The sequence below is a fragment of the Meleagris gallopavo genome, chromosome 6, assembly GCF_905368555.1.
Source record: "Meleagris gallopavo chromosome 6, MGAL_WU_HG_1.1, whole genome shotgun sequence".
NCBI lineage: Eukaryota > Metazoa > Chordata > Aves > Galliformes > Phasianidae > Meleagris > Meleagris gallopavo.
This window is the reverse complement of record NC_139409.1, coordinates 15115106-15691821: the sequence shown is the minus strand read 5'-3', so window position 1 is coordinate 15691821 and position 576716 is coordinate 15115106. Positions and strand designations below refer to the sequence as shown.

Genomic DNA, 576716 nt, shown 5'->3' with positions numbered 1-576716 from the left:
AGAAAAAAAAATAGATTTGATCAGAGACTGAAAGAACATTTATTTCATCTACCACACGGTTCAGACTTAAAATAACAACAAATACCTTATCACTGTGTACATTTGCAGGACAAGTTTCAGATCTTCTTTTCCTAGTAGTCAGGCTGCATCTACATTTTCCTCTTCTAAGATAAAGGCAATCACCAGCTGTTTTAGAAGGTCAACAATTTTTGATACCTATGGGAACTATGACCAAGCACTGATACACAAAAAGGTTTAGTTTTGGGTTTAGACCTTTTTTGCATACTTTTGCCTCCAAAACAGACTTGTGCAGAGTCCTGCTATTCCTGAAAGATATTATAGCCAACTGCAGTATTAGGAGAGTACTAGGAGAGTATCAGTGATATTGAAAAATAAAGTTGGCTTATAGAGAAGCTGAAATATTGAAACAAAACAAAACAGAGAGAGAAATTAAGTAGCTTCTATGGAAAGCAAACTAACTTTGTTTTGCTGTGTTGAAATGATTGCACAGAACTACAGTGCCATTAGCTAGTGAGACAGGAGGTGCTTAATGCTGCTCTTTCAAAACTCATTAAGACCACCAGAGACTTCCCCTCCTCTTTATCTAGTGAGGATGTATTAAGCTGTAGCCCAATATGTAGTATGAAGTAGTATGTAGTCCTGGTTCAGAAGACTCATTTCCAGCTGCTTCATCCTGCAGCATCGCACAAGGACAACCTCACATGTTCACCTTTTGTGTCCAACTCTGCTCTGAGGTCAGGCAGACCAGATGACATCTCCCTGCATCAGTGTTGGCACACAGTTAAGATCAGTCTGTTTTAGTGGTGTGTCCTTTGGGTCAAATTAGAGCACACCATAATTTTGCAGTAACCACCACTGGGCAGCAATGCAGAGGCCTGGCACATCGTGGCTTTTGGAAAAAGTGGATATTCATGAAGTCTTTGAGAAGAACCACAAATCCATGCTTCATGAAGAATCTCTTACGGGTGCTCTCTCATGTTACGAGACAGACAAGGACAAAGCCAGACCGCTGGTTGTTTTGAAGCCATGAGTTTGTACTATGACAGGCTGTACAACAGGTGGTCACTCGTGCCACATTTTGATACTGACATCAGCAAGCTGTGAAAGCTATCAAGGGCACTGGAACCGATTGATAACAGCAGAACCTCATTTCCATACCAGAATATCTCTGCTTTAATGTCTTTGGCAGGAGGAAAAGAATCAGCACCAATACTTCACTGGCCACACTGGCTCCTAAGAGGTATAATGATAATAGCTGATAATACATGATGGTGAATGTAATTATATATGTCTGATGTTTAGAGCTAAAACTCTGACTAGATTTATTTGAGCTCTGTATGTTGCTGTATTGGGCAAATGTGAGTCACTAAATAGGCTTTAATGTGTTTAATGTACAGAAAGTGCACTGAATGAAGCATATCATTCTAAAGACAGCATTGTGAAAATGCTGTATCTGGCTTTTTGTTTCCACAGACCTCTCTTCACTCCTCTTTTATTTATTTCTGCCACAGCAAACCCTTCCACCAAAATGCAGCTAGAGAGGTGGATCAGAAGTGGCTGAGGAAAGGAGCAGTTTGGAAACACTTGGGTGCTGTAAGTGAAAACAAAAGCTCTCGAAGTGTCCAGTTGTGTCTCTCTCAGCTTCTGAATGCCCTTCAATAACACAAAATGCACACATATTCCTTCACTCAGTGCACCAATTTCAATAATATTATTTTATGCTGAAATATATATTGGATGATTGTGATAATGAGACGTGATTTCAGGCTTGTTTCATAATTGGAACAGTGTTCTGCTTCTCAGACAGGCATGGGGAATGGAGTAGAAAAAACTCATCCTGATTTCACAGCTGACTCAGCAAAGACCTTCTGTGGCCCAAGCAAACATAGGAAAGAAATGGGACACTGAGGTAGATCCTGGAAATCATGATTGCCTGGGAACATGGCTCTGACAGCATCTGTACAGCCTGCACAGGCTGTAGGTCCTGTGAGCAGCTCCTTCCACCCAGACTGAGGAGTGAAGTTTGTAGAAAAGAGATTTCTGGGAACCCGCCTTTGAATTTCCAATCATACACAAGGGCTTATGCCTTGGCATTTGACTTTTTGAGTTGCAAGGAGGATGACAAAGAAACCTACAGTGAAAATCAGTCTGCACACCTCAAGTTGTTCAGCTCTTGACTGTAGGAAGAAGAACGTGGCGAAGTTGTAAATCTTGTGATCAGATTTATCTGAGCAGCTAGGGAGCTCACCCAGAGGGTGCTGCTGAATTGACTTCATGCACCAATACAGGCTGGGGGATGAGCTGCTGGAGAGGAGCTCTGCAGAGAGGGACCTGGGCGTCCTGGTGGACGACAGGTTGGCCATGAGCCAGCAGTGTGCCCTCGTGGCCAAAAAGGCCAATGGCATTCTGGGGTGCATTAAGAAGAGCATGTCCAGCAGGTTGAGGGAGGTGATCCTCCCCCTCTACTCTGCCCTGGTAAGGCCTCATCTGGAGTACTGTGTCCAGTTCAAAAAAGACAGGGATCTCTTGGAAAGAGTCCAGCGGAGGGCCGCAAAGATGGTGAAGGGCCTGGAGCATCTCCCCTATGAAGAAAGGCTGAGTGAACTGGGTCTGTTTAGCCTTGAGAAAAGACGACTGAGAGGGGACCTGATCCAGGTTTATAAATATCTGAGGTGTGGCGGCCATAGTGGTGAGGCCAGTCTCTTTTCAGTGGTACGTGGAGACAGGACGAGGGGAAACGGACATAAGCTGCAGCAAAGGAAGTTTTGCACGAATGTGCGTAAGAACTTCTTCACGGTGAGGGTGACGGAGCACTGGAACAGGCTGCCCAGGGAGGTTGTGGAGTCTCCTTCTCTGGAGATATTCAAGTCTCGCCTGGACACCTACCTGTGCGACCTGGTGTAAGGAACCTGCTTTGGCAGGGGGGTTGGTCTCGATGATCTCTAGAGGTCCCTTCCAACCCCTACAATTCTGTGATTCTGTGATTCTGTGATTCTGCAACCACTGCCACTGAGCTCCCTGCCATGGCTTCCCTGGCACCTTGGGTTCTGTGGACAGCAGTGCTGCTGCTGCTGCCAGGCTCACAGCAGAGATATTTGCTTCCAGCTGAGGACCTGAAAAGCAGTATTGCATGAAATCAGTCTGTTTCCATTATGATTTTCCTATTGTTACCATCATTGAAAGAGAATGGGTCAGTACTCCTGGAAAAAAAAAATGCTACAAAATCAAAACCTGGTAGGTTAGCTTTTGGCAGACTTAAATTTATCACTAGAAACTGCCAGATCCAATAGTGTTTTCTCCATGCTAGCTAGTAAGAGATCAATAACAGTCCTAATCATGAAAGTACAGGGAGATTGTAAGAGAGCAGGAAACAAGAGAAATTGTGAGTTTGACCTATCATTCCTGTTGATTCTGGATGGTTTCTGCTAGTAATTTCATAATGCATCATGAATTTTGTAAGGCAGAGGGCCCAGCATATGCAGAAAGAACTTGTGGAATTTTTGCCCATAGGGTTGAATGCTTAATAAAGGGAAATTTTTTAGTCTGTGGAAATGCAGGCTGAGATTGCAGAAGAGGGTAATTAGCCCTCTGCACTCAGGTCTGACAGTTGTCTTGAACACCCCAGTGCAATGCAGATAACTGTAACCTCCACACCTCCTCATTCTGAGCAGTCAGGCTCCATAGCTGCCCCAGCAGCTTCTTTAGCTGTGTGAGGAATCTTCAGATTCAGTTAAATGACTCTAGGCCTCAGCCAGTGTGAAACCAGGCACAGCCCCTTGTGAGAACAGCTCAGAAGCTATCCGTACTTAACACCAGGAGTATGCTGAGTCTGCAAGAGTCTAGCTTGATTTACAGACAGAAGTGACAGAAGATGGGCTGAATTATGTAGGAATAGACTCACATAGCTGCATCTCAATATTTGCACCAGCGTGCTGTGATGCACAGGAGAGCCATTGATTTCTCCCGGATGCCAGCCAGTGGGAGCACCGCAGGGACAGGACACACTCTTGGAGAAGAAGAGGCTCCTATTCCCTTCTAGCAGCCTCCTCTACCCTTCTATGCTCAGCATGAAGTTGAAAAGGAGACTCTCCAGTGCTTCTCTGTGGGGAGAACACTTGTCAGGAGATGAAGCCCAGGGCTGAAGAGGAAGCAAAGAGGAAAGAAGCTTCCAGTCATCAATTATAAACAATCCCAAGGAGCAGACTTTAAACAGATCAGCTCAGAGCATAGGAAACTATTTATGAACCTATCGTGTTCTGTTTTTCAGTAGACTGTGCACTGAGTATACAGTACATGGTCAGATTACTCCACCAACACATGTATACATACCACTTGCTGGGAGGAAAGGTGATGTACCTAGCAGCAGTTTACTGAGCTAAGATTAGACACTCAGATTTTTAAAAGGGGAGGAAAAGTCGTATTATGATGTTTTTGAAAAAAGAATGTAGGAAAAATTTTATAGAATTAGGAGGAAAACCCATATTTTTTAACAAAATATTTTGTGTTGGATTTTAGCTTTAATGGAAGTACAGGAACTATGGAAAGAAGTTCGTCCAGCACTTGGCTGATTACTTAGAAGAATTATTACAAAATTTCTACATAGTCCTATGTCTTATCTCAGGGACTGTGCTATACTTCCATTCAATCAGAGTCACACGATTATCACACATCGGTCTGATCAAAGGTGCAGTGTGTGGCATGATCAATATGCATTCGAACTAGCTTTGGAAGGAAAGTGCAAAGTCCAAAAGCTGTAGGAACAATAAATAAAACATCACACTAGAAGATGACAATTATTACTTTGCTTGTTATTCTTTCCTCATTTTATTCCTTGTGAATTCAAGAAATTACATAGTTCTGGCACTTTTTGAGTTCTGCTGTAGCAGAAAATACTCTGCAATCCCTCACGAAGGCCTGTTAGTTTAGAACTTCTGAATTTTGGATCACTACGGAACTTGAAATATTGAAATAGTTAATGTACAATTCTTCTGACATCTGTTAGTAAAAAAGCCATGAAAAATCACCTAGTGCATAGTGCTGAGGAATATCTGTGTTCTTAAGTGGGTAGATTTTATCAGTCTTTGAACACTTTTGTTAATAATATTCTTTCCTTTCCTTAAACAACCCTGTTTTCACTTGGTTTGTAGCAGTCTCAACATCACCAGTCAGGAAAATTAAATTGGACAAGAAGTTTGGAGTTGCATATACCTCTGAATTAATTTAAGACTAATGAAAGGCTGTATTGGCTGCAGACATGTCATCTGCTTGATATGAACTCCAAGAGCAATGCAGTGAGCCCAGCAGCATATGTGATGTCTAGAGAGGATGACATCCATTGCACAAAGCTGCTGGTTACTGTTTCATGTATGCAAGGGTATAATTAGTTGATATAATTTTGATTATCTAATGTTTGATCTTTTGTATCCTGTTTCCATAGTTTGGGTGGGTGGAATTTCTAGGCTGAAGTTACCTTAGCCTGGTTGAATGAATCTCTCTCATTAAAAGAGGCTGTTTTTATCACCTGTCTGCATTATCTAAAATGGTGATACCTCAAACAGGTAGATGCACTGTTTGCCACAAGACAGAGCTCCTGACTTATGGATTCTATTTATGAATCAAGATATCTTAGTGTAAACTTTTGTACAAATTTTCCAAGTAATAAAGCTAAAACTAAAAAATGGCAGAAAATTAGTGGAGATAGAAAGTTCCTTTCCCAGCCTCATGTAGATAACTAAGATGCAGAAGTGCAAGCTCCTGTAATAGCAGACAGACGCGGAAATAAAGCCACTTTTGTACTGACATAAAGTGTGCCAGTTTCCCATTGTCTTCATAACCTGTGGTCATCTGAATCCATGCTGAGTATGGACTGCAGGAGTGGATTAGACTGGCCAATGGCTGTGCTACCACCACAAGTGAGGATGCCCTCCTTGGCTGTGCTGCAGCTGCTTCACCATCAGCTCTGCCTTTGTCTTGCAGCAGGGGGTGAGTGGGATCAACACTGATACAAGAAAAACTTTATTTTTCAAGGTTTGTTTTCAGCTTGGAATTAGAGCTTACCCACTGCACACAAGGAGAAAGTGGCAGCATGTACCTGAGCGGGGATAAAGATAAGGTCACTGCTTTGGCAGCACTATGGCCTCAGAGGGGATCCTGCAGTGTGCAGAGTGCTCAGTGAGAGGATGTGTTAAGACTGTCTGGGGAGCCACTCCTAAGCTTTAGTCAAAACAAGATTTTAGGAGCTGCACGCTTTATTTTCTTTATGTTGTAGCACTTGAATTATGTGACTCATTTGCTATATTGGCACATACAACTCCTGGAAAGTACTGTTGACTGAAAGAAACCATCATTCTGAGAGGTGAGAAAATGATAACCTGTTGTATTTCCTAAAATACAGATGGTTTCATTCTTACCTTCTGCCCTGGACCTATCCAATATTTTGTACAAATTAAGAATTAAACAATGCTTTAGTTACTGCTTATGATTCTATACCCTTTTGTAGCCTGTAGCTCCCTTTGACATCTAGGCAGAGCTTACCTGCTCCTTTCACGATAAATATGAATTGCACGAGGAGTTGCATCTCATTTTGTTAGTACTTGTTGATTGATAGGATATTTTTACGAATAGCAACAGATCTTAATTTAGCAACTTTTCATGGGAGGAAGGAAAACTCCTCTAGTTTTATTCGTTGAAGGGATAAATTTTGGAACCTGCCCACAGACAGGTGGAAGGGCCTTTCTATGGGAGCTGTGAGGACAAAAAAATCCTTTTCTGTGTTGCGAATGCAACCTCAGGGCTGTATTAGCTTTTATATCTAATTCTATTGCCACATCAAAGAGCTGGTGAGGGAATGATTAGCAGATCTGGGCTGCCCTGCTCTCCCTGTAAGTAGGCATAAAACCAGACAGAGCATGCCCCTGCACTGTCTGCTCCCAAAGCAGATCAAGTAAGATCTACACTCTAGACTCTACTACATCCATGTTTCTTTTCACAAAGATATTTTCTGATAAATGAAGCAACAGATGTTCATGCATTGTCAAACATTAAATAAGACAGAGAAATAGGTATTCTGTCTGAAAACAATATTTTGTTCCAGGATTATTACAGATTATTAAAAGATCAATGCAAACAGGAAATGATCCATACCACAGTACTTTGGAACCTCCCACCACTTAAAGGAGTGAACATACTGTGTCTCATCAGCGGTTTGATGAAGATGATTCAATCCCATATTATTTTAATAAAACAACTCTGAATACAAATTATCAAAGGATAAAAATATGTACAAGAAGATCTGTAAAAGTACTTCCAAAGCTCAGCATGTTTCAAGGACCTGAGGTGGAAAGCTCAAATGAACAAATGGAAACCAAAGGCTTCTAAGTCCTTACCAAATGCTAAGTATCAATTTGTAATTGAAATACTTTGGGAAAAAAAAACACTTGACACAATGGATGATGCATGATGGATCAAAAGATCTTGAAGGCAGAATACAAGACCCTGGAGACCCCAGTAGTATATCCGAAGACTAAATGACAGATCTGAAAACTGTAACTTCATTCAGGCTACCAGATGCACTACAGAGTTGAGCAGATGAAACCAGAGGATCAAGGGGAAGTGTTAGAGTGATGCAGAAAACCCAGTGGAAAAGTAATCTTTTCAAACCCAAGGGGAACAAAAAAAATATACGTATTGTATAACAGAGGAGGATTAGGTGAAAGACAAGGAACAATTCTCTCATGCCAGGAAAATTCAGTCATCTAATTCAAACTCCTGATCCAGAAGAAAATATTTTGGTTTGTTTGCAAGTGTTTTGGATGACAGAAGGTTATACTTTATACTGGATGTTACTATCCAGGACCTTAAGTCTGATCACTGTTTGGAGACAGATATCATCAAGAAAAACTCAATCTGCTGTGGGGAAAATTCTTGCCTGCATAAGTAGAACTAGTTTTACCTTTCAAACATTTTAGAAGTTTTGTGATTTTTGCAGAAATGAGTACACTGTTCTAATGAAGGTCTGAAGGCATTTGTGCAGTGGAAACAGAAATAACTGGAAATCAGTACATCAGCTTGGTATTAAAGACGCTTGCTCATTTACTGGCACTGTTTTATATAAAATGAGAGGTAAGAAAAAAGATTATGAATATTAACTGTAGATTCCCATTGCAATTTTTGCAAGAGAATAAAGGTTGTATTAGCATTATTACATTTTGACTATGTCCACTTACATTTTGGCTTCAATTTCAAATAGAATTGTAGTTTGCCTTGCTCTCTCTTCTAAATTGTTCTTCAGTTAGAAGTGCTACGTAATTTCCGGCTTCTTCCTCAAAGAACTGCACTTCAGTAATTGTTTAAGGGTCTCCTCCGAAGTTTATAGATAATTTCAGAAGAAAGAGTTTATACAAATGTGCTACAAAATCATTATAAATGTTTATGGAAGGCATGGTAGGAAGAAATACCAACTACCTATACCTCTTAGAGTTGCAAGACATTATCACCATGCCTTGATATCAAGTTTTGTAATAATGTTATATTCTAAATGTAAGAAAAATGTGCAGTGAAGTTACTGAACCATGACACTGCAAATGCTTCCAAGACCCTGAAATAGTGCACTTTTTGTAAGTTAAGATCTAATGATGCATGCTGTTTGTTATTGTGCTGCCATGGCCACCTATTGAGGAAAGTGCTTAAGAGAAAGTGAATATAGGTAGCACAGTTACACCAGCCTTGGCATCAGCCCTCTGTTGGACATGGAAGCAAAGGTTCTTTGCTTAGTATGCTGGTGGATAAAATAAGCTGTGCTCCTGAAGAAGAGGCTGCATTACTTGGGGTGTATTTATTTTGTAATGCTCACACATTCAGTGGTGCCTAAATTTTGAAGACTGCATTCAGATATTCCAGCTATGCTGGAGGTATCACCTTGGAGTCCATCCTGTGCCAAATGCCCATTTCCACCTCCTCCCTTTATTAGTCATGCTACAATAAAGGAACTGCTACATGGCTGCTGTCATAGATTTATTATCAACCAGCTTTGTGTTGGGGAAATTCTTGATCCCCGTGATTATTAACTCTATTAGTACTGAGGTTTTTACAGATTAATAGCTGCTTACTTAACACGCAGACAGCAAAGATGCAGGACTGGCAGTGTGTAGTTGGCTGCCTGACCAAGGAGATTAGAGGAAGATTGACATGATGAACCTCTGAGTCAGTCTGAGTCTCTCAAAGATGCTAAGAAAGGGAACTCAAATAGCAATGAAAACTTCCCTTACATCCAAGGCAGGTTACATAAAATATCATGTGAAGACATGGTGCTAGGAATGGTTTTGATGTCATAAACAACTTCTTCATTAAACATGTAGCTCAGAACAAATGGAAGAACAATTCCTGATTTTGTTCCAAATGTCAGGAACAATCTAGTTCAAATGAAACTATGAAAGAGGATTAATACAACAACTGCATTCAACAGCAGAACTGACAAACGATAGAACATCCAATGCGTTAAAAAAAGAAAAAGAAAAAAAGAAAGGTAGAGGAATTTAAAACAGAACTTAAAGAAAGACAAAAAGTTAAACTACAGCAGTAATGTTCATGTTCAATACAGGCTATTTAATGATGCCCTACTTGAGGACCAGCATAGCTGTAAACCACCTGTCAATAGCAGTTTTGGAAAGATACAAATATAGATAAACAAATATGGATAGAATTAAGAAGGCGTTCCAATAGGCAAAGAAAGCTGTAAGCTTCCTGGGTTTTACTGGGTAAGTTCTGCCAGTAGGTTGAGAGAAGTGATCCTTCCTTTCTGATCAGCACTGGTGAGGCCACACGTGGAGTGCTGGGTCTGGTTTGGGGTTCCCCAGTATCAGAATGATACTAACTTAATAGAGCAAGTCCATGAAGTCATGAATATGACTAAGGGAGGCTGAAAGAGTTATGACTGTAGCTTGAAGAGAAGGCTCCAAGAGATCTTATCAATACCACATGAAGGGAATTAAAAACACATTCTTCTCAGTGGTACTCACTGACAGAACAAAAGGAAATGGGAACAAGTTAAAAAAATTCAATTGAACACAAGAAAACACTTTGTTCTTGGTGGTGTTTTGTTTGTTTGTTTGTTTGTTTACTGTGAGTGAAACAGGAAAAGGTTGCCTAGAGAGGCTGTGGAGTCCCCACCTGTTGATATCAACTAGTCCTCAGCAACCTGCTCTGGATGTTCCTGCTTGAGCAAGGGGTTGGACCAGACAATCTCCAAAGGTGCCTTCCAACTTCAGTGATTCTGTCATTCTGTAGAAAGGTGGAACCTCATTCAAATGAAGAAAGTACAAATGAATATAAACTACAACAAGTATATACAAAAGCAGAATATGAAACATTAAAACCTGACAGGAGGGAGTAAGAAGATGGAGCCAGACTCTTGTCATCGTTGCCTAATGACAGGACAACTGGCAATAGGCACAATTTATAATACAAGCTTCCCCACTTGGCGATACTGTGTTAAAAATATCCTGAAGGTGCATTTATAGTGAAGAGCTTTGCTGTGGTTGTTACCACTCCAGAAAGAGTGTGCAGGATTTCAGATGCATAAACACTTGTTAAAGTGTAGGAATCAAAGAACAGGAATAAAGATGCAATGTAAGGAAGTAGAAAAAAATATGATACACAATTGTATGAATATATCAATTCAGATCTTAGTGGTCACAAGTGAAATAACTGACCATTAGAAAATACTAGAAAATATTCATAGAAACCATTTGTCACTGGCATTGATATTTTGTGTACTTTGTACACTTCCAGTCTTCTCATCTGAAAAAAAAAAAAAGATACAGTAGGCAAGTGAGTGTATTGCAAAGTAAAAATAGGATAACTAAAATTGTAATGATAACCACAGGAGGAGTAATCAGGCAGATCAGGATTCCTTTTGCTATTAAAGAGTGCCACAAAACTATCAGAGGATATGATGGAAATCTATAAAATAATGGGGGGTGTGGACTAAGCTGATATACAGTTGCTCATTTTACATTCTAATATGAGAAATCAAATGAAAGTAGCAGGCGTAGAGTATAAAATGAAGAGTATATATGTACTCCTAGTTAGCTGTACAACTCCTTGCTACTGGAGGCTTTCGATTATAAGTGTCTTTATGGTTTCAAAATATATGGATGAAAAATTCATTTCTATGAATCAAAATACAATTATTATTGAAGAGAATTGTAGCTATTGTAGATGAAGACACTATCACTATGGGCTCAGAAAGTCCTGGGACACAAACTCCTGAAGGATGCACTAACATTCTGTGGAAGTACCATTACAGGGTCTTGCTCAGGACACTACTGTTCCTGATGACAGGTGGGCTTTGATTAGACCCAATAAAACTGGTTGCCCCCATTTGAATTCACATTTCTGCGTGCATTTCTTCCAGTGAGTGTGGCAGCTTTAATATAGATCATCGTTTGGCTTACTTGGCAGTCATTGCCTTGATGCTGTATCTCTGCCCTTTGCCCACCAGGTCCTCAGATTTTTCATGATTGCTTCACGATTGCAAAGAGTGTTGTGTTGTGCAAAGAGTGTTGTGTTGTGCAAAGAGTGAGATACTGATGACAGTGGTTACTAAATCCACCCAGTGCCATGCTGACAGCTAATCCCACCAGCACATAAAACCAAAGGCTAGATGAGGTATGCTAAACCTTCAGAAGGGATTATGGATAAGATGATCCCAAAGTAGGGATGGAGTTATCTCTTCCCTTCCTTGCTTAATGTTATCCATGTTAAGTACTAGAAGCAACTGGAGAAAGTTACATAAATACGTTCTTTCTGAAATGCAAAATAACTCAATTCCCCATTCTTCTCCCTTGAAACGATCACTTACAGTAAAACCTTGTTAGAAATGAGCAGTTCTTTCAGAGCAACTGCTTTCTGAGAAGGACCCCCAATTGTCTTGCTTGTGGGAAATAACAGATTTTGCTAATGTAAAAAAGTACTCCATAAAGACACATGCTTACCTTATCTTTGGCAACTTTACTGTTTACTTGTTCACAGAAAGCCTCTTTAGCTCTACCACCAACATAGGAAATCCAAAACAAATCCAAAGTTGCTTTTGAAAAATTCATGAAGCAACGTAGATACAGCAAGCTTTGGATAATGCTCTACTACTTTATATTTCACTAATATTCAGAGAAAATACTTCATGTGAACTTGGTTTATCAGTTATTCTTTGATATTTTTTTTCTGTCTTCTGACCTTAATGGTAAATATTTATACATTGTGCTGCACTGGATACAAATACACTTGAACAAAGAACAATTCACAGCACAAACTGTTCAATGTTTATGAAGTACATGTAAAGTCAGACTGCAGGAAAACTCTTATACCCAAACTCTGTTGTGCTTTCTGTGTCCTTTGAAAGCTGCTCTTACCTTTTTCATTGTTTATTAACAGTCGGTGGTAGATGTAGCTCAAATATCATACCTGTTTTCTTATTTAAAATATAATGAAAGTATTGCCAGGAATCTAACCATCATAAACAGGAATCTACTTCATATCATTATTTAAATATCTCTATAGTTACCTTAGAGACATTTAAGAAAGAATATTTAGGTCATCCAGTATTAAAAGCTGTCCTTAGTTTAAAGATTCATGACATGATGCAGGAAGATAAAATGCCATTTTAAAGACAACTGCTTGCATTAAGTGGGATTAAATGATTAATCAATTGATCTGAACAAAATTGAATGGAACTAGGAGGTGGCAAGCCTTTCTCACCATTTTCCAGTAGAGAAGGAAGATGTGGTGTATCTTGAATATTACACCATGCATTTATCTATATAACAGCATTCCAAAGTAAGCAACTAATTTTTTTTTTTAATTATTATTATTTTCAGCAAGCAGGTTACTTTAGCACAAAATTTGGAATCTACTCATCATTATGCAAGATGCTCTTAACAATTTACAAAATATTTGTTGGTTTTCTCTGAAAAATCCTGTTATATCACTGTCATGTAAATACGTAAGGCATATATGTCTTGGCATTTTTAATGGTCAAAACACTATTTTTCTTCTCGTTCTTCTCCGAACAGCTGACTCTTGTCTGTTATGACTCCAACACCATGTGTAACCCAGGTTTTAAAACTGACTATAAGCAGTGTATTTTAATTGTCCACAGCTAATGTACTTACAGTCTTAAATCTCCCCTTTCTGTCTACAGAAAGTAAGCAGGCACTGAGAGGATGAACAAATGGGAGTGCCCAGCTCTTGCTGCTGTTGGAGATGAGGGGAGAGATAAATATTATGCAATTGCTTCATAAAAATAAGCTGGATTCTTCAGAAAAGGAGTGGCTAACCACAGTAATCACATTTACACCGTGGTCTCCAGAGAAGTCCTCCTCAGAGTTCTGAGACTTCTGCAGTACTTTCACTCCTTGCTGCTATTTGCTGAATATGAAATCATAAGGATGTGTTACTGTGTTTAAGGATGTCATGCAGAAAAGGAACTTCCCTGAATCTGACACGTGATGACAGTCACTCTTACAAACTTTGCAAATTACTGCATGAAGAAGAGAAAAAGATTGAGCATGTGTACACATGTTTTTTCTGCTAGGAGTCACTGATGAGCTTAGTAATCAGGCTTGTTTCATGGTGAATCACAACTGCTGACTCACTATCAGGACCATATATACTTTGGGTCAGCCACACAATCTAGAAATGGGATAAAAGAATATGTCTTTGCAACAGGAGACCTGTAGATCGCTGTCAGCATCTTTCTGAAGTCGCTGAGCTTCTCAGCTCCTGCTGGACACTGTGCTGAGTTGGCACAACTAAGAAAATCCTTAGAAGTACCTATGAATTAAGGGCTTTGGGATCTAAAGATGTCCACCAGTGGCCTAAATAGAACCTGTAAATTTCAAAGCATCTTTTAACTTGTGATAGCATCGGTAATTAAAGAGACATCAGGAGAGCCATGCAGTTAAGTAGCCACTTTCTGATCATGAAATTCACAGCTCATGTAAAACCAGACAGTGCTGATAGGGAAAACACAAACTACTGGCTCCCTTTTCAAATCAGCCCTTGATCTTTCTGCCATCTTCATGTTAATTATCTCCATGTTTAAGCCACAGAAGCTAAAGCAGATAGTTGAAGTGAACTGACCAAAGACTCCTAGGCACAGAATTCACAGACTGAGGCCTTGTTTATTCCGGGTTGTCCCTCATGTTACTGACTCATGTCTGACACACTCGTCTTTGTTGCTAAGAGTACACCACAGCAGAAATGAGTTCGATGGAAGTCCTTCTGGCCCTTGCTCGCCCTCAGTGGCAGCCCAAGGGAACACAGCTGTGCAAAGGTGCCAGGGTCCCCTGAGGATACACAAAATTCAATGATCCTTCATTACAGATCTCAGCGCTAAGGAAGGTGTTGTAAGTAACTGCCCATCTTTTGAGAGAGGCAATCACAGTTAGTCAGTCTCAGTGACCTGTTTTCATGATCAATGAAATGGCTGAAAAACAAAGGATTACCACCTCTCTTTTCCTTAAATTAAGAACTAACTGAGACAAGGTGCTCTGGGGTCTCCACCAAGTTGCAATTTTATACCAGTAGGATCTGGATGCTGCAAGACTTGGGGAGCACAACTGTGACAAAGAGTGTCCGAGATCCATATTGGACAGAGAATTTCAATACTGAAATTACAGGAGATATCTTTCTCAAGATGTTCTCCTTTCTTTGTCAAATCCCTAAAGTAATCAAAACCTTAGGAACACTGATCTCATACACGTGCTGCAGCTGAGATGGAGCTGACATTTTTCTGTTTTTCTGAGTCCAGGATCTGCTCAGGAACTAGGTAGCTTTTATGAAGGACTTTAAAAGCATGGAGAGAAGTATTCTGTACTCTGAAGTCCAAATTTCATCTTTCTTTCACTATACATCTCCACATATGGGAGGAATTGACTCGGAACCAGTTATGCTAGTTTTCTACCATCGGATGATTTCCCTTAGCAGTTTATGAGGAATGAGGCGTGAATGTATAATAATTTATAAATATTATATGCAGACAAGTTAATCTGTTTGGTACTATTCTGATAGAATGTAAAAGAGATCACTGAAAGAAATCAACAATAAAGTGAATAGGAAATAAAAATGCAGTCAAAAACTCTCCATTGTTCTTCTAGGAAGACTAAAAATCAGGCAAGGCTAATGATGCTGTTGTGGCTTGGCCCTCCAAAATCTGAGGCCAGGATCAAAAGGGATCATAAAAGACAATCAGATGAAAATTTCCACAACTATTAAAGAAAAGATTTGGGTTAGTCGTCATAACCGAGGACTCCTGATGAGTCCTGAAAAGCATGCAGGAAAGCAGACAGACAGACATGAATTATAGCAGGCTAGATATCTCTCCCAAATCAGAGACAGCTTCACTGGAAATATCCTACACAAGTTTCATGGCAAGATAAGCTAATATTTAGTTCTAACAGTTGTATGTTTCTTAGTGAATAATGCTTCACTTTGAAGGAACTATGCTGAAATGCTTTAATCATCCACTACCACTGGCTTCTGGAGTACAACTGGTACATGCACAACATGGCCTGGCTTTCTGGAGTTAAAACAGGTGTCACAGACTGCAAACAGGTCAACTGCTGCAGACAGATTTGATGTCAGATGATATATGGCTCAGTCTGTACAAGGACAACACAAAGAAACACTGGTTCTTAAAGGGAATGCTGAGGAAGGTCTAAAGCATCACATCCATATGCATGAACTATAAGATGTTCATGCAGGGCAAGTTTTGCCTGCTTTCATGTGTCTGTTTATCATTAAGGTGAAGGATCTGATTGCCATACTGAAAAATTCTTCCTTCTGTGTGACATATAGAATTATAATCTGAATCATGACTAATACCCATATTGAATGGTTTGATTCTGTGGCTACAGTGGAAAACAACAAAAAACAAATAACAAAAAAACAAATATTCTTTAACTTCAAAGCCTTGTTATTTTTCTAAAAGCTCCCTCGGGAACCACACAGTTTGAGGAACACACAGTGCAAGCACATCTAGGGACTGTCAGGGGCCAGTCCTTTCTGCTCTTTCACTGTTTTCATAATGAAGCATGTTCAGAAAAAGGACTCAGATTTACCTGGAAATAAAATATTACTGTCAAAGCATACAGACGTAGGAGATGGGAAACAAAAGGCTGAGCATAACCACAGGCCAACCATTGCCGTGGTGGCATGCCCAGAGGCGCCCTGCTGAAGGAGGGACATCCCACCACCAAGCCCCTGGCCTGCCAGCCTTGGGGACGTACAGGGCCGGTGATTAAATGCCCTACGTTTTGGTGACCAGCCGTTCTCAGCGCTAGCTGTGGGGATGCAGGCAGCTGGCTGTCACCTTGTGGATCAAGCTTTCTCCTTCCCGTCTGCAATCCCAATCCGGTTTCTTTTTTCATCGATTTCCGACAGCAGAAACCGAAGGCCCACGCTCAGGCCTCTCTATCCCCCACGACGGGTCAAGCACCAGTAGCACAGCCCGGAGCGCCGGACCCCTCACCCAGCCGCACACAAGCCCTCCCTTCGCCTCGCCCCAACCCCGCTGCGATCGCCGGCTCGGTCCCTCCGCTCTGCGCACGCGCCGACCGAAGGGCGGGGGCTGTTTTTCCTCCTCTTCCCCCGCTGCCGGCACAGCTGCGGCGCACGCGCGGAGCGGCCTGCGAGGGGCGAGCGCAAAGGGGCGGCGGGGCGCGCAGGCGCAGGCGGTGCGGCTGCAGCCCGAGGAGGGAACGTCTTTCTGTCTGTCTATCGGTCGGTCGGTCGGTCTGGGCCGGGCGTGCCGACGGGATGGACGAGGACGTGCTGACCACGCTGAAGATTCTCATTATCGGCGAGAGCGGCGTCGGCAAGTCCAGGTGAGGGGCGCCGTGCCCGGCGGTCTCTCCGCTCGGCCCGGCCCGGGCCCCCCGGCGCCGCGTTGGACACTCCGCCCCCACCTCCGCCTCTGCGCGGCCTGGGCGCGGCCTGCCCGGCGTTGGGGGGAGCTTCCTCGGCCTCTGCGGGCCGGCCCCGCTCGGGCTGCCGGCCTCCTTCTCTGCCCAGGGGGAGAGTGGCGGGGCCGCCTGAGCCGGGCGGAGGCGCCGCCGAGCCCTGCGGACCCTGACACGGGGACTCGGGCCTCCCTGCGCACTCTGAGCCTTTGTCGTCATCGCTGTGCTTACTCATCTTCCTGCTGCTTTGGGGTCGATCCTCACGTGTGCGTGTAATCGCACACGCGTCCCGGTGCTGGCGGAGGGGATGGGGGCACTGAAGTACAGATCGAAGTCGGTCTGCCGCTGACTCTTCTGTTACTGTTCTCCTGGAGCGCTTTCCCAAGTCCTTGGGGCAGGTGTTCCACATCGCTGTCGCATCTTTTGTCTGAGCTGCCTTTTTTTGTCTTTTATTTTTTTCCTTATTTTTTTGGTAGTGCCATAGACTTTAATAAAGTAAGTGATTTATGAGTGTAGGTAATCTGGGAACGTACCACGCTTCTTATGTTGATTATTACTATTTTCTTTTTTTGCATGTAAGATCAATCTCCTACGATGGCCCTAAGTAACCCATAAGTTGCTAATTGGAGAAAACAAGCAACACCCTATTAATTATAAATCTGTTAGCTGCTGAATCAACAGCCAGGTGTGGTAGGCCTCTCGTGATAGCCATGACTTGAGATTCTCTCAACTAAAAGAAATCTACCCTTTTGTATGTGGATATGTGACACACAGTGCACACAAGTGCATAAACAAACATTCAGAAATTTATTTCTTCAAAACAGAAGAAATAACTGTTCCTTGATTAGAATGTATTCGATGCTGTACTTGGATTAGTCTGACATAGCATGTGGCTGAAGTCCTGACTTCTCATCCAAACGCTGTACACCTGGACTCTGCAGCAGTGCTGTGCTTTATAGAAGACATCTCTGTATGAAATAATGGCAGAATGAGAGATTGGCTGAGTTTAGCTCTCCAGGCTTACAAACTGATGTTTTTGTTCTAGTAGCAGTATGAGGGTTCCGTATTTTGCCTTCTTTAGTAGAATTAGTTCTGGTTGTCACAAAAATAGCTGCTCTTAAATAGCATCTCCCAAAAAGTAAACAAGGCTTTGTTTTGTTTCCCTAGCCTGGAAATGAACAGAAGCTGTCAGTCATAGCCAGCAGCTGTCTGCCACATGGTGATATTTACTCACCACAGATGAATAAGGTTACTGATTTAAAAAAAAGAAATAGTGTACTAAGAAACTTTGTCTTGCCAAAATATTTACATTTGGTACAAGTGCTGTGGCTTATGGGTACTTCTAGGAAGGACCCTACTACTGTAATATGGGAGTAAATTTTGCTTGCATCTGTTTAATTGGTAACAAACATCTGTGGATAGGGAGAAATGCTGTATATGTTAAAGCTGTCATGTACAGAAATGATACAAAACTGTAAAATGATTTGGAGTTATTTCTGCTGGTCAGTGTCTATCTTTTTCTAATGGGTGTAGTCCTTATTCTGCTGCACGCCTAATTCCAGGAATTATTTCTTAGATAAAAAGATGACTTGGAATTTTCTTCATGAGCTTACAGAAATACTTTGTGAGACAGTGTGAAACTGAGAGATTCTTACAGTCATACTGAGGTCTGGGAAAAGAGGAATAGAAGCAGATCACCTGGCTGTACAGGCAACCAATCTGACAGCTTGAGTGGCACTCCTTTCAGAGGCGTACTCTCTAATGGTTGTATAGAAAAGGGCTGGGCTCTTCTAACACAGCTGACTACTGTATTATTTTGTTTCCTTCTTTGTTTTATATTGCAGGGTAAGGATGGGAAAATGAGAGATATTTTTCTTTAGCTATGTAATCTTGCTATTACTTTCAGATGTGTAATTTATAGGCTTTTGGCAAGCTGTGAATATGCTGCAATAACTAAATCTTCTTTTTTTTTTTCCCCATTCCCATCAGCCTTCTGCTGCGATTCACAGATGACACATTTGACCCAGAACTTGCAGCAACAATCGGTAAGTATGTGCTGATGCTACCTGAAAAAAATTTACACCAACTGCAGAATGAAATAGCAGTTTGTTTAGACTTGCCAAGCCGGTAGAGAAGTTCAGTCATGTCTGTTATTCTGTGAGAAAAGAATGATGTGGATACAGTTTAGCATGTAGCAGTAATTGGTGTATTGTCTGTACTGAGCTGCAGTTGTCCCCTTTGTGGTAAAATATATCCTTGGCTGGGAAAACCTGGTAAGTGTCATCCTTGGTAAAGCTGTAAGTCATGAGTATGGGTAGTGGGAAGCTCTAGTACAACAATCTGCCAATCTTTTCTAGCACTTCAGGCTAAAATGGAATTGTAACAAACACTGTTATGACTGTTATGTCTCCTACTGATTTATTTGCAAAGTAGCTATGAAGATGTTTGGATAGTCCAGAACTTGTGAGTAATACGATATTTGGGTAGCTTGAGTGTTAAAAGATACTTCGGACTCCATTAGAGGATGTCAACTTTTGCAACTTGAACAGTACTGGAGTGTGCTAGGCAGTGTAGCTTCTGCTTTTCCCGTACAGGGAAGTAGTTACAATGTGTTTTATGTTTTTATGTTTTTTCTAGTTACTAATCAGTTCCTTGGCAGCAATACTATTGAAAAATATTGAAGAGAGCCATGAAACTGGAGTTGGGGAACAAAGGAGTGAGATCATGACTGTGTTGATATGATACCTACCAACAGTGAAATTAACTGTGTTTGTGGAAAATGACGCAGGAATGCAGGATATCCTATGTAGAGAGTTGCATCATGTTCTTAGAAGTTTGATTGTGCTTCTTTTGGTGGCCATTTGTGCCACGTTAATAACTGAAGTAATGTAAAATAAAAGTAACTTCTCTGTACAATGCATTTCAATTCTAGGACGTTTCTTACTTCTTCTACGGAGTTCTGGCTGAGGACTCTGATTAGGAGCAGCCAAATTCAAGAAAAAAAAAATATGAATCTAGGTCAGCTTTGTCTGTTTGTTTAAGAAGTCTTCAATAATGTTAATAAGATAGAGGAGCACTTTCAATGTGCAGCATTCAGAAATGCAGTGATAGTGAATTTAAGACAAGAAAAGGCTTAATAAATAGCATTACTTCTCTGTATGGCTTCTGCTGGGTGTCATGTGGGAATCACTGCTGTAAGCATATTATGGTTGGGGAATGATCATATGCAGAGGCAGTAAACAGGCACGTGTTGCTGCTGAGCACTGAGCACTGCTGAGGCTTTCCTATTGGTGTTGCATAAGTTCCTGAGTAGGTGTCGGGGTGGTTTTTTTTTCCAGCTGATCTTACTGGTGCAGTACTGTGTGCTGGCCCAATTAAAACCAGCATGCTGACCTCTTCAGAAATGCAGGGATTGGGGTTTTTATTCTGAAGATTTTAAAACTTCAGAAAGGACTGAAATTTACTTATGGATGGCGATGTTTTCAGAGTATCCCTGACTTAACCTCATATATCTGCCTAGCAGGGCAATGACAACATTTCAGAGTTGTTATTGACTTTGTAAATGATAGCTTTCATGTGCCATTGAGCCTGAGTGCTTCATCACCAAAAGGACAATTTTAACTTGTCCCAGAAAGGACAAAACAGTCACTTAAGCTGCTTCTGTTTTCTTTGACAAGTGTATGCCATGAGGAAATAATTGGGTTGTGCATTGAGGATGCACATTAATTTGCTTGTTTTAAATAAAAACAATAAAAGTTCAGGTAGCATTGCGCCACGGTTTTTCATCTTCAATTGTGTGATGCACAATTCAGTATCTTATTAATTTGGACCTAAATATTGAAATCATGCATTGTGGTTTGTGACATTTGATTGCTGGGTAATAAGAAGCACAAATTTCCATGAGCAAATGAAGCTGCGTTACAAGAAAAGTTAGTCATGACATACATTAGTGCAAGCTCACTGTCAGACCATGTAAAACATCAATCTTTGTGTAGTCGAAGGGCTGCGGTGAGCTCTTCCCAGAGGTCTTTTCTTCTCTGGGCTGAATGAGAGCAGCTCCCCCAGCCTGTCTTTGTAGGGGAAGTCCTCCAGCCCTCTGAGCATCCTCATGGCCCCCCTCTGCACCCCTTCCATGTCCCTGTTGTGCTGGCTGCCCCAGGCCTGGGCCCAGTGCTGCCCGCAGAGCCTCATAAAGGCAGAGCAAAGTGGGGAAAAATCTAGAGTAGATGCTGAGAGATCCTGATGTGATTCCTTCTCTTTGGGATTTGTCACACTGCACAACAGCAGTTAAAGTTTTGTCACATGTTGTGTGGAGCACTTGCGGGATAGCAAATTCCTGTGGATTTTTTTCCCCCATTTAAATGAAAAGGGAACAGAATCTGGGTTGTACTTTGTTTTGTTTTGTTTTTTTCTTTAAAGCAGCTAAGCTGCAGCATCTCCATTTTCTGACGAATGTATTACTGAGAGGCAGCCTTTCAGCTCTTAGGACAGGCTTTCTTTGTAGAGACGAAGTATTTGGGAGTGAATTCTTAGAGAATTCTTTACTGCTACAGGACAAATCCTGGATGTGAAATACTGAGGTTTGCAAGACAGTGAGATGCCAAAAGACTTTGTGAATGTTTTGTACTTGAATGTTTTCTTGGGCTGATCAAACGCTGTTTCACTTTGAGTTTGGGGATGGAAGTCCTTTCTAGTGGGACTGCAGAGCACCACGCGATTCCAAAATGTGTGGATTGACTACAAAAAGTGTTATCTTTCAATGTCATCTGCTTACTGACTGCTGAGTTGGGTGAGATGTCTTCGGCTTTTACTTAGAATAAAAAAGGAAGAGAGAATACTGTGTTAAGGCTTGGCTGCAGTAAGGCTGGTCTCTTTCCTTTTGAGACAAGAGGAAAAGTGTGTGTCCTGTACAAATCTACAGCTGCTGTGTGCAATATAAATTTCAAACCATTTGTTTGCAGGGCTTTTATTATTTAGGATTTACTATCAGTCCTGCATTATTCTCAGGAGTGTGAACTGATTCGGATAAGTATTTCGGCTTCAGTAGTTTCTGCAGGATTAACCATGTCCTGTTCTTCCTACCAGGTCATTGTCCTCCTTGTGTTCTTTTGAGGCAAACTTGTTGCAGGGCTTCATCTCAAACTGTGCCCCACCACTTTCTGTAGTCCTTACTGCTTTTGCCTGCCTCCTTGCTCTCTGTATGAGAGATTCTAGATAAACATGAAATGCAATCCTTATTTCATAAGTGAAGTAATGTATTACATACATCTCTCTTAGCTTTGTAGCCTTCCTTGCACTTGGAGTCCCGCAGCTCCCAGATGCCTGGCTTCTCAGTTACCTTTAACACAGATAACGTGCTCCAGCTGACTTTGCACTTGGTATAAGTACAGCATGGCATGGTGGACTAAGAGCAGCGGCAGCATGAAAGGGACAGAACTGTTTCTTGCAGACTGTAAGTCTGTAGTCTGTTGGTGTGTAGTGCCGGATCCCTCGGGCAGTCTGTGCCTCCACACATGAGTACAGTATAAGACCATGCTCCCTTGGTTTTGGCTGCCTGCTAGAGTATGGTGGGAAGCACTGTCTGTCGCCCTGACAACAGAAAGCTGACATCAACTCATCTTGCAAGCTTAGAACTGACACTTGTCACAAGAACATGTCTGCATTTCACTGAACCACTTACAGAACAGAAATGCACTGCTTGTTCTCTTTAACAAACAATTTTATAGAGGCCTGAACTTTTCTACTTGCTTTCTTATATCATTTAAAAAAAAAATAAATTGTCTTGCTTATAGAATATTTGATGTGTCTTAATCACTTGAAAAGATATATTTTAATGTGCTTTTTTCTTTTAGTAATTCAGTCTATAATACATGGGGTTTATTCACTATTTTAGTGTCTTAATTTGTACAAATTGCTTGTGCAAATTTTAAACATTACCTCTTGATTTTAAGCTTATCAGCAAGACTAACTTAAAGGTGCATGTGCACTTTCCATTACGTGAAAATTGCAGAACAGACACAACATTTGGTCTGTTAACTTAATGGGAGCACAATAACCTGGCTTTGAAACACAATTGATGCTCTAAAGGGGAAAAAAGTCCTTGAAACTGCTGAGACATGCTTTGGGTTTATGTGAAGTATCCGATAGATTTGTAACACCTACAGTTACAGATTTTAATATTGGATTGATGGGTAAATCTGTACTGTTGGCAGTCAGATGTTCTAGCTGAGCAGTGGTGATTTTCACAGTTCAGGGAAAGAAATACAGCATTGCTGTGGAGGAGGAGATTGTTAGCATAAAAGTTACTGCTGAACACTGAAAAATTGTTGGGACAGAATGTTCTTCAGGACCCAGTTGTAGCAATCTGCTAGCATGGAAGCCTGCTCTGTACTAAGTTCTACGAACTGGTATTTAAAAGATGAAAGCTAGTGGTGGCACTTCTTTTCTGTGAACATAACTGCAGAATAATGTGCCATACTTGTGCATGGCATAAAGATTTATATTACTGCTTAATTGGGGATTAAGAGTCTTTGCCACCGAAAAATGACATTATTATATTTCATTTCAGGGCTACTGGCTGATGGGGAGCAAAATGAAACCTAACTGTACCCGACCTCTTCCTCACTTGTTTTACCATAGTTTTTAAGTTTGTCCTCATGTTGTTGTTTGTAGCTTTTCTTGGGGAAGTGATAGGCTCTTAGTTCCCATGTATTAAAAACAAAATAATAATAAAATCCTGATGATATGAATAATCAACCTCTACGACAGTAGAGCTGTTACCATGATGTCTGTCTGTGTCTCCATCGTTATGTGCAGTACTTGTGAGTCCCTAATGCTTCTGAATCCTTATAAGATGTTCAAATAACCTGGAGCTTATTTGATGTGCTCGTTAGAGCAATTAGTGTCATCTAACATTATTTCTCACAGGATAGAGGTCATGTATTAGATCAGTCCCTGTCTATGCTTATTTGATGAGCTTGTTTGCTGTTTCCCTGCCTTGCTACAGCTTCCTTGTTTGTTTTGAAAGGATGTTGTTCGAGGCCAGTGATATGCTCAAGAACATGTCTTTGAGTAATGAATTGAAAGTTAACCCATTTGAATTAAAACATGAATGCTTGTCAAGGCAAGTGTACTTTAATGTTGGAATTTTTTTCCCTTATTTCCATAAAATATTTGAGTCAGTGACTATAAAGTTATTGGGCTTTTACAGAAACTCTTCAATAAAACCTTATGAGTGTTGGGAAAAAAGTGTGGAAGTAACCGATAGAACTTACTGCTGCTTGTTTTATGAGTTTGATTTTTTTCTTCCATTTTCAGAACATGTGGAGTATATATTTGAAGGAGTAACATATTTTTTTTTTCCTTCTCCAGGTGTGGACTTCAAGGTGAAAACTATTTCAGTTGATGGAAACAAGGCTAAATTAGCAATATGGGTAAGTCTTGTCTTGTTCTTAATATATTGCTTTGTTTTGGGAATGGTGATGGCTTGTGTAAGGTATAACTTGTTTAATGTAAAATGATTCGATACAGGAGGGTAATTTGGAGGCATGGGGGTTTTAGTACCTGAAGTTACTTACATTTTTGATATGTGAAGTCTGCAGCATGTGTACTGCTCAGATAGATTAAATAATACTCTGAACTTTGACAAGGAATCAGCACTCTTAATAGCTGTGGGGGTTTTCTTGTTCTTTTCTAAGCTGTTGGCACTTCAAATTTGAGGATGTAAAGTTGAATTTACTTTAAAACATACGGACTTCTTTCAGCTCTGTCATGGGATGTTAAATTGCATTTACCCTGGGTCTTTGGACTGAGATGTTAGAAGGGAGAAACATACCTCTACCACAGACTTTGATGCTTGTTATGAAATCTTAGTGTTACAGCTGTATTTCTGGCTGGCTGCTGCCTGCTAGCTGTAGAACAAATGCTACAATAGAAATAATCTAATCATTCTCTAATCCAGTTATTCACTGCACTTGGCAGTTTAAATGTGTTTCCTGGGACAGACTATGCAGAATCTTAAAGTTAATGTGAGTGAAGCAACAGAAGCAGATGTAAATTCAGTTATTCAGATTGTTGCGTATGTTAAATTACTTTGAGTCTTATATTGTGTATTCTGTAGGATGCTTGAGAGCTAAAATAGAATCTGCTCAAATTCTGAGTAACAGAACTTTCTGGATGGCTTTTTAGGATACTGCGGGTCAGGAGAGGTTCAGAACACTAACACCCAGTTACTATAGAGGTGCACAGGGTGTTATTCTAGGTAAGTACAGCTTTGCATGCGATTTTGAATAAGTTGATGGTTTTCTCATGCATTGGAGTACCAACCCACCTAACCTTTCTTTGAAAGTTTTGGACCTTTGCGTGGAGCAGCTCCTATACAAAAAGATGTTTAGTTTTATGTCTGGCTACTGTGTAGTCTGTCTCATGGGTCTGAGAAACAGGGACTGTGCATGAGTTTATAAGCTGCTGCTTCTTAAAGGGGTATCTTAGCGCTCTTTAAAGCTTTCTCTGACTGGAGAGATTCTTCACTAAACTGTTCAGTTATTGTCTTCAGTCCAACTGCTTAATTTGGAATAACCTGTCATTAGACTTCCTGGTAGGTTTTGTTTCATAGGTACTGTTTTTCAAGTTCCATTATGTTCCCCATGTAGGAAGACACTGTCAAAACATGTCTTAAGTTCCTTAGGTATTGCCTCTGAACTTACTACTTAGTATTGAATGCCTTAAGAGTAAGCAAACGCTATTTGGGAGTTAGGAAGTTCTGTTGAGATTAGCCCTCTGACTTTTTAAAATAATCCTCTACTATTTCTTTGTTGAACAACTCTCTAGAAATCACTTGTTCTTGCGAGTGAAACCAACTGTTAATACTTATTTACATATGGGGTAGGAGAATGAAGGAAGATTTTTCAGTGCTTGAAATGGTGAATATTAGGTAGTCACTGGCTACTGAAATTTAGATCTAGGAAGTGTAGCTGTTAGTGCGTCTCATTACTTGTACCTCATATAAAATGCTACGTAAAATGGAATGCTAATGTGCTGAGGGCATTAGTTGTCAGTTTACTTTCTTAGCTAAAAATGAGGAGTTACTGAAGAAATTATGGCTGTTTGGTCTAGTGGAAGCTGAAGAGAGACCTTGTTACTCATACATAAGTTGCACCATGGAGGATGTTTGTCTCAGATGTCTTAGAGATAGAATGCAAGGAAACATTCTCAAATAATGCCAGGGGAGGTGGTTGGATTGGATATTAAGGAGAATCTCTTCACAGAGAGGGTGATAAAGCATTGGAGTGGGCTGCCCAGGGTAGTTGTGGAGTTCCCAGCACTGGAGGTAGTTGAAATGTGTGGACATGGCATTACAGCACATAGCTTAGTAGTGAGACTTGGGAGATCATATTGATGGTTGGACATAATGATCTCGAAGCTCGTTTTCCAACCTAGATGATTCTGCAATTCTGTCAGCACCGCAGCAGTGCAGTATAAGTAACACTCATACAAGTGAGATGCTCAGTGCAGAAGGTGGTGACATCCACTAGATGTATCTTCTGTAACGATGTTAGTAAGTATCCTGTATCTGTGGTTTGCAGACGTGGAATTCTTTGAAGATAATAGTCTCTGTCCTATAAACCAGAATGTCTAAACATAGCTGAATCTTAGAGTTGTTCTGCATTTGTATCATCAGTGGTTGGAGCTGGTGATTGAAGTCTAAACTGGATTCCTTGGGGTTTCTTTGGTTTTCTAATTCAAAAAACATAACTTTTGCTCTTGTTCTAATGTAGGGTGTCTGTCTTGGAAAAAAGTATTTTGAAATAATATTGCTTATATCTTTCAGTTTATGATGTTACGAGAAGAGATACTTTTGTCAAGCTGGATAACTGGTTAAATGAACTGGAAACGTACTGCACAAGGAATGACATAGTGAAAATGCTTGTTGGAAACAAGATTGATAAGGTAAACTTGGTTCAACTGCATTGAATGTTCTGCTAGCATATTTTGCTAATAATACATATTAATACTGTCTTATAGGAAAACCGTGAAGTTGACAGAAACGAAGGTCTCAAATTTGCAAGAAAACATTCCATGTTGTTCATAGGTATGTTACAGATACTTGCAGAGATTTTACTTGAGTTTTGTTTTGATGAAAGTAGCACTTCTGTAGGACTGAAGTTTTATACACATTAGTGGTGTTTCTCAGCTGCAGTAGGTGCAAAGATAAGTTACACCCATCTTCCATAAATCTGTCTAAATGTGTCCAGTGGTCTAGCTTAACTGTGAATGAGTATACTCGAGAGCTCAGTAAGAGTTAAGGGTGGAATACAGGATTGACTGTAGTTTGACAAAAACTGTTTTTGCTTTGAGGTTCTGCCTGATTTCTTATAATTGTTAAGTGTTTTTTTTTTTCCCCCCTTAGTCCAGACCTACTTGCTGAGTTACAAACAGAAGCAAGATGAATCAGGGAAAACTGGTACTAATAGCCAACTTTCAGTATAGCAAAAGAGCTGATATTTGACAAACCTAGAGTAGAAATGGAATGTAAAAAGAAGTGGGAATATAGTTAACTTGTAAATGGTGGGTAGGATGGGATAGTGACTGTCCTGACCGGAGGAAGGATCTTGGTCTCATTTTGCTGTAAATGAGATGAGTTTAAAATTAAATTAAAGAATCAATTCACTATACATTTTTATGCACAAGTTTGTTAACCCTTTCATGTAAGAATCAGCAAGAAGTACTTAATAGGACGACTCTAGTAGCAAAGCAGTTCACTGACACACTCTGTGTTCCTCTGTGATGTAGATGTGTTCATGTGCAACTAATAACATGTTTTTGTCTAGCACTTTGCAGTATTTTTGGCTTTAGAGTCAGATGTGAAAATTTAAGAAGCTCAAAACTGAGGTGCAAGCTGTTAAGTGCATGGAATATAAAAGGAAGCATGAAACTTAATACACATGTTTGTGTGTGAGCTAAGTGTCTGTGTGACTGTACAGAAGAACAGGGCAAGCCTTAGTGGAACTGAATAGTTACAGATGGTTTCTGTTTGTTCTTTTAATACACCCAGTGAGCAGTGTTTTGTGGTGTTGATGAAAGAAATATTCCTGAATGAGATTATCAAGAATTCTGCTCAATGCAGGAGAAATGAGACCCCTGGTCAGTTTTTAACAGAATAGTTTTATCGTGGAGGTTGAACCAGAAACCTACAGTATGGAGTCCTTTGCTTATAGTGATAGTAGTCCTACAGTTCAGGCAGCAGAAAACTTTCTTCTTACTGAAGTGCTTTCCACAGCAAAAGTAAATGTAAACTGTGAGTCTCCATATATTCTAGTGACATTCAATCTAAAAGTTCTCTTAATAAAGCAGCAAGTAGTGGGAACAAACATCTGCGTACCTGCTAATTATGATACTGCTACATGTTGTAGAACATGTTGTAGAAGTTGTAAATCTAGGTGGTAGGTTAAGACTTTTCTGAAAGAGGAAGTACTGAACAAATTATTGGAAGCTATGCTAACACTGGACTTCTTGTGTCACTTTTCTAGAGGCAAGTGCAAAAACGTGTGATGGTGTACAGTGTGCCTTTGAAGAACTTGTTGAAAAAATCATTCAGACTCCTGGACTGTGGGAGAGTGAGAGCCAAAACAAAGGTGTAAAATTATCAAACAAGGAAGAAGGACATGGAGGAGGTGCTTGTGGTGGATATTGTTCTATGTTATAAACTTTGGGAGGCTTATTCTTTGCATATTTAAACAGATAGTGACATCTTTCTGTAAATAAATCCATTAAATGCTATTTTTAGGGACCTTGCAGTTTGCACATACTTGTTTTGTATCATGGCAGTGAACACTTGTAGGAAAAATGTTCTGCAGCTTTCCCAGTTTGAGAATGTTATGGTAAGCATGCCCAATTTGCCATCTTCAGGTTTTTATAAAGTAGCATAAATAATGTGCAGGAACAAATGCACTAAAAGTTTTATGACTATATACATCCATCATGTAAGTACTCTAAACAAATCCATCTAACACATGCACATTACTACATTGTCTGCTTTCTGTCTCATTTTTAAATACTCTGAAATTACAGAACTACGTAGTGTACACAGACCTTGAAAACAGTGTAAGCTATAAATGTTACATTTCATCTCTTCTAGTAGATGCTTTTTTGATATTAAAAACAACACAATTACACAGTTCTGAGGTAAATGCTGAATTTGTATTTCAGCTGAGCTGTCAAAAATACAAATTGGCACAGGCCATAATTGATATCAGCACCTTCTGGAAGAGATGCCTTGAAAGCTTCCTTTGCAAAGCTGAGGGATGCCCTTTTTTCTTTTTAATCATCACTTCAGTTGATGGCTTAACTGGAGTTTTAATCCTGTGATATTTATATACTAAATTTGTGGTACTCTTGCACTCTAGGTTTTTATGATGCAGTCTACTCTAGGCCTGCTGTAGAAAGTCTTCATTTTTGGCAAGGAGTCTAAATGACATCTTTGTTCTTTCATTGTGAATCAGTTTGCCACTCTTCAGTACAGATGCCTCATTTTCTTAAATGCTTATAACTATCTCAAACTGTAGCTCACTATGACTGTGAAGATCTGTATTATGTCTGCTTTGTGTGGCTACCTGTTTGGAAATATAACTTCCTATCACAGACACTAAATGGGAAGCTCTGGGGCTACTGTATGGAAAATACTATTACAATGAGTATTCACTTGAATTAACTGTATCAAAGCCAATGGTTTGTTTCAGAAGACTTGTATAGACTAATAAATTTTTTTTTCCACAGTATTCAACTTTTCTAACCTCTTTCTATTGTAGAGTTGTATATTTTCTAGCACATGCAATTTAAACAAGGTCATTTCTTACAGAGAAATTATTTCTGATTTGTGAAGGACAAGACAAGGATGCTGTGTTGATTTTTATTTTTTTAATAATCACTATAGTGCAATCAGTAACTGAACTGTTGGGCAACTTCTTGTAAATATAGTGAATTACTGCCTTTTCTTACTGCAAGGTATTGTGTACATGTCAGCGTACATGATCTGTATTTTGCAGCAGATCTTGGCTGCTTCTGTTAAAATACACTTTTCTTCACATGGAAACTGCTTTCTATTCTGTTTTACACTTGCTTGAAGACAATATCAAAATTTGGAGACTTAACCAGACTAGTTGTTTTTACCAAATATTGTATCTATAGTATTGTTGATGTAGTAGGATAATTTAAATATGTAAATGTAATTGTTATTAAATACACATACATATTATATTGAAGTGTTAGATTTGTATTAATGTTTTATGATGCAGAATGTGAGCTGAACATGTCTTACTGTTAGTGCTGAGGTCGCTGGTTCTTGTTTTGTGTAGGTTGGTAGCAGTGGAGACCTGTAGAAGCATTAAAGCTCTGAATAACTTATTCTGGTATGATTTCACTAATATTGGGCAGATGTTGTAATGCAGGCAGAGGCCTGTAGTACTTCCATATCCATTTTTCCACCTGGTCTGGGTACATCTTTGAATTGGGAAAGGACTTAATTTTTAGTTTGTATCAAAAAGATCCTTTTATCACAGGATCAGGATTCATCTTTTATTCTGATTCTGCCTAATCTGACAGCTTCTCTTCCCAAAGGGAGAGGAACTGCAGGGGACTCTGAATAGTGGCATTGTTCTGCAGAAGAATGAAGTCATTTGCTTCTTTCTCTGGAAAATTGGAGATGGGGTGAGGGGACAGAGTAGTATTCTGAAACAGCCTGCTTAGTAAGGCTTCAAACAGAGCTGTCTTTTTTTTTTTTTTGAAGAGTTCTCTATTTGATCTGTTGATCTATTTGATTTCTTCTTCCTCTTCTGAGCATATTTAGATATGTCCATAAGGAATCGCTTTTCCTAGAGTCTCACTTCTTCCCTCATTCCTCTTTCAAGAAGCTGTGAACTGGAGGGGAGGTTTCGTGTGCTTCCAGTATGTAGAGCAAACTTAGTGTCATGTGTTCTTCCTCTATTTCTTTTGTTTCAAACTTTTTTTAATTTTGTGGTTGCTATCTTTCAAATTTTTTCATACTTCCATTGTTTTCTCTTTGCAGGTGAGTGTTGTACCAACACTTTTCCAAGTGCGCTGTCACTGGCTGTAATGCAAGCATGTCTATAAAACTACTGTGGGAAGTATCATGATTTCTGTCTTATTTAAGGCCGGATTGCTTTTTGAAGCATGTGGAACCTTAATGGGTAGCTGAGGTATAAAGGGGATGATAATTACTGATTTCTTTTATTTTTTTTTCATGAGGTAAAGACAGCTCTTTCTTCTCTGGAAGAGTGGTCAGGTGCTGGAATGGGCTGCCCAGGGAGGTGGTGGAGTCGCTGTCCCTGGAGGTGTTGAAGAAACATCTAGATGTTGTACTGAGGGACATGGTTTAGTGGGAACTATTGGTGATAACTGGATGGTTGGACTGGATGATCTTGGAGGTCTTTTCCAACATTGGTGATTCTATGAACGTCCTCTTTAATGACAGATAGTTTTATAAGCAAATACTGAACCACAGTGAAGTAACTGGGATCATGGAAGAGAATTAAGCTTTGTTTTCATTTCATTTATTTTGTTTTCAGTGTTGAAAACATCGAGCATCAGTATGGTGCAGGTTTCAAGATGCTCTTTTTATTGGTCTACTATTTCTGCTGGGAGGGCTTTTATCCAAAGGAAAGAGTCACTTTTCCCTGTTCTCCTACTGCAATAATGAGATCAGCAGCTGGCTCGAAGTAAGCCTTAACAAAATGAAAATGTCAGTTCAGTAAATCCCTGAACAATGCCATCAACTGTCTCATTGACCTTGGCAGTGCTTCAGGAAGCAGTGATGGTCTTGATGTCGTTACGTATGGCAGTGGCAACTCCTCTGTGTGCTTTGTTTTATTTTTCTTGTCTGTCAGTTACCTGAAAGATGCATAGTGAATTGCAACAGCTCATTTAATCTTGGCCGATACTTTTGTGTAGTTTAAAAATTTAATGTTTTGAGACTGGACTGGATGTGATTTACTTTTTTTTCTTAAACACTTGCAGCACGTAGCCAGGCTGTGTTTTAATCACCACAAGTTATTGCTGTTCAGCTACTGGAGGACTGGTCAAGTGCTCAGAGCACTGCATCCACACCACCTGTGCTATCTTGTTCAAAGCTCCTGTAATAACTTACAATGTCTCCTGCCTCCTTGATGAAGCAACATTAGGATGAGCAGGCTATCTCATGTTGCCAGATGCATCATTTATAGAGATAGTTGAGCCTTCAAGGGCAAAATATAAGGTGCTTTTCATGGTGATTTTCCAACAGTGTAAGATTTTTTGAGGGGGGGGAAAGGGAGCAACACTCCATTAATACTGTATCAAAACTCAAGTTTTGTAAGGTTTCCTCATACCTCACTTGTGAGTACCTGTGGCACCTTTATTAAAAATGTAGGGGCTATATGTAGGCAAAGATCTGTGAAGCCATGTTTCCAAACAGCTGCGTGCTTATCTTCCATGGCTGATGTCAGTGCAAGAGTAAAAAGCTCTGACATTGTGCTTGTGCCAGAGTAACATCTGGTCCTTTAAGTTACAATAGTCCTGGAGATTAACTACTGAAGTTCTCATACTGCTGGTTTCTGTAGCGTTTACGCATAAAAATAATTCAAAATTCCTAGTGATGTTCCAGAACTCTTGGGCTCTAGTTCTCTATCTTACAAGCTCCAAAAATTCAGAAGAACAGTTTGAAAAAAAAAAAAAAAAAAAAAAGTGTCTAATTGCCATTAGAAACTTCTCTAGTGGAATGATCAGCTCTGGATTTACTTTGTTATCTTTTCAGTAGTTCTCGATTCCCCCGTTTTAATGTGTGTCAGGTCAGGCTGGGCTTTCTGATAGGATGAAACTATTGCGATGTTGGTGAGAGCGTGAACTTTGTTCTTTAACTTAAGCTTGAGCTACTTGTTGCTTTCTAGGATTAGGAGCAAAGCTATAAAGTGGAGGTCAGGGAACAAAGTTAGCAATAGTCCAAACTCTGAAGGCATTTACATATTTTAATATATACAATATATATATGTATAATCTCTGAACTTCAGCCTCAGACACAATGAGTTCCTGTAATGCAGGGTAGGTACAACACAGCCTGCACCCCAGTTTCATCCAGAAGAACAAGATTGCCTCTTTTGTACTGGAGGCAAGAGTGGGCTTTGTACACTGACAGTGCCTGAGCTTGGTATGAGAACAAAGCTGAAGTTCCTGGTCAGAAGACAGAGACCGTGTCTGCCTCGGTGTGGTTTCACTAAGAGCTTCTCTCCTGAAGAGTATCCTCGATGAGGCTGGCACAGATCTGGGTCCATCTGGTCTGACCCCTGCTCCAGTGGGGACACCTAGAGCAGGGGGCCAGGCCTGTGTCCAGGCAGCTTCTGAAGCTCTCCAGGGAGGAGACCGCAGCCTGTGCTGGTGCCCCTATGCACCTGCACTGCATAGAAATGTCTCTTGGGTTGGGCCAAGAGTGTCTTGTCCTGTTGCTGGGCACTGCTGGAAGGAGCTCTTAGCTCTCTCCCCATCAGGTGTTTATATGCATTCACAAGATCCTTGTGAGCTGCCTCAGTGCTGAGTAGAGGGGAAGGGTCACATTCTGTGCCCTGCTGTGCCACTCCTAACACAGCGATATCCCCTGGGCTTTGGCAGCAGAGTGGTGCTGCTGACTTACTTCTGCCACAGCTTTCTTCCTCCCCATGCCCTTTTTTTTTCCGGAAGGAGCTGAAATCTGCATGGCCGCCAGCATGTACAGCTGCTTGGGATTATTCCTCCCTATGGGCAGGGTTTTCTGCTTTTGTCTTTTGGACTTTCGTGGAATTCCTGTTGGGCTTTAAAAGGGAGCCTACCTCCGTCCCTGGGTGGGCTCGAACCACCAACCTTTCGGTTAACAGCCGAACGCGCTAACCGATTGCGCCACAGAGACCTGTGCAATTGTTAGCAGAACAATATTCCTGATTGCGTTTGCATTAACTGCTGCAGTTGGTGGCTGTGTGCATGTGAATACTGACCATAGCCCATCATGTTCCTGCACTGAGCTTGAGGTATCCTTGTATCAGAATAGTGCAGGAGATGCAAAGAAATCTGCTGCCTACTGCAGGATGCAAAAGAGGAGGTACTTTTCATTTGGAGAAGTAGCTCGTATTGCTCAGGAGAAGAGGGCTTGAGGTGGTGGCATTAGGCCATACTTGTATCTCAGAGGTGGGTGAGCTGTATGCTTCCTCTAAGCCAAAGCTGCAGGGTGGCCCAGCAGCGCAGTGCTTCCTGGTGTATGGGAAGGGTAACAACTCCGGTAACCTGTGTAGCTCTGAGCTTTTAATGCAATTAAAGACATCCACTCTTTGGAGCACAGGCTGAAACCCCAGGTGATGGTGGATCCCAGGAGTCTCACTGTACCTGGGGACGAGGGGTTGGGAATGTTGGCTGGCCTAAAGGTAAAGTGAAGATTTCATGGTTGAAATTGCGCATATATATATTATATTTAATAGATGTGCTACCTCAAAGAAACCACAGATTACAATCTGGTGGGCTGTTTCTCCAGCCAGGAAAGGGCAGAGACTTTCACTGTGTATTCCCCTGCAAGACTGCACTTCTGATTACTCCTGACAGTATTGTTGGAGAAATCCTCCTGTAGCTTAACTGCATGAGCGTAGGAAGACGTGTGGCTAATTATTTTAGAATGAATTTGAGTAATTTGCTTTCAGAGGGTTAGGAGACACTAGGTAAGAGAAGTGACATGGGGCATGGCTGCAGATTCTGCTTTCGTCCTGAACTGGAATTGGAGAGCAGCTGAGTCCCATGGGCCTGAGAGCTTAAATGCAGCAGATTCAATGTAAGGAGGGGGAGGGAAAAAAAACTGGAGAGCTGAACTCAGTACAGAACCTTCTGTGTTTTTAGGTAAGTGTTAATAATGGTCTTACCAATGGTTTCCATGATTATCTGTTGGAGTACTAACAGCATTCAAGGTTTGGCAATAATGTTTGAACTAAGAAATTATGGGTTCTCAAGACTCTGCAGGCATTACTCATACAGTCTTTTCTGTAACTTAGAGTTTGAGACAAAGCTTGGAGGAGAGAGAAGGCATTAAATTAACAGGTCAAGCTGGAAGAGCCAAGTGTTCAAGCAGGGAGGTCCTTTCTCAGGTCTGTGGAAAGGCTGCAGTAATGCTGTTGGTGCGGTGTACTGCTTTTTCTGGGTGTGAACAAATGTGTGATGAAATGTGATGGGAAAGCTAACAGGTTTCTGTAGACCAAGCCAGAGGGTGAGTTCAAGTATACGAATATGCTGCTTGCCTCTCCTCATCCTTTAAATAGAAAGAAAAAGCCATCTTTTCATCCTCAAATTTCCCTACTTTCAATATCTACAGGGGGCTATAGGAAAGAAGGGGGCAGGCTCTTTAGGAGGGTTTGTTCTGTCAGGACAAGGAGAAATGGTTTCAAACTGAAAGAGGAGAGATTTAGACTGGATATAAGGAAGAAGTTTTCCAGCCTAAGGGTGATGAGGCACTGGCACAGGTTGCCCAGAGAGGTGGTGGATGCCCCATCCCTGGAGACAACCAAGGTCAGGCTGTATGGGGCCCTGAGCACCTGATCTAGTGTAGGTGTCCATGTTCATTGCAGGGGAGTTGGACCTGATGACCTTTAAGTGTCCTTTCCAAATCAAATTATTCCATTATAATATATATATTTTTGCTTCCACAGACAACCTCTTCCACTGTGTGTGTGTTTGTTTTTTTTTTTTGTTTGTTTGTTTGTTTTTGGGAACCTTACCAGAGGATGCCTTTCTTCCTGCTTGGCTTTATCTCTTTTGCTGAGTCTGCTACAGTGGCATTTGCAGGTGATGCTTCCATGCTGAACAGAACCAGGCCAAAGGCTGTCTTGTTCATGACAAGTAAAAATGAAAAAAGCAATTACGTTTCTTGCTGGACTGGAAAGTTGCTCATGGCAAAGCAATGCCTTTCTAATATTTTCTGCTTTTTAGGGTAAAGACAGTACAGAACTAGGAATGCAAACTCTGAGCATTTGTTCTTTTTCATGCATTGTTCTGTGTGGAAATGAATCATACAATCATATCAAAATGCTTAAACCTAGTGATAGACTTAATTCTTGGTGTGACTGAGGAAAACAGCTGAACTGCTTTGTAGCTCTGTAGTTTTATTTTGTATATAGGGAAACATCTTTGTTAAAACTGAAAGGTCTGCTCAAGCACCTTGTGGTAGCCTGAATATTGCAGATGAGGTATTCTGTCCCCTGGAAGCAGTGCTGCCAAGGGTTCCCAGGCTGAGGCAGATCCCTGGGGCTCACCAATGCCAGCGGTGCTGTGCTTCAGGAACTGGGTGGGTGCACTGGGAAACACAGAAATACACAGAGGGAAAACAAGTGATGAAGAGCCCCTGATTTCTTGGGCAGTTGTTGGTTTGTTTTTTTCTCCTATGCAAGCAAATCATACAGTTGAAAACCAAATCACTTCAGTTGTTTACATTCACATTTTATTTTTCTTCCCTTGTGCTTTGTCCTCAGTAGTTGTTCACTGACTGCATGCTTGTTACAGCCTTTGGCAGCCTGATCTGCACCTGCAGCATGGGCCAAACCCTGTGTGTCTGTCCTTGCAATGATCCCTAGGCACTTGTATGGCATAACCAATATGGGGAAGTGGGGGAGCAACTTAGCAAGAGGAACAAAGGGAGAAAAGTAGCCCTGTGAGGTTAAAGATGCTATCTATCTCTCTGCCTCTACCAACCCCAAACTGCCTGCAAGACATTGTCAGCAAAGCCCATTTGTAGGAGCTCTGTGCCATTGCTCAAGTGCACGTAAGCATCAGAAGAAAAATGACAGCAAATTATGTGTAAAATGCATTTAAGCTGTGAATTTGTGTATGTTCTCATTCTCTATGACCCCTGCCTCCCACGTGGACTTTCCTGTAGGCTTTGCCATAGTTAGAGGAGTTATCACCAAGCAGAACTCTCCTCAAGAGCTTGTATCTTTAAAACAACCCATAGAAAAATTCCCCTTTTGCTTGCATGAGACTGACTTTTATGAACTCCTGTTGAATCTCCTAATCCCATCTTGGTCTTTTGGCGCAATTTACTTTTATCCCAAAGCTCAGCTCTCCAAATTTGCCAAAGAAAATACTGGGCACCATAGAAAGACTGGTTTAAATGGAGCTGCTTGAGGGAGCCTGGTAGGGAAGTTTAAAAAGACAAAAGTCAATGTGTTTTTCATATCTTTATATATATAAAATCTTTCCTTTATGCTCTGATTAGGGATTAAATGGACCCTTGAAACCACAGTCTCTTTCCTTACTGAAATTTTATATTTCTCAGTTAATAAGGGGCAATGAAAGTGCTGAGATTTTTATTTAAAGAGCAATATGAACGTTGTAATAAGATATTTGTAGACATAACTAAGAAATGCTGCAAAACTAGACTTTGCAAACTGATAAAAGAGAAGATAGGCCATTTGTCTCAAGCATCTGCAGCTCTCCATTAAGTTAGAGTGGAGCTCCAGATCATTTGCTCTTTGCAGTTATGGGTAGGGTTGCTAAGTCACTGCAAGACCAGTATGTGTTTCTGCAGATGGTTAGGTGGCAAACTCACTTTTGAGTATTAGGGTACAAATTTTTACGTGAAATCTGCCAATGACAAAGAAACCTTCAGCTTGAACTGACGTGCCTGAGGTCCCATCTGGTGCAAACATGAAGTCAAGTGGTTCTTTTCCTCCAGTATGGTATCTGTGGCTTCTTAAAAACTTGGCGATGCTGTATATGTGAACTTCACATAGTGACACTTGGAATAGAGGGAAATACGGATTATGGCTTGACCCAGGAGCCATTAGTTTGTGTACCCAAGAGTGGCTGAGTACAGTTCAACAGTGTAGCTTGAGGTAAGAAGGCACCATTATTCTTCCTCTGGATTAGAGCAGACCTCAGTTAGAGTTTAGTTTGTAGAACAATGTAGAGATGATGTGCTGGATGTATATGCTCTTGCAATAGACGTAGCGTTTACTGATATCACATAGTTGGGATTTTTCTTTAGACTACCTGATATTGATGAAGGATCAAACTCCTTCAAAACCTGCATCATTTCTCTTACTGCTTACATTGCACTTTCCCTAAAGAAGGAAAATATTTCCCCGATGAGACCTATGCCTAATAAGCAGCATTTAAAGATGTTTAATTTTCCAGCTATTCTACTTTCTGGTCAACCTCAGTTAGTTAAAGATGTAGGCTTTTGACTGGGCTCAAGCACCACTTGTCCCTTACATAACCCATTTGGTGCAGTTCCTTGCAGTTCTGAAGGATGTAAAAGCCCCCTAGCGGTCCTCTTTGTTCTGTAGTTCTGCTCCCTGGTTCATGCCTCCTAGCATGTTTTTGTGTTTTTATTCTTTATTAATGGAATACTGTATTATCTTTCCACTGCACTGTCTGGGGCCTACTTGTGTATAGTTGGCTTGTAGTCCAGGGCTTCCTACTTGGCTTTTTGGATACTGATACAATACTGCAATTTCTTTGCTGTGTGGAGTTTAAAAAAAAAAAAAAAAAAGTGTTTGTGTGAGTGCAGGACTCTCATAGTGTTATGCTTTTGTCATGACACAGTAGAGAACATTTAAATGCAAACCAATGCCTTAGCCTTCCTGCCCACTCTGCTCTCGTGGGCACTCCTTGTCTGAGATCTCTTTTCTATCCTGCTGCGACAGAAGCTCATGGAGGGATTCCATTTGAGATTGTACACAAATTATCCCAGCAAAACTGCCTGCAGTCCTGCATATACGGCTCTTTGTGCATTACAGATGGAGAAATTACAGCCTGGTCTACGTGCTGGCTTTAGGCTTAGCTGGAATATTCTTGCTTACCCTAGTAAGTTAAAAGTTACATCTTTGGTAAAACTGGTTCTGCTGGCAGTGCAGAGAAGGCGGGAGATGAAGCACAGAGAATGGCTTGCTAAAGATGGAGCAGAAGTGATGACTTTATCCTGCAGAGGCTGATGGGCCCCAGCTGGCTATGTTGGGTGGCACAAGGAGCCTTGTGACCGGCAGCACAGTGCCTCACACAGTGCACTGGTCCCCCTGACTTCCTGGATGCTCTGAGAAATACAGGAAAATCAGAGCTGAAGTGACTTCCACAAAGCAGAATTCACCACAATACGCAGATCATTGTAAAGCTATTAATTTTAAACTAAAAAAATCCTTATTAGTTACAGGGTAAACCAAATGATATGAGAAAAGCAGCAAAGCGGGAAGAGCCTTTAGGCCAAATGCTTTACAAACCCTCTTCCATAAGATGGCAGTAGCTTATTTTGTGAAATACACTGCAAGGCGGAGTGAAAGGATGGCTGTGGGAACCTGCGAAATGGGTGCTTCATCTTTGAGCTTTGTATCTGTCTTTTGCTTGGTCTGTGGGCTTTGTGACAGTCCTCACACAGGTTAGTCAGCAGCCTAGCGGTACATGGTAAAACATTTTCTCTTGTTTGATGCAGTGGTGATAAACACAAGCAGAGATACTAAAAAGCAAGCTGCAGGAGCCATGAGTATCCAATTGCATTTCAGCATTTGCTGTGGTGAGGTGTGCAGAAGGCAGGGGAAGGTGACACTGTACGTTGTTTGTCCTGTTTCAGATTTTCTTTCTTGAGTGTGGCTGTTTTAAGAACTGCCCAAAGTGACCTGAGTTTTGCGAGCTGGAGAGGTAGAAGAACGATTTTTTTTTTTCCTTCCAAAACAGATCTGTTTAATGCTATAGTCAAACTGACCAGCTTTGTTCTGAAGGAAGGGATTGTGGAGAGGGCTATTACTTGTCTAACAGAAAGTGGTTGAAAGAAAATATGTTGGAGATGAGCTATTTTCTGAAATCTTTTGATATAAAGAATTTCATGTCTCAAGTGTTCCATTTGTCCTTTCTGTGTGTTCCATGTTCTCAGTGACGCCCACCATTGTGTGCAGTATGTACTTGTACATGTTGTCTCCTGCTCCATTTTTTCCTCTACAGGTGCATACCAAATATTTAATGGTCATAAATGGTTTAATTTGCTCTAACAGTATGTTCTATTTAAGAGTGAATTATGGATTATTTTCTCAGTGGTTTTTCTTGTTCTGAATGACTGGATAATACGGGAGCAGCTAAAAGAAACCTCCTTTCAGCTTTCCCCATTTACTGCCTCCTGTTAGGCACTGCTTGTGTTCCCTGTGGCCCTTTAGCATCCATCTATCACTGGCGTTGCTGTAACAAATGTGAGCTTGAAGAGTGGGAGGAGAAAAACTCAGTGATCTTTGTCTTCCATTCATATTTAAATAGAACTGCTGGATTTTGTGGTTTTGATTTCTGCTTTGATGAAGCAGAGTGCAGACACGTCTCTTATGAGCCCTTCCCACCTCGCTCCTCTGTCCTCATTTCTGGCTCACTGGGGACTGGATCCTGCCTAGAAGTGAATGGATAGATCACAGCAAGGAAGCGCAGTTCCACAGGCATGCTGGGAAAGAGAGGCACCCCAGTTCCCAATGGGGGGTTCTGATGGTTTAATCATGTCTCAGAGTTTGGGGGCTTAGAGGCTGAGAAATGCTCTTCCTTAGCTCTTGGATCTGCTTTTCTACTGCAGACAGCGATGGAGATGGGATGCTTTCACGCCTTTTCCCTTTTCTGAATTGTCTCAACTTCAACTAGAAAAAGACAGGCTTTCTACTCTCAGATTTTGGCCAATGGTAAAGCTTAAAGAGTTTGAAGAAGTTATGCTTGGCAGGAAACGCAATATTTAAGGGGTCATTTCATTGTTACTGGTCTGCAGTGTGTGCTGCCTGATTTATACCAAGGAGACTCCTGGAATGTGTCCTGGTTACTTCTTTCTTTCTTTCCAATTAACTTTAAGGAAATAAAAAGAGAAATGAAAGTGAGTTATTTGAATAACATATAAGATGTTTTATTTATTCTAGAAAGGTTCAAATTCTTTCCAAGAGTCCAACAACTTCCATTTTCAGAATGGAGCCCTTTTCACCTCAAATTATTTACATTGCAATTGCATCCAGGGGCTCTGGTCAGGATGGCTCCAGAGGGCTTGGGGAAACAAATAGGGTGAAAAGAAATGGAAAAGTAAATGAGAGCAGTTTGGAGCATATGGGGAGCCCTGGGCTCCATACAGATCAGTGTGGGACTGGAGTGCAGCACAGGGGCTCTGGCTCCCATTGCTTGGGTGGGGTGGATGGGGCGAGGGTTGGCCAAGCTCTGTGCAAGCCAAGGATGGGGCTTCTTGTGGCCATGTGCGCTGCTCTGCTTTGCCTTTCTGCAAAGTTCTGTTATAAAACATGTTAATGGCAACCATTTTGGTTAGCAACTAATTCCTTAGAGCAAATGTCTTTAAGTCAATTGTGTATCAGATGTTGCCACATATTACTTTGTTTTGGTGTTTAGCCACAAATAGCTCGTGACAATATTTTTGTGTTATAACACACCATAATTTACTTCTACCAAGCATGTAATTCCTGAGAGATGGAGTGGCACTCAGCCTATATGTTCTTTGGTCTGTGCTATATTCAGTCCAACACAATGGGTGCAGCTGAATGATTTAATGTCATCCCAAAAGAATTCACACAGACTGCTGAAAAAGAAAACTGGCCATGGAAATAATTTGTAACTAAATGCATACATAAATATAGGGCTACAGTGCACACAGAGGCAGTGTAATGCCATCCCCTGCTGAACTTTTCAATGATCTTGGATCTGTGCCTTCCTGGGGGATAAGAAAAAAACACCCTGTAAGGTAAATTTGGTTCAACTGTGAGCTCTGTGAAATGTTCCTTTGATGTCAAACACGTGGAAGTTCTGGATTCCTTTTTGGGAGAAACGAGGATCATCCCAAACATGCAGGTACTCTGTTGACCCACTCATTTGAAGTGTAAGTAAGGAATCTAGGAAGTCTGCTCCCATCAATCTCCCTGTGAGATGGAGGGAATCTGGACAGGTTTCAGGGCTGCTGTGTATCACAGCAGCAGTTTGCTGCTTCACAGTGTTTGCTGGAGAAAAAGAAGCCTTGGAGCTGACTGATGGCTTTAGTGTCCATTGTGGAGGCACGTGCCCAGCCTGGGTGGGGGCTTTCTACATGTCTGAGTGTTCCTGGGACAAGATCCTGATATGACACCAGCTGCAAAATCACTACAAATTCAGTGTTCTGCTTGATAAACCAGTTATTTGCTGGGCTTGACAGGTTGAAAGCTTGATACTTGGTTAGGATAGGGAAACAGCTTGCACCATTACCTTGCCTTGCACCATTTCTAGCAAACTGACTATGATTTGATTTTGGAGGAGTTACATTTTAAATTTGTCAGCTTTCAAGTCAGAAAAGCTATTAACCTCTTACTTACTGGAGCGCCCATGTGGTTCCTTGCATTAGGATACTCATTAATTTTGCCGTGTATTAACTGTGTCAAAAATCCACCAAAGTGAGTTCAGAAGTTTTCCTTGCCAGATATTTCAGTATACTTCTGGTGATTTATTCTACTTCTAGCTTATTTTATTTAAACTTATAGCTGCTTGATATTCCTGAATGTGGGCCTAAATAAATCATTTTTATTTCAAAAACAATGGAAGTACCTTCAACTAATACTTGGAAAGATATTGCTAAGCAAGCGTAGTGCTTGCAGTATGGATTCTCTCTTGAAATAGTGCCTACAACAATGCTAAATCAGATTTTGAGGGTAAAAATGTCCTCAGATCTGTAATAGAATCTACCAGTTAGCAAGCTTGCAGCCCTTAAATCTCACCCAACACTGAGTGTTGCTGTGAGCTTAGGGAACACAGAGTTGTCACGGTTGGAAAAGGCCACTAAGTTATGTCTAACTTTCAGCCCACCCCTGCCATGTCCTCTAACCACGTTCCTCAGTGCAACATCTATGTGTTTCTTGAACACCTCCAGGGATGATGACTCCACCAATCTGGGCAGCTTGTGCCAATGCCTCACCACTCTTTCTGAGGAGAAATTTTTCCTAATATCTTAACTGAACCTCCCGTATTGCTACTTGAGGCCATTCCCTCATATCCCATTGCTGTTACGTGGGAGAAGAGACTAACCCCCACCTCATCACAATCTCCTTTCAGGGATTTGTAGGAAGGTGAGCAGTGCTGCCAGGTGGGGCTGTGAGATGGGTACAGTGGCTCTCGGGAATGGTGTGTCCTGCAGCACATCTCTGACCTTCACAGCTGTGAAGGCTTGGGCTGCTGTCTGCCACTCTCCTGGTGTTGTGAGGCAGTTAAAGACCAGACAGAATGGACAAAACACAAGAGTTTTCCTCCCCTTCTTGCATCCGTACAGGTTGATGCTGTTTAAAGTGCTTTTTTGAGAGATCGGTACCAATAAAATACGCACCGGTAAGAAGCCAATTTATGTACCAGAAATGACTACATGTGTTACATAATTAGAATACCTGCCCCAACTCCTGAAATCCATCACCCATGGGCCTGCTTTTAATCTTGTGTCGTCTCCCCAGCTTATGAGATGAAATGTAGCTGGGGAGCGTTATGGGAACCAGATGGAGGCTTGGCTGTGGGGCTGCTTGGAGCGCAGTGTGTGCGTACCTTGCAGGATACCTTAATCCATGATGAAGACAGACAGCTCACTCTTCCAAAATCAAAACCATATCATCAGTGGTAACCTCTTCCCAATGCAGCACGAGCTGCTGCTGCTCGGATATAGGCAGCTTGGAGTGCCTGATGTAGGCAGAGCCGGACAGCGGCTGTGCATGGATGAGATAAAATCAGTTGGCTACCTCATAAATAAATTTGAAAGATATTCTAGGATGATATAAATTCAAGTACTAACTTGATCTAACTTGATCCCAGAGGGTGTTTGCTCCACCTTTCACTCACTGGATCCTGATTTATAGCACATACTTTTAGGCTTTATTATTCAAGAAAGAAAACCTTCAAACTACATCTGGCTGACCCAGCACGCTCTGCCCGGAGAGCTTCATGCTGCTTAAATTAATACAACTTGTTCAAAAACGTTGCAGAATGGATGGGTTTTTAAGTCAGCAAGGATTCAGTTTGGGTAACTGAATGTTATTCCTACATAGTAAAATACCAGTAGAAGTAAAGTCAATAAACTCTAAAGGCAAATATATTAAAGAATTCTTATGCATCATGATTTTCCTCTTGCCATCGAGGGAAAAGATTGTATTTTATACAGGAACTGAGATGTTTCCCTTTCTGTAGTCCTGTGTGGATTTAACTAAAGCAGCAACTAAGAGAAACACAACGTTTCATAAAGAAAGCCTTGTTGATAATTATAGAGTGGTCGTAAGCGTGTGCTCATGGCCTTTATTTTTCTTGTTCAGAACTTTATTATGAATCTTTAAGTTTCAAATGACTCTTGATACTTTGCATGTGTGAGACAGATTTTAGGTAAATAAATATGATTTATTATTTTGGGACAATACTTCAAATATATATTTTATAGGTCACGTTCTTTGTTTGACCACATATGACTCTTATAGATCTATATGCTAACTATTCCACACCAGATTTTCAGGTGGTAAATAGCAGAGGACAGAGCAAAAGGGAGAAATAAATGATGTTTCTAGGAACAGTTCTAGTTCTGGCAAACCAGCATTACCTGAAGCAGGTGTAAATTGTGTAGTAGTTACTCAAAGTCTTCATCGGTGCCAGAGGTAGAAAAATTATCTATAATGACATAAAAATATTATGTTTGTTTATGTAATTACAGGCTGTCGCTAAGTTTGCAGAAAAATGAGAGTCTTTGACAGCTGTCTTGTGAACAATCTGTTGTAATTTTTATCTCCTGTGTGCTTTGCTAAGAGTAGAAATCAGTTGAGAAAAGCAAAACTCAGCATACCGAGTTCTGCCTACTCAAAGATAAAATATCTGCTTGGTTGGGATTTTGCCTGCTGCTTCTCTTGAACTCCACCAGTGGTTACTGCGTAGTGCTGCAGATGCGAACAGTTTGGTGGTAGTAGTAACCTTCACTGTACAGCATTCATTGGTCTGGAAGAAAAACTGTCACCTATATAACTGCTTTTCTTTCCAAGTAGTGCTCTCTTTAGTAAATCATTGATATTGAACAACATATTCTGCTGAACACGGAGCATATGGCTGATGCAAGCCTGTGGTATATGTCGTGGTGACTGCAGCACTGTGTGTATGGGAGAGTCATTTTCACGAAGTGTTGATTTAGAAGAGCATGTTTTGAAACTTCTGAAGGCTGAACAAAAGACTTCCATCCAGCAGGAGGTGTGAGCCGCCATCACAGTTTGCCACATGCTGTAGCATGTGATGGATATTCAGACATACATTCCATAGATCTTTCTTGGCTGCATTCTATTACCTCCTCTTTTTTGCCAGAATGGGTAGCAAAATTAATCACAGCAGTCTTTTGAGCCCATATTTAAAAGTTTTGAATTTCAAAGAGCCTTACACCATGTTCCCACTGTTTCATGCTAGTCCTATCCCCATTTGCATATGACACCATGAATTTTTCTGATTCACTTGTTTAGTCGAGGAAGGAGAACATTCTCCTGTGAGTTATAACAAATGATGTTACCAACTTCTTACATGCTGGAAGGTCACAAGCCTATGGTCTGTCTTGCTCAGATTTATTCTATCCCAAGGTGTTGTGCAGCTCTTTATTCATGCTTTATTTGGGATTCCAGCCATTTAAAGAATGCTATTCTGCTAGTGTATACAAAGCATTTATTTCTTTGCACATAGCTGCTTTGTTATTTAATGCCACCCAGAGTCTTCAAGGTGGCTTAGACTATAAGCAAAAAGGCAGTGTCAACTATTGATATCTACAACTTAAACCAGACCTGATGCAGCAAAGGGAAAACCATTAATCATCAGACACGTGAGTCCCTGCACTGAGACTTGCCCTTGCATGGCAAGACAGATTCCACGGGCAGATCCAGCATCATTTGGCCCAGCTCCTCCATGTGCCCGGCACAGCAGTTGCCTGCTGGTGCCTTTGTGCTGAGGAAGGCAGTGTCAGAGTCCCTCTGGAGGGTGACACCCATAGATGGTGTCAGGGGACAGGTGTGCTGGTGGGGAGGCAGAGCCCTGGGAGCTGGCCATGCTGTGCTATGTGTGAAGGGGAGCGGGGTGGTAGGCTCTGAAAGCTGGAGTTAAAATCAGTCTGATTTCTTACTGGCAGTGGCACTGTCTGTACCTCCAAGGGACATTTTGCATGACTCAGGGGGTTCTGAAGGCAGATAGTGGAGGCGTGGGTGTGTTGAACCTCCTCTGAGCTAATGTTCCCTGCCTGTCACTTGCTTCATATACAATATATTTCAATGTGAAGAGCATAGCTAGAGTAAATTGTTCCACAAAGAAGAAAGTGAAGTTTTTCATCATCTAATCAATATTTCCTTAAGACATGCCAATGTTTACTGAGCAGAAATATGGTCTTTCTGTTATATAATTCTGACCCCAATCCTTCCCTGCCCAGATGTCCTCTCTCCTGACGAGTGACATTTAGAACAGGAGTATTTGCTTTTAGGATGGGGACAGTGTGTGCTACGAAGCACATACTCCGATGCTGTGCATAAAATAATCACTGAGTTAGTCCTGATGACAATTTTTGGGAAATTCTGAATGCCTCAGTCCATATGCCACATTCCTGGGCTGTGTCCAGAAGGGTATTATTTATAACAAGCATCAGAACTGCAGCCATCCACTGCAGCTAACTGCCATCTTGGAGGAAGATTAGTTTGTACACTTGTGCTGCATGCAGACATATACAAAGTCTGGCTTTCTCTTGAAAAAGTTTGATGTTTTGGTGACTGACTAGATGAATAAACATATAAACTTTCAGGAGCTGGCAGAGCAGCATCCAGTTCTGGTTACCCTCTTTGCTTCCCTCCACCCTTTAGCTCCCACCATAATTGAAGACAACTGCTCTGGCCACTCAGCTCAGCATCTGCAAGATGAAGTTGTACATCTTGGGACTGAGGTCTCCAGGCGTGGCACCCAGCTGCCAGCACACTGCTTACTTTGGTATTCTCTGGGCCTCAGCCTTGGCCTTGGAGCTGTCTACCTGTCTCTGACACTGCTGCTATGCTCTTCTAGCCATTGTGGATAGCACCGGATTCCTGTGATGCTCTCCATAATGTTATGCAGAGGGGAAAGAATGGGTGACATTGTGAGAGACAGTTATATGAAGCTATCAGTACACTCTTGCAAATTCACCCGGAGTAGCTGTTCTCACATCTTTCTGCGACCCAGATGTGAGCAGAAGAACACTCTGCCACCGTGCCGTGGCTCAGGGTACCTGTTCTGTAACAACAGTGCTCAATTTTCTATTTTATTTTATTTTTGGTGGAATGCTATTACCAGAAAATTGTTAACATTTGCATGGAGGAGGTTAACTCTTTTAAGTGGCTTCATGCCATTAAGTAGGAATGTAACCACTCAGTAGAGCAGTTTGTCCATGGAGAGGAAAAATAACCCTTCAAAATTCTGGCACCAGTTCCACATTAGAGCTAAATTACTGTAACAGATTGAAATGACAAGACTCACATTTTTAAATGAGCATGTAAACGAGGCATGTGCCCAGATTGGCATGGGACAGGAATCCTAATTTGCACATATGCTTTGGGATTTGCACACACACACACAAAAGCAATTAAAAAATAATCTGGCAAAGCATGTCTAACACAAAGCTGAAGGGATGAGTTTAATGTTCTCACATGGTGGTGTGAAAAGACCTAAGCAGACTTTAAATATTCAGTGTTTTCTTTAGTAGGCAGTATCAGGACGGCTGAAGGCAGCTCATCACAAATGATGGAGAAACACGATGCAGTATCTCCTCCAGACTTTGTGCAGGGAGTTGGGTGAGGCACAGACCTGTCAAAATGCATCCGGAGGAGGGCCACAAAAATAATCCCAGGGATGGAACACCTCTCCTATGAGGACAGGCTGAGTGAGCTGGGACTGTGTAGCCTGGAGAAGAGAAGTCTACGGGGAGAGCTGAGAGTGGCCTGTCAGTATCTGCAGGAAACTATAAGGGGGCAGACTCCTTAGCAGAGCGTGTTGGGATAGGACAAGGGAAAATGGATTTGAACTAAGAGGGAAGATTTAGACTGGATATAAGAAAGATTTTAACCGAAGGATGATGAGGCACTGGCACAGATTGCCCAAAGCGATGGTGGATGCCCCATCTTTGGAGACATGGTCAGGCTGTATGGGGCTCTGAACACCTGATCTAGTGTAGGTGTCCGTGTTCATTTCAGGGGAGTTGGACCAGATGATCTTTAAGGGTCCCTTCCAACTCAAATGATTCCATGATTCTGTGATTTCTCCATGAGAAGGTGATATTTTATCAGGCTGTCTAATACCACTGGATTTTTTGTTATAGTAACTGACTTTCAAAAATGATCACACTGTGAAGTAACTGTGTGCAATTTTGTAGAAACCTAAAAAAAGAGGCTCAGGGCTCCATCAGTCTGTGTGTACCACACAGCGAAGTGACTGACCGTGATCCAGAGCCTTCTAGCCAGGAGTTCAGCTCTGGTGCTGCTCAAACCCAGATTACATACCTTTTCTTTTTTTTGTCTTTTTTCTTCTGCTTAGTGGAAAGCTGTGGAGTGTATGTGCTGTCTGTTGTGTCTGTGTGTGTACAGATGCTCACTTGCACCCCACTTGCTGGCAGTGTTACAATGCACCAAATAATCACTTTTTAAAAGTTGGTTTTAAAGATGATTTTAAAAAAGAAAAAAGGCATGAAAAGAGTCATGGGGTGGCTTTTTCAACAACATCTTGAACTTGTAATTCTGCAGTGTTGTCTCTGAGCCATTAATGAGATCCATATTGCAGGGATGGCCTTCAAGTAATGGAGGAAGGCAAAAGCAGCTGTACTTGCTATCCCGTGGCTTTGTCTTTTTCATTATGCTCACCCTTACTTTTGCGGTGGGGTGTGTTTTCTGAAGCAAACAAGCTCCCCAGGGCTGGCATGCTGTGCAGCAGGTTGAGGCTGGGGCTGTGATGCTGTGAATCCACTAAGAGAAGCACTGCGGTCCTTCAGAAGGCAGAGATATTTTCCGTGGGTGAGAGTCCTGGCACAAACATCTGAATAAAAGACTCTGAGCCTATTACCAAAAACCAACCCAACCAGCAAGATACTGCCAGAGTTAGCCAAATGATCCAAGCATTTCACACAGTTGACAACCAGGGCAGATTTATCCTCCCTGAGTGACACACTGGAATAATATTAGCTAACTGTCTGTAGCTGGTTGGGGCGTCTCCTTCCAGACACATAATTGTTACTGTCACCTCTCATGCTGTATGGTATGCAAGGCTGATGCCTGTGAATTTTGCCCAAGTGCTTTTTAAGAGCTCTGAAGGCAGCCAGCCTTGAATGCTGGACAAACGGTGATGGCTCAGTTAATAATGGGCTGAAAAGTGCAAAATTAAAGCATGTGTTAGAGTGCATGCATTAGCTAGATAGTTTTTCAACAAACTGTCAGCCAGTATATGTAAGAAAAGTAGAGCTACCATGGTGGAGAAAAAGACTGCTGTTGAATAACTGAAGCACAGCTCATCTTTGATCGGCTTTGCAGGGCTGGATCTGCTGTGCTTCTCCCCACTTCCCGTGAGCAGTGACTGCCTGGAATGGGGCTGCAGCTCGGATGGAAGAGGAGAGCCCCAGAAGAGGGGTTAATCCTCATCAGCTCTCTGCAGTGTGCAGACAAATCTTCCCCCTAATGAAAGGCTGTGAAACTGAAACAGAATTTATTAGACACTGGCTGCGTTTTAAAAAGATCAAAATAATATAGGCGCATTGCTGCTTGATTTTTGGCTCTCTGGTAGCTAATTTCTCCCAACTTGAATCTGCACATTTGTAATGCAAAATGTTTTACTTCACATTAAAGTAAGAGTGTTTGTTTATGCAGTTTCATTTCCAATAAAAGCTATGCTTTACAGTGCATTATACAGAATGACAGCGGTGCACTGAATTACAAGGTCACGCTATAGATCATACTCCCTCTGCCAAACACCCAGTGAGGAATTTTGAAGTCGTAGTAAGGGGCTGAGTGGCGAGCAGAGCCAGAAACAATACAGGTTAGAAAAATGTTTGTTTTATTTAGTGAAAGAAGAAAGAGCTTGACTTATTAGGGAGGGTTTTCCTACCGTATTCATTCTGGGTCCAGATCCTGGAAAGAATGTTTGGGATGGAACTTCCTGCAGTTGACCCTAATCTGTCCTCAGAGCCTCATGCATCTTTCCCTAAACCGTGCAATCCTGGGTGTGTTTGAAGATCTAACCAGCAGTTTATGCTTAGCACTATTACATTACCAGACATGACTTTTCCATAATGTGTGTAAGGATGCGTTTGGCAAAAGGTGAGGAAGTATCATCCTCTGCACACAGACTGGCTGTGTGCTACTGTGCTTCTGAAAGCTGTGGCCTAGATAGTAAGAGTGCCTCTGTCCAGATGTTTACAAGGATTACAAAAACGATCCAAGGGATGGAAAAGACAGGCTGAGAGAGATGGGGCTGTGCGGCCTAGAGAAAAGAAGGATCCAGGAAGAGCTGAGTGTGACCTGTCAGTATCTACAGGGGGCTGTAAGAAAGAAGGGGACAGACTCTTTAGCAGGGTCTGCTGTGACAATACAATTGGAAAATTTCAAACTAAAAAAGGGGAGATTTAGATGGATATAAGGAAGAAGTTTTTCAGCCTAAGGGTGATGAGGCACTGGCACAGGTTGCCCAGAGAGGTTGTAGATGCCCCGTCCCTGGAGACACTCAGGTCAGGTGGACAGGGCTCTGAGCACCTTGTTGAGCTGTAGGTCCCTGTTCATTGCTGGGAGCTGCATCAGATGGCTTCTAAGGATCCAACTGAAAAAACTCAATGATTTTAAAAAATGGCTCCAGAGCAGAGAGAGACCTGCACAATGCAGCCACTACTTGCATTAGTGCATTTGCTGTGTGTGGAAAAGAATTTGGAGATAATTGTTTGGATATGTAGAAGGCCAAGAAGTGCAGAAGCCAACATGGTGAATAATTTCAGTATGGGAGTCAGTTTCTCAGCCCATTTCAGATTTGAGATAAGAGAAGTGGCATGAATAGTGAAAGCAGACACCCACAGGAGGAATTATTGTCAGATCTGCAGAAAACCCAATATCAAAGTGAGATTTCAGTGTCAAATATGCTGTTCTCTAGATGTAACCAGTGAGATGAACCTGAAGATGGAGCTGTCTGTAGTGAACTGTCTTCCAAAAAAAAAAAAAACCAACAAAGCTGAGTCACTGCTTTATTTTGTTTTAACACTGGTGGTATTCCAGCAAAGCTGGATGGGGTATTGAGATTTTTGGTGGGGTTGTAGAATCATCATCATAGAATCACAAGGTTGGAAACGACCTATAAGATCATCTAATCCAACCGTCTTCTCATTACCACTTGTGGTAGTAGTGGTAATGGGAAGACGATTGGACTAGATGATCTCTTATAGGTAGGGGACAGTGATGATCTTATAGGAGGGGTACAGTTTGGGCAGCACAGAAATGGTGAGGCCATCTTAGAAGCCCCTTTTGACTTGGACTCTATCAGGTTCTTCTCTGCAGATAAGAAAACTTGATGGAATGAGGAGCCACTCCAGCGCAATATGATATTTTGTTGATGCAGAGAAAGCACAAGAAACTCAAAAATGAACAGCAAAAGACATTTCCAAGCATCTCACTACCAGTGAGCTTAGTAGGACTGCTTGCTTCTTTAGACACAGCATGCAGGGCCCCGTGTCAGCAGTGATTTTTTGACTGGAGGCTCGGAGTGCTGTTGCCTCTCTCAACCTGCCAGGTAATCACACCACACCACATGGTTTTGGTTGGCAGATACTGTTACAGCATGAGATTGATTCCTGCAGCGCCCAGAGGCTCCTGTCCCACTGCTCTCAGTTCAGATCTCTGCTCTGAATTCTGTTGGAGGATTCCACTTGTGTCTAAGTCCTTGCTGAGAAGCTGAGTGGCTTGTGTGGCTGATCCAGAGAAAGGCTGACTCTTCTGCAGTGATCTTCAGGGAATCCAAACAGAAGCAACATCAATGGCCTAGCTGAGGAACTTTCATAAAAATAAGTGCTCCGTCACACTGTCATGTTATTGCAGTTCTTTGCTTAGGCTGCACACCCTGTCTCTACACTTCTGAGCACAGTGGGGTCTGCAGTATGTCATACGAGCTCAATTAATCATTCTCTGTAGCCAAAACATATCTCCACTCCCCCTGCATCTGCCACGACTGCCTTCTGTCCAGAGTCCTTCAGCCTCACCACACAGGAGGGAAATGTTTTTCACTCAGCCTAAGAGGACTGTGCAGTGCCATGGCCTCTGTGGTGAACAGCACTACCAGCAGAGTCTGGATCAAGCTTTTTTGGCAGCTCATCATTGAACAAGTCATGCTGATTGTTCCTTGTTCTAGGCTGCAGATATCAAACAACTGCTATATCAAGTCAGATATGTCACACCTTTGCACTGGGTAGAAGTGGATGGCTTTTGCTAGAAGCTACTGTCATCATGTTCTGAAGAAGACTTTTCTGGACAGATTAATGTCTTTGTCACGGTGGTTACTTCTGTAAATCTGTTAACTCCTTAGTAAGTGTAGAAAAAGCAGGGTTGGCTGCAGCAGGATAGGGTGCATTTATTGAATTCTTTAATTAAAGCTTGTACTGTTTTCCTGCTGTTTTGGTGTCACAGTTTAGATTTTTACATTGAATGACAGGAGAAGGGGGAAAAAAGAGGAAATGTTTATTTAATTCATGTTACAGAATGTAATGACAAGAGATTGTTTCCATACGTACTGTTTTTCTTGACCTTTTAACATTTGGAAATGTCAGGAAATACCATTACTATAGGTCTATCCAGCTTTAACGCTACAATAACTTTATAGCTATTCACAAGGGAAATTATTATATGTTGCCTGAAACAGTGAAGGTGCATACGCACAGATCTCCTTTTCTTCCTCCCTGCCAAACAGATATCTGTGGCTGCATGCATTCTTAGCTAAACATGCAACTTTTGTGTCCCAATAACTACGACTTTTCTTTAAAACCTGCTAGATTTACTGAGACAGCAAAGAGAAGTATTTCTTTGAAGTTTAAAGAAACTCCTACTATTGTAAAGTGGATTTTGACTTCCTTTGATTAGACAATGACCAAAACCATGTACCGTTTTTCAAATATAAACATTAATTTTGTTGGCTTCTCTTTTGCTTTGTTAATGTTTTTGAGGGGGCCTATTTTGAGGCCAGAGAGGCTCAGGAGGAATTTTGATCCTTGCATGTCATCTGCCCTTTAAAACTGAACAACAGATTCCTATCACAGCTTTGATACATGAGCTGCAAAAACCCTGGAGGTCTGCTGTTTAAGTAATGCACTTCTTGGTCATGGTAGTGGTGCAGTACACATCTGTATCTTGTCATTGCCCAGACTTTGATGCAGAGCCATGAGAGGAGCGCATCACCTTGTCCCCATGTGTGTGGGGTCAACTCCAGCCCCGCTGCCTGCGGTGAGGTCCTGGCAGAACAAAACAGCAGCGGGGATGTGGTATGGGAGATTCTGGCCCATCAGGAGTCAGACCTTCAGTGCTTCTGGAGGGTCAATTCTTTGTCCTTTGTTTAGGAAGAGAAGAACTCAACACGTGATGGGAATGAGTCAGCTGAGAACTTAGAATATAAAAGGGAAATTGAAATCAGAGAACACGTATACACATATTTTAAAAAGTAATCTAATGGATTAAAATTAATATTGGGAATGTGCATAATGATTGCTTGCTTTACAGAACACAACCACTTAAATGTTAGGGAATTACCCATAAGGTTATCATTAACATTACACTGTCTGCCCGAAATATCCTGGATCTTCCATATGCTGATGCAAGAAGCTCTTCTGTCTTCAGGAGAATCACAATCAGCTGTGGATGTGGTCGATTTCACTTATCGTGCATACAATTAAGAGCAATCCCTCGAGCCCCCAGCTAGAAATGCCACGATTGTACTGTGAACTAATGATGTGGTCCTGTTGTTATCACTTTGCAAGCTTAATTGGATTTTTAAACAAAGTAATTCTGAAGTACAACAACTGAATAATAATTGTCAGGTGTAATTTATTACTTTGCAGAAGTTTGGAAATGAGAACTGTGAAAACTTGCTACCCTAGAGCATGAACAAATCTCTTTTATTGACTGAGATCAAGCTCTCAGATGAAGTTTGTATGGGTTGTTGAAAGAATTTATGAAAAGAGTTTAGATTTTGACAATCTAGATTTACTTGCATGTAACCTTTTAATTGTATATAATTTATGCATGTGTTTCTTTAAATATAGTCTCATCCACACGGAGTAATCTGAGTACACTGTCAAAGTTCTCCATTGCAATTATTTTTTACAATATCAGTGTTACTAAATGTTAGCTTCCAGATGTACTGAACAAGGGGCTGAATATAAGCTTTTCAGTCATAATTTGCTAAATGTTTTTGCAAACCATGGATAGTATTCAAAATACGGAACAGTAATGAATTATTCTGGTAATGACTTAAACGTCTTTATTTCTTATTCATTACATCAGTTAGGAAAAAATGAAATTAATTTTTATAAAATGTCATTAAAAAATTTAGAAGGTCTTTGCATTTACACATATGTGGACATGCAGTTATATCTGTATGTATGTTCATTTGTATATATACACACACACAGACACACATGGGATCCAGTCTCTAGGAGAAATTCTCCATACTTGTGGACAGCCAGTTTCCAAAATTTTGCAAAGCTCTATACTATAACTGAGAATTTAGAATGGTATAGTCATGCTGTCTTTAGGACTGTAGCATGCATGTACTTTATTACTTTGTCTCAATAATCATTAATGATCTTTAATTATAAACTCATTCACTGTTATATGCATGGATACTAACAGACATGCTTCACCTACAGCTGTAATGTAGTTCTAAATTGTTACATGTCATTTCTGGTAGTGTATATTGTCTTTCTGACAGCATTCTCATCTATGTACTAAATAGAATTTTCCTTTTTTTTTTTTTTTTTTAATTTGGTAGATTTCTGATAAGTATAATTAAGTACAAAAATGATCATTAATTCACCTGACATTCAGTACATCAACCTAGTGGTGACCTTTTTCAAGATTTTGCATAGGTTTTTCCAGACTAATTTGAGTCCATGAAAAATAGAAGATTTATTAGCCAGGCTGTTATTGCTAGTGCCTGAAACAGAAACTCGGCTTCAGTGCTTCGGCCTGTTCAGAGTGCCCAAATGCTAGGACTGGACTGATTCCTAGGGTGAGACACAGGCAGGATAGCTGCAAGAAAACCTGAAGGAAAGATCTATAAAATAGTTGCTTGATATATAGGTCCATTACTCCTTGTAAGAGAAACTAAAATTTGCAGTAACTAACTTTGTAGCCATCTGGAGTCATCTCTTGTAAGATGAGCCAGATGACCTGACCACTGGGCTACAAACAGTGGGGAGAGAAAGATGGAGAAAGGACAATGTTGCCTTCTCCTCACTTCTGCGAGCAGATTTATGGATGTTCTCTGCCACATCAGCCCATGTTATCCCACAGTCTGTCAGGAATTGCAGTGGACATCTAATCACAGAAGTAACACAGTGCTTCTCCTGGCCCAGACCAAGGGGTGTGATTCCCCTTTTCAATCTGCAACACTGAGCAGGCAGAAGAGTGTTCAGAACCAGCAGCCTGTTTGCGCAACCTTATTTTCTATATAATGATGCCTGATTAAAATCTTTTCAGTTACATTTATTTATTTGGATAGAAAAATGACATATTAGACAACAGGTATATGAGTCAAATTACCTAAGTGAAGTAGCAATAGCCTTGAAAGGGTGACAAAAGCTAACACCTTTGAGGTACGGTGGCCTTGGTTTTGAAAAAACATCAACAAAGACTAGCAGCAGGCTACAGTGGCGTGCACTGCAAACCAGCAATCCAAACTTAGATATCACTCATGAAAAGCAAGGCTTGCTGCCTCCTTGCCTGCATTCCCTGCAGTAGTGGAAAAGACAAATAGTGCCTTTCGGCAGAAGCTTTTGTCAAGAGCTGAACAGTCTTCAGGCAGGAGTGGTAGGTGCTAAAAGGGAAAAATGTGCATGATTTGATGCATATAGATTAGCAATGAGCACAGTGTTGAAAATTCCTGGCTGTGAGTCAGTTTAACATAACATTTGGACAACATTTCCCTGAACTGAAGTTTCTCAGTCTGGAAATCCAAACTGGTGATAACAATTAGTTGTTCCCTTTGCTTCTGCCCTTAAGTAGGAACCTATGGGGAGAGGTAGGGAGGGAAGCAAATTAAAAGTAATCAATCATTTTCAAACCTGTGAGAAGGTGAAAGTCAACCTGAATTTAAACTGTGGCTTATGTTTGATTCGGATTTGATCTGCACCACCACACACCCTTCATACTTTAATGCATCCTAGCAGCCAGAAGGACTGCATTTTCACATCACTTGCCAGACAGCGGCCGGATAGCTCCCTGCAGAAGGCTATGAGGAACTGAGAAAGACAGGTGGTCATCAGTGACCACTAAAGGATCAAAGAGGGGAAGCTGGGTGGTTTTGTACAGTGAATCTCCTGTGGTAAATGATTTTATACTGCTTAAAGTCCAGCTCTGGTGCAGTCCATTTTTACTGCTTTTCTAAATACCCCGACTTGTTCAGAAATGCAGTAAAAAGCTCTTGTCCCGGCCCATTCAACTTAAAAAATGGAAAACAAAATCCTCTTAATCCCTGCTTGGATCAGCCTGCAGAATGAAGTAGCCAAACTGGTAGTCACAGTATTGCTATGGTGCTCAGCCCGCTGCGATTCCTACACCTTTTCCCTCTCGGATCACCAGTGGGATCAGTCATTCTCTATTAGGTTGGAAAAGCACAGAAAATAAGAACAATAAAAATGTTAAATGTGCTGTGGAATTTCATTCCACTTCTATAATGAGCTTAGCAAACCCTAAAGCAGAGAATACATAATTTCAAACAGATTTTTAAACAGTGCTTTTGTCAGCTCTCTTGGAAGAGGAGCAGAGCCAGATGATGATATTTTTCAGGAGTAGAAGCAGCAGCTTTCGGGGCCGATCCTGCAAGGTGCTGGGGCTGCCTGGGGATGGGTGAGTTGCACTATGTGGACACGGACCTGTCTGAGGGTGGCTATTGAGCTGTGGTGGCAACAGAGGAACTCCTGTTAATCAGGGACAGAACAGCCAGATGAGTCCTGTGGGGGAATCGGCAGCTTCTTCTTACAGGAGAATGAGGTCGTAATTATAGTTTCAATAATTCCTCTGCCATGTGAAGCTTCATCTAATGCACTCCTTAACAGTTCTCTGCTTTCAAGGAGAAGAGGAGAAAAAAGGCTCATGGGATTTTTTGGGGCACCTTAAGCAATGGCTATAAAGTAGAGTGGGAGGATTGCAACCCAATACCATCACATCTCTCTCCAAAGTCTTTCTCTCTGTTCTTAATCTCATTTGACTGGTAACTGTTCAACAGAGCAATAAGAAAAGCATTTGAAGCATCCCATCAAGCCAGCAAAGATTTTTAACACAAGCCAGTCCAATTAGACTATTATGGGTGGCCAAAATAAGATCCTTGTGCTCTTGATAAGTCAAATAAATAAAGTCCTGGTTGATCATGTTGTAGTGAGCTATTTGAAGCAAGACAGTTTTGAGTCTCAGTTTCTGTCTAGAAAAACAGACAATGCAGAAAGGCTCTGCTGGTCTTGATTTTAAAAAATAGAGCTGGAAATGAAACAGATGAAACCATTAGTTTATTTCACTTGAAAGCTTCTGCTTTGAGGAGAGCTATGCCATATTGTTCTGTACAAGGACACCAGATTAATTGCCTTTTCTCTCCTTCACCTTTTATAGTGATGCTGCACAAATGGTATCAAGCTGACAGAGAAAATTATAAATATACTGTGGCTGCAATTTAGCAGCATTAATCACACAAATTTAGTAGTTTTAGATGGTAGTAGGTCATCCATTAGCTGAGAAGTTGACAGTTGTAGCATAGAAGCCTGAGTTCAGGCATCATCTTCCCCTTTCAGGTCATCTATTTCTTTCTCGGCAAAAACATCTGGTCATTTCAAAACTGTAATTTTCATGCATTTTAGCTAACAGTGGAATGTTGAAAAGCTGTTCTGAAAAACATAGTTCTTTCCCGTGCCAAACCAGTTGGCCTAGAGTTAGCAAATGTTGTTATAAATCTTCCCTTTGCTTTTTCAACAGCTCTAAAACTACAGAATTAAATACTTCATAAAGCAGTGGATGCAGGTTAGTATGCTGAAGAAGTTAAGCATGCAAAGACACCAAGACTTCTTGAAGGCTGCCCCAGTCACCCCACATAGCTCAAGCATGGAGAACCCTAAAGCTGTCTCCCACACAGTAATTTTGGAATCATATAAGAAAAATATTAGAAAATTTTTACTTCAAGGAAAACAAAACAAAAACAAAACTAAAAAACCTAGACCTTAGATGGAGGATCCTTTTGCTTTCCTTCCCTCCTCCCAAACACAGCTCAATATAAGGCAGAAAGAATGTAGTCTTGCCTTCAGTCACATGTGTGCGTGCTCTCCATTATTGTGAGCCAGTAGGGATGGTCTTTCTCACTGCTTGTTCTCCAAATCTAGCTCCAGCCTTTGGTCATAAATAGTAAACTGAGGGATTTCTCCCACTCACCTTATTTATTTGCCAAAATGAAAAAGTAGAGAGAAAGGAAAAGCATCACAGTGTTTATCAACCTAACATAATTAACACTGTGAGTGAAAATTTTGGAAGAAATAAAATCATTCCTTCCAAGGTAAATTTCATCCAATGAACATTGAGGACATCAGAGGTGTGCCAGCTAGTGCACTGCTTAGACCCACCAACCCAAGGCTGAAGAGCCTTGGAATAGCAAACCCAATGCCTTGTTGCACTGGAAGTGCCCTACCCCCGCTGGTCCAATTGCACGTAGCAGGGCATGCTGCACACAGGCCTGTTTTGGCTCAAAACTCTGTTCTGAACTAGGCACAGGGATATAGAACCCCATCTTTTCTCCCCATGCAAGTCCCCCAGCTTCTGCTCTGGAAATGAACATAGGAAAGATACCATTTCCTATGCTGCGAACAGTGCATGGATCTGCAGGCAAATCAATGATGATTTTTTAAAAAATATGACTGGAAAGGAGACGACCGATTTAAGTGGAGATGGTGTTCCTGAATTACTGAAAAGTTTGGAACTACTGAAGCTTCAAATTCTGAGCCAAAATTTATTTTATTGCCATACTAACTTTGGGATCCTGACGCAGCAGCATTCTTTACCACCAAGTCTTCACATACTAATGCTGCTCATCAAGATCAGCAAGAGAGCAGGAGGAAAACACTGATTGCAGGGGATATTTTCTCAGGTTCATGATAAAATTTCTGGTCAGAGGGAGACAGCTAGAGGAGCCCAGCAGAGCAGAGTACTAATTTAATATGTGAAGGAGGAAAGTTCAAGCTGCTTGTCTGCACAACAAATGCCCAAGCAAGGACCAGGCTGCCAGGAGAACTGGGTTCCACTTAATCTTGTTTTTGTTATCTGTCATGTGAACTGCTCAGCTTTGTGTAAGGATTATTCAGAGCAAAAAATAAAAACCTGAGCTGCAAACTGTGTTCGTGGGTCTGCTCAGAACAGGCACTAGCCAGCAAGCAGCTTTGCTCCTGTTCCATAGAAGAGGAAAAGACTTAAAAACCCTTCACCTGATACAAAGCAGGGACTTGAATGCATGTCTTTCCCAGTTTAGGCAAACAAATTTAATGCTGGTACACTGGACTTGCAGACTCACTTTTTCTTATTCTACGTAAATAACCATATTTTCATCTGAAGAAGGCATTTTAAGAACTCCCTAAGGTCACGCAATCTGGGAACCTGAGTAGAAACTTTTTAGGAACCGGTCATGCGTTTATAGCAAGAAGAACCCCACAGAAATTTACCTTTAGCCCCTGCTGCTGGTCATGAATGTGGTGCCTGGCAGCCCAATACCTAGCCACTGGCCAGGGATTCTCAGTTCCTTGGTATCATCCTTGCAGTTAGAGTGCAGCACCAGCCACGAGGATTACCTTTTTTCTGAACCCTGATATTATGATTTGCTCACAGGCAGATCCCCTCAGCTCAGCCAAGACCTTCTCCTGCTGTCAAGCAGGCAGATAATGCCTTCTCTCAGAGGGACCAAGAATTGCAGGTACAGAAGGTATGAGCCCAGGCTGTTGGCTGGATGAGCTCCCAGGCTCACGTTTCAGTAGAACTCATGTGGAAAAATGCTTCTTATTTCCAACTCTTTTAGCCAGACATGGTAAAATCACAGACTAGCTTGTGAGCCAATGCCTTCTGTCAATTGCTGTCCGTGAATGTGGAAGCACATTTATTTACTAAAGGAAATGAACTGAGCAATGCTGCTTGCTTGCCTCCAGACCAGAATTTTTTACACACTGGTAACAATATGGAAGAAGGACTTGTTATCCCTCAGCTCTGCTCCGCCTTAGTAGTTGAAGCCCATATGCCTATAACAGTAAAGTGATACTCTGCTGACAAGGTGTTGTTATATAGCAAAACTGCAGAGGTAGATGGTGACTTTGCACGCAGTAAGCTAGGTAAGAACCAGATTGTGGTTACACTAACGTTCTCAGATCCTAGAAACAGAGTAGAATAGGGCAGGTATTTCCAAGACACCTGTGTCTCCCCTGTGGCTTGCTCCTGTCCCTCCACCCTGCAGGCAGGTGATCAGGACAGCAGCGAAGTTATCTCAGTACATCATAGAGACCTGGCCTTGGTTTTAGCTTGCAACAAATTTAATTCCCCTCTATCTGCCCTGCGCTTTCTCACGGTTGGGCCTTCTGCCTGGATTTGTTTACCTAAAGCATGCTGATAGTTATTCTGTTCGGAAGAAAAAAAAAAAAAAAAAAAAAAAAGCATCCTCCAACTTTTCCACCTCTTTTTTGCTCTGGGCAGCAATAGCCACGCAGGTTTCCTCCCTCTTCTCCCTCTTCCATGTGCTGCTCTTCTCCCACAGTCTGGATTTCTGCGTGCTCCACAGGCAAAGGAGCTACACTGAATTTTGGTGCTGATCTGGGAGGCAGGGGCTGCCCTCCCACCTCCCGTATGTGTGGGGCAGGCGCAGCGCAGGGCTCCTGGCCGCCGCTCTGGGCTGGCAGGCCTGCAGGCTGCAGCCTGGAGCCAAGGAGCAAAAATGTAGAAAGCTACTTAACAAAGAGATTGCACATGTGCTGTTCGACCTGAGGAATGAACAATTGCTTTTCTGACTGGTCTAAAAGGGGGCTGCTTTATTTCAGTATCAAAAAAGAGATTCTGGCTTCCTCCCCGGCTACGGGCAGAGCAATTATTTATTAGTGACGTTGCGTGGAGACTTGTCTCAGCCTCAGAGTGAGCTCAGCTCCTTAATCTCCTTGAATACACCCTGCTTCACTGTCATTTTTGCCTCAAAAATGGCTGTCACATGGCTCTCAACACCAGCCCTTGCTCACTGCTGTCCCTGGGAGGGCTCCTGGGCTGCAGGCTGTGGGCTGCCGTTCCCTGCCCCATCTACTTCAGCACTGACTCTGTTTGGCCTCCACACAATGCAAACTAGGTAACTACCTCTAGCCATGGGGCAGAAGGGAGAAACAAAAATACTCATAGCAAGGATTGTCTCTAGTGATTGGCAAACCAGTTGGAGGAATATTCTCTCTGCAAAGCATATCAGAGGAGGGCAAAGCAGTACAGAAAGGATGGGAAATGGAAGGGGAAGAGGCAGATGAAGCCTTGCCTTCAGAAAGCACTGGAGTCCTTTCAACAAGATCATATTACTTGCACAGTATTCTGTACAAACTGTTTACAAATGCCCGAGGTTTGAATTATGGTGATGTCAGCAGCCATTAAAATTTGATGCACTGGAAGTATTTTATGCTATTTGAGGCTCACCTCCTGCTCCAGGGCTCTTGAAAGAATTTCAGAAATAAAAATAAAATTTAGGGTTTTTTTTCGTTCATCCCATCCTGAAAAGGCAAAGAAAAATATTTGAGATGTCCTTTCAGACAGAGTGGCTACATGGAAAAAGAAGAATAGAACAATCCCAATAAAGCAACTGCACTGGTCTCATACAGGAGAAAGACTAAACAAGAATTTAGGAACAAGTAGTGCACCAGAATGACAAATACACAATACTCCCCTAGCCCTCAACTACAAATAAGTTGTTAACTACCTGTGATGGATGGAATAGGTCGGGTTAGGAAAAATTTATTCTCAGAAAGAGTGGCAATATAATGGAACAGGCTGCCCAGGGAGTTGGAGGAGTCTCCTGGGTTTTCAAGAAATGTGGAGATATGGCACTGAGAGACATCATTTGTGGGCATGATGGTGATGGGTTGACAGTTGAACTAGAGATCTTTTCCAACTGTAATGATTCCATGATCCTATGAATTAAGTCTAAATGAAACTTTGGTGTCATTCTCTTCAAGTCAGATCACCCATCAGCAGATTTAATTGGTATCTGAGCCTTACTGAGCAGCCTGAAGGGCTCACCCTACTCCACGGTGCTTTGGTCTCAGGCAGTTTCCAAAAGCAGTACTCAATTTGCCATCTGGGGCTGCTACTAAATTGCATAGGAGTGTGGCTGGACCCAGAGCCCATTAATGCACACATAGGGATGCTTTCAATACTGGATCTCACACACTTGCCCTCTCCCATCTTGCAAAACATTAGCAATGTTGTGTTCCAGTTGACTTGTCTTCATTTTGTAGATCTCAGAAGCAAATGTTCGTTTTATCTTGAGTTTCCACATGTAGCAAACAAGACTGAGAAAACAAACATTTGTAATTATCCTCGGCCACCACTGGATGTCAGTGACTGCTGGATTTTAGTAGTTATTTTGGTTAAAAAAAAATTAAAAGGCTACATTTTCAGTAGTGCCTGAGTTGCGTGCAGGACAGAGACCAGGCAGTGCAAGTGCAAGCAGATGGTTTGACAGACCAGCACAGAAACAGATGTGCTCATTTGTTCAGACCACGTGCTTCAGACCACTGTTTGCACCCACCCACATTTATACGCAGTGGTTCGTAAAAAATGCTTCAAAGCAGAGAAGAGATTGGTGAAAAAGAGGTGTGCTTTTGGCTGACAGACCTGGTAGAGCTTAATTGTCTCAATTAGAACTGCTCTGCTGCAGGCTTAGGAGAGCATTTCAAAAGATGCAATCTGAAAACGTGGCACTGATGCATAGACACAGGGAACACATCAAGGAAGAGAAAGCCACTTGTTTGTGTGTGAGCACTCTCCAGGGCAGCACAAAGGAGAGCAGAAGGCATAGCAAAGCAATGCAAAACATTAGATAGACATCCCCTGGGTCTTGAAGGCATTTACACCAAAAGTAGTAACCAGGCTTGCAATCAGTGCTGGTAACTTCAGACTAAGATCTGGTCCTACACTGGAGTTGGACACAGACGCAATGCTGTCCACCGCACAGTACTTTAAGAATGCTGAATGCTTCCCATATAGATAGTCTGTAACCGAGGGGAGAAGTTGCAAATAGTAACACTTGGATACCGATCTGTGAGCATGCTACAGCAGTGACGGAAAACGCTACAGAGGCAAGCAAGGTCACAGAAGGGATGGAAGGCAGGCTAACATGCTTAATTTCTTCTGCTTCCATGGTTAAAATGTGAGAAAGCACATGAATGACAAAGTAAATAATATGTTGCACTGCAGAAACAGCGGCAATGAGCGGCTCCCTGAGGTGCAGGGAGATCAGAGGCTCCCAGAGGCTCTCAGATAGCACCAGACCGAGAGATTGCCTCCAGCAGCAACACTTAGTTCAGGTCTTCTCATCCCCAGCAAAACATTCTGTGCTGGGAGGGAGCACCAAGAGACATATCCCATTTTAAACACATAACTTTCCAGTTCTGTAACAGCCCTAGATAAGTTGTTCCAGTTAAAAAACACCCAATTTTTAAAAAGAAAGTGTGTTTGAGGAGCTTAAATACACCTTCAGCAATATCAGAAGGATCACATAGCAGCCAGGCTGTTTGGCAGCAGCAGCAGATGCTGTGATACAAGACTGCAGGACTGTGGGATAAATGTGTAAGCCTGCAAGGATCCAGTCACAGTATTTCACTTTCCTTTGTGGAAGCTCAAGAGTATACACACACTGAGCAGGACTAGCAGGACCAGCCCAGTGGCCACTAAAGACTGTTATGTACAGGTTAGGTTAGAAGTTAGGAAGAGATTTTTTTACTCAGAGGGCAGTGAGGCACTGGCACAGCCTGCCCAGAGAAACTGTGGGTACCCATCCCTGGAGATGTTCAAGACTGGGTTGGATGGGGCCCTTGGCAGCCTGAGCTGGTGGGTGGCAGCTCTGCCCACAGCAGGGGGTTGGAACTGTGTGGGCTTTACAGTTCCCTCCAACCTGAGCCATTCTATAATTCTATGACTGGTTGGAGGGCTCCTACCATGAGTGCTACTTTGCCCAAGGGGCCCACATCCCATCTCTTCAAGGCATTTCAGCACAACAGGTGCAGAAGTTCAGCAGCCATTCCTATACTGTGGAGGACCATATGCTTGCAGCAACTTTGTGATGTGCCACATCTGGGAATACATACAAGGAACAAGATGAGGTGAGAGGCTAAGGGGTCTTCAGCCCTGTGCAACTTCCCTCCAGGCTGTTTTGCCATTGAGCAATGTCTTTGCACCATGCTGTCCATGGCTGCCAGCCATGCCCTGTTGCACTATGGGATGATTGCGGGGGGCTGTCCCTACTCTCCTCACTCCTCCCAGCACTGCAGCCCACTGGGTGAGGTGGGGTCAGCTGGTGGGCTCCAGGAGGGGCCTTCAACCCCATGTCCTGCACTGCTGGGCCAAGATGTAAAAGTTCTTCAATTAAAGCCTGTTACTGAATATAAAGGCTCCTTTCAGCATATCACTAATGTGTGTATTGAGCCAGTGCTCTCTTTCTAGAGCCTGTTTTCCCCAGCCCGTGGGGCCCACAACAGTTCAGTTGCTCAGCTTCCCGTCACACTATCTTGTGTTTTCAAGGAATTCTTGGGATTATTTGCCACAAATCATGTGTTCAGAATTGCTTGTTTTATAACTAAAAATGATCCCCTGTTCCTGCTATCATCATCGTGCTTGTGAATCAAATTTAGCTTGACTGCTGTGGGACGGGAATGACTGTTGGGCCTGACTTCAGTGCTAGCCCAGCAGAGCCTGCAGCCATGAAGAAACACTTGCAGCCCTGTCCCACAGCAGGTACTACAAATACAGCTGGGACAGGTACATTTCCAGCTTGCCTCTCACAAGGTGTGACTGCTTTGCCTTTAGAAGATGGCTATAACAAATGAAGCAAATTTCCTTCTCGAGCATATGCTTTCTGCTTTAGTTTTTCTGAGCGTGGTATTTTATATCTCCATACATATCCAGAGGTACATTTTTAACATCGCTTGGAAAAAGGCACTTTATTATTTCAGATTCAGTAATTCTGTGTCACTCTGCACAGAAACTTCAGTACTTTATAGCAATGCATTTCTCTGGATGCATTAACCACTGCTATTAGAAGGCCGGGAACAGAGTGGGGAAAGCTGACAGGTGTAGAACAAAGAGGAATAGATTTCAGAAGGTCTTTTTCAGACTACCAGACAAAGCTGTTATGTAAATCCTAATCTTCAGGTTAAAAAAAATCATGAAACAATTTCTCTCCCTTCCTCTTCAACATCCCCAAAAGCCCATTGCTGCTTTTAACCACATGGTGAAAGAGCTCAGATGAAGGGCAGCAGATTAATTTTAGATCTATCTATCCTTCCAACAGGTCATAAGGAGCCAATTTTGCTTTGAAAGCTGTTGTGCCCCTCATCTGTCAAGCAGCATGAGGAGACCAGGAGCACCTCTACCATTTCATCAGTGATTGAGCCAGATTTTGGGTAACCTGCTTGACTCAAAATGCAAGATATACCCCAAAAAGAGACAGAGCCCCCCATTTAGCTGTGATTCTCTGTAAAAACCAATCTCCCAGCAGCACAACCAGCCAACATCTCCCAATGTGGGTGGCAAGGCAGGTCTTGGGCTGCTGATGAGCCTTCACAGGGGTGCTGGAGAAGCTGGAGCAAGCCTGGAGCATTCACACAGTCACTGATTTATTATCCCCTAAGCATACACGCATGACTGCCATTGCTAATAACAGATGCTGCTCACACAATGAGAGAGAATAGACTCTCAAACTAGTGCTGTTGTCCGCTCACCTCCTGATCACTGTATCCCATGTGCCTCTGTTGGTCTCCATTGTACCCTCCTTAAGTGTTTTGCAGTCATTATAGGCCAGGCTCTGCACTGCTTCTCACCTCGTGCAGTCATTTGCACCTACGTGAAGTGAGTGCAAAGTTAAGTTTATTTCTACTTTGTGCAGGTGTAAATGATTACACATCCGTGGAAGCTTAAGGCTCTCTACTGAGGCTGCTCTGGCCAGAAATTGTATCTCTGCTGAAGAATCCATGGGGGGCAGGTGATACAATTACTCAGGAGGAGAGAATAATGAATATGCCATGGAGAGAGAGTCCTTTTGTTTTAGTGTGAGCTTAACATATTTTATAGCATACAACCATAGTTCTCAAAGGCACAATGATAATATATAACTTTATATTTGATTTATCTTAAGGTAACTATAACGTTTGCTATTTTGTCAAGGGGAGGGGAGGTGAAGCTGGGAATGAAATAGGGCTGGAAGAATTGTTTGGCTTGAAAGAATTTTTAGGTAATTCAGTTCCTGCTAGCACACAGATGCATGTCACCTCATTTTAGAAAAGGACAGGTTTTTGCCTTGCCTCTGTGAGTAGAGCAGAAAACAAGGTTTGAATGTTCTTTTTGATGGGAAAAAAGTGTCTGGTTGTTCTATCAGAAGGCAGTTGATTTTATAATGTAGATTTATTGGCTGGAGGAAATCTGACATTACACAGATGAAGAGAGTCTTATAGAAAAAGCTATAAATACGTCTGCAATTACAACCAAAGATCACATGTACTAATGATGATCTCAAAACATTTAAGATAAAATAGAAGTATCACTTTCTGAGACGTGGAGCTGTATATAGGTGCTACTAGATGGAGAAATTGCTCACTGAATTGTGTTGTTCTGAGGCTGTTTTTTTTTAGTCACAGTGTCCATCCAAAGTTTTCCTTCTCATTGCAGGAGGAAATGAACACTGAAGGGTTGGCATTCTCCTCATAGTTCCTTGCCTTTTGGCAAAATATTTCTTTCTTATCTTTTCATCAAGTTTTTAGGACAAAATACTTAATTTCTTGCTCTTCTGTTACGTTCTGTCCCTATCACAGGCACCCAAGGTTCACAAAATAAGACCAAAATACTTATCTTTCCATGAACGCCTCTGTAACGATGGCAAAGTTTCACAGAGTCACAGAATGGCCAGGGTTAGAAGGGACCTCAAGGATCATGAAACTTTCATATGAAGGCTGTTGATATGAGTTCCACAAGAGACTTGATGTACTCCCGTTGAAAGTCAGCTACATTTAATCCTTAAATAACTTTTTTTTCACTGTCATCAACATGGAGTCTATAATGGTTGTAGTCTAAAGAATACGTTTTAGAACAAAAGAAAAAATACATTATTATAAATATTATTTAAGTAGTTATAATTAAATAATAAGATACTACATTCTATGCAACACTCTTTTGTCAGAATCTGTTCATTTTGCTATTCCAAAATGGTTTTTCCATTCAAGCATTGGTGAATACATATAAATAAAACCTTTACCTCAAGGTGTGTTTCAGCAATAAAATTACTAATCTCAAACTAAAACCTAAAACTTTTGCGGCAATCAGGATGCTTTGAAAAACTTGTTGTTGCTGTAGCAATCTCTCCATAAACTCTAAGTTCTGTGTCTGTTAGCACCTATTTCCCATATGAAGGGCATTTTACAATATAGAAAAGCAAACAAATTGTGAATGGTGTTTCAAAAGCCATTGCAAATCTGTATTCTGGTGATTATTGGGATGGTTTTCCATCACAAGCTCACCCAAGCTCACTGGTGTCCTGTTATATCTGCAAGCTTAGAATTAAGCCCCTTGTCAGGAAACAAAGTCATCCCTGATCCTGCTGCCCTAAGAAGGGTGGCTGATTCTGGATAGTCCCATGGTCATTTTATTAGTGGGAATTCCTCAGGGCATTTCCTGTCTGCCCAAAGCTAACTGTTTTGTTTTGGTTTTTAATTAAAAAATTCTTTCTTTGGAGTTTTTTTTGCAGCCTGTCAGACTTAATGTCATCTTGTAACCTCTGTAAAACCACTCCATAGGGTCTGTGAGCTACCCCTTAGGGAGCCAGAGGAGATGACATCCTCGAGGCACAGTTGTGAGAAGAACTTCTGAGGCAGCCTGGGGTGAAATGGGGCATCCACAGAATGGAGGCACTGGTGTCATGGAGTTAACTGGGGCTGAAAAGATGTTTGGCTATATCTTCACGACACTGTGCTTATGGTCTGATCCCCTGCCCCACAGCAGGGCTTAAGTAGCTGTATTCAGTGGCTGCTGAGTGTTGTGTTCTGCCGCTGTGAAGCAGACCTGGCTCCACAGCTGCTTATCAATTCTGGAGCAGAAAGTTGGCTCTTTTGTGACAGTGTTCCTGGCAGGACCACAGGACATGAGGCTGCCTTTCTCCTGTACAACCCAAGGGGATAGATAGCTCAGTCTTTCCTTTCTAGAATTTCCAGCTCCCTAGAACATCTCCCATACTTTGCTGCTGTTAAGCTGAGAAGTGGATGCTTCATGACTACTTTGCTGTATCTCAGTCCTGTGCAGCTTTGGCATTGAGAGGGAGGACAACTCCAGGAACTTCAGACAATACTCTGTAAGCCATCCTCAGCTTGAGGAAATGCTCAGCATCAAACAGCTTTCTTTTGCGTTTATCTCTTTTCTCTCTCCTTTCTTATGTATATTTACAACATCTGTTTACTTTGTCATACGTTTTTGCTCCCATTCCCTTTTTTTCCCTTTTTACTTGCTGCTTGTCTGACATGTCTAGCAGGGCCAAGGAGGGGACAGATGCCTGCTTCCAATATACCAACACTTGAGCAAAACTTTGAGATCCTAAACAGGTTTTAGCCTCTGGGAAGTGATTTCTTTGACTAGAAAGCTTACTTATAATGGTGCCTTTCCCTGTTCTCTGCAAACCAGTTGCCTACAAATCATTTTGCTCACCTGTGCCACATATTTATAAAGAATTTTCACAGACAGGGTCTGTAAGACATGGTTTTCCTAGCACTTACTCAGCTGTTAAGCATAATGAAATCCAAACTGTTTATTAGCTCATCCACTATCTCGGCTATCCAGAAATCTAGCTCAAATTCCAGATGTCCAATTTGCAAACCCAACTTTCCCAACTGTTGGACGGATGCATGTTTCCCTGTCACTGTCTCCATTCAAGAGCAATTAGTTGGTTCAGTTTTGGACAGCCTACCCCTTACTGTTTTTAGCATGTCTGCTCTATTAATGGTTATTCTCAAGGCAATGTCCACTTTTTCCATGCATTTCCCAGATACTGGCAGATGATTTATAGCCAGTCTCCTCTTTCTGTTGTTCATCTGCAAGGATCTAAACAAAAACCTGGGACTTCATTTGCTTACCTCTGGCTTTTCAATGTGGCATCCTTGCAACTCTCAGACTGGGAAAAGGGCTTTTACTAGGCTCTTGTGATGTTTTGTTCTGGCCCAGCCTCCTATTATAACAAGTTGACGTTTTATAGCGAACTTTCTCTCTGTACCAGCACTTAACTGAACTGCTTTCTTCAGATTTTATTGCCAATTTCTCTTGTTTTACAAACCAAATCTATCACTTTTCCTAATTGTTCAAAAATGCCATAGACCAGACCAGAGTCACCTTTTCCATTTGACATATCTGTGCCTATGGGGCTCATGGCAATTAATGTCCATCTAGCAGCTGCTTCCTTTCCTGGTTGGCTGCTGTGCAGAGAAACTCAAATTGTGGGGCAAATTCCCCAGACCTCTGGGGTGTCTGATTTCTTTTTGCTGATGTGGCCTTGCAAGTCCAAGTCCAGTTAAACGTATATAAGTTGTTCCACTGCCCATTTGTCCTGGGAGTCCTTGTTTGCACCAGATTATGCCAAGAACAGGTCTTGCCTGCTGGTCCTCAGCCAGGCCAAAGGATTCAGCTTTCCCCTTGCTGCTAATTCTCTGATCTGGCACTTTTTGCCTGATGGCTGCCTGCAAGCCACATCTCAACAGCTCCTGCAAACTTGGAGCTCTTGGTAGTCTGTCGTGAGCTGCTCCATAGCACGGATGGAGCTGGAAACCTCTCCTATTCCTCTTCCTAGCCACTCGAGTGAGATGTTGAGCAGAGCCAAGAAACCTGTCAAGGAGTTTTCCCGCAAAGAAATCTGTTTTTGTGTTATTTGAACTGGACTCTAAGGGTTACAAATGGGGTAGAAAATAGTTTTACTGAGGTCATTTGGCTAACCTAGTTGTACAGTCAGGTGGCTGAGTGAGGTCTGCTCTGACCTCTGCCTCTGTCATTGCTTTCTCAACACAGTTTCTGAGGTCTGTCATTCCTCTCTGCTCACATCTATTAGCAGATCTGTGATTGTCAGGACACCTTTGAGTCTGCCTGGCACCGTGGAAATCCTAGGTTCAGAGCAGACAGGTCTCTGCTCCCAGCTATGGGGTTTCCAGTCTGTCTAGACATTTTGTAGTGCTTGCTCCAAAAGCAATTCCATCCACCTAGAAGTCATCTCTCCACTATTATTGAGTCTCCTGGATGCTTTTGCTTCTTCATTTGATGCTTTCTCCTTTATTCATGCACCACTCTTCTGGCTGCTATAGCTTGGTGAGCTGGAACGAGCTCAGATGTGTTTGGGACTGTCCCAGTTCTTTTCCATTGCCACACCAGTAACACAAGGTAATACTGACAGCCAAATGTCTGACACAGGACAGCCCTGTGCTTCCCCAGTTCAGAACCATGGAGCTGAAAGGAGTTGAGGGAGAAAGGGTAGTGGAGCTCTGGAGGTAAGAAGAGATGAGCAGGAGGAAAGAGGGAGGAACAGCAAGATTTTGGTTGCCTACAGGCTCCACAGCAGGCAGTTGCCAATTAGGTGCACCCTGTGAGCACCACACTTCCCACTCGGCTTTCAGGTTTGCTTACACCATGGCTGATTTGGGGGGCATCTCCATCACCCTGTCATATGCAGCTCTATAATCTCTCCTGGAGCCTGGTTTTTGCTCCTGATCTGCACAGTAATGCACTCCAGGTCACCTGCCAAAATTCATAGCGCTGTGGGCTGTATTGATTAGGAGATGAAGGTGATGATAGAGACAGACTTGTTTATTGTGGACCTCTGTTAACAGGGGGTGTGCAATGTGCCATTGCCTCAGGCATAGGAGGAATTAAGAGCTGATTTTTCTTGTCACAATTGTATTTTAATCAGCTCAGCCAAAATCTCTCACTCCTTCCTTTCCACTGCTCTGCTCCTGTAGCCATAATCCTGATGTTTGTTTAGGCTGTCCTTGGCTTCTCTGATCTGCTCTGCCTTCTTTCCACGAACACACAAAAACAATAACCAGTGAGACATGAGACATCTGTAAGTAAAGGTAATTATTCTGTTTGTGTAGGAATGAATGTCTCTGCATGAACACTGCTTTGGTTTTCTGCTTTCATAAAACATCTTGAAGAATTTTGTTTCTCATCTTTATCCTGAAGAGAGATGGTGACTGTTACACTGCATTGTGACACCTCTGAGGACAGTCTCGGTGCTTGCCTGGCACTGCAATTGGCATCTCACTTGAAAGAAATGGCATCATCGTGTTTATATAGGTTTTTACCAATCGATTAGCCTCGGTGTCAGTTACTTTAGCACAAACTAAGTCACGAGATTAGTATGAAGCGAGGGATCTTTGTGGTGGCCTTAGTCCCATCCATTTAGATTGGTGTTTGCAGACATGCACGGCTGCCCTGGCTGAGAACTGTATTGGGATCATTAAGAGCTGATCACAGCCATGAGCAGGTCTGGGGGAAGGAGAATCCACTTCTGACCATCGGGGAGGGTATGGAAACAAATTAGTACTGTGCAGCCAGAAGGGCAGCTCTTCAGCTTCCTCTGCCTGCTGTGGACAGCGAGTTAGGTCTTCAGCCTCAAGCACGGCCTATCAAGGTTTTTCTGCCAATGCTAAATCCAATCATTAGTAAAAAAATACTCACTGGGGACCTCTTCAAGTGTGATGCAAAGCAGCACGGGTGGGAAGAGAGGTAGAGAACCAAAGAGTGGCTGGACCAAAGCTCTGACTCTAATTCAAATGGAATGAGCTCAAATCCTTTGAAGTTTATCCATTTGAAAACATTTCTGCTAACTTTTTTTCCTCTCATCAATTTGCTTATAGATTAATTTTTATAAGCTTTCCATGGGGGGAAAAATTGATAATGTGACCCGAAATATTTCTCTTCCAAGAATGGCCAAGTTACAGTGGAAAAAAACAGTTCAGCCACATAAAGATGTGATAGCTATAAAAGCACTGTGAGGAACTTGCACAGCTCTCCACCTGCAGCTGCTAATTAAGAAGCAGAGGCTGAAGTCAGATCTTTCCCCTTCGTCGGAAAGGATGGCTTCCTGTCCTCCACCATGGCAAAATCTGGGGCCTGCACCTGCGATTATTCACTGCCTTCAGCAGGAAGCCAGTACCAGGGGAGCATGGTAGTTAAAAGCCCTTCCCATCAGCGATTGCTCTTTCATGGAAGTTGTAAATAATGGCAGAACTAGGCCCTCATTCTCTCTTTCCTGCAGGGTTTTAGTTAGGTGAGAGATCAAAGCAGCAGCAGTCTCAGGAAGGGGTTAGACTTTTATATAGCCAAATAAACTGGTTCAGTGCCTGCACAGTTGCTGTTGTCTTAAGTCTGCTACCTCTATAAGGAGGGACCAAGATGGAGCAACTCATCCTCAGCCACACAGCAAACCTCCAGGACACTCCAGGAGTTCAGTTCTTCCCTTACATCTGCACTGTTTGAGGATATCCATAGACCTATAATGTACTTCAAGACCTTTGGCACTTCACTTCTACACTATCTAGGGTCATCCATAGGGCTATTATGTATGTTGAGACTTTCAGCAGTTTACACCTACACTGTCTAGGGCATCTCTAGGTTTACCATGTACCTCAAGACCTTCAACACATCACATCTGCACAGTATGGGGCAGCCATAGGTCAACTGTGTACCTCGAGACCTTCAGCATCTCCAGGCACTGCCAAGCGCAACTTCTTCTGACTACCCTCTAATCCTTACCCCTCTACGCCCTTTCTGTTCCACTGTGTCCACACCTGGGGTCTTGACAGGGTCAGGCAAGGCAGAAAGGATGCTGAAAATTTTACTGAGAATGGGGTGTCAGCCATGCAGCTTGTCTCACTGACTTGAGTATGTGCCAAAGGAAGCCACATCAGATGGACCTGGAACATGACTACCTCAGAGGCTGCAGACCTCTTTTGAGGTTTGTGTTCGAGCTCATTTTTGTCATGAGGTCTGCATTTGTTTATGGACCATGGCTGCAGTCACCTTTTAATGATGCACAGACGGAGAGTCAAGCACTGGATTTATGGACTGCAAGCACAGAAGAGAGAAGCTATGTAGCCCTTTAACTTTCCAGTTACTGTACCTCCATATGTACATGCTGGGGCCTCATATTTGTTCCCCAAATGCCTTTAACATCCAGGCCAGAACAGGTCTGCATGCCTTTCCATTTTCTTGCTCTATGTAATGAGCCTTGGCAGAGCAGCCAGTGTCCTGCCAGGTCCTGGAAACAGAGAGCTTGCTGTACTGCACTGTAGCTGTCACACATATCTGAGGGTAGGTTTCACTAGTGACCACCACCTATGTGGGGGTTTCTGAAGGTAGGTGTCCTCATGTGTGGGAGGTAGAGTGGAGGTGTAGAAAACTTACCAAGAAAAATGTGTTTTAGTGTTTTAGTCCCTCTGCGTGCTTGCTGGCAGTTTAGATGTGATCTCCATCATATAGGTGGGAATTTAACTTCCTGTCTCACATGGAAACTTGTATTTACGCTCCCAAATCTGGTGTCTCAAACTGAATCACACCCATAGGGGCTAAGCAGGAGTTGTTCTCAGGAGAGGATGCTTCTTTAGCTCTGGGCTTACTTTTCCTAGCTGGATCCATCCACTCATTTGAACATGGTCTTCATCCTTCCAGCTGTATCCTGCAACCATTAAACCCTGACATCAGGATCTCACACCAATGACATCCGCTTAACCTTCAGATAGAGCCACAAGAGAAAGAAACTAAGAGGTAGGATCACAGGTTAGTTCTAACCAGATAATGACCTATGGAAAATGCTTCAGTAGCTGGCCTCAAGATCTGTCACCAGCCTCTCTCTGATGGTAGAAGAAAACCCTGTGACATCTTCCTCCATCCCCTTTTGGAACTGAGTTGAATGCCAGGCTCATGACGTATCTCCAGCCTTGGAAAAAGAAAGTATTTCTTGAAAGCTCCAAATCCACTATCACAGCTGCGCATGAAACTTGTCCTTGATGGTCACTGGGTTCCCAGCACATAATGCCACTGCAGGTTGGTTTCAGGTGTCTACATGAGCTCTCCCAGTGCTTTGTGGTGCCTTGCACAAAAGCAGGCATGACCTCTGCCCGAAGGAATTCCACAAGACAGTGAGATGTCTAGCTGCTAGAAAATCACCTGCACTTATTCACACCCTCAAAATTGCAGGAGCAAAATGAGACCCTGCTTTTCAAAATCAGGACCATTATGTGTCTGCAAAGTATATAATCTCCACATAATTCATCAACACCATTAATCTAAACTCCTATGTACTGAGCTCAATAGTGCATGTGTTTTCCATGTGTGTGTAATATCAAACAAATGTGTGTTTAAGTTGTCATAATATAATCAACTTCCATTAATTACTTCAGTATGAAGTCTCCAGTACCAATGGTTCTTCATATAATAATTCAAGAAGATTTTACTGGGGAGCTAAACAGCTCAATAACACTAATTAATTGTGTTTCTTGGACAACTGAGATTGTATAAGTGAAAAGGTGGCTTTGGTACATTTCCCACTACATTGATTTTCACATTTCTGGAACGCATTTCTCCATAATAGTCATTAGTGCACAGAGAAAAGAGTTGGAAAGGTGCGGTAGGAGCACGGCATTCCTGAAATATGATTTGAGATTTGTACTGGATTTGCACAGTTTGCCAGAAATTCAAACTCTGGCAAATAACTTAGCCTTTCTAGGCTGGTTGCCCAATAGGCTGAGTGAAAAAAACAGCAAACCTAAAAATCTGCCAATATTTATGTACCAATGTGAGATTCAATTGTTTTATTGCGGAGTGAAAGTGATGTAAGAGAGAGAGGGAGAGGAGGACTGAAACTCTGCAAGTCCAAGGAAAAATATGAAGCATTTGAATGCTAGTATTAAAGAATTTTAAGACCTTTAATTAAACCACCCCAAAACTCACAAGCTCCACAAAACCAAGAAAGAAAGAAAAAAGAGCAATTGCTCTCTTGGGGCTTTCAGGGCTTTACTTTTACACATATTTTTCTAATTCCACATAGAGGAAAAAGAATGTGCTTTTCCCACCTGAGAAGTGTTGTTTGGTGATTCATGAAGCTTTCTGCCCTGTCTGAAGCAGAGATTTCTCAGTTACGTACCCCAGGGCTGCGCCATTCCAGAACGGAAGAGCTGGCGGGGAGGGTGTGAGGCCCACGGAGCATTTTGGATCAGCAGGATATTACTTAGTGTCTTGTGTGTGTGTATTTATATATTAGGAGTAAATGAATTGTTGCACTCAGTGGCATGCAAAAGTAAATAAAAGCCTCTCTTGGCTGCATCATGAACGCTGGTTGCGGATTTGAGCTGTATTTCAAGGCTCCATTCAGCGCTGGCTATTATGCTTTCAGGCACTCCATGCAGCTTCAGTGTTATCTCAAAAGCACCATCTTTTTGTCTAACAAATATTCAGCAGCACTCAAAATATAAATCTTATCCATGTGTTCATAGCTTTTCCTTTGAAAACTTTTTCCCCAGTCACATCATCATAAAATCCAGCTTCCACTCAATGGAAATATACAACACAGTCAGTACCTTTGTAAATCAAGATCCAACTGTGCTTAAATCCTGAGGGAAAAGCTTATTCCTGTTTAGTAGTAAACATTGTTACAGGGAAGTCCTAATGTAAGGCAGTGTGCTACTCAGCCAGGTCCTGTAAAAGCCAACCTAGCCCTGAAAAGACTTCCTCTGTGAAGTGGCAAACACAGGTTGGGGAGAGTGATGAGTGAGGAAAAAATATTGCAAATAAATGTACTGTGATGGCTTAGGGCTTTACACTTTCCCCTGTTCAATAAGGCAGAGTTGATTTGGACTTGTGTTTATCTGAGGAGTGAAGTCTGCACATTAACTCAGTAGCTCCCAGAAAGTAACGAAATAATTAATAATGATAATGGTTAGCAGGAACTGGAACATCCACCATCTTGTTACTTTTGCTGATAGTTTGGAAAACAGGTGGTCCAACAATTTTAAGAAAAAATAGAGCAAAATATAATTACAAACTTCCAGACTCTAATTTCTAAAAAGACTGGTTATAGATAATTATGTCTCTCTTCTTTATTCTGAAGACAACAGTTCTCTCAAAAGCCATTTAATGAAAAGCTGGTGTCAAGAGACAAATAACAGTATCAGTGTTATGTATTGTTCCTGTGAGAATCTCATGAGACATTTCTCTCACTCCATATGCAGGTATGCTTCTGCAAGTCAGTTTTTGCAACTTTTGTTAAAGATGCAGAATCTTAACATGAGAAAATGAACGTTGGCCGAGAAAAAGACAGACCTTCAGTCTCACTGAAATCATAATCAGAGCCTCTTTAATCTCTGTTGCAAAGTGGAGTTGAGCGAGGTGTCCATGTTCTGTCGTTAACAGATCATGTCTGGTGTTGGTCAGATCTTTCAGATCTAGGACATCTGGCTCCTAGTGTGCAGTACTTCACTTCAATAATGAGCCTTCCTTAGCAATATCTGTTTTATTTCTCTTTTCTATTTTGAGAGCCAAAACTTGTTTCTATCAGGCTACATTTGGATCTGTTTCACGTTTCCTTGTCCTCCTGAATGCTTCTGACCACTTATGAGAGTCCTTTGCATCAAGAATAGCTCAGCCTTCAGCACAGTCAGATTGTCAGCCTTTGCAGCGAACACCTTGTGAATCATGCATTTGGCAGAGACGGGAAATGGTATTTGTGCTGGTCACTGGATCTGATACAGTGGTAATAAAATTTTTGTCTTTTTTGTATCAAAAGAGATTGTTTATCTCTTTGGATAATGGAATTGCAGGTGCTTGCAAAAAACCCAACATTTTATCATAATGAATATATGCAAGACTCATGGGCTCTGATTTTCTTTCCGTTTTTCTATTTCTGGCTCAGCCTCCATCATTGTGCGCTGTTTGACTTTCCCTATCCACTCATTTCTTTCTGAAGTAAGCTGCTCATACCTAGAAACAAATTCAAAGTGTCCCTTTGAGTTAATATACCAAATCTTTTCATACCCAGAAGAGCACTACTTGTGAATGATCCATCTTGTCGTGTAAGGAACATTTCTGATGTTTTTTAAATATCCTGGTGGCGCGCTTTCATGGCGCGGCTCTGGGGATTCTCCCGCAGCAATTTCCTTGGCTTTGTGGCGCACAGTGCGATTCCTGACTTGGACTACAGACATTTGTTTTCCTGTTAGTTAACGGCATTGACCACAAACCAGCCTGTCAGAAAGGGTGCCGGTTAACATGTTCAGCCACCCCTTTTGAAGCTCGAGGTAAACTGTGAAATAAATTCTTCCCCTGTTGGCATCTTTTGTGAAACCAGAATTTCTCAGCAATCGCCAGAGGCTCTGGAGCAAGCGTTATTTGAAGCAGCTCATAGGATCTATTCCCATGTTTTTCTTTGTGGTCCGCCTGCCTGTGTTAGACTCCAGAACACAGTGCAAATGTTCAGCCTCCCGTGACGCTGAATAGGGGGTGTATAGGCTAATCCTGCAATGTGGCATTCAGAAAGCTCAGTGCAGGAACTCCAAGTTCTGTTCAAAACAAACACACCTTCTGGAGGGTTTCTGCCCAAGTATTTTTTTTGTGGAGGCCAAAAGCACTTACAGAGCTCAGAGACCCTTCAGGAGTTGTTCCATTGCACCTAACTGGAAATTTCCTAGCTTTCTTCTGGCAATTTTAAATTTCATGTCAAATGTACATCCTTCTGTCAGCTTCCATATTTATCAAGTCTCTGTTCTTGTCTTCCACATGGGAACCACCTTTGTCCTTTATGTTAGGTTCTGAGAGGCTGGGAAAGTTAAACAGCCTCCAATGGATGGCTGCCCAGTCTCCTCCGCTGGCTGGCTGGTGGGATCAGAACTCACTGTCCTTTCCCTCCACTCTTACGCTTGGAATGTAAACACACCTCCTAAAAACAGCGGAATAAACCAGCTGCTATTCACTCTTTTAACCATCTACTGAGTAGCAGACTTCTATGCCATGTTTATAAGGCAGACTGCTGAAATGGAAAATAAGAGTGAGGAGGCAACCTCAAGAGGTCAATCTGCCCCTAAGTAGGATCAATTACACCTATTTAACTCCTGATTAATATGTCTCTAACTTGTTCTTAAGAAAAAACTTCAGCAATGGAAAGTCTACCACCCACATAGGCAACGTATTCCAGTGCTTCTCCATCTAATACCTCTTCTTCCATTGGCATAATCTACCCAGTAATGAATCTACAATCTCTTTTGCTGCAATTAAAGCCCATTGTTTCTCAGCTGTAATACAAAAAATAACCCCTTCATCTTCCTGCTGGCCACATGTATTCGAAGATTTTCATCTTCACTTAATAATCCAAGATCAATCAAGTTTTCCTCCTAAATATTGTTTGTTCCTAATCTAATGACTATAGCATCCTCCTGTTGGTTTCTATCTCCATTAGGAGCAATGCTAAACACTCATGGTTCAGTGCAACCTCAATAGAACTCACTAGTGTGGAAGAGTTAACTTACATGTCTTACACACCTAAAAATACAACTTTGTGTGGCATTTCTTTTATCTATTTGTTTGTTTTTTAACAACAGGATGATTTTGGATCAATTCATGATCAGCTGTAAATTTCTGAAGAATTCCCAGCTATAGCCCCAAGCTTTGAGCACTTTACCAACATTTTTCCCTCAGGCCTTCTCTATCTAGTTTATCAATTCTGTTATTTTTCAGGTCGTTCCTGTATTTTGTCAGGGTGATTTTGAGTAACACTGCCTTCTTATGTACTGTCAAGGAGCACCCAGTTGGGAACAAAAAAGTAACAAGTTTCTTCTGTGCAGCAACTCTACTTTGTTCTAGACCACCATGACAAACAGTAGCAGCAGAGGGAGTACACCCTGGGAGTGGCAGAGATATTTTCAGAGCTGTATGTCCCTATAAACAGGTTTTATGAAATGAATAGCACATATCCTGTGGCCAGGGATCCTCTGCTTTACTCCACTAACCAAGCTATTGTTGAAAATATTGAACAAAACCAACAAAGGACGGACCTCTGTGCAAGCCTTTCATCCATACTTCCACATATGCTATAGATGTGGTACTTAAGGACATGGTTTAGAGGGCATGGTGGCAATGGGGTGGTCTAAGAGGTCCTTTCCAACCTTAATGATCCTATGATTTTTGACCATGAGCTCGATAACCTTTCTGAGTAAGAGTTTTCAGGGTTTTTTGTTTTTGTTTTTTTTTTTTTTTAAACACTCTCAGTGGTAATTTCAGCTACAAGTTATGTCCTCTGCTTAGTTATGAGAATAGCATATAAAACTGCCAAAAGCCAATCAGAGTCAGAGTGGTTATCAACATAGTAGTAGGGGAAATGTTGATGAGCAGGACTTGGCTGCATCTTAGAGCCCTTTGCTCTCTGGGTTCATGCAGCAGTGCCTCAGGGTAGATGACATTGAATCACCAGCACTATCAGTGTTATTGCTCTGCTGTTCCTGAACTACAGCCTCTCTGAAGTGTCCCCTACCTGAGAGGTGGGAGTCAGAGTGACATCCTAAATCAAATCCATTGGTTTTGTTGAACTCAGCCCAGGGATTGTGACATTTAAACCTTCACAAATGAAAAGGCATTGAGTCCTCCTCATGCTCATGCATAGGGCTGTTTTTCATTTCATTCTCACAGAACAGGTTTAAAAAAATTACACTTGGTATTTGGTTTCCATGCTACCATTCTGTTGCTGTTGAGGGAATGGAGCAAGAGGTAGCTAAGTATTAGTTTACATAATAACATTTCCACATGCTTGTATTTGATTTCCAGTTGTAAATCCAGGTTCCACCAGATCCCACTCTCATGCTGGTACATGTCCTCATGAAACAGATACAGGGAGTATTTCATCTTATGAATTGGGTACAGAGTTCCCAACTCAGCTGCCCATTAGGCAACTGAAGAGATTGTAACCTTCCTCTATTTTTGTTCCTGAAAGAAAATATAATTGATGCTTCTTGGAAGATGCTTAATATCAATTGCATCATGTAAAGTAGTATTTATAGTTGTTTACACAGTAAACACTTCTATTGCAAGTAGTCTTGGAGATAGCAGTTACAGAAATGTGTTGAAATCTTTAATCCTTGATCAAAGGACAGTTTCATATACACTTCAAAGTGACAAAAGCACCAGACTTTCTAGTTGGAGTACCCTCTGATTTAGCCCTGGACATCACTCAATGATGCCAACCTGGGCAAGCTGGTCTCAAGAAGATCCTTCTGCTGCCCACACATCAGAAGCAGACACCAGCTTCAGGAAAATAGTCAGGGGACTGGAGGACTGGAAAAGGCTAAGACTTTTCTTGCTTCACATCTCAAAATGTGAGAGAGTCACTGACATTTGCTTATTTCCACATTTTTAAAATTTGGTTTCACCACCAGTAAAATGTTATGTCCAATCTTGGACTGAGTTTTCTGTTGCCTTTACACCCGCTGAGAAATATTTTTATTGCTATTACATAATCTTTTTAAGGCAGATGCCATCTTCAGCCTCACACCTTTGCTTTCTCTTCCTTTCTCTGTTTTTTTTGCAATCAACAGGCATGAACAAGCATCACCATGCAGATGCCTCCTCTCTGAGGATGCAGAGTACCAGTAAATGCTGCACTTGCCTGCTGTCTTAATTTTCTGGCCTTGTGAAAATTCTCATCATTAACACAAAAAGAGGAAAAGTCCCACAGTTTTTCCTCAAGCAGTATTTTTCCGAAGGCAACACTGGCATAAGGATGTCCTTCAGCAAAAACAGCATGTTGTTTGCTGAAATATTCAGCACCAAAATTGGTATTCCAAAATGAAGTATCTAGATACAAATTGTGATATCCACAGTTGACTGTGGAAAATCGCTCTGATTTTGTGAATACTGAGCATTAGAAGTCCTTCCATGCCACACTGGGGGATAATTTTTTCTGTACTGTGGAAATTTTTGAGCTGTCAAAACTTTCTTGCTTTATATGGGATTGGAGAATGTAAACACATATAAAGAGCCAAAAGAACACTTTTTAACATACTTTGGTAACCCCAATATTTTTGTAAGTTTCAATATGTTCTGTTTGTCTTTGATTGCAACCTTTTTGGCAATAATTATGTTGCATTTCAACACAATAAAATCTAGAAATAGAGACTTCATTGTTAAAAAAAAAAGGAAGAAGAAATGTGGAGTTTTGATCATCTCCAAACTTTCTTAAAAGAAATTAAAAAAATTCAAGTAAATAAAATGGAGTATTCCTGTTACAGAAAGCTTCCATTTTGCTGACTAGGCATTTAATTTGCAAAAGTTGAGCTGAAACATTGCTGACCACTTTTCATGACTACACCAACTGCTGCTGAGTACTTGGAAGTTTTAAAATCTGATCACATATTTTGTGACCATTTCACAAGATTCATGGGCTTCAGGGTCTGGCTGTCAATTTACTAAAAGGGCATGAAAAAGGAACACAACATTTCTTAGAGTGACAATTATCATCCTCACACCCATGAGAAGATGAGACAGCTTTGCTGAACACTTCCAAGTCACAAGGATTCTCCTGTGTGAAACATCTTGTCTTATATCCAAACTTTTACATCCACAGTGTTGGACTACAACAGAACTTCCTTTTTCAGCTGGATAGAGACATTTCTCCCTTTTTAAGATGATTTTTTTTTCCCCCCCAAGTGCTTCAGCATGCTCCTCACCACTCTCCTGGTGTTACAGAGAAAGATAGATACTGCTGACCTGAGTCCAGCAGGTCTCTTTGTGATTTAGGACTTAACAACTTGATTCTCTTGTTTCCCCTGACTTTAGTTGTGTCTGGTTTGGACATCTAGTATCAGAAGTTTATTTTCCTTTTACTGTCAATGAAGAAATTGAAGTGCTGCAGAAGGTGATGCTTGCTCTGTAACATATGCCCAAAACGCAGATTTCAATTATAGTAACATCAGATCCTAAAGTTCCTTAAGTGCACCAAACTGAAGGTGCCACTTACAAAACTGCCCTCTCCTATCTTAAGAGTCTCATAGCAGCAAGGTGAACAGTAGGGGACATCTAGTTGGTATTATCTTCATCTCATAATCCACTGGTATTCCGCAGTATTTAGAGCATCCTCAGAAGACAGCGTCAGCCCCCGCATGTGGACCAAACCCTGGATGAGGATTCCCAACACTCATACTGGAAGCTTGCAACAGAACAGGGCCTGTAGTCCAGTTTTTCACCAACAAGGTATCTTTTCTTACACTCAAGATAATGTGCATTTACCGTAAAGAAAGAAATGTCCCTAATTTGTGGTTATTTACAGCACTGTAAATCAGGCACATGCCACGAAATACCAATAAAAATTGTTTAAAATCAGCCTTAAATAGCTAAACTCTCAACAGCAGCTCATAAAATGAGACTTGGCAGTTCCTAGGTAGTTATGGTTAAATTGACTGTCCTTTTGGGAGTTAAGATAGCCAAAAGTAGTAGTAGTTAGGAGTGAAGTGATAGACAGTAGAGCTTGTTGGTTGAAGAGGCTCCACTACACACTCCTGAGACTTCATACATTCAACTGACCCCAGGCTGGGAGAAGGAAGATATTAGACTTCACCACTGAACACTGACTTGTTGAATCGTACACCCTCCACCTGTGTAGCACTTGAAACTGCAAAGCCAGACAGAAGTATGAGCTTTGGCATGAAGGATCCCATTGCTGTCTGAATGTAAGAGGAGACTTTTCAGGCAGGAAGAAAGAAGGAGAAGTAAGTCCAAAACAGGCTGAAAGGAAGGTTAAGGAAAACTGAAGAAGGGACCAACACCACAAATGAAAAAAGCCCATCCATAAAGAAACCAGATCTCAGCTCCTTTTAAAAAGTCAGGTGCGTGAGCTATATTAGCCTTGAGCCAGGTCTAACTTCCGCTGCCAATAACCACTTCCACTGCCAATAACCCAAGCTGACATAACAGCAACATTAAGGAGTTTGGAGATTTTTTTTCTGTTGCATTAGGCATTGATGTATCTTTCCCCATTTTTTGCTTGTCACAAGGGAGCCAGACTCCTTCCTTCTTGTTAAACAAGAAGAGTTTCAAGATGGGGCCCAAACCTAAACACTGGCTCAGCACTGTGAAAGCTGCAGGGCTGGGTCTCAGTTCACTCAACATCAAGTACACTCAGTGTCTGGCAAACCAGCTCATACAACATGAGCTCAGATTCCGGCAGTGTCAAAACTGTGCTCTCAGACAGTTCAGCCCTTTGCATCATGCTTCATCACTTTCCTGCCTTAGGTAGTGAATCTAGGTAGATATTTCACCAGAGCAACTCCCATCTGGCCATGTCCATCTACATACAATAGTTCAGCCATGTAGTGCAGTAGTGTTATCTTTCTTTTAAATGTTAACCTGAGACAAGAGAAATCTGAGGACAAGTACAGGCATAGACTAAGCAATGATCCAAAAGTTATACAGACACACTCAAACTGTCCTGAGTCCAATCCATGCTCTGCTGAGGATCTTGGCGTAGCAGCACAGGCTTGCTGCCATATTAAGGTGGCTACTAATTTCTGACCTAGAACACTTTTTTACACAGATAGCTCAGAACTGACAAGCAACAGTCTGCAGTTACTACATGAACAAAACTTGGCCTGCAGGTCTTTGGAAATGGTTGGATTTGTTAGATTAGGAACATGGTTCCCTTTGAGGTTCATTCTGATTCTCACAGATTGTTCAAAATAAAACAAGAATAAAACTGCAATCTGCCATATATTACTGTGATTACCAAAGTGAACTTCTGGAGTACTAGAGAGTCTGACATCCTCAGTCCAGGCTCCCTTCTCCTTCAATTAGGATGCCAAGGTTTAAGAAAGCATAGTCACACTAAGGATTGAGTGAAAGGGAAACTTGAGTTGAGGGACTTTATTGCAAAATGTTGACATTTCACAGCAGGAAAAATAATGGTGTATGTGAGAAAGGTGGCTGTGCTAGGAGACAACTGTACTCTTCCCTTCACTACAGAGGAAGTGGGTACCTGGAGCAGCAAAATCTCTACTGCTGCAACTGCTTCTTATCAGCACTAGGATCCTTGCTTTGCCAGAGCTGCCATTTTGAATAGGGAAGTTGTGAATTAAGTGTGAAACACTGGTGACTTCTGGCTGCTCGCAGTTATCAGCAATCCCACCCATTTTAATAATCAAGACTGCTTTCTGTAGTAGCATTTCATGCTTGGTGTTGTGTATCTACGCTGGTGGATAAAGCACCCAGGCACAGACTGAAAAATTAGCTTAATGAAGGGATAATGAAGAAACAGGTTTAAGCCCACATCTTATCTGTACTTAAGTCAAAACCATTCTTTGCACAGTATATAAGTACTATTAACTCTTCCATATCTTCTAACCCAACAGTGCAACAGTTACTTTATGCACTTTACATGTGGGCATCCAAATCCAGGTAGTACCATCCTTCACAAAAAGCCCAAGTTAGAACTTAAATCCAAGACACCAAGTAATCAGATGACTCCAGAATACTCATGTACAATCAATGAATATACAGATGATATAGTTATACAATCAATGAATATACAGATGATATAGCATAGCCAGGAATTTGGCTGATATAATTATTATATAGAGTAGGAAAGAAGGACACTCACCCTACCCTGAGCTTGCATGATAGACTCCAGTGGAGCAGATCTCCAGAAGAGATCCTTCCCTACTGGCAGTCAGCTCTTAAATTTAAGTCTAGGAGAGGTGGAGCCAGGCTCCACCCCTTCCTGCAACACGGGTGAATTGCCTTCACCTGTGTTCCCGTGGCTGATTCATTGCTCACCTCAGGTGCTCAATTAGAGGATCAGGCTGTGATTCAGCAGCCCCATACAACTCTGTATGTTGGCCCGTGGCTTGCTCTCATTCTGCTTGGTGGAGCTGCTTCACTATGAGGCCACAAAGTGAGAACTATAGCTTAGTGATTGTAGCTGTTGTATGAGATGTTCCTGTTTATCTTTGCCTGTCTTATGCTTATATCCCATTATAGAGCAATCCTGTCTGTAAAAGGAAACCAGAAATGCAAATGACTAAGAAGAGATAAATGAATATTTAAGTCAAACCAGCAAGATGTTGTTTGCAGTTATTTATTTTACTAAAATGGTTACATATGTTGAAACAAAGAAGAGCTATAGTAATAATGTTTGTTTTTCCAATATCATAAATAATTATTGAGTCTTCATTAGCTGTTGGCTCAGCACTGATTGTGATTCTTGTTATTTAAAAAAAGACACACAAATAATTCATTAGAATTTGTGTTTTCAGAAAACTCTAAAGCAGCAGTAGAAAAAAAATAAATTAAAGGAAATAGTAACAAGAAATTATGCCAAGTATTTCTTAAATTTAAATCCACTTGATGTGTATTACAGATTATTCTTTGTGCTTTGATTATTTTAAAGAAAGAACCATGAACAAGTTGTTTATAGTATGGCTTGTCTTCTCCAGTTTTGCTCCAGAGAAGTCACCAAAGATACCATTTTTACATGACAATTGTTGTTGTCATTTATGCAGACAAAAACACTGTGAATATTCCTAACAGAAAAGTTTGTCAAAATCATTGATTTATTTTCACAAAATATTTAATACCAGAATAACTTATAATAGTATGAACGAAAGTGAAGTATTAACTCTCTGCTATTAGTTATAAACTCACATTATTATGTCAAAATCCAGTAAAGTATCAAAAATTAATGTCACGGAATCTTAGACACATAATGATGCGAGTCAGTGAAACATATACTTCAACTGTTCATACAGTCATGACAACATACATTTCTTGCTTGGCACTTTAAGTCAATGCAAATCAGCAATTTAGAAAACAAAGTAAAAATATATATGTACAAAATATTCTCATATCAAATCATTTTCATTGTACACTAAATAAACCCAACAACATGTTAAGTTACATCAAGAAGTTTCCTAAGAAGTCGCACCAAGGCTGATATTTGCAATGTGTCTTGACTATTTTAGTGCAACTGGAACAGCCTATACTTGCAAGTTAGTTTAATCACTAGCACAGTACTGCTTCCAGTGAAGTGGGAATTTGGCCATTAAACTCAGTGGAAGCAGGACTGAAGTCTTATCTTGTTCACTGATGGCTCATGAAAGAGGAAAGGGGAGAGAGATAAATAGGAAAAAACCTGACAGGATAACCACAGGAAGAAAAAAATCCAATTCCTAGCAACAATCAGCTCTTTTCCAGTTTTCTGTAACTCATTCAGTATAAATTGTATTTGGCTTTGCCACTGTAAATTGCTTTCATGTACATTCCATTCAAGCACTGTAAACCTCATCAGACTATTGTTATATGATTTAAGAATAACTTGTACAACCCAGAAAACCCTCAAAATAAACTGGGCTTTATGGTAGTTATTATGCTCAACAGCAGTCAAGTATAGAATGTGACATTTAATACATTTTAGTATCTATTTAAAACCCTCCAACATCAAATGTTGGTATTTTTCAATGTTTCAAGTCCCATTTGTGTTACTACTGTGGGCTTTGATAGTGTATACTACAGCTTTTTCTCACTGAAATGTGAACTGTCAATCAACTGTTCTCATCTATGCAGTACCTATAAAATAAAATTAAAACACATTGAAGTAATAATTTTCACCATGAAAACATTTTTGAGCTCCACTGTAAATAATAAATGGCACTATAGATTCAGGTTTGTACAAGAAGAGATCCATTTTGTTTACTTATATAAAAACTTCTGTAAGTCACTAGCAAAGCTTTAGAACAATAGAAAATGGACTTTACAGCTAGTCTGGCTAGAACCTTCTCAACTAGAAATCTTTAACAAGCAACATGTCTGGGAGCGTATGTGTAAGTTCAAAATAATCTGAACAATTAACTTATTTCCTAAATTTGTGTGTTCTAGAGTATTGCACTTTTCAAAGGAATGATTTTGGTATTTTAATATACTGCATATACAGGTAAGAAACATGCATAACAATCTCATTGTCACTTTGACAAAACATACTGTACAATTTTTATAACACTGTTGATTAAAAAAGAGAAAAATCGATGTAACAATTTTATTAAGACTTGTCAATTTGGTCAAGTCTATTATGCACAATTCTCCAGGGCCTCCAGCAGTAATGTGTTTAGCCCTAGGCTGCTTAAGCCCACTTGGAATAATACACTAAGTTTAAGCATTATGGCATTGTCATTTTGAGGCATAATACTGTTGTACTATGCCCACGTTATAGCTTATTTTTTGAAAGCAAGGCACTTACTGTAATAGCAATGCAAACACCTTATGCGCACTTTGATTAACATAAAATAAGTTAATGTTTTGATAAAAACAGGTTTTTTTTATAATTTACATGCCTTTTAAAGAAGCAATCAAACATTTCATTTAATACAATGAAAACGTCAGAATCTGAAGGAACACTGTTTTTTCAAACTGACTGTACTGTTAAAGGGGATCTATTTTCCACATCTGCCTCATATCTGTGAATCTGATTTTGCTGAAAACCAATCCTGTGAGGAAAATGTCCGCTTGACAAGAAAAAAGGAACTCATCTCTTTAAAACTGCTGGACTAATGGCACTTTAACAGTCTTTACTTCTGATATATGTGAGGATTTCTGGATGATGCAGCTGGTAGTTCCCTGCAGTTTGTCCTTCCCTTGGGCGAGGTTTGTTAGGGCCATGGCTGCGTTGATCTCCTTCCAATATGTTTCGTCTTTGCTGGTTCCTTTTCTGTTAGCTGCACTAGATTCAAGCAATAACAAATAGTTACATATATCGCTTACATAGCAGCCTTCCAGTAGCTGAAAGGAGCCTACAGGAAAGCTGGAGAAGGACTTTTTATAAGGGCACATAATGACATGACAAGGGGAAATGGCTTTAAACTGGAATAAGGCAGATTTAGACTAGATATTAGGAAGAAATTCTTTACTATGAGGTTGGTGAGACACTGGAACAGGTCCCTCCCTGGAAGCATTGAAGGCCAGGCTGGAAGGGGCTTTGAGCAACCTGGTCTAGAGGGAGGTGTCCCTGCCTATAGCAGGGGGTTGGAACTGGATGATCTTAAAGGTCCCCTCCAACCTGAACCATTCTATGATTCTATGATTCGACATACTGGCTACGCAATGTCAGGAAAGCTGTAAAAATAAGCATATGGGGAAATAGCACATTCCCTTACTCACCTTTCACACTTATTTGGTCCATTCTCCAGAGTTTCTGAAAAATAATAAAAAAAATTACATCTATTTTTTTCAGCAGTTTTTAAACAAACAAATTCATGAAATAGGCACACAGAAAAATGACTCCAGACTAATTCCAAAATTCATACAAAAAAAAAATCCTTTGTTTGGACACATATAAGGGGTCAACTTCACTGAAGTGCCTCTCTGAAGAAATCAATTCTGAGCTTGAAGCAGACACGAGTCAAAAAAAACCCACTGTGGAGAAATTTCAGCCATAGAGAGGCTCCTGTGCCACAGCTGTGTAAGAAGAGGGTGTGCTGAGGGTAGAGTTTGCTGAGCCTCTCCAGCACCACCCTGACAAGACCAGTGCCAAACTGCCCAGTGCACCCTGGAGTGGCCCCGTGTTTTAGTTTTATTGGCAATAGTGAGAATAATGCTGATCCTGGAGGTTCACCTACATTTTGCTGGGTGATGGAATTTTTCCGTACATAAATCCCAAGGACATAAGGAATTACAAAAACTAAAAATAAAACCCAGTTTCATTTCCCTTTAGTGAATGCTCTCTTGTATGCACTAAAAATAGGACTTTCACCCATACACAGATGATGTGTGTGTTTTAAAGGCGACCCTTGCCCAGGCTGCACCTCAGTCCCAAAGGCAGGCTAAGCAGGACACAAGGAACAAGCACACGTGGCTAATAGCCTTCAAAGGTGAAATTGCATCACAGGAGTAAGTTACACTTTCCCATCAAGGGTCACATTTGTTCATTCATTAAGTCCTCGCATTGCAGAGAAGCCAGAAATATTTGCCAGGCAGAAATCTGTATGTATTAGTCAGTGGGCTTCCTATCCTAACACAGAAACACATTATAGGGGAATGAGAAGCTGATGCCTAAACGCAATATCTATGGAGAATGAGTCAAACAAAAGAAAGTTTTTCTGCATGAGCTCTAGTGGCTACATGACCACAATAAGTCCTAAATCTTGTAAAGTAATGAAGCGAGATTCCCAACTGGTAGACTACCCTACAGCTAGATTTCAACCGGATTATTAATTAAAAGCTGATCTTTTCTTTAAACAGAGCTTCCAGGTGAATAGGTCCCAAAGCACATTGCATCCCTTGCTAGCACCATGCTTACAAGTGGCTTTACCCGCCACCAAAGGGTGGCCAGTCTGCTCTTGCAGCCAGCACACCCAACACCTTGGCACAGCCACATTCCCTAGTGCTTGCAGGTGAGCAGCAAAGACCACAGGCTCACCAGAAAAAATGCAGGCAGACCATCTGTAATTTCACTGGTCAGATGTTTGCCAAGCTGTTTGATTTAACAAAACTTCATGCTTTTGCAAAACAGCTATATAAATGTCCACAAGTGAATGAGCCGTGGGTTTATATGTTGTCCCAAAACAGCATATCTTAAGTCAGTGTCTCTTGATCTAGATCATTGCATGGGGGGGAGTTCAATCCAGGCAGAAAAGAGAAAACTGAGAAAACTATATCATATATATATGTGATTTGCAGAGATGTACTGAATGACACCAAAAGTTTCCTTCTTCATAACGTACTGGGCTACAAACCGTTTTTCAGCCCTGCTTCATTTAGCATTTGCTGTTTTTTTTTTTAAATAGAGACAGTGTTAAAGAGGAGGTTTAGGACTGAATAGGTCAGTAGGTATAGAAATGGAAATGGCAAGTAACAGAACACTGTTGCCAGAGCAAACCTGGATATAAATACACCTCTCTCATGCATCTGTCAGTTTCTTTTGCTGTTGGAAAATATTTCCTATGAACAAAAAAATTGCTTGTATAAACTTCTGAGGAAAGTAGGTGTGAATGGTGACACACATTCCAATTCCAGCATTTATTTGAAGGAGTATTTGCAAATATTTTTTAGGGGTGTTTAGCCAGCTCTAAAAGAAAGCAACTTGCCCAAGGTATAAAAAAGCAGCAGCAAAGCTAAAAAATACAACCCAGGACCAAAGAGTTGTCCGTTCCTTAATTTTGCTGGAAATCTTTTTTATTCCATTCAGATTTTATATTTTTTAAACAAATAATTTATGTCAGAGAAATCTGAAACTGGATTACAATAAAAACATAATTGATAATTTGCAAAGCTCTTGCTAATAGCTGTAAAAGCATGTTAGTACAAAGAAATATGACAATCCATCATTTCAATGCACTTTTTCTTGCCAAAAATCCTTTTCTGCTATACCAAGCCTATGACAGCATATCTTCTTTTGCACTGCCACAGCATCCAAGGAGCTCACATCTGTCTGAACAGACCTTAGTGAAGGAAATGAGTATGATCATCATCTTTGGATGAGGAGAATCATTATGAGAAAGGCAAACAACCAGTTCTGCAAGAAATGTTGATCCCCTGTTCCTTTGCCTTCTGAGGGGAAAGAGCTTCGCCCATGCTTCCAGGTCTTCCTTGATATCTTGCAGGTCAAGCCATAGTGACCAAACTGATAAAAAAGGCTTAGCTTAGCCTGGCGGAAATGTAGTCTGGACATGTCTGGCTTTTACTGACAAGAGAGGGAAAGTAGAAGAAAAAATCTTATTGAATTTAAAAAAATCAGGTGAATCTTGCCCAACATTAGCTTAGTCTTCATCTTTTGCAACCTGCCTGCTCTACTTCAGTTACTAACTTAAGCTTTTGATAAATACAACTTTGACACTTTACATACATGCAAAACTATTGCAGTCTATTTTAACTGTGTAAGAAGAATGGTGAGACTAGTGAATGAATGTAACCGAAGAACAGCATTCCCAGTATATAAGGTGTTTGTTCTATTATATAGGGTTGAAAAGATGCACCATAGCTGCCCTCCCCAAGCACTGTGAAAATCTTTAATCCAACATAATTCCTAAACAAACTACAGTTGTGCTCAATCACATATTGATTAAGGGAAAGCCAAATCTATTAGCTAATGATAAGAGTAATTTGTTTTGTCTCAGAAAGCAATGTGGGAAAGGATGTTGGAAGGATCTCAGCAGATCTTGAGATCCTTAACATTAAACATTAGAAAAATCTTATTTTTGTTAGAAGTCCTGCGTTTGCTTCAATAAATTTTTCACCTGCTCTACAATTGGAAAGTTTAATGCACTGTGAAAATGGAAACTCACTTATAATTGGGGTGGAGGCTGTCATAAATGATCTCCCTTACTGGTGCTTCATTTTGCTACCATTGCAAGCATCCAGAGAATCAGCTTTTGCCTGGTCAGGAATGTCTCATTCTTCTCTCACCATCCACCCAAAGAAACCAGCGATGTAGGATATTTGTTCCCTCTTGTTTATAGTAGGAAGTCACTATAAATCATTCACAAATGGAATCTTGTATACCTTTCCACTAGTATAAGTTTTCAGTATACAGTTTACCATAGCACTCAGTGCCAGGAGTGTAGTCACTGGACAATACCAGCTTTGTAATACAGTATGGCATTTTTCAGGACTCACATAATTATTAATACAAGTAGCATACATATATATTTCTTTTTCACTATGAAATTTCTTCATAAATATTCACTGGCTGATCCTGACAGCTCTCTTGCAAGGTAGCTTGCAGTCCCACTTTAGCAGAGATGGAAATGAGTCTCAGAAGTCCAAAGACAACATGGCTAGGCAATACTTTGACCATTTATGTCAAAAGCATTTCAGAGCAGACTTTTCCAGGTTTTCTCCTATAGTTAAAATATTATCTTTTGTTTTTCTGCTATCAGAAAGGCTCACCCAAAGCAAATAAAACCCAGTGTTCTTGAAAGCAATGTATCTACAAACTGAACTGTAATCCACTTTCCTCCAGTGCACTGCCACTACCCTTGAGTGTTGTCAAAGTGATATTCAAATAATTAATCAGAAGATATATATATATATATAAATACGTACACAGTGCTCTTTTAAACACCATATCCAGTATTAGAGAAGAAACCCAGTGTATAAATGCTGTAGCACGTGTCTACTCCAATTTACCACATACAAAAGCTCCCTGGCTACGTGGTGTTGCACACATTCAAGTATGTCAGAACAATTCAGACCCTCACAGTTCTCTGAGTCCAACCTCATAACTTTCATATACTTGGATGCCATTAGGGGTGTGCTAACTAATGCTAATTTCAATTACATTTTATCCCTTTGAAATAGGAATTTTGATCTAAGTAATGAACTGACTTCAGCCAAGGGTCCTGCAGGGAATAGCGAAGGAAAGACTGACCGCTTACATAGCATCAAGAAGCATCCATGTTGCTCCCACACTCGGTGTTACTTCTACTCTGTTCAAGCCAAACTGCAACAACTGGCACAAACCCTGCTTTGTGTTATCAGGTAACACTGACAAAGCAAAGATGGCTGGAAAGCAAAAGGGGAAAGAATGTGTGAATGAGAGAATGAGACAGAGAGAAAAGGGCACTGAATATTATACAGTGGAAAAAAAATGGACATGGAAATCAAGATGCTGTAAGCTGGTTCCACATGGCTGTGATATTACTTGAAGCTACTTGAACATGTACAGATTCCTCATGAATTACACACCACCTATTCTAGCTCAAAACAGAGGGGGAAAAAAAAGAACTGCTGGCCCCAAATGGTGAATACTATAAAATATTTGTTGGTTCAATAAAAGGTCCTGTATAACTTATCTTCATTTTAAAGTTGGCAGTGTTATTCGGCTGTTTCTCTCTCTGCCTTTCCTGAACTTTCTTTTGTTGGTTTTGGAGACTCCTGCTTAACATGTGTTGACCAGCATTTTCAAAACAAGCAAGAGGAGGAAAAAGAGGGAGGAACAGGAAATAAATGGGGCGGCTGAATGAAAAATGAAGTTTATATGTGTGAGTAAATTAGTGGTGAGATGAGGTATTTCTGTAGGTCACACACAAAACACACACACACTGTCCCTTGAGTATCTAGTATTTTCCAAACCACAATTTTAGGGCACATATGACTTTCAGATCTCTGTTTTTCCAAGAATAAAATTGGGTCAACTGGAGCTAATACTCCCCTACTCTTCTACATTGATCCAGCTCCTTTTCTCCAAAAAAATCCCAAAGTAAACCATGGATCCCAAAGTATCACTTGCATTCTTCCACCTCTGAGAGGGAAAGTGGTTTAGTACAGGCTGCTCAGCAGTGCAAAGGAGGGAAAAGTAACAAGGATTTATTACCATGACAAGGATTTATTACCATGCCCTTTTATTAGGTAAGCTATAGGCCTAGGCTCTAGAGAAATTTCCTTTTCAGCAAAGGTTTAATTTACCACTGCTAGTGCCTTCTTCCAGGAGGAGGTTGTGGAGCAGCCTGTAATGGTCACCCCCATGATCCTGACACCTCACTTTTTTGGCTTCACGCACCAAATATAATGCCTGACTACATCAGCCATCATCCTTTCAGATAAGCAAGATGCACAATGACAACAGAAGGTGATGAGGCACTGGCAAAGGTTGCCCAGAGAAGCTGTGGATGTCTCATCCTGGAAGCACTCAAGGCCAGTTTGGATGGAGCCCTTGGCAGCCTGAGCTGCTGGGTGGGAACCCTGCCCATGGCAGAGGTGCTGTAACTAGATGGTCTATGATTTGATGGTCCACATCTATGATTTGATGATTCTGTGAAGTTATGTTCACAGCGACTGTTACATCAAGTACTTTTCTACCTTCTCTGGGGGTCTTTCAGGAACACCTATAGCCCTGGTCTGACTTCTTCTATTAAGACCCATAAGTTGGATCTCGCCAATGTTGGAAATCTCCCTTTGCCATCATGCCCCAGACCAAAGCGTTTCAGGGAAAGCTTTCTCTGAAATTTTCTTCTTGTACCAGGACATTAGATCTAAGATTGAACAGTGAGGGACTGGTTTACTCAAGTTTTTTTTTCCTGAGTACCTGAAGACTTTTTCCCTGTGCAGTCTGGAGACCGCTGAAGAGGGAGTAGGGATCTAGTTACATTTTAATACATGTGATCTTTATGAAATGAGTGTACGTGCCCACAGAGACTGGGATAGGTGTATTTTATAAACCATAAAATAGAATTAAGTTTGCAGATCTACATTAACATTTACATTAATAAGTGCACAGAAGGCACCACATAATAGTAGGCTTGGTCCAAATGGTCTTACAGTCTTGGGCTATGCACCTGCATGTAAGAATTTATTAGTTAGCAAACTAGATACAAACCTGGTGTAAATCAATTCATTGTTCAGGCTGTCATGGCCAGTTCTGTATTTCCCATGGCTACTGACAGTGTGTTCTCTTTGCTGAGATTCAGGGCACTGTGTGAGATTTGTTTTTTCAGCCAGGCTTTAGTAGAGCTTATAATAGGAGTCAGTGCCTTGTGGCATTAGAAGTGAATTGTTAACGAACTGAAGGTTATATGGTATTATGTTCTTTTCAGGTTTGCTGCAAAGCCTACTGAATCAAATCCTTCCTCATTGAGTTGGCATGTAATTAATTGTGTAATGTTGTCGAATACCCTGGTGATAGTCTCCTGTGTGCATTTCATAATGGATAAACAAATATCTGACTTAGGTTTCTTTTTTTTGGTGTTATTTTGAAAGGGATTTACAGCATGTGCTATAGTGACTGGAAGGATGAAGTATTCAGCCCTCCTATTGCAAACCATTGTGGGTTAACATCAAGAAGCAGGTTAGGCAGCAGAGGAAGGGGAGGGTGAAATAAAGGAAAGAGGAGAAAGGGAAGGGGGAAAAAAGAAATAAAGGAATGACTATGGGAGATGTTAAAAAAGGAAACAAGAAAATGGCAGATGAGAATTTGCTATGAAAAAGAAGAGTAAGGAGTATAGAGGGAGAAAATGAACCAGAGTATTCATTTTTTTATTTTAATAGAAAAATATCCTTTTCCCACCCAGGAATTTCAGTGTTGTGCAGGCAGGCACGTTCAAGCTTTCACTCTGGATCTAAAAAGTTTAATTGGAAGCTCTTAAAGCCTAAAATAAAGCTTTAAAAGTAAAAAGCTAAAGTCAAATGCAGCCAGGGTAAGCAATATTACACTCCAGCCCGATTGTTTTTCATTAAAAATGTGGGGTGAAAGGGAGGGTTTCAAAGCCATATTTCAACCTTAGGCTGACACTACAGCCGTAAAATCTGATTTTGTTATGCTAGTTGGCTGTGGGTTTGGGAGCAGACCCTACATATGCAGTGTAAGGCTGTGATATAAATGCATGCACAGAGGATATTTTCAGAAGTCTCCTGCACAATTCAGAGAAACGCGTCCCCCGGCTCTCACAGCTCTGCTTGATACAGCTCCAGGAGCCAGCTCCTCTCCTGCCCCCCGGGCTGCCAAGCAGGCTCAGACATGGCATGGACTGCACAAAGGCAATTTAAATTACAAGGTGCTGTATTTTCAGGCAAGTGGAAGAACTTCTACACGAATGCCAGAACTGATTTCCAGAATGCGTTTAGCCAGCAGTACTGAGTAAAGAAAGGGTAAGTCTGTAAGTTAGAGGAAATTCACTGTTTCTTTCACTTGCCTGTAAGACAGAAACAGGTAAGTATGATCTTTTTCAGCCCAGCTACTTCCAGCCACAGCATGGAGTACTGTGTGTCCACTGGGATGCACACAACACTGATGTCCAACCAAATACTAAAAACCCAGGTATCAAAGTTCCAGCTCAGACCAACTCCACCGTGTGATCACAGCTTCAGAAATTCAAGTAATCTGTAACGAGGTACATAGGCACGTATATGTGCCCAGCAGTCAAACATATGTAAGGTTGGTTTGTAGGCTGTGAAAGGGGTTCATAGTAACTCCAGACAAATGTTGCACAAAAGATTCTACAGATCAATTGACTGTACATGAAATTTTAAAAAGATATATTTATGTCTATAAGGAAATACTCAGATACTCAGATACATATCCGTATCTGTACCTGCTTCTATACATTGTGGGAATAAAGATGAGAATTCCAGGCAGTCTGCCTTCCCACCAAGCATACTGTGAGATATAGCAGTACGGCTGCACGTGGCACTTGCTGTGATTGCCACCTCCCCAGAGATGCAGGATGGACCTGCCTGGGGACAGAGCCAGGATGGGAGGTAAGACCTTTCCCCCACAACCTCAGCATCACTGTGCAGCTGCTGCAAGACCATTGCAGGAGGGAACACAAGCAGATCGTCAAACAGTCTTATCACCACCCAGCAAATCATGATGACAACTGGCAGTCCTTCAGCTTGTGCCACAAGGTCACGTGTGGGACCAGAGGAGCTATTCCAACCAGCCTTTTCATATATGTTCACGTACCTTGTCAGTCTCTGGATTCTGACCCAAGCCTGGGCCTTCATTTTCAGCAGTGCTGAGCACTTGCAGGTGTAAATGGGGTGAACATGAGCTATGCTTTGAGTGCATGAAGAGGCACGAATACATGAGAATCCATGATATCTTAAGTATTCGAAAGTAAGCCAATATCAGAGAGGTGCAGTGCCTCAGTTCCCATCTGTGGGATTCTACGGACGTGATGAAAACAACTTCATTCAATTTTGTCAAGGACCAGATGGAATATGTCAAAGAGTGCTGAACAGCACATCATTAATACCTTCTCCTCAGAGAAGCTCAGCTGCACTCACTTCAGGCTTTACCAGTATAGAAGGGGCAATGAGCACCTGATGAGGATGCGAGCTAGGATTTGATGCCCTTTTCAAACTGGGCTATCTCACGTTTGTCAGTAAAGTCTCTCTTTCCTCCTCTAGATAGAGATATGATGGAAGCCCCTTTATTTTGCACACAGAGGAATTATAGGAACCTACACAGAAAGCAGTAGTTACACACACCCTGACCTTACTTAGAATAGATAGCAGAAAGTGCACTGACTGAACTGCAGGGGGAATAGTTGCCCATGGATTATTTTCATTTCCAATTGCACAAAAAACATTTTACTGTTTGAATACAATTTTTTAGTTAAGTTTCTAGTTCTGCTGCCTTTGCTTTTCCCTTGTGAAGCTACTGCGGCATTCATGCTCCTGCCCACCACAACTCACACTGTTATTATTTCCATTACAGTATTTCTTCCCAAACCTAAACATTCCCAGACACCTTCTGAACAGGCCCTCAGAGATTCTAGTAAACTGGGAAGTATCTCAAGAAGGGCTGTGTTTCCAGTTATCCTATTCATTGGGACAGTGCAGCAAAGCAGGCAAAAGGGGGAAGGTTCTTGGAATCGTGTGACCAGAATTATTCAGGAAGCTGTGCCAATTTGCCAAGAGCTTTTGAAGAAGCAGAAACAGCTCCTTCTTCTCCAAGCATCATCTTGCATTCACAAATGATTTGAGTCTTAGTGCACTGCGATTTCAATTACTCAACAGGAGAACTTTTCTTCGAAGAGCTGATAGACTGCCCTGGCTATCATCGAGATTGGTGCAGCACAACAAATCACCAAGACTGTGCTTGAATCCTCAAGAAGCTGCAAAACCTTAGCACTGCAGATGCTTGCTAATTGAAAATTGTAAGAGCCATTCACAGCGGAGTCTGCGTAAGACAGATGAGGCTCCTGCACTCCAAAGGAGCATGTGTGGGAGGTCCTGAAACAGTAGTAGGCCAGCATTTAACACTGCAAAGGCCTTGGATATGAACAGCTTTGTGGAAGAAGGCGGAATTGCTCTTTTGGCAAAACATGCAAAATCGTCTGTGATAACAGGCATGTGAGCAAAGATGACTGAACAAATATTTGCACTGAATGCCTTGTCAGGACAGGGGAATTGCTACTGATAGGATCTTTACTTTCAACGTTACTGCTTCTGACAGTCTTACAGACTTTACAGATGTTTATTGGCCACTAAATCATTCTTCAAGAATGTTGGCTCCATTCCCAAAACTGAAGAGTCTGAATGTGAGGGGGTTTGTTATTCAACACACACTGCTGCTTTTGGAGACAGCAATTTTTGAGAAACCAGCTCTCAACAGCAGGGAAGCATGATCAACTGATAACGATGTAGGACTGGGTTCAGTCTCAGAACTCAGGGCATGAGGCACGCCAGCATCAGTGTGTCACCTACCCCACGTGAAACACCACCACGTGGGGACACTGCCTGAGCTGTCAGAGCAAGGCCACATCAATGGACCTACACTGCAGCAAGGACTGCTGGGGGAAGGCAGCACTTGGCAGCCCATGCTGACCTCGATATACTGCCTGCAGTTCTTGGTATAGCAAAAAGACTGCATGAATTCGTGGGCCTCTGTAAAACTCGCTCCATCATGCTGCAGAGATTGTTTTTGTTCCACTTGGCTCCTCTAGCCATCGCACAGCAGCCAGGCACAGTCATACCCTCTGCTGTTGATCCCAGGAAGAGCAGTTTGCATAGATGCAGTGGCTGAGCCGCAGAGGACCATGAACCATGGGATTTCAAGTTAAGTACCTTTGCTTTCAGAGAGCATCTGAACCGTGGGCAGCATGCCCAGACTGTTTGTCTGAAATAAGATGCAGATTCTTGCAAACAGCGCTCACCTGTAAAAGCTTTGCTGGCCAGTGGAAACACATCAGCAGTGATAACAACTGTGACAGTGATAACACATATCTTGTAAATAACAAGAGAAAAGAAAAATCCATGCCTTTATACAAATAAACCAATAAATTACTGAAGCATTATGTATTATCACTAGAATGGACAAATGTAGTATCTGGAAATAATAAATATAATTTTCACAAAAAGGCAATAATTGTCTTCAGTACTGTAGCCCATGTCACGATAGTGAATATGATCTAACAGCATTAAAAGCCAACTGTCTTCTCTAAAACCTAATTTTGTTTCCAGCTATCAGCCTCCAGCATCAAAGGCAGCGTTGCCAAAAGCATTCTCTCATAATGCTTTTTTCCCAACTTAAGTGATTACTGTTTGTTTAGGTTGCTGATGCAGAGACAGCGTGCTTCAAGAATATGTAAGATAGGTGCAAAAGGCAATAGTCTCATTTTCACTGCGTGCTTGTTCTACATTAGCTCATGCAAGTTTCCCTAGAAGTCAGGAGATTTCTGTTAGGGAATCATCTGTTACAATTTGCTGTAACAGGGACTTAAAAAATGCATACATGTTTATGACAAAGCCTTATGGTATTTATGGTTAAATCAAGTGACAAGCTTTGCAAAACAGCCTCTTGGCAAAATGTGAGTAATCTGAAAGATCTGTAGATCAAAAACAACTCCGAAATTTTATCAGCATGCATGAACAGTTCCTACCACAAATCAAAAAAATAACTTCACAAGTGAGGCTTTGGAAAGTGGGCTTACATATATGCACGAGGACATGAAGAATGTCTGCATTCACAGAATACAATTCCTCACATGGAAATCAGTATGGATTTTTTGCTCATGTAATTACAAATGAACTTTATCCCAAAGTAACATGTATTTACGTAGCTTGCTCATATGTCTTCCCTGATCTGCTCAATTGCTTTCAAAAGGGTAGGCAGCATATGCCACAATCAAATATTTGTATAACTAGACTTGCAAGCTCATCTTCCTTTTGAGAGTTAAAATCCTGGATTTCTACTTCTATAAAGACAAGCATACAACAGGAAGCCATGGCTATAGACATAAATAACATTCATTTTTTTTTTTAGTATCTACGCTGAAAAAAATATGAGATGCTTTGATTCCCACCACACTGCCCAACTCCAGGCTTTGAGCCTTTGGACAGAGGATGAGATGAAGACTCTGGGCAGCCATGCAAGCCAGGCAGCTACAACACAAAGATTTCAAGCTCTGTGAATTTATATGCTTCTCTAATTATCTTACAGCTATTATTAGTAGTACGCCTGTTTCCATTTTTAGAACAATAAAAGCTTTTTCTTTCATTTTGCAAGAGTTTTTACTTCTTACTTTGACTGGAAGCCAAAGCTCTCCTGTAGAGTGACAGTCTATGCACCAGAGTTTGCAAAAATGATGCAGATCTGCAAAGGGTCTGCAAAACATACACAGCAAATCACACTCACACATGTACATAATGCCTGTTTTCTTCCCCACTCTTCTTCCACAACACAGGGCAAACAGACTGTGCCCCCATAGCAAATATTGTGTGTAAAGGTACAGATTCACCACTTCGTGTGCCTGTAAAATCTACCCAGTTGGCTACCACCACATCTCAGTCATGTTGAAAGACAGTATGTTTCACATTAGTCATATCTGCTGAGCTTACTAGGTCAACAAACTGCAAAGACATGTCAAGACTCCAGAATGGGAGCAAGCAAAAGAAAGAGTAAAAGAACTAGATAAGCTCAAATAAAGACAGCTGTGTTTTCATGACTGAAAGTTACCTGAGCAACCACTGAATTGAGGATGCATGACCACCAACTCAAATACAGGTGGAGATTGAGGTTTTGGAAAAAGGTGGACATTGCAGGGAAAGTATGAATATGTATTAGGCAAATAATGAATATATACATTGTAATTGCATACAGTCATGCATGCAGAAGCAAAGGTAGAGAGCTGCTTTGGGTGTTAACCTCATTCTTTGACACACTACAATAAAGAATACCTGCTGATTACAATTGCAATTCAACTGTTAAGTTACTGGATGTTTAGCTCCTTGAAACAATATCATCCTCTCTTCTATTGTCTTCTTTCTCTTCTTCCTCATTTCAAACTTTATGCTCACTTTTCTTTAAGTGCAATGATAGGGAAACAAAAACCTGAAGCAAGAAGAGATTCCATTGCCAGTATTCATCTGAGACAATCTGGTGGGACGATACATGGTGTGTGGAGACAGAGGCATTCTGTAGCAACACATGAAATAGGAGGCTTTGCTTGGCTACTGACATCAAGTTGTCACCATAAGGATTTGTCAGAAATTTGACATTTTGATTGCTAGTCAAAAAGATAAAAAGGCAGATTGGGAAATATAACTTGTGGATAACAGGCACAAGGACTTTGAAAAGTTTCCCCTGCATATAAAGTTGGGTGTGTGCAATCTCCCCCTCAATTATGTGTAGGTTGGCTTAGACAAAGCACTTCACATGAAAAAAAAACATCCCTACAGAAGTGCCTGAAAGCAGAGATACTGGCAGTGGATGAGAGTCATTTACTGTAATTACTGAATGTAAAGTTTTGAGGAAGACTTCTTATATTCTGCTTCTTTACACAAGACTCCAAATGCTGTAGCCTCTATAATCAAGGGAGCAAAATGCTTTCTGTTCAAATGACTGACAATGTAAAAGCAGCAAATTAGCATATTAAAATGAAATCTTAAATTGTACTACATTTTGAATACTGGTCCCTTCCCTTCCCTTCCCTTCCCTTCCCTTCCCTTCCCTTCCCTTCCCTTCCCTTCCCTTCCCTTCCCTTCCCTTCCCTTCCCTTCCCTTCCCTTCCCTTCCCTTCCCTTCCCTTCCCTTCCCTTCCCTTCCCTTCCCTTCCCTTCCCTTCCCTTCCCTTCCCTCTTTCCTTCTCTGTATCTCAGAGAAAAAAAAGGAGCTGTGGAAAAAGGTAGTAGGAGAATATATTTTAGAAAAACGGGCAAAAGCTATAAATGGAAATACTACCTTTCCAAGAATGATGAAGATAGTATGTAGATATGTAGGGGTATGAAGACGGCTGCCTAAATGTTATTGTACTTGCACAAATAATTTATAAAAATATATGCTTTTCCATTTGAAGGAAAAAGAAGAAAAATTTCTCTGATGATACAAAGAAGCTTCAAATGAGTTGACAGCTCCTTCTCTAACCATGGTTCTTGTTCTCACAGATTCGTGCAAGACACATTACCTTACAAAACATTCCTCATTTCTAAGCAGTGGAAAGGACGCCCTCCTTTGGGCAAATACACACTTTTCATTCATTTGGACAAAATAAAATAAAATAAACAGAATAAATTCCCAATCAACACTCGTTAATTTGAAACACAAAGAACTCTCCCATATTGAAAGCAGACTGCTCTGTAATAATGCTTGTTTTCAAGGTCATAACAGTGCTGGCAAAACTCAAAAAAGTTATAGTCCAACTTGCTTGTGTTCAGCTGTGTTTACTTAGCCTCAACTTGACAAAAGTCTGCCTCTGATTATACATAGCAGTCATCTGCTCACAGATAAATAGATATTACACAAACGTTTGGAGAGAATGACATTTGGCCACCATTATTTTTGGAATAATTTACCCTGCATCCTGAGCTTAAAACACAAAAATGATTCATAATGTTTTTTTGGAACCAAGTATTTCCATTTGACAAATAAATTGACCCCTATGACCCTTGTGTACTTTACATTGTGCTCTTCAGTGGAAAAAACAGAACAAAAAAAAAGGTAATTTTTGTGAAATCTTCTGTACATTTGGAAAAGGTAGATTTATTTATTCAGGCTTTCCTCTGCCCAGAGCCAGTGGCACACCTGGGCAGAGCCCATCCCCTGCACTGCAAACAGCTGCACAAGACATCCCACTAAAGCAACATGCGAGCAAACACACAGAGCTCAGCTACCTGCAGAGCGGGCACCTGCAGCTGAAGTCCATGCACATGTAAACCTAACAGCAGTGCCAGAGATGCAAATGTATTTTCTATTTCAAATGTACTTATTTCAGACATAAACTTCATAGCTTTCTGCTTATTATTTATAAGAAGAAAAATGAGTACATACTGCTCATGCTCCCAGATGCCAAACTGAAATTCTGCCTTATCTGAGGCAGATAGATCATAGAATCATAGAATGGTTTGGGTTGGAAGGGACCTTTAAGATCACCTGGTTCCAACCCCCTGATATTGGATAGGCCAGATACTGGAAGGCTGCTTTAAGGTCTCCTCAGAGCCTTCTCTTCTCCAGGCCGAAGAGTCCCAAATCTGTCAGTCTGTCCACATAGGGGAAGTGCTCCAGTTCTCTGGACATCTTCATGACCCTTCTCTGGACCTGCTCCAACAACTCCACATCAGATGTTTAATGACATTTATATTTTACAGCAGACCTACAATTTCTCTGATGTGGATAAAAATTGTGTCCAGTTAGAAATGTTACTTAGCTTAGAGCACCTTGTGCTATAAATTATCCAGAAATAAGGTAAAAACTTACAAATAAATTATAGTTCCTTCTGCCATTCCTCCCCTGGTGCCTATTCCTCATTCTCACTCTATAAACCCCTACCAGTTCCCAAACACTGACTGCCCCAATAGTGCTTCCACGTCAAATCCTGGAACTATCAAGAGCAATTCAAAGCCCATTAAGAATACTGTCACTGCTGTACATTTAAAGTGGAAGATTTTTCGTGAGAATGACAACAGATGGGAGAATAAAACCTAGACAAGACAGACAGACAGATTAGTTTCTGTAAAGTTAACATGCTTTCGGAAATGTCTTTTCAATTAGAATACCGAAATTAAGAAAGGCTCTGATGCAATAGGAACCATATGTGTTTGACATATCCAGCTTCTCTATCTTTGACATCTAAATATTCTGTTTAAAGAAAATGAAGACATTTGTTTATGAAGAACTAGTTTATGTGTTTACAAGACTAAGCTGAATGTTTTTAGATGCAGTGATTATATACTAGTCATTTCCTCTCATTTTCCCTTGATACAGGAAGGAATATTGCTGTGAAGATGGAACGTGTTATGTATGTGAACAGCTGAAGGTACAGAAGGCAGATTTCTGTCACGTGGAACTAACAGTTAATTCCTCCTGCAGAGACTGTTTTTCTACAAAGACCATGTATTAGGAGCTCATCATGCTGTGATGCAAAACCCCACTCTTTCAGAAGTGTGCTAATGGTCACAACCCAAAGAGGAGTTAATTCAGATGGAATCCAGGAAAATGAGGCAGCACAGAAACCTCATCAGCAGTCCAATCACATGACAAAATGTGAGGCATCTCCAAAGCCACTGCCTGCCAAAAAAAGAAAGGCTGCTGCAAGAAAAATACTTTCACAGCTTGATATCTGGGTCTTGTGACTGCTATCCAAACAAGGAGTAAAAGTGGTACTATATAATGTGGCAGGGTAAACAGAACCACCCACTCATCATCACCAATCATGTTTTTAATTCATATAAATTCTGTTTCTTTAAAAAATGAGGGGGGAAAAAAGAAACAAAGCCTTTTGCTCAACTTGAAAATTATACATATAATCTGATTTGGCATGACATATTTTAGGTTCATATATACCATGAACTGTATAGGAATGTATGATCTGTCATGCCAGATCAGACTATTGGTGCATCCCAGGCAATATCCTTTCTCTGCTACTGACCAATATTCATCCCAGGGGAGAACAAAAGCATTGCTCTCAGCCAGATATGCAGCAGGTTAAGAAGATTTTCTATCTGCCACTTACAGATGACAAACTGAAAAATTTTCCAACAGGTGATCTGATCTGAAGATTACAGAAGTAGACTTGGGAGAAATTCAACCTTTCAGGAATGCTGGATAAGAGAAGCCTTCACATTTTGCTGACCTGTCTTACACTAGCCTGCAAACTATTTACAGTTTTCAAAATAGGTCTTGGTAGGAGTCTCCAAAGCCTAAATTGGGAACAATGAAGCTAAGGTATGAAAATGCTGTATTTCTTCATCCAGCTTCATTAGGAGTGCAGATGTACCAAGAAACTGCCACACACACCACACAAACAGATGTCCTCTTGCCACCAAAACTGGGGTACTTAGCTACAAACTTAGTTCGGGTTTTCACTGAGTCATGAGCAATACCTTGGATCAGTTTGTCTTGTGTTTTAAGCAAGGTCATACCCTTTTCTAGATGTTCCTTTGCTTCTAGCCTGACTAACACAGAAAAAAGCCAAGAAATAGTAATTAGATTCAAAGGTTCCTTCCAAGTAGAGTGGTAAAATATCTCTTGAATGCATATCCACTCTTATCCATCAAACACTTTGAGAGGGAAAAATGTCAAACCTTATTTTGAATTGTGAAAAATGCTCCTATCACTTCTCTAATTTATACTAGAGCTTCTTCCAACTGTACCCAAGATTCCTAACAATATTTCCATCATATCCACTTTACTTTCTTACCTTCATCCTTTGTATCTCCTTTCTTCCATCAGTCTTCCCTTTCCTCTTCCTTTTTTTCGTTCTTGCTCTCAATTCTGCATTCCACTTTCCTCATCTACTCTCCCTTCTTTACTATCTTCCAAAAGTTTCTATCCATTATTTTCCCACTTGTATTTATTTCCTGATTGTACATTTTCCTTTTTCTCCTCTCCTTCTCTCCTTTCTTCTGCCTTTCACCTCCTAGAGCTAAAATGATACTCCAGCAATAACCTACCTGAAAAGCGAGTTACATCTTTTAAGTCCATTGTCAGTGTTAAAGGGATGGAAAGTGTCTCAAAAAGAGCTAAATGACTATTCCAGCCTCTGCCTCGGACAAACAAGTGTAGCTGCCACTGACAGCTGGAGGAGTTCAACGCCTGAGTCAAGTAGTTCCCCATTTTCTACCAAGCACTGCTTTGTGTCGGAGTCCTGCTATAGCAATCTGTCCCCACACCAGGGCACATCGAGACAGACAGAATTACTTGTGGTGGCCGCAGGGTGTTGGTGATGAGAAAAACAACTCAGATAATGTAAGGCCTTTCTTCCCTCTTGACTGGGAACGTGCATCTAACAGAAGCTAAAATTTTGCTGCAACTTAAAAGAGCAAGGAAGAAATTGAAATGCATGTGGACACAGACATACACTGCTTCACACCCTGATTCTGACGGGTGTCTAAGAAAATATCAAACCATAGTAAGAAAAGTTCCTGGTCTGGCATGCACAGTGTAATTAATACTGTAGCTAATGAAAATCTTGTGAGACTCCTCTCTCTCTTGGCTTCAGGGAGAGGAAGGAGGTGAAAATCACTCCTGGTTTAACGTCCCTGGAAGGGACAGAATTACACCATGCAAGCAATTGAGGCTAAGAGGATAAGACTAAGCAGCATTGATTCCCTGAACTTTTTGAAATCTGCCCATCAAAACAGTAAATGTTTGCTTTCCAAGATGAAACAAGTTAATAGAAACATGCACTGGGAATCATATTTATGGCCAAAACTCCAGAAAAAAATACTGGGGAACACTTGTTTTTCATGGTAAATTTATCGGCCCTGTGACACAAATGTCTTGCTCCCTGCCCAGCTGCGCGGCATGGGCAAGCTCAAGCTGCCTGCATGCCGCCCAATTCAACTTGCACACCCAGGCCTTCAAAGATTCCTCTGTTTGCTTTGTCTCACTCATTTTCACATTACTTCTGGTGGTTTGCGCGTGTTTTTGCTGCCACTCGCTTCCCACCCTCACTGCTCTCCAACCGCTTGCCGGGCAGGCGCAGCAATTCCATGTAAGGAGCACGGCAAAGAGAAGCATGCCTTGATTTTCTGCGCACAGTAACTCGCACGACATTTGATCATACACAGAGATTAAGTCATTCATGAATAGGGCCCAAAGGGAGGAACAGCTCCAGAAAAACAACCCTCCTTGCTGGTAGTGCAGCATCCAGAACTCCGCAGTCATCGCTGCCACACTTACAGTTTGTAGTCTATCTGGCAAAGCCTGGAATCCAACAGCAGGCTCTGTGGTTTAAATAAAATGTATCTACAGCAGCTTGGATCAGTGTTTAAAAATGTTCCATGTTATTTTAGTCCAAGGACAAGCTTTTAAAATTAAAAGAAAACTTTGTCTTTAATTACAAATTAAAAGTGAAAGTTGTTGAAAAAGATTGCAAATTCTGAGCAGAACAGAAACTATTTAAAATTTAAAACTTGTTCTTCTCTCCCCCATTGTATGACAAAACTTCTTTAAGTATTTAAAACAAAAGCTTGAAAGTGATTCATTGGAGGACAATATCTGGGGTGCTTCTGCCTTGCTGTCGTGGATCTTTGGCATAGTTTGATTTTTTCCTACATTTATGTTTTCAAGCTGAAATAAATGTCAGATTTTGATGTGTGTTGCAATGGCCAAAAAAGAACCACAACAGTAACTTTCACCCACTTTTTCCCTAAATGTCGTTATTGTATATGTGTGATGCAGCACATCACCACTCTATATGTAAATGTAAAGGGTTTATTCTTGATCAGCTATGAGCAATGCGAATCCAAAGTAGTTAGATACTACAATGGAGAAGCTGCCGCTTTTGGGATGATTTTCAGCAACAATGGCCCATCTGAAAATCATTAGTGCATAGCAGTGGATTTTCCACATGTTCATACGCTGGACAAGCAGGTTGCCCTTGAAGTATGGTTCCCTGGGGGAAGAAGGAAAACCCAGAGAAAAGTATTCTATTGTCAGATCACGGTTTTGCTAAAGCCAGACAAAAATATGGTCAAACATTCACTTGGCTGTTCTGCTGGCAAAACTATTCAGGGTACTGAAATGGAGACAGCTAATGAAGAAGGCAAAGAATGAAGCTCAGGAAGAAGACCTTAAAGGAGGATAGATTTTTTTTTTCTTTTCAGAAGTAAGGATAAATAAGCAAATTTCATTACTTTCGTATTACTGACCTTTATTTTTATAAGGACAAAAAGGTTCGGAAAGGGTAGCCTTTTCTCAATACAGTATCTCATCTTTTAATACAACCATGTTTGAAGTACCAACAAGAAAATAGTGAAGGAACCTAAATAAAAACAGAGATGAATATAACTAGGTAGTATTTGATATTTAATGCCCTATTAATTGATAATTTGGCTTGAAAGAGGAAGAAAAGTTGGCAAAAAGGTATGGAATTCTTTAGCTCCTTGTTTCACTTTAGAAAAATTCCCAATGGGTTTCACTTAAACAAAGAACTTTAGTTTTCCACTGGAAAGACAAAAAGAAAATCTTGGTCTAGCATGTCCTGCCACATGCTTTAACTACACAGTAAAAGAGTACTTACTTGGATCCCAGGCACATTTCAAAAGTGTAATATTTATTAGCTGCTCTGTTGCCAAGTTCCACTATTATCATTTTATTGTAACTAAGGTATATTTTTACTAACTAAATTATATTTAGGGCTTTTGTTTAAGCATTTGAAGGTATCAGAGTGTCACATACAGATGGCATACAATATATCACAAGAATTTGTTAATTTTCTCCCTTCTCCTCTCCTCTATAAACAGTTATCCTATATCTGTGATCCTGGGGCATGTGACTCTCCTAAACCCATAACCCAGCTGTAAAGACACATGGGGGTCAATGGGCAATGCAATCCTAGCTCTGCCTGCTACACCTCGTTACGGCCCCCTCTGCTCCCCTTTGCTCAGCCTCACTCAGACCTGACTTTTTGCCAAGACCTCCTTTCTCATCGGCAGGAGACATGGGGTGATGGCACACAGATTCCCCATATACAAGGCGGGGACATGGTGGGAGTGCTGAGCTGTGCACAGAGGCAGTTAGAACAATGGGATGGGAAGAGGACATGGCCGTAAGGATGGAGAGGGCTTTGGTGGGCAATTAGGATATGTGTTTCTGTTGATCTGGGCAGGGACACGGTGTCTTCAAGCAGCTGTGATTCCCACAGAGAGATGACAGAGCTCCTCAAACCTCAGCAAGTGCAGCAGTACCATAGGGCTAAATAAAGCCTTTATTTTTCCTATTTTGTGCAAGGAATGAAGGAAGAGCAGTACCCAAATATGAGCACTGACATTCTCCAAGGGTCACAGTCTTTGATCTACGAGCAAAGATCACATTGAAAGCAGCTGGAGTTCACCATAAGAAGTTTGGAAAGCTTTGGAAACACACGAATTTTGTGTGTCAAACTATGTGGTATGCACTTGAAAACAAGATGAGGCTTTGGTGAAATGGATTTTTGTTTCATCCAACATCATGCATTTCAAAAAGCTTGATTTTAGAACATCTGAGTGCCTGTCCATTGATTACCAAGTCAAACTACAGGCACTGTGAATTAGAAATTTGATATAATTATTAGCTCATTTTGAAATAATGGGGCAGCGAGTCAAGGAAATTAATCTGTAAGTACTTTGAATGGAGCACAGAATACCAAGGAATATTGTTGATTTTTCTCTGTGGAGATCTACAACAAATGTAGCAAAAAATAATTCTTACATGTGTTTGTAGCCAGAAGAAATTATATCATTCACTGTCTAATGAGATAAGGGCTGAAAACAGACACCCAACATTTTAACTCCTTTAAAATGTTTAAACAAGCATTTTTCTGGTTTAGCCAAAGTCTAGGCCAGCTAAAATGGCCATCACATAAACCATCAGCTTCACTGAGATCATGTTTATAGGTAAACATCATCTTCTCTTCATTAACGGGATTTCGGGTTTTACAGTGAGCTGGAGCAAGCAGAGGAGGTACCTAATGACTCATTGGCAGTGCAGCTGGGAGAATAATTTTCCCTGTCTTTGCTAACATTGCCACACTGAACTCCAGTGCTTCGAGCTGCAATAGAAGATGTGGCAAAACGGCACAGTCACACAGAAATTACCATAGGAATACAGCATTGACAGAATGTGTGTATGCATATATAGATAGGTATTTACATACAGAAGTATGAATATATTTCATAGATGTATGAACATGTGTATGTGAAAGATTGTGTCACACATCACTACAGTCCCTGGAGCTGGCCAGAGCAAGACAGCTTTTTTGGCTTCTCCCCGTACGGTGCTTCAATGCTTTGCAAGCCCATGATCGCTGCACCTGCTGGTATTGCTGAGGGGAGAAGGCCGCAAGCTCACACAGCACACACATAACACCCATGGAAAGGCAGTCCCTGGGCTCAGGGAATGAGTTGGCAGTAGCCACAAGCTACACACCAGCTAACTACAGAAAATGAAAAAAAAAAAGGACACAGAGTGTGTCTGTTTAACTCGCAACCCACCACCCAGCCCTTAGGCTGTGTCGCCTGCACACCACTGCCATAAATCTGGAGTGTGTACACAGAGCACAGACCTGGCCACACCAAGGCAGCCCCACACCTGGCTCCTTGATATGGAGCAGCAGCTTGAGGAGTGGGGCCTTGGGTGGACATCCTGCAGCCAAGGGCACAGAGGGGCCTCTGGTATGTCATGGCCTCATCACTGACCGCAGTGTCTAGCCCACAAAGTACATCCAGTGCAGGAGAACGATCCTGCTGCTGTTTTGCAATGCATTACAAAATAGTTTGGCGAGCAGCAGGAATTTGAGGCAATTCGCTCCTGAAGAGCCAGGTCGTGAGGAGCCTTCGTTTTTCCAGCAAATTGGATTTAAGTTGACAAATAGGAACTGAGAGAAAAAAAAAGCCTGACAAAGTAAAGGGGAGATGGAGAAACCGACAACATTTAACTTGATCTTCAATGGTGTAAATCTGTCAATACCCACAAATGACCGCAAGGCTTCACGCCAGCTTCTACTCTGAGATACCATAACTAAGACGTTTGGCTGGTACCTCACATTGGAAAGAAAGTTTTTACATTTAGAAATGTAAAACATTGTAACATTTAAGGAATTTTGGCTACAGCCCACTAGCCAGCCTTCCGCCAGCTCCAGCTAGAGGATTATTTTGAATGCTGCTTTGCCTTTCATGCATCTGCTGCCTAAATCAATGTGGAGGCATGAGGGAGGGACTGAAAACTGACCTTAGAAATAGTGGTATATTTCAGTGTCGTAACTGAGAGTCTTGGCAATCTCTTTTAACTTGAAATGTCAGTGCCATACCGAATGATCTGGTCATCATAACCTCAGCTTCTGGCCATCAGCAAAGGAACAGAGATAGAGACTCCAACATCAGGTTTCAAGGCCACGGTGAAAAATTAAAGAAAACACATTTCGTGGCTCATTGGAATTTCATTTTACCTATTTTTGTGTGCTTCTCTTCAGCTGTTCCAACCCTAGCTGTTTATCTGATCTCTTTCTGTTCAAATTGTTTTTATTTTTTCCAGATTTTCTACAATTCAGCTGATTTCTCCAACTTTCTTCCCCGCTTCAAACTCCAGCTCCTCTCTTGTAGCTCACGTAAACCTCACTTAGTACATTACATAAAATGTTTGAGTGCTTTGAGTATTAGGACGCATTTCTTCTTTAACATATCTAAAATGACTATCTGATGCCATTTGCATTCCATAAAGCATAAGAGACCTGCAATAGCATTTAGGCCCTACTGACAGTTTCGCCCTACTGACAGTTTCCACACTTACCCCTTGTTTCTCACACCCAAATTTCTACACTGAGAACGAAGTGGATTGAACAAAACAGAATCCAACTCTGCTTCTCTGGTTTTGAATACACAGAAATTATCTGATTTCCGCAGATATGGGACATTCTAGGGGAACAGGTGTTTCTACAAGCATTCCCCCAGCTCCATCATGATGGCAACAATCTTATACAGAGCACCCACAGACTCTCCACATTTTCAGAGCACAACTAATTCTGAATGTCAGAGCATGGACTCATCTGCATCCCACGCAGAGACAGATTCCAGGTTCTCTCCTGTCAAATTATGCCAAAGTTTCTGGTATTCACATTATGGACAAATGACCTAAAAAATTTCAGTTAAACACATAAAGGAGTTTTTAAAGTTGTGGAATTACTTTCAAAAACCACAAACCTGCAAGAGGAAATAGGATTTGCTGGATCAGATAAGATTACTGGTCTATCTGGTCAGGCAACATCCAGCTTGCAGCTTCTTAGAAAATAGTGATGGTGAATAAAATTAATACTAGTTCAGTTTAATAATAGAAGAGTTTTAAAGATATTCTGAGAAAATCTGAATCAGAAATCCCACTCAGGACAAAACAACCTGATCTTTTAATTTCTTTTTTTTTTTTTCCTTAACTATGATCAACAGATAAATTCTGGTGCTTCCGCACTGATGCGGACACAGCTTTTTATGCTACCTGAGAGTGAACAAACTCTGCTGTGGAGCAAGATGCTATACAAGTTCATGCATTTTTCACCCATGTCAAAATATTGTCACGGTAAGAAAAATGCATGTGCCTGTGAATGTAAACACAGAAAAACTCAAAGCACGTCTTTATTTACCATCTATACAACTGAATACAAGCATGCTGCTTTTCACCAGTCTCATCAAGAGCATAAAATATTTCAAACTCCAGGACTCCTAAGAAGCTTACTGATTTATTCAGCAGTCATCATGCTCCAGATTTACAAGCCCAGTCGAGATGACTACGATTGGGATGTACCTGCTCAAATCCCTTCCCCAGATGGGAGAACGAATGCTTCCCGTGCCAAGTTTCAGTCTGGATTGAATTTTTACAGCTGGGTCATAAATTTGTGGATTAAAGGGGTTCTAATGGAAACACAGATACAGCCCTAACTACAGCAACATGAACAGCAGTGCCGAAAAACTGCGCAGACAGCCCACGCTCCAAGCTGGATGCACCAGGTTACCCAATGGCGTGATATTGATCCTAAGCCAAGGAGGGACACTGTTGCATGCAGGAACCCCACGCCAGGTATGAAGTTTCTGTTTGGGCATTTTTCCAGAGAGAAGTGAAAAACTTTAATGGGTTCTCCATTCTTTCTCATTTGCTGCCATGGACAGTACAATGCCGTCAGCCCGTGCCTGCGTGCAGCCTGCCTGCACCCTACCCTTCAGCACACGTGCAGTGTATTGGATTACTCTGTTAATACACATCACCAAAGACAGTGGTTGCTTGTGAAGGAGATGGATTTATGATTTCATATGTAACTCACTGGGCAAAAAGGATGGATTTTGTTCCTGTAATTTCTCCTCTTTTCCATGCAGGTGCCACAGGATGCAGGGTAGGCGCATTTCGCAACCATGTTAGGCCCATTTCACTGAATCGTTTTTCCCAAATTGTAGGTTCACACACACACTTCAAATATTTCTTGAATTAACTGCTAATTTTCTTAATAATTTCCCTATTATATTCATTATTAGTCATACAGTCTAGAGCGCAAGCTGGAAAACACTCTGATTTATGCTCCTGTACTTTTCCACACGCATTATTTCCTGAAACACTTGCATTTGGGCTGACCCCAGGTTTTAAGACCAAGCATTTGAAGCCATTTTGAACAATGGGAAAATGGGGATATTTCCTTCTCCTTGCACACACATCTTCATTAAATGAATGAAGCCTGACCCTTGGCCTGGAGCATTTGCAAAAAAGGAGCATTAAAATATATGGTTGTTGGCAATTTGTGATAGCACACTGCATTTTCCTTGCTGTCTGAGAGACATTCTAGGCAAGCACAGGGGTCTCCTGCTTTTTGGCTGCTGCTGTGAATATCTGCACTGGGGAGATCTAATGGTCCAGAGCCACACCAGCAGGCTGCTGGGAGGGCATGGGCAGCAGAAACTGAGGCCCTGGTATTTGTGTTTCACTGAGTTTTTTGTCAGATGCTGTCACTTTTTCAAGTCATTCACATGAAAGCATCTCAGTCTCTACGATGCTAATGCTGTCGGGAGCCATGGGAGCTGTGCTGCTGCCCCAACATAAGCTGCCTCGTGGCCAAATGCAGCAAACAGAAAATACTCAGTAACTACAGCAGCAACCAAACCAATAGCAGAGGTGTGTGTGCACCTCCCCTGGGTCTACACAGCAATCACACCCAACTCTGCCCATGAGCATGGTGTTGGCAGAAGCCAAGCACATGACCCATTCTCCAGAGCTGCTAATACTTTGGGTTTTATAAAAACAAAAAGCACAACACAACGTGGTCTTCCTCTACACTGCCACCTGAGACCTTCTGGTTGAAACGGGTACATTTCCACCAAAAACAACTAAAGTCAGTTTTGATGAAGCACCATTTTCCAGTGTCGTGTGGAAATAATCCTGACACATTCCACGTGCAAGTGCCGAGAAATCAAGAAGCTAAAGAGAGGTTGAAAAAAAATTAGAAAAAGAAGTGTATTTGATTTTCTCTGTTCAAACTGAAAAAAATGTAAGACTTAACACGAGGGAAGCAGGAAGAATCTTTAAAATCCTCAAGTTTGGGCTACCATTATATATCTTGAATCTGATGCTGTCCCTGTAGCATAGCAGTTTCCTTTTAGTCTTTCTTTAGGAAAAGCCATTAAGGCAGCAAATTAAAGACAATCTGTTCCTCCATTCTCAATTCCACACTATTTCAGCGTTGATGAATCTGGTCGTGTAATAATAAAATTCCTCTTGAAATATGATCTTAACTGTGCAACCTCCACACTGCAGTTACACTGCTTTGTGCATTTAATACTCTGCTCTACATTCCCCTTTTCAGTTTCATTTCTGGATGACATTAGGATCTGCAACAAGGACCTCCTTCAGCTCTCCCTGGTTTGCATTGATTTTAAAGCATCCCCGAGGTCCCCGGCACCATTTAGAAGGAACTTGAAAAAGTCACTAAAGCTCGCAGCTTTTGCTGGTCCCTTGAGTTGTCTCCGAAAACAGGTTCCATTGTGTTCACATTATGCTTTTACGTTTTATGGCTCGTTTTTAAATTACATGTTAATTTCTACAAATGTTAAATTGAGAGAAGTTGGCAAGGACCACACAAAACCATGAGGCCATAATACAGTCTGCGTGTCTGCAGAGCATTTCTGTGAGCACCCTTACACCAAAGTGCTGTGCAGGAATGTGAGCCCAATCCTTCAGTGCGCCCAGTGCTCTGTTTGTCGCAAGAAGCGCCCTAGGATCCTGCTTTATAAATCACAGACTTTGCAGGATTCCAAATTAAAGAAAAAAAGGAAGGCAAGAGGAAAGCAAAAGGCAGCAGTAATGAAAACATCACAAGCTAAACACACTCCTGAGTATAAACGCCTAAAAATAGAGATCAAACATCTTCAAAAATCAACCACTCATTCAGGAGTTTTTTTCAAAGCCACCCTCCTTCACAGGCCTGCAAGTCTTTGGTTTCCTCACTAGTTTTATTTGTTCTGGCTTTTCTGCTGCGCTAAGTAACACATAAAGTAAAATCAATGAGAACCTGCTGACATAAAAAAGTCTGAAAACTCCCAGTCCTGCCATTTCATCCCTCTCTTTGTCTCATTTTAATTTTTGCTTTCCTCCACCCAACACAACTCACCAGACAGCGATATCCCAGGAAGTTGGGATTTTTCATTTCCTTGAACTCCAGCAATGCAGAACACTTGGTTTCCGCAGGTAACGAACGACACAGGCCTCGCAGAGCACTGCCCATAATTACAAAAATAAGCCGACGTGCTGGCAATCCATAAACCAAAGTATGATGTGAGTGCTTCAATCCAGGCTTACTACAAGGATTATTAGATCTTTTTGCAGTATATTTCTGGAGTGCTTGTTGCAGTCTGACCATTGTTTCTATGTGCGTTTGTGCATCAACTAGAGATAGGCACGTCTGGTTTTAGTTATTGGTGTCATACAGGGAACCTGCAGAGATGACAGCCTGCCAAGGAATTAATGAAAACTTCTTCTCTAACATGGATTTTTAACTAAACAAAAGTACTGAGTGCCTTTCAGTGGTCAGTTTAAGGCATATTTGAGCAATGATACATACTTACACATTATACCTGTGCAAGGACTAATATGAACAGAAATTTACTGCCTTAAGTGAACACATTCACGTACGTCACTTCATATATATAAATAAGCGTATCAGCTTACGACAGAAATGCTTACATATGTGACATGTCTGAGTATGTTCACAGGTCTGATTATGCTCACAGTCTTTTCTCAGTGCTCTGCTCTCTCTCGGTGCAACATATCCCCTCACATCGTGCATTGTGTCCCCTTGCATCCAGTACCACTTCCATCTGTATCGCACACCATATCCCCCTCATTTTGCTCTGCATCCCCCCACCTCGCACTGCATCCCTTGCATCCTACACCACATTCCCTTCATCCTGCACTGTATCCCCCACACCCCGCTCTCCGTCCTGCTGCATCCCATATCCTGTCTCAGAGAGGACAGGGCTGTAGGATCTGTGACAGATTCCACAGGGACTGCACCTTGGTGTTTGCTGCTCCTATTCCAGCACTAAAAATGCTCCCCGTGAGCTCACAATGTAGAGGTACAAACCAAGGCTGATCTCTCGACACAGTGTTACGCAGCCTGTCCTTGATCTTTGCATGGGATTTCACAGTTGTGTGAATGCAGAGTAGCATATGGGCCAGTGTTTATAAGCATGTTAATGACTGAAATGGGAAATGGCACTACCCATTTTCCTTATAAACTTTAAACTGCAATTTCTTGTTTCTGTCACCGGACACTGCTCATACCAGCTAACGCAGCACACACTGCCGAGCCGCCTGCAGCCACGCTAACTGCAGGCCTCGTGGGCACCAAAGTGGCCGAGAGCAGAGATCAACCTACAGCACGGAGCAGCTCCTGGCAGTAAACTCCCTGCTCACGAAGTGCTACAAATCCTGCTTTTCCAGGAAAGCACAATAAACATTTCCCTTCAAAACAAATGACTTCCTGGTCGTGGGAGCACCTCAAGCTTGCCAAAGTTTTCTCCAAAATTAAACGTCAATCAATTTTCACCGCACGCTTTTTGACATCCCACTGAAAACGTCTTTATAAACTAAAACATCTATCAAGAACTTCAAAAATCTGCTTCAGCCTCTTTTTCTTAAAAGTTCACTGCTTCATGTAACACAGCACTGCAGAGGGGAGCTCCTTGTAAGTGCTGACACCACACCTAAAAACTCCCTTGCTACTCAGAGGGGCACAGTCGGACACACTCTGCTGTCTCACTCAACCAGATGGGGTTGGTTACAGCTATTTTGCACAAACCGCTGCACAACTGCAGGGAGAGCTGCCTTCCCAGGTGTTCAAACTACACAGAAAAGATTTCAAAAAATAAAATGCCCATATTTATTCCTTCCTATCTAACAGTCATTTGGCTAATTTCATCTATTTCTGAATAGGTTTCAGGATAACATGGAAATATCTGCATTTAGTCATGAAGTAGGCAATTCCTGCATTACAACATCACCAGTGGGGCTATAGTCTTATGACTGACAAAAGCCTGTTTTTATATGTTATTTCCTGAGCGTACACACACATGTGGGCAGGACATACCAAATAACTGATCTTTCTGTTTCTGTTGTCAGGCTACTGCTTGTCTGCTTTGGGAGCACGAAAAGAATAACACTATATCCTGAAAGCTGCTGATGTTTTCTCACCAGAGGGTATGGCGCTTCAAAACATTAACAAAGATGTTTAAAAAGTGACTTAAATACCATCTCATGAGCAGTCTGCAAAGCTAGTTTTTAGCTCTATGGACAAATGCTGTTTTTCAGTCAGCCAAGCCCAGCCTGCAAACTCATTGCCATCAGAGTGTGCCCATCTCAGCCTTCTCTTTGAAGACCATATTTTTCAGAGCAGTTAGAAACTTGGCAAGAAAAACTTAACCAGTAGCAAATTTATTACAATTTTTAAAAAATCACTGTGTCCGTTTTTAAGTTATAAGGTATAAAAGTACAGAAAAACAGAAGTTTACATATCTGAGCTGCTGCATCTGCTCTTGAGTAACTTTTCACTTAAAAATAAAACTTGGCAGACAATGTGCCCATAATGCAGACCAAATGCATTTGGTATGTTGAAAAAGAAATATCTTAAATGAGCAGAGATAATTAATTTTGAAACATATTCATCATGCATGCACTGTTCTTGCTCACTATGAGATCCCATTCCTCTATGGGTCCTCCATTCCCCCTTGGTCATCCCCGGACTACCCACGTGCACCAACATCCTCCCAGCCCCACCACAGCATTAGACCTTCTGGAAACCTGCTGTTCCCCCACAGGGACACAAACCATGTTGAATATACTTGGGAAGAAGGAGCACACCAAGGCTGCAAACCTGAGGGGCTGTGGAGGTGATGGGCAGTGAGCCAGCCCACAAGAGAGCCATGAGGAACCAAGTACTGCATCTACATCTATTCTAGTTAAATGCAAAGCCCTCCAGCATCTTGCATCAGTGTCCATCCATCCATCCTCAAAGCAATGATGCTTGAGAAACAGCCAACCTCACAGGCTGCTGCAATGAGTGTAAACCCTGAGATGCTGTTGGAGGCCTCCAGAGCTTTAGAGGACTCTCCAGCACTTGCTGCCCTTCAGGGACCTAAGCAGTTCCAACATTGCCCTAATTTATGGTAATCTGTTGGCATGGACCAGGCAGTGCCACATTCTTTCCTCTGACCAGCAACACAATGGATGGTATAAATCATGCTTTTATGCTGTTACTGATTAGATTTAAGTTATAAATTACATGTAACCTCTCCAGAACATCAAGAAATCAAAGAAAATCAAGAAATTAAATCAAGATAATTATATGGCCCCTTAGTCCAGTGCACTGTGTCTGGAGAGTGATGCAGAGATTGGTCTGAATTCATGTAATCGTAAGAGATTCAAATGGCCACATGATTGAGAAGGCACCCCGAGGACAGTGAATGGAATGAACAGTAGGGGAAAAAAAGTCATGTGCACTCCCCCAATGAACATGTGGCCACAAAACACCCACCAGGAAAACACAAAGCCCTCTACCCTTTGTCTGGGACTACACAGCACATCCCTCTACTTCTTTTCCAGCCCTCCCTTACTAACAAAACGCTCAGGAATTGTCTCCCTCATTAGGCTTGCCTTAGTGCCAGCAAACAGACCTGTGAGCATCCTTCAAAAATCTGCCCTGCTCCATTTAAAAGGAAGAAGCAGCTTCATTGAGCAGCACTGAGCAGCACGGAACTTCAGTACAGCCAAGTAGACAGCACCAAGGAATGGGAGGGGTTGGACAAGAGTTATCCACTCTCAAACAAAGGTATGGACAGGAGTTCCCACTACTATAACAGAGGATGGACAGGAGTCATCAGCTCTCATAAAAGGCTCAACTAGGCAACACCTATTCCAGGTGAGAACACACACCAAAGCCAACTGTATCAAAAATGATGTAGGAAGAATCCCTTACCTGTCCGGTAGACAAAATTGCCTTCTGTCTCTGATGATGATGGAGACACCAATTCCTCCTCAAATTCATTGGAACTAAATGAACCAGAGTGATTCCTTTGCCTTGTTTTTTCCATCATAGCTGCGTTAGTAGCCATGACATGTCTCAATGAGTCATTCAGGTAACGATTCAATAAGCTGTTTTTGTATTTGGGAGGTGACACGTAATCCTCATTGGCACTTGTTTCTGGTCTCACTCCTGTTTTTATGACTGAGCTTTCAGTTTTAATCACAGTGTGATGAACTGGTTTGTTGTATCCCCCTTCGTTCATATGGTTTCTTGGAGGATTTTCTCCATCTGAAAACAAAGGAAGAAAGATGCATTAACATAGCAAATGTCTAATATTTAACAAAAGGCATTCTCTTCATGTTTAAATTGCTATTAATATAACTAAAGCTAGTAATTTTTTAGTAATTTTTAACTTCAGTGTTAGAAAGTGATTTTCATTTTCTTCTGTTCACATATTGCTCACTGCAGTTTCCAGGGTTCTCAGACACTCTAGCTATTATTACCAATCGTAGAAACAGTCTTTAGGTCTAACTTGTTCATAATGAAGGTGAGGCAGGTAGAAAAAAAAAAAAGAAAGAAAAATGAGAAGTACCTTAAACCAGTGGTAAGTTTTTCAAAATATGGATGAATAAGCTTAATTCTTATGATCATAGCTTCTCCTGAATACTATGGCATATTTAGGCATATTTGGTTAAACTGTACTTTTGTGGCTGTCCTGCAACCAATCTTTCAAGTGAAAGTGCTGTCCAAAGAAATGTGAGTACAAACTGAAATTGGAACAAACAGAACTGAAGCTGAGCACAATTTGAAATGTTTTCTTCTAAAAATCCCCGTACACATCTCTGGCATCATTCTGCAGCTTTTTTCCTTCGCAACAGGCAGGAAAAAAAAACCCATACATGACTAGTAACAATGTTCTATTAAAAATATGGATTACTGTTTAAAAAATTCCTACATTTGTTAATTTGCGCAGGAGAAATTTCCAGTAATCTTTAAGGCTAACATTTGTGGCTGAAATACAGAAACAAAACACAGTGGTATGAAACTACACATAGTATTATTTACAGTGGTGTATACGTTTACATGGGTAAAAAAAGCCCCTGGAAGTTAATAAGGTTCTCTTGATTATCTGACATCGATGCATCCCTTCCTTCTAGAAAAGTAACGGTCCAGAGACTTCTCAATTCCCTAAACTGGCAAATGAAAGCTTTTTTTCTTTTAAATCAGAATAGCCTTGCAGAATTGAATGGACTATCAATTCTTTTTCTAGTAGGAAAGCTTTACACAAAGCAAGCATATAACATGCAACCCTTGAATAACCAAACAATCCCATCTTGCAAGTGTTTTGCAACTACTCCTAATAGTATTTGGGAGCCAGAAAAAAAGCCTGATTCACAAGCGGAGGTGGCTCTGCTGAGTGTTATGAGAAACTAGAGCTAACCTGTGGTATTTGAGACTTACTAAATGCATTTTGATCAGTGTAAAATTGATAAAAAAAGCACCAACAAACCTTCAGAGCACGAGTCATCACTGCTCACGCTCAGCCTTTCGGCATTCCCTTGGACGTATTTGTTGTACAGTTTTATTCGCAAAGCCCAACTGAGGTCTGGTTGCCTGACCGTGTTCTTAAGGCGACGTCTTGCATTGGCAAACCAGTTTGAGACCTGCTTAAAAATTAATGTATTAGCTTCCCTGGAAAACAATGGAAATAAACAAATCTAGCCCACACAGTGTACACAAGCTTTATGTATGTCCCACGAAAAGAGCAGATGAGGGAAACACCCTGGGGCACCGGGAGTCTGAAACTGCTGCTGAGTGGCTCAGGTTCTGCCTTTCCACCCTTGAGCAGTGTCAGCAAACCCTCAATAGGTTATTAACAAATATTTAATGAAGGTGCCCTCAAATATTCATCTTCCTTTTTTTTTATAATACCCTGAACTTCCCATACAAATCTTTGATATATTACTAACATCCTGAGATAAAATTAATAACTGATGTTAGGTAGTTTGCATTTGACATTTACATGGGCTACAATAAAACTGCTGAAGAGCTGTTCTGCATTTGGTTATCCAAAAGCCTAGATTCTTTCAGGACACAAAGAGAGCAGTACCGGGTACCTGGGCAGTACGGCACTGACCACAGCACACATTGAATTACACAGAAATCAGACATTTGCTCTACAGAGCAGCAGCTTCTGCAACTGTTCCTGTCACAGAAAAGGTGAAGACCAGCAGAGATACAAATCCCTTGCACAGGGACTGCTAAAGATGGGAAGGTACGTATTTTCTTAGCTCCCAGATGCAGAGCATTTTCTAGAGTCTGACACAGCAAATGGACACGTGGTGTTGTCCCTCAGGCCTACACAGTCAACACAGCACAAAGCACACAGTTTGCAGCGACAGGTTAGGAGACCAAAGCCGTAGCTGGCAGCAAAGAGTAAGTAACATTCACTCTTCTCCAAGGCTGCTTGTTTATATTCATCATATTGACAGAGCAATCATTATAGTAAACCAGAAAGGGTGGCTTGGCGCCCATCCACCTTCTGATGCCATGAACAAACTCGCTGCAGACCGCTCAGCTGCAGCACGAGCCACCTGCCTGCGGCAGGATGTAGGGGAGCTCGGAAACCAGACACGGGATGACAAGAACAGACCAGCCTGGAGTCCAACATCACCTCACCGAGCCAGCAGCTCCTCCCCATCTCGCAAGAGAGATTTTGTTTTGCTGCATACCATTACACTTTGAAATATTTTATCAATATTTCATCATAGGAAAGGAAGAGAGGACAGTATTAGCGTGACTCATACATAAAAGCAATTAAATTTAGCGAGAGTGATTTTTGCCTGGTACTCTTGGTTTATTTTGGGATCATTCTTCCTGTGCCAACTCGTTGCATCCTGGATATCAGTGTGACAAGATGAGTCATATTTCAAGTTTTCTGCTATGAGAGGAGGAAGTCGTAGTTATGTGATCACTGTGGAATAACCTTCAGTCAGCACTTACAGGAAAGGTTTTCTGATAGAACACAAAGCAGCAAGCACTCACTCCAGAAACTCATTCCAAATTAAACAAACCATGTTGAGGATGAAAGAAAGTTAGGTAAATCCACTCAAGAGCCAGCCATCTTCCATGAAGGTCCTACCTTATATTACTGTGATCTCCAAACATCTCAAAAACAAAACAAAACAATAAAACCTGCAGTGATTTATACACAAGCCATAGTAAAAAGAGGTTTATCTCTGAAATCCCCAGGAACTAAGCATCCTGAAAAACTGCACAACCAACAGCAACAATCACACAGCTATTGCGTACAAATGAAAAAAAACAGAAAAAGCCAACAGGGAGAATGATAATAGAAAGTGCTTCCTAGCATTCATGCTTTACATCAGCTCAGCCATTTCCAGAGAGCATCAAGTACTTATATCGGCATCAAGAAATATTGACCCTCTGGCTTTACTTCTGAAGAGCCTCCTCAGACCAGTTGTGATTTGTTCTGCTTCCGTGCTTAAGAGTGGCTGAGGTTTCAGAATGGGAACAAATCGAGCAATGCTCCTCCCCCAGTAATCCTGATATGCCTGTGTGGATCCGAATACTATTAAATCCACAGCAGCGCATGACCCGTGTATTAATCCTAGTATTGCAGAAAGCTGCTCTTCTACAATACAGCTATTCATGTTTCTTTCTGGAAGGAATAGATGGCCATTTTTCTTTTTTATTTCACAAGAACGTCTAAAACAAAATTTAAAATAAAATAAATCAAGCACCGCGGTAATAATACAAATGAAAATGTAGCACGTTAATAGCACATTAATAGGAGAAATTATTGGATTCTGAATCATAATCTAATTGGAGTAAAACATAAAATGCTTTCTCAATTTATATTGCTTTTCTGGTTTCCTGCTTTGGCAGTTCGGGAAGCAGAAAACTTTCGGCTGTTGGACTGCAAGCTGCAATAACATTTGCCTTGAGGACTCCTGAAGACCTCGTTGGACTGCTCAGGAAGAAGGCAGCCCAGAATGTGCACCGGGTTTTGCTAGTACTTATTGAGAAACAAGATGATTTATGATTGCTGCAAAATCCTACCTCCCTGAAAGAGTCTGACTTCCCCTCTGAAGGTGGGAGAGCCCCTCTGTCACGCTGCACCAGGGAGCACGGGGCTAAGCCAAAGTACTGGGGAAGGAGGAGAAATTAATTTAAAGTCAGCCAACTGAGTGACAGCAGAACTAATGAAAATAAAATAGTGGAAAATTCGGCATTCTGATTCTGTCCTAAAGATACGGTGAAAAACAGAGCTGTGTGTTTACCTATTTATCTCACAAAAGGATTAGCTATATCCATGCCACATCCATTCAGGCGGATGGCACAGACTGGAATACGGTATGTACTGGAGTAAGCTTTGTCAGATGAAAGGAAAGAAGGGCTGCAGCCTCACCATTGATGACACACGGACCAACACCACACCCCAGGTGGCCGCTGAAGAACTTTCCTAAGGTTGGAGGGATTTTCAGCGGCACCCTTTGGAGAAGAAAGCTGCAACTTGAGAGCTGAGAAATGGGGGAAGAGTAAGATGCGAGTTCAGCATGAAGATGCATAGCCCAGAGGGAAGACACCACACTGATTCCTGCTTCTCCAGTAATGATTGGTGTTATTAGACTAGAAAAGCAATCCCCAGAGACACTGTCTGGAGGAGAGACAAAGCTTTCCAGCAGATCCAGGGAAGTTGTTACAGATGCACCCAGTGTGGCTGAGATCACCAAGAATAAGAACACTGATCTGAACTGCAGCCTGGCTCTCTCTGGGCACATGAAAGCCAAGGAGGGGTGGGTGCTGTTTTGTTCCTCCAGGCTCAGGGATTGCTGCTGCTGCCAGACCTACTTATTTACCTCTTGTACAGATGCTACGCTATTCCTGAATTAAAAAAGCAGTGGACCAAGTGATGGAAGAAACATCTGGGGCTTCTTTTTGATGGCGTGCTTCTGTAAATGAAGATGGATGTGCTGCTTCGCACAACTCTTTCAAATATTCCATTTTGTAGAAATAAACTGCTCAAATTCAGCTTCGGTGTAAATCCAGCAGAGCCATGGGGGTCTAGCAGGGATAAATGCAGCACTCTGTAACTCTTTTTCATTTCATCCTACACCTGCCATAAATCATAGTGCTCCGTGGAGCAGTGGCCATGGCTCCCTTGGTGCTGCTACAGAGACAAACACAGCACATCCCAACCAGGACCTACTGAGGAGTACTGCAAAAACCACCACCAGACACTTTCCCATTGTATATTCATTCCGTGGCTTTTATAAAGAAAGAAGAGAACTCCTCAATATGTCACAAATGTGAAATTCTCCAGACACATTTTCTGGATGTACGTTTTAAATTTCATGTAAAAATATGGGAATATTCTGAAAGCTGGAGTTCAATAAACTGCTCCTATTGAATTGCAGCACTGCATGGACAGTGTTTATCCAATCATATTTTTAAAAGTCTGAGCAAACCTTACATGCATGTTTTTACAAAGCAAAGAAGTTATTTTAACTGTATCTTCCAGCTATAATTGGCATTTTCTGAGACATTAATATTATTTTTGTCGAAGTAATGGTATTTTAGTAGTGCAGCAGTTCCACAGTGAGGTACTGAAGTGTAAAAGTGTAACGTTTCACCAACGTTAGGATAATGGGAGCTCGGAGCGCTGCCTTTTCTGCAGGAGCTCAGAACTATAACTCCGGATTGCCACCTGCTCTCCCACTCTGGTATTGTCAAGTGCCCCACAGTTGACACATCAAAGACTGGGTAGAGCACTGAGGACCCATCCTGCCAACACGTGTTTCTCGTCATGCACCCAGCAGCAGTACGAGAATGAGACCATTCACAATGCATCAATCCTTGCAGCATCCAGAGCCGGGACAGCATCGCTCAGCGACCGGCAGCATCACACCACACGTTTGCATGGAGCACCAGATGGCAAAAGGGAACGAAGCCATCAGATTTACTAACATCTGCAGCCAACTGCACCCCTCCTGCTGTTGCAGCGGGGCTGTACCTGTGAGCACAGCTACCTCTGGCTGCACTGTGTGGCACCGAAGCGCTCCATGAGCTGCTGAGCACTGCGTGCCCACAAGGCAGAGTGGGTTTGGGGGGTGGCAGGTGGTGGCTGCTATCGGAGCAGTGCGATGCTTTCTGTTCCAGACTGTTTTCAAAAGGGAAACGAGTCACTCCCTACAGCTTCCTGAACAACCCTGCCGTGTGCTGACATATCCCGTTATTGATTCTGGGGCGAATCTGAAGTTTTTTAAAGCCCATGCCAAACTCTTCCCGTTGTTCTTGTGGGTGAGATAAAGGATGCAGCACGCCTTCTCCCAGCAAGGGAGGAGGGGAAACGCGCGTTTCGCTGCCCTCAGCCCTCACAGCCCACGTGTGGGAACTGCCACCAGCGGGCACGGGGCGATGCTGGAGGGCGGCAGAGGGAAGGACGTGCCCAGCTCTCCCCAGCTGCGCCGATGACCTCGACCGCACCTGCGGCCCCAGCATTGGCTGCCCCCTTCCCTCCCGTCCGGGCGGGGGGTCTCTTACCTGCACCAGGGTCATCTGGGAGCCGAGGGCCAGCAGGATCTTCTCGGTCTTGGTGGGGTACGGGTTGTCGCGGTGTTTGTAGAGCCACTGCTTGAGCGGCCGCGCCATGTCCTGCAGCGCCTGCCGCTTGTGCCGCACCTTGCCACCGCTCTGCCGAGCCCTGCAGCCGAGAAAGGGGCTCAGGGGGGCAGCGGACAACGGGGGGAACTCTGTTCCGAGATGCGCCGACTGGGAGCGCGGGGGAAGCGCGGGGATTTCGGCCCTGGCGCAGTACGGGACTGCGGTGGTGCTTCGGGACAGGGCATCGCGGGGCCCGAGCTCGGCTCTTTCGGCTCCGGCCGCCTCCGCGGCGTGAAGCCGCCCCGAATCCTCACCCAGGGGCAGATACGCGCGGCACCGACCGCGGCGGTGAACGGCGTTCATGCGGGAGCGTTTCCGAAAGGGAAAAATGGTGGGGAAAAAGAGGAAAAAAAAAAAAAAAAAGGTTAAACGATTAAAAGGGGGAAATGAAACTCAGCCACCGATGGGGGAAAAAAAAAAAAAAAGGATTTAAAAAAAAAGAGAAAAAAAACGGGGGGGTTGAGGGAGGGGGAAAGGTATTCGATGTTCGTTCTTTTAAAATAAAGCGTCGAAAACCAAAAGCACAGAGCGCGCCCGGGGGCAGCAGAAGGGCGAGGGGGCAGCAGGGGGCGCCGCGGGGCCGGGCCGCGCCGTGCCGTGCCGGGCGGGACTCCCCGCAGCCCGGAGCCGCCGCGCTCGGCCGGGAGCAGCGCCTGCCTGGGAAGCGCTTCGCGCTGCCGTCCCGCAGCGCCGCTACCGCGGGGAGCTGATGCAATCGTTAAGGTGGAAACGAGGAGCGAAAAGAGCTCGTCGGAACGGTTCGCGCTCGGTATCTTCTCGCCGCGTTCCTTTAGTTTCTAAAGCTGACCCGAAACGCTCGGTCCGCGGCCGCCGGTTCAACCCTCTGCGCTCCGGCCGAGCTCCCGGGTCCTCCCATCGCCTCCTATTCCACCTGTCCCACAGCGAGCCAAGCAGCAGCGAGCGGCTCAGGTGCCTTCGGAACAAACCCCCGCTCGACCGCGGGCCGTTATTCCGCTATAAATCCCCGCTCCGGGAGCGCACCGACGCGGGCGCCGCCTTCCTCCCCCGGCAGCTCCGAACGCCGCGAGCACGGCGGCAGCGGAGGGGCGCGGGGCTGTCCCGAGGTCCCGCACCGCCACGCGTCCAACTAAAGGCAGCGCTCAGCTGCGGCAGTGCGCCTCGCGGCTCCGTTTTGGGGTTTCCTTACGCGCGGCGCCCGAGCGAAGGGACCGCGGATCGCCCCGCTCTGGTTGTGCCCGAGTCGAGGGAGGCGGTCACGCCGCCGGACGGACCGTTCCGGCAGCTCGGGCGTTTCTGCATCACCCATCGGCGGAATTTGCCACCGGGGGAGACCCGGGAACGTCGTGGCGGGGGCGAAGGGAGCCCTTCCGAACCCCCCCCCCTCACCAGCGACCCCAACCCGTGCCGGAGCCGAGCGCGGGGCATACCCCGTCCTCCGGTTGCGCAGGCTGAGGCTCTCCTTGATGGACGGGCTGTCGGGGAGCAGCACCTCGGCGTGGTGCGGGCCCTCCACCACCCCCACGTAGGGCCGGCCGCCCCTCTCCCGTTCCTTGGCGTCCTCCTCGAAAAGCACCTGGCCGCTCAGCTTGCTGAAGACGATGGTGTTCATGGTGGGGGGGCTGGGGGCCGCCGTCGGGCTGGCCGCCGGCTTCGAGGTGCGGGGGCTCCGCTCTACGCTGCGGGGAGGCGGCAGCGGTCACCCGGCGGCCGCGCGCACCGCCCCGGGCAGCCCCGGGCGCCGTCTGCCCACCCCCGGGAGCCGCCCGCCCTCCGCCCGCTCCCACGGCCGCGGCCCCGCTCCGCCCGCACCTCGCCGCAGCCCGCGCCGCGCTCTTCGCTCCGTGCGCAATAGTTCGGAGCCCGGCTTTCTGTGCCGTTTCTCTCTCTCCCCCTCCTTTTTTTTTTTTTTTTTTCCTTTCCCTTCCCCTCCCCTCCCCCGGAACAATTTTCCCCTTCCCCCTCCCCAAACGTATCGGGGGGGAGGGAAACAAATTGTTTTTAACGACCACCAAATGCGCAGCGCCAGCGCCCGAGGGAAGCACAGCCTCCGCGCAGCCGCCCGCACCGCCCGGACCGCCGCTCCCCTCCCGGGGCCGGAGGGGCACCGCTGGTCGGGGGACCCCGCGAAGGGCGACGGCCCCGCCCGGGCGGCGCTGCGGAGGCGGTGCGCGGGGCGGCGGTGGGAGCGGTCCTCGCGGTGCGCGGCGAAGGGCTTCCGGCCGAGGACACCCGATGGGGTAGCGCTGCCCACGGGGGAGAGCCCCCGTCGGGGCCGCGGGGCGCAGCCGGCGCCGGTGCGGGCGGAACAGTCACGCGCAGCTCATTAACGCCTCCGTTAACGGAGCCGAACTGGGAAACATCTCCCTCCGCTCCTCTCGTTCCCCTCTTTCGTCTCTCCGTCCCGTCTCACAGAGTAAATAAATGAGGGCGCAGTCCGAACCGGAGGCAGCTCGCGCCCTGCAGCATCCCTGGTGCTGCCCGCACGCCCCCCTCACCCCCGAGCCCGGTCCCTCCGGGTTTCACATCTCTGCTCCTGCTCGCAGCAACGCAGAAGATGGCCACAGTCAGTATTTACACGGATGTCATTCAGAAGCTGTTTGAGCAGCACCGCTCGCCCCGCGCTACCCCATCCCCGCAGTGCGGTCCCCCCCCCGGCTCCTAAGTCCCCCCGGGGAATTCTGTCCCGACCGCTCCCGATCCCGCCCGCCGGGGCAGGGAGTGTTTCTGTTGAGGCGTTCGTATGGGAGCGTGACGTCACGGCCACACTCTTTGACATCACACAGACACTCAAGCCGTGAAGGGGGTCTGTGGGCACTCTGGCGGTGGGGTCACCCACCCCGTGGTCCTTGCAGGATGGAGATGCGAGAGGCGATGTGCTGAGCACACCCCATTATCGCTCAGGGGAACAAATCACTGCCACTGTGGGAAAAAAAACCCAAACACATCATTGATGGTCCCCATCTAAGAAAAATCCAAATAGATAGAAATGAGAACACAGATGCAGCCGATGTGCAGTGCTCCATTACTGCCTTGCCCAAATGAGCTGCCTGTAACTGGGAAGTGCTGTCATGGTTGTATTACATAGAGGGGGCTGAGAAAGTGAGAGGTTTCGTGAGAGCCAAGCACTGCCATGTGGGGAGGTGATCCTTCCACCTGCAGCTGTGCTGCTTTCCCCTGTCCCTCTGCTCCCAGCTGCCCACTGTGGATGAGGGTGCTCAGCAGGGGGAGCCTCAGTGGAAGATACTCACCTCTGGGATCTCTGGGCACCTTTGGGCTGCCCTGCAGGAATAAATCCCATAGCTGCGCCTCTACTGTCCCCAGTATGCACTGTCCCATGCCTACACCCATGGCTAACACAGACTGTGTGGGGCTGCATATAGACAGTGGGACCCTTCCTTCAGACAATATGTGGACAGCAAAGGGGGGCCTCTACCCTACTCAGACAAAGGGGTTCCCCCTCCATCTCCTGCTGATGCCACTCAGTGGGGCTGCCTTGGCAGCAGGGCCGCAGGTCGCTGTGGGCCTGGCACATCCTCACCTGCACCCAGCACAAATCACAGTGACCAGAGCTGAGGGCAGGGATTAGCATTTGGAAGGCGGTGCTGGAAATAACCAAAACCTGTGCAGGGCAAGTGCTACCAAGGTGGGGAGCAGAGGCAGGAGTTGTTGGCACTGCAGCGTCTTCTGAGCCTCCGACACAGCGACATCTCCCATATCATCGCATGTAAACCTCACACACATCCACCCCCTCCATATTTTATTTCCTAGATCACAGTTGAAAAGCTTAAATGAAAACATGACTTCTATTTCCAGAGCTTGTTTAACATCACCGATGTGATAGGAGCTGCAGGCTTCGTGTTTTTAATTAAGGTGACTCACCCTGCTGAGCATGGCACAGGCAATGGCTGCTCAAGGCCAGAGCAGCACCAGCAGCACGAGGTGTCCCTGTCCCACTGAGGGCAGATGACACTCCTGCGGCAACTGGCTCCTTTGCTCCCTCCCTCCTCTATGGGTGTTTTATATGCTTTCAGCAGTACTCCCTTGACAGTGCATTCTCACAGCATCCCCCTCCAGCTGTGGATTCCTTCCCAGTAAACATGTGTGTTGGAAATTCCAAGAATTTCCCTGTGTCCCTGGTACATGGTGCCATGGCATGCTGGGCGGCTGAATAACTGCGTGTCGGGTGAGTGTAGGATTGTTTGGGATTATGCAAAATGGGTCTTATCTACAGTGCAACACAGCTACCCACACAGGCTGCACGGCTGCGGAGAGCACGGCCATCCTTGGGAGAATCACAGGGCTGGCACTGGAGGTGCACGAGGATCACCTGATGACCGGAGGTGGCTGAAATGGTGCCTCCTGGGATGTGCTCTGCGTCTGTAGGCACCCAGAGCTGCTCACTGCCCTCATAGCATGGAGATGGCATCAAGCAGGGATAGAGCTAAATCTCATACCAGTGAAATCACCACAGAATCATAGAATCATAGAATCATAGAAGGACTTAGGTTGGAAGGGAACTAAAAGGTCATCCTGTTCCAATCCTTGGTTGCCACCCACTGGATCAGATTGACCAGGGCTCCATCCACCCTGGCTGTGAACACCTCCAGGGAAGGGGAATCCATGACTTTTCTGGGCATATATTTCTAAGGAAGGAGGAAGGACCTTACCTTGGGCACCTCACAGGGTCAGTGCCCATAAATAACACTCCTGAGTCATTTTGCTGGGCAGACAGTATCTATGGTGGAGATCATTTTGTTGTTCCTCTGGAAAGCAAAGATAGGCTGTGAAGTTGCCTCCTGTTTATAGAGCTTCCTGCATGCACAAAGCTGTGGAGCAATGAGATTTGGGAGGTGTCTCAACAGCACCTGAACTACATGAAAGATAAAATGTGGACTTTTTTTTTTTCTGTATGAGTATTTGGTTTGGATAAGTTAATAGGAAGATGTACTGAGACGGAAATCTGTCTGCAGGGCACAAACACACCAGCACAATGTGTGACTGAACCCATGTCTGCTTTGCTGGTGCCTTTCTTGGTATAACTCACAGAACCATAGAATCCTTTGAGTTGGAAAGGACCCTTAAAGGCCTCAGGTCCAACCCTCCTGCAACGAACAGGGACACCTACACTAGATGAGGTGCTCAGAGCCCCCTCCAGCCTGACCTTGAGTGTCTCCCAAGAATGGGGCATCCACCACCTCTCTAGACACTTTGTATTGTTCTTAGTTATGGGATATATCAACATCGTCAATCATAGGAAAACATGAGTAGTTTTGCTGCGTTACACATCTCATTCTTTTCCTGACTACACTTGCTTTAACTGAGTTTTGAAATCTGCATTTTGCATTTGCAGACACAGCTCACTACTTCACCACTCTCCCTGGTCAGAGGATAATGGTGTTCTGCATGTCTCACGGGGCTGATGGCTGCTCTATGTTTGAGAAGTGAACGTGGATTTATTTGGATGTAACACCAACTGCAGATCATGCTACAGAAATTTCCTATCTGCTTTGAAAATGTAAGGATAAACTTTGAAAAGTTGATAACAACGATAATAATTATGGTAATTTTTCTTCAGCCACCTGTGCAGAAATAAACATCACGCAGTGTTATTGAATTCCTTACTATTTATTCCTGTTTTCCCATCTAGCATCACTAGAAACTCTGAAGTCAGGTATTTTACCCCCAGTACTCTTCAGCATGATGGATTTGGAGGTCCAGTCATTATTTTAAATTATCCTCTGCTCCAAACCACGGGGAGCTCTGAGCCCTAGGTTGGTGAACAATGGCAAGGGGTGATAGCAGGACCCCCTGCTCCCCAGCAGCTCCAGGTGACTGAACATATGACTGATGCCAGCAGGGTGAGGAGGTGAGAGTGGGCTGGGTTAAGGTTAGGGTTTTAGGGTTAGGGTTAGTTGGGCTTAGGGTTAGGTAGAGGTTACTGTGGCACGGTGGGACCCTGCTTCCCACTCAGCCACATGCATTTCTGCACGACCTCCAGGATTGCACAACCTCCGCGCCTCTATTCTGCAGCTGCAACGTGGGAATAATAACACTTCCTCTCCTTTCCCTGCTTCCTCTTCTGTTTTTGGCACGCAGCTAATGCGAGAGGGCTTGATCTCAGTTGGAATCTATCAGTGCTACTGACATGTTAATAATACTCGCGGAGACGTTTCCTCTCTGCCTCGCACTGACAGCGCTCTGCGCGGGGCTCCCGGCGTGTCAGCCCGCACCGTATTGCTTTCAACCCCAGATCTGAGGCTCTTTCCAGAGACAAGACAGAGAGCATGCACAATTCCTTCTGACTTTTAGGATTTTAAGCAGAGAGACGCAGCCATAACACGCTTCAGTTTGATGGCCCTCCTGTTGCTGTGTAGAGCTCTCAAACACTCTCAGCTGCTTGCACTGCATAAAGCCTCATACGAGTCATAGAATCATAGAATCATTAAGGTTGAAAAAGGCTTCTAAGATCATCTAGTCCAACCGTCCACCTACCACCAATGTTGCCCACTAAACCACGTTCCTTAGTACCACATCTACATGTTTTTCAGTACCTCCGGGGATGGTGACTTCACCACTTCCCTGGGCAGCCTGTTCTGCTGCCTGATCACTGGATATCCTAATATCCAGCCTGGTGCAAGTTGAGGCCATTCCCTCTCATCCTATTGCTGTTACCTGAGAGAAGAGGCTGACCCCAACCTCAGCACAACCTCCTTTCAGACAGTCGTACAGATGGTCGGGCAGGGCTGCAGGGACGCTCTGCCTGGAAGTGGATGCAATTGAGGGAGATTTGTGTCCTTGAGGGAAATCCCAAAGGCAAAGCACCACATCTGCGGGCGGTGTGGGTCACTGCGGGCTGGTGGGACCCTGCTCACAGTGCTCTGCCTGGGCTCACCCTACAGATGGAGCCTGAGAAAGTCACAGGACAAAATGGGGTTGCAGGAAAGATTCCCTTGAGATGCTTTGCAATTAATGTTTTTGGCCCAAGATTGAAAATGTCCTTCCTTATAACTTGCAGTTATATAAAAACGTCTCCCCAGTTGCTCTCGTTCTTACATAATTGATCATTCATAAATCTCAGATGACTTAGATGGTTTCTCTGCGTTTTCCAGTAATAATAAATACAAATGTTTGTCCAAGCAGATTAAAAAGCCAGGCAGATCCTATTAATCTGCATAGCCAGTGCTGATAGCTGTATTCTTTTCTTTTAGTGGGACTGAATTTAAAGCTCTGTGAAGAGTTTTAAAACACACAAATGACATTCCCGATGGGGCAAAAGCCAGCAATTCAGCAGCAGCTCAGTGTTGGCCATGCTGGCGGCCTCCGCAGCCGATGCCCACCGAGGGGCACTGAGCTCATGCACCGTGTTCTCCTGTCTGTGTGCAGGGAGTAGGTCCTGCAGGGCGCAAACCGCGCGGTGTGGCACTGCAGCTCCTGTACAAACAGTTCGTATTTATTATTGGTGAGGCTGAGGCATGCACGCCAGTGGAGGAAATAGCTGGCACATCTTCATTAATTCCTTTTGGTTCTAAACTAGTTTTCAGGAAATAATTCTGCAAGCCCTTGGCTCCGCACACAGCGCATTTATTCAGAGCTGGCAGGGGCAGCGGGAGCCGTGTAGTTCACAGAGCCCCACGTTCCTCTGCATCCTGGAGGTGTTTATCAGAAAGGGCTCTCCAGCCGATCGCAGCCCCACACATCCACGGGGCAGTCCCAGGGCACCCACTGGCAGCTCCAAGCACCTGTGGCTCAATCCTTGCCCCCATCCACCTGTGAATAATGGTAGGGAATCCCTCGATGGCATTAGGGGCACTGTGGAGGAGGTGCTGCCCACCCAAGCATGTCAAGTGAATGTTGCCTTTGTCGGTTACTTGACTGTAACTGTTATCTTTTCCTCTGTAGTGGGGCTATTTGACTTGCGACCTCAGGAATACTTTTGCTGTCGCTTTGAGATCTCGCCATGACTAAAACCAGAAGTTTAGCGATATGTTCAGGCTTTTTTTTATGTCTGAAAAATAGACTGAAAATCTTGAATATCAGTCTCCCTCATGAGATGTCCTGATTTCACGCATTACAGCGGGGCCAGAAATAACATGAGAACAGCTTTTCTCACAGTATTTCGGTAGTTCTTTCCTGGCCATTGCCAAAAGCAGGATGTGAAGACATGCATGAACATTAAAGCAAACTCCTATTAGAACAGTTCAAGTTCCTCCAGCATTGTGGTAAAAATTTGTGTCAATTTTTATTCTATTCAGACTGTTTCAACCCTTTCAGTACTTCAAAAATCCGTCAGTGTTTTCTCTTAATAAATCATTCTGCTAGGTTAAATGTGATTTGTGGGTTTTCATCCTTTTTTTTTTTTTTTCCCTTTTTTTTTTTTAAACATGCTCCAAGAAAATGACAAAGCGCTCTGACCTAAATTGCGCATTTGATCATGTGCATAAATGTTGGCTCTCCCACCGGCTGCCCCTTTGCTTTGCCACTTCTCCTCTATGTGATGTACATGTGCAGTGCAGTGAGTGTTTGCTGGGCTGGGACAGGAACTGCCCCGAGTGCCTGGTGACGATTCGCGGGATCATGCCTTGTGGTGTAAGGACAGAATCAGCCTCAGCTTTGCGTATTAAATTGTTTCCTTCAAAGCTGTCAACAAATTCAGGTGCCAGTCACCTCGCGGAGTTTCCACAAAGTAGCGAAGGTATAGAGTTACTGCTGTGCTGCCAGGGTAAACAGCGGCCGTGAGAGCGAGCAGAGAGTGGGGTCACAGCCTGCTGCTGCTGCGCCACGTGTCCGCACAATCGCAGAATCATTAAGATTGGAAAAGACCTCTGAGATCACCCCATCCAACCGTCCCCCTGCCACCAATGTGTCTACTTCCCCTTGTCCCTTAGTACCACATCTACACGTTTTTTAACACCTCCAAGAACGGTGACTCCACCACCATCCTGGGCAGCCTATTCCAGTGCCCAAACAGTCTTTCTGAGAAGTTTTCCCAAATATCCAATCTGACACCATGTCCATGTGCACGTGTGTGCTCCTCTGGGCAATTCACACCCAGGGCAATTAGCCCCACCGGGTTGGGGATGTCCTCGGGCTGAAACTCCAGCCTTAAGGAGAGGTTATCTGTGTGTACCAGTCCTGGTGATACCAGCGGGGTCATGTCCTTCTGTAAGGGAGAGATGCTCCAACCATCTCGGAGTGATGCTCCAAGCATCTTGGAGTGGCACAGCAGGGCATCTAGCCTTCCTGGACTTTGCCTTTTCCATCAGGTTAAAACAAAGCATAGCCTGGCATGTTCTAAGGCTGTGTTTGCCTGTTTTCTCCTTGCCAGTTCTGTAAGGAAAGAAATTCAGGGAGTAGTGAGCAGCACTTCAGACAGTGCTTGCAGGGGTGATGCTTTTCCCAGTGAGGATCCAAGTGCCTTTCCCATAATCTCCCATAAACCAGATTCTTCAACAAGAGGGAAAATATACAGCACCATGGACTTATCCAGGCAGCACTGAGAGCCCAGATCTCAATGGATCTGAATGCTGGCTGCTAGCCCAGGACCAGTAGGTATCACCAGGAGGTTGGCTCACACACTGCCCTTCTTAGGAAAGCTCCCAGCCTATTAGGGCCCTGGTGAAGTGAGCCAGGCCATGGTTAAGTACAAAGAGAATACCTCTGCTTTTGTGCTGAGAATCTCCCTGAGGACAGCGGAGGTACTGGTGCCTTTCTCCAGATGGGTCTGGCAGCCACAGTTCACCAGGATGCTTACAAAATCTAGCCCACAGTTTGTGGATCCAGCCCTGCCATTACATATCCTGGATGTCAGATCAAGAGGGTACTTAGGAATGGACAAAGCAAAAGCCTATTTGAGGATCTTGCTGTTCACTGTTCTACAGACAATATCTGGGTTAAAACCACTGAAACCACCCAACACCAGGCAGATCATGCCATTTCAAATTGAGTGCTCTGAAGGGATCTTGTTGTGGATACACTGTCCATTCTCTGCTGGGAGTTAAATGGAGATGTGTAGCAGAAAAGGATGGGAAGAAGGTCCTCTCTGTGAGATTTATGATTCTTCTTCAGGTGCTCACATGACCTCTTTTGCTCACAGAAGCAGGATATTTGTTGACTGTCCTTCAAGAGCCTCTATCTGCCTCTGTGCATCAGGATGCAGATATTTGATGAGAAGCCCTCTGCAGTGCACAGGTAACATTTCTGCCTTTACGGAACAGGCTGGAGCTCCTGAGGAAGGCACCCTCAGCAGCTTCTGGGACTCAGTGAACTCATCCATGAGAACTGTTCCAGTGTCATTGTCACTGTCCTGTAACGCGCTATGACAATGATGCCAGCACCCAGGTGGATCACTTCTTCCAAAAAAAGGCTCTTCTGTTAGTGCCTGTGTTTGTGTTGGAGACTGTCCAAGGATTGGGCAATAATATCCCTGTTAAGGTAATTCTCTTTGGCAGCAACACTAGATAGTTCGCAATGAACATTTACAGTCCAGCCAAAGAATATGATTTCTCACAAAAAAAAAAAAAAAAAAAAAAAAAAAAAAAAAAAAGAAGAAGAAAAAAGAAAATCCAGCTTTTTAAGGTTCATACTCATGGATTTGCTTCAAGCAATCACTGTGCTTCTGCCCTCCTTTGGATAGACTCCTCCACCCTGTAACCAGGTGGCTGATTGTGCAGAAATGCTCAGCTCCTTGGAATGGACACAGTCATGTCAGTCATCTCCAATGAAGGTAGCAGTCACAAACACATGGGTTTGCCAAAAGTTTTCAACTAGTTCCAGGAAGCCTTCATTTGTTTGCATTGCTAATCTAGCACAGTCTGGGACTGCTTGGGGAGATATCGAACTTTTTGTAAATTCTCTCTCATACCGCTACTTTTGAGATCTGCAGGATAGAAGCTATCTGAGAAAGTTTCGGGAGACTGACTTAGTTATTGGGCTGAGACAGAAGGAGCCGTTCTGAGCTGGAGGCAAAGCAGCCCCTGGAGCCCAGCCGTTTTCATTCTGCAAGTTTTCTTTTGCTTTCCCTGTGGTTCAGCTTCTTGCCAGGGGTGGGAAATAGAAAACCTCAGTGCAGAGGAGTCAGGACATACTGATAGGGTCCCCTTCTGAGTGTTTCCCTTTGGCATTTAGTGAGTGCTGGGGCAGCAGGAGGGCACTGAATCACAGGTCATGTTGCAATCAGCACTGCAAGAAAAGTTTTTGTAAGCACTCTTGCAGCTCCCTTCTTGTAGGAGAGTGAGGAGGATGATTGATAACACCACAGACTTTCAAGTTGTTAGAGAAAGGAGAACAGCATGAGAGAGTAGCATATGAAGCATCCATCTTTGGATTTACCACCTGCAGCTGCCTGAGGAACCTGTGCTTGCCCACAGCAGGTTGGCTCACATCACACCCTCAGCCACCAAGACTTTTCCTACATCCCCTTCTGTCTCGCACCATCATCTGGGGAGCAGTTGTTTAAGATTACAGTTGGTCACTGAGAAATGTTACCAGCCCAGGCTAAGTGAGAGCCAAGGCCAAGACTTCATGTGTTTTTCCATAAACATTATTGATTAAAACCTTGAATGAGTGCCTGCAGGTGGCAGCCACCTTTTGTAATGGCATTTCTTCCATATTTTTAGCAGTTTGCTAAACTGCTACTAGTTGATTGTATCAACGCAATTGTCTTACTTTATTGGACTGCTTCATTTTAGAAATGTAAATCTTGTGGACTTCTGACAATTGCTAACTTTCTTGTTGGATTAAATTCTTAGACAGCTTTATTGTTTCATGCTGTGGGGTTTTCCAGGGTTTTCTTTGGCTGGTTCAGCCTTTCTGAACTGCCACTTAAATCTACTATGCAAACATATGCCTCTGTGCACCCAGCGCACTCTGCCAGGCACATGGTACAAGCCATGGGCCCAGGCAAACCATGCTGCTGGATGCCCATGGATCTCCAGTGCTGGACCCTTCAGTCCCCCCATGTTGCTTTCTATATTTTTTAATATTTTTGGACATCTCCACTGCATGGACTTGCTCATATTCACCAAGCTTGAGGCCTGCGGCACTGGGAAACATGGTAGAGAAGCTCTGTGTTCGATCTCAGCCCTCTAAGGGTCACAGACAATTGCTGTAGTAGCAAAGAGCTGCTGGAGTTGAGCATTTCGGTCAGCACTTTCTGAGGTCCCAGTGTCACATCTGCATTTTGTTCTGCCCTGGCTGTCCACAGTATAAAATAGCCATTCCCAGGCCACAGGGCTCCTCTCTCACATCGGCTTTCTCTGCTGGGGATTCCCTGGGATGTGCAGAGGATCAGAGGGTGCTGCTTGGCACTTGAGCTTGCACTCCCCATCTCCCAGAGCACAGATGTCCATGGTGGAGTACGGGGTATTCCGCTCTTAAAGCTGAAACGTGTTTTAATTCTTCAGGACGGTGAATGTGGATGTGACAGTCATGTAGGAGAGGAAACATATGATTCACATTCCCTTCTAGCAAAAGTTAAAGTGGTTTCTATTACACATTCCTACAAAGTTCAGACTGGATTAAGTGGTAATTAGATATCAGTAATTGCCAGTGGAACTAAAATCGTAACACAGCTCTCAGTAACAGCATTGATTTAGAAATGCTGGCAATTATGAATCTATGCTGGTACTTGTACAGCCCTAAGACTATAGAGTATGAGCATGTCCACAGGATGGAAGAACGACAAAGATGTGCAAAGATATAGAAAGAAACATGGGGTGAATTAAGAAAGTTATGTTTTGGGGGTGTTTTTTCTTTATGCTGGGTTTGGAAAGAATTAGGCCTCTTCAGAGAAATCACTCTTCTTTGTTTCTCACCTCTTCGTCCCACATCAGATCCAGTGCTTGGCAGCCACCTCTACTCCTGAGTTGCTACGCTGAATAACATTCACCTAGTCATTACATTCTGGGAAGCATACCAAGGCTGGCCCACAGATGTCCGCTTTTCCAAATAGTTTTCCTTTTACATGACAGCCCACCACAGACAGTGTGGAACGGGCTGGAAGGAGGCATCAATCTGACCATAACTTCTGCTTCTGTCCCTCAGCTGCAAGTGCACACTGAATATTTCTCTCAAAGAGCTTCTCCAGCTCTGTGGTAAATATTTTTCTGCCTAACCTTAAGCTGAGGTAAGAGCTACATATTCTGCTTTCCAAATGGTCTAATTAGAAAAGAACATCAGCCATGAGTATAATGAAGGTCTGCAGAGCAAGACAAGCAGCCACGGGGAAAGGAATTTTCCAAAGAGCTGGGCAAAGAGCTCAGAAGGTGCCCTGCACTGGAGCATCAATCATGATCAAGCAGAGTTATGAAGGATGAGGTGCTTTTAGTCAGAGTGAAGCAGCATGTGCCTCTTCTGTGAGTACATCAGAAGCTGGCTTCCCTTCCAGGTTGCCCCCAAGGAATTTTATTACACCTATTTAATACAAGGCAACATCACTCAGTGCTCTAAGCTTGGCCCCAGTCAACTTCAGTTCCATAACCAAGGCTTACTAACCTCTGACCATCCACCACTATGCTCCTTTTAACATTTTTTTGGAGAGTCTGTTTGTCCCAATATGGGTTCCCCCACCCTTCCGTCACTGGAAGGTTTAATGCTGAGTGAAAAACCACAAATAGACTTTGAACGTGTTCTGCCAAGTCTCTTTACAGTACAATACTGGCAGGAGCAAAACACTGGGGCCAGGCAAATATGCAAGCTTCATCACATTAAAGGAAGCAGAGCAGCATGGCTATTGCATCATTCTATGGCTTCCCAGACGTTGCTGTTATTTTTTCATTAGAGCAACAGAAATGCACTTGGTGCTTTTTGCTGAAGAGCCAAGGAGGCCCCAAAAGGCTGTCGACTGGAGGAGAATGCAGCAACTGGAAAGATGAGCGGTTTACTGCACTAATTTTATAGCACAGCCTTTACCAGTCTGTGGTAGAGGGAACCAGCAACATGATCTGAGTTCACGTTTTTTTACAAAAGAAACACATAGCCAAATACTTAAAACTATTTGCTTGTTCAAGACAAGTTATTCAAAAATTTTAACTACTACTGAATCAACCGGCATTTTTCATTTCAATTCTGTATCATATGTTTTTAATTTTATCAGCATCTGTAACTTTTTAATTACCGTTTTTATTAAAGCCTTCTTTTACTTTTTTCAGAAGCAGTACACAAATCCCTCGTTATTTAACCTGGGTATTAGAACGTGCAGCTCACAGCTTGGCCACAGAAGCGAATCCCTGCTGCCAGATGTGCCCTGCAGACCATAGGTGTTCTGCACTGCTTTACTACAGCTGCCACACTCCTCAGAGAAGCTGAAGTTGTCTCAGAATGGCAAAGCAGAAATTACCACTGTGATTTTAATGAACGTGTTTGCTCCCCAGAAGCATCTAGGCAGATTCCCACCTAACAAAGAGGAGGGAATCTTTAAGGCATTCAAGGTCCTGCTGCAATGGGGAGTTTCATGGAAATTAATGTTTTATGACCTAATGTTTCATGTTTCAGCATTAAGATAATGTCATCGTTCTGGCCCTTGTCCAGCATAGACTCAAAGTGACAACATGCAAAGTTTTTGACTGGCCAACTGCTATCATATCACCACATCAAGATTCCCAAATGTTGGATGAAAACACACAAAATTAGCAAAGACAGTTTTGTGTCGCTTGAGAGCTGCAAAAGTGGTAGGGTTAGGTCACATTATATAATTTGGTAGCCAAAGCTAAAGCTACCCTTCGTGGGTTTATGAATGTTTCAGGAAGAAAACCTTTGTATACAAAGTAAAATTTATTACAGTTTTCATAAAAGAAAGATCAGACAGCTAAGGGTACTGTGCTGCCTGTAGACTGGGATAAAACATACAACTTGCCAATGACAACAACTGAGAAAGGGAGCAGACCTTGCCAACTGAAAGGTATCTGGCAGATAGCACACAAAAAGTTGAGAGAATAAACACAAGCTTAGGCAATGCTGTCCAAGGAGATCCTTTGCAGCAAGCAATGGCTTTTGCTGAAATGATAGCCAAACAATTGGACAGAAAGCACACAGCACAAAGTCAAACTGCACTCAAGGAAAAGATTCCTGAAAGTAATTGATTCTTTACTTGCTTCAGTACCCAAAGCAGCAAAATGTGAAGCACTGAGGAATATCTCTGCTTATGCAGAGAATGAAACAATAATTGGTAAGATTAATAATAATTAATAAATAATTGGTGTAATGTAGCATCCCCCTACAGTGGCCACAGCTGCAGACACTTTTGTCCTCGCATGCATCAGGTCACTGAAGCACAGGTGAGGCTGTCTGAATCTAGCCATGGTTAAGATCCATTGCTTCCTTCTCTTGCTCTGGATCTTGAGCAGTGTGTGGAAAGTTTAAGTGGCTAAAGAAGAGGCAAACTACAATTTACAGTTGGGGAGCAGTTAGCTTCTCTCTCTGGAAATAAGTTCTGCAAACTGCCTGCAGGAAAACTTGAATACCATTGCTAAAAAAACATAGTATGTTTCCATTGTAGTCATTCTGTTGTATGTAAGACAAAGATTAGTTTCATGTAAATGTTCAAGGAACAATCATACAATTTATTATGAGATGAAATTTTTAAACTAACATGTTATCTTGCTTAACATCCTGGGACAGTTCTCATCTCACCCCAGTGTCAGCAGCTCATTTGACTCCTTTTAGGTGACATGGACTGAAAGAGATATCACAGTTTCACAAAATGAACAAGACAGCAGCCCCATGAATCTTTTGCTCATTCATTCACCAAAGAAAAATTTTGGTGACGGAGCAAAATAACAGCCCCTAATACATCACAGATCCAGCACACCCAGGCCATGAAGTTTATTTTTTCCCAACAACTTGGAGACAGTGTGGTGTGTCAGAACACATGCACTTGCCATTAGCATGAACATTAAAAGGAAATGAACATAAATCCCAGATTTAAATGTGCAGTTTGAACATCCTGGGGCAATTAAATTATTGATAATGGTTATCTGTCACCAAGCAATAAATCATGAACTCACAGAGTGGTAAAAGAAAAGTTATCTCGCTGCTGACAGATGCACAGACTGAAAGATTTGGTGGACCTTTCAGGTTCCAGAAGTAATTACATCAAGGTGAAAGATTTCTTCTCTTGTGTTTTTTTTTTCTCACCCATTCTAGTATTTCCATACTTGAAACAACACTTTCTGTTGACAACCTTTCTTACTTGGCCTCTAGATTTTCTGACATTTTGATGAAAATGAGGAAATTTTGAAATTTTGATGAAAGTGAGCTGCTTAAAGGAGCAGCTGGGGAAGAGCAGGCCTGTTATATCGCTGTGAGCTGCAGCACAGAGCACTGCACTGTCGGAGGAGCTCCCAGAACTGTGCACAGTGATGGGTACTCTCTGCTGATGGTAACACCAGTGTAAATAAACAGCGGGTGGTAAAAAAGATTGTGAAAATACAGAAAGAGATCAAGAAGGGGGGAGCAGGACACAGCAAAGGAAGGAGACAGAGGATCAACTTTGTACATCAAATTGCACTGAAAATAATAGCTCAAGTACTCCACATCAGCGTATTTCCTTGGAGGCTTCAGGGCTACGTGGGTAAGGACTGGGAGAGGGATGGAGGCACTCCCTGCCAGGCGCAGCAAGGAGCAAGCCAGCCAACGCCCGGCTCTCAGCACTGCAAATGGCGGGGCTGCTGCCAGGCCTGAGTGGGCTGCGGGCCTGCAAAGCCTGAATGGGCTGTGGGCTGCCAGGAAGGGATGTGCGTGGGCCTGGCACCCTGCTTTGTGAGCTGCCAGCACCCTGCTTTGTGAGCAGGCTTTTCAGGAGGCTGTGATGTTGTGGAACTCAGCGCTGCTCTGCTGAGAAAGTGGAAGCTATTCCAATGTACATGCTGTACTGCGGCCTTTAGGGGAGCCAGGAACTGGGTTCATTTATTCATTTTCCAACAGCTAAATCTCTTTATACTAATTATGTGGAATTCAGCAGCTTTGGACAAGGAAGATGTACTTTTTAATACTGATCCTTGGACTGTGTAGAGATCAATTTCAAAACTACTTGTACAGAACTTAAAAAGTGTGGGCACGGTAGAGGAAAAAAAAAATAGCATGAAAATAATTTGGCTTAAGATGAACTGTCTGAGACCTTAAAATAAAAGACTTCAGATTAACTACTTAGAGGCGTATGGGCTACCAGCCTGACTGTCAAGCTGAGGCCATTTAATTGTCAGGAACCTGACATTTATTGCCCTGACACCTGTATCATAAAATTAAGTTTATTTTAGAACTTGTTCCATATGAAATCTGTGTTGAACAGTCAAGAGTGCCTTGAAAGGTCACAATAAGGACAATTATTGTTGAGGAGTCTTTTTCCCCACAACAGTAAGCAAAATCATCCACCAGTTTATGTATGTTTCATAAGCAAGACAGTGACAAACTGTACCTATAGCTACTCTTACAGAAAAATGAATTAATAAATAATAACTATAATTTTAAAAAGATCTAGTCTATCCTCTTCCAAAGGAATCTGGCAATTGTATACCCATAAGTATTTTTTGGTACATCAATGAAGCGTATGATATTACTAGAGCAGCGTCGTCAGAACGGTTATGTGGATGTATCAGGTCTATAGCGCTGAGCTGGAAAATACATAGACTAATATTTGCTTAGTTGTTGACAGAATTGGTGACAAGCCCATGATCATGCACCTATCAGAAAATACTAATTGGATTCATATTTTGATCTCCACATTGCCAGCACCTGTCCTTAGTGTGTTTTATTACTTTATTACTCTTTATTTATTACTCTTTATTTATTACTCTTTATTACTTAACCAAAGGGCCCGATGCAATCCTCCTTTCTCAGGATCCTATCAGTCTTCTAAGAAGAAACTTTAAGTGAGTTTTTAAAGGAAAAACGAATGAAAAGCTGGATTTACATTTTGTCTTCATTAGAAGCTTCTGCCAAGTAAAATTAATTGCCTTTAGTAGCCATGACAGATAGAGGAGCAATAACTGAATTATAAACTGCTTCCACAACAAGAAAATGGTTAACTACTATGTGAAGCAGAAAATCATTCAGAAGTGAGTAGTTGACAAACATGTTATTTAAACATCTGGTTTAAGGTGTTTGGGGTTTTTTTTTTTTAGATTTGTTAGATGACTGTGCTTATAATTAAGACGTTACTGCTCTCAAAGAAATGTCTTTGTGTTATTTGTTGAGTATAGCATGTACAGTAGTTCTCTTATCTAGAATAAGAAGAAACACATGATTATTGAAATGAACTCTGTGAATATAATTTTATGCAGAAAATAAAGTAACTATGTCAGTACAATGTTCTCATTTTAAAAATGGAAAAACAATCAGATAATGTGTGAACAAATGTAATGCTCTACTTCTTATTTACAGCTGGTAAATTTTATTTAAAGACATATGTTAATTAAAACACATTTCACCAGCTACCTATAAACTTAAGCTCTATTTTGTTTGATTTTGTTAGAAACAGGAAATTCTGAGTGATGCCCACTGCTGTTTGCAGTCCTTATGTAACACCAGATGTGAGATTGATGTATCTGTATTTTGTCCTCTCCTGTGAGTTGCAAGTGATCAAACAGGCAAAAACATAATGACAGAATGATTAGACTAATTTAGTACAAAGGGAATTGTTCAAGACATTCATCAGTTACCTCACAATCACACACAATGATGGAGAACGTATTTATTGCAATGTCACAGATAAGCAAAAACCACTTTTTATCTGCAATTAATTTCAAAGACAAGCTTATTATTGTAGAAAGAATCTCTTAGACATGACTGGTATTCTTTTATAAGATGTAATACTAAAAAATCTAGAAAACTAGCTGAGTGTTTTCTGAACTTTAGGCGTGACAAATCATCAAAAACAAACACCATTTTCCACAGATGTATTTTTTTAAGTGAACTATTCTCATTTAAATGAGCTCTGATATGAAACACCAATGCTAGAAGTGATCATATGTTCAAATGACGTTGGATTGCAATTCAAGGGTGTTGGTAAAAGCTGTTAAAGCATCAGCCATACTTTGCTTTTTCTGTTGCTAGAGCCAATCTGCGAATGTTTGCTATGCAACCAGCTGCTGCCTCCTGCAGAGTTTCATCTGTAGAGCCTACCATAGCCAGTAGGAGCTAGTGAAAATAACAGTAAAAATAGTATAAGAAATAGAAATAAGTACACTACTATTTTAAAAATATTCAAATCATATTTTGAACAACTGTATGCATTTACTCGCACATACAAGAAATAAAACATTGAATATTATTATTATATTGAATATTATATTATATTATGAATATATATTATATTATATTGAATATTATATTAACAAAAACACTGTATTGTACAGATACATACATATACACATTTATGTATGATTTTATATATCTATATGCATTAGCATACGCATAGAGCACAACACTTTATATTTTGTAATATTTGTATCTGTAATTTGATATTTTCTTGTCTGATTTTCTATTTATTTTTTCTATTATTCTATATTTTCTATTTTTTTTCACGCCTGTCTACTGGTTCTGAATTGGATTTTTTCTTGTAAGTAGAAATTGTGCACATGCAAACCAAAACCACTGTTTCCCTGAAGGCATACTAATGTATTTGTATATGCTCCAGACTTCTAATAAACAAGACTGTACTTTTCTTTTTGGCTTTCATCATAAAACTGGATCTATGTGAAGGATCCTAGTGTCCTGCTGATTGCAGTAGGTTTCTTTACCGTCACAGCAAAACCACTCATGTGAAACTGCTTGACGGATACAGACCTGGACATGCCATTCTTACATATTTGCATGGAAAAATACAAAATAAAGGCCCAACAGAGGCACCAAACTTTTGGAGTCAATTCAGCTCTTCAGTCATGTGGAGTAGATCCTTCACTCTGGAAGCCATTCAATTTTTTCAATGGAAATTCCCTTGGAGTAAGGTGCTGTTCCACACCAGCATGACATAACACAAACCTTGATGATAAAACACTTTTACATATCAGAAAATCATTAATGATACTTGGGGATCTCTTTTTTTTAGAGTACTGCAATTCTGTAATGCAACTGTAAATACAATATATGCTCAAAAATAGCAGAAAAAAGCAGATTCTTTGCTAGTTTAAATCAGCACTTCACAATCCTCAGATTTCTGAAAATCTGCCAAGTATAGTGTGCGTCCAGGTATTTTGAAGCTCAGACAGTTCTAATTAAAACTTATATTTTCAGTCTGCAATACTTAGGGTTCTGTGTTCACCCAAACAATGTTGAATCAAACCACAAAGAAATCTGTTATCACTCAACTCTAGTGCATATTTTTTATATAGCTAAAATATTACATAAAATTATGAACTGCTAAATATAAAAGCATAAATTGAATGCAGACATCAAATTCATATGCTACCTTTTTCTAACCTTCCAGCAATAGTGAGCCATGGGCCACAGCTGCACACATATGGCATTTGCTTATAGAGATCAAAGCATTTCATACTCGAGGAAGTATTTGTGTTAGCCAAATGTACCAAACAAGCATCTTGCCAGTCACCTTTCACCCTTTCACCCCTATATGTAACTTGTAAGAGTGCCTGCAACATGCATATATCATGTCAAAAAGATTATTATGTAAATTAAGCATCAATCATGTTATTTTCTAGTAATTCTTCTTATTATTATTTCCATGCACATAACCAACTATCTATGTCCAAATAGCTAGATAAGAATTCTTAAAAATGTGAACACTTCTGAACGGATATACCACAGGGAAAATGGCACAATTAGAAAATGTAATAAGAAAGCTTTATACTTCTGTGCTTTATTTGCAGGCAAAATCTGAGCCAGGTTCAGTGGAGTCAGTGAAGCTTCACCGCTGCCTTCAGCTGGTGGAATGGCCTAGCAGCATGACTCTGCAAGCTGCTCAACAAAGCACAAGGGCCAGAACACAATTCTTACCAGGAACCTAGTATTTTTAAGAGAAATATTGCTAAATGAAGATCTTTCTCCCTTCTAATTTCCACCAGCTGATTTCTCATTAACCTAAATGTTTCTTTTGGCCTCACATCCTTCTTGTATAACTTACAGACAAAAACTGGTATAGATCCTTCACATCCCTGACTCAAAACCAAAAATATGTACGCACATACCGTTCATACGGTGGTTTTGGTAACACCATAAGTTTCAAATTTGGGAGCAAGGAAGCTACATGCTGTATGCGATTATTCACTGCATCTTCATAGACCTAATGCAAAGCTTTTTGAAGTGTAGTGAATGTAGAACTCAAACTGTTATAATAAATTCATGAGAACATGAGAACAGAAGTTTATCATGAAATTAATATTTCAGAAACATATTTTTTACTAGAAATATAGCAAAAAAAAAAAATTCCAACAAAAATAAACCTCTGCCTCTGTTATGACTCCATGTTAGGTAGTCCTTGATACCAGGTTACTGATATCATCTTTTAGTCATCACTTACTTCTGGGCTCAGAAGACTTAGGAAAATAAATACTTCTTGTTGATTCCTACGGTGAGCTCAACGTTAAGCAATGGTGATTGTAGAGGCAGGGTTGAAAGGGGTGATCTCCGTTCTTTATTGCAGCTGCTTTTTGGAGAGTCAGGGCTTAGTATCAAAGGACAACACCTTACAGGACACAGATCTGAAGTATCTCTTCAGATTCCTTAAGAATTAGTGCAATACAACAATGCAACAGTAATTTTTACAAAAACATTAAAAACTGTTGTTTTTTTTTTTCCTTCTGAGTTTGGCGGTTAAAGGATCAATTGCTCTCTGATCTGTTGTTCTTCTAAATCACTTGCCAGTGGTAACATCCATAAGAACTGCCACGTTATACAAAATCCTTGTACAGGATTTTCAGAACATGACTTCAAAGAAATATTCCTGGAAACAGAGTCTAATACAGTAGCAGCCACTAGGGATAGAGGATATACAGAAACATTTGTCTGTCAACTTACTCCATGTAATGAGAAGAAGGAAAGTGGAGAGAAGATTATTGAAAATGCAACTTATTTAAATGTAAGTGAGTAATTCTTACATATTTAGGAATCTAACATCAAAGATTTTGATATAAATGCTGTTTTAAATGAAGCAAAACTTTATCATTTTCATATACACCAACAAAGCTATAATTCTCTCACTTCCTGACTGCCACTTCCAAAACTTGTTGTGGATTCATTTCAATTTACTGGCAATTTGAGTCACCCAGTTCGGCTGTGGAAATATATTCACAGAATGTATACACAGACCATATCCACACATTGCATATATTTGACAAGTCCAAGAAAGCTTTTTTCTTTTTAGTTCCAGTACACCAATGCAATATTACATGTCCTTCTTCTTGATGCAGTGCCCTTGAACTTCATGTATCCCTTCCCTTTACTGTTCAGGTATTGTTTTCTGACACATGTAAATGTTAACAGATGTGAGAAGCAGTAAAAAAGCATGTGGTATAAATGCTTCTTTCTGGCACATAAAATGCACTTTCCATAGACAGAGAAAGCATTTGCAGTACTATGTAGACTTCTTTTTCAGTTGGCAGGTATCTATATTCTAAGGCAAGAGTCCAAAATTTTTTGCACAGTTAGCACGTCATACCAGCAAATAAGCACAAATACAAGCTGTTTGGAGAACGTACAGAGCATATGTAGCATTTATGGGTTCCAAAAGCAAGAGTTACGCATGGCCAAATCATTTAAATATTCAGATTAAATTAAGAAGATTTTGCTATTGCTATCCTAGCTTTAAAATAGCACAGAATAGTGTGGCCACGTCAGGGCAGCAAAGTCAGAGTAACCCAGAGTGGAAGGGGTCCCAAAAAGTCTCTGGTGCAGTTCACGCACAAAGAAGGGTCAGTCATCAGATTAGACCAGGTTGCTCTGGGATTTATCCAGCCCGATCTTAAAAACCTTTGAGGACAGAGACTGCATAATCTCTTTGAGCAACATGCTCCAGTGTTTGTCTGTCTTTACGGAGAAATGATTTTCCCTATATTCAGTCTCTCTTGTTTCAGTTTACACCTGTTGACTCTCACCAAAAAGCCATACGTCACTGGGAAAAGCCTTGCTACATCTGTTTGATGATTGACCTCCTTGTAGGTACCGGGAGGCTGATGTTAATTTCACTAGAAGCCCTCTCTTCTCCCAGGTGAAAAACCCACTTCATCGAGTTTTTCCTCACAGTACAGGTGCACCAATTTTAATCCTCGTGGCACTCTGCTGATCCCACTAGCTCTGGTTTAGCCATGTCTTTCCTGTATTGGAGGGCTGGCTGCAGTATTCTAGGAGTGGTCTAATGAGTACTATGGGAAAGAAAAATCACTTCCTTCAACATACTGACCATACTCCTTCTATTGCAGCCCAGTACTGTGTCTTCTTTGCTTTCAGGAGACACTGCTGGCCAATGAAGCCCTCTGCCTACTGAAATCCTCATGCCCTTTTCCATAGAACTGTTCCACATCCACTCAGTCCCTAGCCAGTGTCACTGCCAGGGCGAGTGCAAGTGCAAGTCCTCAGTTGCAGGATGTTGCATTTATCCTTGCTGAATTTCATAATGTTCCACTGACCTGCTGGAGAGGAGCTCTGCAGAGAGAGACCTGGGCGTCCTGGTGGACGACAGGTTGGCCATGAGCCAGCAGTGTGCCCTCGTGGCCAAAAAGGCCAATGGCATTCTGGGGTGCATTAAGAAGAGCGTGTCCAGCAGGTCGAGGGAGGTGATCCTCCCCCTCTACTCTGCCCTGGTAAGGCCTCATCTGGAGTACTGTGTCCAGTTCTGGGCTTCCCAGTACAAAAAAGACAGGGATCTCTTGGAGAGAGTCCAGCGGAGGGCCACAAAGATGGTGAAGGGCCTGGAGCATCTCCCCTGTGAAGAAAGGCTAAGTGAACTGGGTCTGTTTAGCCTTGAGAAAAGACGACTGAGAGGGGACCTGATCCAGGTTTATAAATATCTGAGGTGTGGCGGCCATAGTGGTGAGGCCAGTCTCTTTTCAGTGGTACGTGGAGACAGGACGAGGGGAAACGGACATAAGCTGCAGCATAGGAAGTTTCGCACGAATGTGCGTAAGAACTTCTTCAGGGTGAGGGTGACGGAGCACTGGAACAGGCTGCCCAGGGAGGTTGTGGAGTCTCCTTCTCTGGAGATATTCAAGTCTCGCCTGGACGCCTACCTGTGCGACTTGGTGTAAGGAACCTGCTTTGACAGGGGGGTTGGTCTCGATGATCTCTAGAGGTCCCTTCCAACCCCTACAATTCTGTGATTCTGTGATTCTGTGATTCAGCCTTGCCCTGGACTATATGGAAACCACCTCCCTCTCTGGCAACCATGTTCTCTGGTATATCGAAGTCATGACAGTTGTTTTTCAAGGCAATAGTCAGACATAAGAGGGTAAGACAGAATATTGGCTTGCATGTTACTGTACCATGAGTGAAGCAGGAAACAGAAGAAGCACTGTTTTCAGAAAGAATATAGTTTGCACATATTCTTTAAAAGGGGGTTAGTCACTTGATGCTTCTACAAGTTTTCCAAAACACTGGAAAGTGTGGTGCAATACTATGGAGAGAGGTTCCTTTGCTCATGTGAAACAGGCATAGATCAGCCTAAGCAATACTCTGGAGTCCTGTGAAAATGAAAGCAAAAAGTGAAGGAAGAATAGCTATCAAAATAATTTAAATGCCAATTTTTCAAGCCTTTTTTCTTTTTTAGAAGGAAATATAGACAGGCTCCTTCAACAAGATTCATATCTATACTGGGAAGCTAGTCACAGTTCACATCGAGCTTAAAATTCCTGGAAATAAAGATACTCAACACAACTGCTGCTTCTATCTGCTATGCTGGTGATGACATCTTGTAGACTGACATAGCATTTCCAGTTGGTGATAGGACTTGCCATTTTTTTTTTTAAATTTAGATTTAGTATCTGAATTATTTTATTTGCAACATTTCCTAAAGGATACTAATTTTCTAGCACTGTGATTTTCTAATTGTGTAACACTTCCAAAAAAGACATTTTTCACATGCTTTTTATAAACCTAACCTAAGAGAAAAAAATACTTTAAATAAAAGCATATGGTAGAAGCTTATCCAAGAAAGTATCAGTCTAGATCCAGCCAGCAGTTTGCTAACTTTCAACACCATAGTGCACACTGGAAAATATTAAAGCACCTAGTTTGAGTATTACGTTACACGTATTCCTATGAAACTATTTCTCATGAAATTAAATTATAAATAATAAAGCATACTCCTCAATCAAAGCATAATTAAGGTTAAAGTAAGCTGCTGCTTCTAAATTGAAATTCAGGACCTTTTTCTGATTTTCTCTTACAGCAGAAAGGATGTACCATGTACAATGCATGGTCCCCTAAGAAGATGCTTATGCAAGTTCTGCAGTGTTTTCTCCTGAATTTGTTTTTCTCATGCAATACAAAGACAATAAATTTCAGATGCAAAGTCTTTGGGTCAGGGAATGCTGAGCTAGCAGAGGTGGAAAACCCAGTACTACAAGTCCCAGTAAATGCAAAAGATGGGCAGGACAGACATGCACTATGTTGACTGCCTCTCATGGAATGCCTCTCTTCTCTAGAACTGAAGTCAGAGCAGCCCAGCTTGACCAGCTTGCTTGCACTGAATGTGAAGGTGCAGGAACTAAAGCTCCTTGTTTGGGCATGGTGAAATCCTAGGAAGATCCCACCTAGTTTCTTCTTCTTCATTCTCTTATTCCTATCTTTCCTCTTCTCTCTCCCTTGAAACACATCTCCATTCTAGCAGCCATGGAAAAAGGATAACAGCCCTTGATTGTCAGTCAAGCACTACAGAGGGATGACAAGGCCTGAAGAATGCAACTGAGGCCAAGGCAAACCTGAAAGTGGTGGCAGTCAGCAGGTTGGGCAGGAACTGTCTCCTGTGTCTCATCTTTTTCTTACTTCTTAAAAAACAAACAAAACAAAACAACAACAACAACAAAACCAACAGTGAAAAGAGTGCAAGAGAAAATCTGTACCCTTTCTGCAAACAAGTGCAGAACCTGGTGGGCAAAACTTGTCTGCAGTTTGCAGTGCACTTTGCTATCTATTCTTTTGTATATATTTCTTTTGTTTAGTTACAGCTAAACAAAAAAGGGGCAACAGCTATCTTTCTCCACCATGTCTGAACTGTGCCTTCCTCGCTCTTGAAGAGAAATCCTCTTAGGCAAACACTAACAAAATACAAAATAAATTATGGCTCCCATACTATCCAATTATTTTAAAGTTGGCATTACTTCACTTGTTGGCAATGTTGCATAAAGGAAATTATAATATGGTATGCAATTTAAATATACATACATACTTCCTAATCTATGTATTTGTACAAAATATGAACCAAATATTGTACAGCTTATTCAATACCTCATCTGTATTAATTGTCTATTTTGCACAGTAAAATAATTATTTTGGGAAGGGTGCCCCACTTCTGTGCAAAGATATAATAAAAAAACAGTGGATCCTGAATATCTGACAAGGAGAATGGAAACAAAATGCTAAATAGTAAAATGTAGAATAGTTTTAAAACTTGATAAACTTGCAGACCACTTTAAAATACACTAAGTTGAAAGGCTTTTCCATCACAAGGAATATTTCCTGCAATTTCAGATATAAGTGAATATAAACATATCACATAAAGGTAATAAAGCTAAATAAAACTAGTAATAAAAGCAACTTTAAATCATTGTTTAAAAGATACGATTATATGCAACCTATCAGAGTTTCTGATCTCCTTAAAGGCAGATAATTTGAGTCCACATTCAGCTGTAAGAAGTTTGGTGCAATATTAAGAAAGAATTCAATCATCATGAACATTCCAATGTACAGAAGGGTCTTATAGGATATGAAATTCATCCCACAAAAAGCAATAGGCAGATCTGATAATCCAGAAGTGATGAAGCCCAAGGTCTTACAGCATGCTTTTATTTGAACCACTTCATTTTATTCTTATTTCATGTCGTTTTCAAGAGAAGATTAACACATAAAAGGCCCTTGGTGGCACAGAGAGAATAAAGAACCTTTCATAACATGAGTACAGTTGCATTAAAAAAAAAAAAACAAAAAAAACTTTTTTTTTCAATTCACTGGAAATTCATCGTATTAAAACAGGAGCCTGCTTACTTAACAACATGTAATGGACACATGCAGGCTCATGGGCGTTCCTTTCCTTCCATAATGAAGTCTGGCTCTGTAACACATTGGAGACTATTTCTTTATTTTATTGCATCCTGATCAATCTTTCTTTTTATTCCTTGCTCACTTTCAGTACTCATCTGCTGTTTCATTTCTGCTCTTTTCATAGGTAGTATAGGAAGTTTGAGAAAGAACTGCTAATTCAGTTTGGGTTTTCAAAATGTAAAAAAAAATACTATTATTAAGAATACTGTCTCTGTCTGTCAATTTGTGAGTCACATGAGGGCTATATAGAAGCTAACGGAGGGCAGTTGCAAATAAACTCTCAGGAGCAAGTCTGAAAAAAAAGGAGACTTGAGTTGTCCAGGAACTCTCATACAGTGACAGATTCTGCCTGACTTCCCAGCAATATCCTGAAAACATCTTACATGTTGTTCTCTTGTTTACCTACTATTCCTGAAGTGCACTATAAGTGCTTTATTTTTGAAGTCAGCACTGAACAACAGTAAAGGTATACCGCAGCTTCCAGAGTACTGACAAATGTTTTGATGTTATCTTAAGCTGCATCTTATTCTGAGAGCAAGGTGCAAAACCTTACTGTACTACTACTTTAAAAATATGTTACATCTACTGGTATGCATGGACCGACTTCAAACTCTCTTCTGTATTCAATTCCAACTATTGGTTTTGATTCTATAACACCAACATAGATTTGAGTCCAATGGTCCAACTGTGTGTCTCTCTGCCTTAGTATGACTGTAATGATCAAAACCAATGGGGTGCTTTTGCTAGTAAACCTTACATATCACATTCTGGGGATAAAGGCGGGTCAGTCATGCTGTAGACATTGACAACAGCATTTATTTCAAATAAAGATTCAAGTCACTTTTTTTTTGTGGTGTACTAGAAGAACTATATCCTCATGTTTTAAAATGTGTGGGTGGTAACAGTGCATATATTTACATAAACTGGAAGATGACTGACATTGTTCAATTTATAGTCTGTTTTTAAACTAGAGAACATTCAACTAGAACATTTAATGAAACTAATACAAAAAAAATACTATATACGGTCAAAAAATAATAAATGACTGCTGTAATACAATCTGGATAGATTCTGAGATGAAAAACAGAATTTAATAATGATAATTTAATTTTGATTTAATTTTTCACATTTCAGAGTCCCTCCTAACAGAAGGTAACTTCCCAAAACAAGTAATATTTAATATGAAATAAGAATAAACATGTACATAACTTAACTATTCATTTGGATAGTTACAAACTCTTCCAGTCTAGGAATGCAATAATTTCTCTTAGGTGTAAATATGAGAAGTCTTTTCAAACTGATTATTTGGTTGTTTCTCTTCCTGTATTCACTTCTTTTATGTTTGGGCACTACTATGGATCATTAGTAGAATGCAACCACATTAAACACAGGAAACAAAAAAGAAAACTAACACAGCATAAATCAATGTATGGAACATGGTTCAGCTTTACTCAAAGAAATACGAAATTCTGAATGTGAAAAAGCAAGAAATAAGCAAGGTTGCTTCATGGACAAAGGTCTGTGTATAGTCCACACGTTAATTCATATATGTAGATTTAAAACAAACTTGTCTACTTCTTAGTTTTCTACTTTGCAAGTTTTTACTTTGGATTACAGAGAGAGATTAATTGCTAGAATGCATTTTCCTATCTTTAAATTGATTTTGGCATTTACAGAACTCTGTATATACTGCTCATTTTTGTATTTCTTTTTTATCATTACTTTTGTGATGTATGAAGGACAAAAGACACAGAAGTAAATGTATGGTATATAAAAAAGGTAGAAGCAACAGTTAGGAATCAGATGAACATTGCTTTGTGAACACAATATGATCTAGTGATTCTAATGCTAGCGCAAGAACATTAACAGCATGTTAGACACTCTTGAGTGGGGATACTTGGAGAACAATGTAGCCTATTTATTACAGTATGGATAAGTTAGTGTGAAACAAAGTACTACATCTGTATTGGTAATGTTCTCTTTTTCATTTTTCAGCTCACAACTCAAAGATGATACTTTTTCAGGAAAATACTCCATCACATGCCTGAATCATGATGAAATTAAGGAGATTAATATCTACTCCATCTTTATGAAGAGCACTGGCACTTGCTTAAAAATGGTTTCTAGAAATACAATTCTCACAAATGCATCAGTGATGTCTGAGAATTAAATAAATTATCAGTTTCTCTCCTCACTCCTTAGGAAGTCTACGCAAATTTAAAGATAAATAACTCCTATGGTTTACTACAAATTCAATGAGAATTATGGGACAATCAGAGGAAGAGCAAAGAGAATAACAGAAACAGCCTGAAGAATCAGAAGCAATCCAAGATCCAAAATCAGAGCTTCAAAGATTTCCTAGCTATATGTTCCATAGAATTTTTGCTTGCCCAATTTTTATTATTATTATTAGTAGTATTATTTTTAATAGGAACTTAATTGCCTTGTCTAAATATCAGAACAAATTTTCAGCTCTAACAAATTGTTACTGACTGTCCCTGTGCTCGTGTTGCACACACATGTCACAGAGTCTGGTGCAGTAAATCCAATGTTTTCTTGAAAAGTTTAAACTTTACAATGAGCTGTAATGTCCTTGCACAAGAGATCTGACATGGCACAGTACCGTGAACTGCACACTGCAATCTGTTGTCATCTCTACTACAACGAAGGATTCGATACTGTAAGCCAACTTTATCAGTGTTCATGACCCTTTTCATTATCATTTATGAAATACTAAATGGCAAGATCCCTTGGCTGCAAAATCTGATTTTAATTCATAATTCCTACAACTCAATTTCTAATTTCCAGCCAATTATATATCCTTTCCAGGACTTTTTCTCCCTGTGACAAAGCAATTTTATTTCTTTATGAGCTTTTGGTGAAGAGCTCTCTTGAACAGATTTCTACAACACAACGGGGGTAAACCCAATACTTAAAATAAGAAGAGGATTACTGCACATGAATAAAAGAGTATGACTACCAATGAGAAGATGAAACACTTCAAGAAGCAAAAGACTAATAAAATACTATTTACACAGTAAATGCTCAGGAAATCCAGGACAAAATTATGGCAGACTTTGAGATATATACACACTCCATTAGCCTACAATACCTCTGGAGTCCAGAAATTCTCTCTTTGGATTTCTGTAAAGGAGGTAAGCCAATCTAATGACTTTTGGATTCATGCAGGTTTTACGGATAAACGTATAGAGGTAAAAATACCAAATTAACCCAGATTCTTCCCACATTCCTGGGCTCAAGATAGGCGATAGGCAAAAAGTGGTGAACTCTCCAAGGCAATTCTGAATTTAGGTGTTCTAAATAATGTTTGGATTTTTTTTTTTTATCTTTTGCTACAGAGATCAAAATTATATATCTTACCCTCAGTCAAGTATTTGGAACTGTAATGTCTGTATGGCATTGTGGAAGCACCTTTATGCACACCTGTTTACTCAATTCTTTATCATATACAGTTTCGTATTTTTATCTTTAACACAAATACAATGAGCATATTGGACATGACCTAAATTCACTTTTGATCTATCTTTCTTGTTTCCTGCATATTTTGCAGTTTATCAGACTCCTTTTGTAACTGACTAGCAATACTGACCAATACACTCTTATTTCAACATTCATTTCTTTCTCTTCAAAACTTCCAGAGATTAAACATAAACAGTTGCAATTAGTTGCATAATTAGTAGCTGGTAAATACAGTCAGTTATGATCCTTGCAGATAAATGTGAAATTCAATAAAAAGAGATTTTTTTATAAAATGAAAATGCATGGACTTTCGTAGTCTAGCAGAAGGTATATTTTAGTCTTCGGTTGATTGTTATATAATCACCATTGCAACTGTGATTCATAATCTGATCCATCCCTCACTGAAGTCAGCGACGCAATTCTCATCAACCTCATGTGCCCTGGCAGCCTGGTCAAGTCTTTAGATTTTATGCCAAAATATGGAACGCTAATCAGGAACATTAACACAAGGGCCCATTTCATCATCTACGCATTGCAAAAGGACTTTTCCTTTGCATCTTTACCTCGAAAGTGACAGCAGCAAGATGTGCCATATTATTAAAAGATACTGCAGAATGCTCTTTGAAATGGCAACATAAAAGAGAATACAATGTCTAGGGCTTGAAGCCAACTCTAACTGAGTGATTGATCCTTCAGGAAGAAGAATAAAAGAGAGTTTTCATGGATGACAATATGAAAACTAAAATTTGGTACATTAAGGACTCCTGAATGACAATTCAGTCTCTATTTACACATATGTATTACTACATATCTACGCATGTACATATTGCCCTTATTATTTCTTATATTCATCTTCTTTGAAAAGTTCCTTTCAGACAAGGAAACTATTTTTGATCAGCTGAATGCCAAAAATAATTACCTGGCATTCTGCCCTTGTGCATTAAGCCAAGTATCTCTCAATTAACAAAACTAATTCTAATATCAGACGATGTAGCTACTACTCCATGTAAAATAAAATATTTCAATATTTTTCTTCTTATTATTACCAAATTAGAAACAAATATTTCACACAGACACAGGGATGAGACTTAGTACAGGGAGCTAAACAATTGCAAGAAGCTGTTCTGTGTATTTCTGTGGTTTAGAAATAGTGCCAAGTCGGAAGGAAAAGACATTCTCTGCATTTTCTAAAGCAAGATAAATACAGAAAAGAAATATAGATGAAAGATGGAACAGCTATCTATGGACTCTGCCAGATTCCTTGGCTTTTTGGCACACCTATTGATGCTGGCAGACTTAGCCAGTAGCAATCTTTTCCATTAAAAGAAGCACCATATATTTTGGTTTAACATACTTTGTTTGTGCATTTTTAAGCTTCAAAAATGTCTATTTAAATTTTTTTTAATGATTCCTTCTGCACAGTTGGCTGCAACAGCACTTATTTGAAGCAGTTCATTTATCACTAAAAGAGCTGCAGGGCACAGCTACTGTTAAACAGCTCCAACAAACCTACAGCTTAGTGGGACAAGTTTCTTTTTATAAGACTGAAAGATGCTTAACTTGTGCCAAGTGGAGTTTTATGCCAGCCTCTAGGTTTGTTATCCAAACGTTACTAAATTAGAGGTCTTCTGAAGCACAGAATTTGGGCAAAGATAAGCTGATCTCCCTCGGGCTGCTGTTTTTACCTATCAGGGGTAAGCTAGATTTTAAAAGAACACTTGCTACGTATCATAAACTTTAGCAGTGTAAAATTTTTAAAAATCATTGAAACTTTGAGGCTTAATCTACACTGAAGTCAAACGTCATTACCTTTGGCAATGGTGCAAAAGTGAAATGTTTTACATGTAAGTACCCCTACTTTATGAATGGTGAATTCTACTTATTATGAAGGTAGCGGCTTACTGGTTTCTGTTTCTTGGAGCTGAAACTGTAAGAAAAATGTACACAGCTGGCAGTTGCCAACACAATAGAAATTGCACTGGTGTAACATTGTCAGCTATCATTAATCCTTCTGAAACAAAACAACAAATGCCAGTATCGGACTTAGCTTGTGGAAAATCTTGCACATTTGTGGGTGAAGGAACTGGGTGTAATTTCTGTAGCCAACAGCCATGCAGCAATTTTGCCATCTAGTGCCCTCTTCCTTGACATCTAAGAACTGTAACAACTGATTTATGAAAAACAACAGGCATAGGCCTGGTGGTATGTGCCAAACAACTGTATCTCCAGTCTGAACAGTGGAGCCTGAATAGAGCCAACCATGACTGTTAAAAAGAGGGTTCTTCTAAACTGAAAATAAAAATGTAAATATGTGAATATGCATGTATATATGTATTGCACATGGATAATATTACTGCATAGATACTATATAAAATATTTTGGATTTTTTTTAAAAAGTATTTTCTTAAAGGTTAATAATATAAAATTATATTCTGCATCAATGTTCTCAACAAAGACCCCCACATATAAACCAACCCACTGCTCAAACTAAAGAATTAAGTGCAAGTGCATTTGCAATTCAGTTTGATCCTCAGATATGGATGTTATATGCCAAAGAGGGAGTTTTTGAAAATTTTTGGTAAAAATTGCTAGTAATCATCTTCCATAGTTTGTAGTTCACAAAGATGATCTTATGAAAGTCTTTTCATGTTAAAAAAAAATTAGCCAAAACTTGTAAGGTTTTATGGTTTTAGTAAGTACTGACCAAAATTGGGAACCAATTCAAAATAGAATACCCAAAATACATTCTTTAATACAGTCATTATAACAAAGTACAGAAGAACTCTTCAAACAGAAAAACGTGATTTCATAGTAAACTTTTATAAATCATGGTTAAACCAGATATTTTTAAATCTTCGATTGTAACAGAGGAAGGAAGAGCCTTTGTGTGATTAACTTTTCTACCATTAGTAATAGAATTCAAAGAGTACAAATACTTCCTAGATTAATTCATAGTACAATTTAGAAAATATATCTTAGCTGTTACAGTTTCTTTGCAAAAATAAAAGCTAACAAAATGAAAAACAACTATGCATCTCTTGAGGATATAGCATGATAAGAAGAAAAATGTGATGGACTAATTAAAAACATATCTATTCATATATATAAGCACATAGACACATCAAGGGGCATCTTGTACACTTCTAGAAGCATGAGACTCTATTTTACCTCCCTTGTACCAATGGTTTAAAATTAAGTTTTCAAAATTCCTGCTGAAGATCCTACTAGCTGTAACCAATATTCCAGAAGGTATCTACTGATATTTTGCAATATTATGAAAACTGAGCACTCCTATATTGTACAAATAATTCAGTGATACAGAAGAGTAAGGCTAAAGATCAGTTCTATACACTGGCAAGTTGGATGGACACTTTCAGTATTAAAAAGTGTCAGAACATAAATTGGAAAGTCTGATCTTCATTTCAGATATGCACTGCAATTTGTGGATCCTCTGGCCCAAATACGTCTATATACAATGGAATAACAGATCAAAATAGAGTTATACATAGTGCAGGAAAAAATGCCATCTTTATATCAACTTTTCTGAATAATAAGAACAGCCTAGAAGAAAAAAGAGCTCAACAGAAGCTAACATAGCTGACTTTCTGTAGCCTTTAGCAGATAGACAATAGCACCAGCTATGCTCTCATATGGCTTAAGTACCTTAATATCTGGGTGACTGGGTACTATCTACTGGCTCTGCTCTCTTGATTTTCACAAAAAGTTTACAGTCAGTATCTCGTATTTATATTTTGCTTATAATAATAGAGTTGGAGTTACAAATTAGCAGTGATTGATCTTGGTTTGCTTGAATTACCACATATAAGCAACATATGTATTTTTAGATTTTTTCCTACTATTTAATTCCTATCTGCTCACCTCCACCTTGTTGTGCCCTACATTCAAACAGTAGGTTTTCTGAGGTCTTTTTCTGATATAGCTATACATCACTGCCTAGCAAGATGAACAATTCAACTGGGATCAATGGCTTTAGGTGCTCTGACAATGTAGATAAACAAGTGAATAAGTTTAATAACATTATTTATTAGTTAGGAATTCAAGCACAAACTTTACTCAAAGTCAAAATGCCAGTAGATCCTCATTCATCTTACTGGAAAAATATCCCTGAATATTTTAGAATATCTGTGCACCATCTGATCAGCTGCTTGCAAATGCAAAATATTCAGCAAACAGAATGGGTGGGTTTTAGCTTCATACTTTACAATCAAAACAACTAATATGTTTTTCATAGACCTTAATCCATTTGTGCCTACATAGCTCAACTCTCAGCCAGCAGACTTCAGTTTTCTAACAAATCATATCTCTGCCAAAACTGGAATCTTCCATTATGGAAAAGGCAGCATTTTGTTTTAAAGGCATTATTGGAAGAGTTACTGTGTTGGTGTCTTAAGATTTTCTTTTCTAAAATAATAAAATGCTTGAATGCATTTTGTGGCTGCTTTTATACTGTGAATGGTTATTATAAAAAAGACAGTTAACTCATCTGAGATTTACAAAGTTTATTGACAAGTTAAAGTCTGATTTAATCTCTTGGGGAAAAAAATGGGCTTACTTCACTAGGTCTAAATTCACTAGTGATTTATATCAACAGTATTACCTTATGTTAACTTCTACCCCTGTAGGAAAGCATTCTAGCATGGGAACAGCTAGCCTGGTGAACAGTCAAAGAAGAAAACTGGCCGAATATGAACTTTGAGGGCAATACTGAGGCCAAACAGAATAATGAAAATCTCTGATGTTCAAACAGAGCTTATATAGAGACAGGAAAGTTATTTTACCTGTTTTAAGAATTTATACTACTATTACTGGAATAGTGAATTCTGTCCTGAAATATGCTGAAATTGAGTCCAAAAAAGGAAAGTTCAGAAAAAAAGATTCAGAAATAAACAATAGAAAAGACAGAGATTACATTGGAGATTACACTCATTAAAGAGATGTCAGTGGAGTGATTTGATTTCACTACGAGAACATTCATGAAAACAGAAGCTATATAAGGCTCTTCAGTTTACCAAGCAACAGTATCATACATGTAATGGCAAACGATAAAACTTTAGGCTACAAATAAGGTGCAAATGTTTTTATGGGGAAGGTATTTAACTACTGGAAAAAGTTTTGATGGCTCTACTAGATTTTCCATTGCTGGAATTTTTTAAGTAAAGAGTCAGTGTTTTTCTAAAAGATATACTCTATTCCAAACAGAAATAAATTGAAGCCATGTCTCTGGCTTGTATGAGCAAAGCTCATCAGACCAGACCATTACAATGATTTCTTCTAGGATTATAATGTACAATGTAATACTATGTATGTATATCTATGATTATTCAACAGGAGAATAGTGTCCAGTTTACAGGACCATAATCTTCGGGCTTTTAAAATACTGGCACGCTACTTTTCTCTGAAACCTGCAAGTTTCCCTGTACTGCAAAGCTTACCAAAAATCAACATTCAGGAGGATAGTAATTTAAATTTAGCTGTCTGAAAGCCAGCTGTTTAGTCTGAGCTACAGACCTAGGTCCTTTTAATACTTAGTGGAGAAAACAAGAAACCTTCATGAGCCTATACTTTTCCAATATCCTGGGCATCTATTTTCAGCTAGCATAAGTCTGCAGGTGCCTCTCTTTCCATTGGCTGATGAAGGTGTCTTAGTTTAGATTGCTTTAAACACCATACCTAAAAGTGGCCAAAGTTAGATGAATGGAATCCATCCCTAATACTCCTAAGTCCTTCTTCAAAATCCCTGGATTCAAGTTAGTTAGATCCACTAATTCAAAACATCTGTCTTTGTTAGGTCATGTTTAAAGTGTCCTTCAGTTACTGTTGGGCAGATAGTGTTTCATCAACAACATATCATAAATACATCTCATCTGTATTTTTCCAAGAATGAAGTACATTTTGAATACCTCTTTCATATTGTGCTATTGTCCAGAAGTCTGTCATTCCTATCTAACAATGAACTGGACTCCAGTTCATGTCCACATGTATGAACTTTGTGAGGCACCCTCTTAAACACAGATATGGGGGATGCAATTGTGTAGCTCTGAGCTGGACTTCCATTATAGTTAAAGGAGACCAGACAGTATTGCTTGTAGAGACTGAGGTGCCTTATCTTTGCATAAATGTCTAAATTAGGAGAGATGAAACACAGTTAAGGGTCTAGAGATGAAGAAGCATAAGGAGTGGCTGAAGCTCCTTGGTTTGTTTTCTCTGGTAACAAGTTCCTGAGGGAACGGCATGGTCTGCAACAGGGGAGGTTCAGGCTGGATATCAGGTAAAGGTTCTTCACCTTAAAAGAGAAAGCCTGTAAAAAATCTATACTGTTTAGCAGATCTTTTCTTGAACAAGTTTGATTTCTCTAAAGTTTCAAGAGCACACAACCATAGGTAAAAGTCTTTGTTCCTTTGCAACAGCTTCATGTTTCCATGAAGAATGCTGTGATCACTGGTGATTTTACTATTTCTCTTCTCTAATTGTAAGGGAACTCCAAATGTGAAGCATGTAGCCTGGCACTCGTGTATCTTGGCTAAAAACTGCTAATCCACTGCTGGATTTCTCTTCTTGGTTGGTGGACAGCTATTTCCCATCTTGAATTCAGGATAATGCCTGTTCCTTACTCTAACGTCTAAAAATTCCCCATGTTCTAATGTCCCACATGTCATTACTTGATCTTTGAAAATAGTTTTCGAGTACAGCCATGAATTTTTACTTCAGAAGGAGGAAATATTTTCTGGTGTTTGATACAAAGAAAGCATTGATTCACCTGTCACGTCATAACCATTGTTCCATTTCTAGTCAGAAGAATAGAGCATGGAACTGAACATAAAAGAAAAAACTTCCTTCATTGCCTTTCTAAACTTCCTCCAAAATTGTCCTTTTGTATTCACATACACCAGTATTTCCATAACTTCTTGCCAGTCAGACGTGCATGAGAATACTGACTATATATTGGGTGCAGCTACAAATAGTTGAGAACTTGGAACTGGTCTTCTTTCACAACTGTGCACATACACCTGTTGTCTTGAAACAAGTGATTAGCAATTATGTTTGCAGTAGTAAAATATGAAATATGAGAATCTGCCTGAAATGTGTTTCTCTATATATTTTTATTCCTGGTTTCCTAGGCAGAACCTTGTACATACATACTGTGTAGAGAGTAGTCACTTCCGCAGATGTGTTACTCACGCAGAGTAAATGTTTCCCTGAAACATCAGACTTTCTGGGCACGTGAACGTAGCATGTGAACAAGTGTTGAGGAACATCCAGGATTCAGAATGTATTGCAGCCTAATCAGAGTCACAGTAGCTATTCCATTAATCCAACCAGTCACAATTACTGAAAGACTAGATATCTGGTAGAGGGTGAAAAAATATCAGAGGAATCCAGAAAAAAATTCCAGAAGTAAAAATAGGATGAGTCATGGAAACTTCTGGACACAATAATCTTTAAGTAATTATAAAAGTATGCTCTCAGTCAGCTCTTCACTAGAGAGACTGGGCAACCCTGGGTGCAACTCTGCCCATGGCACTTGATGTAATTAAATGATCTTTGAGGTCTTTTCCAACCCAAGCCATTCTATGAACCTAGTACATTTGACTGCCTGCTGGCTGACAGTCTTTGATATGAATGGCATCAACCTTCCAACTAGTTTGACTGAAAAAACACTGCCAAACTTCCATTATTTTTTTTTTCTGGGGGAGCTAGCAGTAGCTAAACCATCTGGTATATTAGCGCCTTCAAAGGTTATTTTATTTTTACTGCCAGTAAGGAGAATAGGCACTAGAGAACCAGTGATCCTTTTCCCACCTAAGTGTTTGGTTCATGGTCACCTCCTAGCTATAAGAAGATTCCAGTTGTATGGGGCTGCTGAATCACGGCCTGAACCTCTGATTGATCACCTGAGGCGAGCAATGAGTCAGCCACGGGAGAACAGGTGAAGGCAATTCACCTGTGCTGCAGGAAGGGGTGGAGCCTGGCTGCACCTCTCCTAGACCCATTTAAGAGCTGACTACCAGTGGGGAAGAATCTCTCTGGAAATCTGCTCCATCACAGTTCATCTCACAAGCCCAGGATAGGGTGAGTGCCTTTCTCTCATTACTCCAATATAAATTATATTAGCTAAGCTCCTGGGTGTGTGTGTGTATACACACCCAATCTGTATATCCATTGATTATACACCAGTCTACCAATTGGAACAACTTATGGTATCAGTTGACAGTGGAGCCTTGGAATATTATAGATGATATTCCAAATTAATTTAAAAAAAAAATCCTTCCCAAGACTTTTGTGTAGTGTTATACCTAGCAGGTATGAAGAGCTGTTCCAGGTCCTTCATGGCAAAATCTGGTCATCTGTGTTTTTATCTTAATACTCTCCATTAATCTCTTAATACTTGATCACATTAGGCTGCATTTAAAAATCTATTAAGGAACCAGGTTTTCTTGCAGTAAGACTGTTTTCCCCTAAAAATTGAGATACTGTGAACTACAGAGGAGAACTAGCAAAACTTTGTAGAATTCTGAAATACTTTGAGGTATGTGGAATAACACTGCATCTCTTAGTCAATTACATTTGAAAACCAGACCTAAAATTCAAGTGAATTGCCTGTTTATGGAATGAATATTCCATTTCTGAATGATAAGGAGTAGAATTCAGACACTTCTCCTTAACTATCTAAACAGCAGACTGATTAAATCTGTTACTCTAACAATATTTATTTTGAAATGCTCATTTCACAAAGTACACTGAAGAAGGGGTGACTGCTTCTGCAGAGAGGATAAAAAAGGCTAGTATCACAAAAAACAGCTATTTTCCCTAACTGGATATGCCACAGGAATAAATCAATAAAATACAGAGAAAAGATGGAATATACTTCTCCACTACCAAAGGACTGTGGAATTCTGCAAAGTTCAATCATTATTCTCCATCTGTTAGAAGTCAGATGATTTTGATTACTAAATCACTCAGGTTTGAAGGTTATCTCATCAATGCTGACCTTCTGTTCAAAGCAAGGACAGCACTGAATCCAGAAAAGGTTGCTGATTTCTTTCAAGAGAGGTTTTCAGATTTCCTTGGATGTAGATTCCACAGCCACTGTAAGAAAGTGTTCCAGTGTACCCTCCTGGTGGAATATTTTTTCCTTATATCTAGCTGGAATCCATCAGTCTCAATCCGTGACTACTATCTCTTGTCCTGGTATAATGCAATTCAGTAAAGAACCTCTCTTTGTTGCAAGATAAAACCTTTCAGAAATCATTTTCATAGAAAAATTCTTTCTAGAGCCTTTGCAAAATGTTCTCCTGCTGAACTCTTAAAACAAGATTTTTCATTATTGCATGGTTCCAGGTAAACTTTGTTTCTTAATTTTAATCTTAAATTTTCCCCAAATCCAGTTACACACAGTTCCAAGGTGCCTTTTTGCCACAGTGGGCAACTATCCATGCTGTTAAAATGCATGAATCAAGCATGCTGATAAAATGCTGAGGTAATATCACTACCAGCTCAGGTCAAAGTCAAGCGAAGCACTCTAGAAGTGAATGTTGATGTAATAACACCACCAAGCTGTGATAATTTTAGCACTGAAATACTCTTTACTATTTCACTGCCATCGAGCTTTTCTAGGACAGGACTCAGAATATTTGAGGTACTCTGCAGTATTTAAAAGCTATTTCAAATGAAAAATCTCTTTTACCAAGTCAAATAAGAAAATTTCTACCTCACCTTCACCACTCCATTTTCATGCATAGTGATACAGTTGCTGGGATCCTCTGAAAGCTGATACAAAGCCTGAGCTGTAGCTCTATGGACCAATGGATCATTTGACTTCAAGTAGTGTACTAAAGGAGCTACTGCCTTGTTCTCTCCAAAGGTAACTCTATTGTTTCCCCACATGCAACAGTGAGAAATGGCCTCTGCTAAGTGATGCCTTAATTTGTCATTGTTCTGAAGAAGGTAAAAACATAATAAATTAAAGGAAATATAATACAATAAAAATTTCATAGAAAGCAGAACTGCATTCTCAAACATCTTTAAGTCATTTCAGTTTAACTGTAGCACAATTAAGAATTGGAAAGAACTGTGAGGCATGGAGCTAGTAGCACTTTGTAAGAAGTGCTGCTAAATTTTAAATTGTTTTAAACATGCTTTTAGCCTGGCTAGAAATTTTATAAGTGTAGCATCAAAATTTAACACACAGCCATATCACTATGATTCTCTGTGTGTTTCAGATTTATTGCTCTCTCAATTCTCCATGCTTTTTCCATACAGCAGCTGTGAGAAGCAATAGTCAGTACAGACTATAGAACAGTGATTATTAAAATGAAGCTCATCTTCCAAAGTAATTTTAGTACCAGCCACAGAGTGCTTTCATGTCCAAAATACAGCTCATAGAGGAGGAATTCTATAGCTCCTCCTTAAAGCTGCTGAAAAATCTATCGCTCTTGTCACAATCTTTTATTTGGATATAATGTAGATTAACAAAAGAAATTCAGATACTTAGTACAATATGTTTAGCTGTTACTTACTGTGTTTACTAGTTTAGACAACAGAGGGACGACTCCATGATCTGTTATTACAGCTAAATTTTCTTCATCTTTAGCTATATTTGTAATGGCTGCACAGATACTTGCTAAAACTTCTTTATTCTTTGATTTTAGCAAATTGACTATAAGCTCCAAGCCACCCACGAAGGACCGAACCATTTCTCCTGCATCCTAAATAAGAATAAAAGGAAACATTATTTTAGAATACTGAGTCTATATTATATTAAAATGTTACATACAACAAAGACTGTCAGAAGAATTTTTTAAAACTGCAACTAATTTCTCCACCAAGAAATATGGCTAAATGGGAACTTCAAACTCTTGACTGACAGATAGACTGGTAGACTGTTTACATACCACCGTGTAGGCAGAAATTCAATACCTAAGTAAAAGTATCTAGTGTCGTTTTAGATACCATGGGATGTTCTTTATGATCTCAACTTGTCATTCCCAAAGGTGTGCAAGTTTCCCATACCTGCTGTATTGTGTTTCCCAGGATGTGCCTCATTTACTCTATGGTATCTAAAACAACAGTGGACAGCCTTGTTTAGAATTGCAGAATCCTTAGAGTTGGAATGGACCTTTAAAAGTAATCTAGTCCATCTCCCCTACAGTGAATAAGGACGTACACAGCCAGATCATGTTGCTCAGACCTTGATCCAGCCTGGCCTTGAAGGCCTCCAGGGATGGGACAGCCACCACATCTCTTGGTAGCCTGTTCCAGTGCCTCACCACCCTCACTGTAACAGACTTTTTCCTTCTATCCAACCTAAATTTACCCTCTTTACGTTTAGGCTCTCCTAAATGTCTTCTGTTTCTCACATTGTCTGACAGCTAAGACATAGGAGTGGTAATATTCCTTTCTTCAATGCTCTTCAGGAATACTTCCAAACATATTCAAGAGCAGGTTGCACAAGTCGTGACAGCAACTGTGAGAGAATCCTGTGCACTTCAGAGTATGAACAATCAACATAAAATGTAGGTAACAGACACAAACACAAATCTAGAAAAATGTGTTTCTAGATAAGAAATAGAAAAGTAGACATAGAACATCATTATGCTCCTATTATATAAATTAATAGTATATCTTAATTGTGAATATAGAATGCAGATATGGTCCACTTTTTCCATCTCAAAAGATTAGGAAAGATTTAGAGAGACAACAAGAATAATAAAAGGAAGGAAACTGCTCTCTGGAAGGAATGATTAACCAACTAGAACACTCAAGGCTGTAAAAGTGAAAAATGAGAATGGATATGATAGAAGTGTATAGAATCTTGAGATGAATAGAAAGATCATACAGGAAATCTTTCTTCTAAGAGAAAACTGGAAGCATCAGATGAAATTAGTCGATGGTGTGTTAGCATAGTTACAATGTTGAAGTCCTTGGAGCAGGATTATAGGAGCTGCTAAAAGTTTCTAAGTTTGAAATTTGCTGGACTAATTCACAGGAAAAAATCATTGAAGTTTATCTAGTATAAAAGCATTTCCTCTGATTTTCAAAGTTCCAGGATCATAGACCTCTCAAAGGCGGGAGAGAATTCTGGGGAGGGGTGCCACTGCTATGAGTTTGCTACATTCTTCTATCTTTCTTTAGGCACCCCCAATAGGCCAGGATGAGAAACAGAATACTGGATCAGTTAACCTTTGACCTAACACAGATTTGGCTGTACTTATGTTCTTGTGTTTATTAGTTAACTCAAATTAGCAAGCGCATGTTTACATGTTAATGTGTAAAAACAGAAAACCAGCAGTTTTGGCACTGTGAGACTGAGCTAACAGGTATGGAATTCATTTGGTTGCCTCAGGCAAAGAGGAACTGGCAGTTATCTCATAAAGTGGCACACAGCATGCAGTACTTCATGTACCCTTAGAAGCACACAGGATACAAACCTAAATTTTGTTTAAGCACAAATTCTTAACTGATTAAATTACAGTTACTGACTAATACTGTACAACAAGATTCATTGCAGTCCATGAAACTGTCAGAAATGAAATGTCTCTCTGTTTCTTTGGTAAGATGTTCTACCATATATTACTTTAGTCAATCTCTTTTCACGTTCCTCCTGGACAGAAAAAATGCCAGAATAGAAAAACATCAACTTCTTTAAATGTTTTATAAATATATTATATATTTATTCAATCTGTAGTTAATTCCAAGAAGCATTCTGACAGCGACCTACAAGAGATTCACAGGATGCCTACTTACAAAATACCTGAGAGACAGCACTTTGAAGTGCAGTATCATTTTCAGAAACTTAATTGCAAGCATAAAAATTAGCATCAAGTGCCTAACCAGAGGATACCAAGCACTGCAATGTAACCTAGACAAATCACTATTGTTATCTGAACTGGCCCTTCAGTTACTTACCTGAGTGGACCTGTATACTAAGCACAGATGCCTGATATTATCACTCCTTAAAATAATCTGTAATCCAACCCAACACTGTTTTGGTAAATTCTCAACCTTTTATGTATGGGTGTGGGAAAATGAGCAGTTCTCTTAAAGCTCTTTGGTCAGTGATCACACTAACTAGCAAATGACTAAATTTTGGTTAACAAGGATTTCGGTAGAAGCATAAAACCCAATATAACCTGCTGATCCTGAAAAAGATAAAAAGTCAGAAGCTACTGTGGGAAAACCTTCAGGTGTGTGTTGTTTTTTTTTTTTTTTTACAGTCATCTAATTTTTATGAAAAATTACTTACCAAAAGTATGCCATTAGTACCCAAATCTTATCCTTCATAAATGGATTAGTAACAAGGACACTGTTTTTATGAACAAGTAGAAAAGGCAACGTGGTAAACGAGATCAAAGAGCTTTTGCATTAAAGTGATTGGATTAGGATCCCATGAAAGGATCCAGTTCTTAAAAGGAAGCACTATTGAATTAACAATTTTAGAAACCTGCTAGAAGTGGGGTAGGAGAAAACAAGAAAAGGAAAAGCAAGAACTCTTTAACTATGGATCTAGTTGAAGACAACTATCAGATATAATAGAGAGCATTACCTTTGAGAATTCCGTTGATATTGTTTAGACATGTGGATGTAGTGGACTCTTTTTTGCTGTTTGTAGAGATATATTATTGGAAGAGAAGGCTGTTAAAGCCTCAGAGGACATCCAATAAGCACGTAAGCAGGTAGCATTTGATTTTGTTAGTCTGTATTCTGTTAGTCTGGATAGAGATGCTTGAAATGTTCTGAGATTAAAATTGCAAGGGCACATCTCCAGGTAGAAGCCTTTCCAACTAGTTGATCAAAAATACACCTGATGCTGACTTAAGCACTAATCTTGGGCTCTGAGGTAAAACATTTCAGTTTCTCAGTATCTGAGAAGTCTCAGTCCTGAAATACATAAATTATGGTATATACTTGAATCTCCAATTTGCATTCAAGCAATCTGAAGTGCTTGGTGCTGCGGGGCAGTGATGGCCAGACACTCTATTCCTGAAGAACCCTGGAGTCTAGTTTGAGAGGGCTGAGAGACAACAAATAATATGGACTGTAAGAAGCTAAGTAAAGCTGGAGCACTCCAATAGATCTCAACAGCGCTGTTCAACTGAGCACAAAACCTTGCCTATGGCAGAGCTAGATTCCCTTGCTCCCAAGGGCATCTTCAAAACCATTCTTCTATATGGTACTGGATTTCTTAGCATAGGCTAGAGATTTGTGAACCTCTAAATAAGAATACTACTTGCAATCAACAGCTGAATGACAATAATACATTTGCAGTGTAAGACAAAAATACTGTAGTAAAGGCACATGGATCCAAAGACTGATGTAAATGAATTCTCTTTAAGAATGCTAACATTAATATTAATTCTAAGAAAGATTTGTAACTATCCTGTGACTGCTGGGGAAAGGCAGAATCTAAGAACGCCAAGTACATGTTCTTTTGAAAAATTCTCGGTGACATCTTGCTGTACACAGGGGCATCAGATGGGCTGGTGTCAAACTCTTATTACACTCAAAGGAGAGTAAAAATGTCCAGTTAAATGGTCAGAAGTAAATTTGCAGAAGAAATTTTAGTCTGTGCACATCAGTGATGGAAAATGTGAAAATAAAGGTCTGCAAATGGAATTTAATTCATGCACTTTCCTTAAAAGGTCAATAGGAGAATTTTGAAGAAAACAACCACAATCTCTCCTGAAACCTTTCTGGAGTGAAAGGTCTTCAGATTTCATGAAAACGCAAACACGGACAGTATAAACTTTCCTAGGACTAGAGAGAGACCATACCACCAAGAATGGTTTAGATTATATTTATTTCTTTTTCTGGGCTGATTTATGAGCAGAGAAGGACTCCAACTGTATTGTGCTAGTTTTGCTGAGCAAATCAATCAAATTGCTCATGGACTTAGTAAATAAAAATTCCTACTTTTCTAATTCTGGGTTTATATGCCAAACAGAACTCTCCGCTGTAATGCTTCCTTTGAACAACAAGAGAAAGCAGTGGGAAGGCCCATCAGGAACACATTTTCCATAGCAGGCAAGGCAGTTTCTGAGACTGGAAAGGAAAGGTTAAATCCATACAGTTTGACGGTCAAAACCAGAAGCCACAAAATGTGAAGGAAGGATAATATCTAAGAGCAAACTTTAGGCTTAAGTCCCAAAATTAACTGAATGAATAAATAACAGAGGTTCTAACATAAATTAAAAGAGGACTTAGATATTCAGGCAAACTAAGGACAACATATATTTGTGACTCGGAGAAGCAGCTGAAACAGAGAAGAACGAACAGCACACTGCCAATCCTATTGCCACGTGAGTTGCATGTAAAGGGAGGTGGGCTTGCAGCATGTTTCCCGTGGATATTTAGGATAGAAGCCTCTCTATCATTGCTGGTTTATACTATGTATATATGTTCTGTGTACATAGCAGAATGTAAATGTCTGCATTCACTTAACTAAAAATGATGTTTCTAGATAAGAATGTTTATATCTTACTTGATATTTTAAAACTTGACCAGAAGTTTTAAATCTGTGAAAAAAAAATCTACAAAGAAATTTCTTATTGCATGTATCAGAGATCTGAACAGCTAAATGATTAGATACAGGAAAATAAAATGTATTTTATATTTACTTAAATTCTTTGAAACTTACTACATAGATGTACATGACCTTGTGTCTAAACATTGACTCAACAAATGAGAAAGGCTTCTGTTCAACGAATAAACCCTGCAATAAGTATCTAAGATGTGTACAGGGCCCAGCTATAAATGCAAATGATACAGCTTTTCTGCATGGTTCCAGTATCCCTGTATTATTTGTGTTCTTTGAAAAAGTTTCATGAAGACAGAAGATAAACTATCTCCCACTGTGATCAACTAGCAAGTAGATCTTGTATGTTCCTACCTGTACATATTTTCTTTCCAGGTGATTAGAAACCTACTTGTTAAACTTCTCTTCTGACAAGATTGTATTTTCCACATTTTGTACAGTCGTATTGAAAGAATGGAATAATATATAAACAATCCAGAAGTAAGTAAAAGAAGGGAGTTTCAATAATTGTCTGTGAAACCAGCTAAACACAAGGACAGAACTTTCTACCAGTGATGAAAAGCAGAGGGAAACTGCAGAAACCACATGTCAGGAAAGTTTCCCAAATGTGATTGTGGGTGTAGTCTGGTGGTCTGTGCAAGACAAAGAGAAAAGCAAGAAAGCAAAAAATTTGAAGAACAATGAGCAGAAAGACAGAATGAAATGAAAGCTTTAAAATCCATTGCTACTTACAAAAATTTTCTTCTTTCAAAGAGGTTTAAACAATGATTTTGATGTAATTTAGCAAAACCATAGATTTACTTTGTACAGTAAATTTCCACTTTCTTTTCTTCTAATGCAATGTCTATGTATAACATACAGTTGCTATAATTTAAAGACATTTTCACGTGAAGAAATTATACAAAGCTGTGCTTGTGATTGCAGGGGTCTGGATTCAGTTCTTTTGAATATGTGTTCGAGTATAATTTCATTAATGGTCAGGTAACTATTCATACTAAAAAGTCTAAAGAAACTCTATGATTTTTGTTTCCAAATCAAATAGTTACCTCAGGTATTTTCATCTGCATTTATTTTTGTAACATAAGAGAAGAAAAAATAGATATAAAATGTTTTTGGAAATATTTTTTGTTCTTTCGGATCCAGGTTGAAAAAGATAGCAACCTTTAATTTCCACCTTTAAAAATAATCAAAGAACAGCTTTGATGTGAGCTTTAACTCAAAAAGATAATCATTTCCAGATATTTGTGTGTATTAAGCTTTCGTATTTTACTTGTAGTTCCTAAAACTCACTGCACAAATGTACATGGCATTGTTTCAAAGTCTGGGCTGTACAACTAGCTTACTATTAGATAATGACATTTAAGAAGGACATTTAAAGAAGCAATAACAATATAAAAAAGCATAGGCAAAAACATTTTACTGTACCAACAGGAAATATCTTCATTTTAGATCATCAATATTACAAGTTTTAATGAAAAATTTAACCTAACGTGACTGATACAAAAAAAACTTGGTTTGTTATACTACTTTTTACGTGGTTGGAAAAGATAGGAGGAGATAACAAGATTTTTCATTACTTCGCAAGACCACATCCTTCTGGGCAGCAAAGTTTTTGTTCTCAGAAAGTATGATAAATATTATTTCAAAGGTGGATTCAAAGAGAGGAGTTTGCAATTTCAAGAAGTTAAAAAAGAAAAAAAAAAAGGAATAGCTGGCATAGCTACTGAGGATAGCAAGGTACCTGCTATGCTAGTAAAAGACTCATCCTCATACTCTTTAATCACATATTTTCAGCATGATCACTAACAAAATTTAGTTAACTTTCCCTATTAACAAAATTAACTGTCACTATTCAGATATTTCTACTTTGGCTTCTGCCAAGAGCAGAAATACTGTGAGATAGACAATGTTTTTAAATATTTTCTTTAATTGAGAGCAGAAATCACTACAATATTTGCAGAGAAGACGGATTTGGAAAAATCATTTGATCTTTGCAATACTTATACGAGAAGAACACTTGGGATTTTTAACTTCTCTTGTCATCATATTATGCATTTTTTTTTTGGTAGTTATTTCATTAAATAAATAAAGTTGATCAGCCTTAGTTGAGACATACAGTACTTGAACAGGCACTACTGAATACTTTGTAATTGGATTCCATTCTTATTTCTTCCAAAATGAATACTGCTTTCTCTATTTCAAAGATTTAAAGCTAAACACTGTAATAAAAAAATTCATTGTGTTTATCTTTAAAAATACTCCACTTGAAAGCTAAATGTTTCTCCACTAAAAACAAGTAGCATTTCATTCTTAGAACATCTTAAAAAGCTTAAGGTGTCACAGCTGATTTGTCAAATTGAAATGCTTTTGCCAAAAAAAGTGATGGTATGGCTGTGTAAATAAACTCTAATTATCTAGAATCATCTTTGGTCTACCTTCACTTTACTGAAGGAAGGAGTCCATTTCTATGCCCTATTGCCAAGTGAATAACTTACCATAATGCAAAATCAACTTAAGATTCAAAATTAAGGAATGCAATAGATAAATTGCTATATTACAGCTGTTCATTGGGAAAAGGAAATACAACTTACATATGGATATTTCTATTCATTTTTTCAAATTAAACATAACAGTAATATTAATTCAAATGATTTTATATTTAAATATTAATTTTATTCCAGTCTGTAGAGCTGCATGCTTCCACTGTAGTAGAACAAATGAAAAATCCCTTGCAAGATGAGACTATTTTACTACATCTCATAACTCCTCTCTAGACTGCAATCTTGTGAGAAAGTAACAGCAGACTATCAAAATGTATTTTCCTGTCCGCTTTACATCTCGTAAGCAGCTAATGTCAGAGAAGGCTTAGTGTTATATTAGTAGTATCAATGTTGCTCCAGAATGGGATTAAAAGTAGCTTGGAAGAGCAGAATCATCTATTTCTGGTTCTTCAGGGAACATTGCACTGGTTCTCCAGGATCACTGCACACCTAAATACTTGGTGAGTATATTGCTATTGATAGTTTCAAGAAACAAAGGTAAAGTCCATTAGCCAAGCATACAGGCCAATAAAGCATGCAATGCATGTTCTCTAAAAGTAAGTGGGGAAAGGATTTTCATAGTCTCTCACACAATTTATAAAGTCCTTTTGTCTTTTCCTTACTTTTCAGCCTAGCAGACTACTTCTACTCTTTCTCTCCTCCTCCCCTTCACTCCTCACAACTCTCAGACTCATGTAAATGCCAAATCCGATTTTTCTTTTCACAGAAGAAGTTAAACTACTAATATCAGAGTCCTTCGAGGCCACAGTGGCAAAAACGTCATGATTTGCTTTAGACTATTTTGAAAAGTGTTATAATAATGGAAGCATGAGAAACTGATGACACTGAATAATTGGAAAAACTAAACATTGTTTCCATTGGATTTGAGTTGAACTGAATCCAAGTAAGTGCTCAAAACATTGAGTCTAAGTGTCTAAGTAAACTTCTTCATATAATTATTAACATACTTATGGAATACTGGTGGTAATGTGGGTTAATATTGTAGTATTACAAGACAGTAATATTAGAATGTCACAAGGACAGTTTAGCAAAACAATCAATGCATTGACCACACAAATAAATTGTTATGACAATTATTGTTTATGTCATTGCAACTCATGGCATGGTTCCATAAATTAGAGTGGTATTTGAGAAGGCAATCATATCATATTTTACCAATTACAATTATAGACCACTAAGAATCTGAGTGAGCAACATGAGGTATAATATATAATTCAGTCAAAAGCTTCTGGACTAGATAAAATTATTGCTTGAAATGGTCTGGTTTGTATTATGCAGCAAATGAGACACAATGATCTCCATGCTCTTTTTTTGCCTTAAAATCTACAGCAGTCCCATGTGGCAAGCAAGGGGGCAAAGACAGAAAAACGTGAGATGGACAAGAATAAACAGAAAAGAGATAAAAAAAAAACAGGGAGGAATATGAGCTTTAAGCTTTTTATAGATTTTTAAATCTGATTAGCAAGTCTAATTTAAAAGTACAGGAGCTACATGACAAGCTGTTGACTAGTATATGTATCTATTATAAACTAAGCTACAAGGAAAGCTGGTCGAATATTTTCCAGTGGAACAGTATTCCATCAGAAAATGCTAATGGAATGGAACCAAAACCTACCATAAGAACACAACTTCTTGAAAAGTTTTGACAGAAACCAGGCATAAAGGCAGGCTAAATTACCAACGTGCCTCTTCATCTTTCTCTTGTCAGCCAGATGGCTGGTGAATAGCCTGCCAGGCTGCTTGGCTTCTGGTTTTCACAGAATCCCTGACTTCTTGCCCAAAGAGCTGCCAAACAGCTGGAAAGCCAGGTCTCCAGGAGCTCCAGAAGCTTTTTGGCTTCTTAAGTTCTTCAAGCTCTCATTCAGCTGCTTTGAATGGAACTTCACATCTGAGTCTCCCCAGTGAAAGAGACATGGGTTATGCTCTTAGTTTCCTGTTGCTTCCCATCTTTCAGGTTGTGTTTTACATGAATTGGGCTCCTAAGGACCTCAGGGCAATTTATGGGAGTCCCTTCAAGATCTCTAGGATATGTCTACTGGAACCCAAACTCTCTGTGATGATTGGTTCATTAAACTTTTACGCAGCCTGTAGCAAAAGTCATTGAAAAGGCTGGTTCTTCATGCCCCCAGCAAGAATGGCAGCCAACTGTGAGCTCACCAAGTTTGACTTCGTAGACATCCTATATCTCTAAGAACCCTCCAAGGAAGGCCTGAGTGGCAAGCTAAAAATTCCTCTTTGTCTCTCTTACAGTAACTTTCAAAGTTCAGTTCATAAAAATAGTTTAAAAATTTGGAAAGTCTACATTCCAATAATATAGATTAAAAAAGCATTAAAATGAGGTCAGATATAGAGTAGATATGAATGACATTAAAGTATCATAATAGCTAGAGAAAGAAATTGGAAAATTGAGAGAAAGGAGTAAAGAGCATTACTATAAACTGCCAAGGTTTCTGTATATGAATTTATGAGGCACAGCAACAAAAACAAAGAACTGAAAAATGCTGTACATACTCAAGCAGGGAACTCTGACATAGGCTTGGCAAAAGAATAGTATGTTAACAGCGATATATAGGTACAATTTTTAAAATATAAGGAAAAGAACAGCAGTTTGCATTATGGAGAACCACTGATCTTCATACAGAAGTTACTGATCAGTAAAATGTGTAAAAAAAATCAAATTAATATAGAACAGTAAATAATTTTAGCATTTGTTAAATATCAGAACACCAAGTTCAATTTGCAAGTTCAACTACATTTCTTTGTTATTGTAATACAGAAATGTCCTTACTGATTTTATACATGTGGTTACATTAAAATTTCCGTAACAAGAAAATTTTATGTAAGAATCTTAAATAAGATTTAAATAGTCATCTGCAGTACATTCTCAACCCGTAATTTAACTTCAGATCACTCTCTTCAGTAGAATTCAGTTCCTCAGCGTATATTACTTCTGCAAAAGTGAAGGTTACTTAATTGTCACACATACCCATCTCTAAACTTTCCTGCCTAAACCTGATTTAGTTTTGCTTCTGTATTTTCTGATGTCAGTGTGGACATTCTCTTTCCCTGTATTCTGGAAGTACACAGTAATCTTTATATGTCCAATCATCCTCCATCACACCCATGAAATTCCACTGTTGGGCTGAAAAGGAGCCAATAGTATAGGGGAGAGGAGGAAATCACACTTTACTAGAAACAGGAGATAGCATTTTACAAGTACATTTTAAGAAAATAAGATTAAAAAAGATTCTCTCTCTCTTCTCTCAAATCGACATTCTCAGACTGTTTACTTAAATTATTTTGACAGACTTTGCACATACCTTATTTCCTGAAGTTCCTTAGGAAAACCTTTACAGTTGTAGTTAGAACAAAAGTTAGAATTTAAACTTAAAAAGCTGAAAGCTAACAAGCAAACACAAAAAAAAGACAGAGGAAAGGATGAGCCTGACATTAACTGTTTGCACCCAAAACTATTAAGTACAAGGACTAAAAATAACCTCTAAATAACTTGTCTTTTTGTTTCATTTTCATTTCAAAACATGCTATTTAAAGGTAAATCTGCGAGGAAATAGGGATTCCTATACAAACTCAATCTGGTAGCGCTCCTCTTTCTGGCAAAATACCTTTGAATTCTATAATAGTCTAAATAACATCTCTGTACAGTTTCTCTCAGTTTTTCTGTTTGGGCTGATGTACATGGGGACAACACTATGAATACTGTTTTTCAAAGTAGCATCATAACCAAGTATTGCTTTCCAACATCAACAGAGTTGAGTAGACTTTTCTTAGCAATTTTTCATAATCATTTGTGTTTCTTGGACGGTGCACTTATACTTTACCAATGTGCCTGCAGTAGTAATCTTTCCTTTTGGAAGTAACTAATTAATAAGAACCTGCTTCTATTACAATAATTCACTTCAAAAAAAAAAAAAAAAAGACAACTCTTTTAGAATATTTTAAAGAAAAGTGTACACTAATTTATCCAAAATTACAAGTCATTTTTTTTCTAAGACTCACAAATAGCACTGACAGGTGCAGAGCAAATTTTCCCAGGAGAGTTCTATCACATATGCCACTGGCAATCCACCTTAAGATTTTCACTCGACAAACAATTCTGAAGACTAAAAATTTTTAAAACTAGTGCTGGCAATCAAAAGTGAGGATGAACCAATATTATGACAGTCAGAGTTGTAATAATTTATGTACTGCAATGTATAATTTAATCCTCTATTTTAGAAGTCTTCAATCTGTCACAGACCAAATATCACTGCCCTAAATCCTATTGATGTAATAAACAATATCGCTTAGCTACAACATATGGATGCATTCAACAACGTTGTCAATCAAATTCTATGATGCTATTCCATAGGAAGTACTTTGAACCAGTTATCATGAAGTAACTGTTAATTCATATAACCTAGACATACAGGCACTTAGATTCTCCTCCCTTGTTTTCTATTAACTTCCTGTCTAACAACAGGCAAATTATTTAGATCCAAATGCTCAAAACTATTCTTGAGATTTCAGGACTGGGCATTTTTTGACTTTGTACCTTCCGATTGTAAAACAGAAATGGTGGATTTTCTAATTTTGAACAGACTGTGGCAAGATTAAGTGCATGAGATACCTGTGTACTCATACTGTGACAATAAAAGGCTGAAAGCTACTTGAAACACGCTTTGCAGTTTCAAGTACAGGTTTGGAAAATCCAGAATACCCATAACTCATTTGAAGTCACATGCTTATTCCTACATTTGAATCAAGCATTACATAAACCAGACTGTGCTTTTTGGAAGATCATGTAAATTGTTGAGTATTATTAACTGTGAATGAAGATGAAATTTTAGTTTAGATAGAAATTGTCACTGTATCCCCACAGTTTGTCTATAATTGTCATTTTATACATATTTCTTCCCATTTAAAGTCAGAGGACAAGGTATTATTGGAAGGTTTGTTTCAGTGTGCCACTCTGCCTCAGTCTCACACAAAGAACTCTCTGTGAGGTTGCAGATTAGCATTTGGGCAGGCAGCCAAGAGAGATGAAAGGAGAGTGGCTACACTAAGGATGTACATAGCTTACACTCATCAAATACCCAGAGGAAAAAACAGAGAGAAACAGCCCACATTGTCTGTAATTTCAGTTGCTATATTCTATTCCTCTAGTTTCTGAAAAAGCATTTTTAGTGGAAGCTCTAGGAATGCATAGTTCTACTCTGACACTGTAGGTCACGGAGTTTTATACATAATGAGTGTTGCCTCAGTAACGAGATAAAGCAGTATCTTAATATTTAGTTACAGAAATATTGTTTACAAAAGAGGCAGACATGGCCATACCTTGACAGAAGAGACATGTATACAACATGCCATGAGGTAATATAAAACTTTTATACTAGAATGTATGTTATAGCAGCAACAACAAAAAAAAGATAGTTCAGAATAACCAGGATGTTTGGAAAATGGCAATTAAGGTATCATTGTAAAAATCGTTTTGAAGAAATAGAAACTGCGTAAGTTATAAAGATCATAAGCAAATGTTTTAGAAATGCCTTCATCTATATAGCTATACCTATATCTATTTATATAGGTAAATAGCAACCACACAGGCTCAACTCCAAACAGGAAACACTACCTGCAGAGGATGGTAAGGATAACACTACTTTGAGTGAATTTCCATTCCATTATATATGGAAGAATATGTATGTGTGATGCAGTAGAGAGAAAATGAAAAAGTTACACTGAATAGATAATTGAATTAGAAATTGAAGATATTGCTGTACAAAGATTAATGTTAGTATTCCATGAAACTAATGAGAGATAAAATGTTCTGCATTTATTTTATCAATTCATTAAAGATGAGCTACAGATTATACACACCATTTTATCTCTGTGTGGGAATCAACACAAAATAAATGAATAGCTCAGTCTTCTGTGCACAACTGACCTGCACAACAACCAGTATTCACAACTGGCACTTTTTGTTGGCAGTCTGAACAGAAAATCTAAGGATTACATTGGCAGCGAGTCTGAAATATGCTCTGAAACCAAAAGGCAGTCTCTTGAGAACACAGCTGAAGTACCTCATAGTGGTGAACAACTACAACTACCTGCACTATTCATAGGTCATGAGTAAAAGCTTTCTGTTTCCAGCACTTTAAGATAGACTTTCAACATACTTTGTTTGGGAACAGTAAGTTTGGATCCTTCTTAGTTATTAAAATATATTTTCCAAATACAGTATGTGCTCTTACGGCAAAACAGAATGCTTCTCTCTGGTACAAAATAAGTGCTACATGGAGGACTTTTGCTGCATTTTAAATAATTATTTCATCTATTACTTAAAGCAGAGAAATTAATAGAGAGTAAGCTGCAAACAGCCAAGTATTGCTAGAAGTCATCTATCCAAATATAACAATTGTATCTGACTATATATGTAACAAAACTACTACTTTCTCACCTTGGCATTTTCAATGCAAGGACAAATAGCCCAAGCTGCATTTGCTTGAACATCTGGATTAGGATTTTTCAGCAATGACCATAACAAACGAACTCCATCTAAACGGTCAATTATCCTATTGCAGAAACAGAACAGAAAAAAAGAGGTATTTAATTATGGAGTACACAATGTTCAATTTTAACTTATGTTTGTTAGTTAGTTAGTTTGGAAAATTGCTTTAAAAAGTATTGGTATGGTTTTCCTTAGCATACTATTTTGCTTTACATCAGTGCTTGTGTTTTATTGTCAGTCGATTGCCATCAACATATACAATAGGCATTTCTTGCTATTGAAGATGAGTGTGTACAAATTATGTTAAGATAGAATACATTTTCTAAATCTCATGCATCTTGTTTACATTTTTCTCAGTACTGTGATGTGAAATGCTTACAGAAGATAAATGAATTGCATTATTACCAGAACTCGCATAAAAGTGAAAACAAGCATATGACTTTTTAATGATCTGCATGCAAAGTAAAATCTGAATTCAAGCATACTGGCTTCTTTCACATAGTAACAAATACTTTCCAAAACAAATATTTATGCCCAAAACTATGTACTTAACTTTTTATTCAGTCTATGGTTAATGTATTTACTTTAGTGTACAACATATTTCAAAGTTCTATGTTACTAATCTAGCATTAGAAATTAAAATGGTCACACCACACTGCATCCTTTGTGGGTTGTGAATAACGTGTAACTTGTTTCCAAGGTATTCCTCACTAACAAGACTAACACTGAACACTGATATGTTATAATTACTTAAACACACTGAAATCAAAGTATCTTCACGACTAGCTGAAAACTGAATTATCATCAGAATCATCTCTATGCCATCTGTGTAATGTTTACATAACAATCAGGCTTGGGGATCATAGGGTCCAGAGAGTACCTTAAAAGGAAATGAAGGTCAAACAAAACTTAATAGCCTTTACAAACTTGCTTTTCTTAAAAAGATATATTAAACCCAAAGCAGATGAGTTGAAGATTAAGAAGAAAAAGTATAGTTTGGTTTTCTAACTTCAAAAGTAAAAATTCTGTAGTACACATGGAAGTCTACATCTTTAATTGTAAATACAAAATAAGAGAAATAAAAAACAGTTTACTTCTAAAAAACATTACATAAAACATCTAACCTGTGTTCACTACGTGTATATTTGCCAAGAAATTTCAAAACTAATTATAAAATTATTTATGTACACAATTCTACCATCATTTGAAAGACAAAAATATATTTAAGGTTGTGAACTCTGTCTGTAGTAACTAGGGATTTTATTTGAAAGATTTTTGTCCGAGCTGCTTAAAAAAACCTTTGTTTTCAAAACAATGACTTTTTGCTTAAAAGATCAGTTAAGCTGATGAACTATTAATTTTTAAGACCTGATAATTTTAATACAGCTTATTTTACATACTCAGCTCCAAATCAGCTGGATATCATTATTTAAAGGAAAAATTCAGAAACACAACAAATTAGAATAGCATGAGCACAAACCATGCAATAACACATACATGTTCAGAGAGTAAGGATCACTTCAGTAAAAACATCCAAACAATCTCTTAAATCACTCAAAATCCCTGTGCTTTCAAGCAATTTTTAATAATATTTTCCTGTAATTTCAGAAAATAGAAATATTTTTTTTCTCACATTGGATTAATGAAAAAAATCCAGAAGTCTATCTTCATGAGTCAAGCAGACTACTGACCGTTTACCAACATGCAATACTTCTTCCCAAGAGGAACTAAATATGAATGACTCAACTCCAATCAGTATATAAAAATCAAGCAACAGAAGCCAAACGCTGAGCTCAGATTTTTCAATCATGTTAAAGAAAATGATCTCAGGGATGATTTATCTTTCCTTTCCTTTTTTTTTTTTCAAAGCCTTCTTCTCAATGTAAAATTTACTTTTCAGTTTTCTTGTTTTCTCTTCACCTTTCCTACAGTTCCATTTGTGAAGAAATTTCTTGCTTTTAGCTGAAGACCAGAAAGAGCAGTTGTTTTAGACCCAATGAAATAGTCAATCAAAGTAGAAACATTTATGTCATTATTATAAATAACTGCTTTCCTTTTCTTCAGTATAAGTAGGTAACAACACATGAACATGCAGGTCTCAAAATCAAGAGCCCAGATTCGGAACTACTATGGCTTAACATGACTAAAGCTTCTCAGAATAAACCTGGATTTCCTCTCATTCAAAATTATGACACCTTGTCATAGACTGATAATTAATACTATTTAGAATAAGGTGTGAATTATTCTGCTCCTCAAAAAACCCAGTATGTGATTGTATTGGTAGGTGGAAGCAAATGGAGTGAGGAGATGCCCCTGTCATGCACTCTGGTATCAGCCAGACATGATGAGAGCAAAGATGAAGGGATACAGCTACTACTACTGTTTCCAACATCACTTTTTCAGGAGATTAATTACAGGGCATGTGAGCAAAATGCTTTTCTGGTTTCCACACAGAACAGTTTATGTACTGTGAATACAGAATACACCTTAGGGGCAAATAATTTTAATGCAATTAATGCAATTCTTAGACTACTTGAGTGCCTAGATGATCCTCTGAGCAATCTCAGGTTACTGCAAATTGCTATTTACTACTTGATCAGCGCAGGTAGTTCAACAAGACAATTTTTTGAATGACTTTCACTGGCTGTTTACAGATGAAAGTTTAATAAAAGCTTTTTTGCATCATTTCATTTAAGAAACTTGATGTCATAGCCTCACTGAACATTGGGATACACCTATGAAAAAAAAAAAGTCACAATTCTCAGAATTTATGTTGCTTTATAAAATACCTGAAACTAACTAAGCTGCTGATTTGATATAGTTCTTCTCTTCAGAACGCAGATTTAATACCAAACATTTCCAGTAGAAACGTCAAAATGAATTGTTGAATACACATATGCACACATAGCCTACACGTCTGTTTGTCATACCTACCATCTTTTTCTGATACAGTATTATTTGCCAGATCTTTTGAGAACTCTAGCATTATACCCTGCCAATCTAGACCACAAATACAAATGTAAAGAAACAAAGTTATACTGACTGTATTGTGCTCACTGGAAAGATTACAGGGTCTGGTAGAACGTAATCTTGTCTTTTCTGAAACCACAATTTAGCAAGTTTCTTAAAACTTTCACTATTTGCTATAGAGTGCTTTGTACCAGTGTGTCAAACTCCATCTGTCTGGCTAAAATAGAGGGCTCACCAGAATGTCATACACTTACCTGTATTTTTTAAATAGGACTTAAAGACTGGAAAACTGTTTATCTGATCTATATCATAAAGCTGTAGCAGCATTTGTTTTTAAAGTAGAATGTAGATGCTACTACACATACACTATCAAAACATATAACCTTAACTTACGGTCCATTATCCCCTTCAATGATGTGGCATCACAGAAACACATCACATCCAGTTCTCAGAACTTGAGCACCAAGAACCAACCAGTGTTCAATTCTGGAATTCATATCATTAATTTATGAATTGAATTGAGCAGAAACATAAGCGTTTCTTGATTTTAAAAAGTTCTGAGAAACAAAAGTCTTAGTCCTCAGTTCTGTAATTGGGACAAAATGGTATTGCAGATTATTTATACTCCTTGTATTTGGCCACTTATTCTTCTCAAAAAAGACGAAAGGGGTCTGTATGAAAAGCTACAGCTTCAATTCCTTCTATACGGGTCTAAGGAAAAGGAACAAGAAACGGATAGCCTTTATTTCTAGGGGGAAGAAATTGAATACCTTAACTCCGCTAGAGGCAGAGCAAAAAACAAACAAATTATTTAAATGTGAATAGTTGTACTGACATCAGTGTCTGAACTACGTGTTGTTTAAACATTTTCCTGGATCAGGATCAAAGTTGTCCTCACCTGGTTGAATCATGTTTCTGATAAAGATAGCATTATCTTTTCTAGTGCTACAAGTCTGAACTTCCGCTACAACAATACTTCCAGCAAATATCACAATCTTGCTCACGTGAGCAATTTCTGTGTTAATGTATTAACAGGAGCATATTTTGCTCCTAGACTAAGATCTTCCTTATTCATTAATATTATAAAATATTTTTAAAAACAAACAAGCAAGGAACAAAACTTTTTCAATGTTGAGAACCTTTATTAGAGAATCTTTTCATATGAACTGAATTCAACATTTTAATCCTTCATCAGCTCTTGGCAAACTTTGAAGTTTCCTCCCAAACAACCTGCACACTCTCCTTCTGAAAAACAAGCTGGACTTTGTTTTATCACAATTTTAGCAACAATTTGTGTTATTTTTGGTGCTTATACTGACTGCATTCCAGTATGAAGCTATCCATACTGGAGAATAGAAGTGATAGTTCTGAGTCTGAGACTTCATAATATCAATTTATATTTATTGACTTCGAAATTTCTCATTTGATTTGCAGTGTTAATTTCGTTAACATATTCCTGTAAAGGTAGAAGTTTAGTATTCTTCATTTGAGATATGTAGTGAAGACTTTTCATTTACGTGCACTTTTACACTACATGGCTAACAGTTCGCACAACCCATGTTTACAGTTGTGTACCATCTATCCTTTTGCCACTGGGTGACAGCCAAAGCATGAAAACAAAAACCCTATTCAGGAAAAGAATTCCCTGCACTGCTATATGTATATCAAGTGAATTATGCAAATCAGAACAGGAGGAGCTTACTAAAACTCTCTTTCTGACCTTCCATATGTGTAAGGAGGGAAATATGCTGAGAATCTTGAGGTAAATATCCTTGCTAGGGAACAGTAAGCACAGTAAATACCCACCTCAACTTTTAATAGGAATGCCTAATCATAAAAGTCAAGAAACTTTGTAAGCTGTACAAATCTACATAACAAAACCAAAGAGAGTAGCAACTCTCTCAGTAAAAAGGCAGTCTTTTTCTTCAGTCTTGCAAAGAAGCAAGAAGGGGAAAAGAGGGTCAAAGAAAGTATTAGTTCTTAAATGATGAAGATGGACAAAACTTATAAAATACAAATAATACTCTATTTCAAAACATTCCATATTATTTTTTATGACAGTAAATGCACACCTTCCTTCTGAAATGGCTTTCTCTAATTTAGGAAATTATTTATTATAATATGATAACAGAAGGATAGTAGATAGTCCATCAACTGCCTGAGTTAAACTCCATGAACTGTAAATATGTTTTCAAACATCCCTACTACATGAACTAACTATTCTGCGATTGCAATGCCATAAAATTCCATTTGAACATAAGAAAAAACAAAACAAAAATTTCGCAGTGAGGAAGTTAAAAAAACTGGAGCACATTTCCCAGAGAAGCTGCTGAGTCTCCATCCATGAAAATATTTATCACCTGACTGGATGCGACCCTAGGCAACCTGCTTTAGCTGTCTGTGCTTGAGCAGGAGGGGTGGACTAGATGATCTGAATAGGTCCCTTACAACCTCATTGGTTCTGCGATATCTGATTACTGAGATACAATTTTTTTTTTTTTACCTTTAATGTTCACCCAAAAATATTATCAACATCTCTACAGCAATTATTTTTTCAATATTTAAAAATATGAATAGCTTACATCATATTCTCAGGTTCTGTTGCACAAGCTCCCACTGCTTTCGTGACATTCACAAGTAATGCCTGATTAGTTCCAGTAAGTAACTTCACTAGGGGTGGTATTCCACCACATTTACGGATAATTGATCGATTTGCTAATTCTTGGCAACATTCCCCCAGTGCTCCAACGATATTTACAAGAACTTCTTCAGGTTGATCAGTGAGCAGTCCTACCAAAGCTTCTGTGACTTTATATTCGTGAAATCTAAACAGCAATAAAAATAAAGTTGTTATTTTCAGTGTTATCATTGTAAAGGCAATCCTAAGTAAATTATCTTGCAGAACAAATCACAGTACAGGTAAAACATTCAAATCAGTTATTGAAAGGTTGACATACAGTACCACTTCTTATTTTACATTTTTAATATATTTCTCTGATTTCACTTTCTTAGAATCTACAGAGTCATTTGAGGGCTGTTTAAAACTTAACATGTAGATGCAATATCTATAACTAGCTGAAAACACACTGAAAAACTGGCAAGTAAAGTGGCATCCTAATTTCCAGTTCTTTTTCCTGCCATATTAACAACAGCTCGAGCAAGAATATATGAGACTCTCTTATATTTCTCTGAAGCCAAAGGATCACCCTTACTTTTCAATAAGCGTTAGCCTCACAAGTTCTATATCTTGTGCAAGCCTAATATGTGCATTTTCTTAATTATTATTTTTAATATTCTAATGGCATATGTACAACAGTTACAATAGAAGTAATTTTTTCCAAGCTGGTTTCAATATAACAATTAATGTAATTGAGAAAGGAGAAACTCTCATTTTTCATGATTTGCTTGTTTTTTTATATACTTTAGCTTAAAGAAAAAAAAAACCTTCCTTTGTTCAATTTAATTTGGAAATGTCTCTTTTTTTCCAAGTGAAGACATCCATGGCACACACAAAAAAAAAAAAGCAACAAAGTAAGTGAAGAATTTTAAATATTTATTTATTTCTCTGGCTACTTTATCTGTGTTGCAGATTAATTGCTTCACAGGTGAAATAATATGAGCTGGCTCTGAGATGGACAGGCTACAGACTGATGGAGTTGCTGGCTCGGGCCATCTTGTGTCCAGAAGCAGCACAGCTGCTTGCACACTAATGAGTCTGAGCTAGTCAAGCCCAGGCACCTGTATCAGCTCACTGCTGAGTCAGCACAACTTCACAGCAATTTATTTCATGTAGAGGAAGTACTGCAGAGTAGTCTGGAGATAATTATTAAGTGGCCCTGCAGGAACCAGTCAGCTTTACTAGTTCTAGCTTCGTGCCAAACTCAAGTTCATCCCTCCAGATCTACTTATGTGTTTTCACATTATCCTCCCTCACTGTTCTGCAGTGTTCTCCCATCCTGACTTCAGATAGGATTTACTGCTTCAGACTCAGCAGTACATAATACATTAATTCAGCACAAGTCTGGAGCAATGCCTGACTAGTAACCTTCACAGAGCTTCATGCCCTTGTGAAGATACACGAGTAACACAAAAAAATCTATTTGAATTTTCACAGAATTATTGGCTATAGCTACACTAATTATTTATTTAACAGGCGAAGGCTCATTCTGTAGCCCTGAGGACAAGAAGCACAACATAGCATCCATGTGAGTAAAATCCTTTGTCCTCACCATTCAGGGTGGCCTTGCCCCTTCTGCTTAATGGAAAAAAAAACCTATTGCCTGTGCTGGCCGTGCCTGAGCATTCGCCGGGAGACTGCTTCCTGGCACAGATCAAACCATGCAAGAGAATGCTAGAACTTAAACAGTATGGATAACCATAACTTAGTGATGGAACCCAAGGTACAGTCCTACTTATTTTATTAGTATAGATGGAGACATTCAGTTCACGCAATCGTTGATGTGGAACCTACATGCAGATACCCGAAGCCCACAGAAAAGAAGGATACACCTTTCTGAAAAGCCAAGTTACTGTAAAATGAGGAATGCAAGAAGTAGGACAGAAGAAGAGTATGTAGAAACCAAGGTTCTGTATAACAACAGTTTGGTAACTCATACAGAACAATAAAAAGCCAGATTTTAAACTAAGATTATTGGAATTATTTCAGATTTTTATCCAGCAGTTGCTCATGCTGCACGTCCAGCAGAGTACTAAAAATAAGGGCTGCAGGAAGAGGTTACTTCTTACTGTTTCACCTCCTAGTCTGTCAATCTTGCATTCCTCTGCAGGGTAGGGTAACTTCAGCAGGAAGCCTAGTACATACTTCAGTGGAGCAGGCATTTTACCAAGGTAAGGTGCATTAATCTGATGAATTAATTCAAGATGAGAGGGGCTACATATTCTCAGTCATTAAACTGAGATTAAATTCAAGTTATCATAAAAGATAGAGAGGGATAACTCCTGATGCCAAATTCTTAGATAATCATTCTGGGCGCTGATACTGAGAAAATATATATGTATCTATGCCAAGACTCCTAACACTTAAATCTAGTCCTTTAGAAGCTGAGTGTCCATATTAAGTTCTTTCCTGAGCTTCTTCTGTAGTTAAGGAGTGAGGATTCTAGGTTAATTATTCTAGATTCCAATATATTTCTAAAAAAGTGGACCTAATATCTGCCTCAGAATGAGATAATGTGTATTCTCTCTCAACCTAAAATGTTAAAGCTAAATGTACTGGCTACTCTCCACCAGGTAGCCATGATCCCAGTTCGTAAGACAGAGAAGAGTGAGGATATCAGATATACTCGCATGTAAAGTGTTTTCTGTTTTAGTACACCTCCTGTCTCAATGTTCTGTATTCAGAGCCACCAATTCTCCACATTCACTGTTAAGATTCTAGGAAATTAACACTGTTTCCTGGGCACTTTGAGGTCACATTTTTTTGGTAGTATCTAAGGTGAAAGCCTCACTAAATACAAAACATGGTTTTGTGGAATCACTACAATATTTTTCACAAAAATAGAAGCCCATAAAGTAAAAACATAATGTAACAAAAAAATTGTGAAACTGAATAGTTACTTTGACACGTTTTCTTCACTGATTGCACATTTCCAGATTGCTCCAGTCACAGCTGCTAGAAGTCTTTTATTTTCAGAGTTTTTGAGTAGAACAGACAGTGGTTGTAGACCTCCATGCTGTCTAACCAGGTCACGTGTCTCCTTATCTTCTGCACACTATACAAGAAATACATATATTATACAAATTACATAGAACAGTATCTTCAAAATTTAGGTATATTATGATGTAATTGGTCAAAACTCATACAGAAGAAAATGCAAATATTTTATTAAATTACTTGAATATGCTGACATCTCACTAAGGGAAATCTAGCAGTAAAGAGTTACTAAATATGTAGTAGTGCTTCTAATGTCACATTGTTGATGTTGCCTGCACCACCTCTCCCCATTGGTTAACAGTGAAATTTAGGTCTTACATACAAGAGGAGCAAGAATGGGACTGCAATGTTAAATATGCAGTGAAAACACCCTCATAAGTTTACCAATGAATATCAAAATTTTTGCAAAATAATTTCTCACACTTTAGGGAAATAGTAAAACTGAAGAATATTAAAGGTATGTGAAAACTACATATGAAAACAAAGCACAAATCCTGGCTCCTATCTACTGATTAAGATAATACAGTTACCTTGAATATGGCACTAGCACAATGCATTTGAAGCTCCTCGTGTTCACTACTCAAATTTTTCACAAGGTTTTCAATCATTCCTTCTGTTCTTATTGCAAGTCTGTAACTTGGCTAGAAATACAAACAGTGCATTTTTAACCCTGTATATTAACAGTGACAATAGTCAGTGCAGTCAGTATCACTAATCCTAGTAACAACACAGTACTAGAATTCTAGGCTTTGATATTGTGAAACTTTGTATTCTATTTTAAACTCAAGTCAACTGTAATGCCTTGAATATACCATTTATGTTCTCAAAGTTAAACAAATACATAAATTCACTGTAGGGCTGTGATCTTCTAATCCATGATAAAACCAGGAACTGCAGTGCCTACACTGTAGCCAGCTGGCTTAACCAGAATGCAGAATGTTCTGAAAGGTGTTCAGACATCCTGCTCAGAGCCAGGGAAGAAACAGATTCTTCAGAACTGGATCACCAATGCCCATTCATTTCATTTACAATCATTAACCAGAACAAAAGATCTATTCAGTATTTAAAAGGAACTTATAACAAGATGGAGACTGACTTCTTACTTTGAATGATAGCACAGGTATAAAAGGGAGTGGTTTTTAACTAAAAAAGAGGAGATTCAGGTTAGCTGTTAGAAGGGAATTTATTTATTTATTTATTTTTTTACTTAGAGGGCAGTGAGGCACTGGAACAGACTGCCCAGAGAAGCTGTAGATGCCCCAGCCTTGGAGGTGTACAAGGCCATGCTGATGAGGGTCCTGGGCAGTCTGGTCAAATGGCTGGTGTCCCTGATCAGAGATGGGAGGTTGGAATGGGATGATCTTAAAGGTCCCTTCCAACCTAAGGCATTCTGTGATTCTATGATTCCTATAATAAGGTTAGAAAAGCATATTCTTAGCATTAATATTTTTCATTGATCTTTCCCAGTTTTTTACTCAGACACTGGAGCAGAGGACAATTGATTAAGAGAAGGGAAACAGCTGTGTAAACACACATTTAGAGTTTCCCCCCAAATTAAGTCCAAATTTGGCCAGGTAAGGAACTTCTGAATACTTCTCATTAAAGCTAAAAATGCTGTCACATTGAGTATGTATAAGTTTGTGTAGTTCAAGAAACTATTTTTGAAAATATAAACTTTCATAATGAAAAATCATTTGAAAAATTGTATTTGTCTCAAATTCATCAAGAAAAGTTATGAATATCTTTGACCTTAAGCACAACATACCTTTAATTTCAAATGATTCCACAAATGGAGAAATAACCATTCATCTAAGATGGATAGGGTGAAAATAACTGTATTCAAATTAAAAAATTTAATACACTCAAAGCTACGAAACCTGACAAGAAAGTCTCTAGAAAAATCACATATATTCTTTTTTTCTTTTTGCAATTGATCTGATACATTGTCAGTGTGAATTAAGTGAGACAGTAGAACATACTGCCTATCTCTTACATTGGATCGATCTTCTTGGCAACATCTGTAGGTTATCATTACAGAATTTAAATGTCCTGATTAACTAACTATATCATCTTAATTTGCCAAACTTCATTCATTAAGCACCATGAAAAAATGAGAAACTCATTACGTATTTGTATAATCAGTGAACATAAAGATGTTATAATTACGAAATAAACAAGAGAGTTAGGCAAAGCAGATTATAATAACAAAAAAGAGAATGCTTACCTGCTTCCTAGGCTCATTGCAAAACTCCAGAGGAGGGATCTCCAGAAGAGATCCTTCCCCACTGGCAGTCAGCTCTTAAATGGGTCTAGGAGAGGTGCAGCCAGGCTCCACCCCTTCCTGCAACACGGGTGAATTGCCTTCACCTGTGCTCCCATGGCTGACTCATTGCTCACCTCAGATGATCAATCAGAGGTTCAGGCTGTGATTCAGCAGTTTCCATACAGTATTTCATTTCTCTCTATATATTTTTTTCATAAAGTACTCTTAGCCTTAAAAATAAAAAGAAATGTGGTCCTTAATACAACCTGTGATCTTCTCAAAAACACTTTGCACAGAGTGTTTACGTCTAAAATGCAAACTTCCTGATGGGATAAATGCCATTGGTAACTGTCCTGGAGAAAATTCATTTCTAAATGATAGTCAAGTGCAATACTTCCTTTTAATAGTTATTGGTTTTAGTGATTAGAAGTAGCATATACATAGGTTTTACTTACCTCTGAGGCGCATTCTTGTAATATCCCTACAACCGGGGTTAGGATGTCTACATGTGAACTTTTAAGCCACTTAGCTAATAATGGAATGCCTCCAGCTTTACGGATTGCTTCCTTATTTTTGGTACTTTTGCTGCAGCTCCAGAGTGCTAAAGCCCCACAGCGTGCTTTTTCAGTATCTTTTGCTTGATATGGTATAAGACTAGTTGATCTCACTGACATACAATCCAACAGCCCAACCTAGTAAAAACAAACATATTTTTAATTTTCTACAAGTATGTTTGATGCTATATTGCTTTTTTCAGTGATGGCAACTACTATTTGAAGAATCATAAAACAACAAATCACAAACTCTTTATGAAAAAAAATCTATGCCTATGGGAAAGGTACTAATTTTAATGTCTGCTTACCAGTCTCTTGATTCCTCCATAATGTCTTACTGTACTTCGTGCTCGTTTAAATCTAGCAACATTAGCAATTGTTTCAGCAGCCAAACATTTTAGATCTGTATCTGGAGAGTCCAGTATTTTCACCATGATCTGTAAGCCTCCAAGATCCACAATTGAATGTCTGATCAGTGTATTTTGACTAATTTCTTTTAGGATTTTTAATGAGCCAATCTAAATAATGAAATATAACAGACAATAAATGTTATTTAGGAATACATAAATAGAAAAAATATTTAAAATTTTTAAAATGCTGGGTAACACTTCATCATTCAAATAGAATCAGAAGAAAAGAAGGAAACTGAAAATCAAGGAAAATGATTTTTTCTAAGAAGTCCTTGAAATTGAGAAAATGTAAGAATAAAATGAGAAAAAAATCATTACTTTGTATCCTATATAATCTAAAATTTTTGAGAAAAAAAAATCATAATAGAAAAGGTATGTTTACTGCTCTATTCAAAAAAGCTGCTTACCTGACATTTAATTTCTTCTGTATCAAGCAAATTAATCAACACTTCAAGACATCCAATGTCTCTGATGGCCAGCTGGCAAGTTTCTTGAGCAAGGTTGAAGTCTCTCATTGCACACAGTGCAATCACAGTAGCTGTTGGATTACCTCCCTAAAATATAGTAAATAATTAACATATATACAGAGTATTAAATATGAAACTTATCTCTTCTACTAATTCTAGTAAAACTACTTCTAAAGAAGAAATCTGCTCAATTTTTTTTATTCTATGTTATTAAATAATATAGACATAATAAGAACTGGAATTGTTGATCAAGACTTCAAATGACAGGTAGATTGAAGTGAGAATAATTAGCACAGATGACAAATGACTAATACAGCCTATTTAGAATGGACTGGCAAATTAGATAGTCAAGTATTGAGAATTCTGGTACAAGTAGATAGCAAACAAAACAAAACAAAATAGAGAAGATACAGTCATTTAAGAGATGCTATCTACATTCTTTGCACTGATGTTCAGAAGAAATCAGATATTCCAGACTGGCATCTTTCTATGTGGAGAATATTTCAGAGGACTTGTCAAAAACTGAAGTCACTGTAGAAAAAGTTATTTGAAAACTGAACACAGTGAACAATAAAAACTTGCTATTAGTAGATAGCATTCAACTGAGTTATAGGGGAAAGTGAGGATAAAATAGTTCATTGAGTACCAGGATAAAAGAAATGACTTTGAGAAGAGTTCAAGGACTGTTCAAGGACAATCATCTGTACTGGAAAATTTGTTAGACTGTAACAAAAACAGAATTAATGGACATCTGCCTAAATAAGAAATTCTTGGTACAATACAACATGAAGTCAGTGTAGATCTGTTAAAAGAAATCCTACCTTACAAAACTTAAAAAAGTTTTTGGCAATGCTGATCTGGTTGATAAGTTTAACTGGATTCCACAATGATTTTGATAAAACCCCTCCCCAATGGCTTTCAAAGAAACCAAGTCACTGTATTACAAGAGGGAAAGGTCACTGCATAGATTGCTAAGAATGACTAGAGTATAGGAAATTTAGAATAAGAACAAAAGGCTAAGTCAATGATGAGGGGTAGTTTAGTGGAATTCTGTGAATCTCTGTTGAAGTTGTGCAATTCATAATACTCATAAACACCCTGGAAAACAAAAGCACTAGTTACTTGACAAAGTTTGTGGATGGTATTATGCTGTCAGCTAAATTAAGCCAATTGTGACAAGCTAGTAGAGAAACCACTAAGATTAAGCTGGCAATAAAATAGCAAATGAGAAAACAAGAAGTGATACAGATCTGAGAAAATCCTAAATCCAGAGATGAAATGATGAGTTTTCAAATGACCATTCAAAATTAGATATGATATCTTGTGTTTATAGAAATCTTGCAGCTACAGAAAATGGCAATCAAAAAAGCAAAACATTAGGACTTGTTTGGAAAAAAAAAAAAAAAAAAAAAAAAACAGTCAACGGAGAATGTCACCATAACACTGTATAAATCCATGCTTGACATGAACTTTTCTGCAACCTCAGTTTCAATAAGATTACTATTGCAGTATAAATATTTGAGGGAAAAGAAGCAAAAACTATTCAAGGTTCTTTCAGACTAGAAGAAGCCTTCAGTATTAGGGATGGCATTGAGCAAATATATAGGACTGACCATTCAATGTTTCCTTTAATACTGACTTAGTCTGTCTTAATAATGAGATATAATAGGAATCGGGGTAAAAATAAATAAAAGAAGTTGGTGCCTAAAAAAAAAAGGTATTAGACAAGTAGAACTAGTTGAGAAAGGACTCTATGAAAACCAGTAGCTTAAGAAGAATGATTTCATGAAAAATAATCAAAGTTAAGTAAATCATAAATATCTCAGTTTTCAACTACCTGAGCTAAACACAGGTAGGGGCTGGGAGAGTATTAGAGAGACTTGTGTTTGCTATGTTCCTACCCTGCCCTGGGCATTCACTTATGGGTCTTGGTTTTTTCTTCCCTGTTAGATTACAAGCAGGTTCATATTACTGAAAATTATGTAGCAAAAATTTCCCACATTTGTGGAAATCAAAGGTTAGGCCATCTGGAGTGCAAGAGATGAGCTTTAAGTAAAGAAAACTTTTGTTGTGAACATGCTATCTCCCTTCCTTTTGCAGTCAGGATACTGGGCTACACTGACTTATGATCTGCCCCAGACCAGTCTCTTCAAGTCCAAATTCAAGTTCACATTTTTACATGTGAATAGAAGTTATTGTAAGCCTGGAAAACTGTTGTATGAAACAGACATGAGATGCACTATTCAGTTTATTAAAAAGTAGGTTAAGGCATGATTTATTCATAGCGAAAGAGTACAACTGTGAGGAAAAGTAATGTAATCACAGAGCAATCTATCAAGTCAGCATGACGTGTGACTTGAAGTTAAAGGTACTCAAATTTACATGAGGAGAAAAGTTTAATTTTTTACTACATTGTTAATCATCAAGAAATTACTATGAGTGACATTATATTTTCCAGCAGTGGAAAATTTTTTTCAGTCAAGACTGGATAGAGTATATCTTAGCAACAGCTACTACACTGAGACTAAGAAAAAGGCCAAAAATAAATCCAACAGTAGGCAGAAAGTTAAACAATGTGATAATAATAGATCATTTTGAACTCATAATACAGATTTAGTGTTTATCAATCAGGGAGGAATCCAGCTGCACAGAAATTAAGAGGGTAGACCTACAATGAAGCTGGAGTGCACAAACAATGCCAACTGGTGCTCATGAGGAAGTTACAACTTAGTGCACACAGAAAATTGAACCACTGTCTCAACCTCCCAAATGCCTTTGAATTCCAGAGAAGCCTTGGCTCACATCCAGATCTGAACTGAGCCAACCAAGCCCATCTCCTTTAAATGACACCTCTGCAAGTGTCAAGGACTTGAGGGCAACACCGCCCAAAACTTGTTAATCTGTGCACAACATTTTGAAATACAGAACATAGAGAAGATGAGTAATCCTTGTGAAGTGAAACAAATAGATCTAGCAAAAACATTAACATTTTGCAGCATATCTCTAAAATGTAAACAGACACAGTAAGACAAATACACTGTAAAAAAGTATTTAAATGTAACACGCTCTTCAACAGATACCATAAAAGGTAGTAGAGAATCACAAATGAGAAAATGTTATAAAATCAATGAGAGAAAAACACTTGACAAAGTTTCAGATTGGTAAATTATAACAGATAAAACATTTCTGATTATCAATGAAGTATGCATGGATGGCACTTCATATCCAATTTTTACTTTCATTTCTTGCAACTACAGACATCCACAGAATTTTCCGACAGCAAATTGTTTAAATGTATCTATAAGCATCTGTAACATATATTGTACTGAAGAAAGATTCTTACAATTTTATTATCTTTTTTAGTTTTTTTGTAATTTTGATTTCAGAAGAAAATGAAACTTGTGGTTAGCTTTAAGAACATTTTGATCTATCTCTACAGAATAAAATACTGTAACAATTTCTCAAATATTTTCCTATAGAAAGAAGTTTGTCTACATATTAAGGTTTAAATGATTTCTTTTAATGAAAGTCTATAAAATATGATAGCAAACCAGACAGGATATTCTGTAGATCAGAAGAACTAACAGCCTTTTGTAAAGTTTCTGGTCTTTTCATACAGCTTAGACTCTGAGATTTACTTTGTTTTGAATTATACTGCTAACCTATGATGTCTCTTCCTATGGGGAAACTACATTTGCACATGATATAGTAATTCATGTTTCACTTATCTTACATGCAGAATGCTTGGCATTAGACATTTAATATGGCCCAAATTTTACAAAATAATACACTTTTTTTCCTATATTGAATATATATTAATATATATATACATGTATTTAATTTTTTTTCAGTTTCAAAGCTGATGGTAAAAACACATAACCTATATTTTTAAAATAAAACCACAATAAAATCTTTGTCATATATTCTGAAGCATCAGTTCTATTAAATAAGACACTGCAGTTCCAAAAATCATTTTTTCTTTCTTGAAGTTATCATTTCAGCAGGTCTTCCCATACTTATGAAGTTTAACATGCAAAGAAATAGTTACCCCTCCACTTAGTTGACATAAAACCTACATCATATTGCTATAGCATTTGAAATCTGGTATGCCGGATAGAAAATAAACTCTACAGGCAATAATCATTTTAAAGCTTCACATAAAGCACAGATTTATTTCAAAGTCTACCTCTCTTCATATACATTGGTATAACATACCCACAAAATGAATGAAAGTAGAACTACATTACTGCTAGGCTGTAAGTAAAATGTCTTTTGTGTAATGCATGTAACGTCTCTATTCTGATACTCAGAGCTCAGCTGAGAATTACAGAACAAATAGCTATATAAAATTAAAGTAGAATGAGTAGCAAAGCTTCTGTTTCTCTTGCTTTTATTTTTGAAGTGTTTAATTGAGCACTATTATAATACTATAACACATAGATTAATCTACTTAAAAATTCTAATGTATGAATACAAAGGCAGATGTATGAGATAATGACTGTACACACATCTGTGAGTACAATCTCACTTTCTACGCTGGGAGGAAGATTAGAAAAAAACCTTTATGTGACCTTACCCAAAAAAATTTCTCCATTACAGGACAAGGTGTGGAGCCTATCTTTACATTCCTTCCTCAACTTAAAAGGGTATTTCAGGAATGGTGAAAGCTACAGAAGTGTCACACAAAATTTGCTGAGTTATCTTTTCATTTTTAAAAAGGTTTTCTGAAGACAGCCCCTCGCTGTTACATGTATATTCTGAATTCTGTGTGCCTGTCTAACTTCACAGCTGGACATCATGAAATACGTTTGAACTGAATGGAGAAAGCCTGCCAAGCAATTCAGATCTGCATATGAGATCTCGTTTACAGTTATTCCACACTCTTTGCCATTTCCAGTTTTCAGGAGTGTTCTCATATTTACATCAAGAACTCAATAATAAAAAAAATAAATTAATTCTGACCAGTGCTTGGTTGTCATTCAGTTTTAGAAACATCCTTATTTGGTGTTGTTTCCCCAATTGACTGAAATGATCAGTCAGTCCATGCTGACTGCACAGCAAGATGCAAGCTTACGCAAGGTGCATGAACTTTTGCCTGCATCCAGGTCCCCTTTTCACTTGCTTGCGTCAGGTTTTCAGAAATTTTTTCATAGGATCTCAAAGAATGCTGGGCTTTGCTTTGAGAGTATTCATAGAATAACAGAATCATAGAACGGCCTGGGTTGAAAAGGGCCCCAAATTTTCAACCCCACTGCTATGTGCAGAGTCGCAACCACTAGACCAGACTGCCCAGAGGTCACCTTCTGACATCTTCTGGCAAAAATGCATTTCAGTGCAGCATGCCCCTAACACACTACTCAAGGATCTCAAGTTCTGGTTTCTCCTCAACAACAGCAGAGGCAGAAAGACAGAACTAAGAACTAAGAGTTACAAAGACAATCATGCCTTCTCCATGTTGTCTGTGGATAAGAGATGGCAGGGTTACACAGTATCAGGCCTGATTTATACTAGGTATAAGAAAAAAATAATGTACACAATATCTGTATTTTGAATACTTTGTTTCTACCAGCAATGAAATTTCCATTGCAGAAAAGAAATATTGTGAAGAAGATAGAAAAATTAACACGCATAGAATCGTTCATTTTTGCTAGTAAGCAGGAGTAAATGTCTTCCCTAGGCCTAATTTCCATCATTTATTTTTTCATGAACTTTCATTAGCATGAAATTTTATGAATATATTTTTTATATTTCATTGTCTTCTTTTAAACAATTACCTCAATTATAATGTAATACTAGATAATTAATTGCACAAGATTAAGATTTCAACATCACATATCCCATCTTACGTAAAACCTTTCTCGATTAATATAAAACTTTAAATTTTGAAACCTTTATTTCAGTTTAGTAAGACTGAAGGAGAAAGATACAGAAGTTCCTCTGGAGTAATCTCTGGATCATGAAAGTTTTTGCAGATGTTCTACCAGCAGTTGGAAATGCTAGCTCTTCAGAGAGCTGAGACTGTAAGGAGCTGTACAGGAGATTCTTGGAATATCTAACCTACTTTCATCTGGTACAGTCCAAGTTATGGGATGCATTGTTCTTTGCCTTTTGTTCTAACCCTCCAACATCTGCCTTATAGGAGTACAGATAATAAAAGTACTAACAAGGCTATAATGAAACAGATTCCAAAAGTGTTGCCCAATTCATAGGAAAATGTACGTACACTCATGGAAAAATAATACTATTATAAAAAAGTTGCAGCGCATTTCAGTTTCCTGAGACAAAAAATTAAATAAAAATGAAATATATACAACTTCTGAGTCAGAAGCATTTTTATAAATATACCTATTCAAAGGTGTATTTTTGTATTAATACATTCAACTTGTATTTGGATTTAGACTAACATGATTGAATATAACCAGAAAAGGAACTCATAGAACAACACCATGGTTAAAGTGGGATTCCAACCCAAACTGCTACTCTTACAAAACAAGAAAGTAAAAACAAGTTGTAAAGTATAAAACGGAATTCTTAATTTAAACCTTCCCAACATTTTGATTTTATATTGAACTTGACTCACTCAAATCTCAGATCATTTTGTGATTTATTGCTGGAAATTTAAAATAAATTTTGATAAAGCTTAATGGAAGACTGAGAACTGCAATCTAATATGCATAATATGCTTCAGCAAGGCAATTTTTTTATGCTAGTGAATCTCCAAACACTTTGTTTTGTTCTGGTTTAAATACAAGTTCCAATTTTTCATTTTAGTTTATAAAACATACAAGCTGCAACTTGTTAGAGATGAGTTATGGACAAGTATAACTCAGTTGTGGAATAATTCCCTTCCCCACTTCCTGAATCTTCTAGAGTTCTTGGGCTACAGCCTGGCAGTACGTAAACCATAACGGTTAGTATTATAGCTAAAGCCAGTGGAAAATAACAGGCATTACAAAATCACACAATCCAAAACATTTATGTTGGACTACAAGTTATAGTGCACAGAAGTTGTGTGATTTTAGTTACAGATTAATTCTTCACCTTGCTCCTGTGTCACAGTGGCAGAAGCAACATACACGTTAAGACCCAGGCTCAGTGAGTTAAAATTGTCATGATCTTTCATGAAATTGAAAAGAAAAAAAAAAGTGACTTTTGAAACAAAAGAACAAATCTATTATTATTTTCCGAATGAACCAGAAGGTTTTGTAAAACAATGTGATTCCTTCTCGAAAACTCTACCTAGACATATACCCATTCTGTTAGCTTTCTTTTTTGGTGCTTAGCAACTGGATTGAAGAGTCAATGCAATACATGTGCAAACATATATAGTGTCTTAACAATCTGCTCATTTCTGAAATTATCATGTTAGGAGTGTATTTGTTCCCGGTTGCATCTAGACAATTTCGTAGAGACAATGGACCACTCTTTCTGAACCTAGAAAGACTTGCAAAGAAAAGTAAAAAGATTATACTGTGGGCAACAAACCCACAATCCCATTATGATTTCTAGATCAGATTGTTGCAATATATGTTAATCTAAGATTTAATCTAACAGATCAATCAGAAACTACTGTTGCTGCAAAATGTCATTATTCATGAGAATGTTAAACACTGAAGTCATTCTGAGTTTTAGCTCTGGCTTCGGTTTTAGCCACTACACACCATCTGTAGTACCTTTGGTAGCCATAACAGAGTTCAGACTTCAGTTTCATCTGTCAGAGTATCTTGAAGTAACCACATCTACGCAGTAAGTCTTAGACTGTCTTTAACTCAAAATATAGGCTTCCAATGACACTCCAGTGTGAAAGAACTCAGCTTCAACAACTATCCAAAATTTCCTCTACATAACAGCTCCTTTCAGCATATACACATTGCATGACTTCATCTTCCACCATTCTCTATAAGAGAAGCCACCTTCCTTGGTCTTGGTATCAGCAGTACATTGTCTTCAGCTTCCACTGTCACAAACCCAGATGCAGTCCATATACAAATGATTTACCTCAGCATTTCTAATGAAAGGACCTTGTTTGTGCAAAGTAACAGGTCACACATTTCCTCAGGCCAAACCTGAAGAAGGTTGCTTACTCACATGTTTTTACCATGACATTCCAAATCTCAGCTATTGCTCTGCTCTCTCTTCACTTTCAGAAGAGGTTGCTCTGGAGAGCAAAAACTTACATACTTGTAAGTCACATGCAACAGGACAGCCATCCTTTTCAATGCTCACCAGTATTTAAATGCAAAGCTTTCTGCCTCCCCTCATCGGTGTCCAAAAGGTCTGACAAATCCCTCTAGAAATAGTCATACTAATTTCTGTGATCAAGAAAGGAATCATTTTGGGATGGGAAACTACACTGATACAATAATTGTAATAGCAGCATGCAATGTCCTGGAATATGTTGATAATAACTTCCTCTTCCAAGTAGTACAGGAACCCATGCAAAAAAGGTGCTATGCCGGACCTTGTCCTTACAACGAGGAGGGGCTGGTGAGTAATGTGAATCTCAAGGGCAGCCTTGGCTATAGTGACCATAAAATGGTGGAGCTCAAAATCCTTAGGGTATCAAATAGAGTGCGCAGCAAGCTTGCTACTCTGGACTTCAGGAGTGCAGACTTCAACCTCTTCAGGGAACTACTTGGCAGGATAACATGGGAGAAGGCCCTGGAGGGAAGAGGGGCCCAAGAAAGCTGGTCAGTATTCAAGGACCATCTTGTTCAAGTCCACAGGCAGACAAAAAGGAAGGCATGCAAGAATGCCAGGAGGCCTCTGTGGAGCAACAAGGAGATCCTGGATTTACTCAGACTTAAAAAGAAAATCTATAGGGAATGGAAGCAGGAACAAGTTACACTGGAGGACTACAAAGAAGCTGTCTGTTCATCCAGGTATCAGGTTAAAAAAGCTAAAACCCAAATAGAATTAAATCTAGCCAGGGACATGAAGGGGAACAGGAAGAAATTCTACAGGTATATCAGTGATAAAAAGAAAGTCAGGAAGAACTTGGGCCCTCTCTGGAAGGAAACTAGAGACCTGGTCATAAGGGATACGGAGAAAGCTAAGGTGTGCAATTTTTCACCTCAACTGTCATCAGGAAGGACACCAATAACACCACACAAGTTGCAGAAAGCAACTTGTAAGAAAGTAAGAATTTGTAGAAAGTAGATCTACCTGCTGTAAGTGAAGATCAGCTTCAAGACCATCTAAAGAACCTGACGGTGCACAAGTCCATGGGACCATCGAGATCCATCCACAGGTGCTGAGGGAACTGGTAGATGAAATTGCCAAGCTACTATCCACCATATGTGAAAGGTCATGGCAATCTGGCTAAGTTCCCACTGACTGGAAAAGGGGAAATATAACCCCTACTTTCAAGAAGGGAAAAAAAGAAGATCAACAGAACTACAGACCAGTCAGGCCTCTTGCCTGGCAAAATCATGGAGCAGATCCTCCTGAAGGTCAAACTAAGGCAAATGAAAAATTGGTGGTTGGTGGTAACCAGTGTGGTTTCACCAGGGACAAGTCATGCCTGACAAACTTGGTGGCCTTTTATGACAGAGTTTCAGCATCAGTGGATAAAGGAAGAGCAACTGATGTTATCTACCTGGACTTGTGCAAAGTGTTTGTCCTGAATGACATTCTGGTTATCAAATAGGAGAAAAATGGATTTGGGGAATGGACTATTCACTGGATAGGGAATTGGCTGGATGTCTCAGAGAGTTGCATTCAACAGCTCAGTGTCCAAGCAGAAACCTGTGACAAGTGGCATCCCCAGAGATCAGTGTTGGGACTGGTGTTATTTAACATCTCTGTAAGTGACATGGACAGTGGGATCGAGTGAACCCTCAGCAAGTTTGCAGACAACACCAAGCTGAGTAGTGCAGTTGACATGCTAGGAAGATGGGATACCATCCAGAGGGACCTGGACAGTCCTGAGTGGCAGGTCCATGCCACCCTTATGTAGTTCAACAAGGCCAAGTGCAAGGTCCTGCACCTGGGTTGGGGCAATTCCAAGCACAGATACAGGTTAGGTGGAGAACATCTTGAGAGCAGCCCTGAGGAGAAGGATTTAGGAGTGTCAGTTGATGTAAGATTCAACATCAGCTGTCAATGTGCCTTTGCAATCCAGAAGGCAAACATATCCTGGGTTGCATCAAGAGAAGTATGACCAGCAGATTGAGGGAGGTGATCCTGCCTCTACTCTGCCTTCATGAGATCCCACATGGAGTACTGCGTCCCTCAACACAAGAAGGACATTGAGCTGCTGGAGCCGGTCCAGAGGAGGGGCAGGAGGACTGAAGCATCTCCCTCACAGAGACAGGCTGAAAGAGCTGAGGCTCCTCAGCTGAAAGAAGGGAAAGGTCTGAGGAGACCTTATAGTGGCCCTCCAGAACCTGAAGGGGGGGCCTGCAGGAAAGCTGGGGAGGGACTTTTTATAAGGGTATGTAGTGATAGAATCACAGAATCACAGAATTGTAGGGGTTGGAAGGGACCTCTAGAGATCATCGAGACCAACCCCCCTGTCAAAGCAGGTTCCCTACAGCAGGTCGCACAGGTAGGCGTTCAGGCGAGACTTGAATATCTCCAGAGAAGGAGACTCCACAACCTCCCTGGGCAGCCTGTTCCAGTGCTCCGTCACCCTCACCGTGAAGAAGTTCTTACGCACATTCGTGCGAAACTTCCTATGCTGCAGCTTATGTCCGTTTCCCCTCGTCCTGTCTCCACGTACCACTGAAAAGAGACTGGCCTCACCACTATGGCCGCCACACCTCAGATATTTATAGACCTGGATCAGGTCCCCTCTCAGTCTTCTTTTCTCAAGGCTAAACAGACCCAGTTCACTTAGCCTTTCTTCACAGGGGAGATGCTCCAGGCCCTTCACCATCTTTGTGGCCCTCCGCTGGACTCTCTCCAAGAGATTCCTGTCTTTTTTGTACTGGGGAGCCCAGAACTGGACACAGTACTCCAGATGAGGCCTTACCAGGGCAGAATAGAGGGGGAGGATCACCTCCCTCGACCTGCTGGACACGCTCTTTTTAATGCACCCCAGAATGCTATTGGCCTTTTTGGCCACGAGGGCACACTGCTGGCTCATGGCCAACCTGTCGTCCACCAGGACGCCCAGGTCTCTCTCTGCAGAGCTCCTCTCCAGCAGCTCATCCCCCAGCCTGTATTGGTGCATGCAATTATTCCTCCCTAGGTGTAAGACCCTACACTTGCTTTTGTTGAACCTCATTCGGTTTCTTACTGCCCAGCTCTCCAGCCTGTCCAGGTCTCGCTGAATGGCAGCACAGCCTTCAGGCATGTCAGCCAATCCTCCCAACTTCTTATCATCAGCAAACTTGCTGAGGGTGGCCACTATCCCCTCATCAAGGTCATTGATGAAGAATGAAGGCAAATCATTTTAAACTGGAAGAGGGTAGATTTAGACTAGATATCAGGAAGAAATTCTTTACTGTGAGGGTGGTGAGACACTGGAATAGGTTGCCCAGTGAGGTTCTGAACGCCCTCTCCCTGGAAGCATTCAAGGCAGGCTGGATGGGACTTTGAACAACCTGGTCTAGAGGGAGGTGTCCCTGACTATAGCAGGGGAGTTGAAATCAGATGATCTTAAACGTACCTTTCCAAACTATTCTATGATTCTTCCTTGTTTTTCATTGAATTTTACTTTTTTAAATTTTATTTTATTTTATTTTTTTATTTTATTTCTGTCCCGTCTCTCAATACATCAGCTAGGAAACACATAGGAATGGGTGATCCTTAGGACAGTAATTAACCTCTATTATACAGAAATTCATTAGAGTTGGTGTTTATGGTCAAAAATCAACTGGCAGTTTTATATTTTATACATCTCTTGTGATTAGGAATGATTGTTTGTACAGTATTTTGAGGAGAGAGCTATGCAAGTTCTTTAGAGCTGCCAATAATAATAATAATAATATGAGAGTTCTCCAGTTGCCAATATTTCCTACTCAGTAAATTTATCATAAAAATTCTTTTTCATGACCAGCATTGGCTAAATTGTTAAAAAATACATATCTTAACTACAAAATATAGTTTTTCCATGTTTTTATCCCACTATTTTTTCAGCACTCTTTTTTTTTTTTTCTTCCCCAGAAATTTAAAAGAAAATCTCACCTAATACCAGAAGATGGGAACAGGAGATGTTCACGTACAGTGCAGAAGTGAGGGATATAAAAAGATTACTTGCCAAAGCTGACAGGTTAGCCAAACATGTGCCTAGAAACACTAGCAGGTGGCACATGATTATGTCTCATGTGTTTGGTATTTTCTGAAGAATAGCAGTCTACCACTTCGCCAAACTACTATAAAATTATTTTTTCATCTTGACCCTTAAGTTCAGTTGAATGTTCTCCAACGAATACTTTTGTTAGGACAGATTAAGGGTTTAGTGTTAGATACTCTACTAATAAGGTCATCTAAATTATTTGCAAACTTGACAGTTCTGAAAAAATGCATTATGAACTTTAAAATTATTTTATATGGAAATATTTTATATATATTCATATACAATAATTCAGTAGCTAAAATATACTCAAATGCAAGCCTTACTAATGTGATGCTATAAAGAAATAACTTATCTTATTCCACAGATTGTGGGAAAAAATAACATAACATGCAACATATTTCCTATACAGATATTTTGCTATTAGATTCTAATATTTGCTTCTATTGCACATCTAGAACTGGATTTCAAGATTATAGATAAATTCCTTTAATAATATTGCACACAAAATATTTTCTAGGTTGGTTACATGTCTACTCAAGTTCCTAACTTCTATGTTAATCATCCAACTATCCAACTATAGTTGTACAGTTGTACCCAGCAGTAAATCTTCCAAGGAAAATGGAAGCCAAATTAAAAAAGACAGTTAGTTCCTCAGAAGTGGTGTTTACATTTCTCTGGGCAGTTTGATATTCAGCAATATCTGAGAACATTCAATTTTAGACTTTTTCTATTGCTACCAGAAAATATTTAAGAAGTATTGCAATATATAAAATAACTAAACCAGCAATTAATGTTTTAGAGGATACACTGCAACGCTAATGCCTTTTTTTTTTTTATAAAATTTAAAATAACATTTAATTAGTTTCACTTCAAATGAATCAGTATTAGAAGACCATTTTATTCCTTAGGCTAATATGTTTAGATCTATTTTGAGGTTCAGTATTTGAAAATAAAGCAAAATTACTTTTCTGCTACTCCCAAAAAACAATTGATTTCTTAATCCATGCATTTTTTATGAAGCTGATTTAAAATTTTATAATGAGTTCAATGTAATCTTAAGTATATGGAACATTTCCAGTATCACTGGATTTAATTTAAGAAAGCTATATTTCTCAATTTTGCAGTTAGAAATACTGTGCCTATCCTCTATTTCACACAAAAATTGAAAAAAAAACTATAAGCCACATCACTGTTTAACCAAGTGCCATAAATTTATAATTGATTCTTTTAAAAGTGTTGCTGTATACACGATCTGTTAAACTCCAGGAGGGCTGAGATTACTACATAACACTCTTCAGCAAGTCTTTCATTTATACAAGAAAAAAATTGGTCATTTTGAAAGGCTGAATGTTTTCTGCCACAAAATTTTGTGAGAGTTTCAGATAACTAGAACCTCAGATCTCAAATACGAGAAATCTCAGATTATAAAAAAACTGTGATTGACTACTAATGTATAGTAGTGTGTATGCCATTGTTGCTGCTTCTCCTTTCCCCCCAAGCAGAGAAATGTCACACTGCAAACCCCATAGAGTGCAAAAGAACTCCCAAACACACACGATTCTTCCATTTAAGACTGTGTTTTGGATACTCTGTGTCCAGTGTTCTGAAACAGGCTCCCTGTTTCTGTAACTGGTTGAACCTTTCCTGTCCACACTTCTTCCATTCTTTCACACATGGATTTTCTGCACTTTGACATGCCCCAACCATGAAAATATCAATCTGCAGATATCTCTCTGCCTTTTCGTTGGGAAGAAAACTCTCTCACACAGTTTATCAACAATATCTATTTAACCTTTCTTTCTAAACTCTTCATCTTAGCTCCTGGCAGAGCTTTGCTGCATATTTTCATTATTTCACCTGCATTTCTAACTAGTACATTTCTTTCTCAAGAATGCTAGTATCCTCCATGTACAAAAATCTCAGCCAAGGAACCATTGTGTCTTCTTGTAAGTTCCATTTCTGTAACTGATAAGTTTGAGCTCCCTAAGAAACGGAAATAAATTCTGCCACCAGCCACATGACAGTCTCCTGTCTTAGCTCTGCTCACACTCCAAAGGGGATCTAGCTGTTTCCCAACCAGTACTCATTGCAACACCTGCATTATAAGAACTTGACCCATAGCTTAGATTTCTTTGATATTCATTCCTTGAGCCAGTTTCCCAGGAGAAAAAATTAGGACTTTTAAATGAATCTTGAGTTGTTTTTTGTTTTCTTTTTGGTAGAGTGTTTTTGTTTGTTTGTTTGTTTGTTTGTTTTTTTCCCAGTGATCAGCCTCAGCTCTATTGAAAAGAAGATAAAGCACTGGTACCCCTTGATCCCCTATTCTAGCAAAAAAGTTGGTGTAAAATATGACCCCTTCACTCTATTTCTTCAGTTTTTTTCACATGTAAAATGTGGTCCTTCTCCCAGAAATCTAATATTTCAGAAACACTATTTTAATAGATAATGTAAAATTGGAACTAAGCTGTAACAGTAGAATTCACTTAGTTGAAATATTAACAATTCTTCATTCCAAATATACCCAGTCTAGTCCTAAAAAATTCTTAACAAAATGCTGTCACCAAGCTCACTGATCTCCCTTTATTGCCCATTTTTAAGCCAATGGGGAGACATGGCAATAAGACACATGCTCTATGTTCTTTTTCACAGCTCTGGGAAGCTTGAAGGTAGGACAAGGAGCCAGACCACAGAAGCAGCTGCTTCCCAGTGGAGCAATTCCAACATGGTTGCTCTTTCACAGAGAAAGGCAAAACAGGGAAGGGCAAAAAGTCAGAAGGGAATTTCCACTGTACTAGAATTTTTGTCCTTGTCATTGTCTGCAAGTACAATTCACAGGACCCAGCAAATTTACTTTATACAGGACACAACTGTCTTTCTAAGATGGTAATCTAACAGAGCCATAAAAATCAGGTATTTTTTCAGGTTTTATGGAACTTTTGTGTTTGTAAATTAATGTTATGGAGTCTTGCTGAACTGTAAATCGTGTTTACTGCAACAGATATCCAAAAATTGTCACATGTAGAAATGACTGTATTTTCTAACATCTATTATTTATTTCCTTTGATTTTTAAAACGTGCAAACAATGTATTCAACTTTTCAAAGTGTAAACCCTCCAAAATGTATGCTTCTATGTAAATACATTTGTAGATACTTAAATATTGCAGTCATAAATTTATTTTCTCTTATGTTGCATGTGTCAAGAACACTTGCCTACAAGAACAACAAGAATGCCAAAAAATCTTCCAAGTCTGGCCAGAAGTGCAGTATTTATACTTGAATTAAAATTAATTCCATGTGCAAGCTGAAGTAGCACTCCATCAATAAAGCATTTCAACCACTGTCTGTGGTATGGCACAGAGGCATCTCTTTTCAGCTTTATCTGACACTAGGGATTTCTTGCTTTACGTAGCTAAAAATTGACAGAGAACTATTTTAAGTATATCTTCAAGTACTTTGTTTAATTTATATCTAGTTTAAATAGCTTGGGAGACTTTGGTGTACATTAAAACATGAACAAGTATACATTTAAATTCTGAAAACAGTCTCTTCATATATGATGGAATTTTGTATTAAAAATACATCTTACCAGGTACTCACTACAGGATCTCCGTTCTAATTCTAGTTCTAAGCCATTAAGTAATTTTGCTTGTTGACATCTTGAATAAAATACACTTATGAAAAATTTATTTTCTTATTTGCCCTTCTCGTACTTCACTCAAAATGGTTTCAAGCAAATGTAAATAAGTTTCAGTACTGAATCATGTCCTGTACTAAAATCCAAATGTATCTATATGAAGGATCTAAAGAGGAGAGGGAGTTTCTGAACTACATCATCAGAAGCCATTTAACTAAAGAGGGTGGTTCATGGATATGCCAATGAAAAGATTTCTAGGCGTTCATCAACAGTAATGAATTTCAAGTATTCTCTCTGGAAGGATCTGAGGGTTATTACTAAAAAGCAACATGGTTATTTATCTCAACTCTCACAAAGGTACAAAGACATGGTCCATAAAACAGAAACAAGCTATCAGTCAACTGAAAGACTTTAAAAACCACATCTTGGACTGAAATTACATGCAAATCAAAACAAAACAAACAAACAAACGAAAAAACAACACAATTTCCTGCATCATGGAAATTGTGTTGTGTTCAGCATTAGGGATAGCTGAACAAGTTACTTGCTGGATGTTATACCGGATTAAACTCATGAAGACTTACTTTAGCGTAGCTAAAATGACAAGAATATAGAGGTTAAATCTAGAAAGGATGAAGCATGAAGAATTTGTATTATCCATCTGTTTCCATGCCTCTGGCTATGGACAGTAGCACAGGTCTCACATACATGCACTAAGAAAAAACACTGAGAGAGCATTAAAATACTTTTCTCTGATGCTGAAAGGACTGGAAGAAGACCAATCTGTGCTTACTCCTCATCAGTAATTTTGTTGTACCAACAAGTACAACAGCACAATCATTTTTATCTGTCAGATGTGTATGCTCTGTAGCTGTACTAAAAAAAAAAAAGATAAACCAGCAACTTCATTAGTAATTTACATTACTTAAATTCCTGTACAAACTTGTGAAGGAATTTTTCCTGAGAGAAAAACATGATTAGTTTCAGAGTTTTCCAAAAGAGTTCAGGGGATTTGTTTTGTTATGTTTTCAGACATACACAGAAGTCTAAGAATCTTTACTTGTAGACTCCAAAAGATTTTCAACAACTCTGTGTAAAAAGCCTTTTTTGTTTTAGAGGATCTGTTTATCATATATTTTCTTGCTCACGAACAGCAACTATCCAGACACAAGACCATGTTAGAACTACTTCAGTCATGCATTAGTCATAGCTGATGAAAGACTTTAGGCAAGTATTCAGTTTTAATAAAAACTCCTGAAAGTTACTATCCACATAAAGAAATATCTTGGAAAATTTCAAAAAGCAAAATAGAAACCTAGTAATTAATAAAGAAATTATACCATCTTAAGTTTTAAATAACACTGAACAGATGGCTTAATCTAAGGGTCTACAGAAGCCAAAAACAGCAGATGAAAAAGCAGGAGAATAAGGGTGGGTGATAGGAAAGCAAACAGCTCAAGTCTTTAAACATGTGACATGGCAGGGCTATTGTAAAATTAAAAAAAAAGATACAAAGAACAAGAAATTGATATGTAGAAAAGATGTAGAAAAGAAAAAAAGAAAGTGGCATTTATATATATATATTTTTAAATCAATACTCCTAACTTACCCTTAAATATTTTGCAAGTTTCTGAATTCCCCAGTATTCTGATGGCAAATCAGTGCTTCCTTCCTGGTGACGTACAGGTTGTTCTTCATCTTCATCAGTCTCTGAGGAACTTTCACTAACTTCTTCAAACATGTCTGATATTTTACTAAAAATGAATGAAGACCATCACTAGCTTTAGATAGCCATAAAGTATTATGAACATATGTTAAATAGACATAACAATCTTGCCTAATAATAGCATCGGAAACATGATTATCACTACCAAACACTAAATATGGTGATAAATACTGTAAATACAGGAAATAGTAATTAAAATTTTGAAGAAAAGAGAAGTAAGCCATACCATTTTAAAGCTGGTTGTATTTTAACAGATTCAGAAGAAATACCAGAGGCTTTCTTTTTTTTTTTCCCAGATACAGTACTCTTTCTCTGTTGTTCTTTTTCTCTCGCAGCTTTATCACTAAAATGTAAGAAAAAGCTATGTTTGGATACATGTACCAGCACATAGGAGTTTATGAACCTGCACGATAGAAAACATGCTGTATCTTAAATGACTAATTTCATTTTATGAAAACAGTGGAATATTATAAAATCTGCATTATGCAAACCTGTTTGTAATACAAGATCAATGAAGTACATGCAGCCAGACCATTGGTTCATCTGTCCTAGGATACCTTCTCCAACCATGACCACTAGCAGCTTTCTAGGTAATAGTACAAGATCAGCAAAGGAATACTTTTTTTCCAGAATATTTCTCAGAAAATTTTGGTTTAGGGAAATCTTAAGTGTCCTCACATGAACAGTTCTGGATTATTTTTTTTTCCCATGAATTTGTCTGTTTGCTTTTCTTATTTCAAGTAAATGAATGGCCTTTAACATCCTGTGGCAAATAATAATAAAAATGATGATAATAATAATAGTAATAATAATATTTTTAGAGCTTAGATGTGTTCTGTGAAAAAAAATAGGTCCCTTTGTTGTGAATTTTCAGTCTCACTGAGACTCACTTCACTTGATGTCCTGTGTTTTTTTGTATTAGAACAGACATCTTCTTCAGTCATTACTCATGTTTTCAAAACTCTCATTTTCCTCCAGACATCTTTTCTCCAGGTAGAGGAGTCCTAGTCTGATTAGCTGTTCTTAACACTGAATTGTTCCACTATTTTGATTGTGGGCTCAATATTATGTATCTTCCTTTCCTTGTATTCCAAGAAGAGTCCCAGGCCCAACTGAGCAAAACTTTTGGTGCTTTTTGGTTCCTAATTTACAGTACTGTGAAAACGAAATGTACTTTTTTGCCTGGGTTGGTCATACTAAAATAGAAATAACAGTAATTGCTAGTACAAGTTAGGGAGAGCTATGGAAAATTCAATTATAAAAATAACTACTTACCTGTGGGCAGCAGAAAGACCAATATTTTTCCACTTCATAGATGGTTCTAATTTCTTCTTGTCAGTGGATCTGCTTTTTTCAGCAGAACTTTTCTTTTTCTCATATTCATTCTTTTCTGTGTAATCATCAAGGTTTGGGGATTGGCCAGAGACCTTAGCAACTACTTCTACATGCTGATCATTTTTCTCATATGTCGGTTCTTTAAAAAATGTAAATTCCTTACAAAAGAAGAAGATACAGTTTGCCAGTCATAAGTCTAAATGAACAACAGACATTAAAACAATAACTTATCAGCAAAATTTGAGGTGAAGGGCTTAAAAATGTATTTATCAAATATAGAATTATATTATAGGTATAAAATGAGATTACCTTTAAAAGAATGAAATGTTAGATTAATCTGGAAAGTAACTGTATGCAGACTAAAAGTTTCAAAATAAATGAAATAAATAGATTTGGAATTTCTTGAATAGACTTGGATATTGAGTGTATTTCAGTTCCTAGTATGTTAAATAATTTGCAATACAAGCACTTTTATAGAACCTAATGCCCAATAAGTTTTAAGACTTGGTCATTCTGCTCTCTCTGGACTCTTTATATTAAAAAATATTTCCTTGCACAAAGCATTTACAAAAAAATCCCATTAAAAAAACAAATGAAAGTAAAACTGAAAATAGGCTATAATAAACTGCTAAACTTCAGTTCCAAGTAATTTAATTTGATACAGTTTAGAATTAATATAAATGCTTTCCATTTCAGTTTTTTCATTTTCTGTCTCTCAAAAGAAACAATGGTGAACAAGACACATGCCAAAATAGAGCTGAGTGGCACCTACCAATCCTTCAGCTGTCAATGTCTGGTACCATGGCTGATCAAAAATATCCAGAACAGCAAAGATTCCTGTCAACTGTTATTTTCTACTGGAACATATTCAATTTTTACAGGAAAGATAGCATATGATCGTTACTTATTATTGTTGCAGCTGTCTCTACCAGATAGGCAAAGACATTCTTTTTCATATCTGATACAAGGCAGTTTTAAGGAGACTGTCATAGTATGGTCTGTCTTCGATTAGTCTCTGATGAGAATGGGCTGTTCCTGGCTTGCTAATCCAACTGTCTAATCATAAATTAACTCTTGTTAATTCTCCCATTCTAAAAAGATACTCTAAACAAGACAATTTATCCTGATCGTCAGGGAATTGAAGCTGTTGCTAGACTAGCTAAACATATTTTTAAAACTGTATTTCCTACAGCAGTGTATGCCAACACAGCACTTGTAAATGTTAACAAACAAGGCCAAGAAGATACAAAGCAAGTTAACTGGTTATGCAATATATGTGTACATAACTAGCCTTTTGAAACACTCCTCAGAAAATAAACCAAAACTGTTTCCAGTTGTACTTTATTTTATATAGGCAATCTTGAAAATAGTTTTTCTGTCCTTTTTATAGTTCTAGTGCAGAGCTGATTTTCCTTTAAACACAAATGTAGTGCTGCACTACAGAAATAACTCATTTATATTCTAATTTTAGAATGCAGAGTGTACTAAACTAGCTCATCAGCAAGGCAACCAGATAGGATATTCCTATTGAAGTGGCATGGCTGACACTCTTCAGTATTAGCTTCTTTTCACTATCAGGGAACATAGAATCAATGATTTATATGACTACTAAAGGAGTACAAAATAAATTCTATTTGCTTAGTCTTATGTAACTTTTAAACACAGTTACAGTATATTTATCATCTCCATTGCCATTTGGAATTAGAATTTTGAAAAATATTAAAATATCACCTTACTTTACATTTCACGACCATCACATGAAGCCAAATCACTTTGATAGCGCTTTAAAACAGTAACTACCTAAAACATTCATATATTGGCCCATTTATGAAATGTAAACCAATAAGTAGATATAAAATTAAAGAAATATTTGCATACAGAATAAGTAAAATCCACATTAGAACTTTCGCACTCATTGCACTTTTGAACAAAACAACTTTGAAATCTAACTCCATTACTGTAAGCTACTGTACCTATGAGTACAATTTAAAATGTACTGTCCTTTCAGAATTGTCACATTTTCTTGTCTCAAAAAAGTAAATATCAGCCCTAAACCTCCCCAAACTGGTACCTAAGTAAATGAAATTTTCCCTTTTATGTCTTCCTCCTTAAAATAATTACAATTGCATACCAATAACCACAATAAAACTTTTGACAGGTTTTAGCCTGTAATGAATTTTACCACAAAGCTATTAATCTGTTATAGGCACAACAGAAGTCTGAAAAAAATGTTTTGTTTTGTTTTGTTTTGTTTTAATAACAGGGATGATGGAACAACTAAAATTGTAGTGGCACAACTGATTCTGTTTTAACAAACAAAATATGATGCTTCTTTCTTACTCTAATTTAGAGCTCTAAACAAATGCCAAATGCATTTTTGAGTGACTGAAACAACAATGACTGTATAAACTGGACACATAACTCTTAGCTCTGAAATTTAAATCAGGCAGTTCTTGTAAAAAAATTGGGCTACTTATATTTGAGTAACAAAACATGAAGATAAAAATTCAAGTGGTTTTGATCATGGAAAAATACTGTCATAAAAAGTTGACCTTTTCTGTAAGGGTATCATATTTTCCTACTCTGACATTTCCAGTGTTCCATAAGGAATAACACTAGAAGACAAGTAGAATTTTTTATGCAAAATTAGAAGCTGACCTCACATGCTGGATCAAACCTCATGATACTGTATGATAGAACTATAACTGTATAGTATCTGCTTTCAAGTAAAGAAAATGAAAACCAAAAACTTGCATCCACAATTCTAAAATGTAAGCAATTTTAATAAGCATTATGAGGGCTAGTATTAATACTACATATCAAGTGCCATATTCGAAGTAAGCACTCTATCTTTGCTCATCTTGTGCTTCCTATTGACCTGAGAAATTTTTCATATGCATACAACAGCAGTTCTTCCCTTTATATCTTTTTGTTTCTTTTGTGATTGGGCTGGCTTCTGGTAACATCTGCTAAGGATATGACCAGCTGAACCAGTATCAGTTGCATAAGGCTTGCAGATACATTAGATTCCAGTGCAGGTTTATGCTGCATTCAGGCTAATTCCAAAGGGAAGATCCATTTGTGAGCTTTCATTGAAGCCATGCTACAGAGGAGCAGGCTGTGTAGTTGGACACAAGGAGTACAAGCCCTCTCCACAAGTAACAGAATCCCAGGCAAATCTGTGCCTTTTAAGCAGACACTAAGACTTTCTTTTAAGTACACAATTCATGGTTTTATCAAATAATTGTTATTTTCAAATAAACAAAAGTTAAGAAGAATTGTACCTTTCTGAAATCTTGAACACATATGTATGTTTTATTCAAGACTACACATCAATAATTATTGCTTATTAAGGTTTTTATTTTCCATTTCACTACAGTGGAGCTAACTTACTCTGAAGCTCAAACTGATCTCACAGAAGGTTTAGACATGCCATAAAATAAAGTCTGTGATGGCAGTACTTCCTAAATAACAACTACCTGAATGTAAACTGACAGCTATTGCACTTTAAGTTACACTGCAATTATCAGGAAGGAAAGTTGGTTAAAATAACAAGGAGTCTGAATTCAAGGTGTGATTAGAGTAAGGACGAAACTTACTGCTTCTGTAGAGAGAACAACTCCCTTTTTACCCCACAACTTAATTATTCACAAAAAACATATATTTAACTGAGATTTGAGAAAGTACAAACAAAAATAATGAAGGCATTCTCAGACTTCAAAATTCTGCATTTAATCAAAGATTTAACTTTGATATAGAACATCAAGGTCTATAATGTAATTCTTATCAATATACATTTGTACAAACTAGAATATACACTTACAATCAATATATACATACCTGCTTAGCCATATTTTCTACGAATTTAGGTGATCTTTCTCTTAAAAATGTGACAATATCTTTATACACATCACTTTTTCTTTCATAGTCAATTTCATCTTTACCCTTTATTTCACCCTTCAAGAAAGAATAAATTTAAGTTATTAACAGTATTGCTCAATTTAATCTGTATCATAAAACACTGCCAAAGAGTACACAGGTCATGCACTGTAAAGAATTATGTGCAGAAGCCTCACACTTAACACAGAGTTCATCACACTTCAGTAAATGACAGTGAAGATGCATGGATCACCTCTATGGATCCCAACAAATAATCAAGGTCTTACATGCAGTTCTGCAAGTTAAAGTTCATTGTACTGCACGTAGTTCAACTGAAAAGTTCAACTGAAAAGGAGTCGTGGTGAGAAAAACAAACAAAAAAAAACAAACTAAATGTGATCTATTTTTTAACTCTTAGGAAAAGCAGTTTGTAAAGTTATACTTGATGGACACCAGTTTCTCTTCAAAATATTGGTCCCTGCTTAAACTACATAAAGGACTATTATCCCTCTACAAAATCTGCAAAGAGCTAACTGGAATGAAAAGCAGACAAAAAGAGATAAGGAATTTCTAGAAAAGCTCCACTGAAAGGAAGAAGAACTGCTTATATAAGAATACAAATGCAAGCTATATGGATGAGTGACAATATAAAGCATCATCAGCATTAGCCATACAGTAACATCACATCCTAGATCAGGATCAATGAGGACCTAGAGATGTACCTAGTCCTGCAGTACCTTTCAAAAGGAGTAGTGTGAAGACTTCAGGCACATGCAAAGACCAAACAAGCTCTGCTACCAAAAAACATTGAATACACTCCCACTATAAAGCTTAAAGAAAAAGCACTCTAAATATATGGGAAAATTAGTATATTATTCCTTCCCACTACTAGCATTACTATTTCTTCTCCATCAGTACAAGTAAACTAACTCTACAGGTCTTACAGCTTCAATACTGTTACTCCAAACCTGATGGACTTTTTATTTTAGCACATAAAAGTATTATTTACTCCTTATTATTACTTACTCCATTTAAAAACACTCCTGCTGTGCTGCAAGTGATACACAAAGGATCAGTGTCATGTGGTTTGATGATTAAGTAACAAATTTCCCCGTGCACTTGTCTCCACGGAGGAGCTCTGCATCCATTAGAGAATGTGTAATCTGTAACCAATTAGCATTAGTGTTTTTATCCAATTTAGAATTATATTTTCATAGTTATGCCTGAAGATTAATATAATACACGTGCAAATCAAGCTCCCAGAACAATACGTTACACTTAAATATTCACACTCTGTTGGGAATCTGTCATACAAAACTCTGTGCACCATGGCCTAACCAACAAAGAACTGTGAGTATGCGTAACACGTTTCATGTTCAAAGACTCAGTTTATTACCTCTACTTATAATGAAGACATATGATATTTCTCTAAGTAAAGGCTAGAGAAGCACATTCCATATCTGAAAATACATTTTATTTGACTTCCTATCTTTAAAGATGAAAAAAAAACAATTTTAATTTATTAATGGAATTATTTTAACACATTCCACCTAACAGTCAAATACTTCAATAAATGTATATGTAAAAGTTAGATATGATAAAATTTGGACCTGATGTGTATTCCAGTGATTCCAGTACTGTATCCTCTCCTTTCCCAGAGAAATTCTTGAGAAGATTCACTTCATTATTCACAGCAGTTGGGCTTAGTCTTACATCTCTGCAATTAATATAAAACAGTTTAAAATCTATTCATCAAAAGGATGCACACTGAGATATTAAAATGGAATATAATACAATTTTTTTCTTGTACACAAAGTTTTCGTAGTAGCAACTGAGATCTGGGAATGGGTCACTTAACATTGATTTTCTTTGTTTTATCCTAGTTCAAAGACATTTAATTCACAGCTAGGAAGTTCTTGTAACTATGAAACAGACTCAACATGTTTTCACAAAGAAATAATCAGTTCCTTGAAAATATTTAACTGTTACTTTGTTATTTGTACAAATTACTTCAATTTGCTATGAAATGCAAAACACATGCAATAAAAAAAACTAAACACTTGTAGGCACACACTCACATACCCACACCTACAGCAAAATCTTTACGAAAAAGAATTTTTCTTTTACCAAACAACGAAAGTTATTTCGATAAATATATTTAATTTACATGAAAAGCACATATTGTGGGTTGAAACAATGTAATTTAACAATAAAATGAAAAATATGCATGAGCTGACATACTTAGGTTGCATTTGAAGTGCACTTACTGTGAAATGTGTTTTAAAGAACTGTTAAGGAGTTGCATATCCAGCTGATGAAGAAGAATAGCGATTTTCATTTTCATCTCTGTTTGAGGATCATCATCTTTTTTCATTTTTTCAAGTAAACGCAACATGGATGTATCTTCTCCTTCAACAGTCCCGTATTCAGGGCCAAGAATTTTAACTATAGGATCCCTGTTAGCTGTAAACATGAAATAGAATCCATATAATGGGGTGCTACATTAAAAAGAAAAGATTAGTTAGCGAGACTAACATTTTTATCTCAAATGCTGAATAATTTTATGTTATTAATTTACGAAATTAATTTTTAAAAAATCACGAAATCAAGAGATGATTATTAAATACTCCTTTTTATCAAAAGTCTGCTTTCCTCTAAATATCCCCAGTTGATGATCAAAACAGGAAATCAATGAGCTTAACTCACTGAAAACAGATCATTTGGGAAACAAGACTTAGTGTTAAAGAAAGTACTTAAAGTTTTCTAGCAGCGTTCCCAATGGCTCCATTACTTCGTCAGCTGTGCCAGCTGTCCTTTTTTTGGTAAACAGTGACATAACTGCATGTCAGTGGGTTTTACAAAAACAATTTGCCCTCTTCTTGAAAATGAAGTCCCGTGCAGCTGTGAATGTATCAGCACAATACTCTGCCCATATTATTCATCTCTATTATTCATGGTTGATCACTATCAGCGACAGGACCCTGGGTTAGATGCGTCTTAAGTTTGATTCAGTGTATTTACAGCTTCGTATTGCAGATCCAATTTCTATTAACAGCACTGAGAAATACTTCTGATCTCTTTTACTTCCCGTGAGAAGGGGATATCCAGTTTAGCATAGGGATCTTGTCAGTTGGAAACGCGGGACTAGAATATGACACCATACAAGTTGCTGTGCCTGTATTTTTAAGTTTTTGTGAGAAGGAGCTGGAAATGTGCACTATGAAGCTTGTGCAGGTAAGAATGTCTTAAGCACATGAGGTTTTATTTGAAAATCCTTACAGGGTGTAACATTTTAAAAGGGCATTAAACTATGGACATAGGAAAAAAGTGGTATTAGCCTCTAATGATACATTCTTCTGAAACTTAAACCTACTGTGTATTGCAATAGATTGTGTATTATTCAGTACACATGATTTTGAATATGCAAATCAGCAGTTTAATTTTATTTCATATTTCTCTGTTACTGATTACTGCAAAGTAAAAGAACAGAAACTTCATTAAGTCTTGGATCAGCACTTTCAGCCACATTCTTGAATCAACACCTTTTCATACACCTAAAATGAAGACATGCATTTCTTTTTTCACATTTCATAAACACAAATCCAAGGAAATGAGAGATATTTTTTAAGAGAGAGGAAAGACGGGGGGGGAAAAAAAAAAAAAAAAGAAAAGAAACCTTCAAGGCATGCCTGTGCTTCCTTTAACTTTTTATCCACATTAATTTGTAGCAAATGGGACAGCTGGTCAAAATTGCGAACTTTGAGATTTGAGGCTGAGAGGAGAAGTAAGGGTTGTCCATCTTCATCTTTGGCTTCAGACTGAACGGTTTCTTCACTGGAAAAAAAAAGTAAATGATATCTTTTTAAAGTAGGAACAGCAAATTTTAAACGATGAATCTTGAATGTTATTCAAGCTTCACATGATAAATCATTACAATTTCTTTAAAATGTATTTCAGTAAGCTTCCAAGGTAAACCAATTTATTCACTGCAGATCACACCTGTAACTCATTTGCTTTACCTTGGTAACACCTTTAAATATAAATTTGAAAGGTTGAGTTTGTGACTGAAATCTTTTCAGACAGCATCCACCAAAATCTCTCTGAAGTCCCCTCTTTAGGCTTAGGTTACTATGTTTTACAACAAAGCTTGCTACTTCCTGTCTCCTGCTTCTGCTTTTTTAAAACTCCGAGAAGTATACAGGCATAAATACTGACTACTAGAAAGATTCAAGCAGCATAGAGAAGGGATTATCTGGCTGTATTTTTACCATTTTGTTAGATTGAAAAAACAAGCATGTGCCTCTGGACTATTTATTTTTCAATGTTAATTTTCAAATTCTAGAAGAATTCTTACAGTATTTGAAAAGTAGGTCATAGCAGTATAATTGCTATGCTGATTAAGACTGAGATTGTGTTAGTATATTAGAACTGACTGGTCATAAAGAACTTGGAAACTACAGTTCCCAAAGAAGCTGAAATTCAAGATTGTGCTTGTTAATCCACTTCAAAAGCAGCATTAAAACCTATACTTCTAACATTTTTGAGAATCACAGAGTTAATCAGTTAGACACCTTGTCAGAAGTCATAAGAATAGATACTGCAGTTTGTACAGACTGCTAACCAGGAAGGTCTGTATCACAATCAACACAAAACAGTCAGAAACTCTCCAAAACAAAAACAAAAACATTTCTAAATTAAAAATTTCAATATATAACAGAAAAGAATCTCACCCATGTTAGCATCTGAAATACACTAAAGTTTTACACTGGATTAGTACAATTTCACTTTGTTGTTCACCTCCAACATTTCAAAACATGCTACAGTTCAGACTTACTCTATCTCATAACCCTCTCCAAACGCTGAGCAGCCCAACTGCGTTTTCCACTCTAGGGGCTCCCTGAAGACAAACGCTGCTTCCTGAGGGTGTCTAGTGCTGAAATCCTCTGCAAACTTAACAATCTGATTTAAAAGGGATTCATTCAGAGGAGTGATTTCAAGCGTGCCAGTTCCAGAACCAGCAGCAGTCCACTGTGCAGCTCTTGCCAGTGCTGCTCCCATGGTCTTGGCTTGTCTCACAGGTGGACACCTTATCAAACAAACACAGAGAATGACTAAGCTAAGCTCTCGAATGATAAGGACAATATGCTGTAATTAGACACAGCTGTAGGTTTCCTTATTAGCTGCAGGAGAGTTGGACCAGACAGTGTTTCAGGGTGCCTTCCAACTTCAGTGATTCTATGATTCTAAAACAAACACACTTAGGAACTGGATTCTTTTACTTCAGGTAAATTCCTGAAGGCGGGATTGAAGAAAAGAACTTGACAAATTTCTTTAAAGTGAAGGGGAAAACTAGTGGGAAAAGGATTAAAAAAAAAAAAAAAAAAATCTCATTTTGATTATTTCCTGGCACTATTAGTAACTCAGGGAGCTGACAGCAAATCTGTCAGGACAAAAATATTCATTTTCATAGAATCATAGAACGGCTTGGGTTGGAATGGTTCCAAGCCCCTGCCACAGGCAGTGCCACCAACTTCCAGATCTGGCACTAGAGCAGGCTGTTCAGGGCCCCATCCAACCTGGCCTTAAACACCTCCAGAGATGGAGCATCCACAGCCTCTCTGGGCAGCCTGTTCCAGCACCTCACCTCCCCCTCTTTAAAGAACTTCCCCCTGACATGCAATCTAGACATTCCCCCCTTGAGCTTAAAACCATTCTCCCTTGTCCTATTGCTGCCTACCCTTGTAAAAAGTTGATTCCCCTCCTTTTTATAATCCCTTTTGAAATACTGCCAGGCTGCAATGAGGTCACCCCGCAGCCCTCTCTTCTCCAGGCTGAACATGCCCACCTCCCTCAGCCTCCCTCAGGTGCTCCAGCCCTCTGATCGCGGCCCTCCTTTGCACCCTCTCCAACAGCTCTGCATCGTTCCTGCGCTGCTGACCCCAGACCCTGACGCAGCGCTCCAGATGGGCCTCACGAGGGCGGAGTACCGAGGGACAATCACCCCTCTGCATTCAAAAGAAGAACAAAAGGTTCTTGCAAAGTTGACACCGCTCTTACAAACAACATGCGAGCTCCCTCTGTGCGAGGGGACCCACATATAAATCTCCCCCAGTGACTATCCCCCATGTTCTAAATGGAGGGGATTAAAAGAAGGTTCCAGACCCGCCCCTCGAGCCTGTGGAGGCCATACCTCGCCCTGGACGAACCAAGCCGGCCCCCGCCATCGCCGCTCGGGCCGCGAAGCGATGCGTTGCTATGGCGACGGGGCCCGCGGCAGCCGTTACCCGGAGCAGCGCGCAAACAGCGGGAGCGGCCGCGCCTGCGGGCAGGGGGCGGGAGGGGCCGAGGGGAAGCGGCGCTGCCCGAGCGCGGTGCTGCACTGGGGATGCTGAGGAAAGCTGAGGTAAAAAGGGCAGGGAATTTCCCAGCGTAGAGCGGGAGAAGCTGTGCATGTATGTCTGTATGTAAAATAATGAAAGCAGGAATATGTTTTTGGTGTGAAATAAAACGAAATCATTCAGTTGGTCAAAGTTGCTTCACACCAGCGTTTAAAGGAAGACCACTGACTGCTTCGTAGGTTGAAGTCGAGCCAGTATAACTCAAACCTTTCACTGGCTTTTGGTTATTACAAGAAAACAGCTTTAATTCATAAGGTTAACATGGGCCGTTTTTATTTCTTGAGTCAGCATGACAGATTACGCTTGAAATGCTCTTTTATTAAAGAAAATATAACGTGAAATTAGTGCTTCTTGAAAGAAGCAAAGGAAATGAGGGTAAGCCATGCCAATGAATGAAGTCCTCCCCACATACTAAGGGCAAAATGATAAATATCCAAATGTAGCAGCCCAGGCACAGAGAGGAAAGCAGTGCTTTCCCTTAGGCGTGAGGCCAAAATGCCCGTTGTGTGGTGACAGCCAGCTTCAACCCAGGAGGAACAGTTACGGGTGCATCCTGGCTGAGGCTAGCAAGCTGCGTTCACCTTACTGGTGTACGTCTCCTTCCAAAGGCATAGGAAAAGAATCCCTTCGAGGGCAGTCTAGCAGAAGAACCCAGCTGTCCCAACAACATAGAGTTAATGCAACCAAGAGTTATTTTACCAACTGAGAACTCAGCTGGGTAGGAAACCGCTAATAATGAGGAAGGTCAGGAAATGTATGGGGGATGTAGCTCAAAGAATAACAGTGTGGGATTAATGCATTTTTTCATCGAGACGGTTGTCCATACACATTTTACTTACTGAACCTTTCCAGCAATAACTACAGATGAGTACATGCAGTCTGCACAATAATGGCTCAAGAATAGCATTGGCTTTTCTTGGTTCGCTGCTTAAGATTGAGAAGACAGAAAATGGATCTTTTGATTAGGTGAAAATGAAAGAGCATTTTTAGTAAAAGAGCTTTTTAGTAAAAAGCCTGGACTTAGGACTTAACGCAATTATTATTATTTTTCCTTTTTTGAACAGTATTGATGAAGGCACTTGCAGAATGGATTACACCTCTTCTTTTGACCATTTAAATGTTGAAATCGGTAGGCAGAAGGTGCAAACAGCAAAACATGAAAGGGAATAAAAGCATGTTGTACCATGGGTGGTGAGGAGTGAAGACAGTGAGTTTTCACACAGAGCTAAGTATTTTAAGCAAGAAGTCGGTGGAGTAAGAAATAGAATTCTTAAATGAGATCACTCTGTTCTACTGAACAGTGAGAAAGGAAGATATTTCAGTGGCTAAGATAAGTGGCATGTTTTGCCCTTACAGAGCATGCATCTCCACTGACCATAAAAGGAACTTGGCTTCGTTACCAATGGAACTTCCTGTGGGGGCAGATAAGTTAAAATATGAACATGCAGTACACGTCCAGTGAGCCAGCAGTGAGGAGTCTGGGAATAGACATCAGTGGGCTATGCATGGTGTAGAGGTTGGAGGTACTTCTGCCCTTTATTTCTTGGCAGCTCAGCTGCTCTCATAGAAAGACTACTGAGATTCTAACACTTCTGAAGACTACTCTTCTGATTCAATTTCTAATCTTATGTGATTAGTTTGTGTATATTTGGTTTTGCATCTTTGCCGTATTTTCAACAGCTATTCCTCCTCCTTAGTTTTTACACCCAGTTTGAACTGGAAATTTTTTTCTTAGACTTCACTTTAGTGGACTAAACAAGTTTAGCTCTTTTAGTCCCTGCTTGCAGTTTATTTATTTCATTTAACTTAGTATCCGTTATTTGCCTGTTTCAGTATGAACTTATTTTTCTTAAGTAACTGTGACAGTATTTCTAATACTGTTTTTACCAGGACCCTTTACAATGCAATTGATTGTCTTTATCTCTTTTGGAGTTCCTCAACTTCTACGTTCTGTTTTGCATTTGTTTGTGAGGTCATGTTTGTGGTTGTTGTTGTCCTGAAGTCGAATTATACAAACAATTGTTTTTCCTTTACTTTTATGTGCAGCTGGTGAGTTAGTAGCTTTCTGTAGGTTTTAAGCATATATTTAAGCAAGTATAGCAGTTCGGCCTTACAATATCTAATTCCATTTGTAAAGGAAAGAAAATACAGCATACTTCTTCAGTGCCAAAACTCTTCATTCACTCCCTTATGTGATAGGAGCTATTTCTGTTCCTGCTCTTGGTTTCTGTGCACTGTAGTCTTTTGCATATTATCAGATGTAAGTTGGCTGTAACAAGTCATTGCTGCTGTTATTTTGCTGGTAATGAAGCCCTGGGTGATTTCCTTGGTTGCGTTCAGGCTTGTTTTGGTGGATGACAAGAAGTCGTGCCTTCTTATATCGGCTGTCTCAAAAATATAAGCACTTAGGAACTCTCACTTTAGCTAGACTGAAGGATGTTATTATTTAATACCACTTTCACTTTTAGCAGGTTTCATTTATCAGTGCTCTTAGCAAAAGAATATGAACAACTGTCTTAGAAAGTTTTGTCTAAGAGCCCAAGTTCTGAGCAATTTTATAAGAGTTGTGAAAATATTCTTGTGATGACTTGAAAACACAGAAATTAAAGACTCGGTGAAAAATGCGTAGTCATTTGCACCATTTTTAATGTAAAAGATAAAACAGTAGGTGAAATGTTTGCCTGAGCTTAGTCAAAGATGAGATCATTAGTTACTGGCGCAAAGAAATGGGGAATATGAAGAATTTGTTAACATGGAGAGAAAGGCTGTTGGAAAATTTTTTACAGTCTCAGAGCTGCAGCCAGAGTGTGTATTCAGTTTTGCTCGTGTATTTTTTCCTCACATTTCAGTGGGATACTTTTGAAGTAGAACAGTAACACAAGTTGTAAAAAACTGTTGTGGAAGCTTATATAAAATAAAAAAGGCCATTCAAGGTAAATAATATCATCTATTCATTCCTTTAAATAGCAGTTTAGCTATTCACAGGCACTTTGTCAGACAAGTTAAAAATCGGGAGAAAATGAGTTTATATTTGTCAGATTCTGTTGGTTGCTCGTTAACTTGCTCTTGTTGTAACTATTTACATATTTTTGGCATTCATGGAACAAACAAAAGTTCTGCTGTTTTGATGAAGAGGTAAATGAAAGGGAAATAAAAAGATCTAGTTCTGTTGCATTTACTTTGTTTTGTATGTGTATAAAGGCAATACTTAGGTGCCTAGAGGTGTTAATGAACATTTTTAATGCAGCTTAATTTTTTGCAATCTGTTTTTACATCTTTTTAAAGTAGTGCTCTACAGAATGGCAGGGTTTCAGCTTGAGAGCTCTCAGAGAATGCAAAAAGAGAGAGGACGTGATGAGTCTGTTGATATCTTTTCTTTTGACATTCCTTTTCATAAAAAAGCATGCTTAAAACCTATCCTTTGAAAGCAAATGCTAACTCATTTTTCACTGAGTCTCTGCTTTCTGTGTTGTGATCATCTGCTTACCTCTTGTTTTCTATGTATTTACGTGCTTCAGAAAGGCCAAATGATGACAAGTGAGCTTTATTAAACATTGGACACTGTTCAATATAGCTTCTTGGCTCTTGAAATTGAAGAAAATTGTAAAAAGTCAATGTTTCAAGTGGGAGTTAGTACAAGAAACAAAAAGGTACGGTGTTTTGTGCATGGGTGTCCGGCAAAGAGATGGTTACTTCAACAGTCTTCAAGAAAAATGAAGCAAGAAAATATTTTGGTTAAGAAGTTCTGGATGAGTTTCTGGATAGTTCTTTTCCCAACAATGACAATAACAGAGATGCTGCTGCTCTTTTTTAGACATGGCTTCCAGATGGGATCGTGGTGCACAGTCCAAGATTGAACATGATTTAATAGGGTTTTTTATCAGTAAAGAATATAATATTTCAGAATATGAACTTAGTTACTAGTCTGTGCTTCCATCTATTTTTAGATAGTTGTTTCTTCTCTTATTTTGTTTATTTCTGTTTGCCCAGGTCTTTTGAGTATTTTTTAATATAATTTGGAGGAAAAAAGCCCAGTACTGTTCAATAACCTTATGACTTGGTCTATGTCATAACAGCAGTTGGAGTACCAGGTAAGAACACTGTGCTTTTTTAACACATAGTAAATTCCTTCATATATTTTCTTTGTAGCATCAGAACAAGATATAGTTCAGGCTGTCACAGACCTCAACATGCTGAGGTATCTTTTCAATGAAACCTAGTCTTTTTTTTTCTGAATTAGTAGTACTTTACTAGGGAATTATTACATTGAATGATTTTTCTGTTAAATTTCTACACTATCACACTATATCCTCTTCATGTAATATTTCATCTTGACATTTCTCCTATTAGAATGTGTGAACGTGCAACAACTGTGAGAAAAGCTTTGGAGAGAGATATTCTGGAACACAGTTATGTGATTCTATATCTCAATTGTAACTTATTTTAAAATGCTGATTGTAGAGAAAGAGTCACTGAAGTATTGGCTCCATACGGCTCCTTTGCTTCTTTGTGTAGCAGTGCAGCCCTCTGTACAGAGAAAAGATTAATGGCTGATTCTCTTTACATTTCTGATTCATTCTTCCATGTTCAGTTTTTTCTTCTTTTCTTGTATATATATTTTTTTCCAGATAGAAGAAGTATCTTTGCATTCTGATATTTATTTGAAGTACTTTTCCTAGAGCTACTTAATTATTTTGACTTTAATAGCGTGGCAACTCAGTATCCATATAAACTACCCAAGATTTTTTAAAACTTGCCCATTAGTTGAAGTATAACCAAAAATGAATAGGGTTTCTGTATCAGAAATATACAGAAATCTTTTAAGGCTCCAGTGTCAATCAGAGTTTTTAATTTCTATTATAAAAATGAATGGATCTTCAATACTGATACTTTTCTCCAAAGCAATAGAGATTTGATTACAAAAAGCGAATCAGAATTTTTTCCCTAACAGCCTGTGCTGAGCAATGACCCCCCCAAATCAGGCACCTTACTAAGGGCTTCTAGTACCCTTTCTCACTTTGGCAGCTTCCAAAAGGTTTTGGCTGTCTGCTCAGTAAAACAGAAATGAGGGAGTTAGTTTAAAATGCAGGAAACAAAATTGCTACCTCTTTTTATTAGTTACTGTGTTTAGGCTGTGGTTCTGGACGTTGGAAATAATGTGATAAGAAGAGCAGTGCTGCACACCAGTGTGTCTCACGCTGTGATTGAAGGGTGTTCTCTGCTTTCAGACATAATCCTTTGCAAGTGAATGCTACTGACATGCCCAAATGCCTTTTGCTTTCCTGCTGGTTTTTAAAAATTCTCGCCTTTTTTCAAGGGAGAAAAATGAGAAAGGATTGGGATGTTTGTTTTAGGGCGAGAGTGTGAAAGGGGGATTGTTTTAAAATTAGAAATAGTATGTCATAAGTAATCTCCATTTATGGATTTCTTTTTCTAGAGGAAAAATGAGAAGTATTGGTGGAAAGTATTTTGGGCTTTAACTTGGCGGTGTTAATCAGGAAAGAGAGTTTGGCTGTTTCATAAAGACCATTTTCTCACATGAAGTGCTGATACAAACATGCAGAAGACACTCCACTACATGATCTTATTCTAAAAAGAGGGAATTTAAAATTCTTTTCAGGTATTCATCTTGCAGTTACCACCATGATAGTCCCAGATCACTCTCTAAGCAATCACCTGTGCAGAATTACTGTTCTGGATAATTCGCTGCATACTTCATATGAAAGTAACATAAAAATAAAAAGATAAAAACTCCAAATCATTTTTCCCACTATACAATCAGAAAAAAAGGCCAAGAAAAGACATCGGAGCTCCTTCCCCTCTTTGTAGGTCATTGTAAGGCAGAAATTCAAGCACCTTGGAGCAATCACAGGTTTTGAAGAGACTGCTTCTATCATTTATGGTGGTATGGTAATATTATATGGGAAAATGTGAAATGGTGAGAGGAGTGCAGGTCAGAATAAAGCCAAATTGCTACAGGGTTTGAGCAGCAATTGGCTGTAAAGTTAATGTGGAGCTGAAGCTGGATGTTGCGAGGTTGAGCGTTAAACCAGTGCATGGTAGAAAAATAGTTTATCTCAGTTTCTCCTTCATTGTGGTTGTGTTATGCAAGCTACTGAACAAAACAAAATAAAACCAACTCTCTACGAAGATTATATTTCACGATACTGACATCTTCAGTCAATGTGAAGATGAAAAATACACATTATATGGGTGGGAGTAACTCCATTCCAAACCCATTTCCAGTAGAAGTTCAAACTGGGGAGGAAATTTTTCTTTTTATCAAAATTATTTTTACTGAGAAAAACAGAACTGCGTGTTACATATACATGTCTTCTTGCATAGTGTACATTCTGATACAGTTAATTCAGCCAATTTTCTGGTATTATTCTTAAGATCTGTGCCATTGGTATTAGAATCCTCCATATGGGTACATTTACTCCTTCGCTTTTTTTCCACTAGTTCTTGTAATAACTGCAGAAAATCAAACGTTTTAGTTGAAATTTAGAGTCATTACAGTTGTTTTAGAGGATCTGAAGCTCTCTATATATTGTTTGTTTATTATAGAAAATGTTGTGTCTAGTTGTTACATCTTCATTTATTTTTTTAGTTCAAACAGAGGTATTTTTCAAAGCCCTCTATTCTTTTTACACCCAATTTATGCAAAAATGAACATTTCATAGTGGTTTGTTGTTTTTTTTTTCTTTAGAAGTTGTGGATTTCCAGCAAGCTTTCAACTAGGGCTGTGAAATTTAGGAGATGAAACTGCCGTTATTTCAAAATGCCAGCACATGGGCTTTGCTTGGCATTGGAAGGAGCAGCACTGAATAATTTGAGCGTCATTTTTCCTGGAATATCAAGCTAGCATCTATTGCTGTTGTATTGTAAAGGTCGCCGATTGTGATGCCAGGACTGTTTTATGGGGTGGTTTGAAATCACTGCTCAGGTTTGGAAAGGGATTCCGGCCCTGCTGGAAAATCCTACAGGGCAAGGCTTTAGTATCTGTTCCCACTGCCATCAGCGTCCATGGATTTTGTGGGGTGAAAATTTGGCCCATCAGCAATACAGTCAAACTGCAGACAGTTTCACATGATTTTAACAGACTTCCAAATCATCTCATACTTGTGACTTTCTGAAAGAGAATGTAGTTATATTAATTAAATTTCTTGGCTGAGGTTTCAGTGTAAAAGGAAGTAAGGATGGTCATTGTATGACAGGATCAGAAGTTAGGCTGAAGGTCCTGAATAATTCTTGTGATCAGCTGTCATTTAAGGAGATAGAAGCGTATTTAATTGTGTAAGCACAAACTGCTGTACTGGAGTGATCAATTCTGCAACATTGTATTTTTTCAATACTTTTGTTAGTAAGCACCGCTACATTAGAAGCAGTGATGTTTAAGTGCTAAAAAAAGTTCTGTGCATTAAATAGGTAAGCACAGAACAGAACTTGAGGACTCCAATCTGCAATTTTTTTTATGCCAGCAGTCCTTTGCATCCCCTGCTGGATATGCTGTACTGCACAGGCAGTACAGTGCAGAGCTCGGTGCCAGAGTTTGCTCATGCCCTGGAAGCAGGCTAGCCTAGTTGTGCAGTGCTTTGCCAAAGCTCTGCTAAGAGCTACTCTGCTAAGAAACGGAGTAAATGAGACAGAATGTGGCACTAAGCGATGTGGTGAAGCTGTTCTCTTTACACAGGCTGGCTCCTCCTGAGCTGCTGTTGTGATCTCTGCTCAGCATTGCGCTGTGTAGCACAGGCGTGTGTTGAATGACGTTGTTGTGTATGAAAAGTGTTCAGGTAGGGAAGAACTGATGAATTGTACTCATCTTTTCTTCTCCAGAAAAAATCTGTCCTCATATACGTGCAGAATGTTGAGCAAAGCATGTCTTCAAATACCTACAGCATAAATGTCATTGCATTTGACCTCAGGAATGTGATTCTCTGAGTAAACAGGGAAAATGGAGGCAGCACAACTGATTGTAATTAAATATAAGTGGCTAAGCACAAATCTGTGGTATAAATAGATGTGTTAGGGCTGACAGCGAAACTCTGAGTTCAGCTTACATGCGAGTCTTTGCATTACTCATGTAAATCAATGTTCTCACTTACCAGAGAAACCTCATAATTTACCACTACCCATAAAGTATCCTCTCTGTAATCAGTGGTGATTCCACTACAGAATTATTGTGCAGAGCACCCTTTCTTCCATCCATATCCTCAGTATGATTGCTGTATGGTTTGGCAACACTACAGAAGATTACCCAGTGAGCTCAGTACTTCTCTGTGTGGAAGGACTCAGCTGCCCTAATTTGGTACAAAACTTCCATTCAGCTTAAAGTAAGCAAAACTGGAATTAAGTACTCCAAATGGTGAGGGACTAGTATGATCTTCAGGGGAAAAAAATGATTTCTCTCTCTCTCTCCGTGTTTAGGCTTCACGTTGAAGTTTAGCATTTTTTATTCTATCTGGAAGAGGAATGCACTTATTGCTGTCTGCCATATGGATAAAAGCATGGACAATGTGGCCATTCTCCCTTCTCCATATTTTGGTTAAATTTGTATTTTGCACTTGAGACTGAGTGCAGACCGTATTTAGATGCATCTCAAAATATTATGCTACTTTCTGATGAAGTGACTGCAACGTGCCTGCAAAGCAGACCGGAGCTGAGGACAGTGAAGTCGTGGCTCTGGGTTATACAGGAATCTGAATGCTTCACAGCTTGCGGCTTCCTTGGAAAGCTCAGCTGGGTCCCAGAGACCACCGAGGAATGGCCTGGAAGATGCCAGAGCACATGGTGTAAAGGAAACACCTGCAGGTCTGTCCTTCCTGGGGCTTAGAAGAAGCTGGAACTGGTAGTTCAGAGAAACTGAAGCATTGGCACTCAGCAGATAGACCGGACCAAAGTGATGGAGCTGAGGGAATTCAGGTTTTACAGTCAGTCAAGCAGAGGTTTTCTGAATTACTTTTGTGGATTTGGATTGCCTGAACTTCGTCTTTGGTTCCTTGAGAGCATCCTGAGTATGTGGCTCTGTTCTCCAACAAAAACACAGGCTGCATCTCAAGTAAACAAAATGAAGGAAACAAATAACAGTTTTTCCATTTCAGTATATGATCACAAGGACTGCAAGAAAAAGCTCATGCAGTTTTCTGGTCACTGATGTAACTAATGCCTATGGTTGAACTGAGCGCACCTCTATTGAAACAGGCTGCCTCTCTTTCCTCTTTTGGAGTGGGCTGCCCAGGGTGTGGTGGTCACCCTCACCAGGGGTGTTTAAGAAGCGTGTAGATGTGGCACTGAGAGATGTGGTCATTGGGCATGGAGGAGATGGGCTGGCACTGGACTAGGTGGTTCTGAGTGGTCTTTTCCTTAAGAATCCTTAAGGACTCTATGACTCTTCTAGTTACATGGAACAGATGCTTCCAAATGTGATGTTTCACAAAGCTATGATCATCTAATGGGGGTCAGAAAAATTTTCTGATAAATCATAGAATCATAGAATCACCAAGGTTGGAAAAGACCTAAAAGATCATCCAGTCCAACTGTTCGCCTATTACCAATAGCTCCCACTAAACCATGTCCCTCAACACAACATCCTGTCTTTCCTTGAACACCCCCAGGGTCGGCAACTCCACCACCTCTCTGGGCAGTCCATTCCAGTGCCTGACCACCCTTTCTGAAAAGTAATACTTCCTAATGTCCAGCTTGAATCTCCCCTGCCGTAGCTTGAAACCATTCCCTCTGGTCCTATCACTAATGACACGAGAGAAGAGGCCGACCCCCAGCTCACTACAACCTCCCTTCAGGAAGTCATAGAGAGCAATGAGGTCTCCCCTGAGCCCCGTCTTCTCCAGGCTGAACATTCCCAGATCCTTCAGCCTCTCCTCATATGGCCTGTGTTCCAGACCCCTCACCAGCTTTGTTGCCCTCCTTTGAACACGTTCCAGGGCCTCAATGTCTTTCTTGCAGTGAGGGGCCCAAAACTGGACTCAGTACTCGAGGTGCGGCCTCACCAGTGCTGAGTACAGGGGAACAATCACCTCTCTGCTCCTGCTGGCAACACTGTTTCTGATGCAAGCAAATAAAATATGGTAAACAAAGTAAATAAATGGCATGTTTATAAGAAATCATAATTCCCTATGGCATTTGATTAGAGCATGTAAGATTGAGGAGTGACAGACAAAGTATATTTAAGCTGACAAGATATTTATACAACAGAAATCTGCAAAGTTGCATGCTTTCCTGGTCTCATCTTATTTTCTTTGCATGAAATCTGTGGCTTTTTTTTCTTTCTCCTCTTGATATATGGCTAGCTGTGTATATAACTGCTATACATTTTTCCTTTAATTTGTGATGTATGAGATAGATCACATCATTACATAAACCATCCTGTTTTATTTTGAGAGTAAACAGAAGGGTCATGCATCACTTCTAGACGTATTTTCAGTAAAGTGTCTGATGTATCTTTTTCAACTTTCACCAGCAGAGCAGTGCAGTATTTTTAGTGTTCTCTTCCTGCTGTACAGTGTTAAGACTGGGGGGGGGGGAGGAATATACAGCGTCCCTTGAATCCCTAACAATTGCTTTGCATATAGGCAGTAAAAATAGACATGTACTCACAGTACTGATTCATTAATGGCGTCAGTGAGTGTTGGGGCTGTGATATAATATCTCCATTTGAAAGCTTAAAAAAGCGACGTGCTGCAAGGCCAGACACGTGCTGAACAGCAACATTTCCAATCCTCAGGTTAACAGAAGTAACTTAAACAGAAGTAACTTAAACACAAATGCTCTCTCTGTATTTAGCCTGATATTCTGTTCTAGTTTTTGGTCAAGGAAGGACAAGTTTGAGACACTTCCTTCCCCCTCGCCGCTCACAGCCCTCCAGCATCCTCTCCCCTTTTGCTACCTCTTCTCCCGGCAGGAGCATGGTGCAAGGAGGTCCTCCCATGGTTACTTCCTGGGCTTGGAGCAGGAATGAGCACAGTGTGCACAGCTCAATGGCAGCTACTGGTAGAGCCATGTGCAAACAAGCAGCAAACAAGCAAGCTTTACTTGCGGAGAAGCTTGCACAATTATTTTTTCCTGGAACAAACTCATCGTAGTGTGAAAGCTGATTTTGCACAAAGCTCTGTCAGAGGCATGGAGCTGAGCAGCTCCACAATTCCTTTCTTACTAATACCTATCATTTTTAGTAACGAAAGATGCCGCTTCTAACTGTAATAAGTACAAATGTATTTCTTGGAAATAGGACACACAGTATGCTTTCTTTGCACTTAAAAGCTATTTCAGAGCAAAACAGGTCTAAACGAATCCAAAGTAATCCAAAGAGAAAAGAATTGCCATAGGTGGGAAATCAAAGGAGAAAAGTGCAAAATTTCCAAAGGGGTTCACTGCTCTGTACGGCACGTGCTGTGCTTGGCCATTCCATCACAGATAGCCCAGGCAGCGCCATGCCATTTAAGGGTTATTTGCACACAGTGCAATCCATGCACCTTCTCTGCTTGGTTACTCCCATGTTAGCAGGCTAACAGACAGCTTGGGTTTAGCCTGGGAGCTGGGAGGAATACTTCTAACACACACATGCTGCAGTCTGACTGCAAACCGTGGTGTGTAAGCAGGCATCTGCGAGAGGTCAGGGAGTGATGGGCTGCTGTGATGGGAAAGCAAGGCTAGCAGCAAATCCGAAATGCTGCAAATAGTTCAAAATACACGTTTAACTAAAAGTGGATGTTTCTGAAACAAATTATACCAATCATTTATAAATGTAATCTGAAAGCACCGTGGCTCCTGGCTTCTGTACAGCTGCTGTCTGGCAGCACGCTGTGTATCATCCGCAGCGTCTCATCCAGAATCCCAGCACTCTGGCTTTGGGGAACGCTCTAAATCTCCCTAAATTCTGATGATTCTGATGTCATTCTCTAAGCTTACAGTGTTCTTTCGTGTGTCATCAATCATGGCTCAACCTGGCCTCTCCTGCCACAGATGACAAAGGCTCCTATTTTTAAACTTTCAGACAAATACAGCCTGGATAACTTTTTTTGGGGCCAAAAATACGTCAGTTCAGATCTCGCTATTCCGAGTGTATTCTGTTCTTCTGGGATGCTTGTCAGCTGGCCTATTTATATCAGATTTATAAGAAATGAGATGTATTTTCAGAAGTAAAATAACAGACTTGGTGAACAGTGCTTCCACCTTGCAGTATTAATAGAATTCCTGATAATCTGTGGCGAAATTGTCAGAGAGCGTGAAGACTAATTGCACAGAGCCAACTATTCACTCTGCATGGTGGCTATGATGGATAAATGGATAAAAATGATTTGTATGAGTGCCTGCAGTCTCTTGTAAATGTCAAATAATTTCTTGACATTCTAAAGCCCGGGCTGCACAGCAAAAGTGGGAAAGCAGCATTTCGTATTAATTGAAAAATGCATAAAACTGATTACCCTCTCTGAGCACTCCACGTTTTGCAGTTGGTGACAACCCTCAGTGCTGCTGAGAGCTGGCAGGTGTGCTGCGTGCCGTCAGCTCACGCTGTCTCTCCTTTTGCATTCAGCAGAGCAGAGCAGGGACTGTTTTACTTCTGATAAATAAGATTTTACTTCTTGTGTAACACGGTATTTATGAAGATTCCCTACAACCACTGCTACTTGGAGAATGCTATAAGGATTCACAGCCTCTGTCCTCTGCCTTTCCACAAACGAGGAGTTTGTTCCTTTTGTGCTCCTTCTGTGTAATCCCAGCCACATGTGTCCATCTTCACAGATCTCAGTGCTGTCACTTCAGCTCCTCACTGCTCCCTATAACCAGCCAGCAGGGCTTGAAGAACACCTGGATATATTCCCATCTGCTACTCTTTAAAACATTTACAGAATGTTCTTGTGCAGAGGATTTAGGATATTTCCTTGCTTCACCCCACTTGTGTACTTACCATACATCTGTTGGGCTCTGGTTTTTACTCTGCTGTAACAGAATAATGCACAGGTGAAACCGCACTGACAAAAGCGTTAATATTTCTCTAAAACAGATCACTTCTATTTAGTACAGCTGACATGTTGCTCATTGTTCTCGTTAATACCCACGTTTATTCCAAAAGTGTTGTGAAATGAAATCATCAAAAAGCCACCAGCTGTACAAGTCTTCTGAAGCCGCTGTCGTCTGGCTCTGCCTTACGCATTGCAAAAACATGCAGAAAGGCTTAGAGATAGCTTCAAAAAAAAAGAGAGCAGGAATATCCAGGTGGCTTTTTAACTGTGGAATACAATAAAAAAGAGTTTGGAAAGTATTACGCAGAAATATAACGAAAAAACAAGATACGTGATTTACAAGTTGAACTCTAAAGTGCCGTGCCCTTGGAGCTGAGCCCAGCCGGCGGGCAGAGTGTGCTGCGTGCGTTCACAGGGACAGCCAACAGCACTGGGGTCACAACTTGTGTGCAATGGCTCGCAGGTGTGCACAGCCACAAAAGGGTTAAGGTTAATTAAGGTTAATTGTTCTGAAATTCTGTTTTGGAGAGTTCTGCACAGGGTGCTCAGTGATGCGGATGAATTGCGGCCTTTGTCATGGGAGTGCGTGGGAGCACTTGAGAAGGTAGGGCAGGAACATATCATAGGTGTAAGGAAAATGTGACACTGGAGGAGCTGAGAAGCACAGGGCATGTCAGCCCACTTAGTTCAACGCTGCAATTTATGCTGGGTAGTGCAGACAAAGACTCAATAGGTTTGTCGGCAAATTCATTATTGTTTTCATATTAGGATTTATTTGAATTCAAATTCACTCCCAGATTCTAATCATAGAATGGCTTAGGTTGGGAGGGACCTTAAAGCCCACCCAGTTCCAAGCTCCTGCCATCGGCAAAACTGCCCCCATCAGATGAGTCTGCCCAGGGCCTCATCCAGCTCAGCTCTGAGCACTTGCAGGGATGTGATACCCACAACTGAATGCCAGGCAGTGATCCAAAGATAATAACCAAGCAGCTTCCAACATCTGTTGGCTTACCCAACTATTGACCATCGTTGCTGCTGGTCCCAGTGCCAGTCCCTGCACCCGGGGGAGCCCTCAGCTGCAGCCCATCGTGGGCGGTGATCATAGCGACCACACAGCAAGCACAAAGCCGGGCAGTACATCAGCCAGCCCTGGCAAGAGATTACAGCGGCTTCTAAGCAAAGATCGCTCCTCATTTCCCAGGCACAGGAAGACCAGAGGTAAAATCCTGATTCTGTTAAAATCAAAATGAAACTTTCCAACTTAGTTCAATAGCACCGCTCTTCTTATCCTCCGCCATCTTCTCCGTTTTGCACTTAAGTGCGTAACCAGCCCTGTGTTTCTGAGTGGTGCAGATGAGCCCGACTATAGGAGAAGTTCCTACTGTTGCTCATTTAAGGCTTGAAGTGGTGTCAGGTATCTGCCGATATTTCACCCCTGTCCCACACCCCTAATACAGAAAGCAGCAGCAGCAGCCATTAGATATGAGCAGTGAAGCAATTCAGACTAAGCACTTTCCAATAACACAAAATGAGGCAATTTACCAGGAAGAGAGGGAGTTGCATTAGCATGAAAAAAAAAAAATCTAAGTTATTCTCAAGATGCTGAAAGAGAAGGAAGACTCATCAATTCTGAGCACTGAAACTGTGAGGATCCATAAGGATTTTACATGACACCAGTGAACGTGAGCCAAAGAACCACTGCTGGAGCTGAGCTGCACAGGGAGCAGCATAGCACGGTTGCTTCCCTTTGCTCAGTATGACAGATCTAAGATTTAGGGACAATCTGGCCTCATGTGTTTTCCTTGGGCGCTGTGATAGACAGTGCCTGTCACTGAGGGCAACCCAAGAGTTCCAACAGAAAGTCTGCTTGTGAGCATGAGGGAAGCTCAGGGCTAAGGATGCAGCTGTCCAGTCAGCGACATGGGCACAACCATGCATTTCCTAGGACCCAGTGGCCTGACTGTAGTAGAAGGCAGGTCCTGATCCTTGAAAAGTTGTAGAAATGTCTTTACTTGTTTGGTAGCTTTGGGTGATGGGAACTTTTGGGATGACATTTATACAAAGAATAAATTCCATAAGATAACTCTTTCCTTCAAGCAGCCAGAAGAAAAAGAGTTTGCAATCATGTTAGTAGTGTCTGAAAATCAGAAGTGTCAAATAAACTTCAGAAGATTAAAAATGAAATAGTATTTTCCTCTTACTTAGTTATTTTCTACTCTTATCTGAAACAGTATCTCCACTCCTGAACACAGGCACAGCCCATGGCTCCCTGGCTCCCGTCCTGGCCCCAGGGCTGCAGCACCCCTGGCCTGAGCCTGGCCCATGGCAATAGGAAGTGCAGCTCAGGAGGGTATACATGTTAGTTGGACATTTGAAGGGAAAATAGAACCTGATACCTCTGTTCCCACAGGATGCCACCACAGAGACTATTTGCTGTAAAACGAAACCTGTGGGGTGGTGTTTTACACCACAGCATCATGTGAAAGGCAACAGGCAGCCCAGCGATAATCCTACACCAACAGGTCCTGCATCTTCTGACAGCTTCACATTTCTCTATCTGGCAAGCACAAAATTGTGGTCAATGTACGAAGCTGCCTTTTTATTTAGAGAACAATTAAACTAATCCCAGCAAGATTTCATGTTTAACTAGGTTTGTAGCAAATACGTTTGTAGTCTGCATTCAATCAAACTCTTTTGACTTTCACAAAATAGGGGAAAAACAGTGGAGTTGAAATGTAAAAATCTATGCTGCCTGGGATATGGGCAAGGTCTGAGTGAGTAGAACTGCTGATCTATTTGCTGAAATTTCAGTATTTTATCAAATAGATGTCTTTCTTCTGTTAACCTTCCAATTAAGTAATAAGCAGTTTTTTGAAAACCTGCCTTTTCCATCAGAGTGATTTAGTATACACTGCAGCTCTTGATAAATACACATGTGCATATTTATGCACACATGTACAACACACAATAAAATTGAGTTGATGTTGGTATAGGGGCAATGTTTGCTGCACTCATTACAAGATGCAGGCTCATGGCCCTCAAAGTCTCACCTCTTCAGAAATGCGGTGCAAGTCTGTGCGCTTCTTGATTTGCTTTGAGTTTGGGTTGGATCCAGCTGTGGCCAATGATGATCTGAATTCAATGAAGTCACAAGAAGATAATAATTCGGTTTCATTTCTGTTTTTTGACAAAACAATGGTTCAAATCAATCTTTGGTTTTGGTTCTACTTCCTGCTTAACAGCTGTGTAAAGAAAAACATCTGGAGTAATGCTCCAGTAGGGCCAATAACTGAGGCTGCTCTTCCATACTATCCAGATAGCACCGGTAATAACAAAACGTTCAGGCCAGTCTTCAGTAACAAGAAAAATAAACAAAAAAGCACAAAAAATGTTGCGCTTTAGTCCTGTAGCAGCCAGGGCTGCAAATGGGACTCCATCTGCACCAGCAATGGAAAGTGGCTTTGGCCCAGAGCTGTGGCTCTGAAGGAGCCCGGCCCAACACAGCCCTCACAAATGCAGCCAAGCTTTCTCCCCAGCCCAGCCCACAGCCTTGCCAACCCAACCATGCCTGGGCTGTACTCAGCATTGAAGCCCTGCAAAAGCCCCCAGCCCTCTGACTCTCTGTGAGGTGCTGGATCCCACCTGCCTGCCCCATTGCACCAACACAGCCTCTGGAGCCATCTTGGTGAAGGGCTGCATCCACTGCATCACTTTGAAGCCTCTTGCTGGCCCCCATGAATTGGTTGTCTCTGTTTTAGTGAGTTCACTGAACCAGGGCCTGCCTTTTGTTCCCACGTTCATACAGTGCCTAACACAGGCCAGTCTTCATTTGGGAGCAGGCCTCTGGAAGCTGCATCACAGTAGGTTTAATGGGAAAGCATCACCCATAAGTAGTGCACAGAGTTCTCAGGAAGAGGGAAGGGCTCTGTGGAGTGGTCTCAACCCACGCTTCCCATCTGTGTGATTTCCACATCATAAAAGTGGAAGTTTTTGATCATGAAACATGGTGACTACTCCCAGCACGAGCTGCAATTCAGGAAGCCATCATTTCTTAAGAACAGGCAATCAACGTATGTCTAGGAGAGGGTGGGCAATTGTGAAACGTCACACACACAACAAATACAACTGCTCCAAGCTGCCATTCTCTTAAACGTGGACTCCTATAGCCAGAACTGTCTGCATAAATGTAAAGTGCTTGTGGTCTGTTTCATCCCACACTGCTCTTATGAATCCAGAGCTGTTGTATCTCCATGGGACAAAACACTGCTCACATGCTCTCCGCCTGGATCAAGCTCTTCACCTTTTTGGTTCAGAAACACACCGCCGTGTCCACTGGGAGATCAGTAAAAAAATGTCCCTTGACAGAAATGTCCAACTGTTGGTGCTTCACTGTTTCAAAGGAAGAATAAATTACTGAGATTATTCAACTGAATCTGTACAAGGCCATGAGGAAAAACAGAATGCCATTGCTACGGCTAAGCATAGTTTGGTGAGTTTCTGTTAAAGCTGTGCTCTTTGTACTCTTTCTGTAAAAGTTAACAAACTGAGAAGAAAACAGCAACTGCCGCATCGACCAACAGTACTCCTTCTGGGTACTACATTTCAATTCCTCCAAACTAATTTTGGCTTTGCTTACCAGTAAAGATTTACTGGCACTTGTTTATATTTACCAAAGAGGGAATAGAAACCACAGAGCATTAGCAGCCTGCTTGCTAAACTCCTCCAGTCCAGTGACTGACAAAACAGAGATGGTTCTCGGCACTGTGCTCTCATCTGTAACATTCCCAGACTCTCTCTCTACCATACCACATACCTGCTGCCTTTAAAACATGCAGTGAATCCCTCAAACTCTGCTACCAGAAGTCTGAATCTGATCCTATCAGACACTTGTGACATCTTTGTTAAACCACAAATCTAAATTCACTGGAGGAAAATTATAGCAGGCCTTCTGTTTCTTTAACATAGTCAACTCCTGAACATCAGTATGACTCCTAAAAGAATAGTTATAAAAGAAATTGTAGCTTAATTTTATTTCTTATCAAGAAGTTTTCAGGTGTTCTTATGCTGTTGAAACCCTCTTGAGAACTCTGAAGATATTTATTCTTGTATTGAAATGTGTAGCTGGCAGCTTTGTGCCAACAGATCTTTAAGTGTTTGTTTAAACAGACATATGTGTCCCACTAATACAGATGCCAAACAAAGTGCTGATAATCACGGTTCACCCTCTTTGTTAAAGCGCTGGATGTCAGCTACACCAAATGGTGCAGTATTTTATTATCAAGATGCAAACTCATTCCATGCAGTCTTCCAAATATCCAACTTGTATTTCAGACAAAGACACCAAGAGGGAAAAAGCACCCAGCTGCCCAGAGTTCCAAATGCTCTCATTTGTACTGTCATTTAAAATAAGACAAAATTAAAGACCAGACTTTAACTGTTTCCAAATGTTTTTGTGTATGCTTCTGCTGAAACCTTCAGCCGTTAGCATGTGCTAGAACTCTCAAACAACCAACGCATACTGTGCTCCTTTAACTTTGCTTTCTAACATTTTTCTGTTGAATGCTTGTTGTCACACATTGATCATGGTAATACATGATAAATACTTAATGACTTTGAGAGCATCTTGGATAAATTGCCAGTACAAGTTATTCTACACACTGATAAACAGAAAACTCTTACTCCTGTGGGGAATGATTGTTGAAACCACAGTAGCAAAAATGCACTCAGATTATAATTTTAATTGTAAATCTCTGAAGAAACAATTCATCCTTCAAAACAATGCACAAAAAATCAATACTAGCTTTACTGAGGAAAGAATTCTGCATGCACAGGAGAAACCTGAACTCAAATACATGTGGGAAATGCAGAATACTGTACTGAAACAAAACAGAAGGGGCTTAAAAGTGTTCTCTCTAATCCTAGCATGTGTTGGGCTTTTATTCCTGGAAAAGATGTAACGCAGTACAAAAAGCAACTTAGTTGAAGTATTACCTTTCATAAGTGGTAGAAATGAGCACAGCCTCCCCCATGACCTGTGAGCACACCAGGAGCACACGCAGCCGACAGCTCAGCTGTCACTCCATGCACTCTGCAAGCACGGCAGTGTCTGCCTGACCTGTGTGACGCCCGCCTTGGAGAGCAAACAGGTTAGTGGGGCATGTGCAGGAAAGGATCTGGTGGTTTTGAAGGACAATTCACCAACGGAAATGAAAAATTAAGCATTTCAGTCTTTGATCTAGGTTGCTTTATGCTCCCATTTAAAAATAATTGGGGGATGACAGTCAGTAACAGACCTACAAAATAACTTCTTAGGCAGTTTTTCTTTTACAGTCAGCACATTTTTAAGTCCCTACATTTTATGGCGCAAATTACAATGGAGAAGAAAACACCTGCTGTGATATATCAATAATTTATTGTTTTGCATAAAGAAGGTAAGATCAGAGTGCAGGGAAGACATCAACCAATGACCTGATGGCAAATTCAAGTACAGAGCTTGGTACAATATGAAAAAATACTAACCCTTTTTTTGACTATGGCAAACAGCTAGAACACAACAAAAACATCTGTCAAAACACACAGTTCCCTAAAAGCCCACACAGCACAACTTGAATATGTGGAATATTGAAACCACCTTGAGTCATCTTCGTTCCCAAATGTTCGGAGTCAGAAGAAGCACACAGCCCTCCCCACGGAACCTCAGAACAATTTGGCACGTGCATTCAGAGCAGGTCCTGTGCTGTCAGAACTGATGGGCTGAGACATCTTTCTGCCTTGAACTTACATCATCCCTGCCTGCCTTGCAGAGCCCAGAGGCTTCTATTTTTTTTATTTTTGGAAGCAACCACTGCAATAACATTGATTTTCAAGAGCAATCTAGTGATTTAGCTAACGCCACCTCTCACTGTGTGCACATTTTGCTCCGCAGGATTTATGTTTTTGTGATTCCCCTCCTTTGCAGGTGTTACAACTCAGGACTCGGCTCCCGGCCCACAGACAGGGCAGGCAGCCATCCGCCTCTCTGCCTCCAAAGCGCCTGCAGGGCTGCACCAGGGACCAGCAGCAGTGTCTCCATGAAGGCAGCAGAGCACAGCGCTGCCCTTGACTGCCCAGCACAGCGTGCTGCAGAACGTCCTCTGAGACTGCACCGACCCAGGAATGGGAACTGCAATCTTTTTCAAAAGGACAAGACAGACAGCATGCAGGACTGCTCTGGACAGACTCTGCAGAATATTCCAGCACCTCTTTCTTAAAGAGAAAAGCAGGTCCCTTGTGGGAGTGCTATTCTACACTGATGTTCTGATACATGTCAGAAGCAGCGTTGAGTTGCTCATTAAGGCAGGAAATGGCCAGGTATCAAGGGACGCAGAGTCCCCTCTCCGAGCTGTTGGTTGGAAGAAGTGGCGAGGGTGCTTGGTTCTTTGCAGGCAAATGCAAGCAGGCACCCAATTCCAGATCCCCAGAAAAACAGTTTGATTTTCAGTAATTAAAAATAATAGAAAACATTTTCTCAACCCACATAACCCGCATGCAATTAACTTAATCAACAAATCTCAATTTATGTTACAAAAAATTTTCCCCCTGAAAAATGGTGAAGTTTGACAAAAGTTACATTACAGTGCTTCAAACAGAGCATTTACGATACTGAGATTCTGTACATCTGTGACTCCCACATAAACATTTCCAGACTTGGAGGGATTTTGCTGCTGTTGCTTGCATTTCATTTGTTTTACACAACTCTAAGCTACGTGCAGTGACCCACAAATTAAATATGCATTTAGAATTAAACTGCAGAATCTGATGGCTTTATCAGCACATGAATTGAAATAAAATATTTACATGGAATGTTGAGCTCAATTTACAGAGACAGTGTTTCGAATTACAGTCTTTGTAATGTTTAATAAATGAACACATTGACAAGAAATTTAAAAACTTAACATCCCTTTTCAACCCTTTCATAAATATATAAAGTTTCACTAAATTCTTTTTCCCTGAAACAAGACGTCTATATTCTCTTTACAGATTAACATGAAATAACTGTTTCCTGTTTGAATGCCACAGATGTGATGACCTGAATTTACAAGCTCCTATACACGTTCTTTACTTACAGACACATTCACAACACAACACACAGGTGTTCCTTGGTCTTTACAGATGTACTCATTTCCTGCATATCAGTAGTAAAGAAAGAAAAATACCAAATTATCTATATTAAAATACATCATCTATGATACATATGCTTACACTGCCACATCAAATTCAAGATGAGGTTTCCAACTGTATCGGACCACTGACGGAGATGTTTTCGTAATGAGGACTACAGCATTAATTTGTTTTTGGATGGAGACAAGACATCTGTTACACTATCAAAACAAGTACCGCTACATACCAAACAATGGAAAGAACTGACTTATTGCAACTGCTTCCCAGGTCTCCACAGCATCCTCACCAATCATTTGAAAAATTCTGAAGGGAAAACTGTTCTAAGGGATGCTAAAAATTATTGATATCAATTTAAAGGAAAAAAAAAATTTACTCTTTCCTTGGTTGCTATTCACACTGCTTCGTCAACCATTTTACAGAAGATTAATCCTAAAGACTTTGAACTTATATACATAGTAACCCTATTTAAATAAATATGCCCATGAGTTCTCTTCGTTGTGCCACAAAGCATGCATGAAAATACCTTCAATCTGTGCATGCTCACAGCAGGGATTTTCACAACTAAGCCACTGAATACATTTTTCTTTTCATGACTACGTAAGTGCAAAGGAATACTGCAATCATTCTGTACATGTAAGACAAGGCTCACATCTATAAAAGTAAAAACACTTATCTTGCTGCGCATAGGAAGTCCTCCCCATAAAAATGTTGGTCACTTTTGCCTATTTCAGTTCTCTCGAGCACTTAAGGGATAATAACTTCCAAGTGCTGTGATGTGCTTTTTATGAGAGTAGTTAGACTTACAACCACCAAAGTGCTGATCTCCAGTATTAATTACTATCTTCTGCAGACTCTCCATTAAAAAAGCTTACCTTGGAAATCGACGTACAAGTGAGAGAGAGACATTTGGCAGTTTTGTTACATGAGTATTTGCTCGCTTTACTAAGCTTAGTAAGACTTCGGTTCCACATGACTGTCCCAGAATTGTGAACAGGAGGATGAAGACACAGGAAACAAGACCAGTGCCACGTATGTGAAGAGTGCACTTGCTGCTCAGGTAGAGTTAGAAAGCCCTCCTCCCAAGAAAATGCCCCTTAAGTATTGCCTAACCACGCACACATTTGGATCGGGATGCATTGGCTGCCTTGTGTACAGGAAACGCTACGAGTGCAACCAGCTGACGGGAACCCAGAAGGTCTCAGTCTCCAGTCTGTCAAAGGTTGCCTTAAGCTCACTGTAGGCTGTTGCGAGGTCATCATTGATGATCACCTTATCGAAGAGGTGGCCGTACTGGCTCTCCATCACCTGGGCAGACTTAATCATCTCTTGAAAATCTTCTTCCTAATGAGATCAGTACAGGGAACAGTCAGTCCACAGAAACACGTCACCGAATTCTGTGGTGAATGCGAAACTAATTGCTTATGGAAGTAGAAACTGGGCTTTTTATTAAAAAAAAAAAATACAGAAACTACCTCTCCTGATAATCTCAGGGAACACTCTTACAAGCAGAGTTTGCTCAACAGACAATCCTTTCATCCTTCCCCTTGCAATAACACACTTGGTCATTGCATGGCAATTTCAGAGCCATTTTCTGTTAGCAGCACTAGTGGAAAACATGTCTAGCTGTTTATTTTGATGATGCTTTTAAAGTTTCATTACTTAAGTCTCAGCTTGCTATTAGCACATGATATATTACGAGGCAGCCTTTTTCTTTTAAAAGCTTGGCAGGAGCTGTCTTCCTGTGCCTTGTTAGTCTTGCTTGGGCCTGGTTGGGTGTACTTCTATATGTTTGGGTAGGGAACAAATCTTAGGAATTTAATTGATGACACAACTATGAGTAAAACGGTCCTAACTAAACAATGTCCTGAAGATTGCTCTTAAGAATGAACTCCTCTTACATTTTATATATGACAGGAAGCATTGTTATAATACATTATTTCCAAACTATGTCAAAAACATATCCTACAAAGACACAGTCACAAAAATAAAGAGGCAATATGTATCTAGACCTGCTCTATCTAAACTATTCATCCCCATGACTCTGTTCGTGACTCAGCTTAAAAACACAATCTAGCAATTCCTAAATAACAACTTATATCTGAGTACAGGAAAATCATACACACAGTACATGTAGATAACAAAGTGTAACAATGGTTGGCTTTCATTTAGCTTCAATTAAAATATTTTTTCACTGTATTTCCAGGAAGTAAGTAAGTTACTAATGGGTAATGACTAATATTTTTTCCCCTGATTATTGACAAGATGCAGCACTTGTACCTTTTGCTTCCTTAGATATTTCATATTCTTAGAATATTCATTTCCCTGTAACATTTTTTAATTGTGTGTCTTATCCACAAATACGGTTTTTTTATTAAGGCAGCATTTACTGTCTCAATTGGTGCTTGATGTTTGAGGTTTCCTCTAAATTTAAGACTCAAAAATAGAAATAATACAAGGAAATTTATATGCGTAAATAGAAACATCTAAGCCCACATGCAAATGTTTTTTTTTAAAGGAAATCCTCAGCATTCTTCAATTACATAAACTCACACTGAGGACCATGGACATGTGAATATCTACGAGCACAGCAAACAATGAGAACATCACAGCAAGTTTAGGGTGACAGACATTGAGAAATAATGTGTAGGTTGAGTCTAAGCCCTGATAAGTACTATGGATAGAGACCTAGCAATAATCTTTATTTCCAAGGTAAAACAATACAAACTCTTAACAAGTTCTCATACTTTACCATGTTTAAATATACTTACTGTAAAGGGCTTTGCAGTTCCCCTATCATCTTTACTTGAAATAATCTTGGCATTTTTTCTAGTCTCTCTCAAGCGGTCAAGTGGTGGAGGTTTTATAAATATAACAAAGGGCTTAAACTCGTATGTCCGTAAGTGTTTCACTGTCTGATAAGAGGAAAAATTTTAATTAGCTTATTTTTCACAGTGAAATTTACCATAGTAAAAGAAACCCTCTGCTAACCAGACTGAACCCATAAAGCACTTCTAGAAGTCTGTCTTTTAGTTACTGCCATCCCATTGTGTTGATCAGCACTGATTCCTACAAGGAGAGTTTTCATGTGAAGGGTAAGGTAACTCTTTGTCTCCACAAATGTAGAGCCCAAAGGCAGAAGGAGGATGGAAGGCAGGGCAGGGAGTTCTGCAGGAGTGGAAAAGTTCTACACATTTTAACAGTAACATCTTCTGAAAAGCAGTGTGTGCAAGAGCCTGTGCCACAATCACAGGAGGTCACCTGTTTCTTCTCTTCAGTGCTGTGTACTTACTAAACAACTCCCTGCTGTTACTGTTCTTGAGAAAGTGAAGTATCCTACCTATGAAACTAGAGGTCTACAACTCTGACTGCAGCACAGCGTGGAGCAGGGATGGCCAGCCAGCTTTCGGTCATCTTTGTATTGCCAGGGCCCACAAGAAAACAACATGACAGAGAACATAATCCCAGAAGGGCTCAAAAGATCAGGTCCTCTGGAGAATTTAGTGGTTCACTGAAAAACTGGGCTGCACTGGACACACAGTGTTCTCACTGAGCCCCAGAAGCCCCGGCCTAGCTCTCCTGGTGTGAGCTTGGCTTCCCCAGCTGCTCCTGTGCTGGCACAGCCCACTTGCTGCTGCTTTAAGGCAAAGCCCCGCATCCAAAAATGCACCGGGAACTGCTCACAAACTGCTGGGGTTTAGAAGCCACAGGCTGGCCACCCTTGGAGAAGAAATACTTTGGCTCTGTTTAAACAAACTGGTCCAGCTCCTGGAAGCACTGCAGTTATTAGGAGAATAAAAATTCCCAGAGGAGCTGTTCAGTTGGGTTGAAAGACACAGACAGGGCAATAACAAATGGCTTAGACAGGAACGTTCTTAACAATTATCTGGCCAACAATACACCAAGCATGTTCCTTAACTTGTGTCTGCCTTACGTGGAAACTCTTTGCATGAATAGACCCACTAAACGGAGGACAGCAGCTGGGCTGTGTGGCAGCTCAAAGCCATTCTGAAATTTAAGTTTCAGAGAGAACCTCTTAACAAAACAGCAAAAAGATGAATGAAAATTTGGAAGCATTTCATAATGTCTTTGGTATTATGCTGGGGGCTTTCAATACAATAATTCCTGAGCTGAATACTAGCAATATGTATTGGAGTTTCCTTCTCCTCCTTCCAGCAAGTCTTGACGTGATAAAGTCACCCACCTATCAAGCCCACTTGATAGTAATTCAGGATGGAATTAAATATGTTTGTTAGAACAGTTAAGTTTCTAGAATCCTAATATAGAACACGGAGAACTACAGGATTCCAAAAGATATGCTTACTTACATGGGGCTGCACATCCAACAGACAGACTTTGTTTTTAGCAAGGACTGACCGAACAGAGTCTAAGCTTGTGCCATAGTAGTTGTTCTTATACTCGCCGTACTCGATAAACCTATGGCAGTGGGTGAAAACATTAGAATCATTTCCATTTTCTCCAGCAAAAACTTATCGGTTTGGTTTATGAGATCTAATTCAGGAGCAAATATATGTTACTTTACATGCGAGTTTTACCATGTTTTATAAAGGAAATGCTGTCAAGTACTTCAACATGTCAATTTTAAGAAATCTTCTATTTTACCACGTTCAAATCAGTAACACCTGCTTGTATTACAGTTAAAGAGAAAAAAGCACTGTAGTCCAACAGCCCACTAATGTTTTCCATCACCTCTTTTTCTGAACTAATGCAATGCAATAAAACAGTGGATAAGCTAAACAATAGAAACTACTGAAATTTCATTGCACACTGCAGAATATCCAAATTCCATCTCAGAAGAGGAGGAGGAGCTACGACAGTGCTAATGGAAGCAAGGCGGCTGCTTATGTGCTATAAAAGCACAAGTACAATTTGCCAAAAAAGCAAAGCACAGTTTGAAGTTTCCATAAAACCCACAGCTTTGTGTCTAATACACTTTTGCCCCCTGAAACACTGGGACAGAATTTCAAGCTGCAGGATTTTACAGGCTGCTAGAGAGCACGATGCTACCATTGTCTTCATTTTAATTTAATTTCTGGAGTGTTTACAGACAGGGGCTTCTCTGTAGGTCTCCACATTCAAAAGCACAGGAAGTGCCTGTCCTGAAAGAGTGCAGAACTACGCAAACATTGATTCAAGCACGTCTGCAGCACTTCCAGGCCCCCCTCTCCCAGTGCTGCAAGGCTTCACTGCCATCAAGGATAATGTCCCATGAAAGAGAGCTCCCCCTCCTCAACACCTCCAATTACAGGGTCTTATTAATGAGCTGAAGCGCTGAAACTACTTGGAAGCACAGAAGCATTTCAGTCTGCATATACTGCTGTTTTTTTGTTTCTTCAGCTTCTTTGAACTGCTTATGTATCAAAATGTAAATCTAACATCTTCAAATCACTACGGCTTATATCCACTTCGAATTACTATCTAAAATTACAACCAGCCCCATTTTATAACGCAGCCATTGTTTAACTGTGGTTCTAGTTAAAACCTCTTCAACATACTTGTTATTCTGTACGTCTGTCTCAAACAAGTGCTTGGAAATGAAAATGTATTCAACACCATCGCTTTCTTGGCTTCTTCTTGCTCGGGTGGTGTCTGCAGTTTCATTAAAAGGAAAAAAAAAAGAAAGGATGCACAAAACAATATAACGCAAACCAGTTCAGGAAATATTCAGAAGCCCACAGCCCCTGTGCAATACTCAGCACAGCGGTTCCTCGCTCCTGAGCGACACGAGGCGGCACTCAGCACGAGACAGGAGTGAGTTTAAAAGCACGCACAGGGAAAAAAACTACTGGACAAGTGTCAGATTATCATTTTTATTAACTGGCGGAAAAATCCAATAAAATGAGGACAGCTGAATAATAAAATGAGCAGCAGTTCATAACAATTACCCCAACTTTGCCACTCGTTAAACTTATTAGCATACAAGACCATAAAGGGAAACAAAGTTCACCAACCTGATTTATAAAACGTTGCATTCATTAGCAACGACTGCAGCTATGGTATATGGAATATGACAGTAAAGAAACGGGGTGTGAATTTTATGATTTAGTTCTTTTCGTTTCCTGCTGATTCCTTTTTCTTCCAATGGTTTTGCATTATCTTTACTTGCCTTCAAGCTCTAGGCATAAAGGTTTTGCTTACAAACTTGTGGAATTGCCACTTATGGGTAATCAGCACACTTAAAAATCATATTTAATACAAGATGCATATTACAGCATCACATATTCTTCATCGTATGTGAACACACACAACCTGCTTGCAGAAGCACAGCCTGGAATGCCATTTGATGTCTCGCTTTTCTTAGGTTGACACAAAGAGAAACATTTCCAAGAACGCCATTTCTCCACGCAAATCCTGACTTATTGAATTTCAGGCAGAAGGATTTCTTTACTTGTTTGTTTTAAATTATAACCACAAATTTGGAAGAGAAAAGAGAAAAGGCAACTTGATGAATCCTGGCAATTTTTAGAGAAATGCTTCTGGGCGAATGACTGCATATGCAGTGTGTTAAATATTTGGGAACATCTGGCTTTTTTGTTGCAGTTTTCAATACCCAGCTGAGGAAAATATTTGCAAATGAAATGACTTGCTGAAAACAAATGTATTCATTTCTCTACCTAGAAAATTCATTCATATGTATTTTTATTGAATACCTGTACTTACAAAGAAAAACATGAATTCCTGAATTCAGTGCTGGACCCTTAATTTGAAGGATCCCTATAGGAGGCAAAATTACAAGTACAAACAGACAAAGAAATGGAAGAGCAGCTAACAATATCAAGCCCTCCACATGAAAGAAAACCCAATAAAGTACTGTAGAATTTAGTTCAGAACAATGTTATTCATCATCGTTCAAATTACACGACACAGTCAGGCAGGGGAAAGAGGGGAGAAAAATCCCCAAATAACTTTTCTAAAGCTAATCAAAGGATTAAAATCATTTATTCATCGAGGTTCGAAATTGTTTATCATCCATCTTTATTTTTCAGCCTTAATGTAAAAGGGCATTTTGCTGAAAGCAAGCACTGCTAACAGAGTACTTTTCACTGCTTTGCAGCTAAATCCAGCGTGTTCTTTAGCTGAGTTTCATTTACCAAACACCGCTGACATCAATCACGCTAAACTTGTAGTAAAAATCTACTGCAGTGCCTCTGAGCCAAAACGTCCTATCAATTTAATCAATGCTACTTAAAATACCACTGCAGCAGCACTTTCAAAAATTAGAAGAGTAATCTGGATGCCAAGCATGCATTTAGAGACTCAAATTTAAAAGTGCCTTAAGTTAATGCAATAATAAAGGGAACCGAGTGTAGCATCAAGAGAATAGAAGCGTGTTTCTACTTACGTGGCACTGTTACGCCGTAATGCTGGGTGTCACTGATCAGCAATTTTCGTTTGAGCTCATTCAGTCCAACCCCCACTGGTCCTAAAAAAAAGAAACAGTGCTGTTTCCCAGCAGCCAGGTCTCTCATCTTCAGGCACAAGTGCTCTCTGAGGTAAGTCCAAAGGGCACACAGCTATAACACATACTATCTCCTAACCATTTAGAAATGTCTACGGGTATAGCCTCTCCTAGGATATACAATGCTGACAAACATGAGGGGGCAGCCGGTAGTTTTTCTGGCCTGACTCTACCACTGAGGAAAAAAAAAACACGGAAAAAGCTGAATCATAGAATCGTTTGAGTTGAAAGGGACCCTTCAAGGTCATCTAATCCAAAGCAAAGCAATTTCTCCACTACCCCCAACACATCATATCCCCATCCTTGGCCCAACCACAGACGTGGCACCTTAACCTTAATCAAAATTGGCATGACTATTTATTTTGCCAGAATATCTCAAACTCCTGGAGCAGAGCCTCCCAGCCAGCATGTGAAGGCCGTTCTACTCCTCCTTTTCGAGGGGTCAGGTCAGGAATGAGTGAGGAGAGGAAGGAAGGGCAGCTCCTCTCCATGCACTTGGTGCTCTTGGTCACAACCCATTGGGGGTGCTTCTGTTTCCTTCTTTGTTGTTGGTTTTCTTTTAAACCCTGCTTGTATGCTGTCTGCTGTCTGCTGTCTGAACTTGTCCAAAATAAATGTTTCTTTCTTCATGCAGCTGCCAAGGGAGACCACTCTCGGAAAGAGGCTGGCAGGAAGAAACAAAGACTGCATGGTTGTTTTCTGACCCACCCCGTCCACCTCCACTTGAGTATTGCTGTGCTAGAAATTACTAAGGAAGCATTGGTTTTGATTTTTCATGTACCCCCAACTCTTAGCCATCTGATAATGGTTCTTAAGGTTTCTACAAGGGTACTCTATCCTATGGAATCCCAAATGCTTAATGGGGCAACCACTTCCTACCCCCAGGAACCCTATTTCGTGTTGCAGGGAGATGCATGCTGGTATGTGCATGAAGAAGCCCAGCTGGGGGTTCATGGGTTTCTGATGGAGTACTGTCTTTGTTTCTATGAAGTCAGGTCAAGAGCAAAATGTAGAAGAGAATCATTTGAATCATATCCCAAATGATACGAGAATAATACATATTATGGAAAATTCTTACTGTTGTATGAAAAGTGATACAACCATGCATTCAGTTCTTTCTAATAAAGGCATTTTAGAGGCTAGAAATACAAAATGTAATAAGCATGTTAATGAAATAGTGATATACTGGTTAATTACTAATGAGAGTCTGGCATCAAAAAGCAACAACTGATGCTTCAGCACCTTCAGGTGCCTATTTGTACCCACCCTGTGTGGTTAGAAACACATGACGATGAAAAGCAAGCATCTCCTACTATCCCCAGACTATGTCTCCTCTGTAAAGTCCTAGAGTTTCTGCATTTATAATTTTATATGTTTACATAAGTTAAACACACAACTACATTTCAAGTTCCATCCATCTCTGACCTGCCAGTAAATTAATCTATCAGTAAGTATAAATGTTTATTTAATATGGTGTACAGCAGCCTCTACTGGTGCATGTCTGCAGAGAAAAGCAATGTGTCACGCAGATAATGACATTACTTTTGTACTTTCTATTTTTTTCCTCTCTTAATGGCACAGCTATTTAAACAAATACCTTTTTTTTTTTTTCAGAAAAGTAGTTAAAATTCTCAATAGATTCTATTAACATTGAATGAAACGAGTGGAATTCAAGTAAAAAGAATCATTAAATTCCTTTCAAGCAAAATTTTTTTCCCATCGTATCTACACAAATATTATGTCCTTAGACTATACACTGTCAAATCAACATGCTTTCCGCTCTATTTATATATAAATAATCCAGGCTTTACTTACTGTGGTGGATGCTTTAGAAACTTAGATCAGATCTGTTTTAAGATCTAAACCTCATTATTATGCTGTCTCCCCTTCCAGATTACCATTTTAAATTCATCTTTAAATTTAACTACTGGAAGGTGTAGATTCCTCTTTTTCAGCACTGTTTTCACAGAACTCTCTTAACTGCAGCATATGGATACTGAAGACTGATTCCTGATCAGTAATGCCATCCATTGTGCTTCGTTTTGCACTACATCTCCTCAGTGTAAAGATTACTTCTATTCTGATTCTTATTTTCATGTTGATGCTACAAAGATGCTAGGTTTTAATAATTAGAATCTGAATCTGATTTGACCTAGAGATGAGAATAAAACACTAGGATTGAGAAGGACAATCCAGATTCTCAGTGCAGAATGCCAAGCAAGTGGGATACATAGTTGTAGCATTATTTTAGTTTACTGTAACTCACCCCCGGCAGCAATATTAAGTGGTACAGTGACACATTTAGTAATACTTTGCTTATTTTTCTAAAGCAACATTTACTTTACTTGCTGTTCCATATTTAGTCATGTCAACCAAGTAATCATAGTATCTTGCACAAACAAACTGCAACACCTAACTCTTCTCATTGACAGTCACCTGCAGAATTAGACCAGCAATCACTAAAATGTGCATGAAGCTTTGTACTATTCAGACATGCCTCAAGAAATCTGGAAAAACTGTTTAATAGAATAAGTTCAGGTCTCAGGATGATTAATCCCATCAGTTATTCTTCAGCAGCAGGCACAAAGGGATCTCCTAGATCTCTAGTTGGTGCATTTGAAAGTGGTCTTTCAGAAAAGATTCTGGGAGTTAGATGCTACCGCCTCTGCCGAGACCATAAAGACCCTGTAGAAAATGTGCACTGACAGAGGTTCTGTGGCTCAACTATTCCTTCTCTAGTAAAATGGATCAGCGTAATGCAGTGACTGCATATGTATGTCCAATCATGACATGATGACATGTGAAGCAGGAAAATAGAATACCATTTTTCTGTTTTTCAGTAAACTGTAACTAGCAGTGGGAAGGTACTTCTAGACTGACTGCTCACTGAAGCAGGATTGGGAGTTTACACTGGTTTTCTGACTGCTAAGACTAGCCAACGTAGATTTCTGAGCGTTCAGCCAGAAAGGTTTAATGAAGATATCAATTCTAAGTCGTCTTCTTTGTTATCCAAATGGTTCACGTGGTATAGCATAGTCATATAGTTTGGCCTTCATTATTACTGAAGCAGAAGCGTTTGTGAGAAGGATTTTTTCCTTGTTAATGTAAATGAAAATTCTACTGCCTAAATAGTATGTTTCATATCAAAACATTCTGCCTCAGCTTGGTAAGGCTGCAAAGTATCACAGTTAGGATGCAGACAATATTTTTGAAGACCTTAAGGATTTTCTGTGGCCTAGGAATGGTAAGTTATTAGAAGAACAGTGGTCACATGGTACTAGATCATTTCACTTTTAGCAGACTCATCACATTCATAATATCTGAGAGACAGCACAGTAGAAGTATCTGTAACATTATCATTCCAGATTATCTATTATTTTAGCCCTAAGGATATACAGGGCTTTTTTCATAAGCGTACATTTGCAGAGAGGGTGAAAGCTTGACAAACTAATACATCTAGCTGTGGTTGAGACTAATACTCTATCACATTACAGGGCACTAAAAATCACTGTGTGTGCAATTTGCATTCTGTAAATTAGAGCAGATCAATTTAAAATGAGGCCAAAAGAAATTTCTCCTTCTCAGTTGTCAAACTCTTTGACAAAAAGGACATAACAAAACCCCCAAAGCCTTCCAACAGTAAATTATGCATTAGGCATTAGCATAACACAGCAGATATTCAGTGTGCCCACCAATTAAAGGTCATTATCTGTCCCTTTGTTTCCTGATAACAGTATCCACCTTTTATTTGACACATTATACTCTATGCTGCTACCGGCACACAAAAGCTTGTTGAATGCATTCACTCCTACTGTACCTGTGTTGCTTAGCTCTGCGACTTTTTCCACATTTTGCCCAAGACATTTTTATGGAATTGGCCAGACTTAAGCTGCTCTTAATATCCAGAGAAAAATATTAGAATTACTGAAGTCTGCAATAAATTTCTGAACTGCTTTTGTTACTAAAAAAGCACTCTTTCTTCATTTGATTTATTACCACAAAAATCAAATGAAATCTCTAGGTATTCTTTAGATCAGACATATGCAATTTGTTATAAAAAGTCTACTTATCACACTTTTGCACCACATATTGTTGATGTAAGTGTAAAATCAACTCAACCATGTTATTACTGGTTGTATATAGCCCACAATCTCACAATGATCACGCTAGTAGGTGGCTGAATTTTAGTTCTGGAAAGTGACAAAGCTGTTTATTAAAAACTAAACTTAATGTTCCCTTGGATGTGACTGACAGAAAAACATAGCTACATAGCTACTCAACAGTACAAAACAGACCCTGATAGAGGGTCGTATTTCTCTGCTGTTTTCAGAATGGAGGAAACTTTACTAATGACACAACAGCCTATGTGCTACTGCAAAAGAAACAATAACTAATGAGACATTATTCGTTGGTGGTAATGGTTACTCTCACTGGGGCTCCAATGGCTACCTTTGAAACAGTTAAGATAATATACTTCCTGGTTTTTTTTTGAAGACTGAAGCAATGCATTTTGATTAGATGATAAATACTACTATGGCAGTGAGGTTACGGAGGAACAAAAAGCTGAGGATGACATCTTAAGTCTTCTGCAGCTATGTTTACATCTGCTCTTGGCACACAGAAGCCCACCTCTCACCCACCTTTCTCTCAATCTGCTTATTTACTTGTTCTAACACAGTAGGTTTTGTTGCTCTCCATGTATATTTTCTGCTTTGACCAACCACAAGTATTTATTTCACTTTTTTTTTGTCTTTTTCTACTCTGCTATATTGACTGATCTCCTAAAAGAGCAGAGCACTACCTTAATTCTTTTGAGTTTCAGTACCGATTGACAGCCTGGTTCAGATTAGTCACCATGGTAGCTATATTTAAATATTATCCCTTTTTATTTTAACAAGGCTATAGTCATTGTCTCCAAAAGCACCCTTACATACTACTTGAGATACTGTATCTAAATTGGTGGTCTACAAGACAGGTGAAAAGTGAATGGATAATCATGCTTGAAGAGTAGGGGTTATTGGTCTGTACTATACTGGGTAACTCACTGGAAGTGGAGCTCCTCAGGGGTCTACTGTGGGATGTACCATTTCATACCTTCATTAAGAAAAATGGAGGACGACACAGAATAGCCCCCTGTTGAGTTTGCAGATGCCAAACTGGTTGGTTTAGATGACTTGTCTGAGGATAGGGCGCAATACAGAGGGACCTCAGCAAGTTACATGAATGGGCTGGCAGATCTTTGGAAAATTTGATGAAGACAAACGCAAAGTTCTGCACATACAACAGACTGCAGTACAAGATGAAGACTGATTGTCCGTGCAGCAGATTAGATGAAATGGACCTGAAGGAACAAGCAGCAACTGAGCTAAGCATGTGACCACAGGGACACTGGCAGTGAGGAGTGCTACCCTGAGCTAAATCAGCAAAGGGATAGCCACTGAATGGAGGTGACTCTTCCCATTAATTAGACACTCCAAGAAATGGTCAGTCCATACTGGGGCCTTTATTAGAAGAAAGATGCTGATAAACTGGAGCAAGGTCAGCAAAGAGTTTCTAAGATTACAGGAAGATGAAGAATAACCTACATGTGAGACAAGCTGAGGGAACAGGCCTTGGAGGAGAGACTACTTCCGGGAGACCCACCACCACCCTTCTAAAACTTATTGAGATGATGTACCCTGCCTCTTCACTGAGGTGAATGGTGGGAACAAAAGAGAAGACATAGTAGGAAGACAAGTTCCCAACGGTGCTGTCGTCAGAAACCTGCTCTGAATTCAGAATTGCTGCTGCTTTGACTGGGAAGCTGGACAAGCTGACCTACTAAGATCTACTCCAGTCTGAATTATTCTGTGGTAAGCACTGCGCTAATCAGCAGTCCTATGTTTTACCAGGTTAAAAATAAGGAAAACAACTTACCAACCAAAACTACAAGCCTGTATTTGTCATTAGGTTGTCGTCTATATTTTGCAACTTCTTCATATGTTGGGATATCTGCTGTATCGTACTGATCACTCTTCTTGCACTCATACATAGATTTGTTTGTTTTTTTATCTTTTCTGCTAAGGCGAAAGCTTCTTCTAAAACCAGCTGCAATAAGAACAGGATTTTTTCAAAATAAGAAAGCAAGTCTATCCAAAGCTGTAAACAGTCTCTTCCAAACACTCAAGGACCGGTGCGTGAAATAAAAGAACATATTGTATGTTAAATAAGCCATGGCACTAGAATGATTTTTTGCCACAGTTTTGAACTGTATCAGATGCCTACTTAAACTGAAGAATTAGGATTACCAATTAGACCATGACATTTGCAACAAGTTGTAAAAATAATTACAGTAAATTGTTAACATATTTAGATAATTTGAGTATCTTACACATTAGTATGCATACACAAAGAAAACATTCATGCAGTACAGACTCTCATACCACACAATACATTTCTATTAAATCATCATGGCATACAGACACATCAAATACAACACAAGAACACATCTGGTGGTTAAAAGGATTAATGAAAATTAATTCCTTGAATAACTTTTTGTGCTTGACTCCATGCTAACACCATAAAAAAGCGCACAGAACCTTTCCTGAAGATGTTTAAGAATAAAACCAAACACTGTTAGTTAAATGCCAAAACACCATGAAACATGTTAGACAATACAGTTGCCGTATGATGGATATGTTAGCATTAAACTGAAAGTTAATATTCCTATTAAACTTGCATTTACAATTTCCAATTGTGTCAACATCACATCTCCAGCATCTATCTGCAAGACCGGGTATTTCAAATAATCACAAAGGAGATTATCACAGGCGTTTTCAAACAGAGCAGTATAAAAAAGGCTCCTAACACTGTATTTTAAAAACTAATTTGATTCATTTGTTAATGGTTACCTTACAGTTCTTCAGTAAATCCTTGACATTAATTTTACCGGTATCTCTATTGCACTACTTTTGTTCTAGATGGATTGCAAAACTGATTCCATTATTTGTGAACAGTAAAGTAAAATTCAAAGTACACTTTAAAATTATTGAAAAAATCCTGACACCATTTTCCGCCCAGGAACATTCTGTAGGACAGTAAACATACGTAAACTTTTGGTGACCCCAAATTTTTCAGCAATATATTTTCATAAACTTGTAAAAACCCGTATGTTTAGGTGTTTGAGAAGTAGTCATATTACAGTTTCATCTTCAAAGGCAGTATCTGGCAAATTCAACACTAACTTCTGCAAATACTTAGAAGCGAAATCTTATAGAGCTTAGTTACAGGCTTAGCATGTTCTGCACAGTTCCATTTAGCATAAATCTTTGCAGAATCTGGATCAAAAATAATGTTAACCAACTAATTTTGCTGCTGTAAATCTCTATATCGATGGCAATTCACAATACATGCATACATGCAAATAAAAATTCAAAATATGAATAAGTAAAATAAAAATTGATGAAGAGCAAACATCCACAGAACAGGACACCGGTATTTTTAAGTGTTGGGCTGAGATTGAAGAATGACGAAAATACGAGACAGGAACACGAACCAAAATATACTGAATTATGCTATTTTCTTCTGCAAATAAACAACACTAACACTGAAGTGACTGCAGTGAGGAAAGTTTTGTCAAAATGCTGGTAACTGTAAACACATCCAAGAGAAAGCCCAGGCGATCCTGTCCAGAATAGTGTGAAAATCCATCAGGATGTAAGAATGGTGTAGGAACCTGCTTTAGCAGAGGGGCTGGACTGATGATCTCTAGAAGTGCCTTCTGACCACTACAATTCTGATTCTCTGATGCTACATCACCACATTTAACTGCAGACACAACTGTACAAAGAAAGGTTAAAAGTAACAGCAGCTACAAAAGGGGGCTGTAAATTTCATAGAAGGCTCCAGATCAAAAAACTGCTCTAAAAACAAGTTAAAAATTGTTTTGAAAATTGTACTGTATAAACATCTACAGAAAAAATGATAATTCTTTACCATTTACTTCTAACAGTTGACAGAATAAAGAGCTTTGTCACAGCATACAGCATCTGCATATCTACAGAAGTTTCTGTTCTGTGCTAGAGGACCAGCATCTCCCCACTCCACTGTTGAGAATGAGGGTGGGCAGCAAATGAAGCCAAACCAATCCCCTCTGTACCACTTTGGTTTTAGGCTTACAAACACCAAGAGTTCCATGCCTCTGAGCAGCTGTCTCACAGCAGCACATTTACCAACAGCTCCTTAACTTCAGCTTAAATACCTGGAATTTTTTGGAAAAAGCTTGCTTTAAGATACTTTCAAAAGTAAGGAAAATGTGCAGAGACAGTGCAGAGACAAGGGATTTTTTCAGTGTTTTCAATACATCCCCCATTTTTATGGTACTGCTACTGCATTCCTTGAAATACGTCTCTTCCCCTCTCAAATCTGTGATTATATACCCTCATGTTTGTGGCTTAACTGCACTGTGACCTTCAGAAGCTGTTTTACAAAGAAATGTTAATAAATATTTTCTATTAAACTCTGCATTTATAATATATGTTGGGCAGCTATGACTGAAAAGATTAAGCTGAACTGAAACTACATTATACTCACAAGGCAGGAGAACATTCATGTGCAAGCAAAAAAGCACTCTCATAGTGTTTGCATATTTCTCAATTTAGGAAAGATGAAAATCAAACTTAATACATTTAAATTAATTACAGAACATTATTAAAAATATAGTGAAAATCACTGTGGAAAAACAAAAGGAAGATTGATTCGCAATACAAAAATAAAGTTTCTATAAGATGATTAAGCTTGAAAGTAAACGTCTAAAATAGAACAGAGGGAAAAAGAATTACTTGCCTGAGATATTTGATCAAATAAAACTCAGTGAATACAAAAGGAGTTGCGACCTATACTGTCTGCAGAATATGGATATCAGCAAAAATTAATCTTAGCTGCCAAGAATGCAGACTATAATATAAAAAGGGGAAAACTTTGTGACTACAGCAACATAAAATTGTGAGCATTAAGAAGCTTGCACCAGTTTCTTGGTTTCAGCTACATGACTAGAAGCTACTGAACATACTAACCCATAAACTGCCCCTGGAATGTAACAGGTTTGGTGAAATAGCTGCTGGGAAGGAAATAAGAACCAGCTTCAAATGCCTCCAAACCGTATGGCACTCCTCAACATGAAACTAAAATCATCAGCTGTTATTAATACTTAGATAAGGGCCAACAACAATCCAAGAGAAACTACTTATCTCTCTAAGATTAGGAATGTAAACACACAAACAAAAAAAAAAGTCTAGAATAAAAGCCTGATTCGTCTTCTAATCACTGGCAATTACATCCTTACATCTGCACAGAGAAAGCCACCTGGGCTTCATGCAGAAATCCAGACTGAAAACTGGCAATGCACAAACATATCCAGTCCTAAAACACTTCTAAAGGACAACAATGGAAAGTGTTGCATTTCTTTAGATTTAATAATCCTAAAGAAGGGAACAAAAATTGTGACTATGTTGAGTAAATTTGGATTTAAGTATGTGTACAAAGCTAGAAAGCTGATTTCTCAAAGAGAAACTGTGCTAAAAGGAAGTACTATGATTTACATTCACTTATGCTACATTCACCAGTAAGGCTCCAGAATGCTATAAGGCACATACACATGCTTCGTTCATTTTCATTCAGTAAAACAAGGTTAAAATTTGCATTAACTTTGTGTATTCTTCATGGAATTGAGTCTAAACTTACACAACTTGTAGTGAACAAATGGTGCTTATCTGTAAATGAATTTACAAGTACTTTTGGTATTCACATGGCATGTTAGTGACAAAAATAACTGTGGCACCCTGGTCATTACCAAGGTGCAATTTTTTACGAGATATTTCTGGATATTCTTTTTCCCCTTCAAAATATTGGCATTTTTTAATACCCACTCGTATACTGAGTATTTCTATTGTTACACAGGAACTGCACAAACACAGAGCAGACCTCTTACTCTGCTTGCTTCTGGACTGATTCCCAGCTTGCACATTTAGGCAGGGTTAATAAAAATTTAGATTATGTCTGGATTTTTAAGACAAAATTGAGACTAGTAAACAGATGATATTCATCTATACTTACTGTATGTTGATAAAGGTTCAAGCAATGTAACTGCATTTTAAGCTTGGCACAGACATGGTCCTAATGTTCTCCCCAGCAATTCCTCAGGAAATTACAGCAGAAACATCTGATACTACACTGTAACTTAAGTATTAGAATTCAGTGAAAAACTGTGAAATTTATTTGAGTCACTTTAGAGGGGAGAGTTCAAATTAATAGTATGATAGCCCTGAACATAACAGATCTGATAACCCTGAACATAACGCCTTCTGAAAGATGACTGTTCTATCACTCTTCGTGACCACCTCGTGTGTCTGAAGTATGTATCCTTTTAGAGGAGTCTGGATATTCAGAGAGCATCCTGGTTCACGGATTGGAATGTGAACGCATACAGAGCTCGAAACCCACAACGAGCCATAACATCGAATTAAAAATCAAGGACAAAAAAATAGAATTGTTGTGGATCGTTTGGTGTGGTTATGCAATACCAAAAGCAGCATGAAGTACGACTTACTATTTTGATTTTAGGAAGCTGTCAGTGCACCTATACTTTGAAAACTATTTCTAAAATTTAGATGTGCAAAAAATTCACCATACTTAGCTGATAATAACTGATTATGATTATAATCAGCCCTAAACACGAGGTAATACAGCTCTGCTCCTTCATCACTGGCGAAGGGAATTTGGACTGCCTTGTTCTTGTGACAGGTTATAGCACACCGACAGGCCGTTAACTCGGGTGTCACAAAAACATCCCAACCTTGTTGGTGTGACTCAAGTCCTTCAGCGACTGCATTTTAGACTTTTTTTTTTGAGACTTTACATTACAATACTAAAAGCTTGCCTAGAAATTTAATTACTTAGTAAGCCAGGAGAGCCATAAATGCTTGCCATCTTTCAAGAATGCTCAGGATAAGCTCCAAGAAACAGTACTACAAAACATGGATGGACATTCAGAATACACTGTTTTCAAAATCAGACAGATTCACTGTGAGGAAGCCTGATCCTTTCTTGGAGAGTAAAGAGTTCTTGTGTCTCTACCCCAGAACTGGTCCTAGCCTTAGATAGGTCTATTTTCTGTATATTGTTCTGTCTTCCAGCTCCCATCTGTCACCTCATTTCCAACAGTGCAGACCCAGCACGAGTAGGCTGCAGGGCTGCCTGTGGACTGCTGGCAGCTCTCCAACACATGGCAGCTCTCAGAAGAGTAAGCCATTACCTGCATTGTGCAGTTGTTCTCCAGTAATACTTATTAAGATTTTTGTTCTTTGCACTGAGAACAACAGTAGTTTCTTTCTCAAGACATTGCCTTTCTAGGTGATGGACCATTTGGCAACTACAGACCCCAACATTTCACTGAATGGGAAATAGCATTAAGACAACAGATTTTGTTTTGCAGCCTTCCTACTCATATCAACGGGCAACCCACTAAGATCTGATTACAAAACTATGATCCTGAAAATTCACGCTACCTGTATTTGCATTCAGAGAGAAAAGATGAAAAAAATCTTTTCTTCTTCAAAGAAAATATCTAACAACGAAAATGTAATGCAGCCAGAATCACATCCAAAGTCCAAAGCACTATTTTCCAGGTATGCCTCAATATCTCCATGCAGTTGCAATTCAATATTAATGTAGTTGATTTACTAACAAATCTAAAATTTTATTTTCAGCACAATCAGATCACCATTAGTTATTATGTGAATGCATGATAAAATTATACTCTGCTAAGATTTTGAAAAGAGATTAAAGTTCTTTCAGTTAGATAGTTAGTGTGTTCCCAGTGCTGTTTATATTCCACATTTAAAAACAGCACACTACAATATGAAAACCGTCTCTGATTTACAGTCCTGGTTTAAGGTTCTTCAGTGAGCCCGATCACTTGGATGTACTCAAGCACTCTGACATGTTTCTTCCTCTTCCGCTTGCAGTAGGAGGATGAAAGCTTTGGGAAAAGGGCTGGTTGCCACAAAATCCACTCCAGCCAGCCTTCAGCTGGCAGGAATTCTGGACAGTTTCAACTAAAATATTTTTACATAGCTTTTAAAATGGCACAAATTAAAAAGCTGAAACATATAATGGAACATTCACCTTTTTAAAATGTTACTTTTGTTTGAAATTTGAAATGCTGAAGCCAAAGGACTCCTTTCCCTCTTCCCCACTCCTTGCAATGATACACTGAGCTCAGGCTAGCTTTAAAGCTAAATTTAAGCTGTTGGGTTGCTAAGAATTATTTTGTAACGTGGAAAAAAAAACAACAGTGACTACAAATTTGCTTTGTATTCTTACTGTACAATTCTGTGCTCACAAAATTGGTAGATAGACATGTTCAAAGAAAGAGAAGGTAAGCAAAACTTGGATAAAACCTTGAAACTGTGCCTTTCAAGTCTTTTCGTGATATAGTAACCTTTTTGTTGTGTTAAATACATTGCTGACATAACATGTCTAAAAAGTCAGTATTTCTCCCAAATTTATGTTTTTTATTTAAACAGTATTTTAGTACCTTATTATTAACCAGATAGTGGCATACCACACTACATAAATCCTTTATGTCAAATCCAATGAGCCATTTTTAAAACCTTCATATTCATGCTTTTCTCATGCACAGTACAGACATTTGTATGCAGATTACCCCCAAAAGCAAAGTGGACACAGTAGTTCCAGGGAAAAGGAGCTGAAAGAAAAGAAAAAATTGTCTTTTGTAACCAATTGCTCACCTAGATAGGATCCACTGTTGTGACCAGCACATTCAGCATCTTCTGGACGAAGGGTAAAAGCATACAGAATAAGAGCCAAGAAATAAAGCAGAATTGTTAGAAGCCCAGCAAAAAATACAGAAGTACTTTAAAATGACAACTGTACAAAGCATAGCATTAGAAAGCCTTCAATAAAAGCCATTTTCTTAAAAACATAAAACAACGCTTATTGTTTTATATTTTAGGTGAAGGTGCTCTGGAATTTTGCAGCATGCACACTGATCTTTTTAACTTCTCAAGCGGAAATTTTGATGACAGCAAACATTCTACACAGAATTCTCACGATGTATTATTCACGCTTATCAGTTGATAGAAAATATGATGCCACTTAAGAGAAAGCAAAATGTATTTGATGTAAATCAAGCTTTTTTGTAAATTATACATTATCAGACTTCAGCTTTAAGTTTTGGCTCACTGGATTAGACAGAAAGGTTTTTGATCAAAAACACATCCTCTCATTTGATATGAAATAACTATCATGTATATTTTTATGTACCGGAGGCCCTTTGATCAAAAATATGAGCTACGACTTCTAATGCTTTATAAACAAAGGCCTCTTAAGTTAAAAAAAAGAAATACAAGAGATCAGCTGCTATTACTTTAACATATGCTGCAAGCATAACAGTAACTGGCTACACTCGGAGGGAAAACAGTAAAGATGATACTACGTGGATGAACTTTCTACCGCCTTAGAGAAATACTTCTTTACTATTAATTAGAAATGCAAGACCTCTCTTGGACACGCAATTAAGTCAGAACCACCTTCCAACCCAGCCCACCCAAGTTTTGCACTGTTTTTTTATGATACTTTTCTTTACACATCTTCCAACAGTTCAAGAAAGAGGGAAAGCAGTTAAAAACAACAGTTCAAATAATAGATCTTTGCATGAAGCAACCAAGAGCATTTTGGTACTTTTATCTACTTTAAAAATGATTCAGTCTATCTGGTGGCAATATAGAAGCATTATATGTACAACACCTCTTAGAAACATTTCACTTTTTTCAATTTAATTCTAAACACATGTTCTCTAAATAAAATTATTGGGCTATGCAGGGAAACTTTTGTACATGTACCTTCAATTTCCTCTGAGAAGCACAAAGGAAAAATAGGAAAGGAAATCATTAAACGGAGACAAAGCATAACTTAAGAAAGAAAAGTTAAATCTAAGAAGAAAAATGCACCTACCACACTCAACCGCTTCCTCATCTTAGAACAGCCAAAAAAACAAAGTATTATTGTTTAATACTTCATAAATAGAAAGAAAATGTAGCTATGTAAGCTACTCTAAAATCCTCAACAGACACCTATTATATTGAGATATTTACCATCATACTGGCACCGCGTTTCACTTAAATGTTTAACTACATTCAAAGTCAGAAAAGGACCTGAAAAGAAATTGAAATATGGAGTGTGTGCTGTAAGCTTCCTATAGGAGATCTTCTTCTGGTAGCAGTGCTCTTGCCCAGTTGTCATGGAAGATCTCTTTTGTATTAAAGGCAGAGTTTGTTAATTCCGTTTAACCTAGAATTTCTAAGAATCAGAACCATAAATGTGATCTCAGTATTTTTCTGCACTTTAAATAACAGTTGCTACTGCCTTGCAGCTGGGTTTTGGAGGTTTCTTTTGTATTTTTTGGAATGTCTATAGCTGTAGCTTAAATAACGCTGAAAGAATTCATATACTCTGTCGTTATTTCTCTGACACCACACTAATATAATAGATCTCCTTAAGACTTTCTGTTTACCCATACTAAATCAATACATTTCTGCCTCCTGAACAGTGGAAAATTTACATTTTTACAATCATTTTAGGGCTAACACAGAAAAGTAACGTATACATAATGGATTTTTGTACACAGAGATATTACATATTGAAGTCTAGATTTATATGGAGATTTTACAATCTAGATATTATTTAAATTTCCTTTGAAGCTTGGATAAATAAGTCTGAAATATACACACTTCAAAGTTTCCATGAAGCTGGTCTGCCCTCAGAACATGAATATTCAAGAGATACTTTAAAATCTTTCATGCATGGCTGACATTTCAAGCAAAGGCTAGGTCAAAAGTCTCGTCTCTATCAGAGTAGAGAAGAGGTTTCTCACTTCATCTCATGAAACGAATACAAAAGGATTTTCTGCTTGAGGGCTTATTCTAAAAAAAAAATATTAATTCAAAAGACTTCTTCAAATAATATTTACAATTTATTGCTACTCAAGGTGACCATATGGTTTCAGTAGGCTGGGGTGGGAGAAAAAGAGGTATGTGCACATAGGTATGCACTCATACAACTCTGCTTGCATGGTTGGGAGATGATGGAGCTACAGCAGCTGAGCTAAGACAGTTGAAAAGAGCCCAGGCTTGTGGTAGGAAAGGCAATGGTCTTAATTCATTGGTTTAATTCGTAATTTAATGCTATAAATTAAAGATGTTAAGATTTCCAAGTGAGCCAGCTGATGCCAGAAAGCAGAAGCCAAAATGTCTACAAGTTGAGGTTTAATTCTGAGATGAAGTTTTGAAATTCACTTTGTGTTTTGTTATAAGATTTCCTTCTTAGTACTGCTCTTGGTTTTCTTGTGCTACTCCAAAGGTTGAAAGTAACACTCCATAATGAAAAACTGTGGGAAATAAGTGGGTTTTCACAGCTTAATGCAGCTATGAAACAGCCATCACCACATACATCCCAATTCAAATTTTACCAGGAATTTTACTAGGGCTATTGTCTGTCTGCATTAAAGTCAGAGATTATTTGCCAGTAAACTTTATAACTAACAGAGCTCTCTGTGAATCAATTGTATGTATACAGCAGATATTTGCAGATACACGTCAAAAATTCAAAAACTTGGAGAGATGGAAAATTAGGATAGGACTTCTCAGGAAGCTTCACTAAATTGAAGCGGTGTGGGAATAGAAGCAGAGATCTTCATCTGAAAGGAAAAAATAACAGACTAAAAGAGGATATAGAATAAGGAGGAAGAGATCTGATGGGAAATAGGAAAATAAAAACAACAAAAAAAAACAACACAAGACAACACAGAACGAATAAAACACTGAGAAAAGAAGAAATACTATTAATTAAATGTAGTGTGATAAGGCAGAAGTTACAAAGAAAATATTCATGGAAGGAGCTCATGAAACAACAATGAAGTAGCACCATGATATAAATGAGAAAAAGAAATAGGAAACACAAGTGCAATGAAAGCTTAGGATAGAAGTGGTTTTATTTGCTTTAGAAAGATTTCAGGATAGCCAATATGCTACACTGCAACAATGCAAAATAGTAGTTACATACATTGTATTTTGTATGTATTTTAACTGAAATTTATTTAGATAGATGTGGGGGCCTCATGTAGACTATATTACTTCAGAAACTCACAACCTGTGCCATTTCAGAAACTTCTTTGGAAACAGTTCAGCACCAGATTAAAATTTTTTACTCTTGCTGAATTTCAATCGTATTTCATCAAAGAATCTCATCTGAATGCTTCTCAGTCTGAAATTAATACCCATAGCTCTGTTCACATTACATAATCCCTGAAATTCTATTTCTGTACTAGACAAGAAATTGTGTAAGAAACAGTGTAATACAATGACCTACATTACAACAAATACATTAAACAGTTGATTTTTTAGTGATGCACCACACAGCAACTGATATTTATATTGTTTTGCAGTTTTTATCCTATAGGATTCTATAGGTCAAATGACACACACATGTTCATGTTATCGAAAATTTAAGGTGATCTAATTTAATTATCTCATAACATTGTCAGACAACAGTATCTCTGTAATTTGGAAAATGAAGAAAGATAGTCTTGTGGTGAAGAACAGAGAGTTTATGAGATCCATTTCCACTTCTGTCTCATCTGACCTTGGTTCAAATGCCATCCAGCTCCAGGTTTCTTTAATTTCTCTGTGGTAGTAGGTAGTTAGTATTTGTAAGGACAGAAGACTTCTGAACAAAGATGCTAATGTGCTAATTGAACTCTAAAGGTCTGGTGTATTTTTTGTTCTTAATCCTAACTACTTGCAGGTGGCCAATCAAGTATCAAATAGGAACACAGAAAAATACTGAGAAGAAAGGCACAGTTGAGCTCGTGCAGCGATTATAACAAGCAAAGGAGTCCTACTACACACTTATCCTAAATGTTTGGTTTTCAATACAAGTGGTACAAAGCATTCATTCTTTTGCCATGTTTAAATTCTTTTGTTGGCAGAACACGATCTTCAATTCACAAGACACTCATCCATGGATAAACTGGGTTACATCTTGTTTGAATGAATACCATTTGGCTGCAGTTAAATCTTTCCTCTTGCTCATACAATGCCAATCACATATGGTAAATCAAAATTGAACGTAAAATAGGTTTTAAGTTCTTGAAAAAATATATGATGACTTCTCCGCAGTAAGCATTTACATTTAGCATTACATATACAGAACAAATATATTTTCAAGAAAAAATCATCTCCAAACAGCTCTGTCTTACGTGCTTCCTACATACCCATATGTACACACAAAGCATGGATTTGTATTTCGTAAGTATACACCCATGCATGCATTGCGTAAATTATCAGACGTTACTGACTACACTAGCATAAAATACAAAGTTGCCACTAATTTTCACACCAGAGACGACACATATATACTTAACAACAACTGCTATGAAAGCAAAATTATGCCTGAAGGGATATAATATCTTGGCTGATTACTGTAGTTCATAACTGCAGAATAGCAACTGAATTATTTGGTTATTATCCAAAGAAATTTACTTCCCTCCCTCCCTTCCTTCCTCCATTCCCCTCCCCTCAAAAAAACCAAGACAACAGTTGGTCAATGTTTTATCTGCAAATTAAGGTAAAAATTAAAGTAAGCTACAAATGTAAAAATTGCCATGTTCCCTGGCAGTGACTATTACAGTAAGAGCATGATTACTCTTTGTATTCAAGTTAGCAGACTGGGAACTATTAAATGAATTCTATGTGCAAAATCTCTTGGCACTCCTTGGACTGGATACAGTGAAAGGAGAATTCACAGTGCCAACTCTGGCTGCAAAGTTGTGCCCAAGTTAAGTTCCTAAAGCCAGGAATTCTGTTAAGCACTATTCAGGAATACCATAGCAGCAGATTCCATCTGAGCTGGCCTTCAGCCATGGCTAACAAGCTCAGACACACTTCAGTGGATTTCATGCAGCCAGCACTGCCCCCTCCCTTCTACATCCCAAAGAACACTTGATGCCTCGTGTCAGGTGTATGGCAGGTGCACTCTTCCAGCACAGCAGGGTTAGTCCTGCTCACACAATCTCATGCATCTCTGTTCCTTTACTTTCATTCCATTTATGCTGTTTCTTCTCACTATTTTTTCCAATGCAATTTTCCCACAGGATTAATGCACAAGCAACACTGCTTTTGGCTGAAAATTCACTGCTGCTAAGTAGTGAGAGAAATGCTGAAAAGGCTCGAGAGATTTGTTATCCTTTCATCATTTTTGCACTTGGAAATAATGCTATCAATTTGATCAGCAGGTCAGTACATCTAACTGCCACTTATCTCAGGTTTTTAAAACTCTTTAAATCTTACTGACATTACTATAAGGGCTTTCTAACCATTAATAAAAAACTGAAATGGGTCAGAGTTCATATTAGCAATTTTTGCATTCGCTGTTTCAAAAACTTTAACAAAACAAATATGTTTGTGTTGGGTTTAAACTGAATCAAGAATCAATTGAATTACAGTATAAATATTGACTATTGCAATGCTCTTGCATAATACTGTTAGTTGCACTTATTTGATCGCTTCAGAGCCCACCCTTTATGGGGTTTTCTATGAAGTTGATGGGCAGCTTTTGTCCACCCATTTTTCCCTGTCCTTGTTTCTTTTCCCCATCACCTTATATTTTTCCTTTTCTTCATCCTCAATTCTCAAATTTCATTTCTATACTTCTACCCTTATTTTAAAACTAAAAGTGAAATAGAAAGAGATCTCCCCAAAAGTAATTTAATCTAGCTGCCTGCAGGATTTGAAACATACTTAATTAACAAAGCAGATCCTGATAGATGTTAATATTACTGTGAATAGCTGTCGACTATATTTCAGAGAGCTCTTCTGGTTAAATACAACAGCCCTTCCCAGTTCCCAACACTGCCTTGAGGAGAGACAGAAAAAAAAAGTTCTAACATATATGTTGCATACAATTTTGATTCGTTTTTAGGTTAACTTTGAAGTAGAAGGACACTACTTCTCTGGAAGCTCACCTAGGAAACCAGAGCTGATTTACATCATCTTGGTATTCAAGAAAACAGAATCATTATCTTCAATTCTCCCTGTTAAAAACAATGCCATCTATCTAGATTCACTCCTCATTAAATAATGTGGGATGTGGGGAGTGAGTTGATTAAACGGAGCAGGCTGGAATCCTGCGCTACTTTCCATGTCTCAAGAAAGCTTCCTAGTACATGTCTCAGTTCTCCCAGGAAATGAACTTCTATTAGCAGATCTGCTGAAAGCAACAGATGTTTGTCTTTTGGAAGCTATAAGATATTTCTCTTTCTATCCAAGCTGCTATGGAAATTCAGGCTATATGATTGTGTGGGACCTACTACATTAACAAACCTTTTCATGTATAGCTAGAAAGATCTACAGAACATCACTTTCCCCACACAACCAGCCTTCCAAACAATGAAGAGCCTTGCATCAAGTTGAAAGCCTGTAGCACAAAACTCCAAAAAAAAAAAAAAAAAAAAAAAAAAAAAAAAAAAAAAAAAAAAAAAATCAGATGAAATCAAGCATTAAGGACTTCCTACCTCTCTACCGGGGAGTTTGCTAAAACAAACTTTAGAGGATGTGCCCAGTACAGAAAAGGGGGGGAAAAAATGACAGCAGACCTTTCCAGTTTTCTAATCTCTACATCTCCTTGCACATTTCTGATATTGGCAATATGCTGTTTGTTCAGCCAAGTAATGCGCTGCTTTCCAGCATCAATTCTGGTATGGTATTCACTGTGCACAAGTATAGACAAGACCTCCATATCTCACAGTTCCACGACCGTGCTTGGTAACTGGAAAAACCTTCCCAACTTTAGATTGTTTAGATTCTCCCAGCTTTCATAGAATCTTCTTGAAAAGCCAAGTAAGTGGAAGGTTTTCCTGAGAGCAACTCAAGCAATTTTCTAATCATGAAATTTTTCTACAAGTGAATTATGGTCCTTAGAATGCTTTCTCAATGCAGGATGTAAATACTCTCCCTACACTAAAAACATGTTTGATCCTTGAATAAAGAGATGGAACTCTACTTAGAACAGTACTGCCAATCTTCTGGCAGATTTATCAGCAAATTGTCCTAAGAACTAAGGAAGGGAGAGAATGACAAATCTCCATTAATATGCTGTTTTTCCTTCTTACAGAATCACCTCTGTCTTCTAGGTGACAGTTGTAAGGATCTGGCTTTGTTTAGAGAAAGTCTGAAAGAGAATGCTAACATGGATACTGTTTCACTTAAAGACTCTGTTGTGTTTTAAAGGAAAGGGGAAGAAGAGAGAAAATCTCCTTTCTTGTTTAAGGTTGATAGGACAAAGAAAATCAGCATGAACAACAATAGCAGCCATAATACTGCAGGATTTATCTGGATTCTAATTTTGTAAATTCCAAATCAAGAAGAGTGAAAAACATCTTGTAAAACCTTTCACTTGAAGGTCGATAAAAAGATGCAGTCCCTTTTGAAGGAAATCATGCTGTGTTGCTGCAACTGATTCACCTCTTTATAAGCACCACTGCACTCTTAATAGTAGAATCTCATTGAGGGTTTTATCCAGGTTCAAGAAAAGTGGGCAGAGATAAATATATACACACTGGGAACAGACACTTTTCCAAAACTGGGGCACAGCAGACCTTGAATCTAGAGAAATAATAGATTTACTACAAAGCAGAGAAACTCCTCTTTGTCCTATGTAAATTACAAATGCTATAGTTATTGTAATTACAAAACTGAGTGCTTTCAAGTTAATAATAGCATTAGGGCATGCAATCAAATAGTGAAATGGAATGAAAGATGGAAAATTATAAGATTAGAAAACTAATATTGACCATCAAAATCCAGAACACAAAAGCCACAGAAAGGAGTTAGAAAAACTGCAACAGAAAATCCAGTGAGTTTTAAGGTTGTGTGCATTTAGCTTTGCACTTAGTGTGCCAGTATCAACTGTTTCCCATAGTATCTGTACTTGTGTTATTGTTAGAGAATAAAAGATAGTTGGACGTTTTAGAGTATTTTTGAATATTTCTAGTTGAACTCACAAACATGTTTGTATTTATCATTTAGATCCGACTGAAGTGTGATAGTTTCTAACATTGTACTCACTCTGTTATGAATCTGTACAACTGAAAGAAATAACAGGTCAAGTAAAATATGCAATAATACTTAAAACAGATGTTGATGTAAATTCCAGTGGACAGAAAATATTTGTTTCAATGTATGCACTTTCTTACAGTTTATTTTTCTTCCACTGTGCAACTGCAGTATTTAAAAGCAGAAACTATTAAGACTAAATTTGTTTAAAAAACAGTAAGAAGTTGTTCCATAAAATCTTGTAAAAGAACTGAGTCCTGCCTTTTAAAAAATTATGCTCCTTCAGAAGACAAAAAATTACTAACTCTATGGGAAAGGAAAGAAAGAATAACCAATCCTTTATCTCACTTTCATTATAAATTTCTTCATATTAATGCAGTCCAAATTATATAAACTGTTGAGCCAATTCTGCACTATTTCAACAGAAAAAGAACACTCTTCCTTTGAAATTTTATATATCAAAACATTAATTGGGCTCAATGCTTTGAAAACAAAGTCAGAGGATTTAGGAATAATTGTTGCTGCTGTTAAAGCTTTTCATTTCAGCTGTTATAGTTATTTATTTTCCTTTTGATACAATGCAATCAAGTAGCTATTGTGCCCTGGAGAAATGCATCCTCTAGTCACAACACTGAAACAAAATGGTATTTTATAAGGTTAGAGATCAAGAGTATGATTTCTTTTCCAGGTTAACAGACTTACATGATTTTCTGTTGGAAATTTTCAGTGGCTGAATCTGCACTTCTGGTCTTCTTAGTGCAAATCTCCTATAAAATGGGAGGTGGTAGGGTAAAGACACAAACTCCTTAGTTTTCACTGCAAATTTGGGATTAATAAACACTTAACATCATGAGGCTATTGCAAAATATCCAGAAGACTTCATAAGAAATTAACTTTAAACAATGCAATCTACTTACAGTGTAAAAATTAAATTCTGAGCCTCAAGTTTTTGTAACCTCTCCAAAATCTGTGCAGTTCTTATTTCTGCATAGTACATCAGTGTGAATACAGATACTGATGTGCTATTTTCCATATGTTTTTTCTTTCAATCTGGAGCAGTGTTATCCTACCAGTTTTTGTCATTATTAGTTGTAGCCAGACTAATAAGGAAATCCAAAGTATTTCAACAACAGGTTTCCAAGTTCAATTGTCTTGCTACAGATGCAGGTTTATCATGACCTTGTAATCTATGACCATACATATGACAACTATGCTAACTTAACCACTCGGAAAATAAGTTATTTCTTACTATAAAAGATAATGAAACTATTCTTCTCAGTAGCTCACCTCTCCTGGAAATGCTTTGAAGGGATCAAGCCTGCTCTGGGATTGGCATCACCTTCGTGCTTGGCCTGCCACCAGGTTGCATCATCCTGGCTCATGATCTGAAGTATATCTCCTTTTCTGAAAGCAAGTCCAGCTTCTTTACAAGGAATTGCTTTATCCTCATTAGGATCATAGTCAAATAGGGCTCTGATAAACATCTGAAACAAACAGTGCTTTTTCCTTAGAATTGAAGTATTAACATGTAATCCAAAGGTATCTTCTGTTTTTGCTTTCACTGTTCAAAAACATTCCACTAAATAACGTAAAGCAATAAAAATTTACTGCTGTAAACCATCCTCATGGAAGTTTAACATCAGAAGTTAATAAAGAAATGTTTTATTCATTGCTCCTACAAACACAATCCCTATGTAGTAAAGGTTGCAAGATCCAACTCCCAAAATCAAAGAGAACTTCAGACTTTCCAGGGAACAGTGTGCTCATGTGAGCAGGAGAAGACACTTTTGAACTAAGGTACAATGAAGTGCCCCTTTTGCCCACTGTATGATAGGAGGAATACTGAGAGGGAAGCCAGGTGCTCACAGAAGATTGAGAATTACCTATGCCAACTTCATCGCTGCAGAGTTAGGGCTTAAGAACCTTGTTGCACTCACCTGTAAATCTAGCATATTAGTATCACATTAGAAAAACTGATGACTGTGGCATAAGAGACGTTTTTGGTTCTGCCACCTAAGCAAACAATGCTGATCCTCAGAAATGATGTTTACTGCATTTACCTTCTGAAATATTCTTTAATACTTGCCTACCTTGCCTTCCTTTGATGGTGTTTCTTCCTTTACACTGGGTATAATTTTAAATGTAATTGCTCCTTGAGACTGAGCCTGTTGAACATTTTAAAAGATAATGCACAAAGAATTAACACGGCATTTTTCAAAGAAAACTTAAAGGAAAAGAAAATTCAAATTAATTAAAAAATACTCAAAATACAATGAGTCTTTCCTCTTTCCAAATATTACTGATGAAATTTGACAGCTTCACCATACAGAATTTGGAATTGCAAAAATTCCAAGTGTCCACAGATGGGCAGAGTTGGTCTGCTAAAGACTGGCACCTGCATGTTTTGGAGATTCCACTTCTTCACAGAAAGCAGGAGCAAATGCTACAGCTAAAATATACACACATTAGAAGCTACTGCTGGACTCCTGGCACAGTTTGAACATCTCTGGAAAAATCTAACTAACATTTCATTTTTCAGAAAAATCTGATAGAAAAATTCAGATACGTTTGTGCCATATTTATCATATAAAACTATTGGGGGGATTTATGCTTTTGGCAAGTAAAAGAAACTAGAAAAGAAAAATATTTTTGAATAGGCTACACGTACTAAATGGAAAAAAACCCCTCCACTATAAATCTTAAAACAAGTTAGCCATCATCAACCACCTCATCCATTCATCTTTCCCTGTATCCCTCTTTAAGTGTGTCTGGCTACATTCTACTTATTAACCACAATATATTCCCACTGCCTTCGTGACATTTTGCCATTGAAGGAAGTGCTAATCAGCTGGAGACTCTGCTACTATTGCATGCAGCCGACAAGTTTCATAAAACTCACAGAGTGCAACAGACAGCCAACGATTTAAGCAAAATGGAAACAGGCCTGTCCACTACCAAGTGAGACATACTTCTGCCTGCATGTCTGCGATCCAAGAGCTCACTGTTTGGCAAACAGCAGCCAAGTTCTTATTTCACCAGCCACAGGGCTGGAATCAATAATTCTGTTACTTTTGAAACAAGCTGTAACTAGCTTTTGATGTTTATATTGTACCTCAAGGAGGTAAATGGGGAAATTGTTCACACCTTTTGTAGTGCTATTGTATTTCTAGAGATTTTTAAATATTAATTTTTGCAGGAAAATATGTTTCTGTAGGGAATGCAAAACCATAAAGCAAATACGAATGTCACTGAGCTAACACTTGAAATGGATCATCTTGGTTACTGAATCACAAGAAACTGCCATTCAATGCAGTAGGACAGCAACGTATTAATGTATATAGAAATGGGTACACCATAAAGAGCTACCATGACCCTCATCAGTTTATTTGGTGTAAAAATACTAAATATTTCTGGAAGAATCAAAATTACTTAATTTGCAGTAGTGATCCTTAAGTGAGTAAACAGGTTGGCTTGAGAGGCTATGTTCACATATATCATACATAAATCTTAAGAGTATGATTTACAAAGCATACTCTTAATACACTTTATTTTTCTATCAAGTACACATATTATGAATTCATCTTCTCTTGCAGTTAATGAATTAGAAATTAGTAAATTTAAACATTTGAATCCAACAGAGCATTATGTGTCTTATAAACTTCAGGTGATACACTGAGGTCTGCAACATACTTACAGCCACGTGGTCATCACTAACTCCTCACAAGTCATTTGTTATTGCTCATATTTGATATTTTTTTTAAGAGAAACAGAGGTTTGTAAACGATTATACTAGAAGAAAATGCCCTATTGTAACATAAACTATTTACTAAGAAACACATCAGAAATTTTAAGTATAATCACTTGACTCTCCTGAATTAATTTTAAAATGTTTATTTACCAAAATATGTATTATTTCTTCAGGTTTTTTATCATCTACAGGAATCCCATTGACTTCCCTGAGTTCATCACCAACATGAATAAGACCTACAGAAGGCAAAAATGAGTTGTTAAACGGTAGTCACGTATAACACTGTCCCCATAGATAAGCTTGAGACTGTTGATTTATTCACTTCCCTTCCTTCCTCCCAAAAATTAGTATGATTCCTCTATGACCTTTCCAGACTTCTATGCAGATGTTTGAAAAACACCCGTGCCAATTCTTTTTCTACTCATACTACTTGTTGCTACAGAGCTGCAAGTACTGCAAAGATGACTTAAGATGTGAGTGCTAATTTGTGGTACAAATGTTTCCTAAATTAATGATATTTATACAGATTTACTCCACTATCCCACTCAGGCTCTCCTAAATGAAAAGAGATATATTAGGAGTATAATACAGGATCTCCTGCTTGAGTTCTTGAAGATTTTGAGGACCTGAAGATAAACACTGGATCCAGAGGTGGTATTTTGATAATTACTTCAAAAGGGTGCACTAATATAAATAATGCAGCCATCCTGAGTTCCTCCATCAGAGGTTGTAATATTCGCTTGTCACAACACTTCTAAAAGGAATTCTTCAACAGAAAACAAACCATGATAAATCTCCAAACAAGCAAACAACACCCCAAAAAACCCACCAACTTTCTCCATCTTCTAACTCAGACACCTAATTGCGAGAGAATTCAGGAAAAAAAATCTGCACAAATACTTTCACCAGTATCACTTTGAAAAATTATCCAAGTCTCAAATTCTTTTGATAGCGATGTATTTAATGGGAACAAAATAATCCCATTTTACCACACCTTCTACATTTTATAACTGGAATGGCTTGTGCCAAGAAGCAACATCTTACCACTTCTATCTGCAGCTCCTCCACGCATTATCCTTGCCACCACAATTGCACCAGTATGTTCATCCCTCTTAATCGTAGCCCCCTTTAAAAGAAAAAGGTTGCTCGGTTAGCTCAATCATAATTTAAACTCCCTGCAGTGAAAAATACTTGCTATGCAAAAATGCAAAAAGTTGATACAATATCTATGCATGAATAAGCCATAAATGATACTCACTCATGTAAAGAATTACAAAATATGTTGCTCTGTTACCAACCTATTAAAATGTGTCCATTCTTTATTTTAGTGGTGAATTCATTATGCAAACTGTTTTTAAAAAGCACAAATGATATAAAAAGTTCACTTATCAATTCAATGTTAACTGTAACTGTAGGCTATTTGAGTCTGCTAAAATTGTGCTAAACTATTGCTGAGAAGTGACAAGCTGTGCCTGTAGTAAGGGGCTTCTTACCTACTATGGTTACAAAATGTTTGTCTGTGCTCCTAATAGTTGACTTCACAGTCAGAACTGCCCATGCAGGACACCAGAGCGTGGAACTGCTGTTTAACAGGCAGTGGCACTTCTTTGAAGCACAGCAGAGGCTGTGAAGTGAACAGATAGTGGCCCTACTCTGCAGGGCAGAATCTCCAGAATGAAGCAGATGATTGTGGCTGTAGAAGTCATACTGTATAATCACTTCCAAGACGGTTACCTGATCTAGGTTTTTCAAAAGCAACACCAAAAAAGCACCTGGCCACCAGTTTTGTATCTGCACATGATCACTTGCCATGTTAATGTAGTCAGCAACAGCTCTAACATTATTCATCAACAAATGTTTATAATGAATTCACTGATTAGTACTACTTGAACTCTGAGCACAGCAGTCCTATGTGTACACTGCCATCACTGATCAGCATTTCTTCCATCAAAGGAGGGTTATGATCGAAATAAGGCGAACAAGTATTTCAAGTTCTTTGACTAAATAAACTGCTTTTCTACGTAGCTTTCTATATTTGATTAAACATGGGTATTACATCTAGAATTATTTCATTTTTAAAGTATTTCATGAACATAAAGCTGAAATATGTACAAGTAATGGGGATGACATCTTACTACAGTTAACACTTTTACCAACTGTAAAAAGAAAATCTTCCTTCCCCTCTGCCTCTAAGATGTAAACATGACACACTACATGAAAAATGGGAGACCAATTTATTCTTAATATACGCAAGCTGCATTTACTGCAAATAGGAAAAAACTGCCTCAGAAAAGTTGATATCGTCACTAAATCATTATCTTTTGTTGAAGCTTTACAAATAGCCAACACTTCAAAGCAACGTTTACACGCCAACTCTGTGCATTTTATTTTACATCCAAAGTTGTTTTGTATGAAATTTCATCAGTAAGCAAAGTAATCCTGCAATTTGTCAAGCTTATTCTTATGCCCTGCATATAGTGTTGGTATTTGTAGGCATTTGTTTGTATGCCTTACTATGATCTCCATTTTCAATTAGATGGCGCTTTAGAAAAAGTAAGATGTGGCTGCAGCTATTCTCACTGTAAAAATTCATTATTAGACTTTGAGTAAAACGAATGGAGCAGTATTATGAATGTATAAACACAGCATTAGCCCCACTAGCCTATGCCTCAATATTAAGCTCTGACTTTGCAGCAACAGCAATTAATTTAGTTTATTATTAAAAGCCTGTAAAGCTGCACCTGTTCAAATCTACATTTTTCTTTTTATTATATCCATCAAAAAGAAAAGAGCATTAGGATGCAACAACCAAATGTAAACAGAACTTCTACACTATATTGTCCACACAAAGCAGAGGCTCCCTCATTCATCAGTTAAAAAGCACTGAACAGAGACTCCACACTATTCTCTTGGAAGTTGATACTGTTAAACTTCATCTGTGTTTAACTTCAACTATGTACCTGTGTAAAAAGTTGATTTCCCTCCTGTTTATAAACCCCTTTTAAATGAGGGAAAACTGCAGTGAGATCTCCCCACAGTCTTCTCTGCTCCAGGTTGAAAAAGTCCAGCTCTGTCAGCCTGTCTTCATAGGAGAGGTGCTCCAGGCCTTAGAACACCTCTGCAGCCCTCCTCTGGAGAATATACTGACACAGATTGACTGATTTGAAAGATGTCCCAGTAAAAGTAAAAGGTAATTTGGGATTTTCAAACCAAGCACAAAATCAAGCCAGAAATTATTTAATCCTGACTACATAACTGTTAAGATTCCTTTACGGCAATCTCAAAGTGAATGGTTAGACCCATTGCACTGCCTGAGTTCTTGTATGTTTGCTGTACCTACAGAACTGAAAGAAAAAAGGGAGTTGTTTAACCTCCTCTTCACTCCAAATTTGGAATACTTAAAAAGAAATCACCAAACAAATGGATTTCTTGTTGAGCACTTGAAGAGTTGTTATTTTGAAAAAGCAGCTTCCATTATGCTGCTGCCAGGCCTACTTAAATTATGAGGTATATATAATCTGGCAGGAATTTCTCCTTATGAGATGTTCAGCCCCAGTACTTGCAGTTACATATGCAGTGCAGCTCCTCATTTAGAGCTTCAGAAATGGAAGAAGGTTAGGCTGGACCTTGAGAGCTGGAAAATATTTTCAGCGTTGCTTGCCAAAAGTGTAAGTTACCCTAAATGAGACATATACAGATGTAATAGCATAGCTCAGTTTAAAATACTTTTAAAAGGAAAAATAAGGAGTTAGGGAGCCGTATGGTGATCAGACTGAGAAAACGTTTAAAGGTATACTATGCAAAAGCACTAAAAATAATACAAGGTCCTTCAGCAGGGAAGATTGTTTTTAATGTAGAAGCACTGATCGATGAGCATCACTCAGGAGTTTCACAAACGTGAGCTTTAACAATTAAGCCATTTATCTGATGGTTCCAGAATAGAAGCCTCTATTTTTCAAGAAAAAAAAAAGACTACTCTACAAAGTAACTTACTAATAAAAGAGTATGAAGTATCAGGTTTTTTTGCATACTTTTCTGTTAAACAAAAACGTATGCAGATGTTGAGTGTAAAGAAGTACTTCAATAAGGTCTATTTTAATTCATTCTTCATTTAGAATGTAAATGAAGACATCAGTTACCCACCTGATAGTGCACACTTATTTAAAAGTTGATGCGCATGAACACTGGACTATGCACACGAAGGCTGTCCCTGCACCCAAACTAATATTACCTATAACATGACTGGGTTGATTCAATAACAAGAACTGAACTGTAGGGGCTTAGAGGAAAAGGCACAGAGGAAAAGCTGGGGAATTTGCATCAAACATGTATGCGATAATTTCTAATCACTACAGTTTGTTTCACTCAAGTTCAGCTATGGAAATCAGATATCTAGCTCAAGCTAGGTGTCAAGGCTATTGCTATAGTTAATGAAAACAAATAGGCAGCTCCAAAGAATGAATTAATCATTCCTTCATTAGGACATGTATCTTAAATAGAAGGAATGATTTATTCTCTGAAACTGACTGTTTTTCTCTTGACTGTAGAATATAGTCCTAGAGAAGTGGACTTTGGCGTAAGTAAAAATCTTCCACACTAGCTGACAAAAAGCCTAATTGCAATCTGGTGATTTTTGGACAATCTCTGGGAAAAAAGATATATCTACTTCTCTATATATAAGATTCTGAGAGATTCTAAAATTACTTTGTTCAGACAAAACCTCCTAACACACGATCTCACCTCACCTCTCACAAAAGAAGTGAAGAAAAGTTAAGCAATGACTTCTGACCTGAAGAAATCTGGCAAACGCAAGGCCCTCCCACAAAACCTGTTTCCCTCTCTTGTGAGATGATTACTTCGGGGGACTCAGTCTTCATTAATATGTGATTAACACTGGTGGGTTGCTAAACTCAGAGAAAAGCACAGAGGAAATGTGGTTCGGCTTTACATAAAAAGGTCACTAGATGTACTCCAAAGAAGTTCAAAGCGTGCCTAATTCACTTCACAGAGCACTGCTGAAAGTAATCCAAAGGAGATATTCAAAGTCAAGAACTTCCAGGACTTGCAGCTGATGTAAAGCTTACTCCATTGCAGAAAAACAATCTCTGCAACTTGCTTACAAACAGAGAATGAGAATGTATCCGAGGTGAAAGTAAGTTCAAAGAGCTCAGTATCTCCTAATCAAGAAATCAGGTAATTTCCATCCCAGAAAAAATATTGTATGGTCGCACTCAAGTTCAGCAGCAAGAATTCTGATATATTTATGCAAGTGAAAGTTGCCTTCATGACTGGAAAAGTGTGACTAGCTAAATTGAAGAAGCAGAGACTCATTGATCTGTACTCAGCCAGGAATGCGCAAGACTTCAAAACAAGCTCTGAAGGAAAAGCAATTAAAAATAGCAATTAAATAGAAAACAAAATTTTAAATAGTCTAATAAGGGCATATCATGGCATATCCATTCTTTAGTAAAGCAACTACAGGAAACATAAATGCAGTGGTTCTAATACACCTAGTAAAAACCTGTATTCAATTATTCTGCCATGCCATATTCTGTTAAAACCTTAATCGCAACATATTGCTTCTCACCCATACTTAAGAAAAAAATAATAATCTGGTGAAGACCAAAACAACAAACAAGTTTGGTATGTATTGTATGTAACGCTATCAAAACAATAAATGAGCATAAATCTGCATCACATAAATTAGCATCAGACATCAACATTAATATAAAAATGGAACGAAGGGGAATTATTGAAGAGGAGGAGGAGGACAGTATCCTCTTAGAAGTCTTCTTGGAGAATAAGGACATGTAAAACAGAACTCACCACAAGCTGTTCTCCAACAAAAATAAAACAGCAAGATAGGTTAGGGATTTGGAGAGTTCAGAAGTGCTCCTTTCTCATGCAGTTAATGTTCAACTTTAGAAACATTAACTGAAAGGAAGCTTTAGAAGTCGTTCAGGCCAGCTTCCTGCAAACCTCCTGCTCAGAGCAGGACTACTACTGTCAATGCAAGATGAGGTCAGCCATTGCCTTATGACAACAGGCTGAAGATGCTACAAAGTCTCTGGCCAGCCTCCTCCAGTGCTGCATTTCCCACTGAAAGAAATTTAGGAATTTTTCGTAATACTCAGTAAACATCCCAGGGATGCATCTTGTGGTCACTGCCTCATGTCCTGGCATCTTTCACAGGTAAGAAGAGTTTGGCTCTAATGCTCTCGAATACTTCTTACTCTCAAGTAGCTGTGGGCTACAATTAGCTTCTTTCTACAGACATAACAAAGTAGAAGTTACGGATGCCATTACAAGGCTGTTATCATGTTAACATGAGAATAGAGGATATCTGATAAGAGAGGAACTGAGCTCTCCCATGTGCTCATTCCATATTGTATTTTCTGATTTCTTCACATCTTTCAGAATAAATATTCTGACACTAAAGCAAGTTTATTATTATTCAAATAATTTCTTAGATAAAAAAAATGCTTGAAGTTATTGAAGCTATGATTTAAATATTTTGAGGGGAAAGAAAAAAAAAAAAGATGTTTAAAATGTTAAAAAAACAAAAATGTTTAAAAAACAAAAACTTTCCATATGGTCAAACTTTTAATTATGTCCACGGGCATCCACAGTCAATCAAAAATAAAACTTTTTTCTTTTTTACTGATGCCAGAAATCCATCAGGTATGATGGTAAGATCTACTGACATGCTATCCCTGTATATCTAACAGAGAAATCACTGTCTGTATCATTTCAAGAGCAGAATTGTGGCTTTCTCAAAGTAATTTTGCAGGTATCTCTTCAAGATTGCAATCCATTGAAACAAATACCCAGTATAATACAAAGCAAAGCCCTTCTGATTTGCAGGAAACAAGAACACAGGTAAATTTTATTCAAGATTACTCCCACACTACAGCAAATAAAAACAACCAAATAAGTAGAACATTTTAATATACTTGTAATACAATCTAGTTTTAGTCCTTGCATTTTTCCAGATATCCCCTTGAAGATATTAACTTTCTAGTATTCATAATCCAAAGTACAACAACAGACATCTTAAATTTGCCCAGATTTCAATTCAAGCATTTTAAAATATGTTTTTATGCTTTCCTTTCAGTGTATCAAAAGGTCATTTATTTTTATTTTTATTTTTTTAAACACAGGCACAGTTCATAACCAAGGTCAAGATTTCTTTGGGGATTCATTCTCCCTCTCTCATTTTGAAACAAGTTCATGATTCAAATTCAAGAGAAAGGATGAATATATTACATATACAAGGGCTCAGGCTGGCCCACATCTATATAATGCTAAAACACCATGAATGAGCAAATTCTTACTATTCATTTCACGTACTTTACTGTAACTTTACTATAACTGAGAATGGAATTCACAAGTATACTACTGAATGTCATGAATAAATGTGAGCAATGTCCATTCACATTAATAATGTTATAACTCATTTATAAAGTGAACGCTCTGCACGCACAGAAAAAAAAAACAACAATACAGAGGAAAACTTACCAATGGTTCCCTGTTTTTGACAAGTCTGATTATTTTAACTGAATCTTCTTCCTCATCAATATCATCAGGCATGGGAGGCAAGACAGGATCGTAGTTCTTCTGAGCAACAGTATCATGTACAGAGAGCAAAGCCTGGAAATATTAGGAGTCATGTTATCTGGCATCAGAAAAGTTCATGAAAGACAAAGCAGAGGCTACTATTTATAGCCTGACTCAATCAGCATGATGCAAATAGATTGAATATAATTTTTCTATATAATTTTAACATATATAAATGGTGATGAAACAATTCCATAGGCTATACCTTTTCATACACACAACATATGCATCTAGTAAACCATGGATGCAGTTATACACATGAAAATATTGACTGCTTTGCACATTAGCTGAAATTACAATTATTATGGCTAGGAAAAAAAATAAGTTGCCTAAAGTAAGAAAGAACATCATTCCACTCCTCCTCAATAGAAGTTTCTTCAGTATACTAAGCAGTCCTATGAATCAAATACGCAAAATAAGCATCTTCCAGTACATCTATTCAAGGTGCATGACATTAAGCTATTGCCATTCCCTTCAGAGGAACTCTGGAAGCTGACTTAGTTACTGGATCCCTTTCATGCTTACTCCCTTTCATACGTGCTCCAAATTATCCTAGGAATGTTTAATTTATTGTGGAATTCACGACCGAGATTGAGGAACGCAGTGCTCAAACGATTTGGCTTACCAACCACCTGTCACGTCTTGCCTCCTTTCCTTCTCTTTGTAGTTTCTCCAGTTCATGCATGGATTGGCCAATAGATTTATTAAACTTTGTTGTGACAAAAGGCTCAATCTTAACAACAAAATAATTTATGACCCTCCCAGAAACCCTGAAGTCTTGAAATCAAAGGAAGTTAGAAAGTTCATTCTCCTAGGGCTTAAAAAAATCTCTGTTATAATCCAAAATTCATTTCTCTTCCTAGATTCAGAGCTCTTTAAGTTCTTTTCCATTTCAAAAAGCCTACAGGATCTGTAACATCTCTTAAACAGGTGAAAAATGGTTATATAATGCTTTTTCTTCTGAAATGGAAACTATGCAATACAGTGGGAATCACAGCAACTGCCACACTTAGAATTGTAGCTACTGCTTTCAGTTGCTCCTGTTTTCAAGTATTTGCCCATCAGAACCTGAATATTTTACATTTTGATCTGACATTTTTCCCCAAAGAATCAATATTACTAAAGTTATAGTCAGAAACCAAAAGTTATTTGAACAGTGATAACCTTACCTACCATAAAAATGAAGTGTTTTGGAAAATGTTGTGATGTTTAAGATTATGTAGAACAGGTCAACCTTGATGACATGGATGACAGGAAAAACTATCACATCAGTGACTGTTACAATGAATCTAAAGGAATAATTATAATAATAAAGAAGAAACACCTTAATAAATAAGAACAGAAAACGGCCACATTTCTTTGATGCTAGTTTACTTGCTATAAAGATAACATCTTTACTGAATATATAAATCATATGAAATACTACGTTCTCAAGGATAATGCAAACTTTAAAAAGCAGACTACGCCTCCCTTGTGCTATTCCAGGACTTTTTTTCTGACTAAAGGAGATTGTGAACAACTTCCACACAATGCTACATGCTATCCTGACACAAGCGGATGAGAAAGAGTGCACGGCAACCCTGAAATTCTGCAGTTTCAATGTGAAGTCAAGTCTTCGGCACAATAAACAGAAGGCCTGCTTCATGAGAATTTGCTATTATTGTTTTACTGATTTCTATTCATGTTGTATAATTTGATAAAAACATTTCAACGCTGTAGCTATATATTTCTATTTTTCCTTCCAAGATACAGTTATCAACTTGAACTGTGTACCAGTGCTACCTACTAGCTCTCTCTCACAGATCAGTTTTCCTTCAGGTCTCACCTAAAAACCTCTGGCTAGCAATTATGGTTCCTTGTGGAAATGTGTACTGTGAAGCATTACAGTTGTAAAGTCCATGCAATCACATGCAGTGTTCTGACGATGTATGTGAAACATCAAAGAAACACTAAAACAAAAGTAGCGTTTGCTTCTACTTTGAGCTACTTATAGTTAAGACTTCTAAAACTTCTACTCTGCAACTACATTTTTCCATATAAAACTAGGGCACATTCACAGACTGGTTCAGCTTAATGAGGTTCTATATTACAGTTTAAAATCAATCAAGCAGATAGAGAAAACAGAGGAAACTAATCTAAAGTACCATTTCCATAGTAAAAGGCAGTGACTTATAACATGCTCAAAAGAAACTACCCTTGACAACAAAACTTGAAAACCAGGCTCCATCCAATACCAAACAGAACAGTGCTATCAGTGTTAATAAGATGCTTCCCTGCTTTGACTGCTAGACCATACCCTCGGACACAGCATGCAAAAGAGCCACACAGCACAAGTATTACAATCCAACGCCAATCCATGTCTGATCCTTATGAAGCTTTTTCTTCACTCACAGCTGGAACTAATCAGCAACTTCCCTCCTTCTTCTGAAAAACATACTGATCCACATTGTACCATACTTTCCCCCAAACTCTGCCGTTATTTTATCTCAAAGCAAAGATGCATTCTTCAGGTAGGAGTATGAAGGCCAGAAAATATATGCTTTTTCTCAATCAAGTTTCCAGAAGGGCTTCTGTCATCACAAACATTTTCATGCCGTACCCCTGAAAACACTAAATTTCTTCCCTGCTCATCTTCCATCTCTTCTTTTAACACACTATTCTCTGTCCACAGTAGTTGCTCCTGAATAGTTGTAGAGACATTGCACAACGATTAATCTGCAAGTAAAACTTTGTAAAGTTGTTTTGATTTCACTTAATGTTTCAACCAAAGATGATCAGCGTACGTCCTCAGGAGAACTTCCACATGTTTCATACACATGAAAAAACAACTGTACTCAGAGCAAACAGCCATTTCCTCAGCAGCTTCTTGGGACTGTGTGTTTAATAAAATGTATGCTTAGTCCAAAAAATTATGCATCAGACTAGGCTATATAAAAAAGCAAACAAATTACAGCCGCCAAGAAATAAGCCTTGGATTAGATCCTGAAGAAGATTTACACAGAGTAATTGTGTAGTAAATTCATGAGGCAGTGTGAAGCCAGAAATGTTCCCTTTTTTGTACATAAGAAGCGATTAACTTATTCACTGCAGTTTTACACTGCATGATATTCAGGTTTGCCCAGGACAAAAAACTGTAGAAAGTGCAGATGATTTTGTTGTTGTTTTTGTTTACAAATGCACAGCTCTTCAGAACTATGCACAATGACTGAAGATCAGGGTCATGCATATTTAAGCACCACTGGAAAAAAAGATTTTATTTCAGCTCTAAGTCCTATGCTTATGATTCACTAATGTAAACACGGTCCATATTTAGAACTTGAAAGAAGGTATGATTCAAACTCCTGCACTACCTAAATATAAATATTGATGTTCAGCTAAATTCTTAGACATGATCTAGCTGGAAATGAATACTTTCATCAGACCTCTGAAATGTCTAATAACTGGTCCTGTATTTTTCATATTACAACTATCACTGGTCATTTCACAGTTTATAAATTGAAATCTTACACTATCAACTTACACAAAGAAAATCTGACATTGAAAACATTTGAGGTTCTTTTTCTTAAACTGTTCTAAAACTTTAAATGTTTTTTTTTTAAATTGAGATTGTTATTGAAGAAAACAGTTCTACGGTTTGAAAAATATCATTTAAGTACACCGAATCCATTTTTGCTCCTATAAAACAATGACAAATTTCATATCATTTTTTCTTTTGTTTACATTTTGAGATCTACACGAATAAAAATACCTTCAATAATCATGAGCTGTGAGCACAGCTTCCTGTAAGTTTTTTATTTCTGACTATTTTAAAAATATCTCAATTTAGGCTTTGCTTTTCAGAAATATTTTGCCTTTACAACTCCATAAAAACATTTTAGAAAACAGCAAGTTGGACAAAGACATGAGAGAATGGATAAAGGAACAAAAGAACCTTTCTTTATCTACTTGAAAAAATCTAAGATTGGAAAATTAAGTAATTAAGAGTGAAGACTCTGTTTCTAAAGCTGAGGACTACAACTAACCTTCGGGAAAGCAGACAGCTGCAGCAGATTAAGCCATTGCCAATCCCTCTGCTTGTTACTTTGCCTATAGTGGAGATGGCTGTCCTGGCAGCAGTCAGCAAAACACCACAGAATGGCCATGACTTTGCTGCCCTGAACCACAGTTTGGATCATTGGCACAGGCCACATTTCCTGGCAGTTCTGAGCTGTATCAGGTGAGACTGAGACATTTTCCCACCTCTCTGCTTTGTTATGGTGATTGTAACTTCCAATGAGGCTGGAGGAGAACAGTGAGTTCACTTGCAAGCACAGCAATGTGACCCTCAGCTCACCTGGCAGGGCTCTCACTCTAGGGAGCTGTTGCTGTATTTTATTTCCCTTTGTGATAAGGTTACATGAGAAATACAGAAAGACAAGCTGAAAATATCAGTAGAAAAATTATTTCACGCTGGAAAGATTGATTTATGAGGAGATTGAATCCACTGAAGGACAGTGTCTGAGTACCAAAACAGAAGGAGGAGCGTAAGAGGCAGAAGAGTGAGTTACATGCAAGAATTCAGAATACAGCAGAATAAAACCAGCAGAGAGCTGAAACCCAGTGGTGATGGCATCCAGGTTATGGGCACAGAAAAGAAATGAGACTGGAGAACAGTTTAGAGAAGAAAGGACTAACAACATAAAGTAGTTAGAGTCGAGCTATATCATTAAGGACAACTGATAGGGCTAAATGAACAGGAATTTAGGCAAGAGAAAGGAGGAAAAAAGAGAACAACTCTTCTTGCTCTGCAGAAGAGCTAGTCTTCAAACTTGCTATTCTCAAGGAGTTCATAGGGTGGACTTCGCATAGCTGTAGTGCAGTGAAATACACATAGTACACAATGTTAAAGAAATCATTTAACTTCCAAAGAAATGACATGTTTCACACACTATTTAATCAACATAAGCAAAAAAGCTTTGACAGTGATGGTAAGAAAAATGAACAAAAAATTAAGTGTGATTTTCAATTTGCAACCAGAAAACCAACAGATGTATTAATATACAGAAGAAAAAAAAATACTATGGTTAATTTACTTCTTTCCATACCTCAAATATTGTATTTTCCTATATATCCTCTACAAATTCCCCAGTAAAGATATATTGTGTGAGAAGACAGAAGTTCGTATGTATATTATAGAAAAAGTATTCCATGTGTGTGACTGTCTCATCTGTTCTCAAAAAAAAGTTGCCCAAATGTTCATGCTTGTCCAGCTGGCAATTAAATTCCTTTCTCTTCCAACTTGACTTTCATGCAGTTGGGTCACAGTTCAAAATATTTAGTGATTCAAAATATTTAAAACACACACAACGCGTATGTGGTTTTCTGTTCTTAATATCTACCATATATTAATGACCTTAGCATAGCAGCAACTCAGTTGATCAATTGTAAATACATATTACTTTTTCCTCTTTCCTATCGTGGACTTTATTTCTGACTATATGAACTTCCTTTCACATAAGCATAATTTCCTTGCCTTAAAATGCAGTTTCTTAATTTCAAATTCACCAATCTGAACTGATGGATTTACCTGCAGCTGGTAGTCAGACAGCAATAGCCAAGTGAAAACTGAACTTTCGGCATCTTCAGACTCCTGCTTCCTTTCACTCACTGTTTGGATCCCCTGGAGATATTTCCAAAGTAAAACTATTCTCAGTGATCACAGAAGCATGCAGATCATCCATGTCATCTGGAAAAGGTGTTAATATTCTTCCAGGTGACAGCCCTATGTTTTCTTCGACTGTGGATCATGGTAGAATAACTTGTGATTTAAAACCAATACTGAAGAACCTGAACAAAATCTCTTTTACATTCACAACACAATTCTTGTAGCTAAACTGTTCTTGGCACCTTAGGTCCTATTTTAGTAACTTCCAAGGTCACAAAATAGGAAAATGCCTAGACAGCAGCCATCTTCCAATATGTTGATACATCAATTCCTTTTTTGAAGAGTTGGTAGCATCCTGACCATATTAAAACAATGGGTTGACTGCTTAGGCTTTAAGGATTTTAGTAAATGGGATTATATCAGGCTCGCAGCCAGTCATTAGTGGAGTTTCCCAGGGCTCTACTTTAGGACAAGTTCTCTTTAATGATTTTATAAACTATCTGGATGCAAGAGTCTAATGCATACTAACTGAATTTGCAGATTATACAAAACAGGGAGGAGCTATTGACTCCCTTGAAAGAGAGATCTTGCAGACAGAGCTTGGCAAATTAGTGGGCTGGAGAACCACCAACTACTTGAAGTTTAACAAGAGCAAGTGCTTGATTTGGCACTAGGAATGGGGTAGCCCCAGATTACATGCATGGACTGGAGGACGAGAGGCTGGAGGGCAGTCCTGCAGAAAGGGATCTGGGGGCTCTGGATGATGGCAAGGTGAATGTGAGCCAGCAGTGTGCCCTGGCAGCCAAAGGGCCAACCGTGCCCTGGTGTGCACCAGGCACAGCTCTGCCAGCAGGTCAGGGAGGGGTTGTCTGCTCTGCTCTGTGCGGCCTCAGCTCCAGCACTGGGTACAGTCTGGGCACCACATTTTAAGAAAGACATTAAAGAGTATTCAGAAGAGGACTACGAACACGGTGAAAGGCTGGAATACAAGCTCCTCACAGGGAGCAGAGGGGCAGCGCTGAGCTCTGCTCTGTGTGACAGCGACAGGGCCCGAGGGAACGGCATGGAGCTGTGTCAGGGGAGGGGCAGCTGGGGTCAGGGAATGGTTCTGCACCAGAGGGCGGTGGGCATGGAACGGGCTGCCCAGGGCTGTGGGCACGGCCCTGAGTGCTGAAGTTCAAGGAGTCTTTGGACACTGCTCTCAAACATTGGATTTGGATGATGCTGTGTGGAGCCTGGCAGGTCCTTTTCGACTCGGGATATTCTATAATGAGACTACTATGATATATGTCTGCAGAAGTAACATGAATCTTTTCTTAGCTGGATACTACCTGAAGATCATGCCCCACATAAATCAAGTCAAAATATCGACTAAATAAAAGGGGAGGATGCAGTTGCTCTTTCTGAGCAAGTGTCTTTGAGATCTGTCCCAGCTTTTATTTTGACAAGAGCATGCTTAAAACCTTAAAAAAAAACAAAAACCTCTACTGTCTGTGAAGCTAAATGAATTTGTATATATACAGAATCCTAATATACAAATATTAATCCAGTTTAGTTTGTTAAGATGATTGGTCTTGCCTGCTTTGGAATTTTCCCACATTGAAAACCTTGAAGTAGTCTTTCCACAAATCAGTTGCACTAAATTCAGGCATTGTTCTGAAAAGCTGAAAAGCTGCAGTCAGAATGATTTTCACCATTTCATTACTAGGTCTTACATTACTAGTGTTTCAGTACTTAGCAGTGTTGTAATTAAAGAACTAAAAAATATTAAAGTAGATGTAGTACAATAGTATAAACCCTGACTTCTAAACACTTCTTTAGAAAGGCCAGCAATGTATCAAGAACAAAGCTGACAAATTCTCCTGAATTTCCAAAATATTTATGATTAACAAATCTATAAACCATGCAATCATGGGAAGAGATGTACAGTCTTGCCACTGACTGGAAATTCAGCAATAAACAGAAAGGGAGAAAAATGATAAAAAATAATTGTGACATTGTACTGGACCACTGTTGAAAAGATTCATCAATGAACTAGAAGTGGGAAGACTGTTTAATTAGTGTATAGAGAGTTCAGATAGAATATGGACTGGCAACTGGAAGGAAAAAGCACAACTGAAGGAAAAAGCAGCATAAAAAGATGACAACTGGTTTTCACTGGCAAAGGCACTATTTGTTTCACATTGTGCAGTTTTTCCATTTTCACTAGCTGAAAAGAACTGCAACTTCAAGGGGATGTGGTATTATCCATAGTGATTTTTTCCTCTTCATATATTGCCAGCTTCAGTAGCATTGCCAACTTTTATGTGCTGTAGGTGAATGCTATATATACACCATTCAGAAATCTTACATGTGTTACAGAGGATTAATTAGTGTGGTAAAGACTGTATGTGTAGCCAAGGAATTTTTTTGATTTGCTTTTCCATTACATTTTTCTAATTATTATTTTCTCCTGCCAACCTGTCTGGCTTCACTTGTGTTTATTTTATCTATCACTTTGTTTATTATACCTTAGCTGCCAACGAGCATTTTCATTTCCATACATCTAAGGTGATTGCAACACAGGCTTTCCACTTGACCTCAGATCTGTTAACATGAGAGACAGACCTGAGAGCCATTCCAGAATAATGTTTTGTTTGTTACTTAAATCTACTCACGCAGTATTATTTCAGTTCCCTTCTATCATTTTACATCTGTGTTGTATGGCATGCTGTATACTGTTATATGTATACTCTGTCAGTTCCTACCACATTCAGAGTGTGCTGCAACTGCTTTCTAATTTTCTGTCTCATATGAAAAATCAGTGCTTTTTTGCTGTTATTAGAAGGGCAATATTGTTATTACATATCAATTTTACTTCTTCCATTCTAATAACAATAACATTCCAAAAACATAGATAGCAACATATCCTCCCAGAGCTTCTCATCCAAAGAAGTTTCGTACAGAAAAACTCATTTAAACTGTGGGTACAAGTGGAAATTGAAATAGGAAGTCAAGATCTAAAGCTGGAAAATCAGGGATAGAATGTATTTTTCCACTAGTGAGGTTGCCAAGATGTGTGAGGGAGGGTTTCCCTACTTTCTTTTTTTTTTTTTTTTTCCTTTTCAAAAAACACACCAAAATAGCCTTTGATCTGTCTATCCAAATAACAGGGACATTTCTTTTAAGATAAGTATATGAAATCACCTCAGCCTCCCTGCTCTCCTTCTTTCTCCTTGGCTCCCTCTTTTGCAAATAAAGGCAGGAAATACTGGGTAGAAGGAGCTCACTCATGTCCTAACAAAGACTTCCTGGCACTGTCTACTCTCCCAGCTTCATGGTCGGTGTGCTCAGGACGTCTGCTGGCTACCAGCGTTATCAAATCATCATTGCTGTGTTCCTTGCTTACAGTTGTGGAAATGTCAATATACTGGTTAGGTGGAAAATGAACAATTCTTTCTTGCTGATGGTATTTCATAGCATACCACCCAAAATCAAGCACATTCTTGCTGATTTAGTATTGGCCTCTGATTTTGCAAATGAGTATTAGGTCACTTCTCTGTTGACATATGAAGTACATTGTGCTCCAGCTCACCATATTAATAAACTACACTACAGTAAAATCTTTTAGCCAGTTCTACCAGCAAACCTCAAAGACCACTGACAAGTAAATAGTTACAAATTATGGTCAATTATGCTTCCCAAACAAATACTGCAGACCGTGTTACCGTACGTGAGCATGAATATTTCATTAAAAGAAGAAAAGTTTCCCAGGACGTGAGTAAAAAAGGAGAACATTGGTGCTGTCAGAGTCAAAAGGTCCTTCAAGTGCTTGGGATGCAGTAACAGCACAAATGGAGCTCAGATGTTAACTGATCTGAAATTTGTGTTTGGCTTTTCCACATGCAAGACCTGAACAGTTGTAGGCAAATCCCAACAATTTCCAGCGGAAAATGTTGACTTTGCGGAAACCACATATTTCAATGAAAAAGCCCTGATGGAAAATCCTCAGCAAGTCTAAAAACAAAGGAAATGGTGGAAAGAGAACAAGGTTTAGGTTCAGATTTTTTATAATTATGTTACAATAAAAGTTTCATAAAATTTTCGAAGAGAAAACAGATTTGACTTAGTATTATTATAGCCCAATGTGTTCCTTAAATGCTTCGCATGTTACAGTTCTCGTAGAAAAAATGCCTGCTGTTTCCTGCCTAGTAAATTATATTGTCATTTTTTGCCACTAACTGCAAGGCAGCTTTATAAAGCTCTACTGATAAAAGCTTAAAATGTTTTTTTTTTTTTTTTTTTTTTTTTTTTTTTAACAAAACGAGCGCCACTTTGATCCCAACAGTCTATTAGGACACCATACAAATCTAGGAAGCCTCAGACAGCACAGGTACCAGCAGCAGTTGTTCACCAAGTAAAAACCAGGCTTTACAAACTTCTAATGAAGTAGTTGAAAAACAAACAGGATAGGGCAATGAAAAAGCTACACTTTAAGCTAAAAGAAGCACTTTTTTTTTTTTTTAATGAAACCTAAATAAATATAGGGAACACTTAAATGAAGAATAAAGCTGCTCTAGTTTCACTGTCTGCAGTTTTCATTTTAACTCATGGTTACATTCTGAAGGAAAGCCAAGAATGTACTTATTAGATGAAAATGTTTACTAATGCAAATTGTTTATGCTTGGTGAAATTGAAAGTTAAATGCATTTCAAATGAACTGCAAATAAAACAGCAAGTTTTATTTATATTTATCTACGTATATAAAACCTTTGTACAGTTTTCTGGTACATGCATTTCTGGTATATGCCATTTCAAGGCAATTAAAAAAAAAATCAAAGCATCATAGTGTAAAGAATTGGTATTTCTTTGAATGTCACATTGTAGTTGTCCTCGAATAAGTTAATCTGAAAACATTCCCAGTCATATAAGAGAGGTTTTCCCTTTACTCTGCAACTTATCTTCAAATTACTTCCAAAATTCTATACATTCTACAGTAATAAAAGCAAAGCCAAGAAAAATACTTAAAGAATGTCCATGGCTTGTTCCCTGCATAGCTACAGGTACAGCTCCCAAAGTGTTCCAAATAATTTACATTCCCTTATACCCCGATGCACTGAAGTCATTCACAGTTGTGCCTTGTGCCCTTGTTTATGTACCTGCTTCATGTTTCTAACTAGCAGTTGGCAACCCTTTCACTGCACATAAACAGAAGATAAACTCTGCTGAAATAGACAGAACCACCCCTGGCATTCTTTGGAGGTTAAAAAAGTTTAATTTCTTTCAGGTCATAAGATGTATAAACATCCTTCAGAATAGTTTTAGCACAGTGGCAAAAGTTTTTAAAATAAGTACTGTTCTGCTTAGTATACTGATGACTGCAAAAAAATACAATTTTATATTAATTTAAATTGCACTAAATTGATCATAACAGGGAATAACTTCAAATAATAAATTTCTCATTTTAATACATGATGATTAAAAAAGTAACTGCTGTTACAAACACAAAGTAAAGAGCAAGTGAGGTACAAATGAAATATCCAGAGTCTGTGTCAAAGTGAGTATAACTGAGATAAAATCGTTCAATGAACTAAAAGATGGTCCATTATTTTTACAGCCTTTATTACCAATGCAGTTTACAGATGCATTAAGGAAAAAAGTACCTAAAATGTTAATTCCTACAGTTGATTGCAAAAAGAATAGTTTTTACAGCTTATCTGCAAATTCACCTTCCTAGTTCAAAATATTTGAATATATCTTTAAAAAATCGTAGAGAATTTTCTGGAGAAAAAGATGCTCCCATTTTTCCTACTTCCTTCTAAAAAGCAAAGCAGATTGTTGGTAAATAATACTGCTCCACGGCTATTTCTGTTTTCATATTTCCTTGAAAAACACATACTGAAAAAAAGATACAATATCTACAACAGAAATACTTTAGGAGAAATATTCTTTATATTCTCTACGGAGCAGGTTAGAACTGTAGGCAAAGTTCTAAGTCATGACAATGAAATTTCCTTTATATTTGAAATGAAGAACTTACACTGAGAATGGAATCTGAAGAATTTTGATCAGTTCAGGTTTCCCAAACATACAGTTGAATATAAATTAGTGGAGCATTTCTCAACAGCACATCAATACTCAACACACGCCCCTTCACTGCTCTCAATGGAGTCCAGAACATGTACTCACATAACAGAAAGACAGAAAACATTCACTTTCTAAATTCATCTTTGGCTAAAAAGTACAGGGGATCAAAGTCCTACCATTAATTCTTAAAAATACTTTTTTAATTTTACTGTTGATTCAATCCCCTCTCCCACCCCGCCCCCAAACGAGAACTCTCCAACACTAGCAGTACTTCAGTGTAAATGTCCTGTCCATCAGTAAAACTGAAATGTAAAACACAAATCTTGAACACACAAACAATCCTTTAAATGTTTCCTTCATAAAATAAGTAAGGTAAGCTTGAAGGGGAGTGAAAAATAATCTAATTCATGGTTACACCTCAGAAACTATGAATGTCTTAAAAAGTCATTCCAGGAACTGAGAAGAAAGCCAGAGGCAGGTTGCAGTATTCAGCTTCCAGCCAGACCAGGAATTATCACCTTTAAATGCAGCACATTACCCTAACTTGTACAGAATCAAACCTTACACACAGCAGCGTGGTCCTTCATTGCCCCGCGCTCAGCGCTTATAATGAAAAGAGCGGATTGCTGTTTTCTGTAATATCACACAGGTTATCTAACATGCAATGAAGGTAAGCATCAGCTTCTGTGTCAAATAAATATAAAGTATTAAAAAAAGCCATAACACAGTCAGATTAAGGGCCACAACTGTCTGTCAGCAAACTGACTTGGCCTACAGCTAGCTTGCCACGCTTAGCTTTGAGCTAATTACTCTATTGCAACTGAATAAAAACACACAAATAAAATGCCCACATACCACACTGCCGTAGGAAACACAGCAATAGAAGTTTCAATACAACTAGCTCTACTTATTTGCCACCATTCAAGCTTCCACAAGTTAAATTCTTGAGCTGCTTTTTAACAAACAACTGGGAAGAGCTTTTATACCTGCATACATACACACTAGAAGTGTAAACATTTATTAACAGCTTGCTAAACTGATTTGATTACACATTTGGGGTTATGACACAAATCATCTGAATTAAGTGCTTTGCTGCACTTAGATTTTCTGAAAGTGAGATGACTGCACATTCTGGTGAGTTAAGTTCTGGATTGCTTAAAAATGAAGTACTGCATTCGATTTGATTCAGGCTGTAAGATATAGGAACACCAAACTTCTTGTTGATAGCTCTATCAAGGTATAGCACACACATAAACAAACCTACCTGATGTCTTCTCACCCAACAAAACCTTCTAACAAATTCCAGGACATTTTGAAAATCTCAGGTCTGATAAATGTAATTTTTCTTGTTTAGAGTATCTCACTATGGATTGAAACCATTAAACAATAAAAACATTATGCACACAATCAAAGCTGTATGTATTGGATGGAAATGCTCAGAAATGTATTTAACAAAATACGGTAACACCAAATGAGAGCATGTAAATATTCATGTAATCATACAGTTGCTGCAAAGACTTTACACAACCAAACCTCTGCAAGCAGTACTGTAGTGCAGTAAATTTATCCTAGCTATCTATTACGGTGCCATGAATGTGCTACAGAAGAGCTGGAGGCAGTGGAAGCTCTCCTGCTGGCTCTAGATAGCACTGTGGTTATGAGCCAGGTCAGGAGAGGAAAGTTTCCCCTGCAGAGTAAAACACAGATGGCTTAAATCAATCCCAAATTAAGCCATATACAAATTTTCAGATAAAGCCTATATAGCATCATTGGAAAACATGCATCAGTTATCCCAAGTAATTTCAGATGCATGGAAAAGTTTTGTTCTGGACATCATTTTGTCCTAGGAATCTAGAAGGGAAACAAATCCTCTCTAAGCATCAGCCTAATAGTGAAGGGCGAGAAAATCTTTAGCAAGGTACTACATTAGCTCTGATTCAAGTGAACAGATTAAGAGCATCTCAAGAGAATAACTAGAAAACTGAGTCCCAACTCCTTCATTCTTTTCCCCTTCTGTCTAAGAGAAAGGAGGAGAAACCATCTAAATGGCCTGTGAAATGCATGCAGCACACTTGCCTTGTCAACATGATGGAGACAGCTGTGATATTTACCATCTCTTCCAATCATGTCTGACAGGAGATGGTGAGTAGAGAAGACAATCTCTAGAAAGAATAGCAGGCATACTGACAGTTTTTCCCCCAGCACATACAAGCTATGCAGGGCAGAGAAAGCTGTCCCTTGCTCTGGATGAGCTGGTGTGACTATGAAAAGGTCTTGGGACTCTACAGCCACCAGTTCCTCTTCCTACAGCTAAGGAAGATATCTGCTAAATTACTGCATATGTTCAAGCTTATTAACCCTACTAAATGTATGGCAACTCTTTTCCTAAAATGCTGTTAAGATGAGAATCTAACAGCTTAAATGTAGCAGTGAGAGTGAGAGAAACACAGAGGGACAGCAAGACACTGAGTGAAGGAGAGAAAGCATGTAAGAGCGAGAGGGGAAGATAGCAAAGGGAGGGGAAGGAGGCTGAAAGAGAGAGAAAGAGGGAGAAATGCAGTAGTGATAAACCAGTTATCTTCGGATTCAACCCACTAAAGCTTTGGAAGCATGGCATGCATGGGCCATCGCTAAAAACATATCCCCTGAGGAGTGACGCTGAGGATCTCTGCAATTTGATGCACCAACTTTTTGTCTTGTAATAAGCTATTGCCATTACTCAATCCTTCAGAGATAAAACAGCTGGTCACTTTGTAAACTACAGAACAACCAACTGTGCAAAAAGCTTTAAAAAGGAGGCAAAACTTCGCTTTAAAGTGTTACAGCATTTTAAATTTATCGTGGTATGTCAGTTTTTTACATGTATTTTATAGGGAATATAAAGAAGAAACTGTCTCACAGAATACTCCTTTCCACACCACAGTTTTTCCTCTAAATTTATCAACTGCTGCATTTAATTAGCAATGCAAAATGCACTTAGAGCACTAAGTTGCTTGTTATTCTTTCTTTGTTCTTCAGAATGGAAAAATAGTGTGCATTAACAACAGTACACAAGAGGTTCTGACTGGATATAAGGAAACAATTCTTACTATGAAGATAATTAGGAACTGGAACGGGCTGCACGGAGATGCTGTGGAATGTCTGTTCCCAGGCATTTCCAAGATCTGGTTGGGACAGAGCCCAGAGCAACCTGCTCTGAACTCAGTGTAGACCCTGCTTTGAGCAGGATGATGGACTATGGACAAGACAACCTCCCAAGATCCCTTTCAACCTGAGTTACTCTCTATAGCTCTGAGGCTACTGACAGACGCACTGTGGTGAACCCCAGAAACTTGACAGGAAGTTTTCAAAATTATAATTTTTTGAAAATATCCATCAGGAGTCTTCTTCTAAATATCAGGTCATACCATTTATGCACAGTGCAATTAAACCAACAGCATGACTGATCTTTCAGTAAATGCACTTTTAAAATAAATTTATGAAGACTATGCAATAAAATAATCTACAGAAAAAAAAGTATTTTGCCACATGAGTTGTAAATAAACAATGGCCTTCCACTGATTTCATTTTATAAATGTTGGTAACAGCATAATTTACTGGCCACGTTAAATGTGTTCCTTCATAAATAGTATTTCCTATTAACATAGGAAATCCTTTCTTGGAAATGCATGCAGTTATTAAGACAGACCAAACCCACACAGCCCGAGAAAGCAGCTGCACACACCCTTGCAGTCAGTGCTCTGCAGGTGCAACACATCCTCACCTTGAGATTGGGTTTTGACAGCAGTTTCAGCAGTTCTCTGATCTCGCTGTTCAGTGGCTTGCTCTGCAGCTCCTCAGCCAGCTGTGGGGGAGATTGAATTGACACGGAGACAGTTAGAAAGGCATTGTTTTACCCAGTGCATCAGTGACAACCAAGAATCTATCTTGTTCAAGGTTATTACTTTCCAGTGCGTTCAAACAGAAGCCAGCATGAAGAAAAACACCATCAATCACCATGCTTCTCTTTCTGGCCCTCAGCGGACTAGATTTAAGCCAGGCCTTTCGGCTCAGTTTAACACAAGTAATCATTTCTGGCAACAGTGCAGCCAGATCACATTCTGATTTATAGCAATGAGGGCAAATCCCAGCACTTCATTTAAGTGAACGGTCCTTCGCGTGCAGACAAAGGACTGCTTGTAAAAATGACTGGATCAAACTTTGACACTGTCTATAAAAAACAGTTTTGAATGAGGTGGTGAAATCCACACTGCTTCCAAAAACCCACAGTAGCTGTGCTGTTTAGGAGTGGGATAAGAAAGCAAAGTGCCCCTACAGTGCAAGCAATCTGAACCTTTTATTATGTTTACACATACACTGGAAGCAGCTTGTTAAATGTGAAGCAGGTTAAACATAATATACTTTATAACAGGTCATCAGCAATTCAAGGCCCTGAAATGCACAGACTATGTCCTAACAACAAGGTCAGTAATTTATGTTTGGTTATATTACAAAATTGTGGTTCGGTGAACAATAGAGCAGCAGTCTAACTTTTAATCCCATGGCTATTTGGCTCATGTTTTTAGTTTTTCTTATCACGACATTCTCAGCTAATTTGGACTCAAGAGGCATATTTTACTACAGGATTTCAGACCGACTGTTTTTCCAGAAGTAGGAAAAACTAAAACATATTTCAGAGCACTGAACTTTAGTTTAAGATTCTGAAGCTACGTGGCTCATAATCCAAAATGTGATTTCAGATAATCACTCGTTTTCTTTGCACTAAATCAGTATCATAAAAACACTTCTAAGAAAAATTGGTTATTTGGAGCCAGTAATTTTATTCATCTAGCTTAATTTTTAAGTCTTACTTGCAATTTATATAAGTTTTCAATATAAGCCTGTACTGAAATACATTTTGCATAATAATATATAGTAGACAAGTCTAGAAGCAGTTATAGACAACATCAAACATGGTTTGAATACTTTTTTTAAGCTTCAACAGAGGGCTAACAGAACTGACAGAAAAATTTCACATGTACACTCCCAAAGCCTTATACCTATAATTCATAGACAAAAATGTTCAGATATAATTAATGTTGATCTTAACATCATTCGGGTAATCATACAGAAAGATTAGAAAACAACTGCTGTACGGAAGGGCAGAATGAAATACATTCAAGCCCATAAAGCCAAATACTGAAGTAATCCGACTGCAATTTAGTCTGCATGTTCTATGGAAAAGCTCTGCAAAACCGACAATAATCTGTGATAGGAATGACAGCAGTTCAATGACACAGGTTCCCCTTTGCTCCTTTTTCATTTTTTACCTTCTCATCACAGAATAAAATCTATTAATTAGTGTATTATTGATCAGGACTATCCATCAGTCAGCAAGAATGACCACTCAGTATTCCTCTCTCGGATGATGTCCATGAGCAGTTTAAACTTCTGAGCTCTTTGCTCTGATGGTGCAAATGTAAATGTGGGTACATAACAGCAAGAGTATTATTGCTTTAACAGATGTTCAAATCTCATCGTAATTTAGAAAATACTTGTTCAGAAATGAAAAAATTAAAAACTTGTTTTCACTCACATCATTTATAAGAGTTTTCCAAATACTCCCATAAGAGTCCTAAATGCACACACAACGCCTTGTGATATCCAGAGAAGCAGGAAGGCAGAACTGCATTACCACATCTGCAAACACCTATCACCAGAGCTGCTTGCTTGCGTTTAGCATTTTTTGGACTGGATTTTTATTGTTTTATTTTTACTGTTGCTAGCAGCAGTACAATGAATATGGAATATTTTGGATCACCTCACGTGCCAAAGACTGCAGGAAGAGCTGATAGAGAAACTCTTCTAAGATTCTCTGTTGAAGGATCCACAACATTTTACCAAATCCTTCATGAAAACTTTGGAGAAAGAAAAATAAAATAGAGGAGGGATGAAGATTCGGAGTGAGGCTAGAGAGATGGAGAACACTGTGGTTAGAGAGTTTGAAGTTTATCGAGGAAGTTCTGAAACCTCTTTTGTCAGTATTGCATTTCTAGCAGCCTAGAAGCATTATGTGAAGACTTCATCTATAGTTTCAACAACATTTATGTTATTTGCTTGAAATCAAGAAAACTGCAAACACTGCTGCTCCAAAATAAGAGGCAAACAGAATCTCTGATGGAAAATTCACCAACAGTGAGGTGTGAGAAAGAATAGCAGCAAGGAACAAGAAAACCTTCAGAAAATAAGCCCAGTCACAATCACTACCTCTAAAATTGATTCAAAAATTAATACCAAACACAAGAATAAAAATACACTCCTTAAACAGTTTCTAGTTACACTAGCACCATCCCAAATTCACGTTTTAAATAGGAAATATGTACTTGATAGTAAGAATATTTCCTTTGTATAACTACAGAACTAGGGGGGGGGGGGGGGGGAAATGGTAATTTAAAGCCTACTGAAATAAGCTGTTCCATCACAAACATGCATTTCAGTCCCTGAAGCTGACACTTAGTTAGATGAATGGGCCAAAAACTGAGTAATGCTTCAATCGTAAAACTCCATGCATTTGGGGAGCACAAAAATCACTGTATGTAAATCCACTTCCTCAAAGCTTGCTGATAGCTACTAAAACGCACAAAATCCTGCAAAATGCAGGCCTGACCTCAGCTGCCAAAGGACATCCCAGTTCCATAGGATGGTGCCCATAAAACCAGCTGTTCAACCACACATAAGCGACAACAAAGTGCCTGCAATAGGATCGTTAAAAAAAAAGCTATGCTTGGAAACAGCAGATGTCTAGAGATATTCATGTTCCAACATATGAACATTTTAAAAATACTGCCTTGTATAAATAGGCATAATAAAACATCCTTGGAGTAAGGAAAGAAAAAGCTGATTTCTCTTAAACTGAAGAGTGAGAGACTACTTCAATTTGGGGATATCCAACACTATATATTTTAAATGGAGCTGAACAAAGAATGAGGTTGCTCAGCATTTCTGAAAATATCAAGAATTATGTTTTGCATCCAAAAATAAGAAATGATTCTTATTAAGAATTTTAGCCCAGAGATCCATAAAACAAATGTTAACAAGGATTATTAATATGTCATCAGGAACTTAATGAAGAGAATTTCAACTGGGTTTCTAATTTTCAAAATTACTATCAACATTATTCAAAACTACTTGAAGGTTAAAAAAATATCACTAATTTATGCCTGATGTCAAAACTGATGCATTATTATATTTGGTATGTTATAGGATATAGCTCTCCTCCTACTGAAGTATGATTAAATTACATTATATCCCTTTTTCAATAGCCTTCAAATGTTTAATTTATTTTTTTCTTTAAAATGTTATCATTCTACATTTACAACATTAACAATTTGTATAATTTGAAAAACTATGAATTATATTAAAAATGGTTATGATTTTAAAACATCTATAAAATATTTGAAGTTTCAAACATGCTGTATTTGAAACAGATCCTAATACCTATGCCCTTTTCCAAGAAAACAACCAGAGATCATCAGGTGCAACAAAGATTTCTGGATTTCACCTAAACCACAGTTTATTAAACATTTCTCTGTCCTGGCCTACCTCAGGTTCAGTCATAGTTTATACAGGTGTGTGCACAATTCATCTGAATCCTAGAATTAACCATATAGAAAGAAATGGCAGGTTGGATTTTTTTTTTTTAAATAAAAATTATAGTAACAGGAAATTAACTACTCCATCAATGGTGACCACTTCTACCATTTATTTTTTGGTTATGAAGGTAATTTGGAAAGCTCCAATATCCATAAATCACTACTGTAGGTTCTTTTAAATAACTTTTTTTTTTTTTTTTCAACAAGCCCTCTTCCTAAGCATTTCATATGCTTCATTTCTGTAGTATTATCTATCATTTTTCATGCTCTGTCAGCAGGACTGCTATCTCATTTGTCTTTATTTTTCCAAAGCATTCCTCTTGTCTGTGACTTTCTCAAAACACTAATAGTTGACAGCTTTTTCCCTCCCAGTAGAATTCCAACCTGTAATTTCTATTACGTAGTCACTACAGCAGAACAAGAGACTATCTAACATGCAGTGTTTTTATAACAGGCAAGTGAATAAAAATCAAAGTAATATCAGCAACAAGCCCAGTGATGACAGCACCTTTGGAAACATTTGCAGCTTCTTATGATTTCAGCTCAGAGGATTACATTCATATGCTTGCACTATGAGGAGCTTTGCTTGCAGACAGTTTTTTGGGAGACTTGGTACCAGTGATCTCAGCAGGGGACACTTACATCATCTGCCAAGGCTGCTGCACTGTGGAGTATGGGCACAGGGTTCTGTTTTTCGTAATAATGCAGTTTTTCATGAATCTAGAAGACAATAGTACAAAATGATCAGTTTATTTAGCAGCACAAGAAACATTACAAAACATCCCTGTTGAGCTACTGATCTGCTGAGTGCCTGTAACTAGAGAAATATCCTTACAGTAACCTACAGGCAGCAATCATGTACATGTAATTCATCATCATCCTCTGTTGAAGTGCTAAGAATATGAAATCAGATGGAAAAAATGCTCAGTATGTAGACCAACCCACAGAAAAACTAAACATTTGTGATTTTTCTCTCCCAGTTTTCTATGTCCATATTTCTAACATATTGCTTTAAGTATCAATTACATTTTATATTGCTGCTGAAAACACAAAGCATAAAGTGTTTATCCCCAAGATGGATATAAAAAGCCCTGTAAATTATGATTTATGAAGTGAAATAATAGCCTGCCACCCACATCTTGACAGACAGGTTGGTGTAGTCGCTGCCGTCATTAGAATAATTCAGAAACAAGGGTAAAGTAGTGCTAATATGAACTCTAACACATCTGAAAGAAAAAGGCAGTTCTTCAGCAAGTTAAAGTCAGTTAGGAACATGTAAAGTTTTTAATGAGGAGTCATCAACATTAAAAATGCAGCATGCTTTGCTTCTCTCAAAAGGGGAAAGGATATACCATCACTTAAATATACAACTTCTTCCCTCCTCCACAAGTCATTCATTTCAAAATTTAGATCTTTTTCCAGTGTGAAAGCTTAAACAAGCCAAAATACTTTAAAGCTTCTAACAAGTTTCTTAGAAGTTATTTCAGAACAACACAGATTGATATATTAAGTCTCCAATTTCATTTACATGATTTTCCTCAAGATACACAGATGTACTAATCTGAATTTAGATGAAAAAAAACAGAAGACAATAGTAGTCTGACTTGACGCAAATGCGTCTCACCTGAGATTACTACTTCAAGAAGGCATGGCCTCCAGATGCAGCAGTGTTTATGCTTGGCGAGGGGATATGAAGTCTGGCAAGGAACACTGGACTCAGAACTCTGCCGAGGAGCCCCTTGTATCCTTGGGGTACGGAACACCCAGCGATGCCTCGCAGTTCTCCCCAGCCCCTTCTCCGGGATTCCGATGGTCATGCCATGCAAATGATGCCTGTTGTTTATATTGTTTTCTGATGGGCTTCGTAACACTTACTAAATCTATACTTGCTTTTATTCGTTTAGCCTACAGGACTAAAGGTTACCCTGAAGTTGAGACCATCTGATACTTGTTGATGCAATGTGGCATAACAAGCTCCAAGCCATAGCTGATTCCTTCATCGTTTCCATAACCAGCGTAAGATGATTTCTCTAAGTGGTTTGCTAAAGGGCTGAAGTTCTGAAATGCCAAGATGAAGCATGAAGCAAAAATACTGTAAAATGTAAAATGATCTCTTCTGAATAGTTAGTAGAAACTAAATGCGAGGCAGCATTTTCTCCGGAACATGAGTGAATCGTACACAGCTTATGTAGACATTGTTTACTCTGAAAAGTAAAAGCAACCCATATTGGACGAAGTATAAGTGACTGGAAAACTTCATATTTCTAGTATACAAAGCACACAAACTAAACAAAACAAGGAGTAGCAGCTCCCTGAGTTTAGCAGAAATTTGATTTTCTTAGACTGTGAACTTGAGCGACTAAAAGGCATAATAAATCAAACTCAAATCCATCATTTTCTTGATTGCTTCGATCAACATCTTTATTTTTTCCAGGCTGAGCTTTCATCAACTTCAAGGTTAGAAGCTGTCTCCTCTGCTATCTTCCTGATCAAACAAAACAAAGAAGCCACTTCCAATGAAGCTGGTTTTATACTGGACAACCCGAAAGCATCTTTATCAGTGAAATTTTAAAAGATGTCAGGACATTCCCATAAAATGTGTTATAAAATTGTAAATTTATGCAACAAAGACTAGGTTTACAAGAGAAGGTACAGTGTAACTTCAATAAACTAACAGCTCTCCCCACGGCCTTATTTTCCCAACAGTGGATATCAGAGTTCAGCTAAGCATTTAAGAAAACCAGTAAGGTTTTAATTGATTACGGAGGAGTAACAGATTGTAACTGCCCAGCCAAGTCTGCTGTAAACAACCAAAGCTAATCAAGGAAGTGGGAAAATCCACGTATAATAAGAGAACAGTTCTGGATATCAAGTTTTGCTACACTGGAGTAGAAGTTTTATTCATCTGCTGGAATGGCACTACGACTGATTCCACTGAGAAACCTTACACATTCTCTGGAAAAAGACAATGCACCCTCAGCACACTTCCATTTGAGTTGCAACTTGATTTTTTCTAAAAACCTCTGATGTGATTTAATGGGCACTATTTTGCCTTGTTTGTTCAATGAATCACAGGGTGTGTTTTAATCAGATCTGTATGCGGCAATATCTTTCACTTCTTTGTAATAGGAAGGAGTTGCATAACCAAATCTTAAAAGAACACTGTTCTATGCATAAAGCTGCAATCGGTGTACAATACAGGAATTACATTTCAGATGAGTATAAAATAAACATTGTATCATAAAAACTTCCTAGTGCTGTCCTACAGATACCGCCTACCTCTAACTTCTGGATAACTACTGCATTCATAATTTATGCAGTGCTTACATATAATTGCTTCCTGAATGCACTGGCACAGGAACTCTGGTGCAGTCCAATAGGCAAAGCAAAAGTTTCAGCGAGGCAAAAATATGCTTTCAGGTAGCTCCTTCTCTCCAGATGTCCAGAAATGCATTCCAATATGACCTGCTCCATAATTCCCCCACAGATCAGAGTAAGGCTGACTCAATCTACTTTTGTCATGTTTTCTAGATGAGTGCACTGCTTGCCTTTCATCTGTTATTTTTCAAGGATAACAGAGCAAACTTGTACACTTACCTGTAGCCTTTGAATTTCCCAGACTTCAGGATGATGGATAACTGCATTTAATTACTATCACTGCCATTCGCACTACCAAACTTTCTGGAAACTTCTCCACGAGCTATCTTTCTGTTAATTATTTCTCTACATTTGAGATTTGTAAATCATGCTCATATATCCACAATTAATATTTCCAAAATTCAATGCCTACATGACTAGAATTTAAATTTTTCATATGTAGATTAGTGGCAGCATTGTTGGGAATGAAGATGGTTCAAGCTCTGCAAACTGAGCTGAAAAGCAAAACAGAACGGTGGTGCACGCACTGTGTCCCTCTGCCAATGTCACTGAACGAAATGCAGCTGTAGTACAGATTACAACCAGCCTGAAACACTTTTGAGAGCAGTACGGGAGTTGATTCAATATGGAAGAGGAGAACACATTTATTATGTAGAATAAAGCATTTGATATTTGGAACCGTCTATTTGAGCTTCATTCAAAAGTATTCTATTTAATAAGAAAGCCAAAGTTATCTTGTATTTTGCTCTGGATGTCCAGTAACTTTAATGCTATTGCCATCTCTCTAGTGGAAACCTACTGAACAAATGGGGGGTCTGAGTAATGCTTTAAAAAGCAGAAAATATAGTAAATATGCTTCAAGTTCTTCTGACATTTAAATGTAAAGCTGAACCCTGAAAGTGTCTCTTCACAGATGAGACAGAGTCTGTTAAAGCAAGAGTTATGTATTGTAAATAAAACATGTAAAGCTGTTCTACGGAACAGATGGCTAAGTTGCTGAAGTTTTGGGGTTTTTTTAACTTATTTTTTGTTAAGATTACCTACCCCTTTCACTGTAGGGGTCTTTGGATACACGTATGAGGCTCTGCAAACACTGACCATCTACTCACTCCAGAGAAAAATTCCAGAAGGGAGGAACAATCATTTGCAAATTTATACAACTTCGGCACATTTGTAGGCAAGGAAAATTGTGTCTGCATTTTCCCAAAGAGATTGAATTAAGATTTCTATAACAAAGTAAAGTGGAAACAAGTTTTCTGCAGTGTCCTCAGTCTGGAATATTTCAAAATCCACAGAAAATGTTTTAAGTCAGAAAAAACATGTTCCTTGAGCAAAGAATCCTACCACACAAGTTTAGTTTCTTCTTCAGATTTCTTACATTCCAGGTGCCTAGCATTTGCCTGACAAAACACAGGGAAGAGGATAGCCCAGTTACTACAGATATGAAATCCCCTTAATACAAGAATAATTCTACTAATATTCAGCGGGGTCTGATTTAATTGTGTAAGCAGGTCTTTCTGAAAAGCTTTACATAGGACAAAATAGTGATTTCAAAGTCACAAATGACATACCAGAATGGGTAACCTGTAGCTGTCCTATCATCTATGGTTTACCAGAAATCCAACAGAACGCTTTCAACTACTAAGTTTCTGGCAAACTTAAGTTGGAGCACCAAAATGGACCATTTCTCCATAGGATGGTTCCACACAAAGAAGACAACATCAGGCACGTCACCTCCTTGATCTGAACTTGAAAAAAAATATATTCTTTAACTGTTTGTTGGACTTACTGCTTCATGGATAAGAACAGAACATTTTTAAAGGAAACTGAAAGTGGAGTTCTTTGAAGCCGCTTCAAAAAAAAAAACAGCTTCTCTTTAGTGCCAACGAGCTACACTAAATGCTAAGAACTGCTAAAACTAATGGAGTTTTAAATGTTCTGCACACTGAAGCAAAATAAATTTTCAAAACAGAGACAGAAGTCTAAAAATTAAAAATAATTCTAGAAAATGCAAACATTAAGACTTTCTCCCTTCAGTCTTTACAACCTCCTCCAGTCTCATTCCTTCTCTATATCATTAATTCAGCTTTGTATTTCTTTCCTTTCTTACACTTTTCTTTCCCAAGTTTTTCACCATCCTTGCTTCTACTTTCCTTTTTTTCTGTTTTCTGAATAGAGTTCTGGTGACCAACACAATTTAGTCAGTTGTAACTACCTTTCAGGCAATAAGTTCATGTTCACACGAGTACTCTAGTCTGGGGGCACACGTACAATGATATAAAAATGTCTGAGCAAGCACCAGAATTAAATTTTACATACAGAGTAGGTGAAAAGAATGCTTACTTTTTTTCCTCCAGGTGAGCTTTACTTGTTATATGTATTATTCAATTTATCTTTATGTTATGAGGAAACAGCTAAGAGAGTAAACACAACATTTCTGAAGAAAACACACACTGTGTTACACCGTCATGGTGCAAGGTGGGATTTAGAGCTGGCAGGTTGTCCTTGTTTGTGAAGTGTATGCAATGGACATTGGTGGTGGTGAGACTACAAGGAAGCAAAATGCAGGAACGACACAAATCCAAGATCAGGGAGGAATAAGGTGCCAAAAATTTAATGGGAGACAAAGTTAGACTATTTAATTGGTGTAGGAATATATGTGTAAAAATATTTAAGCAAACATCTGTAATGCCCAAAACACCGCATCAACATCAGAACCATACTAGCACATGAAAGACAAGGAAGCCGACAGACCATTGTGAAAATATTCTTCTAAGCGTACAGTTGTGCCACAAGCTCACAGACATGTCAACACCTCTGGATAAGAGCTTTTTTTTTTTACATCAGTGACACCACCCTGACAGTACACAGCAAAGATGATTTTGTGGGAAGCTTGTACTGACAATCATGCAAAGACAGGGAGCAGTTCTGTATCACCAGAAGTTTCTGTCCTGTTCCTAGTTATATAAACATTCCCTTATCTAGGGATGATCTTGCTGGATGAGGTATCTCAGCATGGAGATTAGATACCTGCAAAATTTGGCTAATTATGAGCATGTGTGAAAACATTCAACAGTCTGTGTGTAATGCAAAAGGATGACTGCGCTGAGGTGCTACTCACCACACCATACGCACCATTTTTGGGGTTGTATTCCAGACTAGCCTAGTTAGGTCTAGTCTGCCAAACAATTGTTAGCAGCTAATCATGTTTAGTTTCATCAGAAAGGAATCCAGCTCCTGTAGTGGATACTGATGCTTGCTGACACAAACCAAAGCTGCACTGGCTGAAAAGGTAGCTAATTGCATTAAAAAATGCACTCCAGATCTGAACTGGAATGCTACACCTTCTAAGCACTAAGATGCGTCTGGAAGACAAGCACTGAGAATATTGTTGTATAAAGTCCATAAGAGTAGAAGAACATCTCCCTCAACTGCTTTCTTTGTCATTTAATTCTCAGCATATCAGCAACAGAAGTATCTGAAATAAATACCCTGAAAAAAAGCCACACAACTTCTGTACTATTTGGTTAGTTGTTTGCATGGATGCATAACAAAAGATTCTCGCGTTAACAGTTCACCAAAATTTCAATTTAAGATATGGTAGCACCACAAACCAGGGAGATAAGACTACAGAGAGGACCATGTTTGCACTGAGAAGCCATAATACGTAGACAGAAGGGCAGGTGAAAGCAGAGTAGAAACTTGTCAGGCAATTAGTGCTCATTTTGGCTTCACGTGCCCTGCATCTGTATTTACAGGAGCAAGAGAACTCATTCCAGAACCAAACTGACCGCAAAGAACGCATTTATGAATAATCCCGATGTCTACACAGATTTCAAGATGAGGATTAGGGTTTCATTTGATCACTAACGACACTGGCTTAACTTTGGGATTTAGACAGTGAGTTTACTGTCTGAGCTCACTAACAATTCTGAGTCAAGGTAAAATGAAGTACTTAGAAGAAAAAAGAAATGAAGGGCTATCATGAAACAAATGAAAATAGCTATAAAAACATTGCAGAACCACAATTTCATCTTATCTTTGTTGAAAGATGTTTTGCTTGACGTAGAGTTTTCATTAAAACATCATTTAATTCCCTTCTTTTCTCTGCTCAGAAATATAATGTACCAGATGAAAAGAGTCAGAATAGTCTTCTTTTTTTTTTTTTTTTCCTTATTTTCATCATTTAGTGAGTGTCTACAAGTCTATTTACACAATACAGAAATATGGGCTGAATGCAAAATTATTCATCTTTTTCCAAACTTTCCTATTGTACTTATCATTGCAGCATTGCCATGCTAATGAACATAAATATAAGAACAACTGTGTGGTATGATGAACATACGAAGTACAGGAAAACTAAACAGTAAATCAAATGCAAATTCATATCAAATGCTCAACACATTACCTTAAAAACTGACTTTCTCAGAATACACATAGCTTTTAAATCAAATTCTACTCAGGCCAATTGACTTGAATTATAGTTAAGAGGCACAGAACATTGCTAAGAATTTATCATTATGTATTTTAGAAAAGACAAACAAAATAAAAATGCATAAATCATAGCTACCTACTCTAAGTTTGTAAAGAAAATTTCATTCCCAGTAATGATATTAAATTGCATCAAATGTAAAGCAAAAGTTCCAGAATATGAGCCAATATTATAAGATCGTGAGTAACTGATTTCCCACTTCACCACCACATTCCTGAATGACAGTCTATCAATTCTCCATCTGTAAAATGGAAAAGAAGCATTTCCTTTCTTAATGTGTAGTTAAAAGCAAGACCTGGTAAGTACTATGAAAATAGTGTGCCACAAATATACTTTTGTTTGGGTACCACGGAATATGTTGGGATAGCTGATGAAGAGCAAAGACATTCATCAGGAAGCAAGGAACAGATGAATTTTAAAGTTTCATGTTTAATACGGAAATTTCACTGACATGACTTCCTGCATAAACATACAGAAACTGAACAGGACAATTTCAGAAAACAAAAGAGGCCACATAAAAGACAGCAATCTTACTTAACCTTTTCCCATAGCCAGGAAATCAAAGGTAAGTTCTACAGATTTCCAACAATACACTTCAGGTAAGTCTTGTTCATGAATCCAAATTCTGCCAACAGACCTCTGTGGTACCTTCTCAGGGATGTATGTACTAGGCACAAAACATGCAAGGCACATGAACACAAAACACTGAAGTATGCAAAACCAAATTAGTGCCCAGGTGAACTAGGGGGTGCTGCCTATAGCAGTTTCTTTCTGTTTTTAGTGTTTTTCCTAACCATGAAAATGTTAAATAGAGAAAAAGATATGTGGGCAGGTGGTGGTTTATACAAAACTATACCCTATAAGCAGACTGTTGTGCAATTCATTCATGCAGTTAAATATACAGCTTGACTTACAACTTTGATGAATATCACTATTTTCTCATCAAAGACAGCAAGCAAGGGAAGAGGGAATCTTGAGGGGTCATAGAAGCTCATCTAGCTACTTGAAGGAAAATAGTTTGTACTTAACATTTGCTAATAACGTCCACTCTGAAAGATCTTAACTGCACTTACCATTAGGAACATTTTCCTAATGTCTAACTTCTTTTTACTTTGCTGTAAATTGATTTTCAAACTTCTGAGTGTACGCTGGAGAACAAATTAACTGCTTTGGTTTTTTAATAACCTCTTCAACATAAAAAATTTAGATACCTCTCCAGTCATTTCTAAGTTAGACACAAACTTTTTCAGTCTCCCCTAATGGATCATACTTTGCAGGCCTGTAATCATTTCAGTGGTTCTCTTCTGGAATTTCTATATTCCACTATTCTGTATTCTACTTAATTAGTGACTGTACTTAATCTTGAATAAAGAAAAAGGAAAAATTCTTATGCTTTCTATTTTTACTTCTACTTTCTCATGCTGCATCTGTTTTTCAGGTTGCTGCCTTACATTCCGTTTGCAATCCACCAATGAACAATTAGTACCTTCTTTTTCTTAACTACTGATAAACAACAGTATGTCATTGAGTTTTCATACAATTGATTGTTGTAATTGAAGAAAGATGATAAAACTACTAAGGTTAAAGATTAAAATGGCAATTACATCAATTCATTGTCTTTTACAAATAGAGGAATTTATTATCTTCATGACTTTAATCCCTTTATAGCTTAGCTTGTGAGGTGTTGCCCTTTTTTCCCTTTATTTTTTAAAAGCTAGTATTTTATACATACATACATATTTAATTCATTTAAAACTTATCTTACTTACCACCATAAATAAAGAAAAAGGGAAAGGACTAAAGAATAGGAAAATTTGGATTGAATGAATATGCAAGCATATGGTAATAAGACTAATACATTAGTTATTTTATTTTTGCAATGTCAAGCAGAACAGATTAAATGTTGGCTGCAACCCCACATATTCCTTGCAGAGTTTCTAAAAATGTTTATTTTTCTGTTAGAAACACTTTTCACTTTGAATTCATTGTTTCTTATACAATAAAATAAAGCTGCTATTATATGAGATTTCACAGACTTCATTCAAACACACTTTTTTTTTCAGTCAGTAATAAGAAAAGGTTTTGATGACTTTGCTTATAGGAAGAGTGTCCCTAGGAAGGCAGAGGAAGTTCAGACCAAAGCCAAACAAGTTGCACTTGCTCCAAAATAAATTTTCTTGCCCCTTTAGAGCCAAACAGCTTACATGGCTACCGTGTACCGTATTTCCAAAATTGTTTTTCTGCACTTTTAACCCCATTTCTAAAGGAAAGAGCATCAGAACAATTCCAAATTTGAATGAAGCCACTCTCTTGTGTGAGGTAAGGACGTTAAGTTCTCAAACAGATTTTTTTTTATTTTTGTTAAGAAAAAGAGAACAAACAAGAACATCAAACTCGGTATTCTTTGAAACAACTAATCTTCAAACAGAAGCCCATGGATTTTAAAAGAACCCTTCAGTTTTAATGCACTGCTCTTCATAATGCATTTACGATTAAAACAAAATTGGAACAATAAACTAATCACATACCCATCTGAATTCACTAAAATAAAGCTATATCAATTCTTTGAAAACAATACACTGGTGTATACAAAAGCACCTAAAATTTTGTAAAAGTTTCAAGAAAAGTTTCTGACACAAGGACGCCAGCACTTTACAGCTCTTTACACTTCTGTCTATATACTGCCATTTAGTAGCACACAGCCCACCTACCACCCCTTTTATTGCAACCTTAATAAACATCACTTCTTGAATGAAGGTTACAGATTTAAAAGAAATAGAGATTTTGGGGTAGGGTCATGTCACTGCCAGGGGCAGCTGGGCTCAGGGAATGGTTCTGCACCAGAGGGCGGTGGGCATGGAACGGGCTGCACAGGGCTGTGGGCACAGCCCTGAGTGCTGGAGTTCAAGGAGCATCTGGACACTGCTTTCAGACATCAGGTTTGGGTGGTGCTGTGTGGAGCCCAGGGTAGGACTTGATGATCCCTGTGGGATTTCTATGACTAATAATGGCCACAAAATGTACTTGATTTTCAAACCAATACCACTAAAATGACTTCTAATCTGAAAGATACACACACACACACACACACACACTAACCTCAATATTTTTTTACTTTCCAGCTTCTGATAGTGAGCTGAATATTATAATGAATTATTTTACTGACATAACTGTCATATAAACAACATGTCTTGCTAAGTAACTTATTTAAATATACTTTTACTTAAAGAACACTTCATGCAAGTAGGAAAGAAATTACAACTCCTGATGCCGTTCAGTTCTGAAGAAACGCAACTCAGTAAAATTACACAGAAAGTAATGAAACCCAGATGGAAATAATCCTTACAGCAACAATCAAACAGCTGATGTTTCTACAATGATTCTAAACAGAAAACTTGAGGAAAATCTTATTTTATTCAGGACACTGATGAACTCAGTCTGATCAGTATATTTATATTGTGTATATATCTATCTATATAGTATAGAAACAGTATGTGTATATATGTACTGAAATACTTAAGGCATAAGTACTTTTTTTTTTCCCAGACTTGAGGATATTCTTGATACTACCCTTCTAGATTGTATCAAATGTGTGTGTTTTAGTCATACAAAAAAAGACTTGCAAAATGCATACCAAACTAATGTGAATTATTATTACGTGTAACAAACAAAAAAACAAATTGATCTAAAACATCAGAATGGAAGATTTCTTCAAGTCTTGATACCTGTCAGATTTTAGGAAACAGAGAAATTTCTTCAGCTTTAATAGAATTTTTTATAATGGCATTAGTGCTACTGTTCCTATGTAACCCAAAAGGCAAAACTTTGGTTATGGGGGTTAGAATGTAAGGATCTTAGAATGTTAGAATGTAAGTTTGAGAGAAGGACTCAGTCTGTCCCGTAGCCACCATTCTTTGTCATTTTTGAATATGAGTATCAGATTTACACATTCCAAAGAAAAAAATCCTCTCTCATTTAAAAAGAGAAAGAAATAATTATACTGTTTAATGAGAAGGGATAGAAACACACCAGATGCAACTAGAGAGTAAAGAGACTACACTGACAGCGAATTGGTAGGCCTTTGGAAGCTATCTTATGAAGTTCTCTTAAGCTCAAAATAGATAGTAACAATTGTAACCTTACTTCTGACAGATGTATAAGAAAACTGCAATCCTGAATAATTTGTGACTTACTATTAATTTGATTATCTAATTCTAAATAAATTTTCTTAAAAAAGAAAAAAACCTAATATTACACTGTTTCCCAATGCTTTATGCTAGTTTGTTGATTAGTAAGGAGTCAGAAAGTGAATTTGAATTTACAGTGCTTTCCACACCAATGCTAATGCCAATTTATGTTAAATTATTCCCAGAGTCTGTGTACTTCAGTGGTATCATACCAAGAATATGGAGAAATTGCATAAAACAAGACAATACAAAAAAAATCATACAAACAAAAAAGTCAAAAGAAATAAGCATGTCCAAATAAAGAAGCAACCACAATGTTGTTTGTTTGTTTTTAATGATAAACAAGTATATAGTTCTATTGTATCAATTATAGCTAAAGACGATTTAAAGCGGGATGCTGAGAATTTAAAGTGGGAAGCTGAGAATTGTTGGAAGTCTGCTAGGAAGGAATGGGAGAGAGCACTACACAAGAAGAGCTGGTAGTCTCAAGATGACTGCTAGTAGGATTATTTAAAGGCTAAGTTCAGGATCTCACTTAGATCCTAAATTATATATATGTGCCTAGATTGAATACTTCTAGTAAATACTCATTTCTTCAGAAAACAATAGCAAAAAGAAAGGTTACATATATTAACAATAAAAGGTTATCATTTGCCCAGTAATCTGTTTAACATGTAAACAACTTGTTTTTGTAGTTTTAATTCCTCCCGATACTACAGTTTCGAAGCACTCACCACTATTTTGAATTCAGGTTTTTACTTCTGCATAATTACAAATAACCTAATTTGCATTTCATTTTTCCAAAAGTAAATGATTTCTACTGTTTTGTTAACAATATAAATCTATAGGTAAGAACTTTCTTAAACTTGCTCAGTAAGCAAGCAGCTCTCTAATGTGAATAATGGCTAAACTACCCTTCTCATTGTCTGATAGATTTTTCAGATTCTGATCACATCTAAGATTTTACACAAATGCTGATTGAACATTACTGAAAGAAAATAGGCAACACACAGAATTCTCTATGTACAGAACTGCAAAACCTTGGGACAAGCTTGTGCTTTTTCACTTTCACTATTCAGGCAGAGCATACTAAATTTAAATAATGAAGTTTGATTTATTCCTGCTTAGTACAGTCAACAGCACCCTTACAGTCCTTTAGCCAATGCACTTAATCCTAGTTCCAATGCCATTCAGGTTCCCTGAATTCCTAACATTGAGGAGATCACTTCTGTACAGTTCATTAAGAAGAATTAAACAATTAAAACTCAACAAGGTTTAATTACAAATAGGAATGTATACCCTCTGAGTTAAAGACATGCACACGCCCTTATATTTATCAATTAGCACCATCTAGTGGGGTCAGTGCAATTCATGCAATATGAACAGTATGTATCTCACTGTTCAGGTTTTCCTAAATTCTCTGAAGCATGTTACAATACAGCAGAGGACATGCAATAAATGAGTCTGATTCAGGAAAAAAAAAAAAGTTTCCTTTTAAATCATAACATTATTTTATTCCACTAAAATTATAAAGGAAGCATTGACACTAAAAGCTGCGTGTACACAAATATAGAAATCTATTAACTGGAAGAAAATAACACACAAAACTTTTAGACATTCCTACATGTGCAAAACACAACTTAATTACTGTTTTCTATTTTGACTCCTCTGTTCTCCTATTATAAATTTAAAGACTGATGGATTTTTCTTGGGAAGAAGCTACTGTGAGGGATGCAAACACAGAAAAGAGCACTTATTTAAGGAATATAAAGGTCTTTGTCATAAGAACACAATTATGTCTTTGATAAAATCTGATGAAAGTGCCACAAACACTGGATCACAACCCAAAGCACTAATAAAATCACAGATTAAATACCTAGAAACTGATTTCAGAAAATAACCAAATAATTGATTTAAAAGTGTTCTCTTACATTAAAAACACCTGCTCAAAACTAACCATGCTCATTTATACTGTTCCTCAAATATGAAATCTAGAAATTGATTTTCTAGTCAGTTTTACATTAAAAGCTGTGGGGACTTAAGTTGTGCATCTTAATAATGCTGAAGAATTTCAAATACAAAAGCTACCAGCAGCAGCCCCGCTATGCATCAGCTGTATATAACAAATCCTCACCAATCAAAGCAGACACATGAGAGTGCTTAAATGCAGTACTTCAAAAGGCCAGGCAGTATCAGCCTCTGCCAACAGCCAAGCTAACTACAGACTTTACTGCCCCCTTCTCTGTGCCTCCTTACAGTCCAGGTTAAATAAATAAAACAAGATAGGAAACAAAACCAACTGACCAAGAGTAAATATGTGCTTACCAGTACGAGAATTCAGAGCAGAGAATTCGAGTAGTTGCTTAAAAGCTCTTTAATGAAACCACCACTATGAAAACTATCATGAATGCCTACAATGCAGTGCTTTACATTCTCATTTTACTTTGTTTTTGAAAAACAAATGTCGGATAGTGAGCAATTTTCCAGTCAGATCACAACAAATCAAGTGCAACACGAAGGACACACCTTTGGTGAAATCCCAGACCTAAAATTAATATGAAAACTTTAATTTGTATATCTTAAAAAACAAAGAAGCCAAAAAGAAAAGTAAAAGAAAAAACTCAACCCTGCAAACAAAAAGATATATATACTGATTAGTAAAGGATGTTCTTCTGTTCTTTTGCACTTGGTACTAGGTGTAAATTTTTGTTTCATGAATAAAAGCTCAGAAAAACCGAAAAATGTGAAGAAATATGTAGATCTAGGGGAAAAAAATTAAGATTGATAAAAACCAGCAGTATAATTTTTGAGATTATTTGAACATTTTAATTTACACTCAGTGGACTAAGCAGTTGCAGATACTTATCCACCTAAATTCAGTAGAGCTTCCCTACCAGAACTGATGATCAGACTCAGTGAGACTGAGAACAAAAGATCACTTAAACAACATTGTTAATGGTTTGAAAAAACAGTTGAAAATCAGAAATAAGTAAAAACCAGCATGATATTACCAAAGAGAAGTCATGATAGGTCAGTTATTAAACTGTTATGAAAGTGTTTACAGGAATATTAAAGGGAAAATAAAGATACAATATAAGGGAAACAAAGATCTGTCATAGATTAAAAGAAAAAAACCACTTAGCAGTATAAAGGTAAACATAAAATAATCCAATTCTAATTTAAAAGACAAATATACATACTCCAAAAACAGAGACAGCAGAATCAGGAAAGAAGATGCAATCAAGCCATGGTTCTTATTCAAGTGGTTACTTGATGTGGAACAAAGAAAAATATTTTTGCCCCGTTGGAAGAAGACAATATAATAATTTGGGCAGATTATCAGTTAGAAATTGCTAGAAAATGATATTTCAGAATGAAAGAGCACGGTCATAAAACTACACATATTTTCTTGCATGGCATGCACTATGGCATGATTTGTAGTTAGTGATTCTGTGATTAACAACGTACCAAACTTCAATACACCATCTCATTATTTCAGATGCCAGAGTAGCATGATTATAATCATGGGTTACCTTTTTTCCTAGAATGTTTGGAACTTGGAAATTCAGAATCGTAGGCTGATTTATGGTTTCATCCTGATTAAAGCTGTACGTATCTGTAGTGTCACTGCTAGACAATTTAATCACTAAATCTCAACAAAAGCTGCTCTTTTCCATGAAATCCAATCTGCAAAGTACAGTAAAATTCAAAATGCTTTATGAAGATGATATCCATACTAAATGCAAAGCTACCCTCTGTAATCACTAGATGGTCTTCAGAGGTCCTTTGCAACTCAAACCACACTGTGATTCCATGGTAAGTGAGTGTAAGTGCATGTCATGTACATCAGCAAACTTTAAGCTGGACTAGGCAGTGAAAGGAAGCCTGCATCTCAGAGAACTCAAGGACTGAACCAGTGTCTTGGTAAAGTGCCATGGCTATTTAGTTGGACTTAGCACCAGCAGTGACATTTGAGGAATCTGTGAACACAGGTGTGCTTATAAACCTAGAGAGGAAAGTTTTGAGGGTTTTTGCTGGTGAACTCCAGCTCTGATCAGCTGGAAAGAAGGAACACTGACCAAGCTGTCTGCTTTTCTGTTTATATCAGATCATTTGGCACTGCTCTGTCTGTTAGAACCTCTCTGGCCAGCTGAGCACCTGAGAACAAACCAGCCTTACTGCTGGTTGGATCTGCAAAAGCAGCAGAGGCTGCATCCATCGGATCGGGACTGAGAATTCAATTCCTCAGAAAGATTTTACAACTATTATATCCCATCCTTGTTATAACTCTTATGAATCATATTTTTGCACTGCAGAAGCTTGCTTGGGTAATTAAATCTATCTGTTCTAGAAAGAAACATAGTCCAAAACAGTAACAAAAAAAAGAAAAAAAAAAACCATTAAGCACACCCTTACACGATCTCCTACAGAACATTAATTTTTCTCATCTGCCACAGAAAATGACTCCCAGTCCAGAAGAAAAGAATGGTGGAAAAAAAACAACCAACCAACCAACCAAAAAAACAGTTTAATATGACATTATCATTCGATATGGTGGATTTATCAAACTACTGAGCAGCTTATGAGACCTTTGATTAGCCTCAGCATCATACACAAAACACGAATCACTTTGGTTAAAGAAATATTGTACAAGTTTTGTAAGACAAGAAAAATCTGGGTATGGCACAAGTTTTGTCACCAGGCTGCTATACTGCCCCTCTGCAACAACCAAATTACAAACTATTTGTCTTAGAAGGATCTGGACTCACTTCTTAGTGTCTAGAGCATTTTGGCTGGATTTCTGCTACTCTTTGGAGGTTTCCCAGCAGAAACTTTAAATCAATTACTACTGATCCAAAAAATGCCTCCGTCTGGAGTTTAACCTAACCAAAGTTTTTTCACATTCCAAAGCACTGATTAATTCACAAGTTTCAAGTAGTAGTCATAGACCAATATTTCACACCTCCGATTTAATAAGCTTATCTATTTTATTTTTCATTTCAAAACTTTCTTGGTATACCATACCTGCAGAATCTCTTATCTAGCCCAACTTCTACAGCTTTTATGAGACTAAACTGTCAACAAGCCCATTTAATTGCAACTTTAGAAACTGATCTTGGATTTTTTTATTATTATTTTTAACAACATGGGCTGAAAGGAGGATATGTTGACAAGAACAAGACTTCCTTATAAAATTCTAGATGAAAATTTCAAGTCTCTACTATTAAACACATTAGCAGCTCTGATGTAGAAGCTGCAAGATGCTGGTGATACCAGATATCAAAACTTGGGGCAGAGGTTGGCACTTTCAGTTAAACTTTGACCAAGAAGTACAAAATAAAACATGCAAAACAAACACTATCTGCTTTCCGGTAAACAAAGTACAAGCAAAATATAAACACTTCTTTTGAATCTCACAAATGATTCATATTGCACCATAACTGCACTAATACATCCGTTTGGCACTAACTTGGCGTGCATTTTCTCTGAAAGAAGGTTACACTGTCCAATGCTAAGCTTGACCACTTTTTCATTAAGCTGGAGGTGCAGTCTTTCACTTTAATGAAAGCACAAATAAGCACAGCTATTGTGCGTGTGTATGCATGAATGTGTAAGGTAAAACAACTGTTTTTCATCAAAGAGAAAGTCCTACTATACTACCTGGAAAGTTTGGGGTTTTAGCTAGGATTTAAAACAAAAGCATTGATGTTTGTGTCCTGTTTGATCAGTTATCATTTGATGCACTGCATGTTTACACAATGAGCACACAGGTAAGTGAGAGGGGTCATACACACGCTCCATCCAGGAATTCCCAATCACAACAGCAGAAGCATTTGCTCGATGCCTGGCTGCTACTTACCTTACTTACTTGAGTTTTCCATTGCAACAATATCAGTTTGAATAAAGTTAAGATCCTGTAGTATTTTCTATTAAACTTCAATTACCTTATTTTGATTAATCTGATCACTGTTCCCATGGAAATTAAGTTTAAAGGCAGCTGACTGCCTCCAGCTAAGAGTGATCTCTTTACTCGCACATTTCAGCTGCTGGCTATTGAACAGGTCTCCAAAAATCACTTTGGCTTCAAAGTTACACTTTAAATTCACATGGCCTTCCATATGGAATAACACCTTGCATTACATTTTTTTGAATGCAATAATTTTGATGGAAGCAAAATGACTCAGTGCTTCAACTCTAATTACTCCAAATACGAATGCAAACTGCTGTCAGACACCATCAGGCTTTCCTACAGTATATTTTTTTCCTCAATACTTTCATCTTTAGGTAAGTAGGAAGCATACGATCAAGCTTTATTTTAGTAAACAAATTAGATCATTACCTACAAATACTTTGGATGAGAAGAGCACCGAAATTCTGTACATACAAACCAAAGATGACCTGGTTTTAAAGAATGACAAAGAACTGCCTTCTATTGTCTACTCCATCAATATTAAGGAGTTCAACTGTAGTAAATTCCTTCTCCCTCTCCTAAAATTGTAGAAGTTTTTAAGCCTGCCTAGATGTTCATATCTGTCCAATGTTTGAACAGCCAGCATGACAAGAGTAAGAGCCTTATTCAGAATTCTTTTGCATGCCCTCTCTGAATTAAAGATGTAACTCTAACATAAGAATCAATCTTTCTCTAGAGCATGAAGAACAATTATTTTCCAGTGGCCATAAATTGGTCCCAGCTGCCAAGCTCCACATTCCCACCTCCTCCTCAAGATGGTCAGGTGGTAAATGCTTATTCACACCACCTTTTCCTTCGTTTTTTGCCCATCTCCAAAGTAAACAGCACTTCAGAACTTCAGAAGAGCTCACAGAACTTTTCCCATCACCTGAGAGGTACAGCTTTTTAGAAATAAATTTGATTGAGAACCCTGCAGTAAAGAACCCTAAGGACTTTGAATACCAAGCTACATTTTAGTGAATGAGCTATCGGTTTCAATAATTCCATCAACTCCAAAGTGGTCTGTACATCTCTCAGGTCTACAACACTGTTCTGAACCCACAGTCCACTCACTGAGTTTGATTTAAGGTTAGGTAACTGTAACCTTTGAATCTCCAGTCCCACTTTCCCTTCTATTTTTTTCAGATTTGCTGTCATTGGATAATGCAGGTCCTCTGAGCTCCTCCTGAGCTACCTGCTTATGTCTGCTCTGAAATCAGAAATGCTTCTCACCATTCCTTTACCAGGTACAAGGATACAAGCAACCAAAGCCTCTCACAAACACACCCTGCTCCCTCCATACAACAAAGCAATTAACAGGGAAAAAAAAGGAGCTGCAGTTTCAATGAAGATTGTGTAAAGATTATGTAAAATTCAACAGAAAATACACACAAAGAACAAAGTAATCAGATAATAACTAACATGATACAAGTAAAAAATATTTCAATAATAGCTCCTAGCTTGAAGTACAGAGACAGTCAGTATCAACATCATTGGGCTACCATGAAGAAAGCCAACTCCATCCCATCTAATACATCCTTCTCATCCATCACCACCCTTGTGATTCTTTGACACCTACACAGATATCATTTCCTTAGTCTGTGGGTCATGCTCATCAACTGTTTAAACAATGAAACAATTTTCCAGAAAAATCACTCGTGGCACACAACTGAGCAGAACAATTCATATAAGCAAGTCTGTTTTCTCTATATTCTTTGGGAAGAATATCCAATTGTGGAGATGCTGGAGCACATGCTCAGGCAAGAGCATTCACCTTGAAGATGCACCACATGGGAGGAGAAAGCACACAATTAATGTAGAACATACCTGGAGGTCAGTTGCAGAATGTCTGACAATAGTGGGGATGGGGAAGCTGCAGCCCTCCATGAGTTCTACAAGAGCCACCGCGATTGTAAAATTTGGGCTATATAATCATTTGATTGAATATGCATGACAAATAATTTATACCAGGATATACTTCTGACTATTCTATCTTTGAAGATTAGATTACTTAGAAAATGATATTAGTCATTGACATTACAAACATTAGCATATACTAAACTACTCAGAACTACAAACCAAGCCACATCAAGATGAAAGTAATAGAAAATTAGCACTAATTAGCACACAACCAGAGTGCTTGTGTGCTAGTTAAGATTTCAAGTAAATTAGTACTCGTAATTATTCAAAGGATCATCTCTTCATGATCCTTTTCTATAAATCTCTACAGAATTACTGGGATCTCTACCATATTAAAAATAAGGAGAAGTCTGAAGACTTCTTGTAGAACTTAAGAAAGTTATGTAATAAGACAAGGAAGTAATAAATTGAGTGAAATGGAGACAAACTTTGAACATTCACTATCCAGAGACAGCTTTCTCTTCCGAACAGTCACCAATGGTTATGGGTTCCTTCTTCTCTGTACTTTGCAAACTAAAATCTAATCAACAGATTCTTTTACTGAGAAAAAAAAAAAGAAAGCAAGACCAGTTGCATCAGTTTTTGCTGGTTTTACTTACTAGAATAGGAATGTATTGTAGGGAACTATCCAGTATTTGCAGGGTAATGGACTGGATGATCTAATACAACTTTTCCATTTCTGACTTCTTAGAACAGCTTAGGCTGATCCAAGCTCACAAAAAGATTTCTATCCAAAAGTACTGAATGAAGAGAAATCCAATGCAAGGTTTGGGGCTTTTTTTTGTTTGTTTGTTTTTTTTACTCTTTTCAACATAAAGACAGCCAGAGTAGCAAACCATATGCCATAGCATATAACCAAACACAAAACACTATGGTTATTAAATGCCCATAAAACTTAGAATATTGGTAGAAAAGGTAGAAAGTTCATTTTATACTTTTCAAGCATTTTGGAGCATTTTATCCATTTTAAAACTTAGAAAAACAGCTCTTCTCTATACTTGCAATTATTAAACAGTATGGTATGATGCTCAGCTTTGAAATTTTTATTAAGCAGTGTGTCTATTTTAAATTGAGAAATACTAGTGCATAATTGGTAGCAAACCAGTGCTAATTTTCTTCCAACTTGTGAAGTTTAAAACCCACACATACGCAACATCTTTGGCTCTAAACTAGTGCTTCTTTTTTATTACAAAATATCTGTCATCATTCTCTGCCTGATGAATTGAAAACATTTGTCTTTGCAAGAACAGTTGACTTTAAGAAGTTACTGCTAGGAAAAACAGTCTTTCAAATAAGATACCAGAACCCAGAAAGGTTTGGCACTTCTGAAGCCTTGTAACAGGGAAAAACTATGGCAGATGAGATCTTCTCTTTGCTCTTACAGTTCCATTCCAGACAAGCTACTCACTGTCTTTTCTGAAACTTGATAGCACACTGAATAATCCTTCTAAAATGAGTTAAAGGTCAAATACATACTATGTTTCAGATACAGTCTTGGGACACAGATATGAACTAGATAACCTTTTGAAAGTTCTTCAGGCATTATTTTCCATAACACGGCCATCAGAAAGTGAGGTCCTGCATCCTGTGACATGCACTGAGTCATTCTAGATGCTGATAAAAGCTTCAGTTCTTATAATTAAAAAAAACTGTTTTTTTGAATAAAATTAGGATGGTGTATTAAAGAATAAGCGTAACTAGTTAACAATTAAGATGCAACTTCAAGAAATAAATCTATTTTAAGAGACATAATAGGACCTCAACATAACTGCTCACAAGTTAGGAACTACACATTTATTTAATTCTTGGTCCTAGAATCTATAAGATAAATAATAAAGATGGTTGGAATACTTCAATGACTGCTTGTAACTGCAACGAGATGTTCATTCACTGAAGCCCAAAATTTCCCAACTGCCTGAAGAACCCTTTTTCATCTAACAAGAACAATCCATCCTGCAATAACAAACAATTAGGACTCACCACTAGTATGAGAGCACAACTTTTCCAAACTGAGAGTATACTCAAAATGAGTGTCATAGTTACAGTTGTGCTATGATTGTTTTATTTTGCAGGGAGAGACAAAGGGGACCATGTGAATAAGTTCAAAAGGTTAAGATTTTCATTCAAAACAAAATTAAGAGCAAATGTTGAAATTTTAATGTTTCACAGATCCACGCTCATGTTCTAGACAGCCTTTTTTAAATTCCAGTCCAGAATGAAAACTAATTTAGCTCCTGACCTAACATTTAACTTAGATTCACACTGCTGTCAACCTACATTAGGAACATAATCAGTGTTTCTCTTTCAATGATCTTCTTAGCAAGCTGAACAGACAGCTGAATCAAAGCAGCAAGAAGCCTGGGAATCACCACGCTTCAGAAATTTTGATTAAATTCTTCACAGAATCACAGAATTGTAGGGGTTGGAAGGGACCTCTAGAGATCATCGAGACCAACCCCCCTGCCAAAGCAGGTTCCCTATACCAGATCGCACAGGTAGGCGTCCAGGCGAGACTTGAATATCTCCAGAGAAGGAGACTCCACAACCTCCCTGGGCAGCCTGTTCCAGTGCTCCGTCACCCTCACCGTGAAGAAGTTCTTACGCACATTCGTGCGAAACTTCCTGTGCTGCAGCTTATGTCCGTTTCCCCTCGTCCTGTCTCCACATACCACTGAAAAGAGACTGGCCTCACCGCTATGGCCGCCACACCTCAGATATTTATAAACCTGGATCAGGTCCCCTCTCAGTCGTCTTTTCTCAAGGCTAAACAGACCCAGTTCACTCAGCCTTTCTTCACAGGGGAGATGCTCCAGGCCCTTCACCATCTTTGTGGCCCTCCGCTGGACTCTTTCCAAGAGATCCCTGTCTTTTTTGTACTGGGGAGCCCAGAACTGGACACAGTACTCCAGTTGAGGCCTTACCAGGGCAGAGTAGAGGGGGAGGATCACCTCCCTCGACCTGCTGGACATGCTCTTTTAAGTGCACCCCAGAATGCCATTGGCCTTTTTGGCCACGAGGGCACACTGCTGGCTCATGGCCAACCTGTCGTCCACCAGGACGCCCAGGTCCCTCTCTGCAGAGCTCCTCTCCAGCAGCTCATCCCCCAGCCTGTATTGGTGCATGCAATTATTCCTCCCTAGGTGTAATTCCTCCCTAGGTTTCAGTGGTCTTCTTGAGACAAGTGAGTACTGAAAAACATGATTTCATTGTTTGCTGCTTTTGTGTACTTGTGCCTATTTTTTATGTGTAATTTAAACAACAGCTAACTTGAAAATCTTGGCCAAGTTCCAACATTATCAAATCCTTTCTGGAGTAAGATTGCTGAAAGAGAGGGGAAAAGGTTACATCAAAGTAACAGCTTCAGTGTTAAGCCTCCTCTAGATCAATGAATGACAACTGCAACAAATTCTACTCAACAACATTCAAGTCCAGATATATTCATGGTATGGGTTACCAGCAGTTATTGACTCATTTGAGAACTAAGGATTTCCTTACAGCTTGAATTAGCTCTGAATTAGTGATCTGAGCCACATTTACCATTTTGAAGGAGTGGAACATTTCTAATCAGCTGATTGGTCCCATTTTTCTTCTTTAAGCAATTCTAGTATCGTTGGGGTTACTCTACATGGCATGCTTTGATCTCTCGCTGCTGATCATTTTTGTAGCAGGACACTTTACTTAAGTATTCTTCCAAACTTATTTTAGGTTGTACTTTAGTCCAACATATTTATGTGCAAAACAATTTTAAATGGAGGCAAGCCAATAAAAGAAACAGCTTACTAGAATTTCAGTTGACTTTGTTAAAGGAAATTATTTTAAATTAATGTGGCTACTGAACTGTTGCCATACTTGACCTCAGAAAATATATTCCTTCTAATTTTTGCTGTGAACATTTATTTATTTAAGCTAAACTCCAGGTCTTGAATGTTGACCATAAAGAAGGCTCAGATTTCCTGCTACTATTCCTTACTCTCTTTTTCTAAACAAGGGCAAACAACATATGTTTGCTGCATTAGCATTATGCTGCCAAAACATCACTCTTAAATGAAATCATCTATGTATTTTTGGTAGGATCTTATTTAACAACTTCCACTCTGACAGAAACAGAGTTAAAACAAGGCTGTTTTGTTTTCACTGAGCAAGTTTTATCACTGGTTTACTAGATGGCGCTCAAAACATTTTTCCATATGCTCTTCTCAAAGAGAATTTGACTTAAATGTGGTTTACCTTCACCAGTGAATGAAGGCTTTTTTCACCAAACATATCCCAGAGGAAGGTCAGGTCTTCCTGGCTGTCCACATGTGGCTGCAGCTGGGCTGGCAATGCAGCCAGCAGTTCATACAGACCTATAAAATGAAAATAAAACACAAAGTGTAATCTAGGGGTGATCTCATTAATTTCACTTAACAGTTCTGTGTAATTGGCTGCCTGGAGCATGTCATTTTAACTGAATAGGGAGTCTGGAGTATCCAGCATAACATTAGCTTGTAGAATTAAAAGGAACATTTTTAAAAAATTACTAAAAAGAAAGTATTAGCAGTGTACTTTTTACCTTGTCACAGTTGTTGAGCTTCTATATCCATATGTATTTACACAAGGTTACAGAGAAATTCGTAAAGGTTTTGGGGAAGAAAAAAAAAGGACAAAACGAGAAAAAAACATACATTCCTTCGCTTAATCGTTATTCCATTTCCCTTGATGTTAGCCAAAGAGTGAAATGAGTCATGAATAGGAAAAACTTCCTTAAAAGAACAGAAACTGGATAGGGTGGTCCATTAAAAAAGGGTTCGTGGTTTCTCTAAATATTTCTTGCTAATATATTGCTTAATATTTTTTTATCCCGTGTTCAGTAGGAACACTTAGCAAGACAAAAGGAACTGTTATGTGTTACACTATTAAACCTTACAAAACAAAAACAACGCAGCTTTCCCAGAAACACCCACACAGAGTACTATTTCAGTAATATTTTTAATTCACAGGTATTCAAGATTATCCATAGGGTTAAGGCAATTGCTGCTCCCAGTTATTTGTGGCACACCTCACCAGCAGGCTCTGAGGGGCAGACAGTAGCACAGTGTTCCACAGTAGCATGCAGCATAAAATATCCATCATGCACACAGGCTATCAAGCCGCTGTCCAAGAAATGTAGCAACAGTGTTTGCAGCAGTTTTCTTTAGGGAGGTAACCTGGCATGAGCTGATATCAATTCATAGCACATGTTTAATTTTCCAGTGGGATTACTTGGGGTAAAAAGGACAAAATGCCTTTTTTCTCCTGTCTGCTGTCTACAAAAACACCAATAGTCTCCCGGGATCCAAGATACATGGTCCTGCTATTATTTTTAGCCTGAGTAAGTGCTGCTGTTCGTCACAAGGACAGATTTACAAGATATTCTGCTAGTAAAGAACATTATTCTAAGTTATAGGTTGCCTATTGTTATTATGCCTCTTATCTCCTGAAAGCTTACGACTTCAAATATTTATTAGTAAACATAATTTCACAACCTTTCCAGGTACCACACTCTCCTTTCAAAATCACATACAGCACCTTCGGGATCTGATTACTGAGCATTTTCATGTTTTTACTGCCTTTCAATAAAATATTCTGGAAAAAAAAAAACGTTCCTTCCAGATACATTCTTTTTGTGGTCCAAGGGTTTTTGGTGGTTGACATTCATTTTCTTAGAATCTTGCTTTCATTTAAATCTGTTCTTATTTATTCTTCAGAAATACTGTAAGAAGAGGATATAACTCAAACCACTACAATTTTGCACGGACAGAAAAAGAAAACTAAGTCTTGCCAAGCAAGATTCCATCAATGACTGAACACTGAAGGAATAGAAGTTGAATGGGACTTTTGGCTTTTACCTTCTGGATTATTAGAATTTCACCACTGGGTAAAAAAAATGAAAATAAATAAATCAGTTTTTAGGCGTGGATGTCACAGCAGTTAACAGCTGCAAAATGACACGAATATTACTTCAGCTGCAGAAATAAGTAGGAAGAAAAAACATTAAAATTGCAAAGAAACCTATCCAATTAAATTTACTTCATTTTTAAAAAATATATTTAGAAAATTAAAATTTCTTTACACTCAGCCTTATATGTCTGTGCAGAAATACTTTTGTTACTGCAAATACACTTACCTCAGAATAACTTGGAAGTTGTTAAAAAATGGAATAAAAAGCTCAATGCAAGCTTATACTGTGACATAACTGTTTAAGAACAATTCACATATGCCTTTCAGAGGAAAGAAAATATGAACTTTAGCTACTCCCTTCACATAAGAGATGTACAACAGAACAAGCTTTTTCTTTCTTGTTCACCAAATCTGCTTAATTTTCACTTATAATCTACCATGAAACTATTCTACATTTGTAAATGTAGCTTCTCAAACCTCATATAATTTAATCCCTGTGAAAATAAGTTTCTTGATGGGGTAACTCTTATTGTAGTAATACAAGATAATACTGAAGGTGCCTGTAGTGAGACTGGGTTTTGCGCACAGAGCTACCTACAATTCAGGGCGGATTAGTCCTGTGGGTGCTTCCATTCCTTGGGGTTTCCACATTCAGATGAATTGCCATGAGTTGCCACGGGCTAAATGTGCTCATACAGCTCTGAACTGCCCCTTCCAGGGAAATGAATGTTTTTATGTCTCAGAAGCTCTAGTGCTAGCTTCAACAGAAACTTACCCAATTTATGCAACTTTCTGGGGAAAAGGAGAAAATTAGACGGGTGCCAACTTATTTTATCCAATTCTATGGTCGCGTTTCAAGTCCTGCCCTGCTTTAGCTCTGCAGCACCGTGTTTATAGCTTTGACCCAGAAGGGGAACAAATCAAGATCCAGCTCTTCTCTGTAGCAGGAGAGCCCTGGCCACCCAGCACACAGGGAACGCTATACTCCTGCTCCATAGACTCCCCTTGAAACTAAGCATTATGTAGACAGAAAGAAGAGAAAAATTTACCATTGGAGACTGTGCTTTAGTCCAGCATCAAACCAGCCTCCTGCAAAGCTAGCGAGCTGCACTGCAGGTGGTTTTGTGGGCCAGATCCAAAGGCCACTGCAAGCAATGCTAGTTGTTCTGTTGTACTGTTTTTACCACTGCCAGTCTGCTGAAATCAGATTTATTTTAAAATTCTTTTGCTGCCAATTGGAAACACTGAAGTGTTGCTATAGTGAGTCTTTAAAATGCTCATTAGGTATATGCCCTATGCTGAGATGGACTAACTTAAATCAAAACTGCATTAAAAGCCATCGGATGAGATGTAGCAGTGGAGCAGAGAGCTGAACGCTGCCAGGCCCAGGCCATGCTATCATCAGGCTCAGTGCAATGCCTTCTCCTCACACCTCTGAGTCAAATGGCATGCACAGATCTCCCGTTAAAAAAGGCATTTTGCACACATTTTTGGAAGGGTGCCTAAAATTTAAACTAACATACAAAAAAAGCTCTTTAAAAGGCTCTTGAAGTTGTTTAAAACAACAAAAATCATGAAAAGCTGAAAAAAAAAAATCCTTTTTTTTAATTCCTTATGTTGGCAACACTGTAAAGAGCCATACAAAAAAAAAAAAAAAAAAAAAAAAAAAAGGCTTATTTATAAACTGTTGCTATTCTGTTCAAGTTTTTTTTCATTATCATTATTTTTTGTCTAGTTTGGCTAAATTTAAGCAGGCTTTATATTTAAAATGAATTAAAAGTCCACTGGGATTTTCTAGTATCAAAATCCTTCAGGTGTCAAAATTCAGTAAAGTAAACATGACTTACACAAGAAAAACTCATTTACTTCTATTTTTAAAAGCAGAACATTTATTCAAAGGTCTCAAATAACCTGAGCATACATCCCAAAAATTAACAAAGAGTTCAAACGTGGAGATATAAGGCTACTACCAGTTATAAAAAGGGAAGTCAGTCCGGCCTGTCCTACAGCTTGGGGAAAAAAAATGGAAATAAAAATCACATCACAGCATAATCATCCCTGGACTTTCCCAAATCATTGGAACAGAGAAGGAAAGATGTTAAGGTTCTTTCTAGATTAAACATGGTCACATAACCCAGTGGGGTAATAGGAGTCACTTCCAGAACAACATGGGAACCCCTAATTTTAGATACTAGTATGCTGATATCATGTTATATAAACTAGGTACAGTGTCTAAGTTGAACTAAGATGTGAATCAAGTAGCATCCCTGTAGCACAGCAATACTAATAAAAGGAGACAAGCACTGCACACAGTAATATCATAAAACCCTCAGAAGAGAGGAAGGAAAAGTTTGCAGGTGCTCAGATGGCCTATTAAACCTAACTACCTGAATCAAGAATAAAGCAATTTAATAAATTAATACCAGATATACAACACTTTCACATGAAATTTATTTCTTCCATGAAAAGAAACACAGGCATTTAAAAACCAACAACTAGATAACCGTTTTACAGAAATAATCTTTATACACATGTAGATAATCTAATAGATACAGACAGCCTAAAACGAAAATGTACAAGAGCTTGTCACGGATAGGGAAACTACTCTCAAGTTTTTTGGGCTTGTTGCATACACATAGTAAAACAAAATGGTTGCAAAATAAGGTTTATAGAATTCTGCCAGCTTGGACTAAGGAAACAACTTCAAGGGAAAAATCCAATGCTTGAAACCTCAGCATTGTCCCTGCTTCAAGAAGCAACAGACAGATTTCACACTTTGTTCTATTAATACACTTAGACTGTTTCTGCCTTCAGAGTCTCTTCATTTTTTCCTAACCTTAATTAATACAATTTTACTAGATCTGAGTAACAGTGTATGTAATATTGAGAATTCTCATTTTAAAATGCTTCACTTAATTTTGCACACGCGATAAGATTTAACGCTAAGAAGCAACGGAAAGCTTTTAAATCAGAAACAACAGGACAAATAATTTGTCCAGAATGCCAGAAAACTGCTGCTTTCAGAGTGTTCTTTTCTGTAGGAGTCTGCTTGTTCCTTGGAGGAGAGTAAATGGTGAACCATTTGATGAAAGTGTTCCCGTACTGAACCACTCGCACTGCGGAATCCAGATGCTCTACATTCTTGACATCAGGATGGAAAAATTTACTGTTAGTCTAGAGAAATTTAATATCACCATTCTTGTCATATCCTTCATAGCTTCATTATTAGGACAAGTCTGTGGAAGCTATAAACTAGTGCTAAATGATAAAAAATATGGTCTCTGCATTCCATCACTCTTGCGTATCACAGGAAAACACCAACTTTGTTTTGCTTAGTGTAAGGAAAAAGCTGGAGACAAATGGATGCATATTTGCTTTCATATGCTAATTAATTTCCTGATTTAGCATTCTGAACAATGATGCCAGACTTCCAATCAAAAATTTTTACTGTAACTGAGGGGTAATAAACACTAAAGAACATATATCTAAGCCCAGAACAACATTGTAAAATTTTATTGTATTAATAAAACGGGACACACCAACCTTTAAATTTTCCACTTTGTCAAAGGTAAAATAATCAGCACCATTTGCTGCCATTTATAACAAGCTGACATTTTTTCACATTTGAACCGTATTTTACAGTTCTATAAAGGATCAGACAACACTCTCCTTACACAAAGCAAACAGCCCTGCAACAGAAACCCTCCTTCTGACATCACTGCCACTGCATAATAAAATCAAAGTCACTAACGCTGAATATTGAAAGTTACTTCATCCTCAACTTAGAGAGCAGTATCCATACACAAGTTCAAATAAAAACACATTCTGTACATACACGCATTAGGACAGACAAACTCCACTGTCCTATCAGACTGTAAAAGGACTGCTGTGTGCTCAATCTTGTGAGCAACAAATCCTTCTTTTTTGCGCTCGATAATTCCATCGGGTATATGGGCTTAGTGATACTGCAAGAACATACAGGGCTTCAACATCTGCTCCGTACAGAACCAGCGACTAACATGATTCTATCATGTACTTCAAAAAAACATTTATTGCTTTAAAAAAAAAAAAAAAAACCTGATCTAATTTTCCAAAGGTAGGGAAGACAGAGTAGCCAGATAGCCACAACGTACAGGTCATCAGCGTCTGTGGAAAAAAGTCTGTCTTGTTCTATTTGCTAATTCATAAAGAAGCAAAATGCTCAAACCCTTACAGGTGGGATTAATTAAAATATCAATGTTCTATTTTTTTCCTAATGAAAACAAGAACTTTGTCATGCATACCCTCAAAGAACAAGATTACATATTCAGTGAGGGCAGTACAGTATTTTAATTTTAAAATTGTACCCAATTTTTATTCCTCCAAACTGCAGTAATTTGTTAACCCACCTTAAAACAACATTATGACAGACAATGTTGAAAGCAAGCAAGCATTTAAGCCCACCACTTCTAAAAATATTATTCCCTTCAAAATGGAAAAGTCTTTAGTTTTGGAACTTGGCTACGGGAGCTAAAGAATCCGCAGTTGTTTGAAACAGTTATTGGTCTTTTAGGATTTGTCTCAACATGTGTATTTCAGATTTAGCATACCACATACCGGTGCATTCTGATTCGAGTTAAACAGTTGATCCCTTCTTGCATTCGTACAGAGTAATACCAAGTTCTTGCTTGTACAGCTCCTGAGATCTGTTTCAAAACTGAAACTCAAAATATAATTGCGAGGCACTATATCAAGAGGGATACTTTGAAAAATCATAAAATTACTTCCATGAGCTTACAGAAGGACTATTTTCTGCAAGAATAACATAAACGTATAACTGATTTAAAGTGACCTATCAAGCACAAATTAATAAGCAGTTTGTGGAAGGCTCGTACAAAGATCTGACGTGTATGTTTTCAGATAATCTTGGCTGCTCCAAAGAAGACTGCATACTGTGACACCTTGAATAACCTTGACTAACTGACTGGTCCTTTGTACAGACGTCAGCCTGGGGAGTCTTAAGTATTTATATCTTGATCTTCATCAACACTAGAGGAGGCAATAGCAAGTATCTGGCAGGCACTGAGGAAAGAACTCATTCCAGTGCTAGGATGTCAGAAAAGAATCGCCGGGCACGCTCGGCATGTTTAACTCTTTCTTTGCAGTTCACAAGGCATACTAAATGTGGCATTTCACATCTGCAGAAGGAGGCTATGATATCTCATTAAGAGGCTGAAGAAAGACTTCCAGCAACACAAGTTGAGACTATTTACCTGGTTTTAGTTGTACCTACAAATACTGGAAGCACCATCTGATTACTGTACAGTTAAGCCTTTCAGACCATGTCTTTAGAGTGGAAGAAAACATCCTGTAATCTCCAAGACAGAGATGGCAGCACCAATGCCGCCAAACAGGCTTTAAAGTAGTTGTGTCTTTTTAGTGCTGTATCTCACTGTACGACTGAGTTCAATGCTTAGCACTCAAAGCAAGTTATACCATCCCACCAGTCATATACACGTGCACATGCCTACAAATTTTGATGGAAAAATCTACAGAACTATACAGAAATACAAAAAGCTTTAAAGAGTCAAGTACAGCATCTCTGTTGTATCAAAGGCAAGTTTATAAAAGGCAACTAAGAGTGGTTACATTTTGTAATTTACCCTTTAAATTCCTAACCTGCATTGAGGTGTGGGTTTCGTGTTTAACAAATATGTTATTTTTAGAGCAAAATCATATCTGAACTCATGTTCCACGACAGACAACTTACAGGGAAGCTTCTCACTACCCGAAAGCAGCACTAAATTTCCTTCAGATTAACAGCTTTAGTTTTATTAAAACAAGCAATACTTGACCTGATGTTGGGCTGAGAAGCCACAGAACCTTTCATCTGACAGTAAAAACACACGATAGGCTCTGCTAGCTGAGCTGGATCCCAGCACAGTTACACTCGTGTGTTACAACATCACCGTCTGCTCCTGTCAAAGGATGTCTGACAGAAGCAGGAATTGTCAACCAGTTGTGTAATTACAGCTTCCAGTCCAACCAAAGTAGCTATATATTTAAGCCTTTGGTTAGAAACAATGTAGGCTGCCATACTTTCACATGTGCCACAACACTACACATTGAGCACCAAGAAAAAAAGAAGCGTATGTTCATGCCGACAGACCATTTGAATTTGAAGTTAAATTTGCATCCAACAACTGTAACAGTTTTAAAGAGTTTCCCACCAGTAAATATAACTGCACACATTTTCTGATTCCATACTGCTGAATCAGCCTAGCAGAAAGCATTAATCCAAACCAGAAGAGTTTAGAGAAATTTCATTCTACTTTGAACAAGTTTTCCAACACTCACCATAAATATGCTGAAATCAAAATAAATATCCTTTCCCCAACACCAGAAATTTATATTTTTGAAAATCTGAGAGCAATTAAAGCTATCCATACGCCTCATAGTTTTCCACATCCTTCACATTAGCGTTAGCCTACAAGCCAGTTAATGCCTCTGGCAGCTGGAGATGGGGAGTTCTCAAGAAAACACAATAAAATATATGCTCTATTTATTAATTCAGTGTAAGTCCTGCCTCAGCTGGAGGATCAGCTTTCATGCAGATCTAGCCGTATCTGTGCATTTCAACGAGGTGAGAATTTCAGTAGCCTTGCAATCCCAGCGCAGACACAGCTCCGAGCGGCACACGGAGCCTCTGCTCTCACTGCTCACAGGGCAGCACGTCAGCATCGAGGCAGCTCAGGCCAGGGCTCAATCGCCCCGCAAACCTTCGCCTGGCAGCCGCCAGTGGAACCGCTACTCCCAGAAATCCTTCCCCCATCATTCTCTTAAATTCTCTTTCTCTTCATCTCATAACAACGAATCCAGATCTTTGGCTACTGTTTTATGACATTTTTTAAATGGGCTGTAAAAACAGAAGTCCCTGATTTCTAGCTCCCTCCTTCGGCAAACAATTGGCTGAAAAGGCTGAAATCCTCCGCCACTTCAGCTTCCTTTGCCCTCTGTCTCCACAAGCATTTCTCATGCCCCCTCTTGGCTCCGCCAAGTACTCCACTGTCATCACTGTTTCTTTCCCCTCTCTGCCTTTTTATCCTTTTCATTATCAAGCATTCTTAGGAAAAACTATGTTGAAACGTGCAAGCTTAGTAAAGTGTATTAGTTGTAAATAAAGGGAACGCATCCATACCAAAATGGCCACCACAAAGATAGATCTTTCACTGTTCAGGTGATTAGAAAAACAACTTTGAACTTAGCACGACTTGCAGCTCTCACTTCGCTGGCAGACAGCCCACATAGATGATGGAGCTGTCATATCACCATCATGTTTTAGCAAAATATTTCTACTGGCATTCACTACATGCACAGCAATGGTATGCAGCCCTAGACAGAAGTCCTGATAATTATTAAAGAGCAATAGGATATGCTACTTCAAAAATATCCTGCATTTCAAATAGGTTTCATAGCTTTATTTTGCATTATTACAAGACAGAAAACACCCAAACCAAGAGTATTTTAAAGCCAGGTGAATTTGTAATTTGGTTTGCAACAAACGTGGTTTTTCTCCATGTAAAAAGCTAATGTGTATTCAGTTTTATATGCCTATAACATTGAAAAAACCTCTATCTGGCACAGCATTAGCTCCTTATATGTACTCAAGAAGGAGTTAATGTAAGCCTTGCACATTTTAACTGTCTATAACTCAAAATATTCAAATTTAAGAACTGCTTCTGACTTCCATTATACTTATGCAATCACACAGTTTTACTTGGGGATCAAACTTGGCCATTAAATGTGATTTTCCCACTGACAACACATGAATCAGTAATATGAAGATTGCTTTGCACAGTCCTGTGCTAGTTTTAAAGGACAAACAGAGAAAGCATTTTTTAATTTGTCAGCTGAGCAAGCTCACCGCAGGGTTGTGAGGAAAGAAATCTGCAACAACTTTACAATGTTTTTCATACTAAAACACTTCACAAAGTATAGTGATGTCATCTTGGCTCCACAAAAATCAGCAATGAAGATGACATCAACTACTGTGAAGCCAGGATAGCAACCTTGAATCTCCTAAGTTTGTAAGTGAATGCTAGACCTCAGACATGCTTTACCGGCAGAAGTGCAAGTCTTTCTTCTCAGCCTTTAAACTCTCTGAGATAGCCTCGCACACTGAGCTCAAGTAAATTTTCAGTACACAGAAAATGGTAAAGCTTCAGATGCAGCCACACGCAGGAGCTCAGCCCTCCAGTCAAGACGCTTGCTTTAACATGACTTGGACCCAGCTCTGATGGGACAATAAGCCTTAAGGGAGGAGTAGGATTGCTCGTATGTTGTCAACAGGTTGAAAAAAAGTATATTCTGTGCGTGTGTGCATACACCCACATGTGCACAAACATAAGCCTGTAACTCATAAGAACGTTTTTCATTTAAACATTTTATAACTCTTCTAGACGGAAGCAAGCTACACAGATCTGGTTTGCCTGTTGACAAAGTAAAAGCTACACATTAACACAAATAGATCAACTTTTAGTTGCATAAGATGTTGCCCATCATGAGCGCTATCCTGCTTTTGATCATGGTCTGATGTCTAAGAATATTAAAACAAAATAAACTTCAAACAGTCCACAACTTGAAAACTTTCTGACATTTGCAGATGATGCATTTCTCTTTACTAATTCTCAGTAGAACTCTTTAGTTCATTTTCAAATCCCAGTTTACTTTTACTTCACCAGGTGAGAAGAAATACAAAAATAAACTAGACTGGAGTTTTGTTTGAATGTGTTAATAAAATAGAGCCTTAGCAGACAGACTAAATGAAGCTGCTCCCCTACCCTAGAGGCACATTTGTTAGGCCCCCATCAATTAACCTGCTAACTCCACTGCAGGAACACACACAGCCACCAGCAGTTTATGCGGTCAGAATGGAAGGGCCAAAGGAAAGGTGGTCTGCCTGCCTTCCAATGGAGAACAACAAAAATAAGAACTGCTCCTCCCCCTTTTTTTCTTTTTGTCTTTAATTTTATTTTATTAATCAAAGAGTAAGAGCTAAAAAAACAGCTCTGAGGTGGATCGTGTTGCAGATTAAAAAACATTTGTACTACAATCAGGATAGAGATCACAGTCTCTAGCATACTTTACTGTTACAGATTTCCTGGGACAATGTGAAGTTAATTAATTAGGGTGGGTGCTAAAAAGCGAAGTGTATTTGGAGAATCATACACATTAAGCAGCACAATAAAACATTGTTTTTAGAGACACTAGCACACAATTTTAAAATTAGGATTATTTTTTTTACCGTTTGCTGAAGTAGTTTTCTTTTTTTCCTGTGAGCATGTCCATTACTAATAATTCTGGGCATATTAACATTCTTTAAATAATAAACCTAGAAATATCATTAGCACCAAGCGCCAGTCATCACACATTGCCCCCTACTATTCATCTCAAAATTGTCTTGAAACATCAGAAAGTATTTGGTCACAAAATATTTAAAAACATAATAATAATACAGATTTTGGAAGGACACAAAAGATTGCATGATAAAGGAAGCAAAGATCCACAGTGGAAAATTAGCTCAGGATAGAGCTAAAATCTTCCAAAATTCAGGCATACTCAACAGCTTCAACAGCCACAGAAGTGAAGCATGTATTTCCATAGGGGAAAGAGAAGAAAAGTAAGGTAGGTAGAGGTAGAATCTGGGGAGATGATAGTCAAATCTCTCAAACACAGCAAGTGGGACTGAAAAGAGCGTAGGAAAACCAATAAAACCTCCTTCCAAATCATAGAATCATAGAATGGTTTGGGTTGGAAGGGACCTTTAAATGGTTAAAAGTGAGAAAACAAAAACAAAAACAAAAAAACCATTAACAAAAAGCCTCTTAAGATTCACCTTTTCAGCTAGCAGAAATCTTATGAGGACCTGAAGCATGAGGGAAAAAATAGTGCAGTATTCAATCTATTTAAAATAATAATCAAATGCAGTTCCTTACACTGTTTTTTGGATTCCTGACTTGAAATCTCCCTCTTCCTTTTCGAAATCCTATTAATTCTTGGGCATAAAACTACATGATCTAGAATAACGAGCAGTGATCTCTATATTGTAATCTCAGTGGGATTACCTATTTAGAAAACATCTTTTAGAAAAAAATATTGACTTTCTTTGTCCCTAGAATGGTGACAAAAATAATTGGCAGAGAAACTGCAAATGTAACCGCAAAATGAGACGTAACCTTTGAATAGAACCTAATATTACTACAAAGAAGGTTAAAACTGTGCAAAATTACTTCTGCACTCCTGCTGCCTGCACTCGGTTAAAGGAACTGGATTCCAATGTGGAAGGCAAGGGAAGGAAGAGAACTTGAGACAGTATTTTTCTTCTCCTAATTTGTTAAAGAAGTGTCAAAACTAAGTAGTCTGTGTTCAGAAATAACTCCACTGATAAGTAACTCACAGAGGGGATAGTCTAGACTGCTGCAAATATTAAGGCATGTATGATATCATCATCTTTTTTCCTCCTCCTTTTTCAAGTTAACATTGTAGGAATCACTCCGGGGTGAATCCAAATTCTTCAGATCCATATATAGTACTGGGGGCTGGAGATAGGGAGAAGAGAACGGTGAAACTTACAAAAGTTATTATTAAAAAAAACATACTGTGATGTTTCATCTGCCTACACTAACTTCAGGAAGAAAAGGTTATGCTTCAAGTGCTAATTTAAGCATCTGTTAAGACCATAATTAATTACATTATTTGATGATTTCTTGAAAGAGAGACTGTAGACTTAACAAATAAGCTCTGGAGGAAACGTGCAGTCCTCCTTGGCTTGCATACCTGTGTCACTTCCAGATCCAGTTGATAACGCTGGCATGATTTAGTCTGCAGAATATCACACACGAATGTCAAACTCGCACTCTGCGGCCAGAAGGCAGAAGTTAATTTCGGTTTAACTGCTTGCAGCCAACTTGTCTACCAAGATTTATGCAATCTCCTCCTTTCTCCTAGAAAGATCAGAAACAGAATTTACAATTAAGAGCTTTGTTAAACTGCAAATTACTACTGCTAATCAACTACAAACTTTATCACAAAAGAAGCTTTTGATTTAATCAAAGTCTCACACAACCAACAAGTTTTTTGCACCTATATATGACTGCTAAGATTATTTCTGCAGGTGAAACAAGATTTGCTTTTTTCAGTCTAGTCTGTAATTGCATTCCAGTGTAAAAGCATCTTCACATGTTTCTCTCATTTAAACTACACTCCAGTGAGTCAGGTATTTTGGAAAGAAAGCCCTTTTTACAAATAAAAGCAGTGAATAATTTAAGTCATTCTAATTTTATTACTACTACTCCTAGGAAAAAAAAAAAAAGCATACATGTTATTTATTGCATGTTTCTATTCAACTTCCTTTCAATACCTTTCAGTTGATTTGCAAATACAAAATACATGTCAGATCTTAATCTAGAAATATAAACTGAATTTTAAATGAAATTATAAAAGCCAGGACCAGAGCAAGCACTTATCCAGGGGAAACGGCAGCTTGATTTACGGAGCCATTCTCATGCTAACCATATAAGGATTCTTTCTTATAATTCATTACCACGAAGTCACATTTTTAAAACAAACAAACAAAAAAGATACTTGTTTAATTATTGCATAAGCCTGGAGATACTAAACTTGGGTCTTTAAACAGTTCTTAAGGAAAACTCAGAGCAAACATAAGGAAAGTACGAACCAATTTCAAATCTAAGTGCACATATTTAAATTCAGGTATGTTAAAATATGAAACTGGAAGAGAAACTATGGAATTCTTTTCACAAGTTAAGTCTGGAAATGTTTACCTAGAGCAGAGCAGAGGCTGATGTGTTTGCAGGGAGAAAGAAGGGAGAGGGAGAAGCAGAAGCTTACAGAAAATAAGATGTTTTCTTCAGATTTCAGAAAACAAAAAGCGTCCTTGAAGAAAGAAGCCAGCACAGCTCTGCTCCAGCAGAAGAACATAAACAAACAGGAGAGCATTTTGTTGCTGCTATTGCTGTTTTTCTTTTAGTTTTTATTTAATTTCTAAACATATTCATATTAATCAGAGTGGCTTTTGAAGTCACATTGGCTTCGAAAGTGCATATTTTGGACACATTCATAGTTGGCAACAGCCTCGTGAAGGAGTAATATACAGGTGCTGTAAACACTGTACGCTGTGCAACATTTTCTTTTTTTAAAAAAAAAAAAACAAAATAGAAATCCACACATTGCTGAAAGCACTGCAGCATAGCAAGGGCCATCCACTCTGTTTTATTTATATGAAGATTTAAATCAATTATTAAGATACAAGTTAGCTGTTAACTCGTCCACAGGTGTAAGCCTATTGTTTAAAGAATCAGAAGAGGTTTTTTTTAAGTTTTTTTTATTCCCCCTAAGCATTCATCTGAAGAATAATTTTGCATGTCAGCTTTCAAACCCGAGCCAATCTGTTAGCCTGTCTGTTTTAAGAAGGCGAGCAAAGTGAGGGTTACAGCCTCAGATAACAACTTCTGCAACTGGAAGGATTACCTACTGTCTGTTATAGGGGTGACTGTGATTGTGTTTTTTGTTTGCTTCAGTTACAAAAGATTGCGGTAATGAAAAAAAAGCTTAAACTAAAAAAGCTGAATTTTCCCAAAAAAAGCTTCTTGTCCATCATATCAGTACAAAGCCTATCAGCTTGAATAAGATTTAAAACAGAGATAAAGAAGCGCTTCAGAGCAATAGACCAACTCACGATGACAAAGTTGTAAGAAACAAATCTATCTGCAAAGCTAGTCTGGGTGCAGCTCAAAAAGAAGGAGAAAAAAAAAAAAAAAGAGGCATCACAGCCAAGGACACACTGTACAAATTAAAAAAGAACATACTTGGTTTGCACTAATTCTGCTTGTTTTCTTTTGACCACATACAGGAACCATGAGGAGAACTCCTGCTCTGAGCTCACGTACAGCCCCCGGAGCAGCACACAGCTACAGCCACAGGGACGGATGGGAGCACTTTCAGTTTTCATGTGTGCAAGAAACTTGTTCAAACAAAGGGATCTCCCATTAATGGGGCGTCTTTCATTTATATGCAGTTTGAGGTACTTCTGTACACTAAAAAAGAAAGCCAATAAAAACAACAGGAACAACATGTAAACATGCAAAGAATTCTCCTTAATGCTGATTATTAATTAGAACTGCGGGTTCCTCAAAAAATATTCACTGGGCAGTGTGGAAAGCGGAGCAGCTCGACATACATGTCGTGTATTCTGAACTCGATCTACTCCTGATTTTTCTTTATTTCACGGTAAATCATTCACTATTAAAAGAATTCAAGTTTCTTATTATTTAAGAAACTTATATATCACATAAAGCTATTCCCTCCAGATCCTAAATATATATTAATGAAAAATAAATGACCTGATGAAATCCTTACCAGTAAAATGCTTAATATTTTGCTGGAGTGGAAGGGGGATTTTTTTTTTCTAACTTGCAAATTAAGGCACATTTTTGCAGCGATGATGTTATTTTCTTTGGCTCGCTTTGTTCCAAATGCCTTGGAAGTTTCTGCCGAAGCGCAGCCATCAGCACTGCTGGCTGCTGTATGGAATCGATTTGCTGCAACACAGCAATACCAGCTGTTACAGTATGTCCTGAGAGGGATTACCGAATATTCTTAAATTGAAGTTCAATCCATCTTTCCATAAAAATTAGAACCAAAAGCCAGGAACGTAACAGCAGTATCAAGTGCACCTGAGGCATTTACAATACCCAACAGGACCGTTACGACCAGCCTCTAAAAAGGGCTTATTTTTGAAATTTCATTATTCCAGCCGTACCTTGCTTCTATATATCACACTGTATCAGATTCTTCTGGCAGCCACCGCGTGGAAACAGTGAGCCAGGAGCGGCGGCTCCCGCCCGGCCGTCCCGCGGCGCTGCTGCCACCTCGCGGCCTCACGGCGCCACGGCTCCCGCCGCAGCTCGGCCCGGGGAGCCGAGAGTCGAGGAGGCGGCTCGTGAAGGGAGCGGCGGGAAGGTCGGAAAGCTTTCCGCTCCGCGCCTATTTGGGCTCCTATAGGAAAGGCGTTCCTAGCTGCAGTCCAACTAAAGGCATCCAAAACAATTCACCTCTATGAAAACACGTTCCCCTCGCCTTCAGATAGCTCTCGTACACTACACGAGCACGTTAACCAAGCCAGACGCGCTTCACCCGCCAAGCTCCTTACGGCAACGTCAGGGATGGCGGTGCTGAACGCCCTGGTTATAAGCAGCTCCTGGGGACACCTCCACAACACAGCCAGACAATTACAGCTCTCCAACGGAACGGTTTTCCTGCGTCTCACACAAATAAGAGGCCCCTTAGTAAGATACAAAGGGAAGGGGATAAAACCAGCTTCCACCACCTGCGTTACATACAGGAAGCAAGATGAGACCAAAGGGAGATGTGTACAAGCACCAAGGTGAGCAGACCTACACTGTGCGTCTGCTTGAGCTCATCTACTGCCTTTGAATGGAAGCGACTCCATTAGCCACAGGCACACTTAATTTTAGTCAAGTTATTTAGGTAGGAAAACCCATTCAAATCTGGTTTTACAGCTAGAATCAGGCCTTTGCAGACAACACTCATCAAGACTTGGTTTTACGTTCAGCTCCCCATCCAAACCTTAATAAACTGCATAATATTTCTGTCTGAAAGCCTGCCTTACAAGTTACTTAATATTTTGGCACTATTATGAGTATAAATAGATTTCCTTCACATTTTAGAGGCAGGTTGATTATTTGAATTGACTTAAGACAGTTAAGATGTAAAAAGCATGAACCTAATAACGTTCCAATTCGGGAGAAAAAAAAAACATAAAAAAAACAGGTTGTTTGATATAAGAAACCCACTCAGCCTGTTCTAAAGGATGCTACAGTTATGAAGACTATAACCCTCATTTCCAGAACTAAAACAGCATGCCTGCAAATGGTATTTGAACCACCAGATAGAGATTTCATGCAGAGACAGGAAATTTGACAGCCATTTGGTCTTGCACTCATTGTGGGGCCTCCAGTAATTGAATAACTAGGGACATGTATACAAATCTCCTAAACCTAGTCAGCACAGGAAATTGCCAAAGGAGGTTTTCTAGACTGGGGAAAAAGTAAATCTGCTATGGTAGACAAAATATTAATTGAGAGTGGTGGTCTACTCTTCAGAAAGATGAAATGAGGTCTACTCCATCACAGTCTCTGACAGTCTTCTAGAATCAGTTGTGGCTCTCAGCTGCCCTCCAAAGCTGGTCAGCTGTCTCTATAAGTAGCATAAGCACACCATCAGCAGGAGCCCACAAAAAAGTCATCCTGAAGCGCTGCATAGACCATGGGTGCTTGTGACTTCAACTGTGTCCCAAACTGAAAAGGACAACAGCTGCCTTGACTGACATCTTATCAATGTCATCACATCCCTCTTCATCCACCAGATGAATGCGGGGATTCTGCATAATATTTTAGGATACTACATTAGCATTTTCCATTTTGCGTGGCTTATGCAAATGTTTAGCTTACACCATGGGGATTTTAGATACAATCACACTTTGAGAGTAAAAACAGAATTTTCAGCTTCAAATTTAACTATGAAGCCCAAAACTTCAGAAAAGAGACAGCTCTGGTCTCTACTTATGGGAAAACTTTTACAAATGGAGACATTCCACAAACATGTTTAAGTACCAAAAGGTAAAAGCCAACTTTCATAAGAAGGAACTGTTTTACTTGTAATACAAGGCTAACTAAATGACTCTGATAAGCATTTATCTATAACTCCCACTCATTTGATACAACATCCTTCCATGCAGACTAAATACAGTTGGGAAGGATACTCAGCTCAGCCCAGAGGTTCCTACTGCTCCCAGCAGCTCTACGCTTGACTGGAAGTCCCTGATTTCAGAGGAGAAAGTGCAGAAATCAGATTAGCTGTATATTACAAGAGATGCTGGAATCTTGTTCCAGTGGTGCTTAGCCAGCCTGCCATGATACTGTTCTGAAGAGGGCATTTCATTATAAAACTTAATGCATATGGCTTTTAATCAGTCAAATACGTTATCTTTTGGGGAAGATTTGTTCATCATCCCTGAAGTTGATGTTTATGTATCGCTTGAAAGAAAGTAATACAAATTCACTTCTGAGCTGAATTAAAAAAAAAAAAAAGAAGAAAAAAAAAAGAAAAAATCTATTTAGAAAGAAGTATTTATTACCTATATTGAGAGAAAAAATAACCCAGTTAAAAATGAATCTCGGTAGATTAAAATTTCTCCATCAATTTCAGAGACCGTAAGACAAAGTAACATCTGAAAGCACTGCAGTCTACCTCATAAGATGCCAAGTATAATTTATTCATCCTACATGAGAAGTTTTAAATTGTTGCTGCATTAAAATATAGCTTTGTTACATGCAAAATGCACTCAATAAAAGCAGCACTAGATAAAATTGCAGTAGTGGCAAAACCATTCACAATGTGCACCTCTGCTGTCTTTAGCACAAAAAAAAAAAAAACTTCATGAGCTCTGTTCAGACTCAGAATTTACACGTCAGTGTAGGAATTGAGCACATTCCTTTAAATACATACTCTAAAGCTACCAGATTAATTTAAAACAGCATCAGAGCAGTTGATGTCAGATACTCTTAGACAGATTCCATTTTTTGCAAATAAAATGTACCAACTGACAGAATAATATTAGTTTAATAAGCTATTTTAATAAAGCTATTCACTAAAATGTGACCTAAGCTATGTCTGACATCAAAGGTGCTCTATGGGTTTGAGTTACTGGTTTGGGTACACTCTTAACACTTTTCCCCTAGCTGCAAACCATTCCTTTTCCTGGAAAAAAACAAAACCTGTCAGCGGGTACCATAGCCTCTCTATTAATTACCTGCACAAACAGTTTTGTTCTGGCACGGTTTCCTGACAATCTTTTTGACAAACGTAAGCTGAAGTAAATTATAAAGACTCCAAAATACTGAAAAATTGAGTGCTCCTTAGCAGACAACGAGATGCTTTGTACCAAAGGGCCCTGCAACTCCTATTTTAGAAATGCATATATGATATTAAAATATGGATTATTATTCTATATTTTTGGGTGGTCCTATGTGGAGCCAGGAGTTGGACTTGATGATCTTTGCAAGTTCCTTCCAACTTCTATGAGCACTATAATGCAGTTCGATTTTATGTCTACAAAAGCTGATGGAAAATCTCCAATAGAAACAAAAACAATATTAAGGCCATGCTTAATAAAACAACAAATATTTCATTGAATTATTCACAGTTGAGCAAGCTATTTGTGTCAGCAATATATTGAGCATCATAGTCGTGAGGCTCAAAGAACGTGCCACATCCAAAAAATCATCCTCAGAAACAGGTGAACATACAAATACTATTATTTCAAATTCAGAAACATCCCCAATGGTATTAGCATGTTATTTTTCCAAACTCAGAAATTTTTACACCTCTAGAGCCAAACTGAGAGGGAAGGAGGGGGGCTGGGAGGGGTATTTTACAGTGCTTCCCTATGTTATGTTTGTTTCCATAGCAGACTGAGGGTTTGACTACCTTACCTTTTCTACATTACTTCATCTTCCAAACCGTTCTTCTTTGTTCAACACAACTTTCTACAATTCATTTCTGTCAAAACGTGATTTATTTTTTTTTAATTTTAGATGGAAGAGAAGATTGGGAGAGGGAGAACAGGAATGAAAAAGTAAACATTATGTATTTCTTTCCTCTGAGAGCAAAAGTAGAATGAACTTCACTTTCTCAACATACTTTTATCCAAAAAAAAAACCCAAAAGAACTTTTTTTTAATGTTAAGTTTTAGATTTAATGAGCAATCTGAAAAGTATATGCTTTTAGCTCAATTTTGGAAAACGTCTTGATTTATTAAGTGATAATTTATTAGTTGCATCTTGAGTATGAGTAACAAAAAACTTCCTTACACCTACAGGTGCAGTAAAAGTGAAGTATTGCACATGGATAGGCAGCAGCTAGTGGGAGGAAGTATGCACGTTTGACTTCCAGAAATTTGCAAGCATTGCAAGCCAAATTGCTGTGGGATGCTAAGTCTGTAAAAGAAAACAAAGTTGAAGCTGAATAGCAATGACATCTTCCAGGGCCTCTGCAATGTTAGTACTTCAAGCATGCCAGGCACTGCTTGCAGTCTTCTCTTCCCTGTAAGCTCCCCATCACTGTTCTTCAGCCCAGCATCTTCCAGTTGTCAGATTCCAGCTAGCTCCAGAACACTTATCTGAAACTCTCCTCATTCCTTTCCTCCTCTGCAAGCACTGAGGTTGCCCTGCCATCAGCTCACTGTGTGACTTCTCACTCGGGACACGCTTCCTAACGCTTCTGTTTTCATTTCCCCATTTCCTTCCTTTCAGAAGGGAACATTCCTCCTGTCAGCCCTTGCTGTCCCAATTCTACTTTGTTATTCCTTGCTTCACACCTCTATCCATCTTCCTCTCCTCCTTGGGTGGCACTGCTATGTACTCACTATTCTTGTTGTGAACCCATGGTCCTTTACCTACAAACCTTTACCCCTTTCTTCACCAACGTCCCCACATTCTTGCATGATAGCAAAGACTGTAAGGGAAATAAAATTCCCTAAAAGTCTCCATTTCCACTCATCCTACCACTGCCTCATCTCTCTATTGTTCTTTTTTTTTTTTTTTTGGTTTCCAAACCTAGCTTCAATTTCCAAATCTCTTCTTCATGAGCAAGTCCTAGCTTTTTTCCAAACCTCAAATTGTGGTTATATGCAAGGAGATAGGGAGGTAGGAGATAGAGAGATTGTTCCGCCAGCAGCTCTGTACCCCCAGGCTCTACGCACCCTCATAGCAGGACTTCCCAGTGCTCTGACTTGCATATTTATCAATGCACGGTAACATCTGGAACATTAAAATTTCATATCATTTCCAAAGTTGCACACTGTCATACAGAGAGATGCAGTTAGAGCTCACTTTTACTGCAACACTTCAAGCTTGAGCTACTCCATGAGTACAGACACTGCACACTTCAATTACATAGGAATTTAATTAGCAAAAAACCAGATCTATTAGATCTAATGGCAACTGTCAGATCTGTCTTGCCAGCCTGTATGGCCTAAGTTATATAGTCCCACTGCAATTAAGGTGCCAGTGCTGACATTCAAGTCTTATTGTCAAGTTTAACAGTGATTTAATTCAGATCTGAGTTAGTGATGGATGAAGATTCAAGGCCAAAGGTAATGTATGGTGAGTTCACACTGAAGTGAAGACAAATTCTCAGATTTCACTTCATTAGGCCAAAAAAATCATTTGGCCAACAAAAAACCAAAACAAAAACATATTCAATCTTTATGAAGAAAATAATTTAAAATGATAAAAGATCAATAAACACAAATGTTACAGTACTTAACTTGGCAGCATTACCTACGTGAAGAATTTTCTCTGTTTTTCTTGTTCAACTCACAGCTTAATACATTACTTTATGTATGTAAAAACCAGGAAAACACAGGATATGCAAAGAGTCCAAGTTAATGTTGCTGTTGGAAACTTAATGTTTGCATTTCCTGGATTTTGCAATTTCAACTAGGTGAACAATACTGCATTGATTCTATTTTGGCATTTGCTACAAATACCAAAGTATTTTTTCTTATTTTGTCTGAATCTGAATAAATCAGAGAGCTAAGCAGTTTGATAATGAGCATTTGATGTTTTTAGTTATTTGTAGTGGTGTCTCCAACTTACGTACATTGCAGTTTATTAGCCAATCACAAAGGTGGTGATATATAGATCAGAAAGTGTATCAGCTCCAGCAGGTGTACCTAAATAAAGTTGTACAAGCATTTTTTTAAAAATGCTTTTGAAATTAAAATATTGTGAATTCAGAAGTTTTGACAAAGCAACAGAAAACATTCTACAGTAAGAACATTAATTTGAGATGCAGACTCCCTAATAGCACTCAAAATTAAAACAGGAATGTGCAGTTACTGTACACTTCTTTATGAGAAGGTATAAAAGAGGCAGTTCAGTCTTCCCTCTGGACTCAAAAACTCTGAAAAATAGAGAAGTGGCAGGTAGCTGAGATCAGCTGACATACAGCTGCTTGAGAAACCACTTATGTTGTACAAAAATTACAGTTACTGCATTGGTCTCCTCCAGTACAGATGGATGCCGCTCCTTACATGTGTACCCTGAGATGGGAAGATAAGGAAGCAAGCAGTGGCTAGTGTTTATCTGGTACTCTCAGCTTCCACTTTGACTGATGACACAAAGGCACAATGCTGACAGAGCTCGGTTGAATACATTTTTTCTAGGCATTCTGCATTTTCCGAATTAGGCAAATGTACAAAATACAATGTCCTTTAAAAGGAAGGAATCCAATAAGCTGCTGGTTACCTGACACCTGCTTCATTCTTGCTACTCACTGCATCCAAAGCCATCCTACAAAATTCCCACTGAAAACTGATGCTGAACTGCACCTTGCAGACCTTGTGCAGGAATACCTACTGCATGAAGGTGATTGCCACAGCAAGCACTCCTGAGCAGCAACTCACATCGGAGTATTAAAACACATCCCGAGTCACTGGGATGCCCTCGACCACAGAGACCCTACTGCTAACTGAGCAATTGTGCCCTCTTGTGCCCAGCTGTGTGGCTGGCTTCTATACGGCATATTGAGAGGCAAATATTCACAGCTGTGCTGTAAAACTAACCTCAGTACTTCCCAGCCAAAAGACAGAGATGCTGGCATTAATACAGACTTACAGAAAGTTATACACAGAACCTTACAATGCTGCACTGCATACAGTACAGATGAAAATTATGTAGGCTATAGCTGAATTTGTCTTAATAGATGTTGAAATCTCAGCAAGATTAGAGAAGTAAATAGAAATAAAAACCCACAGAGTATTTTACTGGGAACTCTGGAAACTGTCTCAGCAAAAGCAGAGGTGCTACTGTTCCCTTAGACTGCAGTAACCTGTAAGGTCTCCAAAATCCAGTGAGACTGAATGGGAAAAGCTCAGGCAGCATGCAGAAATGTGAATTTCTGAGCAATTCACTGAGGTGATGAGATGAATGGTGCCTTGCCACAGCTACTAAAGAGCTATGACACTTTTGAATCCAGTGTTTACGATGAAGATTCCGAAAGAAAACAGAATTAGCCAACTTATGAACACCAGAAGTGGATGCATTGCAGCATCTCAGACAGGGATCATGCAGCTGACTGATACTCACAATGTTACAAACAACAGTCATTGTTTTCAGGTTCAAGGGACTCTGTAGTGTGACACATGCCCACATGACTACCCAGAGAAAGTCCCAAAAGTCAAAGCATCTATGTTTTAAACAGCTCCTCAGTCCTTGCCGGCTTTCTCCTCCAGAGGACATTACCGTGCCCCTCCCTCCTGTTGCAGCAGACTTGCTCCCTGCTCCTGGGCAGATGGCCTCACCAGCAAAATCACTGCAGATAATCCTGTTTATGCAGAACAAAACATGATCCACTACTTGGCACACAGGCAGTCCCCAGCACAGGCCTGAGGTTGTCGCTCCACCTGTGCAGAAACTCATTCTGATACATTTTCTGGGTCAGATTTTGTTTGGCTGCTTTCTCGGTTGTGGGTTTTTTTGTTTGTTTAACAGCTAAGAAACAGATCTCCTCCCATTGCCACTCTCACAGCCACTTTCCTGCCCTTCAGAACAATGCTGCATGAAAGACTGATACTGCCTTTTTAAACTTAAATACCCACAGAAATGTAATGTTTTCTGAGGATTTGCAAAATTGAAGATGCCGCAATGCTTGAAGGAACACAAAGAGCCAGGGAGGATGCTCTTTCCTACTGCTTCCTACAGGGACAGGAGGGAAAGGATGGTGTAGCAATAATTAGAACTGGAAATTCTTGGAAAGACTCCCACTTCTCCCCCCTTTCTCAAACTATAATAATTTTTAGTGCTCTGTACCACGTCACCAGCAAGGTCTAACATTATTAATAACAGCTACAAAAAGCTCAGGTGACACTTATGTAAACAGATGATACTGGAATGGCAGTGTACACCTACATTAATCATTGCTGTCCTGACCATAGCAGCTACATGACAGAGAGGAAGCCTGCTGTCTGTCATGGCGTAGAGCAAGACTCAAACAACATTAATATCCAGTTTTTGGAAAGTTGCTGCTTGCTCAGAGAGTGCCATAAAACAATTCAGAAATTAGCTACACCACATAATAGCCATCATCTTCATCAAAAGATTTTGCCTGTACCAAGTAAGAATAAATACAATAAACTCCTCTTGAACTGCTGCTACCTCTTCGCATGGTTTAATACATTGTGCACATGTACTCACAACCAAGTAGTAATATCTTGAAGAAAGGGCTGGGATGCTCTGCTCATGTTTGCCTTTATGAATCATTCTTGCGTAACCCAAGTTCCCCCAAACTTTCCAGACACGTTGCAGCCAGCAGAGGGAGCTCCTGCACTTTTAAGTCAGTCAGTATGGATTTTCTCTTCTTTGGTAAACACGGCAATTCTCATTTCATGCCACACGTTTGAATCCAGTCACTTAAAAAGTAAGTGCACAGCAAGAATCGAGTGGAAAATAAGAATTAGGCACGACTTACAAAAAAAAAAAAAAGTTTAAAATAAGTTTATTCCCTTGCTCATTGTAAACTTGGTCATTTTCACATTATGTATTGAAAAGCTGAAATCACATTGTCTGCAAGCTGTTCTGTAAGTAAAAATCACGTGTTCTGTAAGCAATGACATGTAATAGATACGAACTCCCTAACGCAAAGGGGTGTTTTGCCTGTCTTTCTTCTTTAGCTGATTAAGTTGAACACAAGCCTTGCTAGAACTATAAGAAAATAAGGAACTGGATGAAGTGAGGAAAAAGAAACCACAAAACAAGGAAATGTTTACAACTAATTTACAAAATATGACAGTTCTATATTCTGCAGCAGTTGTGTGTGCTTTTTTTAAGGAGGTAGCATTTGGGTTAGGATAAATCACTTATTTTTCTGCTTTTCTACTGAAGATAAATGAAAAGTATTTCATCTAATTCCATTATATTATAAGGTAATATTATCCAAACAGGATAACATTATCCAAAATAAGTGTAGACCACAAAGAAGTCACAGAGGACAAAAGAACTTTTCACAGCCTTCTTCATCAGGATACATTCCTTGGACCTTAGCAGGTTCATCACAGTGGTACCTGTTACATTTCCTAGTTTGAAGGAAAAAAAACTGAATTGGATACTGAAAAGATTTTCCTCCAGTGAACTTCTAAGTAACTTCTGTTCAAAGTACACACAGAAAGCAAATTGCTTGGTTTGCAATTGAACACACTTTAATTATGGGGATAACTTGTGTTTTGTTTCAGTGAAAATGAACTCATACATGTGAGATTCTTACGTGTTTTTTCTTTAATTAAGAACTACTTACTGCAAATGGAATAAAAACCAATAGGGGGGTGAATCTAGATGATCATTATGGTCCTTTTCAACCCAGGCCATTCTATGATTCTATGATAAATTTCCAAGTCCGAGCCAGTCCTTAATTTTTTTATTATTATTATTATTTTAATCTCCAGCAGTCAGAGAAGGATGCCCAAGAAATTTGCTGGTCCTGCAATAAGTTACTTTGTGAAGACTTGCTAGAAAGCATATGGCAGTTTCAAGAGGAAAGCTTTTAAGACACACAACACAATGTGCCACCAACACAGGAAATCATTTGTTTCAGTTTTCCACTGGACTGAGCTCCAAGCAAGCACTCTGGCTTCCCACTTCATGTCCCTTCCTGCTATTTTGATGAACATCTTCAGCCTTCCACGTTCCCAAGCCTGTGATTTGACTTTGATATATGTTAAATTTTTGCACGGGAAAAGTGGTAACCATAATAGATTTCTTCCCAAAACAAATAAAGCAAATTTCTTCCGCTCTCTACTGAACTCTGTATTAGCATTTCCCACACAACTCAGCTTAATCAGAAATCTAAAACTTAGCATCATCATATTCCAGCAAACAATTAGCCATCTGGTTTATGGAACTCCTAATTTGAGGATCTTAATATTCTTGAATGAATGATTTGTGCTTAAAAGCAGGATTGATATGCAGTGAGATCTACTCATCAATGACGAAGTCAGCCTAACTGCAGTAGTCTGTACACCAAAGTCTGAAATCCGGCCTCATGATAGAGAAAAATCAGGCTTAGAATTTCCCCTTGCATCCACTATGACCTTTAACTGAAGCGTTGAAGGAGAAGAGGAAGAAAAACAGTAAAATGAGCAGTAATATGTGCTGCCAAATTTCACATCACTGTCAGCTTTTACGTTATAGCAATATAATTATGCGGTCTAAATTTCATACCGTTACATAATTACTCTTCTCACTCATCAGTAGGCTTCAGATTTTTGGAAAATATTATACAGTATATGCTACTTTTCATGGCAAATTATTTGACAAAATATCACTGCCACAGCTCGTTTCATTTATGGTGGTATGATTAAAACACTAAAAGTTTTGACGTGTCACTTAATTTCCACAAATATTGTAATGTTTTACTCTAACATTATACACTATTTTAAACAAACATTTGAATCTAGGAGTTTTTTTTTTGTTTTTTTTTTTTTGTTTTTTTTTTTTTTTTAAGTTAGTAAGTGGATACCAGAAGATATTTCCTCGCAGTGCAGCCCAGCAGCTGGAAACAAATCAAAATACAGCCTTTCAACCAAAAGCCATGAGGGAGGGTCAAGGAAATGGACACACGGAATCACATACACGCTGTGGAAGAGTTTTTCAGTGCAGTCTGAATTTTGCATCCAGCATCCCATTGGAAAAAACAACCGAACACACTGAACACATCTGGCACTCTGCTGTTAGGCAGATGGACTAACAGGCTTGGTTAGAGCTTGTCAGATAAACCTTTGCTAAGAATGCTTGCGGTATTAGACAGTGTCATCATAAGGAAGGCTACAGCTGGGAAAGTAAGGAAGCAGAGCAGAAGAAAAACTTGCAAAGCAAAGTGTGGAATTGAAAAATTGCACCCATTGACGCTTGCTGAACATTTATGGAGATCGAACAGTGGATGTCAGCACAGTGAAAGCTGGACTGTGTGGGTAACATTTTCCTAGCAATGATGCCATCAGAGCAGCTGTGAAATAGTGGGTCAGCTCCACCACTGCAGATTTTTACAAGCGCAGCATGCAGGCTTTTGTTCATTGCTGGTGAAAGTGCATTGCTCACAGTGGTGAGTAAGTAGGAAAAGAGTGTTTTGTAGCTGTGAATTTGCTCTATCAAATAGTGTTATTGTGCTTTTTGTAGCACATTGGTTGCTCCAAAAGTAATGCCTCCCATTTATTTTCATGGAAAACACAATGTACAATCCCAGCCACACATTATTTGCACATGGACCACGTACACAAAACTGAGTAGATAAATGATAATAAATTATAAGAAACACAAACGAGAAACAAGCAGAAGTTAACCACACGAGATATACACGTGTAACAAATCAAAAGTGCATTTCTAAAGCAGAGTGCGCTCCTGTGTTGAGCACCTATCATACATGTTGACACAAGAGAGGGTGAACAAGAATTATTAAACTTTAACCTCCTTCGGGAATGCAAAACTCCTTCAGGCAAACTGCAAACCTATCAAAACATACCAGGAATTTTAGTGATGCAAGAAAATTACTGTATTAATACGTGGTTTTTAGAGAGAAAAACAAAACCTGCCACACCTCTTGTACTGATGCATAATATTACAATAACCACAGTGGGCATGGTCCAGCAGCTCAGCTTCCCACATTCAAAGAGTAACAACAGCTCTTACAGAACTCCTAACACACGCTCCATCCCTGATAACGCTGTCACTTCAGAGCACAAAAGACCAAAAGGCAAAAAAATCTACAGCATGCTGAAGGAAGAGAGAAAAAAAACCAAGGCTATTAGTCTTGTGGTGTGCTTGAATGGTGCTTGTCAAGGTGAGAAGCTACAAGTATTTATTTGAAAGATGTGAAGCTACATGAGGGGCAAGTTAGAAAAATAGAAAGAAAAAAGAAAAGGATGTGGAACTAACAAAGCCTCTGGTCGTATATTTCACTGAGATCAAGGAAGGAAGAAGCAAGCACATCAACTAGGCACTCACTAAGTTTTTGTAACGAATAAGGCCACCCATAAGGCTGTCCAACATGGTGGAGAAGGGCTGAGCTGAGCTAGGCACTGTTCTCATCCCTTTGCTTCCTGAGACATAAGGAGTCAGAGCTTGCTTCCTGGAGCCAAACGCCTGCAAATGAGCAGCACACCCCTTGTGCTCCTCAACAGCAGAAAGCAGCCACCACCTCCTGGAAGTGGCTGAGCAGGACCTGCAAAGGGCAGCAACATTTCTCACCCTCTCTACAGAAACAAGAAAAGCAAGAGCTGTCTGTGGGGAGCAGCCGCTTCATTAAGATGCGGCTCAGCAGGGCAGGTGCCAGGATCTATTGCAGCCACACAGCCACAGCACCGTGCTTGGAGCTCAAAGATGACATTGCAAATGCACAATATTGAGCTTTGGGAGTGAAGATTTAGGGATCTCCATGAAGCACCCAACACTTTCCCAAAGAGAATCTCTGATATCGTCTGATGGCAGGCTGAAGGCCACAAGCCATGGTTAATTCATCCCTTTGTATCATACACATTTACACACACATGAACTTCTATACTATGTACACATACTTCCTATGCATCTTTCGTGTTATCTGCCAACCCCAAATAAACCAACCCTCGCCCGTGAGAATCTGCAAAACAGTCTTTATGTGCCTGAGAGTGAAAGAAGAGTATGAATTTAACGGAGGTGGGCAAAGAACATCCTCAAGCTCACTGAAAGCTAAGAGACGCCCTGAAAATACAGAACACACTAGTACGATCAAGTGAATTCACAATCAAATTTATAAGCAAACTTTGCTAAGGATACCTGCAATACCCAACAGCTTCATCACAAAATCCCATCTAGAAGTAGAAAGTTGCTCTGCTTATGAAAATCTAGCAAGCACATATTGAAGCAACTTAAGTTCCCAGTTCACCCTACATGCGAGCTCATACTTTGCAATCACAAATAATTGTTCTCCCTCCTCGTGCACTCCAAGTCCCCATGTCACTCGCTGCACAGGACAAGCCCTGCTCACTGAGACCTCACTTTGTACAGACACATGGGCTGTACATCTTGCAAACCCATCACGCTGCTCTGAAGTCTCCTTCCTCTGCATTTCCATAACACTGCTTCAATATATCACAAAATATCAAAGCATTCTAATAGATAAGTTTCATTTAATACATATACATATGTATATATGTATAAATGAATGCATTTCAGGCTATACCTGTTATTACAAGTGCTTCATCACAGCTCAAACTGACTAGAAGTAAGAACCTATGCTAAGATTCATACTATGTAGTTGTCTATATTTCTAAGTCCAACAACAGAATCAACTACAAGAAGCTACAGTGCATACTGAGTTTTGTGGAGCATCACACTGTATTACCAGCAGCCTTCAGGATATGAGATATGCTGAGAATATTTCTTTCATTTTAAATGACTCAGTTCAATGACTAGCCTAAAATCCAAGAGAACGAGGAGGAACTTTAACACAGGAATGCTCGTTTTAATTTTCCTTTTTCAAATAAAATAGTAAGCAGAGTAAGATCTGCTTCTTCTACTTTCTTAAAAGACAGTAAACTGGATGTATTCATTTAAATAATCATGGAGATAATCATTACAAAGACTTATAATGAAACTTCTGTATATAAAACAAAACGTTCCCATAGGAATGCATACCTGAAATTTAAGTGATATAGAATCATAGGATGGAAGGGACCTTCAAGATCATCTAGTTCCAACCCCCTGCTATAGGCATGGACACCTCCCTCTTGACCAGGTTGCTCATAGCCCCATCTAGCCTGGCCTTGAACAGTTTCAGGGAAGAGGCCTCCACAACACCTCTGGGCAACCTGTTCCAGGTCTCATCATCCCCACAATAAAGAATTTCTTCCTGATTTCTTTCTGTAGTCTAAATCTACCTTCAGTTTAAAACCATTTCTCCTCATACTGTAGCTACATGCCCTCATAAAAAGTCCCTCCCCAGCTTTCCTGTAAGCCCCCTTCAGCTACTGGGAAGGCTGCTATAAGGTCCCCCCAGAACCTTCTCTTTTCCAGGCTGAAGAGCCCTAGCTCTCCCAGGCTGTCCTTGTCAGGGAGGTGTTCCACCCCTCTGATCATCTTTGTGGCCCTCCTCTGGACCTGCTCCAACAGCTCAATATCCTTCTTGTGTTAGGGGCCTCAGAACTGGACGCAGTTCTCCAGGTGGGGTCTCACAAGAGCAGAGGGGCAGAATCACCTCCCTTGACCTGCTGGGCATACTTATCTTGACGCAGCCTAGGATACAGTTGGTCTTCTGGGCTGCAAGAACACATTACCAGCTCATGTTGTCTTTCATCAGTCGACATTCCCAAATCCTTCTCAGGGCTGTTCTTGAGCTGTTCTTCATCCAACCTATGTCTGTGCTTGGGAATGCCTCAACCCAGGGACAGGACCTTGCACCTGGCCTTGCTGAACTTCATGAGGTTGGCATGGAGGCACCTCTCAGGCCTGTCCAGGTTCCTCTGGATGGCATCTCTTCCCTCTAGGATGTCAAATCCATCACTCAGCTTAGCATTGTCTGCAAACTTGCTGAGGGTGCACTTGATCCCATTGTCCGTGTTGCCTACAAAGATGTTAAATAACACCAATCCCAACACTGATCCCTGTGGAACACCACTCATCACCAGTCTCTGCTTGGACATTGAGCCGTTGACCACAGCTCTCTGAGAGCGACCATCCAACCAATTTCTTACCCAGTGAGTGGTCCGTCCACAGAATCCATTTTCTCCAATTTAGTGACCAGGATGCCATGCAGGACACTGTCAACTGCTTTTCTCTTCCGTTATCTACTGACGCTGTAACTCCATCGTAAAAGGCCACCAAGTTTGGCAGGCATGACTTTGTCCTTGTGAAGCTGTGTTGGTTACCACCAACCATCCTGTCTTTATTTTCCATGCGCCCTAACATAGGGCCTTCAGGAGGATGTGCTTCACGATCTTGCCAAGCACAAAGGTGAATATATACATATATGCTTATATATATATATGAAGTTAATTAAGATATTTTTATGCTTTCAATTTAGCAGTGACACATTGGCTACATGTATGGAAGTTGGGAGTAAAAATATTTTAAAAGTAACTGTTTATTCATAGCAGTGAAGTACAAAAATTAAGTATTAACACATCCAACTGCTTAAATAAGAAGTGTTGTACAATCCTGTTCACAAAGCAGTGGTGTTAACTAACAGGAATGAATCTCCTCAGAAAAAAATGTTTCAGAGCAAATTAGATTATTATTAATTTGCAAATATATTTACAGATTCTTATTGTATTCACAGATAAGTTACTGTTAAATCTGGTTATTAGAAAACAACTAGATTTCAAGTACTTTGCACTGTAGTATTACTGTTTAATTGTTTTCACACGTTTTCAAAAGACTCGTGCAAGACGGCACTGCTGTGCTTAACCCCTAAGTTCAAAGAAGAGGCTCAGATGGGCTTAAGTCAGGAATATGGGTTAATCTACACTGCCCTTCTTGAGATGCTTTCATATCAGTGCCAGGCTGGATGTGGCTCTGGGCAGCCTGGTCTGGTGGTTGGTGATCCTGCACATAGCAGGAGGGTTGAAACTAGATGATCACTGTGTTCCTTTTCAGTCCAGGCCATTTTATGATTCTATGATATTTAAGGTCACTTTAATGAAGACCTATGCGTGCAAAAGCACAGTTACAATTAATGTAAGCCCTTGCTGAACACACCAAGGAAATCTGCAAATTTGCTTTTAAGCGTTCACACCAAGATCTCTACATCAAGTGTCTATTAAGCTGAACCTCTCAAGAAGTTTAATTACCTAGAAACACTAATTAAAGTCTAATTGAAAAGCCACAACACTTCTGTTGCAGAGGCAGAGAACGATGCAATTCTCCATCCCAGGAGGGCACTCCCTAAGCAATACTTCCCCTCTCCTTGCTTGCAGGCTTTTGCAATAGCAGCATGCTTCACAACTCAGAAAGCAACAGACATGGAGGCATCTGTTCAGAGAAGACTGTATTCAGGACCCACAAAACATTTACACAAACAGGACTACATCTAGCTTTAAGTGCAAATGTTAGAACGCCTAACTTAACCACTTTCAATGCTATTCTTTCAAATCTGGTTGTGAAGCAATGCATTCCTACAGCCTTCGCACGCAAACTATGTGCCTTATCAGGACACGTCAGCACCTACATGGCTCACTGGGTGACCTGCAGGTCCATGACCCATGGCACAGGACTGTGGCACAGCAGCACCCAGCACCCTGCAGCAAGCGTCTCTGTGATGGCAGCAGGGGAACCAGCTCCGCCATTTCTATATACTTTCAGGATCTTCTGAGCTCAGCTCTACCTGGAAGACTGGGAACAGATCACGAGATTTGCAGGAAGAATGGAAATATAGTGCAATGTGAAACATAAAAAGATAAAAATCACCTTGGCCCACTGCTGATTAATACAGAGCTACACCAAAATCTGTTTAGAATAAACCTCTTGGTCTCCACATCTTTCCTCTTTCCAAACTGAAGGAGAAAACACAGGAAAAACATGTATTTCCAAATTGCCTGTAAGACATTCAGAGAGCCCACACCAACAGCCTGACACCGGAGGCAAAGAAGAACCACATCCAGGCTTGTTTGCATGCTACAGGCGTGCTGGCTTGCTCGGTAGGACACAGTGCTCTCCCCACTTTCAGAAGCTGCCTATCTTCTTTAAAAGACGAGATCAGAAGTCACAATCAGTAAAAAAAGAAAACCAGAGTCACCTGCAGAGTTATGAAAGAAGCAGCAAGCAGGACAGAACTTGCTGCTCTGCTGATCCGCAGTGAGGCCCGGGGAGGGTGCCAAGTTACTTAATCCAAACACACAAACAAGTTAATGATGACCTGAGGGAGCAACACTAGATTTACACATCATAGGAAACACCGAGTAGAGAACTGTTAAGAAACCACCTGTATGTCAGAACCCTACGCCAGCATTTCAAAAGCTGTTTAGTTCAGTCCTGGGACTCCCCAAGATTCTGAGCCTCCCCATGACAGCATCACTGCTTCCATTCATACAAGGATGGGAGTTTGCAATAGGAATTCAAATACTAAACAGCATCCAAATCACCTATGCTTTTGGAATTCCCTATCGTGCACCTTCTGAGGACCAAAATGACTTGCTGCGCTCAGCAAGTTCACATGGTACAAACAAGTATCTAACTTCTTGGTTTTTGGTTTTTGTTTTATTTTTTAATATCAAATCATAATGGAAAGACCAAAATGGTGACTTAGACAGAGTTTCTATCCACTCAATAGAGAGTTCTGTTCTCTGGACTTGTTGCACTTTTCATTTCAACTGTTATACAAGTGGAATTGTTACACAATTTGAGAAAATGCTGAGGAAATACAAAAGAAGTTCACACGACAGAATTTCCATATTGAATATCAGAAAGCAGGAACCTGAATTTTCTGAGGAACAGAGAATCCAGGATTTATAATTCACATGAAAACATTCAGTTCCCTGTCAGCTGCTAACATAAGTTTAAAAAAAAAAAAAAAAAAAAACTGTCTGAGAAGATGGAAATTACTTTCTGAAAATGTTTTCAAACTTAAATGACAAAAGAAAAAAGCATTACTCCCAGTTTCATAAGATATCAGCTTCCAACCTGAAGATGGGATCGCCATACCTTCTCAGACGTAAGATACAGAACTGTATGAAGCCATGACAAGTAACTCCCCAGATAACTGTGTAATGTCTTGTAGCTTTTCTGGGTTCTCTATTTAAAATCACGGTTACAAAGACAAGTCTCTTGCCACTCTGTATTAGTTATCAGAAAATATATGACATGAACAGAACCACTATAAGCCTTCTTGCCACTTCCTTCATTCACATTCATAAGCTCCATTGCATTTTTATTTTTTCTTGCAGATACAGAAAAATGAAGCAGCACTGAACCCCAAATTAAGGCTGAGCTGCTACAAATCAAGCTGCTCCCCACAAAGCCACCCCTCCTGCAGAAGAAGCAGCTCAAAATCCAGCTGCAGAGAGAAAAGGATTCCTGCAGCTCATGGAGGAAAGGCTAAGTAAAAGCAGCTGCATTTTCTGTCAAAAAAAAAAAAAAAATTTGTAGGACAATCTCAAATACCTTCAAAACAAACAAACAAAACCGTTTACATTCAAACAATACCCTTTAAAAGAAACCCTGATACTAAATTATTTAGGAGAGGTCTCTACTTACCCTTCTTCCTTCTTGTTTTTGCACCAAACATTCAAAACACTGTCATCATAGATACATCCCAGTGCTTTGGGGACTCTACCTTCACTTAGTATCCTCACGAGCAGCTGTCCCAACCTTCTGTATTTCACAGAATTCTAGTAACTACGTAACAAGCTTTAAATTAAAATTCTGGGGATGATACTATTTTGCCTAGGGACTTTAGAAACAGGCTATGGATTTTTCCATTTCCTTTCTCTCTCTACAGAAGCATGAGGGTTTCCCAGCACTTCCTCAAGGGAACAGCAGTCAGGGCCCAGCCCTTGGCCCTGCAGTAATTGGGTCACAACATTCAACACCCATCACTACATGTGACTTGCACTGGGTATGGAACAGGGACACATGTTCTACTTCTGATTACAGGATGCTGCATCTCCTTTCTCTTTCCTTGTTGGGACAAAGAAAGAGCCCACAGCCTCACCACCCTACTTTCGGTTATCCTTCTTGTCTGAGATTCTTTTTAGAACAAAAACAAAACAAATGAACAAACAAAAACTATTTCTTGTCACAGAAATAGCAAAAGGAGACCTTTAATTTACAGTACAATACAAAAGTACGTTTCGATAGCAATGTGTAAGTTAGGTGAAAACAATGTAAATCCAAGTACATATGCACATGCACAGAATTCTTCTGTGTTCATCCTAGACAGAAGTGAAACAAACCCATTTATATAGCAGGGTGAGAGGTGGCATACTGGCACCATGTTCTCTTAACTGCATATGAAAGTAATCACTATCAGAAGAAATATAATGGGAATAATGGCATGTGTGCTGTCACAATCAATCAACAGCTATGAAATCATATATGATTTTATTGTATGCTTATGTTTAAATATAGACATATATGTCTGTTTTCCCCAGCATGTCTATTGAAGATGGTAAATAAAATGTGAAATTGGCACTTACAACATGTGAAGACTCAAGAACACAATGACCGACATGATTTATTATGACAAACTGTCTTTCCAGGGTACCTTTCATTCATGTTGTAATAATGAGATTGTTATCTTTAAGCATTAAGTTTTGACCAACAAAGTATCTTTTTAACTAACTCAAAATCACAGGGTTACCATGCGATCCTATTTGTAAGACATTTACGCAGGCATGAAAATGTTTGCCCCTTTTAGGAAATAAATACCAATAAATGCACGCATTAAATCACAGCTCTGTCACATAATAAAGTCCTTCAAATTCAGCACTGCCTTAAGCAAGTCATTACAAGTTACTATTACAATCACTTCTTAATTGAGCTAGAAATAAATGCAACATTGATGAAGGCACTAAGAAACTTTTAAGACAGTAAATATCTAATGGAAAAAGAGGAAAAACAAGAGAGAGAAATTCAGAGCGAGCATTAAAATTAAAAATGCCTCATGCAATTATTTAATAGGAAGTTGAATACATCTATTCTCTGCATCTTAGCAAATTGAGTTTGCCTTCTTTTCTCTGAATTCTATTAATATCCAGACGTCATGATGCACAAAAAGTCTGCAGATGCACTTGTATTTTGTTTTGTTTTGAACTGGAATGTCTTATCATTGCAGGCATATTTATCTTTTTTCATCTGTCCTACACATTCACCCCTGTTAAATTTGTTAATGTTATGTATATTAGAAGAATTGGCTAATTACTTTTGTTAGACAACAAACTAGGCTTAGGTTCATGTTTGATTTCTTGGACCTTATATATTCATAATTTCAAGTAAGATTGTATCTTACTTATTTTCCCCACAGCTGATCAACTAAGTTGATTATTTGAAGGGAACAGTTTAATTTAGATTTGGGAGTTGCATTATTAAGGCAGTTGTGATCTATGTAAGGAAACAGAATCTTGATAGCTCAGCATCCGTGACTACATAATTTCACAGCCTGTGACTTCAGACCCCTAGACTATGGGATTTGCATTGGACACAAAGACATTGTGCATTTGTTCAACGGTTTCAGAATTTTACCTGTGATTAAGTTCAAAATCCAGGCTAACAAGCTATGTTTTATCCACCTTTGAAAAGCTAGAAGAGTTAAGCAGAACTACCAAATTAAGGTACATACCCTAAAAATAACAGTGCAACATGACTTGCAATTCACGAGAGCAGCGTGCTTGGAAAGTAAGCACTCAGCTCTCTGGGATGTTCTGAGGATTGCCATACAAAACAGATGCTTTGAAAAGATGCAGAGATCATCCCTCAGCACCGCACCGCAGAACAGAAGATGACCTGCTAAGTCACTGTCAAGCTGCCTGGCCTACATCAAGATCTTTCCACAGAAAGCTTTCAGAAGAAGCATCAGAAGAAAGACGTCTATTTCTCTTCATCTCAGGGCAGTATGAAAGCAGGCTTGAAGACATTCCTATCAGGGTTTAAAGGCAGTCATTTTGGACAAAATGCCTCCTGAGGACCTGTCCAACCTCAGCCATTCTGTGATGAAGGGCTCACTGGAGGTGGACCACTGCATTTCAGCAGATGCTATGAGTTGGTGACAGGCAGGATGAGAGCACATGACAAAGGGAGGCCTGGTACCATGCATGTAACTCACTAGGAAAGAGGATTCCTGCTGAAGAGAGTGATGAATGACATGGTCAGAGCAACAGCCTGGTAAAATCTCTGAAGCCGAATTACATTGCAGAGGTAAGCATGAGTAAACGTTACAAGAATTGATAAATGCTGCAACAGTGAACAAAAGAGATAATACAGTCCAAAATATTTCTGTGTTCAAACATGTAAGAGTGAGCATATCTTATAGCTATTATTGCAGGATTTGAAATGATTACGATTTAAATATAGCCTTGACATGAGCTGAATTTGGGAGCATTTTCCTGTTTATGAGCTCAAGTGAGAGACAGAATAATGGCATCATTCATAGCAAATTAAGAAAGGACAGAAGAGGAATGTTAGAAATGATGATGAAATTATGGCTTGAATTATATTATTCAAGAAAGCAAATAATGTGCTTTATTAACAACTGTAAGTTAAGATTTTCTGATAATTTATTTCTTCACTAACAGTAATTAATACTAATGAAGTATTTTACATCGCAATTTGACTTTTTTTTTTTTAAAGAAAAGCTGATGACATGTTCAAACATTGCAGACGATGAAAATTTTACTGTTTTTTCTTTAATTAAGACAATCACATTTTTAGCTAGTCAGAAGAATTAACTGGAACCAAATGGCAATATAGCAAAGCCAACTGAATAGATTTCACAATCTGCATCCCAACAGTATATAAAAATGTGCAAGTGATGACTAAGGAAGACAATGCACAAACCATTCACACTTTCTAAATTAAACAGATTTTTTTTAATACACTAAATCAAGTAAGAACAATATTATCAACACCCTTTCCCAGCTTGTCATTAAACTCAGCAACGTGGCTCAGCAGTGACAGGGTTTTTTTGTTGTTTTTTTTTGTTTTTTTTTTTTACTTCCTCCCCACAAATCAAAACAGGATCCATTACCTTCTTTTTCCTGAAACCCAACAGGTCGACAAATCCAATACATTTATTTGTTTTGTCCCCAGTGCATGAACAACTGAAAAAATAGGAAGAGGAATCCCTTCCATTACAGTAGTCTTAAAACAGTATCTGTTGATCATGATTCATTTCAATTTTCAAGAAAAACCTCTTGCTGTGTTACTTTCAATTAATGATTTATTGGGGAGAATGCCTCTGTAGCTTCTAAGTTAGGACTGACATTTGAAATGGACACAAGCAGGCACAAGCAAATCAAGCTGAGGCAAGCCTGGTTTTTCAGGGAGACAGGACAGGCGTTTAATATCATGACAAAAAATTGATGATAGGTTCTCTCTACCCCACTAAATCCCGTGAAAGCAATGCATATTGACATGAACTTCTAGAAGCTACATCTGCTATGCTATTCAGTTAAAATCACTAGCCCTTCTAGTTCTTTTCTAGTAGTTTCAAACTATTTTTAGTTATTAGGAGATGAAGGCATTGGAAACGCATTCAGCTCTCCATCATTACATCAGTTCTGCCCATACAGCTTCCTCTGCAATTTCCTTATGTGAATATCTATCTTGTTAATGACACTGCTCAACTCCTTCATGATCCTGTTAGAGCCCTCAGCCCTAAACAATCAGCTAACACCCCTTCCCCATCTTGGATCTGCACAGTACCCATGTGGAACACCAGTGCAGAGGATTCCTCTTCCCAGTCATTTCCTTGCCTACTTAATAAAAAGGAGTACCATCACCTCCTGCACTCCACACTCCTTTCTCCCTATTCAAAACAGAACTCTGCTTAGATCATTACTCTCCTTTATTTTTAACACCCTCCAGAGAAATTCAGTTATAGATTTCAAATATTTGGTCAGATTTTCTCTAGTCTTAAAGAGCATCCATTCATTTGAAGTAGCATTAAAAAAAAAAAAAAAAAAGCAGCTAAAATATTAGACAGAAAAGCAGTTATGTATCTATAACATTACTCTACAGTACTCAATAGTAGTAGTATTTACAGAACTGAAAGGTTCATCGTTTTTAAGTAGTTTCCAGGGCAGTACTGAATTCAATATGCATTGGTCAAAGCAGCAACAAGACTGCTGTAAGATGCCAGAACAAATGATTGCTGGCCACGTAATGTAAGGCTTCACCTAATGTTCATACTTACCGTTGTTACTCTTCAACTGTCAAACTGAAGAGAAATACCAATAAGCCATACAAACCTGCAAATGCTCATTTAAATGCAATGGAGCACCAGCAGATGCACTGAGGAATTACAAGCTTTCAAAAACACACTCATCTACCTCTGGAAAAGTGATGTTCCAGTTGTTACTTAGAAATATTTGGATAAAGCAAAGCTCAGCTCCTAGAGATTTTCAATACAAAGGCATGTGCTCACATTATAATACTGCTTTCTGACTTCTAAATAGCACTGAAGCAGAACACCTCCACTTGAAATATTTAATTAGGCGGGAAATCTAAATCTTGTATCCAATTTTCTTTCACCAAAACCTCTTTATCCTCAATGTTACAGTAACTTCATTTATTCTTAACGTTAACAGGTGCTGTTTGAATCCACTGCCAAAGAGAGGATAGGACACAAGCATAATATTACATTTGGAAACACGAGTGAAATTTGGCAGAAGCTGATGTGTGGAGGTATCTAAGACACTGCACATGTGCTCCTTGCAATGAACTGTGCCAAGAATGAAAACTACACCACTCTAAGGTAAGATGTCTTACAGGTCAAATGTATGGACTGCACTTGCTCTGTGCTGTAGACAACACAGGGTACAAAACCCAAACCCACAGTGACTCTCCACAAGCACACATTCTCCTTCCAACTCACAGCCAGACTCAGAAGGGTGCAATCCTACCAGTGTTCAGAATCTTTTACTGCCACATTGCTTACTTTGTGTGTTGCCCTTAGAAGAAGAAAGCAAAACATCCTGTTGCAGCATTCTATATACATAGATCCTGAGAATTGGGTGAATTCAGTATAAAGCCACTTCCTTTCAGAACTGCAGAATCTTTTGGAACATATTAAACCCATGCATCCTGTTTCTGAATTCTGTCTCCATGTTATCACTTGATCCATCTGAATCACTCTGGACACAAAATAACACCTTTTTCCAATAAGGATGAATCCAATCACCTTTCACGTACACTCTGTCCGTCACAGAAAGCCAAGGCACATCTTTTCTACTATCACAACACTTGTGTCACAGCACACAGGTCATTCATAGCACAAAGTCATTCACTGATGAAGACAACTACTGTCTCACACAAATGCAGAAGATCTAGCAGGCTGCAGCTAAGAAGAAATACAAAACATTATCTTTCTAATATTGAATAACATTTTTCACAACTGTTTTTCCCCACCGTCAAGGTAAGCAACTCATTAAAAGTCCAGGTTGGCTCAATTTCATTCTCTGACAACTCTGCCCCGAAGGAAGTACAACTTCTGAGTTGTCATCATGTAAGGAGCAGTCAATGAGGAGATACACGTGTGGAGACACACCTGGTACGTCTGCTTTTCAGAGTCAATGCTTTGGAAATTTAAGAGCCAGCAAAGTCCCCTTTTAAAATCTCCCATTTTCAGCAATCTTGCCTTCTATTTTTGAAGAGAAAGAGTATTTTTCACACAAGTGTTACGACATCACTTAGGAACTAAAGATAACTGCGTGTCTTCAACTTGGAAAGTAGATTCACGGTTGAGTCTTCCATGACTGCCTGCACATACAGGTAACAAAAGCCCATTCCTAAGACAAAACTGCAGAAAGTCATATGGAATTTAGTTTCTAATTAACAAAATGTTTCATGAATGCCTAAGGCATACCCTAGCTTCCTACTAACCAGGTTCACTGCTGCAGCACTCCGCATTATGGATTTCAAATTCTAGCCCCCCAAAAAATCACGGTCTCATCAGCACATGGCCCTTTACATGCCTGCCTCCATGCTTCTGTAGCCAGATGCCACAACCTTTATGAGCTACAATGTTGAACATTAGCTGGTTTAAGCTCCTTCTTAAACCTGAGATATAAACAGTGTGAAGTGTTTGGTTTACTTTTTCCAACAGGTCAGTGCTGCTTGGGATTCTAAAATGAAGGAAAGGAAAGTAAGTCAGGTTTTCTTACTGAAGCTTTTACAAACTTTTAAATTTTGTAGTTAAATTCTACAAAATGCATCTGTCTTTCACATCTTTCATTACTATCTTCAGAATACAAATCTCTGAAGTGCAGTTCAACGTATCAAAAGCCTTAAAAGTAGCAATTATCTATAAATATTAGTCAGAAAAATATAATGCCAGTTTTTGGTTCCTATGTAATAGACCTGATTCACCTTTGGCCACAGATTTCTGCAGCAACTCATTAAAAATGCACAAAGAATACATCTGCACAGATCAGCCACAGAATACTGATCTGAACATTTAACAGCCTAAAGGGGGAAAAAAAAAACAACAAAAACCAACAAGAACATGGACCCACGCACTGGAGGCAATCAAACATCTGCCTGCCTTCAACACTTACATTGGATTGTCTGCATTCTTGAATTACAGTATGTACACTGAAAGCCCTAATGATTAGACAACATTCACAGGGTTTAAAACATGGAATTTTCTATTTTCACGTTTCTATTGGTACTCTACAATAACAAGGAAGCTACTATTTGCTCCTTTTATCAGCAATAGTGCAAAGTGTAAGGCACACCCTCCTGAAGCAACTGGAAAAACCTGCTATGTGAGAGCAGAAAAGTCTCAGAGCACTCAAACCTTGGTGTTGCTCCACATTTCAATGGGGACTTGGCCTGAGCCTGGCTAAAATAGCTGAGCAGAAAAGTAAGAGCTGTGCATAAACACACCAAGAGAACTATAAAAGAATTGGAAAGAAAAAAAAAATCCCCATTTAAAATAAAAGGACAATCCTGGCACAAGAACTGATTATTACCAGAACTGATCATGAATAAATTTAGGCTGAGTATTACAAGGAGGTTCCTCATAGTTAGCACAATATAGCTTTGGAACAGGCTTCTAATTAAAGTTGTGGGTGAAAAGGCCCAGCTGCTTTTAAGACAGAGCTCCATATGTCTACGACTGTACGATGAAGCCTACAAGAGCATGAAAATAAACTTCATGAATAGGGAGGTCCTTCCCTAGCCTACATTCCTAAGAGAATAATAACTGTCAAGCAAATAACATCATTCTGATACAGCTTTAAGATATAACCATCTGTCAGGCAACACCAAGCAATAATTAGACCAGAAAACGCAAAAACATGTGAATACCACAGCACGACAAACTTTGCCAACAACAAACTTCAGAGTATCTTTTCACAAAATGTCTTAGACTCACATCCACACTTCCTGCCATTTCATACCAGAAACTTGCTCCTTTGGCAAACAAGAGGTGCACAAAGCACACCTCAATGCACTGCTCACTCCCAAATTTCACAACGCTCCTAGGGTTGGCCTCCAAGCTGCTAAGCACTCATAGCATCCTGCACTCACACAGCAGATCACCTTACCAAAAGTGCATTACCTCTAATGCACAACAGCCCCTTTATTTGCTGCAGTCAATTGCTATGTTCAGCTCAAGCAGGATGAGACAAAACTGGCTGCCAACTGCTTTGCTACTGAAAGGCTACAACAGACACAATGCACACATCATTAGCCAGAAAGCTGCTGCAACCACGGTGCTCCAAGACTACCACAGTAAGATGAGAGCTTTTCTCAAGGAGAACATATTCAATCAACTAAACGCAGCAGTTTTAAAGAGCAGGTGGTCTTCTGGGCACACCAGCCTTTCAACCTGTTTGACATCTAAAGAGGTACTTAATGAAGTACGCTAGCTGGTCTAATAAAGAATATTGAATCCACCTGCAAGCCTTTCAGGCAAGGAGACAGGTTCATCCTATTGGGTATACGCTCAGCAGACAGGACTTTGTATCTTTGTTTTGCTATTGCAATGGACCTGAAATTGAAATGACAAACTGTATTGACTCCACCTGCTTACTCACAAAGCTGCTGACCACATCGTGGATCCCACTGTTCCCTTTCTCAGTGCCCATACTGAAATGGGACCACTGAGGGAACTGCAAGAAAGGGCAGCAGGAATTGTACATGTAAGCCAAACAACTACTTACTATTGCTCATGAAACACAATTTTAGGACACTCGAGGAAATTGCCTGGGAGCAGCCAAAAGACCAAATGAAGAGAAATATTTTTTCTATACAATACTTAGGTTAAATTGTAGTAGCCAAAACCCCATTATTTAGGTAAGTACTTAAGATGCCTTGAGAAACAGGTTCTTCAAAGCTTTGACAACAGTCTGTCAATGGCTGTACTGCTACACCAAAATAAAGGTTGCTTTATAGCTAGTTTTATCTTCTTCCCTTAATATCCCCTCTCAGACACTTCTGAAGAAGGAAGGACAGCTCTGATGTTCCTGTCAGGAGACATACAGCATGTAGTTTTCCCTTAATTAACACTCAATTTCACTTCAATGTTTGAACTTAAAAACAATTTCCTTTTTGCAGTCCATTTCCTGTATCAGTAAGCCCTTGCAAAACTGTTGTGTCTTAACACAGAAACGTTTAGCAGAACGAGAATAAAGCTGTGTCTGAGCAGAGAAGTTTACTTAAGTTGTCCCTTCTGGGCTTTATTCTCTTGGTGAAGCACAGAGCAAAGTGGCTGCAAGAGAACATTTCGGTCCATTCTATTATCTTATATCACATCACAACATCTTCCTCTACCATTTTAGTACATCTGCTTATACCAGAATACCAATGCTTTTTTAGACTTGCCATCAGAATAGCACAAATTTACATTCACTGTAAGCGCCTGCAGATCTGATTTATAGTATATTCCAGACATATGACTGTATAATTCAGACAAGCTTAAAAAAAGTATTCTGAAAGAAGATACTTGCAAGGACTTCCCATTGGCTCTGCTCAGCATAAGAGGACATATTTTTACTTGACCTACACAACTAATCTCAGTAAACTGGACGTTAGCAACAGATGCAAAGCTCAAATGACCACCTTCAAATCCTTAATGCAGCTCCACCCTCAGCCTCTGCTCATTTTTCTTTTGAAAGTAACAAACAGACCTGTGCTTCTTGGCCTACATAAGTCTCCCCTTAACCCAGGAGCTGATCTCTAGTACCAGCAAGTGGGATTCCCGGCCTTGACTTCAGCTGCATTGCTTCCTATCACAAACAGAAAGGCATACACTGAGATACAAAAACAAATTTCAGAACTAAGTTCAGAGATTGCTTTGATTATTTTGCTGAAGGATTAGGTAACAAATTCCACATAAATGGTACTTTTGTAGTTTTATATTCTGGCATTTAAAAATTGACATTCAGTCTGACCCAGAAGTCTGGCCTAAAATGTAGGGTAAAATCTACTCGAGGCAGCTTTCATTCTTCTGAGTATTGCAAAACTGCAAGCACACAAATTGACTGAAACACAGTTCACCCTTGCACAAACTTAAACTGAATAGTTAGAATGTTTTGTAACACAGAAGGTCTTTTCCCCAAAGAAAGTATTAAGAATAGAAACACTGTAAGCATTTTAAAGCAAATAAAAAGTAGTCTATAAAAAAGCACTCAAAAACATTCAAGTAGTAAGAACTACACCTATCTCAAAGAGCGCTAACTTAAACGTGTTCTGCTTCTTCCAGGCTTCACCCATGGTAAACTGACAGAATTTGCCATCAGACATGCCTGTTAGTATCCCATACTGACCCATGGCCAGGCTCCAGCAGCCTGTATAATTCTGCCGTGCCACTGCAATGACAGCAAACCTGTGTCCAAAGCAGCAAAGGGTTTTTTTAGTGTGCTATCTGGATACAATACTTTTTGATATATCAGCTTTGAAACGTGAATAGACTCATTCCTGTATGGAAATTCTGGATCTCAGTTGCAGCTGTTTATGCCAAGTATCAGTCTGACAATCACACAGATTTGCTATTTTAATAGCAAGTTTATTTTCCCCTTCTTGGTTTATACTTAATACCAAGTTCACAGACTTACACAGGTCATTCTGGCAGCTGGTACAATCACATGCCAAGTCATAAGCAAGGCTCCCATGACAAAATGTGACTTAACGGAGGTTCATTGATTTAACAAGCAATAGCAAAAGAATTCTCCCTCCCAGAATACAGCCTGGTTGAGCTACTTGCAGATGTGGTACCAGCACCAAGTCAGGACTGTTCTAAGGAGAAGCCCAAGTGAGTCTGATCATACTGCTCCCTCTTCAGTACTGACTAACAAAGAAGAGGAAATACAGAACGATACGCCTCACAATAAGACAGCTACAGACTGGGAACCACCAAACTAGGCAGTCATATCACAACTTCAATTCACAACCCAAACTCAAATGCTAGGGCTGAAATCAGTCTCACGCTTGGAGATCAGAATAGCTGATCCCTTGACTCCTCAGGAAAGAGGCATTTATGTGAAGTCTTTATCATCTTCCTTTTAGTTACAAGATTCCTGTAGGACCTACCGTACAGTAGATTGTTTTCCCTTATGCTTTACTTCTTCCAAGGGTACTGTACTAACACTCCGTCCCCTCTCAAGAGGAGCTCACATTTTTTTCCTGAAAACTGAGGATTCCATCAAAGGAAATGTGAACACCTGGCATTTTCCTTCCTTTGCCCCACAGTTCTTCCTTTTTTTCCTTGACCTAGGAAAGGCTTCACCATCAGAGGAAGCAGGGAAGGCTCAGCAGTAAGAGAGGACTGCTGTAACAATTACCTAAAATTCAAGGTCGAAAAGGACATGTACACACACACACACACACACACACACACACCCCCCCATGCTTGCTACGGTAAGGGCTATCTTGGACTTGAATAGATACACTATAAAATAACCTTTATGCATAGCAAGTGTGTATGCAAGAGAAAGATTATACATAAAAACATTTAAATTTCATGGAAAAAACCTAATTACAAATAAAAGGAAGAGTGTAGCTTCCATGTATTTGAAACTTCTAGTTTCTAACCACATAAGTTTCTCTGCAATGCTGGAAACACTGGATTTTGGATTAGCTTTTCTATTACAGCCTATATCCAACAAAGGAAAGTAAGATGGATAAAAAAAACAATACAACATTATGGTAAGAAGCAATCATACATGAGTTTCACTCTGGCCATGGCACATTCCCACTTCTCCACTGGGAAAGCAAAGCTGTCAGTTGTTCTATATACTCATCTTCTCAAACAAGCATTCAGATGGGGACATAACATCTCATGTTGCTCAAGAATGAGTTTTGTAGAACAGGACAAACTATTTTTATTTATTTATTTTTTAAATCAGAGCTGGTGAGGCCCTGGCACTGCTGCCCAGAGAAGTTGTGGATGCCCCATCTGTGGAGGCATTCAAGGCCAGGCTGGATGTGGCTCTGGGCAGCCAGGTCTGGTGGTTGGTGACCCTGCACATAGCAGGGGGGTTGAAACTAGATGATCATTGTGGTCCTTTTCAACCCAGGTCATTCTATGATTCAATGAAAAGAGAGGAAGAGGAAGAGAACAATTTCCATTAGCCAGAACAAGATGCAAGGCAGCAAGAGCAATGAGGCATTAAGATTTGTTAAGGCAGAATCAAAACCAGAACGAGGGTTAACATATGCTTTAAATTCACATAGCATGTAAGAGCATATGGGTTGTAAGGCCAATGCTAATTGTGCACATAAGGAAAGTAGTAGCCCTGTGCTTATTGTCCTCTCGATCCCCCCTAAAGAGAAGGGATTTGCATTTCACCAACCAGTGAATCAAAAGCAGCTGGCAGCAAGGAAAGAGACAGAGACACGTGGCCACAGAGAGGACAACTGCCTTGCAGCCTGGGCAGGGGCGCAGGAGGCATGCCAAACGCTCAGTACAGACTGCTGCTGCTCTGACCACGTCCTGCACGGACACTGAGCACACTCTCACTGTCATCCCAACATAAAGGAACTGCATAGATAGCAGCCAAACAAATACTTAGCTATAATTTCCAAAATGCAAGATGAGATTTGATTTTTTGGACAACTGAGGGAAACTTCATTTTCTATTTAGATCTTCACCATGCAGGGCAAATCTGTTAATTGAGATTTCTCGTGTAGCTGCTCCAACATACTGGAAACTTAGTGAGCAGCCATAGAAGGTCCAGCTTCTTAACCAAACACTTCCCCATTCCTAGAATACAGCATTAAACTCGTTGGTTTTATACTGATGTAAGACCATATTAATGAGTACACAACGTTCTCCTTACAGGAATCTGAAGATACTCCATTCACAAAAGGAAGAGGCTTTCTCTCCTAAAGAAGCACCAGCATTCCAGCTGAGCAGCCTGCACAGACGCACAGTGTGCCTGCTGTCACCACATGTCACCCCAAGGATGTTTAACTGCAACGACAGTGGGCTTATTTTAACAAGCTGCAGTGTTTTGACAAGTAATGCACGTGTTTATTGAACTGATGCGTATATTTTAAATATTAATGCTACATCCAAGCCAGATGACAACATTAGAAAAGACAAAATAAGTGATTAATTAAGGTGGGGCACTTAATCCCCTGAAGTAAGTCAGCAGCATGCAAAATGGTTGACATCAGTGACCAGAACCCCTCTCGTTTCCTTTCAATTTTAATTGCCATCATCCACTGGAAGCCAAAACCATTAGCCAGAACTCATTAACTACTGTGATAAAGCTTTAAGTCCAAGGAGTAAAATGTAAAATCCAACATTAATGAAGCAGCATTTAATCAGCTGCCATCATCCTTTACACATGTCCACCTACACAACGAAGTCACAGAATTAAACACTGTGTTACAGATGTTGTCCGCCCTGTTCATACCGAAGGAAAATAGTATTAAATGAAACAGTATCCCAGTATCTTCCTACAGTAACAAGAAATCTTTTACTGCCTACCTTTGCCTTTGATTTGATAACCTCCAGTGAAGAGTCAGTGAGCCGCGACCACCTGTCTTTATATTACTGCCATTGGTAATTATGTTTCCTGTGTATTTTTCCAGTTAGTTAACTGTTACTATATCCCTCCGCACCTGAAATACTTGAACTCTCCCTCCCCAGTCACGCCAGCTGCAAGTTCTTCCTATTTAAAAAGTTCCTGCATGGATTTTAACACTGTTCTGCTCCCACTCCCACTTTATTTCCTGTTGAAATGAAGGTATTTAACACTCTGCATTTATCATTATAAACCAGCTCAGTGAAAAGCCTTAATGAGAATGAAGCTAAATAATCTTTATGAAGTAATAAACAAGTGTGTCATGAAATCAGGAATAATTTATATTGAATACAATACAAATTTTTGAAAACAATTTTCATAGCTTCATTGAAGAAAACAAAAAGCTGACTACTCCACTGAGTAATGCAGTTTTCTTCATTTCTCTTCATTATCAACTACTCCATTGCCACCTGTTCTCTCCAGTATTTATCTTGCCACTTCCCCCCTTCACGGTGAAGAAGCTTCCAGATGTAGCTGCCAAGGAAGCCACAGTCCTCCAGTTCTGAAATCAGCTATTTCCAGCCACCATTCCTCCGTTGGTCTGGGCAGCAGCACACACACCACAGATGAGATGTGGTTCTCTTTCAGCAGATACGAACAGAAGGAACTTCCAATAGCGCCCACCTTCCATGCTTGCCGGTTGTAGCCACAGCTCCACATGAAGGACACCACACATCTTTTCTACACTGCTTCCCAAAACTGCTTTTCCTGATGACTGACTGATCAGCTGCTGCACACTACTTTAGTCTCATTGTTAAGCAACAAGGCTTCTCATCACCAGAGAGCCTTTCCTTAGAAGCACCCCACCACCACTCCCACCTTGCAGCAGTCAGATGAGCACCGAGCACGACTCCACGCCTGCCTCCAAACGTGCTACGCCCAGTTTTATACCCTGAGGTTGGTTTATCATTTTGATATCCACACAGTCATGGCAGCTGAAGGTGGTAGAGATTCCAGTTCGTATGGTATTTCAAACAAGTAACAAACTTCCAAACCAGAGGTGTGCACAGTGCCACTCTGCTGGAGCAGATCAAGCCATGCTGGGTTGTAGCACTGTGTCTTTCCAATACAAGGAAATTCTAACATCGAATTTTAATGTTCTTTAATAGATATTTGGAAAAGAAACATCTGAGAGCTCTGTAATGCAAACTGGGCACTCCTTTCTCCATTAGAAAGCAATCCCTAGAACCGAAGCTAACTTGCCAAAGCTGCAGGTTACATACACACATGCTGGAGATGATTGGGAGTTGCTGGTTCAGACAGCCTGGGCTGCAAGACAGTAAGTGACTCTTTTCAGAGTCCCCATGTCTGCAGATGGCAACAACAGCAGGGAAAGCAGGGCAGGGAGCCCCAGCAAAGCTGCTGACAAAGGGCTGCTGTTCATGCATGTCTCGGGCTGCTAGGACAGTGAGGATGGAGTGGGAGCACGCAGGGAGCAGAGAAAAGTTTTGATGCAACCTACAGAGCTATACTGCACACCCTTGCTGGCCTTGATCCTCAACACACCTGAACAAGAGGGTAAGCTGCTCGCTCAGAAGCTGGCTGTGGACACTTCTCCAGCACTGCTGGTCCCCAGACAATACAGCTTCAGCTTTCCCTTTCCATACACACATTCCACTTGCCATTAGAACACAGAAGTGAGCTGTTTGCAGCTTCCCCAGTGACCCAGATCACAATGAGATAATTAACCACTCGTGAACAGCTACTTCATTGAAAACCTCTATTACTGTATCTGAAAACCTTCATTGCTTAGCCTATTAAGCCTCTGAAGAGAAATTTAATGCTGTTTCTTTAGATAAGTTCTCTTCTGCAACTCTTCCAAACTGTGATGAAAAAGAAAGGCTTTCTATCATCTGAATTTGCAACTTTTTTTTTTTTTTTAAAAAAAGCCTCTCCATTAGCCAGTTCAAACTTCTCATCCGGCCACATACAGTATGTGAAATCCAAATATCCCACTCTTACCTATAATTAGCAATGTCAATTACATTTCCTCAGAAAGCATTCATGGCATACTGACTATGAAATAGGACCCTGCATTTCATATATGAGACTACACTTTTGCTTTTGGAACAAATTCATTACCTAAAGCCAAGTTCAGTCCACCAAACAACACATTATGAGTGCAATAAAGATGTTCTGTGCTCCTTACATAAATGGATGTAGACATTTCCAAGTTCTGAGGCATAATCAGTAGCTCTAAAGCATTTTACCTTATTCTTAAGTATGTTATATAATTTATCGCGTAACTGTAGCAAATCCTTCTTCACCGCTGGCTGTACTGGTAACACACTTCCCTATGTTTTCAAAACATAATCCATCATATATAATGAAAGAACATATGAAAATGTAATCATTCCTGACCCCAAAAGAAAAAATAAGCTGTCTTTATTAGACAATAAAGCAGCATACAATTTGAATGAAGCATACTTATACCACACTTCATTATGCTGACATCTGACAGCTTTATTTATTAATACTAAGTAGAATATAACTCTACTCTTGGTCTCTCATCCCAGTCTAAAAACACTCTAAGGAGCAGAGAAAACAAATGATAACCTCATCCACCATCAGAAAGCCATGGGCAAAAGAGTAATCATATGGTAATCCTACCTGTACGACTGTCTTGACTTCAACAAGAATGCAAGGTACGCATTTTCCAGACTGGGAGCTGAGAACGTATGGAACCTGAAGGGAAAAGGAAAGGTTAACAGTATGATGACATTAGTGTTGGAAACATGAAGTATCTTCATGTTTTTATTCTAGAATTATAGAATCACTGAGTTTGGAAAAGACCTCCAAGATCATCCAGTCCAACCATCTACTTACTACCAACATTTCCCACTAAACCATGCCCCTCAGTACAACAACAAAATGTTTCTTGAACACCTCCAGGGACAGTGACTCCACCACCTCCCTGTGCAGCCTGTTCTAGTGTCTGACCACTCTTTCAGAGAATAAGCTTTTCCTAACATCCAGCCTGAATCTCCTCTGGTGCAGCTTGAGGCCATTTTCTCCTGTTCTATTGCTGTTACATGGGAGAAGAGGCCAACCTTGACCTCACCACAGCCTCCTTTCAGGAAGCTGTAGAAAACAATAAGGCCTCCCCTGAGCCTCCTCTTCTCCAGACTGAATAATCCAGCTACTTCAGCCACTCCCTATAAGTCTTGCACTCCAGGCCCCTCACATCTTCATTGCCCTTCTCCGGACACGTTCCAGGGCCTCGATTGTGGTGAGGGGCCCAAAACTGAACACAGCACTCAAGGTGCAGCCTCATCAGAGCTGAGTACAGAAGAAGATCACCTCCCTGCTCCTGCTGACTACATTATTTCTGATACAAGCCAGGACACCACTGGCCCTCTTGGACACCTGGGCACATTGCTAGCTCACATTCAGCTACGTGCAGACAACACCTCCAAGTCCAATTCTTCTACACAGACTTCCAGCCACTCTGTCCCAAACCTGTAGCATTGCCTGGGGTTGTTGTGTCTCTAAATGTTACAAGAATAAGTTCCTAACAATCCTCTCTATGAAGCCTTGAAAAAAAAAAAATAAGAAGTCAGAAGAGACCTTTATTTAGGACATGGTGGTATGACGATACGCAAATCTGTTCTGACTCCAAGCCTACCCTAGGCAAATTCGTCTTAAAGGAGTAATTTTTCTTTTTTTTTTTTTTTTTTCAAAATGTTTATAGGAAAGCTTCAAATAAATGGATACAGATAATGTGAATAGGGATAATAGGAGTAAGCATCCATAAGACTTCATATACATGTGATAACATTTTATACATAACTGGATCAAGCTTTGGTACAAAACGTTATGCGCACACCTTCTCCCATTATACATCATGCTTGTAGTAAAGATGCTCATTTCTTTCCTTCACATTAACTAATCATGCTGCTCTGAAAAGTCAGCAATAACCTCAAAACCATGACTAGCTGTGTACCTTGACATTTAGCAAATGGCTTTTTCAACACTCCAGGTGGCACCGTGCTCTGCTTGCTCCTACTGGCAATGGACAGCAGGACGAGCACTGATGGCACCTAGGGTCACAACCACAGCAAGTCCCACGGGTATAGCAGGCACTGAGCAGTCAAATCAATGGAAAACCCCAGGGCTTTCTACTGACAGGGCTACACTTTCAACGTTCACATTTCACCACAGCCTTGGCACACTGCATATGACAGCAATCACACTGCCCATTCTATAGTTCCACAAGGTTTTGCAGTACTGTTTGAAGTTAGTTCACAGATTCTTTCAATGATTATCTTTAAATACTGAGAACATACCACATGTAAACAGTGAGTTCACTTCCAAAGCACCTTGTTGCAGGTTTGTGGTAGAATGATTACAACACTGGCAATACTGCACGCTGTTAAAGAACCAGGAGTTTTCACATTTCGGTTCTTTAAATTGACTGGGTTGATTTCTTCTTCTATTAAAACTCTTTTTTTTTTTTTTTCCTTTATTAAGATACAACATCCCAAGCACTGAAACACACCAGATTTCCAACTGACTGTCAAGCCAGCTGAATTGACAAAAAAGGCTGTTGGGTCTTTGGTCAAGCATTAGAACAGGCTGCCCAGGGAGGCGGTGGGGTCACTGTCCCTGGAATTGTTCCAGAACCATGGTAATGTTGCACTTGGGGACATGGCAAGTGGGCACAGTGGGGGCAGGCTGGGTTCCGGGATCTCAGAGGTCTTCTCAAACCTTAAAGATTCTGTGAGTAGACATGATGGGTTGACAGTTGGACTAGATGATCTGAGAGGTCTTTTCCAACCTTAGTGATTCTATGACTCTATGATTCCATAATATACTTTCAGAAGGCACTGTTCAGCTTTTTATCCAGGCTGGATTTTAGCCTGACTTGTGATTTCATTTAAGCTCCCCAGGAATGGGGATTGCAGGAGCATCTTAGCCCTCACAACCGAATGGAAAAGTGACAAAACTAAGACGCTGGTCACAGTAACATGTAATCCCAAAATATTAAATATACTGAAACCCTCTTATAGTAGCTACTCAGCATTTCTCCATAGCTAGCAATGGCGAGATAAAGTCCAGTCTACACTTGATTCACAATGTGCACAGCCAAATCATTTTCAGGACAGAAGCCGTGGTCCCCAAAACTAGTCTGCTTAATGCTATTGCTCAAGAACACCATTCTGAAGAGGGGAGGGAAAATTCAAGCTAGCTATGCATAAAGAATATAGATACTCTTCAAAAACACCCAAGAAAAGTTTTGTGCATCTTCAGACAAGCTTATTTTTGCTTTCTGCTGGTTTTCCTCTAAAAGAAAGACTGCTAGCTGAAGTAAGGAGCACGTCAAAGTACCACTTAAACTTGGAAACTCACTAAAAAACTTCACAAACTTCACTGAATGCCTCGTGGTAATCTTCCAAAGGTCCTGGAAAACCGACAAGCAGAGCCAGCGCTCTCAGAGCTGCCACACAGCCAGCGAGGTGTGGCACAGAGCGAGTGGGCTGTGCTGCCCAGGGATGTTAAGGATACTGCACCACATGGTTAATTTGACATGCGGTAAGTAAGGCTTGTTCCCTCCTGCTGTACTTTAGTACTACTACCTGGCAAGGAAATCCAATCATAGCACTTATGATATAAATACTCAGGATCCACTGCAAGCGTCAATTTATTGTGTCATATATTTCTAAGACTAAAATTAGGAAGGGACAAGTGAATACACTACACCTTTTCCTTAATGAGCTACGTATAGCAGCAAGCAGGATAGAACATTGAGAACTTCCCAGGAGATGGGGCAGGAAGAACATACACACAGCAGGCTGGGATTAAGCTGTATTAGCACAACTGCATTTTGTATTAGCAAGACTGGATTTCTTCCTGCTTTTACTTATTATCATAGCAAGTTCTGAAATGCAGCTCGTAAAGCAAATGGTATCCTGGGCTCGATCAAAAGAGGGGTGGCCAGCAGGGACAGGGAGGTGATTGGCCCTCTCTACTCTGCCCTTGTGAGGCCCCACCTGGAGTACTGTATCCAGGTCTGGAACCCCCAGTACAAGAAAGACAGGGAGCTGTTGGAGAGGGTCCAGAGGAGAGTCACAAAGATTATCAGGGGGCTGGACCACCTCCTCTATGAAGACAGGCTGAGGGAGCTGGGCTTGTTCAGCCCAGAGAAAAGAAGGCTGCGGGGTGACCTCATTGCAGCCTTTCAGTACCTAAAGGGGGCCTACAAACAAGAGGGGAAACTTTTTGAAAAGGTAGGTAATTGCAGGACAAGGGGAAATGGTTTTAAGCTGAGGGAGGGAAGATTTAGGTTGGATGTCAGAAGGAAGTTCTTTACAAAGAGAGTGGTGAGGTGCTGGAACATGCTGCCCAGAGAGGTTGTGGATGCCCCGTCCCTGGAGGTGTTCAAGGCCAGAATGGATTGGGCTCTGGGCAGCCTGGTCTAGTACTAAATGGGGAGGTTGGTGGCCCTGCCTGTGGCAGGGGGGTCAGAGATTCATTATCCTTGAGGTCCCTTCCAACCCTGGCCATTCTGTGATTCTATGATTCTGTGAAATAACCCTTACGTGGAGGAACCAGGTTAGACAGAAAGGTGCTACTGAACTACATATCTTATGGTCCTTCTGCTCCCTTCCATATGTTACAGATAAATGAAAGGCTCAAGCACGCCTGGCTGTTTGCTGCATAAGGAGAATTCATCATAGGAAAGCACAATCAAAGCTTCACTTCTAGTCAAAGGCAGTGCTGCAACATCCTAAAAACAGATGGGAGTTCCAGCAGTTTCCACCAGCATCTTTCAGAGAACCGCAGCGCTCCCACCACGCACTCAGGAGAGGGCTGGCACTTTGAAACATGCTTGTGACTGCTTCCTATCGGGAGCTGGGGAGCTCTGTCAATTTTAATGAAGGTGCAAATACGCACCAAAAGTAATAGTATGTTAATCTGCTTTCTCTGCACCTGGTTCTGACTTTTACATTGTGCTCTTACAAACCTACAGCGCTGCACCTGTCTAATATGAAAACTAAATTCCAAATTGAGTGTTACAGCACAGAAGACATTTTACTGTGCACACAAACGCCACACCAGCCCAGAAGCAGAGCTCATGCAACACAGCCTCCTGTCTCTGATAAGGACTGCTGATAGATGCCTGAGGAAGAGAACAAGAACCAAGTAAACAGAGAGCAATGTTTCCTCAATGCTCTCTGCCACTTGACAGCAATAAGCATCTCTGGGACTTCCTCTGTCCCCATTTATGTGTACATGTGTAAACTCAGAGTTGGTCAAATCCAAAACCCCTCTAAGTCCAAGCCCATTTAGATCTACCTTTTGCCATTTAGGTTACCAATTGACTCTTTGTCATTCTGATGAATAACCATGCACAGCTGAAACTGCCGTGTCCTTTTCATTCATTCTCTGCTCTAAGAGATTAAATCCTAAAACCTAAATTAACTGTTGCTTTAAGACTGCTTTTAGAAACTGCATGTAATCACCCGTTCTGAATACAAAAAGACTTACTCAATCCAACAGTGACATTTACCAAAATCCTAACATTAATTCTAAGCGAGATCAGAGATTTAATCATCCACGTCAGTGAAAGTATTGTTTATTCTATTTAAGTGAAAAACGAAGCTGTAAATTAAGCCAGATCTTCCTGTAAATACGGCGGAGAAATAATCACCCCTGCATTAAAAGGTCATGAAGGATGACACTAATACTTCATACCAAAACTCTAATGGCTACATTTTAAAATGGATATCTACAAGAGGCACTTTTAACAAGGAGCAGTGGCTACAAGCAGCTCTCCTTGAAACCAGGATCTCGATCTAAGGGTGCCTGAAATAAGAACTCTGAACCTCACTGAAAACCGTAGAAAGGAGATGCTGAAATTCAGTGCTGCAGATCTCCATGAGGCTGAAGGATGCCCACCCCAAAAGCCCCTGAAGTTATCGCACACCATGTTCTGCAGGAAGGAAAGGCAAAGATGAGCAGGCTGTTTACGAAACCAACCCAGAGAAAGCTCTGGAGGTGCGGGAAGGGGTTTGTTTGCTATGCCATGGGCTGAGCAGCAGCACAGCCCGGACCTCAGCGGGGAGCCCAGCGCTCCGAGCGCCGCCGCATGCAGGCTCATTTCTGCCGCTCACGTGCAACTCGCCCAATTCATAATGCTATTTACGGATGTTTTTAAGGCTCGCTCAACGCAGATTAAGCGCGAGCATTAGCAAACCAACGAGCGGCCGGCTCCACACCCGAGTTACGCTATTCTCAACCGACCTACGAGCACACCTCGCGGCACCGAAAGCCGCGAATTAAAATTTACGGCTCCGCGAGCCCGGCTGCGCGCCCGCCGTCCCCTCACACCCATTACTTCCCGGGACGAGCTCGCACCGCCCCGAAGGGCTCCAGGAGCCGGGCAGAGCGGCTCAGCCCTCCTCACGGCCCCGGCCCCGGCCCCGACCTCGGGAGCGCCGCGGGGCTCCGCTCCCGGCCACCTCCCTCGGGGGGCGGGGGCCATCTTGGAACCTACGGGGGGGCCGCGCCCCCGACCCGCCTCACCCCGGCGCCTCCTCGGTCGCCCCCCGCCCCGCACCTGCCTCGGCCGCGCGGCGCCTCGGCGCTCCCGGTGCCGCGTCCCGTTCGCCTCAGCCCGGCGGAGGCTCCTACCTGCGGCCGGGTCTCCCGGGTGGCGGCGAACGCGCCCCAGCCTCCGTCTAGGAGAGGAGCCGCGCGCCCCGGCTCCGCATCGCCTCTGCCGCCGCGCTGGGCCGGGCCGGGCCGCGCTGAGCCCCGCCCCGAGGGGCGGAGCTCCGCGGGAGCGCGCGGATCCCAACGACCGCTTCGTCGGAGCCCGGCTCCGGCCCTCGCCCCGCGCCGCGGAAAGCCTCGCGTCCTATTGGCGGCAGGAGGGAGGACGGCGTAGGGCGGAGCGCTGATTGGTCGCCGGGCGAGGGTGCGGCCCGCCCCTCGGGGGTCTCGTGACGCCAGGTGGACGCGGCTCGTGGCCTGCGGGTGCCGAGGCGGTTTTGGCGGTGCGGGTCTTGTGGTGCCGCTCGGGACAGCTTTCGTTCTTCTGTACTCGGCGGAGTTTTTCTGCGTTGCCCTCAGGTGGGATTTGGGGTGATGAATGTGACTGCAACAAAAGTCCACTGAGATGCGTCAGTGTTTCCCGAAGGCTCTTAATTTCTTCTAACATCCTCTCCTGTTGGGGCACAGCTTCCCTCAGTAGGCACGCCTCGGTGCATGCCGCACTAATGGAGCTCACCCTCTGGCACTTGTTTCTGTTCGATGTAACACGAGGGTTTGGGGCACTGCAGAACTGCATGGTTTCACTGCGTTGCCGTTTGTTTTTAGTTTAGATCGGCAAATCGTTAATAATTACTTTCTCCTTATTCGTATCTTCAGAGTCTGGGGACGAGATCCCTCCTCTTGTGACCCATCGGCACCTGAAGCATTTCTGAAAGGAAACCGGTTGAACATGTGAGGTTAGTTTTGTAATAAGTTATTCTCAAAGGCAGTAGAGTAATTGCAATGGCTAGAGGTGCCAGACACCTCAAAATACAGCCCCGTTTCAGGATAAATCTGCAGAATTTTGCATTGTTCAAGGCTGTACTTTAAATGTTCATCTTGCCTTCCTTTAAATATTTCACAAGATTAAACGTGTGCCATGCTAATTATTTTTTTTCTTTTAATGTTGAGTACCCCCCAAGTACTTTTCTATATCTCAAGACTTAACCACATTTGGAAAGTTAATTTTAAAAAAAAATTAAAAAAACTTCTGAGTTCTGACACTTTATATGAAAACATTTAGTTGAGGCCAAGTTGTTGGAAGAGAAAGATAATTCCTAGGAATTAAAGTGCTGACAGATACTAAGCAACAAAACTCCAAAACAAGGCTTCCAGCCAGAAAGATGATTTGCCATCATACCATCCAAGAATTACCCTTCTTTTCCTCTTATAGTGTTTGGCAAGAGTGAGTTGAGCCCTCTGCTTTGAAAAAGGACCTATTCTCCACAAACCCAAAACAATGCAACTCCTGCAAGCTGACCACTCCCATTTGATTGGGAAACAGATGAAGCTGAGGAGGGTGAATACCTTTCCACAGTTCAGTGCTCTTTACAAACCCAGGGAGATGACAGCACAACTTCAGTTAAGAACTAAGCATCCCAACATCATTAAATCAATCCAAAGTCTGAAAGTCTAAGAGCCAGACCTGCAGAAGACAGGGAGTTAAAATCAAGGCAGTTAGGTGCTGATGTTCCTTTGATTATTCTCCTAGGACAAGAGGAGATAAGAGACTAGGGAAGCTAACGTGAGACAGTAGTGCCCAAAACACTTTAAACACGACTGATTTGGCTAACGAGGTAAGACATCTGCAAAAGTAACCTCCTACATCTCTCATGGAGGAATGCAACCACAGAAAGATGTCCCAGGTGGTACCATGTCTGCAGAGCACTCCAGGGCCCACAGTCCTGGTGGTCTCCAGAGAGATGAAAACAAGCTGTTGGCCCCACTCTTTGCATTTGCTAAGCAGTTGTCTCAAGGTAGCTAAAACATATTAAATACTTTCCTAAAATTATTTTTCCATATCTTTGTGCTATATCTGGTACAAAATGTTTTATGATTATTAATGGGAAGTGAAACTAAGAGTTCCTCTACAAAATGTGGCCAAAACTCCTGGGAGAGTTTTGAGAACTCCTGCTTTAAACGCATTTAGTTGTGAGTGTATAGAGTGCTGTGTTCTTCACCTCCTGACACTGATGCTTTTACTGTGCATAGCTGAGATTCTTGCATAATTTAAGAGAATCATCTCAGGTGTCTCCCACTCTGTTCAGAGCACTCGGCTGTGTTCCAGATTTTGGCACAGAGTTTGTATCACGTTACATTTGAGAAGAGTTTACCAGCAATGCTTATTTAGAGAATTTTCTAGAAAATAGATTTTTTAAAAAACACATATATTTGAATGGCTCCCTGAATGTCTGTAAGTGGCAGCAGCCTGGAGTCAAGTGTTTTAGTTCCTTGGATTTAGTCTGACAAAGTATAATCAGCATTATTTATGTTTCCGTCTCAAATTGCAGCACTATTGGAGCAAGTTAAATAAGTCCTTATCAACCTTTTTTTTTCTTTTTTTTTTTTTTTTTTTTTTTTTTCCCCTGATACACTGAAAATGCTTGCTGCTTTTTTGTGTTAGTGCTTCTTCATGGTATTCAGACAGGTTTGTGCATAGCATGAAAGACCCACTGAGAGGAACTGGAGCCAGCAAAAATCATTGCAAGATGAGGATGCTGGAAAACATGTAGAAATAGATGAACTTATTAAAAATTGGTTTGGTTTTCTCACACTTCTTCATACTGTAATTGCAAAACCTTCTGAAATTTGCTGTTAAGCAGAACTCTGAAATATATCTAGGTGCAGTAAATGAATTATGCAAATGATTTTATTGGGAGAATATGCACATTCACATGTACACATTATTTGCTTTACAGTTGTGGTTAAATTCTCCCTTGTAAAAACAAAAGAGTTCTCTACAGAGTCTAAATTTCCTTTTCTGATATAGTATAAATCTGTCATGTTTATGTAGGGCATATGGAGCTTGAACAGATTAGTATGAATGAATACAAAAATGTGCTAACCAATTTTTTTAGTTGTTTTAGGTTTGTTTTCTAAGGAAACAGGGCTCTGATATTTTGATGTTCATGAACAATTTTTCTATGAGTTCTCCATAACAATTTCTGAATCTTTTTCTAGATACCTTACGGTAATTATAACCTTTTCTTTTCATTATTAAAAAAAAAAAAGTCAAGCTGTGTCAGCTCTCTCCAGTCTGTCCTTCATTTTGTAAACTTCTGCTGCTTTGGAGTTCTGAGGAATTTTTGTGGGATCACCTTTCTGATCTTCTGGTGTGTGTGTATTTCTTTTCAGGAGAATCCAGCTGTCATAAAGGTCCGTATGTGAGACAAAGACCCACCTTCAGGACTTACCATTCTAATTTCTACATGTTGAATGAGCTTGTTATGGCTGTTTTTGCTATGCAAAATTTATTCTGAATATGCATACAGTTTTGATAAGTGACCAAAGTCAGCTTTTGTCCCTTCACCAAGTATCTCATTCGTCTTTCTCAGGCTTATAGTTTTCCTTACAGACCATTTTGATATTCTGCCATTCGTGCCACCAGCTTCTCATTTATGAAGGAGAAGCTAAATAAAGTAAACCGAGAAGAAACAAAGCAGTTTGCTTCATGCATATTCCAAGTTTGAATCTTGTCTTTAGACTGATACTTCACATTCTGTTTTACTTTGAACACATTCCCATAATCTTGCTTCAAAGACAAGCTGTTCTTGTCTTTGCTCTTCCATCCAAATACATGCTGTTGATGTGTGTTTATATACATGTGTGTGAATATATATTTACTATGTGTGTATGTATATAAACTTGCCTAGTCATCAGATTATAGTCCACTTTGCTGAATTTTGAGATGCATCCATTGTTGCTACTCCACTCAACTTGAGAAGTTATTCTGGGGCTTTCTCAGACTTGGAATTTTCTTGTTTTGAACTGTTAATTATTTTAATTATGAATATTATCTAAGATTTTAATGAAAGTAGTTTTATCTGTATAATCCGTATTATTTAATTGTCCCTTATGCTGTTCCTCATTGTATGATCAGTGTCTGACTATGCCTTGCTTTTCTTATTAGAATCTCACAAGTTAATCATTTATTAATTCTGGTTTGCAGTTAAAACACTTTCACTACTGGCATGCAGATCAAACATCTCAGAGTTTTACTGCCACCTCCTGACCTCTGGCACGCCTACTGATATATTTTTTTTAATCTTGTTTACTGGTTTGGATTTGCCTAAATAAGTCTGTTACCACCACCAAACTGGGTTGGACACTGCTGGACCAAAGCTAGGCACGTCCTTTATACATCTTAATAGTCATATTATATTTTAATGCAGTGCTTGGAGAGGAGAAAAACTTATCCAGTTGAGACTTAGCAAAGCAAAAATGTTTGCTCTACTTCTAAACAAAGAAGTATTTCTGCGTTAAACACTGATGTTGCATTTCTTTTAAGACAACTTTAGAATGTATGGTGGAGTTGTGAAAGAATTAAGAACATAATGAATACAAATTGGACTTGATGATCTTTAAGGTCTTTTCCAACCTGAGCAATTCAGTTCTATGAAGTTGAGCATGTATCATCCCTAATTAGGACTGCACTTTATTTTGCAAAAATCCTGGGAGGATGAACTGTTTGCTTCTCAAGACAGCTACAATGTCTCTGCTTTCTTTATCCTTCCTAGCAGTAACAGAAAAGTATTGGCTGCTATTAATGAATTAGGATGTGTCTGCAAGCCAAGAATGTGCAGTTTCATGAGTGTGGTCCTGCATGTGCATTTTAGTCTTCCCCTCATAGGATGAAGAGAATGCTGATGCTGAGAGATCAACATCAGAAGCTAGTGACAGACACAAGTATGAAAAAAAAATATATATATATATATATATATATGGTTTGATAAGCAGCCATCATTTCATTTTAATTTTCTACCTAGTTGCCTGATCTCATTTCCTTATATTTTTGCCTCTAAACTGATCTCATTTCCCTGTATTTTCTCCCCCTAAATGGGATGTAATCCCTACCCTCTTGCAGCCTGGAGGCAGAGTGCAGAGCAGCTGTGCAAACAGAGCTAAGGCAATGAGCACAAATCACTGCTCCCTTCCCTTTGGGCAGTGAGTGGCTATACAGTGGAAGGCAGATCTGCCTTTGGCATTACTTTAAGTTATCATCATATTTGGTTCACAGTATTTTGAGTGTTGCCTGGAGGGGACGCATTATAAAAGAGGCAACTGCTCAGGTAGAGATAGGCCACCAAGAATAGCAGGAAAAATACAACTATAATCTTAGAAAATCACATCATCTAATATACAAGAGGGAGGCAGATAAATCTTTTTTTCCACAAATTGGGGCACAATTATAGTGCGTTATGAAATTAAAACAACTCTACTAAATCAGTGATCTTATTCTAACAGGAAAATTGAGTAACCAGTGCTGAGCGCCTGGAGATGTTACACAGGAAGGATGTTTGCTTTGGAGATAACCTGGTCCTCCCACTTTGCAAATGTTATATATGTGGGTGACAGTAGGGTACAACCTAACTGAGAACATGAAGATGGTAATCCAGAACAGGCAGAAATGTTACCATCTCTGGGATGTTTCCCTAATTAAATGAAGCTACAGCAGCTACGATGTGGCTGCTGTACAATATGCACCACTGGCACTTCTGCATGTTGTGCATAGTGAGAGGTTATCTCTAGGCTGAAAAATGAGCACCTCTTACTGGAAGATGCTCATTATCAGTCTAACTGCTATCAGCTGTTACAAAGCATCCTCATTCTCCAGCCTCGATTAGTTTAAACTAATGTTTACTAGAGCTGCTTGATGAATACTGATAGCCATGTAATCCTCCAGACATCAGGAAAGATACCAGAAATCAATATAAATTTTCCTTCATGACCTAACAAGATATACGCTTTCCTTGTATACTTAGCCAGGAGTAATCAACCTACCTTAAAAATCAGGACTGCACTCAGCTATGCTGCACTTAGTCTGTACTAAAAGGCCACAAGAGCACGAGCTGAAGAGCTTCCTGACACGTGCCAGATGCCTTAGCAGCAGCTCTTATGCCCTTGCTTGGACACGGATGATTCACACACAGGCAAATGCCTCATAGGCATTAGCAAGACAGTCTCAAATTTACCTCTTCCTAAGTACAAGCAAAGATGCTTTGAGCTCAGGCTGCAGCAGAGCTAATGTCCAGGGTGAAGTGGATTGTGTAGATCTGCCGCCAGGTGAAACAGCCACTGCTTCTCAGATTTCCCAAAGCAGCAGGTGCTGCTGTACTCCAGCACAAGCTTCTGCCTTGCAGGTGCTGCTGGTCTCTACTGAGCTGCCAGGACCAGCAGAAATATGGCCCACTGTCAGAGCAGAGCTGGTGAGCACACTTCCTTGTGCTCCTGTCAGGGCTGCTGTAGGAGTTCCACTGCTGTAGCAGGAAGGTCACTGCCGTTATAACAACACTAAGAAAAAGGCAAGTGGCTGCATTTCAGAGCTGTAATTTTGTCTTAATCCTTACAGGTCAACATTTTCACCACTCTGGACTGGGTAACAAACACACTGTGGTTCTTCAGTTTCTATTTTCGGTTAGCTCAGCCCAGTGAATTGTAAGCAGGCTGGCTGTGCTCGCTGCCTGCCAGCACAAGCCAGCCAATCTAGTGCAAAATCTCATTACCAGTCTTTTATTTTCAACTCAGTTAAACTCTGTTACCTCTCAGGTCTGCCAAAGTGCTTTTCTGCCTCTGTAGAGGAACAGTCTTTTCCTCCTGGAAAGCACTCATATCCCATTCTGTTCTTTTTTGTGCATGTACGTGCACATCCAAGGGAGGGGTGGGAGGAAGGAGCAGCTCCCCTAAGAGACAAACATCCATTTCTCTCCCTAAGCTGGAAACCTATTTAAATCTGCTTGCTGGGAATCAGCCCTTCAGCTGCTTCCCAAGGCCCTGTGAGCAGGGTGAGCAGCTCTGCTGAGGCTTTAAAGGGCCTGGGCAGCCCCTTGCTCAGGGCTTAACATTCCCCACCCTGGAGCCAGCTGCCAGCCAGCTGTGCCAGGCTATGCCAGTGTGTGCTCCAGGCACCTGTGCTAATGGTCTGCACCGTGTGGGTGTTCTGCTTTATGGAAATGAGTAGCCAAAGCATCCTGGCATTTTTGAAGCCAAATATAGGATGAGTAGATTGTTTTTCAACAGGAAAAAGATGAATGAAATGTTTAATGGAAAAAAATTTGCTTTCAAACTAAGCAAAAGAAGATTTTGTCAGGTGCTTTTTTAATTCTTGAAAGAAAATCTACTCTAATTTGGCCAACTTTTAGGGTATTTCAGTTCTCAGTTTACAGAGACACTTGATACTGCTTAAAGGTTAAGAATGTCCCAGAGCAAACTCATGCCTCTTGCAACTTCAGTCCTGTTTGTGCATCATTCCCACGGCTCAGTAAGTCTCTGTCCCTTACCTGGGCATGCACTCTCCTCACAAAGCCACCACACACACTGCAGCCTGGGATGACGTGATGAGGACAGAATTTCCCAGTGATGGCTGTTTCCAGTTGCTACGCGTGTAGCTGGAGCCAAGCAATCAACTGAGAACATGGATGCTGCCATGCACTCCCAGTGACCTCCCTGCTGGCATCTAGGCAATGGGAAGGAAGGAGGAGACTGTCCCATTCAGAGGCAAGAGAACAAGAGCCAGATCTAAGGAACAGAGTGCAGGAAGCAGGAAAACGCGAGATGAAAACTGGGACCTGTGCATCTGTTCCAAGGTGGCTCATCCAGATCTTGCAGTGCAATCTTTCCTTGTTCAGTGTGCACAATTGGGAATCAGGATGCTGGATGCAGTCTGATGCTAGATCAAGGCAGAGAAGTTTTGGTAGCTGTATGGCTCTTTATTGCTTTTAATCTACCAATAATAATAATAATGGCAAGATAAATGTGACAAAATCTGCTGTGGATGAAATTTTTACGGGCGGCAGCGTTCACCACATGAGTAGCAGATAATTGTTACTACACCTAGCACTGCCTTCCTGGCTGGACTCATGTTCTTATTTTGGAAATAGTTCCTGATCTTTCTCCTCTGACCAATGGGTAGGACCATGCTTTGAGTGCTCAAGCCAGGCTGATCCTCTTACTCCGGATTGCATTTAACAAAAACTCCAGCTGGCTCCAGGCTTTCTGTGTGTGGAAGCATGTTAGCCAGCACAGACTTTAGCATACCTGGTGCTGGTTTTAGAATCACAGAATCCTAAAATAGCTTGAGTTGTAAGGGAGCTTAAAGATCATCTGGCTCCAAGTTCCTGCTGTGGACAGGGACACCTCCCACCAGACAAAGTTGCCCAGAGCCCCATGGACAGGAAAGCATCGTTACCTCTGTCTGCAGTGACCTACCACTATTTGGGTTCTTGCCAATATTTCAGTAGTTACTGTCATTCAAGATCAACCAGGTACTATCAGCATTTAGAATCTCTTTCATGTAGCGCTTTGAGAATTGTAAATACATTCAGTATGGCTGATGCTAGCACAGTGTTGTGGGAATCTCTCTTCTGCAGCTCCACGGCTGGACTGGATGCCTACAGCCCCGTGAAAACATTTATTGCACAGTAACACCTCAGTTGCCTGTGGTATTCCCTGAGGTGTACCAGCAGGCTGGCAGGTTGCACCATGCGTTACTCCAAGGTGTGGTCAGCTACACATTTCCCCTTCTCTTGACAGTCAGTTTTTAACATACTTAATAAATGTCATCTTGCTGATGTTTCATTCTGTATGGAAATCTGACAAAACATCAACCACAAAAGCTTGCCAAAATTGGAGCCTGTCCTGCTCAGGGTCCGGACGGCTGCAGCTCAGAGCACTGGACAGGGCAGAGAAAAACTCTTCCACCTCCATCTGCCTTCTGCAGCTTCTGTCATATCCTGGGAATCCAGCAGTGCAGCACAAAGTGAGTGTAAAGATGGACAGGTGATGCTGGCATTTTTCTTCCAGTTTCTGTAGCGATTACAGCATTACATCATCAAATCTGCATACTAAACTAGATTAAAAGCACCAGTTGGTTTCAGTGTGTGGTTCCTAGGACCTTTTTTTAGTGAGTGGTTAACCTAGGGTTATGCCTCCCTTGTATGCTCAAAGAACAGTGCCTGCACACCTCAGTCACAGCCATCTGAGGCTGTCTGCAAACCAAATCCTGGGTTACTGAGTTGGCACCAAGATGAGGGATGTGAAATCAGAGACTAACACTGAGCATTCCTCTCCTAGAACAGTCCAGCAGAAGCAGAGCAGACTGCAGTTCTCCAGGAAGAGCACCCTGCTATCCTAATTGTAAAACAATCCTGTTTCTTCATGCAGTTCCCTGTATCATCCACTATTCATTTCCCAATTTCAGGAACAAGGACAAGGGTCTGGCAGGCAGCAGATTCTTTTGGTTCAGAAACTGATTCATACTCACAGCACAACTGAAAAGTCATGCAATTCTGTAAGTAAAAACTATGCTAAAATTTAAAATTACAAAATTAGCTTTCCCAAGTTTTAATGATTGACTGTGCAACATTAATAGTGTTGCTTGAATGCATTTTTTTTCTGAATACCAATAAGTTTATGTGCTCTACTTGTTTGGCAGCTCACGTTCTTTCTCTTTCCAGTGGGTGTTGAGAAAAAATTATGGGAGACAGAAAAAATAGGAAGGTTGTGCTAATTTGAATCAGTCCACACAGGCAGCTGGAACACACACTGCTGCTTCCATTTAGAATGGGAAAGGCAAACAAGGGTTAAAGGACATCGGTGTAGTGAAGGTCCTTGAAGCAGCCATGGTGGGATAAACATAAGACTACACCTAAGCTGTTTTGTGAGATTATAGTCCCTCTACATAAGGCTCAGGTGTTAGTAAAATATTGTCTGGTTTTATAAAAAGTTAATTAAAGATAGATCTAAAATAAGATGACTTGACTTTTCTTCACCCAGATAATCCATATGTAATCTGGTGATGCCAGGTCTGGCATTGCAGCAAATGGTGGTTCTTCTCACAGAGCAGATGAGAGGAGCTGGAGCTGCCTGCTTCCAGGCAGTCTGTGCTGTGCACTCAGCAGCACTCTGCGTGCAGGCGGTGTCAGTGTGTGCAGGTGGCCTTCAGTGCATCCTGCTTAAAGCAGAGTCTCATGGAGCTGCTGCTTCTTGCAGTGATGAGGGGAGCTCCATCTCCAGTCTAGGGCCACACACAGCACGACCTATAACTCAGCATTACAGTGGACAGATAGCATGCAAAGACACTGCAGAAAGCTAGTGGACCAAGTATGCTGCTTTCTAAACCTCTTTCCTTTTCTAGACACTGGCAAAGGCTGATGAAAAAAACTCTTCTATAAAAACAAAAACATCTTGTGTGTGTTCTGTAATGCTTTTCCCTTCCAAATCAGGTTGGCAGTGTCTCTTTAATGTGCAGCACTGTGAACTTAAAAGAAATCTTATTATCAGCCTTCCTAGCCTTAAGGACTTCATCAAGTATTCCATGGTCGCTGCCTTGCAGATGCTACAGTTAAGGTGCTGGGTGGTGGGGTTTTGTTTGCATTCCCTTAAGCCCTTTTCTTGTTTTCATGTGTAGCTATAAATATCTTATCCCTGAGAAGACATGAAAGTAATCCTATAGACATTAATTAGATTCTGTGTGATTTGTTTTTCAAATTCTGGAGTCACAAAGCACAAGTTTTAATTACCCATTTTTGTTTTGGGACTAGAACTTTCAGACATATATCAACACGATCAGAAATATGTAAAAATTCTTCTCTGAAATTCTTGTATTCTTTCCCCCAGCCAATTTTTAATAAGTAAGGAAGAGCATTTGTGCCTCAATCAAAAAGCTGTGCACCCCTGAGTAAAAGTTCCAGTTCCTCTGTTGTGGGTCTCAGCACTGTGCATCTATCAGGTATTGTTCACAGAGATCCTCAAGATAGAAATCAAAAACTTAAAAGTATAGTTCATTTCAGTTCACTTTTTAAACTTTGGAATTAAAGACAGGCAGCTTAATCCCAGAGCAGCCATATCCACCCAGCTGGGTAAGTAACCACTTTCTTTATCCTTCCCTCTAAATGTTGGTACAACAAAACCGTATCACCTAATTTAAACTAAATCAGCTAATATTACATGCTTGTATTATATATTCAGACACGAAGGAAATTACTCCTTTCTGCAAATATTTTTGCAAAATTCAAGCAATTGGCTTTAGACTGATGATCAGTGTGATATTTTGGTTAGGTAGCTTTCATCAAAGTAGAAACTAGTAATGATCCATTGGTGTCAGACAGCTAGAAATTGCTGAAAGGTAGCATTTTCAGACAGGGTCTACTGCAGCTAGGATTCACGAGTTGCCATAATTTGGATTTCAAACCTACCTCTTGCATCTCCACTCCCCTCATCACAGAGAAAATCACTGCAGAGCAGGGGCTGCTGGTAACCAGATCACAGCTCTGGAGGCTGCACAGCGATGGGATGACACTACTGGCAGAGCTGAGAGGTGGAAGTGGCTTTCTGCAGAGGCTGCTGAAGGTATCCTAATGACTTTGATGTGCTTGTGTTAACCAAGTTCGATTTTTCAAAATATCCACACTATTCTCAGGTTTTCAAGTATCTGGTTTATTTCTTGTTGCCTTTCTTCTTTTTTTCCTTCTTTTTCTCTTTTCTTTTTCTCTTTTTCTTTTTTTTTCTCTTTTCTTTTTCTTTTCTTTTCTTTTCTTTTCTTTTCTTTTCTTTTCTTTTCTTTTCTTTTCTTTTCTTTTCTTTTCTTTTCTTTTCTTTTCTTTTCTTTTCTTTTCTTTTCTTTTCTTTCTTTTCTTTTCTTTTCTTTTCTTTTCTTTTCTTTTCTTTTCTTTTCTTTTCTTTTCTTTTCTTTTCTTTTCTTTTCTTTTCTTTTCACTTCCCTTCCCTTCCCTTTTCTCTCCTTTTCTCTCCTTTCCTTTTTTTTCTTTTTTCCTTTCCTAGTTACAAGGAATCTTGGCTTATGTGTCTGTGTCTACTCCCAGTAATTCTTGGATTTGTTAGCAAGTTTCTATCGATCAGAGCTGACTGAGGTCTCAAAGATAGGCTTGAATTTACTCAAAGCTAAGTTTAATTTCATGAAATTACAAAGCTGATAGAGGAAAGCAACCAAAACTGGTGGCCCCACACCAAAAGACTACAAGAGCTTGGCTATTATTAGTGGTCAGGGAATCTGTTTGCAGGAGCAACATCTCTCAGCACCTACACTGTAAGAAAAGCTTCCACCAGAGTTCTGCATGGATGGAAACCCATCATAATGGGCAATTAATACAGATCCTTGGTTTACAGACTGTTGTACTGTGACCATTTATTTGTCCAATATAGAAGCAGAGATGGACCATTAAATATGATGAATGCCTCCTTTCCTTTCTGTTTTGTGCTATCCCAAGTTTCCCCAAGCAGTACCCCTCAGATTTCATTCCTGCCTTCCCATTTACCTGCCAGAAATTAACAGAATCTGATTCAGATTTCACATATAAGCCATCCAAATCAACAATTCAACTACCCCCATACCTACTCTCCTAAATACATACTGTGAAAAGCCTGTCCTGTGGTCATATGCTATTTCAATTGGTTCCTGCATACACCTAAGGCTGTCTGTCTCATTCACACTTCCTGTCATTCCCTTTTCCAGCCCTATTCTTACCAGGTTTGTCTGAATTCTATGAACCAATCCTAAGACCATGAATAGATTTTTTTATATTCTTACCTTAAATTTACAGTTCTGTTTCTCATATTCTCAAACTCCTTGCTTTTTGAAACTTTATGTCTTTATAGAAACGTAACTCTGGATTGTGACAAATATCTTTGGGGTGTTTCTATTAGCAATATTTTGCTGTTATAAATTACTACTATTAAACATTCTGGACTGCCAAATTTTATGGATAAATGTGAAGAAAGAACCTCAACCTGTCATAGTAGTCTTGGTGAACACCTTACCAATTATTCACTCTAAAGCTACACTAGTGAGCAGAGAATAAACTGTTGGGCTCAGAGAAAGGACAGGTAGTCAGTCAGTGCATGTAACACTCACCGTGCTTCTCTTCAGTTTGTCATTTTGCAGAGGATGTGAGAGCAGATCTGGAGTTCTGCAGACTTATTGACTCACACATGGGTGAGTGTGTAAGTGCTGACTACCCTGGTCACAGATGCCTGTCTTTGGGAAAGGCCAGCAGTTAGAGCCATACAAAGACACCTCAGTGAAGGTCTGAATTTTCAAGGCACTGGACAACAATCTCTCCCACCTTTGAGGAAAGAGCAAGGCCACAGCTTGTGGCTGATTTTAGGTACAAACTCATGTGTTGTTTTTTTTTCTGGAAGGTAAGGGTCACTCACATGCATTTCCCAACTCTTCTCATTTGTTGTAGGCTGAAATTGCAACCTTTCCATGGTTGAATGAGACTGAAATTTCTGTCATTCTCAAAACTGTAGTTCTGAATGGGGTGCCAGTGACCACCTACATTTTCCCTATCAGCAAACAAAAGTTCCCCTCTTATCTTGTGGCACACATTGGTCACTGGCTCAGTACAGCAGCCAGAAGCCTTTCTCCTAGCCCAGGTGTATGGAGCAGAGGGTTCCAGAGGAGTAGAGGAGAAACTGGCTGAAGAAAGACACCTTGGTCTGCTCTGGATAAGACAGAGTCACTGAAGCCAGGAGCTTTGAAATACCGAGCTCTGAAGCTCTATCCAGAGCAAACTGATCTTTCTTAAGCATAAAACTCGGCCACGCTGAGGTGGATTTCCAGAGTGAGTAAAGAAATTTTCCTGCCAAATTTTAAGCTTTTGTTCCGAAGCACAGAACCTTTCAGACTATCTAAAGAAGAGACTGCTGTGATGGGAACAGCACATTTTTTTCTTGTAATTGTTGAGAAGCAAAACCATTTTGGCTAAAATTTTTATATATGCTCAGCCTGAGGCAATTCTTGATACACATACACAGACATCACACACCTCCAGCCTTTTACAGGCACCTGCTGTGGAAAATCTTAGTCCTAATGGCACAAGTCTGACAATGTCGTAGGCAATGGAAAATGTGGTCTAATAGTGGAAGTTACCAGGCAGCATTTAGCAGGTGAATTGTCCCAGCACCACCCAGAATTACCCCTCCACTGAGGAGCTTTGAAAAGATTCTACAATCTTATTTGCCCTTTGCAGTAATTTTCCTTTTAAAAAGCCTTGGCATGCATTTGTTCACATGAAATAACGATTTGCGGAAAGAGAGGAAGTGAAAATCCCACCCATCCTTTTCTCTCCTGGTTTATTTATTTTCCATGTGAGATTAATGAGTTTCCTGCAGCAGGGCAAGATCCGCTCACACATTGTGCAGATAAGTTAATATTTATTTCCGTTTCCAAAGGTGAGCAGACACCTTCATGTCCCCCGTTTCTTTAAAGCAGAGATCTGTGTACAGCACATCAAGTGCTGTCAAAATCAAACATCCTAAATTGTAAAACACTACTTCCATGTTGCGTGCTGCCATTGAGCCAACAGGTAAATCAGAGCTGTACTGCTCAGTGCTGACAGGAAGCTGAGTTAACTGGATTCATTTTACCAGCAGATACTTTGGAAAGAACACATAGGCTTTTTTAAAGGGCAGAGCCTGTCTTGTGCCAGGCTCAGCTGCTTGCAGTAAAGCTCATGAAGGCTGGTTTCCTACATGTTCCTCTCCCAAGTTCCCACACTCCCAGTTCCTTCCCGCGTCCCTGGTGCCATCCCTCCTCCCTGCAGCATCCCCCCTGTCCCTGCTCTGGGCAGTGAGCTGTTCTGTCTCCTCCTCTGCAGAAGCTGCAGATCATCGCTTCTGCAACCTGCCAGGTTTCACAGAGCTCCCTACTCCAAGGCTTCTCTGTCACATGCCACCAAGTTAAAGTGACCAGGAAATGGGCAGGCAGCATGAATGCAGAAGCTTTAAAAAGTTTAAAAGCGGGTCCTTAATATCAGGGCATTATATAAAATAATTATATATAATTTTATATATATATATATGTATAAGAAATGTGTGTGACTTGGTTCTAGAGCCTGTCTAAGCAGATATTTATACTGTTATTAAACTCCTCCACGGTCAACCCCTCTGCATCAATTACAGCTTCCTTCTCCTTGGCCAAGTTCCCCTTAACAACACAGAAAATTCTTATTTTTCTTCACATGTGATTTCAAGTTCTGTATTTTAGAAGGTAAACTGGAAAAAGCAATATGAATAAGTTATAGCAGCCTACAGTACCTGGTTGGGTGCTCCCTGCTGCTGGCAGTGTGCATGAAGTCACTGCTCAGAGGAGCTGTACAGGATGTGGGGAACTGGTCCAGCTGTGGGCACACTGCAGAGACCTGCCTTCTGCAGCCAAAGAGCGAAAACGCTGTCTGATAAGAGTGAAGTTCAGTAATTTTTGCGTTTACCTAATGGCACAGCTGCAGCAGAGCAGAGAATTTGATTATTCACTAGGTATTTGATATCAAGTATAACAGAAACACTGCATCTTGTGCTTAGACCTGGCAACTGAGAGAAGCAGGAATGTCTTGGTTCAAATGTGCCTGCGCTTCTCAAAAGAAAAGAAAAAAAAAAGCCTGTGAAGTTTCCTTCCCATGAATTTACAGTGAGTACAATAACACTGGCACTTCTCTAGGGGAGCAGTCACAGTCACCGCTTTCGTTATGACGCTCCCTCTGGCACAGATAAAGAGAAAATGAGCCTCTGACTCAGCTCCAGATGTGTCCTTATCATATAACCCAGACTCAACTAGAATGAATTTTTCAAGACATATGGCAGCTGCGATTGAGAATTTAGAGCAAATAACAAGCTTTCAGTATTATTACTACATTACCTATATTGCTCACAATTTAGAAGCTTGTATTTTAAAAGCAGACCTGCTGCTTCCAGCAGTGTGACTGGTGAGTGTTGTATTATACTGCCTCATGGAGAGCATCCTGCATGTTCAAAGAGTTGCCTGGATCTCAGCCTGTGAGGAACAGTGGGAATTTGGAGCCTCTCCCTCCTCTCTCAGAAGCAACAGGCAGGAGGAAGCTTGAAAAAGACAACTCATTTCCCACTTGTCACTTTAAAAGAGAAAAAAACATAGCTGATTGCAGAAGTTCAAGGAGAAGATTGTGAAGACTTCCAGAAGCGCCTTGAGGCTCCCAGGAAGGATAAGGTCTGACAGAGCTCACAGCTGTATGAAGCCAGGCAGAGATCAAAGAGATGAAAGCACTTAGTGCCCTCCTGTTCTCCTGTCCCTGCTCACCAGTAGCACACAACTGAGAACTACTGGAGCACCTCAGTAGTGCTGTGGCCATAAAGGTACAGGCAAGGGGAGAATGTTACAGTGACAAAGTACATGCAGTTTTTATAAGAAATACACAATATTCTGGAGATGCAACAGTGATCCACGAAGGAAGTATAAACACTTTCCCCATAATTAGCCAGTTCAACTTTTTAATTGCAGTCTTTTTGGAAATAAGTTCTTTTTAAGACATTTTACTTCTAAGATTTGAGAGTTGCAAATGAAAACCCATCTGACCTAAAAACTGCTCAGTTTACATTAGCCTTGCCTTTCAATAACCTGAAAATTTGGACTAACAGGTCTTGAAACTGCTGTGTCATGGGCTGTGAGGACTCAACATGCTGCAGCACTGCAGATACAGAGCTTGTAAGGAATAGAAGGGGAATATCATCTTAAAATCTGGATCTGTAGATCAGAAGTTTGTGAACACTGCAGTAAAAAGCTGGGTTAGACTTTACATTCTGTCTTCTGAAGAGTTTCTAAAATCTTCATATATCGTTCATCTTTTAGAATTTTCTTTCAACAAAGAGCTTCCTTTCTGCAAGGTAGAACAAACCCACATCTGATCTCCAAAGGCCATAGAAACATACCTCATATATTTGTATGGGACTAATTTCCATATACATTTTTTGCTTTGGAATTACACTCCCAGATAAGTGCCCAACTTGTGGGCTGCAGACTCTGACTATTACATTTCTTCTCCTTCCACCATCTCACTCTTGGACTTGCAGTGACCTAGCTTCAAAGAGAGAGGCAGACTTTCTTCCCTACCCACATCATTTTGTAGCTTACTGACTCGCTGTCTTTGGAACAACTGATTTAAATCCTTTCAGCCAAGAAGGGAATTAAAATGGTCTCTTATTTCCAGAGCATGAGCTCTACCTTCTAGGCTGCTGCACAAACAGCAGAAGATATTCCCTGGTGTGTTTTGAAATGAAAGTGGATGTGGTTTCTGCTGTCTTAGATAAGAAGACATGGAGCTGCTCAGCTTAGCAAGATGGCTGCATCTCTGGACAAATGTTTCTGTAGAAGTTTAGATACTGATCATGCTCAGGTGCCCATAAACTCAAGACATATAACAGGGCTTTATACCATGGTTCTCTTGGTCTGAGGCATCGCAAACTTGCCTAGGTTTTGCTCCAGGCATGTAGAGATTTCTTGTTGAAAGAAACCCCTTGAGGTGGTTCTGCCTTCCTGAGAGTGAGCCTGAGATTCCTCTCTGCCACAATAAACATAACCATGTTGTTCTTGCTTCCACCAAAGCAAGTCCTTCTTCTGAAATTTTCCTCTTGTCCTCTACCACATGTCAAAGGTCAGTGTTAAATGCCCAGTCTGGTGCAACTGCCTTTTGATGACAGTAGTAGCTCTTTCCACATTTCCCACCACCAGATGTCGAAAGGTCTCTAAATGAGACATAAAGGTTCTCTCATCTTCAGACATTCTGTAGGACCAAGGGCCCAGAAAGGCTCTTTGCACTGAAAGAATGAACCTGAAAGATGTCATAGGAGTGGAAAGTGATTGCAAAGGCAAGAGACTCCATCTCTGTGTGGGATTCCCAGCATCAAAAGCTTGGGAAATTCTGTGCCCTCTCAATGCTGGAGGTTGGACTGCAGCCTTTGTGTCCTTGATCTTTACAGAGAGGAAGGAAAAGCAATTTTCAGATCAGAATTTGTGAAGTTTCTCCTCCTTTCCAGATCTATAGGAAAGCTTACCACACAAAGAAGTAACATATTGCTAGATTTTATCTTATGGTTGGTAGGCAACCCACTGTACTTGCGATCATAGATTCATCCCACAGGCATAGAAAAGAAAAAAAGAAAGTTGAAGTGGAAAATAAGCAAGTGGGAAGATTATATTTGAAGAGAAGAGACCGTAAAAAGAAAAAAGCCAAATACCCTTTCTTTCAACTGTTGCTTCTTCAAAGACACTGCTTTCAACTGCAGAGGTAAAACACTACAAAAACAGTTTTGAAATTTGGTAACTGCCAATATCCCTTGAAGCTCTTTTCCACTAATTCCAAAGTTAATATAATAATGACACTTATTTATCATTAGCTGACATTTGCATAAGTTCATTTCTCCTGGACAGGCTGCAGCTCCATAACAAATGGCTCCAGCATGGCTACACTCAGAGCTACAAGAGCCTTCAAAACCAGCCGGGAGTGGCAGGCAGGCCTGGCACTGTGCTGGAGGCGGTTTCTGGTGGGTTTCAGCCCTGTGATCCCTTTGTTGGTCTTACACAGAGCATGGCACCACCACTGACACTGGAGGGGTATCCCTTCTTCTACCCACCTGGTAGTCATGCTTATTGTCAAAATAATTCTTCTTCAGAAGCCACTCACATCCTCAAAGCACCAAACTTCTAATTTGCAAAAATAAAAATAAAAATAGGAAATGAAATACCAGTGGAATTTACCCTTTTGTAAAGAAAACAAGGTCTCATAGAAAGTAGGAGCTAAATGGGACTTAGCTAACACAGGGCCCTTCAGCAGATTGCAATGTCTAGTTACACGCACTGCATTTTACTCATGGTGCAAAGAACCATTGTAGCCTAAGCACACAACTGAATAAAACATGCTGGGCAGCTTTTGGCAATGAGGAGTCTGGTTCTCATGCTCAGAAACAGAAAGAAATGTTTCTCTTTCCTAGCTGCTGTAATTGGTTTTCCCTAGTCACGGAACGAAGAGAACCGCTGTTATGCAAAAGTTATGAGCAAATACTGACCACTTCCTCTTTGAATTCCTGTTGCCATTTTTCCCATCCGCCGTATTCCTTTTTTCATAACTCCTTCTGATAGCATAAATGCTTGTCTTAACAAGAGGGCAAATATCAGAGAAGAAACTGCCCAAGTCAAGGTTCACTTCTATACTAACAGTGTTTCAGAATTGTGCTGAGATGAGGCAGGGAGGTCTGGCACCACAGGATGTGAAGCCCTGAAATGCAGGATATGAGGATCCCTGCTGGGCAGTTCTCACTATTGCCTGACATATCAGATGCTGCTGATCAGCAAATCAAAGGAACAGCCAGTTTTGTCTCTGACTGCTGAGATATAGGAGAGAGATACAAGAAAGGTGCAAGCTTGTGGCTTTGCTGCAAAAGTCTGTGATGGGGAATGTTCACATGCATGGGATAAAACTGAATGGGTCTATGACAATATGACAAGGACGCAGAACTCCACAGTTACTGTGTGGAGATTTGCATCTGTATTTGCTGCTGTGGAAAACATGAAATATGAAGGAACAACTCTGGAAAATAAGAGATTTCCAATCTTTGCCAACTTCCATCTCTGCCAAGGGCAGCAGTGAACACTTTTGCCCAAGCAGTGACCATTACAAACAAGCCGTGGCACAGAAGAATCAAAACTGGCACCAGAGAGTCTCAGAAGCACCTCTTCCCCACAGACCTGTGGCTCCTGTAGGAAGAAAGCCTGATATATGTAAGCAGGCTGAGGCACAAAGCCCTGGGATGCCTTGAGAGCAGCCCTGGGGAAGTGCTGAGCTCTCACCCTTGCAGCTGTGCAGAGGACAGAAAGATGCAGATAAGGTTGCTCAGGTTGGACTGCATGAGAGCCCACACTGGACAAGTTGGGCAGTGGCCAGGCTGTGATTTTCTCTCCTCTCATCACCCTCAACAGTGCTAGTGGCCAATTGTGCAACAGAGGCATGGCTCTCCTAATAAAGTATGTCCTAACTTGATCGGTGCAGTGTTTACCTCCTGATGAGCTGCCCCTCTTCTAGCTGACGGAAGCAGTAGGCTGTATTCTTGCAGCTCTTCTTACAGCAGTTCCAGCACAGAACATGGAAAAAACCTCAAATGCAAAAAGACACTGAACCTGTGAAAAAAAAAGCTGAGCTGCTGCCATCAGGCTGCCTGCTGCTGTAAAACCTGATTTGAAACCTGCCTCTGCACTGCCAGCAGGCAGCTGGAGGAATGAAGCAGCCACTGGTCTAAGCAAGGACAGATTGCAAAAGGATTTTAGGTGCCTCAACAGCAGGTGGACATCCCTCAGGACTTCTAAAAGCTCCCAAGAATTAAGGATGGATTTTGTTGAGCAACACCTCTATGATTGCAGCCTTGAGCCAAAAGGCAGTACTACAGGAACTGAAGTGCAAAAGATGAACATTTAAAATGTACTCGCTGTGATCCCAGAAACAGCAAAGGAAGTGTCAAATCAGTAAGGGATGAGGAATCCCAGGCAGCAAAGGAATCCACAGGGTGTTGGTGGGATGCTGCAGCCTCTGGAAGGAACGAGCAGGTTGCACATTCCTACTCTGCCCTAGCATTTGCTGTTTGCTTATTATAAACATAGTTAAATCAGAAGTGTAATTCAAGAGAGCAGAACTTGGTCTGCTGCGAGCAAGACTTACAGCTTGTTGCCTGTGACCTTTCTGCACTCCTGAGCTATTTCCTGGATTTACTTGCAGGTTTTGGGAGCCCATTCACAATAGTTCTGTCCAAGGCTTATTTATCTCACTCCTTAATGGGTGTTCACAGGAACATTGCACCTATGGGGCATCTTCTGTGCTTTTTAGCAAGATAAGTAAGAGTAAGGATTTTTACTTCATGGTTTACAATTTGAGTTAAACATCACAATTACAGATATATTTTTAAAATGATGTATCATACACTCCCCCAAATCTGAATCTTTTTTTCTTTTTGAATGGAGTTAGTTGCGTGGATTTTTGGTATCTGTCTGCTGGATCACCTTTTGGAGGTGCCAAGTCTATCCCCCCATTGACTCTAGAGGGAAGCAAAGACAAGCCAGCTTCTAAGTCAGACCTCTCTCTATAATTAGGTGAGATGGATGCAGGCCTTACTGTAAGCCATATGCTTCAATTACCCTTTCTGTTTAAAGGACACAGCAATTCTGCCCTCCCTGGAGTGCCCTTAAGTAAATTTTGTGCAACATAACAATGGATGAAAATTCCAAAAGTATTTACAACACTCATGAACAAGAGCAGAAAATAAGGTTGGTATGAAACATTGCATTTGCTTATTCATACATATGTTGAATCTTTTAAAATGATTGGTCCCTTCCTAAGTTCTGTTCTCCCTGTAGGGCTTTTTGAGAGCATGCTCCATCTCAGTTCTCTTGCAGAGAGAGGCTTTGCAGGGAGACCTGGACAAATAGGATGGCAGGGCAGTCACCAACCGCTTTCGGTTTAACAAGAGCAAGTGTCAGATTTGGCACCTGGAACGGGGCAGCCCCAGATTACATGCATGGACGGGAAGATGAGAGGCTGGAGGGCAGCCCCGCAGAAAGGGACCCGGGGGCTCTGGATGATGGCAAGGTGAATGTGAGCCAGCAGTGTGCCCTGGCAGCCAAAGGGCCAACCGTGCCCTGGGGTGCACCAGGCACAGCTCTGCCAGCGAGTGAGGGAGGGGTTATCTGCTCTGCTCTGTGCGGCCTCAGCTCCAGCACTGCGTGCGGTTTGGCCCAGCAATATATGGACATAAAACTATTAGAGAGCATTCAAAGGAGATGGTGAAGGGTGTGGAGGACAAGATGTGTGAGGAGCAACTGAGGTACCTGGGTGTGCTCAGACCAGAGCAGAGGAGCTGAGGGGAGATCTGATGGCGGCTGCAGCTCCTCACAGGGAGCGGAGGGGCAGCGCTGAACTCTGCTCTGTGTGACAGCGACAGGGCCCGAGGGAACGGCATGGAGCTGTGTCAGGGGAGGGGCAGCTGGGGTCAGGGAATGGTTCTGCACCAGAGGGCGGTGGGCATGGAACGGGCTACACAGTGCTGTGGGCACGACCCTAAGTGCTGGAGTTCAAGGAGCATCTGGACGTTGCGTTTGGGTTTGGGTGGTGCTGTGAGAGTTGGGGGCTGCACTCAGTGATCCATGTGGGTCCCTCCAACATGGGATATTCTCTGACTCTGATTCAGTTGTTTGAAATTGCAAATCTCAAGAAACAAACAAACAAAAAGCCAAAAACATACAAGCAAGAGCGCGGCACGGTAACCCGCCCGACCCCGCTTATCTGCCCCCACATCCCGCGCACGGCCCCGCAGCGCCGCGGCTCCCTCACTCCCTCTGCTGGCGGGCGGCAGCGCGGCCGGACATGCGCAGTGGCGCTCCTGACGAGTTATGGCGGAGCCGCGGGGAGCGGCGGGGCGGGCTGGTGGAGTCGGGTCGTGCTGCCCTACGGCGACGTGATATGGCAGGACACAGAAATAGATGCGCGGGTGGGACAGGGCGGTAGGGACGGGTCATAGGTTCACTGGTGTCATTGGCGTTAGTTCTGTCACACCACAAATACGTACTGTTTCTCACCAGTGCGTAATGGATTTGAAGCTTTCCTCACAGTCGTCTGCACGAGTTCTTCTGCAGATGTACGTTTTGTAAAATAAATGCTGAAGGCAGCAGAGACATGCTGTGAGTGACCAGGTAAATTGTTTGATCTGCTCGGCCGATTGCAGTCAAACTGAACATCAGATTTTATTTCTTCTTAATGAAGGAGAAGCAGGGGAAGAGCGAGCCCCTAAAACAGCAGTGGCTGCAACCCTGCTCCCCTCAGAGCCAGTGCTGCCCATGGGGAATGTGCTCGAAATCCCATCTGTGTTTCCAAACTGATGTTAAATTATTGCACACATCTCGGTATTTGCTGTGCATGGATGTATCTTCTGTTGGGAAACAACACATTGCAGCGATGGAAGATAACCTGAATTCTTCCATCCCGTTAACTGCAGGAGGTCTTCTGCCCGAAGGGCCGTGTCTGGCAGGCAGGCTGGTTGGGCATCACAGCTCAGCGCTGGGGTTTCAGTGACCTGCATACAGCTGCTGGCTGCGGCTGAGCCGGATGGAGCCATGGCTGTATGGCTGTATTGGAGACTGAAGTGAGCCCAGTTGGGAAGGAGTGGCAAAACACCCCATTGCGACCAGCCCAGAGGCTCCATGCAACCTTGGTATAGATCACCTCACAAGAAGACACCTCAAGGTGTCATTTGGTTTAACCTGGCAGGCATCTAAGCACCACACCTTTTAGTCCCCAGCAAATGTAAGGCAGAATTACAGAAAATAAGCTTTTTAATCCCCCATAAGTTCAGCGTGCCTTGTGCACCTACTGCAAAGGGAAACTCAGAACTGGATTTTAGAATGAGGTTTTTGGAAGCATAGAGCCTGCAGCTGAACACTGCTCTGGGGAGTGGGGGAGGGAGGCAGTGCCTGCAGGTCTGAGGCATCACCTCGCTGTGTTCTACCTTAGGCTGCAGAACTGACATCAGTCTGTTTTCTCTTGGAATGCTTGATTTCGTGGTTGAATGGCTGAGAGCTGATCCAGATACCATGGCCTCCTCACAGTTAGAGAATCACAGAATCATTAAGGTTGGAAAAGACCTCTAAGACATCTGGTCCAACCACCAACCAATCACCACCATACCCACTAACCATCTCCCTTATCTCCCTTTGCTTCCAAATCCAGACAACAACTGCATGATGAGAACACTGGCAATGCTGGAGTGCTACTTGGGCACCAGCTGCTGCAGCCCCACTGCCCCAGAGGGCCAACAGGGTCACTGTCGCTGCTGCAAGGAGCTTGGCACAGAAGAACATCCCTGGAGCAGGTGGGTGGCCGTCAGCCCTGCATGGCACCTGGTACTGTGACCAGCACCGCTGCCATGAGGATCCCCAAACAGACAGAACAAAACTTGCTTTCATGGGGCCACTGCATCTCCTGGCTAGAATGAAGGTCAGGCACAAATTACAGCTTTGATTCCCTAGGGATTCCTGCCTCTCACTGTGTTTTGGCAGCTTAAGGCCTCTTTGATATTTGAGCGAGGCCTTTCCCTTAGCACATCTGATCCTGATTACGGTTTAAGGCAATGGTAATTCTTTACCTCCCCAAGGCAGCAATTTTGAGAAGAGAAAGGGAAAACAAGTACAGTGTGATAGTTTAGGAGAGGGGCACATTGCACAGGATTTTAACCATTTCTCTGTTTTACAGCCATAGCTCTTTACCACTATCGGTACCAGACCCTTCCCATGGCAACATCCCATGTCCAGCAGTGAAAGTGCCTGGAGGCAGAAAAAGTTAGGTTATCTATTTATGTATCCAGACATTGAGTTCTGAACAACAAAGCTGTGGCTTCGGTAGATTTTTTGTCACTTTCTGCTTCCTGGTGAGCACAGAGTGAGCAGGCGTTGGTAAGTGGAAAAGCTTTTCTTACTGCAGTGAAGAGCCCAGGTCCCACTCGGTACCACCATCACCTCTCTCCTGCTTCAGACTTGAAGGGGAGGTTTGCTCTGAGTCTGGCAAGCACCGAGTGCATCTGAGACAATATGGAGGTGGCAGAAAATAGCAGTGCTGATTTGCTTTTGTGATACGTCAGGGCAGTGTGTGATACAGGCACTTTGGCACACAACAGTGGGTTTCTCATGCCTGTTCCTAACGTGCTTCGTTCCCTTGTTGCTTTGGCTTCTCTGCCTTAGTTACACCGTGAGCTCCCCAGGTTCACTGAGGCTCTTCAGAGGCCATGCAGGGGCTTTACAGTGTGGAGGGCCACTCCTGAAGCTGGCACCATCAGCTTGCCCTGAGACAAAATATCACAATTCACAAAAGCACTAGAAGCACGAATCACAAAATGATTCCATTACCTGTCAGCACTATAAATGCCTCCAGTTAGCAGAGGCCTGTGCTGGGTATGGTTCTTTGGTGAAGGTGATCATAAACACCTCTCAGGGAAGTGAGGGAAGTGCACTGTATTTGCCCGTGGAGCTACCAAGAAACGGAGCAATTAATAAAGGACACTTCTAACATTTTTGCTGAGAAAAGGACATTCTGTAAATCCCAGTCCATAACCCTTTCCAAAAAGTAATGCAAAACTGTCACAGCGCAGGAGGGGAATGAAGCAGCACCAGCTTTCAGTATTGCTGTGATGTAGTGAACCTCCTCAGGGAGCGTTTTACAAGCCAAAATTTCTACTCAGTTGATGCTAAGGAAGGGTCCAACATGGGATTTTCCCCCTTTCCATTAGCATTTTAATTAGACTTTCATATTATCTTGGGTTGTACAGCTTGCGAGGAATACCTTGTGAAGGAAAAAAACTTTATACCTGTATCTCCCTGTGTGTTTTCTTTGTGTGAAACAAGCAGAAATTTGAGAGCCCAGGTGGGCAGCGGGGACCCCGACTCAATGGTAACACTGCAGCCCGCAAGCTGCATCTCGTGCTCATAAATCAGCCCAATTATTCTAATGAGGAGAGCTGGGTCCCTCTGCTTCGAGCCCTGCTGGTTTACTGAGAGAGGAGAGCAAATAATAGAGAACAATGGCAGCTTTTGGGTTGGGGGTGGGCAAAGGGATGGGGGACAATGGGCGATGCTTCTCACCACTGCCACTTCAGGAGGGCAGCAGGGCGGCTCTGCATGAGCCCCGGCTGTTATTCCAGGTCAGAACGGAAAGTGGTTCCTTTTCTTGCTCTGTATTAGTTTAAGTTTTCTTGCAATGGTGAAAATTAGAAACTTGTTTTTCTGCAATGTCAACGCAGGTTCTTATTTACTCCGTGAATCTGGGAGCTGAAGCTCTAAGAAAACCACAAACTACCATGAGATTTATTAATGAAAGATGAGAGCCAAAATTACAAGCGGCCCCATTCTTTGTTTTCTATGTTTTCATCCTGGTCCCTCCTATTGTCCCCTCTCAGCGATGACTGAAACAAATCATTCAGGTCTAGATCTCTTATTATGACACTCACAGAGCCTCCTTGCTATTGTTTTGGCCAAATTAAAAACATTTGTCAGGAGTAATTGTGGAATGGCATAAAAATTCATCTCTATTTTGCTGACGAGGACTTAATTACTTCTATTCTATTGTGATAAGTTATGTACTGACTTCAGATATTTTTTTAATACAAAACATTTTTTAAAATGGCCAGTTCTGGCAGTCCTTGTGACATTCGCCTCTCAGGAAAATTCTTCTTGATCTCTCGGGATGTTCTCAACAGCTTATCCCTCTTTTCTAATGTCAGTTTTCCCAAAATGTCTTCTTATTCCTGCCCCACACACAGCTTAAGTTGTGTCCATATTTTCAGCCTTTCAGGCTCCAAAGAAAGTCCTGTAATTAGCAGATAAACCTTCTCTTTGGTCATCAATCCCCTCTGTGTTCCCTGTGTTGATTTCAGTGAGCTAAATGCATTGAGATATTTGGAGATGTCCCCACCCCATCTTCAGCCTGAAGCACCACGGAGACCCACAGCTGCTGCAGAACACAATGAAGCTGCCAGAGACACTAGTGGGGGGAGCTGAAGGGTTTGTAGACAGAAAGTAAGGGGTGTGGTGTAGTGCCTACAACCATGGACTGCAAGAGTACCCTTCTTAAAGCCAACAGAATAGCATCTTTTTTGATGGAAATATAACAATGGGACTTCAGCATGACCAGCACCCAGCATTCAAAACAGCATGCATGAGGCCAGACACAAACTGAGAGACTATCTTTAAGTCATTAAAAATATCCAGAATTAGTCATATTTGCTTTTTATTTCTGAGCCTTTCATGTTTCCTTGCTTTTGTATTTTCAACCATTCCTTTACCGGGAGCAGGATACAACTTCAGGGGAGAGGAGGAACAAAGAGAACGCCTGGATTTGGGGTGCTGGGCTTCTGCATCATGCACCAAGAGCCACAAACTCCAGAGAGCCAGCAGAGTATGAGACCCACAGACTTTCAGTAAGCCTTGTGATATTAAAAAACATCTCCGGAATTCATTAAATTCTTAGTATTATCTCCAACCTCACCAGTGAATTTTAAAATCAGCTTTGCACCAGAGGTGTTTCAGCATTGTGCCGTGCGGGAAACACAGCCAGAATCAGAAGTTACAGGTGGGAAAAGTCACCCCTTGGAAATTCTGTGACACGGCACAGCTATTTTGTTCTGCTGTTTTTAAGTGCTTTGCTTCTGTTAATGAGACTATTTTAACTACAAATTAAATCAGAATCTCCTGATGAAGCAGAATCAAGCAGCAGAGGCAGCACTGAATGGCTCAAGCAGCACAGAGCAGAAACAGAGATGAGATTCCCAGCTGCCCTGAGTGCCCACATGCTGCAACTGTGTGCAGCATCACTGCCTTGCTCCCACTGCCAGCTTGCTGTGCTCGCCAGCACCCTGCAGCACCTTGTCCCATGTGCTCACTGGTGGCAGGTGGGATTAAGGGGTTGGGAAATTGAGGCTGTGCAGAGTTCTTGGCTTAGAACAAATGCTGTCCTTAACACATTTGGCAGGTAAATTCAAAGACAGAGCTTGGAAAAAATGTGAAAAAATAATTTATGTCCAGTTGTAGCAATCCATTCTCTGCCTATGCAGCCCTGGTGCCTCAGACCTCCCTTCTGAACAGTAAAACTAAGGAGAAGACAACAAGCCACCATCTATTGCCATATTTAAATCCAATTGCTTTTTCTTAAAGCTTCCATTTCAGATCTGAGGCCAAACCATGGGCATGGATGATCCCAAAGCCAGGAGAAACTTGCAGTGACCAGAGCTCCATGGGAGGCGGAAAAAAGAAGCGCTTTCATAGAATCACAGAACAGCTTGGGTTGGAAGGGGCCTTCAAGCCCATTCGGTTCCAACCCCAGACACGGGCATGGACAGGGCTGCGCCCAGCAGATCAGACTGCCCAGGGTCCCATCCAGCCTGGTCTTGAATGCCTGCAAGGATGGGGCACCCACAGCTTCTTCAGGCAAAACACTGCTTTACTCAGGACACGTGCTGTTAGCCAGAACAGACGTTTCAGATCTCTTTAAAACATTTCCCACCAAATAACCAAATGCAGAAGTTACTTAAAAGTGTTCCTGCAAGGCAATAAGGGAAGATTTAACTGAAGTCCACGAGAGCCAAGTCACACCTCATTGTGTTTGCTTGCTGCTGACTTCACTAAAATCTTAAACTATAAAAAAAATACATTGGTAAAGTTAAAACAGTCATCTTAATGCTTCAGAGATACACCAATATGAGAATACATGGTTTTACTAAGAGTTATAGATTAATTTCATATCTAAATCATCACCAATAAGTGTACTGCATCACCAAGCTCACTTAAAATAAACAAAAAATGGATTTTAAGATAAACAGGCTCAAGGCCAAAAATCCACATTCTTTGTAACCAGGGAACTGCACACATGAATGCAGCTATTGGAAGAATAATTGGTCCACAGTTACAGGCAAACACAGCATTTTGTTGTTTCCCCTTCCCCTTCAATGGCTGCTGGATTTTAGAATTTGCATGATGACTACTTTTTTTACTGAAGGAAAAAAATAGAGCTCCCACAGGGCAGCTTTACCCGCCTACCATATGGAATTGGCTTTTCTTTTTTTCAGATTATCCCATTTATTATTATTCATACCTTTAAAGAGAGGGAAAATTCTTTCCATACTCAGACCAATAATGATGTAGGAGGGAGGGAATTAAAAAATAAAAAGCCCCTCTCTCTTGTTACTTCTGCCAGCAAGCCAGCAATTCAGATCAAGGCCAGCAATTTTGTCCTTTTATGCTTTTCCTTCTGTGTGATGGAGGCCTGCACCAGACACTGTTCTGCCTCGGATTCTTTCACAGGATATCAGAAGTCTGCTCTCCCCTCGCCAGAGCTGAAATGATGCGTGCCAATAAAAGAAAGGAGAGTTTTCTCTGGTCCAGAGGAACCAGCTTTGCTACTTTTTGATGAAAGTAGAAACCCACATGCAAACCTGTAGGGTTTTAGCTGTTGTGAAAATGATTGAGCTGCTGTCCTCTTTCAGAAACTGTTTGCATTCAGTCACCCCACATAGTAGGAAAACCAATTGTTCCTTAAAAATTATAAAATTCTGTGCAGAAACTGTTGGTACCCAGAGATTTCACAGCATGCCATGCGTTAATTGCCTCTCCTTCCACTCTGCATCTGGAACATTCATCTCTAATGCACCTTACTGAGGAATATATTAGTTTGTAAAGTGGAGAAGGACCACAAAGAAAACTGCTGAATACATACAGTGCCTTAATGTAACAATTTGCAAGTAGCCTTACTGCGAGCATGCCCCACTCTAACTTTGCACAAGTTTTCTATTTTGCAATATAGGTCACATTCAGCAAACTAAGTGACCTTTAAGACCCCTTTCCAAACGAAATCATTCTATGATAGAGTGCATGGAGAATTACATGGCTTCATCAATGAGATCATTGATTTGCAAGCTCCAACACTGTACTCCTTTTTCCTCTTTTTAACCCAATTATAGGCTTTGCTGAAACACAGTGCAGTCATTTCTGGCACAAACTCAAGTCACCCTGCATATAGCAGTGCTATCAGCATCACTTCTAGGAGAATCTGCTCCATGAATTTCCCAGGCACAGAGGTGAGGCTCACTGGCCTGTAGTTCCCCAGGCCTTCCTTTCTCACTTTCTTAAAAATGGGAGCGATGTTTCTCTTCTCCTGTCACCGGGGACTTCACCTGACAGCCACAGCTTTTCAAATATGATGGAGAGGGGCTTGGCAACCACATCAGCCAGCTCCTTCAGAACCCTGGAATGCATGTCGTCCATCCCCATAGACTTGTACATATTCAGTCTCATGAAGCAGTCTTGGTCTTGCACCCCTGCCCCCCACTCCCCTTTGACATTCAGGGACATGAGATGCATGGGAAGCCTGACTGCCAGTAAAGGCTGAGGCAAAGAACTCACTGAGTACCTCAGCTGTCTCCATGTCTGTTGCAGACAATTCTCCCTTCTCATTTATCAGAGGGGATGCGCTCTCCTTTGCCTGTCTCTTCTGACCAATGTACTATTGAGCCTCTGCTTGTTATTCCTCACATCCCTCACCAAATGCAGTTTGATCTGCACCTTGGATTTCCTGATCCCATCCTTGCATGTCTGGATGATATCCCTGTATTATTCCCAGGCCATGTGTTACCACATCCCATATTTATTTATTTTCAGATGTCTTTAAACAAAGTCCCAGTCTGCTGGTACGAGGATATTTTTACTGACCCCCCCCCCCCAAAAAAAAAACACTTTTTCTTTGATCTCCACAGTGTATCACGAAGATGGAGAGCTAGGTTTCGTCCACTTACACCTCAGCCTAAAAGCCAACCTTGTTAGCATGGATTTTTTCATAGCTTACAGCTCTTCTCAGATCAGGGTCTGTTATTTTTCTGCCAAATAATGTTCTTACCCTGTCCAACCCAAATGTTTGTGGCATTATCAAATGAAGTGAAATCCATTTATCTTTGCAAGCAGGTGTTTTTTGGTGTGGTTTTTTTGACATATTTTTTCTTCCTCCCCAATATGCCCGAACACATCTGGTCAACATGAAGATAACAAAAGTATCTCCAACTCACACATGGCAGAAGAGCAGTGTGTTTCTGGTTGGCAGACTGGGATAACTAAAAACATGATCAGCAAGGGGCTAGGAACCAGGATAACTGCAGGAGGAGAAAGAAAGCAGCTGACAAAAGCCAACACAGCATGAAGAAGAGGAAGGAACTACAAATGAGCATTTAAGGAGCAAGGCTATGGGGAAAGCAGGGGGCACAAGACCTAATGAAAGTAATTAATAACTGATCTATTTAAGTTGTCCTTTCTAGTGGCAGACAGTATTGAAATATCAGGCCGATTTCTACTTAGAACATTTGATACTTACTGAAATACTTTACATATATATATACACCCATATACACACATACACACACATATTTATTGTAGTGTGTGAAAGTAGAGAATACTGCTCTCAAGTGTCAACTGTCCTATAGCAAAGAGGTTTTCAATCTGGATTCATAGAACTAACTTATTTTCTCAGTGGAAGAGCCATATCCATCCACATCACTAGTTCCTGACTTGCCAGGCTATTTCAATTCCATAACCCAAAGCAAAAGCTGTGGTGGAAACGGTTGCCATACAGCCTGCCGCTGTAACATACGGTCAGAACACTGTTGTAAGGGACTCAAATGCAGATCCACTAATGAATGTAAACATAAAAGAGACTCAGTGCTCAGAAATCCCTTAAACGATGTTGGTACAAACGCCTGGTGGTCCTACATACACTAACAGAAGGTACTAAGTAGCTTGTTGAACATCAGAAAGAGAGCAGGATCTATAAAGACAAGATATCTGAACAAGGTTACAGTTGTGAAAGTAATCAGTGAACGATGACTGGCAAGTCTTTCTGTTCTGTGACCCAGCTCCTACGGTCAGCTCCCAAAGGTCTATGAGCAGGGACTGGAGAAGGAAGCACTGAGAAGTGCGAGGGGCTGCTCTGGAACAGGGGTGGTTTGTCACACTGGATGTATCCATGGAGAAGTGAGTAACACTTAAATATCATCAGAGCACTGTGTACAACATGAAATAATAGCAAAAAGCATGTCCTTGTTCTGTTCTTTCTGTCCTTCCCTCTAACACACAGGTTGAGGATGTATAATCCTACATCAAACACCAGATAAAAGGTGTGGCTCTGACAAGTCCAGTGACTCCTGAGTGCACAAGATATCATCAGCATCCACACTGCTGATGTGTTTTGGCAGGGTAAGGAAACCCTCGCTGAGCCCAGCACTGCAGCAGATGCACTGCTTTCAGTTAGACCTGGGCTCCTGCTTCTAAGGCTAACTTGGTTTGATCAGATACTACATTCCTTGTGACTGACAGCATGGACTGGGTTTGCTCTTTTTCAGCTTGCTTTATGAAATATGACTGTTATAACCACTTGCTTTGAATCGCCCCATAACCCTTTATGATGAGCTGCATTAACAACAGTGTTCTCCCACTCCTTGGCCCACGCCCCTCAGGGTGAGGCATCTCTTCCTTTAAAGCCAGCAACTATTCTTGGTGAAGGACCAATATTTAATGAGAAGACTCTCAGGTTTGTCCATTTCAGCAAGCATTCCCCTTAGAACTGCACAGTAAGCAGCACAAATCTCCAGCAAGATCTCTGCTACTGGACAATTGTATAAACATATGAAGAATTATTGCTACTTTCTTTGTTTTTTAAACATCTGACTTAGAATACAGTTCAGCTCTGAATAATAATTACATAAAAATGCATCACAAGAGCCCAACTATCATGCTGGTTTTCATCTCAAGCGCTCTGACTGTACAAGAAAAAAAAAGAGGCTTTAAGCAATTTAAAGCCTGCAGAATATTTAAAAAAAAGATTTTGTCTCTGGAAGAGAGATTCATAATCACATCTGATCAGAATGGGGTCTTTTGTATCAACAGGGTTATAAAAATAAAACAGCAAAAATAACACTAAAGTAGGAATTTGAACTTATTCTGAGTATAGACAGGGAGGTGACCTCACGTGCCTTGGGGTGAGACGTGCCAGAGGAACTGAAGCTCCTGCACCCAGCGGTGGAACCGTGATCAGTCACACCTCCAGAGGGCGACGGTCCGGCTGCTCTGCTCCTCTTCTCAGACGTAGTGAGTTTGACACCATGATTTTCAATGCTGCAGCTAAAGGAGATTTTCAAGTCCGTATTGAGATTTTATGTCGAATTTGCTGTAGCGGTAGTTGCGGTGCGCCTGTAGCCTTGTCTTGCAGAAACAGACCAAATATATTGATTGTACCACCCCACAAGATCTTGTGAGACTACTTTTGAAAGTGTTGCAAAAACGAAACTGTTTTTTACGAGCCTTTACCCCTTATAAAAATCATTTTTGTGATATCAAACCAAACACCTCATTCCTTTCAGCACAAATCCCATCAGATAAAGCTATGAAACAATATATAAACCCCTCTTCTGCAAGCCTGAACCTCTCCGTCACATTACTTTGCCAGCTAAATGTGTCCGCTGCACACATCTGGCTTTTAGATAAAGGGGGATACTGCATGAAACTTTATCTCAAAACCAACTGAGAAATACAACAATCAAGTAACACAATGAGACCACAGAAATTAAATACAGATTTATAAAGCAGTAAGGGGCAAGGAGCAAACTAAGTGCTTCTGGTTTTAAAAAAAGGTAGAAAGCAGTTACTGGAAGTGGTACACGAAACAGCTAAATGAGCCCTTTGATTTTAGGAAAACCTGCATATCCATGCATCAGTTAATTTAAAAAAGCAACCAAACCAACCTTGAACCATCTATTCACCCTCACTCACAAGAAGAAAAACCTTACAAAAATAATAAGTGTTCTATCTACTTCATACATAAAAATCCAAGAGCTCAGGATCTACTCAAGATTAAGGGTAATTTCAGCCACTGATGCAAACCACATCTCGAAGTTAAGGATAATTTCAGCAACTGCCCCAAGCTACATCTTCTAACTCAAATTTCTTCCAACAAGCAAAACCCTCTAAGGAGTAATAGATACCAGTCTTCTGCACAGAACTCAGAGCATGAATTAACTGTAGACATTCAATCCTTCCACTAACAGTCTTTTGAATACTCCTCTTCCAGCATAAATGTCTTGTTCCAATTTAATGTAATCCACCTAATCCATTTGCAGTACAACTCATTTATACCTCAAAAGCTAGATGGAATTGAGACACAAAATTCTGGAATTGCAGTTTAAGACTCACTTGTCTGTTTAGATTACAGCTTGCTTCATCATTTGAACAGACAGTTCTTTGTGCATCTGAAATTCCATCAAGTCTGAGGAAGCCTCATGCATTCACCATGTTCAGAATCAAAAAACCTGACATTCCTCAAGATCAATCTGAAAAAAAACAAAAACAAAAACCACTGAGTGCATCCGATAAACTGACAGGATTTTGGGTCCTTTGTCAGACCAACAGTTCACTGACTGCTGTTCCTAGGAGCTACCGAGTTAGGAGACAACAGTAACAAGCCTGGCAGCACACATACCCAACAAGCTGGAAGCTCAGGCTCAGGGCTCTCTCACCTTACAGGAAGCCAAAGCATCACCTCTCTCAGGACACTGCTCTGCTCAGACCTTCTGCTGCTCTGGACAGTGCTTCCCATAGCCTCCTGTTTGGAGCTGGTCACTGCAGAGCAGAACACACCAACTTATTCAGCCAGGAGAATAAAAGTCCAGAAAGAGGAAATATGAGCGAGGTTGTCCTGACTTACGGTCAGCCTCAGCTGATATCCAAAACTGGATTTATTGGGTAGCAGGAACTGCAGGGTATGGCTCACTACAAGTACACTTACAGCTGAAACAGAAATGAAGAGGAGGTAAACATCCATTTCTATCATGCCGTCTTGCAATTTATCTTCCCAAACTAGGATTCCTAGTACATCTCTAATTTCTCCTTGCTTTCCACCCCTAAAATTAGCACCCATGTCAGTCCATTCACCTCCATTCCCGTAACACAAATAGCAGAAATTGCATGTGGGGACTGAACAGAAGCATCTCTGCTGCCAGTTATGGCTGGTGAGTGACTGCATGCAGCTCTTTACCCAGTGGTTTGTGTAACCACCTCCACTCAGAAAATTACTTTCAACATAGCACCCAAGTTTATTTGGTAACCGCCAAACACCACACAGATCATAAACTTAATTTACTTGGCAGGAGTTCATACTCCAATGTTTTGAAAAGCCTGTTGATCACTGGAGTTGTATGTGGTAAATACATATTTAAGAAGCGTTGCTTTAAAAGTGGGAAATCATCACCTCTCCTCCAGTTTTACACTGTTACTTGAACCCAGGTGGAAGCATCACGACATTAATTCAGGAAGTGATCCCAGTGCTCTGGATGTATCTCATTGAAGCTTTGAATCAAGCACAGATAAGCATTTCAAAATCTGTGGCTCTTCATTCAGCGAATAAGGCACAACACAACACCCAGCAGAGCGCTTCTGATCCAGCACTACAGTTCAGTAACACAAACTTTGCCATCAAAGCTTCTAGCTTCTAACAGACATGTATCTTACTGGGTCTAACCCTCAAAGCCATATAAAAATTGACAAAAATATATATATAAAGCCAGGAACAAATATGATGCTTCAGATTTATAGCCCATCTTATTTCAGACAAACTTTCCTTTGCAGGCTAACCTTACATAGCTGCTGTCATCTCCACATTACCAGTTCTATTCTAGCAATGCCTTAGTTTGTTTTCTAAATAAAGTTAAGCGTTAAAGAAAAGCTATCTATGCCAAGATTTGCAATATACTTGACTTCTGATAAAAAGACAGAACACGTATGCACTTGAAAAGAGCTTACGACTTCAATAAAAGGATGCACTAAAATAATTTGGGTCAGTACAAAATATAAAGGCAGGAGACATTTTTGAGCTACAACTCCACTGGTGCACATCACAATGACTGCCAGGCTGCAGTCACTTGACAACAGCCCTGGAGATATACTACTATTGCTCTCCATTTATGGATCTGAACTTAAATACATTTCCAAGTATACAGCTGCACTTTGAGGAAATAAAGGTTGTGAGGTAAACACCTTTAAAGACTTAAATCTTTTTTTAAATACTACTTTTCTGAAAGAGTGGTCAAGCATTGGAATGGACTGCCCAAGGAGGTGGTGGAGTCACTGACCCTGGAGGTGTTCAAGGAACATGTGGATTTTGTGTTGAGGGACATGGTTTAGTGAGTACTATTGGTGATAACTGGATGGTTGGACTGGATAATCTTGAAGGTCTTTTCCAACCTTGGTGATTCTCTGATTCTGTGATTCCTTTTTTTCAGTTTTAGCATCCTAAAGAAAGCAAGGAGATACATTTTTATGGCTTATGATTATTTGAAGACAAGCAAACCAGTAGTCATTACATAATAGGAATTCATTGCACTGTTCTGTCAATTTGTAAACAAACTTTCCATGATATAAGTTTTTTCACGTAGGCAATTTCAAACTCCCTTTTATATAACAAGGTGAATCAGTTTACATAGATATATATATATATTTTAAAGTCCTTGCTGTTTACTCAGTACTTTTTCTGAGATATCCTATTTTGATATAAACTAATGAGTACTGTGACCAGACTAAGGGGAGAGAGACTGCCAAGAGGCATCCCAGCCAAATCACCTTTTTGCTACTAAAAGAAAAACAATGTTTTGGCTTTTGAGTTTCACTTCAATATAAACAAAGCTGTCATGAATACTGTGGCACTACAACAGTAGCAGTACTCCTGAGATTATCTAATTTTATCACCTCAGCATTACTCAGGGGAAGCCAGTGGCAAAGCTATACAAGTAAATTGTTGCTGAGCTCTGTCTCGCTAATCCCTGCTGCAGAAGATGTAGCACGGCAATCAGGATATAAAATTTGTTTATAATTATTGGTGAAGAGCTATTACTGAAACTATTCATATCTGCACACTCTTTATACTGGCACCTGAGAGACAAGGCTATCAAGAAAAGAGATTGCAATTGCATTTCCTCCAATTTAGCGAATTGTTATGAAGGCTTGATTTAAACATAAAGCTGCTGCTGTAATACATGAATGAGCAGGACAAAATGCACATGCATACATATTCAGTAACTACCAGAAATGGAAACAAGACAGATTTCTGCTGTATTCTTACCTCCTCTCCATTCTTTGACTCGGGTTCTATTTAATCTCACCTACAAGAATGTCTAACAGCTTCATGTTTACTACTAATCTAATTCTGACCTTTCACATACATTTATTTCTCTCCATTCCAGGTTTTTCACTATTCTTTCCAGCCTTACTCTAATATTAGTTGGCCCTCATTTATATGGTACAGCTCCCTGCAGTGCTGTCACCTGCAAGGGCATGCCTACCACTTGCACTCAAATCCATCTCTCACCGTAGCATAACTTCTTTCTAATCAAGGCTTTAGAGTACAGCTTCAGAAGATACATAAACCTGACACAGTCTTACAGTTTAAGTTTTTGTATCCTGCTTAAATCATGTTTCCTCAAATTATCCCTCCAAAAGTCCAGCTAAGAGATGATTGTGTGTGATGATGGGGGCTGTAAACGGATCACAGAGACAATTCCAGGCTCCTTAGAGAAGGCTAAATAGGTAATTCCTATTTGGTCCCTAACAGTAAAAGCAAGAAGCAGTAGTAGCTGAGCTACTTTCATTCACTACAGTGGTTTTCTTTCTAGACATGTAGGTAGGAAAAAAAAAAAAGCGTATGGAAGAAAGGTAGCAGGATATCAGAGAAGCCATGAATGCAGCTTTGGGTGAAAGAGCAATGGAAAAAATGCAAGCATTCTGTCCAGATTTAAAGTCATATTCTATCAAACAGGCATTCCACAGTAACCATCCAAAAGCTAACCAGTAAAACATTTTTCCTGTCAAGAGGAGCCTCGAAGCATCAGCACATCAAAACCAACAGCTTGAAATCTTGTTCAGTTATGCATCTGCACTGTAGTTCTGTAGTGATTTAAGAAATTATATAAGATTATTATTATTTTTTTTTAATAAGAAAACAGTAACTTTATTTCATTTGTTTTATCTACAGTTTTTCTAATGCATTTAAAAATCATGGGAAATACGGCAAGGTTGGAAGAAAGCCCCCTCAGCTTATACTGCTGTTGTGGGGTTCTGTGCCTGACCACATCTCACCTAGCGGGATTTTAGAACCGGCAAGTACAGACATTTGACAGCTTCAGGTTACATTACTTTTCAGTTCTGGTGCATGCTTTAAGCTTCCCACTTCCTTCTTCAGGACATTAAGCAAAGTTCTGGAACTGTCCAAAATCTTCATGTAAGCAGCTTCAGTTTCAGCGAGAATTTTATCAAGCTCATTTCGCGAAGCTACCTTCTGAGCCAGGTTTTCACACACACACTCCAACTGTTCATTCAGAACTTGAATTTCATGCTGGAGTTTACTTTTTTCCTCTTCTGCTTGCTGGATCTGTTTGTTCAGCTCCTCTTTCTGCATACACAAGTCTTCAATACACTTGACGAGCTCGTTGTTGTAACCCTGAAGAACAGCTCCCTGCTGCGTCATCCTCTGCTCCTGTCTCTGAGCCCTCCAATGGCTTCCTGAGGTCTCCTTTCAGCAGCGGCCTTCTGCACATTAACACAAAAACAAGAACAGAAAAAAAAATACGTAATACAGTTGTTGCTATGCTATGTTTAAACAGATAGAGTCATGGGGAAAGATGCGCTGCTAAAGGCATAGTTCTGAGGTGTGCCGTATCACTTATCAGAAAGGAGGCAGGACAAGATTCAGGCTTCGCATCGTAGTATGGTTTGGGTCGGAAGGGTCCTTAAAGATTATCAGTCCCAACCCCCTGCCATGGGCAGAACTCCCACGCAGCAGCTCAGGCTGCCCAAAGCCACATCCAACCCGGCCTTGTGTACCGCTGGGGACGGGGCACCCACAGCTTCTTTGGGCGGCAGTGCCAGGGTCTCACTACTCTCTCAGTGAAAAATTTTCTTGACATCTGATCTGAATCTCCCCTCTTCTAGCTTAAAACTATTCCTCCTTGTCCTATCATTACCTATCCGTGTAAACAGCTTACTTTCCCCCCACTCTCAAGCTCCTTCAAGCACTGGAAAGCTATCAGATCTCCCTAGAGCTTTCTCTTCCCCAGGGCGAACAGCCCCAGCTCCCTCAGCCTTTCTTCGCAGGCGATCCTGTGGCCTCCTCCGGACCTGCTCCAACAACCCCGAATCCTTCCCACGCCGTGCCCTGGGCTGGGAACAGCGCTCCCACCGCGCCCCACCAGCCGTACACGTGCACCGCCGCGGAACCCGGCCCGGCGCAGTCACGTGACCGCGGGGTCCCGCCGGCCCTCGGCGCCCCTCTCTCTCACCCCACGCGCGAGGCAGACGACTCCCGCCGCCGCCTCGGGGAGAACTGTGAGGGAAGGCGAGAGGCGGCCCGGCCCGCCGGCTCCCAAGGGACATTTTAACAACCTCTCCCTGCCGAGCGCCTCTCGCGGAGCCCGACGTACACAAAATGGCTCCTGCCTATACATCAAGGCGCCGGGCGGAAGGGGAGGGGGGGAGGTGAGGGGAGACCTTCCCTTTCCTAACCCCCCTCCGCCCCGCCGCTCCTCTCGCGGCCCCCCCCCCCGTCGCCCCCACCTGCCTGGCGCTGCCACCCGCTCGGCTCGCACCGGCTGCCCTGACGCGGGGCTCCCCTCGTGCGGCCCGCCTGCAGCGCGGCCCCCGGCCTCCCCTCGGCCAATCGGCCGCACCCCGCCAACGGCCGCGCCGAGCGGGAGCGCTGCCGAGCCGCGGGGCGAGAGGTCACGGAAATAGCCGAACGGTTCCGAAGGCGGCGTCACCCTGACGGGAGCGTGAAAACCTCTCTACGGAAATAACCGATGTTTTCCGAAGACAGGTAGCGTTCGGGAGAGGAGGACGAGGCGGGCCGGCCGGCCGGAGGGGGGAGGAAGGGGGAAGAGTTACGGAACGAGCCGATGTTTGCCGAAGGGAGAGACTGAAGGGCGTTGGGCTCGGCGGAGATAGCCGATGTTTGCCGAAGGCAGAGTCGCCCGAGAGCAAAGGGGACAGAGGGGACGGAGCGCGTCGGAAAGAGCCGAAAAGAGCCGACGTTAACCGAGCGCGGCGTCGCCCGAGTTTCCCGGATGTAGTTGGAGGAGCGGCGGCGGCGGCGGGCGCAGCGGGGGGAGGAGGCGGCCGCGGCGGCAGCGACGGAGTCCGCGCTCCCGGAGCGCCTCAGCGGGGCCGAGCTGCCGGCGTCTCCCCTCAGGCTGCGCGCGGCGGAGATGGGCCCGTGAGCGCCGCTCCCAGCCCAGCTGCCGAGCCGCCCCCTCCCTCCCTGCCCCCTCCCTGCCCCCGGTCGGCGGCGAGGCGGAGCGCCGCTCCCCTCCTCCCCCCTCGGCGCCCGTGGCCCGGCCGCGGCCGTCCCTTCCTGGTCCCCTCACACTCACACACACAGGCCGGGCATTGATGGTAATGTATGCGAGGAAACAGCAGAGACTCAGTGATGGGTAAATCCCCTCCTCGGCCCCGCGGCTCTCCCCCCGCCTCCGCCATGTTTGGGCCCCTTCCCGGCGGCCGGTAACGGCCCTCGCTAACGCCTCTCTCTCTCTCTCTTTCTCTCGCCTTCTCCGCAGCTGTCACGACCGCAGAGGGGACTCGCAGCCCTACCAGGTACCGCCGCGCCGGCCGCTAGGCCCGGGAGGAGGAGCGGGGCAGGGCAGGGAAGGGAAGGGGGGGGGGGGGAGCTACTCCAGCCCAGGCTTCGGCCGCCGCCGCAGGCCGCGCTGCCCCGCGCGGCTCCCGCCCGGCCCGCGGCGCCTTCTCGGGCCCGACAGGTGGAGAAAGGGGGCGAGGCGGCGGCCCGCAGCCGGGAGAACGGGGCCGCCGCGCCGCTGCGAGGGCCGGGCCGGGAGGAGAGGCCTAGCGCGGGGCCGGGGCCTAGCGGCCGGGAGGTGCGAGTCCAGGGGCGGGAGAGCGCGGCGGGGTCACGGGCGGAGGAGCCGAGAGCCGGGGGGAGGCGAACGTTTTTCTCCTAAAAACAAAAGGCGGCTTGTTCGCCCCCCGCCCCCCTCCCCGAGGCCCTTCTTCTCCCCAAAAGTGCCGCTGCGGGCTGTAACCTGAGCAGGGCACGATTTTAGACCCTGAACTGGGGTTGCCGGTAAGGCTTCCTTTCTACAGTTGCCAGCTGCTAGGTGTGTTCAAAAACATCAGATCCTTCAGCTTTTGGCAATAACTTCACTTTAAATACAACGAAATCCACCGTCTTCTGGCTTGTCCGTGGAGAAAAAAGATTACACCTTGAGGAGGGTGTGAGTCTGGGGAATGTCGTGTGTTGTGACACTGTTCTTCTTAGGGCACGTACCTGAACCGTTTTATTACATTTCTGAGTGTTTCTCTCACTGTGAAGTGTCATCTGACAGTCCGAGGCAGCTGTCAGTGACAGTTTATGTAATGTAAACACTTGCCACTCAGAAGCTTGCTCTGCAAAATTGAACAGGTCAAAGAGAGACAGAACATGTTAGTTTTGGTAAAAGTTCCAAGATGAATTGTCACGTTATGTGTTTGCCCTCTTACATCCCCACGTAAATTCTAGATTTTTATTGTATCTGTTATGGGTTTGCTGGTAATGAATCTGTCTGCAGAAGCTGAAGGTAGAGGTGAAAGGAAGTGATCTCCATTACAGTATGGATATTTACAGTTTACTCTGATTCAATGTAACTTTCTGTTTATTTCTTTAATACCAGCTGCACTTGTGCTTATTTTGAGTGCCAGAAGTATTGTGGCCCACTTACTGCTTAAAGTTTGCAGTCCCTCACTGAAACAATAAAAAGAAATTAGGCTCATCTTAACAGCAAATGTTACGTTGGATGTCGTGGTGGGAGCAAATGATTCCGTCCTAATTTCAGAACTTGTTGCTTTAATGTAGGTAATTAAAATTTGGCGGAGTAATGGTGGTTGTTTAAATGGGAAATGAAAATTAATTACTTCAAAAAGCATTTTGGAAAAAAGGAAAGATTTATGACTGATGTTAGAATGTTCTTTCTGTAACTTTCTATCTAATGAAAATGCCTGTTCTCTTGTGGTCTGTTTCAGGCTCTTAAGTACTCATCCAAGAGTCACCCAAGTGGTGGTGATCATCGTCATGACAAGATGCGAGACACCACAGATCCTTCACCACCAAATAAAATGTTGCGGCGCTCTGATAGCCCTGAAAACAAATACGGTGACAACACAGGGCACAGTAAAGCAAAAAGTGTGCATACTCACAGAGTTAGAGAGAGGGATGGTGGTGAGTTATCTTTAATTAACCTTTATTTAAGCAATTACTACTTTCTCATAGGATTAAACAGTTGTCACTCAGGTGAAGGGAGCATTGTGCTAAGCGATGTTCTTTGGTGCTTGGAAGACTACAGTGATACCAAAAACCATGTTTCCTTGGAAGTAGGCATTGTAACACCTGTTAGCTGTCTTATTTTTACACGTATGATAGTTCTTATTTAAACCACAAAGGTTAAATTAACTTTTTTTTTTAATTAGCATGTTGGACTTATTTCAGACGTACTGTAACATTCAATAAGGTGAAACCATATTCTAGATTTTTCACTAGTACTGGCAGTCTTAGAGGTTTAAATTGTTATATTTTTTAATAATTTCATGTTTCTGTAATAGTTATGTGCTTCGTAGACTACACACTGTAAAAAGACGAAAGAGCTTTGTGTCTAGTTGCTGTGTAGAACTCGTAACAATCTTAAAATCAAAGACAGCACTTGGTACAGTATCTCTTGGCAGAAGCTTAGTCAGGTAGCCTCCTGTCTTCTTATACTGTAATTGAAATGATAATAGCATGCTCAGAAGTTTTAAGATGATGTTATTTTCTATTCCTACCTCCTAGAAACACCTAAGAGTAGAGTTTTCCTTTTAATAAAAGATAGTAACAGCTGGAGGTTTGAAAGGCTTGTTACTGACTGAATTTGGGAGCCTGTTTTGTAAGTATTGTTCTTTGTATCATGTTATAAAGTAGTCAGGTAGAGGACTTGAGACAAAGAAGCACTGATAAAAGTTCTGTGTAAAGTTAACAACCTGTGATGTCCAGATGTATTTATTGCTGCAGTATTGTTACTTGTTAAAGTAACAAAGAAAATATCTTTGTCTCCTTTAGAGTATATTAGTTCCATACCACATGCACATTTATGGTGCTCAACTGTTCTTACAGTTCTTATGTTTTCCCACTTTTGGGGATTAATAGTAGACTGCTGATAATGAGGTATTACTTTGTAGAAGGTTTGCAAAGACTGGCAGCATTTCTTAGTACGTTGGTTTTCATTATATTTGCACATACTTGAAAGCACAGTAATCTCAGAATGAAATGTGTGTGCAAAACTGGTAGACTGCTATTCCACATTACTATCCAAGACTCAAAAGTGCCTTCTCTTCCTTGTTTGCCTGTCCAAAGGTACTTGTCTTACCTCCTCCTTTAATTCTGCTGAGTTCTGGTGCAGTCAGTTACCCGATTTCAGTGAAGCTACATTTAGTGGAGTTATGCATATATGACAACGTTTGAAGGATGAGACTCTGTGTGGGGAGCATATTTGCTTATTTTAGTACTAAAATTGTTCTTGAGGGTAGAGAACAGATTCTAAAGCTCTCACCGACTTCGGACTGAATAATTGGTGAGTGATCTGAAGTGTGGATGTAGACAGTAGTGAAGAAGGAAAAGGAATTATTTGTAGCTTTTTAAGTGTAAGGAACCCTGTCCCACTGCTGTTAATACAGTGAAAAATGTACTTTATTCTGTCTGAATGTGGTCTTGTCTAAATTATATCAGTGGACTGGGAGAAGGAGGGAGTCTTAAACAGTTTGAGGGAAGTTGCTGATTTTGAAGGAGCGTCTGTGTTATTCTGTATTAACAACGAAGTGATTTTTCTTGTGTGTGTTCTTAATAAGGTTACTTTGGTGCCAGTTTCAATGTTTTAGCACATACTCAAAACAACTGAAGTTAAATACTGTGTATTACTGAACCAAAGCTGGGCTGATGTGAGCCAGGAGAATGCCAGCTTTGTCTCCCAGAGTAACTCCTTGCAACTTTGAAGCTGTTGCATCTTATTTTCTGTGTCCCGCTAAGGTTTACTGAATCTTTCTGTCAGTGTGAATTAAAGGTAGGTGTTAGAATGTAGGTGAATATGGACTTACACGTTGCTGATACTCAAAAGGCACAATCTAATAGTTTGCAGTGTTCTCTGTCAAATTACTCTGAGGTACTATTTTGTTCTGTAATACTCCCTCAGTTTTGCAGGTACAGATGTACCTTGGGGGAAATAACAAAATTGTTGCTGTGTTTAAATGAGTAGATATCAAGTAAAAAAAAAAAAAAAAAAAAAAAAAAAAAAAAAAAAAAGCTAAAAGTTTTCATCCCAGTTGTCCTGTGACTTGGTTTTGTCAACACTTTGCGGTGACTTCTGGGGGAAAAAAAAATAGGTTTGTTTTCGTAATTGCTGTACGTTTCATTATTTTAAAATGAGTAGTGCTTAATTTGGGGCTATTACAAAGGTATTATTGCCTTCCTGTGATCTAGCTGAACTTAGCAAAACAAACCTCATTGAAAAATCTCCAGTAATGATTTCCCCAGTCTGCACTGAATCCCCGAATAAGCAATCTTTGTTTTTCTTATCCTTTAGAAATCAATTCAGAAATGTGGGGTATTACTGCTGAACATAAATATGAATTAACCTGATCTGCTCCCTTTCAAGTTAGTGTTAAAGAAGGCACTTTTAATATCACCTGTACTAAATTTTGCTCTGGAGTGATACGAAAAGATGCATTCATCCAGCATGCTGATTGATGGGTGCTGGGGACTCATTTAGTCTTGATTGACTTTTCTGTGGTAAGGACAGAAAGGGCTAACCCTTGTTTAAAGGTGTACGTGTACACACAACACGAAAGTGCTGTGATTCAATTGGTTTAAAGTGAATAAATAAAGAAATGGTAGAGCCCTCCCACTGTGAAAAGCTTTGCTGCCTATGTAAAGGTATTTGTTATCGTAGCGTGTACTAGGAATCTTTTTTTATGTGTAGAAATGCATCCATAAGAAATGTTATTATTAGTAACAAATATTGATGATACTATCAATAATAATTATTGATAACTTGATTAGTAATTAAGGTTTTAGAACTTGGGCTAAGAGTAGGCCCTCCATACCGACACAGTGCCAGCAAAGCATTTTTCAGAGTTACCTCCTACGTGGTTTCTGTGGAAAGAGAGCACAGAGAGAGACGTTAGTTACTCTGAAGACAGACTTCCAAGTTTATCTTGTATTAATGGTAAAGTACATGCAAGTTTTTGTCACATCCCTTGTTTTCAGAGAGTGCTTGTAAGGCTGGCATATCAGAGTGCTGGAATAACTTTGCTCTTGCTTTCAGGTCCCTGTGCATGAGGATATTATCTGTATGTGCAAGGGTTTGAAATCTAATGAACAGCCACCCCCTCCTCTGTATCTCTTATTTCTAGGTCAGCTGCTATAGGCAACGATGGAGTTGTAAGGGATTGTGAGTCTTAGGAGACCAACTCAAGTGTGAAGTTCCTGAACAGTAACAAACAGGGAGTTACAGTTGGCATTGTTTACAGGGAGTGGAGCTGTGAAGGGCCTTGTGAATGTGGAATAGTGTTTCCATTAAAGAGAGAAGGGAAGTACAAAGATTTTAACATTATAGTGCCCAGGGATGGTAGATGATCTTTGTAAGTCTTTTCAAAGGTATAAATGAGGTAATGATAATGTTGAAAGAAAAAGGAAAGCACTCAGATATGTAGGGTAGCTTTGGGAATGCTGTGAGGAGGGACGTGTGTGTGTATGTACATATATCACTTAGGAGTGAAAACAAAAAGGTGGCCTTCAGAGTTTTTGTTTTGTTTTTAAAATGATATTTCTTCTGACTTAAAGGTTTATGTGCCAGGATGACTAACAAGTGATAGCAAAGAGGTGTAGCAAAACTTAGTCCAAATAAAAATAATTTAGTTTACTTGATTGATGTACACAGATGTTCCTTACAGTGCGAATACTGAGCATTTCACCACGTTTATCATTAGGAGACTTCAAAACAAATGGGTTCTTCATGTTGAGATCTTAATGGATTCTTTAAAAGAAATGGAGAGAAAAGTATACGCAACGTGATTTTCTTTTTTGCTGGACTGTATGCTATGTATGCTGTTTTCATGAAATTTGATTGTAATTTGTTACTTAAATTCCAAAATATAACCAAAATTGAATGTTTCTTTTGCACGCTTTTTTAATTGGCAATTAAGAATACTCTCAATAATGGCTCACTCTGCTCTGTGCTAAGATTCATAATTGTTCTGCTGTCAGAGCCTGTGTGGAATATTGCATGCATTCCTAGTTCTAAAGAATTGTTGCTGGGAGCTGGTGTCATGATTATCCTGCATTGCTTTTAGTGGTTCCCGAAGGAGTCCAGAGTCCTCACTGCAGAAGGAATGCTCAACAGCTGGATGCAGGAAGTGAACTTTTCTTTCCTGTGTTAGCAACCCTTGTGGCAGAGGAGGGTAAGAAGCGAACCGTTGGTTACATTAGCATCGTTGTTAATTAGCTGACAGAAATGAATGGCATTAGGGCAAGTGGAAGAGAATGGAAGCTGCCTGGGCAGTGTGCATTGCAAAGAGGAAATTAAAGGACTGCTGAGAAGAGGGAAGCCTGAGAACAGCGAAACATAGTGCGGAGCGAAGGGTTGAGGAAGCAGACGGTGTAGATGCCAGCCATTGAGTCAGTGCTAACTGCTAGAAATGGTCTGTTACTATGAAGACCGTTTCTTCACAGACACCACTCACCTGGGATGAGTAAAGTCTGTGATTCAGATGAGGGTGTGGGTCATCCATGAAACAGGCTTTGAAAACTGCATCCCCAGTGTCAGATTCCAGGACCGCTCAAATCTTAAAAGCTTTCTGTTGGATTACAGGAAAAAAAAAAAAAAAAAAAAAGAAATGGAATAAGTAGTTTTCTGTTGTTTTCTTTGGGTCTCTAATTTGGAATAAAAGCTTTCTCATGTATCTCACTAGTAGTAGAACCTTCAATTGGTGATAGTTAATTTTAAGAGTTTGCTATAAAAGTTGGGAAATGATAGGTAATACAGTTGTAGAGAATGGAAAATAGCTTTAGATTTGCTCTGTAAGCTCGACAGTGTTTCTGAAGTGACTTTTTATTGGATCAGTTGTATTAGTTTTTTATTATGATTTGGTGGTTAGGGCTTTGTTGTTTTTACTCTGCTGTGAGAATCTCAGAAAAAAATGGGAAAGTGTAGTAATAGTAGTATCACAAATATACCTTGTGTATGCACTTCTTTAGTTTTGATGTTTATAACGTTGATGTTCAAAATTACTTTTGAAAACTGTCTGCAAAGGTTGCTTTTAAAAAGCACAGGATGGAAGGTGCTTTTAGCTTCTTATACTAATAATAGTTGGAAAGAATTGTGCCGTCAAGATGACAGTATTAAAAGCTGTGACTTTAAAGTGTGCATTTAGATAGGTGCAGTGCTCTGTCTTCTGATGAAATTCAAGTATCTGATGTAGTTTGAAAGAGTAAAGGCAGTGTACTAATGGAGACCATCCAAAGTGGAAGTTCCAGCACATAGCAACAAGTGATGCTGCTCGTTTGCAGGCTGTTGCTGCAGCCAGTTCCCAAAATCCGTTGGTGTTAGGATCATGATGCTGGGAATGTCATTTATCATTCTCATTTACTAGTATGTGAAATACAGATCTGTAAATAGATAAATTCAAGTTTCGCTTTGTGGTTGGTTTGTTTGAAGGAAGATGCATCTCTTAGTATTGTAAGAACTCATAAACATTTTGGATTGTAAGTGTAATTTGTTTAAGCAATTCTAATAGCTCAACCTGATAAGCTTTTATGTGCAAATTTAATATTTGGAGAAAAAAACATTGTCCTTGAACAAGTTTTGTTAAATTTGCATATCCCTGGTACATAAAAAGCACACTCCCTTGTGATTAGTTTACTTAGCATCGTGCTTTCTGAAGGTTTGCTTCCAGACTGAGTTTGCAGAAGTAAAGTTACACAGGTGACTGTCCGAGCTTCTATACTTCTGGATTGCTCTTCTGGAATTGGGAAGCAGCAATGAAAACGGGTAGTTCTGGTGAGTTGTCTGCTTCCAGGCAACAGTGAAGAGAGCAATTTGTAAATGATGTGGCATTATTTACTGGAATTACTCTGGGCTCCCTAATGGCCCCTGATTAAAGTTAGCTCCTTAACTGCTAGTTGGGACATAACTCCTTTTTCTGAAGAGAGATACTGTTTCTTGACAACTCACATTTTTCTTCCCTGCTGTTTCTACCCTCTCCGTATAGACTACCAAATAAACCTGCGTAAGTCACAGCATTATGCAGAACTTGCAGACAAAGCTCTGCCTCTGTTCTGGCTGAGAAAAGAGATTTCATTGAAATGTGATTTGTCTTCTAACTCAGCGTGCTGTAATAACTTTGTGGTGGAAAACAGCAATTCAGGGGCACTGAGCATGCAGCGTTAACTACTTTTGTTTTTGAAGTCCTCTTCTGTACAAATCCCACAGGCACTTCCTGGGAAAATCTTAGTCTCGAAGAAGACCGTGTTCCTTGTTGAAGTTCTTCAGTGAAGGGGAAAAAAGTACTCCTGTTGAAAAGCAGTTCTTAACAGTGATGCTTGTAGTGCTTTTGTTTTGCCAGCGGTTGGTTGCAATGTAAAAATGAATTTCAGGACTTAAATGTAGCACTTGAAGAGGGAAGCATGCTGTTATGTTGAGGAAGATGATGTCCTGTTAGTGTTTTCTCTTGAATTAGGAAGGATACCAAAATGTGGTTGTACTGATCTGCAGGTGCTTCTGCTGCAACTTCAGTATGAGAAGATTGTTTCCTTTCTTGAAGGCCTCTTGCAGATTGCTTGGAGTGTCTCCTTGTGAAGTTCTGTTGAGGAGAGATCACTTAAAAATGAGTTTGGTGAAAGAATACTGGCAAACTCTCACTATGTTCAGGTTAATGGGTCTGAAAGACACACTTCTGTATGCATTCCTTTTCTCTTGGACAGTACTTGATTTTTCTTCAAGCTTGAGAAGTTGAAATGCAAGCTTTAAGATGATTTACACTTTATTTCTGACTAGAAACTGATGAGAAGTGGACTTTTGGAGCAGTATTCAAGAATAATGTCTAGTTGGAATGTCTGAATTCCAAGTTAGTGGAAACGGTGGAAAATTGTTGAGTGGATGACTGACAAGAGACCTCATTATTCATTTTTATGCTGTCTGGTAACTGCATGTGGCTTTGACGTGATTCCATGCATGCAGCCACATTACTTTGTGTTGGAAAAGAATGAAAATAAGGTGCCTTAATACCTGTGTTGACTGGGTCCGTTCAGAATAGTTCCTTTCTGTGGCTGTTGTAAAAGGGAGGAGTTGAACAGCATGTCAAAGTTCAATGCTGTAGTTTTTCTGGTGCATCTTTAAAAACGTTCCTAATTTTGCTTCTGCAGCAGCAATATGGATGAAATGTAACTTAACTGCTTTGTCATCAGTCAGAAAAGGGACGTGGTGTGGTATGACTCCAGGTGACACAGGCAGGTTCTCAGATATGAACTGCTGATTTCCAGAACTAAATTCCTCACCTTAGTGTGTCTCCCATGTGGCTGGAGTCTTGACGATGCTTTTTTTTTTTTTTTTCCCCCCTAAGCTTTTATTATTGGTATTTTGATATTCAGAAGCCAATTTCTCTCTGGTGATTCTTATCAACTGAATTTAAACACACAGATTTTGAATCAAGAAAATATTATTTACTTCATTTTACAGACCGAAAACTGAGAACTTATTTCAAAACTGCTTCCAAAAGTATCATTAAAGAAGTTGTTTGTTTGTTTTTGCTATGTGCGTGGATTTAATCTCGTACCTAAATAGAAACATTCTCATCTCTGAGGAACGAATCATAGGATTGTTCATGACTTACCACTGATCTACTACTGAATGGCAAATAATAAAAACTCTTCAGTAGTACGGAGCTGGCTAAGTTACGCAAAAGGGAAAATGCTGATTTCTCTGCAGCTAAAAGTGGTCTGTTGTGTGAAATGTTACAGGAAGGAGAGTAAGCATTAACAGAAGGAAAACAACTGTGTGCAGCGATGACTCTTAAAACAGATGTGAAACTCCTGACACAATTAAGAGCATAACTGCTGAGTGCAGTGCTAGCCAGAAAGTTACATGATCAGGGGAATATCGAGCAGCACTAGACAGAGATTACCTCTCAATGCTAATGGGACAGCTACTGGAATACAGTCTCTTGGTTTGTTTTTCACAGTTGGAAAAAGATACTGATACGGAGATTTTCAGAAAAGAGGCGAGGAAATGACTGCAACTGATACTTGGGCATTAGAGGGAGAGATATGAAGAACTCGATTTAGTTACAAAGGAAGCATTTAAGGGTTTATTTAATGAATAATTGCAGGAAAAAGAAATGGAATAATCAAGAGTTCTTTAAGGTCACAAGCAGATGCAAGCATCATCCAGTAAATCTAAGTGTTCAGAAAATAGAAAAATAGGCACAGTTTTCAGTCTTTTTAGAACCAATTGGAGTAACTTAACTGTGGCAATTTTTGCAGGGCTGGAAGTTTTAAAACTGAATGACTTAGTTTTCTAAGATTTTTCTACTGCAGAAAGTTGAACTTAGCTGTTCAGAGGTCCATTGGTAAGTAAAACATTAACATGAATATTTGTAGTTTACATCCTCTAGGCTAGCAGCTTGTTCAAATTAGAATGAATTAAAAATTGTTACTTCACCTCCTGAGTATCCTTCCAGTGGTAACCTTTTGTTTTTTTGGAGTGGTTGAACTTGGCTCCTGGAATGTGGGAATTATGAACCTGTGAATATGCTTTGCATTGCACTGTAGGATTTGGTCATAGAGAGTGTGCTCTTTGGAGTGTGGTTCTGAGGTCAAGTGAAACTATGCTAGGTCTGGCAGTGTATGCTCCACTTGCTTCACTGCTTCATACGTTTGCCAGATTGGATTTTAGTTCGAGTTGGCCGTAACCACAAGCTTCATCCCTTTGAACACTGTATGAGTATTGTGAAATGGTTTTCTGTGTTAGACTGCAGAATTTGCGTGTGGCAAAACAAATGTAAGATTCTTAAATTTCTTGTCTTCCTTGCCAGAAGAACTTGTTGTAGAGAGGTTGACATGCTTGTCTCAGCTGCTTTTTGAAGACCTATTTATAAGGCCCTTCGGTTTTCCCCCCATGCCATCAAACATACGAATTCAAAATTAAATTTAGTAATATGGAGGTTAAAGAGTAATTGATACATTCTGTAAAGGTTTCTGTTTGGGTTAGAGATAACAGAGTCATAGAATGGCTTGGGCTGGGAGGGGGCACCAGGGATCATCAAGCTCCAGCCACCCCCATGCTGCAGGCAGGGCCGCCAACCTCCAGGTCTGCTACTGGGGCAGGCTGCCCAGGGCCACATCCAACCTGGTCTTGAATACCTCCTAGAGGTGATGCTGCAGATGTGCTGCACTCCTTAAACTCATCATGTGTACATCATTCTTTTGCAGAATAACATGAATTTAGAGAGTAACTAGAGTTAAATTCATCTTCCCCTCTCATTTAAAAGCTGTTTGAGGCTTATCAAATTCTAGCATTAACAGTTTTCTTTCTTGTTTGCTATGGTTAACTTTTTAAAGCATATTGAGAATTAAAACAATTAAGAATCTCTTTTTTTTCTGAATTCTGCTACAAAAGTTTTCACTTGCTAGAAATGTAACCTGTAAGAAATTCTGTGAGATGGAGTAATCAAGTTACTTCTTGTAACCTGTAAGGAATTTTTAAGTCTTTCCTTTAAATGATCAACAGCTTTCATATGTGTAAGGTGAGGAAGTGAAGATATGCAATCAGTTATGCAAATTAAACTGTTGCTGTTTCTCCTCTCCATATCAAGTGTGCTGGGTTACTTGTTCAGGTACTCGTCAAGGTCTGTGTGACCCTGTAGGAAACAGAAGGCACAGGGTGATGGCTTGGTGCTGACTTCTGGTTCCTCACTGTCCTGTTTTCTGCTTTCTGCCCTCAGCTTTAGCTTTGAATGTGGGACATAGAACTGGGCTTAGAGACTGAGATGGCTACAGGTTGAGATGAGAGACAGCATAAACCAGGCTACTTCTGTTTACCTTAAAATTCATCAGTTTTCTTTAAATATTAAAGAAGGCAATATTGAACATCTTTTTGCATTGATTTTACTAATATTTTAAATTTAAAAAAAAAAAAAAGCCTGATTGTGGTTAAATTAGTACAGATTAGTGCAAAAAATATAAAGGAGTTTTGAAGAAATTTCTTTTTTTATTAATAATGGAGATGTTTTTTGCCCCTTTTCTTAATTAGTATGTGTTAGATGACAATAAGAAATGGCAGTATTCTGATCTTTAAATTGCAGCTGTTAGTGTTTGATCAGTCCGTATCTTCTGTGCTTTTAGGTAGGTAATGCTTGAATCAAGACAGGTGACTTTTGTGCCTCAGGAAACTCCTGCCATAAAATCTGTACGTATGAGTCCACTATGTTTGATAACCTGAAATTCCTTAATGCTTTCCTAACTTGAGCCCATTGGGACAGCCACCAGAAATGCAGACAGAAAGGACTGTGTCTCCTCATGAGCGGGTGACTAAAACCCAAAATGCTGCCTTGTTTACCGGGGGGAAAAAACAGAGCTTGCAGCACATTGCCTGTTACATGTGTGTGAGCTCACTCAGTAGAGGTTCCTACGTGGTAGATCCTGAATGGGAAAGGTAAAATCACATTGGTGATTCAAGAGGAAGAAAATATATTTGTGTGTCATCTTTGTATGTGTTTTTTAATCGTCGGTGCTAACGAGCTGCACTTGTTTCTAAACAAAACAAGTTTGGCCATTGCTGAAGTACAGTAGCACCTTGGATTTCCTATTTCTCTATAAAGAGTGGGTGTCAGAGCTGGCACTGTCCTTGTTCCATACGGCTGTTCTGGCAGAGAAGCTGCCTACCAAAGAAAAGAAAAAACCTTGTGGAAACTGAACATGCTGATGAATTTCTGCAGCAACAAAGCACGATTAGATAATACATACAAATGTTGGCTTAAAAAGTGATTTTTAAGTAAGAAAAGGAACCATTTCTGGCCTGTGTTTTGTGAAGTGAGAGCTTTGTGTTTATTCTGTAACTGTATGCAAGGATTTGTGATTTCAGTGGTTTTGGTTTGGGCTCCTGAGCGCTTTAATCTGCTTACTGCAGGAATCTGAGGATCAGCCTTTTTGCTAAAGGAAAACATGGTTTGAGGAAAAAATATCCGTAGTAATGGGTGTGTTAATATTAGGTTTAGTGGGTAGTGAGTGTGTTCAGTTACTATGGAAGTGATCTCAACGTAGGTAAACTTCTTCAAAAAATCCCTCTTTCCCCTTTTTCAAACCTGTTACATCTGTTGCTTTAAGAAACTCAGTATCTCAAGTAAGACTTAAAAAGTGTATGTTTGCCGAAGATGATATTACTGTAGAAATCTGATGCACCTTGGAAAGCACTGGGCACATCAGTCTTTTTCAGAATCTTTTTAAGAAATGATATTTACAGCTTGTCCCAGTTACACAGATGTGTTGCTTTCCCTTGGTTTCCTATATTAAATACTTTTCTGTTTTACGTCCTTCACAAGCAGTTCTTTTCCACTCCTCTCACTGGGTTTGTTACCGAGTTTGTCAGAGTCGCAGAGTTATCAATTATTCATATCTCTGTCAGTAGCACAAGCAGAGAAAGGAAGTCTGTGATCTGCCTTACTCATCTTGCTTGTATTTCAAACATACCTGCTTACTCACAAATGAAAAGGGCAAAATGTGGTGGTTTTGTTGTTTTTCTTGCCTACATTAAAAAATAGTGCACGTTTGCATAAACACTTCTATCCAGATGAGGTAATGGACTTTGCCTCATTTTTTCCTATTGTGTTTATTCCACATGTTTACATTCCTCTGGATGATGGGAGATTTCATGTCAGGTGTCACCCTTGAGTAACATCAGTGGGTGTGCAGGTTCCTCCTAGTTCAGTATTTTGCTCGCTCCGACGCCTGCTGCTGACAGGTTAACGCGTGTAATTTTCTAATCCTCTCATTTCTTCTGACAGAATACTGTATTTACCTGATTTGATGTGAGAAATAATTTGATCTTTTTCAAATTCAAGCGGTGTCAAGTGCATCTTTCTGGCAAAATGCTGTGTAAACTTAGGGCTGCAGGCTCTCTGTAATCCTTTGGAGTGTTTACTTGGCTGGGGAAATAAATGAGACACTTGGGCAATCAGATAATCCTAACATGCATTTTCAGATTGTGAACGTAACTTGAGCTTTTGTGAAGAGGTTTATTTCTCTAGTAAAGAGACTCTAGGAAAGCTTAGTCGAATTTTAAGTATATATTTAAGAGTTATTTAATTGGAAGGTGAAAGAATTGCAATGTAGTGTGCTTTGTATTTTAGGCAACGTGCCTTTCTTAAGCTGTGCAGAACATCCAGCCTGACACTGTGGCTATGAATCCATCATACTGAAAGCACAAGGCTTATGTATATAAAATGTGTGTGCGTACATATATGTAAAAAAACATTTTTAGGTGGATCCTTGTTATAATTGAATACTGAATGTAACTGTACTGTGTGCTTATGTGTTTTTTTTTTTTTAATACGGTATATATTGAACTAGATTTTACTTGAATTTTGCAGATTAGTTTCTGTGTAGCTGCTGTTTCTGTGTTCTTGGGGATTTTGGAGCAAGTTCTCTTTGTGTATTTTTCTGTCCCAAAGAGTATTTTAGCAATTTTAAGTGGTCTGATCATCTCTGAACTAAAAAATCTGAGGCTTGTGCTAGGGAGGAACATAAGTCTAGCAAGCACTGTGTGACCAGAGTCTGTGTGCCAGCAAGCATGGGTAGTGCAATTTTATGGTAGGAAACAAGAAAATAAGTCTACATGTATGCTGATTTTCTGAAAGTGAGCCCCCTTTGCTTTCTTCTTTCAGAGGAATGCTAGCAACATGTTAACCATAAGAAATAAGAGTGAACAAAAGCTTACAAACTTAAAATATTGTAATGACTTACTTTTAAAAAGTTGCTTTTTGGCAAATTATGGCAAAATGTGTGTGGATTTATTTTTATTCTTTTTTTAAAGAATTTGAGCATTGAAGTGTTACTATCAGTTCAACTCACCCTCTTTTTTCCAGAGTGGAAATGCTCAATAGCTTTAACGTTGTGGCGGTGCACTCAGTGTTGAGGAGTGGTACTTACTATGGCTTCTGAAACAATCACAAACAATCAGAAATTTTGCCTTTTTAGAGTGAAGGTTTAAAAATATAGGCTTTGTGCACCAACCTGAATTAAGTGGTGCTTTTTTTCTTCTTTACTGTTCTCTTTCTTCTATGAAAAGTGTGGTGTTTTCTGTGTGATCTTCATGGATCGTGCACCTGCACTTTAAAACCTTGAACAGATCAATGTTTTTAATGAGATTATTGCAAGTGACCTGGAATCTAACTCTTCCTCAGTTATGTCAGCTTCCCCTGCATGTTAGTGAAGGCGTGGATCGGTCGCAGACTGTCTTCTGTTTACTGAGTCCATCAGGACTGCGAAAATGTCGTTCCCTGACATCGGATAGCACGTGGCTGAGGTGCTGTCAGACTAGTGTTACCAAACTTGAATCTCTTGGGACTGTATTTCAGCACTTTGATGGTGGGAGGGCTGTTTACTTGGGTTTCATGGCAAGGCCTTAGAAGGGGGAAATTGAGTCTCTTCTCCTTAAGCTGTGCTGATCCACATTGGAGTTGAGGTAATGTCATCATTACTTTGTGGTAAGAGTTCAGGCTGTCAGTTGAGCACTTCTCTTGTTTTACATGTCATTATTAAAACCTCTTCCTGTATGAGGTACTTGCTTGAGGACAACAGAACCTCTCTTTTGTGCTCTTTTACTGTAATAGAGGTAGAAAAGTTTACTGAGCTGTAGTTAAGATCAAAAACATGGTTTTGCTTTATGCTCAACTGTGTCTAATTTCTTCTTAGGGATTTGTTCTTCTCTAAGTAATACAAAACGTGATCTGTTAATAAGTGGAGCAGAATTATAAAAAAATGTACTGTCATTGGTGATTCTGTACTGGGGTCTTCTGGTGTTGTCAGAGAGAGCAGGACTCTGAGTTGCTGAAGTTCACAGTCCCTTCTCATACTTCTGTGGGTGAAATGGTCTAACCTGCTTTTTCAACCTGATCGATCTCAAGGTAGCTTAGTGTTAGGATGATGATGTTGCTAGCAGCTGTCTATATTAATAAATACCCTAAACCCAAAGGGAGGGAAAAATAAATGGAAATACGAGGACTTTGGTATCCACTTAGAGTTCTCAATTTCCTTTAAATTCAACCTGTAGTTTTCAAGTCCTTCAGTTGTGTCTCCTTCAGAAACTTTTGGTTAGAACTCCTGAAATTTTTGGGTCTATCCAAGAAGGTGATTGGATGTTGCTGTATTTTAAGAGAAACAGGCACATTTACTCAAAAGTTATTGCTTACTGATATTCAGAAATGAATAATATTTATGTAAATTTTATAGATGACTTTAAAATCCTTTGTACAGTCTTTTGCCTATTCTTGTTTTTGCTATCAGGAAAACTACTGCTATCATTGTTTTCTGTAAAGAAGAAAGCTGGTCAGGGTTTGTGAGGTGAGAGTCTTCTGTGGTGCCTTCACTTACCCTAGATAGAAGTGCACTGCGTTTCTGTGACAGTGCTTATGTAAATTTACTCACCCTCATTACACTGGTGAATTCAGTTGTGATCCGGGTGGATGACAGTGTTAGTCAAGGCAGGGCCACCTGTGGGAACATATCTGTGTGCCCCCAGATAATTGGATGTCTAGCTTTTTTTATTTTTTAAAGGAGTTAAACTATTATGTGAAGCAGTTTGAATTCTGAGTTGTTAGGAATTTCACCTAAGTGAAGCGTTGTCTAATCAGGTACTTACATATATTTACTCAAAATTGTCAGAGAGAAATCATTGAAATACGTTTAACTCACTTGCCAGAAGACTTGAAGATCTGTTGTTTGCACTACTCAGAATTCAGTGTTGGCCACGAGCCTAAAAAAAAATGCCACCACCTCTGGGAAATGGAAATATCACATTATGCAACTGCCTTTTCCAGCTATTCTCTTTCCTTACTTGCTCATGTTCCTTATTCCTGTTTCTTTTCTCTGAACAGTTGTTTATTGTTGCAAGAGGACCTGTAGAAGACCACCTGCAATTTTGTTTTTCTCCCTATGCAGAGGTGGTTGGAGCCCCTAATTTTTGGTAGAGCACCTGAGTAAAACTCTGTTCTACATGTGAACTAACGTATAATTCAAAAGATAAGGGTAGAAAAAAAGACTGTAGTGAGGTGACTTGTCTGCCAGCATGTTTGTAGTAGAGCTACAAATCTTAAAGTTTTCCCCTTTCTTGGTACCCATTTATGCTTTTCAGGAGTGCAGTGGAAATGTTTGTCCCCTTAGCCATTTTGCAAAGAACAGCTTTGGGACATAGGGTCTTTCTGGAGCTCACTGCATTCACTGAACTTTGTTCATTGGACCCGATCATTTTTGAAGTTGCGTACAGGTTGGGAAATGGTTTCTCACTGTTAGCTGTGGGTGGGCTGAGGGGAGGAAGAAAACAACAAAATAATTATAACAAGGAAAACAAATTGGAACAGGATGGTTGGTTTATGTCTCTTCTGCCAGTGAGAAGTACCAGAATTGTTTGGTCTGTTAAGACTAAAGTGCAGCCCTTGGAAAACAGTTCTCCTCTTAGCTTCTAGAGTCACTGAATTACTTGTGAGAAGTCTGAATTTAAGTTGAGCCCTTTTATAATTACCTTCACTTTCATTTTTGATGAGTCAATAACTGATTTTCTTTCTAGAGCAGCTTGAACTCTTCAGCCTAAAATTGAACTTCAGTGTCTGAAATAAAATTAGACGGATCTAATTAAGAATACAAATGTAAACAAAAGATAACAGACTCATTATGTAATGCATAAAAAAATTAGAAGCTTACGTTTCATTTTAATATTGTCTTGAAGTTCTTTGACTTTGAGTGTCAGTTGTAAAGCAGTGTAAATCCTTGGCCTTCAGTTTCCCTCTCTTCCTTTTGGAGATATTGGTATCTTTCTACCATTTTAGAAAGAAAGCCGTATTTTAACCCTTTTTTCTGAAAAAGAACTTGTAGAATCCTTTTCATCCTTTTTAGTAATTTGTCCCACCTTCTATACAATTCTGTTCATAGTGATGTCTTGGACTGGTTTCCATGAAAGCTTGTGTAAATGGTAACCTGGAGAAAAAGATGAGAACTTCCTTCCAATGGGAAGAATGTCCTGAGAAACAGACATTACAGAGCAGCGCAGCTTCACTGTTCCAGATAAGGAGATGGGACAGGAGGGGAAAAGAGGCTTTGTAAGTTATTTTGCTCATAGTATAAAATTTTCAGTTTGAAGGGTATAATGAGTATTTAATTGGACAGCAGAGTGATCAGGCTCACATTTTCTTTTGGCAGAGCACTGTGCCTTCAGTTTTGTGTGTTAAGATTTTCTGGAAGGTGTTACTGACCAGTTGGTATATTCTCTGAGGCTGTTGCTCTGCTAGCAAAATGCAAATTTTTTTTTTTTTTTATAACTTTAATCACTTGTGGAATGCAGCCATATTTTATTTCAATACAGTAGGCCACATAAAAATGCACTGGAAAAAAAAAAATTCTTACGTGCAGCAAATAAAAATGGCTGTGATCGGCTGTTGGGTTACTGCTGAGGCTTGGGTCCCATTATGTTACATTTATTCCATCCCATATGGAAAACTTCATCGAGTGTTTTGCACAAAGACCTCCATCAAACTAACAAAGATGGAGGCTGAAATACACTTCAGACATCTTAGTTCAAGCGTACTTAGATAAGGCTGTTTTCAGTGCTTGAACAAGTTTTAGTTATCTCCATACAATGTCACTACCGCTGACTGTCATGCTGTTACTTTTTTTCTGATGACAAATAATTAATGTCTGTCTGTGCTGTTGAGGAAGTTGCGTCTCTAGCTTAACACATTTGAATACATATTAGCTAAAAGATGGAAAGGAGAGTGGCTGAGCTCTATGTGAGCATAAGTAAGTTTAATGAAGTTCCTTGCTTTTCTGCTGCCCCATATTTCTTTCCAAATGCCCGGTTTCTGAGCACAGAAAGCTCTCAAATCCCTTTCTGAATCCCTGTCAGTATTGGAGACAGTGAAGGGAAAGGATTGGCCTTGAGGTTCAGCTGCAGCACTGGCTTTTGCTAGGGAGCATTTTTAGTGCTTTCTGCCCTGCTGGTAAGCATTTGTAAAATTTTGTTTGTATTATCTACACTGATACTTCTTACTATGGTTACAGTAAGAGTTACAGTATTAAGAGTTACAAAGTAAGTATCTTGAGAACCTAAGTGCTCTGTGTATGTTGGACTGCATGAAGTTAGGAAATGTATAGTCCAATACCATTACAATAGTATGCTGTTGCAGCTACTGCCAGCTTATTCTTTGTGCCTGGTCAAAATCTTGGATGTCTAAGGTGGTAATGACTAGATGTTGCAGTTGCTAGTATGAGGCTTTTTTGGGAAGTTTCAGCTTGTTTTGGAAGACGGTGGGGGGAGGGAGAAAAACTTAGCTGCTTATTAGAGCAGTCTAATCTTCAATTCAAAGTATCGTTGTTTCTTAATTTCCCTGAGTTGAACTGATGTCAGGGGAAACATTAGTTAAATGTGAAAATTATTGACAAAGTTGAAGGTATACTGTGGGATGTGATATTCTTTCTTCACCCTACGTTGTCTGCTTTCCAAGTCCAGCATGGTGCTGAAACCTCATTGCAGCTCAGACTGTATTCGCTTCAGTAATTTGGGTCTGGAGAGCACTTAATAAAAATTGTGCAAATGAATCTTGGCATAGCTGAATTTTCCAATCTGTAGTAGGCATTAAGTCACAGCCTATTTTTTTGAATTGATTCCCAGAATCATGCTTTGTGTACTTGTGCTGATTTTCATGCATGAGTGAGGAAGATGTGATTTTTTTTTTTGTTTGTTTGTTTGAAAGCCTTGAAGAAAATGATGATAATTTAACCTTAACCTGTCTGGATCTAACTGCTTCCAAAATAATGATTGAGCTGAGAAAAGTCACAGTGATGGTGCTATAGACATTTCCATAGAAAGCTCTGTAACTATTGTTAAATCCTAGGGTTTGCTAACAGGTATTTGAAAAACACAAGTCTTTTGATCCTTCTCTTTTTTTTTAATGCAACAAATAGATAAAAACAGTAAGAAATGTTATAAGGGAATATCCCAAGGAGTAGTAGAGTGCTGTCTACCTTAGCAGGCCTCTTTCTGGGGTATGAAGTGATCTCAGCTATCCTACCTTTGTGATTTGGTTCTCAGGAAGAAGCTGCCATGTGTGCACTTGCAGCAGACAGAGCCGTGTAAAACGTATTGGGATTAGATATTGCTAAGGGTATAGCTGATATACCAGTAAGAGGAACCTCCCTTCCTATTTGAAGTAGACTTCCACATAATGATTGCTTTTGGCCAACAATTTTCACATAGTAGACTTTGGAAGCTACTGAGCTGTTTTTCCATGGAATTCTGGGCTAGCAGTGCTTGCTGGGCTGGACTGTCAGAATTCCTTGAGAGGTTAAAAGGTTTTGGTCTGCAGTTAATTTGGTGGATCTTTAAACCATTTATTTGTATGAATTGTCTAAAACTCTTGTTCTTCAGAGCGTTTACTTCACTCTTAGAAGCTTCCTAACAGCACACATCATTTTGGCAGCTCCCTTCATGCTCATTCCCTTTAAGTTCTGGCACTGATCTAGGTGTAGAGCAGTGTTAACCATAAAAATAAATGGAGGTCTGAGAGGAAAACTCACACCTTTAACTGTGCTCTGTAATAGCTCTAGACACCATCAGGTATGGAATTACGTTTTGCTGCTCCAAGGCCTGAGCAGCATGTCCTGGTGACCCAAGGTGGGATCTTGCTGGAGAAGCCATGAGGGGCCCTTGTGAAGAAACAGCAGCAGAGCAGCGCCGCGGCTGCTGTAGGCAGTGTGAGTGCCACAGCAGCTCAGGTACTGCTGAGGGGTTTTGTGACTCACTGCCAGGACTGGGAACAGCCTCGGGAACAGTGGGATGTGCAAAGGAAACTGCGGAGCTGTGAGACTGAGGGGGCCTGGATGTCTGTTTAGTGAGCTTGAGGGGTCTGCTTAGGGATGGGTAGAACAGGCTTTAAGAGATTTTAGTGGTCTAATGCATACGTTGCCATTTTCCTCGCGTTGGGAAAATGTGTAATGGATTATTCAATGTGGCAGTGTATTTAGACCATGATTGTATTTAGAAAGTCACCAACAACATCTCAACTGAGCTGAATGAAGTGTAAAGTAACTGCATCCATTGGATGGGATTACAGTAAATTAACTGTGTGGGTGTTTTCTGAAATTTTGAAATATCAAACTGTTTTAAAAAAACATCTGGTGCTTCTCATTTCTGTTGTTTGTTTTTTTTTTTTTCCTTATAAAAAGGGAGATGATTGTTTTACCTCATAGTAGAATTTAACTAATGAGTCTGCGGTAAGCAGCCTACAGAAATACACAGAGACATTTAGCAATTTTATCTCAGTAGAATTTGTGAGGGGAACAGTAAATAGATGAAGACTGTTAACAGAATAATTTATTTAGAAATATTTAATTACTGTCTCGTTCTGTAAAGGTTAAGCATAGAGTCACAGGATCACTGAAGTTGGAAAAGACTCCTCCCAGTGATAAGTTTTGTTCTGCTGGCCTTGAGTGCACAAGGTGGCATTGGTGTGGGCCTAACTCTTGCTTTTGGAACGTTGTACTTGTGGAGATGTCCTTTTTCCTTTTCTTGCCCCGCACTTTTTAAAGAGAGTGACATACACTTGTTAGCCAAAATAGTGCTGGAAAGGGTTTAGAACTGCTGATGATTCTGGTGGTCAATAACTAGTGTGTGCAAATTTGTCTTTATTCTTTGTAGGGTAGGAACCACGTTGATCACAGCATATTTCTTTGTTTCTGTCACTGACTGCTTTTCTGTCCTGTGTGAGGAGGAGGTGGAGAATTTTGTAGTAATTTTGTCAGCACTTGCATAGTCAGAAGGATCAAAAATCGTTATTTGTATAATAATCTGTCCTATGCTCTGTTTGATACATTGTAATAAGTCATTTTCTGCTTATGAGCTCCCAAGTCCTAGGAAATCTTATTTTAAAGGCTCAGTTCACTCCCACCTATTTATTAGTCCAGTATCAGGCTCCTGATTCTTTGGTGTGGTTACTCATGAGATTCAGATTTTGGTATTTGCAGACCCTTCTGATTTCAAATTTAAACTACGATACAGTATGTGAAGCCAGTAGTTCCTGTTGTTGTAGCAGTTATGTACTTGGAAGGGAAGATAAGATAGGGTCAGTGCAGATGTATTTTGTGTATTTAGTTTCTCCTTGAAATCTGTAAGAAAATGATTTTTTCTTAGCATGATGTGGAAGAAAAATGGGAAGAATGGAGAAATTGAAGAGATTTTTACTTATGTAGAATTTTTCAAGGAATAGGAGTCTGTAGGAGCAGGACATCTATACAAAGTTCACAGGGGGCAAATGGGAAGGCTTATTTAGCTGGAAATCAGAAGAGTTAATGTTGAGTTGGTGATTGAGTGTAGACACAAATGTAAGTGTAAAAAATGCTGAATTATCTCTTTTCTCATTCCTCAACTATTCTTTTGAGTTCAATTGTTACAAGGAAGAAAACCAGGTGACCTCAGTAAACAGTTGTTTGGGGGCCAGAACTGTGTGAACCTCTGGGAAATGCTGCTTTTAATATGGTGTATTGCAGAGTCTGTGCTGCAGGAAAACTTAATTTATTCTGTTTTCATAAATAGAAATAGTTACCTAGGGCCAGCCACAAAGAAACTCAAGGGTTAAGAAAACAGCCTTGCTTCAGTGAACTTGAAAAATTCTCATTCACAGTGGTTGAATGAGAAAATCTTTTAAACTTTCTGACTTAACGTTTAGAATAAAATGGTTTCTAATTTCTGAATTAACATGTTAGGATGCTGTCAGCATACTGATAAAATAATAGTGAAGGCTACATATTTTGTTTGTGGGATGAGGTTTGAGAGTAAGAATAGTGCAAGCTACATTATTGTAACTGGAGAGTCAAAGGGAGCTTTACCTTATATGCAACAGAAGAAATATGCATATGTGTCTTCTGAAACCCTTCACATTTGATTGATGTTGTGATACAGGTGAGTGATATGCCTTCCCTGCTTTTTGCCTGCTCAGAATTCAGATGTGTAATTTCTTTGAAAACACATGTGGTAAACTATTATCTTTTTTTTTTTTTTTTTTTTCTTCTAGGGACCAGTTACTCTCCACAAGAAAATTCACATAACCACAGTGCTCTTCATAGTTCAAATTCGCATTCTTCTAATCCGAGCAATAATCCAAGCAAAACTTCTGATGGAGTGAGTATTTGTGATTGGTATTTATCTCCATTTGTGTATATATATGGTATTTTCAGCATTATCTGAAAGGAGAGACGTGTACTTCCTCTTTCATTGAGATCTCCAACATCAGTTTTTCTTTTATAAACACTTTAAACATCCAAGCTGCAGTTGTTAAATGTTGTAAAACTGTTCTAATTGATCATCATTAGAGGTTTGAGTTACATGTTTTGAATTTAAAATGTGAGATTGTTTAATAAAGTAGATATATACTTTCCTTGAGCTTTATTGGTAAAATCATATTTTCTTGCCTAGGTTTACTTCAGATGCACTGTAGTGAGTTTTTATCACCTTATTATCTAAGTTTTAGTGGTTAGAGTGGTGGTTGTTCAAAAATTGCACTGAAAGCAGAACAGAAAGCATAGAAAAAGATTGAAAATATAATTGCAATGATTTTTATGAGAAATGAGAAATTTTAAGCTGCAGAGAACTAATGTTATCAATTGTGATATTACTGTGTCCCAGTAAGTATATTGTTATTTTCTTTTATTTTTTCATGGTTAGTGAGAATAAAAAACAGAAGAAACTGTTGTAGAATGCAGCAGGAATGTAGGGGTCACGTCTTAACGCTTACAGCAATGGAACAGGCATTTAAATGTGATCTAAATGGAAAGCAGTGATATGGATACGGATGAGGACATGACATAGTTCTCAGTGTGTGTATTAAAACTCTGGGTAGTCTTTTGTCCAACGCTGTTTGTATTTTACAGGCTTATGATTCTGCGGATGATTGGTCTGAACACATCAGCTCTTCGGGCAAAAAGTACTACTACAACTGCAGAACAGAAGTTTCACAGTGGGAAAAACCAAAAGAGTGGCTGGAAAGGTATATACATATATATACACATACATATATATATATATATATGTCTGTTTTCAACTTACAAGGAAAAGCGTTCTTAATATCATTTATAGAGCAGTTGAGTTTATCTAGTACTGCTGTAAAAGACTGTGGTCCAAGTTTGTGTTTTCACCACCTGTATGTGGCCTCTAGCTCCTATTTTATCCCTGCCTGGGTGATCCCAGAACAGAGGGAGGGGAAGTGTGTGTTTTTCTTTGCTATGTTAGTGAGCTGAACTGGTCTGATATGGTGAGGGCTTGGACAGATGTTGATGTAAGGAAGCAACAGTTGGAGTTTGCCAGCTTCATCTGTAGCAATGATCTACTAGAATGATTCATCTTATGCATCTGTAGAAAGTATTGTTAGGTGATGTAAATTCTTTTTTAACTTGTGTTGTTTTGTTTTTTTTTTTCTTCAGAGAGCAGAGACAAAAAGAAGCAAGCAAAATGTCAGTTAACAGTTTTCCAAAAGATAGAGATTACAGAAGAGAGGTGATGCAGGCAACAGCTGCCAGTGGGTTTGCCAGTGGAAGTATGTGGCTTTGCTCTTTTCCAAACTTAAAAAATTAAAAATAAAAGCATTTCCTGAGCAGTTTTTCTCCTCTCTTCATATAAACAAAGCTAAACTGATGATGCAGACAGCTATGCCAAGTGTTGTTCCTTAAAATAACTTTTGTTTACTAGAATGACAGTTTCTTTATGCTTTTTGTGGTACTCCTTCTTGCAGCTTTTACTGCCTGATTTGAGTTCTGTGTAGGTAGTTATTGAAACAACTTGCACGACTAATAGTACAGTTGGAGTGTTACACTTATTGAGACTTGTCAGTGTTAAATTCTGAGCATGAAAATAGAAAAGCAGAAAAAAATTCTAAAAACTTGATTTCACATCTGAAAAATACAAACTAATTTAATAGATAATGGTATCAGGGTTTTTCAGAAACTCATATACTTTACTGAAAGGTATTTTTGCCATGCCAATACTATTAGCAAAGCAAGTCCCAAATCATGACTTTCTGTGGCTTGGAATTATTTTTTTTCCTGAGAATATAGCTTTAATCTTTGCCAAATTTTTCTAGGAAATGTACAAACAATTCCTAGAAACATGTGAGATTCCTTCTGTGTGCTGATATAGTTTTAATGATTTTGTAGCATAAATCTCTAGATGGATTAAAACTAGAAACCAAACTTTATTTTTCCAAACTGTATTTTTCTTCCCCTTCTGTGGGACTTGGCCAAGCAGGCATGTTAAAGGAATGCTTTTCTGTATATGTTAAAACATATTGCCATGCTAGAACAAGCTGTATGCTACGAAAGATAGCGTACTTGCATGTTTCAGTAACCACTTGTTTGGTGAAAATCGAGGAAAAAAAAAAAGCTCAGTATTTGCTTGATATATGCTCTGTGCAGTGTACTTTAACATCCGTTAGCATGTGACAGATGCAGACTAGTCACTCATTTCATACATGGTCTTCTGAATTCATCCAACTGAAAGTAAAATCTTGTGGCAGTATTCAAGTGACTTGAAGTAGAATTCTTTGAGGGGTAGAATCTGAAACTACTTAATTATACATGGTGCTCAGAATTTTTTAATGAACAAAAAAAGGGCACAGATTATATCTTTGTGCTAAATATAAGTGGAAATAATAGATTTTGATTTAGATTTTTTAGGAGACTTCCAAAGTTAACTTTGACTGTAAGACTCTTTATAAAGCAACCTTTCATCAAAACACAGTGCTTAACTGGAACTCTAAATCAAGCAAAGGTCAGAGAAAATGCATTTTATCAGTGAGTAAAATTGAATTTTGCCTTTTTTGATGCTGATTTGCTTGAGGTTGTTGTTTGTTTTTTTTTTTAATCATAAGAAGTTTGGTCAGCTCTAGTTATTGATGTGCAGCTGTATTGGTCATAGTCACTGTAATTTTAGAGAGAAGTTTCTAATTTAATCTTCTTTTTTTTTCTTAATGCAACATTACTTGGGGAATCGTGAAAAAAGTGGAAGACAAGCATTCCAGTGACGCCAGTAGTATGCTCCCACAGAATATTTTGTCTCAAACAAGCAGGCACAATGACAGAGACTACAGACTGCCAAGGGCAGAGACTCACAGTAGTTCTACTCCAGTACAGCATCCCATCAAACCAGTGGTTCATCCAACTGCTACCCCAAGCACTGTTCCTCCTAGTCCATTTTCTCTACAATCTGATCACCAGCCAAAGAAATCCTTTGATGCTAATGGAGCATCTACTTTATCAAAACTGCCTACATCTGCATCTTCCATCCCTTCACAGAAAACAGAGAGGAAAGGTATGTCTAATGAAATTCCTTGTACTATTTAAAGCCATGTATTTCTTTTCCTTTGCTGGTTATATGTTACTTCCAGAACATAAATGTACTTGTTGTGTTGATTGTGCATGCTTACAGCCCAGTTAGCATTTTGATGAGCTTACTACTACTTAGACAATTCTACGTGGATTTTGTGGTATTTACTGTTTACTGACTTAATCTGCAAATTGTTATTTCAGATCATCTTTTAGTAATATATTCAAACATTTTTTTCTTGCCTCATGTTGTTTTGGGTGTTTGCAATTTTTGAGTTCTTAGCATAGTTGTAGCTACACTGTTTGAAAGTCATTTTGGACCATTATATTTTAAGAACTACTCTTACAGAATGGAATGCCACTGTGAATCTGGAAGTGCCATTGTTACAGAAAGCTACAAAATTTGTATGTTTTTAACAGCTGCTCAAGGCTGCTGAAAGTATTTCTGTGCACCAGAAATTTTTAGAATCATCGAACAAAGATCAGGACTTTGTGCATTGTTTGTGACCTTCAAAAATTTACATATTAATTTGATTTAATTTGTTATTAAGGAAGAGAAGCTAAAGAACATTGTGAGGATGGAAAAGTGATACTTTGATGTAGCCAAGCTCATTGAAATGAGTAACATTTTGTTAGAACAAGGTGTTTCAAAGGTTTGAGGAGAGGAAAAAAATATTTTTTAATAAAGATTTGGGTTTTAATTTTAATTATTACTGAATTATTATGACACTGGATTCATTTTGGAAAGAATACTGAAATTTGTGAGTATGTCTAGTTAAGAAAGAGTAATACAGTCCTGAAAAGCACATCGAGACTCAGGTCTGATGTTGGTCTTACTCTTTGCATTTGTTTTCTTGCCTTCTAGTTTTCTTTAATAATGAATTCCAGCTTTTAGTGCAGTTGGAAATTCTCCTGGCTATCCAAAAATTCCCAACGGTAACATTTCTAGCAATGTAAGAAAATTGTACGTGAAGAATTTTTCATGAGACCTTGGGCAGTTTTCACATGATTTGGAATGTGTTGATAGTAAATACGGAGTAACAGAGACAAGCCTTTTTCTATTCAACACTATAAAATGAAGAATGGTTTGCTGGTTTTCATGTGGTTCTTGTACAGAACCCCAAGAAATCAGCTGCTAAGCCTCTGCTTTGAGTGCAGTTTGATTCACTCCTCTAAACAGTGACAGTGCAAAACATCCACGTGAAATATTTTCTCCTTAGATTCACAGAATAATTAGGATTGGAAAAGAACGCTGTGATCATCCAGTCCAGCCATCAACCCACCACTGGCATGCCCACTAACCATGTCCCTCAGTTCCACATCTGTGTGCTTCTTAAACATCTCCAGGGGTGGTGACTCCACCACCTCCCTGGGCAGCCTGTGCCAGTGCCTTACTTCTCTCTCTGAGAATACTTTTTTCTTAATATTAAGCATAACCTCTCTCTTTCCAGTACTACCTTTAAAATGTTCTTTAAGAAACCTTTGTTACTCCATTCTTGCATGTTTCATTCTTGTTTGGTGTCTGATTGGACTTCAAATTGGATATTCTTTTCCTGTTTACCGCGTACCTTTATTAGTTGCCTCAGGTTAAACTGAGCAACTGAGTCTTGCTGAAACTGAAGGGATTTTCCCACTGTGGCAGCTGCTAGAAACATTGTCAGGTAGTTCTGGAATGTCTTAGATGTGACGTTTGTTTGAGAACTTAGCGCATACAGTTGGGTACATACAGTAGAGATAACTGTGTGGGGCAGCCTTGGCACTATGAATCTTACCTCAGAATCCACGTTACCTTAGATGCTTCCTTATCAATAATGATGTAACTTCTGTATTCCTTTAAGAGGACCATTTAAGCTTGTAAGAATGAAATGGATAGATTCCATAATGATGCGTAGTTGATGTAACTGCTTTATGACACCAAAGTGTGAGCAAATACAGTACTTTGGAAACTTCAGGCAGGGTGAGTTGCAGTTCTAAAGTTAGTAAGCAGTTGAATTAGTAGAATTCATTAGTTGAATGAGTAGAAGAAATTCAGGCTTCAAAATTTCTTTGTAAATTTTGATGTTTTGCTTGAATTTCCTCCTTCAGAAACAGAAAAACTCAATTTTGTGTTGTGATAAAAGATTCTTCATAGGATACACTCAGTAATCTTGCCTTTTTCTTGCTTTGTATTTATTAAGACTTGTATTTGATATTTGAATGTGAAATTTGACCAGTGTAATATCCATAGAACCTCGTGTATTTAAACAGAGGGAGTAAACTGTTGTACACTGCAATGGTTCTGTATAGCTTTCTTTCGCTACTCATTCTCCCAGATGTGACTGTGAACCTGTGGTGTTGTAGGTATGCTGTTTTGTTGGTGATTGTTGTACAAAATGAAGAATATGTCATCCTGTGACAGCTAAAACAAGCTCCTAAAGTTATCTTTGTAGAATTGGAAAGTAGTTAAGGAGATTTGTTTTCATGGTAGTAAAAGAAACAGCCTTTGATTATTTTTTTTTTTCCCCTTTTTCTTTTGTTCTCCTCGTTCACTAGCTGTACCATCCTTCTCTCTCTCTCTCTCTCTCTCTCTCTCTCTCTCTCTCTCTCTCTTTCTCTCTAAGAAAAGGTAAAGCTGTCTTTTAGCATTGCTTACTAAAGGAGCTTGCTCTGAATGAGTGAATAATACATGCAGTATCTTGCCTAAATTAATTCTTGCTTCTTGTCATTGCGTTGCCAGTGGCCGTATGCCATATGGCATATGCCATGTATGTACCACTGTTTTAATAGTTTTGTTATTAGTGTGTATTTTTTAAAATGCAGTAATAGTTATGAAAAATAAAACAAAATCGCCAAAAACCAACAACACTTCTTTCAGCTCAATCTCTTTTGCTGCAGGGGTATGTTGTAGTCCCACAAGGAGATTGAATAAAATCCCTGGCTGAACTCTAGCTCAGCTGTTAGCAGTAGTCCTCTGCCCTCATGGCTGGCAGTAGTGGAGAGTTCCTGGGGAACTATTTGACCTCTACCCTTTGATTTGAATGTTCCAGTCAGAATCTGCTGCTTCTGTTTGTGCTCACTGTGAGTGCTCTATGCAGGTAAAGTGTGGGGTTGCTTTTCCTACTTTTGGCTGTAGGGCACATCACATGTTTTTGTGTTTCTTATTCACTTACTGAATGAAATGTTGTACTGTCCATACCTTAACAGCGTGTCTGTCCATGGGGTACTTCTCTCAGCTTTCTTCCAAGTCCCATCAAACAGCGCTTCTGTTTCTAGTGCAGCAGTACTGTGAAAACTCTCCAACAGAACTCAGCAGGATGGCCAGCACAGGGTTGTGTGGGTTGTGCTGCTGATGCTGCCAGACTGAAGCGGTTGGTCAGTGGTAGCTAAGCTTCTTCCTTCTTCTTTCCTCAGCCACTGTTTTGTACTTGTAACGCTTCCTAGACTTCAGTGGTCAGTTATTAACATGCTCCTGATATCACTGCATCTTCTTTGGCCGAGTTTTGCAGTTCTAAGTTTATTGCTCAGTTCATACAGTGGTTGCAAAAAACTACATTAGTGAGACTGTTGGAGGTTTCTTTCACTGTTTCATACTTGTTTGCTGAGCATTGCTGTTATGTTCATTTTGGCAATAGAGCTAAAAATACAAAAACTTCTCTGAGACTGGAGTAATCCAATATGAATAGAGTACGGTTGGGAATTTTTGTATTTCAGAGGTTTTGAGCACAGTTGAGAGCCCAGTTACTGTTGTTGGTGTTATTGCATTTGTCCAAACTTTTTCAAAATGCATCTTCTAAAAATATCTATGTATCTTGCTGTAGCTGAATGTTCTTCATAGGTGAAATTGAATTAAAAAGCTCAGTGTGACTCACACTGCACAGAGAACTTGGTGGAAAACACTCTCTGGACTGTACACATAAGTACTTCAGGTGAATGCATTACAATTCTTAGTCATTAGCAGTAAGTCAAGTAGTTTGGTGAGCTGTTCTGCAAGTTATTTAATTAATAGAGCAGCTGCGAGCTTTATGGGGCAATAAGGCATTGGTTTTCTGAACATTTTGCAGTGCTATTTCCCCTCCACGGTGAGCACACTGAGAGCACGTGTGATTGTTGCTAACTGACCAGAGATTGAACTCCAGCTCACAAATGTGCTGAGTGAGTAAGGATGAAGTGCTGAATTCAGATGACTTCAAGTGCATTTTGTTCTGTTCAAAATAAAATTTAATAGGAAAAGCTAATTGGAATACTCAAGGGGTCACATTAATAATTTAGAAATTATGCAGTCAGCCCTAAGTGGGAAATTTCCATGTCATTTAAATAATAAAAACCTTTGGAATAAATCTTTTTGCATATATGACAGAAAAAGAGGCAGCTACCTACAACAGTCTTGCAAAGCTGCTTGATGTTTAGAGGATAATACCGGCCTTTGGGTTGTCAGGAAGAGGACTGTGAGGGAAGTTGGCGTGCAGAAAATCCGTTTTCTCATCTCCCTTTTTCCCTTGGGAACACTGAGCCTGGACAGCTGAGCAGTAGCAGACAAAGGAAGGAGGAGTGTTGTAGGCACAGATGGAATGTGGCTGTGGAGCTGGGTAGGCCTCTGGTGAGACAGGGTCTTCACCTGTGCATTAATCCTGGTCTGATAAACTCTTTTCATCTGAAGCGTTGTAGGCTGAAAACACATCCCAGAATGAGATACACTGGGTCCTGTTTTGCTGAGGAGCAGCACAGTATTGTTATGAAGGGGCCATAATTAATGACAGCAAGATTCAGCAGCGTTTTAATTTACTGCCTCAAACTTTGGGAATAGAAGCGTTTGCCTTCTTGTCCCCAGGCTGTCGTTGGAGAACTCTGTGGTGCAGCTGCCAAAATTAATCTGCCGTATTTTTCTGAAAGGATTACTTGTCCTTTTTGCTTAGGAATCCATACTGCTTTGGAATATCCAGCGGAATGTTTCAGCTCTGACTTGAGATGACTTTTCAGGGACAAACAGTGGCCTCCAGTGACTTCCTTTCAGCTGCCCTTTTGTGAAACCTGCAGCGTGGATGTGCCTTTGTCGTATTGGTTCTTGTCATAGGGAGTACTGCCTTATGTCTCAGACTTGTCTCCTTTTAGGCTAAAAGATGTGATCACAGGTCACAGTCCAGCAGAGTAATTATAAACAGAAAGCCCTTTCCTAATGATGATTGTCTTAAAAAATGCTCCATTCTACTGTATAACCACTTACTAAGCTCATCATGCAGCTGTAAGTTAAGCCCCAAGCTTAACTGTTTTTTTTTTTTTTTCGCTATCTAGTTTGTTTTCATGTTTTTTTGGACAGCTTTAGCTTTGGCCTCATGGTTCAGAAACTTGTTTTGGTGTCAGTGTATGTAGGCTTTATCCAATCATTGTTTGTTGGTTTTGTTTGCTTTTTTTTTCAGAAAGCATGCTGTATGTTTCATATTGTTAAGACAAAGTGAATTGATGGATTTTTTTTCTTCTAGAAGTTTTCTTAAAAAGCTCTTGAAGTCAAAAGGTTTTTCCCTGCCTGGTGATGTTTTTTACTTTGCTTTGGAACAGCGATCTTAACGGAAGAACTCAAATCATGAAATTTTCCACAAGTGAAAAGATTATAGTGGATGTTACGCTCTTGGTTTTAATTTTTTGTTTTGTTTTGTTTATTGAATAATTTCATTTGGGACTTCATGATAGTAGCTGAAATTGTATGTGACATTAGGGTCATCTGTGTAGTATTTGTTTACAAGTTGCTGTTGACAATGAAGGGACCGCAGAGTTACTCTGTCCAATGCCAAGCGGTTTTAGCTCATCATCATCTAATACTTTTACAGGCCTTTCAACATAGTTGATCTTTTCTTTAAGAATACTTCTAACAGACACAAGATATGCATGTTCTGCTTGTAAAAATATGCTTAGGTTCAGAGTTAATCTGTGTTGATGTATTAATAGTTAAAAGCAGATTTACGAATGACTGCCATTTTAGATAATACTAGAATCCTTATTTTGCAGTGATACTGCATGTAGTACCTTGTTTATGAGCAAGGTACTGTATTGACTCAGGTACAGACCAGTGTATCAGAGCTGTAAAAACTGACTGACACTTGTAAAGAAATCTAAACGTTCTCAGTATTTTGTTCTCTTCAGATGTGTTTTGTGGTGGTTGAGATCTGAAATGCGAGTTACAGGTCTATGTAATTCCAAATATAATATAATTCCAAATAAAGGTAATTAAAAATCTACTTTTACAGAAGTGGCCTGTATTTCAGATTTTTTAGCATGTAGGATTTCCATTGTAAAGAAGAAAATGGCTTTTCAAGCTGCTTGAAAAGAACAAATGCTTCCACAAGCATACTTTTGTCAATTCTGATTTGGCAAAAAAACCTTTGTACCCTTTGTACTGTGCACATTTAGATGGTTATGAAGGCATAGATGTAGTCCTCTGTTACATCTAGACCGCTGTTTCTGTAGTTAATGGTCTCAAAAGCTGACAGTATTAGTGTTGGCCATGAACTTTTTTTTCCACATCATTTTCTCAAGGTGTTTAGTTCATGTGACTGTACAAAAACTCTGTCTTCATAGATGTGTTTTAACACATACATAAAACTTCCACAATAGTACAGTTGCAGGACAGTGTTTCCACATTGTTCAAAAGGAATCATTTTGATTGTGTCATTTTGGTTAGTATTCTTGTAGCGGAGAAGCTCTCCAAACTCAAGTACTTCTGAAGGCTCCCTGGCACTCAGTGGTTTTGTATGACAGATTCTAAGTCCTTTTGGACAAGAAGTGAACAAATACTCAGGACTCATTGAAGGTTTGCCTCCACTGCATTGCTCATTCAACTTTGCCTTTGATTCAGTGTTTTTTTTGCGTGCGTACAAAACTGCAGCGTGGGTGAAAACTACTTGGAAATGCTTGCTGTGGTGGTATGGTTTGAAGCTCTAGAACTGCTCGTGTGAATTAATACTATATTAGTGAGCTTTTTCCTTGCTTAAAGCAGTTCATTTCTTCTTTTAACCACTGGTTGTACAGAAACGTTGGTCTGATCCAGTGCCAAGAAAAGAATTCAATCTAGCTGTGAAATCTTCTCTACATTAAGTACATCTAGCTATTAGTTCTGGTAGTTGCTTAAGTGTTTGGTTGGGTTTCAGTTGGTTTATTTTCTGTTCTTTTTGGGGTGTTTTTGTTTCTTTTTAAATCAGGGTCATCGCAGCCACCCTCACCTCCCTCCTTCCCTTCCCCAAAGGTTCGCAGAGTCATGGGGTGTAAGACTTACAAGCACTTACCTGTCCCATTCTGCCAATTTCCCTTGCTTTAATCTGCCAGTACATGCATATGACAGATACAGATTCTGTTCAGACTTTATGGTGTGATAAGATTCTTGCTTACTTGATGTATCTTGAATTCCTTTAATTTTGCTAAACTAACTTGGAACACCTTAGCATTGTAAGATTTTGTATGCAGTATTTCTGCAGCAGACTAATGGCTCAGTGCATTCATGGGGAGGGCTGGTACATCGTCGATTGTCCTGGTCATGTTCCTGAAAAATGTATAAAGTTTTTGTAACCTCTTCTTTTTTTCTCTTCAGTCTTTGTAATGCTTCTTGTTCCTTTATGTTATTTCAAGTTTTAAGTTCTTCTTATGAAAGCAGGTGCCTTTACAAATACAGTCAAATCAATCTTTTGTCCGAAGGTGTTTGTAACTAGACAAGCTATGTCTTTTTTACAAACTTGCCTGAAAGATTAGGCTGTGTCTATATGCCTTCGCCTTCACATCCTTACAAGCAGTCAAATTTGAGTTCTTCAGCATTTCTTCTAGTTTAGGTTTCTCAGCTAATTAGCAACAAAGCTATTTCCAGTGTTGGAGGCCTGCTATGAAGTTTCTGTGCAGAAGAGAAGAGAAACTGTGCAGAAGTTTTTTTTGTTTTTTTTTTTTTTTTCATTTTAACTGAGAAGTATAGAAGTATAATTTCATTGGATTTTCATTTTGGTACTCCCTTCAATCACTCTTTTAAATTTTTTTTAGTGTTCTTCTCCAATCTAGAATCAAACTCAAAATGTGTAATTAAGGCTGTCGGAAAATTACAGCTTCTAGGAATTGTGTGACACTTTGTTCTCAAGTGGTAGAAAGAAACAAGACCTTTTGATTTTTCTTCTGTACTAGAAGTCAACATCTTCTTATCTTTAATATCTCTCCAAAGGAAAAACAAAACAAACAAACAAACAAAATGAAATGCTTAGAGAGCAGTTTTCCCTCGCAGTTACTTTAGCTTTCGTTTGGATTTTTTTTACCTGAAGTGTATCTCTGTGAATCTGTATTGATGTTCTCTCCCCAGTCTGAGGTGGGTTTAAAATTTCAGTATTGTGGGCAAGCATTGTAAATGAGATCTGGGATCTGTACCCATCTTTCCACTTGTCATCCAGGTTGTTTGGTACTTTAGGGCCTCAGGTGGAGTTGAAAGGAGGAAGTGAGAGAACGGGAAGCAGGAATTGAAATGTGGTGATCCAGGCTTCTGAAAGGAAGGGTATTTGAAGTGACTGTATACCCATAGTTAGTGGAGATATTTTCAGTGCAGGAATTTCTTAAGGTACTGGAATGCAGGAGAGACTTTCATACTAACTGAAAGTCAAATTTAAAACTTGTTGATTAACTCAGATCATATCATGGCATTTTTCTTCTAATTAGGCCCAATTTAACTGAATAATTTGTACAATATAACTAATAATTTAAGCACTAGGCTTAATTAGCAATTAGCAATTACTTGCTAAAAAGAGAATAAGAAAGTAAAGGAAATAGATCTTAATGTTTGAGAAGAAGCTGATGAGTTTGAAATTAATTATGAGCAAGTACACATTCAGATGTTTTTCTCCTGTGTGGTGGGGATGCTAACAACTCTTGTTTTAAATTTCTAGTACAAATTATCATCCTAACTATAATCCTGAGCATTGTAGCTGGATTGTATATGACAGACTCAGTCTTTTTCTAGCTTTTTAAATCTGGTTTCTGAATAAATGAAGTACATCTTATTCCCTCCCTCAAATTTTGACATATTAACCTATCTGTTTGTAAGTCCACAGACTTTTTAATGCTTTTTGTCACTCAAGACAAAACTCAAGAAAGCTTGGAGTGCATGATAAAAACATTTCACAAGAGAATATGTACTGCTAAAGAGAACATCAATGAGGAATTTTTGACTTAAGTTTGTCTTAATAACTCAGAGTACGTTGGAGGTGGGTGGGAAGCGTTTGTCATGTTGACAGCTTTCCATCCGATTCTTGGAAGTAAAAGTATTTTGAGTGTGCATCTAATACATATTAAGTTTAGTAACCCAATTGACACTATTTATGAAATATCTTCAGTTTTTGTTACATGAATATTTGTATGTATCTCTTCATCTTATAATGGTATTTAATAGTTTGATCCTCTGAATTTAATATGAATATTTTACTAGTGAGGAGTTACGAGGCTGTACTGAGGAAAATGAAAATTATTCTTCGCCTTCTATTTAGAGTCTGCATCCGTGGACAAGACTGTATCCCATTCTTGCACAACTCCTTCTACATCTTCTGCTTCTGGACTGAATCCAGCTTCTGCACCTGCTTCATCAGCTCCTACAGTTCCTGTCTCACCTGTCCCACAGTCACCAATTCCTCCATTACTTCAGGACCCAAATCTCCTTCGACAGTTGCTGCCTGCTCTACAAGCCACATTGCAGCTTAATAATTCTAGCGTAGATATATCTAAAATCAATGAAGGTAAGGATTCTTCAGAGTTCATGTAATCTTTTACTTATGCACAATAGTATACTGTAGGTGGTTAAATTGTAGTAAATTCCACTATCACCTTAAATGAAAAGTAAATAAATCTCTACTTGAAGTGAGGGTTGTTAGTTACCTTGTTTTTCTGTTCAGCCTTTTAAAATTAGCCAGATGATGTTTAAGATTAATATGCTTGTGAATTTTGATGTACCTGAGAGGTTTTCATTGAGGCCAGGGATGTATCAACTATGCAAATGTTCTCTTACTCAAAGTTTAGTTAGTTTTTCACATGTTTTGTGCAGTGTTCTTTGTTTTCTGTAGTCTGAGCTGCCATCCTAGTAGCGTTTGCAAATATCAAAACTTTTAGTGCTTTGGAAGTTGCTTATCAATTTTTTTTATTTAACGGAATATGTTGGCCTCTGAGTAAGATGGTGTATCACTAACTTTGCTGGCAAGCTAAATTTAGTGCATCTACTTCAATTTTGCCGGATAGGCTTTGTTTGTTAGAAGAATTTTTACAACTCGGTGTAATACCTTTCATTGCAAGAACAGGTGGAGGTGGTGCATTTTGATCGTTGTTTTTTCTACTGAGATTTCTGCATGTGGCATATTAATGTAAGAGGAACTGTTGTGCAATGGGTTTTTTATTTCAATTTGTTCTGCACTGATCATCAATTTAAATAGGAGGCAAAACATTTGCATGTAGTGCCCAGAGATCTTTAATCTTCTAAAAGTGTAAACCATGAAAATGATCAAATTTTACTTTAAACTTGGGAATTTTTCCGTAACATTTCTTTCTGTGGAAAAAAGTCTCAGTTGGTTTCCTTTTAATCAACAAATGTGGTTTCATCAGTAGTCCAGGTTATTGTCTTTTTTTTTCTGTGCTGGGAGGAGCTCTTGTAACTCTTTATTTGCATGAGGTTGGACTGAAAAAGTAGGAGAACCACAGTTGGTTGGGTTGAAAAATGACAGGTTCTATTATGTGTCCTGCTGTATTCTGTTGGAAAGTCACTAACTTAAATTCCCAGGCTTTTCTTTGCACGTACCTGAGCAGCAGCTGTGTTTAGTGCTGCTGTGATAGCAGAAGGGCCTGGCTGACATGCAGATGGGCAGCGTGACTTCAACTTGCACAGTGGGGCTGCCCTCATCATGCACATAATGCAGAGAAAAATAAGGGCTTTTGGATTTTTAACATGAAAAACGTTTCTTTTTCCTCTAGCAGGAAGTTTCTTTTCCCCCATAATTGGTATTGTAAGTTTTAGTGTTTCTTGAATTGGGAATAGTGTTTACCTCTACCTTCCTGAAACCTCTTTTAGTGAGCTGAAGTGATGCTGGTTTATTTCTTCACCATTATTATTATTATTATTATTTTTAATTACAGTCATTTTTTAAAAGTTCATTCTTCTTTACTGTAATCATAAATTGAATAAATGTTATCTTTATTTATAATAATTATAATTGATCCGTAAGATTAAGCTGAAGAGTTGAACTTAGTTTTTAAAAGATTATTTTTTTTCAATGAATGTCCTAAATTACTAAATAAAGGGCTTGGTTAAACATGCCAAGCATTCACGAGATGAATTTATGTTATTGATCACGTGGTTTTCTGATCTGTCATGGATGTGGGGAAAAGCAGTTTCAGACTGGCTAAATACATTTAACAGCTTAAACTTATGTTCTAGAATTGTCAGTAAAACGTAATGTTTGCTTTTAGTTCTAACAGCAGCTGTGACACAAGCCTCTCTGCAGTCTATACTCCATAAAATTCTTACTGCTGGACCATCTGCTTTCAATATCACTTCCCTAATTTCTCAAGCAGCACAACTGTCTACGCAAGGTATTAAAAGTTATCTTTTTTACTCATGTAAAGTAGTGAAGTTGTATTTTATAAAGGCTGATACAACTGAAACTTGTAGAAGCTGTTTCATGTCATGTCTTTGGCCACATGATGCAGAGTATGTTGAATGACTTCTTTTTCCAAAGATACGAAACCTTAACTCAGGGAACCAGAAGCTGGCAAGTAACTAAATATATGTACTGCTGTCTTGCCTTTTGGGCTTTTCTTTGTATGTTAACTAAGTTACATACGAGCAGCGTGAAACATGAAAGTTTATTCTGAACCTTTATAAGACTTAATGTTTTTTTATTATATTAAAAATAACTCTTCAGTATTTGAACACCCTTCATGCTCACACTGTGCAACTGTGACTGTTGAGGCAGGCTTGAGTTCTTGAAAGTGAGTTAATTCTATCTCGTGTTATTTGTAGACTTTTGTAAGTAATTTTCAGCTTCTAAGCATGGTATTACTTCAGATATCATTAGTACATTCTGGTTTGTAACTTCATGCTAGAAACTGAAACCAAAACAATACATGCAGCTTTTACATTGAGTAGATAAGCAGTATTATACACATAGTAACTTTTAACAAGTAAAACATGAGGGTTTGGTTGTTTTGTTCATTTGTTTTGGTGATTAGATGCCTAGAGTGAATGAATAGATTTCTAAGTATAGTGTTTGTGCATTCTCTCAGTTAAATTCAGTTGAGCACTCTGAAATAGAAATCACAAGTGAAACTAATTTAATCTCTTCAAGTGTAAAAAAGCATTGTACAAAGGCTTCTTCCTTGCTTTCCACTTCTGCCAGGTTTTAGAAATGAATGGTTTGGGGAAAATACAAATCTTTAGCTGAAGTTGTTGAATATTTGATTGTTCCAGTTGTTTATTTCCCCTCTGTTTCTAATGGAATCTGTTTGTGTAATATCTAATACACAATACTGTGAAATACTGGAAGAAAATCTATTTCACACTGAGATATGGTTGTTCTTCACAGCTCAGCCATCTAATCAGTCTCCAATGTCTTTAACATCTGATGCCTCATCACCAAGATCATATGTATCTCCCAGAATAAGCACGCCTCAGACTAATACCGTTCCACTTAAGCCTTTGATGACTACACCACCGGTATCATCACAGCAGAAGGTAAGCTCCTTTTGATTTATGGCATACTGCAGTAGGAAACCACTCAAGGTAATAGTAAGTATTAATGCTGTGTATTTCAGGTACTAACTGCTACATGTAGGATGACAATAACCGTGTTATCTTTCTCAGTAGGAACAAAAACAACTGGGAGCAACTGTAGGCAATTTCTCAGTACAATGCTAGTATCTTGTAATACACTTTTTTGTTTATTCTTGAAGAAAATCTTGTACTCACTTAAGATGCTGTCATATGCGGTAGTAGTGTCTGGAAATATTAATAAGAGATCAGTATTGTAGCATACTTAAAAGAAAAACTTTCTACAAAGGGAACAGCTGATACACTTCTTTGTGCTTTAGCCAATAAATGATTATTGGATTGAGAGAAAAATTCTTAGCAATTCTTAGCTTTGATTTTTCCTTGGCACAGTCTCAGATCTGGTTCTAGGTGTTTACAAGGTCAGTAACATCACTTTCCTTTTCCTCCCTACTCCCTTTACCTTTGTTCTTTCATAATTTCTTAATTGGATAAGTGGCAGGTTCTTCCTAGAAGTGACATGTGAAAGAACTTTTTTTTTTTTTTTTGTGATTCCCTCTTGTTGGTCACTGCTCAGAAGAAAGAATGTGGTTTGCTGCAAATAGCATAGGAAAGTTAAGAAGCAGTTGGACACCTTGTGTAATATCAGTGTAAGAAGTATGACTGTAGACTTTAGAATGGGAACAGCTTTGCGTGACTTTTTTTCTTCCCCCTAATTTTTTTTTTCTGCCTGTTTTCACCCTTGCATGTAGCTGAGATACCTTCCTCTCAAAAGTCTGCTATGAAGACAACCTCTTACGATTTGAGGGCCATAAATAAATAATCTTATCTTCAGGAGGATGGATTACATTCCTTATTTGAATATAAACACGTAATTTTCTTGAGTTGTTTCATAAAGAAAACCAATTATTCCCACAGGTGGTTTTTTATGATTGGCAGTGATTTGTGAAAGCCTAATGTGTATGAATCCTTCTACTTGTATTTGTTTCTGTCCTTGGAGAGCATCATGAGTCGATGTGGTCACATCTGATGTCTAGCCAACAAGTACTGAAATCATCATGTAGCAGACTTGTATCTAAGAAGGGAACGTGTGTGGTGTTTTCAAATCCCAGGATAGGACAAATAACTCTGAGGGTTTTTTGTGTTTTCTGTTGGTTTGTTGTTTTTTCCTGTTTTTTTTTTTTGGTTTGTTTGTTTGTCTGTTTGTTTTGAAGTTATTTACTTTCAGTAGTCTGAAGTTGGTCTCTTCTGGTCTCTGCACGCCTGAAATATGGATCTGCTTTATAAAAGTTTTGGCAACTACATTGTGAAGATTTCAAAATCTTAATCCTTTGCAGTCTTCTGTATCTTCTTATTTGCAAGACATTTATCCTTGTCTTGTAAACAGCTTCTTTAGTATTTATTGTAACTGCAAAGTTGTTTTCCTACAACTGCACAAATAAATGTGCACCCACTGCCCGCCATGAACTCCAACATTATGCCTGTGTAGTAGGTGTTGTAGTGGTAAAGTATTTCTTCAGAGAAAAGGAAGGCAAGCCAAGTGCTCTAAGTAGGGCCGGTATGTCTTGGTAGACCAGCTGTATAATTGAAGTTGCTTTTGGGCACACAAGCCTTCCCTGAGGTTTCCAGTGGAAGCAAACTTCGAGGCTAAATGCTGGTTTGAGAAGAGTTGGTCTGAGTCGTAACTGTAGCAGTGGTGCCACTCCAAGATGGAGTGGGAGAAGGGTTATTTTATGCTTTGTTTGCTATGATGATCACTTCTTCCAGGCTAGGTTTTGTGATTACTTACAGTCACTGACCTGGCATCAAGGTTTTCACCTTTTCTGAAGTAGGGTATTGTATGTTTTATTGGTGTGTATATGTAAGTTCTTCTGCAACTGATGTCCATGTTTTGATGAGCGTGCTGGGGCATATAAGTTGAAATTGCTCTACTTTAATCCAACTTTCTTTCGAAGATTGCAACTCTGGTGTTTTGTGTGTTGTACGTATTACATACATGAGAAATTTTTGTCCTGTCCCTCTGTGAAAAAGTTCTAAGTCCTACTACTCTGGGATATAAGCAGTAAAACTTTATTTTTTTAAGGCACCTTGAGTAACTTAACAGATCTTCTAAGAATCAGTAACGCTTGGCAACTTGAGTCTTTTTGAGGTTTGGTGCTAGCAACAGAGCTGTTGAAATATTAATGTGAACTGTTAGTCCCAGAAGTAGCAAATTCTGGTTCAGCAGCAGATAATTTTCCAGATCAGTAAGAGCTTTCTTGATGTTTGTTGTAGTCACAGAATTACATTCCAGCAATCAATATCAAGATGCAAACTTTGGTTAGAACTCAATGTAAGTTAGTCCAGATGTGGTGCTGTGCCAGGACACTGTTCCAGAACACAGGCTGGTTGGTGTAGGTGCTTCTGTGCAGTAGGTAGGTAGAGCTGAAGTGGTACTGTGCAGGAAAAGCCCAGTGCAACGTGGGCAGTTGTGCTGGCTGGCTCTGGAGACAACATGGGTTGTAAGTCAGGCTTGTTCCTTAGGGCTGCACAGACACAGTATACTGCTTTTTAAATTGAAGTTGGTGTGTCTGCCTGGAGAAATGCATGGGAAAATGTGGAATAGCTAAGAAGATTTATAGCTTCTTTAATAGTGCTTTTTTTTTTTTCCCCAATGAATCCTGTTTGGTTTTTTTTCTTATAATCATTTTAAAATTGTGTGGGTTTTTTTTTTTTACTAGCTAAGGAGCTAGTTAGTATCTTACTTTAGATCTGCAAGGTGATGGTGATATTTGCAACCAGACTTCCTTTTGAAATTATTCCTTGTGTTAGAACAATATCAACAGTTATGTCTGTTCACACGGTAAGCAAAACGTAGGCATAGATGACAAAGTTTTTCATGTTGCACATTTCATAAAGATATTTAGTCTTTTCAGAAATCAATTTATGAATTACTGGTATTCCATCTTCCTTAGCTGTATAGTTCTGTTGATTTCAACTGAGATGATCACTGTGTATTCTTACAGTAATGTAAATTTTTCTCTTTACCAACACTGCTATTCAGACTGTTTTGGCTTTTTGTGATAATCTGAAAAGGTAGATTTTTCTCTTGGATGTAGGTTTGAGATTGCATTAGTATTTTGTTTGTATTTAAATAAACGAACTTGCATCCTGAGTTTATTTTAACAGTGTCTGGTTAGTCACTGATGTCTGTTTCCAAAATTGAGAGAATATCTGGAGTTTCTGATAACCACTAGCTGGTAATCTACACCATCTTGGTGTCAGCAAATGTCAGACAGGTGTCCTGACTTAAATTTTTGTCTATAGAATCTACAATCAGTTTTTAAGTAATAGGGAGGGAGAAAAATTATCAGCTTGATTTTTCAGGTGAGAAGGCAGATGGGTAATTTTGGAGCTACTTCCTCTCTTGCATCTTCTTTAAAAAGGGTTACACACATGGGAGGAGAAAGAATTTTGACCTCCAGTTACTGTAACTTGAGCATACACTCATAAGTTACAGTTCTTCTTTTCATCTTGTTGTAGCTCAGAAATGCACAGTAAGCAAACAAACAGAGCCTCTTGAAGAATAAGAAACTTCCATCAATGTTAAGATGTAAGTTCCCTGTTTTCCTGATAGTCACTGTGCAGGAAACCTAATGAAGGTTTCGAACTTTTCAGGTTGCTACTCCAGGAGTTAAACAAGGACCAGCTTCACAGTCAGCACCTCAGCAGCCGGTAATAGCTGACAAGCAGGCAGGTCACGAACCTGCGTCTCCTCGAAGTCTTCAGCGCTCAAGGTACGTTGAAATACTTCTCTGTGCTGTCTTGTGTTTCTGTTCTGAATCCACTGTGTGTGATACGCGTTGCAGTTTGTGGATTCTTGGCTTCTTTACTGACCATATGGTTTAACTCTGCTACTGCTGGGAGGATGTGTCTAACATATCTTTATTACAGATCTCACGTGGTAGGCTCTCAGCATTTGGACCACTTCTCAGAGTTGTGTTCACAGAAGCAAAATGAAATTCTTATTTCTGACTCGTTGCTCAGGAATCAATTATAAAAGTTATTCCTTGTATTCCGATTCTGAGTTTGGAATTTTTTATTTTCTATGTAGTTAAGAGATTAAGGGCTTTAACTGGCTTAGTGTTAGATGCTGATGATGTCTTACTGTAGTGTCGTTTGTTTGTTTTAAATCATTGAGGGCTTTTATGCAATGTTGACTGCTTTAAACTTCATTCTGATCTTTGTCAGATGTCTAACCTAAAACTTACATTACTCAGTGGGTGGAACAACCAAACAATGTATCAGCTTCAGCATCTCGTAATTATGGATATTGCTGTTTAATTCTTTCTTAATAGTAGTACCAATGATAAATTAATGTTTTGCAACCAACTAAATCTTTTTGGTAAGGGAAGTACACATTTTTTTTTTTTAAGGAGTAGATTTTAGGGAACAGCTCCTAATCAGCAGACCCTCTTGTTGTTTGCTGATCATCATTTCCCAATAGGCAGTCTTACTGAAGAGGGATAGATACTTTCTTGGTCAAATTGTGGTGGGTTGCAGTCAGTCTGAGGTGATCCTGGTGAGTGTTTTTCTGCTATTCCATACCCTTACCTTTTCAAGTTTTAGGACTTCCTGCCCTGGCATATATGCACTACCCACATCCAGTTATCTTCAGAGATCTGTTGAGCCTCTACAAACCATTGCTGCACTTGGCATCAGCATTGTGCTGGCAAAGGGAAGCTGAATTTGACCCAGCAGCTATACAGCCGGATCAGAAGAGTCACACAGGGCAGCAACGTCCCCTGTTTGAGTAGGAGAGACACGGGGAAGCAGTGCACAAGTAGAGGAGAGTGTGCAGCCTGTTATCAAAGATACTATGACAGTATCTTTTTTCAACTAAAATCTTGATAGTAGTTGGTATCCTGTATCTTTTAAATGGTTGGATATTTGTGGCAGCGATATGTCATGACAAGTGTATGCATTTCTACTTCCTTGGAAAGTTGCAAAAAAACGGAGGATTAAGGAATGGGTTCCAGTGCTGTGGAACTGAGCAGAAATGGACTGGTTGAGATGCAGATTTACTCATCTCCAAAAGATTTCCTATAACTGAACTAGAATAGAACAATTTTTAACTTGCCAGGAGAAAACAGTCAGATTTGGGCTGCTTCCGAGTCTGAGTCCCTGATGTCCTTTTACACAAATGAACAGCATAACAACCTAAACTGTGAACAAGTGGTCCAGAAAGAGGCTGTATGAATGGAGGCATTGCTTTCCTACAGGATGCCAGTTTAAACATGGGTTCCTTGTGCAGAAGCTGGTAACTAAGTTTCCTTTGCTTTGATAAGTATCAGAAGTCTTAAGTAAATAGAGCTAATACATATTTTCACCTTCTTTTGGAGAAAGTACTGTCTAAGAAACATTGGAATGGCTATTTTGAAAGAAAAGGCATCACAAAGTTAGCTTTTTTTCTAAGAGATAATTCCAAAGACATACTATAAATTATCACTACTTTAAAAATAGGACTAAATGAGTGCCTCAGTAATTAGTCAAGATACTGGTTTCTCTTTATAAAGAATTGGGAATATTTTTCTCTTAATCTAGAAAATGAAAAACTGCTGGAGGGATGTCTTTCCTCCCCATTTTTTACATACTGTAAGATTTTATAGTAGTGTATTTCACAACCATCCTGTTTCCATGTTTGTGTACACATGCTTTATCCTGTCTGGAAGCATTTTATTGCCTGTGGCACAGACAGTCTGTAATTCATTTAGCAGGTAAGGGGGGTATTTGCTGGTAGTGAAGCAATAGGAAACCTAACAGTAGTTTTGTATCATTGCCGCATTGCTAGCTCCCCCTGCTGCTGACATGGAAGTACTGGGATATTTTAGTACTAGGATATTTTAGGACAGTATTTTTATTCATAGTTAAGATGCACGTTTATTTTTCAGAAGCTCACAGATTTTAGTTATTCCCTGAAACATTTGTGATATGTTGAAGAGATTTCTACTCATTATGTAGGAGTCAAAAGTTGGGATGATAAATGAGAAGGCAAGTCACAGGGATACTTCGATTCCACTGCAACTGAGGCTTAAATAGATATCATAGATCATGTGTCAGTTCTGCTTAGTTAGTCAACATAGCCTTTCTCTAAGCCATCAATATGCTGATGCTGTATGGATGCATAAAATCATAGAATAATTTAGGTTGGTAGGGACTTCTGGTTATGATCTAGTCCTAAATCCAACTCAAACTAGAACCAAAATGACCTTCGAATATCTCTGAAGAAAGGGATTTTGCAGGCTCTGAGCATCTCTTGAATGTTTGACTGCTCTTATAGTGGTTTTTTTTTTTTCTTTTTCCATTCTTTCAACTTGTTTCTCTGCCTCTTGGCTTATCACTGTGCTTCTCTGGGAGGATCCTGGCTTTATCTGCTCTCCCTGTAGATAGCTGAAGATATTAAGAAGATCCTTCAGCTCTTTCTTCCAGCCTCTGTTTTTTTTTTCCAGACGGAACAAATCCAGTTCCTCTAGCTTCTCCTGGCATGGCATGTGCTTCAGCCCCCTTATCAGCTCTGTGGTCCTCTGCTGGATTCCTTTGGTATGGCAGCTTTTCTTGCCTGGTTTTGAGCTCCCTACTACACAGCACTCCAGGTACTGTGTATCTTAAAAGCTCTGAACAAAGAGAAGGAATGCTGTATTCAACCATGTTCTTGCTAATACAGCCCAGCATGTGCTTGGCCTGCTTTGCCACAGGAATACGTTCCTGACTTGCGTTTAACTTGTCTGCCAGGATCCTCAGGTCCTTTTCTGCAAATCTGTTTTCTGCCCACTCAGTGCCCAGCCTGTTACATTTCAGTGGGGTTATTCCAGTGTTGCTGCAAAGGATTATTCCAACCTGAGCTGCAGGACTTTGCATCTGCCTTCTTTAAAAATTGATTCTTGTCTCTGTTCCCATCGCTCTGAATAACAGTCTGCCCTCCCACGTGTTGACTGCTCCTCCTAGTTTGGTGTGATCTGCAAACTTACTGAAGATGCACTCAGTAGTAGCATCTATATTGTAAATAAAGACACTGAACAGTATTGACCCCCCTGAGTATGGATCAGCAAAGGACAGCATTAGCTTCTGGCTTTCACCTGGACTTTGTACTGCTGATTTTGTACTGCTGGTTCAACCCTTTGAGCCCAGCAATCCAGTCAGCTTTTCATTCACTTTACGCATGAAATATGGACATGGATGACTGAGGAGTTAGATGATAAGAAAACTATGGAGAAACCATGTCAAAGGCCTTGTTGAAGACATCATCACTGCTTTTCCCTTCCTCTGAGGTTGGTTTGGCATAATCTGTCCTTGCCAGATCTATGCTGGCTCTCTGTTTTGCTTTTTAGCCTTTAATGTTCTTGGAAGTGGATTCCAGGAAGACTTGTTCCATAGGTTTTACAGTGACTGTGGTTAGGTCAGCAGGCTGTAGTGTCTGTGCTCCTTGTGCTTGCAGTAGGTGACTGCAACATTTGCTTTTTTCCCCATTCTCAACAAACTTGTCTTCTCACCGTGATCCTTCAACGTGATACAGTATCTCAGTGCATGCCTTTAGTGCATACTGTCTGGTTTAATTGCTCCTTAACTTATTCCTCTGCTGCAGCCTAATACTTCCCTTGTTTTGACTCTGCTGATGCACTCAGGCACATGAGGGGCCTGAGAGCAGACCATAACAAAAAAGAAAAAAAAGAAAAAAAAAGATTAAAAAAATAACTGAGTATTCTGGCCTTATTCATGTCTTTTGTCACTAGATTCCCGTGCCTTAGAGAAGGGCAGCCCCTCTCTTAGTCTCAGTGTTAGTCTTTCTTCGGCTGTGCATCTATAGCCCTTTTTGCCCTTCACATTCTTGGTTAGTTTCAACTCCAGCTTCAAAATCTAAATGCCATTTTTCCTCATCAACAGAATGTTTCTAATGTTAAGTGCTTGTACTTTTAAGTGGTTGTAAAGTGGTTAGGCCAATTACTGAAGAGAATACATAGCAAAAAAAAAAAACTTATTTTTTCCAGTTATGTCATTTTCACACTACTTCTGCTGCCTGAAATCAGAGGAGATTTGTATATATAATTCTAAGAACACTACCTGCCAAATCTTTCTGCATAATTTAAAAAAGTTTGGGGGCACTGAAAGGAACAAGGTTCAACAGAGGAAGTTTTGGAGTGGAGCAAAAGTCTTTGTTGCTGTACAGCAGTATGCTGTACCTAATTTGTAGACTGTTTGTTTGGAAAACTGCTGTACTTTGCAAGTGTCAGTGATTAGGGCAAAACTCTGGGCAGTGGACTGTGAAGATAGTTGCACTGTGCTAAGATGTTGTGTCAGTCCTCAGGTTACTTGATGAATTTGTAATACTTGCAGACTCTTATTGTGCTCAAGTTTGCTGCTCCCTTAAGAGGCTGGTGAGGACAGAGGCAGTCTGTTGTCATCCTGACCTGTCCTTGTCCCTGCTGACATGCTTTAGCTGGCACTATCCTGCCTCTTAGGAAAATGCAAGAGTGGAGTTCCACTCTGTGAGTGGAGAGGCAGTGGGGGTGATCAGGAAAATACTAGAAAGGGGATACAAGCAAGCAGAAACCTTGTTTTGACAGAGGATAGGGGAGTAAAAAAGGGCACATGCTGAAACTTCAGCTGTTAAGCTTTCTCAGCCTGCATTACTGCCCATCCAAGGTAAGTTCTTGTAGAAGATCAGATTGCCTGGATAGCAGCACTTGCAGAGAAGAGGCAAACCTTGGTAGTAGGATACAAGGCAACCACCTCAAGTTGCACATGAGGAGGTTTAGGTTGAATATCAGGAATAATTTATTTATGGAAGAAAGTCACTTAGGCATTGAGCAGGCTGCTCAGGGAACTGGAAGTCGCCATTCCTGGAAGCATTTAAGAGACGTGTGGATGTCATGCTTAGGGGCATGGGTTAGTGGCGGACTGCGGTGTTAAGTGGATAGCTGGGCTTTTTATGATCTTGAATGTCTTTTCCAGCCTCAGTGGTTGTATGATTCTGATCCTTCATTTGATGAAGGGAATAAAACAGTTTTGATGGTGGTGGAATTTTTTTTTTTTTTTTTTTTTTTTGCTTCTGTGAACAAACTCCAGCAAATGATTAACAACCAGAAAAATGACAGTGTGAATATGTTCAAGTAAAGCAATCAGAACGTACTGCTGCTGTATAACTTCCGATCTCTTCAGTACCTGAAGTGAGGATGTACAAAATTTAAGTGTCACTTAAGGCATTTGTGTTTTGGCATTGCTAAACAGTTAAACTTGAAAGTCCATACAGTTATATTTTTAGACTGGGACAACACTCTTTGTGCTTAATAATTACCATGACACTAAAATATAGCTGCAACCTACATTTCTTTAAGTTAGATAGATTAAAAAGAAACAACAGAAAAAACCCAAACAACCAGAAAAACTCGGCCATGTAGCACTCAAACCATTTGCATACACCTAAGAGGTTTGAGAATAAGTGTTTCACGTTTGATATACTGGAAGTATTTGCCTTCCGTTGATTTATATGCTTTATGTGACTGGAAGCAGGGAATTTCTTGTGTTAGTTTTTCTGTGTTTACATATTTTTAGATCCTTACTTTTTGACATTTCTTTCTTCCAGTAGTCAAAGAAGCCCATCACCAGGTCCAAATCATACCTCTAGCACTAGTGCATCAAATTCAACACCTGCACCACAGAATCCATCTGTACGACCCACCTGTTCATTAACACCTACGCTAGCAGCACACTTCAATGAAAACCTTATAAAGCATGTTCAAGGCTGGCCTGCAGACCATGCGGAAAAGCAGGTGAGTACACTTCTGCTCTGTTTCTTCAGGAAATGCTGAATGGGTAGCTTAAAAACTCTTTTTTGTCAGCCACGTTGCTTTTTCTAGAAATTAGAAGGATCTTTAAGGGAAACATGCTGGTCCTATTCCAGAAAAAGGGAAGAGGTGGGAGGTTAGGCCAGACCTCCAGGTCTGATGTGTGATGGCTGTTTACTAGCTGAGACCTTTCAGTCTTACTTTCATATACCTGTGCTTTTGAAATCCTCTCCAATAGAAAAATAGTGATCATTGTAAATACTTTCTTTTACTGACAAAGTTTGATTAAATTTACAAACAACATAAATTTCAACAGATCTTTTATTAAAATTTTTGTTATGTGAAAAATGTGAAGAATTCAGTGACAGTGTTAAACTATTTGAGAGCGATCCGCAGTTTGAGTCACTGAGTTGTTAGCTCTTCACAGAAAAAAGAACTGTGCCTTGTTTGTTGAATCCAGTTTTTAAGTTGATGTAGAGCTCAGACTGAATGTAAGCCTTTCTTTTATCTTTTTTTTTTCTCTTCACATACTGAAATCCATAGAATTCATCGTCCTTCTAAGTACATGGCAGCAATATAGGGAAACTGGATGCACGTCAGCTACTTAGAATGTGTTATTCAAAGAAACCATATTGGTTATTGTGTCCAGTTGAAGTGTTTTCTGTCAAAGGCAATCCAGTTTGATGGTCTAGGTCAGATACTAATCTTACTTAGCCCATCTTACTTTGGTCTTCTGAAGAACAACTGCACGCTGCCTCAAGCCTACATTGGAAGCTTTTGGCAAGTAACTTGCAGGATTACTCTTAGAAGCGCTGTTTCTGTTGATTCTGTTATGGGTTTTATAGTTTGTTGGCTTGGTTTTTTCCTCTATTAATTTTTAAATATGATTTTAAGACATTGACAACCTGTATTGAGTCAAACCACCATTGCCATGAAATGCGGAAATGATGAGTGCAGTCATTTCTTGCTGTGGCTTTGGCCTGATACTCAGAGATTTTAAGTTGGCAGTGTTATTTTCACTGTGTGCTGAATTGAGAATATCTCCCAATGTAGAAAATATGAATATGTACATTTTTTTCGGTCATTTTTTCCCCTCCAATATCAGTAATAAATGGAAGCAAAACAGCTAATACTGTGAAGTCATGTGCCCTGTTGGATGCTCTTACCACTGTGCTGAGTGTTTACATACTGTACTTACATCATATGAAAGTGTTGTTAGTAGATCAGTTTTGAATAGTCACACCTGAGTTAACTGGAGTCACATATCCAGTTCAGTGACAAGAAATGGTAGGAATGGTAAGAAATGTGCCTGCTGTGCAGAAAGGCCATTCCTTTTGAATTTCCACATCAGCTCATCTCTGCTTGAGTAGTGGAAATGTTGAAGTAAAGGAGTTCGTCTACAAGAGAAAAACCTGAAGAGGGTGATGAATTTTTATTTTTTTTTTCATAAAGTTGCTGAAAAGAAAATGGCATTCAGCTGTTTTTGTCAGCAAGGCTTGGATGAGAAATGAAAGTTGGTCATGAGCCCTGTTGTGTGCCATCTTCAAGATGGTTGAAGAAAGGTTTGTTAGGGTTAAGGAAATCTAAATCACCCCTTCCAGCATCACCCTGGGTTATGCAACATATTAACACCCTACATTGTTCTTTTCTGATTCTAAGTGGACATTTGTAGAGCACTCATGACATTTGTAATGTACTTTTGATTTGATTTACAGTACATTCAGAAGTCACAGCGCTGTAGAAGTTACAGTGCTTGCTGTTCTGAGATGCACTCACCAAGCAGTCTTTTGGCTACAGCCTGTTGTTTCCAGTACTTGACTCAAATTCTGACTTTTCTATTTCACTGTTGTAGGCATCAAGATTACGTGAGGAAGCCCATAACATGGGAAGTGTTCATATGTCAGAAATTTGTACTGAATTAAAGAATTTAAGATCTTTAGTTCGAGTATGTGAAATTCAAGCAACTTTGCGTGAGCAAAGGTAAGCATGTTTGTTTTCAAAATAGCAATTTGGTGGTTTTCAAGGTGGTATTAGAATTGCCATACTGATCTGAGCAGTAATTATTGATGGCTTTATAAGTATGCTGATGGTTAACAAAATTTAAAAGCTGTCTTTCCTGTATACGACCTACCTGTTTTCTACACAGATACGTCTTGACAGTGAATAGGGCCAGATACGCTTACACAGATGGAAAAGAAATATATTTCCAGATACACTAGTTTAGAATAAATCTACAATATCCTTCAATACATGATGCAGATGCACGTCTACATTGTTTATACTGGTCTTAAATACTAAGTTTGAGTGAGACGTTGGGTCTAAAGCTGGAATAGGTTTGAAGAATTCTTATTGATACACACTAAGGTAAAATTAGTGTTTGTTGGTTAGGTAAGAGATATTTGAGAAGGTGTTAGGAGTTCTCAGGGAAACAGTTCTTCAGGGAAAACAGACTTCTTAAGTCATTCGAAGAGGTTGTCATTAACAGTGTGGCTGTTATTGTTTCTAAAATGTTTATTCTTTCATAGCTTCATAACATAAGTTACAATTCTTGCAGGATATTTAATCAGCAGCTTTGTTTCTTACAGATGAAATAAAATGTCTTAGTAAACTCTTCTGTATCTTAAAGACAGTTTTATCTGACGTACTGTCAGGTGTCATTGTTCAGCTTGCTAAATGGAGCTTTGTTTCCTGTACACTCTGTCTTTAAGCCATCGATGGATAGTGATTACTCTGACTCTGAATAGCAAGTGATAGCAAGTTTCTTTTGTTTTTGCTGCCATCCCAAGGACATGGCATAAATAACAGCTTGTGGGGCAAGAGGGAAGGCCTTCACAAAGCCAGTATCAATATCAAACATCAAGCCAATCAACTTGAATAATGATATAATTTGCACAGAATAGATCTATTTAAATTTGTTGTAAAACAGAACTCAAAGTATATTGTTTTAATCATAACTGGTAGCATGCAAAATGACACTCTTCATTGGCTGATAGATTTCCCATGCTTTCACCTTTTGATCTTAGTGTGTTTATTTTCAGTGTCCTGATTTTTATATTTTTACCTACTTTTCAGTAGAAAATTGCCTTTTAGTGAATCATAGAATGGCCTGGGTTGAAAAGGACCACAATGATCATGTAGTTTCAACCCCCCTGCTACAGGCAGGGCCTCCTGACCGCCAGACCAGGCTGCCCAGATCCACATCCAGCCTGGCTTTGAATGCTACTTGGAATGGGGCATCCACAACCAGCTGAACTAAGGATATATTTGAGAAATGTTCAGAAAAAATCTGCTGAAGTGGACATGCTATCTGTATCAAAATTGCTCTGGACTAGCAGAATATTTATATAGTATTTCAGCTTTTTCTTAAAGTTTTCTTCATATGCTTGCATTGCACTTCAACATTGGGAAAAGTTGCTACAAAATACTCATTACAAATTCTGGGAAACTGTCTAAACCATATGTTTGTTAATTGAAGCAACTGTTTATGCCAGTTCAGTAGAAGGAATGATTTACCTAGAAATGTAATAGATTTCTTAGTTACATGTTACTTGTTGCAGCTTCTTTTCATTAGATGTCTTTTAACGATCAAATACTTTGAGGTAGGAATTTCCCCTGACTAGAAGCTGCCTTTAGAATGTTTTTCTTCTGCCAGTCACAGAGAGAAATGCTAGAAAGAAGAGATTCTGAGAAGAAAACTTCTTTGTTTAAAACTTGTTCACTGAATTACATATGAAATGAATTTATGGGCTCTGTACATGGCTGGTTCAAACTAAAATACATCAGGCCGCATTATGGAGATAATTTTTTTAGGGAAACAAAAGCATATGTAACTCTTCTGCCTGCACCCCATCTAAATATGGGGAGGAAATAAGTAGAAAGGCGTGAGGACAACAGCTTGTATTTCTAATGGCATTGTGTCTCCAAGAACAGGCAAATTTAGATAGAAGACGCGACTGTGAGAAGAAACCTTTAACCTCTTTTCCACCAAAGGCCCTGGGGCTGGGCTGTGAACAGAGCAGCTCCATGTTTGGTGAAAACTTCAGAGTGTTTTGAGTTGTCGTACAGTTTGGAAAACTGCATGACACAGATGTAATACCATTCTTCTGAATATTCATTGTACTCTTCTCGTGTGTCCTTTCTCTCGAAGTTCAGATGAATAGTAGGCTTGAATGTCCCTGTGTTTCAGTCATAATGAAAGTTGGCAAGTTAATTTTCTAAATCAAGGAACGAAGTAGTGCAGATCTCTGCCTGCACGGGGAATCTGTAGCTGATGGAATATATTAGGAATTAATTAAAAATATTTAAGTTTACTGATAGAGCTAAGAAGCTTGGCATTTTTCAGTGGAATTCTAGGTACATTTCTGTGCATCTCTATATGATGGAAATGTGTATACTAATTAATTTTTTTTTCTCTTGCAGGATACTATTTTTGAGACAACAAATTAAAGAACTTGAAAAGCTAAAGAATCAGAATTCCTTCATGGTGTGAAAAGTTATAAACAATTGCACATGGTTTTGAGTACAGGAACTATTAAACTGATGCCCAGTCTTAACACTTTTGAGCTGCATTTGAGTAGACTTTGGACCGTTGAGCTGGGCAGAAAAAAAGATGACATGGGGAAGGGGACAGGAGGGAGTCAAATTCAGGGGAAAGATACAAGAATGATTTGTAAAACCCTTGAAATGTAGATTTATTGTAGATGTATTCTTCACGTTGTAAATATGTTTTGTAGAGTGAAGCCATGGGAAGCCATGTGTATCAGAGCTTAGACATCCAAAACTAATCGATGCTGAGGTGGCTAAATACCTAGCCTTTTACATGTAAACCTGTCTGCAAAATTAGCTTTCTTTTTTTTTTTTTTTTTTTTTTTTTTTTTAGTTAATTTATCATTCAGAAATCTTGCATTTCCTAAAATTCAATGCAAGCGCCAGGCGATCTGTGTCTAAGGCTGCAACAATTGGGGTAATGTACAAAAATACCATGAAACAACTGTTTCCACACTTGCACCGAATCAAGAGCAGTGCTTCTCCATTTCTGTTTTACAGAGAAATGTTTCTCATTTTCTGTGTTCCATTTCCCCGTGAAATCCTAAATCTGATTTTATCCATTTTTTTTAATGCTTCTAATTTTCTCTTTTCTTAAGGCACTGTTGCTATGGCACTTTTTCTATAATCTTTTCATTCCTGTGTACAGTAGCTTAAAATTGCAGTGATTGAGCATAACCCACTTGTTTGTATAAATTATTGAAACGTATTTCCATTTGCACCCTGTAAGAATGGACTTATAGTACTGCTGGGCATGTGTGCTGAAAGTACATTACTTGCTCAATTATAAAGAAATAGCCCAATGAACATGTTAACATGGTTGTGGGAGGGGAAAGAGGAAAAAAAAAAAAAGAAGCTAGTCAGATGTGAATTGTATCTGTTGTAATAAACATGTTAAAACAAAGAAACACTGGTTTTCATTTCCTTTGGTCAACACATTAAATTTTGGTCTGTTTGGGGACTCTTTATTAGAACTGTTCTTGTTGAACGTTTTTGTACTTAAATAATTCCTCAAGGGAGGTTTTGTTTAAAACTTGTAAACAGGAAATTGTGTATAAAATATTTAACAAAATATAAAATTCAACAAGAATGATTTAAGACACCTCCTCCAACAGTTGTCATATGTTAACTCCTGGTTTACTTGTCTTGATATTATGACATTTCATTTCGAAGGATGTTTGTGTTGTAGCTAACTGTTCAAGTCTGGTGCTGACTGCTGTTCTTAACCATCACAAAACGCTGAATTTGTGTAATTGGAGCAACCCGCCGTTTGAGAATGGTGGCAAAGCTCAGCTTTGTATATTGTTTCCTAAAGTATATTAAAAATAAAAAAGAAACTATTGCTACTACAAAATAAACGTGACTTTTTCTTTGCTTAAAAACAACAACGAAAACAGCAATGGTGCTACTAGTTCAGTATTTACAGCAGTTTGTGTTATCATAGCTTGTTGAGTAAGAAAGGTTATGGGTGATGAAATAAAAGAGAACGACAAAGGTATTGACGTGTGATGCCACATGTTTTGTTTCCAGAAAATACTGTCTTTTAGCTCCAGAAACATCACTTGACTTTCTTTTGCTTCGTCTGATGTTGAATGATCTTGGGCTGATTTTTATTTATTTTTTTTAAGCAGACTTTAATTAGTGGAGATTGAACGCCCCGTGCTAACAAAGCATTGTGAATGAAGTAAATGGAAATAGCCAACAAGAAAAAATAAGAACTTGTAGTTGTTCTTCACTTTTTAATCTAGTTGGTGCTTGACTGTTTCATATTGTGCAAATGTTTGGTTTTGCCCAGAAACTGGGCATATTAGAATCATGAATTAATTAGTTTTAATATGCGTCATTTCTGCCGAGGGCAGAGCAACACAAGGCTTCCTCAGACTTAGATTTGCCTCTCATCCCAGTTCTTGGGGTGCTCGCGTCCTGGGGTTGCCCTGGCGCAGGGAACCAGTGAAGCTGCTGGAAGTACAGGAGGTTTCACCAGTGCATGTCTTTTGTTGTATTGCGGTTCAGTTATTCTCCAAGTCAGAGATTGCTTCACTCATAATGGATATGTGGTGCCTGTTTTTTTCATGGGTTTTGTTTTCTTTTGATTGGTAGATCACCTTCTGTAACATCCTGCATCAGCGAACCTCACAAGTTAGTTGTGTGCTGTTTCAGAGCTCTGTGACTCACAGACCTACATACACGTTGGCTTATTTTGCAAAGTTATTTTCAGTTGTGATAATTTTGCATTCCAGTTACCTCTCTCGTCAGCTATTTGTTAAGTTCAAGTATCTTTTCTCTCTTCCATCTTCAACAGGCATTTGGAAAAATTGGCTTTGGTATCTGTAGGCACTGGCTCTGTTCTGACTTCCCTGGCTGCCTGCATTCTGCCGCCATACTAATTCAGCAGGAAGTGCTCCTGGAAGATGCTCTTTCCTACAGATTTCTGCATTTCCCAACCAACATGTTTTGGCTGAAGATCCCATCTGGAAGAAAGGACATAGGATTTTCTACCAGTTAGGGCTCCAGCTGGCTAAGGATCAGGCAGTGGCAAAGCATTTTTGTCCACCGTAGCAACATCACTAACCCACCTGTTGTGACACTTAGAGAAGAGGCTGGTGAGTTTTGTCTCCCAGGGAAGCGACCTGAACAGGCCCTGCTGAATCTGCTGGGCTGTAGAGCAGCCAGCACTGCGCAGCTCAGTGTATCTGACTTTGCACACCAGGTTTGCAAACACGACTCGAACAACCCCATCTTTTCAGGTGGTTTTTTCAATACAGCTGACGGTATTTTGTTGCCTGCTGCGTCATGCGTGCCAGAGAGAATGTGCAGAGAGATACTGTTCAATTCACTTCTGTGTGCAGCACCTTGTTGAAATCTCAGGATTTGAGCTGAGTGCTCAGAATAGTCTTACTGTGTTAAAAGAAAATCCAATTAATTCTGGGTAGTACTGTCAGAATCATCCATACCAATGGGTAGAATCGTGTGAAGACTTTTACATTAATTCTATTCCTCTCCTTCTGCCAAGTTCTTACAGTTGGCAGCGTGTAGCTGCCTGTTGGTGTGCTGCCTTTCAGTGCTCTGAACAGCTTCCTTCTGCCTGCCCAGCCTGATCTGTTGTCAAGATCGTATGTGCTTCTTTGTCCAAGATTCGGCGTCTGGGTCTTTTTTCAGCTTAATTGGGATGCTGTCAGAGTTCGGCTGAGGTTCCTGTCCTTCTGCTAGATGCTTCCTCTTCAGCAGCAGAGAGCTTGTGTACCGGGAAGAGCTCTCTGGCAAAGTGACCAAAGCCTGTGGCAGATGGTGCTACAGAAGGTGGATGTGCTGTCAGTCATTCTGGACTGCAGGACAGTGCCAGCAGGCCCTGTTGTCCCATTGCTTCCATCCAGGCTCATGTAGCTGCTGCTCCCACAGAGTAAAGGTTTTTTCTTTCTTCTGTGTTTTGAACTGTTGAGGGTTCAGCTCCCCCAGTAAATTGTCTTTTTGAAATGGGAAAGTTATTGAATTGCTGACAGCATTTCTCCATCTTCACTTGCTAAATAAAACCACCTTTCTGTTTGCAGTAATATTGCCAGTAGAAGCACAGGTAAGTGGACCTTTTGATATTGTTCTTTTGTTAGGATAAAAGTACTCAGATTTCACTTGCAGCTAGGGTGGTATCTGCATCTCACTCAGAATATTTTTGGGGGATGTTTTGTTATCCCTTGGCATCTCTTAACCTGAACAGTCAGAGATGTAGGGTGTGTGTAGGTGAGCACAACGTATCTAACTGCGATAGGACAAGGTCCTGAGGGACTCCTGTTGCATTCATGCGTGGCTTCATCAGGAAGAATACCTGGTTGAGGGTGAGGTTTCACACAGTTAGAGCTCACTTAAGGAAAGGTCTGTTCTTACTGCTATCACTTCCCTGCAGTGTGCTCCATTGCATCCTCATTGCCGGTTCTGAAGCTGGTCAGGGAGTGAAGCCTGAGCAGAAGGCTGTGTTATACTCTGCTGATCTTGCAAGCTGGAAGGCCTGAAGGGGCCAAGCAATGGTGCTTGTCCTTCCAGTGATGAAGAGGAGGTCTGAATAGCACCTGGGGCCACGGCTCAGGTGTTAAGCCAGCACCTCTTACAGCTCAGGGGAGAGTGTGTGGAGGGAAGGATTCAAGGCCTGGAGACTGCTGTGTGTTTTTCTGAGGTTTGAATGCAGGTACGCTTTCATCTGAAAATGTCACTGAAAATGTCACATCTGTATGTACAAATGTTTACCTGCTGTGCAGCTGCAAAAAAAATAAAACAATCTTAACGCAGCAACCAAACTGCTGTACTGTCTTACAATTATCAACTGAGCATGAATAAAGGCAGAATTACAAACCATGCTCTCCGTAATATATTTAAAACAAAGCACCCATCCCGAAACAAACATCCCAGTAGGTTTGGAAAAAGAACAGAGGAGTGTCGTAAAGGTGGCTGCATGCCCCAAGGTGCAGAACCTCCCTGCCTTCTACAAGGAATCTTTTCCAAGTTACTTAGAATTCTAAGCGTAATTTGTATTAGTTTACTGAGCAGAAGGCAGCATTCTGGTAGCTGGTTCGTGGGTTTGCTGCAGTGTGCTTTTGTAATTGCACATGACTGATCTTCATAACGTCAGTAAAGTGTAGCTGCTCTCTGAGGTGATCTGACAAAAAAAAAAAAAAAAAAAAATTAAAACCAAAACACCCTAGAGAATAGGATGAAAAATGTCAGAATAGTACTCATTTAATGACTTCATACTGTGCATGCTGTCCATCAATTACTCCCTGTTTTGCAGTCTGAAAGCAGATGACGTTATCAAATGCGGATAGAAATACACGTTCCTCTCTTCAGGCAACCAACCCCCAACTCACATTCAGTATGCACAGCTGTGGGTGCTGGATTCTGGATGATATGGTATGAAAACATCAGCATGTAGAGAGGCTTAAACCTATTTTAAGTTTCAGAATAATTGGAAAAAAATTCAACTGAATCCACCTCCCAGCACTGATCTGAAGCTCAGATCATGAATGACTTTTAATCAGCACAGGAGTGCTCCACAGTGACTTTATGGAGACTTCCCAGCACTGAGAAACCAATCTGCTCATTTTATCCATTTTGAACGATCTAGGCGATGATATTTGATGTGTGGCTGCTCCTTTTTAATATGCAGCTTGTTCTTCTTTCCACCCCCACTTCTACGCTTTCTTAGGTTCTTTTTATGCCCTCGTTTAGTTAATCTCCATCTCTGCTTGGGAATTGTTTGCCTTCTTCAGATCAGTAACAGGCCCCGGCAGCAGTGTCTGGCTGTGATGTTTCAGCCATGCAATTTCTTTTCTTCCCAGCAGGCAGTAGGTTTTTACCACATGCTGTCATGCCACAATCTTCATACTTAAGTTTTTGGCTGTTGTGGCCTGACAACTGATGTTGTTTCCCTGGTAATGAAGTCCTACTGCTTTCAGCTCCTTTGGCCAATGTCATGTAAAAACTGAGCTCCTTCTGATGTCTTTGGTGCAATTCTTTAACCCCACGCTGCAGTGGAAGCTCTTGTTGAAAACTCAGTATGCAGCGTGTGTGTTAGTCTTAAATAAAAGCTTCTCCTCTCATTAATGCTTGCCAGCCCTTAAACCACAAACTCTTGTGGGCAGAAAAGATAATTATTGAGTTGCATGGGCTTATGGATCATGGGTTGTCATCTTAAGCGCAATTGTTGCTGTGTAAGCGAGCTGGCAGCACCTGGTGGGAAGGCGATGCTCTGCCTGTCACTGGTGTTCAGCCTCTGGTTTCCTCATGGTGCTCATCCCAGTCTCCCCCCGGCGACCCTGACCTCAACTTCTGCAACGTAATGGCAAGCAAAAGCCTGCTGGGAGGAGCAGGGCTTTGGATACTCCTGAATCATCGTGGTACAGATCTTGGATCTTGAAAGTCTGCACTTGAACTTGTTTTGCAGGTTTGTGCACTTCTTTTTTTTCCTTGGCTTTTCTTTTTTCTTAGCTGAAATAAACAGAATTGTAATGTGAAACATAGTAAAAATGTAACAACACAGAATTTGCTAAAATGTCCTCCGTACTTAGCCCTGGTGAGGCTGCACCTCAAGTTCTGGGTTTGGTTTTGAGACCTTCACCACAAGAAAGACATTGAGGCCCTAGAGCGTATCCAGAGAAGGACAACGAAGCTGTGAGGGGTCTGGAGCATAAGGCTTATGGGGAGCAGCTGAGGGAACTGGGATTGTTCAGTCTGGAAAAGAGGAGACTCAGGGGAAACCTTATTTTCTCTACAACTTCCTGAAAGGAGGTTGTGGTGAGGTGGGGGTAGGCCTCTTCTCCCGTCTAACCAGCGATAGGACTAGAGGTAATGGCCTCAAGTTGTGCCGGGGAGATTCACGTTGGATGTTAGGAAATACTTCTCCAAGAGATGGTCAGGTGCTGGAACGGGCTGCCCAGGGAGGTGGTGGAGTCACCGACCCTGGAGGTGTTTAAGAAACGTTTACATGTTGTACTAAAAGACACGGTTTAGTGGGAAAATAGTGGTGGTAGGTGGATGGTTGTACTGGATGATTTTGAGGTCTTTTTCAGCCTTGGTGGATTGTATGGTAAAAAGATCCATCCGTGTAGGCTCTATTCTTCCTGCTGCTAATGGCCAGGAGCTGGTGACACTCTCTTGCCATGACTAGAGACTTCATCAGGGCTGCTCTGGTGGCGTTGCTGGGCGCTCTGTCTGGATGCCTTCTCTTTTGAGAACTTAGTGTGTTGAGGGACACATTAGGGAAATTACTGGAGAAAGCATTTTAAATCTAGTTCTTATTGCTGTGTTGACACATTCTGTCCCTCCAAATCTCAGTGATTAAATGAGGAGGTTTTTGACCCTAGAGATGACAAATAAATTCCCTCCGTTTGCCAAACAAGAAATGAAGTGTCTTGTGACAAGAGGGGAATGATGACTTTTTATCTGCTTTCCTTTCTCTTGTCTTTTCTCTCCCTATGTCTGTCCTTCTTCCCTCTTTGCTCTGTGGCAGAGCTGCTTTGTTCCTTCCATCTGTGTCCTTTCAAGCCAGCTTACCAGCTGCAGGAACATAGTGCTTGGATCTGCACACTCAGCCCCAGTTGTCTAGGGATTACTGAGAGATTTGAGAAGATTCACCAGGAGATAGGGTTTGCAGTTCCTGCTCCTTTCACTTCAGATTGTTGAGAGCCTCCAGCAGCATGCCCCAGCCCTCTTCCTTTGATTGCTCTCATGCTGGAAGCAAAGCAGAGGAACCGCATGAGATGTAGTGCTCACCCTTCCACAGCCCCAGAGGGTGAGGTAAAAGGACGGGATGCAGTCGACAGGAAGAAATGCAGCTTGCCTTCCAGCTGACCTTCAGACTTTTACAAGCTTAGAGGGAAAGTTACAGAATTGTTAACAGCTATTTTATTATGCTTACAGATCGTGCAAGCTGTGTTTTATTGGAACTGGGGCTTGGCAGTTTCTGCATCTGGCTGTGATGCAGGCAGAGGCTGCAGCCCCGCTGGCGTTAACCCCCTGGTGCCAGCGCCTCAGTGGGGCAGAGTGAGCTGCCTCACCACGAGGTGCTGCACTGCACAATGACAGTGTGAAGCTGGGACTTTCTGGCTAAGAGATTTGGGTACAGGGCAACACTTTCTGACGCATTTCTCATTACTGCCCAGGGAAGAGGTGGTGTCACCGTCCCTGGAGGTGTTAAAGGAATGTGTAGATATGGCATGGAGGGATATGGCTAGTGGGTGCGGTGGGGATGGGTGATGGTTGAGCTCAATGATCCTAGTGGTCTTTTCCAACCTTACTGATTTTATGATTCTGTTGCTCGTTGCTCAGCTTTGAGTGAGTATCTGCAGTCTCGGTGGAGCTCAGCTGCTGCCCTGGTCAGGCCCTGATCATGCTCCCAAGTGCTGGAGCTGCAGCTGTAGCACAAAGTTACCGAGAGATGGGAAAGATAAGCTGTATGGCTCCCAGGAAGTGTTCTCACTACAATTTAGGAGAGTAGTTAGGCAGGGATTGATCATGCCTTAGGTTAATACATGTTTCTGTGAGTTTTGTGATTAATATTCACACAAGGTGTGTGGGACCATGGCTCTGCTTTCTTGGAGATCTGTTCTCATTTGGCGCAGCTTGTTGCTCCAGAACATCACCTCTACTTTGTAGGTCTGTCTAAATGTCCCTTACTTCTCACCACGCTGCATAAGTTCATTTTACTTCGAGCCTTAGCAATTCAGGAGGCAGAAATCTGGATGGGAAGATGAGAGTGCTGAGACTGCCTGCTCCCTTCACTCTGCTCCCTGGCCTCCGTCTGACTGTCTGCACAAAGGAAGAGGCCCTGGCAGCTCCCAGAAGAGGTGCGGTGTTGTAGTCTGCCTTGCTAGTCCCAGTGAGTACTGGAAGAAAACCAAACTCTGTTGACCAGCCCAGCTTGGCAGCACAACCAGAATGTTGCAATGAGATGACTAAGAAGTCTGATTGATTGATTATAACATGAGAACCAAGTCTTGGCTCCTGTATGTTTGACTTCCCAAATCCACTTGGGAAACAGATTCTGGAGATGTGGGAAAATACATATATATATGGAGACTTACTAGGAGCCTTCTGACTTAAATAGATAAGATCATTTCTCTCAGTGTTGAGATGACTTTGAGATACAAATTGGAGTCATTTATTCAAGTTTCTTTGGCAATAATTTTAAAGAACTAGATTTACATTCCCAATACTGATTGGGAGTGACCCAATCCTTTTTTTGTTAAGCTTGACCCTTGGTCACCTGTTCCCAGTTGGTTACAAGCGTTAAGGTATAACCTCAGTCCTTCTCTCATCCCAGGAGAGGAGGACTGTGTTGAATTGGTTTCCTCAATTGGATAAAAATGTGAACTGTCTAAAGAATGGACCGAAAGGAAACAGGAGCAGAGCTACCCTTTCTTTTACAAAGTCCAATACAGGAAGAACAAAACTCGTTACATTTTAGGAAATATCAAAGACAGATAATGCATGTTCAACTGAATAACTTAAAAAAAAAAAAAAAAGCTTAAAAGTAAATTGACACAGTTGAAGCTTTTTACCAGTCTCCTTTTGGACATTAGTGTTTTTAAAGCCTAGTACACATGCTAACAAATTGGTGGTACACAGACAAGAGTCTTTCTAGAATTGGTACAGTTGGCCCAATTGCTGTTGTGTGACAAGCTACATTAGCAGCCAGAAGCTCCAACCTTGATCAGATACAGATCGCAGCTCTGTTGCTCCTCCTCTTCACCTGCTTGAAGACTCCTTCTCATATAGTCTTTCCAAATGGTGAGAAAACTGGTCTGATTGACTTGCGTTAGAAGCAATCCCAGCACAGACATAATTCCTCCAGCCAGAGCCATCTGCTGCAGCTTCTTCAGATACATCAGTTTGATTAGAGGTAGTGTATCTGCCCTCGCTCTGTAATTTAATAAGAGAACGGGCCCCAGCTGTCCTGGGAGAGTGTTTGTGAACCCTCAGCCCCAGCAGCTGTGAGTGAATAGGGGGCAACATGGGGAGTCTCATAAGGGTAATGCCTGGGGGAGGTGGTGGGATCAAAGTCTGCAAAGAAGAAATAAAGAAAAATGGTGCAATGAAAGGTGAACTCTTCTTTGTCCTAAACTTCTTAACACCTTAACTTCTGTGTGACTCACGGCTATTACACCACAGAAAAAAAAGCAAGGTTGGGGCTAAGAGTCCCATTGCTGCTTTCACAGAGATTATTGGCTCTGTCAGTGGTGACAAAACTGGAATGGAGGAGTGCAATGACTGTACAGGACTCTGCAGGCTAATGTGCCAGGAAAACCAGGCAGGCCAGATTGCCAGCAACCAGCCAGCACCCAAAGAACAGAGAACAATGTGGAGGGCTATAGTCACCTGCATGCCTTCTGGGAAAGGAAGCAGAGCTGCAAGAAACTCCAGCTCTTGTTGCTGTGAGTTCTGTGAATATGTATGTGCATATTCATACCCATGTGAATTAGATGAGAAATTAATTTTTTTCCACCTTCCTTATATATGTATAAGGTAATTACAAAAAAGAAGTTCCAAGTTTGAGTCTAGTTCAAAACAGGTTGAGTGAGAAGATAAAAGGAAATGTTTGCACTGCTCAGGAACACAAAGTGAGAAAAGCACAAACTAAAGACAAAAGATGTGAGGAAAATTAGAATTGGTGGGTAATATTAGGGTGGAGGCCTAAGGAAAAGAAAAGATCATTAAGCAGAACCAGCAATTCCTTAAAATTAGAAAGAAAAAGAAAGCACTAAGAGTACCAATGGGAATGGTTTCAGCCTGAATGAACAACAGTAGAAGGAGCTGCTGGATAAAGTGTCATCTCTTCTTCCACAGGGCAGGAGTGCATGGAAAAGCAAAAAGCAGTTTCTTGGAAAAACACTGCATGAAACTCAGCCTTTGGGGCATCTGAGGGGAACACACAATGCACAAATCTTCAGGTATATAAAGTGGGGTTGCAAGAAGAAAAATGTGTGACAAGTAGAACACAGAGCAGGGGGCTTAGGCTGCACCAAGGAAGGCTTGGGTTGCTGTTTGCAGTAAGATACAGTAAATAAGGAACTGGGAAGAGGGACCCTGGAAGCTGTGGGGTCCCTGAACTGCGTGAAATAAAGAGCAGGTAGATGGGTATCTGTGCAGGGGGAGCTCATCCTGCTCCGGACAAGGAGCATGGACTTGGTGACCTTTTAAACTCTTCTCTGGCTTTATTTCTCTGTGATTTTTGTGGTAACAATCATCACTTTTATTTTTCCTTCTTTCTGAAGTGATAATGGATGTCAGTGTACTTTATCACTGCCCGCAGCCTTTTTCTTGTAGTTTCCAGATGATTATAAATGAACTTCCACCATCTGTAGAATTTGGCTTCAATTTTGGATGCTGAACAAATCTCACACGTTATTTCATGTACTGAAGCAGGAATCCAGTGTAGGGCAGGGCAGCACTTTGTGTAATTGGATGTTTTCCGAAGCTGGCTTGAGAAATACAATTCATTCCTTTCCTGTGCTTCAGGGGTCAAACAAGATGGTATTTGATGACTTCCATAGGGATATGCCTAATATTTCCTAACACTTTGCTGGTAATGGTACAAGAGAAAGCCAAGAGAAGAGGAAGTCTTATGTACTGAGATCTTCTGGACTCCTGCAGTTTCTGTGGGGTAACACTGCCCACCATATCCTGCTTTCTGATGAGGGAAAACAATCTACTGAAGTTAGTGTGACTTTTCTGGCACAGGTGCTTTCATGAGTGTTACTGCTGGGCGTGCAAATTCACAGAATCATTCTGGCCGTAGGAGCTGTGCGGCTTCTACCAAAGACTTGCTCTGCTTCCCTCATCTGCCACACTCATGCCTGGTTTGTAGCTGTCATTCCTTGGTAATACATAAGAACATTTCTGTGGTAAATGGGAGCTTAATTCCATTGAATTCCCCTGAAGAATCCCAGTCTTACTTGTTAAGGTTGAAAGAAATGAGCAGCTCATGAAGGAGTTATTGTGCTTTCTGAATCAGCTGTAGGGTTGCTCCTGGGAGTGCTCCAGTGAAGTTTAATACTGTGATAAGAGCCATGGGGGCTGGTGACAGAATTACATGTTTCACAATTTATAAAGAATCAATTGCCATTTATTTCCCTAGCTTCAGACCTGGCACGCGCATCTCTATTCAGCATTGTCACCCACACCACAGCTGAGAAGGCACAGGTCTTTTAATCAAATATTGTGAGAACTGATCATTTTGGCTGTGTTTTATACTGCACCTTGGGGGATTTTCTGGAGGAAACATGCTTTGTAAGCAGAAGGTATCCCCTGACATACAATCTGCCAGTCCTTATTACGTACCATGGTATTTTTAAGGAATCTGTGCTGAGAGAGTCTGAGGCAGCTGTGTAGTTTTAAGGATTAAGGTAGGATTCTGGTGCTGTTTCCATCTCCAGATTTTTGACGGTCCCTTGTTTCAACACTAATGAAGTAATTCTCTGACACAAACACAGTGTGGAGGACTGACTGCTCCAGATGTGCCAGCAAACTGGGGAAAGGACAAGCTCTCTGAGTGGGCCATGTCATTTGTGCTTTCTTAATTATGTCACTGAAATCTGAAAGAAAAAAACACAGTCAGCCACGATGAGATATTCCTCATCTAAGTGTTCCTGCAGGATGGCCAGGAATGGAGCATGCCATGGGAAAACTTGTTTTTTGAGGCATGGTGAAAGCTCGTCGTGCTGGAAACAACCATCCATTTGTGGAGTGAGGTATCAAGTATGAGGAGGGCTATTGCCAGGAAGGATGAAGAGGGTCCCTTTATGCAGAGAGAGACCTGACAGCATTATCCCACATAGGGCTGCTGCCTCATGTTACAATCAACCTCTGCCTCCCAGTCTTTGTGTGCATTAGGAAAAAATTCTTCTCTGGAAAAGTGATAATACATTGGAACTGGTTGCCCAGGGAAGTGGTTGGAGACACCGTCCCTGTAGGTGAACAAGAAATGTGAAATTTGGCACTGAGGGATGTGAGTTAGTGGGCATGGTGGTGATGGGTTGACGGTTGGACATGATAACCTAAGAGCTCTTTTCCAGTCTTAATGATCCTATGCACTTGGTCTCTCTGCTCTCTACAGCTGCTCCTAGGTCCCAATTCCTCTCAGCAGCCCTAGCCAGGTTCCCAAGAGCAGACAGCAGGGATGATTCCTCATGTCTGGATGCTTAGTGAGCTGCTTTCTGCTCTGGTGGCCCATTTCTCATGCTTCCTCCCTGGGCTGCTCAGGCTCCTCTCCATTTTAGCCTGCTTTCACTCTGTTTCACCTTTTTCAGCACGTAAGGCCATCTTCTCTTTGTTACCTTCTCATCTCGGGTATCCTGCCCTACATTGTAGGGAATGCTCTGGGAATGGTCAGGACTACTTTCACAAAATCAGATAATATCTCAAGTTGGAAGGGACCCATAAAGATCACTGAGTTCAACTCCCGGCTCCACAGGACCAGCCAAAAATCAGACCATGTGTCTGAGAGCAGTGTCCAAATGCTCCCTGAACTCCGGCACTTGAGGCTGTGCCCGCAGCTCTGTGCAGCCCGTTCCATGCCCACCGCACTCTGGTGCAGAACCATTCCCTGACCCCAGCTGCCCCTCCCCTGACACAGCTCCATGCCGTTCCCTCGGGCCCTGTCGCTGTCACGCAGAGCAGAACTCAGCGCTGCCTCTACGCTCCCTGTGAGGAGCTGCAGCCACCATCAGGCCTCCCCTCAGCTCCTCTGTTCTGGGCTGAGCACACGCAGGTGCCTCAGCTGCTCCCTGTAAGCCTTGTTCTCCGGACGTATCACCATCTTTGTAATCATCCTTTGGAAACTCTCTAATAGAGTTTTTCCTTTCTTACTACTTTCCTTTCTTACACCGTTCTGTTATGATATGTATGGATTTCCCAACTGCCATTGACTGCCTTGTTTCCGGCTTTTGGCTCTGAAATATGTGGCTCAGAAAAAAGAGATTAAGCAATAAATATTGACTAGCACTGAGAAACGCTGCTGGAGAGAGCCTTTATCTGGATCAAAAGCTTTTAGAGCTGTGGTTGTGGAGAGGCTGCTGACGTTTATCTGCAGGAGCAGAGAAGGCCTCGCACAGCCCCTCAGCAGCGTGGCTGGGCTCTGGCTATGGGGTGTGAGTCCTCCAGGGGCTGCCGGATATGGGACCTCATGGACCTCACAGGCTGTCTCTCCTGCAGTGAAAACATGAGCCGAGGAGCTTCCTTTTCAGGGCAGTTGGCTCTTTTTTCCAAAATAGACTGTGGTTTGACTTGTCACTCTGAAAGTAATGCCTCCTATTTATTTGCATGGAAACTACAGCAAAGAGCACAGTAACACTGATAGAGCAAATTCTCAGCTACAAAACATTTTTCAGCATAGTCACTGCCATTAGCTACAACGAATGTCAGTTTTTGTCATTTTTTTCCACATGTAGGAAATTCAGTGACATACCTTTGCTTCATCTGCACTCCCATGTCAGACACCACTTTGTCAGACTGCCCCTCTGCTGCCATCTGTCTCACGGCAACAACATGGAATGCATTATTGGTGGGAGCTTTCAACCTCTAATGCCATATCACCAACGCCCACCTTTGACACTGCAGACCACCATAATAAAATAGGAGGCGTTACTTTTGGAGCAGCTGTGGTGCATGACTGCTCACCAGCTGCCCCCTACCTCCAAACCGTACCTTACTGTAAGTGATGCCACTTGAGCTGTATGTTCTGCCCAATTCCCACTGTGTTCAACTTTCAGGCTTTTGGGCCATGTAGTGACTCCACAGCCAGCTCTCCTCTCCTGAGCTGAGCTGTGTCAGGACATAACTGATGGTTTCTCATGCTGGAGATCTAAAGAGAATTCCTAATATTTGCCATACCTTCTCATCAAACACCTGATAACTCAATCTGATAGGAGGTGCTTGGCTTTCGGGGTACAGTTTATGGATTCTGACACATAACACCTTGACGGAGATGTTTCACAAGGTGATGGCTGAATGCTGGACGTTAACTCGGGCTGGGCCAGGAGCGGATTGCACCCCCGGCGTACCCCTGGTACAGCACTGCTCCGGCTGTTTGGGGAACGTGAGTGCCCTTCAGCCTCCGCACCGTCCCAGTCCGCCCTGGGGCTGCGCCGCTCCCCGCTGCGGCTGCCGGGGCCGCTCGGCCAGCAGGGGGCAAGAGGCGCCCGCGGTCGGGACTCGGAGCCGGGATCCGCCGCTCGCCTCGACGCGGCTGCAGCGCTGCCTCCGGTCGGAGCTCGGGGCACGGTGTCACCCCCGGCAGAATTAATCTACGGAGGGTTCAAAAAGCTCAGTCCGCTGCCGGCAGCTTGCTGAGCAACCCCGTTTTACTGGAGTTGAGAGTAACGCTGTGCATGGGGCATCAGAGGGGAAGTGCAGTTGTTTCTCTTTTAGAGCCCCTGCCAAAAGCTGGTGTGAGTTCTGCTGTGATAAGCAGCAAATGTGCAGGCCAGGTGCAGTGTTAGAGGTGTAGAAATACCAGCACAAGCAGAGGAAAGCTGCAGTGCAGCAGAAGCCATCCTACACTCAGTGGGCCCTTCCCTGCACCCCAGAACACTGCAGAGAGGGGCTGGAGGAGGCAGACGCAAGGCTGGGTCAGCCCCTGAGAAGGGCTGATGGACTGGGGATGTTTCCGCTGCCGTGCCACAGCCTTCCTGCCCATTCTTGGCTGAGTGATTTGGTGTTCACTGTGCGGTTTTCAGTGCCCAGTGGGATAAACGCACTGAGGATACCCAGACACAAAGTCTGATGGAAAGAAAGACTCTATGACCCCAGGGCCGGTCCGATCCAGAGTGATTTTCCCAAATGCAACAAGTCTGGTTGCAGCTCAGCTATCGACATAAGAGAGAGCCATGTACCAGAGCACCCACGCTGCAGTGGGCAAGGGCTGCAGCTGGGGGATGAGACTGAACTGAGGCAATGGCAAAGGGCAGGGCTGGATGTGGGCTGAGGCAGCGGCAGGGCCGGGCTCGGGCTGTCTCCTTCATGTGTGTCTCGGTTTGTATTGAATGATGTTAAGCAGAGCTGGAGCTGGCGCCTCAGCCTCATTACCTTCAATTACAATAATTGTTGCCTCTCTCCAGTGTTTTGCATTTCTCCCCGGGGGAATCTCTCTGCTGCTTCTTTTCCAGCCTCGCTCCAGCTTCCCTCTATCGATTGGATCGCTCTCACCCTGGTCCTGGCAGCTATGCCTCCAGGAGGATAAATGCAAACTGTCCTATTGATTGGGAGGAGTAGCTCAGCTGGGGGGAGGGATGGATTACTTTTAAATGAAAAAAAAAAAAAAAAAAAGAAAGAAAGAAAGGTGAACTGATGAGCATTTCAGCAATGCTTTGCTTTCTGAGCCCCTTAAATATGTCCCTTTCTCCTGTGCTACATCTGGGGGATGCAGATCGGGGTTGGCTGGGTGATATGGGCACGGATCCTTCAGGCACACAACAACCTCACTCCCTGTTTGTTTCATGTGAACAGGTATTGCTGCCCATCACCAAAAGCAGCTCCCCTCTTGCAGTTTGCAGGTAACCCAGTTTCACTGGGGACACACTAATTGCTCTGAAAGTGAGCAGGCCTCCATCTGCCCCTTTGAACTGCCCCACTTACGGAGGATCAAGCTGCCTGGGAGTTTTCCACCTGCGGGAACCTGCTCGGCAGTCTGTCTGTCACCGGGAGGGCTGGGGAACAAGCCAAGCTCTGGGCTCTGCACAGCTTCAGCTCCTGACATGCTGCCTGGTTCGGTAAATCCACGGCCAGCCCCAGAAGTGGGAAACCAAAGACACTGCACTGAGTCATATTAGGTTCCCTGCCCCCTGGGCTTTATGCTGAGCATAGCTACGCTAGTTTAAGCCTTAATTATTTTTTAAAGGCAATAATCAGCATAAGTAAAGGCAATTCAGTAGAATTAGCTTGTGTGTATCATGTCCCAAATGTTAGAAAAATAACTGGAATGGCTGGTGTTGAGTGGTTAATAAAAAATACTACTCTGATTAATGCTTTTCCAAAGATGCTTAAACAGTCCCATTTCCCAATGAGAATTTCTCAGCCAAAGTGCAGTTGCAAGGTGCAAAACAGAATGGATATGACATATGAGCATCATTTGTCACCAGTTTGAAAGGGCTGAAATGTAGCAGTGATCTTTCCTTGCTGGTGAAGTCGCTGTTATGTGGCAGTGTTGGCAAGTGCTGGTGTGCACATAAATATCCCAGCATGCAAATGCTGAGCTCCCCGAATTCCCCCAGGACGGGGCTGCTGTGATGCCCTCGGTAAAGTTGAACAATTGACTGCAGTTTTCCAAACTCCACTTCTTTTCTTTTTTTTTTTTTTTTTCTTTTTAAGGGAAGAAGGAACTAGTAGAAGTTTCAAACAAGCAGATACTGTTATGTTAATGCAGTTTTTGTTTGACAGAGGCAGTCTGAAAGGTTACATCCAAATATTTGGAGAAACAGTGGCTACTTGCCAGTGGGAAATCCATGATAATGTTCAAAACTGTCAGACGAAGGAATTACTCCTCACTCGCTGCAAAATGTTCTTCTAGGAGTGACTGCTTAAAGCAGGAGCACCTGCGAGCTGAGGTTTCAGCCCAGTTCCGTCAGTTGTGCAGGCATGCTGCTGTGGTGATCTGTAAGAGGCAGCATCGGGGACAGGTGCTGATGCTGATTCATGTGAAAAAGAGGCAATACCTGAGAGAAGTAACACAGAGGGAGGAGGCTGATTTTTCTGGAGTTGGTTTCCCAGAGCCAGAGAGGAGTTTTGCTCTCATTCAAAGAAATGTGCTCAGCAAGTGCTGCCAGCTCAGCCTCTGCCTTGGCTTGTCTTGATGTTCTTCCCAGATCTAGGAAAGACCTAAAACCCTCGTGCCAGTCATGCTCTCGAGCCTGTGCTAGATCTCTTGAGCACATGGGGCTCCTAGAGATGGTGGCGGATGTAGGATTTCACTGTGGGATTTCTGCAGCTGATGGTGGGAGAGGGACTCGTGCATGGCTGCATGGCTCACACAGTGCTGGTGAAGGACAGCAGGCCTTCTCCTGGATGTATTTATCAAATAGGGCAGCAGGCACCAGCAGAGCAGCTGCCAGCCTGCTCTGGCTTTGGAGTGATTTGGGACACTGGGTGCTTACCGTTCAAAGCTGTCTCTAAGGAGTGCCCTTCAGAAGGCCTCCTGACAGAACCCTGGCAGCTGTTGGCCTGTGAGATGAAGTTTAAGGAAGTTTAAGACAGCAATTGAATGGCCTGCAAAGCCTCTTTGGATGGATCACTTCTTTTGATTGGGAAATTTATCTTCCTGGAAACAAAACTTTGTGACTGTTTCGGTTTTGAGCAGATGCAGAAGGGAACACACTCCTGTGAGACACTTCCCAAGGCTGTGCCTTTCTCTGTGGTGCCCAAGGGCCAGTTCTGCAGCCAGGCCAGGCCCTTTGTGCTGGTCTCACAAGGCTTCACTGTGCCTGGGGAGCTGTGTGGGACCCTGCACCCGAGGAGCCACATGGTCCCTACAAAATGGAGCCTAGGCACTGCTGTCCCACAGCTGCTGGAGCTGTGGCCTCGGGCTCCTGATGCTCTCCTCACTGCAGTTATTAACCCACATTCCTTCTGGTTGCAGAACGTGCTGGATCTGTCTCCTGTCCCTTTCTTGAAAGCCAGTCTGGCCCTATTAAGCTCTCACCTCTGAAACAAAAGCAAAGTAGAACTGCAAGAGTGGAATGATTTTGTTTGTGTTGTGGCCTGACAAAGGACCCCAGGTGATTCTTGCACAGCAGATCAGACAGACCTTGGCAGCACGACCTCACCCATACATCCTCCAAGGGATGTAAGTTAGGGAGGTACAAGCGTGAGGAGTGATCCCTTCCCTGTCCCCGTGGTACCCCAGCTCTGCCTGCAGCATACACCATTTACCCATTTTTCACAGTAAATCGTAGCTCACAATTCTGACTTGACAGCTGTCAATGAAATTTGCTGCTGAAAACTGATTTCAAGCACATTGCCTCCTGGCCAGTCTGCCCGAGCTCCCCGGACAGGATGTTTATGACATTCAGGAGTCTCTCATGTTACTTAGTGCAGTAATGTGGCTCCACGAATAAAAGCCATTTCCAGTCTGTCGGTATCGCATGTAACAAATGGGATCTGCTAAATGCACTTGTCACCAGCGGGAGGGAGAGGAGAAACGATAACTGCAGACTTGCACATGTTGCTGTAATGATTATAAATTATAATGAATGATATTTTTGTATGTTTGCAAATGAGTGTCTGACAGCAGTGCCAGAGCGGGAGATACCACTTGGCTGATCCCGGTGTTTTTGTAATTTCTAAACAGAAACAAGAATTAGAAAATTACTTTGTGGTGGAGCGCAGCTATGTATAACATGAGCGCAAAGGCTGTGGTGCAGCACGCTTGTATCTATCTCATACATATGCAAACGACAAGACTCGCAGTAAAACCATTATAGTTTGTGATGGCATCAGCACTCATTAGCTGAGATCCAGCCCGTTCCTCTCTGCCAAAGTAAACCCGAGTTATCTCAACCTCAGACTGCACGTTTCCTCCTTTCTCTTTCAGGGGAGGAACGCCTCTGTCACAGGGCATTGCATCTCGGATAGAGCATGTCTTGGAAGATGTGCGGAATGTTTCATATGAAGGCTGTAATTTTTGCTATTGATTTGTTATCTACACGCTGACCGATGGCTTTGACCATAAATGGGAAACAGTGGGTGTGCAGATACTGCAGAAATCAAGGCTTTTAAAAAGTAACGAGATGAGAACATAGAAAAGCAAATTAGCAAAGAGACGTTAATGATGCGGCATGCTGTTTGGGACCAGGACATGAAGGAGCCTCAGCTCTGTATGAGGAGGGCCCTGAGCTGGTGGTACCATCACCTCCTGCTTCCCCTTCCAGTCACTGCTTTTCCAAAGCCGATGTCAGAGCGACAGGGGGCTGCGCTGGTGGGGAGCAGACATCTGCTCCACTCTGGAGTGACAGGGGCTTCAAAGTCCCCTGAGCCACACAGAGCATCCCAGCCCACGGGAGTTTTGCAGGAGTACAAATGTATTTTCTATATAGTCATGGAAAAAAGGCTGTAATGACACTTCTGGCACCACAGTGTTGCATGACTTTGGCATCCCACCCATGAGCACCGGCGCAGAGCAGCAGGAAGGGCAGCAGTCATTACCTGCCGCAGGCCCCATGGCACTGCCATCAGCATGGGGCGTGCAACCCGCTTTCATTTCAGCTGCGCCTTTCATCATGAAGAAAGGGTTTCGCGTCGTTGTTTATTCATTAAACACGTCTCCACCAAAACGCGGGCAGAGATATTACATTTGCTTATGAAGCTCGGCGTGCGTTATGCCCCATCCCACCTGGAATGGGAACGATCGGTGCCGCCTTCCCTCTCTGCCGGGCCCCGAGCTCCGCGGAGGGAGCTGCACGGCACTGCCCGGCACTGCTCCGCACTGCCGCCACCCGGGGGCGCCGCGGGCGGACTCGGGCCCGGGGTCGGCGGAGGCGGCCGTGCCCGCGGCGTTCCCCGCCCGCCTCCCGGCGGCGCCGCGGCGCGGCCAATGGGGCGGCGCGGGGGGCGTGCCGCCCCGGCCCGGCGCCGCCGGTATTTACGGGGCGGGAGGCGCCGCCGCCGTGTCAGCGAGCAGCGTCTGCCGGGCCGCGCAGTGCCCGCTGCACCGCCGCCGCAGCCGGGGACGGGGCCGCAGCCGCAGCCGCAGCGGTGGCCGCGCGACGGCTGCGCCCGCGGGCGAGCGGCTCCTCGGTAGAGGCTGTGGCGGGCGGCTCGGCCGTGCCTGCGGGGCGGGCTGTGGCGGGCGGGTAAATGGATCGCCATTCCAGCTACATCTTCATCTGGCTGCAACTGGAGCTGTGCGCCATGGCCGTCCTGCTCACCAGAGGTGAGGGCGGCAGAGCCCCGGGGGACGCTGCGGGGAGCCCGGCGGGGCCGAGGGACGCCCGGGGTGCGGCTCCGCGCTGCCCTCGGGGCGGGCGGCCGGACCTCCGTCGGCGTCGCCGGGAGCCCGACCCGGGGCAACGCGGAGGCGGCCGCCCGGAACCGCCGCAGCCGGGGGTTGGGGCAGGGCGAGCTGCTGCGCCGCGGTACTTCGTTATTTTGGAAGGCAGGCTGTAATTAAGGCTAAATAACAGCCCTGGCAGTGCGGAGGGAGCCTCCCGGCCCCATCAAAGCGGGCAGAGCAGGGAGGGACTGAGTGATGTGAAGTCGCAGATACTGAAACTATGTGCCTGATAATGATATAATTAGGGGATCACAGGCTGCTGGCTGCTGCCGACTTCAAACGCTCCGAGAGAAGCCCGCAGTCTCTCCTGTAGCCATCTTGACTAAAAGCAGACATTTTTCTTTAATAGCTACATACAGTAACAAGAAAGAGGAGGGAACAGAAGGGCATTGTTCGCCGTTTCAAAACACCGAATACCCTTTCTGGCCTTTTGCGTAGCACAGGAAGAAACTTTATGAATTGACAGAAATACAGTTTTAACGCAGTAATACAGAGTCCATTCTGTTCGACCAGAAACGTGGCTTTAATTAAAAAGCAGTTGCAGTAACCCGATGATAGCCCGTCAGGTTTGTTTATAGGATCGTCTCGGGTCCATAAAGCGCTGAGCGTGGAGCGGGGCTGCGGGCGGTTCAGCGGTGCGTGTATTGCTTCTCCCCCTCGGATCGCAGCGCTGCTGGTGGTGTTCCCCAGCTCTGCTTATTTTTAACTCCCACGCAGTAAGAAAATGACAAAAACTACTTTTTCTCCCCCTCCCCGCGCTCTCTGAAAAAATTACATAAAATGCCTAGAAAATGATTGTTGCCAACCGCAAACACAAAGGGGATGTTCCATAGCATGCTGGAAGGAATGTGTGTGAAAAATTTCAAGAGAAATTAGGTTACTCGCGCTGAGAGCCCAGGGGAATCGGCATAGACTGGAGACAGTGAGACACTCCATCATTTGGCTTCTATTAGGCAGAGTTATTGCAGAGCAGCGGGGACTGCAGAGCCTGGAGCCGGCGTTGGTGTTCTGGGGGAGCACGGAGGTGGGCAGAGGGCTGCTAACCTGGCTGAGTGTTGTTCACATACCTCAGAACAACTTCTGGGCTTGCAGGAGGGGAGAAGAAAGCATTGCAAGGAAGGGTGGCAGCAGGAAGCCTTTAGAGTGATTTCTGGGAGAGCAAGCTCCGGAAGGAAGGTCTGACAATTCAATTGGCTTTCAGGGCTTTGGTGCTGCTCTGATGGCCAGTAGACCAGGTGCATTACTAGCTCATCTCTTCTGAGGGTAGCTTCAGAAACATGACTTCCTCCTAAACCCTGGGCTTGTGGCACACTGAGTTGTCAGGGCTGCAGCTTGCCTAGAAAGAGTGAGTTTTCACTGCATCAGGATGAGTGTAACTCACGCCAGCGTGGTTTGGAGAGCACAACACGAAGAGTTTTAAGAAGGGAACATTTTTATCGCTTCCTTCAGAAGTTTTTGAGACTTCCTGATTTTTCAGAGAGCTGGTAGAGGATTTTCAGTCTGAGTGTTTCCCCTTCTCACTGCATGTTGGATTCCATACGAAATCTGGAGGAGCACTTTCAAGCTTTGTAACTTCACTCCATCCAATAACTTCACGTTTGGGTTGGAAGACACTGATTTGTTTGCCAGAATTCACTGTAAGCTGCACTGTGTCAGTTTTCTAATGCTTTTTTGCGTGAATGGTTACTTGAGAAAGAAGAATTTTCTCTTTCTGTAGAAATTACAAATAGTTGCCAGTTTCACACAATAAAAAACTTCCTGACTGGGAGATTTTAGATGGTAATGGTTCTAGCTAATAGCTTTATAAGGTGTTAGTTAAACCTTTTAAATTCTGGCACAGTACTGAGAGGTAATAAACAATTCAACAGTTCCGTTTTTTTTGTTGTCACACAGATATTAATGTAGAGTTTTTGTGTGTTTATGCCTAGTGAGAAGTGTTCACTTCATGAAAGTAGAATGCTACTCCTGTAGTAGTGATTTAATATAACGTAGATGTGACTTTTTTTTGTAGGACTGTAGGTGTGTGTTGCTTTTAGAACTGGGATTTCTTTTTAAATGCAGTGTAATGCAACTGCTGATGAGGAGTGGAAGTAGCTATAAAATAGTCTTGTTAGTTTTTTACTTGGGGGGAAAAAATCCACTTTGACCTTCCTGCCCCCCTTCCCCCCCATTCCCCATCCCTGTTTTAGTGAAATGTTCTTGCTTTAATTCAAAGGGCCACAGTACTACTAATTAAAACGAGTGCCTCAAGGCATTTGCTGGGATTAAAGTTACAAGGAGACAGGCACTGCAAAGCCATGGAAGGGAAACAACCCCCTGCTCTACTGGATTTACAGTCTAGGGGCGTACCCTGAAAGTAGTACCAAGTTTGACTTACATGTTCTGCTTACAGCTGATAAGAAGAGTGTTTAGGAGAGGGTCTCTAAGGAACCACATTCTTAACTGTACCTTGCACAACTTTATTTTCTAGGTGAAATCAGATGCTACTGTGATGCTGCACACTGTGTTGCGACTGGCTATATGTGCAAATCCGAGCTTAGCGCCTGCTTCTCCAGACTGCTTGATCCTCAGAATACACATTCCCCACTTACTCATGGCTGCTTGGACTCTATTGCAAGCACAGCTGATATCTGCCAAGCTAAACAGGCACAAAACCACTCTGGCACCACCGTGTCCACATTGGAATGCTGTCATGAAGATATGTGCAATTACAGAGGACTGCAAGATGTTTTGTCTCCTTCCAAGGGTGAGACTTCAGGTAGGGCGAGGAAGCTTCTGTGAAATCGCTCTTGTAGCCTTCAGGCTAGTGGCGGTCAGATCTTGAAGGTCTGCAGTTAGTTATTAATGTAAATAGAGACAGCAGAGGGAGAAGTGGGTGGTTGGGTGCAGGGGGTGCATCTCAGCTGAGTAGCTTTTATGTCTGTGTTAATGTTAGAAGTCTGTCTTGCTTATCTGTGGCATTCCTCCTTAAATCAGCTGTCAGGGTAAGAAATTCCATGTCATAAACACCCTTGGAAACTTCTCTCTCAGTACGTCGCAGTGTGTAGCTGTGACTCCTTAAGCTTGTCAGTGCGGACTTTCAGGGAGTTGTTGATACTGAAATAAACCTCACATCTTTCTCCCTCTGCAGGACAAGGGAGCAGATATCAACATGACAGCAAGAATCTTATCACCAAGGTACAGGAACTGACCTCTTCGAAAGAATTATGGTTCAGGGCAGCTGTAATAGCTGTTCCTATAGCTGGTGGGCTAATTTTGGTGCTTCTTATCATGCTGGCCTTGCGGATGCTCAGGAGTGAAAATAAGAGACTGCAAGATCAGCGACAGCAAATGCTCTCCCGTTTGCACTACAGTTTTCATGGACATCATTCGAAGAAAGGACAGGTAGCAAAATTGGACCTGGAATGCATGGTGCCTGTAACTGGTCACGAGAACTGCTGCATGACCTGTGATAAAATGAGACATTCGGACCTCGGCGGTGATAAGATCCTATCGCTAGTCCACTGGGGAATGTACAGTGGACATGGGAAGCTGGAATTTGTATGACCAATTATTTTTTAATCTGAGCTAAACTTACTCTCGGGACTCTTGAAGGCCTTTGGGTTCTGCTGGACAGGAGCACTTTATTTTAAAAGAAAAACTCTCATAAATCATCTTCGAGAAACAAAGGACCTCTGCAAACAGAATCTTGGATATTTCTTCTGAAGGATTCCAAAAGTTGTCTTATTTGCACAGAGTAAAATACACTCAAATGTATTGTTTGCTTTAAAGTTATGAAAGCAAAAATTAGAAGTTGTAAACACTGTCACCAGGGTTATCTGAACTGTAGGGAGCTGAGAACTGAGTTGTTATAATAAACTCTATGCAAGCTCCTATGTTTCCTGACTTATTGTAAAGATTTTTTTTAAATATATATATTTTGTCTGAAACTTGTTTGTGACTTTTTGTTTTAGAAAGCAATTGTCTTTTTTTCTGGTTGGGAATAAATCAGGGTGGTAAATGTGGTAATGCTATGCAGAATAGTTACTGCAGACATAGCCTGTTTTCCTCCTTGCTGTGGGGAATTAGGTAATTACTCCCGAATGAGAGTGACAGCTTCATTATTTAGTACTTCAGGGACAGTGAACTTGTCCTCCATTCTTGACTATGATAGTTTCTTTTTCCTTGTGGCTATGTGAGTTCTTTTGTAACTGTGTGATAACTTTTTGCCTGCAGAGAGGATGAAAACTTACAAAAAAATTTCTCCCATTTCTCCTGATTCTTATAGTTCATTTTCCTTGTCTCACAATACTTGTTTTCTTTAACTTTTTTTCTTTTGTGTGGAACTCTTTTCTTTTATGCTTCCTACTTTCAGATTTTATTTGGGGATGGGGAGGGAGTGGGAAGGAACTCAGGGAAAACCTCATGACCTTCTCTGTTGTGGGAGAGTGTGTGTGTTTATATATATAAAATATATATTTTTCCTGCTGTTAACCTCCGAGCACTATGGAACACAACATCTGCCATGCTCTTTTATAGTCTGAGTATCACATGCTGCTACTTCTGTGTGGGACTGATTAACTGGAGAATCAACAATGAGCTCACTTTAATCTCTGTCTCTTTATGCTGCTTTTGCATAGGTTGCTTTTTGTCCCAGCCTATGTTAATGCACTTCATTGTTTCTTTTTTCCTTCAACATGTTGGTTTCTTTCAGTTATTTCTTTTATTCAGTATCTAGTTGCTATAGGCAAACACAACTTCTGGATTATCTAAAGAGCTTATACTATTTGAAACTTACAGTATTTTTCTTGCTTTGCTATGCAGAATTAAACTTCGTAGATGCTGCACAGTGGCAAAAGGAAAGTTCAAAATGCTGCTGCTGGAGACAAAATTTAGTGAAAACTTTGTATTCATCTATGTTTAAATGGCTTCAGAAATGCTTCTGTCTCCTCTTCTTGTACAGTTGAGCTTGTATCCTCACAAATGAGGAGATCATGTATGCAAGGGTTACAAAAATTTTGCAGCAATGTTTGGATCTTGTATACTAGTTACTGTGGTAGATTACTTTGGGATATGCAGCCAGAAATACAGGGAGCAGTAAGCAAGGGAAACCTGGCTCCATGTCACAAGCATTTATTCCTGAAAGTACTCTCTGACTTGTGTGGTGGCCTTGCTGGAGATGACCACTGGGCTATATAAATAGAAGTGCTACAAATTCATTCACAGTTAAACACATTGACCAGGAACTGTGTGAACCTTGGTCCCACCGTGCCCAGGTTTACAGTGTTGAGGTATAACTTGGGGGAGCTAGCTTCATTTCTGTACGGCAGGTTGCTGGCTCTTACTTCCACAACGTGCCTGAAGAATTAATTGCTCTTAAAGCAGCACATTTCATTCTCAGACTATCTTTTCCTGCTACTTCATTGCATGGCTGCAACTGCTTTAGGAGCCTGGCTATGACCTTTCAAAATGCTGCTTTCCTACAGCAACTCTTTATTTGCACCGATACCAAATTCTAGGGCAGTTGTCTGCTCTGCCATATATTATATTGGGGAATCATTGGCTGGGAACTTGGTGCTGAAAGGCACGAACCCGAAGTAGTATCTGTCAAGTGTGGCTGCAGCAGTGCTGATGATGTCTGGGTGGGTTATAAGAGCTGATGGCTAAACTTTGCTCCGCAGGTCTGGAGCAGCACATCCTACGGTCCTGTAACCATCCCCTGACCTTCACCAGTCATTTGCTGCTGATTTGAATACATAAGAGCCTATTTATGCTTGCTATTGAAAAGCTAATAAGAGCAGGAACTTCTAATTGGCCCCTCGCTGTGGAGGCGTTTCAGAGAAAAGAGCCTGTCCGCCATCCCCGCGGGCCGAGCCCCGGGACAGCCTGAGTGGCTGAGGTGGCCTGGAAGCTTCCAGGTCCCGAAGTGTTGGGGTGGAATCTAGGTTTTCAGTTTATCGCAGCCCGTATGTCCAGGGAACTATGTTATGGGCTCTGGTGTCTGTTTGGCAGCAGCTTTGTGAGCCGTGAAACGAGCCCTGGCTCTCCTCGCTTAAATTTGGGGTCCGAGCACACTGGGCCGTGCGTGCTGTCACTTGGGGGTTCCACAGAGGCTGCGTATTGTGTCTGCAGAGCTCACCAGTACCAGTTTGTCATTACTCCTGTGGGATAAATAAGTTATGATTCTGTAACAAGCGGGCACCTTTGTACTCTTCCCCGGGTGCTGTGTCAGTGTGCACAAGGCTGCATGAAATCTGCAGGGCCTGGCCGAGGCTGCGGGCAGAGCGGTGAGGCAGCGGCTGACGGCTGTCCTCTCAGAATGGAGCCCTAAGTTTGTCATTGTGCTGCGCACTCTCGGGTTTCCACTGCAGACAATAACAAACGCTCCTTTGAAAGTGCAGCGAGCCCTGGAGCATAAGGACAGCCCTCTCTATGGCTAACTGAAAAGTCTCTTGGATTGCAATAAATGAAATCAAACATCCAAGATGCAATTTAGCTTCCCCTGTGCCTCTCTATTTCCCCAATTCTTTCCTTGAAACAATGATTGCGGCTTTTCTTATGACTCTGCTTCTCCAGTCTTGGGAGCCATTGAGTTTGTATGTCTCCTCTTAACTCCTGCTGAACTGATTCTATTAAAACTCCCTTACACCACAGGGGGCTTGACCTTTTTCTGAAATACCAAATGTGTCTGCTTTGGAAATCACAAACTTCTCCTCCTCTAAAGAGCTTGTAAATCTGGTTTCAATATTGGGTGATTACAGGCTGTGCGGAGAGCTTGAAAGTAAGCGGCCACTTCTGATTTGGAGCTGGGGCCTAGCTGTGTCCTCATGGCAGCCCTGCATGTGCTCAGAGTGCAGCCCCTGACACCAACAGAGCCCTGCATTAACAGCCAGTGAGTGACCAGGCTCTAGTCTTTTCTAACTGGGATCTTGGAGTCCACTTCTTAGTTGCTGTACAACCTCTTCCTCTGTTATAAATCCAGCGGCCTCTTCACCTGGGGAAAAAACAAGATTTTCCTCAGGTGCAGTGGATGCATCTTCACCTTCCTTGGCAGATGTAATCGCTGTTAAAACAAGGGAAAATCCATTGCCAGGCTGCCTGGGATATGCTGTTTGCTACGCAAGAAAATGAAAGCAAAATTTGGCCTTCCCATTGAAGGGTTTGTGGAGGAAATATGATTGTCACCTGAGGAAAAAGTATCTGTAGCCAAAAAAAGACCTCCGTAATAAGGCACATGTTGAGTGAATAAAGAAGGCCTCTGAGGTAGGCAGAGTTGTCTTTATTTCTTTTTTTAGATGTTTTCCCACGTGGAGATCAATAGAAGTGTGTTTGTTTTGTTCCAGTGGCTGGCCACTTTGCAGGAAAAACGCTTCTTCTTGTTTTGGTTCTAGGAGCTACTCAGGGAAATGGTATTTTGGATCTGTCGCTGTTTTATTTCTGGAAGAAAGGTTGTGGAGGGGTGCTGTAAAATTACGGTTATCTCTGGGGAGGAGCCCGGTGTCTCCAGCATTATGATTTCTGGCTCCGTTTAAATAAACAAACATCCTTGTTTTCTTTGTTTCACCTCTTACCCTTGTCTGTAGCCTTTATAATCCCAGTGGGTGAATCCTGAAGTAAAACAAACTGCAAGGGAAGGAAGCCAGGAGGGAGCCGCAGTGCCTGCACATTAACAAAGCTTTGTGCTGCCCAGCCAACCTTGACAAAAGGATTCAATCCTGAGCTGACCTTCCAGGGGAAAAGCAAAACAAAAACCACCTTGACTTGAACTTTCAGGACTGTAAGAGTTTAATGCTCGATTTGATGTCTCCTAAGAGGAGTGGGAAGTCAGAAATGCCAAACACCTGTCTTGGAAACCCAAATCTTAACAAGTTATCAGGAAATCAGAGCTCCAAATCAAATGGCTTTGAAAAACTTAGGTTTTGCTCATCGCTATTTCCACGCCATTCATTGTTTCAAAAACAGACTAGAATTTTGTTGTTGTTGTTGTTGTTTTTTGTTGTTGTTGTTTTTGTTTTTTCTCTCCAACATGACAGGGCAGGTTTAACAAACGTTGAGTTCTGCTGAACTAGCAGCCTTAAAATGCAGCCTTTCACTGAACATTTCTGCCCCAGAGCCCAGCCTCCTTCCCCATTGGCAGCAAGGGTGAGAATGAGTCAGTGCTGCTAACCTTGTGAGCAGAGGGGCTGGTGCAAATTTAGGATGAGACTTTCTTTTTTAAGAAGTCTTCATTAAAATTGGAAGGATATTTTTCTCTGAAGTTTCACAGTTTTTATTGTAATATATCAGCGGTCATGCAGTTGAGAAAAGCTAGCCAAGTGTGTTTGCCATTTCCCCCACCTTGGGTATTGGCTGCTTTTAAAAATAGTGACTCGAGACAGCTATTAAAAATGAGGCCTCAGCTTTACTGGCATTTTCTCATACTAGATCAAGCACTCTTTCAGTTTCTGTGAAGCAGCAGGAGGATGAGCTCCTGCCTTTCTTTTAGTTACATTTCCATTTCTAAAACAAGGGCCACCAAAAAAGGTAAAATCTACATCCTCACAAACTTGTAGCATCTACATGTGACTGACCCCAGGGGACCATTAGCAGACCAGTGCCAGCACCGATAGCAAACACGGAGCGCGAGGTCAGTCTGCACTGTTAGCTTTTGGGATCGCTTCACCCTAGCAGCCCTAACATTGCAGAGGCAAATCCCCTTCCTGTCACTTGGAAGGAAAATATTTGTGCAGTAAATCTCCTGCTAGCACTTGGTTGTGTCACCAGGGAGGGGGACAAAATAGGCTGGGCGGCTCAGTGCTGCTGCCCGGTGTGTCTGGGGGTGTGTGTATTTGGGTGCAAATCAGGGCTGGTGTCAAACAGGTTGCTTTGAAATGCTCAATTTGTTTAGTTCTGGCTGTGAAGTAGCTATTTCATCAGTAGAAGAAGATTTATTAACCAATTTTTTATGGCTATCAACAATGGCTTAGCTCCAGCAGGGTCCCTAGGATTTTTATTAAGTGCTGTGGGTTACAGAGGCAGGGGTGTTTTATATTGCTCTGGTATTTTAACCCGATGAACTAAGCCCTCTATCCTGTGCTTGCTTCAGGATGTGCGTAACTCACCCTGGGTCCCAGGGGCAATGTTTTGCCATGGAGGCTTCAGAGGCTTTTGCTGAGCACCTGCAGTCGCAACAGAACCATCATCTGGGCAAAATTCCCTTCGTGCCCTTCATGAATGGCATCTCCCTGACACATGAATCTATCAGTGTGGTGCCTTTTAGTGAGTGATTTCCAGCTGATGGGGTAATGGTGATGTGTGTCCTTTCCACTTCTCAGCCCAGCTGTCCTGGGCTGTTTCTTCATGCTCACGATACACAAAGCAGCAATGCAGTTGTGTGGGTGCTCCCACTGTAACTTCCCAACTGGCAGGATTTCTCATTGCCATTGTCTCTGCAAAAAAAGTTTCCATCACCAGCAGCCTTTTTTTTTTTTATTTTGCACACAAGAAATCACATTATGATTGCTACAACTGTGAAAGAACAACTCTTAGATGCTACCATATGCTCAGGATGCACATTCAGCTGTAACTCACCTCGTTTTTGCACATGATGATAAAGGTTTTAATCACATGAACATCTAGCATGTTTTCTTCCCTCAGAGCCCCTTCCCCAGCCATTCTTCTGACCACCTGCCCTGTCAGGTTGCAGTTCCTCCACAGCTCCTCACCCAGCCACAGCTCCTCACCTAGCCACAGCTCTGTGCTCTGAGTGCCGCTCCCTGCTCTCACCCCAGGTGCACAGAGGCTGGAGCAAGCTTGCCCTGGCAGCAGGTGCTGCTCCCAGCCTCCTTGGCTGTTATCAGTCTGCAATAACCTTTCCCTTGGTTTTCTTTCCAATTTTTTTCCTCCCTAGGAGGATTGTAGGTTTGACCAGCATGCAATGACATTTTTAAAACCGAAATCCATCCCTGCTTGGGAAGTAGAACCTGGATCCCCTCTGGGAGCTCTGCCAGCCTGCACTGACCCATGGCCTCACCATGGCATGGGATGGCCCAAATGCCAGGGACTTCGTAAATAATGAACATAATCACAGTTCTCTTGGGAGTGACTTTTCACATTCCCATAACTTTTATAGTGGAAGCTGACAACACTACTTTCCGTATCAAGATACAACAGAATCCTGTCCCAAAGCATTGCGATTCTGTTTGTGTTTGGAAGCTAGCTTTAAAACCTGCCGGCAACGGCTTTGTGTCGCAGGTTGGGTTGGTTGGGAAGTTCTGTAATCTCTGTCTTCATTATAGGCTGTTATCTGTGGCTGATTGCTGAGCACAGTACTGACAGCAGGACACCTTTGTCTGCAGAAAGGTTGCTACCCTTTACTTCTCTGAAATGAACTTCGTCCCCTCATATCTGCTGGCAGTCACTGGCACTCCTTTCTGTCTGCTGCAAGAGTCACTCAACTCCTGGGCCCTCTGTGCTCCCCAGCAGCTCCGTCCCTGTCCCCGTTCCCCTCCTTACTGTCCCCGTGCATCCAGCCAAGTGCTGTTGGTTCTACTGGCATCCTGCGGCTCCCCGAAGGGACGCAGTGCACGGCAGCCGCCTTATCGCAGGTTATTACTGAACATACACAAGCACTACTAGTGACCAGTGTAATCCACTTTTTACTGGTATAATTTGACTTTATTTTCTATTTGCACAAGGAGGCTTGGGTGGAGTGCTGTGTGCACTATCAGAGAAGCAGGCAGCTCCACCTCGGGGCTGGAGCCAGCACCTGGCATCGCCCGCTGCACCTCAGCAGATCTTTGTGCTCACATGAGGCAGGCAGACTTTCTTCTGCCTTAGCAAGCAGACTATAATGGCATGGTAATCTGCAGTATGTGGCCAAGTACTCAATGACATTTCCTGATTCAAATGGCAATCGATGGGTGTGACGTTGCAGGGAGTGCAGTGCTGGTTGACCGCCCATTGAGCGCAGCCAACCTCTTATCAAAGCAGTGGATCTCCTCTGATAGAGCACCATATCTGCATATTAATATTTGATAGGTTGTGGACAATTCGCAAATTTGTAAGGAGTAAAGAAATAGCCTGAGAACTGACTGCTTGTAAATAGTTTCCAGAGTATTTCATTACATATAATACATTTTTAAGCAAGTCGTTGCCAGTACGGGATTCCTGAGTCTATACTAAGGAGAGGACAGGTGCAGGACAGACTGCTGCTGTCTGTATAATCACAGACGGAAGGGATGTCTCAGTCCCAGCACCATCTGATAGAAACCTCCACCACAGCAAGATTGCAGGAGTCCACTACCTGTACGAGTCAGTGAAAATGGATCAGAAATACAATATGCTTTCAGTGTCTAATCCCACCTATTTCCTCTGCAACAAAACATATTCCTCCTTTCAGCAAAAGTTGCCTACTTGGGCCTACGAATGCTAAAATCATTGTTTTCTTAATTTTTTCAACATTGTTCTAAAAAGCTGGCATGAGGTTGCAAACCAGAACAGTGGAGTCTTGCTAGAGAAAGTCACTGGGAGATTTTCCCTGAGCCAAAATGGAAGGATTTGGCACAAAAGGGAGTGTATGAAATACCAGAATATATGAAGTCTAATTTTTTCCCTGAAAATATCAACAATAGTTGTAATAGTAAGTGAGCCCCTTAAGATGTAGCAGGTAGAAAGGTGATATCATTGTTAGGACTGTCAGGATGCACTATATGGAAACATCGACCAGAAGATGCAAAGGTACTGTAAGCAGGAAAAATCAAGCAGCAAGGGTTCAGCTCCCTAAAACAGCCAGCTGCTAACCTTGCAAACAGTGCCGGCTTGAGTTTTAAGCCAGGACTGCACGTCCAACTGCAGCTGCAGGAGCCAGCAGGCTTTGCTCCGGATGGCCAGGGTCAGGGTGCCTTGCCAGGGTGGTGGCACTGTCCCTGCTGTCACTGTTACCAGACAGCTCTTGGGATTTTGTGTGAGTGACAGCTTGACCAAAGGTCTCCTGTCACCCTGGAAGGTGTCCTACCTGTTGAGCTTTGGGTTACACATATTCTAAAAGGCATAAAAAGACGTATTTATAAAATGAATAAATATAAATAAAATCTTCTGAGTATGAATCTTTGACTGAGGTCACGATTATGTGATTAATTTATAAATAGATATTATATAATTCATTTTACTGTTGTTGTGTTCTTATACATAATGCTGCCCATAGGAAGAGAGACGGTTCTGTGGAAAATCCTTTGAGATGCTTTATTCCAGGAGATGCACTTCCAAGGGCGCTGTGTTTCTGGCTAGACACCATCCTTACCACTGGTGTGCCTGTAGCTGCAGGTGCTGGGAAGCAGCCTCCTGGGTGTGCCCAGGGCAGGCCTGCCTCCTTCTATGGATGGATTGCAGAACTGTTTCCCCAAAGCCTGTGCTACATCAGAAATGGTTCACAGAGTCACAGAATACCCCAAGTTGGAAGGGACCCACAAGGATCTTTGGATTTCCTTCCTTCTTTTCCCACTGGCAAAGAAAGCATTAATACTATATTTTAAAAATAAAGTAAAAACCTTAAAATTCTGCTTTAAGGTGTGCGTGTGGGGGAAAAATCCCTACTTGGCCAGAGGAGGAAACAGTAGAGACATAGCAACAACTGCTGCTAAGCCTGTTTATGTTTGTTCTCCCCAAACCACGAAGGCTGTAAGAGCCCTGAGAGTAAATACCATTAGTCAGCAGCGGCTGGTGGCAGAGCGGGGCAGTGAGTCATGGCCACCTTGGCTCTGTCCCTTCAAGGCCTGTCTAGTACCGAGTCCACACCACAGGGCTCCTCAGCCCCCTTCTTGGAGACAGAGCAATGGTTGCAGTAGGGGGTGGTGGGCTGGGCCCAGCTGGGATGTGGGGTGCTCTGAGAGGAAGGGTCGTTCTCCAGGAGCAGTGCTTATGTACAATGGGAGACCTTGGAGCTTCACTGCAGTCCTTCTCCAGCTCTGCTCTGCAAGCCCCCAGTGACCCAAGGACATTACCTGTCACAGACCGAACGGCTGCATTCTGTGAACCTTGTGAAGAAAAGGAGATCAGAGGCAGCAAGCGAGGGTGCTGCCCTTGCTGATGTTGATGGTTACGCTGGTGATGGACTGCTATTTAGTTCTGGTGGGCTTTCCACATGGAGCATGCTGCTAGGGCAAGGACTGGCAGTAACATGGGAGTTACTTCCCATGGAAAACACAACCACCTCTGGGCTAGGACACAGAGCCCCAGCTTAGCAATCACACCTCAACAAGGAGTAGATTTGAAGGAATCTTTCCAGTTTTGTATGAAGTGATTTTTTAAGAACCTGTACAAGCTGGGGACTGACATGACTACTGATTTGCTTCCCTGCTTGTGCCCCTCGAGGCAAACAGATGGAAGTTTAATCCTCTACCCTCAGTGTCTCTGGATTGCAAAGCTTTTGTAAAAATGGAGCCTGAGATCTTAAAACCAATGTTTTGTTCTAGATATCTAGATAATTGCTGTGGGCCGGACACAAGAAGAATAAAGTGGTGAGGTTAGGCAAGCGGGAAATGGCAGCAAGTGAGAGCTAGATAATGGAAAAAATAATTCAAAATGATTTTCTTCATCTCTCTATGTACTGATTTGTTGCTAGGACAAAGACAGATGGAAACAAGTTTAATGGATTCTTCTCTGCTCCAGAGGTTTCAGACTGGGTGAGCTGAATTCCTGCCAAATTAGGGAAATGTCCAGGCATTTCCTATCCAAAAGAAAAGCAAAACAAAGAAATAAGGAGACTTTACCTATTCCAGATTTCTAGTAGAATAAGCAGTAATTCAGGCAGAAGTGGCAAAAATTGGTCTGACTCTTCCAGCTTGCTTCTTGCTGCACAGCAGACTGAGTGTAAGGCACATACAGCCCACTGAAGCAGGGAAGCGATGCATAACTGCATGGGGCCGGATTCATAGAATCATAGAATCATAGAATGGCCTGGGTTGAAAAGGATCACAGTGATCATCTAGTTTCAACCCCCCTGCAATGTGCTGGGTTGCCAACCACTAGACCAGGCTGCCCAGAGCCATGGGGAGGTGATGCCAGGCTGACCTGGCCTGTTGCTAGCCATGGCTTTCTGCAGCAGGATGCTGAATCAGCTGATGCTCTTCCCAAGTACTCGTAGAGTGTTAAGGTCCTTCTCAAAGGCTTTTGCGCCAGGGAAGTAGTATCCTTTGGAAAGCAGAGCCTGTGTATGCTCATGCCTTTGTGGAAGTCAGGGAAAAAAAAAAAAAGAAAAAGCTGTATGAAGGATTTGGCTTTCCAGGCAAAGCAGCCGTACAGATTTTGTTATGGTGAATCTGTTGATTGTACAGCTCTTGCTAAGTGAGGAAAAAAATCCAGAAGATTACTGTAGATGGATGTAGAATGGCGCTTTCTCCAGAACAGGAAGAGCAGACTTTCTGGGGATGCTTGATCAGATATCTGTTGCTGCAAACTGACTTTGTGGCATTGACTTCAGCAAGACAGCACTGATCCCTATCTCTGATGCTCTGTAAGTGGGCATTTCCTTATATGTCATGGCCGTGGTTTTACTTAATCCTCTCTGTATGTAGTCAATAACAGGTAAACTCTTGTGACATTTTTAATTGGCATCAAGAACTCACATGCTTGCAGAGAATACTCTGTGCAAAACCACTTCTTGAAAGCAGTGTTTGTACAGAGGGAAAGTGAGGGGAAGGTCCCTATGTCTGAGTCCCCAGCCAGGAGCTGCATGCCACCTGCCGTTTGCTTTCGTGACAGAAATGTGTCCCGGCAGCAACCTTTGTTTGTCTATCCGCTAAGAAACCATGAGTGAAGTGGGAGCAGCTAATTCAAGAGGTTGTTGATGGTATTGGTAGGGAGATCCTTTTTGTTGGATGGAAAATAGATGACTGATTGTACCTTTTAGATTGGATGTACAGTGTACTTTCTTGTGATGTGTCACAAAGAACTGCTTAAGCGTGCCTCCCAGTCCCAACAGCATCGAGGCAGAGATCAAATGTAACTTTTCCTGTACAGACAGAATGTGCATTGCAGGATGAAAAAAATGAGAAGGCAAGCTCCACAAGCCATCGATTGTGCTTATTACAATGGGGGATATAATTGCAATGCAAGAGAAAGTAAATGCTTATTAGTTCTAAGGAGCACCCTACTATCTGTATGAAAAATAAACACATTTATCTAGGCATCTCCATAATGGCTCAGGCTATGGAGAAGCGGCGTGCTTATTTCATCCAGCTACTGGCCTGATTCACCATGTTGGTGTAAACTAGGAGTAGTTCAGTTGATGCTACTGAACATAAAACTGATCTGGATGGCCAAGCAGACCTTGCAGTCACCACAGCTGGTGCTGGGACAGCAGTCTGCTGCCTACCAGCTGTGGTAGGTGTTAAGCGTTACTTTGAAATAAGCTATACATTCTGTATGTAACACGATCCATTGTACAACCCCCCATCCCTCCTGGCCATCTATAACCCTTTTGAAGATCTCATTAGCCCTAATGCAAATACAATGGGCACTTAGTTTAAAGTTAGGTAGATGCATCAAGAGGCTTGTGAGCTAAGATGGCGCAAGGCTTTAAGTCTTTTCTTGGAGATCCACATGAGAGCTCTGCTGAATGCTGTTGCGTTTTGATGTTTGGAGGTGCTAAAAGTCCCAGTGGCTACGGGTTGGGTGCGAGGCACTCAGCATCTCCCAAGGTCAAGGCACTCATGTCCTTGCTGGTCACTTGTCTTCAGCCATCTCCAAATAATTTCCCAGTTTATTGCCCCTAAAGGATTCAGCTCTGTCTCAAAATTCTTCATTAATGGCATAATGAACTGATACAACTCTAACTCATAAGACTCAGAGCTGGTGTGCAGTAAACATAAACATATGTTTAGTGTTCTGTTATAAACTACTGTAGCCAAAGTGGGCAAGTGCTATAAACTTCAAACACAAAACAGATGCAAGTTAATTAGAGGCATGAAAGTGATGACAATAGAAGTGAGCTGTAGCAAAGAAATGAAATGTTAGTTTAGGCAGAAGTTGCTGCAGTGCTGCCTTATGCTGCAAATGCCTTTGGTCTCTGCTGAAGATGGGAAGGGACAGACTCCTTTTATCGGGAGTCAGGCGCATTGCCCATGTGCCAGAAGTGTAAGTCACTACTAGGAGCAAAGGCTTAAAGGGAATGTGATCTACCAGGCTTTTGAAGCTGGGAGTTTTCTTTCCACAAGGTTGGACTACCACACATGTAAAGGCCCCATCTCCAAGGTGCCTGGTGTGGCAGTGGCTTCTCAAGTAAATGCCTGAGTAACAGGAGCTCTGGCATAGCCACAGAAATCCTGGAGATATTTGTTCTCTTAGTCTCAAACTAATAAGTGTGCCTTCTGGTCCTGCACACAGACTGCTCTTGTCCTCCACCTCAGATAGAGCTGGCAGCCAAAGGGCTGCCAACAGAGTTTGGGGCAAGAGTTGCCCCCAAGCACTCTCCAGCCCTGCTTTCCAGAAAGAAGTCACTTGGAGAGTGAGCAGACTGCAGAAAATGAGTACAGGAACAACAAAAAAAATGGAGCTTCCCGTCTTTTATGGAGATTGAAATTAAACAAGGAAAAAAAAAAAAAAAGCAGCAGCCCAGGGAAGGTTGTAATTACTGTACAATTGGCTATTTATTTCATGAAATCACACACCAGCACAGCACAGAGGTGATGGGAGGGTCTCGGCTGATGGAGGGGTGCAGATTAAAGGGAGGAAGCTCAGATGTTGTTGATATCTTTATTTGGGGGATGCTTTTCCTCTTTAATTATTTCAGATAAGAAGAAAAGTGGAAAGGAAAGGATTGGGGCTGCTGGGAATGGCTGTGCCCGGGGGGGAAGGGGAGGTGATACTGTGGTTCCCCCATCTCTTCACAGTCGCTCCTTTTATTCCTGGTAAAACTCTTTGGTCATTCCCTCAGTTTTGCTCTTACAGCAGCTCCCACTGATGAGCTCGGTCATGGCATGGCAGTGGGTTAGCTGTCACACTGGCACCAATACATATAGGAAGAGATGTTTGGCTCACAAAGATTCCTGATGCATTAAGCAAATGCTGTGGGTCAGTTACATCCTAATAATCTTGGGGAAAAAAAAATCCAATAGATTTCTTAGAGCTTCCACTTCTGTGCATTTCGGTAAAATGTGCATCAATGATACCTGCAAGCCTGTGACACAGCAGATAGTGACCAAGCACAGATCCGCATGTCACCTTTAACTGGGGCTCCTTACGCAGGGAAGGGTTACTCACACAGGCAACGGAAAGGACTGGAAATACTCAGCCACAACGGTGCAAGGTCATATTTCATTTCCGTAGTGTTTTCTCTCCCCAGGAGGCAGCCGGCAACCAAAGTAAAGCTCCAGCCTCTGAAGAATTCCCTTATTAAAGATTACCCAGCTCCCTTACAGCTCCAAGATGTCTCTTAGGAACTGCTCAATTCACATAGAAACTATTTTGCTTTGTGTATGGTTGTTTTTTGTTTTTTTTCCTTTTTTTTTTTTTTTAATTTGAAAATATCTTTCCCCTTCCTGTCATCCCTCCAGGTCAGGATAGATGTTCTTTGACATTAAAAAGATCTTTTTTTGGCATGTGGAATTAAAAGTCCTTGATTTTGACTAGAAGAGACTATAGGGCCATGATAATTAACTGTGCTGATTTGGTGACTTATCTTCCCATTCAGCCTCAGCAGCAGTGCCTGCTACAAACCTTTGATTCTCACTGCGGAGTGCCCCACAAAATAAGACAGTTTAATTGCCCTTCAGGACCTTTTTCTATCAAGCAAACATTGTTATATGCTTTTCATTTTTTTCTCGTGTGCTTTTCCAGCCAAGGAGAGCAATTGGGCCATTTTCTACTATAAATCTGAAATTTCTCCTTGGCTAGAACCAAAGCCTGCACCTCACCAAGCACTGCTGTGAACTGAAGCACTACTGATGGCACTGACCCTGCAGACAGATACCTGTGCTGTCCTGTTCCTTTGGGATGGTGCATTACATGTATTGTTTTTCATACACTGCATCCTGTGAGAGCAATAACTTTGTATTTTTCCTCAGCCAGTGGAGATGAGCATCATGAGTGTTGTCTTAGACCAAAAGTCCAAGAAGGTCAACATGAACACCAGCCTGGATACTGCTTTCTGGCTTGTATTCCCCTTATCATTCTTAATACCACTTGAAAATGTGATACAAACAGACTCTGAACACTAGGCAAGTAGTTTAGGACAGAATATGATTTTTTTTGTCACTTTTACCAGCTTTTGTCAGTTTATGCCAAGTTTCTCTCTTTATTTGATTCAGCTTTCTGAGTAATCTCCCGCTTACTTCTAAGCATGGTAGGAAATTAACAATACCTGCCAGGTTTTGTACATTGTTCTTAGCTCTTGAGTGCTATTAAATCCATAGTAAATGGACATGAGCTGTGTGGGCCCAAAGCACAACCACGCTCTGAAAAGAAGCTGATATGAAACTGCTCAGACCACAGTGTTACATCCTTTTCATCTGCAGTTTGACAGGTGTTGTTGCTTTGGAAGAATGCAGAGCTGTCAAGAAACAGGTCTGATTTCGCCCTTGAAGAAGGACACGAACTTGTAATCTTTGTAAAGTCTACTGATGAGATAAATCATCTCTTTAATCCACGTGTGCTGAGGGAGCTGGCGGAGGTCATTGCCGAACCGCTCTCCATCATTTTTGAGAGGTCCTGGACAACAGGGGAGGTCCCTGAAGACTGGAGGATAGCCAATGTCACTCCGGTCTTCAAAAAGGGCAAGAAGGAAGATCCGGGTAATTATAGGCCTGTCAGCCTCACCTCCGTCCCTGGAAAGGTGATGGAACAGCTTGTGCTGGATACCATCTCCAGACAACTGGGAGAAAAGGAGGTTATCAGGAGTAGTCAGCATGGGTTCACCAAGGGGAGGTCGTGCTCGACCAACTTGGTGGCCTTCTATGATGCTGTCACATGCTGGGTGGATGGGGGAAGAGCGGTAGATGTAATCTACCTTGATTTTAGAAAGGCGTTTGATACTGTCTCCCACGACATCCTTATAACAAAGCTGAGGAAGTGTGGGATAGACGAGTGGACAGTGAGGTGGGTTGAGAACTGGCTGACTGGCAGAGCGCAGAGGGTCGTCGTTGGTGGTGCAGAGTCTGGCTGGAGACCTGTGACCAGTGGTGTCCCCCAGGGGTCTGTGCTGGGTCCGGTCTTGTTCAACATCTTCATCAATGACCTTGATGAGGGGATAGTGGCCACCCTCAGCAAGTTTGCTGATGATACGAAGTTGGGAGGATTGGCTGACACGCCTGAAGGCTGTGCTGCCATTCAGCGAGACCTGGACAGGCTGGAGAGCTGGGCAGTAAGAAACCAGATGAGGTTCAACACAAGCAAGTGTAGGATCTTACACCTAGGGAGGAATAATTGCATGCACCAATACAGGCTGGGGGATGAGCTGCTGGAGAGGAGCTCTGCAGAGAGGGACCTGGGCGTCCTGGTGGACGACAGGTTGGCCATGAGCCAGCAGTGTGCCCTCGTGGCCAAAAAGGCCAATGGCATTCTGGGGTGCATTAAGAAGAGCGTGGCCAGCAGGTCGAGGGAGGTGATCCTCCCCCTCTACTCTGCCCTGGTAAGGCCTCATCTGGAGTACTGTGTCCAGTTCTGGGCTCCCCAGTACAAAAAAGACAGGGATCTCTTGGAAAGAGTCCAGCGGAGGGCCACAAAGATGGTGAAGGGCCTGGAGCATCTCCCCTATGAAGAAAGACTAAGTAAACTGGGTCTGTTTAGCCTTGAGAAAAGAAGACTGAGAGGGGACCTGATCCAGGTTTATAAATATCTGAGGTGTGGCGGCCATAGTGGTGAGGCCAGTCTCTTTTCAGTGGTACGTGGAGACAGGACGAGGGGAAACAGACATAAGCTGCAGCATAGGAAGTTTCGCACGAATGTGCGTAAGAACTTCTTCACGGTGAGGGTGACGGAGCACTGGAACAGGCTGCCCAGGGAGGTTGTGGAGTCTCCTTCTCTGGAGATATTCAAGTCTCGCCTGGACGCCTACCTGTGCGACCTGGTGTAGGGAACCTGCTTTGGCAGGGGGGTTGGTCTCGATGATCTCTAGAGGTCCCTTCCAACCCCTACAATTCTGTGATTCTGTGATTCTGTGATTCTGTGATAAATGCAGAAGGCTGTGTAGACTCTGCCCGCCTTAAGGGAAGATGCTGCAGTACTGACTTTAAAAATGTGTCCTGTAACATATAAATATAGTGGCCTTGATCAGGAAGAATTTGCTGTAATGGTGAATAACTGCTGTATTTTGAATATATATATATATATGTGCTTGGAGAAATACGAAAGCAGCAATTATACATTGCCTGCATTTCTTTATACGATAATCTGACAACAAAAAGGACCAAACTTAACACGACTGGATTTAAAAGCAGCCTGTCTTGGAGGAAGCCAGTTTCTTCCAGCTCATTTTAAGATCATTCAAAGTAGTGAAAGCCTCCACTGCATCCCTAGAGACTCTCAATCTCTTGCCTCTGGTCTGCTGGACCATGTGGTCTGAGCACTTTTGCAGGGCATATCAAAGAGGGTTTGATCTTCTCCGGGGTAGCTACAAGCCTCCTATGACCATTTGTTCCTATAGTGCTTTCAGAAGGAGATTATGAGGAAGGGACACATTTAAATGTCCCATTGAAACTATTCCACAGTGGAGAAAATCTTTGTTGGTGAGCCAAACACTGTGCATGCATCAGGAGGTCCTGTAGGTGAACGTGTAGGATATGAATCCCTCTGCCAGGTACCTTTATGACCTGGAGGTCCCCAGTGTCTGGCCTTTGGTGTGCATTTTCAAGCAGTATGTGCCTACAAGAGATCTCCATTTCTGCAATGAAAGAACAGCATAGATTTGTTAGGCATCCTCTCTCTTGCTCACCTGTGGGGTTCCAGTCCTTACCCAAAAGGAATTGTCTGCAGGACTGCAGGGAAGTTCGTGTTCCCCACCCATTCCTTGTCCCTTTTCAGGGACAGCAAGGGTATCAGCTACACCAGAACAGCCTTGGCTGCTTGGCTTTTGCCCTGCAGGCATCATGCCTTTCCGCAGCTACTTCTGGGTTGTCATCAAATGGGTCACAGTCACTTCTCAGACAGACTGGACTTATGCAGCTGATGTAAGGGCTCCATAGCTCATTACCATTTCTACTCAGAGGTAGATCTGCACCAGTTTTGGCCTAACATGAATGCTGAAAGCTGAATTTGGATCTACTGCCCAAGGTTTTGATGTAATGTTTACTGTGCAATAATGCCTCTGATATAAACTGAGCGAGTGTGTCCTGTCTGGCTGCGGGAGAAATTTTCTGTGCAAGCTGTGTTAAGCTTTGGCTTACAGTCCAACATAGCTCTTAATGTCTCTCCTAAGCTTTGCTGTTGAATGTTTTCATCATTTCAGGAGAACGCTGGAGAATAGTTAAGTGGGACAGCTTTGAGAGATTTGAAGTCTCCAAAGATCAGCTGACTTTTACATGGAAAAGGGAGTACTTAAAACCAAAGCAAGAGTTACTCTGAAAGTCCATTCTTTATTTGAAGACAGCTTAGGAATGATTTAATGGGGTTAACTTCAGAAAGAAGTATCCTGAAGTCCTCTAGGAGACATATTCTTGCAAGATTGCCAGCTAGTTTATAACTGAGATTCCTCATGCTCCGTGGGGGTAATTACTGCAGCTGGGTTGGAAAGGATTTGGTATTAAAACAGCAGTCAATGAGCTACTGAACAGACTGAAATCCACTAGGAGATTCTCAAAGCCTGGGCTGATTAGAGCAGAATAAATCTTGGTCTGGGTTGCCTGTCTCTGCCTCAGTGTCTCACACTGAGGGAGATGCGGTGTGGAACGGAGCTGGCTGTGTGAGCAGGTCATGCATTGCGTCTGAGAAATGAGCTTTCCTTTCTCTTGGAGGCAAAAGAATCACTTAAAGTAAATGCCAGAGGTAAGGAATTCAGCACTGAGTTGTGTAATATCCAGTAGCAGCATGAAAAAAAAAAAAAAGAAAAAAAGAAAAGCCCTTCTCTGCCAGCCGTGACTTTGTTTAAGCAGATACAATGCTCGCTGTGCTTGCGGGCCCTCTCTGACTTCCAGGCTGGCTCCAGCCCAGATGCCATCTGTGTCACCTCCACGCTGTCCCCATCACCAACCTCAGCAGCCACTGTTGTGAGTGCTGAGGATCCTGCCTGCAGAGCACCCGGATGTGGGCAGCCTCAAGCAGAAGACAAGCAGAGAATGGCTGTATCAGCCATGACTTGTAGGCTGCTCAGTCATTCTTAATATACTTCATCTTGCACAGCAATTAAAGAATGATCTCCTGGGGATGTACATAGCCCACATCGCCATGGCAACGCAACACTTCACCAGGATCTTGAACTTGGTTATACTTATAGACCTGTCCCAAGGGAAGAAGCATTATCCCTCCTCGCACGAAGGGAGTTTGGGAACCATACAGGCAAGTGTCATGGAGCTGAGCTGCAGGTTTGGGGATCCTGAGTGGAGCTGAGACTTTTCTAGTAAATGCGTTTCCACATTAGGGCTGGCACCCATGAGTTATTGCATTGCATGTTGGGATTTGAACTCAGTGTGGTTCAAACATAAAAAAGATGTGAATCACAGGAGGTTTTTCAAACTCTGCTGCTGCATGCTGGTTGCTGGTATTTGTGCAATTCAGTAATAAATGCTCACAGAGAAAGAACACCTTTAACTCTTGTGGCCTTTCTCTCCACTCTAATCTTGCTCTAAAACATTGATTTACCATTGTATTTAGTTTATCTGGTACTAGAAACCACAAAAGGGTATTTTTGCAAGTTGCTGGGGTATCTGTTTTACCAATCATAGCCTGAAAGAAGCAGTTTAATGTACTGTTTATTTATTTATTAAATATCATCTATCTGGACATATCTGAACATATGGTTGTCTGGAGTTGGAAAAGGTCCTTTAAAATCCCATTTGAGCGTTTTTTCTCAGGAATGTTGGTGAATTCTGACAATTCCTCCATGTGCCAAAATGGGCAGCAAGCTGTGACTGCAGGCTGTCTACTCTGCCAAGGAGCCTTTTATTTGGGATCCTTTGGGTTTTTAAAACAGCCACTGGAACAACCAGAAAGAAGAGTGAAAGATGAAACAATAAATGGTTTTGCTCGAGGCAGCATGGCAACTTGCTGGGAGTTTGGAGTGTCCATCAATGTTCATCTCACTCCGATTGTGGGTGAGCAGGTAGAATTTACAGCCTGTTATGTCCTTAGAGTATTTTTGGGCTCCTCTCTCTTACTTTCCATCCTGGCACTAAGAGAAGGCACTTTGCATGTGAGGCGGTGCTGGCCACGCTTTCAGCAAAGTCCTGCAGACACACTTGGAGCCGGGTCAGCTAGTGGTACCAACAGTACAGCTCTAGCATTGCTGAGAGGCTTCCCTGAAGTTTTGGCTGCTGAGCAGCTCCATTCCCTTGCTCTTACTGTGGGATCGGGAAGCAAGTCATAACAAATACAAGCGTTTGAATAACTTCGTTGTTTTCAAAAGCTAACATGATTACGATGACTTGAACGTGTCTTGTTGGCTAGCGGATCCCAGGACAATCCTGGTAGGAAGGAAAGTTTTTCCCCTCTGAGGCTTCTAGAAACACTGGGTGTGCAGTGTCTGCCAGGAGAGCTGCCACTGCTGCTCTACTACAGGGCCTGGCAGGGAACTTGCTATGCTGTGTCAGGTTTGGGTCCAAGGAGTGAGAGCCTGAGCCTTTCCTTGTGCTGTGACTTATGCTGGTGAGGGGCACTGTGAGAGGACTTTTTTATTCACTGTGTCAGAAGGTTTTGGATGACAGTATGCCAGTTTTGACTAATGTGTGCTCAAGGAAATACCTGGGATGAGGCCTGGACAAAGTCTCTCTGGGGGCTGGGTTGGACTGTCTTGGTGGGATGGCCATGCCCAACCCCCGATGCTGTGGCTGCCTGAGCTGCCTCCCTCTGGTCCTGCTTTCAAAGCTGTTCTTCCCTCGATAAGCAGTAAAAATTTCACACAAAAGAAAACATGCCCATATCACACCTCAGGGCTTACCATGACTGCTGGAATGTCTCAGTCACATGAACCCTCATTGCACTGCGCTGACTTCTACTAGTACTTTTTTACAGGAGTGTGTAGAGTTTTTTCTTTCCTTTCAAAAAAAAAAAAAAAAAAAAAATTCCCAAGGTCTCAGCTATGCTCTGATGCTGCATGAGAACATTTCTGAACTCTTAATATTGTTTACTGAACAGGAAAACCATTTCTTACCCTGTTCCAACTCCGCCTGGAGCGCTGCGGAGGCATTGCCCGCGCTCCTGGAACAGCTTCACCTTGGGGAAAGCACACTCGCGAAACCTCCTTTGTCTTCTTTTTCTTCATTTTTCCTTTTTTCCCCCCTTTTTAATCTTCAGCCTTGTCATCCTGTTTTGCAAGCTGCAAGCATGGTGTTTCCTTTCATATTAAGAGACTGTACATTGAAAGATATAAAAGCGTAAACAAAAAGTTCATGTTTGTTGGCACGGTTTTTAAATGCAGACATCTGGGTTAGAGATGTGAGAAAATTGTAAAGAATTTGGGAAGGTTCAAAGGCTCATGTTATTAAAGTTTTAATAATCTGCTTTTCTGCCTAGCCCCAGCCCCCTGCTAGTCTTTGAATCTTGAAGGAAAACGCCGTCTGAACAAGATTATACTTAATTAGGGTAGGATCTTCTCTTTGAAAGCCTGTAGGAAGCTGTCCTGCCTCTTTATTTTTCAGACTAGAACGAGCTGTGTGTAGGAGGAGATACATGGCAAAAAGCACTTTAGTGCAGCACTTTAATTTAAAGACTCCAGGGGCTCTGTTAAGTTTCTATAACACAGACTATGGTATTTTCACAATCACTTTGTTATGTAATCCCCAGAGAAATAATTCACCTGAGGTGAAATTCACACCTCATATTGGGGCCAAGGAGGGCTGCCAATAAGCGTGTGCTCACAGCCACAGCGCACTGCCTGCTTCCACGGGGAGGTGGGTCGGTGGAGCCCGACCTCTGCTGCCCTCCCAGCTCCAGCATCCCTGTGCCAGCAGCAGCCCTATGGCACCTGCTTGGGCTGCGGTGCCTCCACCACAACTGCTTGGGCTTTCCTAATTTGATAAAAGAAAAGAAAGCTCAGGGGAGACCTGACACTGGCTTTCCAGCGCTTAAAGGAAGTTTAAAAGCAGGAGGGAAATCAACATTTTACAAGGGTAGATAGTGATAGGACAAGGGAGAATAGTTTTAAACTAGAAGAGAGAGATTCAGATCACATGTCAGGGGAAACTTTTCATTGAGAGGGTGGTGAGGGACTGACACCACTGCCCAGAGAAGTTGTGGGTGCCCCATCCCTGGAGGTGCTCAAAGCTAGGTTGGATGGGGCCCTGGGCAGCCTGAGCTGCTGGGTGGGAACAAACCCATGGCATGGGAATGGAACTTTGATGGGGATGGTCCCTTGCAACCCAAATCATTCTTTTATCTCATGACTCTATGAAATAAGGCAGCAACCTTCATGCCCCACCCCTGCACCACTGGCTCCTTCACCCACAGGGGAGCAGGAAAATAGCAGTGGAGCACCTTGTCACCTATCCTGAGCTACAGGTAGCAGTGTATGGACAACCTGTGGCTGCTCTCTGCCCATGAGTGGCATTCCAGATCCACCTCAGCTAAACCTGGATGCCATGAGAGTCTCTTCAAGGTTTTAGCCAGCACGGAGTAGTCAGAGGGTTGGGGATAATGATTTGTGTTACAAAAGGAAACATATTTTCTCTGAGTTTGTTACAAAAAAAAAAAAAAAAAAAAAAAAAGCCAGCAATATTTCTGTTTTTTTTTTGTTTGTTTTTAGTGCTTGCAAGATGTCTTGAGAGAACAGTTTTTTTAAAGAAAAATAGATTGTTAAGAACCATAATTTCCCTAACATAACAGTTCTATATTTATTTCACTTTCTTTTTCTTTGCTCTCCCTGACTTACAGCAGCAGTTCATTTCCCCATCTCCTTCTTTCTCTGGCCTGCTAACAGCCCAATTAGCCAGTACCCAGAGCATGAAGCATTCCTTGCCTTACCTTACTGCAGCCAGTCATTAACTAGGTGGAGAAGGTCTAAAAACCCTGGAAAAAAAAAAGGGAATTTGCTTTTTTTTTTTTTTTTTTTTTTTTTTTTTTAAGTTAGTTGAGTTTTATAGCATTAAAATAGAAAAGGCAGTAAAAAAGGGGAAGGAGGAGTAAACACATTGCCAAAATACTAAGTCAATTAGCTGAGTTAAAGGATTTTCTGATGTAGCCCAGAGTTTGGAATTGCTCTCACCAATAAAAAACACTTCCAGAAGTTCCAAAGAGCAGCTATGCTGCTTTTTTTTTTTTTTTTTTTCTCTTGGAATTTATTGGTATTCTGTCCCAAAAGCAAGATCCTAACAGAGATATTCTTTTGTCTGTCATGATATTGCTGTATCTTGGATGCTTTATGTTCCACTGCTGGGAATTTGCTTCATGTTCTGTTTCCTCCAACATGCTTTTCTGATTTTGAAAACAAAGTTTCTCATTCTAAAGAGCATGAAATGAAAGACTCAGAACCTCACCACTGGTGTCCCTTATCTGCCTTTGGAATCCGTGTTTAGGTGCTCTCTGATGCACGGGACACGGTGGTGCTCAAGCTACAAGACCTCTGCTCCTCTCCCCAAGAACAGACCTTCCCTGAGGTGTGTTCCCATCCCAACCTCTCAAAGCTGCAGAACCCTCAGCTACCAACCTCTGAAAGGGCACTGGCTCCTTCATCCCAGGTGTCATTAGCGGGGCTTTTTACAAACAGCTCCTCTTTTGAAGGTCAAAGGTCCCTAAGCCTGTGAGAAGGGCTGCAAGTAGCGGCTGCCAGATGGATCCTTCCTTCACAATTGCTTCTGCACTAGTGGCGTCACTTTGAGCTGAGTGCTCTCAGCAAAGAAGGCTGAATTTTCTTCTGGGGTGTTCACCTGACTCAATGTCCTTTGTGCAGGATATTTTTTTCCCTCTGTTTTTTAATGAGGCAATCTGTGAATACAGAGGTGGGTGTAATGTTCTGCAGCCTTTGGCTTCACTCTTGGCATGGGATTATCCCCTGGGAAGGATATAGCATACTACTGAGTTCTTTGTAACGGTAAGAAGTAGTGGCCACGGACTATATGGACACCTTTAATTCTCTTTTATTACCTCCTGGTTTGTGTGATAAATAAAGCTCCTGCAGAAGAAGTCCTGACATTGAACACACAATGGGGGAAAAGGCAGTAAGAGGAAGAGAGCAAATGCAGGAACATCGTACAGTTAATTTAGAACAGGATCTAGAGTTGTTTTCAAGAACTGGAAAACTCATCCCCAATTTCTCCTGTGTAGCTTTTGCACTGTAGTGGGTTGACCATTGTAGAATACAAGTTTGTCAGTGGGTAAGAGAGAGACCTGTTGTTCCTATCACATACAAAAAGAATTGGTGTCAAAATCTGTGCAGTAGAGATTGCTTGAGTTACATCTGCACAATTTCTGCATTAGGATGAATGTGCTATTTGTGTCTCCAGAGTTAATCTGACTGCAGACATGAGAAAGCATTCTGCACTACTGAAATTTTTTTCCCCTACAGCTTGGAAATACAAACAGTATAAACAAGCTCTATTAGTTTAATCATGTTAGTGTAACACACTTTATCTAACTAAAATGGAACAAAGCCTTAGGCATAACTTGCAAAGGAGCAATACCAACCCAGTGCCTAACACTATTATTTTATCTGTATCACACAGAGATAATGTAAGATAAGGCCAGGTTCTTTCATTGTAAGATTCAGAGTTGAAATAGAGAACTGTAAATGTTAATAAATTTGTGAATGAGTCATGGTCTTTTTTTTTTTTTTTTTTTTTGTGAGGTGAGCAGTACTTTACAAGTTAGCTTTTAACTGAACATTAAAATAATGAAATAATGATAAATGATCCAAAAAGTACATTGAAATTTTGCAAATTTCATAGCAGTTATTCCTTTAGTATGATGATCGCACCTTCTTCACTCCCATGGCTGAACCTCAGCCCAGAAGTCTGCTAACCTGAAATTGTGAAACACTAGAAAAATGAGGTAAGTTAGTTCCATCATTTGCAAGAAAGGCATATGAGGAAGGCAGAAAATGTTACCACAGTGGTCATTAAAACTACTGGATGAAGAAACTTTGCAAAAGAGATGTGACAGATTTACGTCATTCAGTAACAAGGACTTTTCAACATTAATTGTCATAGAAAATGAGAGTGGGGATGCCAAAGTGTCTTCAAGACCTGGCTTACAGTTGAAAGCAGACTGTTAAAGAAAGGAAATAATTAACCATGAAAGGCATCAAGTGGTTTAATAATTGTTATTCCAAGAAGGGAAGTATCTGTACAAATGGGACCGGAAGAGAAAGTTGGATAAGCACAACTGAGATCTATGCAGTGTAATAAGCTGATGGGGTATACACAGGAAAGATCTATTCATTAAATGATTTTCTAGGCAAAAGAGAGGCAATATCAGTAAACAGTTGAAATGAACCACCAGCAAACTGGGGACTTAGTGCTCCTTTCTCAGAATTTCCCAAATGCAATAGTGCTTGTTCCTCTTAGTCAAGTTTCCTCACCCAACAAGTTTGCGAGGGAAGGCTGATCATCCCTGGCTGTGCGCTCTCTTTGTCTCACTTCCATGCAGTGCACTGGCTGCCTGGATAGTTTTCTTGGTCCATGACACTGCTGAAACAGGCTGAAACACAATTCCTGGAGAGTGCCTGTTTACAGCTCAGCTTTACAGCTGCTGTAATAGGCAGTCATAGGAAGAAGGTAATTGAATTCTCTGAGTGTGTAACATACTTCAGAGACGGCAATTACTAAAATAAAAGGAGTATGGGAATAGTCACTTCATAAAGCTTTACAACGAGTGCAGTTTCTAAACTTGAGTATGGGATGAAAGAAGAACAGGTGGGCTTCCCTCTTTTCTGCTTACAAGTGAAAGGGAAAAAGAGGACAAGAGAAAAGGGCAACCAGACAGAATCTGGAGAGAATGTATCTGACAGCCCTTCTTAGTTCACTCTCATTTCTTTTGTCTGCATTAGGCTAGATGGGAGCCAATTAAACTGAAGGCTAACAGCCATAAAACCAAGAAAATGCTTTGGTACCAAATTCGCACTTATCCTCAAGGAGCTGATAATTCTAAGGAATTACTGAAGTCCTGAGCTAGTAAGGTACATAGGAGCATTAGGCTTTTCAGGGGATGATCAAACTATCTAGGATGGAAGTACTTGGATCTGAGCAGCTATGTGTGAGAGGTAAAGTGAGTGACATGCTAACTTACCAGCAGTAGGCTTTCCTGCTCACCCCAACCTAGCAATCCTGAATTCATTTCAAGGATCCTGCGCCAGATCTTACTGGGTCAATATCTGGGATTGCATGGGCCTTTATTTTATCCAAGAAAACTCATGTATTCCTCTGAGTAAGAATGCAAGACATGAATTAGAAGAACCAACACTTGTGAGTGGAGACCTGCTTTATTTAACCCATCCTCCTTCAAATGTGTGGCTGTTTCTTCAAACTAGATTGCATGAACATCAGTGATAGGTGAGCTGTGAAGTCTTTGGATATAACATGGAACTACCTCCTTGCAAAGAGCATTAGCTTGTTAATTCTTTCAGCTTCCATTTATCTGCATTTTTTGGAAGTTCACACACATTAGTTTTGAATTAATTCCAAAACTCAGCTGAAACTATGTGCCTAGTTCTGAGTACAGACAAGCGCTACTCTAAGGAAGGAAATGATTTTCTTCAAAGGGGAAGCATTAAGGATAGCTTGCAATAAATTTAGATAAATTTCTAGCTAAATCTAGAAATTTAATGTTATTATTTAGAAGCTTGCTGGGAAATAACAGATTTCTTTGTGAGATTTCCAGTAATCAACCAGCCTTTTCAGGCATGTTTTTCTGCCTTTGAATCTGGATATCAGGGCAGTGCAGAACCACATGAAAAGACCTTGGAGCTGATGTACTTCTCCAAACCTGTAACATTTCCTATTGAATTTTCAGTGGCATTTTTCTAAATGTCTCATTTTATCTGAAGAATCTCTCACTATGGTGTGGGGCTACAGTGATAGGTCTTGAAACTATGTGATGGATAGCCTAAGTGCCAGGTTTCTAGAAAAAAATCCAAGATCCTGGCTTTGTGCAGTGGAATGGCATGAAGTTCTTCATCAGAAGAAATTCTTTACTCAGAGGGCAGTGAGGCACTGGCAAGATGCCCAGAGAAGCTGTGGGTGCCCCATCCCTGGAGGCACTGAAGGCTGGGCTGGATGGAGCCCAGGGCAGCCTGAGGTGCTGGGTGGCAGCCCTGCCCATGGCAGGGGTTTGGAACTAGATGATCTTTAAAGTCCCCTCCAACCTGAGCCATTCTATGAATCTATGATTGTCTTGTGCTAATTTAGTTGAGCAGTGGCTTTTCGTCCTGGGTCTCACCTCATGCCAGCCCAGGCAGCCCCAAGGAGCTCGCCAGCTGAGATAGGTAGAGGACATGGATCTACTGAAAAAAGCAAAAAGATTTAATGATAACAATAGAGCCATGTTTCATAAACGTCTTTTGTGGGTCATTTTTGGAAAGTGATTCCAATCTCTCCTATTTTAATAGGATTTTTCTCTCTCCTCGTTTGTCTCCCTCCATGTTTTCCTTCATTTATCTTTTATTGCTCCTTATTGTCACTAAGGGGATGGTGTTTTTGTTTCTGGCTTGGGATTGGTTCAATGGTATTTTGATCAGATGTCCATCAGTAAGACTCTTGTCCAGGATTTGGCTGCATGAATGAGTGTGCATTCTGTTGATTTCAGCAGCATTGCTCTGATTTCATCAGCTGACACATACCTCTTTAACTCCATTAAACAACACGTAACACATGCAATTAAAAAAATATAAAAAATCCTGGCAAAGTGTATCTGCTCCAACTAGCAATGGAAAAATACAGTTATTGTGGAATTGGTCTCATAGTGACAGCAATAACAAGGCTTTGGTAAGAAGTTCTGATTCACCGTGAATGTTGGAAACACAAGGCACACATCACACTCTACCGCCAGCAGCATCTGGGCCCAGCAGCACCGCTAGCTAGGACTTGCCATCATGGACAGAGGTTGCTGAGGAGCTGCAGAGCTGGATGTGGCCGGCTGGTCCTTCCAGGGCTGAGAAGCTCTGGCCCATGAGCAGATGGAGGTGGGCTCAAACAATGGGACTGGCAGCAGCGGCTGCCTTCTCACAGAGCCTCACAATGATACCCCGTGGCCTCAGTGCTGCGCATTGTTCTCATTTGGTTGAGGCCTCTATTGAATTAGCAGATGAGAATCCCTTCCCCTGTGCCACTGCTGGCTCAATGCTATCATGCTGCTCCTCGGGTAACCACAGCGGTTTGACACAAGGCAGCTCCAGCTTGTGAGCTGCGCACTGATGTGGGCCTGCTTGGAAAGGACCCACTGACATCTGGTCTGAATCTCTCTCCCATTCATATCCCTGTCCCCCATCACTTTCTGAGGGACTATAAATAACTTCTGCGGTTGATGCTGCGTGCGAGGCCGGGCCTTGGGAACTGAATCATTCTTTCCTTCACGTGATCAGCGAGGAGGTCAGCATGTGTGCTCCTCAGGTGAGGCATGGCAGAGGAGGGCAGCCAGGTGAGAGCAGTGCTCCTCTCTGTGAGCCTTTGCTGGAAGTCTTTTCCTCTTCACCCTGGTGGCAGGAGAAACCGGCCTGTGGTTCCTTGTGCAGGCATGAAGGATTAGATTTGGGAACAGCTGTTTCTGCACAGTCCACTTTCCAACTAGGATCCTGATTGATGTCTGTGGAAGACAGTGCTTCTTCATACAGATTTTAGCATGGGAGATGTTCTGTGGGACTTAGGTCACATACAAGAGCTGGTTTCTTAAAACAATCCATCACATTTTGAATTGCCTCTCACTCCGTGAGGTGTTACCACATTTGTTAAAGGAAATCCAGAAGGACATGTGTTAACTCTTCTCCTCCTGCTCTTTGTGGTTTTGTGGGTAGGCTGATGGAAAGCTAGGTCAGAGAAACACATCATCTAACATTTGTATTAGGATGCGTGGCTTCTGTTGCAATGTCAGCTCTGTGGCTGGGGGATCGTACATTTCCTGAATGTGAAACTGCGTTTGAGTAAGATGAAACTTGACTTGTTGTTTCCTCCTGCCGTTGTGAGACACAGGTACCAAATGGTAGTGAATGGAGCTAAATCCAGCTAGTGACCTGTCATGAGTGGTGTTCCCCAAGGGTCAGTGCTGGGGCCTGTCTCTTCAATTGTTGATGACCTGGATGAGGACATTCAGTGCACCCTCAGTAAGTTTGCGGATGACACCAAGTTGGCTGAAAGTGTCAATCTGCCTGGGAGTAGCGAGGCCCTACAGAGGGATCTGGACAGGCTGGATAGCTGGGCTGAAGCCAATGGGATGAGTTTCAGCAAGGCAAATGCCAGGTCCTGCACCGTGGCAGCAACAACCTCAGGCTATGCTACAGGCTTGGGGCAGAGTGGCTGGAAGACTGCGTAGGGGAAATGGACCTGAGGGTGTTGATTGACGCTTGGCTGAACATGAGCCAGCAGTGTGCCCGGGTGGCCAAGAAGGCCAATGGCATCTTGACTTGTATCGGAAATGGTGTTGCCAGCAGGAACAGGGAAGTGATTGTCTCCCTGTATTCGGCTCTGGTGAGGCCGCACCTCGAGTACTGTGTCCAGTTTTGGGCCCCTTACTGCAAGGAAGACATTGAGGCCCTGGAGCAGGTTCAAAGAAGGGCGACAAAGCTGGTGTGGGATCTGGAGCATAGACCTTATGAGGAGTGGCTGAAGGAGCTGGGATTGTTCAGTCTGAGAAGAGGAGGCTCAGGGGAGACCTTATTGCTCTCTATAACTACCTGAAGGGAGGTTGTAGTGAGCCTCTTCTCTTGTGTAACTAGTGATAGAACTAGAGGGAATGGCTTCAAGCTGCGTCGGGGGAGATTTAGACTGGACTTAGGAAATACTACTTTTCTGAAAGAGTGGTCAAGCACTGGAATGGACTGCCCAGGGAGGTGGTGGAGTCACTGACCCTGGAGGTGTTCAAGGAATAGTTGGATTTTGTGTTGAGGGGCATGGTTTAGTGAGTACCATTGGTGATAGGTGAATGGTTGGACTGCATGATCTTGAAGGTCTTTTCCAACCTTGGTGATTCTGTGATTCTGTGAAAATCCATCAAACTTGAGGGAAGCATCTGAGCCTGACAAGAGTTTTGGTTAGAAAGCATGAAAAGCTATTCCTATGGAGCTCTGGAGGTTGCAGCTGTGGGAATTCCCTCACCCCATGTTCCCCACCAGCTTCTCAGTGGCTTTGGAACAAGGAAATGCTTGGGAAATTTAGAAGAAATACTCAGAAAGTTCTCTTGAGAGAGTCAGAGGCTCTGGGCTTTGTAGTGAATAAAGTGCAATTCATCTGAGCTCCAGCTCTGGCTAAGGAGAAACTGCCCTGTTGTGAAGAGTGTGGTCAGGCCAGGTCAGATTAATGTCATTCAGAAGTGGCGTGGGGATGCTATGCCCTTCGTGTCTGGCATGTGGATAAATGGTGTCACTAGTTTAATCTTCATAATAAGTACATGTTTGTTCTCAAAAAAGATCAGTGGCTGGCTGGTGGCATAGCAACAGCCCAAGACACCGCCATGTAGGAGACCTGGGTTTGAGGGGGGTAAGGGGGAATTTTGCCTGTAGGAAATTAAAAATTATAACTACAGCCCACTTAGCAAATGTCTGACTACGCCCTTGTAACTACCAAGCTGCACCACAGGGGAAGAGTTCTTATTTAAATGTCAAATAGCTACTTTTTCCCTAGTGGGTTTTATAGGTGAATGGAAAAAAATTAGTAAGTTTGAGGATTTTTTTGGTTGAATCCTTTCTGTTGTTGTTGTTGTAACCACTTTGTTTTCAAGGGAAGAAACTGTGTTCAGAGAAGCTTTTTAAAAAGCAGAAGGTGTTCCAGATCCAGGCTGGATTAGTGCACATAGTTTATTGCCACATAGAAGTAGCCTGGAGAGAGAGGACACATCCAGGGTGTGCAGAACAGTGGAGGGAGGAGTGGCACCTGGGTTTCCCTCTGTGCTGGCTCCCAGATGTGGATGCTGCTATAGGCCTGAATGCCAGGTAGCATGCTCCAGCCTCCTTCTCTGCACCTGGGAGAAGTGATAGCAGTTTTGGTTTCCTGAGGAACCAGCAAACTGCTAAGTCCTAAAGCATGTCACTAGGCAGGAGGAGACCTCCAACCTTCTCTCCCTGAGACCTGTGAACATGGCTTTTGGTCAGGATAATTATGTAGCCCTTACATATTTCCAGACATTTTCATACATGATTGGCTGAATATCACTTGGAAGCACCAAGTCAGCTTCCTATATGATTCTGATGATCAGACTCAGGAATAATCTACAAATTTCAGCTCAGAGAAGGCTTACAGCTTTTTTAAATTATGATATAGGAATAACAAATTGTTATGGCCTCTGGAAATGTAAGGAGAGTTTCAGGTTTAGCTGATGACTAGATTATGCAGCTGAATCTGTGTATGAGTGAAGCAAGACAAAGCTGGAATGAACGTGTGAGCCATTAAGTACAGCTTCCTCCACTCCTGTTTATCTTTGTCTAGTTTTAGACTTACCATTGAGATATTCATTAAAAATGTGTGCTATGCTTTCTGAGGAAGATAAGCCTCCTTAGGCCCCCTTTCCATTTAATTGCTCTTTATACTTGCTGAACAAAACCAGCAACGCACAACTAAAGCTTTGTGGATCTCCTTGTTAAGACCTGTTTTCTAGCATCTCTACTTCAAATGATTGATGTTTTGGGTGAAGAAGTGGCACTGGCTGGAGGTAGGGGTGCAAATCCAGATGTGGGCAGAATGAATATGGGTCTGTTTACCTTCATTCATTCTCTGAGAGACCTACCAGAATCTGCAAATGCTGCCTTACTTATTTTGTGCATGTATGAAAATTAGAGGGAGATAAAGACAGTTCAAACCAAAAAGCAGGGCAGGACTGTATTATATCATGGTACAGCATGCATCACATATATATTCCTTTGGCCTACTGTGGATAAGTGTCACAGAAAACTAATCAAGTTCATTCTTAAAATTGTTATTTTTTCCACTGTTCCCACTGGAAGCTCCAGCACTCTCCTCTGGTGGATAAATGGGTGAGATTGTTGTTTCTCTCTTTACTCATGGCAAGTCATCTTTATGTTGAAATATTTATCCTCTAGCTCTTATGTATGACAGCCATCTACCTTCTCAGCTTCTATGTTGCTAGACAATACAAGTGTTTCTCATCTCCAGTAAGATGCTCTCCAGTTTTACCCTCATCTGAGCAGCCTTCCATTTCAGCATGCATCAATCTTGCACAAATTTGGAGCAACATGGGGATAGGTCATCATAGAAAACTAAACAAAGCCAAGGACAATACTTGGGCTTGGTTTTGGAGTTAACAAAGCCAGGGACCATTCTTAGAGTGGAGTTTGGGCTTGACTCTGTTGTCTATAGACATACTCTGTACCATGCTGCTTGGCCTCCAAGCCAGACAGCAGCCCCCAGCATGCTTTTTTCAGTAGCATATATACACGTAGCCTTGGCAACAAAAACGTCTTGATGAGGTCTTGCCAGTGGCTGGCATTTATTGATTTCAGTAATACTTTCCTTCCTGTAGTGGAAATACTTTACTTCATTCTAGATGACATTTACCTTTTCCAGTGGTCAGGCCACGTTGCTGGCTTGGAGTCACATACATGATTGGCACAAGTTCCTACTCACTGTTTTTTAAGTGCACGCTCTTTTGCCTTATTTAATGGTGTTTCCCTTCATGTCTATTGTTTCTTAACATGATTTGCCTCTTCTTAGATAAAATTCAGCTGTTTCTCTGTATGACCAAGGCACCTCAACACCGGTCATCTGAAGGTTTCAGATGTCTTTTGTGCCAGAACTGCTGAAAAAATACATAGGATTGATACTAATACTGACTCATGCAAAGCTGTTAGTGGTTTTCTTCCTTTCAGCTTTACCCATTGTCACCTCCCCTTTAGCCAGTTCCTTAACAACTTTGCAATTCTTATCTTAATCCTCACTTTCTCTACTTGCACTAATAGTTTCCATCTGGCTCAGTATTAAATGCTTTATTCTAGTCTAGATAAATGACATCTTCCCATACCTCTTTTGTCTGCAAAATCAGATAAGAGTATTCTGGTAGACAAGTAGAATCTGCTTTTGTTAGAAGTATGTTGCGTTTTGTTCCAGTTTTGGTTTGTCTCAATGTTTTTTTGTCTTTCCTTCCCTCAGCACAGTTCTAAACCAGGCAGTTACTCCATGGAGCATGGAAGACATTTATAGCACATACAGCCTTTTTTATAGCCTTTAAGAGGATGGCTTTTCATCCTGGGTTGTCTCAAATTAGTAGAAACAAAAAAGTTGCTGCCCAAGTCCCACCCTGGCGTTACTAAAGCCACAGTGCTTATTACCACAAACTCGAAGTGTTGCTTCTGTTGAGTCTGCAAATAAATTGCAGAATGGTTTTTGTTGTTTCCAGCTCGATAGCTCACCTGCTAAGTGTGTTTTGGTAAAAAATCGTAGAATCATACAATTTCTAAAGTTGGAAGTGACCCACGAGGATCACGTTGAGTCCAACTTCGGGCTCCACACAGGACCACCCAAAAATAAAAACTCCAAACGGTGGGAACAGATTCTCGAATCTTGTTGGTAGCAGCATTACGACAGTACTCTCCTGGTTCACTTGGTCCATTCTTTTAAAATCCAGACTGTAGCTTTGCTACTGTGCATCAGCTGGCTGATAAGGTTGCACATCGTGTAATAGCTGTCCCAGTGCAAGGACTTGTCACTGGACTTGAGGTACCATTTTGCACTTCTTTCAGCTCTGAGCCTGATCTGGTCACTGTGTCTGGTGCAAAAAGGTATTGGCATTCTAGTGCTTTTTTTTCCAGGCCAGAAGTGGTAATTTCCATTCTCATGGCTTCTTTCCATTTGCAGTGATGTATTTACAGCCTGTTTCAGGTTCACTGTCATCAACTATATTAAAATCTGAAGAAAAACATTAAAACTTGAAGCAAATAACTGTTATGTGTTTGTCTTCCCAGGGGCACATGAAGGGCCTGCTGTCTTGTGGGTGAACAGCGAGAACCAACAAGCTGAGGCCCAGGATACAACCCACTAATCAATTCTGTGCCTCATTACACTTTCTAATTCAGGTAGTGTGAATTAGACTTTATGTCTGCATTTTCCCTTCGACTGTTAGCAGCACAACCATCAGCCAATGCAGGGAGTGGACAGTCAGTGTGGTGGCAAGTACATGGGCCAGCAGGCCACAAACACAGCCTGACACCGCTGTGTTCTGAAGCTGATACTGACTTTTCTGTTGCCCCTTCTTCCAGTCGACCAATAAACATGAATTGGCTGCAAAGTTGCTTCCTGCTCCTCTGCTCATATTCAATGTAATGTCATGATAAAGCACAGTGAGTGCATGAGTTGGTGCTGGCTGGAATATACCTGCATGCACGACCAGTGCAGCTGCAGGTGCAATTTCTGCATCTGCTCCTGGCATGCAAGATGTAAAAATTATTGTGGTTCTAACTACATGATCTAACAAACATCACTGCAAATTAATGCAACCACAGTGCAAAAGATACAAGCCTTTTTCATGATTATTACATGCCTCTTACGCCTGTCTCCAGCAGTGAAGAGTAGATTCCCCGTGGGTTGACGAAGTTTACACTCTGGATAATTAAAACTATGTAAGTACAGTTATTACTTTTCAGCTTCTGAGCTGAAGTGACATAAGCTATCAGTAACAACTAAACCTATACTGCTTTGGTTCCCCCTCTTGTTTTCTCTTCGCAAACAGACTGCAGTGTGAGGTGCACTAAGCCAGGCTCACGTGTACTTTTTGTTTCCCTTTTTGCTGTTTTGCTTCTTTTAATTTCTAATTATGAAAGATGGGCTCCTTCCAGCCAAGGATCTGCACACATGGGAGAGCATACAGATGTCTGCAGGCCACTTCTGCACAATCTGCAGAAGGCAACAAAAGAAAGCAAGCCTGCAGGTGTTAATACAGGGCTGCCTGTATGTGCAGTTTCTACAAGGGTCCACCCCTCCTCTGAAACCTTTCAGGGGCTTTCAGGGTGAAAATGGGCTGCGAACCACAGCTCTGGAGTAAGGCTTTGTTCACAGTACTCTCAGCTCATTTCTGTGTGCTTATTTATTTGTACAGACTCTCTTATCTCTTGTGTGCCTTGCCATTTCCTTAAGCTCACATCTCTGCTTCTTGACCTATTCAACTTCTTTCACTCATGACGTCAGTGTTTTTTTTTTCACATTCTGCTTCATTCTGACCCAGAATAAAGCCAGAACTCTTCCCTGTTTGCTTCCTGCAGCACTGGCTCATTTCTGTGTCTGCTCTGGGTCCTGCTTTTGAGAAGAAAATCATGTCTGTGATGGGGATATTATAGGAGCCTGTTTGAGAAAGGGAAGTATAGCCCTTTCCAGAGAGCTCTTAGATGCTCTGTTTTGTTCTCAGTTACACATGGTTCCTGGTTTCATGCGCCTGTTGTTTCCACAGCTTGACCCAAATAGCTTCAGTGATGTGCTTCTTACAGCACATAGCCACAGTCCTCCAGTGGCAGCCAGCATTCTGCTGGGCCCCCAGTAGAAGGTGTTTGCTTGTTGCATAGTCACAGCTCCAGAGGAAGCTGCACCAGAGAGCAGGCTGGGAACCTTCATTAAAAGATCTGTGCCCTAAAAGAGCCTCCTGCTGTGATCACCTAGCCCAGCCCTGGGCCACTTCTGCTATTGCATATAGCACTACGTGGGCATGTGCAGTGGTATCCAAACTCTCATTTAGGATGAAAGGTAATACGCTTAAGTGGCGCCAGGGGAGGTTCAGGTTGAATATTAGGAAAAATTTATTTTCTGAAAGAGTGCTCCATCTGAGGCCACTCAGAATGCTCTATCTCCTGTCTGAGATGTGACCATCTGCACAAGTGTGCCTCTTGCATCACCCTGACAGAGCAGTTGCCCACTCATTTCTTAAGGCATTAAGGGGAACCAGGACAACTACTAGGGATTTTACATACATGTCTCATTGCTACTGAAATCTGTGAAAGAAATACACATATCCTGATTTTCATCCTTTAAATCCACCTTGAGAGAAGTCAGGATTTTGACTTAACACCTCATGCCATGATCTTCGTATATGGCAAGTTCTTGATTGCCCTTCCAGATATCATGCAGCTCCTGTCCCCCCCAAAAAGTACACCAGAATTAAAACTTTAGTACTTAATTTATCTTTTAGCAATTTAGCCATGCAAGCTGTTTTCTTTGATCACTTGGAAAAAAAACTACTGATAAAATAAATGAAAACTCTTGACTTAAGTTTAAAAACAACTTCCTTCTCATTAGGCTTTCCACGGGAACCATGTATCATATTTATTTAAGCGCTGAAGAAAATATTTAGCCTATCCACAAAGGTTAAGTAATCAGCTGATAAGATTTGTAGCTAAAGTATGTTTAAATGTACTCATTAAACATAGTATGTGTTAGGTAATTTTTCAAAAGCTCTGCTTCTACATGTAAACCATTAGGAAGTGGAAAGGAAAAAGTCAAAAGGAACCAAAGCATTCCTTGTGAACAAATACAGTTGTGCATTGTATAGACTGCAGCTAGCGAGAGTCAAAAAGTCAGAATAACAAGACCCAGAAGAAGGCTATAATGATACAATTTATTCTTCAGCAGCAGAACTAAGACCAGCATTTTGCTCTAAAAAAAGGACTAAATATTTTAGCTCACCTTGTAATTTATGTCTACAATAATTGGAGAGGGAAGGCTGAATGCAACTTATAAAAGCCTCAAAGCCTGTGGAAACAAGCTTTTCTTGGAGAACTGAATTTACTTTCAAGCTCTGGCAGAAAATATTTTTTCATCTGATTGGTTTTACTGGTACACAGAAAATAAATGACTCTCTGCTAGGTTTGATTAAAAGTGAAAAGTTTCTTTTGTTAATAAATGAAAAGAAGACTTCTTGGAATCAGACGGTTTGGAATTTGTTTTCTCTCTCTATATATATTTCTCCTGATTAGAAGTTCCACTTTAAGCAGAAAGCAAAACCGTCAGTCATTATCTGAAAGAATCAGACAAGGAGAGATCTCTTTTTGTTTAAACAAGCCTTTTTCTTTGAAGACTTCCAGCCTGGTCTTTGTGATAATGTGGATGACATCACTGGACAAACAAATGCGGGAGCGAGAAGACATCGTTTTATACCATCTGAAAAACTGAGCTCATGAGATAAAGCAAATGCTATCTGAGGGATCTCTATTAAGCATTAGATTCTGCTGCCTTTATTAACAATTTTTCTTATACTTTGGTTAGTTCCACTCCTTCCTCCAGTCTGATGGTGGAGAGCAACTCACAGTGGGACTGCTCAGGGATTAGGTTGCTGCTCAGTAGATGTAAGGCAGGATTTTGTGACAGAATTACAGCACAAACTAAGGGATCAATGCTGTGGAAGGGAAACACTCTTGATTTGCTGTTTCTGTTGCAGTGCAGGAATTGCTGTGGAGTTACCTATTTCTCTATTATGGGGCAGTTTTGAAAAACAGCCAAGATTGGCTATCTATTTTGGAATTACTGGAGAATTATGCCAGAGTGTTATTTCCTTCTTGCTCCTCTTCTTGGTCATGCAAACAGCTGTATTTATTGTGTTACCAAAACCAGATGCCCTTGTTCATATTACAGTGCCCTTGTCATATGGTGAGAATATGTATGTGCAACATGTCACATGTGTGTGGTCTTATGGCTGGGTTTACCACGTCATCATGTCCCACATGATGTGACATGGAAGCAAATTCCTTTCTCTGATGTCTATTGAGCTATGCTCATTATTTTATGGATGCATGTCTGCCACAGGTAGTTGTGGATCACCTTTGTCCATGAACCTGGCAATCTACCACATCTAGTTAAGCACAACTCAGTGACTTCTTTTATGGTGTGGTCATGGAGGTGCACGCGGACTTTTAAAGAACAAATGTGTTTCATCAACTCGTGGGCTTTGTTTGCTTTTGAAAATCATTATTTGTCAGCCTCAGTGACCCTTTTCAACCTTCCAGCAGTGCTGTGATATTACTCAGAAAGCCATTTGGAGAGGCTGAGAGGGACAAGTACTGCCTGCACCCACGCCCCTCTTGGCTGCTCCTGATGGCTTTCACCACTGCTTGCAGATATGGTGCAGAGATATAGAGTTAATGGTGAGGTTTCATAATGTTTTGCAGCGCAACAGTCAATCATAGTGAACTGCATCCTCACACGGCCTCTCCTGACCTTCAAACCTGCTCTGAGTCACGGCATAAATGCTTGAGCACCCTGGAAGCTCTTGGGCATCATGGAGGGCCTTTGATATACCCAAATCAGATTGACAGAATAATGGGGAAATATATATACACGATACACATACACACACATAAGTAAAAAAAACATTTTAAATACTTAGCATAGATCAGAGGTTTGCAAATCTGTGGTTAAAACTGGGTTGTTTGATGTGAGAGGGACTGCACTTTCCTAATACAAGTCTGATTGTCATGTGTTGCCTGACGAAACATGTTCAGCTCAATAGCTGAATGACTGGGATTTGGTTCTGCACAAAGTTTTGCCTTTTCATCAGCAAATTAGAAGCTGGTATAACATAATCTATATTCTTTTCAGTGCAGCTAAATTATTAGTTTTTCAGGGGTTCAGATTTTTGTCAAGAGCTCAAACATCTCTGTGGGAAGCAGAAATTTATGGCCAAATGTCTGCTTTTCTTTTCTTTTCTTTCTTTTTTTTTTTTTGAGACAAATTTTTTCACTGATAAAAATGATAGAGAAGAAAACTTCATACAACACTTAACTGCGCATAGAGTGCTATATGGTTTGAGACACTTAAATGTTAATTTAGTGACACCATTCCATTGACTGCTGGCTTTCATGGACTCCTACCACATTCACAGAGAGAAAACAATTTGGGATTGTTTTCTGTCCAAGCTCTTTGGACAGACCCAGTGAGACACTCGAACACATGCTTAACATCTTGGTGAGGGAGCTGTGCCATTGACTCCAGTTAGTGGTGTAGCTCATGTGCTTGGGCTTAAGTATGTGCTGGAAAATAGAGATTAGAGGGACTGAGTTCAGAACAGCAGCCATGAAAAAAAAAAAGTGCATTTGCAATCAAAACTTCACTGGGACACTGGGGCTAGGACAGTGAAAGATTTGTTCTTTTATTTATTTTTTTCCACTTGGCCTGCTGGTGACACCGCTGCCATCGCTGGCCTACATGACAGAGACCATCTCCTAAATCCACAGATCCCACTGTGCATTTCAGAGAAAGTGAAGTGTTAAATCAGAAATTACAGTGAAGATCCCTCCCTCCTTCCCCCACTTTCTCCTCTGTTTCTTTTGACATCTGAGAGGAGCGACCACAACTGCATACCATTTATAGATTTGCCTGATTAAAAACAGTTTTCCCTATAGGTCACATCATGCAGAAGACACAAGGTTTTTGTCAAGAGAGCTGCTACTGGCAGAAACTGTTTTGCTGCTCTTGCTGGTAAGAAATTAGTAACTAGATACATGTCCTGTTATATGCCAGCTTTATAATTATACTATTACAGTGGTAAGGCAAACTTCTGGGCCAAGGGTAATTTAGAAATTCTAGATCTCTATTCAGTTTTGCTTTTTATGTTCATCTTTACTGTAGCTAAATCTTCTTACAGCATATAATCTTCCTATGTTTCCCTCCCTTGCTATGGTTTCTGTGACCCACTGTCATAATACAACAAATGCATTTTATTCGGCACAGCTCCATGAAACCATAGGAAACAATTACTGGCTTTAAAAAGCATTATTTTCTTGTTCTTTATGTTTCTGTCCTCAGATAATTATGCATAGTTCACACTGCGTTCCTTGACCGGCTGGGCAGGATTTGCCCCTCCAGCTCAGAAATGCTTTTGCCTTCCTGTCATTTCTGTCATTTTGCAAGTTCTGTGGAGCCTAATTGACTTTCTAGAATGCAGTTTTGTATAACCTACCAGACTGTGGTTGGCTGGGTTATCCTTTTGGTGTGGTAATGGTCTCTACAGTCTTTACTCGGACCATGATTACACAAAGTATATATTTGTCTTTTTGAGCTTATATATGCTGTGAAAGTTCTGAGCTAATAGTATCTCTGAGATGTGGTTTTTGGAGCACTAGTGTGCCCATTATGTAGTGTTTGCTTTCTGCAGTGAAACATACAGCCGAAAATAAAACTTGCACATTTCCTTCTGCTCAAGCTTCCCCCTCGCTGTTCTTTATCATATTCTCGTTGTTAGTTTATTTATTTGGCAAGATTTTTCTCACTTTTTTGTTCTTCAGACCTCTGAGAAGCCTCGGTTTCAGCTGAGGGCTTTCCAAACCATGTGGATTTCAGCTGAACCATTGCTCCTGCTGCCTACAATAAACTGAAGGCCCATCCATTGCTGATTGCATTTCTTTGCAGTCTACCTGGAAGCCCCATCTCCCTCCATCTCCGATATTACACCATAGCCCAACACAAAACTACCTTCCCATGCTGAGTTTCAGGATTTGGATGGCCCACTAGAGTAACAACCTTACACCTTCTTGTCTTGATCCATCTTTCCGCTTGTAGTTCAGGTCGATGTACAGTGCTACACACACAGCCATGCATGTATATTAAGGAAGAACAAATATCAAGCCCAGGAACGTGATTCCTGCCCCAAGACCTCTGTGGAGAACTGGGCCATTTGTCTCTCCATGTCTTGCTCATGTCGGGCAGGCAGGGTCTTCTTGCAGATAGAGATTTCCTATTTCAGAAGTCTCAACATTTTTGCTTTGTGGATAGTCTTTTATCTCCAGGTTTAGTTTTGGGTCCCGATAAAACACAACTAACTGTTTTTACAAGTTACTGAGTGCCACTGGTGGTTGTGTCCCTTTGGGGGATGCAGTGCCTGTATGTATAGGGCTGTTACTGTGGAGTTTGCATCATGCGTGTGCTTGGCACGTGAACAGGAATAAAGCTTGAAGTAATTTTCACCACCAAAGCTGATGAATGAATGATTTCCTTTTGTCTGTGGCTAGATGTATATGCAAAGAATATTGGGAAAAGCAGTGTTGAGATGCACCTTCCAGTAAGTACGGCAGCTTTTGTATCTGCCTCCTCTCCATCTGATGTGCCTCTGGCCCCAGAACTTCTGTGCTTCATGCATAGCATTAGTCCAGGGGAAAAATCTGTAGCAGTTTTTTTCTTGCTCTCCTCCATAGCTCCCAGCCCCTTAACTGGTTCTTTCCCTCCTTCAAGCAAAGAGGTTAACAATTACTTGTCCTTTTTGCAACTATGTCTGTTTTCTAAGAATCCGGAGCTTTTGCTTCTCTGTAGTATTCACCTAAGCTGCTGGCAAACTACATGGTGAACTCCAGACTGTGCCCATGGCAGAAGGAGAGGTACTGAGATTTTGGTGGCAGGGCTTTCTTCAGAGCCTCAGCCAGGAAGTCCTGTGTTTACCACAATTGTTTGCTCAGGAGAGATTACCATTCCACCTCCAGGGAAACTTTCTCAAACAACCCAGGACAGTCTCCAGCCTGAACTTTTGATATTGCCATCACCAGGTTATTGCTTCTATTTATACATTTAATTCTTCTGGCTCCTAGATAATAGACAATAAAGTCTACTGTGCACTATCTGCTGCCTACTGGTTCCATTTGCAGCACTCTCCCTTTGTTTCCAAGTAGCCAGTGTCAGCTTTTGGCACACATCCCTTTCTGAGAGGTGGCCTGATGAAGGAAAGCAAAACCACCGCTTTTGCAGCTTTCTCAGTTTATATGCCCTCCCTTCATGTCAGCCTCAAAGTAGTTATTCAGGCCTCAGCTGAGATTCTCAGTAGCTGATTTCTTTTTTCCAGAATGACTCCAGTGTTTTAGATGATAGCAAATCCCAATGCAGAGAAAAACTCTTTTGCTTCCTTAAATCTAGGGTAGTTTGATAGTTGATAGTTTCATTTACTTTTGCTTATATATGTCCACAGAGAGCCATTAACATGACTGGAGTTCTGGCAGAAGCTAGCAATACAAGAGGGAGGGGAATCAATCCCTTTGATTCCATGGTTTTTTGGGATATGTTTGATCTTCTGGGAGAAAAAGTCTTTAGATGAATGCTCCACATGCATAGATTCGATGAGAAGATAGGAATGAGAAAAGATTGGAGTGCTTGGTTGCAGTCTGAAATTCTTCCCACACAGAGGAATTTCTGTCAGAAACAGAAACAAAGAATATCTATCTGAACATTTGCTTATTTTTAATGCTGTTTAAGCTCTTATCATTTGGGCAAGTTCTGTCCTCTCCAGGCCTGGAATTCTGTTCTAGCATCAGCAAAAATAATAGATTGTAGAGTGCAAAAGCTGTGTGATGTGTGTTGGCTGGAAGGCTGGGGATATAGCAAGTTCCAGTGAAACTCTTTAACTTAGAGATTCTAGGGAACTTTTTGAGTCTGCATTGTTAAACTCGTCATTGACTGATAACCAAGCTCAGATGATGTGTACTGAGGAGACCAATGTTTCTGAATATGAAATGTATCATTTCTCTTTTTTTTGTTCTTCTTTCTTATCGTCCTAATTTTCACCAAACTCCGCTACACATCACAAAAGGCAAGCAGAGCTAAGCAGCTGGTTTGACCTGGACAGCCCTGCTCTGCCATTTCAGCCCATGACTGCTCAAACTCAGACTGTGATCTCTGGCACAGGACCTTGAGAGCTGGCCGGGGTCAGAGGCACTGTGGGAACTTCTGTCAGGCACTGCCCAATCTCTGCAATTTTACCCTCCCGTTTTCATAAGGATGTGCACCCTGATCAAAGAACCTCTGGTGCTTTTTTGGGAAGCCATCTGGAGGCATGTAGGCTATTTTGGAAGGCAGCAAAAGCTCCAAATTCTTTGTGGAAAACTGGTCATCTGCCTCCACAAAAATGTGTCTGTCTGCCCTGACAAATTCTTCTCTCTCTTTTTGACTTTTTCCAGGATCCCTGCTTAATATAGAGCTGTTCTTTAACAGGACTGTGATAAGATTTCTCTGTTGGTATCATAAGGCTGAGATATGGGAAGAGCCAGATTAGGAGAAAGAGGAAGAAAGCACATCATTACTGCAAGGCACAGCTGTGTTGCTGTGTCCCAGGGAGTAGCTGGACCTGCTGACGATCCTGAAGGTCCACCAAGAGCTGCATCTGACCTGGAAGGAGGCACTTTACAATAAGGTGCATCCTTCCCAGGGTCATCCTCGCTCCCTTGTTCACCATCTTGGTGATGCTTTGCAAAAGAGACCAGTGATGTCTCCTCTCACCCTGGCCAGTACAGCCAGTGCCTGGTGGTGACCAAGCTGTCTGCATGACCAAGCATGGGGCAGGTGGCCCAGGCACCCAGCCCTAATCCTTCCTTCCCTTGCCAGCATGGAAGCAGCTTTCTCTATCTGATACAAACCTCAGCAGGTATAGGACAACAAGAAAGATAAAATGGGTATGGAAAATGCTAAGGTGAGCTGGATCTAAGGAGAGGAAGTCAAGAAGATAGTGGAGTTAGGATGCTGAACCACTGCATTGGCATTGTGAAACTCTGGCACTACTTCAGCCTCTACTTGAGGCCAAGTTCCACCATTACAGATGAAACAGGGCTGATCCAAGCACAGCCACCACACATGGTATTTCTCCTGTAGTCCTCCCAGAAGTTCTGAAGACCCCAGGAAACTCAATGAAAGATTTTACGACTATTACTCCTGGTTATTTCATTACCTAGGAAAAAAAAATCCCAACCCCAAACCAGACTTACAACTAAGATGGCTGGTTTTATGGACACTACCATATGGTTGAACTGGGCTTTGCCTCACACTTTTGTACTTGAAAAGGAGCAGGTTTTTTTCTTCCTTTTCTTTGTTTTTTCTTTATGAAGGTAGCAGAAATGAACTGCAGTGTAGACTGCATCTGACTACTCAAAGGACCAGCAAAAAGCTGATTGCTTCAGGGAGGTCATTTTCTAGCAGAGGCAAACTAGATCTGCAACTTGTAAATCTGAGGATCTCCTAGGAGTGGTCCTTTGAGACAGGTAGAGATGTAACGTGGTATGCTCTCACACAAATTTCACTGCATTTTTAAAGCCAAGTGGAAGCAGCAATGAAAATGAGAATGCAACAGTGAGAAATTATCAGCATGAACCAAGATGCATGATTGTCCAGGTTGGGCTGCCCATGCCAGTAGCCATGGCATTGCCTTAAAGCTCTACTCCAGAGCATCTTCTGCTCATCTCCTCCCCGAGCCTCCCCCTGTCCCCTGCTGTCCCACTTCTCTTTTGTTTAGATCGGCTATCAGCTGCCATGTTGGAAAGAAAAGCAACTCGCAGTGCTTTCATACTGATAACGCAGCGTGGGCTGTGATGAAGTAATTTCCTCCCATATTTACTTTAATTTTTTGGCCGAATTATTTTTAATGTTTGTTGCTTTGTACATTCAATAACCTCTGCATAACATGAGTCCATCTTTTTAACTTGTCTTTCCCATCCCTGCTCAATATCTTCATCTTCTTCAGTGTTCTAACATACCACTTGCTTAACTCACAAGCTCCTGGAGGTTTCTTCAGGCTCTTTAATCTCTCACATTCTGTGTGTCAAAGTGCAGTGAGAAGTATCTTTGGTCTTTCTCATGAAAAGCATGTCCTCCTACCCAGCACTAAGTGTTAGAAATTCAATCAAATATTTTATCCTGATCAAGAGGGTGATTTATTGGAAACAGAGAAAGGGTTATTTTCTGGGACTCCAGATAAGGCTTGGGCCAGGAAACAGCTTGCAGTCATCTCTACAGACTCATTTTGTTCTTGCCATGGTGTTGCATGATTTCTTCCCGCGCTATCTTCAAGCGTGCTGTCAGGAAGAGGCAGCTCAGTGTCCTCAAATTGATCTGTTCCCATATCCTGACATGCCTGCCCAGCACAGCAAGCTGAGCTGCAGGCATCCCGCTTTCCCCACCCTGGCAGCACATGAAGACATTGTCCTTTTCTCCCACTCAGCCGGGAGGGCTCCCAGAGCTTTCTAATCAGCTCACTGTCAGCCTGCTTCCTCTCATCATTTAAAACAAGCCCATGATAGGTTTACAGCTGCCAAAGCTTTTACTTGGATTCAAAACACGGGAGTGCTGGAGGGGTAGGTTTTAGCTGCCAGGACAGATTACCAAGGAGGCAGCAATCTGGGGAAGATGGCCCCTTTCCTCTTGCTGGAAGTACTCTGAGAGGATAAGAAATCAGCAGCCTGGCTAGCCAGTTCAGCTTGCAATTGCTCATATTTCACTGACCTGATTCTGCTGCTCCAAACATGAATACTGACATGGCTGTGATACACCCTGGCTACGAAAAGGCACAGTTTCAGCTTTTATTCTCATGTGTTCAGGGTGCCTGTGAGGATTATGAAAGCCAGGCAAAAAAAAAAAAAGTCAAAAAATGATTTTGGGAACTACTTGTTTTGTGTCAGCTCAATTTTTCAGAGGCTGTGCTTTTCTTCTCCATGTACTGCATGCATCATGGGTATCAAAAAAGAACAGTAACATGCAAAATCACCAATTACCTTTGAAAAACTTTATATAAGCCATTAACTATTACTGCAGGCACATCTCCGTAACACTGAGAAAAATTGTCATCTACGACAGACTTCTTACTAGATTAAACATGTTACAGAGTATATACTAACTTCTGGGATTCAGTAGTGAGCTTTCTTCTTCCTCCTCTCTACATTTTCCTTCACACGAGGGTGGAAGTGGCCTGCATTGACAAAGAGTAAGAGCAGGTAATGTAGCCCTTTGGAGAATCTTTGTGAAGAGTGAGTGCCTGGAGTGAATGAGAATGGGACAGCAGACGGAGGCCTTCCTCTGAAAACATTTGAGGTTTCCTGGCAAGACCAGTCTGAAAGGCAAATTGGAGCCAGATATGTTCTGCCCTTCTAACAGGTAAAGCTGCATCCATCCAATGCAAGATGTGACGCCTGACTTTTCTGGTGGTTCTCTACTCATCCTTGGTGTGGGAAGGTGATGATATGCCTGAAGTGCACCAGAAGGATACGTTCCTGATTTGGAGCCCTGGAGATATGGACTGTGAAGGTGGTGGAGTTGTGCTGGCAAAGGGGTGAGTTTGAGATAGGAGGTAGGCTGCATGGGCCGGAGGGAGAAGGTAAGCAAAACTGGGGTTCCAGGTTCATGGATACGTGGAAATGTCTCCTTTTAAATATTTTGGAGCCACATAGGATCTATCTACAAGTCTTTCTTGGAGCTGTGTACCCTCCTTACATGTTAATACATGATTTTGGGGAAATTGTTGTGCTATTAGAACACTAAAACAAAACCCAAATGCACTGAAGACCATACCTACAGAGTATACAGAAAATGAGGAGATTGGGCCCTTGTATTGCCCTACTGCTTTCAATATTCATCAGAAGACATGTCTGGAGTAACGGGCTTCGTGTTGTGGGCAATGACATTATTCCCAACACATTCCACTCATACCATATTCATGTGGAAAAAATTCCTTTCTGCTGGTATGTCATTGACATTTAGCATCAACTATTGAGTGTAGTTGATGTGTTAGGGAACGAATTTCATGAAAATCAAAGTAGATAGTCTTCTTTAAACCACTGGGCAAATTCAGATGCATAAGTTGCATGTATACACTGCAGTTTACATAAGAAAATGCTGCAGCTGAAAATATGCTCTTCTTTTTTTGTCTCTCTTTTGCTCTACTTTGGCTGTCTGAAAAATATATAGAATCTATAGTAACGTGGATTTTAAAGTGATGATACCAACATTAATAGGACAAATTATGATGCAATATCTAGGCTTCATTACTAAATTTAAAGCACTTCTTTCACATTACAAAATTTCATTTAGGAAAACCAGTTCTGGTTTTTGATGTGGGTTAATTCCCCTCTACCTGTGATTATTGAGTTTACCATGTAAAAAGAAACAACTGTTCTTTCTAACAGCAGACTACTTACAGGATCAGCAAGTTGGCTTAATTTCTTCTGGTGCTGGAAATACATAAGCTTTAATCATGAATCAGATACACACCCTCTGAAATGTATTAGCTCATCAAAGCCAAAGGCCCACTAGCCTTTAAAGAGAAGACATTATTATACATGCTGCATAATACCTGATTTTTATATTATATAGTTTGGTTTTAGTTCTACAGTTTGATGTGTATATACTTGTGTTTGATGTGTGTGTATGTATATACACTGGTTTCAATCCAGGTATAACGCTGACCTACAGAAGGTCAGGCTGGGCCTTCTAATGTTCCCTTTTAGCTTTCTCCACAAGTGTGGAGAAGTAACATGGATGCCCTGCTTATAGCAATTTCTCATGGATTTTATGTTTTCTCAGTCTCAGTAATGCCTTGAATTTATTCAGGGCTGTTTTCCGCAATGTCTAGTAAGAAAATATTCTTTGCTTCCCTTTGCTACACTACTGTGTCAGAAAAACACTTTCCTCAATTGCATTTGCAAAAAGTGCTGCAAAACATTGTCCATCATGTTCCACTTTCTGCAAAAAGGAGAGTGGGCTTTACTTGTGCATGGGATTTATTTTCTATTTTTTAAAAAAATTGGCCCATTGTTTGCTTCTACAGCAAAATCGGAGCGTCTGAGTCCATCTGCTTTTAAGAATCCTTATTGTTCCTCCGGGAACAATAAACAGCATGCTACCAAGAGCCCATGAAGCTGGATTATAGTTTTCATGTATTTCTGTTCCCAAACACACAAGCAACTGAAATGTTTGAGTGAAGTGGAAGTGCTGCTCAGGGTTTGCCTGGAGCTGTTGGGTATTTCTGGCATTCTGTGCTGTGCAGGAAATGGAGTCCCTCACACAAGCCTGTACCTCTTGCAGGGAGCTCCTCCTCACACTACAGGCTGTGCATCAGTAGCTCTGCTGCTGGATCCTGTTCAGGTGGCAAGGAGCTCCACTGGGCCTCCAGGTGCCCAAAGCATTTCTCCTGGAGAAGAGTCTCCCTTGGGCTTGGTTATCTCCAGACAACGTCGCTGTCTTTGACAGCCTTACTCATGGACCTCCAACACCAGACAAAACTAAAATGAGATGAAGTTTTATTTCACAATGAGGGGAGTCTCATTGCAAAGTCATAAACAAAGGGTCAGAACCCCAAATATGTGAATATTATTTATGGGTCAAGGCTTAATCCCTAGGTTGCCTTGTGCTGCTTACCCACAGCTTCTGAGACCTGCCTCAGCCCAGATCAAGTGCAGGTGGGGCTCCTTTTTCCCTGCTCTCACTATCTACTGAATGAATAAAATGATCTACATGATCTAAGGGACTGACAGATGCTGAGATGATTTTTTTTTTTTTTTTAAATAACTGCACACGATTTAACCACAAGGACTGATAGATGTGTGGAATAGAAGGGCTGCTGCTGAAGGTCAGCACCCTCAGACTTTCAATTAAAGTGTTTGAAGTCACAATAAATTTTTCTAGGCAAGCAAAATGAGGTTCCAAATAAATATGTCTTATCAATCATGTTGTATCTCTTTATACATCATAAGGAAGCAAAAATAGCTCAAACCTTTGAAATAATTCTCGGCTATCCGTAGTTACTTTGGGGGTCTATGAATTGGTTCATTTGTGAATGCCAAGAAATTGTGTCTGTAACACAGCCAGCCACTAGCATGAGAGCAACTCTGCAGGCATAAATTGAAATGTGACCTAATCGGAGAGCTGTGGGAGAGGCAAGATGTTTAAAAAGGAAGCACATTGGGTCTGATGGAGATCAGTGCTGACAGGAAAGGAAAGGGCGATGGCTGGTCTCCTAAAGGTGGCTTAAAACTTCTCCTGTCCAGCTGGGAAAGCTGGAGCAAATACAGCAGTAAATTCGGGAATGGGATGAGTGCTTTATGTCAAAATAATGCAACAAATTCCAGCCTCAAATAAATGTAGAAACCCAAATTCTGTGCCCGAGGCCCTGATCCTGAAGACGATTACATGCATGAAAAAGCCCAGTGAATGCAGGTCTATTCATGCGTGCACAAACGCTCACAAGATTGGGGTTTTGTTGTGGACCCCCTGCAATCCACTGGGCAGGATAGTCATCAGCCTTCACTGCAGCCCATGTTTTCTCAGGGAGAGCTAGAAATCTAAACAAAACACATAACAAACCTGAGGCACATTTCACATCTGAGTCACTGAAAGTTTTGTACAGTAAACACATGTATACAAAACTGGACAAGTTTATTTTCCACAAGACGAGCCGGTTTTGTAATTTTTCTTTTTACTTATATGGAAAGGGAGGAAATTCCTCCTCCCCCATTCCCTGACCATACATTTTGTGAATCTTTGGAAAGCTATGAAACAGCACCAGAAGCAAACAACTACTTTCTTTAATGAATAAATATTTACCACAGCCAACTTGGATACCTAAGGTTGAAGCTGATTTCCCTAAAACATGCACCAGGGACTCTCAGGGCTCGATCCTGCCCGGACTGAGGTATGCTTCCTGCAGCAGCAGCTGCTCCTTATAATGCATGGCTAAAACCCTGGGCAAGACCACAGAGCGCTTTGATGGAGCTGGCTTGGCTGATGAATTATCCAAATAATAATAATTCAAACCTTTCTACATGTGCTGTTTCACTTGATGTCTCTGATGGAATTCTGTATGTGAAGTTGTTAGTTTGTTTGGCCAATGAAGCACATTGAGCAGGAGTCTGCAAATGGACTTCTCCACAAATGCCCTTAAAAGAACTCCAAGTACTAGAGGAGATCTCTTGTGACAACAGCAAGAAAACGTATATTCTATTGCAGTTTTTCTTTTTTAGGAAGTCTAGTTCTAGGGAGGTAATCATCCGGCTGTACTCAGCACTGATGTGGCCCCACATCAAGTACTGTGTTCAGTTTCGGGCCCCTCACTACAAGAAAGACATTGTGGCCCTGGAGTTGTCCAGAGAAGGGCAACCAGAGCTGAGAAGTGTCTGGAACACAAGTTTTGTGGTAGCGGCTAAGGGAACTGGGATTGATCAGTTTGGAGAAGAGGAGGCTCAGGGGAGACATTGCTCTCTACAGCTGCCTAACAGGAGGTTGTGGCGAGGCAGAGGTCAGCCTCATTTCCCAGGTAAAAGTAATAGAACGAAAGGGAATAGCCTCAAGTTGTGCCAGGGCAGGTTCAGACTGGATATTAGGAAAAGTTTATCCTAAGAAAGAGTGGTTATGCGTTAGCACAGGCTGCCCAGGGAGGTAGTGGAGTCACCATCCCTGGATGTTTTAAAGAAAAGGGTAGTGTGGCACTGAGGGACACGGTTTGTGGGATGGTAGGGATGGGCTGATGGTTGGATGATCTTAGTGAACTTTTTCAACCTTAACGATTCTATGCTTCTATAAATCTTTCCAAAAGCAAGTGGAGCCCCATACTTTGTTCCCAAGAAAGGACTGGGAGGGGGCTGCATATCCAGAGACCCCTTTCTCTGGGAGGTCCCTGATCAGGCACAAGGCAGAAACCCTTAAGCTGAGGCTGTGGGCTGTACGGGTGCTGGTCACCTGAGAAAAAATTCCAGAATACATCAACACTTTTCCTTTCATTCTTTGTCAGTTCTGAATTGGAAATGGTAGAAACACTGGGATCAAGGAGCAAAATAAAATCTTTCATTTGAAACAGTAGAAATGGTGAACAAATTTAGAACTTCAAATATGATTTTGATATAAAGCTGCTGGTACTTCACAAAACAGAAGATCATTTGGCGAGTCCAAAACTGTAATGTATTATGCTCCCAATTGAAGCATATTTGTAAGCCTACTGGAATGCCATTATATGAAGAGCCCTCCTTTTTATTTATGATTGTGACATTCTACAGTGTACAATTTGAGGTCTCATCGAGTTGTGTAAAGGGCACAGGATCAGCATTCACAAGACATGAGATAACTTCTCCGCTCCTGCAGCAGATGACCTTGTCAAGCAGCCCCCGTCACTTCCCTCTGTTCACCCTCTGCTCCCTGAAGAGGAGGAAGACAAGCGCTGGGCTGGGGCTGGAGGGTCTCTCTTTGCATGGAACTTCAGATCCCACAGCTAGATACAACTGCAGCCCACTCACAAAACTCACACTGTGGTTCCTATAGATGAGTTACTAACATCCCCAGACCCTCTAGATCTCAAGCCTGGGAATGAACCTGAGAAAATAATGCATAAAACTGCCCACATATGACCAGAGAAGAAACGATGAGAGGGCTACCTGCCTGTGCTGAAGAAAGACTTTGCTAAGTGGACTAATTGCCCTAGTCTGAAGGTTATTGTTTCATAATTTTTTTTTACTCTTTTTTCTTTTCTTTATCTCCTTGGAAAATTTTAGTTGCTTGATAATTTAAACAACAGTGGCTTATGGAGAAGATAGAAGCCCTTACCTGAATTTATTATGAGGAAAAGAAACCACCCCAGATTTATTGCCACCTTTACTTCTCAGCTGCCTCTCCTCTGTGCACTCAGATGCTCTGACCATCTCTCAGAAGCCAGCCCTGCTGCCACATGGAAGCGCAGGCAGCCAGGAAGGATCTCATCATATTGAGAAGCCTAACTCATCACAGTGGAGCTGGAAAAATCTCCTGGTTCTAACTCAAGACATTTCTAGATGGAGTTTCCGGGCTTATTCTGGAGTGTTTTGCTGCAGCCAAGCTCTGTCAGGGGCCGCCAAACTCCTCCTCACCCATTCCTTCGGTGCCAGCTCACAGACTGTTGTGCCACAGTCTCACACATCTCCATTTCAGTTTGTCTCTTTCTCTCCTCTGCTTGTCACTCAGCACTCCGTTAGCCTAAGGGAAGGTGCAACACACATCTGCCCCCCTCAGTGCCTTTATGTCCCTCTCCCCACCCACTCTGGCAGCCAATGTTTTTGTGTTCACACCAATTACAAAGGATGGAAATAATGCTGAAGAGACCTGTCCCTCCCAAAATACCATTGTGAATGTGCCTTGTTCTCTCTCCTTGTAGGCAGCCTACATCTCCTCAGTTCCCTCCCTCCCACACTTCCCTCCCAGTCCCCTCAGTGGCTGTGCAATCCCTTTTAGCCACAGCAAGCAACTGCTTCAGAAGTGGCTTAAATGCAGAACCTGCTGAACTCTTGTTGCAGAGAGCTTCAGCAGCATCATACAGTTGTGTACACACAAATAAAGTCTACAAGTTTATTTTCTATATTTAACGATTTTTTTAAAAATCGTTAAGTTCTCCGCCATGCTGATCTCAGAGGTGCAGCTACCAACTCCCTGCTATGGGCTCTGCAGTTTCTGATTCTATCCCACTCACCCATGTACTGCCAAGCTTTGTAACAGGGCTGAAAAGCACCGTCAGACAACTTATTTCCCCAGTAATCACAGGAACATGGTAGAACAGTTAGCTAACCAAAAATCAGTCCAAACTTTAGAGCGTGATAATTTAGTGCAGATGTACCCCTTGGATACCAAACACTGCTTCCCTCCCACAATGCAACACACTTCTAACCACATTTGTCATTGAAAAACTTTCTTTAAAAAGTGAGAAAACAGATAAGTCAGTCCAAAATGTGTACTGAAGAGCACTTCTTTAACTCTGAAATGGCAGCTAAGTGACAGAAATGCATTAAGAACAGGGGAAGAGCATTGTAAATCACCTTCTCACTCAGCAGGTTGTTACTATGAAGTGCTACAACTGCAGGGTACAAGACTAAAACAAGAAAACAAAAAAGTCAGAAGATAGTAATATGAGCCAGCTTGTTCTGTGTCTTGCTATAACAACCTCTTCCTGACATTTTCAAGCTGAAAAAAACCTATACAGTGTATTATAGTGGATTATTCAAAGTTTCTTATTATTCCAAGGGGGATCATCATCTCCCAACGTGAGTTTCATGACATAAATTGTTCCCTGTTTCTGCTCATCCTCTGGAAGTGTGCTTGTACTGAGAGTGCCTTCTGCAGTTTTCAAAGCTTTGTTTTCTTTCTTTCTTCACCTATTTTGCTGTGCAGGTGCTGCATGCTGGGAGAAGGGTTGAAGCTGGAGAAAAAGACTTTTAGTTTGGGGGTACTCAGCCCTGTACAGGTGGAAGGTCTGTGTGCTGGAGTCACATGGCTTTGGTGTCATTGTTTGAGATACCTCCTACATCTCACCACACACTGGAGAAGCACTTGTGTTGACCAGTGCTACTGGTTTACTTACCCATGGAACTCAAATGATTGCTAAGAGGACGTGTGGGCAGAGTTTGTTTCAAGCATACAGCAAATGCCAGAAAGCTACCTGATCAAATGGCCCTTTCTCTCTTTTAAGATAACACATCAGAGAGAAATTCATGCTTAACCTTGCTTTTTCTCAGCTTAAGTGCATACTTGCCTGGTGTCTGACTATCAGCCATGTCCAGCATGAAACATAAACCAGCTGTGCTGCCACTCTGATAGGTAGCAGTCCAGGTTTGCCTCTGGGCAGATATTTACTGCTGCGTCTGGCTTTGCTTTGCCATGTAGTTAACCTCCCTTTTCCTTTCTACATTTGTTTTGTTTTTATTAAATTTCCCGTCTGAATCCTCTAGTCTGTATTTCTAATGTCAACAATTGCTTTTATCACGGATAATCACTTCCTTTTACAAAGGCTGTACCATCCTACATGCATTTCAAATTACATTTTATGGACAAACACTGAAGTACAGTATTTGGCAGTACATGCAATTATATATATTTATAGTAATCTAATTCTAAGGTATGAGAGCCAAGAAGTAAGTTAGTTGCCATTTTCTTAATCATGTACTTAGTTGACAATGTAGTTACTTCTACTAAAGCCTAATGAAGTTTGCATTGTGATAGTGATGTTTATGGAATAAATTATGTGATATGGTTAAGAACGCTATAAACATAAAAGCACACACCATTTCTTTAGCTCTCCACAAGTAAAATCTGAAGTCATTAGAGAGGGTAAACATCTGTCAATACATAGATTGGAGAAAGAATCTGTAGATCTCCAAATAAAGAAGATTATTTTTGTTAACAATGATCTAGAAACCATTTCTTGTCCCTTTTACCAATATTGGTACTGGTTTCATGTAATAATTTTACCCTTTCAGGGCTTTATTTTCCATATGTACGATATGTGGGATGGAGTAGTACTCAAAGGAAACATGCAGATCTTTGGGAAGGTAAAACAACAGGCTTTATTTCTGTTTCATTCATTCTGGTTGTGAATTTAAGGCAACAAAGCCATTTCTGGCAATCTTCCCATGGGATTCTTCCTCTGAGATAGCACTGCCCTATCCTAAATGGTCTGAATACACTCCAACAACTTGTATTTGCTTCACAGGCACATAGAGGAAAAAGTAGGAAATCCATGATCCTGCATGTAGTTACAGTATGTTAGTACGGACAGATCAGGATGGTAAAGAGATGCCTGAGGTGAGCGTTCAGTTTTCTTTCAATTTTACATGTCCTTGCTTCCCCTGCTTCCGAGGAATACTTTCCTCACGTCACTCACATTGGCCTAACTTGACCTCTACTTTTCTGCAATCTGCAGTAGGGTTTATTGTCTTCACTAAATCCACTGCTTGCTATAAAAGTTAGTTCTTTTCTCAGACATTTTAATTGCTAACTGGCTTCCTTGTGCTCTTTGCAATGCATTGTTCCATGTTGCTGATGAGGTCACCATGCCTCCAAACAAAACCCCACCTAGCACCGAGGTTCCTGGCAGAGTTTGGGATATGCTGCCGGGGCCTCCCCTAGCTCAGAAACACTTTCTACACCATTTCATCCTCAGCAGCGTCCTGAGCATTGCACCTGTGGGCAGACAGGGCTTCCCCATTAGATCCTTGTGTTCTGCAGCAGCTGTCCCATTTCATCCTAGCTCATGTGTAGCTTGAAAGTTAAAACTTTCAGCCTAAAAAGTCATCTTGCTCTTGCCTTTTCTCTCCTCGGCACTATATAAATGCTGCTCTTTCCCATGTGCTGCTTTTTCATGCAGGCATTTTTCACATGCTTCTTTGGATCACCTCTGGAAACCCTCTTCACTGCCTTATCTGCTTTGTGCTGTATCAGGTTTTCTGGGAACACCACAGTATGTGAAATAGCTTAACATGAATAATGGCCTCACTGGCTTTCAGGCTGAATCCTTTTGTTGTCAGCATCTCAAGTATCCACTGCTCTGATAACTAATTTCTTGATGCTCTTCTAATACTACTCAGATCGCTGCCCAAATATTAGACCTGTCTGCCACTGTTTGGTATTCCCTGTGGACTCTGATCTTGAGATTGACTCAGTTTTATGTTTTGGGTCCCTTTCCTGGCTATTGCCAGGTAAATCTGATTGCAGAAGAAAGAGCAAAAGTCAGTTTGGAGTCTCTGGGCAATCTCCTGCTTTGAGCGTCATCTCCTGGAATCGAGCCCAACTCCAAATGGTAAATGGCTTCTCTCTGCTGGGATGCATCTCAGCCCGGTGTCATCTTTGGAAGCCTGGCAGAGGAGTGAGTGATGAAGGTACCACACACAGTTCTTGAGCTCCTTTCTCATTTTCACGCAAACTGCATTTGTCACTCCACTCTACAGTTTCTTGCCCATCAAGACCAGCAGCCACACAGCAGGGAGTTTCCTGTTAGTGCTAATGCTACACAAACCATGGCTTGGTTTCACTGTGACAGTACTGAGTGGAAATACTGCTCTGCGAGAGTTCTGCCTGTTTCCTCTAACCCTTATGTTCAGTCCTGCCATGTACCTCTTACCATCTGAGCTGGCTCACCAATTTGTAGGCTGTGCTGTGAAACCATTCAAGACTAAATCTGACATTAGAAAGTTAGAAAAAAAGATTTTTCTTCCTGTATTTTTTTAGGGCTGGGATCAATCTTCACTAAATCTTGTCCCATGAACAGTGGTGTCAATTGAGAATCAGAGGCAGTGCAGTACAGTGCCAGAATGGAAATAAGAATGGACACCACATGTGGGATGCAACCTAGGACAGGTAGCAATGTGCCCTGCTTCCTGCCACTATACCATCAATGTGGTGGCTCTTTCCTGCTGAGCAGCATGACCTGGCCCCAGACATGCACTCATCACTCAGCAACAACTGGAACACTGGCCCAAGGCAATTCCTCTTCACACAGTGCAGCAAGCCAAAAGATTGGACATCCATATTTTGTATCATGGACCCACAGCTGATGCCAAACTGATCTGCAGATTCTCTTGTAAGATGAAGAAAAGTCTTCATCCCATTGGGAGCATCCATAGCATTCCTGACCACATCATGCAGTGGGATCCGAGGGTTTGTTGACATCATTAGGAAAAAATGAATCCTCCCTTCTGGCGCTTTCTGCCTCTCTGTTTTTGTGCTCTCAGAGGTCACTGATGCTGCTGTATATGCTCTGCCTGGCAACACATGAGAAGTTTACAAGAGGGACAAACTCTGCATTGTGCTGATGAGCTCAGGGAAATGGGAGTGGAGGGCAGGTTGCCGCTCATCACCAGAGATCTCCCAAGGTCCTCCCTGGGGAGTGGGGACCTGGAAGGGAATAGCCTCTGTGTATTTAGGCTTTGCTTAGAATAGATGCGTGATAGATGTTTTGGGAGTCAGAGACAGGCAGACTAAAAGCTCAGAGCTCTGGAAAAGATTTGTCAGTTTAAGTCCGTATATAAAACTGGGCATAACAAGTGAAAAATGGTTTGTTTGAAGCCAGTCTTCCTGGGCATTTAGATTTGAAGTGGCGGGGAAATGCTGCTCTCAGGACTTCACCAGCCCTTTCCTGAGCCACAATAGGGACTGCACAAGGCCAGGACTTTGGCTGCCCCACTGGCATGTCTTGTCCAGCCCCTTACTCTCCAAAACTCAGGTCTTAAGATTTGGGTTGCAGAGCTGGCCCAAGCAGTGTCATTTTGATTTCTTTTAATTTGAAAGACAGATTCATATTATTTCCAAGATGTTGCTGTTTGTGTTTGAGTAACAGCACATTCATTTGACTTGGCTGACATGTGGTTCTGTATCTCAGTCTGTGCTGTGTTTGCTGATACCCAGTTCCCAGACCAGCTGAAAGATGCTCTTGAGGTCTCCAGTAGCCAGGGAAAGATAACTGTTTAGAGAGAAGTAGAATTGCAACTCAATGATATCGAAGAGTTTTAGCAAATGTTTTCTCAGCCACCTATTTCTCGCTTTGGTATCCTCAGAAACCATGAGGCAGTTATGAGATATATTGTCTGGGTGTAATGTTCAGATTGCACTCTGTCGTTTCAGATTCACATTAAGAAACCTAGTGGCTAGGCCTTTTCTGCACAATTTGCAGAGATGCTTTCTCCCTCACTTAGTTGCCTCTGGCTCAAGAACCACAAAAGACTGGCTCCTAGCACCTCCAGGAGCCTCTCTTTTTGTACAGAATGTGTCGTGAGGGAAGTGCAGGGCTTTAAAATCGCGTTTCTACAATTGTGTGGAGGAGAGACACAGAGGACATGAAGAGCCAAAAACATGACTGAAGCAGTATCACCTTGAATCCAGAGGGAATATCCATGCTGCTGGCTTGGTTTTAGTTTGGAGCCAATATGACAAAGCTTGTCTCTAACTCTTAAGTTTAATGTTTGCTTTCAACCCAATTAATTTATTCTGCAGGTTGCAAATGCTTCAGCCAAGCTGTTTTCATTATGGAAGCAAATTCTTGACACATCCTAGCTGATGATGGCAAAGAGACAAACCCTTTGCTGTTTTGTTTATTCATAAGAATGTTTGAGAAATTCAATTCCTGTCCCTAATGAGGAGCTAGTTTTTAAACATATCTCAGCTCATCTCAGAGCATTGCTGCTCAGGAATTGGGGAAAATGTTGTGTACACTTGAGAAGTGTAGAAATTGTGCTCTTTTTTGTTGCTTTTCTATTGCATTTTCATGGTAAGAGTTGAATGTTTTCCTGCTAGTCTGACTAGCTGAGCCTGGAAAAGCAAAGCAGAGCCAGTGAGGAGTTATGCTCACTCAACTCAGTCCTGGCATCTGGAAGTGTCTGAAGTATGAAGTACTGGAACCACAGGCACTGGGCAGGTCAGTGCCTCTTACTGCCTCTGTCCTTCAAGTAGCCACATAGGTTGGAATCTGCATTGACCAGCATGCAGCTTGGCTGTGTTTCAGAGATTCCTAGGTCTGGCAAGCATGTTTTATGGGCTTGCTGCTGCAGCTGTTATTGCTAACAGATTTCCCACCACTGCATTCAAGCAGGGTTATTTCATTCCTCTCTTTGCAACTTGGCGTGATATTTCTTCTTGTAAGATTTGTGTTTTACTTTGAGACACTGCAGATCAGAGAGCAGGGTTATATTTAGATCTTCTTATTAGAATAATGGCAGTGGGAACCTGAAAAGGTGAGAAAGGGGAAAAAAGTTTTCTGGCCCAAGGGTCCAGGCTGGAAGGTCAGCTCTGCTACTGCTGTCACAGTCATCTACAACCACAAGCTGTCTTTGGCAGATAAGAAACCAAACCATGGCTGTCTTCATAACCTAAGTGTTCACATCACCCACTGATGCCAATGAACTGTTTGCAGGTGTGAGGAGCTCACTGAGAAATTGCTGTGCCTTGAGAACCATCACAGTTCCCTCTCCCCCCACTGCAGAGCCATCCTCTGCCCTGTCATGCAAGATTATGACCCCCACCTCATGGCACCTGAGACCAGGCACTGCATGGTGGTTTCCCTGGGAGATCTGATTTGCTAATTAAAAGTGGTGAGAGTCATCTTAGTTTTGGATAAGTGCACCTTTGAAGCTTACACCTGAGGTAGATAGCCCATATTCTCTTTATCATCCACCAGAGAAACAAGTGCTTCCTGGGAGATAGGTATTTTAGATATGTACTTCGAGAGGAGATGGCTTATGCCTGAGATGTCATGGCTATACTAATGAAATCTCCACTAACTGTGGAAGGACCTTGATGCTGCTAGTTCAGACACATGTCTACACTGGGACTGAGTCCTGACTAACTGGGAGTAAGCTATCTATGTTTCAGGGGAGGAAGACTAGTGACTCCAGGGGATGCCACCCCACTGTCTCACAGACCTTCTGTGCCTTGACCACAGAAGTGGCCATAGTGACCCCAGCAGGCTGAGTACTCAGCCTTTAGATGTCAGCTGAGATGTCACCATATCAAGGGACCCTCGGACCCTCTGCAGTAAGGGTAATTCTATGCTGGAAATGATAGAGGTTCATATTAAACTGGATGTGGACTTAACTCTGACCAAGAGACTCCCTCATGCCTTACTTCTGCAGAGTCAGGAGAGAGCTTGAACCTTTTCCCATTGTGTTATGAAGCAGCATAGGGAGACATGTCCCCAAAGCAGAGGGAATCACTTAAGGACTGTTGGTGGGAGTAGAAGCCGGGGGAATACAAAAAGCTGGATTTCATGCCTCTGGATAGTGCTTCCTGCATGTACTGAGGGAGAAGGCTGTCTGTTCAACTTGCCCTCCTGCTTTAATGAAAAATGCACTAGGGAGGCCAAAACACAAGGAGCTCTGTAAATAAAAGGCAAACAGATAAGATGGAGTTTCCTATGATCTCTCCAGAGCCACAATGTCTCATCTTCATCATTTAATTGCAGATGCAAAGTTGAGTAAGTTGCCAAAGTAAACTGTCCTGAAACAGCAAATATTCTGGGCACAGAAGCAGCCTTTTGATAAGATTTCTTTCTTTTTTTTTGATAAGGTCTGTGAAAAGAAATGAGAAGAGAGCTGCTGGCAGCACTTGTGCTTTTTGTAAACTATGTGCACTTCTTTTGGGGTTTGTTTACTGGCTTGGGACTGCTATCTGGGTCTCAAGAGCCCTTAGTGGTATTATTATATTTTGACAGAACCCTTGTAACACCATAATGTAGTTGCTGTATTTCGAATCACCTTGACTGTTAACTAAACAATTCAGAATGTATTTGTCACAGCTTGCAAACATTTCTGTAAACAGTTGACTTAATTTCTGTTCACTTAAAACCATATTCAGGAACCTTGCTCATTATTTTTGTCTGAAACTCAGCTTGAAAGAATTGCTCTGAATTAGATGTTGGGGGAATAGGTTTGAAACTTTTTCGTGCTAGTTCATTAACCCAGTTTAATAGATTCCGTGGGAGATTATTTTCTCTATACGGTGGTTATTTAAGAAATAGTTTCTATTTTTTCCAAATATTTATAAACCAGTTAGTTCCTCTGATATATTTATTGATACCTTGGAGCAACTTATTGCACGTATAATGGAGAGGAATGGATAAAGTTACATCTACTATAAAACTAGGGCATTTTTATTTGTACTTTAAATACTTTTGTGCAACTTCTGAAGGTGGTGTACAAAGGAAAGGGTTGTGCTCTTGTACTTGTTTATCTTTACTATATTGTTAGTGAATTCTTTCTGGTATCATGCTTTGTGCGTGGCTGAAAAAAGTCATTAGGATTAGAGTCAAACATTAACCTTGTGACCTTCTTGTTTATATACCTACTGTAAGTCTGTTCTGCTTGTATTTCTGCAGTCAGTAAAAGCAAACTTGTGTGCACAGTCCCTGGATGGCAGTGGGCAAACTGAAATATTTGTCAAGATCACTGATAGAACATCCCTTCAAACCCAAAGCTTCAAAGGCATGTCCATAGCTGGCTGAGATTAACCCAGAAGGTGGCTTTTAAAATGTCTCTCTCCTTTTAAAAATAGTAAGCTGACAAAAACAGCATCTTACCCCAAAGCAGTGATGCATAGTGCAGTGAGTGGAAGGCAAGTGCATGTTTTAAGATCAGCCCAGCTCGGTAAGTGAATACAGGCCATAAAATTCAAAGGAAACAGATATACCATCTGTCCCTACAACAGTCCCCTAGACAATGTACCTGCAAAAAGACTGAAAAGGGTTAGAAACCCCAGATGTCCCTGTTTTTTTTTTGCAAAGTTCTTGTTCTTTCCATTCCTCCGGCTTCTTGGAATGCATTCTCCATGAGAACAGCATGTGGGAGAGGAAATCGCTGACTACTCACAGGGCAGAAAATGTTTGTGTGTAGCCACACTGGATAAAACCAAAGGATGGTTCCTTGGCTTCTCCACCTCCAGGAAGGGCTTTCAGGTCCCCTTAAAAGCAATGTGTTCAGAGAGGTGTGTGTGCATGTTTACCAACACAAAACGACAGCCCCAACAGGAAAAACTCACTGTGCTCACAGAACTGTTCTGTGGAAGGATGCCTACCGAGGCAGTGGCTGAATGCAGATGATGTTGCAGTAGAAAGGTGAAAGACAAAAAGTCACACTTCAGTTGGGACAAATGTATTTCTGCTCATGCTATGGCAGGCAACACCAGCTTTTCCCCCTTGATCAGAGATGGCTGAGGACGGGCTGAATGCGAGTGACTGCTTGCTCAGGGGATGTCCCACAGAGCTGCCGTGATGTTGCTGGGAGTCTGGCTGCAAATCAGCATCTTTGTGCATACCTTGAATGGGTACCAATGGATATAATTCTACTTTTTGTGCCAGATGCTGCATCTTATCTCTGTGAGAAAGAGAGCGGCTGCTCTCCTCTGAGAGGTTGTCATCAGAATGAGGATTCCTACAGCCCCACAGCCAGCCAAAGCCCACCAGGCCTCCCTTTTTCTGTTCCCCTCATCATACATCTGACTGGGCCACCCCGTCCACACAAGACCTGCTGTCACAGTCACAGCTGCCTTCTTTGCTGGCTTCCCCTCCGGTCCCAAGTCAAACTCATCTTGCTTTCCCCCTGCCCCCACCTCATGTGTAGGCTCACATGTCAACTGTGCCAGATACAAAAAAGAATATTTGATTGTAGCAACGTCTTTATGAGAGCAGAGTGTTCTGTAATTCCATTATCAAGTACATCATGTGTTTTGATCACATCAGAAATTAATTCAGTCCATCAGTGCTTTTTTATTGTCGGTACAAATCACAGCAAGACTTTTTTAGAAAAATCCCTAACAAAGCAATTTCTTTTTAAATTGGGACATTTTAAAATTGATGGGCTTTTTTCAGTCCGTGAAAGTCAGCGCTGTTAGCTCCCCAAGCACTTCACAATCCTTGAAGATACCGCTGAAGGCACAGCAAATTTTGAACATGTCCCTGGTGGATATGCAATACAGTTGCAAATGCAGGAAGTGTTTGAGCAGAGCTCCTCCATGGAAAAGTAGTGTCAAGCAGAGGTAACTTGCTGGTAAAACACAATCCTTGTAAATAATGGTCGTGGTTTTCAGTGGATCAAGGATGTTGTTTTCAATGTAGGACCTCCTTTCAGAGAGCAAACAGGCACAGGCCCAGCCTGTTCTGAACTGGCAAGAGACCTTGGAAAACATGGAGGTTATAAAATCAAATTAAATTCTTGCTCCAGTGGAAACCAAGTGATGATTTTATATTTCTTTAATGTTTTATAAAGCAAGATCCTGAGACACAGAGCTTGTTTAATTTCTGCTCGATCCCCAGCAGATGTAAGAGTGACAGATGGAGAAGTATTCAGTGACTCTTGGAAGTCTTTAAGAGACAACAGATGCCTCCTATCTGTAGACGAATTTCTCAGTGGTGCAGAACAAAAGAACAAAAGAGAACAAGGAACCAACCCTGCTTTATCAAGGTACTGATGCAAACTGGAGCTGCAGTGGCAGAGCAGGCTGTGCTTGGGACTGCCTGCAAACATAAAAGGAGATGCAGAGGTGGAAGGGACAAAGAAGTAAACCGGGGGACACAGTGTGCCTTGGGAAATGCTGCCAGCTGTCTGTCCTGTCCTGTCCTGTCCTGCCAGAGTCCTGCTCATTATTACCAAGTGGTCATTTGACCCATGCAAAAACTTTTGTCTTTACCCCTTATGACTATTTAAGACATAAATTATGATCTGCAGTTCTGGTTCAGATATTTACCTTCTCAGTTAGTAAACAGGAATACTTGCCGTGTAGAGAAAAGGTTTAGATTATTAAGGCAGACCTTCTGTTTGGTAAAAACACAAAAAATGTTGGATAAAGAATAGCTGTTAATCATGTAATTGAGATAATGTATAGAGATAATCTAGGTGTGTGTGTATGTACATTTGTGTGTAATCCCACTGCAGCCCTCCACTGGGACCAGTCTCCTTTGCAGTCTTACTGTAACTCTATCGGAATGAGAAAACAATGGGAAGTATTGTTTTCTAGCAATATTTTAGCATTGTAAAGTAAATACTTCAGCAAGTATTTACTAGCAGGAATACTATTACCACGTTTAATGAAATTGTGATCAGTAAATGGAGCCAGCTGTAAACATCTTGGTTTTTTTTTCCTGAAAATATCTGAATGTCTTGGTATATGCTTTATCCTTCAACAACAACAACAACAACAAATATCTATTTTTAAGGCTACAAATAGCTGGGAGACATAGGAGACCCTGAGGGCTGTGCTGCTATAAAAATTCTATATAAAATGTTAGTGAAAAATATAAAACTTCACTTCCAGTATGGAGGTCTAATATTTTTAAGTGCTTTGGGGTGTTAAAAAGGAATCTGAATCTCAGAAATGCTATCAAATATTTTTAGGATATGTGGTTAGTGTCTGTTGTATGTTAACAATAAGTGGGCTGTTGAATAATTATCGTAAACTCTAATGGTATTCTGTGCTGGACAGAAGGGCTGAGAGATGATCATCAAGGGATGTTCATCAAGGGATACTGATTGAGGGATGCCCATTCAGGGATGATAAGGGGTCTCAGTGCCCAGCTCCTCCACCAGCAAGGATTGTTTCCTGTCTGCTCAGGGATAAATGGACGAGAGAGGATTTTCTTCACCTTCTTTCTGACATGAAACTGCCCAGTGGCCAGGTGTGGAAGTGGCCTTTGGAACAGGGACCTACATGTCCCAGCACTGTAGGAGAAATACCTCTGGGAACTCCAGACATCTAACACTAATGTTCTCTGGACGAGCAAATCTCTCTATTGACTGCAGGGAGAAATCAGGATCTCCAATGGAGGGGCTTTAAGCTGTACATTAGTTGAACTTCCCTGGACAGTGGTTTGAATAGCTCCTGTAAAAAATATCCCAGACATCTCCAAACATATTTCCCTCTGGTGCTGCTTCCATTACACGCAGACAATTTGGTGCTACATGGTTTTGGGGATGGAGAATAAACTTTGCAGCCAAGAGTAGTTTTCCTAAGTTTGTTTTCCTACTGTAGCTTCCTGCATCCTCAGTTGTGTTTATGAAAAAGCATTTTTGTTTGCATGGAAAAACAAACCACAGGAGTTTTCTCATCTGTCATCCCTCTGTTTCTGGAAGAACACACATGTCCTTTGTGAGATCCCAGATCGCCAGCTGGCTGGGCTTCAACAGCAGTGCCATATGTCTGAGAGGAGCAGTCTGCAGACCACAAGCTGTAAGCAGTCAGTGCAAACAGTTAACATTGGACTGCTTTGGCTCATCCGTGGTGAATCCAGCACCCAGCTAAGACATTCTACTGGTATTGGGAGGGTTGATTCAAACTCATAAATTACTTGCAGTTAGTTCAGCGATAATTCAGTGTTGGTCCAAAAGCAGAAATAACAAAAACATGTTTCCCCCTGCTATGCATGAGTCTTTCAAGGAGGACAGCAGAGATAGCACTATATTTTCCATTTAGATTTCCATGGTGAAATTTGTGTCTCTGACCTTTATATACACATTATTGAGACATCAGATCACCATTACAACTAAAGGTTGCAATTGCCCGGCAAGGTCTGCAGAAAAAGCCCCACAGTGAACAATGCAGAGCTCTTGGACGATGGATGTGCAAGAGATGGTTGTGTGCAAGGACAGAAGAGCTTGGGGTCATGGCTGAATCTCAGCTGTCGTGGGCCATATAGAAGTAGGGCTTGCCTATAAAATTCAGCTACCACAGAACTTGGAAAATATGCCTCTTTTGGCTAGAAATTCTACTGTAAGTTGTTTCAAATCAAAGGCTGTTTTTGGTCCAGTTCCAAGCTGCAGAATATGGTTTAAAGTGTCATGTTCTTACAAAAATGTTTAAAAGGCATTATTCTAATGTCATATATTTCTTCCAGTGGAGTAACATGCATTTCTTTGTGATCTCCAGGGATGTCGCAAGAGGGCATTTCTGAATGCCAGACAGGCATATAACTTAATAAAATCTTTTTTTCTTTTAGAGCTGATTTATATTTCATGCTATTGGTTCCTCAAGCATATACTAGGGGTGGAATCAACCATGTGCCTTTAGCTCCCCTAGACTATGGAGAAATTAAGAAACAAGTAAGCAAAATGAAGAGAAGAGGGAAATAGCACTAACAAGAAAACAAGAACAGCACATGGAAAATGCCAGGAAAAGCAAGGAGAAAGGAGAAATAAAGGGAGGTAGGCAAATGTCCCTGGCCATGAGAGGAAGGCTGCTTCCCATCATGGCAAAGAGCACTGACAGGTGACCAAGGGAGTTGGTGTGTTCACTAGGGTGTAAATAGCTTTATTAAAAATTATTTTTTAAACTAAAATTTTAAGTATCACAAGAAGTTGTACCAGGTTGAGACCTTCACCGGGTTAACTCTGAACTTCCCATAACTTCTGGCTGTGCAGTTGCTACTGGATTTGATTGTGTCCTGTGCCGATGCGTGTTCTGTCCTTAGGGCCTCCCCTTCTATCAGCCCAGACACCCTGCCTTGGGGCTGGCCTCCTCCCAGCAGTGTGCACTAGGACAGCACAGATGGGAAAAGGAGATGGAGAGATGGCGAGAAAGATCCAGGTGATTACATTTGGATTTTGCTGCACAAACAAGTCCTGCAACAAAGCTTTTGCTGTCTATGCTGGACCATTGGTGGTGCTGGCAAAGGAACAGTGTAGGCAGTAGCTCCATACCCCTTTGAGTCAAATCGGCGTCTGCAGACCTTGGTCTTGGTGCTGTCTGAAACTTGGTAGCTCCCAAACAATGAGCTGTGTCCTTGTGGAGGACTCTCTCCGGTTCAACTGCGCAGCGTGTTCTCTCCTTCCTGCCTGCAGCCCTGCCATGCGTCCTGCTCCTCAGAGAGGCAGAACAGAATGCTGCAGCCTGTGTGTTGCAGGGACAGTGGGGAACCTCAAAAGGAGGGGCCCCCGTTTGTGTGGAATAATGGCAAGAGCTTCAAAACACACAGAAACATTGGGTGTCCTGGTGCTAACAGGATTGCAATTGAATGTGGACTCAGCGAGAGCAGTTACCATTAAGGGTCCTCTCCTCTGGGATACAGCAGTTCAGACATAAGCCTTTGAAAGTACAGATAATTTGAGGCTCAAAGGGACTGCTGAAGGCAAAAGCTCAGAACGGCCTTTGAATTGCTGTCATCACTTTTCCTGTGTCCTTTGTGCTGAATCCGAAGTGTTGGTGCTACATGAAAGAGCCACGTCCTGGCATCTTGCGGGGGGCTCTCGTTCAAGCCAGCAGGACGCATTTTCTGAGCACAGGATTTGCTGTCAGGGCTGCCCGGCTCCAGCTGCACACCATGGTGGTGGCAGAGGTCACTATCACTCCCTCTCCAGAGCCTCAGCCTGGGTACCAGCAAAAGTACACTGTCTGCATCACTCTGTCTGCTCTGTTTTCTGTCTAGCCTCTCTCTTTCTTCATTTCTTTCTCTCTTTCCCTCTCCTGCTGTTTCTTGGTTTCATCAAATCTCAGAGGGCCATCCAGCAAGCAGTGCCATAGGAGTGCCTGTGCCTTGTGGTCCGCACTCTTGGAGCTCATTGGAAAGCCCATGGCTTTGGTTTGGCGCAGTGCTCCTACCTTTCACACCAATAAACACATGGAGCTGATGGCTGGGGACATCCACCAAGGGAAGGTGAGTGTTGAAAACAGGTGTCCCTTGCCCAAGAGGCTGCCTGGGCAGCCATAGGAGTTAAGCGGGAGAACACAGTCAAGTGCTAGCAAGGACGTGTCAGCACATGGAAGCATTTATGCCCATTCTTAAAAAAATAAATAAAAACACAACCCAAACTCAGCTCTCAGTTCACAAAGTAATACCAGATTTTTCCTATGGCAGTGTTTTATTCAGGGCATTTACAGTTACAATGCTGCTGGAAGTTGGACAGGAAAATCAAATTGAAGATAACTAACTTAATTATGAAGGCAAAAATGCTTCTTTTGAAAATGTAAACATATTATCCTATTTCCTTCTTACTGGGACAAACTTACATTCCATGGTCTACATACGTTTTTCCTTTATGTGTTGTAACCACTGGTCGCTTTCCTGAAGTTCACTGCTACCTGAAGAGCTATTTTCCTCTTACTTCCCTAAGTTATTATGCAAATCTATAGTGACACATTCAGTTACCATTTCAGTTACTTCTCCTTATTTTTGCCATTTGAAACCACTGAAGAACATACTTGTTTTAAACAATGAATACTAATTAAGGAGAATCTATTACATACAAATTATCTCCTTTCCTGACACGAGCTACAAAATTTTTCTTCTGTTGTGAGTTTAAAGTAATATGTGCTCTTTTGATGCCAGAAGTTGTTACTCATTTGCCAGAAAGAGATTATGTCATGAGCTGCTTTACAGTTCTAGTTTCTGTGTTTCACATGTATGACTGTGTAACAAAACAGTCTATGTTATCTCTTTATAGCATCCCAAGCAGGGGCTTAGCAGTGCTTACCTAGTACCAAACAACTCTCCTTGATGATAACAGAGCATATATAAACTAGTAAGGTAATCCCTTAATTCCACTCAATTATTTTAAGTGTGAGCTTCTTTGTAGCACCAACAGCATTCGCTCAGTAGCCTACATCACCTATAGAAAACTAAAATCCAGGAAGAATTTTAAAAGTTAATTACTACAGTATATGTATGAGAAATGATCTGCCTCAATGCAGGTGCTGACAACGTGGCCCATACCAATTGCCACCATGTTGCATGATGGCAGTTTAGATCATTTGAAGCAATTTGTTTCCCAGATCTGCAAGAAGAAATGTTCTGATGTGCGTTTATCTTGCTTGCTAATACTTAAAATCATAGGATTATAGGATAATTCAAGTAGAAAAGAGTATCGAGTTTCACTATCCAGCTCAAGTAGGATCTGCTACAAGATGATAACATTGCTCAGGGATCCACATAAGTTCTGAAACCCTCTTTATTGTGACAAAACTTTCCTTATGTTCAGTCAAAACCATTTCTGTTTCAGCCTCTGCCTGTTGCCTCTCATCCTCTTGCTGCACACCCCAGAGAAGAGCCTGGATTCATATTCCTGACTAGATCCTCAGACTCTAATGCATCATTTATCAGGCTATGAGGGAGCTGTTTCTCCAGTCCAGTTTGCGTGGAGGAGAGCTAAGCAAGACATTTCCCTCTCCAGAGTGACTCAGGCAATGAAGCTGATCCAAAGTGAGGTAGAAGAGAGAGATGACTATTTGGAATTAAAAGAAAAGCACTCAAAGTCTTCTATGAATAGCATTTTAGGGGGAGTTTCTACTGCAGAAATAACACCTTGGCTGGCTCATTGCAGCATAAGTTTTGTGCAGAGGCTTACAATGGAGTCATATCATAAACAACTGTGAAGTTATTACAGGGTCAAATTGCCCCATAGTTTGAATAAAAGGACTTTTGAAAATATCTGCAGGCTTTTTCTCAGTAAAGCTTTCAGTGAGACACTTTGCTTTTTGTCACTTTTATATTGGTTATGAGTTAATTCTATGAGGAAGGGAGGAAGAAAAAGCAGAATATTTTTACTGCTCCACAACAGACACAGCAACACTGCAGACTGAGCGCTCTGTTGCTCTCTCATCTGAGCTTTTCTCCACATCTGAGCTGTATTCAGCAACCAAAACCATAATACCTAAAAAGACTCAGCTACCTAAACTACTCCTAACTACATTCTTCTCTGTTCATTAGATCCAGGTGCTCCCTGTTCTCCCCACGAAGTTCAGCACACAAACACACATTTGTGCAGAAGACCAGATCTCACCGGAATAAAGGGAATAGGCAAACTGCAAGGCTGCATGTGCTGGTTCACAGGTGCTTATGGTTTTGTCAATGGAGATGATAAGTAGCCTTGCTGTAACTTGTTTTCTCTTGGGGTAAGTTTATAAAGGAATCAGGTGTGGTAACTCAAGAAGTCACAGTGAATTTACAAGCTCAGCAAATAGCGAGGTTTAAATGCAGAAAGCTTAGTAAATCAGGTGCAGTCTCAGGGAATGTTGGTACAAGATGCAGGCTTCTGTTGAGGAAGTGGGCTTTTATGTTAAATTCTTGTACCCTCAGGACTGCATTTAAGAAGGTATATTTGGCTCAGAGACCTTGGTGAGCCCTGTCTGGAACTCGGGTTAAGTTCAAGTGCTCCCTGAACTCTGACAAGCTTGGTGCCATGATTGCTTAAATAGGTCTGTAACCTATGACTCTGTAACAGCAAATTGTTTCAGGCTACATATTGTTTGATTGTTTTTTTTCAGTGCAAAATAAGAAATGCTTGGATGGCTTCAATCTCTTTTAGGACCCACAAAACAAGAGATAGGTATTGCTCAAGTATGTGGACTTCTCTGCTAGAAGTGTACTTCTCAGTGGTCCAGAAAAACTCATTGGGAAAAAAAATAAAATCTTTCATATGACCTCTTCAGTGTTAACAAAAACTTTGTGGGTTTTTTTGTTTGTTTGTTTTCTTATCTTGTTCCCTCAAGACTTAGTTTTATAAGGAAATCCATTAAAAGAGGAATTGTTTTCTATTAAATTGAGAGAATTTTCTGCCCTAAAGCATTCTTGTAGTTGGTACCAAGAAATCTCCTGGTTGGGGAGAAGATGGATAAAAATAGTTGTGAGTGATATATTGCTTTTATTCTTATATTTTCTTAATATAAATTTGTTTCCTATTTCCTACTTTTTCTTAGTCTTTCCCTTTTCTGCCAACATCTTAACAGATCTTAAGGAATGGTAACTCTGTATATCTGGATATGTTTCAGATCCACTTCTCAAGGGAAGGATTTCTTAGAGAACTTTATAGTCTAGGGGATTCGGTTGGAAGTCTTGTGAAGGCATGGATTTTATGTGGGATTGCTTTGGTGCTTCCTTTGGTCAGGGGAGTGAAAGGAATGAATATATCTCTCTGAAAGCTGTAGGGAAGCTGCTCCCAGTCCTGACAGAACCAAAGGAGACAGAAATGACCAAAAATGAGAAAAGTGAGGAAAATAAAGCTTAGCTGGCTTTCCATTGTTGAAGGGTTATTGTAGGACGTATACTTGAATCTCTTTAGTCTACCCTGCTTCTTCAAGATTAGTGACTTTTAAAACTTGGATTAATTTTTTCTTTCAGTTTTCATCTGATTGTTTTCCTGATAATTTTTGAAGGGATAAATCTAGTTATCCTTATTAATAAAACTGTCCAGTCGTCTCACTGCTGAAATAAATAACATAATTATTTGCTTTTAACCTGGGAAGTATTTGTGGAGCCTGTTCCCAAGACTTCAAAAAAAGAAGACTAAAGATAATAAAAACATATGTCAACATTTTGGGCTTTCTTTCTATTGCTTCATTGCCACTTCAGTGATCAAAAGGAGAGAAGTCATTACTAATATTTAATCTAGCTAATACTCCAGTGTCATTCCAGTTTGACTCAGCTCAGTTTACCCCACTTGCTTTGCCTGTGGTAGGCTGATGTTTGCCACAAATCTCTAGTCTCAGAAAGCAGAAATATTTACTGGTTGTGATGGATAAAACTCAAGTGATACCAAAACAGGCTGAGGTGAAGAATTTCATTAGTCTGGACATGTTGGAAATAAAATGATGACCTGAAGAAAGAGGCTAAACAAGAGCAAGAAGGACTTACAGAGCTCTGATGTTCGTATTATTTCAAAAGCAGCTCTGCTTTCAAAAAAGCATGAGTGGAGTTCAGCATAGCCATTGTTCTGGGAGGTATCTTCTGGTCCAGATTTGGATGCTTGTTGCTTATTTTGAAACATTGCATTGTTTCTAATGGTGAGGTTACGATTGTTCTGGGCTAGGAAAATCTCTTGTGGTTATGGAGGTTTTGAACTGAAGAAACAGAAAGCTTTCCCAAATGCATGCTACAAGGGATGGGCCCCTGACACGAAGGGGGTTGGTCTCGATGATCTCTAGAGGTCCCTTCCAACCCCTACAATTCTGTGATTCTGTGAAGGCCATTCTGACCTTTGTGAAATCCGGGAAAGGGTGCATCAGTGGTGGTCACTCATGCACGTGAGATGAGCGGTTCATTTCTCAGCGATGCTTTCATAAAATTGTAGAATATCCTGAGTTGGAAGGGAACTTCAAAGATCATCAGTCCAGTGCCTGGCTGTCAGGAGTCAGGTTGAGATTCACTTGGTCTACAAGTGTGGCCCAAACTACACTTCAAGGATTCCTGTGCGTTTGTGTGAGTGAGACTGGCACCTCCAAAAGACAATCCCTTCCAGCTGGAATAGGCACCTTCCTGGGGCAGGAATAAATAAATAAACTGTTTTCCGGAGGCTTTCTGTTTTCCTAGCTGAAAATGAAACCTAGATGTCTCACATAGGTAAGGACCAAAATATGTTTGCTTTGTCTTGAATATGTGTGCCTGAAAAAAAAAATCCTTTTCTTTTTTTTTGAGGTCAGGGAGTGGCAAATCAGTATCTGAGATCTTTGAAAATTGAGGCATGAGATAAAATTTCCTCATGAGGTGTCTCTGATTGCTGTCTCCGTTGGTAGCCTGTTGATGTTGTGTGGGCATGCTGTGATGGCCAGTGCCAGGGACAACTGTTGCTTTTCCAGACAGCAGAGCCGGTCCTGGTCTTGGTCAGGAAATATGTTCTAACTGCAGGAAAAGCTGCTTCTACTCTGTGGAAATCGTTGATAGCAGAAATCTGCTGAGTGCCCAGCACCATGGGCTGCACTGAGAATGATGGATGCTCAGCATGGCTCAGGATTGACCCTCGTTGTGGAACAGTCTGATGGCTTTGGCATTCGTTCTGCCATATGAGATGATGCATCTGTCCTTCCTGCTAGGCAGCAAAATACTTAGTGTTTTCATTAAGATGAAATGTATAGGGAGCAGTGGGAGGGAGTGTCTGCTCTCACAGTGGATTAGGCTAATAGCCCTGTACGCTGCTGAGGTATTTAGTATGCTTGTGGTGCTTGTGATATTAGCTGGAAGTCCAGACAGCAAAGCCTTGTGATTACATTTTGCACTTTAGCTAAGTATTTCATCAGAAATGTTAATAATCTCTCGATTAAGCACTTTAACAGCAGATTAGGTTTAACAATGGGGCTTTTGCAGCCACAATCCTATCATACTACAGCTGCAGGACTTGTGGCTAATGGAAAGCATTTCTAATTAACCCTTGCAGCAAAGCTATTTGGGATTGCAGCTATAACAGTAACATGTTCCAAATTATTTGTCTTGCAGCTATATGAAATGACCATGATATTTTAACTGCACAGTGCCCAGAAGGCTGGAGAACCTCTCCTATGGTTGGGGTCTCATGCCCATTTATTAAGAACAGTAATTTATATGTTATATACTGTCAGGTTTTTGTCTATGGGAGTAGAAATTGATGAGTACAGTCTCAGTTGTCATCAGCTGATATAGTAACTTGCAGTTCTGTAAGATCTTGAAGTGGAAAAGTCAATGTATCTTGCCAGATAGGAGTGGCAACTGTTGTTCTACTCAGGGAGTGGGACACAAAAGGCTGAAATGTCACTGAGGGACCTCAGCTCAGAGATGCACTGCTGTATGAAGGGATGTGCAATAGGATGTGCATTTAAGTGTATATCCTGAAGCACCCATAAATTTCTGTTTAGCGCTAGCTAAGACCTCAGTGACAGCACCGTGTGCTAATGTAGGACATCTGGGAAAGAGCAGTGGGAGTTATCACGGGTCTACAGAAATGACCTATACAAAGGATTAAAACAATTAGTGTTGTTCAGCTTCATGAAAACAAGAAATGTGAAATGAGAAGAGGAAATAACCTCTCAGTGCCCATGCTGGTTAAGATAAGATATAGTCAGCCTGAATTATAGCGAGGGAGAGATGACTTAGGTGGTGGAGAACTTCTTCAAAGCTGTGGCAGTGAGGTCTGCGGAGGTCTGTGTGGTGAAGTCAACTGATTCCCCGGTGTGATTGACTCCTGCCTAGAGGCAGAGGGTTGGCTCAGTGGATGCCTGCAGCGTGGGTGACCCACGAGGCCACAGCCTTTGTTCCCATGCTGCTCTTGCATGTAGCCTTCATCAGACCACTCTGATGAAATCGAGTAGATAGAAAAATGGATGTCTTTAAAGTTCCAGAAGTCACAGACGCTTGTTACAATATTTAGCAAGCAGCAGACCTGGGTGTCAGAAAAATCAGACATGCTGCTACTCTGAGATCTTTTCCCCAGAATGTGTCAATAACACATTAAGAAGCACTTTAAAATAAAGAATGAAAAAAAGAAGTATTTTTTGAAAAAGAAACAACTTTCCAGCTATGTCTTTTACAGAGCAGAGTTTGTGTGTGTGCCTGGGGATTTTTCCTAGCTTGGTGCAGGGCTGGAGGAAATGACCTACATTTTAGGAAGGCACAAGATTTTCTCCATGCTGTCTGAACCTCTGTCCTCAGGGACCTTTTGAACTTACAGTTGTGAGCCACACTGTGTGTACTCCTTGACATGCTTCTTCATTTTTAAAAAAGTGTAGAGGGGAAGTAATGTTAGCTAATGCCCTTGTTATAATGATCAAGAGGCAAACTTCATTAATGGATAGGCATCAGATTCATTTGCTGTTAGCATGCATAAGAGAAAAGATTCAATATTTCAAACCTCTAAGCTCTACAAGAGAATGTGTCATTAAAACGGTTCACTGATCATGGAGCGCTTGGAGCTCTGTAGGAGGACTGTGAGTATTTTGGACTATAGAGAATTGTCTGATATTATTAGTTTAAGCAGGCCAACACTTAGTGTGACTCGAACTGTTAACGCTTCCTTTTCCCTTTGTTTCCATGTTCTGCCGTCCCTCCATCATTGTTAGGGGCAGAACAGGAGATTAGAAACTGTAACCTACTCCCTGTCTCTGGGCATTAGTCCGTTCAGGGCAATAATTTCAGAAATTTATCTGAAAATAAAAGAACCAAGAACCAACAAGAGCTATTGACATTAATTCCTTACTTAGCTGCTGCTTTGGAACTAACACTCAGCTTGGCTGCTGCTTGTTAAACTGCAGTGCAAAAAAAACCATGAGATGATAAAAAAAGAAATCTTATTACGTGGACAGGTCTTCAGCAAGTAGTCGAATGATTTAGTTGGAGTGTTGTGCCTTGATGTGGCTAAAAGGAAAATAATGAAGCCAAGCAGGGGGTCAAGAGCAACGCGAAACAGTGATTAAAGCTGTTTATATCTCTTTGTTGGCATGGATACAATCAAATAAGCTCATTAGACATTTTGAATTGCAGAAACATAACTCGGAAAGTGGCCTGAAATAAAGCCTGCTATTGCACTTGTGCAGAGCTTCCCTCTGTGCTGTGCCAGGCAGCTGTAGCCTTCCGATACATGATACGTTCTTTAAAAGAAATAAATGAAGTGAATGCAGATATGTTCAAAGATTTTTTTTTTTTGAGGAATTCATGCTGGGCATGAACCTGATGTTGAGTGAAAGCATTTCAGATGTTATGATACTAGAGGAAAAATGCTGGGAATTACTTTCAGAACAAGTTAGTTGTTTTTAATGGAGCTTTTTCAAGGTAACCTGAAAAAATGAGATCTTCCACATGCACGCTCATGTATGCCAAACTCCTATTCCCCATTGGCAACTTTGCCCTCAAGAGATTCTAAATTAAACTAAGTGTGGTGCTGGTGCAGTCACTGTGTCCAAAGGTTTGCAAAGTTGTCCCCAGTACTACTGAAATGCAGGGGGAGGACAGAGCTGTGCCCACATGCCACTAAGCTCAGTGCTGCAAGTAGAGGGCTTTTGCACTGCATCCTTTAACTACACCATAAATTTAGCTCTCCCCTTAATTATACTTCCTCCCCTGTCTTTCATATGCTCTGTGTTTAAGATTGGGTCTCATTTGAGACTGTTTTTGGAGAGCTGGTGCAACTTTTGCCAGGAGTAACGTAAATGAGTAACTTGAAGGTTAAGCTATTGACTGTAAGGCCCATAAAGCTCAAACAACGCTTTCTCTTTCTCCATGCTAAGCCTTGTGCACATCTGAGCTCACTAAGAATTACTTTACTGCTCGTTTCCTTTAGCAGTGCAGGCAAATATGAATGCCAGCAATGCTGTGCAGCCATGCATGAGGCAGGAGGTGTGCTGTGCTCTGATGAGTGCGGCTTTGTTGAAGCCTGACTAAAGTCAAAGGGTGAAATCTGTGACTGCCTGCAGGTTGTGCTGACTTTCATAACTGCCCTCTGCATTTTGGAGAGTGAGATGTGAGATCACTGTCTTTTGACAGATTTACCTGCTCTACTTTCGTCTATCAGAACTGATCTGAAACAAAGATTTGGGAAGTGATGCTTGCAAGGAGTGGTGTGTGGACTTCCTTTAGAGAAAGACCCTAAGCTTCCATGCACCAAAGAAGACCACAGCTTTAGACTCTGCAGAGCTGGATTAGAGCTGATTTGGACTAATAGCTACAAAGTGGTATGAAGAAGGGACTCTGTGCACCTAAGCAGTGGTATGCTGGATGCAGATCTTAAATCAGTTCCTTTCACCAGCAGGACCTGTAAGCTCTACCTGGGATCTAGATTCATTGATTACCTGCTTGAGATCAGACAGTGTATTGTTCAGACATGTTTTGATCATATATTGATCACACATTGATCAGATATGTATTGTTTTGGATGAGACAACCGTTCACGAAGGAACAATACACCTCTGTCAGAAAACATGAGATTCATGTGTTTCCAAAGCTCTGAGAAACTTTCTGAAGTTAATGCAGCCACTTCCCAGGAAAGCTCAGGACTGCTGTCTCTGCAGCACAGCTTCAGTTGTGCAGAGCAATAAAACCCGTGTTCTGAGTTCCGAGCATCAATTGGCTAATCCTCCCACATTTCTGTGCTGCATTCTTCCATTTGGCAGACTATGAATCCCATTGTAACAATGCAGAATCTCCCTGCCTTGCAACATGTGTGCAAGCCAGGGTTGTGAACGTGGTCTCTGCTAGGCACATAATATATCCAACTGAAGTGGAAAAAGTCCAATGTTGGGAAGGGAAATATGGGAG

The 576716-nt window shown here is 40.5% G+C and overlaps 8 protein-coding genes, 2 long non-coding RNA genes and 1 other non-coding gene across 33 annotated transcripts; 6 read left to right on the top strand and 5 right to left on the bottom strand.

The window, feature by feature from the left end:
- The first annotated feature begins 16650 nt into the window (after positions 1–16650).
- RAB18 (RAB18, member RAS oncogene family) lies at positions 16651–30377 on the top strand. Its single transcript, XM_010712515.3, has 7 exons — positions 16651–16901; positions 18966–19021; positions 24348–24409; positions 25164–25236; positions 26806–26924; positions 27000–27066; positions 28505–30377. The coding sequence occupies exons 1-7, from the start codon at positions 16834–16836 to the stop codon at positions 28678–28680; spliced, it is 621 nt and encodes a 206-aa protein (XP_010710817.3). The 5' UTR covers positions 16651–16833; the 3' UTR covers positions 28681–30377.
- A 3452-nt stretch (positions 30378–33829) lies between these two features.
- On the bottom strand, positions 33830–33903 carry TRNAN-GUU (transfer RNA asparagine (anticodon GUU)). The gene has a single exon. It is a non-coding gene; the product is annotated as a tRNA-Asn (tRNA).
- Positions 33904–85588: 51685 nt separating this feature from the next.
- MKX (mohawk homeobox) lies at positions 85589–127944 on the bottom strand. 3 transcript variants are annotated; one of them, XM_085227195.1, is made up of 6 exons: positions 127515–127944; positions 125986–126145; positions 120929–121082; positions 119371–119706; positions 88676–88709; positions 85589–88238 (listed from the first exon to the last, which is right to left on the bottom strand). In XM_085227195.1, exons 1-6 carry the CDS (start codon positions 127694–127696, stop codon positions 88052–88054), a joined length of 1053 nt encoding a protein of 350 aa, XP_085083321.1. In that variant the 5' UTR covers positions 127697–127944; the 3' UTR covers positions 85589–88051. The 3 variants fall into 3 exon arrangements, with proteins under 3 accessions (XP_085083321.1, XP_085083320.1, XP_085083322.1); XM_085227194.1 differs by lacking the exon at positions 127515–127944 and having other exon boundaries at positions 125986–127462; XM_085227196.1 differs by lacking the exon at positions 127515–127944 and having other exon boundaries at positions 88100–88233; positions 125986–127477.
- Positions 127945–144757: 16813 nt separating this feature from the next.
- ODAD2 (outer dynein arm docking complex subunit 2) lies at positions 144758–222877 on the bottom strand. 7 transcript variants are annotated; one of them, XM_085227168.1, is made up of 20 exons: positions 222735–222877; positions 221379–221630; positions 220221–220378; positions 218812–219007; positions 218155–218261; positions 217571–217707; positions 216506–216622; positions 212606–212823; positions 211557–211673; positions 211214–211358; positions 193666–193812; positions 193157–193366; positions 192750–192986; positions 190562–190672; positions 189935–190089; positions 186940–187182; positions 181337–181451; positions 167307–167495; positions 166504–166725; positions 144758–163072 (listed from the first exon to the last, which is right to left on the bottom strand). In XM_085227168.1, exons 2-20 carry the CDS (start codon positions 221600–221602, stop codon positions 162935–162937), a joined length of 3186 nt encoding a protein of 1061 aa, XP_085083294.1. In that variant the 5' UTR covers positions 221603–221630; positions 222735–222877; the 3' UTR covers positions 144758–162934. The 7 variants fall into 7 exon arrangements, with proteins under 7 accessions (XP_085083294.1, XP_085083296.1, XP_085083295.1 ...); XM_085227170.1 differs by having other exon boundaries at positions 144758–150710; XM_085227169.1 differs by having other exon boundaries at positions 144758–145218.
- A 5-nt stretch (positions 222878–222882) lies between these two features.
- On the top strand, positions 222883–241361 carry LOC146544089 (uncharacterized). The gene is made up of 3 exons (XR_014884199.1): positions 222883–222947; positions 226933–227033; positions 231370–241361. It is a non-coding gene; the product is annotated as an uncharacterized LOC146544089 (long non-coding RNA).
- Positions 241362–242315: 954 nt separating this feature from the next.
- On the bottom strand, positions 242316–383909 carry MPP7 (MAGUK p55 scaffold protein 7). Of its 4 annotated transcripts, XM_085227186.1 has the most exons (21): positions 383763–383909; positions 377739–377813; positions 340094–340260; positions 327587–327705; positions 304075–304152; positions 299565–299645; positions 283993–284124; positions 277519–277600; positions 276625–276710; positions 274817–274891; positions 274014–274210; positions 273429–273493; positions 265573–265593; positions 265461–265472; positions 264348–264389; positions 257476–257646; positions 251443–251523; positions 249596–249689; positions 248408–248516; positions 246851–246994; positions 242316–245423 (listed from the first exon to the last, which is right to left on the bottom strand). In XM_085227186.1, the coding sequence occupies exons 3-21, from the start codon at positions 340128–340130 to the stop codon at positions 245244–245246; spliced, it is 1806 nt and encodes a 601-aa protein (XP_085083312.1). In that variant the 5' UTR covers positions 340131–340260; positions 377739–377813; positions 383763–383909; the 3' UTR covers positions 242316–245243. The 4 variants fall into 4 exon arrangements, with proteins under 4 accessions (XP_085083312.1, XP_085083309.1, XP_085083308.1 ...); XM_085227183.1 differs by lacking the exons at positions 264348–264389; positions 265461–265472; positions 265573–265593 and adding an exon at positions 342145–342372 and having other exon boundaries at positions 383763–383907; XM_085227182.1 differs by lacking the exons at positions 264348–264389; positions 265461–265472; positions 265573–265593 and having other exon boundaries at positions 383763–383907.
- Positions 383910–383988: 79 nt separating this feature from the next.
- On the top strand, positions 383989–386998 carry LOC104911361 (uncharacterized). 2 transcript variants are annotated; one of them, XR_002115831.2, is made up of 3 exons: positions 383989–384203; positions 384501–384580; positions 385375–386998. It is a non-coding gene; the product is annotated as an uncharacterized LOC104911361 (long non-coding RNA). The 2 variants fall into 2 exon arrangements; XR_014884198.1 differs by lacking the exon at positions 385375–386998 and adding an exon at positions 385057–385366.
- Positions 386999–393149: 6151 nt separating this feature from the next.
- Positions 393150–416548, top strand: LOC104911362 (uncharacterized). Its single transcript, XM_085227192.1, has 7 exons — positions 393150–393168; positions 395104–395228; positions 404414–404526; positions 407415–407555; positions 410526–410651; positions 413187–413303; positions 414261–416548. The coding sequence occupies exons 3-7, from the start codon at positions 404470–404472 to the stop codon at positions 414327–414329; spliced, it is 510 nt and encodes a 169-aa protein (XP_085083318.1). The 5' UTR covers positions 393150–393168; positions 395104–395228; positions 404414–404469; the 3' UTR covers positions 414330–416548.
- A 4677-nt stretch (positions 416549–421225) lies between these two features.
- Positions 421226–423928, bottom strand: LOC100539247 (microtubule nucleation factor SSNA1-like). 5 transcript variants are annotated; one of them, XM_085227190.1, is made up of 2 exons: positions 423675–423928; positions 421226–421839 (listed from the first exon to the last, which is right to left on the bottom strand). In XM_085227190.1, the coding sequence occupies exon 2, from the start codon at positions 421775–421777 to the stop codon at positions 421433–421435; it is 345 nt and encodes a 114-aa protein (XP_085083316.1). In that variant the 5' UTR covers positions 421778–421839; positions 423675–423928; the 3' UTR covers positions 421226–421432. The 5 variants fall into 5 exon arrangements, with proteins under 5 accessions (XP_085083316.1, XP_085083317.1, XP_085083314.1 ...); XM_085227191.1 differs by having other exon boundaries at positions 423895–423919; XM_085227188.1 differs by lacking the exon at positions 423675–423928 and adding an exon at positions 422863–423047.
- WAC (WW domain containing adaptor with coiled-coil) lies at positions 423090–477138 on the top strand. 6 transcript variants are annotated; one of them, XM_085227178.1, is made up of 16 exons: positions 423090–423121; positions 423861–423897; positions 425320–425515; positions 429670–429777; positions 446647–446753; positions 447503–447618; positions 448052–448164; positions 449625–449933; positions 459424–459669; positions 461387–461509; positions 462502–462650; positions 466341–466459; positions 469172–469315; positions 472303–472489; positions 474357–474484; positions 476924–477138. In XM_085227178.1, exons 1-16 carry the CDS (start codon positions 423105–423107, stop codon positions 476991–476993), a joined length of 2169 nt encoding a protein of 722 aa, XP_085083304.1. In that variant the 5' UTR covers positions 423090–423104; the 3' UTR covers positions 476994–477138. The 6 variants fall into 6 exon arrangements, with proteins under 6 accessions (XP_085083304.1, XP_085083303.1, XP_085083302.1 ...); XM_085227177.1 differs by lacking the exon at positions 423090–423121 and adding an exon at positions 423353–423734 and having other exon boundaries at positions 472306–472489; XM_085227176.1 differs by lacking the exon at positions 423090–423121 and adding an exon at positions 423353–423734.
- A 20025-nt stretch (positions 477139–497163) lies between these two features.
- On the top strand, positions 497164–501502 carry BAMBI (BMP and activin membrane bound inhibitor). Of its 2 annotated transcripts, none has more exons than XM_085227167.1 (3): positions 497164–497453; positions 500044–500319; positions 500704–501502. In XM_085227167.1, the coding sequence occupies exons 1-3, from the start codon at positions 497378–497380 to the stop codon at positions 501117–501119; spliced, it is 768 nt and encodes a 255-aa protein (XP_085083293.1). In that variant the 5' UTR covers positions 497164–497377; the 3' UTR covers positions 501120–501502. The 2 variants fall into 2 exon arrangements, with proteins under 2 accessions (XP_085083293.1, XP_085083292.1); XM_085227166.1 differs by having other exon boundaries at positions 497166–497453; positions 500044–500331.
- The last annotated feature ends 75214 nt before the right edge of the window (positions 501503–576716 follow it).

Bases quoted from the DNA above. Each gene is read 5' to 3' on its own strand.
- RAB18 (XM_010712515.3), top strand. From the start codon at position 16,834: ATGGACGAGGACGTGCTGACCACGCTGAAGATTCTCATTATCGGCGAG. The intron at 19,022-24,347 runs GTAAGTATGTGC...TTCCTTCTCCAG, and splicing joins AGAACTTGCAGCAACAATCG to GTGTGGACTTCAAGGTGAAA. The intron at 26,925-26,999 runs GTAAACTTGGTT...ACTGTCTTATAG, and splicing joins TTGGAAACAAGATTGATAAG to GAAAACCGTGAAGTTGACAG.
- MKX (XM_085227194.1), bottom strand. From the start codon at position 126,408: ATGAACGCCGTTCACCGCCGCGGTCGGTGCCGCGCGTATCTGCCCCTG. The intron at 119,707-120,928 runs GTTTGTTGGTGC...CTTTGTTTTCAG, and splicing joins TGATGACTCGTGCTCTGAAG to ATGGAGAAAATCCTCCAAGA. The intron at 88,239-88,675 runs GTGAGTAAGGGA...GCTTGAATCTAG, and splicing joins GGACCAAATAAGTGTGAAAG to TGCAGCTAACAGAAAAGGAA.
- ODAD2 (XM_085227168.1), bottom strand. From the start codon at position 221,602: ATGGGAGCAGCACTGGCAAGAGCTGCACAGTGGACTGCTGCTGGTTCT. The intron at 220,379-221,378 runs GTAAGTCTGAAC...TTTTTTTTCCAG, and splicing joins GGAGAGGGTTATGAGATAGA to TGAAGAAACCGTTCAGTCTG. The intron at 167,496-181,336 runs GTGAGAAAGTAG...ATTCTTATTTAG, and splicing joins CTTGCATTGAAAATGCCAAG to GATGCAGGAGAAATGGTTCG.
- MPP7 (XM_085227186.1), bottom strand. From the start codon at position 340,130: ATGCCAGCGTTATCAACTGGATCTGGAAGTGACACAG. The intron at 327,706-340,093 runs GTATGCAAGCCA...TTCATTTTATAG, and splicing joins TGGATCTGGAAGTGACACAG to GTCTGTATGAACTGCTGGCT. The intron at 274,211-274,816 runs GTAGGCAAGTAT...TGTTTGTTTCAG, and splicing joins CACCATCAAAGGAAGGCAAG to ATGTTTATCAGAGCCCTATT.
- LOC104911362 (XM_085227192.1), top strand. From the start codon at position 404,470: ATGGGTGTTCACAGGAACATTGCACCTATGGGGCATCTTCTGTGCTTT. The intron at 407,556-410,525 runs GTGGGTGGCCGT...TACCGGGAGCAG, and splicing joins GAAGAACATCCCTGGAGCAG to GATACAACTTCAGGGGAGAG. The intron at 410,652-413,186 runs GTAAGCCTTGTG...ACCCAATTATAG, and splicing joins ATGAGACCCACAGACTTTCA to GCTTTGCTGAAACACAGTGC.
- LOC100539247 (XM_085227190.1), bottom strand. From the start codon at position 421,777: ATGACGCAGCAGGGAGCTGTTCTTCAGGGTTACAACAACGAGCTCGTC.
- WAC (XM_085227176.1), top strand. From the start codon at position 423,694: ATGGTAATGTATGCGAGGAAACAGCAGAGACTCAGTGATGG. The intron at 425,516-429,669 runs GTGAGTTATCTT...CATTGCTTTTAG, and splicing joins AGTTAGAGAGAGGGATGGTG to TGGTTCCCGAAGGAGTCCAG. The intron at 447,619-448,051 runs GTATATACATAT...TTTTTTCTTCAG, and splicing joins CCAAAAGAGTGGCTGGAAAG to AGAGCAGAGACAAAAAGAAG.
- BAMBI (XM_085227166.1), top strand. From the start codon at position 497,378: ATGGATCGCCATTCCAGCTACATCTTCATCTGGCTGCAACTGGAGCTG. The intron at 497,454-500,043 runs GTGAGGGCGGCA...TTTATTTTCTAG, and splicing joins GGCCGTCCTGCTCACCAGAG to GTGAAATCAGATGCTACTGT. The intron at 500,332-500,703 runs GTAGGGCGAGGA...CTCCCTCTGCAG, and splicing joins TTCCAAGGGTGAGACTTCAG to GACAAGGGAGCAGATATCAA.